This window comes from Phaeodactylum tricornutum, chromosome 9 (genome assembly GCF_000150955.2).
Source record: "Phaeodactylum tricornutum CCAP 1055/1 chromosome 9, whole genome shotgun sequence".
Classification (NCBI taxonomy): Eukaryota; Bacillariophyta; class Bacillariophyceae; order Surirellales; family Neidiaceae; genus Phaeodactylum; species Phaeodactylum tricornutum.
The window spans coordinates 41,525-565,862 of record NC_011677.1 but is presented as its reverse complement, the minus strand read 5'-3'; the positions used below and the strand labels follow the sequence as shown (position 1 = coordinate 565,862).

General features: G+C 49.1%; 210 protein-coding genes across 210 annotated transcripts in view; 113 read left to right on the top strand and 97 right to left on the bottom strand.

Annotated features, from left to right (window-relative positions):
* PHATRDRAFT_54536 (predicted protein) overlaps positions 1-1,597 on the top strand; it is a 2,884-nt gene extending 1,287 nt beyond the window's left edge. The window contains exon 1 of the mRNA XM_002180633.1: positions 1-1,597. This exon is cut by the window's left edge and continues 1,287 nt beyond it. Coding sequence (XP_002180669.1) covers positions 1-1,426 — 1,426 coding nt within the window. The 3' untranslated portion in view covers positions 1,427-1,597.
* A 134-nt stretch (positions 1,598-1,731) lies between these two features.
* Positions 1,732-3,710, bottom strand: PHATRDRAFT_46199 (predicted protein). Its single transcript, XM_002180425.1, has one exon. The coding sequence runs from the start codon at positions 3,606-3,608 to the stop codon at positions 2,061-2,063; it is 1,548 nt and encodes a 515-aa protein (XP_002180461.1). The 5' UTR covers positions 3,609-3,710; the 3' UTR covers positions 1,732-2,060.
* Positions 3,711-5,187: 1,477 nt separating this feature from the next.
* PHATRDRAFT_36109 (predicted protein) lies at positions 5,188-6,212 on the top strand (the record flags this gene model as incomplete). Its single annotated transcript, XM_002180632.1, has 2 exons — positions 5,188-5,935; positions 6,160-6,212. 2 exons carry the CDS (start codon positions 5,188-5,190, stop codon positions 6,210-6,212), a joined length of 801 nt encoding a protein of 266 aa, XP_002180668.1.
* Positions 6,213-6,481: 269 nt separating this feature from the next.
* On the top strand, positions 6,482-7,875 carry PHATRDRAFT_46198 (predicted protein; the record flags this gene model as incomplete). Its single annotated transcript, XM_002180631.1, has 1 exon — positions 6,482-7,875. Exon 1 carries the CDS (start codon positions 6,538-6,540, stop codon positions 7,873-7,875), a length of 1,338 nt encoding a protein of 445 aa, XP_002180667.1. The 5' UTR covers positions 6,482-6,537.
* Positions 7,876-12,656: 4,781 nt separating this feature from the next.
* PHATRDRAFT_36107 (predicted protein) lies at positions 12,657-13,208 on the bottom strand (the record flags this gene model as incomplete). The annotated part of the gene is made up of 2 exons (XM_002180424.1): positions 12,657-12,833; positions 13,056-13,208. 2 exons carry the CDS (start codon positions 13,206-13,208, stop codon positions 12,657-12,659), a joined length of 330 nt encoding a protein of 109 aa, XP_002180460.1.
* A 726-nt stretch (positions 13,209-13,934) lies between these two features.
* PHATRDRAFT_36106 (predicted protein) lies at positions 13,935-16,418 on the bottom strand (the record flags this gene model as incomplete). The annotated part of the gene is made up of 1 exon (XM_002180423.1): positions 13,935-16,418. One exon carries the CDS (start codon positions 16,416-16,418, stop codon positions 13,935-13,937), a length of 2,484 nt encoding a protein of 827 aa, XP_002180459.1.
* Positions 16,419-17,060: 642 nt separating this feature from the next.
* On the top strand, positions 17,061-18,320 carry PHATRDRAFT_36105 (predicted protein; the record flags this gene model as incomplete). Its single annotated transcript, XM_002180630.1, has 1 exon — positions 17,061-18,320. One exon carries the CDS (start codon positions 17,061-17,063, stop codon positions 18,318-18,320), a length of 1,260 nt encoding a protein of 419 aa, XP_002180666.1.
* Positions 18,321-18,712: 392 nt separating this feature from the next.
* PHATRDRAFT_36104 (predicted protein) lies at positions 18,713-19,211 on the top strand (the record flags this gene model as incomplete). The annotated part of the gene is made up of 2 exons (XM_002180629.1): positions 18,713-18,820; positions 18,963-19,211. 2 exons carry the CDS (start codon positions 18,713-18,715, stop codon positions 19,209-19,211), a joined length of 357 nt encoding a protein of 118 aa, XP_002180665.1.
* Positions 19,212-19,368: 157 nt separating this feature from the next.
* Positions 19,369-20,343, bottom strand: PHATRDRAFT_36103 (predicted protein; the record flags this gene model as incomplete). The annotated part of the gene is made up of 2 exons (XM_002180422.1): positions 19,369-19,612; positions 19,694-20,343. 2 exons carry the CDS (start codon positions 20,341-20,343, stop codon positions 19,369-19,371), a joined length of 894 nt encoding a protein of 297 aa, XP_002180458.1.
* A 500-nt stretch (positions 20,344-20,843) lies between these two features.
* Positions 20,844-21,431, top strand: PHATRDRAFT_36102 (predicted protein; the record flags this gene model as incomplete). The annotated part of the gene is made up of 3 exons (XM_002180628.1): positions 20,844-20,988; positions 21,081-21,261; positions 21,347-21,431. The coding sequence occupies 3 exons, from the start codon at positions 20,844-20,846 to the stop codon at positions 21,429-21,431; spliced, it is 411 nt and encodes a 136-aa protein (XP_002180664.1).
* Positions 21,432-21,681: 250 nt separating this feature from the next.
* On the bottom strand, positions 21,682-23,375 carry MMSDH (methylmalonate semialdhyde dehydrogenase; the record flags this gene model as incomplete). Its single annotated transcript, XM_002180421.1, has 1 exon — positions 21,682-23,375. The coding sequence occupies exon 1, from the start codon at positions 23,312-23,314 to the stop codon at positions 21,722-21,724; it is 1,593 nt and encodes a 530-aa protein (XP_002180457.1). The 5' UTR covers positions 23,315-23,375.
* Positions 23,376-23,887: 512 nt separating this feature from the next.
* On the top strand, positions 23,888-25,152 carry PHATRDRAFT_46195 (predicted protein; the record flags this gene model as incomplete). The annotated part of the gene is made up of 2 exons (XM_002180627.1): positions 23,888-24,316; positions 24,469-25,152. The coding sequence occupies exons 1-2, from the start codon at positions 24,086-24,088 to the stop codon at positions 25,150-25,152; spliced, it is 915 nt and encodes a 304-aa protein (XP_002180663.1). The 5' UTR covers positions 23,888-24,085.
* A 272-nt stretch (positions 25,153-25,424) lies between these two features.
* PHATRDRAFT_46194 (predicted protein) lies at positions 25,425-26,832 on the bottom strand (the record flags this gene model as incomplete). The annotated part of the gene is made up of 1 exon (XM_002180420.1): positions 25,425-26,832. Exon 1 carries the CDS (start codon positions 26,622-26,624, stop codon positions 25,425-25,427), a length of 1,200 nt encoding a protein of 399 aa, XP_002180456.1. The 5' UTR covers positions 26,625-26,832.
* A 629-nt stretch (positions 26,833-27,461) lies between these two features.
* PHATRDRAFT_36098 (predicted protein) lies at positions 27,462-27,989 on the bottom strand (the record flags this gene model as incomplete). Its single annotated transcript, XM_002180419.1, has 1 exon — positions 27,462-27,989. The coding sequence occupies one exon, from the start codon at positions 27,987-27,989 to the stop codon at positions 27,462-27,464; it is 528 nt and encodes a 175-aa protein (XP_002180455.1).
* A 226-nt stretch (positions 27,990-28,215) lies between these two features.
* On the bottom strand, positions 28,216-32,454 carry PHATRDRAFT_46193 (predicted protein; the record flags this gene model as incomplete). The annotated part of the gene is made up of 4 exons (XM_002180418.1): positions 28,216-28,717; positions 28,796-29,117; positions 29,467-32,190; positions 32,314-32,454. 4 exons carry the CDS (start codon positions 32,452-32,454, stop codon positions 28,563-28,565), a joined length of 3,342 nt encoding a protein of 1,113 aa, XP_002180454.1. The 3' UTR covers positions 28,216-28,562.
* Positions 32,455-32,884: 430 nt separating this feature from the next.
* Positions 32,885-36,400, top strand: PHATRDRAFT_46192 (predicted protein; the record flags this gene model as incomplete). The annotated part of the gene is made up of 1 exon (XM_002180626.1): positions 32,885-36,400. The coding sequence occupies one exon, from the start codon at positions 32,885-32,887 to the stop codon at positions 36,398-36,400; it is 3,516 nt and encodes a 1,171-aa protein (XP_002180662.1).
* Positions 36,401-36,516: 116 nt separating this feature from the next.
* Positions 36,517-37,182, bottom strand: PHATRDRAFT_36095 (predicted protein; the record flags this gene model as incomplete). Its single annotated transcript, XM_002180417.1, has 1 exon — positions 36,517-37,182. The coding sequence occupies one exon, from the start codon at positions 37,180-37,182 to the stop codon at positions 36,517-36,519; it is 666 nt and encodes a 221-aa protein (XP_002180453.1).
* Positions 37,183-38,273: 1,091 nt separating this feature from the next.
* Positions 38,274-38,870, top strand: PHATRDRAFT_12645 (predicted protein; the record flags this gene model as incomplete). The annotated part of the gene is made up of 1 exon (XM_002180625.1): positions 38,274-38,870. A coding segment is annotated over one exon (597 nt), but the record flags the coding sequence as incomplete, so codon positions are not given.
* A 273-nt stretch (positions 38,871-39,143) lies between these two features.
* PHATRDRAFT_36093 (predicted protein) lies at positions 39,144-41,711 on the bottom strand (the record flags this gene model as incomplete). The annotated part of the gene is made up of 1 exon (XM_002180416.1): positions 39,144-41,711. One exon carries the CDS (start codon positions 41,709-41,711, stop codon positions 39,144-39,146), a length of 2,568 nt encoding a protein of 855 aa, XP_002180452.1.
* A 1,944-nt stretch (positions 41,712-43,655) lies between these two features.
* PHATRDRAFT_7107 (predicted protein) lies at positions 43,656-44,042 on the bottom strand (the record flags this gene model as incomplete). Its single annotated transcript, XM_002180415.1, has 1 exon — positions 43,656-44,042. A coding segment is annotated over one exon (387 nt), but the record flags the coding sequence as incomplete, so codon positions are not given.
* Positions 44,043-44,658: 616 nt separating this feature from the next.
* Positions 44,659-45,460, top strand: Trx-h1 (thioredoxin h). The gene is made up of 3 exons (XM_002180624.1): positions 44,659-44,803; positions 44,943-44,947; positions 45,121-45,460. Exons 1-3 carry the CDS (start codon positions 44,712-44,714, stop codon positions 45,339-45,341), a joined length of 318 nt encoding a protein of 105 aa, XP_002180660.1. The 5' UTR covers positions 44,659-44,711; the 3' UTR covers positions 45,342-45,460.
* PHATRDRAFT_12731 (predicted protein) lies at positions 45,428-46,111 on the bottom strand (the record flags this gene model as incomplete). The annotated part of the gene is made up of 1 exon (XM_002180414.1): positions 45,428-46,111. One exon carries the CDS (start codon positions 46,109-46,111, stop codon positions 45,428-45,430), a length of 684 nt encoding a protein of 227 aa, XP_002180450.1.
* Positions 46,112-46,272: 161 nt separating this feature from the next.
* PHATRDRAFT_46187 (predicted protein) lies at positions 46,273-47,632 on the top strand (the record flags this gene model as incomplete). The annotated part of the gene is made up of 3 exons (XM_002180623.1): positions 46,273-46,336; positions 46,574-46,738; positions 47,045-47,632. 3 exons carry the CDS (start codon positions 46,273-46,275, stop codon positions 47,581-47,583), a joined length of 768 nt encoding a protein of 255 aa, XP_002180659.1. The 3' UTR covers positions 47,584-47,632.
* A 91-nt stretch (positions 47,633-47,723) lies between these two features.
* On the bottom strand, positions 47,724-48,371 carry PHATRDRAFT_12586 (predicted protein; the record flags this gene model as incomplete). Its single annotated transcript, XM_002180413.1, has 1 exon — positions 47,724-48,371. A coding segment is annotated over one exon (648 nt), but the record flags the coding sequence as incomplete, so codon positions are not given.
* Positions 48,372-49,803: 1,432 nt separating this feature from the next.
* Positions 49,804-50,715, top strand: PHATRDRAFT_12550 (predicted protein; the record flags this gene model as incomplete). Its single annotated transcript, XM_002180622.1, has 2 exons — positions 49,804-50,540; positions 50,604-50,715. Coding segments are annotated over 2 exons (849 nt in total), but the record flags the coding sequence as incomplete, so codon positions are not given.
* A 2,374-nt stretch (positions 50,716-53,089) lies between these two features.
* On the top strand, positions 53,090-53,554 carry PHATRDRAFT_36086 (predicted protein; the record flags this gene model as incomplete). The annotated part of the gene is made up of 1 exon (XM_002180621.1): positions 53,090-53,554. The coding sequence occupies one exon, from the start codon at positions 53,090-53,092 to the stop codon at positions 53,552-53,554; it is 465 nt and encodes a 154-aa protein (XP_002180657.1).
* A 1,213-nt stretch (positions 53,555-54,767) lies between these two features.
* On the top strand, positions 54,768-56,619 carry PHATRDRAFT_54534 (predicted protein). The gene is made up of 4 exons (XM_002180620.1): positions 54,768-54,853; positions 55,045-55,361; positions 55,435-55,704; positions 55,777-56,619. Exons 1-4 carry the CDS (start codon positions 54,847-54,849, stop codon positions 56,536-56,538), a joined length of 1,356 nt encoding a protein of 451 aa, XP_002180656.1. The 5' UTR covers positions 54,768-54,846; the 3' UTR covers positions 56,539-56,619.
* Positions 56,620-56,874: 255 nt separating this feature from the next.
* On the top strand, positions 56,875-57,615 carry PHATRDRAFT_36084 (predicted protein; the record flags this gene model as incomplete). Its single annotated transcript, XM_002180619.1, has 1 exon — positions 56,875-57,615. One exon carries the CDS (start codon positions 56,875-56,877, stop codon positions 57,613-57,615), a length of 741 nt encoding a protein of 246 aa, XP_002180655.1.
* A 381-nt stretch (positions 57,616-57,996) lies between these two features.
* On the top strand, positions 57,997-59,156 carry PHATRDRAFT_46184 (predicted protein; the record flags this gene model as incomplete). The annotated part of the gene is made up of 4 exons (XM_002180618.1): positions 57,997-58,123; positions 58,212-58,684; positions 58,758-58,847; positions 58,937-59,156. The coding sequence occupies exons 1-4, from the start codon at positions 58,010-58,012 to the stop codon at positions 59,154-59,156; spliced, it is 897 nt and encodes a 298-aa protein (XP_002180654.1). The 5' UTR covers positions 57,997-58,009.
* Positions 59,157-59,773: 617 nt separating this feature from the next.
* Positions 59,774-61,087, top strand: PHATRDRAFT_12881 (predicted protein; the record flags this gene model as incomplete). Its single annotated transcript, XM_002180617.1, has 1 exon — positions 59,774-61,087. A coding segment is annotated over one exon (1,314 nt), but the record flags the coding sequence as incomplete, so codon positions are not given.
* Positions 61,088-61,381: 294 nt separating this feature from the next.
* PHATRDRAFT_12668 (predicted protein) lies at positions 61,382-62,020 on the top strand (the record flags this gene model as incomplete). The annotated part of the gene is made up of 1 exon (XM_002180616.1): positions 61,382-62,020. A coding segment is annotated over one exon (639 nt), but the record flags the coding sequence as incomplete, so codon positions are not given.
* Positions 62,021-62,161: 141 nt separating this feature from the next.
* PHATRDRAFT_36081 (predicted protein) lies at positions 62,162-63,238 on the bottom strand (the record flags this gene model as incomplete). The annotated part of the gene is made up of 1 exon (XM_002180412.1): positions 62,162-63,238. One exon carries the CDS (start codon positions 63,236-63,238, stop codon positions 62,162-62,164), a length of 1,077 nt encoding a protein of 358 aa, XP_002180448.1.
* A 440-nt stretch (positions 63,239-63,678) lies between these two features.
* Positions 63,679-64,770, top strand: PHATRDRAFT_36080 (predicted protein; the record flags this gene model as incomplete). The annotated part of the gene is made up of 1 exon (XM_002180615.1): positions 63,679-64,770. One exon carries the CDS (start codon positions 63,679-63,681, stop codon positions 64,768-64,770), a length of 1,092 nt encoding a protein of 363 aa, XP_002180651.1.
* A 385-nt stretch (positions 64,771-65,155) lies between these two features.
* On the top strand, positions 65,156-66,985 carry PHATRDRAFT_36079 (predicted protein; the record flags this gene model as incomplete). Its single annotated transcript, XM_002180614.1, has 2 exons — positions 65,156-66,251; positions 66,384-66,985. The coding sequence occupies 2 exons, from the start codon at positions 65,156-65,158 to the stop codon at positions 66,983-66,985; spliced, it is 1,698 nt and encodes a 565-aa protein (XP_002180650.1).
* PHATRDRAFT_46182 (predicted protein) lies at positions 66,980-68,251 on the bottom strand. The gene is made up of 2 exons (XM_002180411.1): positions 67,867-68,251; positions 66,980-67,825 (listed from the first exon to the last, which is right to left on the bottom strand). Exons 1-2 carry the CDS (start codon positions 68,188-68,190, stop codon positions 67,010-67,012), a joined length of 1,140 nt encoding a protein of 379 aa, XP_002180447.1. The 5' UTR covers positions 68,191-68,251; the 3' UTR covers positions 66,980-67,009.
* Positions 68,252-69,711: 1,460 nt separating this feature from the next.
* PHATRDRAFT_36077 (predicted protein) lies at positions 69,712-70,878 on the bottom strand (the record flags this gene model as incomplete). Its single annotated transcript, XM_002180410.1, has 1 exon — positions 69,712-70,878. The coding sequence occupies one exon, from the start codon at positions 70,876-70,878 to the stop codon at positions 69,712-69,714; it is 1,167 nt and encodes a 388-aa protein (XP_002180446.1).
* A 608-nt stretch (positions 70,879-71,486) lies between these two features.
* RAD51-g1 (Rad51 DNA recombination/repair protein) lies at positions 71,487-73,157 on the bottom strand. The gene is made up of 5 exons (XM_002180409.1): positions 73,039-73,157; positions 72,779-72,880; positions 72,519-72,655; positions 71,902-72,429; positions 71,487-71,804 (listed from the first exon to the last, which is right to left on the bottom strand). Exons 1-5 carry the CDS (start codon positions 73,123-73,125, stop codon positions 71,606-71,608), a joined length of 1,053 nt encoding a protein of 350 aa, XP_002180445.1. The 5' UTR covers positions 73,126-73,157; the 3' UTR covers positions 71,487-71,605.
* Positions 73,158-73,455: 298 nt separating this feature from the next.
* On the top strand, positions 73,456-75,736 carry PHATRDRAFT_20547 (homeobox protein; the record flags this gene model as incomplete). Its single annotated transcript, XM_002180613.1, has 2 exons — positions 73,856-74,468; positions 74,534-75,585. Coding segments are annotated over 2 exons (1,665 nt in total), but the record flags the coding sequence as incomplete, so codon positions are not given.
* Positions 75,737-77,314: 1,578 nt separating this feature from the next.
* On the top strand, positions 77,315-78,847 carry Cbs (predicted protein; the record flags this gene model as incomplete). Its single annotated transcript, XM_002180612.1, has 2 exons — positions 77,315-78,650; positions 78,774-78,847. 2 exons carry the CDS (start codon positions 77,315-77,317, stop codon positions 78,845-78,847), a joined length of 1,410 nt encoding a protein of 469 aa, XP_002180648.1.
* Positions 78,848-79,098: 251 nt separating this feature from the next.
* Positions 79,099-80,827, bottom strand: PHATRDRAFT_12927 (predicted protein; the record flags this gene model as incomplete). The annotated part of the gene is made up of 3 exons (XM_002180408.1): positions 79,099-79,502; positions 79,583-80,512; positions 80,584-80,827. Coding segments are annotated over 3 exons (1,578 nt in total), but the record flags the coding sequence as incomplete, so codon positions are not given.
* Positions 80,828-83,711: 2,884 nt separating this feature from the next.
* On the top strand, positions 83,712-84,500 carry PHATRDRAFT_46177 (predicted protein; the record flags this gene model as incomplete). Its single annotated transcript, XM_002180611.1, has 1 exon — positions 83,712-84,500. One exon carries the CDS (start codon positions 83,712-83,714, stop codon positions 84,408-84,410), a length of 699 nt encoding a protein of 232 aa, XP_002180647.1. The 3' UTR covers positions 84,411-84,500.
* A 426-nt stretch (positions 84,501-84,926) lies between these two features.
* PHATRDRAFT_46175 (predicted protein) lies at positions 84,927-86,741 on the bottom strand. Its single transcript, XM_002180407.1, has 2 exons — positions 85,326-86,741; positions 84,927-85,237 (listed from the first exon to the last, which is right to left on the bottom strand). The coding sequence occupies exon 1, from the start codon at positions 86,691-86,693 to the stop codon at positions 85,893-85,895; it is 801 nt and encodes a 266-aa protein (XP_002180443.1). The 5' UTR covers positions 86,694-86,741; the 3' UTR covers positions 84,927-85,237; positions 85,326-85,892.
* A 393-nt stretch (positions 86,742-87,134) lies between these two features.
* On the top strand, positions 87,135-88,066 carry PHATRDRAFT_46174 (predicted protein; the record flags this gene model as incomplete). Its single annotated transcript, XM_002180610.1, has 1 exon — positions 87,135-88,066. The coding sequence occupies one exon, from the start codon at positions 87,135-87,137 to the stop codon at positions 87,963-87,965; it is 831 nt and encodes a 276-aa protein (XP_002180646.1). The 3' UTR covers positions 87,966-88,066.
* A 14-nt stretch (positions 88,067-88,080) lies between these two features.
* PHATRDRAFT_46173 (predicted protein) lies at positions 88,081-89,756 on the bottom strand. The gene is made up of 2 exons (XM_002180406.1): positions 88,807-89,756; positions 88,081-88,723 (listed from the first exon to the last, which is right to left on the bottom strand). Exons 1-2 carry the CDS (start codon positions 89,611-89,613, stop codon positions 88,109-88,111), a joined length of 1,422 nt encoding a protein of 473 aa, XP_002180442.1. The 5' UTR covers positions 89,614-89,756; the 3' UTR covers positions 88,081-88,108.
* A 313-nt stretch (positions 89,757-90,069) lies between these two features.
* Positions 90,070-91,162, top strand: PHATRDRAFT_46172 (predicted protein; the record flags this gene model as incomplete). Its single annotated transcript, XM_002180609.1, has 2 exons — positions 90,070-90,469; positions 90,545-91,162. The coding sequence occupies exons 1-2, from the start codon at positions 90,083-90,085 to the stop codon at positions 91,160-91,162; spliced, it is 1,005 nt and encodes a 334-aa protein (XP_002180645.1). The 5' UTR covers positions 90,070-90,082.
* A 224-nt stretch (positions 91,163-91,386) lies between these two features.
* On the bottom strand, positions 91,387-92,796 carry PHATRDRAFT_46171 (predicted protein; the record flags this gene model as incomplete). The annotated part of the gene is made up of 1 exon (XM_002180405.1): positions 91,387-92,796. The coding sequence occupies one exon, from the start codon at positions 92,794-92,796 to the stop codon at positions 91,387-91,389; it is 1,410 nt and encodes a 469-aa protein (XP_002180441.1).
* Positions 92,797-93,864: 1,068 nt separating this feature from the next.
* PHATRDRAFT_46170 (predicted protein) lies at positions 93,865-97,112 on the top strand (the record flags this gene model as incomplete). Its single annotated transcript, XM_002180608.1, has 2 exons — positions 93,865-97,065; positions 97,104-97,112. 2 exons carry the CDS (start codon positions 93,865-93,867, stop codon positions 97,110-97,112), a joined length of 3,210 nt encoding a protein of 1,069 aa, XP_002180644.1.
* A 100-nt stretch (positions 97,113-97,212) lies between these two features.
* On the bottom strand, positions 97,213-98,874 carry PHATRDRAFT_46169 (predicted protein; the record flags this gene model as incomplete). The annotated part of the gene is made up of 1 exon (XM_002180404.1): positions 97,213-98,874. Exon 1 carries the CDS (start codon positions 98,773-98,775, stop codon positions 97,213-97,215), a length of 1,563 nt encoding a protein of 520 aa, XP_002180440.1. The 5' UTR covers positions 98,776-98,874.
* A 595-nt stretch (positions 98,875-99,469) lies between these two features.
* PHATRDRAFT_36063 (predicted protein) lies at positions 99,470-101,270 on the top strand (the record flags this gene model as incomplete). Its single annotated transcript, XM_002180607.1, is given in 2 exon segments — positions 99,470-99,774; positions 99,794-101,270. The coding sequence occupies 2 exon segments, from the start codon at positions 99,470-99,472 to the stop codon at positions 101,268-101,270; spliced, it is 1,782 nt and encodes a 593-aa protein (XP_002180643.1).
* A 216-nt stretch (positions 101,271-101,486) lies between these two features.
* Positions 101,487-103,499, bottom strand: RabX1 (predicted protein; the record flags this gene model as incomplete). Its single annotated transcript, XM_002180403.2, has 1 exon — positions 101,487-103,367. A coding segment is annotated over one exon (1,881 nt), but the record flags the coding sequence as incomplete, so codon positions are not given.
* A 760-nt stretch (positions 103,500-104,259) lies between these two features.
* PHATRDRAFT_27659 (predicted protein) lies at positions 104,260-104,916 on the bottom strand. The gene has a single exon (XM_002180402.1). The coding sequence runs from the start codon at positions 104,800-104,802 to the stop codon at positions 104,329-104,331; it is 474 nt and encodes a 157-aa protein (XP_002180438.1). The 5' UTR covers positions 104,803-104,916; the 3' UTR covers positions 104,260-104,328.
* A 275-nt stretch (positions 104,917-105,191) lies between these two features.
* On the top strand, positions 105,192-106,160 carry PHATRDRAFT_36060 (predicted protein; the record flags this gene model as incomplete). Its single annotated transcript, XM_002180606.1, has 1 exon — positions 105,192-106,160. One exon carries the CDS (start codon positions 105,192-105,194, stop codon positions 106,158-106,160), a length of 969 nt encoding a protein of 322 aa, XP_002180642.1.
* Positions 106,161-106,689: 529 nt separating this feature from the next.
* On the top strand, positions 106,690-107,715 carry PHATRDRAFT_46165 (predicted protein; the record flags this gene model as incomplete). Its single annotated transcript, XM_002180605.1, has 2 exons — positions 106,690-107,027; positions 107,118-107,715. The coding sequence occupies 2 exons, from the start codon at positions 106,690-106,692 to the stop codon at positions 107,596-107,598; spliced, it is 819 nt and encodes a 272-aa protein (XP_002180641.1). The 3' UTR covers positions 107,599-107,715.
* Positions 107,716-108,183: 468 nt separating this feature from the next.
* Positions 108,184-108,555, top strand: PHATRDRAFT_36058 (predicted protein; the record flags this gene model as incomplete). The annotated part of the gene is made up of 1 exon (XM_002180604.1): positions 108,184-108,555. One exon carries the CDS (start codon positions 108,184-108,186, stop codon positions 108,553-108,555), a length of 372 nt encoding a protein of 123 aa, XP_002180640.1.
* A 640-nt stretch (positions 108,556-109,195) lies between these two features.
* On the top strand, positions 109,196-110,941 carry PHATRDRAFT_46164 (predicted protein). Its single transcript, XM_002180603.1, has 2 exons — positions 109,196-109,732; positions 109,862-110,941. The coding sequence occupies exons 1-2, from the start codon at positions 109,296-109,298 to the stop codon at positions 110,805-110,807; spliced, it is 1,383 nt and encodes a 460-aa protein (XP_002180639.1). The 5' UTR covers positions 109,196-109,295; the 3' UTR covers positions 110,808-110,941.
* An 847-nt stretch (positions 110,942-111,788) lies between these two features.
* Positions 111,789-112,788, top strand: PHATRDRAFT_46163 (predicted protein; the record flags this gene model as incomplete). Its single annotated transcript, XM_002180602.1, has 1 exon — positions 111,789-112,788. The coding sequence occupies one exon, from the start codon at positions 111,789-111,791 to the stop codon at positions 112,767-112,769; it is 981 nt and encodes a 326-aa protein (XP_002180638.1). The 3' UTR covers positions 112,770-112,788.
* Positions 112,789-112,943: 155 nt separating this feature from the next.
* Positions 112,944-114,797, bottom strand: PHATRDRAFT_12587 (predicted protein; the record flags this gene model as incomplete). Its single annotated transcript, XM_002180401.1, has 1 exon — positions 112,944-114,797. A coding segment is annotated over one exon (1,854 nt), but the record flags the coding sequence as incomplete, so codon positions are not given.
* A 966-nt stretch (positions 114,798-115,763) lies between these two features.
* PHATRDRAFT_46160 (predicted protein) lies at positions 115,764-117,349 on the top strand (the record flags this gene model as incomplete). The annotated part of the gene is made up of 1 exon (XM_002180601.1): positions 115,764-117,349. Exon 1 carries the CDS (start codon positions 115,895-115,897, stop codon positions 117,347-117,349), a length of 1,455 nt encoding a protein of 484 aa, XP_002180637.1. The 5' UTR covers positions 115,764-115,894.
* A 5,194-nt stretch (positions 117,350-122,543) lies between these two features.
* On the bottom strand, positions 122,544-123,434 carry PHATRDRAFT_4413 (predicted protein; the record flags this gene model as incomplete). The annotated part of the gene is made up of 2 exons (XM_002180400.1): positions 122,544-123,065; positions 123,180-123,434. Coding segments are annotated over 2 exons (777 nt in total), but the record flags the coding sequence as incomplete, so codon positions are not given.
* A 740-nt stretch (positions 123,435-124,174) lies between these two features.
* Positions 124,175-125,664, top strand: PHATRDRAFT_46158 (predicted protein; the record flags this gene model as incomplete). The annotated part of the gene is made up of 1 exon (XM_002180600.1): positions 124,175-125,664. The coding sequence occupies exon 1, from the start codon at positions 124,336-124,338 to the stop codon at positions 125,662-125,664; it is 1,329 nt and encodes a 442-aa protein (XP_002180636.1). The 5' UTR covers positions 124,175-124,335.
* A 41-nt stretch (positions 125,665-125,705) lies between these two features.
* PHATRDRAFT_46157 (predicted protein) lies at positions 125,706-127,593 on the bottom strand. Its single transcript, XM_002180399.1, has one exon. The coding sequence runs from the start codon at positions 127,502-127,504 to the stop codon at positions 125,807-125,809; it is 1,698 nt and encodes a 565-aa protein (XP_002180435.1). The 5' UTR covers positions 127,505-127,593; the 3' UTR covers positions 125,706-125,806.
* Positions 127,594-127,924: 331 nt separating this feature from the next.
* On the bottom strand, positions 127,925-130,129 carry PHATRDRAFT_46156 (predicted protein; the record flags this gene model as incomplete). The annotated part of the gene is made up of 1 exon (XM_002180398.1): positions 127,925-130,129. The coding sequence occupies exon 1, from the start codon at positions 130,022-130,024 to the stop codon at positions 127,925-127,927; it is 2,100 nt and encodes a 699-aa protein (XP_002180434.1). The 5' UTR covers positions 130,025-130,129.
* A 373-nt stretch (positions 130,130-130,502) lies between these two features.
* VDL1 (precursor of protein violaxanthin deepoxidase-like protein) lies at positions 130,503-132,012 on the top strand. The gene has a single exon (XM_002180599.1). It carries the CDS (start codon positions 130,582-130,584, stop codon positions 131,941-131,943), a length of 1,362 nt encoding a protein of 453 aa, XP_002180635.1. The 5' UTR covers positions 130,503-130,581; the 3' UTR covers positions 131,944-132,012.
* Positions 132,013-132,132: 120 nt separating this feature from the next.
* On the bottom strand, positions 132,133-134,820 carry PHATRDRAFT_46154 (predicted protein; the record flags this gene model as incomplete). The annotated part of the gene is made up of 2 exons (XM_002180397.1): positions 134,303-134,820; positions 132,133-134,198 (listed from the first exon to the last, which is right to left on the bottom strand). The coding sequence occupies exons 1-2, from the start codon at positions 134,394-134,396 to the stop codon at positions 132,133-132,135; spliced, it is 2,160 nt and encodes a 719-aa protein (XP_002180433.1). The 5' UTR covers positions 134,397-134,820.
* A 455-nt stretch (positions 134,821-135,275) lies between these two features.
* On the bottom strand, positions 135,276-136,510 carry GLXI (lactyolglutathione lyase; the record flags this gene model as incomplete). The annotated part of the gene is made up of 4 exons (XM_002180396.1): positions 135,276-135,389; positions 135,472-135,523; positions 135,625-136,077; positions 136,197-136,510. Coding segments are annotated over 4 exons (933 nt in total), but the record flags the coding sequence as incomplete, so codon positions are not given.
* Positions 136,511-137,159: 649 nt separating this feature from the next.
* Positions 137,160-137,372, top strand: PHATRDRAFT_7942 (predicted protein; the record flags this gene model as incomplete). The annotated part of the gene is made up of 1 exon (XM_002180598.1): positions 137,160-137,372. A coding segment is annotated over one exon (213 nt), but the record flags the coding sequence as incomplete, so codon positions are not given.
* Positions 137,373-138,208: 836 nt separating this feature from the next.
* PHATRDRAFT_46151 (predicted protein) lies at positions 138,209-140,416 on the bottom strand (the record flags this gene model as incomplete). The annotated part of the gene is made up of 1 exon (XM_002180395.1): positions 138,209-140,416. One exon carries the CDS (start codon positions 140,414-140,416, stop codon positions 138,305-138,307), a length of 2,112 nt encoding a protein of 703 aa, XP_002180431.1. The 3' UTR covers positions 138,209-138,304.
* A 1,006-nt stretch (positions 140,417-141,422) lies between these two features.
* PHATRDRAFT_36043 (predicted protein) lies at positions 141,423-153,230 on the top strand (the record flags this gene model as incomplete). Its single annotated transcript, XM_002180597.1, has 2 exons — positions 141,423-141,596; positions 141,671-153,230. Coding segments are annotated over 2 exons (11,734 nt in total), but the record flags the coding sequence as incomplete, so codon positions are not given.
* On the top strand, positions 153,212-154,366 carry PHATRDRAFT_12562 (predicted protein; the record flags this gene model as incomplete). The annotated part of the gene is made up of 1 exon (XM_002180596.1): positions 153,212-154,366. A coding segment is annotated over one exon (1,155 nt), but the record flags the coding sequence as incomplete, so codon positions are not given.
* Positions 154,367-154,435: 69 nt separating this feature from the next.
* Positions 154,436-156,465, bottom strand: PHATRDRAFT_46148 (predicted protein). The gene is made up of 2 exons (XM_002180394.1): positions 156,133-156,465; positions 154,436-155,831 (listed from the first exon to the last, which is right to left on the bottom strand). Exons 1-2 carry the CDS (start codon positions 156,310-156,312, stop codon positions 154,500-154,502), a joined length of 1,512 nt encoding a protein of 503 aa, XP_002180430.1. The 5' UTR covers positions 156,313-156,465; the 3' UTR covers positions 154,436-154,499.
* Positions 156,466-158,397: 1,932 nt separating this feature from the next.
* On the top strand, positions 158,398-159,690 carry PHATRDRAFT_27639 (predicted protein). Its single transcript, XM_002180595.1, has 2 exons — positions 158,398-158,467; positions 158,543-159,690. Exons 1-2 carry the CDS (start codon positions 158,407-158,409, stop codon positions 159,601-159,603), a joined length of 1,122 nt encoding a protein of 373 aa, XP_002180631.1. The 5' UTR covers positions 158,398-158,406; the 3' UTR covers positions 159,604-159,690.
* A 1,586-nt stretch (positions 159,691-161,276) lies between these two features.
* Positions 161,277-163,174, top strand: PHATRDRAFT_46146 (predicted protein). The gene has a single exon (XM_002180594.1). It carries the CDS (start codon positions 161,389-161,391, stop codon positions 163,093-163,095), a length of 1,707 nt encoding a protein of 568 aa, XP_002180630.1. The 5' UTR covers positions 161,277-161,388; the 3' UTR covers positions 163,096-163,174.
* Positions 163,175-163,213: 39 nt separating this feature from the next.
* On the bottom strand, positions 163,214-164,395 carry PHATRDRAFT_46145 (predicted protein; the record flags this gene model as incomplete). Its single annotated transcript, XM_002180393.1, has 1 exon — positions 163,214-164,395. One exon carries the CDS (start codon positions 164,393-164,395, stop codon positions 163,214-163,216), a length of 1,182 nt encoding a protein of 393 aa, XP_002180429.1.
* A 300-nt stretch (positions 164,396-164,695) lies between these two features.
* On the top strand, positions 164,696-166,591 carry PHATRDRAFT_54528 (enoyl-coa hydratase). The gene is made up of 2 exons (XM_002180593.1): positions 164,696-165,476; positions 165,501-166,591. The coding sequence occupies exons 1-2, from the start codon at positions 164,778-164,780 to the stop codon at positions 165,957-165,959; spliced, it is 1,158 nt and encodes a 385-aa protein (XP_002180629.1). The 5' UTR covers positions 164,696-164,777; the 3' UTR covers positions 165,960-166,591.
* A 424-nt stretch (positions 166,592-167,015) lies between these two features.
* Positions 167,016-168,271, top strand: PHATRDRAFT_46143 (predicted protein; the record flags this gene model as incomplete). Its single annotated transcript, XM_002180592.1, has 1 exon — positions 167,016-168,271. The coding sequence occupies one exon, from the start codon at positions 167,016-167,018 to the stop codon at positions 168,090-168,092; it is 1,077 nt and encodes a 358-aa protein (XP_002180628.1). The 3' UTR covers positions 168,093-168,271.
* Positions 168,272-169,147: 876 nt separating this feature from the next.
* Positions 169,148-170,824, top strand: PHATRDRAFT_46142 (predicted protein; the record flags this gene model as incomplete). Its single annotated transcript, XM_002180591.1, has 2 exons — positions 169,148-169,811; positions 169,900-170,824. The coding sequence occupies exons 1-2, from the start codon at positions 169,198-169,200 to the stop codon at positions 170,822-170,824; spliced, it is 1,539 nt and encodes a 512-aa protein (XP_002180627.1). The 5' UTR covers positions 169,148-169,197.
* A 1,135-nt stretch (positions 170,825-171,959) lies between these two features.
* On the top strand, positions 171,960-172,673 carry PHATRDRAFT_36034 (predicted protein; the record flags this gene model as incomplete). Its single annotated transcript, XM_002180590.1, has 1 exon — positions 171,960-172,673. One exon carries the CDS (start codon positions 171,960-171,962, stop codon positions 172,671-172,673), a length of 714 nt encoding a protein of 237 aa, XP_002180626.1.
* A 313-nt stretch (positions 172,674-172,986) lies between these two features.
* Positions 172,987-174,125, bottom strand: ELO6b_2 (elongase delta 6 elongase). The gene is made up of 3 exons (XM_002180392.1): positions 173,919-174,125; positions 173,741-173,831; positions 172,987-173,663 (listed from the first exon to the last, which is right to left on the bottom strand). The coding sequence occupies exons 1-3, from the start codon at positions 174,021-174,023 to the stop codon at positions 173,023-173,025; spliced, it is 837 nt and encodes a 278-aa protein (XP_002180428.1). The 5' UTR covers positions 174,024-174,125; the 3' UTR covers positions 172,987-173,022.
* Positions 174,126-180,160: 6,035 nt separating this feature from the next.
* On the bottom strand, positions 180,161-181,449 carry PHATRDRAFT_46140 (galactosyl transferase). The gene has a single exon (XM_002180391.1). The coding sequence runs from the start codon at positions 181,377-181,379 to the stop codon at positions 180,294-180,296; it is 1,086 nt and encodes a 361-aa protein (XP_002180427.1). The 5' UTR covers positions 181,380-181,449; the 3' UTR covers positions 180,161-180,293.
* Positions 181,450-181,900: 451 nt separating this feature from the next.
* PHATRDRAFT_12740 (predicted protein) lies at positions 181,901-183,365 on the bottom strand (the record flags this gene model as incomplete). The annotated part of the gene is made up of 2 exons (XM_002180390.1): positions 181,901-182,155; positions 182,241-183,365. Coding segments are annotated over 2 exons (1,380 nt in total), but the record flags the coding sequence as incomplete, so codon positions are not given.
* Positions 183,366-184,684: 1,319 nt separating this feature from the next.
* Positions 184,685-186,870, top strand: PHATRDRAFT_46138 (predicted protein). Its single transcript, XM_002180589.1, has one exon. It carries the CDS (start codon positions 185,078-185,080, stop codon positions 186,692-186,694), a length of 1,617 nt encoding a protein of 538 aa, XP_002180625.1. The 5' UTR covers positions 184,685-185,077; the 3' UTR covers positions 186,695-186,870.
* Positions 186,871-187,030: 160 nt separating this feature from the next.
* On the bottom strand, positions 187,031-191,110 carry TPS1 (bifunctional trehalose-6-phosphate synthase). The gene is made up of 3 exons (XM_002180389.1): positions 190,829-191,110; positions 188,237-190,612; positions 187,031-188,168 (listed from the first exon to the last, which is right to left on the bottom strand). The coding sequence occupies exons 1-3, from the start codon at positions 190,961-190,963 to the stop codon at positions 187,074-187,076; spliced, it is 3,606 nt and encodes a 1,201-aa protein (XP_002180425.1). The 5' UTR covers positions 190,964-191,110; the 3' UTR covers positions 187,031-187,073.
* Positions 191,111-191,637: 527 nt separating this feature from the next.
* On the bottom strand, positions 191,638-194,224 carry PHATRDRAFT_46136 (predicted protein; the record flags this gene model as incomplete). The annotated part of the gene is made up of 4 exons (XM_002180388.1): positions 191,638-192,108; positions 192,197-192,583; positions 192,833-193,472; positions 193,563-194,224. 4 exons carry the CDS (start codon positions 194,222-194,224, stop codon positions 191,638-191,640), a joined length of 2,160 nt encoding a protein of 719 aa, XP_002180424.1.
* Positions 194,225-194,735: 511 nt separating this feature from the next.
* PHATRDRAFT_46135 (predicted protein) lies at positions 194,736-197,397 on the top strand. The gene is made up of 2 exons (XM_002180588.1): positions 194,736-195,368; positions 195,567-197,397. The coding sequence occupies exons 1-2, from the start codon at positions 194,887-194,889 to the stop codon at positions 197,206-197,208; spliced, it is 2,124 nt and encodes a 707-aa protein (XP_002180624.1). The 5' UTR covers positions 194,736-194,886; the 3' UTR covers positions 197,209-197,397.
* A 397-nt stretch (positions 197,398-197,794) lies between these two features.
* Positions 197,795-198,808, bottom strand: PHATRDRAFT_36026 (predicted protein; the record flags this gene model as incomplete). Its single annotated transcript, XM_002180387.1, has 1 exon — positions 197,795-198,808. The coding sequence occupies one exon, from the start codon at positions 198,806-198,808 to the stop codon at positions 197,795-197,797; it is 1,014 nt and encodes a 337-aa protein (XP_002180423.1).
* Positions 198,809-199,256: 448 nt separating this feature from the next.
* On the top strand, positions 199,257-200,225 carry PHATRDRAFT_46134 (predicted protein; the record flags this gene model as incomplete). The annotated part of the gene is made up of 1 exon (XM_002180587.1): positions 199,257-200,225. The coding sequence occupies one exon, from the start codon at positions 199,257-199,259 to the stop codon at positions 200,223-200,225; it is 969 nt and encodes a 322-aa protein (XP_002180623.1).
* Positions 200,226-200,513: 288 nt separating this feature from the next.
* Positions 200,514-201,184, bottom strand: PHATRDRAFT_46133 (predicted protein). Its single transcript, XM_002180386.1, has 2 exons — positions 201,087-201,184; positions 200,514-200,822 (listed from the first exon to the last, which is right to left on the bottom strand). Exons 1-2 carry the CDS (start codon positions 201,172-201,174, stop codon positions 200,566-200,568), a joined length of 345 nt encoding a protein of 114 aa, XP_002180422.1. The 5' UTR covers positions 201,175-201,184; the 3' UTR covers positions 200,514-200,565.
* A 320-nt stretch (positions 201,185-201,504) lies between these two features.
* Positions 201,505-204,537, top strand: PHATRDRAFT_46132 (predicted protein; the record flags this gene model as incomplete). The annotated part of the gene is made up of 1 exon (XM_002180586.1): positions 201,505-204,537. The coding sequence occupies exon 1, from the start codon at positions 201,514-201,516 to the stop codon at positions 204,535-204,537; it is 3,024 nt and encodes a 1,007-aa protein (XP_002180622.1). The 5' UTR covers positions 201,505-201,513.
* Positions 204,538-205,285: 748 nt separating this feature from the next.
* On the top strand, positions 205,286-206,038 carry PHATRDRAFT_36022 (predicted protein; the record flags this gene model as incomplete). Its single annotated transcript, XM_002180585.1, has 1 exon — positions 205,286-206,038. One exon carries the CDS (start codon positions 205,286-205,288, stop codon positions 206,036-206,038), a length of 753 nt encoding a protein of 250 aa, XP_002180621.1.
* A 2,186-nt stretch (positions 206,039-208,224) lies between these two features.
* Positions 208,225-208,923, top strand: PHATRDRAFT_36021 (predicted protein; the record flags this gene model as incomplete). Its single annotated transcript, XM_002180584.1, has 1 exon — positions 208,225-208,923. One exon carries the CDS (start codon positions 208,225-208,227, stop codon positions 208,921-208,923), a length of 699 nt encoding a protein of 232 aa, XP_002180620.1.
* Positions 208,924-209,038: 115 nt separating this feature from the next.
* PHATRDRAFT_46131 (predicted protein) lies at positions 209,039-210,576 on the bottom strand (the record flags this gene model as incomplete). Its single annotated transcript, XM_002180385.1, has 1 exon — positions 209,039-210,576. The coding sequence occupies exon 1, from the start codon at positions 210,551-210,553 to the stop codon at positions 209,039-209,041; it is 1,515 nt and encodes a 504-aa protein (XP_002180421.1). The 5' UTR covers positions 210,554-210,576.
* Positions 210,577-211,074: 498 nt separating this feature from the next.
* On the bottom strand, positions 211,075-211,862 carry PHATRDRAFT_46130 (predicted protein). Its single transcript, XM_002180384.1, has one exon. It carries the CDS (start codon positions 211,819-211,821, stop codon positions 211,105-211,107), a length of 717 nt encoding a protein of 238 aa, XP_002180420.1. The 5' UTR covers positions 211,822-211,862; the 3' UTR covers positions 211,075-211,104.
* Positions 211,863-212,186: 324 nt separating this feature from the next.
* PHATRDRAFT_46129 (predicted protein) lies at positions 212,187-213,158 on the bottom strand. Its single transcript, XM_002180383.1, has one exon. It carries the CDS (start codon positions 213,143-213,145, stop codon positions 212,264-212,266), a length of 882 nt encoding a protein of 293 aa, XP_002180419.1. The 5' UTR covers positions 213,146-213,158; the 3' UTR covers positions 212,187-212,263.
* A 1,672-nt stretch (positions 213,159-214,830) lies between these two features.
* On the top strand, positions 214,831-216,147 carry PHATRDRAFT_12808 (predicted protein; the record flags this gene model as incomplete). The annotated part of the gene is made up of 2 exons (XM_002180583.1): positions 214,831-215,997; positions 216,070-216,147. Coding segments are annotated over 2 exons (1,245 nt in total), but the record flags the coding sequence as incomplete, so codon positions are not given.
* Positions 216,148-216,238: 91 nt separating this feature from the next.
* PHATRDRAFT_36016 (predicted protein) lies at positions 216,239-217,606 on the bottom strand (the record flags this gene model as incomplete). The annotated part of the gene is made up of 1 exon (XM_002180382.1): positions 216,239-217,606. The coding sequence occupies one exon, from the start codon at positions 217,604-217,606 to the stop codon at positions 216,239-216,241; it is 1,368 nt and encodes a 455-aa protein (XP_002180418.1).
* A 527-nt stretch (positions 217,607-218,133) lies between these two features.
* PHATRDRAFT_46126 (predicted protein) lies at positions 218,134-219,115 on the bottom strand. Its single transcript, XM_002180381.1, has 2 exons — positions 218,987-219,115; positions 218,134-218,617 (listed from the first exon to the last, which is right to left on the bottom strand). Exons 1-2 carry the CDS (start codon positions 219,060-219,062, stop codon positions 218,199-218,201), a joined length of 495 nt encoding a protein of 164 aa, XP_002180417.1. The 5' UTR covers positions 219,063-219,115; the 3' UTR covers positions 218,134-218,198.
* A 561-nt stretch (positions 219,116-219,676) lies between these two features.
* On the top strand, positions 219,677-220,478 carry PHATRDRAFT_36014 (predicted protein; the record flags this gene model as incomplete). The annotated part of the gene is made up of 1 exon (XM_002180582.1): positions 219,677-220,478. A coding segment is annotated over one exon (802 nt), but the record flags the coding sequence as incomplete, so codon positions are not given.
* A 103-nt stretch (positions 220,479-220,581) lies between these two features.
* Positions 220,582-222,303, bottom strand: PHATRDRAFT_36013 (predicted protein; the record flags this gene model as incomplete). The annotated part of the gene is made up of 1 exon (XM_002180380.1): positions 220,582-222,303. One exon carries the CDS (start codon positions 222,301-222,303, stop codon positions 220,582-220,584), a length of 1,722 nt encoding a protein of 573 aa, XP_002180416.1.
* Positions 222,304-224,973: 2,670 nt separating this feature from the next.
* PHATRDRAFT_12887 (predicted protein) lies at positions 224,974-225,546 on the top strand (the record flags this gene model as incomplete). The annotated part of the gene is made up of 1 exon (XM_002180581.1): positions 224,974-225,546. A coding segment is annotated over one exon (573 nt), but the record flags the coding sequence as incomplete, so codon positions are not given.
* Positions 225,547-226,093: 547 nt separating this feature from the next.
* Positions 226,094-227,900, bottom strand: PHATRDRAFT_46123 (predicted protein). Its single transcript, XM_002180379.1, has 2 exons — positions 227,231-227,900; positions 226,094-227,080 (listed from the first exon to the last, which is right to left on the bottom strand). The coding sequence occupies exons 1-2, from the start codon at positions 227,672-227,674 to the stop codon at positions 226,220-226,222; spliced, it is 1,305 nt and encodes a 434-aa protein (XP_002180415.1). The 5' UTR covers positions 227,675-227,900; the 3' UTR covers positions 226,094-226,219.
* Positions 227,901-228,287: 387 nt separating this feature from the next.
* PHATRDRAFT_46122 (predicted protein) lies at positions 228,288-229,496 on the top strand. Its single transcript, XM_002180580.1, has 2 exons — positions 228,288-228,438; positions 228,562-229,496. Exons 1-2 carry the CDS (start codon positions 228,379-228,381, stop codon positions 229,438-229,440), a joined length of 939 nt encoding a protein of 312 aa, XP_002180616.1. The 5' UTR covers positions 228,288-228,378; the 3' UTR covers positions 229,441-229,496.
* A 1,858-nt stretch (positions 229,497-231,354) lies between these two features.
* PHATRDRAFT_36009 (predicted protein) lies at positions 231,355-232,158 on the top strand (the record flags this gene model as incomplete). Its single annotated transcript, XM_002180579.1, has 1 exon — positions 231,355-232,158. One exon carries the CDS (start codon positions 231,355-231,357, stop codon positions 232,156-232,158), a length of 804 nt encoding a protein of 267 aa, XP_002180615.1.
* A 790-nt stretch (positions 232,159-232,948) lies between these two features.
* On the bottom strand, positions 232,949-233,752 carry PHATRDRAFT_36008 (predicted protein; the record flags this gene model as incomplete). The annotated part of the gene is made up of 1 exon (XM_002180378.1): positions 232,949-233,752. One exon carries the CDS (start codon positions 233,750-233,752, stop codon positions 232,949-232,951), a length of 804 nt encoding a protein of 267 aa, XP_002180414.1.
* Positions 233,753-240,446: 6,694 nt separating this feature from the next.
* On the bottom strand, positions 240,447-243,811 carry PHATRDRAFT_36007 (predicted protein; the record flags this gene model as incomplete). Its single annotated transcript, XM_002180377.1, has 2 exons — positions 240,447-240,517; positions 240,562-243,811. The coding sequence occupies 2 exons, from the start codon at positions 243,809-243,811 to the stop codon at positions 240,447-240,449; spliced, it is 3,321 nt and encodes a 1,106-aa protein (XP_002180413.1).
* A 6,052-nt stretch (positions 243,812-249,863) lies between these two features.
* PHATRDRAFT_36006 (predicted protein) lies at positions 249,864-250,664 on the top strand (the record flags this gene model as incomplete). The annotated part of the gene is made up of 1 exon (XM_002180578.1): positions 249,864-250,664. The coding sequence occupies one exon, from the start codon at positions 249,864-249,866 to the stop codon at positions 250,662-250,664; it is 801 nt and encodes a 266-aa protein (XP_002180614.1).
* Positions 250,665-252,226: 1,562 nt separating this feature from the next.
* PHATRDRAFT_46119 (predicted protein) lies at positions 252,227-252,994 on the top strand (the record flags this gene model as incomplete). Its single annotated transcript, XM_002180577.1, has 2 exons — positions 252,227-252,767; positions 252,876-252,994. One exon carries the CDS (start codon positions 252,227-252,229, stop codon positions 252,701-252,703), a length of 477 nt encoding a protein of 158 aa, XP_002180613.1. The 3' UTR covers positions 252,704-252,767; positions 252,876-252,994.
* A 398-nt stretch (positions 252,995-253,392) lies between these two features.
* Positions 253,393-255,753, bottom strand: PHATRDRAFT_46118 (predicted protein). Its single transcript, XM_002180376.1, has 3 exons — positions 255,429-255,753; positions 254,875-255,168; positions 253,393-254,792 (listed from the first exon to the last, which is right to left on the bottom strand). Exons 1-3 carry the CDS (start codon positions 255,708-255,710, stop codon positions 253,554-253,556), a joined length of 1,815 nt encoding a protein of 604 aa, XP_002180412.1. The 5' UTR covers positions 255,711-255,753; the 3' UTR covers positions 253,393-253,553.
* Positions 255,754-256,243: 490 nt separating this feature from the next.
* Positions 256,244-257,588, bottom strand: PHATRDRAFT_46117 (predicted protein). The gene has a single exon (XM_002180375.1). It carries the CDS (start codon positions 257,555-257,557, stop codon positions 256,295-256,297), a length of 1,263 nt encoding a protein of 420 aa, XP_002180411.1. The 5' UTR covers positions 257,558-257,588; the 3' UTR covers positions 256,244-256,294.
* A 672-nt stretch (positions 257,589-258,260) lies between these two features.
* On the bottom strand, positions 258,261-259,498 carry PHATRDRAFT_46116 (predicted protein). Its single transcript, XM_002180374.1, has 2 exons — positions 259,381-259,498; positions 258,261-259,267 (listed from the first exon to the last, which is right to left on the bottom strand). Exons 1-2 carry the CDS (start codon positions 259,438-259,440, stop codon positions 258,410-258,412), a joined length of 918 nt encoding a protein of 305 aa, XP_002180410.1. The 5' UTR covers positions 259,441-259,498; the 3' UTR covers positions 258,261-258,409.
* Positions 259,499-261,161: 1,663 nt separating this feature from the next.
* Positions 261,162-262,388, top strand: PHATRDRAFT_36001 (predicted protein; the record flags this gene model as incomplete). The annotated part of the gene is made up of 1 exon (XM_002180576.1): positions 261,162-262,388. The coding sequence occupies one exon, from the start codon at positions 261,162-261,164 to the stop codon at positions 262,386-262,388; it is 1,227 nt and encodes a 408-aa protein (XP_002180612.1).
* A 223-nt stretch (positions 262,389-262,611) lies between these two features.
* PHATRDRAFT_12868 (predicted protein) lies at positions 262,612-262,977 on the bottom strand (the record flags this gene model as incomplete). Its single annotated transcript, XM_002180373.1, has 1 exon — positions 262,612-262,977. One exon carries the CDS (start codon positions 262,975-262,977, stop codon positions 262,612-262,614), a length of 366 nt encoding a protein of 121 aa, XP_002180409.1.
* Positions 262,978-263,991: 1,014 nt separating this feature from the next.
* Positions 263,992-265,257, bottom strand: PHATRDRAFT_3787 (predicted protein; the record flags this gene model as incomplete). Its single annotated transcript, XM_002180372.1, has 4 exons — positions 263,992-264,524; positions 264,603-264,783; positions 264,877-265,053; positions 265,150-265,257. Coding segments are annotated over 4 exons (999 nt in total), but the record flags the coding sequence as incomplete, so codon positions are not given.
* Positions 265,258-266,496: 1,239 nt separating this feature from the next.
* On the top strand, positions 266,497-269,692 carry PHATRDRAFT_46112 (predicted protein; the record flags this gene model as incomplete). The annotated part of the gene is made up of 3 exons (XM_002180575.1): positions 266,497-266,597; positions 266,718-269,434; positions 269,496-269,692. 3 exons carry the CDS (start codon positions 266,497-266,499, stop codon positions 269,594-269,596), a joined length of 2,919 nt encoding a protein of 972 aa, XP_002180611.1. The 3' UTR covers positions 269,597-269,692.
* A 471-nt stretch (positions 269,693-270,163) lies between these two features.
* Positions 270,164-271,207, bottom strand: PHATRDRAFT_12752 (predicted protein; the record flags this gene model as incomplete). Its single annotated transcript, XM_002180371.1, has 1 exon — positions 270,164-271,207. A coding segment is annotated over one exon (1,044 nt), but the record flags the coding sequence as incomplete, so codon positions are not given.
* An 878-nt stretch (positions 271,208-272,085) lies between these two features.
* PHATRDRAFT_46110 (core alphafucosyltransferase) lies at positions 272,086-274,560 on the top strand (the record flags this gene model as incomplete). The annotated part of the gene is made up of 3 exons (XM_002180574.1): positions 272,086-272,396; positions 272,632-273,512; positions 273,596-274,560. The coding sequence occupies 3 exons, from the start codon at positions 272,086-272,088 to the stop codon at positions 274,558-274,560; spliced, it is 2,157 nt and encodes a 718-aa protein (XP_002180610.1).
* A 643-nt stretch (positions 274,561-275,203) lies between these two features.
* PHATRDRAFT_46109 (predicted protein) lies at positions 275,204-277,572 on the top strand (the record flags this gene model as incomplete). Its single annotated transcript, XM_002180573.1, has 1 exon — positions 275,204-277,572. Exon 1 carries the CDS (start codon positions 275,260-275,262, stop codon positions 277,570-277,572), a length of 2,313 nt encoding a protein of 770 aa, XP_002180609.1. The 5' UTR covers positions 275,204-275,259.
* Positions 277,573-277,717: 145 nt separating this feature from the next.
* On the bottom strand, positions 277,718-278,560 carry PHATRDRAFT_12909 (predicted protein; the record flags this gene model as incomplete). Its single annotated transcript, XM_002180370.1, has 2 exons — positions 277,718-277,837; positions 277,907-278,560. Coding segments are annotated over 2 exons (774 nt in total), but the record flags the coding sequence as incomplete, so codon positions are not given.
* A 666-nt stretch (positions 278,561-279,226) lies between these two features.
* PHATRDRAFT_54518 (formin homology 2 containing protein) lies at positions 279,227-283,340 on the top strand. The gene is made up of 2 exons (XM_002180572.1): positions 279,227-279,609; positions 279,670-283,340. The coding sequence occupies exon 2, from the start codon at positions 279,794-279,796 to the stop codon at positions 282,797-282,799; it is 3,006 nt and encodes a 1,001-aa protein (XP_002180608.1). The 5' UTR covers positions 279,227-279,609; positions 279,670-279,793; the 3' UTR covers positions 282,800-283,340.
* Positions 283,341-284,697: 1,357 nt separating this feature from the next.
* On the bottom strand, positions 284,698-285,378 carry PHATRDRAFT_5702 (predicted protein; the record flags this gene model as incomplete). Its single annotated transcript, XM_002180369.1, has 1 exon — positions 284,698-285,378. A coding segment is annotated over one exon (681 nt), but the record flags the coding sequence as incomplete, so codon positions are not given.
* A 356-nt stretch (positions 285,379-285,734) lies between these two features.
* PHATRDRAFT_46105 (predicted protein) lies at positions 285,735-287,372 on the bottom strand. Its single transcript, XM_002180368.1, has one exon. It carries the CDS (start codon positions 287,256-287,258, stop codon positions 285,801-285,803), a length of 1,458 nt encoding a protein of 485 aa, XP_002180404.1. The 5' UTR covers positions 287,259-287,372; the 3' UTR covers positions 285,735-285,800.
* Positions 287,373-288,139: 767 nt separating this feature from the next.
* Positions 288,140-289,348, top strand: CDPK1 (calcium dependent protein kinase; the record flags this gene model as incomplete). Its single annotated transcript, XM_002180571.1, has 1 exon — positions 288,140-289,348. A coding segment is annotated over one exon (1,209 nt), but the record flags the coding sequence as incomplete, so codon positions are not given.
* A 103-nt stretch (positions 289,349-289,451) lies between these two features.
* On the bottom strand, positions 289,452-290,753 carry PHATRDRAFT_35989 (predicted protein; the record flags this gene model as incomplete). Its single annotated transcript, XM_002180367.1, has 1 exon — positions 289,452-290,753. A coding segment is annotated over one exon (1,302 nt), but the record flags the coding sequence as incomplete, so codon positions are not given.
* A 524-nt stretch (positions 290,754-291,277) lies between these two features.
* Positions 291,278-292,237, top strand: TMT (tocopherol o-methyltransferase; the record flags this gene model as incomplete). The annotated part of the gene is made up of 1 exon (XM_002180570.1): positions 291,278-292,237. The coding sequence occupies one exon, from the start codon at positions 291,278-291,280 to the stop codon at positions 292,232-292,234; it is 957 nt and encodes a 318-aa protein (XP_002180606.1). The 3' UTR covers positions 292,235-292,237.
* Positions 292,238-292,484: 247 nt separating this feature from the next.
* On the bottom strand, positions 292,485-293,532 carry PHATRDRAFT_12612 (predicted protein; the record flags this gene model as incomplete). The annotated part of the gene is made up of 3 exons (XM_002180366.1): positions 292,485-292,924; positions 293,029-293,239; positions 293,410-293,532. Coding segments are annotated over 3 exons (774 nt in total), but the record flags the coding sequence as incomplete, so codon positions are not given.
* Positions 293,533-294,065: 533 nt separating this feature from the next.
* On the top strand, positions 294,066-294,758 carry PHATRDRAFT_46100 (predicted protein). Its single transcript, XM_002180569.1, has one exon. The coding sequence runs from the start codon at positions 294,241-294,243 to the stop codon at positions 294,613-294,615; it is 375 nt and encodes a 124-aa protein (XP_002180605.1). The 5' UTR covers positions 294,066-294,240; the 3' UTR covers positions 294,616-294,758.
* Positions 294,759-294,792: 34 nt separating this feature from the next.
* PHATRDRAFT_46099 (predicted protein) lies at positions 294,793-295,771 on the bottom strand (the record flags this gene model as incomplete). The annotated part of the gene is made up of 2 exons (XM_002180365.1): positions 295,298-295,771; positions 294,793-295,231 (listed from the first exon to the last, which is right to left on the bottom strand). The coding sequence occupies exons 1-2, from the start codon at positions 295,675-295,677 to the stop codon at positions 294,793-294,795; spliced, it is 819 nt and encodes a 272-aa protein (XP_002180401.1). The 5' UTR covers positions 295,678-295,771.
* A 550-nt stretch (positions 295,772-296,321) lies between these two features.
* PHATRDRAFT_35984 (predicted protein) lies at positions 296,322-297,263 on the bottom strand (the record flags this gene model as incomplete). Its single annotated transcript, XM_002180364.1, has 1 exon — positions 296,322-297,263. The coding sequence occupies one exon, from the start codon at positions 297,261-297,263 to the stop codon at positions 296,322-296,324; it is 942 nt and encodes a 313-aa protein (XP_002180400.1).
* Positions 297,264-297,641: 378 nt separating this feature from the next.
* PHATRDRAFT_46098 (predicted protein) lies at positions 297,642-299,768 on the bottom strand (the record flags this gene model as incomplete). Its single annotated transcript, XM_002180363.1, has 3 exons — positions 297,642-299,395; positions 299,452-299,536; positions 299,632-299,768. 3 exons carry the CDS (start codon positions 299,766-299,768, stop codon positions 297,782-297,784), a joined length of 1,836 nt encoding a protein of 611 aa, XP_002180399.1. The 3' UTR covers positions 297,642-297,781.
* Positions 299,769-300,424: 656 nt separating this feature from the next.
* PHATRDRAFT_46097 (predicted protein) lies at positions 300,425-303,454 on the top strand. Its single transcript, XM_002180568.1, has one exon. It carries the CDS (start codon positions 300,463-300,465, stop codon positions 303,403-303,405), a length of 2,943 nt encoding a protein of 980 aa, XP_002180604.1. The 5' UTR covers positions 300,425-300,462; the 3' UTR covers positions 303,406-303,454.
* Positions 303,455-303,480: 26 nt separating this feature from the next.
* Positions 303,481-304,624, bottom strand: PHATRDRAFT_46096 (predicted protein; the record flags this gene model as incomplete). The annotated part of the gene is made up of 1 exon (XM_002180362.1): positions 303,481-304,624. The coding sequence occupies exon 1, from the start codon at positions 304,468-304,470 to the stop codon at positions 303,481-303,483; it is 990 nt and encodes a 329-aa protein (XP_002180398.1). The 5' UTR covers positions 304,471-304,624.
* A 1,817-nt stretch (positions 304,625-306,441) lies between these two features.
* CYCB1 (predicted protein) lies at positions 306,442-308,595 on the bottom strand (the record flags this gene model as incomplete). The annotated part of the gene is made up of 2 exons (XM_002180361.1): positions 306,442-307,494; positions 308,523-308,595. 2 exons carry the CDS (start codon positions 308,593-308,595, stop codon positions 306,656-306,658), a joined length of 912 nt encoding a protein of 303 aa, XP_002180397.1. The 3' UTR covers positions 306,442-306,655.
* Positions 308,596-309,193: 598 nt separating this feature from the next.
* Positions 309,194-310,941, top strand: PHATRDRAFT_20460 (predicted protein). Its single transcript, XM_002180567.1, has 2 exons — positions 309,194-309,382; positions 309,494-310,941. The coding sequence occupies exons 1-2, from the start codon at positions 309,289-309,291 to the stop codon at positions 310,897-310,899; spliced, it is 1,500 nt and encodes a 499-aa protein (XP_002180603.1). The 5' UTR covers positions 309,194-309,288; the 3' UTR covers positions 310,900-310,941.
* A 464-nt stretch (positions 310,942-311,405) lies between these two features.
* On the top strand, positions 311,406-313,925 carry PHATRDRAFT_46093 (predicted protein; the record flags this gene model as incomplete). Its single annotated transcript, XM_002180566.1, has 1 exon — positions 311,406-313,925. One exon carries the CDS (start codon positions 311,406-311,408, stop codon positions 313,923-313,925), a length of 2,520 nt encoding a protein of 839 aa, XP_002180602.1.
* Positions 313,926-314,270: 345 nt separating this feature from the next.
* On the top strand, positions 314,271-316,152 carry PHATRDRAFT_35977 (predicted protein; the record flags this gene model as incomplete). The annotated part of the gene is made up of 2 exons (XM_002180565.1): positions 314,271-315,678; positions 315,905-316,152. 2 exons carry the CDS (start codon positions 314,271-314,273, stop codon positions 316,150-316,152), a joined length of 1,656 nt encoding a protein of 551 aa, XP_002180601.1.
* A 283-nt stretch (positions 316,153-316,435) lies between these two features.
* On the bottom strand, positions 316,436-317,122 carry PHATRDRAFT_12732 (predicted protein; the record flags this gene model as incomplete). Its single annotated transcript, XM_002180360.1, has 1 exon — positions 316,436-317,122. A coding segment is annotated over one exon (687 nt), but the record flags the coding sequence as incomplete, so codon positions are not given.
* Positions 317,123-318,148: 1,026 nt separating this feature from the next.
* Positions 318,149-319,145, top strand: PHATRDRAFT_46090 (predicted protein; the record flags this gene model as incomplete). The annotated part of the gene is made up of 1 exon (XM_002180564.1): positions 318,149-319,145. Exon 1 carries the CDS (start codon positions 318,297-318,299, stop codon positions 319,143-319,145), a length of 849 nt encoding a protein of 282 aa, XP_002180600.1. The 5' UTR covers positions 318,149-318,296.
* A 537-nt stretch (positions 319,146-319,682) lies between these two features.
* PHATRDRAFT_35974 (predicted protein) lies at positions 319,683-320,294 on the top strand (the record flags this gene model as incomplete). Its single annotated transcript, XM_002180563.1, has 1 exon — positions 319,683-320,294. One exon carries the CDS (start codon positions 319,683-319,685, stop codon positions 320,292-320,294), a length of 612 nt encoding a protein of 203 aa, XP_002180599.1.
* Positions 320,295-320,462: 168 nt separating this feature from the next.
* On the bottom strand, positions 320,463-321,416 carry PHATRDRAFT_35973 (predicted protein; the record flags this gene model as incomplete). Its single annotated transcript, XM_002180359.1, has 1 exon — positions 320,463-321,416. The coding sequence occupies one exon, from the start codon at positions 321,414-321,416 to the stop codon at positions 320,463-320,465; it is 954 nt and encodes a 317-aa protein (XP_002180395.1).
* Positions 321,417-322,120: 704 nt separating this feature from the next.
* On the top strand, positions 322,121-322,687 carry PHATRDRAFT_46089 (predicted protein). Its single transcript, XM_002180562.1, has one exon. It carries the CDS (start codon positions 322,176-322,178, stop codon positions 322,563-322,565), a length of 390 nt encoding a protein of 129 aa, XP_002180598.1. The 5' UTR covers positions 322,121-322,175; the 3' UTR covers positions 322,566-322,687.
* Positions 322,688-331,210: 8,523 nt separating this feature from the next.
* PHATRDRAFT_35971 (predicted protein) lies at positions 331,211-333,616 on the bottom strand (the record flags this gene model as incomplete). The annotated part of the gene is made up of 1 exon (XM_002180358.1): positions 331,211-333,616. The coding sequence occupies one exon, from the start codon at positions 333,614-333,616 to the stop codon at positions 331,211-331,213; it is 2,406 nt and encodes an 801-aa protein (XP_002180394.1).
* Positions 333,617-334,947: 1,331 nt separating this feature from the next.
* Positions 334,948-336,553, top strand: PHATRDRAFT_46088 (predicted protein). The gene has a single exon (XM_002180561.1). It carries the CDS (start codon positions 335,036-335,038, stop codon positions 336,326-336,328), a length of 1,293 nt encoding a protein of 430 aa, XP_002180597.1. The 5' UTR covers positions 334,948-335,035; the 3' UTR covers positions 336,329-336,553.
* Positions 336,554-338,019: 1,466 nt separating this feature from the next.
* PHATRDRAFT_46087 (predicted protein) lies at positions 338,020-340,743 on the bottom strand (the record flags this gene model as incomplete). Its single annotated transcript, XM_002180357.1, has 1 exon — positions 338,020-340,743. One exon carries the CDS (start codon positions 340,741-340,743, stop codon positions 338,020-338,022), a length of 2,724 nt encoding a protein of 907 aa, XP_002180393.1.
* Positions 340,744-341,301: 558 nt separating this feature from the next.
* Positions 341,302-343,461, top strand: PHATRDRAFT_46086 (predicted protein; the record flags this gene model as incomplete). The annotated part of the gene is made up of 1 exon (XM_002180560.1): positions 341,302-343,461. The coding sequence occupies exon 1, from the start codon at positions 341,338-341,340 to the stop codon at positions 343,459-343,461; it is 2,124 nt and encodes a 707-aa protein (XP_002180596.1). The 5' UTR covers positions 341,302-341,337.
* A 130-nt stretch (positions 343,462-343,591) lies between these two features.
* Positions 343,592-345,116, bottom strand: PHATRDRAFT_46085 (predicted protein; the record flags this gene model as incomplete). The annotated part of the gene is made up of 2 exons (XM_002180356.1): positions 344,130-345,116; positions 343,592-343,964 (listed from the first exon to the last, which is right to left on the bottom strand). The coding sequence occupies exons 1-2, from the start codon at positions 345,026-345,028 to the stop codon at positions 343,592-343,594; spliced, it is 1,272 nt and encodes a 423-aa protein (XP_002180392.1). The 5' UTR covers positions 345,029-345,116.
* Positions 345,117-345,578: 462 nt separating this feature from the next.
* On the top strand, positions 345,579-347,045 carry PHATRDRAFT_35966 (predicted protein; the record flags this gene model as incomplete). Its single annotated transcript, XM_002180559.1, has 1 exon — positions 345,579-347,045. The coding sequence occupies one exon, from the start codon at positions 345,579-345,581 to the stop codon at positions 347,043-347,045; it is 1,467 nt and encodes a 488-aa protein (XP_002180595.1).
* A 3,746-nt stretch (positions 347,046-350,791) lies between these two features.
* On the top strand, positions 350,792-351,811 carry sDer1-2 (predicted protein; the record flags this gene model as incomplete). Its single annotated transcript, XM_002180558.1, has 1 exon — positions 350,792-351,811. One exon carries the CDS (start codon positions 350,792-350,794, stop codon positions 351,809-351,811), a length of 1,020 nt encoding a protein of 339 aa, XP_002180594.1.
* Positions 351,812-352,503: 692 nt separating this feature from the next.
* Positions 352,504-353,697, top strand: PHATRDRAFT_46084 (predicted protein; the record flags this gene model as incomplete). The annotated part of the gene is made up of 1 exon (XM_002180557.1): positions 352,504-353,697. The coding sequence occupies one exon, from the start codon at positions 352,504-352,506 to the stop codon at positions 353,587-353,589; it is 1,086 nt and encodes a 361-aa protein (XP_002180593.1). The 3' UTR covers positions 353,590-353,697.
* A 519-nt stretch (positions 353,698-354,216) lies between these two features.
* Positions 354,217-355,990, bottom strand: PHATRDRAFT_12884 (predicted protein; the record flags this gene model as incomplete). Its single annotated transcript, XM_002180355.1, has 4 exons — positions 354,217-354,458; positions 354,547-354,624; positions 354,889-355,317; positions 355,489-355,990. Coding segments are annotated over 4 exons (1,251 nt in total), but the record flags the coding sequence as incomplete, so codon positions are not given.
* Positions 355,991-357,719: 1,729 nt separating this feature from the next.
* On the top strand, positions 357,720-358,589 carry PHATRDRAFT_12589 (predicted protein; the record flags this gene model as incomplete). The annotated part of the gene is made up of 2 exons (XM_002180556.1): positions 357,720-357,782; positions 358,014-358,589. Coding segments are annotated over 2 exons (639 nt in total), but the record flags the coding sequence as incomplete, so codon positions are not given.
* Positions 358,590-364,851: 6,262 nt separating this feature from the next.
* PHATRDRAFT_35961 (predicted protein) lies at positions 364,852-366,930 on the top strand (the record flags this gene model as incomplete). The annotated part of the gene is made up of 1 exon (XM_002180555.1): positions 364,852-366,930. One exon carries the CDS (start codon positions 364,852-364,854, stop codon positions 366,928-366,930), a length of 2,079 nt encoding a protein of 692 aa, XP_002180591.1.
* A 184-nt stretch (positions 366,931-367,114) lies between these two features.
* Positions 367,115-368,035, bottom strand: PHATRDRAFT_35960 (predicted protein; the record flags this gene model as incomplete). The annotated part of the gene is made up of 1 exon (XM_002180354.1): positions 367,115-368,035. One exon carries the CDS (start codon positions 368,033-368,035, stop codon positions 367,115-367,117), a length of 921 nt encoding a protein of 306 aa, XP_002180390.1.
* A 977-nt stretch (positions 368,036-369,012) lies between these two features.
* On the bottom strand, positions 369,013-369,702 carry PHATRDRAFT_35959 (predicted protein; the record flags this gene model as incomplete). The annotated part of the gene is made up of 1 exon (XM_002180353.1): positions 369,013-369,702. One exon carries the CDS (start codon positions 369,700-369,702, stop codon positions 369,013-369,015), a length of 690 nt encoding a protein of 229 aa, XP_002180389.1.
* A 920-nt stretch (positions 369,703-370,622) lies between these two features.
* Positions 370,623-371,995, top strand: PHATRDRAFT_35958 (predicted protein; the record flags this gene model as incomplete). The annotated part of the gene is made up of 2 exons (XM_002180554.1): positions 370,623-371,456; positions 371,558-371,995. The coding sequence occupies 2 exons, from the start codon at positions 370,623-370,625 to the stop codon at positions 371,993-371,995; spliced, it is 1,272 nt and encodes a 423-aa protein (XP_002180590.1).
* Positions 371,996-372,201: 206 nt separating this feature from the next.
* Positions 372,202-376,415, bottom strand: PHATRDRAFT_46080 (predicted protein). The gene has a single exon (XM_002180352.1). It carries the CDS (start codon positions 376,389-376,391, stop codon positions 372,279-372,281), a length of 4,113 nt encoding a protein of 1,370 aa, XP_002180388.1. The 5' UTR covers positions 376,392-376,415; the 3' UTR covers positions 372,202-372,278.
* Positions 376,416-380,026: 3,611 nt separating this feature from the next.
* PHATRDRAFT_46079 (predicted protein) lies at positions 380,027-381,896 on the bottom strand (the record flags this gene model as incomplete). Its single annotated transcript, XM_002180351.1, has 3 exons — positions 381,557-381,896; positions 380,273-381,385; positions 380,027-380,049 (listed from the first exon to the last, which is right to left on the bottom strand). The coding sequence occupies exons 1-3, from the start codon at positions 381,678-381,680 to the stop codon at positions 380,027-380,029; spliced, it is 1,260 nt and encodes a 419-aa protein (XP_002180387.1). The 5' UTR covers positions 381,681-381,896.
* A 5,873-nt stretch (positions 381,897-387,769) lies between these two features.
* Positions 387,770-392,177, top strand: PHATRDRAFT_46078 (predicted protein). The gene is made up of 2 exons (XM_002180553.1): positions 387,770-391,787; positions 392,092-392,177. Exons 1-2 carry the CDS (start codon positions 388,082-388,084, stop codon positions 392,106-392,108), a joined length of 3,723 nt encoding a protein of 1,240 aa, XP_002180589.1. The 5' UTR covers positions 387,770-388,081; the 3' UTR covers positions 392,109-392,177.
* Positions 392,178-392,702: 525 nt separating this feature from the next.
* On the top strand, positions 392,703-394,139 carry PHATRDRAFT_35954 (predicted protein; the record flags this gene model as incomplete). The annotated part of the gene is made up of 1 exon (XM_002180552.1): positions 392,703-394,139. The coding sequence occupies one exon, from the start codon at positions 392,703-392,705 to the stop codon at positions 394,137-394,139; it is 1,437 nt and encodes a 478-aa protein (XP_002180588.1).
* Positions 394,140-394,195: 56 nt separating this feature from the next.
* PHATRDRAFT_46077 (predicted protein) lies at positions 394,196-395,754 on the top strand (the record flags this gene model as incomplete). The annotated part of the gene is made up of 1 exon (XM_002180551.1): positions 394,196-395,754. Exon 1 carries the CDS (start codon positions 394,723-394,725, stop codon positions 395,752-395,754), a length of 1,032 nt encoding a protein of 343 aa, XP_002180587.1. The 5' UTR covers positions 394,196-394,722.
* Positions 395,755-395,993: 239 nt separating this feature from the next.
* On the bottom strand, positions 395,994-397,666 carry PHATRDRAFT_20445 (predicted protein; the record flags this gene model as incomplete). The annotated part of the gene is made up of 1 exon (XM_002180350.1): positions 395,994-397,666. The coding sequence occupies one exon, from the start codon at positions 397,664-397,666 to the stop codon at positions 396,092-396,094; it is 1,575 nt and encodes a 524-aa protein (XP_002180386.1). The 3' UTR covers positions 395,994-396,091.
* A 2,188-nt stretch (positions 397,667-399,854) lies between these two features.
* Positions 399,855-402,578, top strand: PHATRDRAFT_35951 (predicted protein; the record flags this gene model as incomplete). The annotated part of the gene is made up of 1 exon (XM_002180550.1): positions 399,855-402,578. One exon carries the CDS (start codon positions 399,855-399,857, stop codon positions 402,576-402,578), a length of 2,724 nt encoding a protein of 907 aa, XP_002180586.1.
* Positions 402,579-403,161: 583 nt separating this feature from the next.
* PHATRDRAFT_12595 (predicted protein) lies at positions 403,162-404,558 on the top strand (the record flags this gene model as incomplete). Its single annotated transcript, XM_002180549.1, has 3 exons — positions 403,162-403,257; positions 403,477-403,924; positions 404,029-404,558. Coding segments are annotated over 3 exons (1,074 nt in total), but the record flags the coding sequence as incomplete, so codon positions are not given.
* Positions 404,559-405,626: 1,068 nt separating this feature from the next.
* Positions 405,627-406,924, top strand: PHATRDRAFT_35949 (predicted protein; the record flags this gene model as incomplete). The annotated part of the gene is made up of 2 exons (XM_002180548.1): positions 405,627-405,764; positions 406,157-406,924. The coding sequence occupies 2 exons, from the start codon at positions 405,627-405,629 to the stop codon at positions 406,922-406,924; spliced, it is 906 nt and encodes a 301-aa protein (XP_002180584.1).
* Positions 406,925-407,256: 332 nt separating this feature from the next.
* On the top strand, positions 407,257-408,480 carry PHATRDRAFT_46074 (predicted protein). The gene has a single exon (XM_002180547.1). It carries the CDS (start codon positions 407,295-407,297, stop codon positions 408,435-408,437), a length of 1,143 nt encoding a protein of 380 aa, XP_002180583.1. The 5' UTR covers positions 407,257-407,294; the 3' UTR covers positions 408,438-408,480.
* Positions 408,481-408,906: 426 nt separating this feature from the next.
* PHATRDRAFT_12894 (predicted protein) lies at positions 408,907-410,232 on the bottom strand (the record flags this gene model as incomplete). The annotated part of the gene is made up of 2 exons (XM_002180349.1): positions 408,907-409,347; positions 409,465-410,232. Coding segments are annotated over 2 exons (1,209 nt in total), but the record flags the coding sequence as incomplete, so codon positions are not given.
* Positions 410,233-411,593: 1,361 nt separating this feature from the next.
* On the top strand, positions 411,594-412,685 carry CDC20_1 (predicted protein; the record flags this gene model as incomplete). Its single annotated transcript, XM_002180546.1, has 1 exon — positions 411,594-412,685. One exon carries the CDS (start codon positions 411,594-411,596, stop codon positions 412,683-412,685), a length of 1,092 nt encoding a protein of 363 aa, XP_002180582.1.
* A 113-nt stretch (positions 412,686-412,798) lies between these two features.
* On the bottom strand, positions 412,799-413,644 carry PHATRDRAFT_46071 (predicted protein). Its single transcript, XM_002180348.1, has 2 exons — positions 413,162-413,644; positions 412,799-413,001 (listed from the first exon to the last, which is right to left on the bottom strand). Exons 1-2 carry the CDS (start codon positions 413,591-413,593, stop codon positions 412,891-412,893), a joined length of 543 nt encoding a protein of 180 aa, XP_002180384.1. The 5' UTR covers positions 413,594-413,644; the 3' UTR covers positions 412,799-412,890.
* A 629-nt stretch (positions 413,645-414,273) lies between these two features.
* PHATRDRAFT_5423 (predicted protein) lies at positions 414,274-414,951 on the top strand (the record flags this gene model as incomplete). Its single annotated transcript, XM_002180545.1, has 1 exon — positions 414,274-414,951. A coding segment is annotated over one exon (678 nt), but the record flags the coding sequence as incomplete, so codon positions are not given.
* A 74-nt stretch (positions 414,952-415,025) lies between these two features.
* Positions 415,026-415,882, bottom strand: RPN12 (regulatory proteasome non-atpase subunit 12). Its single transcript, XM_002180347.1, has one exon. The coding sequence runs from the start codon at positions 415,824-415,826 to the stop codon at positions 415,080-415,082; it is 747 nt and encodes a 248-aa protein (XP_002180383.1). The 5' UTR covers positions 415,827-415,882; the 3' UTR covers positions 415,026-415,079.
* A 406-nt stretch (positions 415,883-416,288) lies between these two features.
* Positions 416,289-417,250, bottom strand: PHATRDRAFT_46068 (predicted protein; the record flags this gene model as incomplete). The annotated part of the gene is made up of 2 exons (XM_002180346.1): positions 416,289-416,665; positions 416,743-417,250. The coding sequence occupies 2 exons, from the start codon at positions 417,248-417,250 to the stop codon at positions 416,358-416,360; spliced, it is 816 nt and encodes a 271-aa protein (XP_002180382.1). The 3' UTR covers positions 416,289-416,357.
* A 2,471-nt stretch (positions 417,251-419,721) lies between these two features.
* Positions 419,722-421,596, top strand: PHATRDRAFT_46067 (chitin binding; the record flags this gene model as incomplete). The annotated part of the gene is made up of 1 exon (XM_002180544.1): positions 419,722-421,596. The coding sequence occupies one exon, from the start codon at positions 419,722-419,724 to the stop codon at positions 421,228-421,230; it is 1,509 nt and encodes a 502-aa protein (XP_002180580.1). The 3' UTR covers positions 421,231-421,596.
* A 950-nt stretch (positions 421,597-422,546) lies between these two features.
* On the top strand, positions 422,547-424,391 carry PHATRDRAFT_12605 (predicted protein; the record flags this gene model as incomplete). Its single annotated transcript, XM_002180543.1, has 1 exon — positions 422,547-424,391. A coding segment is annotated over one exon (1,845 nt), but the record flags the coding sequence as incomplete, so codon positions are not given.
* Positions 424,392-426,999: 2,608 nt separating this feature from the next.
* Positions 427,000-427,809, top strand: PHATRDRAFT_35939 (predicted protein; the record flags this gene model as incomplete). Its single annotated transcript, XM_002180542.1, has 1 exon — positions 427,000-427,809. One exon carries the CDS (start codon positions 427,000-427,002, stop codon positions 427,807-427,809), a length of 810 nt encoding a protein of 269 aa, XP_002180578.1.
* A 731-nt stretch (positions 427,810-428,540) lies between these two features.
* Positions 428,541-429,479, top strand: PHATRDRAFT_12878 (predicted protein; the record flags this gene model as incomplete). The annotated part of the gene is made up of 1 exon (XM_002180541.1): positions 428,541-429,479. One exon carries the CDS (start codon positions 428,541-428,543, stop codon positions 429,477-429,479), a length of 939 nt encoding a protein of 312 aa, XP_002180577.1.
* Positions 429,480-429,550: 71 nt separating this feature from the next.
* Positions 429,551-429,832, bottom strand: PHATRDRAFT_12662 (predicted protein; the record flags this gene model as incomplete). Its single annotated transcript, XM_002180345.1, has 1 exon — positions 429,551-429,832. The coding sequence occupies one exon, from the start codon at positions 429,830-429,832 to the stop codon at positions 429,551-429,553; it is 282 nt and encodes a 93-aa protein (XP_002180381.1).
* Positions 429,833-430,355: 523 nt separating this feature from the next.
* On the bottom strand, positions 430,356-430,994 carry PHATRDRAFT_46064 (predicted protein; the record flags this gene model as incomplete). Its single annotated transcript, XM_002180344.1, has 2 exons — positions 430,356-430,640; positions 430,695-430,994. The coding sequence occupies 2 exons, from the start codon at positions 430,992-430,994 to the stop codon at positions 430,356-430,358; spliced, it is 585 nt and encodes a 194-aa protein (XP_002180380.1).
* Positions 430,995-431,455: 461 nt separating this feature from the next.
* Positions 431,456-433,225, bottom strand: PHATRDRAFT_46063 (predicted protein; the record flags this gene model as incomplete). The annotated part of the gene is made up of 2 exons (XM_002180343.1): positions 433,078-433,225; positions 431,456-432,916 (listed from the first exon to the last, which is right to left on the bottom strand). Exons 1-2 carry the CDS (start codon positions 433,108-433,110, stop codon positions 431,456-431,458), a joined length of 1,494 nt encoding a protein of 497 aa, XP_002180379.1. The 5' UTR covers positions 433,111-433,225.
* Positions 433,226-433,735: 510 nt separating this feature from the next.
* Positions 433,736-436,121, top strand: PHATRDRAFT_46062 (predicted protein; the record flags this gene model as incomplete). Its single annotated transcript, XM_002180540.1, has 2 exons — positions 433,736-434,876; positions 435,004-436,121. 2 exons carry the CDS (start codon positions 433,736-433,738, stop codon positions 436,119-436,121), a joined length of 2,259 nt encoding a protein of 752 aa, XP_002180576.1.
* Positions 436,122-436,151: 30 nt separating this feature from the next.
* On the bottom strand, positions 436,152-437,375 carry PHATRDRAFT_46061 (predicted protein). The gene has a single exon (XM_002180342.1). It carries the CDS (start codon positions 437,160-437,162, stop codon positions 436,359-436,361), a length of 804 nt encoding a protein of 267 aa, XP_002180378.1. The 5' UTR covers positions 437,163-437,375; the 3' UTR covers positions 436,152-436,358.
* A 563-nt stretch (positions 437,376-437,938) lies between these two features.
* PHATRDRAFT_35933 (predicted protein) lies at positions 437,939-438,697 on the top strand (the record flags this gene model as incomplete). The annotated part of the gene is made up of 2 exons (XM_002180539.1): positions 437,939-437,986; positions 438,404-438,697. 2 exons carry the CDS (start codon positions 437,939-437,941, stop codon positions 438,695-438,697), a joined length of 342 nt encoding a protein of 113 aa, XP_002180575.1.
* A 679-nt stretch (positions 438,698-439,376) lies between these two features.
* Positions 439,377-441,022, bottom strand: PHATRDRAFT_46060 (predicted protein). The gene has a single exon (XM_002180341.1). The coding sequence runs from the start codon at positions 440,751-440,753 to the stop codon at positions 439,509-439,511; it is 1,245 nt and encodes a 414-aa protein (XP_002180377.1). The 5' UTR covers positions 440,754-441,022; the 3' UTR covers positions 439,377-439,508.
* Positions 441,023-441,666: 644 nt separating this feature from the next.
* Positions 441,667-444,656, top strand: PHATRDRAFT_46059 (predicted protein). Its single transcript, XM_002180538.1, has one exon. The coding sequence runs from the start codon at positions 441,739-441,741 to the stop codon at positions 444,484-444,486; it is 2,748 nt and encodes a 915-aa protein (XP_002180574.1). The 5' UTR covers positions 441,667-441,738; the 3' UTR covers positions 444,487-444,656.
* Positions 444,657-444,665: 9 nt separating this feature from the next.
* Positions 444,666-450,937, bottom strand: PHATRDRAFT_46058 (formin like protein; the record flags this gene model as incomplete). The annotated part of the gene is made up of 4 exons (XM_002180340.1): positions 444,666-445,654; positions 445,737-446,279; positions 446,351-446,768; positions 446,835-450,937. The coding sequence occupies 4 exons, from the start codon at positions 450,935-450,937 to the stop codon at positions 444,671-444,673; spliced, it is 6,048 nt and encodes a 2,015-aa protein (XP_002180376.1). The 3' UTR covers positions 444,666-444,670.
* A 1,328-nt stretch (positions 450,938-452,265) lies between these two features.
* On the top strand, positions 452,266-454,604 carry PHATRDRAFT_768 (predicted protein; the record flags this gene model as incomplete). Its single annotated transcript, XM_002180537.1, has 5 exons — positions 452,266-452,429; positions 452,485-452,552; positions 452,713-452,767; positions 452,891-453,565; positions 453,638-454,604. Coding segments are annotated over 5 exons (1,929 nt in total), but the record flags the coding sequence as incomplete, so codon positions are not given.
* A 623-nt stretch (positions 454,605-455,227) lies between these two features.
* Positions 455,228-457,805, top strand: PHATRDRAFT_46056 (predicted protein). The gene has a single exon (XM_002180536.1). The coding sequence runs from the start codon at positions 455,318-455,320 to the stop codon at positions 457,154-457,156; it is 1,839 nt and encodes a 612-aa protein (XP_002180572.1). The 5' UTR covers positions 455,228-455,317; the 3' UTR covers positions 457,157-457,805.
* A 1,679-nt stretch (positions 457,806-459,484) lies between these two features.
* PHATRDRAFT_20424 (urea transporter) lies at positions 459,485-462,879 on the top strand. The gene is made up of 6 exons (XM_002180535.1): positions 459,485-459,755; positions 459,898-459,961; positions 460,058-460,064; positions 460,143-460,197; positions 460,634-461,308; positions 461,381-462,879. Exons 1-6 carry the CDS (start codon positions 459,535-459,537, stop codon positions 462,471-462,473), a joined length of 2,115 nt encoding a protein of 704 aa, XP_002180571.1. The 5' UTR covers positions 459,485-459,534; the 3' UTR covers positions 462,474-462,879.
* Positions 462,880-463,039: 160 nt separating this feature from the next.
* PHATRDRAFT_46053 (predicted protein) lies at positions 463,040-463,681 on the bottom strand. Its single transcript, XM_002180339.1, has 2 exons — positions 463,389-463,681; positions 463,040-463,188 (listed from the first exon to the last, which is right to left on the bottom strand). The coding sequence occupies exons 1-2, from the start codon at positions 463,647-463,649 to the stop codon at positions 463,075-463,077; spliced, it is 375 nt and encodes a 124-aa protein (XP_002180375.1). The 5' UTR covers positions 463,650-463,681; the 3' UTR covers positions 463,040-463,074.
* A 2,928-nt stretch (positions 463,682-466,609) lies between these two features.
* Positions 466,610-468,264, top strand: PHATRDRAFT_46052 (predicted protein; the record flags this gene model as incomplete). Its single annotated transcript, XM_002180534.1, has 3 exons — positions 466,610-466,929; positions 467,068-467,396; positions 467,533-468,264. 3 exons carry the CDS (start codon positions 466,610-466,612, stop codon positions 467,829-467,831), a joined length of 948 nt encoding a protein of 315 aa, XP_002180570.1. The 3' UTR covers positions 467,832-468,264.
* On the top strand, positions 468,256-473,922 carry PHATRDRAFT_35923 (predicted protein; the record flags this gene model as incomplete). The annotated part of the gene is made up of 2 exons (XM_002180533.1): positions 468,256-471,738; positions 473,536-473,922. 2 exons carry the CDS (start codon positions 468,256-468,258, stop codon positions 473,920-473,922), a joined length of 3,870 nt encoding a protein of 1,289 aa, XP_002180569.1.
* Positions 473,923-474,422: 500 nt separating this feature from the next.
* PHATRDRAFT_46051 (predicted protein) lies at positions 474,423-475,551 on the top strand (the record flags this gene model as incomplete). The annotated part of the gene is made up of 1 exon (XM_002180532.1): positions 474,423-475,551. Exon 1 carries the CDS (start codon positions 474,589-474,591, stop codon positions 475,549-475,551), a length of 963 nt encoding a protein of 320 aa, XP_002180568.1. The 5' UTR covers positions 474,423-474,588.
* Positions 475,552-475,759: 208 nt separating this feature from the next.
* PHATRDRAFT_12779 (predicted protein) lies at positions 475,760-476,026 on the bottom strand (the record flags this gene model as incomplete). The annotated part of the gene is made up of 1 exon (XM_002180338.1): positions 475,760-476,026. A coding segment is annotated over one exon (267 nt), but the record flags the coding sequence as incomplete, so codon positions are not given.
* Positions 476,027-476,907: 881 nt separating this feature from the next.
* PHATRDRAFT_12679 (predicted protein) lies at positions 476,908-477,825 on the top strand (the record flags this gene model as incomplete). Its single annotated transcript, XM_002180531.1, has 2 exons — positions 476,908-477,642; positions 477,688-477,825. 2 exons carry the CDS (start codon positions 476,908-476,910, stop codon positions 477,823-477,825), a joined length of 873 nt encoding a protein of 290 aa, XP_002180567.1.
* COPbeta (predicted protein) lies at positions 477,822-481,364 on the bottom strand. Its single transcript, XM_002180337.1, has 3 exons — positions 481,211-481,364; positions 478,375-481,010; positions 477,822-478,074 (listed from the first exon to the last, which is right to left on the bottom strand). Exons 1-3 carry the CDS (start codon positions 481,334-481,336, stop codon positions 477,900-477,902), a joined length of 2,937 nt encoding a protein of 978 aa, XP_002180373.1. The 5' UTR covers positions 481,337-481,364; the 3' UTR covers positions 477,822-477,899.
* A 417-nt stretch (positions 481,365-481,781) lies between these two features.
* PHATRDRAFT_46048 (predicted protein) lies at positions 481,782-483,847 on the top strand (the record flags this gene model as incomplete). Its single annotated transcript, XM_002180530.1, has 1 exon — positions 481,782-483,847. One exon carries the CDS (start codon positions 481,782-481,784, stop codon positions 483,579-483,581), a length of 1,800 nt encoding a protein of 599 aa, XP_002180566.1. The 3' UTR covers positions 483,582-483,847.
* A 1,419-nt stretch (positions 483,848-485,266) lies between these two features.
* On the bottom strand, positions 485,267-485,998 carry PHATRDRAFT_12863 (predicted protein; the record flags this gene model as incomplete). Its single annotated transcript, XM_002180336.1, has 2 exons — positions 485,267-485,472; positions 485,569-485,998. Coding segments are annotated over 2 exons (636 nt in total), but the record flags the coding sequence as incomplete, so codon positions are not given.
* A 690-nt stretch (positions 485,999-486,688) lies between these two features.
* PHATRDRAFT_46046 (predicted protein) lies at positions 486,689-488,340 on the top strand (the record flags this gene model as incomplete). The annotated part of the gene is made up of 3 exons (XM_002180529.1): positions 486,689-486,762; positions 486,927-487,048; positions 487,182-488,340. The coding sequence occupies 3 exons, from the start codon at positions 486,689-486,691 to the stop codon at positions 488,117-488,119; spliced, it is 1,134 nt and encodes a 377-aa protein (XP_002180565.1). The 3' UTR covers positions 488,120-488,340.
* A 68-nt stretch (positions 488,341-488,408) lies between these two features.
* Positions 488,409-489,131, bottom strand: PHATRDRAFT_12921 (predicted protein; the record flags this gene model as incomplete). The annotated part of the gene is made up of 1 exon (XM_002180335.1): positions 488,409-489,131. A coding segment is annotated over one exon (723 nt), but the record flags the coding sequence as incomplete, so codon positions are not given.
* An 837-nt stretch (positions 489,132-489,968) lies between these two features.
* PHATRDRAFT_46044 (predicted protein) lies at positions 489,969-491,840 on the top strand (the record flags this gene model as incomplete). The annotated part of the gene is made up of 1 exon (XM_002180528.1): positions 489,969-491,840. The coding sequence occupies one exon, from the start codon at positions 489,969-489,971 to the stop codon at positions 491,463-491,465; it is 1,497 nt and encodes a 498-aa protein (XP_002180564.1). The 3' UTR covers positions 491,466-491,840.
* Positions 491,841-492,515: 675 nt separating this feature from the next.
* Positions 492,516-494,085, top strand: PHATRDRAFT_46043 (predicted protein). Its single transcript, XM_002180527.1, has 3 exons — positions 492,516-492,716; positions 492,838-493,084; positions 493,162-494,085. Exons 1-3 carry the CDS (start codon positions 492,586-492,588, stop codon positions 493,786-493,788), a joined length of 1,005 nt encoding a protein of 334 aa, XP_002180563.1. The 5' UTR covers positions 492,516-492,585; the 3' UTR covers positions 493,789-494,085.
* A 556-nt stretch (positions 494,086-494,641) lies between these two features.
* Positions 494,642-495,477, top strand: PHATRDRAFT_27534 (predicted protein; the record flags this gene model as incomplete). The annotated part of the gene is made up of 2 exons (XM_002180526.1): positions 494,642-495,216; positions 495,305-495,477. Coding segments are annotated over exons 1-2 (630 nt in total), but the record flags the coding sequence as incomplete, so codon positions are not given.
* Positions 495,478-495,593: 116 nt separating this feature from the next.
* PHATRDRAFT_46041 (predicted protein) lies at positions 495,594-497,921 on the bottom strand. The gene has a single exon (XM_002180334.1). The coding sequence runs from the start codon at positions 497,675-497,677 to the stop codon at positions 495,761-495,763; it is 1,917 nt and encodes a 638-aa protein (XP_002180370.1). The 5' UTR covers positions 497,678-497,921; the 3' UTR covers positions 495,594-495,760.
* Positions 497,922-498,583: 662 nt separating this feature from the next.
* On the bottom strand, positions 498,584-499,691 carry PHATRDRAFT_46040 (predicted protein; the record flags this gene model as incomplete). Its single annotated transcript, XM_002180333.1, has 1 exon — positions 498,584-499,691. Exon 1 carries the CDS (start codon positions 499,661-499,663, stop codon positions 498,584-498,586), a length of 1,080 nt encoding a protein of 359 aa, XP_002180369.1. The 5' UTR covers positions 499,664-499,691.
* Positions 499,692-500,324: 633 nt separating this feature from the next.
* On the top strand, positions 500,325-500,793 carry PHATRDRAFT_35909 (predicted protein; the record flags this gene model as incomplete). Its single annotated transcript, XM_002180525.1, has 2 exons — positions 500,325-500,444; positions 500,536-500,793. The coding sequence occupies 2 exons, from the start codon at positions 500,325-500,327 to the stop codon at positions 500,791-500,793; spliced, it is 378 nt and encodes a 125-aa protein (XP_002180561.1).
* A 275-nt stretch (positions 500,794-501,068) lies between these two features.
* Positions 501,069-507,667, bottom strand: PHATRDRAFT_54510 (formin like protein; the record flags this gene model as incomplete). Its single annotated transcript, XM_002180332.1, has 2 exons — positions 501,069-501,541; positions 501,580-507,667. The coding sequence occupies 2 exons, from the start codon at positions 507,665-507,667 to the stop codon at positions 501,069-501,071; spliced, it is 6,561 nt and encodes a 2,186-aa protein (XP_002180368.1).
* Positions 507,668-508,647: 980 nt separating this feature from the next.
* PHATRDRAFT_46038 (predicted protein) lies at positions 508,648-512,350 on the top strand. Its single transcript, XM_002180524.1, has 5 exons — positions 508,648-509,969; positions 510,069-511,185; positions 511,247-511,505; positions 511,579-512,005; positions 512,110-512,350. Exons 1-5 carry the CDS (start codon positions 508,733-508,735, stop codon positions 512,229-512,231), a joined length of 3,162 nt encoding a protein of 1,053 aa, XP_002180560.1. The 5' UTR covers positions 508,648-508,732; the 3' UTR covers positions 512,232-512,350.
* A 10-nt stretch (positions 512,351-512,360) lies between these two features.
* Positions 512,361-513,722, bottom strand: PHATRDRAFT_46037 (predicted protein; the record flags this gene model as incomplete). The annotated part of the gene is made up of 1 exon (XM_002180331.1): positions 512,361-513,722. One exon carries the CDS (start codon positions 513,720-513,722, stop codon positions 512,361-512,363), a length of 1,362 nt encoding a protein of 453 aa, XP_002180367.1.
* A 2,754-nt stretch (positions 513,723-516,476) lies between these two features.
* PHATRDRAFT_12641 (predicted protein) lies at positions 516,477-517,451 on the top strand (the record flags this gene model as incomplete). Its single annotated transcript, XM_002180523.1, has 2 exons — positions 516,477-516,642; positions 516,868-517,451. 2 exons carry the CDS (start codon positions 516,477-516,479, stop codon positions 517,449-517,451), a joined length of 750 nt encoding a protein of 249 aa, XP_002180559.1.
* A 1,503-nt stretch (positions 517,452-518,954) lies between these two features.
* Positions 518,955-519,563, top strand: PHATRDRAFT_12810 (predicted protein; the record flags this gene model as incomplete). The annotated part of the gene is made up of 1 exon (XM_002180522.1): positions 518,955-519,563. A coding segment is annotated over one exon (609 nt), but the record flags the coding sequence as incomplete, so codon positions are not given.
* A 163-nt stretch (positions 519,564-519,726) lies between these two features.
* On the bottom strand, positions 519,727-520,832 carry PHATRDRAFT_35903 (predicted protein; the record flags this gene model as incomplete). The annotated part of the gene is made up of 2 exons (XM_002180330.1): positions 519,727-520,505; positions 520,649-520,832. 2 exons carry the CDS (start codon positions 520,830-520,832, stop codon positions 519,727-519,729), a joined length of 963 nt encoding a protein of 320 aa, XP_002180366.1.
* Positions 520,833-521,280: 448 nt separating this feature from the next.
* On the top strand, positions 521,281-522,535 carry PHATRDRAFT_46033 (predicted protein). The gene has a single exon (XM_002180521.1). The coding sequence runs from the start codon at positions 521,318-521,320 to the stop codon at positions 522,404-522,406; it is 1,089 nt and encodes a 362-aa protein (XP_002180557.1). The 5' UTR covers positions 521,281-521,317; the 3' UTR covers positions 522,407-522,535.
* Positions 522,536-522,647: 112 nt separating this feature from the next.
* Positions 522,648-524,271, bottom strand: PHATRDRAFT_46032 (predicted protein; the record flags this gene model as incomplete). The annotated part of the gene is made up of 1 exon (XM_002180329.1): positions 522,648-524,271. The coding sequence occupies one exon, from the start codon at positions 524,269-524,271 to the stop codon at positions 522,682-522,684; it is 1,590 nt and encodes a 529-aa protein (XP_002180365.1). The 3' UTR covers positions 522,648-522,681.
* Between the last annotated feature and the right edge of the window lie 67 nt (positions 524,272-524,338).

Genomic DNA, 524,338 nt, shown 5'->3' with positions numbered 1-524,338 from the left:
ACAACTTGAACGAGATCATCCCGATCTGAAGATATTCATGTTTGATCACAACAAGGATCACATCAATATTTGGGGGCAGAAAATGCTCAACGCGTCGAGCAATGCGTCCCGTTATGTGGACGGGACCGCCTACCACTGGTACGCTGGAGGTATGGACCGTCTCCTCGACGGTGCTCTGGGTAACGCCAATCTACACCAGTTTCAAGAGGACATGCAAACCTACGGGATCCAATCAAACCACATTCTCTTCAATTCCGAAGCGTGCCACTGCCCAACCACTGGCTACGCCGGTGGCGACATTAACATTTACTGGGCGCGGGCGGAGCGCTACGCCCACACGATACTGGCCGACCTGGCGGCTGGTAGTCATGGTTGGGTGGAATGGAATCTACTCCTCGACAGTATCGGCGGACCTAATCATCTAGGGAACTTGTGTGAGTCGTCCCTTCTGGCCGTCCCCCACCGCGCTTTGAACGCAGATCCCCATACACCACCTCTGCCCGACTTTGAAACCGACGGGCCTATGGGCAAGGTGAATATCGGAGACGGTAGGACTCGGGAAGAACTCAACGCTCTTGGTTTTCCCGCCAAGTTTCTAGACGTTGGCGTTGCCGTTCAGCCAATTTACTACTACATGGGACACATCTCGCGCTACGTTCGACCGGGATCGGTAGCGGTGCCCGGGCTCGTCACGGCCAACGCGCAACCTGGCGTCCGGATATTCCGGCCATCCGGGCAAGTGGTGGTCGGCGGCGGGGAGAACGATTTGGCTCGGCACGGTATGGAGATTACGGCCTGGCCGTGTGAAGGGTCCACCCGACAGCACTTTACCTGGAACGCCGATTCGAAGCGACATATTCAGGTACAAGGGCACGACTGGCTTGGGAATCCAACCAAGTCCTGTTTTGCCCGTAAATCCGACCCCTCGCTGGGCACGATGAGTTTGACGGATTGCAAACCGGGACAAGTGGGAATCTACGATATTGTTCCAATCGCGGAGAAGGAAGGCGATCAAAGATTCTTCCAAATTGTTTTGACGAATCATCCCAAACTCGATCGACCCTGTTTGATCATCCACCAATTGGGCAATGACGGCGGAGCTTATGGTCCCCGAGGTGGGGCTCCCGTCACCTTGGGTAGCTGTTCATCGAAAGCAGCCAGGTGGAAAGTGGACGAGACAACAGGCGAAGCCTCGTCTACCTTCTTCTCGGACGATGACGGCAACGAAAATGAGGTGTGCATGACCACAGGTTGGCCCTTTCTACAAATGGGAGCTTTCTTAACGCCAAACGGGGAAGTGCCTAAGACGGTAGTGATTCTCAACGAAGCCAAAGAATCGGCCAATTTTGCTATTCAAGATCAAGATAAGGTTATCGTCACAGCTTCTATTCCTCCGCGATCCATCCAGACTATCCTTTTGCAGTAAAGTTGCATTGCATGCAGATTATTTTGGTCGATTGACGAAGACCAAAGTATTGGAGCACTTTATAGTTAGAAAGGAAAGCAGGTCTTGGTCTAAAATGCGACAATGTACAACGTCTAAGTACACTAGAGCACCTATTCTATTTCATTGTAAGAAACGAAGTGTCAAGATTGCTCTGATGGCATTCATGCGTTCGTTACTCTTTGTTTGCATTGCATGACATCCCGGTCCCGACATTTTTTGTGACCACAACGCATCTCTTCCAAGAATCAAAGTGAATCTTACGTAGTCGAGACGGAGACAGTAACCGATTGTAGAAGGTCCGCAGTCTCTGGCACGACATTCCCACGCAGGAAAAAAAGGCCCATCGCGGCATTCAAATGGCAAACTCGAAGACAAAAACCAACGAAGCTAAAATACGAAATCCGTGTTGTTTAAATGAATGACTTTAAAGTGGGGTAATGCCCTGCGAATTGTTCAAGACAAAATGCATTGTGAAACGATCACAATCGGGATTTCGCAACTCGGTTGGAATGGCTTTGCGACCAACACGGCCCTACAAAAAATAGGCTGTCATTCGAAGCTTTGCTATCTCTTCTAATGAATTTGTTGCACAGATGGCTACAAATTTTTCAGGCTACTCAGACGATTGTTGCGGTGGTCGCCATCGTACTTTCTCGTCTGCAGTGAACGGCAACCTGTGTGTTTCCCCGTCACTAAAACGCACCGTCATGATAATTTCGTCCACGATCTGGATGGGCTCCTCCATCACGGTTCCTTCGCACCAACCCTCTACTTCGTTCCAGTAGTATTCAACCCGCATCCCTTGCCGAATTGACTTGGCCCAAGGTGGCAAGGCCGGTGTCCCAACCTTCAAATTCATCAAGGAATTCTCATCGGTACTCTCTCGGTCGTCATTTACCGGATCAGTGATAGCGTGCGCCATCCTACGTGCCCGCGCCATACCTACGACTTCTTCTAATGCGTGGGTTACGTATCGTAGTCGATCGATACCGTTTGTAAGTCGTAATATGGTCCGCCGGACATCATTCTCCATGTTAGCCATTTCTGCGGCCAGAAACGCAACTGCAAAGTACCGCTCGGTTGGTCCTGGGCATAAATCAACCAGATACTGCTCAAAAACGCTGTACACGGCTGCAGCTTCTTCAGCAGCATGGCGCTGAGCCGTTAAGTTGACGCGGTTATCCGTGTCTTCCAGAATGGATTGCTCGAGAGGAGTCATGTCTCGTATCAAGACATCCAGCTGCTGATCCACGTAGTCTTTCATGGCAACCATGCAGCGTTTTTCCAATTCAGCGGGCGTGGCGTGGTCGTCAATCATATCCTCTTCGTCGTCGTCTTCCTCGTCCTCCTCTACGGCTGACACGATTGTTGCGTTGGTCGTCAAATTACCAGTTTCTTCATCACAAAGCTCATCGACAATTGCGACCGGAAACGGAATCGTCTGGACGAGTTCTTTAACAATGAACCGATACGATCCTCGACAAAGAACCGTCTGAGGTATACTGTCTTCTTCCGGATCCACAATATTATCATCATCCCCGTCTAGGTCTCCAGTGTTTGCTTGCATCAGTATCTCGGCCGTGCAACCGATGGCTCCGATCAAGCTATTGGCGTTGGGTTTGTACGCGACGTGCCCAAACACCTTTTCCATCCCATTCAACTCGCCCACTCCGTTCCTTTCGCCCCGTTCCAAGGCATCTTGGATAATGCGTTTGTGTACAGGACGGCTCAGCTGCATCCCGTAGACGTTGAGAGTTGTTAGTTCATCGGGTAAGTGTGTCGATGGCAGGGGCTGGACCATGGATTCAGTCAGTTCGTCCTCTTCCGACAAGTAACTATCCTCATCCGTCTCGGCGATGATCAGATCGAGAAGAGGAATTGTCACATCCCGGCGTTGTCCGTGTACGCTACAAACGCACAGCGCAGTTGGGGAGCACGAGATCTGTTGTTTGTGGAATCGGGTTGTTGGAATTCTAGTCGCTCGACCTTGGCTGGTGCGTTTGTGTTGAAATACAGATCGTGCGCTTGTTTGACTTGGTCTTGGGCATGTGGATGGTAAGGATGGCTGCGCAGAAAAAAAAGCGGCTCGAGCACCGATAACCAGCGCGGCAAAGGTAATAGCGACGACAACAAAAGCTTGCCTACTCGTGGTCGGGATCATCGGTTTCAGTCACCAAACGTAACGTAGCGCCGCAATAGGATTCCAACCACACTTGGATCACCTTGAACTGTACTGTTAGGCGTCTTTCTTTTGTGATGTTTTGTTTGGCGCCAATCTTCTAACTGATCACTCCTTCGGGCCACGATGCTGGATCGGGTTCGAAGTTGCCACCGAAGCTACGGACGATCAACAACGGAAATTGTACTCGTGGACACCTCTTGAAGTGCAGCCAACGGTGACTGTCAGCACCCGGAAACGGTATCTTCGAGTCCCAGGCTTCACTTTTCAGTCCCCTTTGAACCAAACCAACCAAATTACTACGTTTAGAAAAGCTGCAAGATTATTTTAGAGGAAATTCACTAAAGGGGATGGAAAAAGGTGAAAACTCCCTTAAAGGGGACAGAACGTGTTCACTCTAAGTAGCATCATTTGGCGCTCAAACATTGTTATGTATTCAAACTATTTAAACTAAACAACAAAATTTTAACGAGGAAATCTGCGTGTTGGATGAGAAAGCAGCCCCAACATGACAAGCATTCACTGGCACACGTCAATGCCGAGGTTACGTTTTATTTGTACGATCCCCATCGAATTTTGGAAGGGATCGTCGACCCCTCCGAGTCTTCGACGACCGCCACAACGTCGTTCGATCTCCAGCAATCGCGCCGTCGTCCGAATGCGAGGTACGTTGATTGTTCAGCATCCCAAGCGGTGGGTGGCACTTTTTACCAACGACGAAGACGAGTACGATCGCATATCTCACTCTCATCGGAGACCATGCAATAAACATCGTGGCGGGAAACGTCGGCATCAAGGTTAAAATTTTGTTGTTTAGTTTAAATAGTTTGAATACATAACAATGTTTGAGCGCCAAATGATGCTACTTAGAGTGAACACGTTCTGTCCCCTTTAAGGGAGTTTTCACCTTTTTCCATCCCCTTTAGTGAATTTCCTCATTATTTTACTATATCTACTGGGGAGTCTGGGTCGTAGCTATGAATCTTTGGGGTCAGTTTTGGATAGGACTTTTTGATTGAATCAGACGGGTATTAAAGGAAGAAAACGGGTATACCGTATGCAACCTCTACTCACACATCCATTGCATAGGCAATTGGCATTTCGATTAGGTGAAAATGTGGAGGTCGATAAGATCAAAATAGGAACCCTACAAAGTCCAGTGGCTCATTGTGTCACTTTGGTTTTGCTATTGGTTTGGCGGTCACCCTTTCCGTTTGCCGCGCGCGCTATTCAATAAACTATCACTATCAACAAATAGTGACTATGATAGCAATTTTCATTTACAGTTAAAAAAAAAACCGGAAAACTTCCTCGTGAGAAACTCGATTCCAGAAGAAATTAACTGTCGCATTCGTGTCCATTATAATGTTCTGCCTTATTTCTTCATTTCTACTGCCACTGTCGTTATATATGATATATGCGAAGAATTAGTCGCAGCAAGATCAGAGTCAGTCGATCGTTGCCTGTGAGACAACAAATGTATCGTACGGGATGCCAACCATTGCTTCTTGTTGGATATCAATCCAGTGTCAGAAGGTGAAGCATATCTAATTTTCACGGCATGCCCGACGAGGAAGACGTAGCGGCCCTCGCTCAAACCTCTTTTCACAGACTAGCCGAGAATTTACATCGAAATGGCTTCGATATCTGCCATCCCTTCCACCCACGCTGGTACAATGAATGGCTTCAGCAGCAAGCAAATGGGCTATCAATTTTGGACGAAAAAGACATATCGGGCGCTTTTCTAATTGGAAATACCAAGAACATGTGGCCGTATTTCAAACGCTGGTGGAGCACTCGTTCCACCATTGGCCAGCAGCTGTCGGCTGAGCAGCGCAAGCACCCGCTGGATACCTTTTGTAAAGATACAATCACGGCTATTGTCAAGAGCTACTTCTTGTCCCTCGAGGGTGGTAATGCAAACAGGGATCGATTTGAGCTTCACTGGGCCTCCACCCACGAAATTGAGAAGCTGGTGTCCATGCAGCGAATCGCTAGTGTTAGCGGATTTGCCTACTTAGATCCGCACACTCACTTGGCTGTACATCCCATTTACGGCACTTGGATGTCGTTTCGGGCCGTGGTTGTCTTTCACTCGAAGAGTCGAATTCCATTTCAATTGCCACCACCGAAAATGGTCCCTTGTTTGCTATCTCCACAGGAGCAAGAGATTGCTCGAGAGGCAATGATCCATGCACTCAAATATAGCGATTTGGACCAACTTTGTGGTCAGCTTCACAATACGATGGAGGGCAATGATGAAATGATTTTAGCATGGATAGCCCTCCGAGATTGCGTCCGAGTTGGTCGTGAGTATCGATTTTCCCATGATCAATTAATGTATCATTACACAAAACGCCCAAGATACCTAAGTTAACTACCTGCTTTCAATAAAAGGATGACTACGTCTCCAACATGAAATTGAATCTTCGCAGAGGCAATGAAACTCTACAGAGTTTTTCCTTCCATTCACCGTCAATAGAGCCAGTATCTTTGAAACAGTCATTCTTTAGCGTTTGACGCTGTGACACAGGTTTCCTCGGCGTGCGCGGAGGACGTCGTATTTGTAAACGATTATATCGCTAGAAAAATAAATATACTGAGAAGCTGCTTAGTTGGAACAGGGGAGATTTATGCTTCGGACGAGGTTTGAAACTTCGCCGTTGGAAACTTTGTCGAATGGAAGGACTAACTGGCACCACCACCTTTTAATTAGCCTTACGTTGGATATGTATATATTTAGCATGATATAGCTTTCGCATTGACCAAATGTAGACGTCCATATTGGTTATGAATAAAGCAAATTACTTGTTAGTGAAGACAAATAGATCGAGTGTATCCTCACTGCTAGACCAACATAATGCGCTTTCTCGTTTGTTGACTTTAACTACGTCATTAATGCAAAGGAAAAATGGATGTATCACAAATAAGCAGAAAAGAGCGCTCGAAGGCAAGCACTTCGGGGAAATTCCGAATCCACTTGTTGATAATCCTTCTCTTCTCAACGGCGCTTTCAGCGATATCAATTGTTTCGTCAATCTTGACTCACTTCTCCGATCCAGTAAATTTCATTTCGGCAGTATTCTTGCCATCAAGTCGAGCCAATGCGAGCATGGTCTCCAGTTCTGAGGTTTCGGATGACACTCTTTCCTCAACTTATCGGGTCAAAACAGAAACAGTAGTAGAAGGACCCGCTCAGTCGATGTATCTTCCTGCTCAGCCTTCTTCCATGATCTTACTGCGTGCCATTGGGAATGCGTTGCCACCTCGGCACAGCCCACGACAAACTCTTGACAATCTAGAGTTTACTTTAGCTCATGAAAAAGCATTTCCAAACACAACACGCCATTGGTTTGTGAATCGTATTGTAGATCCGAAGGTTCGAGAGCAACTGCTATGCCGACTTCGCAAGGCCAACGAAACCTACACTATAATACCCTTCAACATACAAGTCTATGGCCAACTCTCAAAAATCCCGACTCTTAATGCTACCGAACCAAACAGAAGCAGGACATTAGCGCACAGAGGAAGATTTGCTGAAGAGGAGAAGAAGCACGAAAAGATTCTGTACGTCATCAATGTAAACGGCGTCAGGAACGCCATGCTAGAATATGGTCGGCGACACACAAATGCCCAGTACATTCTTCCGTGGGATGGGAATTGCTTCCTGACCCAAAATGCTTGGTCTGCGATTCAGTCGTCTCTGACCATGCATCCAGATGACAAGTATTTCTTATCACCCATGGATCGGCTAAAGGAGCCCAACGAAGCTTTACTATCGGAATCATACAAACCAAACGCTGTGGAAGAGCCGCAAATCATCTTCCATCGAACAGCACTAGCCAGATTTAATGAAAATCTCCGGTACGGGCGACGAGATAAGGTAGAGCTCCTGACAAGGATACGGGCGCGAGGTCCATGGGACACGGCACTTTGGGACTGGCAGGAGTCGGAAGTGACAAGCTTGGATATGAAGCCAACCCCAGACTCCTCCGCGGACGTGCCAGTCGCCGGGTGGTCGGTGCGTTTGTATTCGGGTAAAGATGGTGCTGAGCAACCTGGCGCAGTTGCTCTGCGTGGGAGCTTGAGGAGAAAAGCTGTGTCAATGCTCTTAACTCGTCTCGACCATGATTATTCAGCAGTCAACGAGCATCAAAGAAAGGCCGAGTGGATCGCCGGTATGCAGCAGCTGCAACCAACTACTGCTACTTGTTTGTGCAAGTATTCTACGTGTCACCATCCAACATAGTATCCTGTTAGGCAGTAAGACAGTCCTTGGAAGTACAAAAATTGAAATCAGAAAATCATAAGCAGGAATGTCTTTGTTGACAAATCAGACAAAATGCTGTTCATGCAATTATTTTATAAAAAATTCGCTATTTGGGATGAACACGCATGAAAATTACGTTATTTGGAAAAACATCACACCTGTCATAAGTGTTTCTATTCTCGCGGGAAATGCTTTTTAAGTAAAATGGTATGTCCTATGTTAGATCACAATGATTGTTTTCATGTGGTCATCTCTTTACAGTCAGTTGCTCCAACGGTGAGGACCTGGGAGATGGCATTCACCTATGTAAATTATTACTGTTTTTCCAACCAACAATAGTAAGAAACACAACTACTAAGAAGCTAGCCATTAAAGAGATCTTTCCATCATTCAATGCTTTTCATGGTGCCTGGTTTGTCACAACTATGCACTTAATAAGAAATACAGGGTTTTAGAAAACAAAGACAATATGTGCTTTGGAGCAACCTGCTTTTCCGCACCTGCAACCAGGTGGAGAGGTACCAAGTCAGTGTGCCAGTGCCATATTTATGTCACGCCCATAAAGAGCCAGGATACATGCTTCACAGGTGAATGGATAATCAATTCCTTTCTTAGTGGACATACCTGAAATGACAATGAATGTGCAAGGAAGCAACAATACAAATGTTTGCTTCTAGCAAGTGTTTCTCCCGCTCTTGTTGCGCATATTCCAAACAAAAAAAGCCCATGGGCGCCGCACAGCAAGTCCGGGACATAGTACGTAAAGCTGGTGGAATACAACTGAAAGTGATTCAGGCCTACAATGTTGTTACATCAAAGCGCCAAGATGGTGTAAAAGTACACATTGGGCAACATTTCTTGCTGACTTCCTACTTTGAACACCTCCAAAAAACCGATCCAGATGGTATCTTTATACTTGAGACGCAACATAGTGCATGGCTTTCCGAATGGCCACAGTTTTGACAAAGCTATGCCTCATTTTTGTTTCCAAAACAGGCTTGGAATATGGGTCAATACATGTTACTACAAGCAATGGCACCTTGACAATGTCACCTTCACAACGTCACCTGATTTCAAGCACCTTGTGTTGTTGACTGTTACTCATGACAGAAAGAACCAACTTGTTCTACTGGCATATGCTGTTATGGAGTACTACCAAAGCACAACCATAGGATAGATTGCTATTAGGACAGTGAGTGGTAAACAAAGGTGGGTGTTGAGACAAACAACCTGCAATACACCTAAGAGACTTAGGGACTGTAAAACTCAACTTGTTGACAATGCTCCCCACGGGTTAGACAGCGGATACAAGGACCTATGCGTAGAATACAATTTGGATCAATGAACTTATAAAACAAAGAGTGGGTGATTACCTTCTACAAAATAGTCAATCTGATGTGCAGTCCAGTGAACAATCCCACAAAATGCCATCAAATCTTCGATCTTCCACAGCTGCCATAATCTCAATAGGCAACCTTTCTTTCACATGTATATATACTTTTGGAACTATAAGTTCCTTGCACAATACCTATGGTGAGTATAGGATCTTGTTCAATCCCACCATGTGGTTTGTGGTACCCCTTTTGTTCCTGCAATTGTGTCTCCGATGTTCCGATCAAATTTCACTGTACCTTGGTCTTATAAACTGACAAGTAAGGACTAAACACATGCGCCTCCAAAAACATAGCAATTGTACAAATGCTATGTTTATTGTGAGTCCACGTGGCCACAAAATAAGGCTGACAATATTTCTGTGTGCACCTCCTTAACTCCACGTGCATAGTTTTGATTCACACTTGCGACATCCATGCTAGGTGAATCATGTCCATGAGACATGTGTCGCAAGGAGGCATACTGTAACATATGCTATCTGCAATGTTGAGAATGAAAGAAACCGGACATGGTTGGACAGCAGTTAGAAAATGACTTTGAAGGGGCTAAAGCAGTAGTGGCTGAATTTGATAGAGGAATTCAAAGCCATGCCTTCCAATCAATTGTATGTAAAATGGGGGCCAGATTGGGTGTGTACGGCATTTTTCCAAGACCATGGCGTGAAGCAAAAGGTTCCAGATGCTCTTGTTTCTGTTGTCTTTGCTCTAGCCAAATGTTGGACAAAGGATGTATACAAAAAAGCACTGCAAAAACTTGAGCTATTGGAGGCAGAAGATGCAGTTTGGTGTGACAAACGGACGGAACAATTTGCTGCTGATTTGTTCCTGGAAGCTGGAATACCAGGGTATAGAAAGCAGTAAAACAATGCAGCGGAGTAGATGAAAAGGATGGTTGAGGATCTTTGACACCAGCCAATCCTCAATGTACTTATTGGTCTGTCTAGGTGGGCAATTTGCAAAAATCAGAAGCGTAGTGAGCTGGCTGAGAAATGGATTAAACAGGGTTCTCTATTGCCTACATTTGCAAAAGAGTATTTCACTTTGTGCATGGAAGCTGGCCTGAGATGGAATGTTTTGATTACTTGTTATGAAGTTAGTCTGTGGAAAGCCTAGATTGGGCATTTAAACAACAGCACTGCAGGATCCTCATTGGATGTCAAAGTCAATGCAGAAACATTCCAAATTTATTGTCCATGCAAATACAACAATGAATTTGGAAAACCCTGCAGCCATGGTTTGGCACTTATAATCCATTCCAAACTTCAACCAAATGACAAAGCATGGTACAACTCTGGGTTCCATTGTACTACATATGGCCAGATGTAGAGGTAGCTCCTTAATTCCATTTCTTTTGCTAATGGGACAACTGAAAGCAGAAGAGATTCTACCACCGGAACACAGAGTTAGAAGAGGGATGTCCAAAAAAACAATACAAATCTAGACTGGATAGACCAAAGCTATGTCAAAAATGTGGACTAACAGGACATACACAACATACTTGCCCCAAACCCAGCACTGAGGTATGCTATTGGAATCATAGAAAGAGGACTATGAAATACGCAAAGTTGGAGGCTCAAATGTGAGCAAAATAACAGAGTAAAATCAAGGTTGTTTGTACAGCTTTGTTGTTAATGATCTCCTTATTTATTATTTGTTGACCACAATTGAATAAGGCGCAAAATCTATGAGAGATTTTTGGATTGTCTGCAAACGTTGCTGGAATATGGAGCTGGTGTCAATATAACTGACCAAGACAGTAGTTTGGTCCCGCAAGCTGCAGTGATAGCCGGACATGTCACAAATGCAGGAGAAAGTATTTCAATCAGCTCTGCCTTGCATGCACTAACAGGCATGTCAACTGGAATGACAGTTTTGAGTACCGGTTTGCGCAATGGCGCGCACTAGTTGGGTCATGGCACCCAAGGCAAGCCTGTCAAAACTAATCTTGTGTGTTTGGCCACAAATCCCGACACGGATGGTTTTGGACAGGCACAATCCCAGCTGAGTATTCAGAAACATGATGTGACTGTTTTGGGACTTGATTGTTGCCATGCTAAGGAGCATGGCAACTATGATGAATGTGCCCATGGTGCCGTGTATAACACCATGGAGAATAGTGAAACAGACCACAATGGCGCTTGGCAGCTTGTGGGGCCAAATGGAAAGTGAACAGATTAGCTCTTTAGTTTAGAGTTTATAAATCTTAACAACAATTGTGTGAAAACCATATTTGTTAGTTTTTATCTCTTTGTTAGAAGCCAGACAAGTCTTGATCACCTTGTGCTGTCTTCAGAAGCCAGGAGATACTTGACCATTGACAAGGCAAGGTGGCCTCCTTTAGTTTTCCTTTCAATTCAGCCACTGCTAGCAACTCTAGGTTGCCCCCTGACATTGATACTTATTCAGAGCTAGATTGCAAAGTTGTCCATTGCTGACAATAGAACATTGTCTGTGATTTTTGCTGTCCTCCAAAAAACCATTTCCATGTTCCTGTTTGTGCTGCACAGGGATCCTCTGTGACTGCCAGTCTACTACAACATAGCATTCACCAACAATAATGGACCATACATGGATAGATCATCAATTAGAATTAAGAAGTTGTCTCTGAGCCCATTGCAACCTTCATCTGCTGCATTGTAGTCTCTATTTGTCTTGTGCACTAGCTGCAATGCCAGTTGCTTTTGAATGTAGACAATTGTGTCCTTGTCAAATCCACAATCTCCACCTGCCAGAGGTGAAAAGATGTAGTGATCCAACACAACTTGCCATTCTTGTGAAAAATGGTCTACTTTGACAGAAAAGCAAGCTTCCAGCTTGTCTCTAATTTTGCTGGTAGTTGCAAAATTGCGCTTGCCCTTTGCCTGATTCTGCTCCTCAACCAAGGAAGTCACAATTGCAACTTCTTTGTTGGATAAGTTAGAACCACCACAACAAGCAAAAAGACAATTCTTATCATTGTTTTTGATGGTAGCCCAAATTTTCCACCAATCAACATTCCTGTAGGCAACTGTTGATAATAACTTCAACGTTGTCCATTAAACTATCTCAAATGGAGTTGGCAGTCTCAAAGTCACAAAATTTCATGGCTTTGGACCACTTTTCCAACTTGGTAATATTCAAGGCCTCATCCACTGGTGTACCAGGCTGCAACTGTGTGTAAACAGTGCATCAGCAATGCATATCATTGAATCCAGGATGATCAGGACCTAAGTCTCCTCCAACAGGCCACTGACAAAGACGGTTGTCAATAGCACATTGAAATCATCTTTCAACTTGTCACTTGTGTTGTCAGCTACACAATTGTTACGGGTCTGTTTAGTGCCGGAACGACGGGAAAGCAGATTTCTATACATTGCAGCTGTTCTGACTTTAAAATTCGCCATCTGAGTATTCCGATTCAGCGTAAAGGCAACTGGGGTTGCTGCGCAAGCCTTGTTCACGGCTCGGGTAACCCCCTTCGTTTGCATAGTCACCAAACATGACACCGTCAGCGCACCATTCTTTACGAGCGTCAAGGACGTAAACTCCGTTGGACAAGAGCTGTTCCTGCACACAATTGGCGTCTTAAAATTGCCGAGACATTTTTTACTGTAGTTGCTCTGCCAAAAGAGCGTGTATCTTGTCTTCACTGATGGCCACTTCCAAGGGACCGGCATTGGACGACGGCATATAGATGTGTCCGAATGGGCCTAAGCAAACGTGCAATATGTGTCCGAGTGGGCCTAAGCAAACGTGCAATGAGCAATTGCTTCAGCTTTGCCAATTTACGGCGACGCGTAAATGCCAGCGGGCGCGAGCAATAAGAATGCCACATTGCAAGACCGAGAACTTGCTCAACCGCAGCTTTGCCTGAGAAGAACGGCTTGTGGGGTTCTTTGTATTCCGAAATCTCTTCGGCGGCTTGCGAGGAGCCAACCCCATTTTACGACAGTATGCATTTGTGCTAATCCCACTTACGCCTTGCGTTGCTTTCTGCACTTTCTCCTTTTCGTCGCCAATGCCCAATACCTCAGACCAGTGTTGTTCTTCTGGTCGTGCATTCTACAAGGAAAGAGTATGCTGCTGGGTGGAGAATAAAAAATTTCATGGATGGAACTACTACTTGAATCCAAATGGCTAAATATAGTAAAAGAGATTGTTCTTTACTAGCTGTAAATATTTTACTTGAGTGAAAAGAATTTCCCGCGAGAATAAAAATGCTTAAAATAGGTGTGTTATTCCCCAAATAGCGTAATTTTCACCCCTGCTCATCCCAAAAAGCAAACTTGCTCAAAAACAAACTCATATTGAAGCAAGCCCCAGAGAAATAGGAGTGCTGACTGTGAAGCTTGTTGGTTGGAACAGACGAGATATATCCTCCGGACGACGCCTGAGACTTCGCCATTGGAAAATATGTCGAACAGAAGAACTACCTGGTTACCACCAAATTGTAAGTAGCATTCCGTTGGTGAGATATATATATCGCTTTCGCATTGTTACTCACTGTCGCTGAAGGACGCTTGAAAGCTATCCCAAGCATTGCTCACAGTCGCATTGACAATAATCCCAAAAGGAATTTGAACAATCCAAACATTTGCAGGTTTGCAGGCAACTTACAAGTAATTCCCCTGACTGTAATAGCTACTGAGGCACAAGAGGATAAAACTACTAGTACAGTCCCAAGTTCCAGAAAGGTCCTATCCCGTCCGACATATTGAACAATCCAGTAATCTCGTAGTGATTCAAAGGCGGATCTATCAGTTCAGGGGGGATCAGGACGTTGTTTTGTCCGGACGTCGATTTGTAGTCTAGCATAGGACAGTGGTGCAGTGCGTCCAAAAGTATTGGTTGCCAGCGCCGCGCGTCGATACCGTCAATATTGCCGGGACATACGGCGCGACGACTTAGATACGGGTTTGCATAGCGCACTGCTCGACAAAGGGCCGTCTCTTTGTTTGGGGCATCTGAATCTGCAAATCGTTTCCAGTAGTTCAAACCGATCTTTTCCGCCATTCTTGCCATTGTGATCCATCCCTGGAGCGTAAATGCCTGGTAGTGTTCGCATATTGGCCGTCTCAATTCGTGTGGTAGGGCTCCCGTGGTGGCATTCATCTGTCGTCGAATGCGCGAAATCGACCGTTGCATTCGCGAAATTGCCAGAGGTAGATTACCAGCATACAGAGCAAGTGGCGCAACTTGAACATCGTAAAACAGACCGTGATTGTTGTTGGCAGAAATCTGCCACCTACCCTGTTCACTGGAAAGCAACCACTGAAGATAGTTTGCAAACCAATTGCGTAGCTGATCAATCTCAGATTCAGATAGCGCGCCAGACTTCTCAATGAGTTTCACCCCATCCAAAAAGAAATATAGATCCTTCATTTCGATTAAGCCACACGGAGACCCAAACATTTCTCGTTTTTCTACGTCCCATTTAATCTGTGCAAAGTTGATGTTTGCATTCATTCTTGTCTCATTGTAGATGAACCAATGTCTGAGGTTCTCCGCTGCCCGGCGGGCATACGTAATGTTTCCAGTTACCGAGTACGCCAAGGCCAAGACAGTAGTGTTAAACTTCATTGCCAGCAATTTTGTCCGATCATATTTTTCGCTCCCTTCACTAAATGCGACGGTTCCAGGCGCACGCTCACCATCTCGTAGAACAAATGGTTTCGAGTAGTCCGTATATCCTGTACTGTTCAACGTAGGCCATTGATATGGCGCCACATGGAAGTAATCGTGACAGTCACCGGAAACGCCGCAACCGAAACCGCGCTTGTCCATTACTGACCATGGTCCGAACGACAATGCTTTATTTGCCAATTCCAAAAGCTCTTTCACAAGGGGCAATCGCTTGCCTGCTTTCCAAAGCTCCCTCTCCTCTGCCAGTTGGCTCTCCTTGTAGTACAACAGTGTTGAAGATGAGAGCCCATGAAGCTCCTGTGACGCTCGGATATCCAACCTAACCAACTGAGCAGATAGGTTATGACCGCGTCGGTTCAGTTTTAGTATTTTTGTTCCTAGTTTGCCGCCATTTTCAATTCCAGAATGCACACAAGCAGCCCAACCCGCATCTGGAACACCGCTAACGGAATCGGCTGCTTGCTCACGTTCTACGAAGTCAAGTTCCCAGTCTTCCCAGGGAATGCCCTCGTCCCATTGTCCTTTGACACCAATCCGGGTCAATAACTCTGCTTTGTCGCGGCGGCCGAACCGAAGATATTCGTTGTATTGTGCCAGGGCTGTACGATGAAATGCAATTTGTGGCTCTTCTGTGACATTGGCATCGATAGATCCTTCGTGTAAACGAATGGGTGAAGTAAAGTATTTTGCTTCCGGATACTTTTGCATAGAAAACTGGATTGCATCCCAAGCTTCCCGCGTGAGAAAACAGTGTCCGTCCCATGGAAGAATGTATTCCGCAGCGCTGTTCTTTTTGCCGTAGCGTAGCATGGCATTTCTCGCGCCGTTGATGTTGGCAACATATCGTATTTTGCTTTGTTGCACAGTTTCTTCAACAAGCGTCGCAGCCTTTTCTTCCGCCGAGCGTTTGATATAGTGCTTCGAATGAATTGTATCCTTACTGTCGAAAGAATACAAAACGTTGTCGTATTCGCGAAGCGAAAAGGGGATGATGGTGTACGTTTCATTAGAAGACTTTAAGCGTTGCACGATTGCCTTCTCGACCTGTGCATCAGTAATTCGATTCAAAAACCAATGACGGGTTGTATTGGGAAAGGCAGGCTCATTTTCAAGAATATATTCGAGAATCCGTAGTGGTTTGTTCGATGAGTTGGTCGAGGAAAGAGGATTCCCGATGGCCCGTACAACGACCATAGACCGAGTGTACGATCCGTTTGATAAAGAGGAAGTTGTTTGTCCGCTGGCTTGCTTGCTTCTTGTTATCGATTCCAGTGTTTCATCACTCGTGTAAAAGGGATCTATGCCCTCGATGGATACATCAATATTTTGTTTTTTAGCGCCTTCTTTGCCGGAAGCTTCAACAGGCCTCCCTGGGTACTCATCATAACCATCGCCAGGCATAGGCAAGCAGAAAAATGACCGCAATGCCAGCATATTGGCAGTTGTAAGAATCAATACAACCAAAGCAATCAGTTTAGCTGCTGAAGCAACGCTTTCGGCTCTTCTCATTTTCATGTGCAAATAGAGTTTGTTCTTTCAAGAAAAATTGTGGTCAACGGGAACCGTTGTAGGAAAGATGGAAACTTTTTCTTTCAGAGGCTGCAATAACCAAGGTGCATCAAGGGAAGTGTTTTGAATGTTCGGGAGAGATATTTTGCCCAAAACAATTTTGACTTCGTCCACAGAAGCATAGCAGGACTGAAGCACATTACTGTTAGTTGAAACAGGTGAGATTTATCCTCCGGACGAGTCGCCGTTTGAAAATATGGTTTACGGAAGGTTACCACCAGCTTGTAAGTAGCATTCCGTTGGTGATATATATATAATATAATACTGCTTTCGCATTGTTCTTACTGTGAAACAGGTGAGATTTATGCTTCGGACGAGGTTTGAAACTTCGCCGTTGGAAACTTTGTCGAATGGAAGGACTAACTGGCACCACCACCTTTTAATTAGCCTTACGTTGGATATGTATATATTTAGCATGATATAGCTTTCGCATTGACCAAATGTAGACGTCCATATTGGTTATGAATAAAGCAAATTACTTGTTAGTGAAGACAAATAGATCGAGTGTATCCTCACTGCTAGACCAACATAATGCGCTTTCTCGTTTGTTGACTTTAACTACGTCATTAATGCAAAGGAAAAATGGATGTATCACAAATAAGCAGAAAAGAGCGCTCGAAGGCAAGCACTTCGGGGAAATTCCGAATCCACTTGTTGATAATCCTTCTCTTCTCAACGGCGCTTTCAGCGATATCAATTGTTTCGTCAATCTTGACTCACTTCTCCGATCCAGTAAATTTCATTTCGGCAGTATTCTTGCCATCAAGTCGAGCCAATGCGAGCATGGTCTCCAGTTCTGAGGTTTCGGATGACACTCTTTCCTCAACTTATCGGGTCAAAACAGAAACAGTAGTAGAAGGACCCGCTCAGTCGATGTATCTTCCTGCTCAGCCTTCTTCCATGATCTTACTGCGTGCCATTGGGAATGCGTTGCCACCTCGGCACAGCCCACGACAAACTCTTGACAATCTAGAGTTTACTTTAGCTCATGAAAAAGCATTTCCAAACACAACACGCCATTGGTTTGTGAATCGTATTGTAGATCCGAAGGTTCGAGAGCAACTGCTATGCCGACTTCGCAAGGCCAACGAAACCTACACTATAATACCCTTCAACATACAAGTCTATGGCCAACTCTCAAAAATCCCGACTCTTAATGCTACCGAACCAAACAGAAGCAGGACATTAGCGCACAGAGGAAGATTTGCTGAAGAGGAGAAGAAGCACGAAAAGATTCTGTACGTCATCAATGTAAACGGCGTCAGGAACGCCATGCTAGAATATGGTCGGCGACACACAAATGCCCAGTACATTCTTCCGTGGGATGGGAATTGCTTCCTGACCCAAAATGCTTGGTCTGCGATTCAGTCGTCTCTGACCATGCATCCAGATGACAAGTATTTCTTATCACCCATGGATCGGCTAAAGGAGCCCAACGAAGCTTTACTATCGGAATCATACAAACCAAACGCTGTGGAAGAGCCGCAAATCATCTTCCATCGAACAGCACTAGCCAGATTTAATGAAAATCTCCGGTACGGGCGACGAAATAAGGTAGAGCTACTGACAAGGATACGGGCGCGAGGTCCATGGGACACGGCACTTTGGGACTGGCAGGAGTCGGAAGTGAGAAGCTTGGATACGAATCCAACCCCAGACTCCTCCGCGGACGTGCCAGTCGCCGGGTGGTCGGTGCGTTTGTATTCGGGTAAAGATGGTGCTGAGCAACCTGGCGCAGTTGCTCTGCGTGGGAGCTTGAGGAGAAAAGCTGTGTCAATGCTCTTAACTCGTCTCGACCATGATTATTCAGCAGTCAACGAGCATCAAAGAAAGGCCGAGTGAATCGCCGGTATGCAGCAGCTGCAAAAAACTACTGCTACTTGTTTGTGCAAGTATTCTACGTGTCACTATCCAACATGGTATCCTGTTATACAGTGAGAGAGTCCTTGGAAGTACATAAATTGAAATCGGAAAATTCATCTGCAGAAATGTCTTCTCTGACAAAGCAGACATATGCTGTTTATGTTTTGTTTAAGTATTCGTTGTCAATCATAGCGGGTTTTGATCATCCTCGAGAAACGTTTGTTTACACTCAAGATCGTTGCGAGAGGCCACAACGTCGTTAATCCATGATGTTCATTGATGCAGCAAAGAGTATGTATTCTAAAGTTGCATCATCGTGACAGTATTTCTAGTGATAGCAAACCAACACTTCTTGCCGTGGAATCAGCGCAATGCCCAAATCCAAGACTACTACTTCAAAGACTGGGGGTCAGCAGTACCGAAAAGAATCGAAGGAGGAGCGAAAGGCTCGGCTGAAAAGCCAGCAAGAAGCTCGTGAGGTGAGTGAACTACTCTGAAACCGTTCAGATCTTGAAGCTAGCTAGTTAGTAGTTGCTAGACAGTCCGGAGGCCGATGCTTGATTGATTCAGCATCTCCATCTAAGAGTTTGCTTTTTGTTGTCTCTTGCTGCAACATGCCAGTTTTGTCAACGAGTTCTCCCTTCTATCGGTGGACTTCTTTTATTTCTTTTGATTGGCTTTGCCGTCTACGTAAGGTCGGTCCCGCCTAAGGTGACATCACAACCCATGGCACCTACCGATACCGCAAATCCAAATTTAGAGGAATTCCAACAGCCCGTGACGAACGAAGCATCCGAGGAATTAAAGTCAGAAGCTAATCTACAGGAGCCGGAAGTACGAACCAAAGAAGAGGAGACGATTGAGTTGTAAGTCTTTGTTTCTAGCCGATTGTAAATCCGATTAACTCGAGCAGAACACTAGAATATACTGTCAATGGCGTCTTCGAGGCCAGATAGTCGCATGATATTCATAGTCAATTTAAAAGCAAATTGCAGCAACGACGCCCGACCCTTTCAGGGGTTGCTCTCTAGGATAGCGCGAACGGTTCAGCATCGGAAAAAGGAATGAATTCTCCATCTTTGTATACGCCGTGGTAGACTTTCAAATCACGTAGTTGCACTGCCGCTTGACTAACAAACAGCGAGTTGGTTCCATCTTCGAACCGCTCGTAATATGAACCCAGCTTGCTTCGTGCCAATTTTTTGTTATCTCGATTGAGTGGAATAACCAGAGAATCGACACCAAAGGAAGGTCCCGATTCTGGATTGTCGCTGACAATATAGGTAGAGGACGGAGGATGAGAAACATGGACCAGGTTGAACCAAATATGATATACCTTTTTCTCGGCTTACATTTGTGCCAGCCCAGCCCCACCAACTTTCCTTAGTTTGGTGAAAGTTCCGTCCTTGTTACGGACAAATAAAAATGCTGCAATTGAACCACGAGCTTCGCCGTAACCTACCCATCCTTTGGGATTATACCCTCCACAAACTTGTCCCGAGGTGGTGGTACAGACAACAAGCGCTCCTCCTTTTCGATCCACTGCGTTGTGGAATGCTTCCGCACTCCATCCATTATTGTTTGCGCTGTATGTCAAATAGACAGCGCGTTCCTCTAAATTGGTGTTTTTCAACAAAGGGCGTAGTGCGGCCATTTCCTTATCGTCCGCTTCGACCGACGCCACGTCAAAGTCGTCCACCGTAGCCGGGTACTGCTCTGGAAACCGTTCCCTACCGAACCGCTTCAAACCGAAGGGTTCCTCTTCGGGTTTCCCGAAAAAGAAGGTAAAGAGTTTTTCAACGGCGTCGGGCTCCTCCTCCGGAGTAGTAATTTTTGACGGCTCCGGCTCGGCTTGCTTTGGTTGCGGCTTTTGGCCGAAGTTGAAAAAGTGGCGTTCTGTTCTTCGATACGAAAGCGGCGAATGAAGACTCCGTGACGGTACGATCTGAAAGCCATGTGAAAATGTCGCTAGCACTGAAGCAATTAGGTAAATTTTCCGCATCTTACTTTTCTGCAAGACTTGGTTTGGAATCTATCGGGAGACTTAAAATTGTGAATCGAGAAAGGCTTCACTCTCCGTACTCAATTTTCCCGTAACGTGGCGCAAATGAAAAAATAGAAGCCAGATTTTCAAGGGTTTGCGAGTTTGAAGTTTCAAGATCTACGGAGTCACGTCAAAGACGTCGATCATTGCAAAATGGGTGACCGACGGTTACGGAATCGGTATATTTAACCGTTGTGACGTCGAAGTTCCGTTCGGTACATTCGAATATTGTTCACCCGGTACCAAATTCGAATACGAAGATATCTATCGACAGATTCCGCATTTGCCAAATCGTTCCGCCCTATCGTATACTCTCCGCGGCCGACAGTGATCGACTACGGAGATTGGAGTACGGCTTCACACCTTTTGACTTCCTAGTCTTCGCCAGCTACTACCAACCCTCGCCTTTGCTGACAATCTCTTGATTTCTTGCATACATTTTCCTCATATCTGAAAACATGGCTTCCAATGATCCTATTGAGATCAATCCAGTGAGGAGAACACCTTTTCGGAAGCTCTTCACTTGCTGTCTGCCCAAAGCCGAGATGGAACCCAGAGCTACCGAACGGGGTGTGGTTTTCTCCGACCCGGAGCGTATGCCCGGTGAGTTGACGCGTGGTCCGTTCGTGTGTAGCCGACATGATCAGTAAACTGTCTAACCCACATTTTCCTCGCGCGCGATGATCATATTGAAGAACACATGAAGCAAGACATTGACGATGTGACAGAAGAGGAATCATCCGCGACTGGACTTGACATTGATTTTCACGACTCACAGCATGGACGCTTATTCGACCTTCCTGATCTGGACGAAAGCTTTAGTGAAGACGATGTTCGTCCACAATCTGTCGTGGTCGAATTTTGGAAGCTCATCATGTACGTGCCGCTCTGTCTGTCACGCGGCTTTGTTGATAACCCAAACCATGGTCACTTTTTGACCCTGTTCTGTTGTCTTTCGTAGGAGTTTCGTCTTTCTTGACTGGATACGTGGCGCTACCGGTCCAAAATTGATTACGAATGGATCCACCAAGGCTAAGACTGTGTAATTGTGGCATCGTTTTTGTCATTGCCTATGTCCAGCTTACTCCGCACATTGCAGGCGTCTTATTCAACCTTCCAAAAGCGTCCTAAACAAAGAGATCTTACAGGTAACACCATCCTCAGAAAAACTGACCGCTAGAGCTCTGCCTTTTTTCTCATGCGACGGGCATTTACGCTTGAGTTTAGCATCTCTATCCGTCATTTTACGCTTATATTAACTGTGTGTGTGCAAATTCCCGCAACAGCCAGTAGCTTGTCAGATATACTTTATGACTAATGCTGTCGCAAGCTTAAATTACATACTGCCCGCAAAGTTGGCTTGATCCACAGTCTTTTTTGCCGTTCCGCTCGCGACTGTCCCATTGCTGGGACCGACGCCGTTGAGCATTGTGTCGGCCGTGCGCTTGAGAGGCCACTTACTTGTAATTTTGATTCGATTGGAAAAGAATTCCATTCCGCCATCTCCCGTTATGTCCATGTCGCCGTATTTGCTTTTGGTTCCGTACAAGCCACCAAACGAAAAGGGTTCCCGGGGGACCGGAATCCCAATGTTGGTGCCCAACATGCCGGCTTGGAAGCGCGACAGGAACCATTCCGCATTCGCCCCATTCGTCGTGTAGATCGATGCAGCATTGCCAAACTCGTTAGCTTTTTCAATCGCAATGGCCTCTTCCCAAGAACTACAGACGTAGACGGAGAGGACTGGTCCAAAAACTTCCTCCGTCATGGTTGTATCGGTCGGGCTCGAGTGCAGCAACACAGTCGGCCCAATCCAACAACCTTCCTTGCGTTTCCATCCCCTTCCGTCCAACAAAACTTTGGCACCATCCTGTTCCGCCTGTGCAATGTACCGCAAAATCTTGTCGTACGAAACCACGTCAATCACCGGTCCCACCTGTCCAGGCTCACTACCTGGCGCTAAACTTGCTGCATTTTGCACTACCATATTGAGCAGCGTCTCTTGTGCCGTTCCCACCAACAACAAAACGGATGCCGCCATGCACCGCTGTCCGGCGCAGCCTGCAAAGCTGACGCAAATATCGCGGGCGGCACTTTCCACGTCACAATCGGGCAAGGCGACTAAATGATTCTTGGCCCCGCCTAGTGCGGTACAACGCTTGTGCAGTCCCCGACAGGACGTCGCCACCAATTGTGCCACGTGCGACGAACCGACAAAAGTAACAGCCTTGACGTGTTCGTGCGCAATCAAGGCTTGGACGGCGGCTTGCGTGCCTTGCACCATGTTGAAGACTCCGTCGGGAAGGCCGGCTTGTTGCAAAAGCGAGGCAACTCGGTGCATCGTCAGCGGAACTTTTTCGCTGGGTTTGAGTACCATAGTATTACCCATGACGAGAGCGATGGGAATGGTCCACATGGGTACCATAAAGGGAAAGTTGAATGGTACAATCGAAGCCACGACTCCGAGTGGAACGCGACGATCTTGGCAACTCACACCGCCACTGCTCACCGACAGCGTTTTCCCTTGTGCAAGCTGGGGCAAACTGCACGAGTACTCCACCGTTTCGTTCCCCTTGGCAACATCCGCCAGTGCTTCCGTCAGATTTTTGCCGTTTTCGGCGACGATCAAACGCGCGAGTTCTTCCGCGTGTTCCTGTACGAGTGCGTGGAATTTGAGCATGACAGCGGCACGGGCTTTCGTAGTCCAGCCGGACCATTCGGGAAAGGCATCCTGTGCCGCTTGGACGGCGGCTTGCACGTCGTCGATCTCGGACACGCCGACGAGACCAATCGTGTGATCGTTGGCGGGGTTGGTGACTTCCAGATATTGTTGCGTGGATGGTGCCAGAAAGACTCCGTGGATGAAATTGTCCACTTTCGGGACGGAAGTTCCGTTCGTGCTGCCGGAGGCCATTGCTTCCGTCGCCATTGGGAAAGAGAGGAGAAACGACTTGCGCGGGAACAGTTGATGCACCGAGGCTCTACCCAGACGACCCTTGTGTGTCAAAACAAACGGAAGATGTCCCGACTCTGTTTTCTCGCGGGGGCGCACGCCGTTCACAGACTGTAAACGAACGAACTCTCCCTATTCCGGGTCACGATGGATTAAGGGTTTTGGAACAGCAACGAAATTCGATGAGAAAAGACGTCATTGGGTTAGAGGATCTGTCCGTCTTCCGCAGCGGTCAAACGTACATACCGTTTGTGCCTTTTCGCAAATTCCGTCCGAATGCCATTCGAGACCTTTCTATGTAGACTCCAGTAGAAACAGTACTGAGTGCCAACAGAATTCCGTTTGTGAAGCAATCACCCATATCGTGGCTAGTCTAGCCTACGCGCGTAGTAGATACACAACACCAAAACACCACACCGCCTTGGTTCCGCTGCGAACAAATAAGCAGAGAAACACCGCGTGGTAAGTACCGGAAAGCAAGTGTCGATAGCTACCAGTAATATTTGGCACTTTTGTTTGTACACAATACAACGAGCTTGCCTTCGGCCGAACAATCGACGGGAGGCTTTCTACGCATTCAAATCTCTTGCCACTGTACAACAATCGGTTCACTGTCAGTTGCATTTTCGTTTCCCTCAGCGTTCACATTGACCTGATTGAAAGAATCAACGGGAGAAACAAAGCAAGCTCCGCCAATATTCACCCGAAAGCCTTACTTTCTACGACTGACCCTTTCGCACGCCAAACATGACAAGCAGTCCTACCGTAACCCCGAATACTTCGGCGAATCGCCGACGGCATCGCGTTACCGCTGATCCCCATTGGAAAACGGCGCAAGCCGCTTTGACGCACGCCGTGTCGCGAGCGGTGCGGGAGCTCCGGCACGAGTACGGATATTCGTTCGATCGGGCGGCACAAGCCGTTTTCCAGCATCTAGAGATAGGTAGCAGTGCCACAGCGCCCGTAGAGCAGCACGAGGTGAGTCTACGATGAGAGATGAATTGGGAAAAAATCATTGCGGAAGAACTCGAATCGGGTTGGAAGATTTCGAACGTCAAGGCGGCATCTCTGTTTGCTTTTATATTGTTGGTAAACTGACAACGATTCCTTTTCGCTGCTTTCCTATCTAGGTATCCGCGATGACGCGTCGTTACGGAATTGGTAGCGTACATGCGCGCTTAGCTTTGGCCGTGGCTCGAACGATTCAAAAGCAAGCGTGCGAAACCAAAAGTGCCGCGGCCGTCGTGGAAGAGATGATTCGCAAGCTGTCGCCCACTGCCGTTCTTGTGCAGCACGGCACTCGTTTGGAAGACACCGATGGGTTTGTTGTTACGGCAGCTACTAGTATATCGACGCCGACAACGGTGCCGTCTCGTCAAAAATCTGCAACTACAACAGCAGCACCCACACGCAGCGCAGGCCCCCCATCGCGCCCCAACGTCCGGCCGGGCACCAATGGTCCTATCAACATTACTTCTCATACCGTCGTCAACACCAGCACTGCGAATGGCAAGCCTGCCCAAAAGAAGAAATCTAAAATGAAAAAGGAAAGCGCGATCGCGCCCAAGTCTGGTACCATTAGCACGCGCAAACGATCGCTGGACGAAAGCACCCCGCAACACGAGGTATCCGCCTCGACTATTAGCCCTCCTTCCGCATCCCGCGTGCGGTCGGAGTCGATGGAGGCCGTCTCGGCCAAGCTTGAAACGGGCGAAGAAAAAGCTGGCGTCTCACCCATCGCTCGTAAACGCGGACGTTCCGAAGAATCCACGGAACAGCTGTCGAGCACGAAACGACCGCGCAACGTGACCTGAATCTGATTACATAGAAAGAACATTACAGAATCCATTACGATGCTTTAGATATTGTGAATTGGATATAAGAATAGGGTTTGTACGCGGTCGACTCTAGCATAGAGTTTATATCACTCCATAAATACAGAATATGTTGCGATACTCGCCCACAATTGTCTAACCGTGTATGCAATCTACCAACAACACCAACGGCTATCGTAGAGCAAAAGAGAAACGTTCACGAGCACGTTGCAATATCGATTTTCCCAACACGTGAATCTCACTGAGGCGCATTACTTTTCTTCGCGAATCAATGCCTGCTCTTCATCGAACTCCTTCCCGGAGGTTTCCGTCCCTTGAGCCCTTGTCGCAATAGGTTTGACCAATTTCATCTCTGTCGGTGTGCTATCGAATGTGTAGTTACAGATAGCAACAATAACCTGGAGACCAGCAATCATCATTGTAGGTGTCAGCGGACCTCCCAGAAAAAGGTTGTCGAGAACGGACGACAGAATGATTGCCCCAGTCGTGGCCAGCGTCTTGAGAATAGAATCTCCGTACTTGATCGACAGCGCCACCAACAAGCCTCCTCCAGCTCCAAGACTCGTAACGACGACAGCCATGATAGACCAACCACTCCCAAAGCCTTCGGCGGGCGAATCCGTAGCGATGAAGCAAAGATAAACTGGGAAGCTTCCCAGAGCCAACTGAAAATTTCGTTCCCAGATACTCAGCTGCTGCGGATCAATTTTGATTACTTTTTCAAAGTAGATGGAGGCAAATCCACTGAGAATGACTTCAATCAACACTGCCACGGTACCCACAATTACGTTGGCGCCTGCGTTAGTCGACAATAGGTTACCCGACTTGCCCCAGATTGGCTCCGAAAAGAGTAGAACGCCAAGCATCAGAGCAATCATCGCTCGCCACTGGGTCCACGAGTATTTTCGATTCAGCATCAGAGCAGAAAATGACGCAGTTGTTAAAATCTTGCACTGCGCAAAAATAGTAAACATACCGGCCCCAATATTTCGTAGTGACACGAAAGAAAGAATATTCATCGCGCCATAGATGAGAGCAAGAACAATCATTTTGCGGCTTGATTGTACCAGAAATTGAAGCCGTTTGGTCAAAGTCACATTCTCATCCAAAGTGCCTTTTATCATGTAGGCCGAGAATGCCATCTTGATGACTTCGCCGACCAAAAGAACTTCGTATTTTGAGTAGTTCTCTTTCAGAACTCCTTGACTGTATCGTCTTAGCACTGTGAACAAAGAATTCTGCAAGCACAAAACTACCAGAACAACGATGCGCATTGAACTCATACACCGAAAGCGTGACATGAAACTCCGTCGATCCTTGTCCTCGTTACGACCACTTCGGTCGTCCAGAAGATCTGGAGAATTCTCTAAAGCCATGATTTCCAGCACCCCTCCCGATTGGCTCGATTCCTGGCGTTCAACCATGGGTTGCTTTTTCCCTCTTGATTCCATGCTTCTCTTGCGTTTTTGGTCGCTGCCAGGTTCTGAAGATTCAGCTGCTGTGCCAAAGTGGCGAAGCCGCTTGAACACGGATTGCTTCGCGTAGGAAATTTTGACTCCTATATCACTGTCGATAGCAATAAGTCGAGTCTGGATTTCGAATCCTTAGCAGCAGGAGAATAACCGAGTCTATCGTTCCCATTCAGAAAATTTCAATAGCGACTCACAGCTATTACCTAAACTGTAAAAAATCCTGGACGAAGACCCAAAAGAAAGACCGTGACGCATAAGTGTATGCCCCTTCCTTTGTTGTTGGTTTGAAAGCTAGCCCGTATGCGTGACTGACAATACGGAGTCCCAATTGGGGCATATATCTTTTTTGATCAACTGTAAGACTACTACCTATTATTATCGTTCTCCCTATCGTAGCCCGAGCTCTCCAGCTAGCTCTCTATATTGAAGTCGCCTTATTTACTGCCACAAATCACTGTCAGGTGAGGATGTCTCTTCCCATATCTTTGATGCCAGTAAATGTAATCTTGGAGATCCATAGAATATCCTAAACAAATATTTTTCAATTTTAATTTGCGCAATAACCACCCTGAAGACCGATATGGCGACAAGAATCCAATACTCAAAAGCCGGTGTACATATGCTTGCTCGACTCACTGTGCAGCAACTTTCGTTAAGACATCACTGTGAAAAGCTCTACCATTTCACAGCAGAAATAGTTTCTATAGTCCTTACAAGTAGGAGCTATCCATAATCTCTGCTGATACTAAACATTGAATAGAGACGTTTTCGACAAACGCATGACACCTTGGACATTGTTATTAGGCTCACAAGAAATCAGTCCCAATCCCACCTGGTGTATCCAAGAACATTCATATGTTGCTTATCCTCTTCCTCGAGTTCATTCCACGACTTGTCCAAGTTTTTCGGCCGTTCATTATGCTTCCATTTTTCTTCCGTATATCCAGCAGCAACGGCAGCTCGTCTTATATTCTCCGGAAGCTCTCGCCAATCATGCTGCTTGAATTGACTGTCCCATGCCTCCTTTGTCCATCCGAGAGTTTCCGCCGCTCGTCGCTCTTCCTGCGTCAAATCCTCGAACCACTTATTCTCGCACGCGGGCCAGTCGCCATTGTTCCAGCTATCCTCAGTAAAGCCAAGATCTTTCACAGCTACCCTGATAGTCGGGAGGAGCTTGGCATACTTGATGCCATCGAATTTGATGTCTTTGTTGCTGTATTTCAGTTGTTTGGGCTGCGTCTCCGAACTCTGGCTAGTCTCGTTGACGTCGTTCTTGTCCTGATCAGTCTTTTCGCCAGCATAGTTGGCACAGCACATATCAATCACCTGTTCCAAAAAGACCATTGTCGTGCTTGATGTGCGATATGTAGTCTCGGGGTCGTCAAAGTTTGTGGAAAGTGTAATATATTGTGGTCTTTCCGTCAGATTTCGGCTGTGTAAATCACATTACTGTCAGTGATTTCTTCCGTTGAGACTCGACTCGTCCTGACTACTACTCTCTAGTAGTTAATGAGAGCCGAGAATCTCTCTAGCTAGTAGATTTGTGTTAATGCGACACGTCAATTTGATGGAGTGATTTTGCCGCTCAAATAACGGTTTTGTGCTATGTAGAAGGGATTGTCATTGTCAATTGTTAGCATTCGGCGCCAAATACGTGGATCTTCGAGACGTTATTTCTTCACAGACATACGCCTTTTCATTTCGCCAAGACTTCTGAATAATCGAGCCGCGTCTGTTTTCACTACAGAGACTCTAAAAGGATGCAAGGTGGTCAGTGCTACCTACATCCATTCATTGTCAGTTTGTTTACTGGCAATGGATCAACTTTACCTAGACACGAAAGGTCGTCTCGATGTAATTTGATTTCAAGATGGAAACATAACTCACGCAAAAACAGAATCACCATCCAGCTCCTTTTTACGAGGCTCGAGTCTCAGCTTGCACCATCCTTTGCCACACAGTTAGGAGGTAGAAAACATAAACAGCCGTGCAAAAGCTCAGAAAGCCTTGAAGGTGCTGTGCGTGCGGGATTTTGCTCTTATAAATTGTTGTCAAGGAAGATCCGGCCATCACTACATACCATAGATCTGTTAGGAAATCGAACGGACTGACATCCATAATTCAAAAGTAAACCCAATTCCAACACTTACAAAGAACCAAAACAGGATTGCGAAGAGCGGTCAGAAACAGGGCCTTCACCACCCCAGGAATACCACCACCGCGTATTCTCAGTGGGCTCCAATTACACCTATCGTGCAACCCATGAGTACGCGCGTTCGCTAGTGATCTTTTGCATCTTGAAATCGTATCTTTAGGAGCGCTGTTCGCGGCACGGGGCAGACGAGGCGCAAAAGGTGAAATGCAAGAAACATCCGCAGCAGCCAGGACACAAACCAAGGAGCAAGAAATGAATTTTGTTTCTTTTGTCATGTTTGGCAGAGCTATTGGCTCGGTAAAGGCTAATATTTTAGGCTACCGGTCCGAGAAGAATTAGCATCTAATGATGTATCACTGCTGTGGAACGATAAATTTGTTGCCGTGCTTGACAAACCGACCATCCACGACAATACGTAAGATTCGGCTGCGGCTTAATGTAAGCTAGCTGCAAGTAGAGTTGCTTCTTTAAGAACGTGTTTGTTGAGCCCTACACCCTAAGTTACAAACTCACCACAAACAGCTCATGTTCACAGTCAACTGGTTCATCGCAAGTAGAAAAGTAATGGATATACCTACACATACTCACTATCAGCTAGCTATGAACAACTAGATCTTTTACTAAGTATACTACCAATGCTAGCAGGCAACGCATTTAACGTTTTACCTCTCCTGGCTTTGAAATGACCAGCTGTTTCCATCGATCGCGGCCTCCCAGTAGGTCGGAAATCTGTTGCAGCTTAGCACATTGCTCCGGTTCGTTCATGTAGTCTTTGGTGAGTTGTCGCAGCTTCGTGAGCTTCTTGGGGTCCGTGACATCGATAGGAAATTCATCAGGCATCCCGATGACTGGGTTAAACCGAAAATACCGTGTCTTCGATACCGATGAACGCGGACCCAATATTGACGATTCCCCCAGGATATCCTCCAAGATGTGATGTATTTGCTCGCCATCAGTCGCACTGTTAACGATTTGACCAATGATTCCATCCCATCCTATTCGCGGTGCGCTTTTTTGCTCTAAGAACGCTCCGGTACCAACCGATACAACCAGCTCAATTGGTATGTCCGGAAATAGTGTCCGAGCTTCGTGAACAGCAACTGCCGCAGGGTTACTGGCTACAATGCCTCCATCGCAATACATTTCCCCTCCCATCATGACAGGTTTGAAAACTGTCGGGGCCGCCGTCGACGCCCTAAGGGCATACCGCTGTAAGACACGAAAGGATCCTGGGTATCGCGAGCCCGCCGCTAATCGAGCACCTGGTGCATTCTTCAAACTAAGCTCTTTTTTATAGCTACCGGACTGAACGGACGGATGCTCGACGCTTAAAGGTAGACCAAGGTCTTCGCGAGCCTTGTCCGGATTGATCGTGAAGGGATCTCGGAGTTCGTCTTTTGCGTAGTTGTAGTTCCGAAACAAAGCAACGTGTGTCGGTGTGGATGACATTTTGGATGTCAAGCAACAGACCAATGGCACGGCTGGATCAGCTCGACTATCCAGCATTATCTTGTCTTGTAAAATCGTACTGAGGATGTTCATGAATGGAGATTCGTCGTATGACGCCGTCGTGAAAACCATAAGCGGAGTACTCAAAAACGGCTTGACAAAGATTTGCTTGATAAGCTGGTTGTATCGCTCTACGGCTTGGGCGCTAGATTCTCGACGCAGACCAATCAGAAAAGCAATAATCCCTCCAGTCGAGGTACCACAAATCAGATCGAATGAGTCTGCCACATCGTTGCCATTTCCGGCCGCGTCCATCATACACTTGACGGCGGAGACGGCCGTCATTCCACGCGAACCCCCGCCATCCAAGCATAGTATGCGAAGCCCCTTTTGACCCGGAATTTTCGGTCGCCATTGATTGTGTCCTATTGCCGCCAGAATTTGGTTAGCGGTACGTTGTACTTGCCCTTCGAGATCGTTGGCAATATTGGCCGCTTCCAAGAAAGGACGCCTCAAATTGGCTGACTCCTGCGTGACTGTCCTACGGCGTCGTCTCCAAAGCCATTTTGCCATTTCGACAGGATATCGCAACCACCGCCTACGCTGTTGCTTGCGAGCAAAGGACGAGCTTTGCAGAACGGCGTGAGCCAAACCATCTGTCTTTCGAATGGCTGCGACAGCATCGTCGCTGGCCACAATCACAGCCAAGAGTAATTGCGTAATGTATAATTTGCACCGTAGTCTGGTATCGCGACGTTGCTTGCGACGAATTGTGAAGCGATTCTGTACCGCCCAGGCGGCTTCGTTGACCGAGGCTTCCTTTCGCGATTGTCCTCGGGAGAGAGTTGGAGGCATCCCGTCCAAGCGTGTGGGACCATCTATATCACTGGCGTACTGCAAAAGAGTGCAGAAATCACGCATTAACGAGCCCTCCCAAGCCGCGTTGGCTCGCAAAATCCCATCCGTTAATACGGCGGATACCTCGGGTGAGATGGCGCACAAGTCTCGTAGAGCTCGACAAGCGCTGCAGGCAGCTTGAAAAGACTCTTCCATTCGGATAGGATTTCGAATGCCTTGGGAATCCATTGATGTGGTCGCGTTGTTCACTTTCGTGTTGGTAAGATAAGGTGCAACATGCTGCGCCCCTTCACGAATGGTCTCCAATACGGGATACAACCCTCCTTGATTGGCACAAAAAGTTTGCCAGTCAGCAACTGTTTCCGTGGAAGCGGCAATCGAAACAGCTAAGTGCCTCAAGTCGCGCCCGATGCGTTCTTCGTAGTGAGCTTTGCGTGACAAGGGTAGAATGACGGTGCTATCGGCCTGTTCCGGAGAAGTGGTCGTACCATCTCCGAGTAGACTCTTTTGCAAGGCGCTCAGGGGCAATGTTTGGAGTTCTTGACGCGCGCGGTCCCCATTAGAGAGTATAGTGATGGTGTTGTCGAGTTCCTTGGCGGTATCCCAATCCATGGTGGCCAGTTGTTCTTGGGATTGTTGTTCCTCCAATGGTTTGAGGTCCGGAGCCGTTCGTGCTTCTTCAGCACGATGCTCACCCCGAGGATCGAGATCCACAACGTCCTGTTCCAAAAAAGTTTCGTTTACGGCTAAAAGCGCTTCTTCCTTTTTCTGCAACTGCATGAGGAGTGATCCGAACGAGCCTGATGCGTTCCATTTCCAGACCGATTCATCCTGTTCTTTTTCGGTAATTTGATCCGCCAGACGTATACGAGATTGGACCAACGCAGGGGAACGCGTAGAATGTGGAACAAACGCGTGACTGCGGATGCTGATCCATCCGAGAAGTATCGCTACGAGTGTTGGTAATCCTAGCCGATGCTTGGGCGAGTTTTGGATCCAATCGGGACGTGACGCCGAAGACGGATACGCTCTTTTTCGGCTACCTTGTGGGGGAGACAAATGCTGCATCTGCGGAACCGGTGACTGTACACAAGTTGGACACGTGTTGCCTAAAGAGAGGCTCTGGGTTCACGCGAGTGCCTGACTGTGAAGCAAAACAAAAACACCCATCGAAGGCTGTTGTACGTTGCGAAGGTCTCATGACACTTTCGATATCACATTGCTCTCGCGAGGAGCCCGTTTGGCTTCTCGTGGAAAACCGTGTCCGTGTGGATTCCGTGTCCAAAGTGATGGCGCGACAATAATTGTAAACGACAGACAGTCCGAGCAGTAGAGCACAACCAACATTCTGATCTGAAATGAACGATAGTACAATCGCCTTTTTACAATTGGCTAAAGCAACTACGCTGGCGTGTCACTCTTATAGATATTCATTGTCATATTTGACGTATTGTACTTATACTTACATTTAAAGACCATTTTGTTCGGTGTCTGGCCTTGGCGCTGACAGGCATCTTTCTCTCCGAACGGTGTCACTGTCAATTGCGGCTAGAGTGGGCCATCCGTCAGTCTGGCATCCGCAAGCTGGCGTGCCGGCGTACCAGAACTCCCGACTACTACTAGTTAGAGTAGAGGAGCGAGACTACGCAACCAAAAAACACGACAAATTTCCCCCGACCGATGGACCCTTCGGCTCTCCAACGTCATCATCCCGGAAATTCCGGTTTTTATCCATTTCCAGGACGTGTGTCTGTTTCAAGTGCAAAACTCAATAGTAATGGAAGAGATGAACGAAGCCTTGGCGGTAGCTTTGAGCAGCAACGGCGCCGGGAGTAGCGTCCGGAGTAGAGGCCCAAAGCCCAAACATCCGCACAACCAAACGATTCAAGTCAAAATCGGTTCACACGCACCGCAGTCCATGACACCGGATCAAGCCGCCGAATACTTAAAAAGCATTGCCAATACGGGAGGCTTTGACGGAAGCTCGTCGGGCGCAGGTAGGGATGTTAAAATGACCTTTGGCAAGGGACCGACGGCAGCGTCGCTGACGACGGAACTCGCTGCCGCTGTGTCGTCCCTCGGAGGCGGGAACATTCTCCACAACTACGCGACGGCTGCGGACACGAACGCCGCCGTCGGTACCGCCATTCCCTTTGGTCCCAGACGATCTATTTGTGGTGACTCGGAACACGCCGACTTTGTTTTCTCCTCCAACTCGGCGCTTTCGACCCTCGACTTCGCCGCCTTGGCAGCGGTCGGTGGCGCCGATTTGCCCCACAAACGGAAAGACGGTGCACCCTGCACGGAAAAGGAAATGAAAGCGCTCATGAGCATGTTTGTAGAAATTATGGGACTGCAAATGAAAACCGATCAACTGCAACCGCCGATGCACGTTCGGGGTGATGTGCTTCAGGCATTCCCGTCGCAGTGTGCACCACCCCCATCCGGTTGGCCGGAAGAGCTGCTCTACCCCGCGTTACCGCCGACTTTGAATGATGACGACTCTTTGCCGGATCTAGAAGAAGCACCTGTGTGGTCGTTTGCGAGTCTAGGAAAATTGACGGCACTCCTGGAGCAAACGCCCCCGGTACCCGAACGATTCAACCCAGCTTCCGGTATTGAACGTTTGAACTGGGACTTGTTGGAACGGTTTGCCATGGAAGATGCCTTGGAACAGGAAGAGCGAGCTCGCAAGTCGGCAAAGTATGTGTCACAACAGCAATCTGCGTCGCGACAAGCCTCACAAGCTCGATCGGAAGCCGAAGCGGTGGCGAAACGACTCGACAAGGTCTTCCACGCGTGGCGCTCCAAAGTAGTCAGCGCAATCAACGTAAACGATGTTGACGCGTTGGAAGTCCTACTGGTGAATTCTCCCTCTGTTAATGACGAGAGAGTTGCCAAAACGCACTGGCGGGCTTTGGCTCCACAGCTTTTGGCCAAGAATCGGCAAACCTTGCCCAAGAATAGACAAGCGCGGGTGCTGCTGGCCACTCTGTTGGGACGCAAGTCGATAGACTTGCTATCAGAACCTCAACGGAATGGGCGTAGTGTACTGCATACGGCTTGCTTTCATGGTGATATAGCTCTGGTTCAGGCATTATTGTCATCCTGGGGCAGTGCTTCTGAGGGTTCGGATGAAAAACAGAAAAAAATCAACGTTCGCTGTCAAGATTCGGGATGGACACCGCTGCAATATGCTGTCGCGTCCGGATCAATGCGTGTTGTCGAACTTATACTTCAGCACGGAGCCGATATGCTGGTGCCAACGAACGATACACACACTTGGAAGCGACAAGGAAAGGGTGGTTTGACCGCTGTGGAACTAACCGACGTTATTCGTAAGCAAGCATGGAGTAAACAGATTGAAAGTCATGGTATGGCGCTCCCGGAAATTACCAAGGAACTTTTGTCGGGCACCGAAGCACGGCTCTATCTAGAGCGTTTGGCACAAATTGCGCATCGCTTGCGTGAGGTGGCGTCGCAAGGCAACAGCATCGAGCCACTGTCAGAAAAGCAATTGAGCAAACTTGAAGAGCAAGTCCGTCAGCAGGCTACAAAAACGCGCAAGCCAGAAGCCGGTTCAGTTACCAGCAACGATGGCAGCCTACGCAAACAAGAGTCCATGGCCAGCAATACGCCCCAGAGGTCGAGTTCTAAAGCGCAAAAGAATTATGCTGAAACTCTACCGGTATCGAAAATCGACACGAAAAACATAACAGAACCTGTGACAAAATCTGTACCAGAAGATCCAATGATTTCTGCCCTAATAGGTATGGGATTTGTACGAGATCAAATTATGAACGGTGTTCACGCTTGTGGAGGCATGGACCGAGCAACAGCGGATGACGTTGTGGCTTGGATTTTTGGACAAGATACAAGTCCAGCTGCGCCTGACGAATCTCCGAAAACAATAGAGGACCAACCCGCGTCTCAGATTTCCGGTGGTATCCAATCTCGTGATTCGCTCCGGCATGCGCGAGCCGCTAACGCAGCTGAAGTTAACCGTTTGACAACTTTGCGTAAAGCCGAAGAAGAAAGACTTGCCGCCGAGCGACAAGCCGCCCACCGGGAAGAGCAGCGTCGGAAAAATCGGGAATGGAACAATCGACAAAAGCGACAGGTGCAGACAGCCACAGCCGCGGATGTCAAGAGATCGTCAGGTGGATTGGAGGGTAAGGCCTTGCCTCCGAGATCGCTGTCGAAGCAGATCTCCGGCATGCCTGATAAAGGACCCATCCCGGCTGCCATGTCGGCGATGGCTACTGCCCCTACATCGACTTGGGTTAACAGGGAAGTTCGAGAAAATGGAAACGATTCCTCGACGGTCAATTCGTTTAATGAGATTACAACCATTGAGATCTACAACAATGACGACGCAACAGTATCGACTATTGGGAGTTTGCAAGCCCGTGCTACTTCCATTCCCGTTCCTTCATCACAGCCAGTCGCTCCCCCTGGCTTTGGGTTAACCGTTCCGGCTGTTCCGGAGGCGATGGAAGCAACGCATCCATGGGGCTTGACGCCAGCTGGGGTCCCTCATCTACCTGGAAACGATGGACCGGGGTGCTTTCTTCCTCCTCCAGGGCTCTCCGCCGACCTGAATAGTATGCAGCATCCAGCAATTTCAGGAGCTAGCGAGCGTCAATTCCCAATGAAGAATGATCCTATGGCGGGAGGAAGCATTTCCCGTTCTGCGGATTCTTTCACTAGATTCGCGACTGGGAACAATGGCACAGGTCTTTTGGGGAGTCATTTAATGTCCACGACAAATCCACCAGTAGATCCATCGTTGCTCTTTTCCGACTCGTTGACCGGTAATTCCTTTCGGAACAATCTTTCGCAACAAACTTGTCTACCGCCGTTGCCCTCGCAATCTTTCACAAACGGATCGTCGTTTTCTGGTCCGACGTTGCCATCATCTTTGGGTATCGGTCGGAGTGGGTTACCGAATCAAGCCGCTCACCTAGACTCATCATTCATCGAATCCATTTCTACGGGTGATCCCTTGCTGGATGGAGCCTCCCTGTGGGGCGGCATCGATCCCCAGTCACAATCACCGTCGGTGTTGCACAACTTGCTACACGAAGATTTAAATCATGACGGCATCTTTCCAGCTCCGCAAACTTCGGAACAAGAAAGAAGCTTTGCGACATGGGGGACAAATCAGCAACAATCTCACGCTAACCTGCATCTCCTTCACCAACGACCTACAGCTAACTCGCATCAACAACCGCAGTCTCTAAACGTGGCAAGTACTATGCAGCGAGATAACCGTGGCAGGTCCATATGGTAACGTCTCGCTGCTGATCTAATATGACATACCTATTCCCCGTCCGATTCTGTTGCACAAATGGCTTACTCTAGCTGCTATCAACAAGCTTGATTGTGAGCAAAAATCTAGGTATCCCTCTATGCTGTAGCTAACTCTTCGCCATCTCTCTTCTGTGCTAGCGGTAGCTCACTAGAATAGTATTGTTGCATGAATACGTGGGCCTGTTGAACTGATTCCGCTGGAAAGCTGGCCACAAGCTGCTGTCCAATAGGTACGACGCGCTCGGCGAGCATGCGCTGCACAAAAAGAACTTTCTGCTCATTGACCTGTCCCAGGGTTAGACTCGATCGTGGCGACGGGTCCGTCAAAGTATCAAGCCCGTCAAATTCAACGACGGCTGCCAGCCCTTCGTAAAAATCTCTCCGCAAATCCGCAACTTGTCGTGATTGTGGACGTGCATAATACTCTAAATCCTCCAAACACGACGGCAGCCGTAAGCTTGCCAGCGTGTAGACTTTTCCCGAGGCCCCACCACCAACTTTGCCTGTCAAAGCGGCCTTGGCACCCAGTCGGGCTTCAAGATATTTGGCACGTTTGGTGTCCGAAGAGTCGTCGGCACTTTGTAGTGTAATTGCAATATTCTGGGACCAATAGACAACGCGTAGTACGTTGACTAGACAGACTTCCAGTTGCCTACGATCCTTTGGCGTAAATAGCGCTTCTGAAGACGACGGAAGCGTAGCCAACGTAGATCCAATGGCGCTGAAGTGAATCAAAAGTTTCCGCCTTGAATTCTCTGCCATTGCTTTTTTCTCATTTTTAACATTCACCTCTCGGCTATTACAGGGGATCGAGAACGTTTCTCCTTCTGGAGATTGAGAGAATCGTTCAATTTGAATGACAGAGTTGGAAAAAGCAACACACCGTTGTAATCGCGGCCAGCCGTCTGTTGAAAACGCCAGGACATTTAGAGCACGGAAAGATGCAACAAATAAAAGAAAGGCTGACTTCATTGTCGATTCTTTCATAGAAAAACTGTGCTCTTGATCAATTTGTTACCAGTTCTTTTTCCAGGTCGACGCTTCGGCTTTCGATCTCCCGAGGATCGCTCGTTTGTGTTTTTCCCATCGATATTGTGATAAGGGCCTCATTCAAAATTCTCCGTCGCATCCGCGTTCCGAAACCCGGAACTCACTTGACAGAATAAGCGGAAGCATCATCCCCCTTGGGATTCTTCTGACTCTGAAATAACTGTAAAGAGGGAAAATCGCAGAAAAGGCGCGTAAAAAGACTGAAACTGGCGAGTCTCACGTCACAGTGAATAGAACCACTCGAAGCTCGGGAGGAGGAGGATATGGCGAACGACAAAACGGAGGATCTGTCAATACCACAGCCTGGAGTGTATACGTTACAGACGCATCCCACTAACAGTGTGAGTCACTGTGAAATGCTCCTTTGGACCAACAAGGCTGCATTCAAATTCAAAGTGTCCAGTATCTTTTTTTACTCCTTGATACTACCCGCGCGTCACGCATCAGCAACCGCTTTCTTACAATTTCCCTTGACTCTCACCTACGGATCGTTGTCGTCCTTGTCTCGTCACTCACTTTCGAACATGCCTGTTTCCACACGAATACTGCAAACCTCAACGCTAATGCTGGCGAAGAAAGAGGTATCCGCGCCTGGAACGCCTCTCTCGAAAAAAAGATCCACTGAACTAGAAGTGGACGTTGAAATAGAAACGACAGCAGTCGTCACGCCTTCACCGAAGAAAACGAGGCGGTCGCGCAATAAGAAAACAGCAGAAGGAGAGCACCGAGAAATCACAAAGGTGGAAGCAGTAAAAAATTCAGTCAAGAAAAGAGTTGTCACGCCGGAGCCGGGCTCCCATGGACCTCCGGCTGGATGGGAAGACATCTACGCGCTAGTGGTGGAATTGCGAAAAGATAGGACAGCGCCCTGCGACGACTCGGGATGTGAAGCCTTACCCGATCGTACGCAGACTCCCAGAGACTTCCGGTTTCAGGTCTTAATTTCTCTCATGCTGAGTAGCCAGACAAAAGATGCGACTGTAGGTGAAGCCATTCGGAGCATGCAGAAAGCTAATGTTTTGAACGTAGAAAGTATTGTTGCAATGGACGCATCGGAGTTGAATTCGTACATTAACAAAGTGGGTTTTCACAACAACAAAACAAAATTCATCAAGCAAACCGTGGAAATACTTAAAGAAAAGTTCGACAACGACATTCCGCCTACAGCATCAATCATGATGGAGCTTCCTGGAGTTGGCCCGAAAATGGCGTACATTTGCGAGAACGTTGCATGGAATCGGCAGACCGGAATAGGCGTCGACACACACATGCATCGTCTCTTTAACGCTTTAAATTGGGTCAAGTCTAACACTCCTGAACAAACGCGTGTCCAGCTCGAATCCTGGTTACCGCGAGATAAATGGGCTGAGGTCAATCTGCTGTGGGTGGGTTTCGGGCAAGAAGCACAACAGTTTAAACCAAAAATTATCGAAAAAGCGATTCACTGCAGTCAGCCGGCGAAAGCCTTACGTTTGCTCAAGCGATGCGGCCTTGACTACGCAAAGGAGGGAAAGAAATTAGGCATTGACGCAGAGATAAAGGCAATACTGGCCAATAACGACGTGTAATACTTCGCATGAAGAAAAGTGATCATAGGGAGACGCGGTCTCAATTCATACAAGTAATGTAAATGGTTCTCCCGGGAGGAATTCACAGCCAAGCAAGTTCTGGTTTCAATTGTCACACATTTCCGGAAACTGGAGTAGCTTTTGTACTTCTTCCGCGAAGCGCCGCGCAGCAACTATTTGTGTTTGATAGGGTGCAGATATTGTTAAAGAAAGTGATAGCATGGGTCTGGGTCTTTCATCGTTTGCTCGGCGTCCCTTCTGGCTGCAACGCTCCAAATGAACTCCACCGATAACAGCAACAACCGTAACTTCAGAGCAGCCCGAAGTAACGTCAATTTCCATGTTACTACTATCAAAGTCCGGCGTGGCAAGAACGAGGCACTCGCCAATGTTTTGGGCCTCGTCGCGCCAGCTATCCAATTTTTTCACTTCATCAGCTATTTCTTGAACGGAGAGATTGTCCACGTTCTCAAGCGTTACCACGCCGTCTGCATTTTCCGAAACGGAAACTCTCACAGACTCACGTGATTGGTCTACACGTTCGTCAATCAGTAGCCATGGTATCGTACAAGTTTTAGACCGCAAAGACGGTTCTTTTCTCAGAGCACGGGATATAGCCGCTACAACAAGATGCACTACGGACACATCGGAAGTACCTCTTCGAAGATCTGTTCGTTCCTCTTTCTTGTTCGCGATGAAACGCAGAATTCCCTTCAAATTCACGGAGAAACGGCATGTAACGGGCCCAGCAATTTGAGTCTCAAGCGGGATATGCGGGAGCACTTTACCCAAGTGCTGTATAGCGACTTGCCTTACAGCAAGAAATACACCAAGGCAAAACAGAGGGAACGACCACGAAGACCCCATGAGAATGCATACTTTATACAAAAGAAGAGGAGCAATCAAAATCGCAGCCTGCCTACCCCGTACGGGCAAATGGTCATCATTGTCCACTTTTATACCGTCTCTCGACGTCTCCGAACCGGCAAGAACAAGCGAATGGTTGGTTGTACAGTCGAGCGTTCCACGAACGGCGTCCGTCGAGTTTGGTTTGGGCAAGTGCTCCACAACATCTCGAATTAGATCGTCGTCCCTTAGGCGTCCGGTAAGTCTGAAAGGCACAACAGACCTGTGGCGATCCAGAAACTTTCCGAGTACAGCAGGGAGTCCCGCTTGCTGCTGCAAAACGATTCGGGCCAAATGTTTATTAATTCCACCCATTGGATCAAACGACAGGAGCCGTGTTAAGTGACACTGCCCTTCCCCAACCGGCCGCAGTAGATACATCGATATAATCAAGCGGCCTCGAACATGATGAGGCTCCACAGGTTTAACGCTTTCTGCATCGGGGCACGAAAACCCTATGATGCAAATCGCCCTTTCATCATCGCGGCCTACTACCTGCCAGTGCATCGCAATGGCAAACTCTCGCGCTGCTGTGGGCCAGATAGCGTTGTACGCGTAAAAATCCAAAAAAGTGTGCGCATTAAGAGTCCGTAAGCGCTCCCCAGTACGAAAAGTGGATTCGAAATTGGTACGACGTTGAATGTCAAGCAAGATATCCAAGATTTGTTTCGGAGGATGCTCTAACAACGCGATGCTTTTGATCATAGTCTGCCCACTGTTCGGATCCTCTTTTCGATACGCGGCATCCTCATCCCGCTCAAAAATCAACTTCCAACCAACGGTGGGTCCCTGATCGCAAATGGGCAAGAACTGTGCTAGCTTTTCCTCAATTTCGTTTGCCAGCGCATCCGGCAATTCTTTATACAGCGATTCACGGCTTCCTACACTCTTCCAGACTGTATCAGTAGTTGAATCTACTTCACGTAAATCATTCTCTCTGTCAAGGAGACGGTGTTCGTCATCTTCATGCTCGAAAGAATGATCTGGCTCCTCCGGAATGGAAATGGATCGGATGAGCGGCGGGGATCCAACCCGCGCCACCCTAGCGAGTTTGTTTATCCAAGCCGAGCGTCCTTCGGCCGTACGGACCGCCAAATGAATTTTGTTCTCCATTGAAGTTGGCGGAATGATCGTAAAGGCGAAAAGATTATCACGGGGTCTGCTAAGTGCATCATTCACATCCACGGTACAGCCGAGTAGATAAATAGTCCCGCGAGGTACTACATCGTAATCCAGCGTATTTTCGGAGACGGCCGAATCCCAAGAAGTCACCCGATCCCGGGCATTGGAACCTCCACCATTGCGCAAAGTTGGTTGTAGAGAAGCAGAAGTAGCAACATTTCGAGTACCTCTGTAGTGGTCATTGTCAGCGGATGAGACGTCAGGAATCAAGGGTAGAGCAATGGAGTTGATGGCGGTCGAAACGGGTGCCGTCAAGAGATAGTAGGTCAGGACTCCCTGGCCAGGCTGCAACACAAACCAGCGAGGTCGCCAGCGATTTTTAAAGACATCACGGCGTTTCCAAACAACTCCCTGTTGTCGATCCATAGTGAGGTCAAGTGATCGATGAGGATGTGACCAAAATCGCAAGGCTCCCAAATCTGGTAAGATACAGACTTCCGATTCTTCCACTTCGTCCAGTCCCGAATCGTGCCCCTCGTTGTCGTCGTCGTTGTCGTTGGCAGCAGCAGTGAACGTGGTGTTTCTGAGAACGCTTGGTAATCGCCGTATCGGTAAGGAGAGGCAGGAAGGAAAGATGGATGACATGTCGTTGGTCGCCTTCAGATTGTGAATTCTACCAGACGTTTTCCCTCCATGGTCGCTTGATCGTTGCAACAAGATAAACAGATTCGCTGAGTGTGTCTGTCCGGGTGAGGGTAGGGTTGAATTGCGTTCGTCGTTTAGGTGCGGGTTATATATCACACGATCCAAAAAAATGGTCACCGAAGCGACTATGGAAAGAATGAGCTTTACCCTGAGTGCAACAGCGAATCCGATCCCGTATTAAAATAAGGATATAAGAACAGTTCCAGTTTTTCGCACTAGGCTCAGTATTAACCAAGGATTCATCAAGCGTTTCAAATGAAGTTGGAAGCAAAACCGTTGAAATAGGTTTGATTTGCATCCCTGACAGTGAATGACCATTTAATAATTACAGTTCTTTGAATCAGGCATGAACCCAGCTCGCAATCTCCACATTGGCAGAGAAAATTAGACTATGAAAGTGGCAAATGATTTCAATATAACTCTATTTTGTTTGAATGATGAAATAAAGAGAGTTCATCCCAGATCCAGGAGTATTCCGACCCTTCTCGCCTTCCTCCTCAATAAGTGTTACAGACTCGACCCAGCTCTGATTTTCATACAAACGTCGCACTTCTGTCTCCGGTACGGAAAAAGGTGGCCCTTGCATATCAAAGTCTGTCCCGGTTTTTCGTTCAATGACAACCAATAAAATTCTTCCTCCGGGCTGAATCAACCTGCTCAGTACGTTCACGTACTCCTCTCTCAAACTGGGATCGATGGCAACAATGGACGCTCGATCGAAAATGGCGTCGAATCTGCCATTTGTTACTTTTTCATCCAGATGAAAAAAATCGCCCTTTAATAGGGCAATCTTTTCCCCAACCAATCTTTCGTATTCGTCCGTCTGGTCTTCTAACGGAGCAAGTTTTAAGTCTGTGTGTTCTTGGGCAAACTCTTCAAGCGCCTTCCGTACTCCATCGACTCCTACCACCTCCGAAACAGCATCAGCTTTGGCAAAGAATGCCAAATCCACAGTCTTGCCACACAGCGGTACGAACACACGAGCAGGAGTGGGGCATGCATCGCTGTCATGCAAAGTAGAAATAAGTCGATCACCGTAGCGCAAAATGGAATCATGTACCCCTTCTTCGTGCCAACCAATGCGACTGTCAGCCCACTTTCCGAGAAGAGATATGATAGAAAAGGCTTCTTAGTTACGAGTTTGGGACAAGAAACAGACTGGAGATTGCGTGGGAAATCTTACTCGCTCTGCCCATCGGCTCAGACGGTTCGAACTCTCCGAATTTGCCATTTTGGGAGAAGTCATCGACAGCGTATAAGTGCAGGGAACCGCAGCAAAGAGAAAGGATAGAAAAAGAGTAGCGCTGACTTTCATATCGCGTACAATCCTCAGTAGGCCGTGAAATGAATGGGTCTCCAGCTAGGCAACCAGTCAGGATTGGGAAGCGGCTGTGCTGTTTCTTCTTCGGGTTCGAAGAACTTCCGCACGAAAATTACGCGAGATATTGATCTGTTCAGAAAACCTAGAGAAAAACTCACAGTCCGTTAGACAAGTTAATAGTAAAACAAATCATAGTAGGTCTCCTACACAATACTATACAAAAGCAACGTCTTCAAGGATATCTCTAGCTATCTGGTAAGGTTGGCAATATATCCTTTTAGCATACGCTGACTGAGAAGTTCTCGTCATTATCTGTTGACATTTCTTCCCTAGCGGTTATTGAGATTTTTGACCCGGCACGAGTTGGTTTTTCGTATTCGCCGTAAAGTCACGAAAATAATTCGATCAATGGGGCTAGTATAGAGCTACCACACCCTGCCAGTATCAACCTTTGTGCCACCACTCAGCTTGCAAAGAGAAAAGCGGAATAAGATGTGAATTTATGTGGAAAGTAGATGTAGCAATGACAGCATCGGCATACTTACTTGATCGGGTCGCATATACTCGCCTGCAATAACAATATAATGCGCCATGTAAAGAAAGTAGTTGTGAAGCTTTTCTCTGGTCTCGGCATCACTTGATAGGTGCTCATTCTGGTCCAATGCCCGTTTCATATGATATACCCACCGATCAGCAGCTTGCGGCCCAATATTGTAGTTTGCGTGTCGGCCAACGAGACGAGTGTATTTGCCTTTCTTTTGTTTGTACAAATCAGGACCACCGAATGTTTGGACAAAAAATAAGTACTGGTTTTCAATGGCTTCCGCGCGTGTGCTGCTTGAAAAAATATTTAGAAACCAAGTTGCCTCTCGATCATCAAAAACGAAATTGTAAAACATTTCTGACAATCCTCGAAATCCTTTTTCTCCCCCAATGCGCTCAAAGATTGATGGCACGAGACGTTGGGCCTCCAACGACTCGTCATAGGATACTCCACATCGTTCTTGGGTTGCCTGCTGCAGCTGTAGCTTGCTCATGTCAAGGCCCAGATTGTCTCTTTTTGGTGCTTCTCTTTGTCTAGTTGGAAGAGGTAACCGAGTCAGATTCGACCACTTGATAGAAAACCAAATGAAAGCGGTTTACTATAATCTTTAGTCTCAGTTCCATCAACCGGAAAGTTGTGGAATGCCTTTGCATTGAGAGAAGCATACCAAAACCATTACATCGTTGTTTTCGTTTGACAGACTGTCGGCGACGACATATCTTGAAAAAGTCGATTATACTTTTCACTCCAATCCGTCAGTGATTCCAAAACGAATCTTTCTATATTTATAGAAAAATTCGGTATGGTCTTGTCATACGACAGGATTCGCTTGACATGAATAGCTAGACTACAGGTCTCGTCATCGAACCCTTTCGATTCCTTGGGTTTTGCGGCTGATTGCGATCAACCGAGAATTCCAGCCCAGGTAGTTTTATCTCCAAAAAAGGCTCTTTCTCGCGTAGAAAACTCGGGCGGGGATCGCAGCAGTTCGACCATTCACACTACGGTCACAAAAGCAAAATCTCCACCGTTGTTGAACAATACGATAAAACACGATTATTACCCACTTATCATCATGGTGAAACATCTGGAATCGATGGACGACTTCAACACTATGTTGGAGACCTCCAAGACAAAGCTTGTTGTGGTCGACTTTACGGCTACATGGTAGGTTTTCTGATTATTGGCGAGAGGCTTTGACAGATTTCACCGCCGCGCAAATCCTCAATGCGGTCAAAATATGTCTTTCATCTTCCTTTTATGAAAGAAAGGTCTCTGACAATTCCATTGTTTCTAAATTCTAAAGGTGTGGTAAGATATTTGTTGCGAAAATATCGGAGAATCTTTTCGGAGCTGACTCGCACCTAACGGTCACGCATGCGGGAAACCGGATATCTCATAGACACGGGCTTTTCAACATTGATGTCGTGAGTTACCAAAGAAAGTAACGCAAGCTCACTGAAATCTCCATTTTGTTATTTTAGGACCTTGCAAGTACATTGGACCCATTTTCGAAAAGCTAGCGGAAGAGAATCCGGATATTGAATTCGTGAAAGTCGATGTTGACGAAGCCGACGACGTCGCCGCCCACTGCGGTGTCCGCGCCATGCCCACGTTCCAATTCTTTCGAAATGGAGAAAAAATCGAGGAAATGATGGGGGCAGACCAAAACAAACTTGCCGCACTCGTGGCGAAGCTCAAGTAAATTTCCAGTTGGCTTCTACGAGTCTACCAAACACGCAAATGTTTCATGGGAATAAATAGCTTCTTTCTTTAATGCAAATTTAAAATTTAATCGTTACGGCCTTCGAGTTCGTAGGCAACAATTCCATCGGAAGTGATGAGGTATACAACGGCGCCATAACCACTTAAACAATCTCGTTCCAGAGCACTTAAAAATGCTTTTCCGCATGCTTCCACGAGTTCATCTCCTGACAGATTTGGTTGGTAGGCGGCTTCGGCGGTTCCGTAGATGGACTTGATTGCTGCGCCTGCACAAACAAACTCATTCGATAAAGAGGTCGCACCTATCATGTCGAGCGAACACAGATATGGTCGGTATGCCGTTGTGGAGTTTACTGTTGCATCCGAGCTGATGGGTGACATTTTCTTTTCAGAAACGCAAGGTTCGAGGCCAATCACGAGTGGTTCAACAAAATACGGCGCCCGTTTTCGATTGTAGAGTACGTGACTAGTCAGTGATGTCATGGACCGGGGAGAAATGAATCTTTGGTTTTCTGTTCCCGAGATTCCCATACCTCTCTGATACTTTCGGGCAACTTGCGCGGCAAGCTCTTGTTTCAACGACTGTACGTCGCCTTCCATTCCAGTAAAGCCGACCAGTAATAGGGATGACGGAGCCAGAACGGACCGTGGCCCGACATTCACTAGGGCAGGTCCACTACCGAATCGTCGGTCAACAGCCAAGGCTACGCAATCTTTCCCAGCCATGGCCAATAAGGAACCTCCATTCATGGTTAAAGGATCTTGCTGCTGTGAATCTACGAGCGGTAGTGTTGTGCCAAGTAACAGGGACAATGTGACCCAACGCCGAAAACAGCTAACATCGCAACGGCTCCGTGAACGCGCTCTCTGCCGTTTCGTGTCCATGCTACACTAAATCGTCACAGTCTCCAATGTTGGAGGCTCTCTCTATCTTTCTCTCTCTCTCTCTGAAGTCACTCTGGCTTTCCTTGTGCAGTACACGACTTTGCCTTATAGTTAGAGGGCGATTTTCCATTGTGAAATGGTTCGTCGTTTCCAGTTTCCGGATGAAATATTTGTGTCATCTTGTGATCTGTCTGTCCGGCGTCGCTTGGAGGTCAGAGAAAATTCTTCCCATGCATTCAGTGACATCGAGACATAGGACATAGACATACGTCACGTTTTCAGACACGACGTTGGGATCGGCATGGCACGGCTCTGTCTAGTGTACAGCAAGTGTAACCGACGAAGCACCCGGTAAAGCGAGACGGCCAAGCCCCGACTGGACCCCGCCCACAGCCCGCAGCAGCGTAGGGGGTCAACGAAAAAGCAGATCCAGCGGTCTTCGCATACCCGCGATTTTGAGCGTTTTACTATGTTTGCGGCAACCGTTCGAAGGTATGTTTGTTTCTATCGCTGTACCGTTTATGTTTTAGGCAGCGACGCAGAGAATCAAGTTGAACATAAGACTATGAGATGATCTAGAACGTTACCGTCTGACAGTCCTCCCCAGTTCGTATTCGTTCCGGTAGATTTTGTACGGCCAATTCGTATGTATCTGGTCACCACGGTGGTGGAAAAGACACCAAACAGAATATAAGCACTTGTTTCGAGGCAGAAACGGCCAGTACCTTATTGAATGCTTCAGCATTCATGTAGCTGCGAAGCTTTGGTGCGTCTTTCTTATACAAGACAGGCGTGTAGACTCACGCGTTCTTCGTGTTGCCTTGACTTGTCTCGACAGTGCGACCAAGGGTGCCAATCGACGCACGGTCTCGCTGGCCAGTCGCACCTTCTCCTCCGACGGTGGCAAGAAAGAATTGCCGTTCGGTTTGAGCAAGATTTTTGGCGTCGCTGAGACGGATAATCTGATTGCCACCGATCGCGACCGCAAAATTCACAAAGGAAACATCCCCGACTTTATTCCGGACGATATCAAGAAGGATCTCGACAAACTTGGTATCGATAACATTGAAGAGCTCGACGAACTGGAAGCTGCGAACACAGAGGGATACAATGATTTGGGTCTGGTTCCTCCGGAAGGCACCGGGACTTTTGCCTCTCCTATCTTGGTCCCTTCCCGACGTGCTACCCGGCAGGTTGGTTTTGTCGACCCGGAATCCCACGAAGTTTTTTGGTTTACCATCCACAACGACGACAATTCGTATTACATCAAGGATCTGGGTCTCTTTTTTAAGATGCTTCACATTCCCGACGAAGAAGCGTTTGCTGGAGCCCACTAAATTGGTAGTAGTGTAGTTATTGAGAGTAACAAAACAACGACTTACTGTAAAACCTTACGTTAGCTTTGACTGTGAAATTGCTGCGACCGTTCCCAGCGTTCCTCTTCGTACCGGATCACGAGCGCGAGCCATGTTGGATGGCTCGGCAGAGTAAACGTCTTGTATTCACCGGTCGATGGATGCGGCAGCGCAATCTCCATTGCCCACAGACAAAGGCGACTGTGGGGGTCCTCGCTTCCTTCGTTCGGACGCGGCTCCAGCTTGGGACCGTAGCGTTGATCACCATAAATCGCATGCCCCATGCCTTGCATGTGTCGGCGAAGCTGATGCTTCCGTCCAGTCACCGGGCGCAGGTCAATCAAGGTCAACCACCCGAAATCCAAGGATCGAACGTACCTGAGTACGCTGTAGTGCGTCTCCGCTGGTTTTCCTGATAAAGATGCTTCAATGGTTCCTTCTTGTTTTGGCAGCTTTCCGTACAGGAGCGCACGGTATCGCTTTCGACAAGCGCGGTCCGCAAAGCATTGCTTCAGTTTCACTTCGGCAACACGAGTTTTCGCCAGTACAAGTATACCCCCTGTTCCGGCGTCCAGCCGATGGCATACGCGGGGTTTCGTCAAAGCACTGTCTAGTATACTATTTTGAGTGGGCCACGGCACCTTGGTGCCAGGTTTGAGTGCCAACGGCAGCAACAGATCGGATCGTCCCAAGGTCTGATTTTCCCCGCCCTGGACGGCCATACCTTGTGGCTTGTCGATGATTGCTAAATATAGATCGCTGTAAATAACTGGGAGCGGGCGGCTCCAAATGGCGGGAGGTGGGGGCCCCAACTCGGGATGAGCCCTCTTGCTATGATGGTCTATAGCTTCGAGCGTCGGAAAACCACGGACACAGGTGGCGCAAACGAACCGTTTCTTCAGATTTGATGCCGTGACAGTCTCTTTCGTGAATTGGGGCTCTGGTTCGTTTCTAGGCAGAAAGCGGTGTAGTATCAGCTTCCAGGTACATCTCTCCGTATTCCGATCCTTTCCTCCAATTGTTGATGATGTATCCACACAGACACGGCATCGTTTCGGAAAGAAGAAAACCCTCCCAAAATTCATGGAAAGCAGAGGCTTGCCCTTTTCGACAATGGGAAGACCGACTCTAATTTCCTGCCTCGTTGTGTCTTCTCTTTCCAAACGAAGAAAGAGGCCGAATTTTTGGGTGTCTCCGAAACTGTGGTCGGCCGTGTCGAAGCAGAAGGCGTACCAGCCCGATGCCGGTACCGTGACGGACTCGGTCCCAAAGCTCGAAATGCTGGACGCCGTGGGATCGAACCGACAAACACTCGATGTCCACGAGCTAACACGCGAATCTGCACTCGGGTACGCATTTTGCAAATTGCCCTCCCACGAACCCATCCCCACGGTGGTGTATGGCCATGGCCGATGCCTATCCTGTTTGTTAGGCGACAATCGAGGAGAATGGGAGGCGACGAGAACGCTTTTCCCGCAGGAACGTGAGAAAGGCTATTTATGAGTTTCCAGCGTCGTACTAGATTTTTGGGGATTTCTATTCGTCAGAAACTATAGCATCGACTACTTTGTATATATTGGAAAATGTCACTGCTGGAGGCTGAAAAAGTCAGTCGCCCCTTCAATCGGTGTGACAAAGTATCACAAGACATCGGAAAAGCAAGGGTGTTGATGGTATTGGTCGTTTACATTAGTATATGTTTGCGTCCCGGAAGATAGCAATCCAATTAGTTGTGAAAAGGTTACAATGAGTCGGCGGCAGGGAATCATCCGCTGGTGGTATTGGCTTCATTTTTCTACGTTGGTAGTCATTTTGCCGACAATCGCGGCAGCAACCAGACTTTCGCGATATGTTGACCTCGGAGCCTCTAAGGACTCGCAAGGTCCGACCTCCAAAGTCAGGACTATTGTTGTCGATCTAGCGACAGCAACTCGAAAAGTGAGGAAAGAACGAACCGAACATCTGGTGGAAGAGCATCATTTACACCCGTCAGACCGTGGCGTACGAGAATGGATCGTTTTAAAAAAACTGTATGATGCGGTTGAAGGAACGGAAGAGATGCAGACAGAGGGACATTGGCTCGACGAAAACTACAACCTTTGCATGTGGAGAGGTATCACCTGTGGTCCTGATAAAAGCGATTTAATAGAAATGGAGAAAGGGGGTGTGACAGTGCCGGCAGACGCAATCACCAAAATTGTGCTGGTCCACGAAGAGTTGCAAGGAACTTTGCCAACGGAGCTAGGGATGTTGGAATTCCTGACTCGCTTGGAGCTTCAGTACAACGAACTCCATGGCAGTATCCCTGACAACTATTCCTACATCCCAAGACTGCGATTGATTGATCTAAGTCATAATGACCTCAGTGGCTCGATACCGGAAACTTTAGGGACGCACTCCACTCGATTGGAAGGAATCCACATCGCCGACAATCATCTCATAGGCCAAATTCCGCCTAACTTAGTGGCCTGGTCAAACCTGCGGCATTTTGATGTGAGCAATAACGTGCTAACGGGGACGATACCGGATGCACTATTCGAATTGAAAAATTTGAAATACTTGGTTGCCGCCGACAACTGGATATCTGGAGAGTTGCCAAGCCGCGTTGCGAACTTATCCAGCCTTCGTTTACTAGATCTGGGATCCATGCTTCTTTGTGGACCCCTTCCTTTCAACATTAACCAACTGAAAAGTCTGCAGGACTTGAATTTGGGTGACAACCGTTTCACGGGAGCTCTACCATCTGAGATTTGGGACCTGTCTGAACTCCAAACATTCCTTGCTTCCAACAATCAATTCACGGGAACTCTGCCAACCTCGGCCAAAGAGGTTGGCTGGCACGAACTGACAAATCTTAGTGTACTCCGTCTAGATAACAATCGTCTAACAGGCTCGATTCCGCGTGACCTTTTTGTTGGACTCAAAGCGTCGCTGCAATGGTAAGCAATACAGGAAGAACAAGGTTTTGAGCGTCATTGACACTTTGACTAACTCTATGAAAGGTTGGACTTGAGCTACAATCGTCTTTCGGGAACAATTGCTACTGAAATTGGACAGATGATAAGGTTGCGCACAATCGACGTCATGGCCAACATGATCAGCGGATCTCTTCCTGACGAGATGTTAGAAATGAACATGAATTTGCGCCTCAACTTTACCAACAACTTGTAAGTTTACAAGTGATTTCGGGAACGGATCCCTTTACATTTTAGCATCTCACAAAGGGTTACTGTAACTTAGACTTACTGGTACCATTCCTGGTCTTTTCTGTGGTGAAGGTGCAATCTCTATGAATATGCTCTATGGTGAATTTGGTTGTGATGCAGTTTTGTGTCGACCAGGCACCTTCAACAATCATGGTCATGCCACTCTACATTCCGCATGCCGAGAATGCCCTGAAGCTACCGCAGATCCTGCTCTCCGTCAGATCCTCGGCCGCACCTCCTGTCGAGGTTTGGAGATTGTCCACGGTGATTTAGATGGCGATGGCGTCTTGTCCGATAGGGAAATTCTGAGGATGATTTACATTGACACGCTTGGGCGTTTCTGGGGCGCAGAGTTTCAACCCTGGGGTGATATAACTTTTCATGAATGTGCCCTTAAAGGCATTACCTGCCGAACTGGTGAGGTCACAGTCATCGACTTAACTCACGCAAACATGTGCTCAGATGGCGACAGGAATCCTGGTCCCATTCAATTCTGCAACGGTATTCCAAGAGAAATCGGGCAACTTTCCTCGTTGGAAGAGCTACACATCAGCCGCCGCCAATTCCTCAGGGGGACAATACCAACTGAGATAGGGATGTTATCCAATCTGAAACATTTGGACTTGTCTAGCTCACCGGTTATGTCTGGGACGCTTCCGTCCGAAATTGGCTTGCTAACAAAACTTTCTGTGCTGATGGTGAGCAATAGGGCATGGCATAATGTTCAGGATTGTGAACTGCTTATACTTACGCTTGCTGCTTTCAGCTATCACACGGGCGATTCACCGGAACTGTTCCTTTCCAGATTTACAATTTGCCCTCGCTTCAATATTTGCATTTAACAAACAACGATTTTTCAGGTACACTGCCGAACGACTTAGGGATGAATAGCCTGATTGAATTTATGGTATCTCAGAATTCTTTTAGTGGAACGCTTCCTACCGAATTGGGTAGTCTCATGAAAATGACAAACCTTGAGTTGTCCAGCAACAACTTTAGCGGAACGATTCCTAAAGAGGTTTCCGAATCTGCCTCCCTTCTGCGTATTGGTAAATTGATTTCTTTCTCTTGATTTTCAATTTATTCTGATGTTGTTCTGACAAACAGTCAATGTAATTTTCTTCAGATTTGTTCAACAATCTTCTGTCCGGACCTCTGCCGGAATCATTTCCCGGTAATCTGCAGATATTTCATGCGAAGGACAACCAGCTGACTGGGACCATACCGATGAGTATGGGGCTGCTTCCGTACCTTATTTGGCTAGACCTGTAAGTTGTGGCTATATCAGCTGCTGATGAGTCTTCGTTTCTCACATACTGACTTGCGCTGCGACAGAAGCGAAAACCTTTTTCACGGCACGGTGCCTTCTACTTTTGGCTCCAATAGATCAATTCGAGACTTGCACCTTGGCCAAAATTTTTTGTACGACCCATTACCCCGGGGGCTTTGCTCCAATCCCAACATCAACAATGGAAGTACGTCAAAATACGGGTGCGATGCTATCCTTTGCGCTTTAGGAAGCTATTCGACTCTCGGGTTTGCTTCAGATGCTGAGGGATGCACTGAATGTCCACCGGGTGAGCTAACGTGTTATCTCGGGAGCAATTCGTGTTTTTCCCTCACAGAGCAAGATTTCCTTGTCATTCTGTATGAAACAATGCAAGGCAATCTGTGGCCAGAATCCCTACGAGAAAACTGGAGAGATATTGATATAGACCACTGCAACTGGGGTGGCCTAAGTTGTGACAGCGCGGGCAAACTGACAAGTTTAACGTTGCCGCTCATTGGAAGCGAAGGGGTCCTATAAATACAAAGACAATAGACTCGATGCCTCCTGGATCACACAAAATAGCGTTCGAATATGAGTTACGGAAGAAAATCACAGCGCTCTCTGCCTCCTATTCCGTATGTTGTGTGACATTCAATGACAGCGCGGAGATTTACAATACTATTAGACCACATATCCTAACTGTAAATCTTATTTTTCTTTTTTGGCTGTGGCGCGTATCCGTGCAAACAACTACAAAGCTTGTTAGCATCTTTAGCTAGTCTAGCTAGAGGCGAGATGTCCTATTTAGCAGATGGTGGTATCTACTTTCTCTTTTGATTTTGTTCGAAATTGGAAAATGTCCAAGTTGGCTGCCGAAACGAGACGTTTTCAACAGTAAATTAGATATGGAACACCATTTCATTTGTCATGGTCAAAACATTAAATCTTAAAAGGCTTGGCAATCAACGAAACTGGGAGTCTTGGTACTGCTTTCAGGCGATGTACACAGAGCATGAAGTTCAGCAAGAAAGTGGATTTCGAAGGCTCCAATAAAGAATCGCCCACTGGTTCGGGTGGCTCCATTGTTCTGGTAGTAATCCTTGTCGTACTTTTGGCACCTTGTGTTGCTGTGCGTTTTGGTAATAAGAAGACAAGAGAGGTTATATACGATGACGGAACGAAAATGCTGTTTCAAGCCACCGAAAACACTAACTGCGAAGCGCTTGAATTAAACGGTAAAAAAGATGATTCCCACAGAAACCCTGGTGATAGTGGAGTAACAACTGACACTGGTAAACACGAAAGGGAAGAGATAGTTCCAAAATCACGGCTAGCTCACGAAAGTCGTAAGGAACAGCAAAATTGGCGATGCGCTTGCGAAGGAGGCTTTCTGCCACCAGGGCTGCTCAAGTCTTTTGCCGGCGCAGAAGCAGTGATGCGTATGAGCTCTGGGCAATGTTACCATAAGCAAACGTAATCATACTTTTGGTGATGAAATGTTCTACAACGCGCAAATAAACTTCCAGTAGCAATCTGCTTTACAGTCAACTGTGAGCTAACCAAATTTACGTTACATTTTGTTCCTACAGCATAAGATTTACAGCCGCAGCTGTTGTGATTGGTATCAACAGGTTGTCGTATCCGAAAGAAAACGCCTCGGCGAGACAACACGCTAAGCTTCCGAATGCAATTTTCCAAGGGCTTGCAAAACCTCCTAGATATACTCCGCCAATAGCGCTAGCTGCAATGAAGCAGGCCGCACAACCTGCCACAGATGCTGAAGCGTGTATTTTGGGCGACCTGATTGACCTTCCAACCCAAGATGCCAATGGATCAGCAATCGAAAGACATTCGACAGCGTACTGGGCAATCTGTAGTGGGAATAGGTATGCAGTAAGAGCTGTTCCAATTAAAAAATAGAAAGCTCCAGGAAGACATCCTGCCTTCATTTCTTCCGGTCGCAGTAACTCAGAAAATGTCCGAGTATACAAGTCGGATTGAAAACAGCGAATGTACGCCATTCCAAAGGCGCTCAGCAAAAGGAGACATATGCACACATCCAGCGGAAGTAAGTACGACACTTGAACAAGAGCATGACCTGTCAAAGCATGCTGCCATCGTCGCTTCGCTTCTATTCCCAATGACACTTTGGTCACCACGACTTGAAAAACGGCAATCAGCAAAATAAGCGATAGACCCTGACCAACGGCAGCTTTCATCTTTTATGAACGGCAGATATTCGCATCCTCTTTTATCGATACAGCAAACACGCAGAATTTCTGTTCTCTTTCAAGACGACAAGCACGAATTTCGGTACGCTGTCATAATTTATTGACTATGTTAGATAACACAACTCTCATGCGCTTTGAAAATCTGCTTACTTCACAGTAAAGAGACAAGCTCTTTGCACTGACTGCGACAGAGATGGAAAAAAGGAATTCTACCGGCAATTGACAGACTGATGTGAAAACAGAGAGTAACCGTAAACAAGTACCGGTAAGTATGCGCGCAACCTTTACTTGTTCCGTTGGCGTCTGTCATTTGATGTCACGCAGACTTGAAAAGTCGTTCGCTCCATTGTGAAAAATATCATGCGACAACGTTCAGAAAGGCCGGCGTGCAATCGGTTTGCCTTGTTTCTGATCCGCTGCTTTTTGAGCAACGACCTGCGGAGGACCACAATGATCTTTCTCTTGTCGTGAGAGCTAGTTCTATTACCTGTTCAATTACCTGCTTTCTTGTATTACTCGAAGCTCTCGTTCTTCTATCATGCGTGGTAAGTGATGTAAGACGATCGTATCAAAACGAAGGGAAGAGAGACCAGCCGATATGAGCAACTTGGAATTTTTTGGTTTGCTTTTAGTCTCAGTAGATATTCTACGTGTATCCTACGTGTGGCTAGCAATGCACTGCTCATGTTTCACCAAAACTTGTTTCTGACTGCGTTATGCGCTACTTCACATACAGAATGCATTTCGATTCATTTGGGCCAGGCCGGTATTCAGACTGGAAATCAGTGCTGGGAGCTTTACTGCTTGGAGCATGGTATCGAACCCGATGGTACGATGCCTGGCGACAAGTCTTTAGGAAAAGCTGACGACTCCTTCAACACTTTCTTCAGCGAGACATCCTCTGGTAGTCATGTCCCCCGCGCTGTTTACGTCGATCTCGAGCCATCTGTCTGTGACGAAGTGCGCAATGGTACCTACAAGCAGCTTTACCACCCCGAACAGATTATTAACGGAAAAGAGGATGCCGCCAACAACTACGCTCGTGGACACTACGTAAGTATTATGATCAACCGTTCACCAGAATGTCTGGCTGTATTTCTTAACTTATTTACTCTACTTTCGTTAGACCACTGGCAAGGAAATTGTCGACTTGGTATTGGATCGTATCCGCAAGTTGGCGGACAACTGCACCGGCCTTCAAGGATTCCTCGTCTTTCACGCGACTGGTGGAGGTACCGGATCCGGTCTAGGAAGTCTTCTATTGGAGCGCTTGAGTGTGGACTACGGACGCAAGTCTAAGCTCTCGTTCGCCGTCTCTCCATCACCCCAAGTCTCGACGGCGGTGGTGGAACCTTACAACTCAGTCCTCTCCACCCATGCCCTCCTTGAGCACACGGTGCGTTTAGATTAGTTGTGCAATAAATGGTCTTCGTAAATAGCTTGTCTCACCTTTTGGGTTTTTTCATAGGACTGCACTTTCTGTCTCGACAACGAAGCTCTCTACGAGGTCTGCCGTCGCAATCTCGGAATCGAGCGCCCTACCTACACCAACTTGAACCGTCTCATTGCTCAGGTCATCTCGTCGCTCACCGCCTCGCTTCGTTTTGATGGAGCACTTAACGTCGATGTTACGGAATTCCAGACAAACTTGGTACCTTACCCCCGTATCCATTTCATGTTGACTTCTTACGCGCCTGTCATCTCAACCGAAAAAGCTTTCCATGAGAACCTTACGGTCGCCGAAATCACCAACAGCGTTTTCGAGCCGAGCAACATGATGACCAAGTGTGATCCTCGTCACGGAAAATATATGGCCTGTTGCCTGATGTACCGTGGCGACGTCGTGCCTAAGGACGTTAACGCTGCCGTCGCTACCATTAAGACAAAGCGCACGATTCAATTCGTTGATTGGTGCCCCACTGGTTTCAAGTGTGGCATCAATTATCAGGCGCCCATGCAGGTTCCGGGCGGAGATCTTGCCCAGGTTAAGCGTGCCGTGTGCATGGTTGCAAACACCACGGCCATCGCCGAAGCTCTTTCTCGTATCGACCACAAGTTTGATCTCATGTATGCCAAACGTGCGTTCGTTCATTGGTACGTCGGCGAAGGAATGGAAGAAGGAGAATTTTCCGAGGCCCGTGAAGATTTGGCGGCGCTTGAGAAAGACTACGAAGAGGTTGGTGCGGAGACTGGCGATGGCGCGGACGCTGGATTGGATGAAGAGTATTAGTTTTCGGATGGGCAAGCAGACTCTTTGATAGTTGTATAAGCCATTCGTGGTCTTGTCTTTAGCTTCCAAAATATGTTCCTACTAGATTTTACATCAAGGTAGATATACTTCTAGACTTCCGCGCACACGACTTTTTGGTGATCTTATTCCAAGCTTCTACATGGTAAGCGACAAGCAAAAGTAGCTAACTTAGGGTAGGGGGTTGCAAGATTCAGTCGTTAACAAGCACTGCGATCGCTAACGCTCAGCGTCAACACACAACATCCAAATAGCTGTGAAAGGTTCTCATGTCAGACTAGATCCACGAGTCTTACCTACAATTCCTTGCATTGGAAGATGGTGGAGGGCACACAATGGATCGAACTTTTCGACGGTAAGCAGTTCAGTCGAATACTGTACACTAATCCGGTATGCTTACTGGGAACTTTTAAAGAGAAGCAGAAAGGACAGGATAGAGCCTTTAGCAATGTCATGATCTTGTCGTGGCTAACAGCTACCAATAACGAGGGACGATTTATGTTTAGTTTAAACCGGAGAAGGCACAGCGCCAGTATCCTCACGGTCAACCCAGAATTTACACTATCAATCCCAGTTCGAGGGATGGAAGATCTTGTTTGTAATGTCGGTTCAATTTCTGGGAGCTTTGGCAGCAAGTTCCCTTCAGATTACACTCCAAAGCTCTCTTCGGACGCGACACGCACCCAAGTAGCCCGCAAAGAACCAAGCAGCAACCGAGAGCGGAAGAAAGACAAACGCTTCTCGCACGGAATTCCTGATCTAAAGCAAGTACCTCTAGGTGAAGAAGAAGGTAATTTAGAGGATAGGATATTCTGCATCGCTGGGACTGTTGCTCACCTTCGTTGCCGCGCATACACAATAATGGATGAGCCAGTCATCGACTGTGACCACTACTTGGTATTGGCCGAAGTAAAATCTGCCTTTGTTAAAGAATCCTACTGGGACGCTAAAAAAAATTTGTTTCGTCCTTCGCCAGGGGACCAGCCCTGTTTGAAGTTTTTCGGATCACAGCAATTTGGTTACGTAGTGAAGCAAAATACTGAACCTGATGGCAAGTAAAAGGCTGATTTACAGTTAAGATAAACCACAAAGATGATACCGTTATTACCTGTAAAAATGAATTCTTGCAGGTGCTCTCACATTCATTCACAAGCGAACCCAAAGATGGATGTAAAATAGGGACAAGTTTTTTCATAGAATTTTCCCAAGAGGACTGTTTACATTAGCAACATTCCTACCTTCATAGTAGTAAAACAAAAAGCAGATCATTTGTGACTGTGGGAAAGTTGCAAAATTTTCGGTGACGTCAGGTTCGTGTTAAAGTCGTCGCAAAGGCAAACAATCGCATGGGAAACCTTTCCGCCATCTCGATATAAAAAAAAAAAACTGGAACGAAGGCGTATTCACTCACCATAGCCCAGGATTGTACACATACGAGAGCTTAAGCTTCGCGATGGCGGACTCCATTCAGCGCGACTTCTTGAATAGCAAGTTCGCCCAGATCCTGGGATTTGAGGATGGTGTAGACGACGTAGTTGATCATCTGCTTACAATCGACTCCAAAGAGGTATGGCGTAAAGCATTATCATGGTCTCCATCTTTCTTTATACTGAAGGATTCACGAGTGGTCGACTGCATGAAATTTGCTTTTTTAGGACCTGTCGGACTACTTATCGCAACTCTTGGGATCCCTTTCTGTGGAAGGTAAAAAATTTGTTGACGATATTGAAAAGTTCAAACGTGGTGTACCCATCGAACCGATGATTCTGGTTGTGCCCGACAAAGCTGAAAAATCCGAACAAACACACGATCTTCCAATAGAATCAACAGCGATAACAGAAAACTCAGTAAGGACAAAAGACAATATAGAGAAACCGCCGGAAAAGCCTCGTCAAGCGAGTACGAACAAATTAGCTAGTGAGACGCAAAAAAGACAAGGCTTCAAGCATTCACATTCTCCTCCGGTTGTAGAACAATCAAAGTTGCCATTGGAATCGCGGAAGAATGCTTTGAAGACACAGTCAAAGGTGAAATCAGGGGGAAACGAGGGTCCGAGATCGAAGGGAACAGCAGCATTCGAATGTGGTTGCTTCGGAAACTACCATAAGCCGATATCCAACTGCCTAAGGTAGGTTTATGTTTTTACGTAATCCTTGCACATTCTGCCTCCTCATTTGTCAACTGCAATATCTTCATTTCAGCTGCGGGAGAATATCTTGCGAGCGCGAGGGCTACGACTTTTGCCCCTTTTGCGGTTACCTTGTTGAGCCCCAAAAGAAACCCGATGACGAGTAAGTGGACGCGGCCTTCGTTTGCATTTCGTAAATATGTCGACGCAAACACGCGCAAGGTGCACAGAACTTACCGGTGTCTTGTATAGTGATCCGTTATATCCGGCTTGGATTTTGAAGGAAACTGTTTTGAAGCATCAACGCGAAAGCGCCAAGCGTACCCTTATTTTCGATGATCAGGCCGACCACCATGGTGCTCAGAACAGCGAATGGCTGACAAAAAATGAACAGGAAGATGTGGAGATTGAGCAAGCAGCCAGATTTGAGAGGCTTCATCAACGGAAAAACGTTGAACTGAAATTTACGTAATCGGCTTCGCTTGCTGGCAGGGAACTCACAGTCGGATTGCGCAAATGTGCGCTCCTGGTAGGCTTTTCGTGGTTGGGTTTGGGTGTAGTTGAAATAATGCTGTACGAAGCAAACTTTGACTCAATTTCTTGCTTTTCGAATCTCTAGCTAGGCGATGACAGAACATAGTGCGCACAGATCCCTTCCATAGTGACCTGGTCCTACTTTTGACCACTTACGGTCAGTCGATACGTAGGTGCATGTTTAACGTACATAACATGTTATGATCCGTAACAAGATTAAGCTGTATATTATGGGTGCTCGGACTTACTACCACCTATGTCACACTACTAGATCCATTGCCAGCGGATTGGTGACATTACACATTTCCGGGTTGGTCCTTTCGCGACACCCAAATCATGACAACTTTCGAGAATTAAATGGATCGAAAGCTCACCGGGGACACTATTTACGGCAGGACAGAAAGGGATCAGGGCCGGCTGACACTTGAAGATCGTTGCAGCATCAGAGGAATGTTCGGTTGGAGCTTCCGTCCTTTTTGGATCGTACTACTTTTGTTTGTGCACGATGTGCTGTCCAAAGCTGGCCTGCCGGCCACAAGCTCAACTAAGATTGTAATTGGTGTCGACGGCGGGACAGAGTCCATACGTGCCTGTTGTTTCGACGCCGAGACGGGACGCATCCTTGGCCAATCGTGTGCCGTTCCCTATCCTACACATCATCCTCATCCAGGCTGGGCCGAACAAGATCCGCTTGACTGGTATGAAAACCTCGGGCAGGCAGTCCGAGCCGCGGTGGGTTCCGTCGACTGCGACGGTGCCCAGGAAACCGAGATTTGTGCCGTTTGTATCGACACGACCTGTTGTTCCGTAGTTGCACTGGATAAAAACAAAGAGCCGTTGCGGCCATGCCTCCTCTGGATGGACCAACGCTCAGCATCTCAAACTGTTGAAATTATGGAACGATGTCGGGGAGATCCGGCTCTTCTTGTCAACTGCGGCGGTGATGGACCTTTGTCGGCCGAATGGATGACTCCCAAAGCCCTTTGGATCAAACAGGTCGAACCAGACATTTGGGATAGGGCCGAAACGATATGCGAATATCAGGACTATATCAATTTTAGATTGACGAACGAGATGTGCGCTAGCTCGTGCAACGCTGCATCCCGCTGGCACTGGGACGGAGAGCTTTGTCTCCTTGCAACAGAGGGTCATCCTGGTAGACCGCTGTCTCTGTACAAGAAGCTCGGCATACCCGAACTGGCTGACAAGCTGCCTCAACGATGCATTCCAATGGGCTCGGTAGTAGGTAGATTGACTCCGGACGCTGCATCGCATCTGGGCCTTCCTGAAGGTATTCCAGTCGTTCAAGGCGGGGCTGACGCATTTGTTGGCATGGTTGGTATGGGATGTATTCATCCTGGACAGCTCTGTCTTATTACAGGGTCTTCGCACCTGCACTGTGTTGTGACAGCACAGCCTACTACAGCCAGAGGAACCTGGGGCGCATATAGAGGTGCGCCGCTTCCAGGGGTCAATTTCGCCGAGGGAGGGCAATCGTCAACAGGAAGCATTCTACGATGGGCCAAAGGAATATTCGGTAGTAATGATTCTTACGAGGATCTGGACAACGCAGCCGCAGCTATTGGCCCAGGGGCTGATGGACTAGTAGCTTTGGAAACGTTTCAAGGATCGCGGACTCCAGTGACCGATGCACTTGCACGTGGAATATTGATTGGTTTGACTCTGTCACACACAAAGGCCCACATCTGGAAAGCGTTCATGGAAGCTGTTTGCTTCGGGACTCGAGGTTGTATTGAGGGTCTAGCTTCCGCCGGCCACAAATGTGACGAAATCATCATCGCTGGTGGAGCGACTCGCTCTCAGACTTGGCTACAGATGCACGCCGACGTAACAGGAAAAACGGTAATTGTGTGCGAAAACAAGGACGCTCCTTTAGTTGGTTGTGCCATTCTCGCCAGTGTCGGGGTAGGAATTCACAATACATTTGAGGATGCGGTAAATTCCATGATCCGTATTGATTTCAGGACACCGCCCCGGCCTGAAGTTTTCAAGCGCTACGACGAGATTTACGTAAATGTGTACAGCCAACTTGCAAAGGCTGCCCGCCCCATCGTCCATGCAAGCGATCATATAAGAAAAAAAGATTTATTGAATACACCCGTAATTAGAGGGGGGCACGAAGCGGCCAAAAACGATGTGGTAATATCGCCATCTCTTTTGGCTAGCGATTGGAGTGACATAAAGGGAGAAATCCAACGATGCCTGAAAGCGGGCTCGTTGCGTTTCCATGTCGACATTTTTGATGGCGTTTTTCTCGATTCCCCCTATGCGCTCACATTTGGCCCACAAATGGTGAAAGCTATTCGGCGAAGCTGCGACACTTCTACCGATAGAAAGGTAGCGCTAGACCTTCACGTCTGTGTTGATCGTCCTGCTCGATATGTGATGCCTATGGCGAAAGCAGGAGCGACTTGCTTCATCTTTCAGATCGAAGCGACATCACAAATGGAAGACGCTATCGCTCTCGCGCAACTTGTTGTGGATGCCGGTATGCAGTGTGGCATCTCTTTGAATCCGGCGACGCGTGTTGAAGCAATTGTGCCACTTTTGGAGACAGGGCTCGTATCAGTAGTTGACATTCTGGCCGTGGAGCCCGGTTTTGGTGGACAGGACTTCCAACGTACAGCTTTGGACAAGGTGCGCTTTTTACATGCTTGGAACACGTCACGTCCCAGAGAGAATATCGTCGACATTATGGTAGATGGCGGGATCAACAAAGACACTATTGCACAAGTTCTGGAGGCGGGGGCCAAAATTTTGGTCGCGGGGTCGTTTCTCTTCAAGCACGTCGACGGAATTGAAGGCGGACTTCAGCAACTGCTTCGTTTTGGGATTTAAATGTTTACTATTAGCTACAAGTAGTAAATTCGCCATACAATTTGCATCGTTGGAGTGTCGTAGAGCACCACGTGTTCGTTCAGGCTATGATTCTTCGCTCAGCCCTTTCAGCCTCTCCTCTTGGTCTTTTGCGATCATGGAATCATGCATGCTACCGATGTCGCCACTCAAGAACTGTGCCAACGGAAAGTTCTGACCGAGACGATGGTCGCTGCATCGGGAATCCTTCCAGTTGTAGGTTCGAATCTTTTCACTGCGTCCTCCTGTGCCAACTTGGGACCCTCGTCGAGCTCGTTCTTCCATTTCCCGCTTCTCGTTTTCCATGTCGTAAAGTTTTGCCATAAGCATTTTCATAGCCAGCTCCTTGTTCTTTAGCTGCGATCGCTCCTGAGTACACTTGATACGAATGCCTGTCGGTTTGTGTAACAAATCGACAGCCGTCTCGACCTTGTTGACGTTCTGCCCTCCAGCACCACCGGAACGCATTGTCGACATTTCGATTTCCTTAGGATCAATCTTTATATCGACTTCGTCACATTCGGGCATAATAGCAACCGTAGCAGTAGACGTATGGACACGGCCTTGGGATTCTGTTGCTGGTACACGTTGAACACGATGAACTCCTGCTTCCCATTTGAGTTTACTGTAAACCATATCGCCCTTGATATCCAAAACGACATTTTTGTACCCGCCATCATCGCCAGAAGAAGAATCTATCAGATTTGATTGCCATCCTTGTGTCGAAATATACTTTCGATAGACATCGAGCAAATCACCAGCAAAAATATTGGCTTCGGAACCTCCAGTACCAGCCCGGATCTCTAGCATGACGTTACGAGCATCGTTTGGATCCTTCGGCAACAGCAGAACCTTAATTTTCTCTTCCAAAGAGTCTAGTTGTGGTTCAATAGCTTTCATCTCATCTCGCGCCATTTCCTTCATATCCGGATCGTCTCCGGCGTCCTGAAACAGTTCCTTAGCACCACTCAGTTCTTCTTGCAAGGCGACGTATTCTTCGAATACCATGACGACTTCTTCGATTTGTGATCGATCGGTCATTACCTGGCGGAGTAAATTGGAGTCATTGATGACATCAGGATCAGCGAGACGTTCCGTCAAGGCTTGGTAAGAACGTCGAATGCCATCGAGTCGGCTCATCATGTTCTGGTCAAACGCCATGTGCAACGCAACACCAAATGCAGGTCGTTTCTGAAAGGACAGCGGCACAAACGCATTACTACATTGCATCAAGATTCCTATAAGCATGAACGTGCTACAGTATGAAAACCACGAAAAGCCCATGGTCTCGTGGAGCTGTTAGCTTATACTAATATAAGCACTAGAGCTAGAGATCTATTTCGTTTTTAGCTACAAGCAATGTGATGGATGGATTGACTGTGACTTTTAGCGGTGTCGGCAAAGAGGGGTAGGTGGTGGACCGTGCGTCCGACAGACGAAAGGAGCGTCACAGTCAGTAGAGATAAATGTCACAGTCAATAATGTAAACTAACGAAAGGGGCCTACTGTAGTTCCTTTCGATTCACTTTGAAGTTGTCTCAAGATCGGCAGGGCAGATTTTCCTTCTTTCCTCAAGATTAACCATGGCAGTCTGGCAAGTTTTTCTAAAGCTTCTTCTGACAAGTGGCATCGCCCAAGTGGTCGCGTGGGTGCTACCGATAGAGCCAAGAACAAAAAAGACCGCTCTTTCCACCCTAAAAAACGGGTGTCAGTCGAACCGTCGAGCGCTCTTGACGAGTGCTTTTACAACCTCTGCTGCCGCCTTTAGTGTTCTCTCATTCCCCAACCATGCAGCCGCTGCTACACGGGCTGTTGGTAGCGGAGAAATTGCATGTAGGGAGGCCGGTGATTGCCTTCAAAAGGGTGAATGGGATGGAGCTGTGGGATGGAACTGGGGCGGCAAGGATCGCTGTGATGCTTCCGATCCCCAATGCGGACCCGATGGAAAATTGCGGGGCGAAATCGTGGGCAAAAGTGTTCCGCCCGAAATTTCACAAATCACCTGCGTGGCGGTGATTCGTATAGACGTTGGTCGCGAAGAGTCCGGTGTTTTGAGATTGGGTTTCTACGGAAAAGACGCCCCTGCTTCCGTAGAGCAGTTGGCAAGCTTTTTGTCGGAGGGTCTTGAGACTCTAGCGAGCAACGGAAATAGGCTAGGCTCAACCAGTATTCCAGTGTCGCTAACTTGTGGTGGTGTAATTGATACTATTGTGCCGGGCTCGGTGGTTGATTTTGGTGTGCCATCGCAAACGTTCGCTTATGGGCGAAGTCGAGGCATGTCAAGGGTCGACAACTTTGTAGTACAGCCCCGCCCGAAAGCAACCGCTACCGCCGGTGACAAGAGCGTTCGATCGCATGATGCTGCAGGACTCGTTTCGGTATCACTCAAAGGACTGGGCTATGGGGGGACCGGGTTTGAATCCGATGACGAGGCGTTCGAAAGTTCCTTTTTAATCACAGCCGATGCAGTGCCGTCTCTCGATAAAACACGAAGGGTTGTCGGGCAGGTTTTGGATGCATCCAGTATGGCCTTCTTGGAACGTCTCGCTTCGCTTCCGACAAAGCGTGGGATACGCGGTGTGATTCCTGGACAAACGTCCGGTCCACCCTTACTCAAGACGGTGGTGCGCGAAGTCGCTGTGTCTCGCGTGACAGATCCTTCTCTGAGTAGCTAGCTAATTACACAAAAGGAGGTAGACAATAATTACCTTCTTACCAAAGTTGACTACCAATTCCGAATTCATCCGGCATTAACTGTAAGATATTTTTGATCGGTTCCAAACGCACTGTAAGACCTTCCCTTTAGAAAAACAGCAAATTTGAAAAGAAGCGCAAATCTAAATTTAAATATTCCCTGTTCAACATCTTGCTTGACTGTGAGAATCACCTGCTCGCAAGCAGAATGAAGGGGCCGGCCGTGAGATCGTTCCCCATCTTTGTCCACGCAAATGATCATAACGACAGTGCCGCCGACTAATGTATTTCCCTCTATTGGCTCCACCTATCCAACAAAAAGCAAAAAATTTACAGAAGGCTCAGCTAAAGCGTATCTAGCTTCAAATGTCGTCGACAAGGTCGAAGAGAGCCAGTGCACGCATTCGAAAGAGACCCATCAGCTTTGGCAACCCGGCTCTTGGAACCTATCATGGCGATGTATACACGGTCGAAGGTGACCACGATAACATTGGCACCCAGCTTCTAGCGGAAGGCGTAGTGACCGCCAACAATTTAGTTGCCATGGTCGATGTGCCACCAGAGCAGGTACCCGAAGGCGTATTGAATTTGGCGCGTTCCCATCGACCGTTGATTGACCATATGCGCGTAGTTATTGCGGAAGGAAATGGCCAGGTCGAGGCCGTACATCGGTCTACAGAGACCGATGTGGTTAGCGAAGAGGCAAGAGGGAAACCGCTCGCTTCCTACACCTTCGCTGGCGTCAATGCCGCTTCCATTTTAGCTTCTGACGTTGAAGTGTCGGAAGCTGCGATTGATCCAAAAGCGCACATGGAGCAATTACTGGAAGACGATGGAGCCGAGCACCATCCATGTCGAACATACCTTGTCTTGCTAGAAGCATGCTCGCCCGAAGCCGCAAAGGACCTTGTGCAAGACTTGCGTGGAATGCCTTATACATTTCTAGACGAGACACAAACTTGCAGCGTTTTCCACGTTGTGGCACTAGAAGGGGCCGACGGAGTTTCCCTCATGTCCCCTTTCTTCGCGCCGTCCACAAAAGCGACAGACAATGGGCACTTGGAAATTTCATCGTCTCATTCAAGTGACTCCCGAATGGAGGCAAGAAATCGCTGCGGGAGCGTTGATTGTAAATCTGGAGAATCTGAGCACCCTTCAGGGCAGCACCAACGCTCGGAAGATTACAATTGCGCAGTCTGCCTAGAGCATATGGACATGACCTATCCCAGATCTGGCGAACGGACCTCAATTTTGACAACAGTCTGTAATCATTCGTTTCATATGGATTGCTTGCTGCAATGGCAGGACTCTCCCTGTCCGGTTTGTCGCTTTGATCATTCTGGTTTGAACGAGGCGTTGTCACAGTGCCACCTATGCGGAAGTACCGCCCACAACTACGTTTGTTTGATATGTGGTATTGTGTCGTGCAGCGGAGGGCCCCGCTCCTCTAGTGCTGCTGCTGGTAGGTTAGGCCCACATGACAGCTTTTCACAGTGTCGATCCGAAGACACGCCCATATTGCCGTGTTACCAGAGACAAGCGTTGTCGCATGCACGGCAGCATTACGACGAAACACTACATGCATATGCATTAGATACGGAGACGCAGCATGTATGGGACTTTGCCGGTCAAGGGTACGTGCATCGCCTCTTACAAAACAAAGAGGACGGGAAACTAGTAGAAGTACACGATCCCTATAACACCACTTCCCAAGAACGTTCGCTAAGTCCTGGTTTGAGCGAATCGCAAGAAGGAGAAGTTGTGCATCGCAAGCTAGAGGGGTTTGCTAGTCAATACTATACATTGCTGAAATCGCAATTAGAGCAGCAACGTATTTTTTATGAAGGTCGATTGGAAGAGATTCGACGCGATTACGACGTGGCGAAGCCTCTTAAAAAGTCGACCGACCTGATTGCTGCTCTAAAACAAGAGCGCAATCAACTTTCGCAGCGACTAGTTACGCTAGAGACGCGTCGACGAAAAGTGCTGGAAGACGTTTCCTTTCTCGTCAGTATGAATGAGAGCCTGGTAGCCAACAAGGAACCACTCAGGCGACAGATCGAAGAAGCTCAACAACAAAGCTTAAATGCTCGTCGTACCTTCGAAGAACTTTTACAGCCATTGCAGGATAAGGTCACGGCTCTGATGTTACAGCTGGAGGATGAGGAAAGCGATAAAAAGCCAGCAGCTCTATGAAAGGTAATATACTAATTGAATAATTCATAGCGTCATCGAATACTCTGCTAGGACATGCTGCTTGTCATATGGTATATGCATGTACGGACTGTACTCACAAACCAAGGCCACGCTTAAAGCAGACAAAGTCTTGGGGTACAAGTCAAGAAGTCGTTTCACCACTCGTTCGCAGAACTTTTCCTGTACCATACGTGCAGGACTAACGGGAGTCTTGTAAAACCTCAAGAAAGTCGAATGCACTATTGGAGGGATTGTAATCCCTCGCAACATGTCCTGCATTGCATGCAGCTGCGCTGCAGAAATATCGGCTGAGACGACTTCTTTGAGAACCATGGAGGACGCCTTTCTGATGCATTCGCGTAACATATCTAATCTTCCTGTCGTCTCCTTCCATAGCAAAATCCCAGCATGGTCCCCAATTTGTGCGTTGTCAATCTGCAATTCAAGTGGATGCTTGGGCCAATTAGCATCTTCAGCGGCTGCCATAACAACTTTCTTGGCGTATTCAGTCCTAACTTCTTGATGCTCCAAATTTTTAAAAGAGGTTCGAGAAAATGTTGCCACAGTTACATGCAGTGATTCAAAGGGATAGATATAGACAGGAGCAGTTGACCCCTGGACGTCGTTGTCTTCAAAGCACCCGCGAACGGCCAAGACAAAATTTTTGTACGATTTTCGCATTGACTCGCATGGGGGCCACCCAGCAACGCAAACCAAGCCAAAGCTAGTAACGTGCAAATTACTTTTTTCCACCAACGATGCTAGCAAAGGGTCGGATTGGAAACGGTTATCCCGGATCAACATTTTCCCCGTTACCTTTGGATACGAAATCCCTCGTTGCTGAGTACGGTGATCGTTTCTTCAAGTTGTTTCTTCTTGACAAGCAAATAATCCGTGTCGTATGTGCTGATGGCAAAGATCGAAATCCCAGCATTGGCTAGCGGACTAGCCAGCGATGACAATATTCCGGTCAGGGCAAAATCCAGAGGTCCTTCTACCTTCAGTGTAGTCCAATCGCGTTCCACGAGGACGTCCGGTGAATCTGGAATTGCACGCTCCGCGCTCACAACCGAGAGTTCGTCTTCGGTTCGGGAAATAGAGTAAAAACTTTCGTCAAAGATCCACGATGGCGGTGTCGTATCGGGCGGGAATTTATAAATAGCAAAGCGTTCCGGGCGAACTGAGAGTGTCAAGGTGCTCGTCATGTAATGCGTGCGTACGGGTTTGTTTACCGGTGACTTCAATAGTCTAACAAGTGCGGTACATTTGAAGCAGCGGCGGTACCATTTTTTTCTGACAGCACATTCACTTTCACTGTCAAGCAAGCTCAGTAAGCTTACGTTGGGGTGGGCTAACTGTGAGCGCGCAAACTCGGCAACAACTGTGAGGCAAGGGTTAAAGACCAAAAGCAAAAAAACAGCGCAATGTATCTGTAAATTACATCTGTAGGATGGACAGACATCGAACATTTGGTCAATAGGATAATATATTTATAGCCAGCCATCTATTCGATAAAAGGAAGGTTTCATCGTCAGGACGGTGAAACGTCAATATAGGCAAATTGACATTGAAATGGAATAGAACGTTAAAATCGTCAGAAGTATACTTCTCGTCCAATCAAAATACTCTGTCAAATCCGTTCCCGCATTCGAGGTTTCGACCTTTCATTGCTAATATTCGTCAACTCATCCCATCCAAATTTTCTCTGATAGTGAGAAGGACCATTTTCTCCGTCGACGTCTTCAAAACAAGCTCCGACATCTACTGCACCAACGATCTTGAAAATTCAACTTCATAAAATCCGTTTGATGCACCGCACGGTAAATTTCCAGAAGGTTGAGGTGAAGAGTAATAATCTCTTGTTGTCAAACAAGAGAAGCTCCCCAGCGACATCGTATGACGGCAGCACTCCCCACCGCTTCAATCCAACCCAATATATTCCTGCTATGAATGAAATGCTTGCGGTCATGAGGAAATGGAACGACCTATGGAGCCACCATGATCAGCAGGAATATTTGGAAGACATAGAAATGATTCTGACCTGCTGGTTCTGCGACTACAAAAACACGTTTGGATCAGACGACAGAGAGGAGTTTTCAGAAAAGTTCTTGAGGCTGACTTTTTCAGAGAGAAAAGGATTTCACGGATTGGCGGAGAAATCGTACCAAAATCAAGGCATAGTGGTTTATCAAAGATGTTGCCGGATTCTATGAGAAGCCGCCTACACAACCATATTTTGTCTGTTTGTCGCGAGGACTCCGTGGGTACCAAGATGGAAGCCAACGATTTCCGTTTTCGACACTTGATGCTGCACAAAATGCTCTCACTGCCGCTCAGGGTGAGCATGACAATGTAGAAAGAGTGGATGTTGTCATGATGGCGTGCTCTCCAGCGTGCATTTTCACTGGGTACTACCAAACGCACAGTGCACTCAAACTCGCCTTGCATCAAAGGGCCAGTGAAGAAAATGCCCGTGGCAGTATGAAAAGCTCACTCTTTAATGTTCAGCTGTGTACAGAATGCTGCGCTGTGGCCCCACAAAGTCAGCCATCCGACCGGCGCAACTGAATCTCAGACGGAGTCAATTGACGCGTACAGACAGACTTGTGATGTACATTTGAGATTGGAAAAAGGGGTACGTACTAACAGTAAGTTAAGTGCGTATTAAAAGGTAGGACGATTGAAAACTATAGCCGTCATGCCGTTGTCTTTTGTGCTTTATTTTGTCAAGGAAGGGGAGGACCCCAGCCGTACGGTGGATCTACTTCTGAAATAGGGTTCGACTGTTTCTGCAGGAACCTTCGACGAATAGATAGGGCTTCTTCGTAAAGCTTCATGTTCGTTCCGTTGGCGTTGCGGAGAATACGTGCCTCTAAGTAGCAGACAGTGTCCTTTGTACTAGAGCTGATCTTAGAGGCCAGAACTAACGTAGACTTCGGGCCGTTGCTGGATGATGACATCAGACGCAACTCACCGATGATCATCATAAGATCCCCTACGGCACATTGATGCACAGGAGCATGATCCGGATTGACCATTATCCAAACACAATTGGATTTGCGTGACAAGCAATCCACCATAGCTTCGAGCGGTGTCCTTTTGATCGCCGTCAATGGTTGATTTACCCCGACTAAGTTCGATCCACCGTGCTGTTGCCTCTGTAACAGACTGTTGGTATTCGATGAAGGTGTTTTCTTAACGAACCTTTTCGTCTTCGAGCTGGAGATGGCCGGGGTTTCTTCCTGGCTTGATTTTCGTTTCGTCGCAGTCCCTGGAGTCTTTGGTGTTCCGCTATTTGCAATACTATCGCCACTACCCGTTGACAATCTCCGTTTCAAGTCACTCTGGCGATGAAGCTGCTCAAGCGGATCACCAATAACGAGAGAAATCATGCAGTCGTCGTGAACATGGCGGTGTAATACCGTACCCGTTACACGGACGGAACGACCCAGGTAGGTTTTGAAGTGCCGATAGCATTCCGGTACGGTCAAAATTTCGGCAGATCCAAACGAGATACTTCGGCTAGGTAATCTCTGCCATTGAGGGAGACTCACGGAGGACTGTGTCTTTTTTATTTCCTCGATTAGGGGTGTTGAATCGTTTATGCTTGTAGTCTTGCTGTCTTTATTGTCCCGAGCGCTTTCCGAATCCTTCTGTTTTTGTACGTTTCGAGTGCAGGTCGTTTCTGGATTTGTAGAAACAGTTTTTAGAGCAGTCGTCACCGTCTCGGATTCGTCGGGGAAATCCGGCGCGGGAGTATCGTGTAACGGTTTGAGGGAAATAGGAGGGGGGGCTTTCTTGCACGCATACGGATTGGTGACTGCAACTTTGGCTGCCAGTACGGTCGTACTCTTACCGGCAGAAGCAGGGGCACGGTTGTTTAGTGAGTCCATGAAAAACGGAAATAGAGTCAACACCTGGTTGTTTTTTGGTATCAAAAAAGCCGTCTTCGCTGATTAGAATCCAACCTTGCTACTTTTCATGACACCATTCTCTACTAAAGAGGTAGATGTGTATTCCCATCGTCGGCATTTTTCTTCCTTCGGGTGCTGTATGCAAACTCATAAGAGGCCACTGTGCTACTTTCTCTAAAACAGTCTCTACCCTCTCCCTCTCGCCTCGCTTTCTCGAACTAGGAAACACTTTGCAAGGTGGAGGCCGTGCACACACATAAAGTCGTCACTGCTGTTCAGAGACAACGTCTTTGTTACCCCTTCTCGTCTTTGGAAAGTTTATTGATCACACCAATTTGTTTTATGCTCCTCTCGCCCTTTTCGTCGTGAGTGCCGTACTACCTGAACTATTGCTGACATACAGTAGGAAAACGCAGCTAAGCCTACTAGTTCGTGGCCAGCATTCGACCTTTGCACTGGATGGATAACCTCGTCCGACCTCTTCTCTCCGTAGGTAAAAGTCTAGTCACGAGAGGGTGATGAATGTTCTTCTAAAATGTTATCCGAAGCGAAAAAGGAAGATCCATCCAAAGCTACCTTTCTACTTTAGGCGCCTGGCAAGAAACGGCATTCTCCAAACAGAAGTGAAAACGCACCAGTTTTTCACAAACATGGTGGAAAGCGCTTCGAAAGATGCGCATGTGGTCTGTCGGATCCTTGTTTGTTTCTAGTCCTGTGCGTCACAGACACCTTGGGCGCCGACGGCGAATTGGGCGTCAGCTTCGGGCAACGTAGGGCTATCAAAGACGGTACAAATACGATTGTCACCACGTCCTTTGCGTAGCCGAAGCCGCGTGGTCGATGCGTGTGCCATAATATTTCCGCCGATGGGCTTGGTGCTGTCCTTGGCAAAACTCATGCCGTCACTGAAGAGAATGATAAAAACAGACATCTGTGTCAGACTGGTCACTGTTAGGCGCGCTTGCGCAGAGACAAAATTCGAAGACGATCGTTGGGACTTACGGGTTGGCCACCACTTGGTTGGTGATAAAAACAGCGACACCGAATTCTTCGGCCAATCGGGTCAATTGACGCAAAAATTGTGCCATTTGCATTTGCCGCTCAGAAAGTTCACCGCGGCCGGTGTAGTCTGTACGAAAGAGAGCCGTCGCGCTGTCAACCACGAGAAGGGCGTAGCGATCCTGCGACATGATCGCTGCGGCTAATTTGAGCAGCTCAGCCTGGTGCTCAGAATTGTGTGCTCGGGCGTAGGCCACGTTTTCGAGGGCGACGGTAGGGTCCAAACCGAAGCGTTCGGCAATAGCTTGGAGGCGATTGGGACGGAAGGTTCCTTCCGTGTCGATGTAGATCGCCTTTCCTTCGGCGCCGCCTTCGGTGACTGCCATTTGACAGGTAACACACAGCGTGTGGCAAAGTTGGGTCTTGCCGGTACGAAATTCCCCAAATACTTCCGTGATGGACCCGGTTTCAACACCACCTTCCAAAAGCTTGTCGAGTTCGATGGACCCTGTGGTGAGCGTGACAAGAGCCCTGATTCAAAGGAAGAAAAATCGTGTGAGACGAATAAAGACAGGAGACTCCGTATGTTGCGTATGAGTGATCACTACAAAAGTACGCACTTGCGGTCTTCCAGCGCATCGGCAGCCGTTTTGAAATCCATGGGTACCATAGATTTGGTAATCTCTTTGAGCTTGAGCACTTTTGCTTCCGAAATTCCCTTGACATCGGAAAGCTTACGAATCGTCGCGTGGGCAATCTGACGGAACGAGGAAACGAGAAATGTCTAGTGAGAGCAATGTAGGTGTGCAGAGAAGATCGCGTGTCGTAACGGAATGCGACAATTGGGACTTCTCAATTACTCCACCAAAGGAAGACGTACCGATTCAACCGTGTGATATCCCGCCGCATTGAGCTTTTGAATGTCGTTGGCAGCGATACCGTGCTCCTGTAAAACATCCAATGTTTGGTACGATACCGCAACCTGTCGTGGCACGAGAAGCAAAAACGTTGCGAGTGAGAAGGGCTGGGACTGGTCGGCGGCAGTTTTGCGTAGTCCTGGTACATATTCTACGAGCAACGGCAGCGTCACGGAAAATGACGGAATTCCGTGTGGGGGATCGGTTGCATTGTTGGACGTACCTCGACTTCCTCTTCGGCTCCTCCTTCCTGTTGGAACTCCTGGGCAACCGGGTTTTCGTACTGCTGTTGTTCTACTGCGGCAGCCATGGTGACGATGGACGCAGAACGTTCAGGGAATGTACCAACTGAGAAACGATTTATACGTTACGAGTGTGTGTGTGTGTGTGTGTGTCTGTGTCTGTTGTCTTCCGTTGGTTCCACGGCTTGTAAAGTTTGGCGCGAACAGACGAAATATCCGATCAACACGTCGAGAGCGGACACAGTAGTAGGTGGAGGCACCGCCATACAAACAGACAAACAAACGTGCCAACGTTCCGAAACACGTCTGGCCCACTGCACGTCTCACTGGTAGGATCGCGTGAGGACCAAGAAAAGAGGCACCAGATTTTGGTTCGGAAAGTGACACTCGCAGGGGTCGGTGCTGCAGCCCATCACGAAAGATTCGGCGTCTACGACAAAACTCCAATAGGTCTCGGTTTATCCATTCCATCGCGAACAAGGTTCATCATGAAGTTCGTTCTGGGATACTTTGGATTCACGCTGGGCTTTGCCCAGGCCTTCAGCTTACAAAGTGTGGGAAGATCGTCGTCCAAGACGACGACGCACCTCCGAATGGATTCGGAAGGCCATGATGAAAAGCCCGTCTTGAATAAGTACAGTCGGTGAGTGTATGCCATCGCGACATGGGACAATACTCCGTCGGATTGTTCGTAGAAGAGGGTAAAGTGAGCGTTGCCGAAGAACAAAGGTGCACTAAACAACACAGAGTAGCTAGCTTACACACGCACGTGTTCCTATATTTTCAATTTGCAGAACCTTGACGCAAACCAAGGTCCAGGGTGCGTCGCAGGCGATGCTGTACGCGACGGGTATTACGGAGGAAGATCTCGACAAACCTCAGGTTGGCATCTGCTCCGTCTGGTACGAAGGCAATCCTTGCAACATGCACCTTTTAGATCTTTCCGAAAAGGTCAAAAAAGGAGTCGAAGACGCCTCCTGCGTAGGCTACCGCTTCAACACGGTGGGTGTTTCCGACGGTATCAGTATGGGCACCTCCGGTATGCGGTATTCGTTACAGTCGCGCGATTTGATTGCGGATTCCATGGAAACGACTATGGGAGGACAATGGTACGATGGATTGATTGCCTTGCCGGGATGTGACAAAAACATGCCGGGCTGTATCATGGCCATGGGACGCTTGAACCGACCGGGTATCATGGTCTATGGAGGAACTATTCGGGCTGGAAAGCAGCCGTCTACTGGAAACAGTCTCGACATTGTCAGCGCCTTTCAGTCTTACGGAGAGTATGTTTACGATAAGATTACGGAGGAGGAGCGCAAGGAAATTCTGCAGCACGCATGTCCCGGACAAGGAGCCTGTGGAGGAATGTATACCGCAAATACAATGGCCACCGCGATTGAAGCCCTCGGTACGTGCTCGGATTTTTTTCTTCCCTTGGATCATGTAGTGATTCTCACGTGACTTGATCTACAGGCATGTCCCTTCCGTATTCATCGTCGTCGCCGGCGGATTCCAAGGAAAAGGCTGATGAGTGCTATCGTTCGGGGGAAGCCATGTATCGCCTTTTGGAACTTGATCTTAAGCCTCGTGATATCATGACCAAGGCGGCTTTCGAGAATGCCATGCGTATGGTCATGGTCACGGGTGGATCCACCAACGCTGTCTTACACTTGATTGCTATGAGTCGCTCGGTTCAGAATCCAGAAGTAGCAATCACGTTGGAAGACTTCCAACGAATCTCCAATCAAACACCATTCTTGGCTGACTTAAAACCTTCCGGCAAATACGTCATGGAAGATGTCCAGAATATTGGCGGAACTCCTGGATTGATCAAGTTCATGATTGACAATGGTTTGTTTGATGGAAGCCAAATGACCGTTAGCGGGAAAACACACGCCGAAAACTTGAAGGATCATCCCGGACTCACACCCGGACAGGACATCATCCGTCCTCTTTCTGACCCCGTGAAAAAGACTGGTCACTTGATGATGATGTATGGAAATCTCTGTCCCGGAGGTGGTGTCGCCAAGATTACCGGTAAGGAAGGAGAAACGTTCACTGGAACTGCGCGTGTGTACGACAATGAGCAATTGATGATGCGTGGTTTGGAAAACAAGGAAATTAAGGCAGGCGACGTGGTCATCATTAGATATGAAGGGCCAAAGGGTGGCCCGGGCTTACCAGAGATGCTGACACCCACAAGTGCGATCATGGGCGCTGGGCTCGGAGACAAAGTGGCGCTTTTGACCGATGGTCGGTTCAGTGGTGGAAGTCACGGCTTCTGTATCGGACACATCACTCCCGAAGCGCAGGTTGGTGGACCCATTGCCCTCGTTAAGAATGGTGACCCCATCCGCATTGATGCTCGTGCTGAACAACGAACCATTGATCTGTTGATTTCGGACGAAGAATGGGAGAAGCGAAGAACAGAATGGACGCCGCCACCTCTCCGAGCGACGCAGGGAACCCTCTTTAAGTACATCCAGTGCGTTGCGACTGCCAGTGAAGGATGTGTGACTGACGAAGTTGGAACCTCGACAGCTGCTGAGATTGTGATTGCCGCTCCCAAAACTCCCGCGGTTGCGGAATTGGAAGCAAAGATTGCAGCGCTGGAGGCCAGGATCGGCCAGGTTACCAACTGAGCTAATTATCCTGAAATCTCATTTGGTATTGTTCTTTGTGTAGCTGATTTGAATAGCACGCGTAGTCGATGCCCGTAGACATCCTGTTGGTATTGTGTAAATTCGGCATATCGTGACATACCATCACATCGAACATTATAATGTATGATCGTTTTCAGGATGTGGCGCAATATGGTCCAATATTAGAAAAACCCTACGACGAGCATATCGGGGTTCTTTATCCCTTTATCTTGGGTTTATGCTTATAAGTCTTTGTTTTACGTCTTTTATCGTATCTACAATCCTTTGGTCCCACAGACACGTTTTAGCCCGTTATCGTTGCAGTTTTCTAGTTTATCAGACCCACTGTTCTAAGCTGAGGTAGCGGGATCAAAGGTAGGGTGATTTGTTGTATTAAAGAATGCTACTGAGATGATACAAGGTCTACGATACAAGTTACGTATGATGGGTATTCCTATTGATGGTCCGGCTAAAGTTCTTTGTGATAATATGTCGGTTGTTTACAATACTACGGCACCAGAGTCAGTGTTGAAGAAGAAAAGTAACGCGATAGCGTATCATTTCGTACGAGAGAATGTTGCCATGAAAGTGATCAAGATTGCATATGAACCATCAGAGTCAAATTTAGCGGATATACTTACGAAGGTTCAAACAGGTCCAGTGAGACAGGCTATCATACGAAGTATTTTATGGTGATTCAAGTTTAGAAGAAGGGTTTGCCGACTTTCCCGTTCTCAACAGGTTCAGTGTTGGGACAAATTGCATTTGCATTATATTTGTCATTGCATGCAGTGTCGAAGTTTTATTTTTATTTGGTTCCCCATTTTTCCCATGGTGGTTTTGAGGGGACACATTTCGCCAAGTTTATGTTCATGGTCTCAATGTGAGGGGACTAGAAAAACCCTACGACAAGCATATCGGGGTTCTTTATCCCTTTATCTTGGGTTTATGCTTATAAGTCTTTGTTTTACGTCTTTTATCGTATCTACAATCCTTTGGTCCCACAGACACGTTTTAGCCCGTTATCGTTGCAGTTTTCTAATATGCAACATCTATGAGTGCTTGGGATGCTTGACAGAGAAGGACAACGCAATTACTGTAACTATCAACGAAACCTAAGTAGCAAAGATACCTATGCCTGCATCAAACGACACCCATTCCAATTCACTGTTCAATGTCGATACAATTTCGTGTCGTACGACACACACACTTTTATGATCGCTGATAAGATAAATCAATAAGTGTAAGCAAAACATGTTTGTCCGCCTCACCTTGTCGGGACGATTGACTGCGAATGTAAAGCCACAGTCAAAGAGAATCGACGCGTATACTATCCGTTAGTCTACTTTTCGAAGAGTCGTTCATAGTCAGGAATCTTGACATCAGACGACGTCGGTGTTCTGCTTCAACATTTAAGAGAGATTCATCACGATCCTGCCGTTGCCAATATCTGGATCGTAAAGTGAAGCGACCGGCTAGCTATTCGTTTGTGAAGTGTAGATAATTTGATTTGATCATGACCTCTTCGCAAAAGCATCGCCAGCAATCGTGTCCGAACGTCGCAGCCACAAGCCAGGAGCCGAATGCTCTTGTCGGCAGCGGTTGTCCCCGAATGGATCGCATCTGCGACGATATTCTTGAAGCGATTGGAGGTACACCGCTGGTACGCTTGAATCATGTTGGAGCCGATTTACCATGTGAATTGCTTGCCAAGTGCGAGTTCTTCAACGCTGGTGGATCTGTCAAGGACCGAATCGGCCGACAAATGGTTTTGGACGCAGAAAAGGCCGGTAAAATTAAACCTGGCGACACCTTGATTGAGCCTACGTCCGGTAATACTGGAATTGGGCTAGCCTTAACAGCTGCCGTTCGGGGATACCGCTGTATTATTACAATGCCCGAAAAAATGTCGAAAGAAAAGGTAGATGTTCTGAAGGCCCTGGGGGCCGAAATTATCCGAACGCCGACCGAAGCCGCGTACGACGCACCGGATTCACACATATCCGTCGCACGTCGTCTACAATCTGAAATCCCCAATTCACACATTCTGGATCAGTATTCGAATCCATCGAATCCGAATGCACACTACTACGGGACTGCGGAAGAAATTCTACGCCAAACGGGTGGCAAAGTTGACATGTTGGTGGCTGGAGCCGGTACAGGCGGGACGCTAACCGGTATTGCCAAGCGTTTAAAAGAACACAATCCGGATATTCAAATTATTGGTGTCGACCCAGAAGGTAGCATCTTGGCCATTCCGGATTCTCTCAATGACAAACGTCGTTTGGAATCGTATCACGTCGAAGGCATTGGCTACGATTTCATTCCCAACGTTCTTGATCGCAGCGTTGTCGATCATTGGTACAAGTCCAATGATGCCGAAAGTTTTGTTGCAATGCGGCGCTTAATTCGAGAAGAAGGTTTACTCTGTGGGGGTAGTTGTGGTGCGGCCGTCGCGGGCGCGCTCAAGGCTGCGCGAAGCTTGAAAGCTGGACAACGCTGCGTCATCATTTTGCCCGACTCTGTCCGCAATTACATGAGCAAAGGTCTCAATGACGATTGGGTCCGTGACAATGGATTCGCGGATGGAAAAATTATCAAGGCCAAGTCATATTCTTCTTGGTGGGCCACGAAAAGAGTTTGTGATTTAAATCTCAGCATTCCTTTGACAATCACCAGCGATGTCAGTTGCAAGGATGCTATTTTGCTGTTAAAACGAGAGGGTTTCGATATGGTGCCAGTCTTAGACGACGGGAATGTCGTGGGTGTTGTGACGGAGGGTAACATGACGAGCAAGTTGCTATTAGGACGATGCGATCCCGATACGTCGGTAGCGGATGCAGGTGTCATCTACCACACGTTTCATAAGTTCAGCATGAGCGATACGTTGGATGAGTTGGCTCAAGCTCTGGACCACGATCCGTTTGCTTTGATAGTGACGGAGCAACGTTGTTTCTCGGTGGCCTCAAAGAAACGGAAACCGACTGTGAATGGAGATGGAAATGTAGAAGCTTTGTCGGAGGAGAGTTCGACAAAGGCAAATCATTCCGAAGTTGTGACTCGCAGCGTAGTCAGTGGCATCGTTTCCCGGATAGACTTGCTGGACTTCATTAGCTCAGACGCCAAGCATGAACTTGAAAAATAGATTTTGACAGCTTACTTCGTATCGTATTCAGTCGAAACGACAAGATCACAACTAAAAATGAAACATTCCACTCTATATTTGTTTATATTCTTGTAGCTGTCCTACTGCCGAGCGGTTGATGCAGTCACGTTCGTACAGGAAGAGCAGCACAGAGGCACAGCACAGGTTATTGTAGGTGGGTTGTTTGCGCAGTCAACCACTAGTATATCCAGCGCCAAAGTCGGGTCAGCAGCAATGGCACATAATTCAGCCGGGACAGAGCCTGATAGACCCGTCACCCCTAGTAGCACTTCTCGCAGAGTTGTGATATTGCCAAGCTGAGAAGGAACAGTACCGTCTACCAAATTGTTCGATAAATCCAAAACTGTAAGTTTGGTGAGTTTCCCAAACTCTGTCGGAATTGTTCCGTTGAAGAAATTTGTAGGCATTCGAAATTCTACTAGTTCCAATAGCTCTCCTATTTCACTCGGGATAGTGCCTGAGAAGAAGTTTGGTCCAATAACTAGCCTCTCAAGCTTTGTCAATGCCCCAAACTGCGTAGGAATGGGGCCAAATAAAAGATTGGCTCCAAAATTCAGATCTCTTAGCTCCACCACGTCGTAAATTTCTACTGGGATATCCCCCGTCAGCTCGTTGCCACTTAGATCCAACAAAGCTGAAAGGACAGAATTTAACATCGTGACATTGTTAGTTCCGATCTCAACAATGCACTTGTATTCACAATTTCTTACTTACTCAGGTTTGTTGACCCAGCAATTGTAGCTGGTATAGATCCTCTTAATTTGTTGTTGTTGAGGCGCATCTCAAGAAGCGTAGGAGATGCTGATCGCGCTGGAGTAGGAATCGTTCCCTCTAAGGCGTTGTCTGCCAAGGACAGCTTTTCAAGTAGCGAAAGTGAGAAAAAAGCTGCTGGTATGGTTCCGTTTAATCCTGACGCACTGACATCGAGTTCTCGTAGACTTGATAATGCTCCAAGTTGACTAGGGAGACCTGAAAAAAATGAATTGCCAGAAATATTTAGAACTTCCAGGTCTCCGAGCAGGGAGATCTCGACAGGGATGGTTCCATTGAAGGTATTTGCGTCTAGTCTGAGCTGTTTCAAGCCTGTTGTACTACCAATCTCAGATGGAATTGCGCCAAAGAAGAAATTTGTCCCTAGATGTAATTGTTCAAGTGCTGCTGGGACGGCAGGGACAATGCCCGAAAGGAAGTTGTTGTTCAACAAAAGGCTTTTCAAAGCAGTCAAAGAACCTACCGCTTCGGAAAGCGTTCCCGTCAGTTGATTTTCCTGCAGATCAATTATTTCGAGACTCGACTGGTTGATCACAACTAGAGGGATGCCACCAAGAAATGTGTTTCGTGCTAAGTCTAATTCCTGCAAAGTTTCGCTCGAAAAGATTGCTGCAGGCAGTGTTCCGGCCAGAAAGTTATCACTCACGTCTAAGCGCTGTAGACTTGAAAGCGAACCGAAAACTTCGGGGATGGACCCCGTTAAAAAATTAAGGAAACCGACGAAATCCGTCAGATTGCTCATTCTTTCCAATTGCGAAGGAATTTTACCCGCAAGCTCATTGTTATTAAAGTAGAACTCCTGTAGATTATTCAAATCACCCAACATGTTCGGTATTGTTCCATTCAGCGCATTGTTATTTAGATAAAGGCGTTCTAAGGATAAGAATCAGCTACTGTGAGAAAAAAAATTACCGGAAAAACTTTGGGCATTCATTGGTACTTACCGAGGGCAAATATGTTGGCGAGTTCAGTTGGAATTGCTCCTGTGAACACATTCTCGTCAAGGCGTAGCGTTGTCAGGTTCACCAGGTTTCCGATCTCTGTCGGTATTTCTCCTATTTGGAAGTTGAAGAAAGCGGAAAATTCGAGCAAGGTCGTCATGAGCCCAATCTGCGTAGGAAGACTTTCATTGAGAAAGTTAGCGCTATAATTTAAGGATGTCAACGCTGTCAGCTCGCTGATTTGGAACGGCAGGCCTCCGAACAGGTCATTGTCGGATACTTGAAACGAAACTGATCAAAATAAAGGAACCGAGTGAGATATCTTGCTCCGGTAACCTTTGGGCTCCCCAGCTCTAAAAGTGAAGTCTTACCAAGCGAAGTCAACCCCCGAACTTCAGATGGAAGTTCACCAAACATGTCATTGGACGACAAGTTGATTTCTGCGACTTCGGCAATTCCCCCAATTCCAACAGTTTCGCAAGTCACACCAGCCCAAGGTGCGTCTTGCTCGGTCCCACATGGCAAAGTCTGTTCTCCCCATCCAGTTCGATTTATCCAATCCGTTCCATTGGTACTGAAAAAGAGCGTATTGAGGGAGTACACCTGTGTTATTTCCGTTTTTGAGGCTGTTCCGTTTGTCGGGTCCAAATTTGGAAAGCTTCTTGTTAGCGCTTGTAATGCTTTGAATTGAGGCGTACCCTCAATTTGCATCGAGCCATCAGTTGTCAAAGTGCGATTCAAAAAGCTTTCAACCGTTTCAGGTAATATAGAGCTCGGAACGTTGGAAGCCCCATCTAATATCGTCGGTGCAATAGTAGACACTTCTGCAACTGGTGGAGAGGAGCCTGATTCCTCTGGCGCTATGCTGGGACTTTCGTCGGAAACCGTTGGAATTATTGTTTCAGAAGTGCCCGGACCTGCTGTAGGTAGAACTGTGGGTTCTAAAGTTCCCAACCCTCCAGGTGAATCCGTGGACGAGTCCGGCGAAGCCGTCGAAGGACCACCGGTAGCAGATATTCCTGACGTTGTCGGACTTGAAGTCGTTTCACCGATGTCAGTGGGTTCGGGAGTCCCCATTCCTCCCGGCGACTCCGTGAATGAGTCGGGCTCCGCTATCGAAGGTCCACCGGTAGCAGCCGTTCCTGACAGTGTCGGACTAAAAGTAACTCCACCGGAGTCAGAAGGATTTACAGTTGGACCCAAAGTTGTTAAGGGACTAGTGGTTGGAAAAGCGGTTGTAACAACGGGCACTTGTGGTTCACTAGGAGTAGACGAACTAAAGGGTGCTGGTGAGACCGTCGCCTTTTTCTCCGGAGGGTCTTCGGTATGACGCTCGAAAATCAACTGCTGGACTTCGACGTCGCTAAGCGCCCACAGCCGCCGAAGTCTGTTAAGGAAACCTTGATGACGGTTACTGGGTTCTGTATTTCTCGGGTCCCTTAACAGTTTGATCTCTCGTACCGATGCATGACTGTACTGGGAAGCCAAACACAATAACGCAACAGCACGCGCAATCAGCCGGCGGTTTCTCATAGTGCAATATGCTTTTGACGCACAAGTGCCTCTTCTTTGCACCGTAGCTTGCCTTGTTGCCTGCCGATAGCTAGTATCGCAACTATCACTGTTTCTGTTTCGACCTCCGCGACGGTCGCGACAAAAGGATTGATTTCCAGTCGGTTCAAATCATATTTCGAGAAAAGGCATTTGCCAAAATTGGTTGGGCTTTGGCCGTAAATAATTTTAGGCGGGAAAGGCAGCTTTCTTTAATCATTCTATCCGTTACGACATCGTTGGTGAATTGATATAATATACATGTAAATGCTTCCTCAATCGACCAATAGAAAATAGTCATTCTTCGAGTCATTCCGTCTGGCAACATTGTACTGTCGATGTGAGGTGGCCTCACATTTTGCGTTTTCCGGCTTTCGTGTCGTGCTAGTAGTATTCATGCAACGCAACCGCTGGTGTTTAACGAATCCACTGCAAAGTTGTACACTCTGCATCACTTTTTGAATTGTGCCGCAGGGTCGAAACGATCTTCGCACATTCGTTGGTACATATAACGGATTTTGTATGGGGCCCAGCAACCCTTCCAAATAAACTGCGTTAGAAACATCTGAAAGAATTAGGCGTGGTCCTCCTTCTTCATCATCTTGTAAACCGCGGACCGTTGGGGTGTGTGAAGCAACTGGAACAGCTGTCAATCGGGAAAAGCCTCAATTACCGGAGGTGGCTTATACCAATACCGTTGGAGGAGACCTTACGTCAAGAAAAAAGATCAAGCTTGTTTTGAGAACAGAAAGTAATCCTCACAGTCAATACAATTCGTCAAGTGCCTTCCAAAAATCAGAGGCAATAACGTCCACGCTCGAACGAATGGCAGAGAAGTTTCATACAGGATAATGCAGAGCTGCGGAAGATTGTCTGTATATTTTACTGTGAATTGACTGTAACTGAGAGTGAATAGAGATATCTGAGGTCACGATCGTCGTTTGTTTCGGCCATGGACATTCTCATGTGGTTTTTCGAGTGATCTGACGTATCAACTAAAATCAAGTATGACGCTTTGGGTAATAGGACTCGTTCTTGAAGCCAAGATACCTGGAAGGCCGGCGAACATATATATATGCAATCGATGATGCTATCAACGTGGTTCAGAAACCAGATGACGTATGTTTCTGTCTCCCTCCGAAACGTACTACTCCTTGGGATTGTATTTTCAAATCAATATACTTCATCGTTTATCTTCTTAAGGAAAAGTGCTAGTCTCTACAAGGGAAGTATTGAAATTTCACCATCGGACATGCAACATTTCGAAGACTAAAGTCCCAACATATCATTGACCTACAGATATCTACTCTTTTATTGATAGTGTGAAGAAGCCGAAATGACGCCTGCGTTTACTTTCCGAAAAACGAATAGTACAACTGCGAGCACACGTTGCCTCCGGAGCGGTGAGGTGGAGAAGGGGTCGGAACTTGTCCATTCGGGTTGACTGTGAGCCAGAGCCATTGACAGTTTGGTGGTAACGCGAAGCAAGACCACTCACTCTCTTGGCTACGAAACCCGCCCACCAGGCCTTTCGCAAACATTGCTCTCACAAAAATACGAAGCGACCACTACTTAAAATCATGGCTAATTCCTCTCCCCGTCTCGCCACACAAGAGTGCTACTCCCTCATGTCTCTCATTTCAAGTTCCGTCGAGCCGACCGTTTCGTGCTCTATCGAAGCGCTGCGGGAGGTCAGCCATGCAAAGGAAACCTTTGATTGGTCTGACTATCCAGTCGTCGGAGAAGATACGATTATGATTAATTCTACTCCGTCACAATCATATTTTAAATCCACCATTTATGAAGAGCGATTGACTCCTACATCAAGATCGAGATCTCCCCCTCCGTCTCCTACTTCTTCGCGGATGTTTCCTTTTTCCGATGAGACATCATCCAAGCCTTTTGTTCAGGAGCTGGAAAAACGAATCGATAGCAAGAAAGTTGCTTTTTCGGACATTTTGGAAATCCGAACGCACGAAATTGTGCTAGGAGATCATCCTTGCTGCTTGGGCGGCATGGCGTTGCAGTGCGACTGGTCCCACACGGACCTCGAGATTGTCGATTTTGAAATGCACGAACGTGTTGGTTCCAAGCGCCGGAACGCGGACTTACGCCTCAGCTACGGGGAAAGGCGACATCGTTTACAGGAGGTAACTGGCCTCTCTGGGGCACAACTTTTGCAGCAAGAGTACGCTTTGGTCTGCGCGGCCAAGGGCTACACGATGACACCTCTGACTGTCTCGTCACGACAGAGCCTTGCCCTCGCCTGTGGACATTGAATAGCAAAAGCTTTCAAAAGTGCTACCTTGCTAACCTTTTGGACTACTTGCAATACTATGTATAAACTATGTAACAATTCAGAAAATTTTATTGACACCTACGTCGTCATGAGTCCATGTAGCACTGTTATACAATTGGGACAAGAGGAGCCGACTAGCGAGAATACATGATTTTACACCCTCTCATCGTTTCTCACATCATTGGAGGTCTTGTTGCCACCACCCGTCTCCGTCGGACTGTGTGAAGTACCAAACAGAAGCGTTTTCGTATGCGAAAGAAGTAAGTAAATAGACAGGACAAAGCTGACCCAAGTACTGAAGAAAAGATTTCCAACCGTGTTACCCGGTCCGCCGTCATAAGTGATATAAGCAAGTCCGACCGACCAAAGGGCAGTCGCGATTACCGCAGCCATAAGTCCGAAAACATTGGCACACTTCTTTCCTGACAAAAAGTGCATGAATAATGTCATAGCAAAACCCAGAATCGCCGCCCAAACAGCAATACCAATGGCTAGACTGAGTTCATCGCATATTTCGTTCCCGCTATCGCGACAGTTGTTGATAGAGAAGATGCGAGAGGATACACCCATAGCAACGATGCTACTAACAAAGAGAAGAAACCATCTCTTTGCGAGGCGATCAGCGTAAGGATGGTATCCACGCTCTTCTATCCAGCTGCCCGCGATGTACAATGCCAAAGCGATACATCCCCATGCGGAAAAGTATAGATTGGCGTCGACAATGTTTAGGTTGTTAATAGCAAGAGACCGGTTGGGAGACATGATTATGGGTAACGCCATTATCCAAACAATGACCGCAATTACAATCTTGCGAGTCATTTAAGAAGGCTTGGGTCAGTATCTATGTTGCCCTATTCACATGTCAACGCGAGAACCCAAATTCAAAAAAACTTACCAGTATAGCTTCAACGATGGATCCGACAAAAGCGTCTCTGCTTTTTCTGATTCCATGACAGATACATGCTATGGCAGCAACCGCCAGTGAAGCAAAAACACAGCCCAAACTCCAGTTTTCTTCGAAGTTTGTTGCGTTGTTCGGGTTCTGTGTAATAGCTAGTACAGCCACGATGGACAGGATAGCCAGCGCAGCCCAGGAATGGAAACGCGAATGCGCTTTATCTTCCTCAGGAATATTAGTCATATTAGAAGTTGATTGTGGGAAGCTGTAAATAACGGAAGCTTTTTTGTGTCAGCATCATCTCTAACAGTGAGCTATTTTAAAAGAGCATGGCGTAGCGATTTTCATGGACCATCTTGGAGAAGTCTAAGAAATGCGAAGAGTAAATTTGTCTTCGAAAATCTTTTGGACCGAGGTCAACGATTAGCAAAGAGGGTAGGATCACGGTTTCAAACTTACCCTCTTGTATTTGACTGTGAGTGATACCGTCCGGTCTGTCTTGTAACGAAGGATGAAGCATTTTCGTGATTCTCGAGGCACGTAGAATATGCTGATTCCGTTTCTCTAAGTGATCGTTGGATTATACTTCTGCACCGCGACAGACTGACCCGAAGCAGCAAAACTGCTTCCACTCTTCTGCAGCTTCCTTGTATACTTTATGATCCTACTTGTTATTGGACATTCGTTGTTTTCATCTACCAAATGATCGTAAACACTTTGCAGGACAATTGTGCCCGGCTTTTTCTTGTCAATCCAGTAGGCGATCACCGATTGGGTGTTAATAGCCTTGTCAGATACGGCGCAAATAAGTTTTCCGTTTTCCCTTTTCAAATCTACAGGCAAGAGCTCCTTTCTCGTCAGAGGCGCTTGCGTAGTCGGTGATTGTGGACGTTCGGGTGGCTTCTCGATCTGCTCGGTCACACTATCAGGCTGTGCATCCGCCAGCCAGTAACTAGTTCGTTTGAGATCTTCACGCGCTTCTTGCAGAGGATCTCGGATCTTTCTCTTTTTGGAAACGGTTTGCGACTCTTCAAACTGGGCTAGCCTTTCTTTGTCGTCCTCACCACTATCGGCGAGTCGAGCTCTCTCTTGCCGTTCGTACGCGAGTTGTTGTTCTTTAATCTGTTGCGTTCTCGTGAGCAAGTATTGGAGAATAGCCGACTCGTCGTACAAATAGCCGCTACGCGTACACAATGCCGAACTGCCCAACCGGGTAAGGCTCAGAGCGCAGTCACCAATCTGGTACTGTGAGTGCCCTGCCAGTCGTTGTTGCGTGGTGCCGTATTCGGAGCTGGCAAACTTTTTGGTGCGCTCGTAGTGTGTCAGTGGAAGGTTTCCTCCAGCTTGCTTGCTTTTCCGAGTCATGACTAAAAGCGAGAATAGTCGGACAATTCTATACTGTTTGGGTGGTAAAAGGAGGCTAAGTAGGAGTAAAACACCATTTCGCAAGTGCAAATGCTCGAGGCATCAGCAGCGTTCGTTCGGTGTTTCCATCATGGTTCACGACACAGGCTCTTCGACTTACTGCTGATTTCGATTTACTGCTTATTCTGTACAGTCAAGAGTTCTATTGTCGACTTAAAACTATTTACATAGTTGCGTCTGTACTCATGACGCAAATCGGACACCCGATGACGACAGCAATCACACAAGCCACATGTGTTTTGGACGAGGAATGATTTCTTTGCTTTCTCGCTTCGCGGTTTTTGCGCCTCAAATACTGGATAATAAGAACATCAAGAAAATGAAATAGTGGAATCGTATTGATTTTAGGATGGTCTAAAATTAATCCTGTCTACTAGAGATATGAACTTTCACCTGCCTCTGTGCCTTTTAATTCTGCGGTTTGCAACCGAACCTGCTGCAGGCTTTTCGACTTCGAAACACTCAAAATCGGCGCGTCAAACTCGGCAGGATTCGTTGCGAATCGAAGCGGATCAGTCAAATGCGATTCGCAAAGCATTGCCGCTGGAAAGTGCAGTTCGCGTACCTCACAATTCAGCAAATCCAGAGATCTGGAAGCAGCTCGTTCCAAACGCCTTCGACACACAGCATGGCGTAGACGTTCGTGCTTGTTGGCGCCACGACGAGTTGCCGGAAACCGTAGCCGATCGGTTTCTGGAGAAGATATCGTCCGCTAACGATTTTTTTAAATACCGCCCTCAGCTTCGTCAGCAACTGGCAGAATCAATCGAGACTTTCACCACATTCTGTTCTGACCGTGTCAGGGACGCGGACGAATTCTCCGGTCGTATTGTTTCTACACGAGGCCCCGGTGGTGCCAAGTGCCCTGTTTGGCATCTCGATCATGTGCCAGTGCGTTGGATTCAAACGTTCTATGGACCAGGCGTCATGTACGTGGATGGAGATCACGTAGCGTGGGAAAAAGTGAACGCATTGGACGATACCATGTCAGCTAGGGAACGCAATCGGCTTCTGGTGAACGAGGATGCGAAGGTGAATCAAGTCCCAGAGGGTGGGGCGGTGGTGCTCTTGGGGAAACAGTTTAATCGGCATAGCAAGGACCCAACCGTTTCCATGGCTCCGTCGGTACACAAATCGCCGGAAATTGTGAACCCATGGCAGGGGCGGGTTCTGATGACCATGGACGTTGTAGCGCCGCTTGAAGAAGGCTGAATTTCCACGCTTCTATTGAAGGAAATCTGCTCACACGTACACGTACACGTACACGTACACTACCCACATAATATCATATTTTAACCATCACGTGTATTATTATTTGTGTACGAGTCTGATTTCGATAGCAGTTCCCATTTTTCCTACTTTTCTTGCTCGTCCATCATGCCCTCCGAATTGTTTTCCGCGCCGAAGCAAAACACGGGTCCGCTTGCCACGGTCGAGGACGAGTGCAAGTGGTCCAGCTCGTCAATAGCTTCGGCATTGTGGTCCGTCCACAACAGAAACTTGGAAACCTGATTGGCGTGAAGAATGGACATGAACTGTTCGGCCACCGTCGTGACACCTTCGGTCCACAACCAATCATGTTCCTTCATGGCGGTCAAGCTTGTCTTGACCGTTTGTAGAGCCTCCCATTCGTCTTCCCAACCCGACTTTGCGTTCGTGAGATGCTGCAATTGCTCGTCCGAAAGCTGCAGTGTCTGCTTCAAGTCCTCGAACTCGGGAGAGTCCTCCAATGAATGCAAAACGTACTGTTCGGACAGCAAATCTTCCAACATCTCGACGACTTGAAGCTGTTGCGATAGAATGTCTTTGGCAGCTTCTTGTCGTTCCGCGACGGTCAAGACTTGCTGGCCACGATCCATCGAAAGGGCTTCCGTCAAGGCGCTGGCGTTATCTTGTGCACCCCACTCGTGGGCCTGCAGTTGCTGCAGAGTCTTTTCCAAAAGACCTACTTCAGTCTCGTACGCGTCCACCTAAGTGCCGACCATGGCGATAATACGTACGTGTGAGAACGGGGTAGAGCGGTTTGCGAATTGTCCACCTCCAGTGGACGTACCAAGTTCTTTTTGCGTAACCGCCGGAGCCGTGCCGACGCACGGTTTCGTGCCAGTCGCTTTTGGCGTTTATCATCTTCCTGTTGTGCCGCGTAAGAGTTCATATCGGGTAAACTCATTGAACGTTGCTGAGCAGACGCTGGTGCTTGGGGGTTGTCCGACTCCCTCGTGTGAAGATTCGCAGGCGCACCAGGATGACTGTGATCAATGTGCATCAAGGAAGATTGGGAAACCGGTGCGGGAGGAGGCATGGCCGCTGGCGAATTAGCCGCAGCGCGCTGGGTCGCAAAAGGAGGCTGTCGCTGCGGGGCTCCCAAAGGATTCGGAACCACGGCTGTCTCACCCTGCTGACTACCCGGAGCGGAAGGAGGAGGCATTGTGGTATTCGGCAAAGAAGGTGAGCTGGTGGCTGGAGCCGACGCTACGATTGTTGGAGGGACGATCGATGTCTGTTGAAAGTTGGGACAGGAGAAGGTATTGGAATGGAGGCCAGGATCGGGGACAGCGGAACCTCCGGTGCTGTTGCCTTGCGCTGCCATGGCCGCTGCCGCTTCGGCACCGCGCCGATATGCTTCGCGTAGAGCCTTGACATAATCCTCCGAGTTTCCAGGAAGTATCGTACTGTTCGGAATACTTTCGGATTCCGTAGAGTTTGGAGGCGTTGCGTGTAGTGCCAGAGTGGCCGAAGACGAGGCCGGAAAGTTCGGTAGAGGAGGAGTTCTCCACTGTCCGGCAAGCGCTGCTCTCTTGCTCGATTCCTCGTCGTCAGCCGAAGGCTGAGGATTAGAAGAAGTAGGTGCTTGATTCATTCTTTGCTCACTGTCAATGACTGACTAGAAAGATACGATTTGTGGAAACATGAACACGATGCTTGAGGGGAAAAGATATGGATGATGTTTCCGGCGAGTATTGTTTCCGGTATACAAGAATCAACACGAACAGCAAGTTTCACCTCACAGTCAGTCACTATGAAACGAAACCGGAATTCACGAGTCGGTGGCTAATGCAATTCCTCGCGAGCTCACATACAATTCCATGATCTATATTTGGGACCCCATGCTATGGTACCTACCAAGACTGTACGACATGTACAGCCAATCCAGAACCACAGCGACATCTTTATCTGAAGTACACCAGCCTAAATGCCTTTCAACACGTCATTGACAGTGAGCACTACTTCTGTTTTGCCACCGTCCAGAGCGGCAATGCTTACATCTCACTTTTTCGAGGAACAAACCCTGAGACCGCCTTTTGAGAGAATCTCCGGTCTCAACCACTATGAAGTTATGCAGTAGACTGTTCATCGTCCTCTGCGCCGACTTATGTACTTTGACTTTATCATGGGTCGTCCCAAACAACGAAGCCACTCGTCGACGAGTGGGCATTTTGAACGCAATCAAAATGCCGTGGGATGCTGCTGGCAAACAAGCGTCCAAGACTCCTTCCGCGTCGGCAACCTCACTGTCGGGCATACAAGCATCCAACAAGGCAAAGATGGAGATTTTAACTCTCGGTGCGACTCTTGACCGTGGCCAAGCGTACAACCCAACATCAGGAGAATATTATGCGGATCGTATGGAAATTGCCAAACAAAAGATCGGCGAGTTCGTTCGAAACAATCCCAACAACGTCCCCAAAGATATCGAAGAAATTAAAGGAGAATGGGTGGGTTAAGTCATGGTACCTGATCATCGTGTTACACTGAATCAATCTTCTCAATGTTTCCTTATTCTTGCGCAGGAATTGATCCTAACCACTGTCAAACACGGCATTTTCCGCTCCAGTCCATTCTTCCTCGCAATTCAAGAGTCGTACGAAGAGTACGCCGCGGTCAAGGAATCCTTCGGTATGCCCAAGGCTGATTTATTTTTCAAGCTCCATGAATTACAAACGTGCTCTTGGGGCGTCAGCAAAATTGGTCGTGTCGCCCAGCACATTACATCAACAACGCTGTATTCCGAATTCGATACATCTATTTTTAGTTTGACCGTCATTCCAATTCTGGGATGGTTTAAACTTCTGCCAACCTTTGGTGGTTGTGTTGTGACAGTGGCTTCTGCGGAATTGGTCGATGGCGGCCTTCTGAAGATGAAGGTCGACTATACAACGGCTCGCAAAGTTCCCGGACTGAATGGATTGGGGGAGTGGATTTGGAATGTTCGGGTTCCGGTCGGTGCCATTTGGAAGCGTTTGCCGTGGAATGCGGGCCGCGACGCGACATGCAAGGTATACGTACGCTACATAGACAATGACTTCCGGATCGTTCAGGATGTATCGGGTGACTACTTTGTTTATACACGGCCAGTTGTACCGCGTTCGTTGGATTTGGTCTCCGAGGAAAGCGACTCGGGCAAATGAGGGAGCATATTCTTGCAAGTAGTTAGCAAAGTCTCTGGTCCGTAATTAACAATTATGGTACAAAACACTACATAAGGCCTACTTTGACGGTATTCGGTAGACACTCGCTACTCCAATGCTGGAGAGTCCTTCCACGTCTCTTGTGGGAGACCCACATGCCAGATGGTGTCCATCATGAGAAAGCGCTAGCCCTGAACCCAGTGAATCTCCTTGAATATCTGATCTTATAAAACCCACCGATTTCCATTGAAGCTCGTCAAGGTTGAACTGCATAATGTACACGCGGCCGTACGCGTATTCCATGTACTCCGGGTCGTTACTATGTTCCGAAGACTTAAGCGCCGGGGTCCCTGGTGAGGAACTTGCCATCGTGTATCCGTCCCTACTGAGCTCAATCCTATCCCAAATTTTTCGTAAATGGACATGGCATACAAATCTGAGCCGAGTTGCTCCCAGTCGTCACCAACCAGCCGGTATACCTGGACACGATGGGAGCCGTTAGACGCTACGGCCAACACGTCTCCATTCAAATTAAGGGCGATCGAAGAACCGAATCGATCTAACGTTCTATTGCCTCGCAGCATTTGTCCAAGCTCATACCAGTCGCCACCTTGCCATCCGTACACCTGAACCTTTCCGGAATCGTCGCCATTGTCGTCGACGGTGGACCCCACATTCCCAATTGCGAGACGAGTGGCGTCACCAGATATGGAAATATCACCTATGAGCTGGTCGATTGGAATTGTGCTGTGCACCTTCCATTTGTGAACCGGAGACGTATTTTGTGTCCATGACGTGTCGTCTTTGTAGACTTTGAGTTGGGCTCTGTTGACCGTTTCGGAGGCGATCGCAACCACATTTCCTGCATTGCTCAAAGCCAGCTTAGTTTCAAGAAATTGATCCGCTTCTCCGTTTGCTGTCAACTCGGAATCAATGAGTATGGGATCGTTCAAAGGTTTCCACCTGAATTCCGTAAAGGTAGATTTGAAATAGTAGAAAAAAGCGTAGTTGCCCTGGGTAAAGACTACTCGACGGGCGTCACCCGCCATGGCCAGATGTTGTCGCTCTTCTCCTTCTTGTTGGGCGTAGACATTACCAGGAATAGAAATTGTATCTTCGAGCACCCATCCCGCCGTTTTGTTGTGGTGGAATACCTGCACAAACCCGGGTTGTTGTGCGTTGCCCCCCAGTCCAATCGCAAGACGAGGACCGTACTCCCACTCCGAAAGGGCGATGGCGTGTCCGTATCCTTCCCCAGAACGCTTCACCAGTGGTCCTACAATCTCGGAGCTGAGTTGATCCCAAGATTTTGCAGATTCTCTTCCAGGCTGTTGGTTGGAAGGCACCAACAACAGCCCCGACGCTGTATACATAGAGGGTTCCCGGGGTGTCTGGCTCTTGCTACGGTACACGCTGACTAAAATGAGCACAAACAAGAGCAGCCCTACAGTGACGATCATCCGAGTACGATGACGTCCGCCGCAGCAGCGATTGCGTCGAGAGACGTGGCTCACTGCTGCATCGTTTTTCATAATCATGGTGTTGTCGCCGGAGTTGTCGAAAAAGGCGTCGGGCCCTTCGCCCACAACATCGCCGTCCCGATATGAAGCAACTTCGTCCACGGAGGAAACCATACTTGTTTGCAAAATGAGGATATGACTTTGACCTTAAGTGGGCTTGCGAGAGTCAACGAAAACCCCCCGAGAAGATGCAAGGCCTGTTTGGGTAGACCAGATATCTCAGTGAGAAGTCGAAACGGCTGTTCAATATGGAAGACCGAAACAGGAAAGACGTCCAAAGACTTGACAGAGACCAGTCGTATCCCAAGACTAGAAATTTTGGGTATTATGACTTGCGAATGCTGCGATAACTACCAAGCACTATTTACAAGACACATTTAACACTCGGGAATTTTCAAAATGACTTTTGTCCAACAATATTGATCGTGATAGGATTGTCATTGTTGCTATACAGCTGGCAAAGCCTGTGCACGTCCCAAATAGCTACTCTCTCCTTACCTTACGTCGCTTCTCCGTCACGAAACTCGATTCGCTTGCCGTCAGCATTGTTGCATTAATCACTCTTCCTTGACTGTATTAGAGATCAGGGACTCTGGACTGAGAAGTGACAATACCTTATTCTGGTTTTTTCGATCTTAAAGCTGTGCCTTTCATTCCGCTCGTTTTACTTTCAAGGCAATGGATGTGAAAATCACGCTAAATAACCGGCAAATTCCTGTAACTGCTGCCGTGAGGTTGATCAAAAAAAGGCAGAAAGTTCTTGACGATGAAACGCATAAAGAGAGTGTCTCATATTTGGCAGGTCACGCTATTCACAGTCAGGCTCGTTGGTTTGTTGACGAGTCACTGACTTCGTTGAAAAGTTATATTGTCCATTTTATGCCATGAAAGCAATCCAGAAATAGACTATTAAGTAAAACAATGATGTGGTACTGTGGCACTTAACGGAGTTTTGTTTTTTTTTAGGAATGCGTATTTGTCGACTACGCATAAAATGACCTCCTGCCGAAACCTGGTTATCCCATTGGGTGCTGATGCTAGCCACCCTACAACGCTCAACAAGCGAATGTAAACAATTTGAGTCCACTTTCCTACGAACAACGTAATTTCAAAAACCTGTTGACTATTCCACTACTTTCTACCCAAGCATCCCCGCTACGTTTAGCGTCCAGCATTTCTAACATGGATAGGGAGACCAAACGCCAGAGCGTAGCTGATAACACACAAAAGGATATAACGTATCGATATGAAGTATCGTCACTTCAAAACAGAACATCGGAAAATGCTCAACGTGATTACATTTCGGCCTATGGGAAGAGTCAGAACGATGTAATCTCCCCAACAGCAGTTCATCTGATTTCAAGGGTCTCAACAGATCCGAGTAATTCTGTGCATAGTGATCTGCCGTCGTGCATGGGCCCGAGTCCGAACTTATCGGTATCTGGAAGTTTGTCTCGTAATCACACTTCCGCCGAGTCTGATTCTTCTCCCTATTTTGAATCTTCCACGCCGCTGATGCCCTATTCTTTGTCAAAACCTCACCCTAAGGGGGAAACCAATTCGTCGGAAGCATGCGCCAGCAACGCAACTGGTATGGTGTGTTCTGTGCTCCCGGAACCAAACCGCTCCAGGTGGCGACAAACCTTTGGGCCGAGCCACGGGACCGATCAAACGGCTCTAGAGAACGTCAGTCTTAAAGCACCGCAGCGTGCTTTTAAAAACTCATCACGTGATCAGTTTGGTGCCGTGGGCGACGATGATGATATTTGCTCATCTTCTGACGAGGAAAATGGAATGATTGCAATTGGTATTCCCGATAAGATTCAATCACGCGCTAAAGAAAAGATGCAACAAAGCAATATCTCCCAAACTATCGCTGAGGAACTAGCGCGACAAGAGCATGAGGCAAAGTTAAAGAAGAACCAGCTTCCAGCCAAAGCAATCGTCACACGGCGCGTCACGGAACGCAAACTGGGCGCTTCGAAGGATCCTCTATCACAGAATCCCATGATTGGAGAGAAAGATCACGTACTCCAACCCGGCTCGGTTGTTGCTCGAGCCGGTTCAGAATCGCATCGTACCATCATGGAAGAAAAAAGCCTGGCTCGTGGTACGCCAACCCGTGAATTGTCGCTGATGCCAGGCGCATTCCGAGCCACGACACGTAGTGACTTGGACCAAAAGAGTGCAGAGCGCGGAGTGGTGCGTCCCATTTCATCCTCTTCGCGGAACATGAAGGCGCGTCGATTAAATCGGTTAAATGGACGTCAGAACCATCAAATTGAGGCTAGCGTGAATGAGGACGATCAGCGCCGTCTGACACATTCGTACAGCTCCTCGGACGAGTCGGCTGTCTTGCTTTTGCCCATACGTACCAAATCCTCTGATTCCATCAAGAGTGATGTAGATTCGAGTAATCATTCTACCCGCGCCAGAGCCCGTTCCCGTTTCCACCGCATGCGACAAAAGTCTATGGATTCTTCGGCTCACAGCTCAGATGGATCTACAGTAGTACCTGCTTCAATTCGGGATCTTGTCTCACTGCGCAGCATGGAAGAGACCACTAAATTGCAGCGACACGATTCTGGGCCTTCTTTGGCTCCGGCGACAAGTGGTTGTGTCGTTCCAGGAGCAACAGAGTTTATTGCCGCAGTACGTCACGAAAAGGAGAATGGTCCATCGCTGGCGCCAGCAAGAGCCATAAGGATTTCTGGCGAGTGCAATGTAGAGGGCTCAAAACAAAGTGTGAAAATATACGGACCGGTGTTGGCTTCTGGATTTGTTCCGGATCAAGTCGCCTTGACTCCAGGTATGATGGATCTGACAGGCCAAGAATGTTATCCAGATGAGGATGAGGATGATACGATTGAAGCACAAGCTGGTCTTCCAGTATTGATCCCAGGTGCGTTTGCGATTGAAGGTATGGAATCGTCTCACACGGCTACCTCTAGGCACAACTCTGTGGTGGACACGCAAAGTTTTTCGGAAGCTGAAGAAGTATATGGGGAAATCGAAGAAGATCAAGCAGATACAGAAATTTTCTTGGAGCCTTCCCCGGACGACACACCGCCTCTCGTAGCCGAATTACACGAAGAAGTTGTTGTAGACGGAGCGGTCCTTGAAGAACACGGTGAGGACGATCCAAAGCAACGACATAGGCTGCGTCTTTTTCAGGCAATGGCTTTTTTTTGTTCGGTTGTGGCAGTTACCCTCATTGCAGTTAGTGTTTCTGGGGTTTTCCAACCAGATCAAGCTGGTCCACAGAAGACAGCGCCGAAAATTTCCGGTTGGTTAGCGGCGGGTGAGGAACTTTTCGGATCTACAGAGGAGGCGCAAGTTTTATTTGGTACATCCATTGGAATGTCAGGAGACGGTTTCATTCTTGCCGTGAGTTCTCCGGGATGGGATAATTCCTCAACAGAGCTCAACGTCGGACAAGTGCAAGTTTTTTCTGGAGCAGACACCTTTAACGGGACCCAGTGGGATAATGTTGTCACTTTAGAAGGTCCAGGCTCGAGTGAAGATGAAAAGACTTCCATAGCCATGTCTAGTGATGGTAGACGGCTGGTAGTTGGTTATCCCTCTTTCAATAGTGGAACAGTACAAGTTTTTGAAGATCGCGGTCGTGGATGGAGTCCTTATGGGGGAGTCGAGCGTATGGAAAGAGATGGTGAAAATATTTGGTTTGGACATGCCGTAGATATCAGCGCAGATGGAGATGTTCTGGCAGTCGGCGCACCACTCAGAAACTCTCTTGCGGGAGAACAGAGTGGAGCAGTTCGTGTCTTTCGGTCGTCCAACACACGTTGGATTCAAATTGGATCCGATATTTTGGGCGAATCCATGAATGACTTTGTAGGCTGGTCTTTGGCACTCAACTCACAAGACGGGTCACGCGTCGCTGTCGGTGGGCCAGTTGCTCGAGATGAGCGTGGGATTGTGCGCATATACGATTGGGATGGCTCAACCTGGAAGCAAATCGGGGAAACTCTGACTGGGATCAATATCTTGAGTAGATTTGGATCATCTGTTTCACTATCAGGGAACGGACAAGTGCTTGCAATTGGTGCTCGAGGTACTGCGTTCGAACCTGGGGAGGTCCGTGTTTATCGAGAGATCGACAATGCTTGGGTCACAGACAATATCTTTAGCGGACTGGAGCCAAGCGAAGGATTCGGGACAACCGTGTCTCTTTCAAAAGATGGTAATGTTCTCGCGATTGGCATCCCTCAGAATAACGAATTTGGCAACGGCAGTGGTTCGGTGCAGGTGTGGAAATACTATGATGATCAGAAGGCTTGGAAACAGGAAGGCACCAATATTGGCGGATCCGAGGGGAGCGCGTTTGGGTCGGCTGTCGCACTTTCCGCAGACGGTTTTCGGGTAGGCGTTGGATCCCCACTTGCAACGTTTGATGGCAGTGTAGCTAACGTTGGCAGCACAATTGTGTATGATCGCGTGGAAGACAATGAAATTTAGCTGTCAAAGCATCATTCCGTTTATCATGTTCTTGGCAAGATCAAAAACCAACTAGCGCTTAGATTTATCTTTGATATTGACGAGTGGTAATATCTGATTGTTTTTGTCTGATGTATCTTCGGCCGCAAGTCCTTTATATTTGAGATTTTGATTCGCAAAACCGAACTTTTTGACTCTCATGACTTCTGGTAGAGCAGCGCGATTGATCTTATCGTCTCCGGTGGCTGCTCTTGCGTAGACGGCCGATTTGTGACGCACGTCCGATGAATCCCATTCGGACTCGTCCATATAGTAGGCTCCACGATGGTAGTACCGTTTCGCAGATGTTTGATCCAAATCGGTCTGTTTTGGTTGACCAGGCCTTTGATAGCGCCCCGTTGCAATGTCTTCCGCCAACCTTTCTTCATCCGTCATTTTTCTTCGTCTCGACAGATCACGCTCTTCTTGCAGCCTCGCATCTTCCACGTCAAGCTCATCGATGAGGCGAGCCACCTCACGAATTTCCCAGGCATCTCGAGCTACTTCGTCGTCGCTATCGTCGGCATCATCTGGCATAGTATTTTGAGCCCCCGTGATCCCGTCCAGTGCTACATCAAAGTCAGGAGCGGCTTGGGCCGTGGCAGCAACAACTTGCTGTACCATTGCGCGTGACTCTTGTTTTCGCTTTTCTTCCAACGCCTTTTGCTTCAATTCCTGATGCGTGTCTTCTGCTTCCAGCTCGGTTGCGGATTTCAGCGTTCCTCGTCGATGTTTCGGAACGAATATAGGTTTAGCAATAACAGGACCATCATCATCCGAAGACTCCTCTTCACTACTGCTATCTTCGGAGCCGCTGCTAGAGCCTTCTTCGGAGGATGCCGCCGGAGGTTTGACGCAAGATACATTTTTCTCGACGGACACCGCTTTTATTGGCGCGTCGGAGCTCAGAGCCAAACGAGGGGCCTGTACATTGGCCGGTAGATTCTCCATCGTGGCACTACTTGGTAGGCCAACATCATGATCGATTGATCGGTCCAGCCCTAGTTGGCGTTTCGCAAGCAATCGCTGTCGGCGTCGATCAGTTTCCGAGTCATCGTCGTCACTAGAGTTGCTACTAGATCCAGGTTCTAGACGCTGACGTTGCTCTTTAGAATCGCTTTCTTCGTCACTGCTACTATCGTATCGCCGACGACGCTTGCCAACAACTACTGGCTCCGCTTTGGTTCGTTGAGCAGAGATCGGCATGTTTTTCATGCGCAACTGCTTGTTTGCAAACAAGTCATCTGTATCCTCATCGGATCCTGCAGTGTCAAGCTCCTTTGACTTTTCTCTATGCTGTGTCTCCTCGGCCAAAAGCTGGTGATACTGCCTTACTTTGCCAGTTCGATGTCGCGCTTGTTGCATAGCCCCCTTTTGCGTCTGTCCCACTTTTCCCGCTTTCATCCTTTGTTGCGACAGAAGCCATGCCGCTGTTTCTTCTACCGTCATGTCGGCAACATCCTTTTCGTCGGGTTTAATCGTTTTGCCTTTACTCGGCGCCACGGTATGCGGACGCAGTACCGATTCGGAAAGACCGCCGCCGAGTAAGGCGTTCATTTCATCGCGGCCAAAGCCGCCGTCCTGCTTCTTGGCCATTCACCTCACGCAGTCCACCGCCTGTATATCCCGCTATACTTTACAGATACCAGAGTGGAAACCGAGAGGCAAATACGGAGGAGCGGAACTTCTATCGTGTCCAGTATATTCGGATCATCGTCCACTGACTTGCTTTTTCTCCAGGTTACTTTGCACAAGTCAATTGGGATTCTTACCAACAGGCAGCTCTCCGTCCATCGTTGATGATTTCAAAGTACGACCACCATTCTCCGTTCATAATTTAATTTTGCCTTGTTGCCTCACGGGTGACGGGGAGGATGTGTCGCATAAGGGTCTCATACGACGGACGAACTTGGAGAATATCCAATGTTTTGATTCACTGAAACTATAATTGTAAGATCACACAGTCTGCTATCCGACAACTTGCGAAGGCCAAGGAGTTTCGTGCTCTCATTGTCAATCGCGCGCGATCGGTGGCTTACGATTGAAATGTATCGCTCACAGTCAAATCGTTCCTAACAGTAAAATACTTACATCCAATCAGATACCAGTACACCGTGGAACACGATGAACATCGAGTGAAAAGAGGGCTGGGACTCGACGGATAGGATCGAAAGATGCTGAACTCGGAGAATGCCTGTGATATAAACACTCAGTACGAGCAACGACAGTCCTTCGATCACATTTACAGTCAACGCAAAGAAGACACGAAAAGTGGTCAGGCAGTAACGCAATGAAGCATGGTGAAACAATCAACACTACGTATGGCGCCGGCGTCATTCAACACTATCGAGAGTTGGATGGAATGTACGTTGTGGACATGCCGTTCGGTGCACTCTACGCAAACCGAGAGGCACTGCAGACGCCAGAACACTGTATACCTTTGACAGCGATTAAAAAGCCCAAAAACGACACCACCATGGAGCTGAATGTGGCTTACGAAAGTTTGGAGAAAATGCGTCAGCTGAACCTGGAAGTTACTTGTCAAGAGCAAGGTATTTTGTTCAAAGGCGACTCGCTTTCGACTACATGCACAAAGTGTCTGCTGGACACCCAGCCCAGCGATGCAAGTAACGTCTCCGCAATATTCCAAAACGGTCGCTTTCCAAGAATTCGTCGGCTGGTCGATCAACAGCAACGCGGTAAAATCGGGCACGCCCTGCTTGATTTGTAGCGCACCGGCATGTCGCTCCCACGCGTCGAAAACATTTGGCGGCGAAGGAATCACGGTATGTCTAGAATGCGAACGACTATTTTCGATGGATTACGTGATTGACTGTTTGGCGGCTCCAGATAAAGAAACACGGCGTACACAGATAGGCCAAATGATTGATCTGTACGATCGAGTGATTCTGTTACTCAAGTATTCTGCGCAGTTCATTGCGACCGTGGCTACCAGTTTAGAGGAAACCACAGAACGACAGAATAAGGTAGGTGTCGGTAGCAGTAGTGCCGGAATGGTATCGGGCGTACTTGGTGTAGCTGCCGCGGCGACAATTTTTACACCGGCTGGACCGCCATTGCTTGTGGCTTCTCTACTATTCGGTGGCAGCGCTACTGTCGTGCAAACCGGAACCGAAGTCCGCAACTATTACTCCGAACCCAAGAAATTGGCGGACCGTATTATTGCGCTACACGGTATGGTACACGCTATTTTGGCCGTGACGGGAACGTTGCGAGACGCATTGACACGAGATCATATTCGAACTGACATGTACGACGGACCATCTTCATTCACGGCTCACGCGAGCCGCAGCTTGGCAGCTGAACGCCAAGCCCAAGCGGAAACACGTGCCATGGCTGGCATGACGGCAGGACGGGCTGGTGCCGCCGGAGTGGAGCTCGGTAGTCTGGCAACGGCGACCGAAGCTGCCACCGTCGGTCGAAGCGCGCGCTTCTTTAGTAAAACGGGGACGGGGATTATGAGGACGGCGCGTTTCGCACGTTTTGCCGGCGGTGCCTTGTCCGCAGCGACACTCTTGCTTGAAGCGCGGGCACTTACCACCACGATGCAGCACATGGCCAATGGAAACCCTTGTGAGAAAGCGGACACTTTGCGGGCAATTCAAGATGAGCTGCTGGATCTGCCATGCAGCACAGCTTTGGAGCGTGAGTGTGAGCAATACTTGGAGGCAATGGAAAAACGTCAGCATCGTATGACGGAGCAAGAAGCAGTTGAACTTTTGGTGGAAACTTACAAAGCTCCGACTCCAATGGAGTCCGGAGATGAGTCTCTTACTTTGTCTGATGGCGAGAAAGACCCGGCGATTGCCTGTGAAGAAAGCGCCTCTACTTCCGTGTCGGTGCCACTACCGAAGCGTATATCATTGTACAAGGAACCTGGCCATCAGTCGCCCACACCCGGAGAAAGCGACGAAACCTCTTCTTACCCTATGAATCGTACCAGTTCCCTGTCTGGGTCTTTACTTGAACGCATTGAGTATTTCAAGCAACGGTGCGCAGGCCCGGCTGGGCGCAATAAAGACATCGACAACACTGCAGACCTCGACACAGAGAGTAGCACGCTTTTTTGAGCAAACACTGCCGACTGGAAGCGCTTTTCATGAAACGAATTAAAGGAGCTGGTTGAAGAACGGCAACACTGACGTGTGAAACACGTTTGATAATTGCACTATTCCCTATTCATAATATGTTGTGAAGCATGCAATCATGTTTTTTGTATGAAGTTGTGATTGTGCTACGGGCGAGGGGACCCTAAACGCAACCAGTAACACTTGAATAGTACCTTTTTAATCCACCTTAACCGCACCATAAATAGTGCGAGTAAACCACAACGACGCCAAGAAACCCACACTTCCACAAAAGAGACCGAACACGATGCTGATCATTCCCATGTAGGTAAGGTAAACAACGACTGGAAGGAGACCAGCCATGCTCAAGCGGGAGGAAAGGAACCAAACGGCGTACGCGAAAAGATACGCACCGCCACTGGCAGTAGTCCAGAAAGACGACCACCACCAGCGATGATCTTCGGCGCAGAGCTGCAGGTAAGTCATGACCATTGAGACTTGGGCACAGGTAGCAGCGAGAATACAGCCAACCACCAACAGGAAGCCAAATACGTAGTACATCTGATGCAGCCAAAGAGCGCTCATGATGAACGCCAATTCAATACAAACGGAACCGAATGGCAAAATTCCACCGAGCAGGAAAGCAAACGGCATCTTAACATTCCAAGGAAGAGGCGGCACCACACGTGCAATCTGGTTTGTCTTGGTAGGTGATTCCATCTTGGCGCTCTTGAGGCCAAAGTATGCACCAAGGAAGACCAAGGGTGCGGAGACGCACGTCCAAAGCAAAAAGAGAGCGAGAATCAACCAGAAAGAGACAGCTGTGGCGGCACCGGCAAACGTCAAAAAGATATTCAACACGGCAAAAACCGAAACGAATGTCCCGGGAAGTCCCATGGCGGTGAGCAAGACGTTGCGCTTCCAGGCAACCCCATCCGTGAACTTGTACAAACGCGATGAAACATAACCCGCAACCGAACCGCACAATACGTACAACAGAATCAACGCCGTCAACGTTTGTCCCTTTTGCAACGGATTCAGCAACTTGAGCATAGCCGAAAGCATGGCAAGTACAAAAGCAAGACCGATTTGACAGCCGGTACCAACCAAACTGCATAGCCAAGAAGGGTTAAACTGCGGAGGACGAAAGACGTCGCCGTGGACAAGCTTCCAGCCCGTTTCTTCACTGCCTTCTTCGAGTGAGTCCATTTCGTTGTAAATCGCTATATCCTTGCGGAGGGTCCGAATCATGATGGTAGAAATGGCACCAGTCAAGAAAAGTACAATCATGAGCGAGTTGACAATAGAAAAGTAATGCAAGTCGTCGTCGGGGGCACCAACGAGGTAGACATCCCAGCGATTTGTCCAATCTAGATCTGACTTGACCCATTGCACTTCATACGAATAGACAATCGGAAATGATCCGGCACCTGAAGTAGGGCGGAGAGCAAGGTACGAGGCTGGGTCGTTGGGCACGGGTCCGCCTTTGCATGTCTCCAAAGAAATCGATTCCTTGACGACTTGTCCCGCTTCACTAGGCATGCTGTGCTGAATTGATATCGGGTTAACATCAAAACCAGTAATACGAACACCCTGAAAATTTTGGGGATCCTGCTGATAGGTAATAACAAACTTCAAGTGGTTGAACAAATAAAGTTCACCATCGTGAAGAGCCTTGAAGGAAGCAGGGGCACGGAATCCGATGGGGTATCCGCGCACTGCGTAATTGTACTCCTTGGAACGCATCAACAGGGGCAATTGATCCAACGTCATCTGCACGCGGTACTGGCGCTCGACGAGGCGACGAAGTTTCTTGAGCTTCTGGGCATCGAGGGTGACGGTACAAAGTGGCGTACAGCCTTGATTCTGCAAGACCTTGATATTTGAGAAAGGCGCAGGCTGAAGGTCGTGACCCTGTAATCGAGAGCCCAGATTCTTGCGTTCGCGGTGTCGTTTTTTGAATTCGGATTCGATAGGACGAGGGCAACTGCCGGGAAGATCGTAGTATTCGTAGGGAATTGGTGTTTTGCGCGAGTCGGCAAGATCCGATAGAATCCATACGGGCTCCCCCGGAACGTATTCTTCCGGCGCAACGCCAGGGAATAGAATGTCAGCGAGAGAGGCTTCCTTTTTCCGGACGAGACCCTTGCGCTTTTTTTGACGAAGCTTGTAGGCACGGAGAGCCGCGGCTTCGGGTGTATTGGAGACTTCATCAACTCCCTGTGAGCGCATTTCAATGTACTTGGTCTTTTCGGCGGTTTTGATTTCTTTACGATCCTTACGATTGAGTCGTTTTCCATCAGTCAGTTTCTTCAGGGTCTTGGCGCTGACGTTCTTATCGATTAATGGCTTGCGTGGCTGAACGACGGGCTTGGGAGTCTTGGTCTTCTTGGCCGCAACCGACGGTACGGAAGAGAGAGCCACGACGGCGAAGCACAAAGCGGTAAGAAATTTCATATTGCACACGTTCGAAGGAACACGATATCCTTTTCTGGAATAGACAGAGGGAGCTCCCGGGAGTAGCGAAGGATGCCCGTAACACTTCCAGCTTTGTCGCAATGAGTGTGGTTGACCCACGGTAGATTTCGTACTCTTGAGCGCTACTGATCGCCGTGGAACTCCGCCCTCGCTAGAAACGCATTTTTCATTTTTGTTCGTGCGCAACGCAAAGCAGGGCCATATCCGCTATGACCAGATCGTGTTCGGGCCATTGTAAAAGATTTAAATCTATAGGAGCCGGTCCGCTCAATGACGATATGCGGCATGTCCTGTAGACATCCTGTGTCACGAGTTTTCTAACTTTCAAACCCAAATGATCACGCATGAACAGCAGACCAGTAACCCGTTGGTACGAAGACAACGACACATTATCCGGAACCCAGGGAAAGAAACAGCAGGGCTGGAAAGGGGATGGCTGAAGAAACACATTTCGAAACATGAGTCCATGAGAATGATTGCCGCACTACCAGGTAGTAGAGCAATTCACTTTGCGACTTTACGAATAGTGAAACTAGAATACGACAATTAACGTCGGAAACTTTGAAGCGCTTCTGCTTTGTTGTTAACGTTCGGCTTCCAATTCTTCTTTTGCTTGCAGTCCAAGCTTTTCCATAATACTTTCCAAGCTTTCATTGCGTAAGGCCGCGGGAGGCCGGGCAGCCCGAATTTCTCCCGGCCGATCCACGTATTCCAATACCGCCATGTCTGCCTTGTCACCTGCCCTGGGCTTGGCTAGTTTCATTATACGAGTGTATCCACCCTGTCGAAAGGCGTACCGCGGACCGAGAACGGTCATCAGCTTGGTTTGCTCCGTCGCGGTACGGACAATTTCGTTAATTTTGCGGCGGGCGTGGAGTTTATTTTCCTTCTTTGCCGTAGTCACTAGTTTTTCTGCCAGTGACTGAACTTCCTTGGCTTTGGGCAACGTCGTGACCACCCGCTCGTGTTCAATCAATGAAGTGACGAGATTCCGCAGCATGGCCCATTTGTGTGACGATGTACGGCCGAGCTTGCGAAAATTGATACGCTTCTTCATGGCCTTTCAATATAAAGACGACTTTTGGGTGGGTAGCGTAGAACGGTGAAAGACAACAGGAAGAAACGCAAGCTTTTGTCGAGGCAAACACACGCCAAACGCTCTTCGATGCCTATGTGAATGTGTGATGCTGTCATCCTCCTTGAACTCCGGTAAATATTGTCTTTGTCTGTTGTCGACCGTTGCCATCTTTTTAGAGCATTCGCCTATCGTTGCACACAATATTTGGGTCATTCATTGGAACTCGTTTTATGTCATGTTAGTCTTTCAAATGCCAACCTACTGAAATGCCAAAAACACCTGCAGGCATGGCCAAACTGCTTCGAGAAAAAGACTGACGGCCGACCATAAAAGTTTCAGCGCGTCGCTACGTTTCTTTTGCTGGAACGATGGTGCGCATTTCACCGCCATCAAAAAGTCGCGGGTCGACCCGGGACGTGCTGATGCTTTTGCTAGGCGCTGGTATCGCTTTGGGCTTGGGAGTAGTCTTTTCCGTGGATTCTGTCGGGACCGTTGCATTGTCAGCAAGTCTACAGCAACAGCTCGGTAGTAGCACAGCATCCAACAGCGATACTCCTGGATGGAATCCGATTCATGTCTTTTACGGAAAGATGAATCATATTTTAGATCCTATACCGGCCGATGAATACTGGGCAGACGACGGACCGTACAACGAACGCAAATGGTTCAGTCAGCACGGGCAGGATGTGGCGGTGATGAAAATTTTGAACTTCCAGAAGGATGGATTTTTTGTCGACTTGGCGTCAAACGATGCCGTCTGGGCCAGCAACACCTTTGTCATGGAACAAAAGTTTGGTTGGAAGGGTATTTGCATCGAGCCCAATCCAATGTACTGGTATCGCCTCTCTTTTCGCAAGTGTCACGCGGTGGCATCCTTTGTTGGTGCGAAAGATTTCGACGAGGTACAGGTGGCCATGAGCGACCGAAAAGAGATAGGACCGTTTGGGGGCATTGTTGGTGCGGATTTCGACAATAAGAAAAACAGCAAGACCGAGCCGAGATACACAGCAAGCCTCCAGGGAATTTTGGAGCGCTTCAATGCACCCTCAATGATTGATTTCTTATCTTTGGACGTGGAAGGCGCGGAACTTTTTATCATGAAGAGCTTTCCCTTTCACAAGTATTCCTTTAAGTGCTTGACAGTAGAGCGTCCGTCGGAAGAGCTCCAGATGCTACTGACAAAGAACGGCTACAAGTTTGTGTACCAAATTCATAAAAAAGCTGACTCTCTATGGGTGCACAATTCTATTTTCGATCAGGCCAAGACTAACTTGGCCGTTCGGCCAGAGGAAATTGGGGAGCGGAATCCAAAAATTACTAATGCTGTGGGTTCATAGTTAACTTGAATCAACTTACATCTACTGAAAAGCAGTATTGCAGACTTCCAAATGTCGGCTCTTGTGACAACATGTGATTGAATATGGACTTGTAGAATACGCTCGCCTTGTTACCTAGTTGTTCTTCACGGTTAGCTGCTTTGGAAAGCGAAATATTGTCAGTATTTGCGGACGTTCTTGTGTTGGGAACACGTTTTCATATATCTCCGATTGTTCCGCGTTCGCAAAAATCTGCTTGTTTCGTTTTGTTTCTTGATGTACATGGTATGGTACGTAGATTCTGTTTGGTGTTTTTCGTTATATACGATGTCGTCTGAGTGTCACCAAGTAAAAACTGCCCAAAGGTGGATAGGAGTTTAGACGTCCATATGCCGAGCCGAGTCTCTTCCAAATGGGAAATTGCATCGTTGAGATCACTTCTCAGATCATTGACTGGTAACAAGAAGAAAGGTAGACGGATCTTGCATGGCACCGCACCGGTAGTAAAAAGCCCAATAGTAACGCGCTTCGCTTGTCTCAGTAATCCAACATGTTTCGGAGGAGAGGGGGTAGAAGGGAAAGCACAGCTTCGTGCCCAAATCCGTTCAATGGTCATGATATCCAAGGAACGTCTACGAAGCAGGTGTACCAGCGTGTACGATCCATAACAACGTTCAATCGCCGGCGCGATCTTAAAGGAATTATGAAGTTTGCGACCGCGGACGACAGCATCCATTCCACATACGGAGCGACCGAAAAAGAGTCAAAAGACTCGACGGACGGCGAGTTGTCTATCAAACGAAACATCGAATTCAAAGAACTACATATTCGCGAATATGCACGTACACTTGGAGATAATCCGTCCTGTTCAAGTGGCCCTCCCGTATCGTGAGTAAATTACACGTTGACAACTGACTAGAATACATTCTAGACGTCAAGGACTGTGCTTATTTTACTGTTTGTTTTCTTCATATACAGTATTTCGTGGGAATTTGACCCCGAGACAAAGATCATTTCGGTGGACGAATATGAAGACACGCGACCGCCCCGCCGGACGCATTTTGAAATGATTTTACCACGCGACTTACGCCAGTCTATGCTACGCAAGGAATGGGACATTACCCAACTGCAAATTGCTGCCGCCGTCCGGGCAAATATCAAAGCGAAGAACCAACGACGATCGACGGTCAACAACATTGGAAAGGCGACAAAAATTGAAGAAATGATGGAAAAAGCAGGGAAGAAGGTAAGGCGAGGATTTCTTTTGAAGAAAAGTACGACAAAGGAAATGGAGGAGCTTGAGCAGAAGATGCAGGAGGCAGACATTGCACGAAAGCAGGAACAACTGGACTCCCAGATGGCGGATGAATATTCCGAAGAGGAGAGCGAGCCGCACATGGATCAACCTTACAGCAACGTTGACGCATTAAGTTTTAGTTCAAAGAACCAGGAATTTTGAAGCGTTGAATTCAGTCGCTATGAGAAAAACTCCGAGACAGAAGCAGCAAAAGCCAGCTCGGTTGCTTTCGAAGTTTGATCAGTTTTTGACGACTTTGAGTTTTCTCATCAATCGATTACAACGTATTTGTCAAATTCCATCGTCAATTTTTGGTTAATGCCACGTGCTTAAAACAACCGCAAAGTGTAGAGTAATATCCCTTGAAATACTTGGCTTTATGTAGCCCCAAGAAAACGGATGAGAATTGGAGACGACGTGCAGGGAAGAGCCAAAGTGGAATTATGGCGTGTATGGGGCGTGACTATTTACCATATAAAAATTGAAAAGCAAAGCTTCGAATTCAAGATATGGTGGCCACATTTCCTGCAGGAAATATAGCAGTGACAACAGCCGATATTCGATCGAACGATGGAAGCAGTTGACGTCTCGTTCTTCTAATAAAAGTTCGTTTCGTTTCTTTGTCTATATTCTTCGTTTTTCCAGTTTCCTCTCGAATTCTCAAGATCGCCACATAATTGAACCAGCATAGGCAGCTTCTAGATGATCATAAATTTCATCAAGCTAAGCGCAAAGTAAACTGAAATCATGCTCCACACGACGGTATTCAACCTCGCTACACTCTTGTTAGTCTTTTTGGCCACGACCAATTCATGGACCCTATCCTTTACCCCCAATAACCGCAGATTTGGAACCCCAAGCCATCACTCTACGATCGAGAATCGTTTTGTTCTTTGCGCGACGGAAGACGGCAACGAGCCTGACGACAAGACTCAAAGCAGCAAAAATGAAGAGGGCGGAGGAAATGTTGTACAGGAAAGCGAGATTCCGCCGCCGATTTCGGAAGGGCCGCAAGAGGGATACATCCCTGGGAAAGACAACGCGAAGCAGGGTGGGTACACCATGGCCAAACAAGCCGTCAAGGGGAGTGACAACAACCAGAGCCAGAAGAGCGATTAAATCGTGAGGAAACACTCGACGGGTTGTTCGAAAACATTTGCCAAAACGCCAGCCAGTTGTAGGATTTCAGCCAAATTCACTTACAGTTAACAGTAAACAATAATGACTACGATGAATTCATGTGTCCTCAGACCCAGGTTTTCATCATAACCTAGTAGTTTGGCTTGCTTACAGTCAGTGTATGCAGAAAAATGCTAGTAAAACTCATCTAGCCATGATTCGTGACCGCTTTATGGGACATACATATCGACAGTCACCTTTCGGAGAAACCAAGCCAGAGACGCTTTTTGGAATCACGGCCTTTCTTACCGTACGCTTGTAGATTGTGTCCCGCAATCTTCAATATATTGTACAACAATTTCTGAAGCTTCCAAGTTGTATAAGTATTAAGAAGTCTCTGATGACGATTGTCTGAATTGTAAACAATATTATCAACCGAAATGTTTATGAAAATCTTTATGTGAGTATATCCCACGTTGCTGGAGGATGCTCCAGAAGCATTAACGGGTATCCTCGTGGTGCCTGCCACGCAGGCTTCGAAAAAGAACAGCCTCGAGGAAAAACGACCGATTTGCCCTCCTTTCGCCTCGTCGTTCCGTTCGAGTGTATCGGCACGGCAAAGCACTAGCCAAAGAATACAGCTGGTAGGCGAGTCAAGTATTCGTCAGCCTTTGGTAGTCTCGAAACTCTTATTCTTTGTGATAACTGTTGATAAGGGACAGAATAACAGCCAGGCTACCATGTTCAAAGTCAAACGGCGTTTGTCGAAGCTATCCAAAAACAAACAACCAGATTTGGCTGTATCACAACAGTCTCTGCCAGTCCAGCATCCAGCGATTTTGTCTCCTCCTTTACACAGTGGATCGGACGTTTCTTCCTTGCAATCTTCGAATGCAGCACTACGCAGTTGCTTGCGTGCTTCGGAAAGTAGCGGTGGCAGTCACGATGCATCCTCCGCTCGCGATAGTCAAATTCAACAAAAGCAGCCGTTGCAATCCGCTGAAGATCAATCAGGGCTCATTTATGGCCGGCCACGCAATGCGAACGGAAGCAGCCAACATAGTGGTGATAGTAGTTCTGGAAGATTGCGAAAAGTTCGATTTCGTCATGTCCAGGTTCGCGAGTTTGAACGTATAATTGGAGATAATCCGTCGTGTTCCAGTGGAGCACCCGTAGCGTAAGTTTCAATCAATTAGTTGATCGCATCGCGTGTTTTACGCTGGTAGAACAATGGTTTGGCGACTTTACAGCTCGATTGAAACTTGTGAATTCACTTTCGATGTTTTACTCTTGCCTACACATACAGGTTGGGCTGGGCCCATAGTCGGGATCGCACGATGCGTTTGGACGACTACGAATCGGTACGGCCATCGCGTCGGTCGCAGTTGGACTTGATTTTAACCCGGCAAGATCGGGAGGAGCTCTTACTGGAATGGGGCTCAACCTTTCAGCAGATTATTGACGCCATCCGATCCAACATTCGGGTAAAGAATCAACGCCGGCGGACGGTCAACAACATAGGCACCTATGATCGTTGGGAGGAAGCCATGGAGAATGCTGGTCGGAAAATCAAACGTACGCTACTCCTCAAGAAATCTACTAAGCAGCGTGTTGAAGAAATGACTGCGCAATCGAATACAATTCGCGTTGTATCGCAGCACGAAGTGCAAGGTAACCGCAACGCTAGTGAAGTTAACGCAATCACGCCGCGACGTCGGCATTCCGAGGACGATTCAGAAAAATCCCCTCAATTGACATCGCAATCTGATATTTCGAGCAATGTTGATCCCGCAACGATCCTGGAACCAGAAGACGCTGCGTTTCTGGTTGGAGTTGAAGAGGGGAAATCCTTAGGAGGCTCATCGTTCTTAAGTGTAGACAGCAACAGACCAACATCTGTTATTGAAGTCGGCATTGTGGAGCGCACGACGCTCACAGAAGATTTCTATTCTTACATGGAAGAAATGACAGCTACTTCCGGACTTACGGGCATTTCAGGAGCAACACACGAAGACCAATTTTCAAATGATGGCTTTGAAATGCTGGACCGGGACAATTCTTTCTGGGAGGTTGATGAAGATCGTTCCGATTTCCCCCGTATACGCCGCATGGTTACCCCTATGGTCATCTCCGAAGATGGAGCAGCGTTTGATGTCCTGAATCAGTACGAGCAATGGGACAGCAATGGTGGCTTTTCGGGTGCTCAGCAACCGCCGCCATATTCTAACTCCATCATTAACAAGTGGGAGTAGTGGACTACGCATGTTATTCATTGTCAGTCCATGGATGTTTACAACAGATTTCGAAGTGCAAGGGTTCTCACACACAACGTGGAAGCACAGCGTTACGTTGTACAGTCGATGGCACGCTCATAATGGGATTGACTGCACACTGTAAATTTGTAAAGCAAATCTATTACAATGGTAGCAGAAGCACAAGTAGCGCGAAGATGACACTAAGGCAATACCGCGATGCAAATGTTTATAGTTAGTCTAGCTAACATTATTTGTCAAAGATGTTTCGATTGCACATCAGGCAAGGAACAAGAAGGACAAACCGCTCCTTCGTGGATTTGCTTCTTCCCATTTTTGGTTACTGAAGGCTGGCACCCAAAAACTTGAGTTTTGTAATGCTCTAGTACTTGTGAGGCTTTACGGCGCCTAGCTCTAGAGATGGAAGAGACGATACATTTCGGTGGCTCCAGTAACCTTGTTGATCCAACTCCTGGTAAGGACAACGTCTCACCAGAAGTTCAATCGCCTACTGCTAAACGCCAAGTCGCTTCCGTCCCACACACAACGAATCACAGCCCCACAGTCCCTACGAATATCCAAGAGTACAGTATAGACTCATAATCTTCGTAGTTCATCGTTTTCCTGACTTCGATCTTCATCGTCGTTTTGTGTTCATCAATAAACCTTGCTTTTTCTGTTTAGTCTTCCACGAAGCATTTCATTCCGGAGTGGAAGCCTTCCTTTAAAATAGTGAGTGGGTCTAAAGGTTCGAGCCCGAGAGGTCATTTCAAAATTGGCCGTGGTGACGAAGACAAAGACAAAGATAAGGTGAAGGCAAAATACATGTGGTTGGTTTGATCCTCCTCTTAGTAACACTTGGATAGGTGATGGTTCCAACCTAGAAACTCAACCTTTTAGTTACTGCCATTTCAGCTGGCCGAACCGTATCAAAGCTTCGGAGATACCGACAGGGTGGTAGACTACCCAAATTCTACGGTCATGACCAGCATCGACGGTTGTCACCCTTCCTCTCAAGTGACCAGAAGGGGAGAAGAGTGCAGGCAAAGGGGGTTTGGCTTCGCGGTAGACATATTGAAACGCGAAGATGCCAATGCATGTTTGAGTATGTTTGAAAGATACGAAGAACGCCTTGGTGGGAAGCCGTTGTCCGGGGACGACCGTTTCAAACTCCATTTGTTGCTACCGTGGGTGTGGGCATTGGTCCATAACGAAAGAATCGTACAGCTCGCGTGTCGGTCCTTGAATACTGTCGACGTGTGGTGCTGGTCATCTGACGTGAACGTGAAAGAACGAAGGTCGGATGCCTATTTCCCTTGGCATCAGGACTCAACGTACGCCGGTATTTCACCCGTTCACACTGCGGTCACAGTATGGTTGGCTTTGACACCCTCGAATGAAGCATCCGGATGCCTCCAGTGCATACCAAACTCGCAGGGTCGGCAGCTAGAGCATGTGGAAGGGCATGTTCAGGACTCGAGTAACGCCTTGTCGAAGCAACAAGAGATTGTAGATTTTCCTGACACCATTCATCCAGGACAAGCAGTAAGTATGATTCTGGAGGCCGGCCAAGCCAGCGTCCACGACTTTTGGACCGTGCACTCCTCCCGTCCCAACACAAGCGAACATCGTCGCGTCGGTCTCGCATTGAGGTTCGTGTCGGCACACGCACACAAGACAGGCTGCCGGGAATCGGCCACGTTGGTTTCCGGAAACGGACACGGACTTTTTGACGAAGAAATCGCACCAACCGAGGAGCTTGGACAGGCTGAGCGACAACGGCACAAGCAAGCCATGGCCAAAGAAAAGAGCAATTATTTGTTGACTGTAAAATCGCATTACTGCCTTGGCGAGCAGCCGGAGGCCACCGCTGTCCTTTTCATAGACCTTCTGATCAGTGGTCTTCACGCAGACGTGTCAAATCCATTCAGAGCGCAACAATATGTAAACTCCCTAATGTAAACAAGAGAAAAGCCTATTCAATTACGTACTTTATATCGAGATGCCCGAGACACGGCACCCACTCAGCCCCATTTCACGGAGGTTCCGAGAGACAGTAGTCTTGTTCCACGATAGCCTCCTTAGTAAGACAACGCACTGGATTGGTCGTGTCGTATTGTTCGCCGCAGCCGCTCCTTAATCTACCTTGAGAGCAGCGTAAATTTTTTGGTTGAACCAGAAAGAGCAGAGAAAGCCGACGCTGCCACAGAAGACTCCGAACAAGAGACTGATCATACTCATATAGGTCAGATACACCACCACGGGCAAGACCCCGACCAGGTCCAATCGCGAGGCCAAAAACCAAAGTGAATACCCGAACAGATACACGCCGCCGGAAGCACAGTTACCGAATGATTTCCACCACCAACGGTGATCTTCGCTGCATAGCTGCAAATAATCCATGACGATACTGACTTGAGCACAAGTCGCGGCCAAGATAATCAGGACGGCGAGCAAGAATCCCATAACGTAATAAATCTGATGTAACCAGAGAGCACTCATGATAAAGAACAGTTCAATGCAGACCGAGCCAAAGGGAAGCACACCACCGAGCAAGAATGAGATGGGAGGCGAACTATACCAGGGCAAGGGTGGGACGACCCGAGCAATTTGATTGACGCGGCTAGGAATTTCAATTTTGCCCTGCTTCAAACCAAAAAAGGAGCCGACGAAAACCAATGGCGCAGAAACGCACGTCCACAAGAGAAAGAGAGCCAACAAAACCCAAAAGGAAACGGCCGTGGCGGCTCCGGCAATACTCAAAAATATATTGAGTACGGTAAAGATGGAAACGAGGGTTCCGGGTAAGGCGGTAGCCGTCAAGATGGCGTTCATTTTCCAAGCCTTGGCATCACAAAATTTGTAAATGCGGGCCGACACGTAGCCACCAACGGATCCGCAAAGCACGTAGAGAATGAGAATGGCAGTAAGAGTTTGTCCTTTTCTCATGGGGTTGAGTAATTTGAATACCGCCGAAAGCATGGAGATGAAAAAGGCGGTTCCGATTTGCGCACCGGTTCCGACCAAAACCGACAAGGCCATCGGCGACGTGGACGGTGGACGAAAGACGTCTCCGTGTACCAGTTTCCATCCCGTTTCTTCAGCCCCGCCGTCTTCGAGCATGGACATTTCGTTGTAACTCGAAATATCCTTCTTGAGGGTACGAATCATAATCGTAGCAATCGCTCCAGTCAAGAAGAGGACGATCATGAGTGAATTGACAATGGCAAAAAAGTGAATGTCATCGTCCGGGCTTCCGATGAGATAGACGTCCCAACGATCGGCCCAGGGTAAAGCTGACTCAATCCATTCGACGGAATAAGAGTAGGCGACCGTGTTCTTCTGCCCCGATGTTGTCATGGTGAGGGGCAAGTACGACGACGGATCGTTGATGGGACCACCGTCCTCTTCGTCGTTGCTGCAGGTATCCGGCCCGTGCCGAATCGATACGGGATGGACATCGAACCCGGTAATGTATACACCACTGCTCTCGTCGCCTTGTCCTGGCTGGTAGGTAATAGTGAACTTGAGATGATTGTATAGATAGAATTCATCGTGATCGAGACCGGTGTAGGAAGGTGGTGCCTTGAAGCCGACGGGATACCCGCGCACGGCGTAGTTGAGTTCCGAGGAGCGCATGAGTACGGGGAGCTGATCAAAGGTAAAGTGCACGCGATACTGTCGTTCCACAAGTTTGCGTAGACTCTTGACCTCACGGAATCCCAAATTTCGTTCACACAAAGTCATGCAGTTGATGTTCTGCAGTATCTTGAGAACGTAGGGTGCGGGCTTGAGTTCTACGCCTTGCAAGCGCGCTCCGAGGTTCTTGCGTTGCGTCTTGTGCTTGCGGCGAAAGTTGTTCATGACGGGGGCATCGCAGGAGGGCAAATCGTAGAATTCGAACGGAACGTGCGTCTTTTTGGACTGCACCAAGTCGGTGAACATAAAGACCGTTTCGGCGCCTTCGTACAACTCGGGCGCGACGCCGGGAAAGAGGACTTCCGCCAGGTTCGCTTCGCGCTTGCGGAGAATGCCCTTGCGCTTCTTCTTGCGGAGTTGGTAGTGGCGGAGAGCGGCGGCTTTCGTGGTGTGACCGACTTCGTCCACGCCTTGTTCGCGGAGTTCCAAATAGGCCTTGGCTTCGTTCTGATTGCGTTCCTTACGCTCTTTGCGGGAAAGACGTTTGCGAGTTGTTGCGACCGCTGTTTCGACCGCGCGCACGGCGTGGCCGGAAGGGAGCAAAGTCACCGCGCAGAAGAGTAGGCACACGAGTAGGGACAAACAGCCCTTGCGGGAGCAACGAGGATGATTGGCCTTCATCGTGACAGTCGTAGGTTGCGTCATTGCCAATAATGGACGGATCGGTACCATGGTCATTTTCTTTGGTCGACCCAGTGGCGGTGGTATGGACAACCCCGTGTGCACTCGCGTGTTGTGGTGGAGGTGGGATACCGAGCTATCCTGGGCGACTCTAGCTCTACTACTAGTTTGTTAGTGTTGGTAGAGCGGTGCGGCGTGTACAAGCTCGGTACGTTAGGGGGTAGGACCCGAGCCCGGAGGTCCAGCGATTCGTTCCTTTTCATGTACCTACCACGTTGTCCCCCCCCTTCCCTATACGGATCTTTGGGTGTTGTGTCGTTTCCTATAAATAGATTCATAGGCAATAAGGATTGGCTGTTTTTATATCGTGTACGATACGTGACTCTCCGATGACCCCGTGGTCGACTCGGAGTGGATGCTCGTGACCCGATCCATGATTTCCGGGTATTCCGTCTGTCTTTCATCTGTCAAGCCAAATCGGCATCGCCAAACAAACATTCCCTCTGCACCACAACCCTACAGATTGCAATCTTTCCGTACAGTCAGCTCTCTAGTAGCTAGAGCTAGCTAACAGTAGTAATGTATATATGGTTTCCCCGTTCTCTTCGAAAGAACAACACTCTACTTTTCCGCCAAGAAATTCCCCGACAACAATCTTGCGGGGAGGGTGAAGCGGTCTCCACCGTCAACCAATCAGTCTCTATCACAGTCAATCCAATCGTATCTCCAAATACACTTCCGGTTTCATCTTTACAGATATTGCGATCATGCTGCGGACTTCACTGCCGTTCCGCTTGTTGGCGTCCTTCAGCACGCAGTTTATGCGTTCCACTGTCGTTCCCCGCACCGTCGCCGTACGCCCGTATCCGTATCATCCTTCGCCCACACCTCTGTTGTTTACCGTGGCCGCCGTACTAGCGCTCCGACCCAAAACTACACTGGCGGATAGTCCGTCGTCGAACGCTGGTGAAGACAAAGGTTGTCCATTTTATGGTTGTCCGCTCTATCCCGTCGACGTGCACTACGGATCGCCTTCCGTGCAACAAGCTCTCGCCGCTTTGCGCGAGACGCCACGCGATAAGGTGGGCGACAGTGCTAGCGGGACCGTTGGGAACGATACACTCGATGCGGCGGGACGTGACGACGCCGTCACACTCACTCTTATCGGGTATAAGGGGGGTGGATTGTCGGACCAAGTCAATCAAGACCGGTCCTTCGTGGTGTCGCCCTTTCGGGTGCCCGTGGACGACCCACCACCACCACCCCACGACCAAGGCGTCGCACACCGTATCCTGGTGGGCGTCTTTGATGGACACGCCCCGCTGGGCGAATTGGTTTCCGAATTCACCGCGCAAGAATTGCCGATACGACTCGCACGCAATCTCCAACAAGCCGAACGCGAACGGACCTCCCACACCGACGACGCCGTACGCAGCGCGACGCAACAATGTTTGGTCCAAACATTTCTGGAACTGGATCGGGACGCTCCCGCACACGAGTCTGGAGGGTGCACGGCTACCGTCGTTCTTTTACAAAACGACGATATCTTTGTCGCCAACGCCGGCGACTCGCGTTCCATGATTGTCACTTACCGTGCCCGCACGCGGCAAACCCGTGTGGCGTACATTTCACGCGAAGATAAACCTAGTTTGCCCGACGAAAGGGCCCGGGTCGAAGCCATGGGTGGACAAGTCTATATTCCCGCGCGAGGGACGTCTCGTGTCGTCTATCACGATTCCGTCACCGGTGTACCTACCGGACTCGCCATGAGTCGATCGATTGGGGACTGGGAAGCCGGCAAGCTGGGAGTGATCGCCGAACCGATTGTGGATGTTTTGCATGTACCGGATGTGATAGCCAACGCTAGAAGGAAAGCGACGAAGCCTCCGCAGGCGAATGACAATCCTCAGGAAGCTGCGGCAGAAACGGCTGATTCCGATGAGGATGACGTCTACGTCTTTTGCGTTTCGGCTACCGACGGCATGATGGACTTTTTGTCCGAAGATGATGTCGCCCGGGTGGTCGCCCACGCCTTGTACGAATCGGATGGTCCCCATCCAATTACAGCGTGTGAACGACTCGTATATGCGGCTGCCAATGCCTGGCAGCAATCCAAGCAAGGACGGTATCGGGATGACATTGCCATTGCCATATCAACGCTACGGACACCGCTGCTGCAAAAGTTTGGAATACATCGCGCGGCATCGAACGACGAATTGTAGACGCCATCCGCATTGCTTTTTGTAAAGTAGCAGGAGAGTGATAAAGGCACACTTTTGGTATTATAGACAAACCGGCTCCTGATACTAGCGCTAGGGATGCTACACTTTAGTGACTGCACGATGACCACAGGGTACAAGAATAGGAGACGATCAAGTTAGTGAACTACAATACCACAAAACACCATCCTCACGGACTTATTCAATCGTCTGATTGACAGTTCGTAGTCAGATGGCTCTCCGCAAATTACAAAACGTTCCGGTCGTTCCCATTCCATTTTCAATCTTCCACCACTGACACGTGGCTTATCTGATCTATGTTCTCCGATTTTCGGTGCGGTCTTTTTTTGCCACTGGCCTCGATCGATCAAGGAATATAGGAGGCTGGTCAGAATTTTTAAGTGTGGCTTTGGCAAAGTAGGTAAATACTCTAGCCAGCGTTTATAACGAAAAATTGCTCCTGCCGGGGGATGGACTAGCCCTCCTATTTTTTGGAACGAATTCATCGGAAGCCATATTTTCGATTCAGAAATGTGTTCTGATTATGCCACATATCTTCAAAAAACGAAAACCTTTATTCTCTCTGGTTTCGAGCGTTTACAAAATTGCTATTGCCACGTTTTCGTTGGAAATGACGTATCTTGGCCAATCAATATGCGAGAATTTAAATCTATGTAATTACTTATCTAGAAAATACGACCTCCAGTTGATGTTCGCTTATGCGTTTTCAAAGTTAGCAGTTGCAGCACAAGGTAAAGAACAACTCCGGGAGAACTAACTTTCTTCTTTCAAGAGTCTTCGCGATTTGGACTAAGTTTTTATTATGGAGCGCTTGTCGCTTCGCTCACATTCCGCCTTGGCTTTTTTTCTCAAAGAAAGCAGTTTACAGAGACATGAAGTACTCAAGCAAAAAACGCCAGTGATGAACGATCGTACCGCCTCAAAAAGACCAGCCACAGAAGCTTTGGAAGAATTAAACAAGCAAAAGCAGAGTTGTTGCATTCAACTCGAAGGAAAGAAAAGAGTGGTGTCACCCATACCATCCTCAAGCAGCGAACCTCTGAGCTTCAAACCTGAATCTAATATGCGAACCTTTTTTGAAAGAACCGAATCGATGTTCGGGGGCGCCTTATTCATTTCTTTTCCCTCAATTGTATGGCCCAAAGACCAATCTACTGATCCTGATCAGATGAACAGCTTCCCGAGAATACGAAGAAAGCGGAGCGGTGACCGAAATGAGGACCCAATAGCAGTTCCTTTGAAAGAAACTTATGGAGTAAGATCAGACCGAGAGAGTAACGGAAAGCGAAGTCGACGCACAAGCGAGCCTAGGTCTCGAATGGTTCGCTCAAAGTCGTTCCATTCAGATCTGTCATTACTGGAACGGTCTCCTAGTCATCAACTACTTCGACATGGGGACGTGGACCATACAGAAAGCCATCCCTTCTTTTCTCTGGAATAAAGCAGACCATGTGTCTCCCGGTCTCTTGCATTTACTTTCCGAGCACAAACAAAGTGCATCTACTTTTCCACGCAGGTAGTCATTGACGCTATACATAAAATTCTTTATTTTCTCCATTTATTTTCATAGTGCTTTGCATGCTAACCAATTTAGAGCAGTTACTTGCAATCCTCCTTTATTTGTTGTAGATTAACATTTAGAAGCCAACGGAATTTCTTTTTCAACAAGCAGATTTGTTCCTGGGTGGAGTGACAGGATGCTCTAGTAGTGAATTCCTCGGCTTCGGCTCGGCACGACGGGTTTCGCGGAAGGTCGGCGAGCTAACTAGTAGCTGGGCAAGCACAACGATGGTTCGGGAAGATGGTTCCAAGATCATTTGCATCACCAGGTACGCCACAAGAAACGAATAATTTTACATTTTTTTGTGTGATTGCAAGTATATACGAATTCAAAGTCAGGCAATAAAACATCCTCGTCTCCGGGTTGGGACCGCTTAACGAAAGGCCATGTTCCTCGGATTCGTCCATTCATTTTTGTTTATTAGAAAAGAATTCGCGGAGAACAAACGGAAAACAAAATATGTCAATTTTCATATATAGAAATACAATTGGAGTTGAAACTCGACGAGCCGTTTTTCTACAGCCCATCCCATAAAGCTGATCCTGTGCTTTACTGTTCATCGGGTACAATCGCAAAACGCAACGTTGGTGAAAGTGGAGACGACGCTAGAAAGTCGTAAGCTGTACTCTCGCTGGGGCAGGCTGATATCATCCAATTCATCCGAGGCAAACCCAATTCTCGCACTGATGGGCGATGAAATAGCACGAATTTGCAGCGCTGCAAAAGGATGATGCGATGATGTGCTTTATTGGTAAAATGAGAACAACGCAGGCTCCGCCCAGGCCACGGATTAATGGACAAATTTCTTGTGGTTAGACAATCAATATAGTCTACACAACTTTTTGAGGGCAATCTCTAGCATTGACAGTGATCCAGCTATTGCTTTTCAAATTTGCCTGGACGGTGCAGCCCACGCAAAACATATTGATTCGCCTTTTTATGGTTTCGGGCATCATCCAAGTAGGAAAAAAATTGCTGATACCGTTGGGGTCTGCCGCGTGCTCCCTCGTGATGCATTCTGTGTTCCCGGACTCCCTTACACCAGCGCCTCCAGAAATACAATGTTGGTGTCGCCGTGTGCGATTCGACGAGCATCCACACCACGACGAAGTTATGCAACGCACGGCCGAGACGACTTTTGACCAAGCCCCAGGGCGTCCGTCGCTGTACCAGTATATTTACCAACACCTGTAGCGCACCATCCATTAACGAATGCCGCAGGGTATCGCGGCTTTCTAGCGTGCTTTCACCTTGAGACTGATCGTGATGACGACAATGCCAACGTCGCAGCAGCGGTATTTCGTGCATCGACCAATGTACAAAGAAGAAGACAAAATCGTAGAAAACGATCCCCGATGTGACTTCCGCGAAGAGATAGCCAGCGGTAGAAAAATCGCGAGGCACGCCATCCGGAATGAAAGGGGCAGCCGGTGGAACGACCAGCACCCAAAGGGACACACCGATCCAGTAGGCCACTAGGGAACTGAATAAAGGTCCCCAATCGGCACGGACGGTGCCGAAAAAATTGGAATCCGAGGAGAGGCCCAAACATCGTTCGTGATACCAATAAAGATTAACAAAAAAGGCGAAAGATAAGGTCGCCAGTAAAGGATCGAACCACCAGGCTTGATAGACATTGTCCAGTAGGTCCAACGACGGGGCCAACTGGCACACAATCATCCCATAGACTGTCCGAAGGTATTGGGAAACGCTGCTGTGATGTAATTTGTTCGCCAATCGCTCTGTTGTGACATTGCAATATCAGTCAGATGCTGTACGCTTCTCACAATCCGTACAATCGACAACTTCAAAGTCGGCCCAAGCAGGATTGATCATCGTCGACAAGATACTAATTTACAGTTAACTAAAAGTGTGAACTCCCATGTCTTTTTCCGATCCTTCTCACAGTGCACCTTCCGAAGCTTGCGTATAATTAACAGTAATACCTACGTGGCCCTCGCGGATTGGTCCGACACTGACATACAAAAAAGTTCTACGGGGATTAGTTACACTCGTTCCAATCTCTAAAATATAGCACAGGCGTTCAACGAGGAAAGCGGAGCAAATGGACCGATTAAACCTTGCTTTGACCCCGTTACATTTCGTCTCTGTCAACCTTCCGATGATTTCCTCTACTTTCTGCCACTGGAACGATCAATAAAAAGCTCATCCGGATCCGTTCCAACATTGACAACATCTAGCTTCACTCGTCATTCCTTTTAGTTCGAAAAACGTTCACGTCATATTTGTCCAAATGCTAGGAAGAACAAAAAATTGGCGACTACGGAAACGCGGCGTTGGATCCGTCGGAGTAACCGTTTTGACTGCCTTCTTCAGGTCGCGTGTGGACGTCTCGGCCCTAGGAACCGAGTCCACCTCACAGTCAGTTGATGGATCTCTATATCTTCCATGCGACGTCGCTTTTGATCCAGAATGCCGTACAGCGCTCGAACAATTGCGTCCAAAGGGGGACGTGCCAATGCTCACGGAGGACCGCACGCCAGTGTACGTGGCGAGTTCCGGAAGCCTCGAATACGCCACGCTCACACTGGCTGGATACAAGGGTGGAGAATTGAGTGAGCAGATCAATCAAGACCGAGCTTTCATCGTACAACCATTTTTCAACGTCGGCGATTCCTTTTTCTCCGGTGTGCTGGACGGTCACGGTGATACCGGGCATTTTGTGTCGGAGTTCTGTCGGAAAGAACTTCCAATACAGTTGGAGGCGGCCCTGAACAGGATCGACACCAACAATACCAAAGCTGTCTCCGATACTTTAATCCAAGTGGTGGAAAAGGTGGATGAATTGATACCTACCGACGACGGCCTCAACGGCGGGGCAACTTCCACTCTAGTTTTACGTCTCGGTACCACTCTCTACTTTTCGAATACTGGCGATTCGCAATCGGTCGTGGCTGGCTATCATCGTAGTCGCGGTGCTCGTATTCTTTTTGCTACGCGCCTCGACAAGCCCGACCACCCGGAAGAAAAAGCGCGAGTGCTGGCCGCTGGCGGAACGGTGACCGAAGCGAGTGAGGACGATGAAGCTAGGGTATGGCACAACATCGATGGCCGCAGTTGGGGATTGGCCATGAGTCGTTCCTTGGGTGATCATACGGCAACCGGTGTCATTGCGACGCCAGTGGTCACTGCTCTAGATACCGTCCAACTTGTTGAAGAGTTTATCCAAGGAGCACCGGATCAGATGTGTGCCTTTGAAGTATACGCAGACGGAACGACTCATCCAGGTACTTGCAACGACTCTACTGACGACGACGAAAGGATTGAGGCGAAGGATGTGGGCCTCTTTGTAGTTTCTGCCTCGGATGGAATCTTGGATTACGTAGAACTGCAAGCAATTGTAGACAAGCTGGGGTATGCATTTTTCAACGCAACCAGTACCGAGCCATATCATCCGTTGACGGCTGCTGAGGAGCTAATTCATACGGCGGCCAAACAGTGGCACGATCACCACGATGGACAGTACCGTGACGATATTGCGCTAGCAGCGGTCAAGCTTTCTAGATAACAGGAGGGTGACCAACTTTACATTAGTACCTTTTGTATCTACAACGAGGGCTACTTTTCGGCAGTACTTTCGGCTGCCACTGCCGCCGCGGCGTTGGTCATCTCCATGATTCGCACCTTGACATCCTTGCGATCTTTCGCAACTTCCGGGAAGGGCAAACGTAGTTTGAAACTCTGGGGCAGAAACCCGATACCCTTTTCCCGGGTGACCTTGACATACATTCCCAAACTATCCACGGAAGTAATGATGGCTTCGGTGATGGGATTCTCCGGATCATGCTCCATACCCGGTACGTTCCCCTGAACCATGGCAATTGTGGCTGGCATGTGATCTTCGTTCATGTGAGCGGCAATTTTGGGGCCGAACTCGGAAACGGCGTCGGGTTTGGCGGCCAGGTATTCGTCTTGCGTAACGGCACCAGCCCGAGCAAAGCCTCCGACGAAGCGTACCTTTTCCACACTCATACGGAACCAGTTGAAATCACCGAAATCGACCCAAAACGCGCCGGGATGTTTTTGGAGATATATTTCGCGGGCCTTGGCCTTGTCTTGGTCGCCCTTGATGAGCTCCACCGATCCCATGAGATTCACACGACCGTCCGCCGCGCCCTGTGCAAGGAGAGGTTTCGTAGCGATTCAAGTATGAGACTGACGCTCTTTGTATACATTTCAAATTGTGTTTCGATGCGTATAGAGGGCACGATTGGACCAGTGTGTACTTACTTTGAAATCCTTAGCCGCCACGGTCAGAGAGCAGCGTGGATCCGCGAGAATATCTTGCGTGTGCGCACTCATTCCGGAAAAAATAAACAGGGGTCGGCCGTCTTCGTCGGGCGCAAAGCCGACGACACTACCTCCCGGATAACCTTCGTCCGCTTTGGAGTTGGTACTCATGACGGCAAATCCGTGATTGTACTGGACCAACGTGCGCACGTCCGTGGCCCAGTCGAGTTTGGGAGCGGTCTGCTGGTGCTCCTGGTAGGCCATCATGGCCTTCTGGACTTCTTCCGGTAAATCCTGCTGGGCCGCCCCACCCACATCGTGACGAGGGGCGTTCGCCAACGATGTTGTGCTGTACGGAGAGAAGCAACGAAACGCACGGTGCGGCGAGACGGACGAGCGCGTGAACGCGGCCACCTTTGTCGTCGAAGATAGTGTCGTCGCGGTAGTCCAAAGCAGGACAGCGGCAGCTTTTGTAAACGAAACCATGACTAGGAAATTGTAATATTAAGGTGATAACCGGCTTTGGAACGGTTTGCCGGTCGGCGAGTTGGGACAATTACAGCAACCGGAACAATTGACTAACCGACCACCTCTTTAGCACTACTGGCATCGAATAGGAAAAGATCATAGTTGGAAATTTTTCTCGGCCGATCTCTGACTGTGAATCATTCGAAACAACCCGCAGAAAGTCACGAGGGTAGGGTTTTCCTGGGTCGTATGGCAAGCCTATAAATCTAGCTACCGTTTCTTGTTATTGTTATGACGAGACTCCAGCTCTACTAGTTAGAGAGAGAGTTCATCTATCTCGCTCACCGTCGGGTATTCAAGTCGATATTCTAGGTTTCCATCACGGTCGTGTCAAATCGAGTTGCACTTACTGTTATGTAAATCCTGTTATGTAAATCGTATCCTTCCGAAGCGACGACATACTCTTTTCTATATACTTTCAAGCCAAAAAAAGAAAGCGGCGCTCTAGAAAGTCCTGGTCGTCTACCTCGTCCTGTCGGAAACAACCTTGGCCATGTAAAACGGAGAAAGAATCACCCCGTGACCACCAACGGAAGTACGGGAAGGTAGTCTTTTCCACGCGTACCTCCATTGAATCAAAAGACACCACAACAGATTAGCAAGCCCGCGAGGATTATCTCGTCTCACGATGACCGTGATACAGGCACCAAAACGAAGCGGTCGGAAAGCGAGACCCACGGTACTGCTAACGGGCTGCTTAGCGGTCAGCTTTCTGGGCGCCGCACTGATAGTCTTCGTAAGTCGCTACGATGCTCCGCCTTCGTCGTTGCCGTCGGCCGACAAAAGTGCGAATTCTCTTAGAGATGCACCCAAGCCGTCCATGATGAGCACCACAGCAAGGGAACAACCGGCTGTGTCGTCGGTTACCCGTCCCGTCGTAGAAGGTGTCCCTACCGGGTCCTATCCCTACAAGGATACCGCTGCCTGTGCGGGTTTGACCAACCAAGGTCACTCAGAACACCAGTGTTCCATTCATTACCCGCTCGTAATAGATAAACAAGGCAACCTACGGTCGGACGACAGCAATTCACTTTCTTCGCAATCGGATTTCTATATCGTTACACGCAAAGGCGATAAAGATGGTGTTTACCCCATGCCGTTGCCCAATCAGGATCGGTTGGTTATGCTGAATCCGGTCACGGTCTCTACCGATCGAGAAGAGTCAGCGTCCGACAGCGTGTTTGTCATGCTGGCGGATGGGCACGGTGAGTTTGGCCACGATTGTGCAGATGTGGCTAGCAAAGAGTTGCCGTCGCGTTTTCTGAACGCTGTGACCGATTCACTTCCAACGGCCGACGACACCGAAACGGCAATCCGCGATGCTTTGCGAAACGCGTTTTTGCAAACAGACGCGGGTCCACTGGAACCTTTTGCTGAGGCAGGGACCACCGCCATTGCAATGTTCAAACACAAATCCAAAGTATATTTGGCTTCGACGGGTGATTCCACTGCCTTGGTCGGCAGGTACAGCAAGGATCACATTGTGTCTATAGAAAAACAAGCCGTCCATCATAAACCGTCCGATTCAGATGAGCGCGTGCGAATCGAAGCGGCTGGTGGGACGGTGATTGTGCCTGCAGATCCATCCCTTACTAGCCGAGTAGTGATTGGAATGTCTGCTCTGGCCATGTCTCGATCCTTGGGTGATACCGAAGGCAAACGAGCCGGCTATTTGACGGCGGAACCTAGTGTTCAAGTTCTGGATCTATCAGAATACGACGAAGCGGATACGTTTTTTCTCCTGGCGGCGACGGATGGAGTCGTGGATTTCCTCGACTTGAAGGAGATTGTCCAAGCAATCGGCCATGCAATGTACGGCCCACCCGGGAAGGAAACTTCCAATCTACCCAATACCGTGAAGCGTATCATGGAGAACGCGTCACAGCAATGGTTTGCTCGAACAAGCGGTACTTATCGGGATGATATGAGTTTGGCAGTGACCAAGATTCGACGATAGTCGGAACGCAGCTCAGCTTGGACAAGTTGGCTGCACCTTTTGAAAATATGATTTTCCCCGTTAATTAATTTTTACAATATTGTCACGCCGAAACATTCCCGATTTTCCTTCGTAGTTGCGTACTGGTACTTTGATAACAGAATTACTCAGTCTGCCGAATGTCCGCGACGAAGAGGAAAAATCCGGAAGGGAGCTTCTTGTTTACGGTTGAAGATTCTTTGTTGTCAGAGGCCTCGACAGTGAATGTTCCCGGCCCACGAATTGGAGCGTTCGCCATAGGAATCGTTGTCACAAACGGTAGCGCTTCTTTGGCAGCGGTGAACGTGGTATTTCCATGCGGACGCTCGATCGCTACCTGATCAGCTACGACGGCGCCACCCTTTTGGGTCAACGTGATGGAGCAAGGAGTCACCGAACGCGAAAAGACTTGAACTTGCGTCATTTCCTCGTTGGCGTTCAGCGTCCATTCAAAAGTCTTGCTCTTACCGTTACGTTTGACGTGCATGAGATCGACTGCCAGTCGCCTTTTGTTCCAGTCATTCCCAAAAGCTAACTTTCGAATTGTCAAGTCTGTGGAGCCAGCCTTGCCTCCAAAGTCGGTAGGGACTTCTGATTCGTCCACCAATTCAAAAAGACGATTCCGTCCTTTCGTCTCGCTACCAAAGACCTGAATCTTTTTGGCGGTGCGCGGGTCAATAAAACCTTGAATGATGCGCCAGGTCATAGAAAACCATGTCGGGGCGTTCAGTACGATAAGGCAATGCATCGTTTCCGGAAAGTAGTCCCCGATTTTGCTAATGATTTTGAGCGCATCCATAGTGTCGTTAGAGAATTGGCTGGCCGACAAACCGGTCAAGTCGATCACGTTGATGGCTTCACAGCGTACAAATTCGGGTTGGGATTCTTTCGTTTTCTGCAGCAAATCTCGAAAACTATACATGTTGGAATGCCAAAAATACGATGCCGTTTTGTCGGTTGTTGTCATGGCAAGCAAACCCTCAACATCGAACCGACCGGCTTTGAAATAGGAAACGGGACACCCGTTCTTCGCGGTACCGAAGTAGCAGTACGGGTAGAATTGTAGGAAGACCGGAACGGGCGCGCCAATGGCGTCGCTCAAGTCGGGGTAAAAATTGGCGGCGGAAGCATCTTTCCATAAATCGAGACCGTCTTGCAACCGTTGCACGATTTTGTCGGCGTCAAACTGGGTCGCTCGCAGAAAGCGACAAATTGCGTAGGGTTCTTCTTCGACAGTGTTCAGGGAATACACAATATCCCGAACGGCGGCGTCGTCCCCGTGTATGGCTCGGTAAAATTTCTGCGCCTGAGCGAGTTCGTCGTTGCTGAGTTGTCCGGGATAGCCTCGCTCCTGAATCACCACGTGAGGGTTGACTAAATCCTGTTTCGCTGCAGCGGTCGGGCGGCGCTGGGCTTTCCGAGTAGCACGGCTACTCGATCTTTTTTCAAGAACTGGCGGGAGCCGTAGCCTTTGCTGCACCGGTTTGGCTTGTAGTATCGTATCCGGTTCGTTCAGATGCGTCGCTCTCAGCATACTATCCGGTTCGAGCATGGAAACCCGACGTGGTGCAGGTGGTATGTAGCTTGTCGTAATAATAGGATACATATCTTTTAAGTCTTGCACGGCGTCCATGAAAATCTCAGAATCATCATCGCTCGGAATGCATTCTTGAATATCACTGGAGTCCTTGGCGGAATCGAAGTAGACTGATGTACGACGTACGAGATTGGCTTGGCTAGTATTCGTTCGCGAGAGGCTTTCCGTTTTACCTTCCTTTTCTGTTTGAATGGCGGAAGTACTGTTTCGACAACAAGAGAACATGGTATCTACTGGTATTTACCAAAAGCTTTTGATGTCTACAGAGCGAAAATGCAAGGAAACCGAGTGCCAACAAAGCACGCTGAAACAAGGTACCTGTGCCAGCGGGTATACTGAGATTCTTTTCATCGCGCTTCTCGTACTCACTGGTAATGCACTGCACAGAGCAAATCTATCGCGGAAGATCGGGTGTCGTATAATTGTAAACTAATTTGGAAGCGGGTATCGTCGCTGGCTGTTGCCGAATTTCCTCACTATATCTCATATAGTACGATAACCATGACAATGTCGTAGACATTGCTGTGGAAAGATCGCATATAAGGAAGAGGATACTTACTGTTGTTGATGGAAACAACTGTTTTTTAGAAATACGTTGGTGCTTTGTCCGGTTATCTTTCTGGTCCACGCCACTTTTCCAAAATTTCAGTCCTCGTGGTACGACCCGGACTGGTCTGGATAAACGTGGTCTCCTCCGGAACAGACCGGATCGGGAATTGCTGTGGGAGAGTCCCGAGCCAGTGCATTCTTGTCCAAACTATAGCCATTCGTAGTATTCCCCGTCGTCCTCAGAGGACCGCAATCAGTCTCCCATTCGTACGGGACGTCTGTATATCCCTCGTACTCTCGACACTCGAACAGATCACGCAAGGGACCTAACAAATGTTCTACAACCGGTACCGAGAACGCCAACCCGATCAAATGTTTGGAGTATTCCTGAGCGTCGAAAAATTCTGGACCCGTGCCCGTTTGCGGCGGAGTCATTTTCAAAATGTGCTCTTCAAAACCAGACTTGGGTTCCGCAAAGCGGTACGCGGTCCCCTCCGGTATGGCGTGGTAATTTCCGGCAAAGTGGTGCAATTTGGTATCCAACGACTCTCTCCAACTTTGACCGATAAAGAGTTTGCTCAAACCGTCTTCTGTGAGCGTTGAAAATAGTGTACGGACCGCGTGTTCGACGTAGCCTCGTGGGTAACCCATCATTGCCTCCCGCTCACCGACGGACATGGGTCGCCCGTGGTAACGTCGTCCCTCTTCGATAGTGCGATCGCTACTCCTACCATTGTCATTTTTCGGTTCTTTAAAAACGTACATGCGTAGGCTTTGACGTTCGTCGATACGTGTGCTACTAGCCATGAAACAGGATGCCTTGGCGGTTGTTTCACCATCCACAATGTGGGCTGGCAACGAGAAACCTTCCTCCAAACAGCTGCGGGGGGAGGAATAGCTGGCCTCGGCTTGAAAATCAATTTCAGTGAGTGGGATGTTAGTAATGAAATGGCGCTTGCGCCTGCATGGGGAAAGATACAAACTGTCCAAGACGACAGGATCCCAATCAATCCCAAAGGCGTCACGGACTTTGGCCAAATCGTCGCCGCGTAAGAAAACGTTTTCCACCAAGTAGAAGAGAGGATGGGGATTCTGTAAGCGCTCGAGTTTACGAATAAGGTGTCCGAATTCAATTGTATAGCGACCCTGTACTCCTTCGGCGCCTTGTCGGCGGGCGTTCACCGCACTGTAATCCACGCACGGCGGGCCGCCAATCACGAGATCAAACGGACCGTGTGTTTCGGCCATATGCTCCAGGTTATCTCTAAAGTCTTCGAATTTTTGACAATAAACATGCTTGATGTCTCCATGATCAGCCAGTGTTGGATTGTAGGAACAATCGTGATTTTCTTGGTACACGTGGGTGGAGATGTGGTCGTGTTCTACGCGAACAATTTTGGAAATCTGTAGACCCAATCGCTTGAGACAGACTGTGGCGGTTCCAATACCGGCAAACATATCGAGTACGGTCAACCCGTGTTTCAGTGAAGGATCTTGTTGGCGCTGCAACACTAAAGTCCGGAATGGCTGGACGATTCCCTGAATATAGTCGGGGTGCGTATGGAGGATGCTGACGGAATGTGCTTCGCTGTCATCGTTATAGAGCTGTGCTTCTTGACTTTTGGAAACTTCATACTGTCGGAAGAGTTCTCGTTCCGTGATCCATTCCAAGTCTGTTCCGCTAGAGGATTGCTGCGGGTCTTCCGTAGGATTGGCATCCCCCAGGACTTCTTCGCGTTGGAGGGCCGCCTCGACCAAATCCGTCTTGGCGTGATACACCGACAGGTACGGCACCGTCCAGTGCTCGTTGGTTTCCTCGCCGTAATGTCCGTGACAGCAGCGTCGGTGCCACAAGGTCCCTTCGTGCGGTTCGAACCAGAGCCAGTCGGCCGGAATGCGCGCTTGGCGGGCACGGGAACAGCGACAGACGGCGCAACAAAACGGAGCCAACAAGGCAAATTCCTCGTCACTGGGCAAATCTAGGAGTGCCGCTCCTTCCTCCGCATCCGTATTTACCAGTCGTTCGTCGCGGGATAAGCGAGCGAGTACACTACGAGCAGTCCGACGGCCTTGGCGGACTTCGTTGCTTTCCGTCCGGTCATCGTCATCCGGTGGGGAATCGTACGGGTCGGGGTCGACGCGTGGGTCCGGGACACGCCGGACCACACGCGCTCGTTTCGCTCGTCGTTGTCTCATTCCTTTTCGAAACAAGCACAAGTACTACACTCACATGCACTGTTTCTATCACCTGGGAGGCAGTCGGCACGAATAAACGCTGAACAGGGCGACTATAGTGTGTTCTACCTTTGCTTTGGATGGTATAGTTCCCGCACGTTGCACGGTCCACGATGCCAAACTCACTCTTGACAATAACTGTAAAGTCAGGAGGGTACTCTTACAGTTAGTGTGACATTTGAGGCGTTTTCTTGGTAACAATTACCTATGCCCTGCGAATTCAAAGTCCGGGTTTCAAATGGTCACAATCGGTTCAAATTACAGCTTGGACGTGTTGACTGTGATCACAGATACGTTAACGTACCGTTAAAACTATGCCTGGAGCCGAGCCCTATGTGACCACGGTCTATAGATGTCGGGTTCAACTCGGCGTCTGTCTCCCGGACTGTGACGGGGATAAACCGAAAATCCTCCGTCGTGCCATCACCATATCGCATCGCGTCAATCCAATCCTAACACTGGCGTTTCTACTAGGAGGGACCCCGTTACACAACGTCAAAGCGTATCCACGGGGGAAAATGCGATTCGCTTGGGTGGTAGCAGCCGGAGTCGTCTTGACGACGACGACACAAGCCTTGGTGCCTTTAGATTGCACGGGTATGGGTGAAACAAGAACGAGCGGCATCCGTCCGATCCGGGGTCTGGAAAGCAACATGGCCCGGTACGCTACTGTACGCCACGGCACCGACCAGACGAACCACGGCATAACTTCCTCTTCTGAAAGACAGTGGCCTTTTCCACGCGGGGGTTCTTCTCCCAGAGCGGTAGCGAGGTCCGTGGCGACGTTCGGACTCGGTTTCTCCATCGCACTGGCGAGTGTTTTCGGAGTCGCGGCGGCTCCCGTCGGGGCCGACACGACTCCCGCCGTCAAGTACGACGGATTCGCAGAATACGCTCAAGATAACCAAATGGAGCAATCTGACGTCGGATGCTTTATCAATAAATGTGGTGATCAAACCAAGGCTCTCTTTAGCAATCCGCGTGGAATCAAAGGTGTCTCCTGTTTGGGACGCTGCAAGGGCGAGCAATCGTGTGCGACGCGGTGTTTTGCCGAATTCGGAAGCGAGAGCTTAAACGCATGGTTGTCCTGTACTATCGAGGAAAATGAGTGCGTCAAGGTCCCGAAAAATGTCGACAACAGTGCGGAAGACATCGGCTACAGTACCACGCTACGCTCGTTTGATCCGCAGAGTTTGGTGGGTACGTGGTACAAGACCGATGGATTGAATCCCAACTACGATTTGTTTGACTGTCAGAAGAATACTTTTACACCAACGAGTGACAAGGAACTCGATATGGGAATATTCTTCCGTGTCCAACGACCGCCAGAGTCGGGCGGTGGCTATTGGGAAAACGCTCTCACCGAACACATGATCGTAGATGTCCCGGTACAGCCCCCGACTGCCGGGACTCAACTCGTCGCGTCCGCCAATGCCGCCACTGGTGACCTTAACGATGAACTCAATCCGACCGGTCGCACCATGCATACCGCCGGTAAAATGTACGGTCTCGAGTTTACCGAAAACTGGTACATTCTCGGTGAATCCGACGGTAAGGGATCGGTTCCCCCTTTCAAGCTCGTGGCATACAAGGGCCACACATTGCAAGGCAACTACGAAGGCGCCTTTGTGTACGCCAAGGAAGCCACCGTGCCGGAAGCTGCCAAACCAGCGATTCGCGAGGCTGCCACCAAGGCGGGCTTGGATTTTGATGCCTTTACTCGTATCGACAATACCTGTTCGGTAGGAGACTCTTTGAACGATGCACAAGCGGGGACCGGAACGTCCACGACAGATTGGATCAATCTCGTCGTCGGTGAAGGCGGCGTGATTGACTGGATTTCTCCCGGATGGCGGGGGGAATACAAGGCGAAACGCTAAAAAGCTATACAACCCAGCATAAGAAGCAGTTAAATAAGCTAGCTAAAGTAGCCCGTGGGCTTCATTTGGACAAGATTTACACATTTCTACGAATAGAAAGCGGGCATGAGATCTTCAAAGAATCATTGTACAGTTACATTTTCAAGAACAGCTCTTTATGAGCCCTTTGAATCTTGGAAAGCTTTTACATTAGGAGCTGTTGAGACTGCTGCGACCCTCCTTGTCGCTTTGTGTGCGACGTTGTCTCGCTTCCGGATCTTGGCCATGGTGCGCCGTGCTTAACGTGCGGCGTACATTTCCGACTATAAGTTTCCTCAGGCCTTCGCCGCCGCTCAGTGTCCTTCGTAACGGCCGACGTGATCCACTGCGTCGCCGAACCTCCGTCGCACCGTTGTCACCAGCGTTGCTGTCTTCCGTAAGAGATTGTTGCAGGCCTTCGAGAGTTTGTTCGATACCCATCTCTTCCACTCCGTTCGTTACATCGTCGACTGTCGCATTGTCTGCCGCGAGCTCTTTTCGTCCGTCAGGCTCATCACGTCGGCGCGTGCGACTGCGCGCCCGCGAGCGGCTTCCGATCCTTGTCCGTGATTTAGATCGAGGATCTGGCCTAGACGATGCACCTTCTCGACGAACGGTACCCCGACGACGTCCTTCGCTTTTGGACACAGGCTCGTCCTTGCTTTCGCCGTTATCTTCGCCACTGTTAGAACAGTCCTTGGCAAAACTCGCGAACGGGTTTAAGTTTCCCGATCCGTTCCCCCAGTTTTGACTGCCGTCAAACGCCGCAATGACATCCGCATCCTTCTCCCCATTATCGTTGAGAGTTGCAAAAATGTCAGACTGATCGGGCGCACTTGTCTCGTTAGAACGTCCAAGGTCGGTGGGAAACGAGGCAAAGGCGTCGACGGCATCGGTCGAGAAGGCAGCATCGGCATCTACCGCGCTGGACGGCACGGCTGCCTCGTCAAAATTGCTGAGCGACGCAAAATCAGGGTCCCCACCGGCGGCACGGAGGCGGCGCCCGGCCACAGAATTCGGATCTACCTTTTTGGCTTGCGCTGGTTTCTTGGCTTCGGAAGGATCAATAGCCAACGAGGTATTGTATATTCCTTGTGTATCTGTCCGGAATTTTCCGGCATTCTCGTTTTTCTTTTTCTTTTCTTTGCTGCCGCGGCTACTGCCACCGTTCGACGAGGCGTCTTTGTCTTTCTTGGTCTTTTCTTTTTTGTCTTTGCGAGGCGGTAGCGGTCTGCCGGAATATAGCGCCGATAGGCACAGGATGACCTCGGTCATATCGGCGCGATGTTTGCTATCGATAGTCAGCATGCGATCGATTAGTTCCACAAGCCCTTCTCCATAGTGATTTTCCTCGGGAATTTTGTAGTTGTTGGACAGAATGGCCAGATTGGAACCTTCTTCGAAACAGTTCTGTAGGTACGCCATACTGTATAGACAAACACCGAGTGCCCAGACATCGGTCGCCTGCGTCAGTTTTTTGCACATGTACAAGTCCACCATTTCGGGGGCTCGGAACATTTGTGTCGTTGTTTTTTCGATGACTTCTTCCGCTTCCGAGCGATTTTGCGGGGTTTTGAGGTCCACGTGGCCAAAGACGGCTGAACCAAAATCGCAGAGTTTGTAGGCGCCGTCCTTAACGAGAAAATTGGCCATTTTGAGGTCGCGGTGTACGATTGGTGGACGTTGTGCGTGTAGATAGGAGACGGCGTTGCAGATTTGTCCAAAGGCAATAATCAGTGTCCCGAGATCGTAGCGTGTACCCTGCTCCACCATTTGATTGCATACGTCGAGTGAATGTCCTCCTTCGCAGTACTCCATGAGGATCATATGCTGCGGTCGTTCCTTCGCCTTGTCGCTATCGCCCTTACCGAAACGCCCCACGCCACTGGACGCGGACTGCGTGACTGTTCGATAGCAGGCTTCAATCATTTTGATAATGGAAGGATGACTGAGCCGGGAAAGCAGTTTGGCTTCCTTTTCCGCGATTTCGCGCTGTTGTCGCGAAATGATGCTGGTAACTTTGAGCACCATTTCGCGTTTTTCGTTGTCGGCCCGTCCGACGGATCCTTGCCGCCGCGAGCCGGTATTGGTACCATTACCGAAACTACCGGACCGACTGGCACCCGAGCCCGATCCGGAGCGTCCCACCGCAATTTCCCCGTGTGTCGTGTTGTTCAACGATTGACCCGTAGAAGTGTCGGCAATTTCCTTGACCAGGTACACGTACGAGAAGCCGCCTAGAAAGAGAACAGTTGCACAGGATACCAACCAGAGATTTGTTTGTGTGAGGAAGGACCCAGGCAATCCAAACTGTGTCTTGCTGTGCGTGTGGGGTGCGTACCTTCTCCGAGGAATTTGGTGACGGCTATTTGCAGCGTGTTGATCATTATTTTTTCACCCACGAGGGCCGTTCCCAGTCCACCATCCGATGGCATTGTTCCGGTGGCGCGCAACAAGTTCCGACGAAGCTTGGGTTAGCAAGAAACCGGTAAAGCGCCGTGAAGAAGATTCTATTGGAAGGACCGACGGCGGGCTGCGTATCGGCGGATGGATAGATGATAGATAGATGTGTCGACCCAAACCGTCACGAGACGAATCGACTCTTTGCCTGTCACGTAGAGTAGAGCGACTTTCGTTGCCCAAGCAAACGGTTCCACGAATTGTACCGCAAGGAGTTGTTCGGTGTTGGGTCTTTTTCCTCTGGTCCAATGGAGCGTTCCAGAGTACGGACTTTCTCTCACAGTTGGCCACGGTTCGGTCCAAAAGGGGGGATTTTGCGACACGGTAGGTAGGGGCGGTGGTCCTTTTCCACGGTGACGAGGGGTGAGAGGGTAGGTAGGTAGGTACTACCCGGGGGGTCCTCACCAATTGTAGTGTTGGTATCGTGGCTTTTTCGTATCTCCACGGTGAAGCGACACGATGCCGGAATGACCCGACGGTGTTGTCGTAAAATCACGTGGTGGACACAGTACGGTATCGGGGAAGTTTTCCGCGAAAGCACGCCAAACGGAATATCAAATCAATCGACCAATCCAGACCAATCAAAATAAAGAATTCGGCTGGGAAACAGGAATACAGCATCTAAACTATTTGCTATTTGCTATTTGCCATACGCCATACTAGAAACCCTGCAAGAAACGTTGGTCGCGGGTTGTTCTCGAAAGAAAGGCACGGCTCACTGTCAGTGCTTTTGTTACTTGTTACGAAGTGTCGACTAGAAACACACACATGTACCTTCCATATAATTCTTACTGTACGGAAAGAGAGATGTTTTTAAATACGCTTTTGCTACTACCGAGCGTGCGCGATCTCACTTATTCCTGTAAAGCGTCTCCAAAGTCGATTCCTCCACGTTTGATGATCTCGATACTGTAGCCGTCCGGATCGTAGGCAAAGGCTAACCCTTTCATCGATCCTCCGTCGGGTTCCTGTGTCGTCACACCCGGTGAGTAACAACAAAATAGGCGAGTAAAAATGGGGTTGCACTCCACCATTGCCTTCGGTACTTACCTTGCGGAAACCGAAACCCAGCGGACGAAGGGCATCGCACGCTTTATAGACACTACGCGGTAGAGTAAAGAACAACAAACAAAATACGTTGAGGACGCGCTCTCGATCACACGTCTCCGTACAAATTACCATCTGCAAGAAGTTGAGACTTACTCGTCCACTAGGAAACCAATATGTCCAAATCCCTGACGACCGTCTTCGTTCCCGTTGTAATACCGAAAATCGTCATCGTTTTCGGTACCGTGGTTGTGAGTCAGCTCCAAGACTGGCTGAAAAAGCGTTTTGGTGTCCGCTCCGTCCGCTACGTTCGAAGATCCCAGAAAGTAGAGACTGAAATCGTTAAAGTGTTTTTCCGACAACAACTTCATCCCCATAGCTTTGTAGAAGGCCAGCGACTTGCGGGGATCCTTGACGCGCAGCATCGTTTGGGAAAAGTTGCAGTCGTTCGCAATGCCCGAGTTCTCGCCCCGTTTCACAAGCTCCACCCAGTATCCGTCCGCGTCGTACACAAAGGCGAGACCCTTCATGCGTCCTTCGTCCGGCTTCTTCTTGAACCGGTAGCCCGCCTCGGCCAGAGAGTCGGCAGCCGCGTACACGTCATCCACACTATACGCGTGTATAAAAAAAGAAACCATTTTGGAAGGTGAGACGATCCTCGCAAGAACTACGAAAGGGTCCGAAAGGTGGGAGCGTCCCCCGTCCGACCCCCGTCTACTCGTACTTACTTCACGGCAACGTGTCCAAAGCCGTCCTTTTCTTGATTGCCGGCGTGGTATCCGGAAAAGGAAGTGTCCGATTCGGTACCGTGGTTATGCGTTAACTCCAACGCAACACCTTCCAATGTCCACAGGTAGTCGTGAGCGGCTTGGGTACCTGGTTGGAGATTGTAGGGTTCACCCTCGGGTAGTGTTGTCAGAAAGTACAAGCTAAACTTGTACTGCGGGAAATCAAACTTGTCGATCAACGTGAAACCTAAATTTTCGTAGAACGGAACGGCTTTCAGTGGATCCTTGATGCGCAACATCGTTTGTTGCCAAGTCGGCCGACCCGGGATGACGGAAATGTCCGCAAGAGAAGTAGTCGAAGACATGAATCGATTAGTAGATACTGAAATTGATTTTGTGATCGTTGCAGTACCGAACGGACGACAACGAAGAAACGCAGATCCGGAAGGTTGCAATGCACGAACTGTACGAGTACTCAAGGAGGTGACTGTCAGAAACGATAGAAACGGACGCTGACCAACAACCATGGTGTATGCTTCGCATGAACTTCGAAGACTCCCACGACGAGTATGCTGACAAAAGGGAAAAGCGTAGAAAGATATGTGACAAGCTGAAAGTTGCTTCTTCTAAAGAGTCTTGGATGTGGGTCGCATTCACGAATAACGGTGCGAGGTAACCCTACCCTACGGTTTTGGGGATACTGGAAGCATCTTTGGAACGAAAGAGTCCAGAATCCCAACTGTAAATGGAAATATATATTTTTTTGTATCAGTAGTAGAATGACTTTCCTGTAGAAAGGCATCCCAATGGAGAACCGGTTTTTACATGCACTTTTTCGCAGAAATGAAGATCTATCGAGCATCGGATCACCAATAATCAACTATTGCCATGGTAGCTGGATGGTTTATCTTACAGTTAGTAGCTCTTTGCGTCGGTTTAGGTTCAACCATCGAGGCACCAGAAGATCTTTATAAGCTTTTGGGAGTTCCACGCACAGCCACGACTAAAGCGATCAAACAGGCCTACCGACGCAAAGCTTTGGAGACGCATCCCGATAAGCAGAAACAACTGCCGGCGGACGAGGCAGCAGAAGCGTTCCGACAAGTCGTTCACGCCTTTGAGATTCTATCTGATGTGGCTTCCCGACAACGATATGATCGCACAGGAAGCTCGCAACCAACTCAAAACAGTAATCAGGGATTCGATTCCCATCAGCAGTACGCACAGCACTTTCGGTGGAATTTTCGTCGACAACCCGTACGTCTCAAGGATCAGTTTCAAGTGCAAGAAGCACAGACGCGTGTACTTCACGTCGTCAGTCTAGAACAGCTCCAAACAATTATGTTGGATGAAGACGAACGACTAGAACGGAATCTCCTCCTTTCCTTTGTTGTCCCAGGCGTGATTGAGAAACATGTCAATGACGAAATGGTCTTCCCGTATCCTTTTGCCGCCATGTCGTCGCAAGGCATTTGGTGGGAGGACTTGCTCCAAACGGTACAGATTCGCTTTCATAAATCCAGTGAGCTTTCAAGATTCTTCCAAGTGGATGCTGGTCAGATGCAGAACGACTCGAACACACCGATTTTCCTCTTTGGTAAACGCGGACAATCGCTAACGGATTCAGCCGCTCGCATCCAAACACGCTCGCGCCAAAGCCTCGAAAACTGGGTCTGGAAACAAATGGAAGTTGATGTGCAATTTATCAACCAGCACGACGAGCATGTCGAGTTGTACTGGATTCACGGTAGTCGAGCTCAACTCAAGTTCACTATTCCTCCGCATAGCGTCGGATTACAAACCAGTATGCTTTCCCATGAATGGTACGCACGCGACGCCAGAGTTGATTCTCGATCCGACTCGCCGGGTCGATATAAATTGTCAACGGAAAGCTCGTTGGGGAGTTGGAAAATTGTGAACGACACGTCGCCGCAGAAATTTGTGATTGAACCGCAGACTTGCTTCGATTTGTCTGGACATTGTGCATTTTGGAAACAGCGCGGAGAGTGTCGGAAGAATCCAAACTTTATGCTGGAGCAGTGTCTATTTACGTGCAATTTGTGTCGCAAAGAAAATGATGCCAACGGAAAGACAATCAACGACGAACTTTAAACATCTCTGTTGTTCTCGCCATGGCAGCAAAAGGATTCCCAGTGGGAGACACGCCACTTTTCCGGAACGGCTTTGCTCGCGGTCTGCCCCTCGCCGTACGAAGATACGTTGGTGCATCCCAAGCAAATCTTTTGCTTCAAGCGATTTCTTACTGCGCGCGGAAGTGTAAGGTATTCCCGAGAGGCAAATCGATCGCCAACAATGGCGTATCCTTGTTTACGGAAATAGTGTGATAAGATGCTGCAGAAACCAGAAACCAAAGTACCCGTGATAATTTCAATCGTAGTGAGAGGCGGTAACAATCCTTCGCCATCAGGCTCTGCTGTGGTTGTTTCCAAAGCGTGAACGGTGGCTGCGCAGGTTTTCGCGATGCGATTTTCTACCAGTGAGGCGTCCTCGGAAAAAATCAGTTGTGACACAAGATCTTCGGCTGGTCGCTTGCGCCATCGTCGCATCCCGTCTAAGGGGATGTCAATGGTGATGCCTGATTTCCATGTGTTGGGGGGACTTCCATGAATTAATGCTGTGAATGTGTGTAACAGTCGTGGTTCGAGACTCTCTGAGATGGTATTCCGAGGCATTAAAACACATAAACCGCTGCATCCCGTGTCCAATTTCGTCAAGCTCTGAAAGGAACGACCCATCTGCCCAGAGAATCGCCTTTCCAGCGTGTTGACATCAAATGTTCCAGCCGTTCGTATTGAAACAGGCTTCCAAGCAACGTATATATCTTGGCCCCACTGTGCCACTATTTCCAGTGGAGGAACGAAGGTGGAGTTATCCTGGATAAATCTCTCTGTCACTGTCACGGTCATGCCACATTGAAGCACCCGTCCTGAATCTACCACAACTTGTCCATTTACCGCTATGTATCCGTCGATAATTAGCTGTTCGCAGGTACGCTTAGATCGAGACGGTGAGATACAGTGCTGGATGAACCAGCGCAATCGTTTTCCCGAAGTAACTGTGGACACAATTGCTTCGTTTTGTTTGGCTGCATCGGCATTTTGTGTCGATGATCGTGGATCTCTTGCTGTCTGGATAAGAGGTGATTCGTTAGCGTGTGGTCTGTTTCTCTCTAGTGGCCTGGCCCTTTGTTCGGCGACAATCATAGACAAAGGCGGAATAGGCAACGCTGGAGTCGCCAAATGTTCCTGTAAGGCGTGGGCTGTCTCAAATCGCAAGTCGCAAATAGTACACATCGTAATATTGTTTTTGTCGCTGGAGTGACTCCTCGTCGCTATTTGCGGTGTACTAGCAGCAGCATCCCGTTCAAACACGTAATGCATAGACCCAATTACGTCGGTATCGGTAGATGACGACGAGCTACCAGCGGCGGTGGGCCATTCCCCATGTGTGCGACGATGGCGGTATCCGTACTTACCCAAGGCATGGCGACTCCCAGTTTTGCCGTTTCGATATCGCCGGGGTGCAGCAAAACCCGGTTCCGGTGTGTGCACTTTCCAACCTTGAGGCATGTGCGAGGGTTCAAACAGGCGATCCATGGGCACGGATGTAGGGAAGCCGGTTTGTGAAATGATTTGGTGCGGTTCCAACGTAAACGCAGAACGCAGGCCCTGTCGGCGAGCCGCTTCGCCCAACTTCCAAGTCGTAGCTTGGGTACCGCACAGACAAACATGTATTCGTCCATTCGGTTTCGATACGCAGAATTTGGCAGATGCTAAATAATGTGCCAAGAGAACATGATGACGCTGAGCATGAAGGCTTTCGGTATGTTGCTCCGAATCATCGATTCCCAAGTGCGGATGATGAAAAAGAATCAAGTCCCAGACATTTCCGCTACCGAATGCTTGTTTTCCATTCTGTGATTTCCGCTGATGTATTTGCGTTGCATCTACACCGTACCAAACGGAAACTTGCCGATTCTCTAGCTCCTGCAATACCGCGGCAGCGTTTGGGTAGGTGGAGATAAGAGTGGAACAATCCGGAACGAGAGTCGATGCGGTCAAATCGATCTGATCTCCATACGCACGAGCCAAAGCCAATGAAAGCGTCAGATCGCCATCACCCACAGTCAAGATCTGATATGGTCGGGGTGCAACGACCTGTTGCGCAATACATTCATCGTGTATGTTCCCCATCGGCATAACATTTTGAAGCCTATGAACGGACAGGGAATCATCACCATTCACTGTCAGTATCGAAATATACATTTAAGGTAGATTGACGTTGTTGTATTATTTATATTTACAAATCAGCTACTGTTTCAGGAATGACCGCTTCCCGTCTGCTCAGCGAAGTTTAGCATCGTCGGGCTCGGTTAGTACTTCGGTGGGGGACCACGTTGGAATCCCGAGTGTTGTTTTTTGCTTTGGTAGAACTTCAAAAATTCGCGTACCCACTATTTTACGCTTTCCAACTGGATTTCTTTGCTGCTCGATCATTCGGAGATCTCTTTATAGTCAATGCTTTAGTATTCGCGTCTTTTGGTTCATCTTCCATAAACTGTTCCGAATAGCGAAGTAAGACCTTCGCTACGCTAGATTTTTTGGGGGCTCAAAAAATTCACTACTAGCGCGAAAATCCTATATATTATCAATCCAGACAGGATGTAACTTTATTTTACTTAACATGGTCGCATTCTACGTCACCTTCGTTTATTGATTGAGGGAATTTCAGACTTTTGGCTTCGACTCTATGGTACCATCTTCTCGGAGTCCAATCGATCATTTCCGCTCCCGTCTCTCTGCGTAATAGAGACACGGATGGAAACAACAGCGCGTTACATTAGTGTAAAACGATTTTCATCTATTCCACGCTAGACCGACGCGACGTATAAGCGGCACAAGTCGATTCCACTATTACTTTCCCGCGAGATCCTCTTTTGTCTTTGGATCCATACCGACGATCTAACAAAGAGCGCATCGCTAGCTAAATCAGAGAGCGACTAGGACTTTGCCGCTTGCTATTGTCTTACTTTCCACTACAACTCCTTTTGTCAGAATTCGTTGAATCGTTTCTTCCCACTCGTTGTTTGAAAGTTTGTAAGGCACTGTGGCTTTGAAACAAAGCATATAATTTGCGTGCATGCTATGTTGGATAAAGTCTTACGATTCTTTCTTTTTCAGCAGTTTGGACACCTCGTTTCCGATCATGGCACCGACTTTGGCTACGGCGACGGGCATTACGCCGCAGGTGTTGGACGATTTGCGACTGCAGAAGTTGATCGAGAATATGCATGCAATTGATTCAGGACAGATAGCCAACAGTCTGAATTCATTAAGCGATTTGCTTCGCCCCTATCAGACCTGGGTTTTTGAAGAACAGGTATTTACGAAAAGAAAACGGGGGTTCGAAGACTCACCGAGGTGCATCTCTCACAAATGGCTTTCCCCGCATAGGTTGACTTGCACGACTGGATTTATCCGCTTAACGTGATCGACGCCGCCCTGTGTCATTACATGAAAACATATCCGTCGATGCTACTTGTCAATCCTGTGGAGCGCAGGCGCGGGCAACCGAAAGCGCTTTCATCTTCGGCTAGATCTCTCACCGATGTAGACTCTGTACCGGCCTCTTGTTACCCCCATCTGTACATCCTTCTCCGTTTCCTTGAAGGTTTGTTGCGGAACTCCACCAGCAAATCAATTTTTAATTCGGCCGAGGAACTCGTTGATTTGCTGGCTGCGGCGGACGATGAAACCTCCGATTTGGCCTTGACGGCGCTGCTGGCACTGTCGCTGCCACCCGCCTTACATAAGCAGCAAGCGCCCGAAGTACAGCAGCACACGACCACCTTGCACAACGCAAAGATGCCTTCGCACTCGCGGTTGACCGCCATAGCCAGAGGCTGGGGAACTCGTGCTATGGGACTCGGCTTGTGGAGCGTTATAAAAGCCGATGACTCAGTCCATGGTCAGGGTTCTTTACCGGGAGAAGCAGGCCGACTAAGTGTTTGCTACTACAGCAGAGAGTCTCAAAACGAAGTGAATGAGGAGTCGCAAATGGTTCGTATATATTTAAACGAATCGGATATTATGGTAGGAGGAAGCGCTGAAATAAGCATGGATAGTACCAGCGATGCCTTGACTGCGGAAAGTGATCAAGTTTCCAAGAAACGACGGATCGGAAAGATTCCGCGCAAAGAAACCAAATCTACAGCAGAACTCTACTACCTCGTTCTGGAAAGGGCGGGGGGAATGGACAAGATTCCATCTGATCGTCTTTTTCCTTTGTTAGCCGACATTCGTCTGGCTCGCTCCTTTCATTCCCAGGCCGCTCGAATCGGCGCCGTTGAGCGGCGACTCAGAGCTCTCACGACCATTTTACACGCGCATCCTTCACAAGAAGTCATGAATGGGTATTTTCAAGCTCAACCGGAACTCTGTGTGGAGATTGTTGATCTACTTCGACCGACTGTTAGTTCCGCCAACATCGCCGCTGCGTCGGGAAGGGCGACAGAGACCAACTCTCCGTTGCAAAGAGATGCTATCACTTGTCTGTCATCATGTCAGCCTGTACCATATACTATACGAATGCTAGCGGTGGAATCTTTGGCGGCTTTGGTGGCTCGTAGGGACGGATCGACTGGGGCGCTTTCCGGAAGTGCTCGACTTTCGACCGTGCTGGCAGAACTTGGCATTGGGAAAGGCTATTACTTGGGGTTGTTGCCGACACTTCTTCGATACTCGCTTGCTTCGCTAGACTCTCCAGGGCATGAATCTATTCTTCCAGAGATTGAACCAGAAGACTTGGACGATGCTACGATGCTTGATGTAGGTATGGCTTTTGTGGAAGCGACGATGGAACCCCTGCCACCAAGAATTGTGCAAGTGGAGCGAACGTTGGAGTTTGTCGACAATCTTTTGACATTGACGTCAACAATCGTTTCGACACCGACCGGTACTGCTGCACTCACTGACTGCGGCCTAATCCCGGCTCTCCTGGCGACCGTGGCTCATGACTTGGATCGCACTATACAACGGCTGCTGCCAGACTCTTCGAATTGCTCCACTCAAGAGATTCTCCGCGTTTACTCGTTGCTTCGATTTGTGCTTGCACAAGCTGTGCAGATCTTAGAGGGAGCGATTGTTACGCACGGAAATGCGTTGACAGCTTTCCACGATCTGCGTGGTGTCGAAGTTTTGTCAGGTCGGTTGTCGGGAGAAATCGTTACGACCGGGCCGGACATGCTCTCGAGAGGCCAGCAAAAAAGCGAAAGGGAGGAATTGGAGCATACCCAGACGTTTGTATCCGAGTTTGATACCAAGATTCGGTCTTCTCAGCGAGGACTGCTTTTTAGTATCATCACTTACTTGACCGTTGTGTTTCATCAAGAGTCAACAGCATCGACTTCTGCCACAAATCCATCTGGTGGTGCACAAATTCGGCAGGAAGGACTCACTCGGGCACTGATCCATGTCATGGAGCATGTTAGCTCGTATGGCGGACACGTGGCATCTCTAACTGCTACCCTGCTTTCGGACGTCATGAATAGTGACCCTCACGTAGTCAGCTACATCCATGAATCCGGTATTGCGAAATCGTTCCTCAGTATGGTAGTCGGGCGAAGGGTGAAAGCGGGAGATAGTACGGATACTTACGAGCCAGTTTTACCTCCTGTCCCTGAATTGGTTATGGCTGTTCCCAATGTCTTGTCAGCGTTGTCGCTGACAGAAGACGGGGCCAAAGTCATTTACGAAATAAATCCGTTTCCGTCTCTTATGCGCATATTTTACCATCCAAATTATGCGATGCCGAAAAGCCGATGCCTGTTAAATGAGATCACTGGAATAATCGGAACTGGACTGGATGAGCTTATGCGACACGTTGAACGGTTGAAGCCACTTGTTATGGAAGCGGTTGCGAACGCAATGAAAGACGTTGTTATGTACGCCGAGGATCTGAAGAAACGAGAGAACCAGTTTTTTTTCTTGTCGACATCGCCGCTTCCAGACAGGGGATTAGAAGATGAACGTTCATGCCTTATGCAGTACGTGCTCAATTTTGGACAGCTCCTCGAACAGCTTCTTCACAACGATGGGCACTGTGAACCATTCGTCAACTCGGGAGGTCTAGTCGCATTGATGCAATTATTTCCTGCTTCTTTGCCTGGAGGATTTCAGTTCCTCACTCATGCTAGTGGCCTAAGCTCTCCATCAGTTAGCACCTTACACCATTCTACAATCGAAGACTCTTTGTCTGTTGCGTTCAAGTGCATTGAATTTCGATACGACTCTTTGCAACTTTTTCGTGCTTTAATGGAGGCAATAAACGATGCACTCGACAGTGCCGAGCAAAATGAGCGCAACTTACTATCCCAAGAGGATACTGTGTTTTGTCTTGATTGTTTTCCGCAAGTTCCCGTATACCAATTCGATGACTCTCCTGTCTCGATCCGTCAAGCTCTTCTCGTTTCAAATTATTTGATCGACGTTACTAATATCCAATGGCTCACTAGCCTTCTTGCCACTGCTCTCAAATCGGCATGCCACAAAAGCCAGGAATCTGGTACAGGCTGGGGCAAACGAGAAAAGGAATGGAAAACAGAAATTTCTTCCGAGAACTTTACGAAAATCTTCGGTCGGTTGTCAGATATGCACCAGTCCTGTTTCTATGACGTCTGTCGTGTTAGGACAGTACCTGGATTCGAAGAAAGGGAAAGGATGCGACAAATCACAAAATCGCCTCGATTACGCTTCCGACTGCGAATTGTTTGTCCTGAAGGTGCCGTTGTTCGTGATGGTATCGAGATCGATTCCTGTGCTACAGTTGGAAATATGGAAATGGGAGAAGTAGTGGAATCGTTCGATCGATGTGTCAACTCGTCGGGCATACTTCGTTATAGAACGACTAGAGGGTGGGTTTCAGAGATGACTCGAGGTCATGGTCGTGAGCCTATTGCTGAGATTGTTGGCATGTGGCTAAGCACAAATGAAAACACCATGGACAATGAAGCGGGACCGACAAAGCGATTGGAAGCAGCCGTTCCCGATGTCAGGACCGTCGCGACAGGCATACTCGCGAGGCTTCAAATCAGCTTTTCGGATCTGTACTTAGCTGTTTCGAGGGTGATCGTCCAGAGTATTCGAACACTAACGCCGGGAGCGATTTCATTTGACAGCGGTACGCAAGGATCTCATGTTTCGACGACTACGAAGCTATTGTCGTTACATCTGAAAAGGTCACTTAATATTACTCCCGTTCGTGAAGCGGTCCATCAATTCAGAGTCGCTGGTGATGGCTACAGGCCTGACCCCTCGCATGCAGCCGCAGCAATGTATCTTGGATGTATGCTCTCTCAAGCTCAAAGTTGCCTGTTTGACGAAAAGAGAGAGCGAAGAGCACTTAATTTTTCTCTTCTCGTCAATCTGCTCCATTCAGATTCTATAATGCATGCCACATCACGCCGGATGGCATCTGCGGTTGGATCGGCAGATATGATGGAAATCGAAAGTTCTTTTGGATTATTGGAGGCTGCTTCTTTTGTCCTCCGCTTTAGTTTGACGGACTTGGATTCTCGCTCGTTGGGAGAATCGCTCTGTAATAGAATGAACGAGAGCAGCGCCCCACTTTGCGCTCCGCCACAGAAAGTATCGCGATGGGTAGCGGCCAGTTTTCCGCCGGCGATCTCGTTGCTTCGGAGGCTCCTCGTCACTCCGGTATCGACCTCTCCAGTCGTGTCGGTGCTGAGTCGAATTAAATTGAAAGACATCTCGACTCTTGTTGGATTAGATGATAGTCACATTGCCTTTTCAAAAAGTGGAAAGTTGGACAACTTCTTTCAACCCGAAGATATTTGGCGAGTCTTGCAAACAACAGTCTCCTACGTCGTCCGTGAGCTCTGGTCTGATGCGCTGTTTCCCAAGACTCCACCATATTTAGTGCATCCCGTAACCAATTTGATCGGAGAAATACTGGTCGCACTGGAAGATATTTCGAAGCTTTCGAAGAACGTTTCCAGTCATAGTAGTTCAGGAGATTCGCGAAGTGGAGGAACTCGCCTCCGAGACTGGTTGAGAGAAAGGGCACGCCCGTCTGTAGATGGGCAAAACCTTGATGAAGACAGTTTTGAAGCTAGCGATGAGGCCATATTGAGATTGACAGAAATGGGTTTCACAGGTGAGCACGCGGTGGATGCACTGGAATCCGTGAGAAGCAATCGTGTGGAGGTCGCAATGGAATATGCGTTGTCGCATCCACCTCCGAGTCCATCAACTGTTGAAAGGCGGCGAGTCGGACGTGAGGAGCGCGAGAGGCAAAGAGCTGCACTCCAGCAAGCGACGACTTCCCAGCTTGAAGTTGACCAAAATGGCTCCATGAATGCTGAGAATAGATCTACTATACCGTCTCAAAACAGTTGCTACCCTGAGGATAGCTTGGAAATGGAACAGAATTCTTCTGAAGACGTTGGTACCGCATTTGTCAGCCATGAATTGAAGACTTGGAAGAAGTCGATTTTAAATGTGTGTTGCGATATTCTTACCAAAATGCCCATAAGTAAGATACCGAAGCATGGCGAAGGTGATGGCGATCTTGAAGCTCAGACTGTTGTGGTAGCATCCTTTCTCCTTGATGCAGCAAATCGGTTTCCTGAGGACCGTGCTTGTATCGTATCGCGGATTCTTGATGAAATTGTTTGCCGCATTACATGCATCGAAATCGATCTGATCAAAAAGTACAGTATTGACGATACCAACGAATCCAGTATCGCTGTCCTTTGCCATGCAACAGTTCTTTTTGCTCGAGCTTTACCTAGAGCCAGGGTATTGATCCTCGAAAAGAGTTTAATTGGGCCTTTGCTCTCTTGCACACTTGGAGTTGCAGAAGCTAATGCGGCCAACAGTAGGAGTGATGCTACTTGGCCGATGTGGCTGGCTCCTGCTGTCTTACTTCTTGACATCATGGCACAGCCTATTGTTGCTTTTGCTGACCTTAACTCTTCCGAGCCAAACGAGCTAGATCATGGAAATGAACTCCAACGTGTCCGTCATGAACACCGGTCTCAGTCCGAGTTCATGTCCATCGTAGCTAGAAGAATTTTTTCAGATACTCCGTTTCAAAGCCAATCAACCGACCCCAAAACGAGTTCAACGGATAAAAGGGGGCAAGATATTCCCTCCTTGGTCCCTGCATATCTTCCTTTGCTACCGAGCGAGGCCATAGATGATTGCCTCAATTTGTGCAACTTACTGATTGGATCACGACGGTGTACCGCTTTGGACCGTGGCGCGCCCCCTGGTGTCACACATGCCTCTCTTTTGTTACTTCTTCGCATGGTTCGATCTCCCAAAAATTCTTCAACGTGTTTGCGTCTGGGCTTTGCGGAATCAGTTCTCAACCTTCCAAAAGAATGCAGATTTACTGGAAGCGCAGGTCTAGTTACAATTTTGTTGCGTCGGTTGCTTGAGGATGAGTTTACACTACAGGCATCGATGGAAACTGAGATACGGAGCACAGTGACTAAATTGCATTCCATGCATCAAGGCGGTTCTCGGGAGAGTCAAAGAGTCTCAGCACCACTCTCTTCCTTTATCGACTCGATCACACCGCTTCTCTGCCGCGAGCCTATTTCATTTTTGCGAGCAATGGCAATTTCTGTGAAGGTCGAAAACAAATCTTCCGAGGCAGGTGTTGTTGTGCTTCTTTCTGCTAAAGAGAAAGATATGTACAAGGCATTATTAAATGACATCGTGAGGCCTTTGAGTATTGAAACCGAAGCCGGGGCAACCAGATTGAGTCATCCGAGCACTCGCCCAAGAAAGTCCTCAGGCGGAATCTCGAAGGAAAAGACTACACACAAACTAACAAAACGAGGAAACGTGTCGAAACAATCGAGAAGAGGAAAGCATGAGCCTCTTAAACCGACAATCTCGTCCGCCAGCTCATCACCAGCAAATCGTATTACTTTCCTGCTGATCACGGAGGTGATGGTGTTGACGGAAGGTGGGGCTTTATCTCATGATCCAATTCGGCAGACTCGGTTTCTCTGGGCCGGCGACTTGCTTGAAATTTTAGCGGACTTGATTCTGGCAGTCCCCGCATGTGCTTCTTCAGTACACAATTATCGACCGCACAAGGCGAAACACAGAGTTTATAGGAACGGACTACCGGGGTCCTTCGCCCATGCCTTATCGGGTTTGCCTTCACCGGCGAGAACTTTCGTGAGTTTTCTGCTCCACAAACTTCTTCCTCAAGACCGATGGTCAATCAAGAATGATCCAACCATCTGGGAGCGTCGACAAGACGGTGACTATTTTGAAATGGAATCCATTGTTGACAAAAAACAAAAGGCCTATCAGGTAGCGAAGTTATCGCAGACGTCTGCAAGAGTCCTTGTTGCTCTTGTTGCGCGCCCTGGAGAAGGAAGGAAACGCGTTGTTTCTGAATTAGTGTTTGCCTTAAGTGGGGGTCGGCTCGGGCATGGAGCCGAGGGTGTGGAAGATGAACTGAAATCTGAATGCCCCCAAAAGGCTCCTATTCCAAAAACTGAGCTCCACGCCCTTACCGTATGGGGCGAACTCTGCCAAGGACTAGCTGCGCCCAGAAGTAATGGAAAAATGGTTGACACTATAAATTCACTGAACATTGACAATGTGAAGCTAATGCTGGAACATGGTGTAGCACACGGGTTGATGTATTCAATGCACCGTGTAAATCTTTCAAGTCCCATGGCTTCGGATGTATGCGCCAGTCTCTTGCTTCCCTTGGAGCTTTTGACAAGACCAGGAGTTACAGATGCTTTGAAGGCAGCGAAAGATAGTGAGGAGCGACCCGATGGTGGAAAAGGAGACGGAGCCGGCAGTTCGTCTTTTGAACGGCAAGGAGACCTTATGTCATCAGATGGGGAAAATAATGGCGCCTCATTTCCGGTCATCGAGGCTGTTCAAGGAAATGCTCGTGATGACGGAACCGAAGAAGACCCGGATGACATGGAAATTGAGGAAGGTGATGTGACGGAGAATGATGGGTCCAACGGTAGTGAAGAATCCGATTCCATTTCTTCCGACAGCGACGAAAGCGAGGATGATTCAGGTCACGACGATGAGTTTTCAACAGATATGGACGACGACGAAGAAGTGAGCAGCGACGAAGTGGAGGAGGAAGGTGAGTGGAACGTCGACTTCGGAGAGCCCTATGAAAACAGTCAACGTGGGGATCAAAACGATTTTGATGAGGTCGAAGATGACGGGACCGAGCGTGGAGATCCTGGCGGAGACGAAGGGTGGACTCGAGTAGAGTCATCCGGCTTCGGAGGCATGGTCCTCGGTGGACTTGGTCGTCGACTCAACGGAGGACCACATGCAGTTGATCCAAACGGACGCGCGAGGGGGTTTATTGATGCTGCAGAAACAATGATTGGGTCGTTGCTAAGAACTGGTGAAATAAGTTCGGAAGCGATTGCAGAAATCGAAGGCACTCTCGGTATCAATATTACAACAGGTTCCCGACGTGGTCGGACGGCAGCCATGACTGTTAACGGAACAGGAATCGATGATTCTTTTGCAAACAGAATATGGGGAAGTGGGAATGTCGGTATTGAAGGCAACTCCAGGCCTGAGGTACTCGGGACGCTACCTCACGTGCATCAGCGAAGTCAACCTGATGTTGGATACTCCGCTTTTGGAACTACGCTAAGAATGACTGAAGGAAGCTCGATGGAGTTTGTTTTCGGTGGTCCTTCAGTCACGTCAGGAAACCGGAGCTATGATACTGTCTCTCCTCTGCGCGCAAATACAGATGATCGTTTTCCAGCCATCTCACAGCTCGATCTGCAACTATTTCCGGGCGGTCCTTCATCTGCTGCAAGTGCTAGGACGCAGCAAGCTTTACATCCGCTTCTCTGTGGCATTGATCTTCCTCCAATGAATTCCCTTGTGTCAGATTTGCTTCCCCACGGAATCAGAGCCACAAGAAGAGGTGAGATGACAACCCGAAGGCCTGGTAATTGGAGCAACTCGTCTTTTGCTCAAGGAAACTACCTCATGTCCACGTCAAACGGAAACATTGTCAGATCGAGTCCCCCCCTGCCCGGGAACCACACAGGCCTTTCACAGACTTCTGGCAATAGTAGCGGCCCCGTCGGTTGGACTGACGATGGCTTGCCTTTTGATGTAACAGTGGAGCAATTCAGCTCAGCATTTCAAGAAGCTATTTTATTTTCTTCGACTGCTTCTACCACTTCTCCTGGAGAAGAAGGCAATCAAGAAGCCTCTCGGTTGCCCCAACCGCTTACATCCGAAATTAGCACTTTGTACCCACATGTAGAAGGCAATCCAAGTTTTTCTCATGTCGAAACAAATGTGGATCGGTCCATCACTGGGACTCCCGCAGTAAGCGAAGCTCATATCCACGAGGAAATTCGGACGAATAGTCCAATTACCAGTATTGACGGAGACAGGGTTGCATCATCTTTGGCCCGTGGTCTCCGTCTCTCCTCAGGAAGTGGGGGTACTGCTACTGCGGAGGGTTCAGTGACTGGCGAAGATCCGCCTTCTGATTCTGAGGGAGACGCAGGGGAGAATACGGACGAGAATCTTACTGTTCCAATGAATCAGAATGGAGCGAGCGCTACTGAAAGGATTTCAAACGATAACGTACCTCAAGCTCTAGACCAAATGATGTTGGATGAGCGGTCAGTAGTTTTGCGTCCTCAAGCATCCAACCATGATGCATCGCAAGGTGTAACGCCAAATACAAACGAACTCGGACTTTCGTGCCCACCGGATGTTGACATGGAAGTGTTCAATAGCCTACCCGTGGATATGCAGCAAGATTGCATAGATCACTACAACGGCGCACAGGAGCTGGTCGCTCAACTAGACGGTTCCACATTGGACCCAGAAGTTCTTGCTGCCCTTCCAGAGGACATGAGAAGGGAAGTTATTGAGCAGGAACGCCTTGCTAGGGGGCAACAAGATCCGCCTGCCGATCCTGCCAGGGCTGAGGATATGGATACGGCAAGTTTCCTTGCTTCTGTAGGGCCCGATCTCCGAGAAGAAATTTTAGTGTCGGCAGACAACGACTTTCTTGCTAGCCTCCCGCCAAGTATCGCGGCGGAGGCCCAAATTCTGAGGGAAAGGGCATCCGCTCAACATAGAAGACTGTACGAAAATCCGATTGCAGACGTTCCGAACCAGGGCCTTCATCAAGAGGTAGGAGCTGTGCATCACCGATCTTCCGCAGCGAATACGTCGTCAGTCAGACGCCACCGTGTCGGAAGATTACGAGTTGAAGTCGATCGCCAAGCCCCTTTGTATCTCCCTGAGCATCTACCGTATCCCGTGTCTGCCGCAGATCTCACGCTATTTTTCAAGCTGATGTATTTGCTGTCTCCTATTCGACCCCAGCGCCTTCTACAAAGGCTCTTTCAGAATCTTTCGACAAACCATGACCTCCGGGTTGTGCTGTCCTCAATCCTCGTTAATCTCCTACACGAAGATAGCGTTGGGGCACAGGCAGTAGCAGAGTCTTATATGAAAGAATACTCATCCGAGGACTGTTGGCGAAAATCGATGGATGTATTGTTCGATCAAATAGAGAACTTTCCTCCGACTGTTCTTCTTGGAGCCGCCGCTCAAGATTCTGCAGTAGACGCGTTCTCTATGAGCGTCTCTGCTTCGCTTCTGCGACGGAGACAAGGGCTCGGGACCGCCGCAGCTGTTGCTGCCAACCTACCACGTGGCTCAGCAGGTTCCCACTCAGCCTCACGCTTGCCCCCCGTAGTGGCTACACGACTAATTGAAACCGCTCTTCAATTGTGCAAAAATTCGCCCCGCTTCAGTTTACATTGCATAACGGAACCAATTGCTGATGTGTCCTTAGGAGGCAGGACCACCTGCTTTGAGAAGTTCCTAGATCTTCTGGACAAACCGATGTTCGCAAAGAGCTCGACAAACCTAGACCAGCTTCTATCACTTCTTGAAGCTGCTATTTCACCTCTTTCGCATCTGTCCCGTACTCCCGACGAAGAGATTGAGATCCCACAGTCAGACGTTGAAGCAGCGGCATTGAGTGGAAAAATTTGGGTCCAAGCACCTGGCATTGAGATCTCACCAGAACGGCTGAAGCGTTTGTGCTCTATTCTTCGTATGGAGACATTTCGAGACAACGCTTTTTCCAAAGTCAACACAATTGTTCGGCGGCTATGCCGAGTTGAATCTAATAGAGGATTAGTGTTGGCTGAGCTTGCCGGGGTTGCTCATTCACTCGCAAGCGATTCAATTCATGATCTTAGAGCGTTGAGGATCCGTATAGATGAAGCTGTGTCTGCCCATGCAAAACAACAATTCATCGTCCGCGAAAACCAAACCGGAAAGGAAAGCCACCGAACCTTGGGAGCAGTCTCGAGTTCGGTGACTTTGTCAACGAGCACAAGCGAGCTGAAATTGTTACGTGTTCTACAGACGCTACAAGCGTTGTGCGCTGACATTCCCGACGGATCTTCCAGCAAAAAGGACTCCAGCGTTGTCGTCACTGACGAATTAGTCCACATACTCCGCCAGATAGAATTTGATGATCTCTGGAACGAGCTGAACTTGTGTTTAAAGGTGGTTCAAGTTTTGGAAGGGGTGAAGGATGCCAATGGGAAGGAGAACGAAACAGGATTGGAAAATACCGATCGCAACGATGACGAAGATGGTAGTATTGATGAAAATGCAGCGCAGACGAAGAAGCTTCGGAATAGCGCTGCTGGTCTCTTGACACGATTTCTACCGTCAATTGAAGCATTCTTTGTAGCAAATGCAAGTGCAACTCGAGTTGTGGGCGAAGATTTTGCAGATGGAGCTGCGATTGCCCTAGAGAATCTTGTTGGTGGCAAGAGGCTGCTTGATTTTGTTTCAGGCAATAGAGTTTTGCTGAATGCTTTAATTCGCAATAACTCTGGGCTGCTTGACAAAGGGCTCCGAGCGCTCGTTCAAACACCAAGATGTAGAGCCTTTCTGGATTTCGATGTGAAACGTCAGTGGTTCAAAACTCAAATGCGTCGACTCAGGCAACAGGCCAGTCGGCGCCACGGCAGTTTGCGCCTTCAGATTCGACGCAAGTACGTATTTGAAGACGCCTACCACCAACTTCGGCTTCGCAATGCTGATGAGATGCGAGGTCGGCTCCAGATTACTTTTAGAAACGAAGAAGGTGTTGACGCCGGAGGTCTTTCTCGGGAGTTTTTCGCGATCCTCGCGAAAGAGATTTTCAATCCAAACTACGCGCTGTTCACTTCTACCGAAGATGGATGTACGTTCCAACCCAACCCGAACAGCAGTATAAACCCCGACCACTTGAGTTACTTTCGGTTCGTTGGCCGAATTGTTGGCAAAGCTGTATCCGACGGATACCTCCTGGATGCTCACTTTACGAGAAGTCTTTACAAGCACATGTTGGGACTGAAGCCGACACATCACGACATGGAAGCCATTGACCCTGATTATTACAAGAATTTAAAGACGATACTCGAGTACAACTTGGCAGACATCGGTCTGGATCTTACGTTTTCTATAGACGACCACTCTTTTGGACGAAGTCAAGTGATTGATTTAATCTCAGACGGAAGAAGCGTCGCCGTCACAGAGACAAATAAGGAGGAATATGTTCGCATGGTTTGTCAACATCGCATGACAACTGCTATCCAGAGCCAGATAAAAGCCTATCTCGACGGGTTTTACGAGCTAGTGGATGTAGATCACATCGCCATCTTTACTGCCAGAGAACTCGAACTGTTGATTTCAGGGTTGCCAGATATAGATGTCTTCGATCTAAAGAAGAATACGGACTATGTTGGATGGAAAGCCACTGAAAATGAAATAGAGTGGTTTTGGAACATTATGATGTCGCTTTCAAGAAACGAGAAGGCGACATTTCTGCAATTTGTTACGGGAAGTTCCAAGGTCCCTTTGAGCGGATTCTCCGAGCTTCAAGGCATGAGAGGCATTCAAAAGTTTAGCATTCACAAAGTCGGCAGACCTATGGGCTCCCTCATGTCCGCTCACACATGTTTCAACTCATTAGACCTCCCGCCGTATAGCAGTGAGGAAGAAATGCGTGAGAAGTTCTTGCTAGCTATCAACGAAGGTGCCAGCGGCTTCTTGTTTGCTTAGAATAGCCCTTCCAATGTACACTAACAACGCAATGTCTAACATTGCAAAGGCTATCTTTACTGTAGAAAAATCCCGATTATATTGTATCTCGTAGCGTACCTTGGACTTCATTCGGATCCGAATTCCTTACATTTTATTTCATCAATGAGACAGAATTCAAAGATCTTATGAGCTCGACGGCAGGTGCCACCTTGTCATTCAATGTACGCCGATCGTAAGATGCACGTTGCACTTGAATGGAATGGCCCATAAATAATGCCAATGCTTCCAATTGCTTTTCAGATGCGTCTGACTCCCGTACGTGCGTCACAATCATATCCCGCAGCAAATGCGGATTGGTTCGCTTCCCAGTGTACTGAAAGCATGCCCGAGATACAATTTGGTAGACGGAATCCTGTGTCAACGGATTGCAAGTTCTGGGTTGGACAAACACATGCTTAGTCTGGGGTCGCAAACAAAGGCGCCAGTGTGACACAAAGCCCTCTATAGCTGGCGTTAGCGAAGGCGATAATTGCAGTAACGGTCGTTCCCCATATGTTTTGCCAGTTTTGTAATCGTCGGGTGCATGCTTAATACCCCAGCTATCGCTCGCAATGTCCTTGACGAACGAACGATCCAACTCAAGTTCCCGTATTGTCCGTTGTCGATCGGGAATGCTGGCAAAAATAGCCAAAATCAGATACTTTTGATAAGCAACAGAAATTCTTCGTTGTTCGACTGTAAAGCTTGCTTCAACTGTTTCTGGGTCGGGTCCATTGTACGCTCGTAAAAGTTGATCCACTTCTGTCAGAGATTGTTGGACAACACCAAGATACTCCGGCCAGGACAACCATTTTTTGGTTTCGTCACTGACACGAGGGGCCAAGCGCTGCTGTCCATTAGCTTGGCGGTGCAATTTACGAAGTTCACGAAGAATGGGAACATCATCAAATGGTTTGCTGGGGTCGCCAGTTCTGTCCGGCGAACAATCCCGAGCAAAGCGAAATTTGAGCATTTTGGTAATGCCTCTCAATACGTTGGCTTCGTAAGATACCGATATCTGTCGGTTTGATCGGAGCCAAAGAAGAAAGTCGATAAAGCACGTAGCCGAATTCTTTTCCTGATTGGGAATAATATTGTAGAGTGATGGGTCGGTCGTTCCAAATTTTGGCTCCATGGATGGGTCGAGTTCCCCCTGACACTGATATATGTTAACGTACCAACCCAGGAATAACTTGGCGTGTCGCAAATAAACGTTGGCCGTGACAACACGAAGTGGGGGTTCTGACGACAATATAGAGGGCTTAGTCATGAAAGTGAAAAAGGCGTCTAGCTCAGCGCCGAGAGTAGGAAAGACCGTAGCGTAGTCCCGTGGCAAGCCGTAGTCGTATGTATGATCCTTTCGATGGCGTTTCTGCGACATTTCGTTAACTACAACTTGTTTAAATAGTTGTCGTTTTGGAGCTGAAGGGGTCAACGCTGTCTCCTGCGGATTTGATTCGAGAGGTGTTGGTTCTGTGAGTTGAGATTTGTTCGCACGCTGTAACGAGACGCGTGATGATTGTGTTGACAGTGAGTCTTCCGTCGGAGTCAATTTTGGATCCTTTTGAGATCTGAGTGCGTACAAAACCACAGCCCGTGCCTGGTGGGATATTAGTACTGGGAGACCAAAATCTCTTCGCAGAACTTGACTTAGCTCCATCGGAGCGTCCACAAAATCACGAGAGACGGCCAACAAATCTCGGCTACAGAGCGTTTCTGTATTCCAAAGCCCCACCTTACTCAACTCTGTGAGGATATTGTCCTGTTGAGCACCCGAAAAATCCATTTCTCGGAGAGCACATAGGAGCGGATCTTCTTGCGACGAAACAATCTGGTTGTGATTTATTTCGTTCTCGAAAGGAAGCGCCGTGAGAACACGTGAAGTTCGGCAGCTCGTCGAATCGGAAGAAAGCGAGCACCAGCATACTGCTAACGCTGTTCTTAGCCAAGGAAATACTACCATCTAGTAGCGCACGGCGCGATCTAAACACTGAGCAAAGCGAGAAGGTATAACGACAATCGAGATCGCTGACTGTGAGTATGTATTCTATACTCGGCTTGGGTGTATCTAACTAGAGTTGGTCTCATCCTCAATGGTGTTCGCGTCCAAGACAACGAGGATGGAATTGAAAAATTCCTTACTGTTACCTATCTGTGCACTCACTGTCAGATATCGCAACGGCACACAATTTTTTCGTGAATTTATAGTTAATGCATACTTAAAATTTCCTTTCATTTTATTTCCCCCTTAATCCAACGTGTACATTCCATGTCGTTTTCCACTAAGTAAAGTTTGTTTTACATAACAAGGTCACTTATCTCTTACGTTTAGTGAAAATACTTAAATTTTTTCTGTCGCCTTTTTGGGACGAATCACCGATACAGCGCGTTGCACTAGATTCCGAGCTTCTCCAAATTCATGCAGCACAGCACATGTTGCTAACAGGAACGCCAGCCAAAACGTTCCTCTCACAATTACTCAACAATTTCTCGGACACCGCCAATCGTTGGAGATAGCCACACCACACCGCAAGCGTATATCGTCGGCTCGATTGTTGCCCGTATTCGTTCGCTGGCTTCCTTTCTTTAGCCTGATCGTGCTTCTTTTTTTATTCTCCATTTCGATATTAAACACAGATTCCAGTATATCACCTTAGCAAATTTGAATTTTTGAGGTACCCAGAAGGCGTCGACTCACCCATAAACCTGGAAAACCGAAGGCCTCCTGCAGCATAAGGCAACATTTTCTATTTTTTGTTGCTGCTGCTGCCGAAAGTTACAACAGACGCAAAGTAAGTGGCAAGCACTTTGCTGCTACAATTCCTGTACAGCGGTACTGGAACGATTAAAGTGCATGAAGCTTCCCCCGTTCAGACTAGGAAGATTGGTATGGCTGTTGAAACCGAACGATAGCGCGCTATTCACAAACGCTGCTTTTTAAATTGGTCAGGAACGGCTATCGGGATTTTCGCTAGTTAACAATGGAAGAATTGCAGGACGCCATCGAAGACGCCCAGTACGTGACAGCGATTGCAGCGCAGGAAGATGGTCCGCGTCCTGTTTTGCCGTGGAACTTGCCCAACGCCGAACAGCTTGGAGCCTGGCAACGAACCGTCCGGAAACGGGATGGGCCAGAGGCGTTTTCAATAGAATGGACAATGTCATCTCGGATCGGCTTTTTTCTTTTTTCATCCTTTGTCAAGCAGAGACGAAATGATTACACCCGTATGAATTTTTGTGAACAGGTGGTTCGTTTCAAAGCAATGCAGGGACGGCCCCGACTAGAACAAGCACGGCATATAGTAGCTGACTTCTTGTCGCCTAGATGTGACGATCCCGAAAAGCCAGGCTTTCTTCGAGAGCCACCACGGACCGAAATCAACGAATACAGCTTGGAGCGCGAAAAGACAAAAGTGGGTGCCTCTCGACTATCTGAACTCATCGAAGCGTATCTAGATTATCCTATATGTTCTGAAACATGCATTGGGGTCAAAGGAAGTGTACGGAAGCAGATCTATACCGAGTTAGTCGAACTAGAGCGAACAGAAAGGAATCTTACATTACCAGCTTCCCTACCAACAACGTTGATTGTTCCAGAGACCTCAAAAGTGCTGCTTGGAAATGGCGGTGACGATCAGCATAGCGAAATCACAGCTGATTATAGCGCCAACAATGTCGAGAAGTCAAAATTAACAGTAAGCAATTTGAGCGGCGAGGGCGGACCTACGAATAATGATATCGTCAAGTCAAACGAAAGTGCTACACAATCTTTGGCAACCAGACAGAGCAAGACAGATTCGATCATTTCCCTTGCTTCCTCAGCTTCTGACATTTCGTCAATGCGAGACTTGACGCACCGATTTCGGTCCAATTCGCAAAAAAACATCTCACGACACATGTTTGATGAAGCAGACGCGATTGTTATGGAGAGCCTAAAGCGAGATTACTGGGATCAGTTTGTTGCCTCAGAAGAATTTCTCAAACTTCAAAATTTTCTTTGGTATCAGGATCGACGCGTCATGCCTGAAGACTTTTTCGTAATGCGTGTCTTGGGTCGTGGTGGATTTGGACTCGTGACAGGTATGCGTCAAGATGGCTAGTTTTTGTAAATGCATTCAGGAGGAAACTCACTCTCATTTCTTCTTCCCTTTTCAGCCTGTAAGAAAGGAACGTCCGGAAAATTATACGCCATGAAAGTGATGAACAAAAGACGGATAAAGATGAAGAAGTCGGAACAACTTGCCTTAAATGAACGGTACGCATTGGCGGCGGTCGAGAGCAACTTTGTCGTCAATCTGAAATATTCGTTCCAATCGAAAGATGAGGTGTACCTGATTCTTGATCTCATGACCGGCGGAGATCTGGGTTTTCTTTTGCACCAGAGAGGGCGGTTTCCGAAAAGGGAATGTCAATACTATACTGCGCGTATAATGCTTGGATTACAAGCTTTGCACGACAAAACGTATGTATATCGCGATCTTAAACCGGAGAACTGCTTGTTAGCAGACGATGGTCGCGTCAAAATTACTGACCTCGGTCTAGCCATCAAAGTCACACCCGACCTTCACGGAGCAGCAGGAACCCGAGGGTACTGGGCCCCTGAAATGCTACGGCGCGACAAGAAAGGGAAGAGGAAACCTTATGGTCACTCTGTAGATTGGTTTAGTTTTGGGTGCTGTGTTGCCGAGTTTATTTCAGGATCGAATCCATTTCGATCCGAGGCAGCGCTGAACTTTGGGCTGGACAGCGGCAAGCAAACGAAAGAAAAAGCTATTGATTATGCTACACTGGAGATGGATCCGCAATTTCCAGATGATAAGTTCGAGCCGGAAGCCGCAGACTTATGTAGCAGGCTACTTGATAAGAATGAAAAAACAAGATTAGGTTCTTCCGGATGTGAAGAGATAATGGCACATCCATGGTTCAAGAATATGAATTGGGAAGCAATTATATCCGATCGAAAACGACCGCCGTTCGTTCCCGCCAAAGATGTGAACGCAGCAAGTCAGTCGGAAATTGGGAACTTTGTCGAGGACAAAGCCTACCAAGCGATGGTCATAACGGAAGAAGACGAAAACGTCTACAAGTACTGGGACTGGACTAACCCACATGCCTTTGCTGCGGAAGTGATTGAATTTCTCATCTACGAGCGAAAAACAGGGGAACCGTTGGTCCCAACCAATCACAGTGCAACCTGTTGTTGTACACTTTTGTAGTTGTGTCGATCATCTCTTTTTGAATGGCACCGTGAACAAATTCGAGTAATAAGAAATATTAGAACAGCTCTAGCGATGTTTCGGTTCAGAATGGAGATGGAACAACATTATCTCGACAGTACCATTATATTGCCGGAGCTGCCAATGGATGGTTTTATCAATTAGCCAACCCTTTGTTTCACCCAGAGAGTGACCCAATGCATCCTCGCTTGCTTTGTCATCAAAGTCTACCAAGTTGGCTCTGAATTACCCTATTTGTAGACTCGAATGCGTCCCATATTCCGGATGCTTTGTTCTTGACGGGAGTCCCAATCGCCATCAGCGGACAACGCGACAGAGAAGCCTCATTGGTCAGTCTTCGTTGCCCTATCAAAGTTCATGCCGATTTGGTTCCAAATCGAGACTAGGCCAACCATTGTAGGGCCAGCTGGAAATGATACAGATCGCTGGTCCCGCCTTCACACACACGACAGGCTTCATTCGCCATGCATCCAGAACTGGAAAGGAATTGCCTTAAGAACCACAACTACTACTCGCCGCGCTAGCCTACCACTCGCAGTCATCGATAATCGCTGTGATCCCGATTACCAAAGTCTACACAAGAAGCGAAAGTGGTTGCACGTGGGACGGACGTTCGAAATTGGGAGGTTCTCATTGAACTTTAAGTGGTCTATTTTCCGGTTGTACAGTAGTACTGGTTGCCGTCAAAATTAGTGGATCTGTATTGGACTTGGATCCCAAGGCGGCCTAGATTACGATCACTAACACGAGACAGAAGCGATTGAATTGAACGCCCCCTCGATGTAGCGACGCCTCTTTGCCGTACAGCAGGTCCAACTTTCGGCCATTGCCCGCTTGTTAATGCATCCGCAGGACTGTCGTAGATTGTCAACCCATGGGCCATCTTTCCGCTGAATATGGTTGTGGACGAGTAATGGAAAGACAATGCGATTTCGGCCACTTTGTTGGTAGAGACAAGTTTTTTGAAATGAAATAGAACATGTCCGTACGTTTGCAACCCAAGCGTACGGCGCGGTCAGACTGCCGATGGACCGTAGCAGAATTCCTGCGAAGCTGCTCGCTCTGGTCATCCCAAAGTATGGAGAGAAGAGTGAAAGGGATGGTACAGAAATTATATGATTTACAGTAACTGACTGTAACATAACTTTGAGAGCGATTCTTCGTGTCAACTTTTGAACGTCATGAAAATGTCCCGAGGATCAACGATAATTACTGTGTATGCTTGTACTTATTTATTCGTGTACCGCAAGAATCAGAACCGAAGTAAATGTACCAATATTTCCGCTGATCACTGCCAGTTACAAACCTGCGCGAAAACAAGGGAAAGCTGAGACTTGATGGTAGCGCCACTGTGATAATAATAAAAGTATGTTATACCTAGAACAATCGTTGGCCTGTTAGTGCCCTACGAGATGCTCTTTTCCAATCGGTGATTACCAACCAGAAGTGGGAAAAGAGCTCCCGCAGTATTTCTTAGAGTAGTTATCCTTTACATGTTACTTGAACCAACGAGTGACTTCCATAGTTGCACAGACAAAGGAAAGTAGCGACGGATGACACACGCACCGTCTGCGTCATCTGGTGACATGCCGAAGTGTCTTTTGTGCTACACACACAATTCTAACAATAACATGGCGATCAAAGCGAGAAAATCGCGATTGGACTGGGGGATTGATTGGCGAAAAGTTATCGGTTGCGATCATTTTTTCCGAATGGCATACTCACTTATATAGTAGGTACTAGGATTAGTTCCCGTGGCGGACCATGGAACTTTCCAAAATACTTTTACAACGTCGGGGTGCCGATCTTGACGACAATCCATACGCGGTTCATCAAATCCAACACTCATGCCGCACCATCTCGTACAAGCATGCCAAGGAATACTTGGTGCAACATCAAGAGTGGCTCAAAACTAGTATCTTCGATTCCTTTGAAGAACGAATCACTCATGCCTCGCCCGACTCGACGATCGTGATAGCCTACCTTTCCAACAACTCACCAGATCTATTCCTGTCGGTCATCTCAGCCACGAGTAGTTGTGTAAGGGCTCTCCCTGCTCTCATTAATACAAGATGGACTGTGGCTGAAGTTGGACAGGCGCTACAATCCACAAATTCTAACGACATGACGTTGCTGTTGTATGGCCCAGAATTTCGTGAGACAGCTGAAGAAGCAAGCAGAATCATTGCTCATTTCGTTGTAAGCCTTCCCATTCCCTCCTTGGTCCGACTTGGTCCAATCATCGTTCCCGAGAGCGACAGACGACGATCCGCCACCACAAATGACTACGACCTTAATGCCTGTATTCTCGAGCTGAGTCGCTTACCGCTCAGCCACGATGACGCACTAATAGTCTTCACGAGCGGAACAACCAGTGGTCCCAAAGGAGTCCGACTGAGCCATCGGGCACTGGTCATGCAGGCGTTAGCTAAGCTTCAGCCCCCTTGCCGATACTCCTCGAAAACTGTAATGCTCGCTACAACTGTTCCTTTCTTCCATGTCGGAGGTCTCAGCAGTATTTTGGCAGTCTGGTTGGCCGGTGGGACACTCATCTTCCCCGGAGCTCCCGGTATGAGCTCAAAGTTTGACCCCTCTCGTCTTCTGGATTCTCTTTCTCACGCCCTACCGTCAAACACGCTCGTTATGGTGCCAGCAATGATCTTTGCCGTTCAAAAAGAGATGCAACCGGGCGAAACCTTTCCTTACGTTGACCTCATTCTCATCGGGGGACAATCTGCTTCCAACACCACAATAGACTTTCTCACTGAAACATATCCCAACGCAAGGGTAGTGCAAACGTACGCCTGTACGGAGGCTGCTTCGTCAATGACTTTTTTCGATGTAACAGCGGAGCGTTCATGTCTCGTCCAATCTCTTCCTCTGGCTGGAGACTGTGTTGGGGTGACGCCTCGACACGTACGGATATCTATCTTTGACGCAACTAAACAGCCCTCGCTCGAGGCTGTTGAAGAATCTTATACACCAGGTATCATTGGTACCGCTGGCGCACATGTCATGAACGGCTATTGGAGACGTGGTGGACTCAATCCTGTTCGCCGCTTTGAGGAATGGTATTTGACAAACGACTTGGGTTTCTGGGACGAGGAGAACCGACTATATTTTTGTGGACGAGCCAACGATGTAATTCGTACAGGTGGAGAGACTGTCTTGGCTTCCGAAGTGGAGCGGATCCTGGCGATGCATCCAAGCGTGGTTGAGTGTGCCGTCTTTGCTCTGCCTGACGAACGATTTGGCGAAGCGGTATGCTGCGCTCTGGTATGCTCGGGGTCGTGTCCATGCGTTTCAGAAGTACGGAAGTTTTGCGCGAAGGAGGGAACTTTAGCTGGCTACAAGAGACCGCGTAGGTTGTTTGAAGTGGAAGAATTACCCCGGAATTCATCAGGGAAGATTCTGAAATTCCTACTTCAGGAGCGTTTCAAAGACGCAGGGAGATTGCGAAGCAAGCTCTAACATTACAATCCAATCGAGAGCAGCAGACTTTGCTTTCAACAAAATAAGTATTCAGGTCTAGAGAGAGAAATAGATTTTAAAAGATAGATTTCTGTTGCCAATCAATACGCCAGTCCACCTACATCTTCTTCTTTCCCATTCCTTTGGCAGCACGTTTCTGTAACTTCTTGACACGCTTCTCGACCTTCGCTTCTACAGCGGCTCTTCGACTGACTCCCGCTTTGCGCGCCGTCGGTTTTTCACTGGTCTTTTCCCCACGAGCTCTGCGCTTCTTGGTCGGGGCCTCGGAAACTTGCTTTTTGATTATGCGTCGCAAGGCGCCTACGGATGCAGCCGGTGATACTGGTGCCGAAGCTCGTCGTCCTTCAAAGCTACGCTTTTTGTTTTCCTTCGGCATTGCATCTCCCTTCTTACCTTTGAAGCGCCGTCCACAAACCATCACTCGAAGTTCACGTTTTGCATATAAACTTCCCGACATACGCTGCAAGGCCAATGTTACCATGCTTTGATCACTAAACAACACGTAACCGAAGCCTTTGCATTGAAAGGTCTCCTTGTCACGTACAATTCGAACTCCCTGAATGTCGTCTACATTCAAACCACAGCCTTCGCAGAAATGTTCTGCCAAAGAGTCTTCGTCAGCAGTGTACGGGAGATTTCCCACAAAAATGGAACGTGCAGCGTCGTATTCAGCATTTGCGTGGTCGACGCGAATCCGACGTGTTGTACCGGTCCTTTCGTCCTTCACTTCTGTATTGTTCAGCACCAAGGCTTTTTCAATCGCATCTTTATTCACGAAGACAACGTACCCCTGAACGGAAGATTTTGCCTTAGTGTCGACTTGGGAGGTGTTGGCGCAAACCTTCTTAACCAACTTTTGATTGCCTGCATTTTCTTGTGGTAGCTTCACTCCCGTCACGGCAAGCGACCGGATGCGTGAACTCTCTACTTTGCCGCAGTCTTTAAAGAGTTTGGCTAGGCTTTTGCGATTGTATTGGGTCGGTAGGTTACCGACGAAAACCGTTCGTTCTTCCGCTTGTTTGGATTCTTCTGAGGGCTTTTCTACCGTAGGACCCTCGAGGGGCTCTTTCAAAGTAAACTCAACTTTCGTTTCCTTGCGCTTTCGTTTCTTCGTACTCCCATCGCCAGTAGCAGTTGGCGTCAAAGGCGGTTTTTCTTTTGGTATTTTTGATGGAGGCAACGGCTTCGGTTCTGGAACGGATACTTTCGTTTCAAATACCGACACTTGTTCCGATTTCTTCTCGGCGTTTTTGCCGAAAATAGTATTCAACAAGGACATGGTGTATTGGATTATTTTCAAGGATTTTATGCATACAAGTTTGTCTTGAACATTTCGCAAGAGATTTGTTTCCTATCGCAAAACCAAAGCATCGCATGGTTGGTGGGGAACACGATGAAAAGCTTCCGCTCACTACACAGTACTGGTAAATGGCATTCCATTTCGACAGACAGACAGGCTGCTTGTGTGAGGTATTTTCCGCTACAATAGGCTCTAGGTACCTGTGCTTCTGTGTTTTCGACGAGAAACGAATTTCCGACAACACGAACTGACTGTGAAAGATCCATTTAATCCTTTACTTGATCAGATACCATCAGGTGTAACGCAGCTTGTGCATCAAACGCTACCCACATTAATAACTGCTGTCCTTTATGTCGATACAATGCGATTTACGACTAAAGTTTTACCCTCTCGCACTGCGAATCTCTTCGTGTTGACGCTCAACAATCCAAAAGCCTTGCATGCACTCTCGCTCGACATGATGCACTTTTTCCAAGACATTCTGAAAGAATGCTACGCCGATGATTCGGTCGGCGCTTTGCTGGTCAAGAGCAACACAACGGGTATGAAAACTAAAGCATTTTGCGCCGGGGGAGACGTCAAACGGGTCTATCGGTCGTGCTTAGAAGAGCAAGACTCTAGTGTGTTGGGACAAGGCAAGCCTGGCCTTGATTCGGCCGAATTCTTTCGACAAGAATATGTTGTAAATCACATGATGGCGACAGCTACGAAACCACAAATCAGCTTGTGGGATGGAATCGTCATGGGTGGTGGGGTTGGGATCTCGGTTCATGGCAAGTACCGCATTGCCACAGAGAATACCATTCTTGCCATGCCTGAAACGAACATAGGTCTCTTTCCGGACGTTGGGAGTATGTTTTGGATGCCAAAGATGTTGCCGCATAGTGTGGCTACTTATATGGCCTTGACGGGACATCGGCTAGAAGCGGCAGATCTACTTTACACAGGTATTGCTACTCACTATATACCGTCTGCGAGATTGGATGATTTGGAATCCGCTCTTAGCACGGCTTCTAAAAGCTTTAAACCAACAGAAAGAGCGGAAGACTTTGCCGCGCCCGTGCTTATGTCTTTCCACGAACAGCCACCGATGGATCCGCACGATTCATATCTCGCACAAGAGCGGCCAGCCATAGACAAAGTATTCGGGATTCTTTCGGATCGATCAAAAGGAGTTGAGGATGTTGTCGAAAGTTTGGAAAATTTAAATTCTGATTTCGGCAGGAAAACAGCTGGCATACTAAACACAATGTCACCAACGAGCCTCAAAGTTACACTGGAAGGATTGCGACGAGGTAAGGATATGTCGAGGATCGGCGATGACTTGTGTATGGAGTTCCGTATGTCGCAGGCCTGTATGCGGATTGGCAGTGATTTTCATGACGGCATACGCGCTGCACTAGTCGACAAGGACCGCAACCCACAATGGCAACCAGCAACGTTAGCTGAAGTGACGGAGCAAATTGTAGAATCGTACTTTTTACCTCTCGAATATGAATGGGAAATCCCCGTCACCAAGACAAAGATTTCATCAAATTTGTAGGTGACTTAAGGACCCTGCGCAAAACGGTCGCTCATGCCGGATCAGGGTACAGTCCGATTTGATTCAAGATCGGGATAGGCTGGAATACAGGCTCTGTTTGGTTCACTATCGTAGTTTGGTTTCGTTTCGACCATCAAGTACGGAGGGCGAGGTTGCTATGAATGTGAATCCAGTTCAGTAGATACACGAATTATGGCGTCGGTCAGCAGTCCAGCCCGCATCGCCTGTAACGCACAGCAAAATCGAGGGATCAACGTTCGGGTTTTATGAGAGAAACAAATTTAATGTTACTTCCAGGGGTAGAAATATCTCTAAAACTCGCTCTCTGATAGAGTCCCCCTCCCCTCCCATTTCAACAAATCGGGTTTCCCGCAGCACACAACGAACATATTCCAGACCGCACCACGATTTCGAGTTCCTGATGACTGTGAATAACATCCCTACTGGCTCATGTTTGAATGATGTTCAACGTCTACTAATATTCATTGCAGCCAGAAATGTTAGTTGTCAGAGCTATCAGTGATGGAAGATTCGGATGTAAGACATGCCGAGGATTAATGGATCTGTCAAAAAAATTTGCTCCCGTATTTCAAGTCCTCATAGGTCATGGACGAAAATAAGATTTGGCCATCACAAATTTTTCAACACATGATTTAAATTTATTCGGAGTCTCTGATTCTCCTGTTTGCATCCAGGCCCAACCAGATCGAGAATTACATTAGATCGCCTGTGATGAGTACTACCTATTCTCCGTGACTAACTGCAAGTATCAGAATTCTATTTTTTCACATTTTGATTGGTTCATTACTGATACTGAATTCTGGTTTTCGGCATCTGGAAGCTTCACGAGATCGACTACTGGAAAAAAAGTCTAACAGTAAACCCGGATGAACGTGTCGTCTAAGCTGACGTGGTCGAAAAAGCTGTCGGTGACGATTTAGCTATAAAATTGGCATATACTATCGTGAACAAGCTTGAGTCCTGAACTGTTGAAGCAGCCCCGTTATTGACGCCGCTGGTCTCAAACCCGGATCTACAGATGCGATTGACAGTGAAATGAATGCCGCTTGGCTCGCCTTATTTCCGCTTGGCGGAATTCTCGTCGAAATCGCAATGGAAATGATTTCGATCACAATTCATAAATCCTCAAAATTTTTACTGCACCCTACAATGAGCGCAAACAGCCGAAAACAATATCGCAACTCTTTAGTTCCTAAGCTTTCTCCATGGAGATTTCTATCGTCTCCGATGCTACTCGCTGTCTTGTGTTCAGGTTTCTCGAGTACTTTGGCTTTCGCGCCTCAATCTACGTCACCTGTACGTACCAGTCCTACTGGGTTCTACGCCGACTGGGAGAACACAATATGCAAACGCGGAAGGACGTTCCGTTTGCAGTATCGCGACGGTGATACCGGTGGAGTCGGTTCAACACAGCAGCTTAAAAACTCAAAGACAGATGTAGCATTTCAGCAGCACACGTCTCGTTGGTGGAAAGCCTTTCTGCCTTCGAGTCCTCCAACGGTCGATCAAACATCAGAAAAAGTGGATGAGTACCTCGAGTTTCTTGACCGACGTTACCATCAGATCCACGACGAGGAGATCACCCCCACCCCAGCTCCCAAGTTCTCGGCTTTAAAGTGGCTCCAAGGTGGTCAAGAGGATATCGGAAACATCAGTGATCAACAGCATGATAACGCTCTCTACGTTTTGGGTGTTGCTGGGTTGGCGAGTCAGCGGTTACTTCAAAAGCATGCAGCTGGATACGAAGCGGAGCGTCAAGAAGTGCCTACACCTAGTGCTGCTTGCACAGAACGGGCCATTGATGCTGTTCTTGAGAGCCGCTTAGCTCTGAATTGGGAGTTGAGCGCTCTGTTTGCTCCGCTCACTGCGGTTTTGCGTCTTGTTTCAATCCAACGGAACGTACTAGCCAGGCAACAGACTCTTCGTATTCGTACTGTTACAGCATTCTTGACGAAGAATGTGACAGCCGGCGCAACAAAGGTTGCGAGGGCTGCTTGGAGTTTGGGTGGTGGCAAGAAAAATGTCGCCTGGACGATGGCCGTCATGGCGGCTTTTATTTTGTTGCTACTTCGACCTATCGTGGAAAGCGCTATCGGTGCAAGCGCCGCGTAGATTGCACAAAATGCGCGTTGCCATTGTTTCCTGCTTAACTACCTGTATGCCTGTTTTTCCAGTTGACGAGGCAAACGATATATGTCCTTCCGATGACGGAAGGCGATCGGATCCCTTCTTGCTATTACACCACACGCCGATTTTACTAATTTACAACTATAGACCATTACAAATTTGTGAAAACTTTATTGGTAGTATAGTAGATACCACTTTAGCGCAACCAGTTTTCTACTCTAGTCCCCATTCCTAGAATCAAATGGTTCTGGCTTCGCTGACATGACAGAGAAGATTTCTCGAGGTAGACTAATGTTAGGATTTTCAACTACCAGTTGTCGAGGTCGGATATATCTCACCAAAAAGTGCTTTATGTTAGTATTCGGAATTCGGAACTGAGTATAATAGGCACGATCAAACCAGTCTTTAGACAACTAGACAAGGCGCGTCATGATCCGATTTTTGGATCCGAACTGGCTGCATACCGTTTTCGTCGACAATACCACGAGTCACGGATTTCGAGGATGCCAACTCCTCAAACTGAGAAGGAGAATCAGTCTTTCATGGTAGCGAGCCAGGGTTATTGGTATTGGTCTCGTTCGTACTATACTAGGAACATCTTTTTTTTCTTTCGCGGAGTAGCGATCCAGGGTCATTTGTCTTCTTGGAGTACGAGAGTAGCATCTGTTCGGCTGTTCCTTGTTGAAGTAATACTGGAGCTTTTATTCCAAGTCGTGTGTGTTGTTGGGATTTTTGGCGATCCGTCCGTTCCAAATTGGAATCCGGGTTTCAAACGTCATCGACGCCTATTGGATATGACATCATCGGCTTCCATACCTGCATACGACAACATCAGAGACTCGTGTTTTCGGGGCAAGGAAAGCACAAGCACCCATTTTGTCGATCCCGGGACGCCAAGCTGATTTCATTTCGATCAACATGAGGGGTAAGGGATCCCAACCTTGGCGCGCCCTTGACCAACGTTCGGCATTCTCCTTCTCTCGCTTGGATCGATGCTGCTTTGCATGCCATTCTGAATTTTGATTTCATCATTGGAGGATCTTCGTTACAGTTCGTTTCCGCTTGGTTCTCTTACTTGGAGCTCCGTTTCATGTTTGCCGTCAGCGGGCAATCCAGGAAGCGGCTCCGATCCAACGTCGCTCCCGTGAAGAGTGATCGTTCGTCGGGTCCGCTCAAGGGCGCGGTCATCTGCTTGACGGGGATCGATCCCGAGGAGAAAGACCAATATCACGAAATGATCGTCGACTTGGGAGGTATATATACACGAGACCTGGATGTATCGAAGAATACTCATTTGATTGCGGTGGACCCGGTCGGCGCCAAGTATGAAACGGCAAAGACGACAAGTTCCATTCGGATTGTACAACCGGCTTGGCTAGAATCTTGTTTCGGCAATAGAGCACTTATCGACGAGCTAAAGTACAGCTTGGATTTGCCGGTGAACATGACGACGAAAGAGGTCGTTGTCTCTACGAGCGATTCATTGCCCGAGGCATTGGATCGGCTACTGTTGGGTTCGCTAAATAATTTTCCCAGCGACATATTTATCGGCTCCCTGTTTTACCTTTTAGACTTTCAGGAACATTCGGAGCTGCTTTTAAAAGTTGGTCGGATTATTCGGCGGGGTATGGGAACTGTTTGTTGGGAGTTCAATGATTCCATATCACACGTGATTGTGAACGACAGCTGCGACGACTCTTTTCGGTATGTTTTCACTGTCAGGATGATTGTCTCTCTAGTTGGTAGAAGTAGTTTCCTTTCTCTACTAATCAAGCTCTGTTGTATCCAACAGAGACGCAGCGCGCACCTTGACGGCGCAAAATCGAGGCTCTCCTGTTTTCGTGTCGCCGTGGTGGATTCTTGCGTCCTGGCGAAATGGCTCCCAGTTAGCCAAGCCATCGGAGTTTGAGCCGCGGTACGAATCAAAACAGAAGAGCTCTACTCCGGTTACGTCAAAGGAAGCATTATCGGAAATAATAGACAGAAAGACCGCATCCATCTTTCGTGGTTGCGCTTTTGCACTGTTACGAGTTTCTCCTCCGCCTTGGGCTGTCGACTTTGATTCAGACAAATTGGAATTGTCCATTCAGCAGCACGGTGGACAGATGCTGTCGCTGAAGTTGGTGGAGGCGATCAAGACAGACCGAGCTAAGGGAAGCCAGCAGCGTCGATGTTATGTCATTTGCTGGGGTGGCTTCGATGAGACGCATCTTTCGATTCATCCACTCCTGGCTCAAGTCAAACGTAACGACCTATGTGAACTAGTTTTGGCATCGCCAATATGGTTTCTTACGAGTATCGCAGAGCAAAAGATTGTCAGGGTGCAGCGCGATACCATTCTATTCGCTCCACAATTTTGGCCCATGTGCCGGTTGATAAAAGCCCCTGCGAAGACAATCGAACACGACCAAGTTCTCCGGATTTCTGTGACAGGATTTAGCGGCTCGCAGCGCACTGGATTGGTACAGTTGATCAACCTTTCCGGGGCGACCTACGACGATTCGATGCGGACACATACAACACATTTGATTTGCAGGGAACCTTCTGGTCCGAAGTATGGTAAAGCTATCGAGTGGAAAATCCACGTTGTTACAGTAGAATGGCTTTATCATGTGATGCAGTACGGGTACAATGGAGCTTCCAAATCTGCGAATGGATGCGAGGAACGCTTTCGTTCGGCACCAGTGGTAGATACTTCTTGTACAAAGGACGCGTAGTCTCCCAGTATACATAAAGTAGTCACTACTAACGCGCGCTTTTGCTGACGTCCTCATTTAGAGCCTCCGCTCTTAGCTTTTCAAGCTGTTTAATTTGCTCCTCAGATAGTTCTACGTCGGGAGACAAGTTGCTACCGAAAGCGAAAAGCCGACTCTGTTGTCCGCCGGTCTTCTCTGGCCCCATTTTGTCGTCAATGGACCCTAGCGATCTTGATTCTTGTGCCCGTGCCGTCATGAGAATCTGGTCCAAATACTTTTCCCATTCTAGAAAAAAGCGCTCGACTTGCTCAGTTTTTGCCGCTTTGTGCAGTTTAAATTCCGACTTGACGTAAGCGTCACCAAGCTGCTGCATTTCCGTTGGCAGATATTTCTTATGCGCTCTCAGCAGCGACCGATAGAGAGAAAGTGGGCGGGACGTCATTTATTTGATTGTATGAAATGGTGTTGGATTCACAAGGTACTCCTTTACTCTTTGCGTGGCGATTGGCTGCAATGCTGGATTGTGTGGCGAACGACTTCGTTTCGGCAAATTTCGAACACCCGAAAATCTTCGGTCTACGTATTTACAGTTCGTGTTGTATTCGTGACACAAATAAGTCACAGTTTCCTGCGTCCATGTCTCGTGGACTACTTCCTATTCCTCTAGCCGCTTACCTATTCTTTTGTAAAACCTGCAAATGTCTAACAGCAAGTCCTTCTTATGAATAAAGCACTATCAATATAGAGGCTGATGCAGAAAAATAGAAAGGCATCCCAGCCTAACCCCGAAAGGCAAGCAGTCACAAGATTTCGTTGGCGCCGAATGGTAGTCGGGAGAAGTCGCGCGGATATGAATTTAAGGTAGTAAAATAAACTGTTGACAGCCAATACTATTTACAGTTAAAACCTTAATGCTCTGTCTTTCTCCTCTGTTTTAGTACGGCAAAATCGAGTGTAGTAGGCCATGGAAACAAGTGACATAGCCAAGCCTCTTCTTTGGGAAAGACTTGCTGTGAGGTTGATCGTATAAAGCCTGCTGTGCTTTACAAGATTCATGCTTTCCATTAGTAACACGTCACCGTGAACGTCACGAACCAATCGGCCAAGATGGCTTTGGGTTCCTACCGGCAAAATCCTTCTCAGGCTAGCAGCTACCATGAGCTGGCTCACGCAGAGTGAGCTCCAAAAGGATCTGAAAAGACAAACATTCAAAGGGACGCCCCTTTCTCTTGCCACAACCCTCAACATGAAGTCTTCCTTGCCCATTCTTACGCTTTTAATTGTCTGCCTCGCGACATGGAATGGTGTGAGCGCTTCCGTATTTTTGCCGTACGGCGCGCAGTCCACGAGGAGTGTGCGTTCCTTCGCGAGTCCATTGGCGTCCAAGAAGATGGATCGCAGTAGCAGTAGCCGCGCCGAACTCCGTCGTGTGCTGCGCGAGCGGCGCTCAACTACTTCCAACGCGGCTATGGCGATTCCAGGATACGGAGTTGCCGAGCAAGTCTTCGTTGGCGGCTTTCTCAACTTTTTGAGTATTTATAATATTGTTATTACGGCCCGCATTCTACTGAGTTGGTTCCCTCAAGCGCAGGGGGTGGCTCTTTTGCAACCGGTGTACGCCATTACGGATCCGTACCTTAATATTTTTCGAGGAATTATTCCGCCAATCTTTGGTTTGGACTTATCTCCGCTTTTGGCGTTTTTCTTGCTGAACGTTGTAACCAAGTCGACAGCGGCCATTGGGTACGAGATTCCGCCACACTTGCAAGACAAGTACCAGAACAAGTCTGTCTTTGGACGATCGGAAAACAAGTTTAGCAATTTCGGCAAGCGCAAGAACAACAAAAAAAACCTCTCGATGAATCCCTAGGCGGACGTGCCTTGTGCTGCACTTTGCTTTGTTAAAGTGGCCAAGGTAAAGTATACCTACAAATGCAGTCAGCCGCAACGATTGTTCGGTAGTATGTTTCGATCAAAACCATACTAGTGTAACACGCTAATTCAATTAAATCATTAAATCAATGCAACGACCTATCCTGTCACGGAACGAAATTTCAACAGTTTGATCGAGGAGCAAAGATAGTAGTTCTCAATTACGAATATACAAAGCACGGCTACCGAAAACGATGTCTCAGAATGATGAAGGCCGGATCCGAGAAGAAACTACAGTGTACCCACACTTTGTAACGTACTTATTTTTACGTAGACCCAAATTTCGCTTAAGCTGTCTTCTTCTTCTTCGGCTTGAGGTATGAGCTGACAAAGAACTGGGCGAACAAAATAAAGAGCGACAAAATGTAAACCAAGTACGATGTCACCACCCGGCTATGGGGAGCAGCACAGCCCTTGTACAAGATCATGATAGCCTGCGTCATCATCGTGATGAACTGCACCAGCTGCATGCTGGTCAAACTAGATTTCCACCAAATGGGCAAGGATTTGCCGGTCTCTGGGACCTTGGTGTGCATGCAAATGAAGTAGTACGTGTACATGACGGTGTGGATGAAACCGTTCAAGACGATGGTGAGGAAAATATCACCATCAAAGTTTACATGTGCATTCAACCAGTAGAAGAGAAAGATGGTTGTGTGATGGTAGACGTGCAGGAAGGAAAGTTGACGCCACTTCTTCCCGAGAACAATAAAGATGGTGTCCCAAAAATCCCAAATTTTGGAAACGTAAAAGAGCCAGAGGAGCTTAGCGAGAGGCGGCTTTTCAAAGTCCCAGTCGTTGCAAGGCCAGAATGTGTAGCCGTTACGATAAGCTAGAAGACTGGCTTCAATGGTCATGTAAGCACAAAGCATAATCTGTGAAACATTGTAGACAAACTTGAGCGGATAAGGGTCAATTGCGGGGACTCCTTCGAGACGGAAGAAACGAAGTTGTCAGAGAGTACAACGCAACAGGAATACAAAAATGCGTATGTCTTTTACCTACCCATACTCATAATGAGAGATCCAACAAAGACAAAGAGGAGGTACGCCACGGCAATGCTAAAAGCAGTAGAAAAGTCAGTGAACTCCCATCCCTGATCATGAAAACGGAGCACATGGTGGTGAGATCAGGTAGGGATACGACAAACGAAACCACCAAATAATGGGACATTTGCGCTTACCTCGGTATGTCCACGATAGTGATCAGGGTCGGCCCAGCTCAGAATAGAGTCGCCAAGATCGTTGACCATGACGACATACTCGTCATAACTTGAAGGTACCATCATACTCTTGAAATATCTCTGTTTTACACAAGTGCACGGTCAATATACGGATCACGATAGTGAGCAACGACCTGCGTGTGATGACGATAGCTACCACAAAAGACCGTGTCGATGGCCCTTCGATATCAGTGTCGTCGCTCGGATACCTCTCGATATGCTACTCCCGAGGTCGAGGCTAGTAGATATTGATCGCGTAGATCACCGACGATCGGTCGCCGACCGTTGTGACGACTTCGAAGGAAAAATCCGTCGGCTGACGTTTCCCGGCGCGAATACTTTCATTCCGGACGCGTGGAACTACCGGCGTACGTACGTACATACGCTAGGACAAAATCAGTCCGACATCGGTGGTGAGTGAATGCATATTTACCATCCTCTCTCTATATCTAGCTAGGTTACAGTTATTTGTCAACGTACCTGAGGTTAAAACACATGTCAACGTAGCATTTCCCTAAACAAGACTAGCGATAAAACGTGATCCCGCCATTTGCTACGCTCTATATCGTTTTCTCTCCGTAGCAACAGTCACAGCATTTTACAGTTGGCTAGAGTGGAAGACCATTTTCAAAACCAAGTTCGTTTTCATGAATTATGTCCAAGATCTGACACTTCTCCCTTGACGTCGTTGTCTGCCAAAGGATTCAGTCCAGAATGAGAGGGCGCGGATGCTTCCGCAAGAGAGGGAGGAACCTCTTTATCGGTAGTAGTAGTTTTGGATTCGGTCAAAGCTGTTTCAGCAGCTGGCGATGTCGCATCGACCTGTTGTGTAAAGCTCGTGCGGGCCCGCATGGCGGCCAAATTTTTAGTGCCAAAACCCTTGCCCCGACGCATTGCGACCGTTTCTTGCGACCCGTCTCCCGCATCGGTTTCAGATTCATCTTTTGAGAATACCGGGTTTTGTATCGTGCCTTGTTTCGCAACGTCTTTTGTATCTGAAGCGGGGTCCGAGACGGGGACGGCAGCAGCTGTCGGGTTCACTGCTGCCGATGCACCTTTTTCAACGCTACTTGCCTTATCGATGATGGCCAAATCAGTGACAACGGCGTGTTCTATCATCGGGGCAGGCACGGCATCCCCCGATTCACTTGTCTTGGTTTGTGAACCCGTCAAAACAGCTGCAGTACTACCCGCGTTCCCCGGTCCACTGCTGGTTGTTCGAGTAAAGCTAGCCCTCATTTTGAGTGCCGCTAAGTCTTTGGCGCCTCGACCTAGACCACCGACAGGCACCTTGCGATCCTTGTTGACATCGTTCGACGGTTGCAATGAAGCCGTCGTTGACGGCGTTTTGTCGTCAGATTTTCCACCTCCGACGTCCAGCGATGGTAGTATCGAAGCCATTACAAATCGATGTACATCGCTGAATGCTTTTCCGCCCGTGACAGTTCCGTTGGTACGGGAAGCACCCGCAATCTGCTCAAAACCACCGCGAGAAAAGGTTCCTCCCAATGAATGTATGTCGCCCATCGACATACTCCCCATGCTAGCTCGAATATCTGTAGTGGAAAGGCGAGTCAATTTCGCCCGGGCCGTCGCATGCAGCGACAAGGCGTCAGAAGAACGTTTTCTTCCCGCAAGTACTCGGGGTCGTAAAGTTGGTCGCGATGGAATATCTCCCGCATCAACGGCATTTTTGAATGTTACAGCATTTTTCAACACAGCTTTTGTATACTCTTTAGTCGCCACAACCAAAAGCCAAATTGCGTTCTCGGAAACTCGAAATCCGGCCGATTGCGATAAAGCGCGGACATGTGGGTCGATCGTTATCGCACCAGGTAGATTTAACTGGTATCCGCTGGAACGAGATCCTAGGGTCGTATCGACTGCCGAAGAGGTTGATACTGTTGATCGATAATATGGAACTGAATCATGCTCGAATGAACTCCGTGGTGTTGATCGATTCTGTTTTATACCAATGCCCAACTTCTGTTGCTCGGCATGGTTTGCAGCCTTAACTTTAATGTATTTCTTCCAGCTTGATGGGGTTGTCGTCGGCAATTCCTTCACAGAGACCTCTGTTTTGATGCATTGTTGTAAAAGCTCTGTAAAGAGAAAAGGTTAGACCCATTCTATTCATAGAAGCAGGCAATCGAACGCACACGTACCGAAAATCAGTTTGTTGTGCAATTTCTGAAGTCGTTTACTTTTCAGAAAAGCATTAATCACAGCTTCACACTGATCTGTAATTGTTCTCGACAGTCGTCCTTCCAACCGTCGAGACAAGGCTCCCCAGTATTTTCCGAAGAGCTTTTCGTATCCCCTTTCTCTGTGCACTGCTGCTCCGGCACTAAATATTCTTAGTTTTAAGCTCTCGAGCTTAGAAGGAGGCCTTTTCAAAGAACTGTGAGTGTCAAAAAGAAGATCGGACAAAAGCATTTCGCCTTCCCGCATTTCCTCAACAACTCCTGTAACATCTTCTTCGTCGCTGATTCGGGCTCGCTTTCCTGGCCCTAGATCATGCTCTGCCGGCCGCTTGCTGGCATCGAGTGAGATTTTCCCAGAAGACCTAAGGTTTTCACAATCGATCGAAATATCTACTTCTCCACCAGTATCTTCGAGCTCCAATTCTGACTTGAGCGCTTTTTCTTCTTCCATGAGGACTGCATTTCCAGTCGGCAGCCGAGACGAAACATCGCTCTCTTCTACTTTGCAATCAGAAAGCTGCCCAAAAACCGAACTGTTGCTCACCCTTTTGAAGTCTGTTGCTTCGTCGCCCATACTAGACGTTTCTTTGTTTTCGCTTTCCACAATGTCAGCTCTTGCTGTATACGTCGGAACTGGAGATGCCGCTTGTGATTCTTTCGAACCCGCCGACGTCGCACTTGGCTCGTGGTCAAAAGATGCTCTCTGTGGCTTCGAATGTTTCTTTGCTATAGTGCAGGCGTCTGTACCAAGATTCTCCACATATGATGGCATTGGGGTTCTGTCGTTCGATGAATCCAACGACGGAAGACCTCCTTTCTTATCCAAAAGTAAAGCGCCCGATGGAGTCGATCCGGCGTCGTCAGCTAGATGCATACTTATTCCGGATGGAACAGCATCCTTACACATATCAATTGCTGCTGAAGGAAGACTCGCAGGGACCTGACCTTCTTCCAAAACAGAAGGGTATCCACCAGACGCTTGTTCAGAAGAATCAAGCTTTTCCGCTATTCTTGTTCCCCTGGTGGTGTTGCTGTCAAGTACGTGGCCATTGATGGGAACGGGTGCCATGGGAGCTAGGGCGCTCCCTGATTTCGTTGGTGTCTCCCCGAAGGATCCGTCGATGGGGATTGAGCATCGTAAGGTTCTCTCAGATTCTATTTGCGAGACTTGCGATTCACCAATGTTCTCCAGATTTGGAAGTGCGGCGTTGCCATTCTCCTGATTCACTTTCACTTCCGAATCTTTACTCTCATTAATGAAGACTGCGTCTTCATCTTTTCCTGTATACGGTCCAGTCGCCGAGTCTGCCTCACAACCCTCTAAATTTTGATTAGACGGCCGCTGGCTGCAGTCGCTTGCGTTCACACTTTGCGTAGAGCTTGAAGGTATGACGTTTTGCTGCTGCAGTGTATTCTGAGTATTCGCGGAAAAATTGGAACCTTCAAAAGGCACATCAATAGTATCCGTTTCTGCCTTAAACATCTCTGTACGGTCATGACCAGATGGATGAACAGAAGCACTACCCACTACAATCCCCGTATGCACTCGGATTCCCCCATCAATAATATTGTCTCTTTGCCCCATCGACGAATCGGGTTGGGCATCGAGGACTCTTTCGGGGATACTCTCGATAGTTGCATCGCCGGCATGTGAAGATTCGACGACGACTTTGTTTTCCCAAAGTCCCGCCTCACGACTCTCATTGATCACCCTCTTGAATTCCTTGATCTCTGGCTTGGATATTCTCACCGCATCGTGTTGGTCATTGTCATCGGGTGATGCTAAGGCGGGAACCTTGTTTGTTAACTCATCCTCCTGAATATCTTCGACAGCAGGCAACACCTTCGCAGACGAAAGCCTTTGCCTCTTGTCTTCGTTGGTATCGTCTCTACCTAATTTCTGAACAGTCCCTGGAAGCTCCGCATCTACAAGGGTTGCCGCACTCTTTTTACGTCCCTGTTCATCGAGGACACAAGCTTCTTTCTTGGAGTTTTCGTGAAGATGCTTTTGCGCTTTACTCGCAGTAGCGCTATTTCCGGGGTTTAATCCCAGACCGGTTTCCGGTATCTCAGTAAGATGGACATCAAGACTTGGCGATGGATCATCATCAAAAGATTCTTTATTGCCATGATGACCGGGGCTGTCATCTAAATTTGACGGCTTCACAGTACAATCCTCACTTTTGTGTTTATCATGCAATTTTCTTAATGAGTCCTCTTCTTCAGAATGCGCAATAGTCAGAGATACATTGAGCTGCGTATCACTACTAGTAGCATCCAGAATTTTACCAGCCTCTTCAGGAATCGGTGTGAAGCTCCCGTTCTTAGTGCCAGGAGGCTCGTCTCCCATGGAAACACCAGGCGAAGATTCAGGAATAAAAACCTTTTCTGAGCAAGGAAAATGTTCATTTTCTTCTTTGTCCATCTCTCCACGAAGTGCGGTGTCTACGGTAATTTTTTCTGACCCTTTCTCAAAGGTGGTTATGGATTGCCTCCGAGTCGGTGTAGAAACCTTTTTTGAGCAAGGTAAACGTTTGTCTTCTTCCACTTCCATCTCTCCACGAAGTGCCGTGTGTTCAGTAACTTTTTCTGACCCAGTCTTAAGCGTGGTGGGTGACTGCCTCCTTGTTGGTATAGATTCTTTGTCCTTGTCCGTTGAGAATACCTCAACATCTTTGTCGCCTTCCGACATTTTGACCGTGATGCCATCCTCTGAGTCTTTCTCAGCAACAACGTGGTCACCCTCGTTTGAATCTATTAATTTATTTCGGCGACTAGAAAACTTGCGTGGGGGAGACGTCCGCCGGCTAAGACGACCGTCGAAGGTTTTGGTCAGCTTAGCTTTCGCAGAGCTTGAATCGCTCCTCCCTTTCTCATCCGAAACCAACTCCTCATCACCGGATTCGGACCCTACCTGGTATCCCGACGATGCAGCTCTCGTCGGCGAATGACTTCCTCTCAAAGAAAGCCGACGAGGTAGCCGTCGGGTCCTTTCACTAGGCCTTTTTTCTTCCTCTTGGTCAACTCCTCCCTCATCTGGGACCATACCTTTTTCTGCCTGTGAATCGTGGTCATCAGCATCTTCGACGGACGATTCGTGTTCAGCAGTATTGCCTTCTCCTTCAGTGGAGTCTTCTTTCTCGTATCTTCCCCTCTTCCCCCTGAGAGACCTGTAGCGAGTTGACCGCGACTTAGCACGTGTCCTTTTACTTGGCTCCGACTCGCTGCTTTTTTTATCCTCATTTTCAGCATCCGGCTCGGTTGAATTTTCGCCGTCCGATCTTTCAGCGTCGGTGTTCGAGGATACGCCCCGGGAAGTTTCTTCCTGTGTCTCTCGGAGGCTTTCCTCTGCATCCTTGTGTCTCGATGAAGCTCTTGTCTTCCGCCCGCGAGTCCGTCGTAACGTTGGTTCTTCAGCCTCCACTGCCAGCGACAATTCGGAGGCTCGTGGCGACTTGCTCCGGAGAGCCGTTCGCTTAGACCGAGTCCTTCCTACCATTGTCGACCAAAGCTTTGAGTAAGAGAGAAAAGCCGCAAGCTTGGCGGGGTTTTGAATTCAAATGAATTGTCGGCAGAATTTCGCAAAAGCGACACCAGCACAAAACTTTGTTCGGGTGTCCCCAATAAGAGGAACGTTACGTGCACTTGACGCCCGCTTATTCCCTACTAATATAGAAGTGCCTTCACTTTACAGTTCAAAAAAATCCAATCAATGTATCTACTGCAATGCTCGGGTTGAGTTGGTATCATTTAGATGCTAACAACGTTGACAACGTTATTTTCAAGTTGTTTTGAACAGCAATGTAGCACATGAAAGGCGACTAGGGCGCCCCAATTCACCTGTGACATGAAAAAGACCAACCCTTCAAATTTCGAGATACCTCAGGGTTAAAGATGGACTAACTCTAACATAGCCTCACGTCAGTGGAGTTGCAACTACCCTGCCCAAAACTACTTTGTTTCACACATCTCCGTACCAATACAGCTAGTAAAAGAAAGCATCAACAATACTTGAATCTCCAGGACGATTAGTATCACCGACCTGCGACCTTGGCTTTGATGCGGTCGTTAGGTCAAAAGCCGAAAAGTATACTTCGGGCAGCCAACATTCATACATTGTCCTCTTCTCCTGTTATCCTTGAAAATCTATTGCACTTTTTTCGTTCGCCCAGTGATCTCCATTGAGCTGAACATCGACTGTTGCTTTAGTTGCCCTTCCCGTTTCATCCAAAGACGTTTGCTCCAAAACTTTATACTTTAAATCAGCCATCCCATTTATCTTCCATGTCTTTTCGTGCTCTTCCAGAGCTTCCCACTTGACCATACATTTCCATTCGCGATTTGCACGGAGAAAATTTAGCTTTTCGGGCAGGGTCATGTTTTCTAAATCAACCAGGGTTCCTTTCGGAGGCGATTCAAATCGGATCCCTAACCTCTCCAGCCGTTTCTGCATTTCGTCGTCTTCGCCTCCCCAACCCCAGAATGTATTTGGATAGCCATTAATGCGCTTATAGTCTGACGAGGAAAACGACACAACGCCTCCGAAGTACTTCGGATTGTTAGAATACCGACCCCAGACTCTGGCGATATGTATCGGGGATTTAGGAAACTTCGCATACCAGGATCCGAGATCATCTTGAGGAAGCAGATCCACGTCATGAAAAATAAAGACATCGTGACTGCGTTTTGATTTGCGGGCCAAATCAAACCCGATATTGAGGAGCTTGCCGCGATTGAATTTGCGTCCATCATCCGACTGCTCGATGATGTAGAAGTGATAGTCAGAAACTTTTCCAGATTTTAAGAGTCTATTAAAGAACCGTTGCATATGCGGAACGAATTTGGCTAAATGAGCAGCACGTTGCTGTGCAGAATGAATATCCCGGTAGGGAACAATCACGGCAACCGAGGTGGAATCGGCCAGTTCCAATATGTCGTCCACGGAAGTATCGACGGTCTTCCTCATGTATTCTCCAGGTGATCCTCGAGGACGCTTGTCGGCTCCAGACGAATCCTCATGCTGTCGCTTTTTCTCGCGATCCTTGTTCAATTCGGCGCGTTGCTTGCCTTTGAGTGGATCTTTGGCTTCTGATGCCGTTGGAAAGTGCCATTGTGTGTGTTTGGTTTCCTGGTGAAAATAAAAAGTTCGTTTCTGAGAGGTAGAATATCCACGAGACCAACCGGGAGGTAGAGGGGCATCTCTGTTCATATCGGACATAGCGCAGAAGCTCTTAATGGCCTCACAGGAACACGATGTGAGTGGATTGATTCCTTACAAGTAACAGGAAACCGTTCAACCAACTAACTGTAAAGCGGTGACAACAAAAGTGAACGGCGCTATGTAAAATGAAAAATGTTATCTTACGTTAGTCAAGGTCGATCTTTTTTCATGGAACAACTGACAGTAAAATTGAAGGATACCCGATTCCTTGAATTTCCTCCGTTTGGATATGTCCTCATATAGTATTTTGTCGTTCAAGACTGATCCAACGTGCGTCCGAAGACATTTGGGTTGAACTAAGATTAACTTTTCAGCCGGACTACCATTAGTCAGATGAATGTTCACCTAATTCAGCTCAGACAACTTTCACGACTCCTATGTCTACAAAGTGATCCACAGTACTCGTATCCATTCACAGCAACAAACCCTTCTCGCCTTACGACTTTGCTTCCACCATACAAGACTGCCGTTCTCCGATTACCGCGATGTCCGAAATGGTCTCCGTGCATGCTCCCTGATTAAGCTTTCAGAAAAGCTTTCGGTTCTTCTTGAAAGGGAATAGTTTTTTCAATTTCCTTCATAACTCGCAAACATGTTTCATCGCGATAGGACGGACTCATGACGCATACGCTGATTGGCATTCCTTCGCTTCCTTGCATAACTTGAGCCACAATCCTGGAGATAATGTCTCGTTGGTCAGCCGGCATATCTTTCCTTCGATAGTGCGCTTCATCCGCACGGACAGTTGTAACGGGCAAAGCTCCGCTAGGCCACTAAGCGAGAAAATGAGAACGAGCACGCACTTGATCAGAGAACTCTCACGAACAAAAAACAACACATATAAAGTGCCATTCTTACCTGTAGGAGATTCGCTAGAAACATGTACGAACAGCTAGCTGTAAGTTTACCCGACAAGCCGTGTTGGATTGCTGGAATCGGCATGGCAGGATGGACGATTGCATCCAAGCCCGCCTCTCGTACCGCGTTGTCCCATTTCTGACGAAGTTCGAGAACTTTTGCGACCGACTGCCACAGATCCCAAACGGGTACACCACCATTTCGGCCTTGCTTCAGCAAGTGTCCCCGGCGTTTATCAATCAAAGCCATGATGACCGGCTTGAGTAAGTTCGGAAGGTTGCTCGCTTGGTGTAATGTATCATACTCGGAAATCATTTGCTCCCCTTCCAAAGCCTCAACAAAAGAACGAAAATTTCCTTCGGCAGCATTGATGGCCACCAGTAGACCGTAACTGATCCATCCGTCGGTCGGGAGTTTAAACGGCACGCACGTGTGTCCTGCTTTGGTCAATGCATCGATCGCTTCTCGAACGGCGCGTTTGGAAGTCAAACAAGGTTCAAACCAACCATCGGTATCAAAGTAGCCAATCTTTAGCTTCGCCTTACTTTGGTACGAATCCACGTCGAACGGTAGGGGCGGAACGCTGCTGTCACCTTGGAACATTTCTGGTACTAGAACGGCTTTCATAAATTGTGCGCAGTCGTCGACAGTGCGGGCGAGAGGTCCACACACGACGGGAATAACGGCGCTCGTTCCGGAGCGATTGTTTTTGCGAGCCTTCATATTTCCCTTGCCCGACACGCGATATGCCGTCGGCTTGAATCCCACAATACCGCAAAACGAAGCCGGAATGCGTATAGAACCAGCCACATCGCTGCCAATAGCCAAAGGCACGCACCTGGCGGCCACGAGAGCGGCGTCGCCGCCGGACGATCCACCCGTGGAGCGGCACAAATCCCAAGGATTCCGAGAGCGTCCCCAGATTCGATTGTACGTTTCCGGAAGCATCATGATCTGAGGTACATTTCCACTGCACATAGGAATGGCCCCAGCGGAGCGAATTACTTGCACAATCAAGGAATCTTTAGTATCTTTCTGGTTCAATCGACAGGCGAGACCTCCAGTAGAGTACGAACCCCGCAAAGCCAAATGTTCTTTCACGGAAATCGGCACTCCGTAGAGCGGACGCAAAAAGGTATCGGCGTTGGGAAGATTCTCCGCAACCTCGACGGCGTCTGTGTAAAACTCTTGGGCAATGGCGTTGATTCCCTCTTCGTCCCTGCCGAGTCGGCGACACCTCTGTGCCAGAAACACAACGTTCATTCGTGGATCCAATTTGCGCTGCATAATAGCGTTCCTCGTCTCAACGGCACTCAAGAAAGACATTATATCTCCGTCGAGCGGCTCGGCAAGGCACGGATGCTCCAGGGAAGATCGTTCTTGCCGCGCACGACGAATCCATCCGTCGTAGCGGGCTCGTATGGCGCGCCGTTTCTGTACGCACCGAAGCCAAACAACAAGGTATACCGCCGCAAACGCTACGGCACAATGGGATAGAATGTCTTTCACATCGTGGTCTTGCAGAATTGCGATCAAGGCAAGCTTTGGATGGTGAAAATCAAAGGACACCATTGTCGCGCGACTATTTTGCACGGAACAAATTCCGGGACGGAGGCTCGATCCAAAAATCCCGTGTCCTGTCACCCCACAGTCCCGTACATTCCTTGCAGTTTACAGTTAATTTTATAGTTAGTCTCGTGTTGGAACTGGCTGTCTTGTTTTCTTAGCTACTAACTACTAGAGCTAACTCGAGCGGAGTTCGGTCCGATAAGAAACCCTCGATTTCCGCAAACCCCAAATCGAAAAATCCGACTCCGTGTGACGATCCATTTACAGTTATGCCTATTGGTTTCTTATTTCTTCAGACTTATCTGTAAATTTGGCGCGAATATATGGAGGCGTCACCACGTGTCGTTGATAGTGAACACAAAATGTGCATGGACTTCACCCGTATCGCGGTCAGCCGTTGGGGACCGTGGGAACACGACTGGGAGGAGGCCAGAAACGGGAATTCCCACGGATGCGACACGGGGCTGCTGGGGGGCGCTGGCAGAACGCGGCGCACTGCCAGTACTGCCACGACGCTGGAAACTGGCTGCGGTGTGTGCGCGCGTACGACACACGCGCAGTTTACGTTCGTGCGTACCAATGGTATGTGTAGACATCTACGCAGAAAGAGACATTCTCGAAAGTATCCGGTGGGTTACGAAGTTCCGGGTTTTTAGAGGGAAAACTGCACGCTCCGAAAGAGAATGGCACCCGCCTCGGTGGCACCGCGCATCCCCCGCACGCGGCAAGAATCCATAAACCTACGAAATCTGATGCGAGACCTAAAAAACAGTCTACGCGGTTCGTACGCATTAAAGGGTAACAACAGTAAGGCCTCTTCTGAGTAGGAACGCTCGAACCAAGGAATCGAATCATTTCCAAGCGACGCCGATCATCAACATATCATCGAGAGGAACAATCAACAAAGTAGTCCACTCGGTGTCTCGGTTTGACGATTCGCACCCTCAGTTCATCGCTTCTGCAAAGGAGTACCCTCAAAGAAAAAGAGCCTCCGGAGTCGCCAAGAAGAATCGTAAGAGGCATCGAAACGAACCGGTGTAGAGACTCACAGTCAGCCACCGGAATAGACCAACCTATACTGCCAGCAAGAAAACGTCACTTTTTATTTCCTCGAGCAAGTCGGCTCGTCTTTTTTTGAGTTTGTCTCGGCGTCCGGCTTGGCCCTTTGACACTCTTCATTGTCTGTCAGGACCAACGAAGACTGTACCTTGTCCTGTTACGCTTACAACATACATCAAAGGAGCATCACTTTCGTTCAACATCTGACAATGATTAGTCCTTCTGCGACGAATACACTCTATCCAATGTTTCAACTCAAAAAACGAAGCTCGAGCTTGCGACAAGCTTCGCTTCCTCTCAAGAAGCGAAGATTGTACTGGAGGAACGAAGAACAAGATGCCAAGCCAGAGCCACCTTCGTCACAACTCCCTTTGCTTTCGGAACTTGACGCTTCGGTCTTGGAATTTGCCAACAGCAATACCGACGAGCAACTCGCAGTTCTGGCGCTAGTCGCTGCCGCAGGATCTTTCGCACACCTTCTCCCTTCACAGGACCGCTCGACTCCGAGTGATCTATCTACCGAAGGTCTGTCCGTGGAAGACTCGTCGGACCCTGCGTTGGACGACTCGCTCTCTACAAAGCCAAGCCACGGTACACCGCTCTCGAATCCTCCACCAGGAAGTTGCCACGGCCGCACTTCGCGTAACAACTCGCACTGCCGACGTCAACCCTGTTACAACGGTAGCAAGTACTGCAAGCTCCATTACCAGCACTACATAATTTCCGGACAGCGGTCGCCTCTGGAGGAAGAATCAGAGCAGCCCCGTAGCATCTGTGTACCGGCTCATTCGACTACGATCGCAGCGTTGGCGCCGCACCAGGATCGGCGCTTCACCGGAAGTGGTGACGAAGTTCGCTGCCAGGCAACCACAACTCGAGGTCGCGCGTGTGCGTACATCTCGGTAAGCGGCACCAAGTATTGCTACTTACACGCGGATTACGACACAAACCCGCCTCCCCGAAGAGGAGCAGGTTCGTTGAAGGACAAGGTGACCAAGACGAATCGTGAGGAACGTAGCAAGGTTGACTACTCCCAACAAGACTCCTCCTCCTTGTCGACGGCGGAAGCTTCATTGGCATCCCACGAAGGGTCCGAACGATCGACTCTTGGATTCTCACCAGTCTCGGCGGGCACAGAAGATATCAAATCTGTCAAATTAACTTCACCCAAGACGAGAGGACGGCGAACACCAGCAAGTCTCGCTGCTAAACACGCGGACTCACCCTACCCTTTGCTTAGCATGGTTTCGACGGACCAGTGGAAGGATCAGATGGTACGCGTTTCGTGCGGACCCCTCATCAATCGGATTGGGAAAGTTGAAAAGTGGGGAAATGGATGGGTCACCATCAGAATCCCTGGCGTCGGCCTCCACAATCGTCGATCGTTTGAGCTGTATATATCCTCCGACGACCAAGCAGCAGATATCGACGACCAAGATAGGGGCGACGCGAGTCTTGTACGATGCGTTTCCCGAGAAGCTGCAAGCCCGTCTCCCGCTGAAATGGAAAGCTCAGGCAGTAGCTCCAAGATGGCGGTCACCCCGAGTTCCAAACGTGATTCCGATGACTCTCTGATTTCGCCTCCCGTCTATCTCCCAGAAGCACCAAACCTCGACCGGTTCACCGGCTCGTGGATATCCCCGAGTACAATAGGAGAAAGCTTACGAAAGGAAACTTCTCCTGCAAAAATTACTCCATTGTCACCTCGACGAATGCGGGCGGAAGGTGTCACTTTACGGGATGACGGTCCCATGCTTTCCGAGCCAGGTTTCGGTGACAAGGTCGGCTTGCTGCCTCGACGTTCCTCGTTTGAAAAGGCGAGGTGAGATTCTCCCCCAAGACGAAGGCCTCCCTCTACACGTTCGATAAAGAAACCACTTCTGTTCATACATATAGTCCGCATTTGCATTGAATATTCATTCATTATTTGCTTCATTACAGTAATGACATCATTGCATAGCTTACATTTCAACAAGTTAAGATAGTTTTTGTGCCAACGTGTCAAAACGGTAGGAGTCCATTAGTGGGCCACAGGCTTTCAGAAAAGCATATGTTCGTTGAGCGCATGCGAGTCTTTGGAGTCCTCCAAGGAGTTACTCTTTAGGCTGGGTCTATTGAAGGGCAAAATCTACACAACTTACACGAAATCGGCATGGAATTTTCTATTATGCATCCGTATGTTAGTGATTAATGTATCCTCTTCTATTAGAAGAACAAAAACTCATCCTCTTGATCTTCTTCGTTGTCTTCAATTGTTTCGAAATATGCCGCCAGATTCATGCTGACGCTAACCGTTGGATCTTGCTTATTAATCTCATTCAAACTTGTGGACTTAGCCAACGCCGGGCTTTGCGTGTTCTTGACTCCAGAGCTTCCATTCGAGAAGGCTGTAAGATCAAGCGCGGAAAAGTGTCGGGGATCACGAGTGGAAACTCGTACGAGGCTAGCTAGTAGCTCCTGCACTTCGTCGACGTCGTGAAGATAGTTGGCTGCTGCGCTCGGTTTTTTGCCAACTGTGCTCGTAAACACTTCAAGTTCTGATGAGAGATAGTTGTCGCATGACGACACATCCACAAGTTGAATCGTCGCTGGCATATCTGGTAAAGGGGGCTCGCCATGCTGAGCTCTCCGCACGGCTTTCACCCGTCTACCGATTTGGCGCATAACCGACAACATCGGTTCGTCGCAATGGTCGTCTCCTAATACCAAAGCAAACTCAAGCTTGTCTTTTTGTGCCATTTCGGGAAATCTCTTAATAACACGCATAGCGAGAACGCCCTTGTTAACTCCTTTTGGACGAACTTCGACATATCCACCTTCTTCCACCCCACCATGCAAAATATCGACCGGAAAGCTTCGTAAATACTTGGAAAGATGATCTTCTAGTTCCTTGGCTTGAAGCGATCCGAATTCCGTATCGGCATCGCGGTATTGCCACAGAACTTTCATCTCTGTTTCTTCGATATAACTTCCGTGGGTTCGTGATGTGTAAACTTCCATAATTGTCATAGCAAGAGACCTCCATGTTCGGTCGGTTTCTGGTACGAGGGTTTCCCAACGTCGTCGAGTCTTCGTTTTCGCAGTGGGCCACGATATGAACATACCGTGTTCAGCTGCAAGCCCTAAATTAGAAATGTCACCGAGTGTTGACGTCAAGGAGTGGCGTTCTTTTCCGCTGACGACAAAAACAGTATTTCTCTTATCTTCGCATAGACCTCGCAAGGCCGTGATCACCGCCTTGCTTGGAGTCGAACGAGCACTACGCTCTCGGACCATTTGGAATCGAGTCAAGCTGTCCAACTGCAAAAAAGAGCCAAAGTGAGGATATTCATGTAACCCTAACGTACCAATAAAAATAAACAACTTACATTGTCATTGCTCACAATAGTTCCACCGTAGTCCACAAGGATGAGCCGAGCACGAGACGTACGATACGCCCGCGCGACTGTGTTTGAATCAAGTGATACGAAACCAGAATCCATTCCAAGGAGACGGTAACCCAAACCAAGCCCGGCGCCAGCTAATTGAACAGGACTGTTCTTGTTGACACCCTTCAAATCCAGCATTACAGCAAGAGCCCAGCGTTGTGTCGATACTCGAGTGACAAATTCCGAGGCGATGCGAATGCGTCGTATTCGCTCGTCTTCGGTCATGTTAAGGACGGTGTTGAAAGCATTAGCGATTTCGGAAATTTTCCAAGGATTTACGTGCAGCGCCCCACGCATAACCCGTGTACAGCTAGTGAATTCGGACAGTATGCACAAACCACGCTTACGACCATCCTTTCTGCCCATTTCCGTCATGGCGTCTTGATGTGCCGTTGTAAACTCGAGTGGCAATAGATTGAGGCCGTCACGAATGGAGGTTACAACGACAACATCGGCCGCGCGAAGCAACGCCATTCGTTGCTGAAGTCTCATTTCTGATTCGTAACACTCTTGAAATTGAATTGTCCCGGGCCATTCCTGGTTAATCTTGTCCACTAGTTTCACCACTTCGTGCTTAGTAATAGAGTAATCATCTCCACGTTCAAACGCCGAGATGCCAACTTGTACAAGCACAATCTTTCCAACCCATTCAGGGCAACGGCGAAGAAAGCGCTCAAGTCCCAGCAGTTTCAACGGGATACCCTTGAGAGACTCAAGTCGGTCAATACCGCAGAAGATGTGTTTACCCTCGAATCGATTCCGAATGGATCCTGCCTTTTCGACGGTACTGCTATGCGTCAAAATCTGGTTCAGGACGGGCGGTTCGACGCCCGCATGAATACTGGTCACCGCCACGTGACGTCCGTTGGTATCAATGGCCAGAGTGTGCCCACCGGAGGCGTCAGGGATCATCCCATAATTAAGACCCAGTAGTCGGCGACAAGATGTCAGAAAATGTCGAGCGTATTCAAACAAGTGGAAGCCAACTTGGTCGGCGTTCAACATGCCGCGCAGCAGATCTTCACGGCACCATAGAGTTCGGAAGATCTCCGAACTCGGAAAGGGTGTATGTAAGAAGATACCAACTTTGGCCATCGGGATGCGTCGTGTCAAGTAGGACGGCAGAATCAAGAGATGAAAGCCATGAATCCAAACCAATTCGTGTCCGTTGAAGCATTGAACCACCACATCAGCAAACTGGCGATTGACGGTATTGTACGCCGACCATAACGCGGCCTCGCGTCCCCGACCGCCGTGCACCGGTCCTTGTTCCACATCATCCATACTGTATTCCGAAAACTGCGTTTTATCTTGCACTACCCGTTGACCGGAGAATATTTCGTTGTCTTCCGGACGATTGGAGTAAACTGACGTAACATTGTGCACGACAGGCCAAAGCACACCCTTACAAAAGCCGTTATAGAACTCACCAAACAACAGTGGCTCGATCCAGACCGGTACGCAGTCAAAATTCTGTAAGCACTCTTCCACAAGCTTCCGTTCACTCCGTGGAACACCATTTTCGGGACTTCCATTTTTCCCGGATCGGCCGTGCCAGCCTCGCCATTTGACGACACCAACACGGATGACACGCAAGTGAGTGTGCATGGACAAGAGCATTTCGTAGTCCCAATCAGCCGTCCACTTTCCCTCGTCGGTACGGTGGAGTACAACTGGAAGAAAGGCACTGACCACAACCAATCCATCCGTCGAATTCAAGTTTACGGATTGTTTCATATTGGCTTGCTGAGCAGTGCGTTGATGATAGGACTGGGGAGGAGGAGCAAATCCGACGGCTTTTTTGCGCGTCTTGGACGGTCCGGGGGATGGCCCAACCAGCTGACCGGCACTACCCTTGGCGGACATGTCTTGACTGAGCCCCCGGGCGTGCAACGTCGACGCCCGTGTGTAGGTCGGCTGCGTATCGGCCCGAATGTGATCAATTTCCGGCTTGGTGTTGGTTAATCCCAGCACGTCGTTCACCACGTACGATTCGTGATTGTGCATCAGATGTAGGGGCACTTCGTGATGAGGGCTGTTGTGGGGGACGGTAAGATCGTCTTCCGTGACGGGCAAGCTCTGAGCGGAAGTGCTCGCGCTCAATCTCAAGGACTTGGCGGCTTGCAAATCTTCCGGAGCATCGGTAGTATCTTCCCAATGATGAAAGATACCCGCACGGTGAATGGCGTAGCGATAGACAAAGTTTCCTTGTTTACGAGGTTCACGTTCCAGAGCCCGGAGCGGCAAAGGAAGCGTAATTGGTGACACGGAATGATACCAGGGAAATTGAGTCGCGGAAGTGTAGAGAGGAATGGCCTATAGTAAACCAAACAAGCAAATTGAGGTTGACAATGACTCCAAACGTTCAAATTGGACCCGATCGCCCGGGCAACGTCAGGATGTATGTGTGCTTGCGTTTGTGAGAGGATATTCCACCAGGACTACCGCAAAAGTAGTAAAAACACTAAAAGCCCGCTAACTGTAAATCTTTGGGATTGTGCGCGAAAACAACCGCCTTCGTCAATTACTTACCCTTTGCATCGTTGGATCGTCTTGCGCTACCAAAAACACTTCTTCTCCGTGACCTAGCCTTTCCCCGCGAACCCGAAAATTAACGTGAGCTACAGCCCCAACGTCAAAGTCGGCTGTCTTGTCGGTGGCACTCATGATCAATCACGTCTTCTTACTTTGATTCGGTGTAAAAATTGGTTCGATCTTTCTTTTTTTACAGTTAGTTGGAGAATCGAAGCAACGAACGTAAGATTGATACGAAGGGGGCTGCCGGTGTTGGACGTTGACGGTGGGTTCGGCTATCTGCGGGAATGTGTGCGTACTACGGCCAACGTCCCGTCGTTGGTTACGTCTCTTACCATTGACTGACTGTGTGTGATCACGAGTAGAAATGCGTTGTTGACATCTCATTCGTCACGGTCGACAACGCGTGGCGTCGCTCGTCGTGTCACCGTGACATCACTGTCCGCCCAAATTTTGGGGAAACGCACAGGAAAAGGAAGGAACCCTAACACCTATCGTGACTGCCACTCGACCCGAACAAGTTCGTTGACTTGACTATCAAAAGATTAGTCGCCCGGCCGAGGCTGCTGACTATTCTTTACCTAGAGATCTGAAAAAAGCACTTTTCTACTAAAGGTCAATAAAGAAAGAAAGCTACAGTATATATTATCGATTCCTAGTACATCCCAAGGGTAGCGCGGACTCACAGTCAATACACAATCTTCCCCTATGCATGCCAAAGTCGTCGCCTAACAAGCCAGCTTGTCGGTTCCTCCCGCACAATTCGACGTCCCGATCTTTCAGGATTCCCCGTTTCACGTAAGTAATCATGCTGGTAGCCATTCCTGCACCTTGTCGAGCGAAAAATGGATCGCAATGGGGACGGTTAGGTTGTCCAAATTACCGGGAGCCGTCCCTTCTACTACTGCCGCAATACCACCGTACGCCAGCACTATCCGTAGAGGCAACAGCGGAATCCCCAAAAGATACATATACAGATAACAGCCCACAACGGTTCCCAAAAAGACCCCAACGACGCTTCCTTCCATGGTCTTTTGGCTCGCTAGCGGCATTTGGTAGTCGTGGCGGCCGTACCAGTGGCCGACCATGGGGGCGATCCCGTCCCCAACGCCTAATGCGGCTATTATAATAGCAGCTTCAGCCGTGCGAAACTGGTACAGACCTAGCCATACCAAAACTGCCGCAAATTGCAGCGAGCCAAACAGCAGATCTGAAGGAGATGAAGTCCTCGATAGCGTCAGTACCTCCAAATCTTCGGGATCTTTCAGTATCGCACCCTGCCGACACAAGAATAGAGACGTATATTATATTCTAGTACCTGCAAGTCGATATGCACGTGTATGTCTTAGGTTTGCAGTCCCGTACCTTGTAGATATATCGAGCCATCATTACTGACGGCAAAAGCGTATTCAGACGCCAACTCCAGTGCGAGTCGTCAAACAACGACCAAAAAATGATGGACGAAGCCAACGTTATATGCAAGAGCTGTTTGGAATAAAGACTGGTAGAATAGCGCAGTCGAAACCACGTCACGGCCTCGATGGCTATTTTGAAATACAGTACCATCGACAGTGCGGCCGCAACATTGTTGGTCAACGGAGAAATTTCCACACCTAAAACATCTCGGAGTACCGTTATCAGAATCGGATCCATCCTTCCTAGATCGGTCTTTTGCGCGCCACAACCGCCAGATACATAAGTTGCTGTGTTGTGGTGGTGATCCCGTTTATAGGGCCGCAAATTGGATTTTCTCTATTTCCGTAAGTGCAGCATGTTGGTTCAAAAACACAAATTATTGTCGCGTCGTCTTGGTAAATTAGGGTTGAGGTACAATTCGTGAATTTACAGTTACACTACTTCGCACCTGTTGCTGTTAATATAGGTCCGGCTCCTGACTGTGAACTAGAGGACTTCATTGGTCGGTGCCAATCAAAGGCCCATCTCTGATTAGGACGATTCCGCAAATGTCGCTCGACCCGAATTCTTCGCGCGTATGAGGACTCTAGAGGGGATAGTAGAAATGAGCGCAGCAATTTCTTGATCGATGCTCTCTTTGGCACACAGCTCCCCGACAAAGGGTACCGCGTTGACGCCGTGGGCGGCGCCTAGAATGGCACCCAGCACGGCACCACGGGCCGTCGAATGTCCTCCGATCCGGACGTTCTGTAACAAGGCCATTTCGGGATCCTCCGCGTACTTGTAGGCAAGATACAGTACCGTTGTCAGAGCGTGTTCGCAGTAACACGCCGTGGATAACCGCGAGCATTCGCGGTCGCGGAAGCCCGCCACGTCCTGATCGTCCCAATCAAGCATGCGATGCACCAAATCGCGCGTCGTTTCACTGTCGTCGAGTTCCATATGCTGCCGCCACTTTTCGTTGGGGGGTATGTTGCCTGGCCCGTGGTGGTTCACGTAGGAATCGGCCAGGGCTCGCCCAGTAATCTTGGGTGGCCGCATTTTGGACATGTACTCGTCCAATGTTGTTCGCAAGTCGGTGCCACGATAGAGTGAAAGCAACAAAGGTACCAGCACCGCCAGGGAAGCGGTCACGGTGACGGATCGATGCGTCAACATGTGGTGTTCGACCGCACGACCCACGACGTACCAATCGGCTTCGTGGGCGTACGCGGCGATAGTGGGACTGTTCTCCAACGAAACCGCAAACGAGATGAGCGAAGGTTAGCATCATCAGAATAAAAAACAGTACAGAATGGGGAGTTTGTATACGTACATGGCCAGGACGACTCCATCCAATGAACCGATACTCCACGAATCGCGTTGGGTCAAGGCACAATCCCGCAACGACTTGCCTTGAGAGGCATTGGTAAAGAATCCACGTAGATAAACGTCCAAGTAGACATCATTGTGATTAATCAGTTGCTGATCGTTGTCTGGTTCGGGTGGGGCCAGCATATAGTCTTGCAGGCGTCGCAAATGCTCGTCGGGATCGTAGCCGTCGCCGTCTTCATTTGCTTCGGCAAGGTAGCGCATCGCTAGTCGCGTCAAACAACCGTTGGCGGTATTCTGTCCGGCCTTGAGAGTCGCGTGGTAATGGACACGATCGTCGGGCGTGTGCCCTACGTAGTTGCCGTGGTCGTCCCGACGCGCGTCCTTCTCGGCCTGCGAAAGACCCTCGCCAGTGTTGCTTTGATGGCCGGTGTAGTAGCGTGCCTTGTCGTGTAGAATATCCCAAGTGCCCGTGTAGGACATTCCCTGGACCATGGATTCGGCGTGAGTGGGACGGGGAGCGACCATTCCAGAAATGTCGCCGTAGTCCGCCCGGAGCTTTTCAGGCGAGTAGAACCAGTGGGAAGGCATGGCCAAGGCGTCGCCCACCAGAAGGCCGTACAAACTACCGGCAACCCGCGAGCGATCCAAGGTGTTGTCAGTCATGAACTCGTGAATGCGGTATCGGTATAAGCAATCTATCAATCAATCAACTAAGTGTAATCAACGAATCAATGAATCATTCACTGTGGCAGGAACGAAGCCGTAGGTTGTGATGATTCGAAATTCGTCACGCCGTTGTACAAATTACAATGTCACAAGGGCATCTTGGAACGAAATGGAGCTTCGAATACTTCTGGGTAAGCAAGCCCGCGTAGAAAAGTAGGGGAAGGGTTCTTTTTTGTTGGTTGCATATTTGGGTTGTTGTACTATAATTATTGGTCTACCCTTCCATCCGTAATTCGACGTTTCAGGTATAGTTCGTAGACTACCCACCGGGTATCGGTGCGCTTGGTCTAATGCCACCCGCGTCCCAAAACCCAACGTGACTGCTGCCACACCTGTAGAAACAAACAGCCCCCACCCCCTCGCTTACGAACATTCCCGGATTCGAACAGCGGCGAACTTTTCGACAACTTCTCACCATTATCACCAACTCCGTCCCACAGTCGTATCACTTCACCAGTGCTGTTTTTCGTTCAAAGCGGTGGTGTACTGACAGTGAAGTGATTTCTGTAGGTTGAAGCCGGTGACCGCACTAACGTAAGTGTAAAATAAAGCAACGAAGCAAAGAAACCACGACGACGCTCACGCAACCCGTCGCTGGCATGGTGGTTACCATCCCGGAGACTGGGGGTTCGACATCCGCCAGTACCACGATCCCTCCATTGAGTAAGGGTCTGATCACTCCAACAATGGAAGAAGCGCAACGCAATTTTGCCAACTTTATGCACCCGTATAGTCCGGACTCTGCGCGTTTGGACGACTCCGTCACGACGTTGTGGGACAACTTCCTTTTCCTTAGCGCGACTCTTTTCTTGCATTCTATGGCGACCATGCTTTGGATGGTGCGCCTGGTCATTACGAGCCCGTTGGTGTGTTGGATGGTCACGCGCACGATTACTTTGCAACATTGGCTAGGGGACACGACACTCGGGCGACACGCCCTATCGTGGCGATGGCTGGAGAGGCACAAGGGACATCTACCTAGCTGGCCTCCGCCCACTTTGGTGTGTTTGGCACTCTTAACCATCGTCGCCCTGGTCGCGCATCCCGACGGGGCTACTTGGGTCTTTCTACGGAAACTGAGGTACGTACCAAAAAAGGTCCAGCGAACGTGATGGAATGTGTTCGCGGCGTCACGAGTCGTGGTTCCGATCGTGTAGTGGAAGACGAGTGTTCGCCCCCAAACCAGTCTACCGTCTACTCTCGTCCCACACCCATTGCTCACTTGTGGGAATCATTCTTTTTTTTTTGTGAATATCCGTACGCACCGCACCTTACACAGAGACGGCATGTATACGCTACTGTCCACTTCATCTGCCTGGGGGGCATGGATTTTTTACGATTGCGGCGCGTTGTTCTCCAGCGTCCTCGCCCTTGCTACCTTTGTCGCACTGTTTTTGCTCGCCTGGGTGATACGACGCACACTCGCACCTCGACCGAAACCCGAACACGCAACGGACAAGAAAAAGAAGAAACGAAAACCACCGATGCATCCCAAAGGAAATAATTACCGAGGAGGCCGCATACCAAACGCCACGGCGATAGTGACGACGACGACGACGACGAACCCCAAGCATAATCCTACCACCACCGAATCTGTACCGAACGACGCCGGTACCATCGAAGTATGTGCCTCGGAGGAATCTCACCGGCTCGAGGAGCAAAAGGAACCATCCGTGACCGAGAGGCAATCGGAGTATGACCGCCCGGAAATTCGTTCCACCTTGCTGCCGGCGCTTTCGGAAGACAAGCCACTGGATCCATCCCCATTCATGTCCCCTAATACGCTTTCCCCCACTATACCGGATCCTGAAACTCTTGTGACGGAAGATAGCTCACGAAACCGGGCGGCTTCCGGGTCGACGGTAGATACAGCGATACTATCGGACGATATGTCTTACGGATCTGGCTCAACCACACGAACGCTACCGACGGCCATGCCACCGACCGAACACCCCACGGTAGTACCTATGGAAAGTACATTGTGCAAGGGGAAGAATGTGGCTATGAATGAACCGGAATCCATACCGAAACGTCCGAGCCGACGTGGGCACAAGATTGGCTCTTCCGCAGTTGCGACATGCGGGCCACCTCAGACTCAATCGGGCGCGAAAGGGGGTTCCGCAACATCGTATCAACGTAGCATTGTTTCGCCGTCTAGCAAGGAAAGAAATACCAACCGTCGACGCGCCACCAGAAAGAAACGCCTTACGGCAAGTCCTCGTTTGACCCGGAGAGCGGCTTCGGGAAGCGAAACAAGTATTGCCATCCCAGGAATCCAGTCGAATCCTTTGTCCCCAGCACAAGCAACTCCTTCTCTGAGCCCACACGGCTCGGACTCGTTGTTCTCGACGGAAATTCCATCCTTTTCGCCACCTCCGTTGCTCACGGTCACGACGGAAAATGACTTAAGAACGCCTTCACTTTTCTCGAGATCAGTGGGACCTGCTGTACAAACTCCTGTTCGCTTTTCGAACAACGGAGGCTTTGTGAAGTCTTCATCGCCACCTACGTCGACTCGATCGGTGTACGGAGAGCAGGCTGCTTACTTTTCAACGTTGAACCCTCAAAGTCCGTCTTGGACGGGCCCCGTTCTATCACCACCGACCATTCTACGCGCTCCACCCGGTTTGGGATCCGTGGTTCGCCACGGAACGATGGAGCAGACATTGTTGCCGTCTGAAGCCGCTGCTACCGCGTCGCTTTCAAGCAGTCACTACAAAAATTTGTCTTTGCCTTCAGTACCGGTTGCGCCTCGGGGTTGCATGATCATGTCGCCGAGTCCGTTGTTTGGTACGCCTCATCCCGGCCCCGTCTATGGCTCGGTCAAGGAAAACCCATTCGCGGACGAGGATGACGAACAAATCGCAGCCGATCTACAAGAGCTCGGGGGACGCATGGTAGGGAGTATCTTAGACTTTTGAAGCAATTTTGGGTAATTTCACTGGCTTTCTTGGTAAACAGCGATTCGTTGCCCTTACTCAATAGTTGCTTCTGAAACTAGTCTTTTTGCACGTTTGTAGATCGTTTCCTTGTAGGAGTTCTATTAAGTGCAATAATGCTGATGAGTATCCCGGTCAAAATCATGCGTTGAAGAATGCATGCGATGGTAGAAGTTCCGAGGACAGCCGCACAACGGAAGTATTGGCCAGAATGGGACCTACATTTACAGAGAACGAATCCGCCAATGACGAAAAAGAAATATCCATCGCCAGCATGGGATGAAGCCGAATTCTCAACAAAATCCCTTCACTGTCAGTAGCTCGACAACAAAGATGGATAAACACAAATACCAACCACAGCTCCCCTTTTCTCCAGTACAAATAGACTCACTACCAATACTATCAAAATTATGCGTAAGTCCCACATCAAAGTAATCGAGAGTGCTACAAAGGCCTAAATCGGGCTTTTTTCGTTTTCGTTTTACATCTCCTTTCTCATTCCTTTGCCACATTCACGACGGAAAGTCTACCTTTTGGATTGATCTCTTTCGAGTGGTTTCAAAAGCCGTTAGCGGTGCACCATTGTACGTTCCACTTGCGCTCGGTGTGGCGCAGTCTTAGATTGCCGGCCCCAAGCTACTGCTGCTGCGGCACTCAGAATATGCCAGGCGGAGTGTAACCAAGCATAGCCCGGACGGATCGGACAGCTTAAGCAAAGCATACCTGTACCGCCTAAAAGCCACACCGCACGACTAGGCCGTCCACAAACGTTCCAAAAGTATCCAACAGCGGCAATAGCTATGCCATGATCAAGAAAACACAGGGCCTCCGCAACGTGGTAATCCCCCAGAGCTTGTACGGAATGAAAGATTGTAGAAATGAAACCCGCAGCAAGAACCCAAAAACTCAACCAGGTGTACCGCGATGTGGTCCATGAAAATACCGAGGCCATCCGTGCTGCGGGAAATTTGCGAGGCGGAAATCGTCGTAGCAAATACAAGCCACTGAACAAATAAGACACGTTCGAAGCCAAAAAGCACAGCACAACAGAATGCGCGTTCGAAGATTCAAAAATGTAAGTCATGTCCACCATTTTCCACCATACCGGAAAATGCGCTTTGGTTTGCAATGCAATCTCAGCGTATAATGGAATCAAACATAGAACGAGTGGAGAGGTCCACCAATATGTCTTGGCGACGGCTTTTGCCTGTGAGACAGAGGTGGTAGCAAAGTACGGTAAATTTGTTGTTACTGTCCGGGTCTGGGCCGCGGCTGATCTCAGTGTACGCCGTGCCCGGTTCTCAACACTCTGTGTGTATTGGTTGATGCGCTCGGATAGATAAAGTGACGCCTCGATACGGGACGTCCTTACTGGGCATATGGCTTCGTTCAAATCAGAGTGTCTTCGAAGAGAATCGTCTTTTATGATAAGTTCTGATCTGCCAAGCCCTTTGGATATGGCCGAGGGCGACCGAAACGCGACAGCACATCTTGCAACTAGTAAAACACCCACCAAGTACGCAATCTTCAGCATTTTACAGCTTTTCCCAAAAGAGGAAGTATGCCGACGATACAAACCCATTGTCGGGACCGTAACTGACTGTCTACTTTCGGAAACAGTCGAATCGAAGTTTGAATCAAATTGGTTCCGTTGCCTTTTGTTCAAACGCGATCGTGGTGAGTCATATTGTCCGTATGTCATCTTTTCGCTAACTATGCAGTATTTTCATTGGACTCGGATGTCGATGAAGACGGACACGTCATTCACATAAGCAAAGCGCAAAGCGAGAAATCCGGTTTTCTCCGTTGCGTTTTTATCAACCTGACCGTGAGTGACGATGGCGAAGTAGTTTACAGTTACATTGGTTCAAAACACTCTTTCCCCTGGGTCACTAACAGTAAAGAATTGCTACGCTACAGAATAACCATGGTCGCTTTCATACACTGTGACATTGCAATGGAGTCTCGTCAACTTTCAAAACTGAAGCATATAAAGTGTTCTCGGGAACAATGTGAATGAAAAGAGATGTATGGGAGCCATCGTGAAGAAGTTTTATCAACCGCTATTGATCCAGATCGTGCTAGTGCTGCTACGGGGAACAAAGCCGGCAAACGCTTTGCTAGGTAATCTGTTCCCTCGTATTGGCCCTCCTCTCGCCAACGAGAATAGAGATCCATCCAAAAACTTTTATTCGGAAGCGACTGTAGCCGCAGAGCCTCTCAGCATTCGGATACGTTCCACTTCCGCTTCTGATTTAAGTACAGTCGCTGCTCTGCTTTCGACAGCCTCTGTTGGTAGTCCCAAGGGCCTTGGGGCTCATGCATTCAATTGGCGACAAAAGATGGACGCACTCTGGGCAAAAGCGGACATTGAAGCCTTGCTACGGGTTCGTCTCGAAGCACTCCACGAAGGACGAAAACGCCTGCACCATTTACAAAGCATCCCGGACTTGGAAGAGCAGGATCGGCTACGACTACTGTGGTCCAACGAGCGCTTGCGCAATCGAATTGCTACCGCATCACGGCAAACCGGCGAATCCAACGTCTGGCAGTCTCACAATTTTGCGCTGACCCCCGACGATTCGTCGTGGATGAACCACGTACAAATGACGGCAGAAGACGTTAGCACGGGTCAAGTAATTGGCTTTTGTGAAGTGGCCATGCTGAGTAACCCAGTTGCAATTCTGGAGAACGACGATGGGGAATGTGTGTTTGGATACTCTCCAGCTATCACAAACTTGGCGACCGATCCAGACTTTCGTCGACAAGGTGTGGCCACTCGATTGCTCCGCACGGCAGAACGCGTTGTACGCAGAAAGTGGCAAGCAAACTCTATTGGTCTCTACGTGGAAAAAGAAAACAAAGGAGCTCTGGCCTTGTATAGATCGAGAGGATTCGAACCGAAAAAGCCATGTGAAGGGGGAGATCGACTCGGAGAAATGTGGTACATGATGCGCTCATGGGAGGAAACCAGTGCTCCTTTACAGATAGAAGGTTGACTCGCAAGACGTCGTATAGATCGCCTAGATTTTGCTATATTAAAATTAAACGACTCTCGTGGGCTAAATGACAGTCTTTTCGCCATCAATGAAGTGCAGTTTGTTCTCAAGGTGGAAAAAAGCTATGCATCCATATGGTTTCTGCTGCTTATCTGAAGGCACCACCCGTAGGTATATTGTCCAGGCTGCTTGCCTTTTATTTTTATGAAGGCAAGCATATTCTAATGGACGCAGGTAGCCACGACCTGAGCCTTTCTGTGACAGAGATGATGTAGTGTACAAAATACGAGAAATAAAAGTTGTGGCTATGGTTTTTAAAGTCAGTGCGACGGTCCTTCGTTTATTTCTTGTGCATGTCAAGCAACAAGGCTTCTTCATTTCGCTTCTGGATCTTCTTAATATCATCCCACATTTCTAACTTGAACGGTTCGTATTTCATATCGGGTTGGTAATCAGTTAATTCCTTCGCCTTGAAGGATAAATCGGACGCACGCTTCAAACGACGCATGCGTCCTTTGATAACGTCGGGGTCTGCCAATTGCATGGCCTCCGAAACATCCGGTCGGTCGCTGATCAATAGATCCTCGTATCTCAGGCCTGTAAGTAATCACAACGGCATGGAATAGTGAGCGGATTGGTTTCAATTGTGAAAACATGGCACTTGCAGCATATTGCATTTTTTTGGCCAGAGCACATGGATCACAATTTGAAAAATAATAACTCATGTCATGAATCGACAATTCCAAAAAAGCAGAATATTGTAAATAGCAGCAAACCTTCTACACCATCCGTCATCGAAACGCAGATTTCCACTCTGGTGATTTTTTTTGCGATCAACTCTTTCTTCACAGAAAACCTTACCCATTTTGTTGAGTTCATGGCCGACAGATTTTTGATACCACCTGGAAGCGGCATCCATAAACTTCTTGGAGAACAGTTCGAGCGCCATGGTGCCAACGATGAGTTTTGAACAGCAAGTATTCGTTCCGCACGAGGCGAAAAGTTGCTGCAACGTTTTTGCGCTGTCGTCTGCTTGTCGCTACTTACAAAACATTGACAGTAAAATCATGCAATCTGAAAAATGGAATCCTTCAATGTCGGTAAGTAGGAAACATTTTATGGAATAAGGAATCCACTGAAGCTTCGGCAAACATCTGAATTTCGAGTATTTCTCATCGTCCAAGCAAATGAATTTTCGGTTTCACGTTTTCGCATGGACGTGATGCCTTGGAGGAGGAATATAGAAGGAACGGCGGAAACGATAAACGAAGGGCAGTAGGGAAGCGCCATGGCGACCGTATCGCCCCCACCTAGTGGGCAAGTACTGCAGCTCGTCTCGGCCCTTTCCAATCCAGAAAATCACAATGTTCATGTCCAATCAATCCGCGCCCGAGACGAGGCGCTCTCGGCCTCGGCTGAATCTTACGGAAATCTTTGCTATCAGTTGGCTCTCGTGCTCGTAGGCAGTGATAATGCGGCTGAGATGACAGCGCACATAAATCCATCCGAGCTAGATTCATGGAGACAAGCCGATCCTTCCACGGTGCTGAGGCTACAGCAAGATATGTCCATGTGGATTCCATTCGGACAAATGGCAGGTCTAGTGCTCAAGAATGCTCTCTTGAGGCCACCAATTTTGCAAGGACGTCAGTCGCTTTCCATCCAACCACCAAGCTCGGATCTTCTTAAAGAAGCGCTGTTACAAGCCCTCGGATGTCAGCACTCTGAGCTCCGAGCGGTTGCAAGTTCTGTGATAGCCACTTCTGCGGTTTCGGCAGATAGTGTCCAACCGGGGCTATGTGTTCGCGCGTGGCCTCAGCTGATACCTGCTTTGATTGCAAACTTACAGAAGACAGAGAACGCTGCCTTAATGGAAGGGTCGCTTGCTACAATTCGAAAAATGATGGAAGATGGACCGACCGAGTTGACGCAGGAAGAATTGGATAGTTTGATTCCTGTGCTGATTCGATTCCTTTCATGCAACAGTGAATTCTGTAAAGTTGCTGCTCTGCAATCGCTCACAGCCTGTCTCTCCGACAACGTTATGCCGAGCGCTTTGGTCCTGTACTTCAACGACTATCTCGGCGGACTAAGCGCCCTTTCTACGGATCCTAGCGCCTCGATTCGAAAGTGGGTGTGCCGTTCGATTGTCACGCTGTTACAACTCCGAACCGAATATATTCAACCCCACCTCCAGGCCGTCAGCCAATTTATGCTCACGAGTACGGCAGATCGTCATCACGATGCAGTGGCATTAGAAGCTTGCGAGTTTTGGTTCACGTTTGCAACCTTGGACGAAGATGTGTGCACACCAGCGATGGTCGAAACAATTGGAGGAGTTCTACCTAAACTGATTCCCATTCTTTTGGAGAACATGGTATACCTTCCCGAGCAACAGATTGAGCTCCAGGCAAGAAACGAGATTGACCAACAGGAAGGATACAACGGGATGAGTACAATCAAGCCCGTATTTCATCGCAGCCGGGCAAAACATGTGGGCGGTCCCGATGAAAGTAGCGACGACGATGATGGCTATGATCAAGACGATGAGGATGATGGCGAGTTTGACGACGACAATAATGAATGGACGTTACGTAAGTGCGCCGCAGCAAGTCTTGACTCTCTGTCCAGTCTGTTTGGTGCCGATTCTATCCTCCCAAGCTTACTACCCGCTTTGCAAAATGGACTCTCCAGCTCATGTCCGTGGGTACAGGAGGCGTCTATCCTGGCACTTGGGGCAGTCGCAGAAGGTTGTCGGGATGCTTTGAATGTACACATGTCTCAAATGCACCTGTATCTAGTAAATCATCTTGCGGCTCCTGAATCTCCCAGTACTTTACCTCAAGTAAAATGTATTGCCGCGTGGACGATAGGACGGTTTGCTTCATGGGCCGTAGAGCAAGTTCAAACCGGAGCCCAAGGTCATCTACTGGCGCACATGACAGAGGTATTTCTGACTCGCTTGAGCGATAGGAACCGGAGGGTCCAAATTTCTTGCTGCTCTGCATTCGGCGTCATTATCGAATCAGCAGGGGATCTGATGACGCCATATTTGTCGCACATTTACTACGGCCTTGTCTCAGCCTTGTCACGCTACCAGGGCCGGAGTCTCTTAATGATCTTCGATGTGGTTGGAATAATTGCTGACTGCTGTGGCCCATCAATCGCTGAAGGGGATCTGCCATCGATCTACGTCCCCCCATTGTTGCAGATGTGGAGCGGTTTAGCCAAGAACGACCCCACCGACCGGACGTTGCTACCACTCATGGAGAGCCTGGCAAGTGTAGCCATGACTTCGGGAATGAACTATCAGCCCTACTCGCTCGAGTCATTTGACAACGCGATGGGTATCATCGAAGCAGTTCAGCTAATTCTTACTGCTTCTGGCGAAAAACTGGAACACGAAGAAGAGGCGGACCCCATTGTTTGCGCAACGGATCTCTTGGACGGATTGGTCGAAGGTCTCGGAGAGAGTTTTCCATCGCTGGTTTCAAGTAGCCGACGATACGGGCAGCATTTTCTTCCGGTACTTCTGGCACTTTGCAAACATGATATTCCCGGCGTGCGAATGAGCGCTATCGCTTTGGTCGGCGACCTGGCTCGCAGCTCCCCGGCTTTACTGGAACAGGCATTGCCAGAGCTTCTGAAAGAACTCGTTGCAAATATGGATCCGGTACAACCGTCTGTGAGTACAAATGCAGTCTGGGCACTGGGCGAAATTTGCGTTCGATGCGAACGAAATTCCTCGCCTCTGGAAGCTGTTGTGCCTGATCTTGTTCAGAATCTCATTGCATTGTTGATGGGCAATGGTATTGAGCGGAACGGCAGGGGATCGGATATTCCCGGCATCGCTGAAAATGCAGCAGCATGTGCCGGGCGACTCGCCAAGGTTAACCCCCAGTTTCTTGCGCCTGACCTCCCTCGATTTTTGCTCGGATGGTGTGACGGGATGGCAAAAATTGTGGACCCCAAAGAGAGGCGTGACGCATTCCAAGGATTTGTTGCTGCTATCTACGCCAATCCCCAGGCATTTCAGACATCTTCCGCAACCGTTTCTGATGCGATCGCATCCATCATTTTTGCTATCGTGACTTGGCATATGCCAGCGGAAATACCAGAGCAATCAGTTGTCCTTCTAAATGGAGACTACAAATTCCGTCCGTTCCCCGCTAACGAGCCGGAACTTGGCGAAGCCCTTTTTAAACTCATCTCAGACCTAAAGACATCCGTCGATGAGACGACATGGAGAGCAGTTCAGCAAGGACTGCCGGTGAATATTCGACGTCTCCTCCGCGAGTTTTATAACATGTAGGCTAACTGTAAAGAGATTTCAGCAGTAACCACGAAGCTTTGTATTTGCTTGAAGCCGACGAGCATGATTTTGTCAAAGCGTTTCTCTACGTCTAGTAACGTTGGGATGTATTTCTCTCCCTGCTACTACTTCTCATTCGACTATTTATCATGTGGTCCATTATTCCATGATAAATCTGTCAAAATCAGAGTATCAACATTAAACAGCATCCGATAAATCAGATTCTGAGTCAATAAGAAGATGAAATATAGTAAAATAGAATTATTTAGCAGGACCATCGAATTAAACGTTTAAGCTTCACATTGAATATGATCAGAAACGTTTTTGTTATATTGTTGAAAAGGATTTTGAGAGTGCGGGAATTGATACCTTTTTTCGATCTAGCTGAGAGTTCGGTATGTAATTTCACATATTTTTACTTATGTCGCCGTCAGCGGAAGTCAGATAATTAGGCAATTGCATTTTCCCCTGCTCCAAATACATTTATATTGGTTCTGAAACTAATTGACTCCCGCGGAAGCGTGTCAATGGCGCAAGCAAGCGTCCTTCCAACACGTCCGCATCCATTCACAGTCTAAGATCTAGAGATACAGTTTGACCGAAGGCGTATACCGCAATAATTGTTGTCCGTAGTAGATTTTAGCTCCACCGCGTAAAACACATTTCTCCGTTGCCTTTTTTACTTCAGCGAAAGCAGCCCACATTCGTTTTTTTTTCAAAACCCGCACGGTACTGAAGTCTTTTGACTATGGCATCTACCGGGAACCAGCAATTGGCAGTGCATCTCAATAATATGGCAGTGAGTTTCCTTACATTCCAGAATCTTAACAAGGCTTTTGAGTTGCTTCGGGAGGCTTTGTTTCAGACCATATGTGTTGTTGACCCCCACTGTAGCGAGACTGTCGATGCGTTGGTGGCCGACCGAACCACGAAGTCTGGGCCTATACTGTACCAATCATTGGCAGTGAAAGATTCCGCATTTCAAGATACCGAAGAGAAAAGAACTGGCTGTTCTTGTGCTTCAATAACTTTTGTCTATTCTGATGGGATTCGCTTGCTCCCTTCCGGTATCGCCTTTTCCTGTGACAATCTAGTCAATGAAATCGCAGTATCCAGCATTATAATTTTCAATCTCGGTGTCGCCTACCATGTGAATGGTCTTGAGACTTATTCTGGATCCCAATTAACAAAATCACTGTCAATGTATCAGAAAGCGTATGTTTTATTGCTGGATGTCGGCATCCCCCCCATGCCGACTGGTAATGCAATGGTGGATCTCCTGTTCATGGCGCTGTTTAATAATTTGGCGCATGTTTGTTTCGAGCTCGTCAATTACGAAGAGTCCGAGCGCTATTTCGATAGCTTGTATCGGTTTGCGTACGCAATATCCCCGATTTTCTACGATGACCCCGCAGCTCGCGACGCTATAGAACAGCACAAGCGCAACTTTCTACTAAATGCAATCATTCTGAAAACCCCGAATTTTGCGAACGCTGCGTAAAAAGGAAAGAGTAACATAACCTCTGGTTTTATAGCCATAGTCGATGATATCATTGCCTCGAATGTATGTTGGTCTGTTACAGCTCTCGAAAACGGAGCTAGCTTGATTTTAGGGAGCTAGGGGCTACACGTATTTAAGACTCCTGTCAGCTGGTGCATTGCACCTGTCTATTGCTTTTGGAGGTTGGAAAGCAGCCGGCTCTGCTGAGTAGAAAAGCCACAAAAAGCAGGGTTTGTGGCTAGTCGCTACAAAATAAAAGACGGGAAGGAACAGACCGGAACTAACCCTATGATATCGCAAAGTCATTTCCATTCACCGGCCCTACCTTTACCACAAGTAGCGGACCATGGCTGAAGCCCCTGTCTTTCTAACTGTAAACAGATTGTCTTCGGTTGTTAGCAATCTCCGTAGTTTCTGTTGTGACGAAATTTGGAAAGCGTCCGTGCCGCCTTCGGATGACTGTGGCGGAGAATTTCGCTAAAATAGGTAAAGTATTCCTCAAGAAAGGTGCTTAGCGATAGAATGGTATCGAGACCAACAATCCTAGGAAAATTATTGTTTTGCGTGCGTAGATCCTAAACGTATAAAATTATTCTTGACGCTCTTCCATAGAGAATGGCTCATTGATAAATTATAGCCACGCAAATGCTACAATTTGATACTACGTTGTAGATAGAATTGCTTAGTCTTAGCATTGTTTGTTGGAACATCTACCTAGGATTCACTAGCTCTAGATCTTGGCCACGTTGCCATTTCCTTTTTCCTGGCTCTGTCGTAGGACAGACGCAGTGGCCAGACGACTGTCCTCGTCGGGTTCATTACCCGTGTGTGGCATGCCGGAGGAAAATACGAAGCGTCTCATAGGAAACCAAATATTTGCGTTATGCACCCAAATGTTTGCAACATACACAACTCTGGTTCCGTTGCATCAGGCGTATAAGACGACTCGTCTTATCAAACCTGATATGCTAGGAAAAAAATATTCCTGATTACCATACGGTTTCCCTAGATGAAAGTTGTCAACAGATATTCCTGATTACCATACGGTTTCCCTAGATGAAAGTTGTCAACAGATACTGTTGGCACCATCCGAACTCGATGGTTTGGCGATCACATAGGTGATCCAATCATCTTGACAAAAACTATGTCAATGGTTCGATAGCCAGTACATTGGCTACGGGGTTTCTACGTTTGTACATTCTGTTTCCAACACAAAAGGTTTCATTTTGGAATCTATATTTTAGTCTCACAATCTCAATCTAAAAACCTACCAATTAAAACAATCGGAGCCTCTACAAGGCTTTCCCCCAAACTTCTACTCTTTCGTCGTATTCTACAAATACACTCGTAAGCAGGTAGAACTTATCATCATTTCCAGATGGAGAGCAGCAGAAATAGGCAACGGATCTTGATAGCAAGCTTCAAAAGGTGGTTCGTTGACACAAATTGACCTGCTTAATCCAATTTGCTTTGTACTTGCCTCGGATATCTACGCAAGCTTCAGTGTTTGCGGGCGCCTGCACTGGCGACAAATTGTCCTACCTTTCTACATATTTTGCCCTGGCAGTTCTCGGGAACAAAAATTAAATTTCTACTCCGTTCAAGATGACTGATCCCGTCGTTTGGCGGGATAAGGGTGTACTTATGGGGAGAGGCGGACCAAAACCCGACATGATACCAATATTATCAAAGCGTAGTCTATCTGCAACCCAATCAAAGTCGAATATTATGATCAAATAGATTGCTTACAAAAGATTAGCTGGAGTGTGATCTCAGAATAAGATACTGTCACAGTCACATTTGACAGTGAATATAAACTGGTAAGTACATTTTCTAAGTCGACTGCGACTCCACAGATTTTTCGATCCATTTTCGAATACTGTTATTATATTAAAGCAAGCACATAAAGTTCGCCTGAAGGATTTTTTGCAAAACTTTATTATTCATTTCAGGGGCCTTCCAGAAAACAAAATGAAAGTAGGAAAACTTGATTCCCGGTACTGGAGAACAGTAGTGCCATGATTTGATCGTTGGGAGAACTTTTTGTTTGGCGCACAACCTGGAGATTATACTAGCAGTCTCTGAGCTTTTACCATCGCGCCGCACAAAACAAACAGGTGGATGATCGACTGTAAATGTACCAAAGGGTCGATTAATTCTTGGCTGCCTTAAATCTCGGTGTTTCCATGAGCCGACAAATTGCCGTGAATCTTAACAACAAGGGTGTCCTCTGCCTGAAAGAGGGTAAACTCGTTGAGGCTTTTGACCTCTTCCGAACGGCACTGATGAACGTATCAGGAGATGTAAATTGCCCCCAAGAAAGTTTCCGATGGTCACAGACTCAACCAGCTTCATCTGCTCCAGCTGCCATTTACTCCGTAACCAACAATTCGTCATCTACACCGTTCATGTATTCTTCAGGCATTAACCTTCTTTCTTCTATCACAGCTTACTCCCTCGAATCGTCGGTGAATGACACTGTGTTTTCTAGCATAGTCATCTTTAACTTGGCAATTGTCTATCATCTGAAGGGATTTGAATGCAGTGGGAGTCAATCTCGAATACAATTCTTTAAGGCTATGTCATTATACCAAAAAAGTTACATGCTCTTGGTCGCTGTGGGTGTGCTCAAAACGGCCACAGGCAATGCTGTGGTCGACATGGTGTGCATGTCCGTATTCAACAACTTGGCTGAAGTTTGTTTTGAGCTGTCCGATTTCTCAGAATGCCAGCGCTACTTTGTCTGTCTTATGCGTTTTCTCGATTCAGTTGCAACTTACATTTACGACGACGATCACACCTCCTCAATGCTGTTCCAGGCGAAAATCAACTTTTTACTTAATGCTACTCTTCTCCAGGAACCCTTTTTGGCGGCCGCTGCTTGAAAGACATTTTTCATAGTGAGCCCCGTGCCACACACTAAATAACATGTAGTTCTCAATGAATATGATGTGCAAGAACTTTGTCTGTAGAGAAACACCCACTGAAGCAATGCAATTTCTAAGGATCGCTGCTGAGCTGCAGATATCCTTGAAACGGACCTGACCGGTCGCCGTATCCATGTTGTTGCTTGTACTGGTAATAGCCCAAACCGCAAAGACAGCTTATCACAATGAACCAAAAGAACCTCCACCCATGATAGGCCTTTTTCCTTTTGTTTTCCTTCTTGTCGGTGGGCGCATTGTTCTCGTTGTCACTTTTATCGTGGAAACCAACGCAGTGACCCTCCTCGATGCAACCTATAATATTGGGACAGGCACCGCACTTGACACATATTTCAGGAGTGGAAACCTTCGAGTCCCAGTATCTCCGACAAATGCTCTCAAAGAGTGACCACGAAGACATGTGATCTAAAACATCCTGGTTGACAGTAATTGCGGGGAGTGCAACGACGCTCGATTGCTTCTGCTTTTGGATCATTTCGTCTAAAAGAGTGTTTGCTACATCCGCTTCCGTGTCCCCAGCATCCTTCATGCACTCCTCGACCGTATGCGAGTCCACGTTTGCATGTACGAGCGCTTTTGTAAGACAAGTTTCGTTGGCAAAATAATGAGGCTCGCTGCAATGTTCTTTGTGGTAGAGAACATATTCCCACCAGGGATCTTCGTTTTCCTTGGCAAAATGCTCCCAAATACAAAGCCGGCGCAAGGTTTCCTTCACAATGGCATGTCCACTCAAATTGGTCGCATGCGTGGTACAGTAGCGCCCTTTGTTAGTGCACAAGTGGTCGCAAGGTCCATTTTCCTGGGGTCCGTTGACGCACTTGAAACGGGTACCGTCAATGATGGAGTACCTCGGCGTGAATTTGGCATGACCCTTTAATGCCTTGGAGACAGCGCGCACGTTATGGTAGGTCAATACATCAACTAACGGATCGTACGCGGTAGTCCAAAGATGGTACCAGAGGGCAAGACTGGCGTCTTTAGTAGCGTCTTTGGGGAGACCCCACACAAGTTCCATCAGAACAGGCTGATTCTGAACAAGCTTTTCCTTGACTTGGGAGGTGATCCCTTTAAACATGAGGAATGAAGGGATAGAAATGTCATTTCCGGAGCCATCGTTGACTAGCTTGGGATCCTTCTCTTGACATTCACTTTTCGGAAAGGCTTTTGTACAGTCCTTGTCGTCGCAATTACAGTGCAGGTCCGCGATGATCAGCGCGGAAGCCCCTACTTGTTGAGCGTGCCGAGCCTTGGTGACCGCCGAACATGTACCCGCGTTTGCAAGGAGAATAAATGGCGGATTCAAACCTTGATTGTGCGACGGGTATCCTTCTGTTTTATTAAAAGCGAGTGGACTGCACAGATGGTCGTCGAGATAATAAACGTACTCCGCAATCGAACCAGATGTGTGTTGAAAACCAAACTCCGCCTGCACGTGAGCGAATCCGCTAGGGTTGTGCAGGTGGAACGGAATATGCACATACACCTTACTCGTGGAGCTATTGGTTTCTGCCAAAATATGGCGGGACAAACCCAGGAATGCCAGTAACTGAAGGAGGAATGTCATCGTCATGGTGATTGTTATTGTTAAGAGAGATATTATGCTGCACAGTGCTTCCTCCAGTATTCCGCGGAGGATTTTTTGGATCATTCCTGACTGCAAAAGACGCGCAACTGGAACATACGAGACGTTGATACTAGACAGAATATGACCAATAATTTTGTGGTATGGACGTGGTGTAATATACAGAATTCGGCGACCTTTTCTAGGTTTCCACTACCAGCCTGCGCGCGAAAAACGATCCCTAGCTAGAGTAGCCAAGGAGAGATAGGTACGTCCGCAAAATCTGTTAACAGTAAACGACCAACATAACCTGTACAGGTGAGGTTCGGCCACGGTTAAAATAAATGAAGTCACTTTATCACTAACTGTAAACAAAAACTAACTGTAAATGTAATCTATATCCCGCAGTCACTATTGTATTTGCGAAAAACATTCATTCTAGGAATGAAGAAGGTACAGAAGGAGTATATAGCAAACGACGTTTACAATCTATGCTTGGGGAACATCAACGGCTTGTCATCGTTGATTTACGTAACCGAAACACCGACCGTCAGATATGATTAACTATCGTCTATGTTTAGCTGAAGGGCCGCTGCAGTGCTTTCGGAGTAGTAGTCAATTCCGAGCTTTTTACATACCCGATGGTCTGGAACCAACGCAGACGTGCCCAGGGAGACATGGCCACACCTGAAGCGCATCAAAATGACAATTTCGTCCTCTTCATCGTAGTTTTCAACTGCTTCTTGAAGTTTTGTGCGAACTGTAGCCATTTCAAAGTCTTCTCGACAAACTTCCGCATCAAACTCACCGAGAGTGAGGTAATATATCAACAGAGCTCGATTGTCGGTTGGACGACCGTAGCTATCCTTTGGCAAAGTTAAGGACATGGTTGCGAGTGTGCGGTCGCTTTGAATAAAGAGAAATCCTCTTCCAAGTGTCGTCGCCTTGTGGACAGCGTACGGGCACACGTAAAATCGTATTCGGCCAAACAACTCATTGCAGGCTTGCTGCTTGTCGTTTTCGTCGTCAATTTGCATCGAAGGCCCTACCCTTGCATAAGATTGACAGGCAAGCTTGTGTTTTCCGATTTTCCAATCTTCTACCTGACAATCCCGCTGGCAGTACGTGGCTACTTTACATCGAGCACACTTGAGAAGCTTGGCATGACGTCCTGCGCAATGGAAGCAAATTCCTCCATCGGGAGGCTTGTCCACATCCGAATATCCCAGCTCCAGCGTTTGTATCCATTTGCAAATTGAAGGTGGAGCTTTTTCCATTGTGATATTTTCGGTGCCTTTATCACTGTCGATTGGTGTTGTCGGCTATAATATATTGCCCATGGTCTCTGGATGGAGTTTCTGATGGGAAAGCAATTGATGAAAAAATCTGATGAAAAGGGGACCTACCAGTAAATTAGTGGTAGCTGTATGGACAACCCGTCCGGTACTCGTTCTTTTCTTGTCGCTCAGATAAGCTGACGGCCGGCAGGTACGGACGGCCCTGTCCATTTTCGACCACTTGGTCATACACGATTTGATCTATTGGCGTTTCCATAACAAAAACGAAGAATTACACCTTCCAAAATGTGTGGTCTAAAATATGTATTAATGTTAGGGTGAATCTAATCTAATCCCTCTTTACCATCTACCAAGTCTCCGGTAGACTATAGAGAGAGCTTCCAAAATCTCTATTCGGAACGGAAAAAGTCGTCGATTTTGTCTAAGGATTGGTGAAAAATACGCGATCCAAACACTGCCAGTTTGCCATCTTTCCTGCAGTATTCCAGAGCGAAATAGCCTTGACGCGTCGCCCCTTCATAAGAGATGGATGCTGCATCACATAGGAAAACGTATCCGGTAGGTTGAGGATAGTGTTTTCGGGATTGTCATAGGCCAAACTAATGTGTGGTGTCCAACTTCCTTCCCGCTTGGCAGGAACGTCGAAGAGCTTGTAGAGCTCGTCCAAAGCGCGCTCGTGATCATTATTGGTTGAAAGTGTAAGCTCAGCCCACGCAATACTGCAAACCTGCCCTGGTCGTCCCTCTTGCGCGATGTCCTGTGTAACGCCCTGAGGTCTGTCCATATCTGGCCAGCGTTTTATTACCTCTGAGACCTTGGCGAGCTTTCCGATGGCTTCTTGCTCAGATAAATGAGTCATGCCGTAAATAGCTGTTGAGTGTGCAACTGGAATACGCTCTGTACCGTAGACTCGAACAGCGTGCTCGATAGCCTTGGTCAGGTCGTTGTCGTACTGTTCGTATTCCAACCACAATGTGAGCCCTTTGAAAACCCACTGGAGGGGTATCCTGGGAGAAACGGCTCCTTGGACAACGTCCTCGGAGTCAAATTCACCGATTGACGATACGTCAGACTCAGCGACGGACGGCGATTCCTCTGAAAAGGACGATGATGTAGTGAAGGTATCTCGAGGCACAAATGGGCCCCAGAATGTTGGATCGGCGACGACAACCGCATGTTCGGGCTTGCTTGCTAGCGACGGTAGTTTCATGTTGGCAGCGTTGTATTCTATCATAAATTGACTAGGAAGGAGCGAGTAGGAAGATGTGACGATGAGGCTTGACAGCAAGGTTGACACCAGCATCACGTTTTGGTCGAATCGACGTCGTGTCTGATGCCTCGTTTCTGTATCGAAATATTTGCTTCTGGAAGCGGCTCGGGTCAATACTGGTTTCGGCCTGTTATTTCCGGTTGCCGTTGGAAGGGCAAAAAAAGGGGTATGTTATCTCGAGATGAGTGGTTGACAGTCGTGGAGGAGACGGAGAAGGACCTCTAGTTGAGACCATAGAAAAAATTAGCATATGAAACTTAGAATTTCATTCATGGTTCCCTCGCGCCAAACGGAAATTGTCTCACGTCAACAATGCACAGGAAAATGCTTAGGAATTCTAACCTACAAAGAACGATGCCAGCTGCACCGCTTTCGTTTCTTAGATGGACACGAAAGAGTCAATGAAAAGTTCGTCCGAATTATAGAGAGCGACAAAACAAATGATCAATAGCATAGAATGAGCGGGACAGGTAATTTGAATTTAAACTGTACATTTGAATAGCTTTGTTCTTTTGACTATAAATGCTGTATCACATCAACATCTACTACCTATACTACTTCCTTCGGTTCTTTGGGAAGATGAATACAGAGAGGATATGATACGGACAGAGATACCAAGAACAGCAATATCTAATGTAAGCTTTGGAAAGCACATTCTGTGCTCTTTTCTATGGGGCAGTGCTTGCACCGGCAAAGAAAAGCCATCCTGAAATAAAGAAGAGAGCATTCGCTGTACTGGCTGTCGGACCATGACTTTGGAAGTGGCAATAGGCCGATTCTTTGCCAGAGAGTCCCGAAGACCCTCGGTTGGGAAGCGAACGGGTCTTCTCATACAAAGCCTTGCTTCGCAAAAACGAAATGAGAAAACCCTTGATTTGTACGTCTCGCGCCGTAGCATACCCGTCTCGCTTGGGAGTATCCCCCTCGTCTCCCGAAAAAAAGGCCAACGATGGTTTGGGTCCACCACATCTGTAACCCAACTGCATCCCTTAGATCCACTGACTGCTACCGAAATCACTACTGCGTCTGGGGCTGTTCGTGCATACGTCGGAGTTGCTGCAAATGACGATGTCAAATCGGAGAAGCTTCGTTTCGTTGCCGTCTCTTTAAAAGAGCCCCCGAAGAAGCAGCTTTTGCAAAGATTGGAGTCTGGTGCCTCACTATTTCCGCGCCAAGCGGAGGTGGTGACGTTGAATCCGGTAACCGGCCGCGCCACGGAGTTCATTGTCGACCTTTCCAATGAGAATGAGCCCAAGATAGCCGATGCTAAAATATTGCCCAATGGCACGCAGCCCATGTTCACACCAGACGATTGCGAGCTGGCGGAATCAATCGTGCAGAATTCTCCAGAAGTCGCTGCTGTCTTGAAGGAGCGGTACAATATTGACGATATTACCCGTGTGGCATGCGATCCATGGAGCGTGAATATGGCTTCAGAGGAAGACTGGGCTTTGACGAAGTGGAACAAGGGGAGCGAAGTTCCTGCACGGCTTGTGCAAACCTTTTTGTACCATCGTCAATATGGTCAAGCTCTAGAAGACAATCATTACGCTCATCCTATCGACATTCTACCTGTTGTTGATTTAAATGCCCGGCAGGTGGTGCATATTGGTGGTATGGATCGTCCGCCACCTAAAATTCCTACAGAGTCGGTGAACTATCATCGTGATTTGCTGCGGACAAACTCATACTTGGAGACGACTTGGCGTCTAGACCTGTTGAAGGCACTTGACGTCGTCCAACCGGATGGTCCATCATTTGAAGTAACGGGAAATTTGGTAACCTGGCAGAAGTGGTCTTTTCGAGTGGGATTCAACTACCGCGAAGGCTTGGTTCTGCATGACGTTCGCTACGCAGGACGTCCGATTTTGCATCGCGCGTCACTCGTCGAAATGGCCGTTCCGTACGGTGATCCTTATCCGCCTCATCACCGAAAGTGTGCTTTTGATGTTGGTGACTACGGATTAGGATATTGTGCGAACTCTCTCGAATTGGGGTGTGATTGTCTTGGACACATTCATTACTTTGACGCCGTGCTGCCAGATTCGTCTGGAACGCCCTATGTGAAGAAAAAGGCGATTTGCATGCATGAGGAAGACCAAGGTATATTGTGGAAGCATGTCGAGTATCGGAATGGACATAGTGAATCGCGTCGGTCTCGTGAATTGGTCATTAGCTCGATTGCAACGGTAGTCAATTACGAGTATTTGTTCTATTGGAGGTTCAAACAGGATGGTATGATCGATTTCGAAATTAAGCTATCAGGCGAGTTATCAACCAATCTACCATCCATGGAAGAAGACGGCTTGCCGACACACGGAGTGATGGTATCTCCTGGTGTGAATTCTCAAGTGCATCAGCACATGTTTTGCGCCCGGCTGGACATGGCAGTCGACGGGCAAAAGAACTCGGTCTCCGAAATCGACGTAGTGGCACAGCCTCTTCATCCGAAGAAAAATCCATATGGTAATGCGTTTATGGCAGTAGAGAACAAACTGGAGACAGAAAAGGCCGCTGTACGAACTGCGGATTCCAATAAAGCAAGAGTTTGGAAAGTTTCGAATTCTTCTGGAGTCACAAATCGTATCACTGGAAAACCTACGGCCTACAAATTGGTTCCTTTTACTCGCGGACCAGCGCACCCAATAATGCTAGTAGACCCGTCATCGGCTGTGGCAAAGAAAGGCGCCTTTGCACAGGCGCATCTTTGGGTAACGCCCCATGCGGATGACGAACGCTACCCGTCTGGCGAGTACACACCGCAAGGAGACGGATCGGTTGGACTTCCAGATTGGACGGCCGGCAACCGCAACGTGGCTGAAGAAGATATCGTACTATGGCATGCTTTCGGTGTTTGCCACCTTCCGCGAGTGGAAGACTTTCCGGTACGTGTATAATGGAATCAATGTTTCAGGGTGCTGACAAGACTTTGTCGACTTACATTTTCTCTTTCTTAGGTGATGCCGTGCGAAATAACCGGGTTTAGCCTTAAACCTGAAAATTTCTTCGATGGCAATCCAGCAATTGATCTTCCTGCAGAAACGAACCAGGCGAGCAAACTTTCCAAGGCTTGCTGTGGGACAAGCGGAGACCAGCGAGAGCAATAAATTAGCATGTGTTTCCATTTTACAATTCATCAAAGAGCTCTTGACCCAGCTTGGCTAGTCTCATTTCATACTTCTTGTAAGCTTCTTTATGCTTTTTGCTTCTCATATGATTTTGCATCTGGGCTTCGCTCTGAAAATCCTTTCTGCAGCACTCGCACCGCCAAAAGTCTGGTTCGTCCTCACTTTCGCTCTCGCTATCAATGTCGCTCTCACTTTCACCTCTAAGTTTGTCAAGGTCATCTTCTTTTATGAAATGTTCTATGCCTTCGCATTCACTGTCAATTCCTTGATCTTCGTCGAGGGGAGCGTGATTGTCTATTTCCCCATCAACTTTCAACGTGGTCTCTAAATTTGAGCCCAAGTTCTCGACTTCGTCGTCTGTGTCCCGCTTTTTGCCGCATTTCTCATTATATGAGCCTTCTTTTTCTTTCCCGCCCTTTTGCTTCCCTTTCTTCTTTTTTCCTTTCTTGCTGCCGCCGTAGTCGTAGTCGTCTTCTAAATCAGCCAATCTTACTCGTCCAGCTAACCGATCCATTTGCTCGGCCTCGGCCATGGCATCCTCGGCTTCTTGTCGCCACTGGTCTCGCAGTTCCCGGGCTTCTTCTTTCTTTCGGGAGGCTTCTTCCTTTTTCTGGTTTTCTTTAGCAGCCTTTTCTCTTTCGATTTGCTCCTTTCTGGCTTTCACCCGGGGGTCTCGCTTCTTGACGAAACTCACGAGAGCTAAAATGTCTTCATTCCTTTCCCTCTTTGCCGCTTTGCGGGCTTTCTTGTTTCCTTCTTCCATTTTACGACGAACCCATCGACTTGGCGCTTCCTTAACGTCGAAGGGCCCGTAGGGATCCGCCCAAGCAAAGCTCAACGAGCTCGTAAAGGATTCCCAGCTCTGATAGAAAGCGCTCACGTCACCCCAGGAGCTCCTCAACGTTCCAAAGTCTCGCGGGAGAGACGAGACGAATACATGATCATTTTCAGCTTCAGCTACGGCGGCGAGTTCTCCATCGAGTATTTGTTGGAACGCCGTTCCATATACATCGAAAAAATCGCCATCCTTATCGGAATAACCCTTGTAGCATCCTGCGTACATGAACGGCACAACATCGAATACGATATGCACGTCATCGGATCCCGATGCGGCAGACCACCCCTTTAAAATAGCGTCACGATGCTTGTCGTACCATTTGCGCTCTGCCGGATCGGACAAACACTCGTAAGCTTGCTGAACGATCCGAAACTTTTCGGCAGTCGTTTCATCGTTCAGATTCTTGTCGGGGTGCAGCTTGAGAGCGAGTTTTCGGTGAGATTTTTTGATCGTTTCAAAGTCGGCATTTTGATCAATCCCGAGCACCTCGTAGTGACACACAATGCTACTTTTACTGCCACTCGCCATACTTCCGCCCCCAGTCCGTGCTCCCAGACGACCGTCGAGGAAATTGTGAGGACGGTGCTGAATGGTTTCCGGCTTTGAGTACCGACTGGCAAGTTCCGGTTTCTGCTTCGACTTGTTCACAGTCACAGTCAGGTAGAAATGAATTTTCGAGTTAGGGTTGGGTGGTTGGTTGGCGACGTGCAGGCACCTGCAGATGTCCAGACGCTTATCGAGTATGGAGAATGGGATTTACAGTTTACAGGTTGTGCGGGCTAGAGTCGCACTGGGTATTCAATTGCTTGTCTTTAAAAAGTCATAATATCGCGAGCAAGTTTCTCTCTTGGCAGGTACCATATCATGAATCAGATTATCGATGTAAGACGTACTACTTGTTCACATTTCTATGTTTCAACGATGAGCGATGTGCGATCAACGCCCATGTCTATGTGACCTGCAGAGTGGGATGAAGAGCGAAAAACTTCGATACAGACAAGAATTACACTCTTCACTGTAAATACCAAAAGAACTGATCTTGCGGAATAACAGATAATCTCAAGTAAAGATCTATAGAAAAGAGACTCGGTATTTTCCATTTTGAGTTCCTGCTTCGCGACTATTCCGATTTTTTGTTACTCTTTCCGCCAACCGCGTCCATATACGGCACAAGTAAGGGTCGCAGTCCTTGTTGGTAAATTGTCTGCGCCCCGTGTGTGTTGGGATGCCACATCCAAATCACCATAGCAATCTTAATCCAGAAATAGAAAGGAATCAAATTAACGACAAACGCAAAGAGAGATTCGAAAATATTGAGAAACGAAAAGACAACCCAGTACGTGAGCCACTGAGTGTCGTCAATGGATCCGCCATCCATGGACTTGAAACTCATGTACGCTGGGTACAGGAATCCGACGAGATCGACCAAGAGCTTGGCACCCCCAATCAGGGTCAACACCCCAGTGAGAATCGTGGAAAGAACGACAAAAAACAAGGCCTTAGGATATCCCGTTTGTGTTTCGAGCTGCTGGAGTCGATCTGCAATAATTCGAAGGAAGAGGTGAGTCACACCGCCTTGAACGGTTACAGCTCTTTCGTGCCGAGAAAGGTAGTTCTGGACCTGGGAAAAAAGGATTCGGAGTGGAGGTCGGCGACTTGTCGACGCTAAAATGTACGGGGGGCGATTGTAACCTTGCATGGCATCGTCTCGGCTCTGACTGTATTTCCTGGGTTATGAAATATCTTTGCAGCAAACAGCCATCCTGAAGAGGTAATCGAAAACAGATGCATACAAACCACTCCTACGAAATCGTGATGATAGCCGTTGCTCACGTAGGAACGAGTAGGTTTTCTACGTGCCAGAATTCAACCATCTTTGAGAAAATGACCAAACGAAAGTAGACCTACCTGCTTGCGTAATGGTGGGGTATTTTGCCATTAAGGCGTCCACCTTCTGGATTACTTGTTCGAAATGAGCGTGCATGCTTTATTTCGGGGTGCGGAGAGATGGCAATGGAAAAGGATGGACTTGTTCCCACGTTTGTTTCTGCGAACGATATTTGAGGAGTTTGGATCGCACGGCCTTCCGAACGAGCGCAACCGTGGTGCGGTGCCCAATGTCTGACGGCACCCGACGGGCGTCGTCGTCTCTCGTCGAGGGCTGCTGCTGACAGACAGAAAAGAGTTCGAAGGCAAACTGCGTCGTCGAACGGTGCGCGACGGAGTCCCGGTAAAATATGAATCCTGAATCAAGCTAACCCTATCCCGAACGAAAAAGCGAGGGACGACTGCGGACCGAACGGGATCCCCGTTCCCCAAGAACAAGCATGTCGCCGCCGTTATATCACAGTTAATGAAACTGTAACTCCTTTTGATCGATTGGCACGAGAAATGTGTCTCGAATGACCCGTGTCAAGAAAGTCTCCAGGGGCACTTTTTCATCGTTTCGTTCCATTTCCTTTGGTGTTCACAGTATAGATTGCAGTTGCTGGATTGTGAAGCGCTGGTTATTGCAAACATCCAACATATTCAGAGCAACGCCGGATACGAATTTACGGTTAATCAAAAAACTGCGTACTGAAGCGGCAAAAAAACAGCATGTCCAAACCCGAAGAATATCAGCACCTCAAGCACGCAGGTAACCACTGCGATGTTCTCAAACATGTTGTATTCCGGGCGTGTGTACAAGAGCAGCTGAATGTCCACGAGAACGGCATCATTTTGGTAGATTGTCACGCCGGTGAGGGCCTGTACGACTTGAGTAAGCAAACCAGCGGGGATTTTGAAAGAGGCGTGGCGAGGGTCGTTCAAAATCTGGACCAGACGGCCCCGCCAGCCGTCCATGATTACGTCAACGCTATTCAAGAGGCGGACGAGTACATGCAGTTCTATCCTGGTTCCCCTATGCTAGGGGCCAAGCTTTTGAGGGAGCAAGACGAACACCGTTTAGTGGACTTGTATGTCGAAGATGTGGAGGGCTTGAAGGATGGAGCTCTGTTTTGGCAGGCTGACGTATTTGAAGCCGATGCCGTTGAATTTCTTGTTCCCAACGATGACGATCGTCATAAAGTCATTTTGATCGATCCACCGTATCTCGATCAAGAAGACTTCTACCGAGCCAAGGTCTTGACGGAGCGTATTCTTGACCGAGATCCTTACTGCACTATTTTGCTGTGGTATCCGATGATACAAAAATCGCGATGGCGCTATGGCTACGCCAAGTCCATCAAGGACATGGCCAAGAAAAAGGCTAAACTTGGCATTTACCAAGCGTGGCTCACTGTAGACAAAGAAGGTTTGCAAGGATCTGGCATGATCGTAGTAAATCCCACTCAGCGCTTTGACGAGATTGTCGATGAGGATACCATAGACTGGTTGTCAGCCACACTTTTGAACTCTGGTCGTAGCGACTATTCTCTGGAGCAGTGGATGAAGAAAAAGAAGACAAAGACAGAGACTGAAGCATAGCGACTAAGACAGAGTTCCCACTCTTAAGTGTATTTCTACATTTTTTCCAATGTTTCGATGCCGAGCAAAGTCAAAAGTAAGCGAATAGTGCCCGCAGTTGCTGTACACAGGGAAAGACGACTTGCTTTGATCTCTTCGCTTTCCGCTTTGTTGACCGAGCAACTCTCGTAAAATTGATTAAACTTTTGTGACGTCTCGAAAAGATAGTCACACATTCTGTTTGGATACAGTTCTCGTTCAACTTCGTTCAACACGTCGGGTAACTTGACTAGATTCCGTATTAACTCCAACTCAGACTCGTGCGTGATCATTATTTCGGAAGCCTTTGGCCAATCAATGGCCCCGGTTCCTTCTTGCCCACTGGCCTTGCGGATGATACCACATACACGGGCGTAGGCGTAGAGCATGTATGGGGCAGTGTTCCCGTTCAGACTCAGCATGCGATCGTAGCTGAAGCGGTAATTCGACTCGCGATTCATGGAAAGATCGGCATATTTCACAGCACCGATACCTACAATACGCGCGACATTGTCCACACGGTCCAGGAATTCCTGATCGACGTTTTCGTTGCGCTTCTTCAAATCCGCACCAGAAATCCGGACAGCTTCGTCCAGAAGATCCTTTAGCTTGACAGTCTCACCGGACCTGGTGGCAAATTTCTTGCCATCTTCCCCTTGGACTAGGCCAAAGGGTACATGTTCCAGGGAAGCACCCTCCCTACAGAATCCGGCAACTTTTCCGGCTTCAAACACCATTTCGAAATGTTGTGCCTGTCCCGCATCCGTGACGTAGAGGACCCGGTCTGCTCTTTCTCCCGACTCTGCTCGGGGCATCAACGTACGGTGTCGCATGGCCGCCAGATCGGTGGTTGCGTAATTAAAGCCACCATCGGATTTGCGCACAATCATGGGCAACGGAGAACCGTCACGATTGGTGTATCCTTCCAGATATACCACTAAGGCTCCGTCACTCTCGACGGCCAAACCCTTTTCGACAAGTTCGTCGACGACGTCCTTCAGAAACGGATTGTAAAACGACTCGCCTCGCTCAACCAGGCCTTCAATTTGTAGGCGATCGTAAATCTTTTGATATTCCTTGCGACTCGCTGCGCACAAGGACTCCCAGGCGGCCAGCTCCTCTTCGTTTCCCGCTTGCAGCTTCACGACCCCTTCGCGTGCTCGCGTCTTGAATTCATCGTCTTCGTCGAAACGTTTCTTGGCTGCCTTGTAAAGTTGCACCAAGTCTCCCAGATCCACATCGTCGGCGGTGTCTGATCGCAGCGCTGCCGGATACTCGTCCCGCAAATGCTCAACCAGCATACCAAACTGTGTTCCCCAATCGCCGACGTGATTAAGTCTGGTCACTTCGTGTCCAGCGAACTCAAGGACGTTGCACAGGGTATCACCAATAATGGTGGATCGCAAATGGCCCACGTGCATTTCTTTGGCAATGTTGGGGGACGAAAAGTCGACGACAATTTTTTGTGTTTGCGCCGTGCGGGGAACCGCCAAACGCCCTTGAGCGTCCCCAGCCATGCTCGAGACGGCCTGCGTCAAGTACGATGTTCGAAAGCGCAAATTGACGAATCCCGGGCCGGCAATTTCCGGCTCTTCCATGAACGATTGAATTTTGGGTTGCAGGGCTTTGACGATTTGTGCGGCGCATTCGCGGGGACTGAGGTTGAGTGCTTTGGCCAAGCCCATGGCGGCATTGACTTGGTAGTCTCCGAATTCCGTCTTGGTGGCGGGTGTCACCATGGCATCCTGTTTTGCAAAGGGTCGGGCTGCCGCTACGGCTTGGTCGATCAAGGTTTGTCGGTCGGCGTCGGACAGTTTGGGGTCGTCCGGAACATCGTTGGTGTCGTCCACGCCGTTGGGTTTCTTTTTCTTCTTTTTTTTCTTGTCTAATTTGGCGAGTACGTTTCCTTTAGCGACTTGTTGGGGATCGTATAGTTCGTTCAAGACTTGGACGACGGCGTCCTGTAGCCAATCAATGCCTTGGAGGGACGCCGGCGCCGCGGGTGCTTCCCGGGAGGTGGAGAGATGTCGTGTGGCTATGGTGGTGCGTCTCTGGACACGATGCGCGATCGAGTGGCTGCTGTGGATGGGTCGAAGGTGTGGACGTAGATGGGTCCAGGCCGTCGTCGTGGGCACGCGACGCCCCACTCGGCACCAAAGGAAACAGTACAACGTAGTGGCCGTGACGGTTGCCGAGGAACGGAACATGATTCGGAGAGGGGAGTATGGGGCGTTAGGGGCGACCTGAATGCACTCCTTGCCAACGATTTTTTTTCGGCTTGGACGAAAGGGAACGTCCGGTACGCGCGTACTCCTGGCCTTGGAGCGCAGCGACGGAAGAAGGATCGGTGTGATGGGCCAAAGAAAATGTGGATGTGTGTATGTTTGTTTGTGAAAGCAGTAGTTAGAAGTGAATGTGTTATGGGGCAGGGGAGACGGGCTGAGGGAGGGGGAGGGCAACAGACGGTGACAATGACGTACATGCTTTGTCGTTTTGGTGAGTGTTGAATAAGGATGGGGTTAGATTTGCATCCATTCAGCTTCTTTAGCAAATTAGCTAATAATAGGGCTTTGCCTACCTACGACATTTTCTCACTTATCTAATTGTTTCTACCGCTGTTACCGCCAAACGATCACTCACTGAAAAGGTAGGTAGGTACTGGTAATTCCGTTCGTGCGAACCCGAATTTGCGGTCACTGGCGTGTGGACTCCGTGACTCAAGCCGCACGGGATTGAACGGAAGCAGGAAAGGCGAGCACGGCACGGCACGGCACTATCTCTTGTAACCAAACCCACACGCGGAACCAACACGTCGAGTCTCTCTCCCCCGCGCACAGGCCTCGCTCGTTTCCACCACGGGGTTCCCAACTCTCACGATCCCCCCCCATCCCCATTCGTTGGGTTCGCGGGGTGTTGGGCCCTCGGTTCGTTTCCTTGTCCGTGGTGAACAGTGTGTGAGTATCTTTATCTTCTATTGTAACGAAACCCTTTCATTTTCTGTCCTGTTGGTATCGTTCGAAGTCAGCAGTCCAAGCGTTGGAACGACAGTGAATTCTATTGGTGTAGCGGTACTCGAAGGTCGTCGAGGAAGATAACCGCCGGCACCGCGATTCCTCGGACTTTACGGGGTCCCTTGTGCGTTGCGATATATTTAGCCATAGTCGTACCCAAACTGATTCGTTCCCGACTGCTTGTTATGTTACAGGAGACATCGCCGTTACGCACCCTACGTCAATACACGCACACACACACACAACACGGTTGGTCGAACCACTCGTGAATTTGGTGGCGTAATTATTGGACCAGCAATACAACTTAATACCAATCAATACCTTATCTAGAGTCAACATGATCAGGGGAAAGCCTACGAACACGGAACCGTTGTCCACTGCACCGGTCGCAACGGACGAAGCGGCGGTCGATCGCGCCGGTAGTTCCATAAGCAATCCCGATTTGGAAACTCTAGCGAACCTTGCCGCTCCCCCGAGTCGCCGAGCGACTTCACCGCTCGCCGCTTCCACCCCTCGTTCGACGGCATCCTTGCCAACGACAAATTCGCGTACGCAGTTGATAAACGCGACCGAAGCCTTGTCGAACTCGCGGGCGGTCTCGTCGTCGGGCACAACGACACCCCGGGGACGAGCTCCGGTGCGGGATAGCGCGGAACCTCCGCTCCCGGTGCGGTGTATCAACCCCGCGGCGGACGTCAACGCTCGTCTCGATACGCAGGTCGAAGTCCGCGTCTATCCCTGCAACAACTCGCAGTTGGGAAAGAAAAAGTTCACCACCTTTAACGTCAAACCGGAAGGAGTCATTATTCAAGGCAACAACAAGACGAGGTCGGGCGTGGACTTGGGACACGCCTACGCCGCGCAGATTGGACGGAAACTCTCGCGGTACGAACTGAGTGACTCTCGCGCTTGTCAGTTGCTCGTTACCACGCACGGCAAGAACTTTTGGGTGGTGCCCGCACCCGAGGCATTTTCCCGGCATTCCGGAACCTGCCGCTTGCTCGGAGATCGCAAGCATCCCGCCGCCTCGCACGTGCTGCAGGTCGGAGACTTTCTCCGTGTTGGCAGTGTCGGTGTCGTCGTTATTGAAACTCACGACGGGGTGGAAAACAAGGTATTGTCCGAAGAGAGGATTCAGAAGATTATGAAGGATACCACCAACTCCAACGGCGGATTCTTGGATTTGGCCGAAACCGATGGTGGTACGTTATTGTTGGTGTCAAATGTGTATACTATGTGGTTTGGTACAATGCGCAATGGTCCGCTCACTTGTACTGTGCGTTGCTGTTTATTTTTGCGGCAGAAAATTCCGATGACTCCATTGACGGCGAACGGGAGCCCGGTATCATTACCAAGCCCCGTGCGCACCCGCAGGAAATTGCCGGCGACAGCCCCGTCTGCTACATGTGCTTCGATGAAGAAGATTCCGAAGAAAACCCAATGATCACTCCCTGTAAATGTAGCGGAGATACCAAGTACGTCCATGTGGATTGTCTCCGCAAGTGGCATACGGCGGAAGCCGACAACCAGATCTGCTTCCTCTCGTCTGTCGACGCCACCTGTTCCGTCTGCAAAAGTACCTTCAAGTCCGATTTTAAGCTCAAGGATGGACGTCACCTTAAGCTATTCAAGTCCTCCTTGGAGCCTCCATACGTTTCGCTGCTGGTGGCCACCAAGCACGAAATGGCCCAGCGGCTTTTCAACACGCGATTCCAGCTATCCTTTAGCACCCTGATGAAGCCCGATGGCAAAAACGCTACACGCCCGCTACTTTTGGGGCGCTCTTCTGGATCCGACATGGTCTTGGATTATCGCACGGTCTCTGCTCGCCACGCCTCTATTCGCTTTAAGAATGGGGAATTCATCTTTACGGATGGCGGCTCGTCCAACGGCTCCTATCTTTATTTACGGAAGCCCTTGGAACTGTCCCCATCCCAGGCCGTACAGTTTCGTCTGGGGCGTTCGATGATCTCCATGAAGGTGGTCAATAAGTGGAATCGCCGTTTGCTGCGGGCCGTCCGCCGTTCCGGCAACGGCAGCAGCAATAATTTGGAAGAAGACGGCGCCATCGACGACCGTTCGATTGGTAGCAGCGACGGCGACGTGCGTATTACGGACGGCACCACTGGTGTAGTCACGCGGACCGCCCAGCGTCGCACGCGCGAAAGCGTCATACGGTCGCTGCCTCCTCCGGGACAATTGTCGCAGCACAGTTCCAAGCATTTGGACTTGCTCTACGCCCTGGCTTATCCCCATCGAGATTCCAAGGACATGTCGGGGAGCCGCAACGCAAGCCAGAATCGATCGGCCAAACTTGTCGACGGGGTGGCTGAAGCGAAGGAGGAAGAAAACCACGACGAGGAAGATGTGGTCAACGAATTGGGTCCTTTGAGCCCGAACAGTAGCATTACGGAAGCTGTACTGGCGGAGGATTCCGCGTAAGAATACAGTCGGTAGCAAGTGCATGCGAAATTCCCAAGTCCTGCGCTAGCTAGGTGGCGTTGTCTAGAGCGCAGAAGTAACAGTAAGCGACACCTAATGCATCAGATATTAATTTGTTCCTAAAACTTTTTGCACAACGTATTACAGACAAATATGTAAGGGCGACGCCGACCACTAATCGGACGCGTCAAAATTGCTTGCATCATACAATGGTATGTTTGTCGTAGGCAACTGGACTAGGTTTTCGTCGACTAATTCGTTCCCGGCCGCTGTTGTTCTCGTCATTACTTTGGACCGAAATATCGGAAGTATGTCGTACCATTTCCACGTCTTGCGTGACCACCGTAGAAGGAATGGGCGGGGCCGTGTCGGGAGGGGTTACGTGCGCAGCCTCGGCTTGTACTTCTCGGCCCCCTTCCATGCCCTGCAACTCCACGCTAGCGACCGCGTCCTCTTGGTAGGGCGTTGCGGTGAAGGTGACATCCCAGTCATACCCGAGGACGACCTTCTCCATGCCGCGGGGATAGCGCACGCCTTGCCACGGATTGAACCAGTGCCACGCCACTCTGGGCGACGAACCCCCGAACATTTCGTTGAAGCCTTCCGTGACGCGGGAAAATTCCGTGCCCGTTTGACCAACGCGCATTTTCATGCGGGCAATCTTGCTCTGTCCCGTTTCGATAGCTTCCATCTGTTCGCAGCCCATACTGCAGGTAAAGACTAGAAAGACGAGCGACACAATGACGAGGCCTAACACCCAGTGACTGGAGTAAAAGTCGTTGCATTCGGCAAAGAGGAATTCCGTGTCGTTGTCTTCGTCCAAAAATCGGTGCAGTGGTCGAAAGAATTTTTCGGGTTCCGCTGGGAGTGCCTCCTCGTGTGAGGAGGTTTGGCCGGTGCTGCTGCTGGCGCCACCGCCTTCGTGCTCTTCAATGACCCTGACGTAACCACAGTGTATGACGCGTAGTAGCAGCAGGAGCAGGGAGGTCAAGCAGGCCAAGCAAGTGTAGAGTAGAAAAAGACAGAAGTATTTGTGATTCATGGCACCTACCGCGTTGCCGACCTATAGAAATTTGCAAGAGTGGTAAGTAGCGGAACGAATTTTGTGAGACGAAGGTGGAAAATCAACCTTATCTACGTGTGTCCCTACACACATACGCATGCCTGCACGCATAAGCATCGACACGGAACGCTGCCACACACGCATACGTACCCAGGGACAAAAATGATCAAACTTGACGACACAGCGTCCCGTGACACTGTCGTGGTGTGCACGTGGGGGTTTGTAGTTATCGTGACACTTGGGACAGCGTCGGGTGCCGCGGGCCTGGCTCCGTGCCGTGGAGAGGGCTCCACTGTTGGCCCTCCGTACAATGGTCAAGGGCCGTGCTCCCAGAGGAACGGCGCCGGGATCTGTCGTCCAGGCCATGTACAAACTACTCAAGGCCAGTAGAGCAATGGGAATATAGAGGGAAAAGAAGACCACGGTCGAAGCCAGCGAGTTTTCGATCGTGTACGCTCCCAGAACGTACAAGGCGTAAGCGTGCACACCCCAACTAAGTGTGATGCCTAAGAAGCCGCAAATGTCCAAAGAGAGCCACCGTTTGGCGGTGAACGAAGTCCCCACTAAGCCGCACACGTCGTTGCGTCCCGCCATGATGGAATGCGCGTCAGGACTTCTACGACTGATGAGGACGGGGGTTCAACACGACCGGCACTGATTCACCGGTTTCGCGAAACGGGAAGGACTCTTTGGTCTCTGCAATGGTGCTAGCTAGACTAGGCTACGGGTTTAACCTTTCCGAAACATGCGAACACCTTGCCTCCACACCACCGACTTTGGTTCCGCAACGGTGGGGAATCAGGGGTGCGCTGACTGAGAGTAGGAAGACTGAATGAAACTACGTTGGCGAATGCGTTAGTGTGCGCGTGTGCAAGGGTGCGTGTCTGCTAACTATTTGTTAGGTATTCGATGAGGGGCGTCCCGGTTGAGAGGGGTGACGGCAGGTGTTCGTCGCGATCGCTGGCACAGTGGCTGCGAACTAGCTTACGATTATGTTCGTTTCGAGACAGCGAAGCGCGTGCGCCGATACGAATGCCCCAATCATGAAGCTGCCTTACTGTCGATTCGTGTCACAAATCCTAATTGTATCCCAAACCCCTATTCTTCAGACACCTACCACAATTGACCCCAACAATCGCCAAACCGTATAGGGTTAGTTCCGGTACTGTGGGGAAGACTCGGGGACTCGCAGTGCAAGCCGATGATGCTTCTTCGGGAGGGTTCGATGAACACCGGCATTCCACTTCGATAGCGAACGGTGAAAGTGTCCCTATTCGTGTGGCGCTTGGAGTTCCAGTATGGCTCCGATGGATGTAGATTCTCCGCACGAGGAAGAACGTCGGACTTCCGTGCACCCGGTACGTGTGTGTATGTGCGTGTTTGCGCGTGTGTGTGTCTTGTTATCGCCCGTGAACTCGATACGATGCAGCAATCACACGCTTTCTCACATACAATGTTCTTTGTGCATATTGTACTATTAGTTGGCGATTGTGAACATGTCGGATCAGTATACACGTATTACCTGTGGTGGGTCTCCGCTCACTCCGGATTCCCCCGTCGTTGGTTTGCTCTTCGGAACGGACCATGACCATCACTGGCAGATCAAAGACGCCGACGACGTTCCGGTCGACGCTTCGGAATCCGCCACCACTCTCATTGGTTTGCATCAAGCCGTCTTTCCGCAACATCGAGTGCTGGGTTGGTACCGCGTGACGTCGGACGATTCTGAACCACTCGAACGCGATCTCGTCTTGACGAAGCAGCTCGCGGAACACTACCAAAGGCGGAATTTTGTCTTTGGTCTTTTGCAAGTGCCTCGCTCGGACGCGATTACTGCGGCAAACGCGAACGATGAAGTCGACCAGGACGAGCTGCCCTTGACTTTGTATCAGGTTCACGGTGGTTCGGCGCTGGTAGCCATTCCCGCCTGGACACTCACAACCTCGGACGCCGAAAAGATTGCCGTCGAACGCGTCGTTCGTGAAAAGACGAAACATCCTACGGATAGTCGATATGTACAGCAGACCAAACAAACGCAACAGTCTGTGGAGAATATTCAGCATCGCGTCGACGTTCTCGTTCAGTTCTTGGAAGATACCGTTAATGGCACGCTCCCGCACAATCCGGCTTTGTTACGGAAAGTGCAAAGTCTAGTGTGGCACCTTGGACCCGTGGCGGCAACTCGTCCTCCCCGGGGGTTGGCTCTGGAGAAGGGACTGCAGCAGCTGGCCATTTTGGCGCAAACGGTACACGCCGTGCAGATCTTTACCGACAAGGTCCGAGTCCTGGCCGAAGCCAACTCTGGGGTACCCGGTGGTCGTCCCATCGGATCCCATTCCGCCCGTCGCTTCGCAGCGTAAGAGACAGCATGAGGACGTTTGACAACATTAGTCTGGCTGCTTGCCAAGGCTGACTGTGAATATAGCTGACACGCCGAATGTAGAGACCTCGTCTCCCGCAGTGCGTATTCCAAACAACACGGTTGCTGCTCAAAGCCTGTTAGGTAGAGGGATGCTAAGTAAGCATGGTTGCACTAGCCCTGATGGACCAATGAATACTCCAGCTACTCTTCGTCTTACGATCCCTTTTGATGCAGGCCGGTAAACGCATTCCATCTATTTGTCTTATCATCTATTAACGCAAAAGCTGCCAAAAAATAATATTTGTACTTGAACGTCGAGTGATTCACATTATTAAACCTACTTTCCCGGAATACGGACTATGTAACTAAACAAAAACACATTCTCCTAAACATAAATAACATCTCCAAATCCTTCCAGACCATCCAGCCGTCAGCCCCAAATTTGATAGACCCGACACGCGCCTCCACATTTGCATCGTAAGGTCCGCCTGATGCAATTGGAAGTTTCAAAACAGTGTTGGGTATGCATCCAATCACATCATACGCGAGAGGCGAAAGAGCTTGTTCCTTCCCCTCAATGCCGTCTTCGTCGGAAGGATAAGTTTCCCTTTCACTTGTCAATTTCTTGCTAATTTCCGGACCAACCGCCTTTCCTGACAGAGATCCATGGAGCATATCCGAAATATCAACAGTCGGACTCGTCACGGATACATCCTCAAATAAGTTGCTCTTCGGGCTGGAAGCATTGTTCCCAAAGGATTATGCGTTCCGTATTTTCTTGCACTGGGCGATGTATCGCAGGATACACATCCCCTCAAGCTGAACACAAAACTGTCTACCGTAGGTCTAGCTCGACCTGGTCACGGTGGAGGAAGGAAACCATGGACCGTACTGGTGAAATGCGTTCCATACAGGTCGCTGTAGATATCGTTTGGCCTTGTACGCGGAGAAAGTTCTTTTGACGGCGACGACTTTGGCGGAGTCGGAGGGTGAGCGAAAAGAAAGGCTCCGCAGGGTCGTGTACCAATGGCTTGATGGGCTCGCTTCGGTGCGGCACTGAAAATCAAGCATGAACATGACGTCACAAATCTAAAAGTAACGCCGTGCGGAAGCAGTTTTGACAATTATTACAAGAAGGGTTTGCAAATGTACTACTTGTACCGGTGCTTACCTGTAGTCTACCGTACCAAATGTGTAGTCAATACAATAGGCCTTGGCACGTGTACTACTTTTAATGGTGCTTAGGTGTAGTCTACTGTAAGTAATCTATTTGTTTAACAAAAGCAACCGACCAACCAAAAGATAGGGACTTATGCAAGTCGAAAAATCAAAAGAGGATATACAAATATGCCAGATATGTACAGTCAACTATAATTCGTTTCTCAGCTTGCCTCTTGAGTGAAGAAGATGTATGTTTCGATTTTGCAATCGCGTGTTTGTGCATCACAGTCAAACGCGTATGTATCCTGTTGGTCTTGATGTCCGGTCTAGTGCCATGTCGTGAGCGAAGAATACAAAACTGACGGTCAGGAGATGAAAGACAAGCCAAAACAACCTCATACCGTTAATTTAGCAAAAGGCTCGACAGCACAGCGAAAATGTCAATCGTTTTGCGAAGCGTTTGCACGTGTACTACTTGTATTGGTGCGTGCACGCCCGCTTGCTTCTCTTTCCGCGAAAAGATGCTCACTGTCAATCGTTCTACAATTCATGTAAGACGCGTTTGCAAGTGTAGTACTTGCAATGGTTCATGCAAGCTTGCTTGCTCCGCTTTCAAATCTTGTTGGCTCCCGCTCCCGCTCGACCCGCCTTTCGTTGAATATGCAACACCTCTCATAAAACCAAAAAGCAAGCAACAACAAACAGCAACCTGCCAACCAACTCAACCAATACTACCACAATCCCTCACATCATGAAATTTACTGCCCCGAACGTCGCCCTCTTCCTCCTCGCCGCCCTCCAGGCCACCGCAACCTCCGTCCATGCCACCCGCTTCTGCAAGGAGCATGGTGCCCTCATCCCCGTCACCGTGGTGAGCGCCACATCTCCCGACGCTGACGGCCTGAAGGACGGCTTCGAGGTCTTCCGCGACCTGCTGGGCGGAGAAAACAACGGGAACGGGGCGGCGCCCTCCGCGGAGGGTCACCGCCAGGTGAACTGGGACGCACCCATAGTGCCCTTCGACATGCCGGGCGACTTCTTCGCCACGACTGTGGACCGCGGCCTCAACCTCCGCTCCAAGCGCGACGAGTTCCGCGTCAGCAACCCCGACCCCAAAGACGGCCCCAAGGACGACCTGTTTGATTCCATCAGCCCCAGGGCCGCCAAGGACTTCCAGACCTTCTCCGCCTTTCGCCTTTTCACGGTGGCGGGCGGCGACAACGAATTTGTAGCGGAGTTCACCGTGCCCGGAAGCCATAAAGAGGCCACCGTGGCGGGCTTTGGCGCTGTGCTGGTCGATGTTGACCTTAGCCACAAGACCACGCTGACCTTCTACGCCGACAGCGGCTGCATCATTGCCCAGGAAGATGCCAAGGCCCTCAAAGACGGCCTCTCGTTTGTGGGCCTCGTCTCCCAGTCGGAAAAGTTCCCCATTGCCAAGGTGGAGGTGGAGCTGGGCAATAAGGCCATTGACGACACCAGCCGCTTTCGCGGCTTTGCGGACTTTGTCGTCATGGACGACTTCTTGTACAGTGAGCCCCAGGAGCTCCACTAAGTGTTCAATTGGCACTAGTCCAGGCGGCGCACGGTTGGCGCAGGGAAGTGAGCAGGAAATTTGCACACTTAAAAGCACAGTAGAAAATAAAAGCTAATGCCTAATTGCGACATGCACAAACAATCAACCAAACTTGAGCATTGTCAGTTGCATAAGACTCTTCTTCATGAGGACAGTGCGCAATCACCTCTTCAAATGTATCCGTTTAATTGTTATCATGCCCTTCAGGTTATTCTTCTTCTTGGATAAGGTGAGCTATTGGAGATCCTGTTGTTCCAAATTTTTTTAAGAAGTGCGCGTAGGGTTACAAACAATATACACAAGCAAGATAAGGTGCACAGATATCTTGTAAAAAAAATAACTGTAAGTGATGTTGATAACAAATGCCGTATGCCATTCCAGAACCATTCACTATCAATAAACATGCAACAAATACAATTTTCATGTCATAATTCATTACATGGATGCATTTGAAGAGACGATTGCGCACTGTCCTTATGAAGAAGAGTCTTATGCAACTGACAATGCTCAAGTTTGGTCAATTGTTTGTGCATGTCGCAATAAGTCATTCACTTTTATTTTCGCCTGTTGGCTGGCTTTTGGTTGCAGGTTTCCTTCACAGCTTCGCAGACCGTACGTAAGAGGAATTGTCTACAAGAAAACTAGTACACGTACGTGTCGCAATTAGTCATTTGCTTTTATTTTCTACTGTGCATATATAAGTGCGCAAATTTCCTGCTCACTTCCCTGCGCCAACCGTGCGCCGCCTGGACTAGTGCCAATCGAACACTTAGTGGAGCTCCTGGGGCTCACTGTACAAGAAGTCGTCCATGACGACGAAGTCCGCAAAGCCGCGAAAGCGGCTGGTGTCGTCGATCGCCTTGGTGCCCAGCTCCACCTCCACCTTGGCAATGGGGAACTTTTCCGATTGGGAGACGAGGCCCACAAACGAGAGGCCGTCTTTGAGGGCCTTGGCATCTTCCTGGGCGATGATGCAGCCGCTGTCGGCGTAGAACGTCAGCGTGGTCTTGTGGCTAAGGTCAACATCGACCAGCACAGCGCCAAAGCCCGCCACGGTGGCCTCTTTATGGCTTCCGGGCACGGTGAACTCCGCTACGAATTCGTTGTCGCCGCCCGCCACCGTGAAAAGGCGAAAGGCGGAGAAGGTCTGGAAGTCCTTGGCGGCCCTGGGGCTGATGGAATCGAACAGGTCGTCCTTGGGGCCGTCTTTGGGGTCGGGGTTGCTGACGCGGAACTCGTCGCGCTTGGAGCGGAGGTTGAGGCCGCGGTCCACAGTCGTGGCGAAGAAGTCGCCCGGCATGTCGAAGGGCACTATGGGTGCGTCCCAGTTCACCTGGCGGTGACCCTCCGCGGAGGGCGCCGCCCCGTTCCCGTTGTTTTCCCCGCCCAGCAGGTCGCGGAAGACCTCGAAGCCGTCCTTCAGGCCGTCAGCGTCGGGAGATGTGGCGCTCACCACGGTGACGGGGATGAGGGCACCATGCTCCTTGCAGAAGCGGGTGGCATGGACGGAGGTTGCGGTGGCCTGGAGGGCGGCGAGGAGGAAGAGGGCGACGTTCGGGGCAGTAAATTTCATGGTGTGAGGGATTGTGGAAGTATTGGTTGAGTTGGTGGGCAGGTTGCTGTTTGTCGTTGCTTGCTTTTTGGTTTTATGAGAGGTGTTGCATATTCGACGAAAGGCGGGTCGAGTGGGAGCGGGAGCCAACAAGATTTGAAAGCGGAGCAAGCAAGCTTGCATGAACCATTGCAAGTACTACACTTGCAAACGCGTCTTACATGAATTGTAGAACGATTGACAGTGAGCATCTTTTCGCGGAAAGAGAAGCAAGCGGGCGTGCACGCACCAATACAAGTAGTACACGTGCAAACGCTTCGCAACACGATTGACATTTTCGCTGTGCTGTCGACCCTTTTGCTTACTTAACGGTATGAGGTTGTTTTGGCTTGTCTTTCATCTCCTGACCGTCAGTTTTGTATTCTTCGCTCACGACATGGCACTAGACCGGACATCAAGACCAACAGGATACATACGCGTTTGACTGTGATGCACAAACACGCGATTGCAAAATCGAAACATACATCTTCTTCACTCAAGAGGCAAGCTGAGAAACGAATTATAGTTGACTGTACATATCTGGCATATTTGTATATCCTCTTTTGATTTTTCGACTTGCATAAGTCCCTATCTTTTGGTTGGTCGGTTACTTTTGTTAAACAAATAGATTACTTACAGTAGACTACACCTAAGCACCATTAAAAGTAGTACACGTGCCAAGGCCTATTGTATTGACTACACATTTGGTACGGTAGACTACAGGTAAGCACCGGTACAAGTAGTACATTTGCAAACCCTTCTTGTAATAATTGTCAAAACTGCTTCCGCACGGCGTTACTTTTAGATTTGTGACGTCATGTTCATGCTTGATTTTCAGTGCCGCACCGAAGCGAGCTCATCAATGTTACTTTGTAACATATGTATGGAGAGACTTATCATATGTATATGAAGTCATGTTTCGTCATACGCGAATAACTCTTCCTTATGACTCCAGCCATGGATGAACCTAACCAAGAAACCCAGGAGTCGCGGTACACTAATCAAGGTCAATATATCAAGGGAGCCTTAATCAAGAAGGGTTCACGAAAGCAGCATTTAAATTTCAAAGCGGGACAACAAGAATCTCTCTACACAGAATTACTTGAGATTGGGAAGAACTCCAATTCTAACAGTGGATCCCACCACATTCACTTTCAAGTCCCATGGATTTAGTATGGTTTCCAACGAGCAGGAAACAGTATAGATTATTCACGCAATTCATTTACAATCTAGCAATTGAATGCACTAGAACGTTAGATTGTCGTAAACACCCTGGTAAGTTGTGCAATACTAATGTTAAGACAACAATTGGGATATTGTCACCGCCGCCCGCCTCCTTGAATCTCAAAATGGACCCATCATTGTCATACTTCACCAGTATGCACACCATGGAAAAGGGAAAACGATTCATTCTAGTGCGCAACTTGAGTACCACAAGAATAGTGTTGAAGACCATTCTTGTATCCTGGGGGGTAAACAAGGCATTGTTACTCTAGACAACTATGTTACTCCTCTACATGTTTTTTCATGGACTTGCTTATATGCACATGCAACCTCCTTCCGATGCGGAATTTGACACATTGCCCCACATTGTGTTTACTTCCGGTGTCAATTGGGATCTCTCACGGTATGTACCCGTCCCGTGTGTCTTTGAGACATTTATCTCAAAACAAGTGTGTCACAAGCAGAAATCAAGTGTATACATGTTTACTGAAAGTTGTGTACATGTCAGTGGAATTGGCCTTATTATATGCATTCCTATTTAATTATGGCATAGTGAGAAGATACATGGGCACGGATTTGCAGTATTCCCTACTTACTTTGAGAAGGCTCTTGATTAGTATGGAGACTTCAGTTGCAACAAGGAAGTAATTGGTTCAACGGAAAGAAATATTTGGATGGAAACACAAGGGAAACGGATGCAAATTGACAGGACCCAATTTTTATACCATGTGTGTTACAACAGATACTTACAATTCCTTGATAAGTATGCAAGAACGGACTTTGCATTATATGGATACTATGGTGAGCATGGAAGATTCAGGTTTAATTGGTGAAGCTGCCAGGACTGCAGTCAAGTTTGGATATGATCTGACAAAAGGCACTAGTTTGTAGAACTTAATCTTCTATCATTGTTTTATGAGTTCTTTGATCCGTACTGCCTTTGCATAGGTCCTTGTATCCGCTGCCTAACCCAAGGAAAGCATTGCCAACAAGTAGAGTTTTACAGTCCCTAAGCCGGCCTAGGTGTATTGCAGGTCATTTGTAATAATGCCCACAAGTCTTACCAGATTCTGTTTCTAACAGCGTTTTGTCCCACGGTGTACAGTGGTGTATATTGTGACAGGATCCATCCCTTACTGACAATGAAACTGAACTTGCCACTGATTTATTAATGCTATCCAGGATCTCCCATATGATCCGTACATTGAGCCCCATTTCAAATTTGACTGGTGAATATCAACACCAACATGTTGCAAATTTTGATATGTTTTTGTCACCTGGCAGTGTTGCTCATTCCACAGCTATTGACAATATACTTTTGTTAAATAAGCACAACATGTTTTGCAACACACATAATGACAAAGCCTTGCGTCCTTGCCTTGGTTGGGTCTCCTCCAACACAGTCAAGAAAACCATTTTGGCCACCACGCACTTTGCTTGCAAAGTCTATAATGCACCTAAGCGTAATCATTCCAAGTACTGTTTTCCAGCACTCAATGTTCATTGCCGCAATGAGGCTGTGGTTACCAATACCATTTGGTTGAATACACCCACTGTTGATAACGGAGCTAAATCTGTGCAACTATTTGTTGGCCAACAACTGCTTGTTACCGACTTTTATCCTATGAAAACTGACAAAGAATCTGCTAATGCTCTTGAGGACAATATTTGTCATTGAGGCGCCATGGATAAACTTATCAGCAACCATGCCAAGGCCAAAATCAGCAAGAAAGTGTCTGACCTTACTTGTGCTTATCACATTGATCAATGGCAGGGTGAGCCCAATCATCAGCACCAAAATTATGCTGAACTTCAAATTACATCTGTTGAAGCAAACGCAAATAATATTTTAAACAAAACTGGTGTTCCCAATTTTACATGGTTATTGTGTGTTTCCTACATTTGATATTGATTTAATCATTTGGCACATGAGTCTTTACACAATTGGACCCCTGTCACGGTTTAGTACCATGCGACATGTCCACCAAGAATGTCCATTTGTTAGGTGTTGACATGATGGATGGCAGTTGGAGTGTTTACAAGCATGAAGTGAGTTGCATAGAACTTAATTTGGTCTTCTTGTATGGAATTCCTAAGTATAACAATGTATCAGGCATTGGAGAGAACGTGACAAAGTCAGTTGTGTTCTGACAGTGGCAACAGAGTGGGACAGCCAATCCTTATCACCTGACTAGCGGATGTAAATGTATGCGCTCCATTTTCCGTGTCATGTGTGTTTTGAAAGGTATTTCCGGTTCCACTATAGTATATGTGAGTGTGCGCCATGGTATAAGGATACTATGGCAAAGGAAAGATATTTTGTTTTGTTTGAGTTTGTTCCTCAGGTTTTGTTGTATCTTGGCAAATTGGAGGAACAACAAGAACTATTTTATAGCACTAATTCTTCAATCATTGTTTCATAAGTTCTTTGATCCGTACTGCCTTTATTGCATAGGTCCTTGTATCCACTGTCTAACCTGTGGGGAGCGTCATCAACAAATAGAGTTTTACAGTCCCTAAGTCTCTTAGGTGTATTGCCGGTTGTTTGTAATAGTGCCCTCCCTGGATTACCAGACTCTGTTCCTAACAGCTTTCTGTCCACACGGTGTACTTTGGTAGTATATTGTGATAACCCCTCTCGAAATTCTTTCCGGCAGTACTCCCAATATTAGTGTACACCTTCAATTTCATTTCTGGGAACCAATGTATTTGTTACGTAGTACAACCAATGTACGTACGTAGAACAGGAAACGCTGTGTCGACAATACCTGGTAAACGCAAGGTGGGCGTTATTACGAACGACCTGCGATACACCTAAGTGAACTTAGGGACTGTAAAACTCAACTCGCTTACGACGCTCCCCACGGGTTAGACAGCGGATACGAGGACCTATGCTAATGCAATATTTGGATCAATGACTTTCTAAAACAATGAGAGGAAGATTATTCTACTACTAGTCCATGAGAATTGGCCATTCTATCAGATAGAAGACCTCTTACCATGTGCCAGATAATCTTACTCCCACATAGAGTATATCCCTTCTAAGTATAAATCCCACATAGAATCACTCAGCGAGTATCCAAACCTGTCTGTAACTTGCCTTGTAATTCGTGGGACTGTATCCTAATCCTCATTCTTGTATTCTGCTCCTGCATCTTCACTCAAAGGATATCCTTGATCACGGCGCGAATACATTGTGTCGTGCAATAAGGCCGACATAAATGCCACGGTTCCACCATGCTCTTTACTCTGATTCACACTTCCGTTACCCATGTTAGGTGTCACTTGTCGTAGGGACATGTCGCCTTGGTGTATACCGTGACACTCCCCATCGGCCTGACTTGATGGCTTGGAATCCTTTACCTCACATTTTGATGTGTCTCCTTGCCAAAACAAAAGTGGTTTTAGAACAGGCCACGCTTGTTGGAAACCCCAATGCTTACTGAGGACGTCGGCAACATTCTCAGCACCCAAGATCTTCCGAAAATCAACAATCCCAGCGGCAATTGCCTCACGCACCCTGTGGTAGGACAATGCGTTGTGTCGCTTGTTGATTGGAGACTGCGGTTCCGTCGAACTAATAATGACCGATTGATTGTCTCCGAAAAGTACCGACTTGCCCCGTATGGGAACTCCAAGGAATCGTAAGGTGGTTCGTATGTCTATAATCTGCTCGACTGCAATACGTGCGGCAACAAATTCTGAACCGTACGTGGCTGTCTCGACGGTTGCTTGTCTTTTGGAATACCATTCAAATGGGGTTTGGTTGACAAGGTGTAAAACACCCGTTACGGAGCGACCCGTTACCATGTCATGGTATAGATTTGCGTCAACGTAACTGGTCAGCATCACGTACTTTCCAAGAGCCGTCGGGGCATTATGGGGAAGCAGTTCTTTAACATCCCCATACACCGAAGTCGTCCAATCACGTGGTTTGTCGGGGAGGTCTGTATATTCTGGTTCATCGGTTCGGACCCTGATTGCACCATTCTTCATTTTCTTGATGTATCCGTACATCCTTTTTAGTCTGTCAAGATGCCCCTCACGAGGTGCCACCCGGTATCTAGACATGCTCATGACTGCTGTCGCTATATCAAAGCGGCCAAGCGTAATCAACCATTGCAAACTACCAATAAGAGACTGGTACTGTTTGATACCGTTTTCATCAAGTTCAGGAGTCGAATCCAGCTCTGGGTGATCGCCCTTCTCCAGCGGCGATACGTACATCCTTGGTTGTTCCTGGAAGATTCGCTCATATTGTTCCATCATTCTCGATATGTACTTCTTTGGGTGATACGACAGCGTACCATCCTTATCGCGTTCGAAAGTACACCCCAGATGGTATTGCAATGGGCCTACACCCTTTAGCTTGTACTTGTACTTTTCCTTGAGTTGACGGATGATTCCTTCGGGGTCCTGGGCAGCAACGGCTATATCATCGACGTAAACTGCAATGTACTCATAGACACCACTATTCTCTCTCATCCAAACATCAGAATCTGCCTTGCTAGCGGTGAAACCTAGATCGCGAAGGGTATCTGCGAACCGTTCGTGCCAACGTAGGCCACTGCTTCGAAGTCCGTAGAGAGCCTTGTTGATAACAAGTATGTGTCCCTCGAGTTCAGCGAATTCTGGGCCTGCAACAATGAACACCTTCTCTTTTGTTTTTGCTTCCAGATACGCATTGCCTATGTCAGCTCCCCATAGCTTAAGTCCATTTAATTCAGCAAGGAAGACAACAATACGAAGACTGCGTAGAGAGACCACACCAGAGTACACGCTTTCGGTTGGGACAGGAGTTAGATGCCCTCCAGCAACCATTCTGGCCTTGTGCCTACCGTCATGCTTGACGTCGTATACGGTATGGACACGAATCTTCTTGTAGCCTTTGGGTGCATTCGTAACATGTTTACCGAGTGTGGTAGCCTTACCGATGTCAACGAAAGTCTCATATTCGTGGAGCTGGGCTCTCTCAATACTCTCTGCATCTTGCCAATTACGATTACCATTGAGCGTATCAATAGCAATGGCATCCTTATGGTCGCGAGGAATTTGGTAGCCAAACTTGTGAGTGGGCTCGACTCGACTAGTCTGCTGACGAGTTTGGTTGACGAGTCGCTGGACCTGCTTATCCCTAGTTACGAGGCGCTTGAATTTCTTCCATCCTGGAGTGTCTAATAGTCCTTGACTCTTAGCATAGACAGCGCATGTAATTGGGTCATCGACACCGATAACGTCTAGCGGCTCATAGGTAGACTCCGCAGTCTCCCAATTGACAAGTACGTTGAATCTGGACCCCTTGTAGTTCTTATCGCGTGGTAAAAGAGGTCCTTCGTGCGCGACGATGTCCTTAAAACTCCACTGTCGTTCCGTGTCATGGAGTTCCTTATCTAGATTCGTCTCGATTTTATCTAGAATTTCGTTGTATGCTAGAATCTCGTCATATTCACCATCATTGATTTCGACAAGGAACTTTACATCCGAGGGCTTGTCTGGGTCCAATATTTTCCGCGTGATTCGTGCCTTCAAACGCTCCCCATCATCCCGAGTGTCGGTGAGGAACGTACGACCTATAAGGTCATCAGGTGTGAAACCAGGCAACTCCTTAATGGCATAGGAATTTTTGTTTTCGGTTCTACGCGACTTGATAAAGTTGATGGGTTTAGGACCACTCTCCCCATCCTGTGGCGTAAGGCGTAGGTTGGTTTGTCCGGGAATGGTCGCAGAACGGACACTAGAGCGATGAAGAATGCGGTTGGTGGTGTGGGTAAGTATCTTATAAGTGAGAGCGTCGCCGACGGAGTCGGCTATGCCAACAAAACGTCCTTGTTGTTCGGTACCACCAGAAGGAAATGTCGCATTTTCGAGCTTATAATAGACCGGTTCCCAAAAATGAAACTGAAGGAGAACACTGATATCAGGCGTGGAGCCGGTGAGGACTTCAAGGGGAGTGCGGTTATCTAGGGATTCATGTGCCAAATGGTTGAAAACATAACAAACATATGTCACGCAAAGTAACCAGGCGGAATCAGGGGCACCGGAAAGATTGAGAATGTTGTTGGTATTAGCCTCGATAGTGGCAATACGACGTTCGGCAAAGTTTTGGTGTTGATGGTTTGGTTCACTTTGCCACTGGTCGATATTATATGCGCGTGTAATATCGGTGACCTTTTTGCTGATTTCAACCTGGGCACGATCGCTAATCAATTTGTCCATGGCACCCCGGTAACGGATATGGTCCTCAAGGGTATTGACGAATTCTTTGTCAGTTTTCATGGGGTAAGCGTCGGTGACAAGGGAGCGTCGACCAACGAAAAGTTGTGCAAATTTAGCACCATTATCGACAGCAGGGGTGTCGGACCAAATGGTATCGGTAGCAACTGGGTCATTACGACGGTGTACATTTAGAGCGGGAAAGCGAGACTTAAAATGTTTGCGTAACGGAGCGTTATATACTTCGCGTGCATGCTGCGTGGTCGCCATGATGGTCTTGCGAACGGTTTCAGCAGAGACCCATCCAAAACACGGACGAAGGGCCTCATAATCTTGCACATTTTTCGTGACGAGGTGCCGTTGGCAATATAATACGCGGTCAACAACGTCATCGCGATGGTTGCAAAGGGAAATGTGACGATGGAGGTATTTGCCTGTATGGTCAAAACGTGGTTCAACGTAAGGTGATTGAGGCAAATCATATATGTCATCATACCAAGAGGTCGCGAGATCAATTTCGTGGTCAAGTACGGAGGGATCCCAGTCTACGTCGGAGGTTAGGACAACGTGTGGAAGGGACGCAAGTTCCTTGTCGGTAGGACGCCGCATATCCATGTACGCGAGTCCTTGTCGAATGTGCAATGGGATGATGTAGTCATCCAATGTTACAATTCGCTGGTTACCTCCTACAGTACGGGAACGGTCTTCGACATGGTTGCGATAGTGTTCAAGCTGTGCACTGGAGTGGATAGTTTTACCCTGTCCCAAATGGGCGTATTGGTTCATAATGAGAATGATGGGGCCATTTTGGGATTCAGTGTAGCCAGCAGCGGTGACAATGTCCAAATCGGACAAGGTATGATCATTGATACCTGTGATGGTTGCAGAACGACCTGTTTTATGCAAGACCATGACATCACTGCCGGCAAGACCTCCATTGGCTCCACGGTCGACGAGGGCTGCCGTAGTTTCAATGACGTTGTGACGAGACACTTGATATTGAAGTACGTTAGATTGCAGTGGTGTGGGCTCATCATAGGCGGGACCATCACGAGATGCGGCAAGTACCTTACGTATGTCGCCGTCGCTCATGTGACTAACACGCTCAGTCAGGTGGGCAAGCAATTCAGTTTCGGGTGCGCAATCATGGAAGGTGTCCGTTGTGATTCGTTCCGCGCCAATGGTATCGTGCGTATTGGCCTGCAACGATTGGTGTGGCGTATTATTCAACGGGGCCTGCTTCCCGGGGGCTATTAAGCCTTGGAGGATGGCTTTGGCATCGTCGGAGAGCAGGTTCCACATTTCACGAGGGATGTAAGGTCGCTCGCGATTAGCTGCCGGACTACGATTCCGGGAACTGCTGTTACGGGCATGAGCATTGGCTTCGTAGATTGCGGTAGGCGACACATCTATATCATAGTCTACATCCGGTTTACTCTCAAAATCCATCGGATTGTACTCTAGTTCATTAGCATAGATGTTGCGCTTGTTCTTGCCACTACGAGAATTAGATAGATTATTGCCGTTGTCGTAGAGCGATGCCGATGCGAGTAGTAGACTGAGATAACCATCATAGCTAATAGGATTACCTCCCTTTGCTAAGTCAAGAGTTGCAGTGATTTTTACCTGTCGAAGCTCAGGTACATCATGAACAGCATTCTCCAAAAGACTAAGGCATAGTTGCTGAGGAAGCTGTTCACCAGCAGGAACAGTGTCATTGTAGATGCGCAAGTGATTTTTCCAGTGAAGAATAAAACCTTCTGCTGTGCCAGTCCATGACGATCCGTACTTTGCAGTTGTAAGGTATCCCAGGGTAGTAGACGAACTAATCTTCGCGCTAGCGGACTCTGTGTAGTGTTTCACAACCTTACGGAAAACTTCCTGGGCATTGAAGTCGAAACTATGCTCGCGTACAATGTTCTTGCCCATGTCCGTCTGGAGAGTATGCTCTAGAGCAGAATATACGAACTTGTTCTGCTCTTCAAAAAGGGATTTCTCCAAGGGATCGGTAGGGATGTACGTCGGATCTAGAACTTTGTCAACGTTATGTGTTACGGCAGTAACAACAAACGACCGATAAAAGTTGTCCCAGTACCGATCATCTTTAAGCACGGGATAGTGAGTTTTGTCACGTTTGATCCCACGCTTGAAGTCCTCGACAGCCGAACGTGTCTTTCCTATGGGGCTCTGGACAGTTGGGGAAGCATTAACCGGTGCAGTTGCTGTCGAGACTTGACCAAGGGCTGAGCGACGGTAAAGGACAAAATCTTCATTGTTAAGTGCAACAAGTTCGGAGTTCTTCAAGGGTGTCCCCTTTTGTCGTTCCAAAGATGCCTGCCAGCGCAAGAAATGACGTATGATCTGTCGGTGCGCCATGAGAAGGGGTATAGTTGGCGGGTTTTCCAGGCCGTCGGGAAGGACAGAAGGAGTGTATCCAAGAGACTCAAGTTCATTCTCAAAAATACACAGAAGATCATCAGCCGATTCATATCCTTGTTGCTCAAAACTGAGGCGGATAGGATGCCCTTGGGGAAGAAGAAGTACGTTGTCCAAAAGGTGGGCATAGACGGCTGCACTCGTCATTTGCCGGGTGGCGGGAACCATGGTGGCCTGAGAAGCCAACACAATATAGGAATTCTTGAAAATTACTACTTATGTGTTCAGGTCCTTCGCTGTATACTATAGCGGACTTCGTTAAAATGACCCTACACCAGTGAACGAAGCTAGCACTGGTACACTCACTTCTACCTCCGTAGGCAGTGTCCTCGGGGACTGACGAGGGTTTGATTAGCCCCCCCCGTACTACTTTACGCCGGGTAGTAAGTCCGTTCCAACCGGAATCAGGGCTGAGGTCCTCAAGCCTATTGGTATCTCTACCTCACTTGACCAGAGCAACCCGTATTCACGAAGCGACCCTGCCGACAAACCCTGAAGACTCCAAGGGGGGTTCGGCACCGGCGACTCCGAGGAAGTAGGGAGGCCACGAGTAACTTACCGACAAGACCCTGAAGCAGTACTAATGGGTCCTCGGTACCAGTTAGCGCGAGGGAGTAGGGAAGCGGCTTTCAAACAATGTGTCACACAAGCCGATAAATATCACCTTAAGTGATACCTCTGGCACTTATACAACACGAATGGATGTAAGCGATTTAGTCCTCAAAATTTACGGAGCTCGTGGAAATTTGAGAACGACCTTAAGTAGACTTAAGGAATGTTTACCAGTAACGACTGTGCGGATGAGCAGCAGTGGTTTGACGTGCTGTCAAGACTGTTAATCTGTTACGTAGTACAACCAATGTACGTACGTAGAACAGGAAACGCTGTGTCGACAATACCTGGTAAACGCAAGGTGGGCGTTATTACGAACGACCTGCGATACACCTAAGTGAACTTAGGGACTGTAAAACTCAACTCGCTTACGACGCTCCCCACGGGTTAGACAGCGGATACGAGGACCTATGCTAATGCAATATTTGGATCAATGACTTTCTAAAACAATGAGAGGAAGATTATTCTACTACTAGTCCATGAGAATTGGCCATTCTATCAGATAGAAGACCTCTTACCATGTGCCAGATAATCTTACTCCCACATAGAGTATATCCCTTCTAAGTATAAATCCCACATAGAATCACTCAGCGAGTATCCAAACCTGTCTGTAACTTGCCTTGTAATTCGTGGGACTGTATCCTAATCCTCATTCTTGTATTCTGCTCCTGCATCTTCACTCAAAGGATATCCTTGATCACGGCGCGAATACATTGTGTCGTGCAATAAGGCCGACATAAATGCCACGGTTCCACCATGCTCTTTACTCTGATTCACACTTCCGTTACCCATGTTAGGTGTCACTTGTCGTAGGGACATGTCGCCTTGGTGTATACCGTGACAGTATTACCAACTCAAGACCCAACTTTTCCTTCCGATGGAACTGAAAAGTCAATTAATCAAGTGGATACGTAGGTCCATATTTACTGTACATTCCATACAGGACGTGATGATACGTAACACAAGATTAAATTATAGGTGCTGTGACATACTACCTACGTCACATCACCAGATCCACAACCACTGGATTTGCTCAAAAGAAAGGACAATTTGTTGGAATTGCAGACTCCGTTGGTGATGCTCTTACCTGTAAGATTCTCACCCCACACTTTTTTGATGCAGTGTTTGATCTGCGCTGAAAACCAGTGAAACCAATTGGTGTCTTGAGCCACATGAAGGGGAGAGTTCTCCTAAGCCTATCAACTTCATTAGTCGCGTAGAACTGAGGACGAAAATTCCTATGCCCCCCACACACTAACTGATTTCACTCTGGACAATCTTATTGGTCGCACATTTTAACCAACACTCAGGATAATGGGGAGAGTTTTCGTGCATGTGTTGCCAGGAAAATTCTTGATCCTGACAAACCACACAATATTCAATTCCTAGTTGAGATCAACAACAGTGAACATAATGAAATCATTGCCTACAACGAAATTCTAGATAAAGTCGAGACTGATCTAGAAAAGGAACTAAACTGTAGCTGATACAGACCGGCAATGGAAATTCAATGACATTGTTGCACATCAAGGACCCCTCCTACCCACAGACATCAACTATAAAGGTTCTAAGTTTAATGTTTTGGTAAACTGGGAAACTGTAGAGTCTAGCTATGAACCCTAGATGTCATATGTGCCAATGATCCTATTACTTGTGCTGCCTGTGCTAAACAACAAGGTCTACTAGATACACCGGGATGGAAGCAATTCAAACAACTTGTCAACCGTCAGAAGAAGTTCCAACGCTTTGTCAACCAAAGTTGCTTTCATTTTATCCGTTGTGTTCCCTCCTACAAGTTTGGTTACCAGATCCCTCAAGTTCATCTGGACACCATTGACATTGACAGACGCAATGGTAATACCAAGGGGCAGGATGCCAAAAATATCGAACATACGCAACTCCATGAGTACAACACATTCATCAACAAGGGTAAAGCTATTCTAAGTGGTAAACACATATCAAATGCTCCACAAGGCTACAGGAATATCAGGATTCACACGGTCTACAATGTTAAGCACAATGGTAGACACAAGGCCCGCATGGTTGCTGGAGGTCACCTTACCTCTACTCTGGAGTCGTGTCCCTTCGAAGTCTCTGTATTGTTGTGTTCCTAGCCGAGCTGAGAGCCGACCTCAATAATGCTTACCTTGAAGCCAAAATCCAAAAGAAAGTCTTTGTTGTTGCCGGACCAGAGGTTGGGGACCTTGCCGGTCACATACTCATCATCAACAAGGCCCTGTATTGCGTACGTAGTAGTGGACTCTGTTGGCATAAGAGGTTTGCTGACACACTTTGTGACATGGGTTTTACACCTAGCAAAGCCGACTCCGACGTTTGGATGCATCCCAGTCAAGGCGTCTACAAATACATCGCCGTCTATGCCGACGACATTGCCGTTGCAGTCCATGACCCCAATAGCATTGTCAAACAACTCAAAAGTGTTCACAAGTACAAGCTCAAGGGCGTCGGACCACTGGATTACCACTAAGGCTGCACATTTGAACGAGACAAGGATGGAACCCTTTTGTACCATGCCAAGAAATACAATGCACAAATGATGGAGCAGTACAAACATATGTATGGCAATCCACCCAAGCAATATTGATAAACTATGGCCACACAATGCTACAATTTGATACTATGTTGTAGATAGAATTGTTTAGCCTTAGCATTGTTTGTTGGAACATCTATCTAGGAGCCAATGTACTGGCTATTGAATCATTGACATAGTCTTTGTCGAGATGATTGGATCACCTATGTGATCGCCAAACCATCGAGTTCGGATGGTGCAACAGTATCTGTTGACAACTTTCATCTAGGGAAACCATATGGTAATCAGGAATATTTCGTTCCTAGCGTATCAGGTTTGATAAGACGAGTCGTCTTATATGCGTCATGCAACGGAAACCAGAGTTGTGTATGTTGCAAACATTTGGATGCATAACGCAAATATTTGGTTTCCTATGAGACGCTTTGTATTTTCCTCTGGCATGCCACAAACGGGTAATGAACCCGACGAGGGCAGCCGTCTGGCCACTGCGTCTGTCCTACGACAGAGCCAGGAAAAAGGAAATGGCAACGAGGCCAAGAAATAGAGCTAGTGAATCCTAGATAGATGTTCCAACAAACAATGCTAAGGCTAAGCAATTCTATCTACAACATAGTATCAAATTGTAGCATTGTGTGGCTATAATTTATCAATATGCCTCACTGTTAGATAACAGCAATCATCCTGAGTTGGATTCCACCCCTGCACAAAACAAAGATGGGATCAAGCAGTATCACTTGTTGATTGGGAGTCTACAGTGGCTTATCACATTGGGACGTTTTAACATTGCCATGATGCTCCTACAGCCTTGGGAAAGACTGTTATCTCAACTACATATGCCAACGCAAACTTATATCATGATATGATCATAGATTGTTCAGTCACTGGTATCCTTCACCTCATAAACCAAACTCCTTTTGAAAGGTTTTCAAAACAACAGGCTACTGTTGAGACTGATACCTAGGGATCTGAGTTGTTGCTGCACATATTGCAGTAGAATAAATCATTGACGTGCGCATTTCCATGAGGTACCTAGGAGTTGCGGTTAAAGGAAAGACTATTGTGTTTGGTGATACCCAGTTGGATATAACAAGCTTTACTGAGTTGCAATTACCAATCAACAAACAACACAATGCTTTGTCTTATCATTGAGTCCGCAAAATGATTGCAGCTGGCAATGCAGATTTCCAGAAGATTTTGGAAGCCAACAATCCTGCCATTAGGTTGAGCAAGCATTGGGGTTTCCAACAAGCCTGGTTTCTTCTTAAGACAATTCTGTTTTGGCAAGGAGATACATCTGAGTGCAATACCAAGGCATTAGTTGATACAGCACAGACCAATTGGGAATGTCACGAAATGGTATCATACAACATGTCTTCTAAGGATGTCCGGTCATCTGACACCAACATGGTAAATGGCAGCTGGAGTGTTCATAAGAGAGAAGTAAGTTGTATGGAAGTTACTTTGGTCGTATTGTACAGAGCCCCTAGATACAACAATGTATTGGGCATTGGAGAGAACGCAATGGAACCAGTCATGTTCTGACGGTGGCAACAGAGTGGGCCAGACAATACTTATTGCCTGGCTGACAGTTGTAAATAAATGCTCCATTTTTTACGCCATGCGTCTTATGAAAGGTATTTCCGGTTCCACTAGAAGTATATGTGAGCATGTGTCATGGTATAAGGATACTATGACGGAACAAAAATATATGGGTATGGTTGAGTTTGTTCCTCAGCTTTTTTTGTATCTTCGCAAATTGGAGGAGCAGCAAGAACTAGTTTACTACACTAATTCTGCAATCATTGTTTATAAGTTCTTTGATCTGCACTGCTTTTTATGCACAGGTTCTTGTATCCACTGCCTTTCCCAAGGAGAGCATTGCCAATGAGTAGAGTTTAACAGTCCCTAAGTCTCTTAGGTGTATTGCCGGTTGTTTGTAATAGTGCCCTCCCCGGATTACCAGACTTTGTTCCTAACAGCATTCTGTCCACACGTGTACATTGGAAGTATATGTGACAAAAGTGGAGGTGTACTGTATTCACCGCGGGCTTTGGAAGAAATAGGGGCAAGCTCGCACTGGCCATCTTGGTTTGAGCCATTGAACTAGACACCAGCAACGCAATGAAGAGAAGACAAGCAAAAAAAGAAAGGCTCCGCAGGGTCGTGTACCAATGGCTTGATGGGCTCGCTTCGGTGCGGCACTGAAAATCAAGCATGAACATGACGTCACAAATCTAAAAGTAACGCCGTGCGGAAGCAGTTTTGACAATTATTACAAGAAGGGTTTGCAAATGTACTACTTGTACCGGTGCTTACCTGTAGTCTACCGTACCAAATGTGTAGTCAATACAATAGGCCTTGGCACGTGTACTACTTTTAATGGTGCTTAGGTGTAGTCTACTGTAAGTAATCTATTTGTTTAACAAAAGTAACCGACCAACCAAAAGATAGGGACTTATGCAAGTCGAAAAATCAAAAGAGGATATACAAATATGCCAGATATGTACAGTCAACTATAATTCGTTTCTCAGCTTGCCTCTTGAGTGAAGAAGATGTATGTTTCGATTTTGCAATCGCGTGTTTGTGCATCACAGTCAAACGCGTATGTATCCTGTTGGTCTTGATGTCCGGTCTAGTGCCATGTCGTGAGCGAAGAATACAAAACTGACGGTCAGGAGATGAAAGACAAGCCAAAACAACCTCATACCGTTAAGTAAGCAAAAGGGTCGACAGCACAGCGAAAATGTCAATCGTGTTGCGAAGCGTTTGCACGTGTACTACTTGTATTGGTGCGTGCACGCCCGCTTGCTTCTCTTTCCGCGAAAAGATGCTCACTGTCAATCGTTCTACAATTCATGTAAGACGCGTTTGCAAGGGTAGTACTTGCAATGGTTCATGCAAGCTTGCTTGCTCCGCTTTCAAATCTTGTTGGCTCCCGCTCCCACTCGACCCGCCTTTCGTCGAATATGCAACACCTCTCATAAAACCAAAAAGCAAGCAACGACAAACAGCAACCTGCCCACCAACTCAACCAATACTTCCACAATCCCTCACACCATGAAATTTACTGCCCCGAACGTCGCCCTCTTCCTCCTCGCCGCCCTCCAGGCCACCGCAACCTCCGTCCATGCCACCCGCTTCTGCAAGGAGCATGGTGCCCTCATCCCCGTCACCGTGGTGAGCGCCACATCTCCCGACGCTGACGGCCTGAAGGACGGCTTCGAGGTCTTCCGCGACCTGCTGGGCGGGGAAAACAACGGGAACGGGGCGGCGCCCTCCGCGGAGGGTCACCGCCAGGTGAACTGGGACGCACCCATAGTGCCCTTCGACATGCCGGGCGACTTCTTCGCCACGACTGTGGACCGCGGCCTCAACCTCCGCTCCAAGCGCGACGAGTTCCGCGTCAGCAACCCCGACCCCAAAGACGGCCCCAAGGACGACCTGTTCGATTCCATCAGCCCCAGGGCCGCCAAGGACTTCCAGACCTTCTCCGCCTTTCGCCTTTTCACGGTGGCGGGCGGCGACAACGAATTCGTAGCGGAGTTCACCGTGCCCGGAAGCCATAAAGAGGCCACCGTGGCGGGCTTTGGCGCTGTGCTGGTCGATGTTGACCTTAGCCACAAGACCACGCTGACGTTCTACGCCGACAGCGGCTGCATCATCGCCCAGGAAGATGCCAAGGCCCTCAAAGACGGCCTCTCGTTTGTGGGCCTCGTCTCCCAATCGGAAAAGTTCCCCATTGCCAAGGTGGAGGTGGAGCTGGGCACCAAGGCGATCGAGGACACCAGCCGCCGCGGCCGTACGGACTTTGTCGTCATGGACGACTTCTTGTACAGTGAGCCCCAGGAGCTCCACTAAGTGTTCGATTGGCACTAGTCCAGGCGGCGCACGGTTGGCGCAGGAAATTTGCACCCTTATATAAGCACAGTAGAAAATAAAAGCAAATGACTAATTGCGACACGTACGTGTACTAGTTTTCTTGTAGACAATTCCTCTTACGTACGGTCTGCGAAGCTGTGAAGGAAACCTGCAACCAAAAGCCAGCCAACTGCCGAGTTTCGTACAAAGGACACATATCCAGGCAGTCCAACTGCGTAACGCAGCCGGTTCAGCGAGGAAGGATGGGGGTTCCATATTCCGGTCCAAGTCGACACACGGTGGATGCCATGCATTCAAACCGTGGTGACGAACATTCCCGGAGGTGGAAAAGGATGCACGGTCCAACTTCTATCCTTTCCCGGGTGAGGGGGAGAGCAGTCCCAAAAAGACTCAGCGTGCTGGACAGTCAAATACAGGACTGTGAAGCACTCAATGAGTACAAGTAATACAAGGACAAAAGGGCAAATCAGTCTGGTCCACCGTTCAAAACATTTTGACCCAATGATTTTTAACCTCCCGTTGTCGGAGTCGTGGCCAGGATTTTCTGTTCCTGTACACCTTCGTGTGGCAATTTTATAGCTTATGTGTATTGGAGTGCAAACACCTCCTTAAAATGGTTTATGAAAGGCCTCTATTACGTCAGAATATCAGCTGTCTTCACCAACACGATGATTCTGGGCCGCAATCTCAGCGCATCTCAAGCCAAAGATGACACTCTTAAGCACAACCCTGCGACGTTGTACCTGTGCACCATGCTTTGGTTTGTTGCTGAGAAAATGATCCTCATGCCAATTATCGGAGTTTTGTCGGCCGCCATTCTCAAACTGTACTCGTTGGACACTGTCACGATATACACCACTGTACACCATGGGACAAAACGCTGTTAGAAACAGAGTCTGGTAAGACTTGTGGGCGTTATTACGAACGACCTGCGATACACCTAAGCGGGCTTAGGGACTGTAAAACTCTACTCGCTGGCGATGCTCCCCTCGGGTTAGGCAGCGGATACGAGGACCTATGCAACAAAGGCAGTACGGATCAAAGAACTCAAAAAACAATGATAGAAGATTAGATTCTACAAACTAGTGCCCTTTTGTCAGATCATATCCAAACTTGACTGCAGTCCTGGCAACTTCACCAACTAAACCTGAATCTTCCATGCTCACCATAGTATCCATATAATGCAAAATCCGTTCTTGCGTACTTATCAAGGAATTGTAAGTATCTCTTGTAACACACATGGTATGAAAATTGGGTCTTGTCAATTTGCATCTGTTTCCCTTGTGTTTCCATCCAAATGACTCTTTCCGTTGAATCCAATTGATTCCTTGGAGTTTTGGTGCAACTGAAGTCTCCATACTAACCAAGAGCCTTCTCAAAGTAAGTAGGGAATACTGCAAATCTTTGCCCATGTATCTTCTCACTATGCCATAATTACATAGGAATGCATATAATAAGGCCAATTCCACTGACATGTACACAACTTGCAGTAAACATGTATACACTTGATTTCTGCTTGTGACACACTTGTTTTGAGATAAATGTCTCAAAGACACACGGGACGGGTATATACCGTGAGAGACACTCCCGAAGACACTGACGACTCGCTCTACTTAGTCTTACAGTTAATGATTGTCTTTTTGACGCCAAGTGCCAAACACGTCATGGTCAACCTCAGCAGCAGCGGCATCAAGGAAGGCTTTGCTTCCGTCATTGCCCTCCAGGACGCTGGGGCGCCGCTGATTTGTCAGTCTCACCATGACCATTGCAATTGGGATTGGCAATGCTTGTTCCTACCCGGGCGCCACCGCCGGCCGCCGCTGCACTTAGGGAAAGAACAAATTCTAATGTGGCACCTTGGATCCGTGGCGGCAGCTTGCCCTCCCCAGGATCCTGCTCTGGGAAAGGGACTGCAGCAGCTGGCCATTTTATCGCAAATGGTACATGCCTGTGCGGACCTTCACCGACAAGGTCCGAGTCCTGGCCGAAGCCAACTTTGGTGTGATATACCTATGTAGTATGTCACAGCATCTGTAATTCAATCTTGTGTTACGTCTCATCACGTCCTGTTTGGAACGTAAGGTAAATATTACGGTGAGATTATCTCACTATCGGTTTGTTCAGACCCAATGCAACAGGATTGACTAGGAATACTAACCATGGGATTATATGTGGGATTTCTATTTACAGTAAAAGAGACACTACTTACAGTTAGTGTGATTTTCAGTCTTCTGGTAAGGGGTTGTTCATTGGACTGAACAGACCAATTCCCATTAAAAGACATAGAATAGTCTTCCCCTCATTGTTTTAGAAAGTTGTTCATCCAAATACTACATTAGTATAGGTCCTTGTATCCGCTATCTAGTCTGGGGGAGTGTTGTAACCAAGATGAGTTTGCAGTCCCTGAGCTTGCTTAGGTTTATCATAGGTCATTTGTCATAACGCCCATCAATCATTTACCAGACTTGTTGACAAAGTGTTTTCCCGTCTTTGTACAAACATTGGTTGTAGTTCATAGCAGTCCGCCATAGTCTGTATTCCAAGCAACAATGTTGCTTCTTGAAAGGCAGAGTAGTGCCACTCTGGCATGGTTGTACTGGTCCTGATGAACCAATGGATACAACAACTTTCGGTGTTACGGTCCCTTCTGACGGAGGCCAGCAATTGCATTCTATCTATTTGTGTCATCATCTATTAATGCGAAATTGCCAAAGTATTGTATCTTTACTTCAAGGATCATTGATAGTGAAATATCCACATTATGAAAACTACTTTCACAGAACACGGACTGTTACATCACAAAAACACATTTTTAAACATGCACAACCTTTCCATACCCTTTCGGACCATCCACTTTTCAGTACCAAATTAGATTGCCCGGACACTCGCGTCCATATTTACATCATAAGGTCCGCATGATGCAATAGGAAGTTTCAAAAGATCGTCGGACATATCCATCCAATCACCAACATCGTTCCGATCATACGGGAGAGGCGAAAGAGCCCGTTCTACGCCCTCAATGTCGTCTTCGTCGGTCGGATAGCACAAAAAACTATCAGTTTCCGTTTCGCTCTTCAGTTTCTTGCTAATTTCCTGACTAATCGACTTTCCTGAGAGTGATCCCTGGAATATATCTGAAGAAACAACAGTCGGGCTCGTCCCGCAAGCATCTTCAGATAAGTAGCTCTTCGTGCTGAAAACATCGTTCTGAAAGGATCGTGCGTTACGCGGTTTTCCCGCATTGAGCGCTGCATTGTAGGATCCGCGTCCTCCCGTGCTGGAGCCAAAACTACCTGCCGTATGCGCTGCTCGACCTGGTGATGGCGGTGGAAGGAAATCTTGGACCGTACTGGTGAGATGCGTTCCATACAGGTCGCTGTAGAAATCGTTTGGCCTTGCACGTGGAGAGAGTTCTGTTGAAGGCGACGACGTTGGCTGGATTGGAGTGCGAAAATAGTCCTTGTGTCCGCCGCGTTCTAAAGGAGGAACAGACAGCTCGCTTCCTGAGTATCCTGTAAACGATGGCGGGGAATGCTGTCGCTTCATCGGCCGCGGAGACTGTCCTTGCGTAATAAATGTGCCAGATGACCAAGAACGATCGCCAGGAGACAAGGGAGGTCTACGTATATGTAAATTACTGTCTGGAGAAGTCGGGCGATGCGATGGGTGCGGTTGGTACGGAGGTGGTGGATAGCCAATGTACACTGGAGAAAGGTAGCACCCGTGGTGCCTTGCAGGACCATGGTGCCATTGGGCGGGTGGTTCTGGATGGTAAGAAGCATCGTATTGGCCACCATGGGATCTATAGATGCTTGAAGCACCGAACCCGTGAGGCCTATTTGATTTTTGAAAAGCTTGGAATTCCTGGTGCGAAGGAAAGGGAGGTGGCGACGGGGACTCTGCGTACGGACCCCGGCGTCTCCCGTCCATCGGGGACGCCGGCTGTGACCGTGGAGCCTTCAGCGGAATTGACCGTCGCTGCGGCATATTGGGAGATAATGGATGATCCGATAACTTCATCTTCCGCACCGGGGACTTATGCTTCGATACCGTGGGTGCATCAGGCGTTGACTTAGTACGTCTATGGCCTTTCTTCATAGCTTTAGTCTGTAGTCGGGGAGCAATAAATTGGGAAATTCGATTGAGCGATCTGATAATGAAGTAAAACTAGCCCCCAAATAAATCATACCTTCAGTGATTTCGTTTTGTCCATGAAGCTGGATGTACTGTCTCCATCAAATACTGCAGTTAGAAAATCTGGATCTCCTAGATCTTCGGAAAGCTGCTTACGAAGGCTGGAGGCTCCATCGCGAAGTGCCTGGCTCGTTTTTTCAATTGCCTTCCGCTCGCCGATATCGCTGTAAAGTCTTGTTTCTGGATTCTTTTCAAGAAATCGACCTGGCGGATTCAAGCTCCGCACCGCATCGACAATACTTCGAGATATCTGCATCTTTTGTCTTTTCGTGCTTGTGACGTATAATTCCTGCTCCAGAAGAAACACATTTGGGTTAGTTTACGAGGCTGATAGTACGTGCCGTTTAACAGAAACAAATTAAATGGACGGTGTGCCGGATTCTATTGCGAAAGCGGTACTGCGTATTAACCCCTACTAAAAGCAGGAACAAATCTGGGAATCAAGAATCCTGCCTAGCCACGCATACCTTCACACAATCAAATACCTAGTAAATCAATGCAAAAACGATTCCGGCCGAGGATTTTCTGGTCTTTCTTTTTCTTTCTTACCTTGTTCAAAGCTACCAAACCTCTAAAATTGGAGTTACCTTCATGCCTATTGGTGGTGACACCTCGTCCTGAAAGTACGTCGTTGTGATGTGGCCGCTCGATGTTGAACATAGGCTGATCTCCGGAAATAGCTTGATCTGTCGAAGAGTCCATCTTTGATGTTTTACTTTCACCTCTTGCCCTCCAAGAAGAGTCTCGTCTGTGCGAAGGAGGTGTTATGAATGAGTTCGTTTCCGGTGACAGGGAGATGCTGTCTAGAGATTGCCTTGCGAATGTATTCATTGTATGAAGTTTTGCGAACCGAGGCGAACCACGAAACGCAGAGGTGCAGTTTTTTGCGTTGCCACCAGGATCCGTAAAAATTTCCTTCGCGCGGAAGGTGGAATCAATTCGTAACCAACAGAAAACATTGCTTTGAAACAGAATGACCCGATTTGCATTCTTCAACAGCACGCTTGATATTCATTGAAAGCTGTATAATGTATATTACATGTGTCCTTGTGTTTTTATTGATTGATATTCTTCGATGTGTATTTATTTGATTCGTGCTTCCATGATCCATGTCACGCTTCTTTATCAAAATGAATGTCCGTCAGGGATTACATTTAGCGACCTCCTTTCCTTATAAATCTATGCTTGTCGAATCCATCAACTTTTTCGCATCCCGTGAAGTCGCCGAATGAAGGCAAGTGCAGGAAGAATTATTAGGGGCTAATGTAAATTTGATTGGAATTTGTCCTTGGCAAGTAGGGAGATCTACTCTAGCCGAGCGTTACTGCCATCTTGTAAACTTATCTGTCAGCTCTTAGCAGAAATCGACCAGGAAACATGGTTCTACGGTAAATATACTCCTAACCACCAAAAGATTACCATTTTCCCGGTCTAAGATCGATCATATGAGTACAGTTTCCACAACGGGAATCGATAACGTTCTTGCGTAGTTCGTTCCAAAGCCGGCTCCAGTTGCTTTTCGTCGTCAAAACGAAATAATCGGCTTCTAATGCGACCAGCAACGATCCCAATGCGACAAGCCCCGCTCGTCCTTTGGTGTTTCGTGTCGTCCATGAAGCTCGGTTTCCTTTTGTTGGTCGAAACGTATTTAGTTCTGTTACTGTTCGGTCCACATATACGTTCCAAGTGGGAGGAGCTGCTTCCAGGAACTCTTTGGCGGCACGTGGATCTTCTGTTGATAGGTAAATATGTGAAGTTGTCGCGTTGTCACGTCCCTGTTTGGCTACCATATGGTGCACAGCGTCGATATAATCGCTGATTGGTGCCAGATCCATTTCCCAAAACTTGTCACCCCATCGAACATGTACAGATATGAGATCTCGTGGCGCCCTACCATGATCAAATAATAATCCTATTTGCCTCTGCGCCTCTTGAATGACTATTGGTGATAGCGATTGAAAAAGATACTCCATCGAGGCAGCACGAAAGTCGGCTAGATAGCCATTCCTTTTCATCCACGAGCATCGTAGTCGATCGTTTCGGGGGTCTGAGACATTCTGAGTAAACGAAGAAAGCCCACGACTATTAGTGCCTGAGCAGCGATCTTCTGATTGTGGAAAGTAGCACAAAAAGGGAGAGCGAACTGCTACCTTGGCGTCGCAGTAGCCTTGATCTAGCCACAACCAATTCGGATTGTGTGTTTGTACGCGATAACCTTTCTCCCAAGCGTTGCATAAAGCTTGACTCCACATATAAAGGTGCGATCCCAAACCAAAATCGTTGTCGACATGAAACGTCATAATAGGAGCACTGCAGTTGCTTTGGTGCGTTTCGATGCTTGCCGCTAGCACCGATCGAGTCGGTACGAGACTCCAGTCTCGCTGGAGACTTCCACAGCCATTCGAAGGTTGCTCAAGAAACCCGTTGTTGGCAGCGACGTGTGTCGCGTTAGCAATGGTGACGGGATGAGGACTCGCACACGAAAGCCGTTCGACTCGTGAAAAAGTAAGCTTGACGTCAAGAACATCAAGAAAGGTAACACTATTCCAAATTTGTGCAACTTGCTGCAACTGCAAGGCACCATTCCAAATCGAAACGAAAATTGCTAAGCCACTCAAAATCAGAGTCTTCCGGGAACGTGGGGAAAGGATTCTGCGGTATGCGGCAGCGAGACTCATGGTTCGGCTTCACGTATTTGCTCTTCTCTTGGGCATTTGACAGAAATGACAAGAATTAGAATGGTGGAGATGCTGCGTGACGGGCCAGTGAATGTGTGCAATCCAGGTTTGCAGGGTTTTGGTACCCTCGACAAAGCAGAATCGGGAATCTCTTCGGATCTTGTTTTGATATGAAATAGACGGACAGAAGGGGTCTTCCAGGGTTTTCGTGCAGGAAACCAAAACAGGATTTGAACAGAAAACGGAACAATTGAAGAAATCAATTACATTGGCTGTTTCTGAAACCAATTGGGCAGTGCTCACAATTTTTGATAAAATAGACACAGCAACACGAAAACGGATGAAGGTCCGGGGTATTCTTACCCCACTACGCCGACATTTTGCTGACGGACACGTGCAACGGTCCATGGCCACCCGTCTCATCTACAACTTGCAATTACTTAGCTATATAGTGTTCTGTACAAAAAGGTCTGGCGAAGACTGTTGCTGTGATTGATATCGCCCAAAGCTTCCGAAGCCGTATCGACCCGCTATTTCAGCAGCACCTGTCGAACAAAAACAAAAGTTGCGTAAATGCAATGTAAATGTAAGTAGTAGCAAGCTAGGACGTCTGCGTTTCACAATCAGCTGAGAACCATTCCGATCTGAATGACAACTACTGATCCAGCTAAGAATCAGTAAAAATACTATCAATAACAAGAGTAATACAAACACCATACAGGTTATAGCAAATTACAAAATCACAGGTTTCACAAATCTATTGATGCGCTTTCATCATCTGTCACCACAAACATCTCTAGAGAGTGGTCTATTTCCATTCATATTCAATCATCTTGAAGGTTCTAAAATCGTCTACACAGCGTACTGCTTTTCCTCATTATCGGAAAAGGGGCTGCCTTCGCTTGAGTAAGCGGCCATATCTTCCTCATCAAATTCTTCGTCGTCGTCCAGTGTAAAGCTGGAAATTCGTCGATGACTAGGAGAGGCTGCCGAAAAGTTAAGTAGTTCAGCGGCCAATGCTTCATTGTACGCCACATCCCCGTAGCAGGCATCGTCCCATACGTCGGCACCAATATACTCTTCCTCTTCTTCCTTTTTCCGGCTGCCGCGTTCACGCTTTTTGCGTTCGACGTCACCATGGCGCTCGCAAATGAATTGCGCCAGCACCATGTGGAAGCCTTTGTCGCGACCCCATCCACGGGCGAGGTGTCGAAAGGACGCGTCAGGAGAACCAGTCAAGACAAGAATCTCCATCCACACCAGCTCACGCTCCCATCCTTCAAGCTGAGTCGCTGGATTGTGGACGGGCCAAAGACCACGGGCTTGGCGCTCTTCGTTGCGGTGCCAGGCTGGAGATTTTCCAGATTCGAACCCTTCTCGCAGATGAGCAATCAACGGTAGTTCGCCGCCCATGTCGGGGTTCCAGGCAATTGATTCAGGAAGGACCTTGTCGTAAACGGAGTCCCCCTGCGCCACAGGGGGACAAACCAAAGCAGTGTCGGAAGGTTTGGGAGGCAACGGCGTCTGCTCGCGCTTAAACGCCTTAAAGTGCGACTTGCACATGCCATCAAAATTTCCCTGGGCCTGTTTCTGGCATCCATCGACCTTGCAGCAACGCGGTTTGGCACCGTGCCGTTGGCATAAACCTTGTGACTTCACAATACGAGAGCATCCGTCCATGCGGCAATAGCGACGCTTATGTTTCAGAACCTGACGATGGTAATAAGGGTCGTGTCAGCAATGGGGACATTTCAAAATGATGTCGATGAAAACTGTAGAAACCGACTTCACAGTGTGTCGCCAAGCAGCCATTTATCACACACCTTTGTTGTACTGGCAGCACTGGCAACAGCAATGGGTTCCATCATGAAGCGCGGGGCCATGACGACTGTTTGAATGCTTTTCTTCAGGGCAAAAAATATGCTTCGCAGCGAAAAGTCGTTGAGATTTGTGAAAGTTTTGTCTGACAGCAAAGTTACTGAAAACAACACGCGTTTGCGAGAGGAACCTTGTTCAAAACATCTGAAAAACGCAAAGTCGCGTACAAAATCTTACCACAGCTACAGGAGAGCCGGAGTGCTCCTCATTTGGGACCCCCAAGTTGGACACTGCATACTCTAACAACGTACATTTCTACACCGACCGAGGAAGGGATAACGGACAACCATTCGTGCATACGTATCGCTACGATATACACATGACATCTTCGTGAAGCAAGAACTCCCAGGAACGGCCTGGGAGAGAAATCCAGTAAAAAAACGTAAATAGAAACCAAGAACAGAAGACACACCAATACCGATTTCTGCTCTTCCACGAATCGAGAGGTCTCAGATTTAAGTAAAAAGGCGATGACCGCGTTGCGAAGGAAGAGAAAAACCTCGTATACGCTACTCCGACCTGCCAGCAGTTTGGGGTATAAACAATAGTGGCAGGATTTCAATGGTTCCGGGGGGCACTTCACACAGAATGCCATTCAACGAATGGACCATCATCGATTTCTTTTGATGACGCGTCAATGATCAATGAACTGAAGCTCCGGGAGATGGACAGGTTCGGAAACTTTCTGAATTCGTCTGACATCACACCGATCAGAAACGCAAATATGGCAGATGCGGTTCAGTATGTTCACTGCCAAATACAAATGTAAACACGATCGCAACGAGAACTCTTGTTCCTCCCTGTGTGCGAGGTCAGGGAGGACCCCTGTGCGCCAATTCCAAGATTCAATCGGAGACGCGAAAACGTTGACTGTGTGAGACACTAGGATCGTCTGTGCGCCCTATTTGGCGACAGTATCTCACCCGTATGCAGACTCCTTAGGCCGGCTACGATGCCACCGCCCAAGTACGTTCTGGTGGCAGATCGTTGTCTTCAGTTGGTTGACCGCGGTCGGAACAGCCTCCTTCGATGCCCAGGAACTGGTGTGATTCGAAGCCGCTCTAAAACCCATTTGGCGGTACCACCGCCATGGCCGAGCCAACTGTTGCAGACTCAGAGACATTCTTGCAACAGTCCTCGTGCGTCTATCAAGGACAAAAGCGGGGCGCGAAATCACTTTCTCCCTAAGTCTATCGAGTGTCCGAGATCTTCTCAATCGAGACTTACTGTGAATCCACGGCGCGAGAAGAAAGTTATTCGGTATCCTACAGTACTAACATCTTCGCCTGAAGAGAATTTTGGGAGCCAGACATTGAAACTGGTAAAAAAGAGGTCGAAAGTGGAATTGTGCCGCGATGTCCCTCTTGTTGATTGCACCTCACATTTTTGGCGGAAGCAAAGCGTCAAAAGATTTGGAGACCTCGATATCGGTCAAAATTGGAGGCCTCGTGTGAAATCGTTCACATATACGTATCATTTGTTGGTGAGGATCACTACCCCCGTGACACGCAACTTTGCTTTGCCGAAGAATCCACTACCGTTTTCCACGGTTGCATTTCATTCGATAGGACATCTTCGTTTTTCCTCGACATCAAATAGAATTGTGGAGATTCCCGCAACTTTGAAATTTTCCTCGAGCAATGAGAGCTCCACAGTTTTAAAATCTGCGCGTTCGCGAGTCTACGAATGGAAGAAATCGCAGACAATTCCTGAAACTTGGATCCAAATGAAACGGGAGCTCGATTTGCAGACCTCTTCAACAAAATGGACTCCCAAGGAACTTTCCAAAACAGGATTCGAGCTGATACAGCATTTCCTACCCGCTCAGTTCCCCGCTTCGGTAGCTCCCGGTTATGCTCAATTTTGTGGATTCTGCTTTTTGGCATCGGTTTCGGGAAGTGCCGGCATGGTGCTATCAACGCAAACTCTTTTGCTTGCAATTGGTGTTGTGGGAAATGCGCATTCGGCATCAGTCATGGCGGGCGCCCTTAATTGGGTTTTAAAAGACGGTATTGGACAGCTTGGTGGCGTCATTTTTGCCAGTCGAATGGGAGAGACTCGTCGTTTCGATGCTAATCCCAAGAAATGGCGAATGATGGGCGCTCTTTGCCTCGACTCGGCTAGCCTGTTAGACATTTTGTCACCGTTTGCGCCGTCCGCGGTAGTACTGCCTCTTGCGTGTTTCGCCAATGCGCTCAAAAACATTGGATACCTAACGGTGGGCGCGAGCCGAGCTGCCTTGCATCAAGCTTTGACGAGAGCAGGTAACTTAGGAGACGTCACAGCCAAGGCTGGCTCTCAGTCAATTGCAGCTGGCTTGCTGGGAACCGGCGTGGGTATTGGCCTTTCTGCTGCAATGGGTCACGACGCGGGTAACTTTGTGCTTGGTTTCTGTGGACTAAGTCTCATTCATCAGCTATGCAATTTTGCTGCTCTACAGCACGTCGACTTGCATCACTTCAACCGTCATCGCTTGTACCTTGTTCTCGACCACTATCTGCGACACGGGAAAGTTTTGTCACCCAGGGAGATCGCGACCAAAGAATCTTTCTTTCCCCTTCTCCGAGAAGACGATACTGCCTCATGGCTTTCGATTGGCAGCGCGCTAACTGCTATAAGCCCGGGAGGTCCAAATGAATTGACGCAATTGCTGAAAGCATGCCCGGACGAATCATACATCATAAATTGCACGAACGATGGAAAGATACATGTGGTGTTTTTGCAGGACGCCCAGGGCGAAGATCTTGTCAAAGGTATGTTTCACGCATGTTTTCTTCGTAAGAAGACTGGTCTTAGTATTGATGGGGTTGAAGCTGTTGTTGCAACTCATGAAGAAACGAAGGTACGGTTCCCTCACTTCTTAGAGGAGCTGAATCGGCAGGCGTGGAACATATCAACAAACGTAACGAACATTGAATCGAGTAGCCGTGCAGTGCGGTTTATCCTCAACTGACAGTAGAGTTAAACTTCTTAACTAATAATCATCGCAGCTTTCTTGATTGTTGGATGTCCAAAACCATTGTATACAGAGCTGTACTCTAGGCTTGCTTGTAGGAAACTAACATCATCGCCCTACATGCAGTATTTTCAAAATAATTTCTTGAACTATTCGATTTAATGTAAAAATTTCTGTATGTCCGAGAATCCCCATCAAATGCATATTCCTCTCCGAGGGATTAAAAACCATGGAGCACAACACTTTCACCGTGGCATATCTCCTGATCTACCAAAAAGCTCTTGACATTCGTTCGTTGGTCTCCACTCAACTGGATAACTTCACCCGCCTCTTCATCCCTTTGCACGGCACCATTGCAAGAAAAGTTCTTTTTGAAAGCCTTGCAAATTCGCTTGACGTCCAAATCATCCGCTAGTCCTGCGACAGTTGTAATACATTTGCGACCGTTTCGTTGCTGTACCCGAACGTGCACCTTTTCTTCTGAAGATGCGCCGTTTTTGTCGCCAGCATCTTCGAACGCATCTATGGACACAGGAATGCAAAATAGTGTCAGACTTTCTGTTAAGAAAACCAGTCGAGTGGCCATGGTCGATAAAGCCGCAGCAGGCATGGCACGCAAGGCACTGCTCTGAAATCAAAGAAATACTCCAGCAATGTGGGTCGTTCGCAATCACGAACGACCAATCAAGACGTACCGAATGTATTGAAGTTCATTGTCGCCATTTTGCAGTATTTTGTCTGGTGTCTCCGATGACAATGAAAGTGTGAATTGCTCTGTGAGTTCTGCGGAGGCCTTTGTTTGCAAGGCGATGCAATCGTAGATAACTGAAAGGTTTCTCCCGCTGTTGGCGGTTTTTTGTGGGGGGTTCGGGGTGACGGGTTCCTGGAAAGACAAACAAAAGGAAGGATCGGCAGACGCTCCTGGAAAGCGACCATGGAGAAAGGCTTGCGTCCCTTCTCACCTTCGGAAAGCCTTGGACCGTTCGGTTGTCTGTGTTCGTTTGTCTGTGCTGAATGGATAGAAACATCGACGAGCAGATGGCTGTCTCTATTGAAGTTGAAACTAAGACCTCTTCGTGCGTCACGAGGATTTGCTAGGTGGCAGCTCTGACGTACGAGGTCGCTTTGCGAACACCTCCGATTTTCACGCAACGCGGGTTTAGGGTGCCCCATGCCTCTATCCGGCGCTATTACCGAATATTGGACACAACAGTAATATTGATTGATCTATGCAAAATACCCAAGAGTGATTAACGTAAAAACATAGTTTGTTTTCTAAATATGTACTAATTAATCAATGTTACAGCCTGAAGGCAAGACCAGCATCATCCTTCGGCATAGGAAAGACTGCCGCTGATGGGAAATGCTAGGAGGCGAGCAACGATTGGATCGAGATATTTTTATAAACACTCACACGATCCGCTCTTTCTATTCATGATACAAGCGTCTAAAAGTTCGCAGGTCATTCAAACAAAAACAAGGGCCAATCGTGATGGGACACAAAGGCATGAAGTTGAAGACAATAATTGGGATGGTTGAGGAGGAGGGGTGACGGAGAGCGTTCGCCAAGAGCTCTCTACTGGAGCGCCCCAGGCGCGGCGTAGACACGCACACGGCTCAAGCCGCCGTCGGGGTAGATGCTGACCTTGATGTGGGTCACAGCCTTGTGGACATTTTCGATCTGACCTTTGTCGCATTCGTAGACGTGCTCAGCATCGGGTGCCATGCGACCACGGGGGATCAAGGTGAACCAAGTGGCCTCGTTTTCCGTGACTTTATCGTCCGGAGCACAGCATCCTTGGACTTGAACAGATTCGGGGTAGTTACCGCGAAAGTGTTTCGTATCTAGAATGATGCGCGCAATGCCGTCGCCAGCAATGGCACCCAACTTGATAACACAGTAGTCCATCAAGTCACTGTCCACGAGCTTGGTGACGGGGTTGCGCTGGAGAACAGCGGGGCGCTCCGGATGACGGGCGGTTTCCCAGCCATCACCCATATCTCGGCCCAGAGTGGGCTGGATAAGGTTCCAGGGATCTCCGTAGTGCTTGTTGGAGCAGGAAAATCCAACACCTCCGTGCTCCTGTCCGGAGATCTCCGGAAAAATGTACGGCATGCGTGACGGCAATTCAACTTCTTCGCCATGACAAATGACGGAGCAAGTGCGGCCGGTCTTGATGGGAACGTAAGCAGGGCGGGGCAAAGGGCCACCCTCGTCGATGGGTTGGCCCCAAAGACGGATGCGAGCAACGCCTCCGTCAGGGAAGTAGTTGACGCGAATGTGAGTCCCTTCCACCGCATCCACACTAAAGTAGTGTAGACGGGTTGGTTCGTAGCCGGGACGCAAAGCTGTCTTGTCGAGGAGAGTCTTCCACTGCACGCCTTGGCAGGCCTCTTCCGCGCGTTGAACTTCTTCAGGACTGGCACCGGTGCCTTGCACACATCCGTGCAACAGACGATCCAGAGCGCCAGGGAACTGCATTACCATGCGGCTTTCTTCCGTGCAGGAGAGATCCGCGATCTCAATCGAGATTTGCGGAACGTTGTTACCGGTAAAGTGTGCGGTATCGATCTCGACGGCGTGAATGATACCGCGGGAGGCAAGCTTGAGGACCGACCAATCGTGGCCGGATTCACGGCGGCGGCGGGTTTCCCAACCATCCTACACGTAGTGAGAGAAAGTGTAGTATGAGCACAGGTAGAGCTAAGTAGGTCGACACACAAGTCTCCGAGAACTCGTCAGAACATGTTGACGTACCATGACTTTGCCTTGCTCGCAAAAGGCTTCCGGATCAAACACGGGGTCCGTGTCCTTCAACAGGTTATCCGCCGCCGCAAACCATTCATCCGTGGCGAACAGGACCTTGGCGCGGTTGTTTTGGGAGAGCAAGTTCTGGTGAGTGGTGGCGTAGGGTGAGAAAGGAGCCACGTTCAAGGCAGGCTCGGGGCCTTGGGATAAATCCGCGACACCCGTGACACTCGCGGAATGATGCATCGACGTCAGCACCGCAGCCGTAGCCTTGGTAGTGTCGGACTCCATCGTGATGGTATTCGCTTCGGCATGTGCGTTCGTATCAGTGTTCATGATGGTAGTAGTGGTAGTAAAGTGATGGGAGTTATCGGAATGTGTAGAGCGTTGGAAAGTTATCGAAAGACCAAACGTCTCGACTGCGAGCTCTAGAGTGTCTTACCAACGTGCCTGGTTTGGTTTTTATGAGAGCCGTGTGTGTGTGGTGGTGGCGAGAGGTTCGTGAAAGAGCTTTTTGGCGTTTTGTCTGTTGGTTCCTTTCTAATTCCATCGTTGGCCTGCGACTTTTCAAAATGCCCGCGAAGATGGCCCCAATTCTCCTTGGTTTTGTCTGTGAGCGGTGGTTGGGTTAGCCGAGGATGAGAATTCTTTTTTTCGCTTGGTTGCTTTCCGGGATGTTCCCGTTCGGACGGGTTATGAGTGACTGAAAAAGCAAGAAAGTCAAAACCACGTGGCGAATACTAGTCTCTTTTGCTCGACATCCGATTGACTGGGAAAACGAAATTATGAATCAAGGCTGCTAGCCTTCCACCTGAATGCCTTATTTAAATGTCTAGAAAAAACCAAACGCAGTCGTTCCTAACGAGTCGTGAACGATGAGTAGAGAATATACGTCGAGGAACGATTCCAACCTGTCCGGCTTTTTCGTTTATTACCGAGAAATGTCCGATTTCGAATGACTCGCTGGATTTCGGTTCCACAGACATCGTTCGCGGTCGCCGAAGTCGGACATACGATTCGACTTCGATCGAAGAGAGAGAGAGAGAAAACCACCGAACTCGTGGCCAGTCGAGTACCATCGAAGAACGTAGAATCGGATATCCCGGGACCCAACCAACCAACAACCCCTGGGAACATACAAGCCCCCTTTGCCATGTCGTAGGTACGGAACTACTTTTGCTTGCTGACTACCTACCTACCTAACTACCTACGTAAAACCTACCTACTCTCTAGCTCTAGCTAGTAGTAGAGTTCCCCTCCAGAAAAAGGGCTGGACCCAAAATCCAAGCACCAGCGGAACGACCAGCAACGTACCCAAACCGTACGAAACAACCGGGCTCTGGAAGACGGTTTCGAATGTCACCAACTTGCTATCCTTCTGGCCCTTTAGAGGTGCTTGAAACAACCACGCCGGAAGTCTCCTACACGTACCGACAGTGCCGGGAACAAGTCGTTCCGTGAGTCTCGGACGAACGGGAACGCACGCTGGGAGCCTGTTTGGTTGTTTTGTGTGTTTGTTCGTTCGTTCATTCCAGCGTGTCGAGCGAAACCCGCTGTAGGCTTTTTTGGTTTCACAGTCACACGAGCGTGATGGACAGTTACGCTCACTACAACCATAACGCGTTCCGGCAGCGATCACAGTCGTACGAAGCCGGAGCGGAACAAGCGTCGCAATTGGCCAACTCTGCGGGAACAAATCCATCCGCATCGTCCTATAGTCCGTGTCACGAGAACTACAACCCCGTACTAGGGCCTTCACCCACACACCATCCAATGCATGCACCCGCTACACCACGGGACACGCATCATCGTCATCGTGCCTCGTACAGCCCTGCTGAGAATGCTGGCAACACCAATCATTCGCAGCACAATCCTTTGCGCTATATGGCCAACTACGAAGCCTCGCACCACCACCAACAACAACAACAAGCCGCGGCAAATCAAGCCATGGTGCATCTATTTGCGGCAGCTACACCACACAACACCTATGGTGTACCAGTCCCTGGTCTGCACCACACACAGCAACACTTTCAAAATCAGCAGAATCTGGCGACGGTTGCAGCCACCGCTGCGCTAAATGCAAACGGCAACAATAGTAATCCATCGTCCTACGAGACGCTAGCGCAAACGGCCCCGGCTCCTTTACACCAACGGCACTCGAGTCTGGATGAGCTTCTCTTGTTATCACCCTCGCTATTGGCGGATGTCGGTTTGGAACCGTTGCCGGCAGCCGTCAGTCATACCAATTCAATTAGTTCCGGATCGAATGGCTCGGGCAACAGTCTCGCATCGGTGGCTTTTAATCCGAGAAGGAATCCTGGTACTCACAGTCAATCGCATGCGCGATCAGAGCCGCTGGATCTCTACCGGGACAATTTTGCGCTTCCTCCGCCATCTCAAACGGTTTCGTCTCACCAGTCATCCCCAAGTACACGGCATTTGTTCCAACCCCCAGTCGCTGCCGTGTCGGAAACGTACAGCAATCCACAGGAGTCTTTTTTAGATGAGCTTACCTTGCAAGTTCCGGGCCTGTCACTCGAACCAATACCCGGTCGGGACGTCTTGGAACGGCTCCGAACCAACATGAACGATGTACTCACGCGATACATACCGTGTGTCGATTTTCTGGTGCAGTGTCAACAAGACTTGCGCAAAGGCTTGGCAGCCGCAACGAGCAAAGTACGGAAGGGTTCGCGACACGTTGATAGGATGACCGCACGCCAATTCTACGGCACGTTCGTCGAATCTTTGCCGGGGAAATTTTATTTAAAGAATCAGTACATAATGGAAAATGCCGCCCTGCAAACGGCAACGCAAGGCTTGCAGAAACTTAAATCGGATGCCAAAGCGTCCGAGAGACAAGGTTGTGAAGCCATCAAGAATTGTTTTCTCGGTGGCATGAAAGAAGGAGAGTCTTGGGGATTGCGCAAATGGTTGTCGCAAAACGGAAACGCCTTGAGGATATGTACCGACTTGGAGTGCATACTCAAAGCAATGCAGAATTTGGACAAAACAGCGTCAATCACGATTCAACTGGCGGAATTACTGCGACCTATAGCGCAGCGTGCATTGGATCGGTTAAAAGCGGACGTACCTGCCTCCTACCAAGAGCGAAGTGCGGCCCATCCGTATCTCCCCTTTTTTCACAGGCTTGAAGCAGCCCTCCGGGGGGTGGCCACTTTCGATCCTACCGAAGATGATGTCATTTGCGTGGATGATTCGGACGACGAAAACGATGCGGACGAAGTTTTGGATGTGACGATTCAGCCGTTAGCGCCCCCACGATCCCGATCAAAGGTGCCTGCAGTCGAGGTAACCACCCAGCACTGGCTCACTGGCTTTGAGAGTAAAAAACGAAAAGCCGACTCTTCGGAAGACGAAACGGAATCTCAAATACCGGCGAAGCGGTTTACCCGTGTTCTCAAGATTTCCGACAGAAGTGAGGAATCTGCTAGCGTTGGGGAAGGACAGCTTTCGTTTAAAGATGACGGCGATAATTTCAGCTCGTCGGGAGAATCAGACAACGAAAGTGTGGTCGAAGTTGTTGGTGTTCAACCCGCGCAGAGCGAAGTCAATAATCGCAATCGGACACTATCCAGAACGGATGATTGGGTCTGCTCGTCTTGCTCTATATTGAACGCTCCCAGCGACAGTAATTGTTTGGCATGTGGAGACGAGAATTACATGAAAGATCTGGTCTTTTTCAAGACGTTGGGGGAACCAATCAACGTGAAGACTGGATTACCAGCTTCGAAAGTCGCTCAGCAACGAAAGGAACTGATACACGACATGGCAATATCCCGCGAGATATGGCCTGCAATGACAGAGGACCAAATGCAAGAGGCCGCGAGTTTAGCATATACAATGGCGGATTCTTTGGACCAGCTGGCCGTCGTTTTCGAAGAGGGTCAGATGCTTAGTGTTCGGCCGCCGAATATTACGGTGGTGGGCTTTTGGGACGGTGATCGGTACGGCAGTGCACTCCGACTTTTGGGAGAAATTTTACGCAAGTCGGAGGCGATCTTCTTCCTGGATCGCGTCGACGAAGATTATCTTATTTCGCGAGGTCTTAGACCCTACTCACATGTCATCAAGCATCCACTATCCTTTCGAGACATTGTTGGCGCTTTGGTAGAATTCCCAGAGGAAATGAATACAAACCCGTCGTACAGTAATGGCCATCTGCCCGTACGAGGCTTGGCATCTTGGAACATGTGGAAAGGAGCCGACTTGCTCCAAGCTATCGACTTAGTCTTTTTGAATTGTTTGGCATATGGAAAGGCTGTCGTCGAGGGTAAGTCCCCACGACGCTCCGATACAAATATACTGCGCAAAAAATTATGGAACGGAATCAGTGCTATCGTGCGGCAACATGTGGGTACTGAGAGTGGACGCAGAAAGCTATACACGCCGACACGACGATCAGAAACGAGTGGGTTTGTGGTTTACAAGATAAAGGAGAGATAGCATATTGTTTTTGCGGGATGACGAGATTTGTGTCAAGCGTCGTAGTAATACAGAATAGCCCCAGAACCTACGTCACGGTTGTTAACCACTGCATTCGTTTAGCGTCGCGTGCCTTCATCATCTTCCGAAACATTTTGTGTGGGTATAGTTTACAATACTGTTATTGCTATTTTCTGGTCTCGAAAGTCTCATCCATGGCAACATCGTCGTCTTCACCGCCACTGTGTGTATCGTTATCCGTGTTGGTAACTGTTGTATTCGTTGTTCCCTTGCTAAGCCCTCCGCTAGTTTCTTCTTCATATTCGTCTCCGGTTTCGGGCGTCGTATCCAATAACTGTGACGGTGGAAAAGACTGGCGAGCAAATTCTCGAAACTCATGATTCTGCACTTGTGTATGGGGCCATAAATCGGGACGGGAAACGGATTGTCGACGAATAAGTGGCACACGGCGCCGCAATGGGGAAATCGAGGGCTTGTGCGTACCGTTTCGGGTGGAACAATGGCTAGGTGCTGTTGAGTTTTCTGATGCTGGGCTCGTCGGTTCGACTCTTTGAGTGCGATTGTAAAATAATAAATAGGCCGACGATGAATTGCCTTGGAGCGTTCGATCATCGATCTTGCGACAAGTGGTATCGTTAAATTCGTACCAGTGGTCGTCGAAGCGATTGAGTGAATATGCCGTATAGTGTCCCCCACCCAGATCCCCGACGTGGTTTGAAACTGCGTACAAATCGTAGAGGGGTTCTTCGCTCCCCCGACTGCATACCACTCCGGACAAATCCCATGAGTCACCCACGGGATACCTAATACAAGCATTGTTTTTCGAGCCTAGCTGACCGTATTCGTTGAACTTAAAGCGTTTGAGATGGACAATCAAAATAGCTGGAACGATCCACAAGTCGGTCTTTTTCGTAGCGTCCCGGTGCGTTTGACAAACGCTGCAGTACCATTGATTCTCTCTAACTAATCGTTCTTCCGCTAAATAGAGGCGCAGACAATCATCGAGAGTGTGGCTGTCGTCGTTCAATGGGAGTGAGAGGTACATGAAGGGTTCGAAGCGCACGTTGACGTGCCGGCAGGTCAAGCACGTCAAGGTATTGCGCAGTTGACCTTGAAAAATGTCCACCACCAGGGACTTGTCGCGGCGCAGGTAGTTTTTCCAAGCTTCAATCGCATCACGCTCATCATGAGTGCCGTCGCAATCTCGATCTTCAATATATGGCTTCTTAGGAATGCGATTCAAGTCCTCGTGAATACCGTCCAATAAAAAGGACAGCAATTCTTGGGCATCGTGTTGCGACGTACCGAGAAACTGTGGGGCGAAACTCTCGAGACTGCTTTTGAATCGCGTCGGTTTGACTACTCGTGCTGATATTTTGGTGTAGCCGCTAACGGGGGCCGCCTGTAACCAGAGCTCTTTCATGAGTTCCGCGTAGGCCGTCGCCAGTTTACCCCCCGTTCCCAAAACGTTGTGCTGGTTGATTTCGGATCGGTAGTCGTAACCCAAAAAGTAGTCGGTGAGTGGAATAGTAGCACTCAAACACTGCAAACTACTGTTAAGAAAGCAGGTATTCCCAAGATTTCTCAGACCAACAACGCCGAGGGGAAGGTTGGAGTGGGACGAGTCTCCGTGTTCGGCCTGGTCGTTACGGCCCTGGAAGGTCAAAGTCTTCCGCCGAAATTTGGAATTCATTTGTTTCTGCTGTTGTTGGAGTGTAGCAACTCGCTGGAAGTTGTAATCGACCGCTTCGTGCACGTGATTGTAGTTGGAGGCCCGAGTGGGGGAATTGGGTTCCCGTCGCGAGTTGACCCGGAAGAGATTAAATCGCGATTTCCGCTTGCGCGACGAGGACAACGCGGAAGGCGGCGTGGCCGGTAACGGAGGCAGATCCACCATTGTTGGTTGGACCTCCACAAAGGAGTGTGGTCGCTGTTTCTGGAGATGCTGATCTCGTTTTCCTTTTTTGGGGTCGCCTGCATAATTGGGATCCTCTATCTTCGAGCAAGAGTCACCCATTGTTGTTACACACGAAGGAACACAAGCAAAGCTCGCTTACCACCAATCGAATCTTCCTTTGCCGTGCGTCCCACAGTGGCACCAAAGTAGGTGATTGTAGGACAAACGTGCCGTTCGATTCCCGTAAATCGGTAGAACACGGTTGGATTACGACTCTTCTCGCAACGTAACGGAAAAGGTATTTTCGGTCGGTGACTGTTGAGAAGTCGTCATGGTCGTGCCTAGAGTAGGTCGTGGGTAACCAATCTACGAGCGAAACCGAAATCGTTGTGACTGTAAAAAAGGGGTTGATTCGTCAACCTGACGTGTCCAGTAGGTCGAAAACAAGGAGGGATCGGATGGGTCTCTGCCCAGTCGAAAAGTACGCGGACCTACTATAGCATAGATACCACGGGACACGTTCGTTTTTCCAACATTGCACAGACTACCGACTGACGACGTAGAGCGATCTAGAGTATCGAATGATTCGCATACCATACGCGGTTTCATATCTCGCATGCAGTGCTCCCTTTATCGGCAACCATTCCCAATGGGAAGGTGATCCAGTCGCAGCCATTTCATCCGCTGTTATCTACCATCTAAAGCCGACTAAAGAGGAAGGAAGAATACGAGCCTGTCAAAGGCCGGTTGGCAACGAAGTGCGGCATCCAATTGGAAAGGTATCTTCGATAGACGTAAAGACTCCCACAACATTCCTGGACAGAAAGCACACCTTGACCTCGATTAACCATGCGCGTGTCTTTGCGACAGCCCCCACGGATGCACTGCCGCTGTACGTGGAGCCTTTTTCTTGTCGTGCTCTTGTGCATCGATATCCTTTGTATGCTCCTGCTCCATCGCAAAGCACACGTAGCCGTTGCGCCTATTCCGTGGTCGCCGCCCACCAACAATGCCGTACGCCCCAACACTCGGAACCGGCACCAGAATTCATTCGTAACGTCTGAATTCCTCATGCTCGGTACCAATTCACAATTGGAGCAAGGGCGTGATCAGCCCATGTCTGGCAGTACCGATGGCAAGCTTGTCCACCTTACTGATTCGAATAATCCTATGGTACTGTCCGAAGCGTTTGTATCTGTGATCAAGGGTTTGGAAGCATCACTACAAATATCGTTGAACTTGCCTACGTTACGATCATGCCGTTGGAAAGGAACGGATCTGACGATACACAATGTTTGTGACCAAGCCGGATCGGAACAAAAGAACCAAAGACCAAAGACTGTAGTTTACTACAATCGATTTTCCCAGGAACGCATTATTTGCGGCCGGAGTATTCCGCCAAACACACATTTACAGTTGGATGAGCTGTGCGAGGAGCCGTCTCGCTTGTATGCGGTTTTACCCGATCGCACGGCAAAAGGGCTACCACCGACCACGGTCCGCTTCAACGATCCCCAGCGCCGCAAATCAGCGACGGAGTTTCAGCCGTGTGACGTGCCCTGCTTTCACGCGGGTGAATATAGGCTTGTTTCTCAACGGACCATTGACGGAACCCCTTGGCGTTTTGTCTTTTCCATGGAAGGACCACACTATTTTTCGTCGCTTTTCTTGGATCGCTCCGCATACCAGATTGACCGCTATTACGCCACCACATCTTTCCAATCCGATGTTCCCTTGCCGTATTTCTCGTGGAGCGAGTACAGTATTCAAAAGCCAATGCTAGATTTTGACCAAGCCATTCCGGCGGCTCTTTTTCTGGCCCAAAATTGTGATTCACGTAACGATCGGGAGGGTATTGTGCGGGCTTTGCGGACGTCCTTTCGTGTTGATTCCTTGAGCAGTTGTCTGCACAACGCAGAGCCACCAGCCGGTGTAGATATGGACAACAAAATTCAAATTCAGCGTCACTATCTGTTCTATTTAGCGTTCGAGAACCAAAACGAAGATGGTACGTAGAGCTGCCATTGTTAAGAGGAAACGAGAAATACCGCGACCAGTACTCACTCGGCTAAATTTGTCGTCTACGTTCAGATTACATCACAGAAAAGCTGTGGAGCGCTTTAGAATCAGGCACGCTTCCAATTTACTTCGGAGCACCTAACGTTCTTGAGCACGTTCCGGAAAACTCGGTCATTAACGTAAACGATTTTGACAGTATCGACGCGTTGGCTGCCTACTTGACAAAGGTTTCCAAAGATCGGGCTTTGTACGAATTGCACCATGCGTGGCGATTGCAACCACTACCGGGAGCTTTCCATCGGAAATACGATTTTACGAATGTCCACGGAACGTGCCGAATGTGTCGGTGGGCGGTGGCTAAACGTTACGGCTGGGGCTGGAACCACGCGAATCAAACTATTGTGGACGTCGCCGTCCCCCGAACCATATGCGTCGACGAACGTGGCTTGTTGCAACAGCCGCTACAGGAATCTTGGACTTTGAAAATGAATGATGTGGATACGAAATTGCAGCCGCCAAAAATTCGCTTTCAGCAGGAATCCGCAAAGGTCAAAGACAGCTGCAACGTTGGCAGAGACACAGCAACGATTGTTGTTGGCGAGAAGGAGGATGTATTTGAACGATTAATTGTGGAACAAGATGGAGTGCTAGACATATACCTGAGAATGAGAACAAGTGTTAAGAGCGTAAGGACATCAAGGGAATCCGCTTTGCTGTGGCAGTTTCGGACGCCACTCCAACATGGTAATGCTACCACCTTTGTCTTTCAAACCATTGAAGAGGGTCACATGAGATTGCAAGACAGTACAAATCGCATTACGTTTTTGACGTGGCCGCGCGTGAATGTTGCGTTGGCATCATTTGTTGATGGGGGCGACCATAGAGTGATTGTTCAGGTGCCCATATTACCGTTGCTACGCCTAAGAGTGATTGTGGAGGACGTAGACACCTTTCATCCAGGAGCGGCTGCCCTGGAAAATTATTTTGGCAAAACGATGAAGGCTGATTTTTGGAATCCTGTGGAAACCTTCGTGTAATTTACTGACAGTGAGGCCTTTAAAACAGCCAGTAGCCAAGCTATGCAGAAAGCCAAGCGTGCACAGGTGAGGTACTGCCTCAGTCGGCAATAAAACGTGGATTGTACTTTCTTTTATGGCTTTCTGCGGTGGTGAACGGGAATATAGCTACTCACTGTCAGATTATTGTGGAAAAAAAAACGCCCGTATAACGGCCTGGAACACATGCAAACATGGACGTATTCCGGAAAAACAGAGCCTGACAATTGTTGATTTGAAATGGCTTTGTAAAGTCGTTGGGCGGAGGGCTGATGCGTACAAGGTTTGGTGGGTTTAGATAGTTTGGTGTTTGTACTGTTGTGCAACATACCCAATAGTATTTTCTGTCAATAGTATTCCGAACGCACCCGGATTTGCGTACCCTTCCCCCCCCCCCACGAGGGTTTCTCACGGTTACGGTACAGCATCCACATTGTCAATACACAGTCTCACATGTCTTTGTCAAAACCCCGTGAGAATGACTGTGACTTTTGACCAAAGTTTCACAGTTACGTTGGTATTTTCGTCGGCTTTGCTTCTTCCAGTGTACTTGATCCGGATCGAAGGGCCTCCGTGTATTCCATCTTATCCATCACCATGGTATCAATCCGCAACCCCAATAAAAGGGCTGGTAGTAGCTCTTGGTGCAACTTGCGCTCGTTACTGATTGGGTTTGTGGCGATGCAGAGTTTGAATTTGACCGTCAAAGTGATTCGTCACGTCTCCCACGAAGCGCCTCCAGCTCCGGCAGTAATGAAGGTCCGTGAAGAACCGGCGGTTCCGAAACCAAAGCATGATCACGCACCCAATCCACTGCACGCTTCGCGCCACGAAAATCATCAGCCAAAGTCGGATAAGCTCAAGGCACCGGTGGAACGAGTGGACGAGACGGCTGACGAAAAGCACGACTCGGACACCGAAACAGGAGACGATCCCGTTGTCAAGCCGCACGAAATATTGCCTCTTGTCGTTGAGGAGGAAAGAGAGGACCGTGAAAAGGAATCTCCAATGCAACCGGTAGACTCCGCAGTGCTGGATCCGGAATCTACCCAAGTCTTACAAAAACACGGCACGGGTGCCACGCTCTTGGGCTACGTTGTGGATATGGTCCAAGAACGTGCGCATCCCTCGTTTCGCAAACTCCCCGTTTCTATTCGGCCCGATACTGCCAAAGTCGCGTCACTTGTTGGCGAAGCCTCTGTCCAAGCCTGTGAGAGTGTCGTCGCCCAGAGCAACGACAATCCGGAGGCCCGTCCTAGTATTTCCCAAAATCCCCACTGTCGTGACGAAGACACGGTTTTGGTCGTATACAACTCTGCCACTTTTTCCCGACGCTACTGTGGGAAAACGATTAAGCCGGGACAAGCCCTTAAGCTTGATCAAGACATGGATGACCACTGCCGCCTAGAGCTGCCGCGTGTGTTTGCTGTGGATGACCCTCCACTGGATGGACAGGGCATGGCGCCCATTATCGTGCAATCGAAGGCAACGGCACAGCAAGAGACGGCACTGGAAGACTCAGAACTAGAAACAGTACCGTGCAGCATTCCGTGTCAGTGGGAAAAGGATATATCGGGCAAAGATCTGGTGATTGCTGGCACCACTTGGCAACTCCACCAAACAATGGACGATCCATATTTCCACGACGACGCCAAAATTGAACGTACAGATTTCCGTTCCGACAAATACTACTCGACCACCTCGCTACGCTCTTCTATTCCCCTTACCTTTTATGACAGCTCCAAACACTCCTTACGAAACCGTCCCGCTCTCGATTGGGCCAACACGGCCAACGCCGCCACGTACGTTCTCAATAGCAACTGCCAAACCCAAGGGACCCGTCGCCAAAAGTGGTTGGCCGCTGTCCAAGCAGTCTTCCGCGTGGCAGCCTATGGATCATGTCAACACAATACCGACCTGGCGCCGGGAGAAACGGTGGACACACTGGAGGGTCGTTTGGCGCTTTCCCGAAAAAATCGTATCCACCTTGCCTTTGAAGCTGCGTCGGAAAAGGACCATTTGACAGACGTGTCTTTCGAGGCACTACTCTCGGGGGCCGTCCCGGTACTTTTGGGCCCCTCCAACGCGAATCAACTGTTTCCTCCCCACTCGGCCATTTTTGCTTCAGACTTTAACAAATGGGATGCTTTGGCAGCCTACGTCAAGGAGGTGGCGGAAAATCGCACACTGTGGGAATCCTTTCACATATGGCGAACAGATGAGACCGTACTACGAACTTGGGAATCTCGCTGGGCCTTTGCCGAGACGACAGCCTCTACAGCTAGTCCACAGTGTCGAACCTGTCGGTGGGCATACGCCAAAGAATTCGGTTTAGGTTGGAACCACACCGCGCAGACCATCCAACCAACACATTTGCCACGGGATTTGTGTCTGGATCCAACGTCAAAAATCGTGATGAAACCCTTCCGGGAATATTGGGTACAACGGGGATCCCAATTGGAGGACATTGAGGTTGACACGGGTGACGGTTGTTCGAAACCCATGTCTTCTTCCACCATTGAAATGGATGGGTACAAGGTTGAACGCGAGGTTTCCGAACACGATGGAGTCGTAGACATTGTGGTGCAGAGCGTAGAGAAGGAGTCTGTCAATGAACCTGTGACGCTGCGATTGCACGTAGACGTGCGCAATTCCGAGGGCGCCTACTTCCGCAATCCACATACATTGGTGTCTACAAGTCGTGGTCCTTGGATCAGTAGCGCCGCAATACAGGACGAATTTTCCAAGGTAACCGTATTGACCTCTTGGGAGACAAGCGTTCACAGTCCGCAGGAAGGAATCCTGGAAGTATCGATTTTGAAGGAAAACGAATCTTTCCCTACTAACAACGACGGAGTCCGGCGGATTCGCGTAATACTCGAGGATGTCAACATGCTGCACGACAAGATGACCGAACATTTTCCGTCATCGTACGCGAAAGTAATGATTCAGGACTTTGTCGATCCACTCGAGTTATTTTACGTATCGTCATAGAACTCTTAATACTGATATAGCCTTCAAATGCAAAATCTTCCTTTGGTGCTCTGCTAGGTCAGTCTCAATCATAACACGTTGTGCAGCAGCCACAATCGACTTCCAAACAATCGGCCGATAGTTGTAAGTCGGCACGGCAAGTGGGTCCAAAAGGAATGGAGCCGACCAAGTGGTTGCTGTGTAAACGGACCTCGGTCACAGAAGTCATTCTCGTCAAGGTTTCGGGCACGGTACCGTCCAGAAGATTAACGCTTACGTCCAGTGTCTGTAACTTTTCTAGCTGTCCTAGCTCTGACGGCAGTCGATTTGCGAGTCGATTACCGCCAAGCTTGACATGCTTAAGGTATTGGAGTGAGCCGAGTGAAGGCGGTATATTCCCGGTCAAGTCGTTATCAGAGAGGTAGATACTTTCCAAAAAACGAGAATTGGAAAGGTTTGGAATGGAACCAGAAAGCAAGTTCCCGTCGAGATAGAGGATAGCCAAAAGGACGAGTGAGCTAAAGGACTCTGGAATGATTCCATCTAAGCGATTGTGGTAGAGCTGCAACTCGCGCAACAACAACAGATTGCCGAGACCGGCCGGGATAGTGCCAGTCAATTGGTTATTGTCCGCGTACAAGATTTGCAAGACCCGTAGGCTGGAAAGTTGAGTTGGGATACTCCCACGTAGATGGTTGCGTCGTAAGCGTAGATCGACCAGATTTTCCAGCTTGCCTAACGAAGTAGGAATAGTTCCCGTCAACGCATTTTCGTCCAAATACAAAACGCGCAGATCGTCGAGAATACCGATAGTGGTGGGAATTGGCCCGTTGAGATAGTTGTTGTGAAGTCCTAAACCTTGTAGTGAAGTCATACTTGAGATAGATTCAGAAAGCGTGCCCGTCAACTGGCAATCGTTGAGGTAGAGATGAGTCAAATGAGACAAGTGGTAGAGTGACTCTGGAATGCTCGACGTAATGTTGCTTGGTCCGAGGTAGATGTGCTGCATGTTCTTCAGGACACCAATTTCGGAAGGGATAGATCCAGTCACACGATTAGAGGAAAGATCCATGAAATGAATGTCAAGCTCTAGCAAAGAAAGCTCGCGTGGAATTGTACCTGCTAAACCTTGATCCGCCAAGTTGATTGAATGAACTCGTTCGACTGTATCGTCATCTCCCCGACAGGCAATTCCGTGCCATAAACACACAGGGTAGGCTGACAGCCAATGCTGCTCATTTTTCCATTTCATGTTGTTCTGATGCATACTGAAATAAAGTACTGCCAAGCTAAAGCGGGTTCTAATCGCCTCCACATCGGACAATTCGACAGGATCGGAAACTAGCCACTCTAATGCTCGGAAGGCTGTGCTGCTTCCGTCCTGGAGGTCAGCTTTCGGTGATACTTGCCAATCTAAAAGGAGAGAAAATATACGCTTGTAGCGTACACTGCTGCGATCCAAGGTCGACGATGCTGATTGATCATTGGAATTCAAATTCTGGTCTTGGTCGCTCCAAATAGTATCAGTCCCGGGTGCTACCTGGTGATCACGGACCGCTAAAATGGTCGCTAGCACTAGAATCAATAGCAACCCCGCCCCTATGAGAAGCCGGAACCTGATTTTCCCACCATTGTAACATGATAAACCAGCAGGACTGATACTATTGTCGTTTCCTGATATGGTAAAGTTACGGTCGCTGCTTGGTGTTTTGCGAAGGGGGATGCCAATCAAGTTGTCGGCAGCCTGACTGGGAGCCAGATTCTGATCATCGGCTGTGGAGAAGACGCTGTGATTTACAATTGCGTCCATGTTGTGCAAATGCTGCTCACGCTCTTTGCGGCGTAACTGGTGCCGTTCTGCGTTTTGAAAAGTATTCAACATGATTCGAGAATATGGGATGCAAGGAACAATCTCGATCCAGGCTTGGTTGTGGATGTCGAAACATCTCCGCTGTCCCAAGAAAGGAGAACCGTGGACGCCCAGAATCGTGGATAAACCGGGTGGCGTCATAACGTTGCCAAAAATCGTGGATCGTTGAGGGAATGCAACCAACTGAGGTGCGTGCCACCGTGGATGTGATCACGCTTGACGACGCTCACGGGAAAGCAAACACGTAGTATTTGGGTAGGAGTCGGCACGCTTTGAATTCTAAATTGATGGAAATCGTGTCAGGAACGAACATTTTCATTCATTCCCATAAAAAGAGAGAGCACCTGGAAGGATCATTGACCCAAGGCTAACATGAGGCTTTACAACGCGAATACTTGCACTCCGGCCGTAACTTCAAGTGGAACACGATCATGCTTTCAAAGATCTGAACCTAGGATACAGTCGCTCGCGGTAAAAGTCAACAACAAGCCACCACCGACGACGACTCAGCTGGATACACAATCACTCAAACTCGAAGCACCGACGCAAAGAAAGGTGAAGGAGAAGTTTCAAAGTCCAATACCGAGCTCACACGATGAATACCATATCACACGAAATCCTCCGCATTTTCTCTCTCGAAACACGACAGCTGACACATCAGTCAGTAGTGGTACCTTCTGCGGTATATTCAATCGAAACTCCTCCAGATCATTCCACTTCGATGTTGATGGTGCCACGTGCAATGACTTGGACGAACGTTGTCGAGGAGCTAGCTCGCCGTTTCCTTCAGATTTTAGTGCCTCAACTTTGACGACCGTCTCTGCCTTTGAAACGTACCAAGATCTTTTGGAAAAAGGGCACCCTCCTTACCAACCAATTGAATCAGCGGTATCTAGTTCGGTTGAGAAGTCTTGTCTCGGGCAGGAACTCATCTGGCCGTCACCCTGCAGAGTCAGACCTCGTCCCCGTTTGAGTGATGTCGAACCAAAGGACTTTGGGATCGAAGAGATCGAAAACGTAGCGGCACGTGCAAAGCCCAATCCGGATCACAAGACTCCCTCGCAATGGAAGTTGCATGAAAATTGTGCCTTTCTTCCAAGAAACCTGGCTGCTTCGGTCCCAGAACCAAAAAGGACGCAATCAAAAAAATGGAATACTTTTGGTGCCAGCAGACGCTCCAATGTCGATGCAAACAACGACATGCCGGATCCTCAGTGCTTGACTCCGTTAACTTGGGTGCCATTTGTGACTCGTTTTGAGTCTTCTCCTGCTTCAATTGAGGATTCGATCTCTACTTTGTTTGAACCTATTGAATTTCCAAAGGATGCGCCTTCCAAGTCGATGATTGTGGCCAGTCCAAAGCCCAAAGGCTATTTTTCAAAGGATCGCGGGCGCGGTGTATCAGGGCGAGACAGCTTCAAGGGTCATCGTCAGAAGCTGCATGCGAGTGATGCCGACAGCCAAACGCTAGAAAAAGCTGAAGATGGCATTTTGTCTCGAGAACGAATAGGGGGGAAAGTGTTCCAGAGAATACCGGGACTCTCTAAGTGCGCAAAAATGACAACGCCCCAAATATACAGTAACCGAAAATATATTGCAGCATCCTCAGGGTATTCTGAGACAACAGGGACTTTTAGTGTGCTGGACGAACAGCTACATTCACCAGACTTGGGGGCCGCATCGTTAGAACAAATCTTTCAAAAAGAGCGATTAAGAAAGTTTCAGACAAACGGGAAAGAGATGAAGCAGTTCAAAGGAAAAGTCGATGTTGAACAAAAGCATTCGGAGATTGTAGTAAATTTGGAAAATCAGCCAACAAATTATGCGCACAAGTCAGCCTTTAGCGCCACAAAGAAAGCAGTGAAAGCTGTGCCTTCCAGCGACGATCTCGAGAAGGCAAATATGCTTGATCTTACAAATAAAGGACCTAGCGACAAGATGATTCCCGACTTGCCAGAAAAATACACAAAGATGTTGAAGGTCGGACTTTCCCGTGCAGCGACCGAGAACTCGATGCGACGGGACGGCATAGACCCTGACGACTTCCGGCCTCCGGAAACCACTTCATCGAAACTTTTACCCACAGTGGCAGCCAAAGATCCATTCCGACGCTTCCGTATACACTGGGAAGCGCATACAAATGTTCGATCGAATACTGTTTGGGCGATGATAGGAAGGGATGATCAATGGCTGCTCAACCTTGCAATTGATCACGACGAAATGTTTACATTATTCAGCGAGACGCGTGACTCAGCTCCTCACACCCGTAAACCAGGGCAAAGGAAAAACAATGCAAATGCGGTAAAAGTTATCGATTCGAAACGTGCAAAGAACGGTGGTATCATCCTTGCCAGGATCAGAATGAGCTATAAAGAAATTGTGAGAGCAATCGATTCCATGGACGAAACGGCGTTGACGCTAGAGCAGATAAAGGGCATTGGTTTCCTCGTGCCAACTTTGGAAGAACGAGAGGCGCTGAAGAGACACATCGAGCGTAGTGGCGAAGAGCTTACAACTGAGTGTGAGAAGTTTATGTCGGAAATTATTTCAGTAGAAGACCCCGCGAGAAATCTTGAGGCAATGCTTTTCATGAAGAAATTTCCTTTTTGTGTTCTTGAGCTGAAAAACGGTAAGAAAGATGAGGTGAAAGGGCATAGATGGCAGCCGCGTCTTCTCAACGTTTCTTCTCGTTTTACAGATGCAAAGACGATTCAGAAAGTATGCGACGAAATTTTAGGCGCTTCCAAGTTAAGGAGAGTGTTAGGTGTCATTTTGCGTCTCGGAAACGAGCTCAACCAAGCTGATGTAGCAGCTCCCAAAGGAGCAGTCGATGCAGTCACCGTGAAATCGCTTTCAAAACTTAATCAAGACAAAGCATTTGATCAAAAGATGACATTTCTACAGTACGCAGCACAGATTATTCGAGAGAACAATGAGGAATTGCTGCTTTTTAAAGACGATATGCCTTCGCTAAAACTGGCGGAAAAAATTTCTTGGGAGGAGTCCATGCAAAACGTTGAGTCAATTGAAAACAGCCTAACCAGGCTTCGAAAAATAGCCCTTGGACGCGCTGAAGATGACTCGGCTGAGAAAGAACGTGGCGAGCTTCCCACGGAAAATGAGTTCCGCGTCCTTCAACGTACATCAATTGGTCGTTTCATCTTCAATTCATACGTGGAGATAAATTCAATGTACAAAGAAATCGAAGCCGCCAAATCGGCCTTCGAATCTTTGTTGAACTATTTCGGCGAGGAAGCTACAGAACCAGAAGTACAGCATTTTCTTCATTTCCTCTTTGAATTTTGCAACGACTTCGAAAACGCCGCTGAGCGTGCCGTAGACAAAGGGAATCACTACGCAAAATCCGAGCGCCGGTGAAAAGTGGTGCCAAGTATGGCAAAACAAATGCTTTACATCAGACCCAACCACCGCCGTAAGATGAGCAACGCAATAGGAGACAGTTTATAGATTGATGCCACATTCTTGTGGTGTTGAGTATTTCTTCCAATCATCTGCAATTTGTATTTTAAGTGAACAGTTTGACAACTTTCCTACTACACTCGCTCATGATGCACCCAAAGCTCCGTCTGTAGACGTGTCGGATCCAACAGCATGGTTTGCATAGCATACAGAATTGTGCCTCCCGGACCTGGGTTGAGGATAGCGATACCATCGACAGGAACAACAGTGATAGCTGGGATATCGTCTTTCCAGCGCATTGTCGCGGCCGACAGGAGTGCCGATCGCAAAAAGATCCCATCATTTACGTGTTGCATCTGCCCCGATCTTGCTGTGATGAAGTACAATCTTATTTGCACCGTATCGAAACTTTTCGACCCAAGGTTGGTCTTGCGCAAGACGCCCGCAAGGCCAGCTAGCATCTCGGTAAACACTACGGATACTTCCATATCTAAGTGGATAGTTCCCATCGGCACATGCGCTGTTACGATAGCGAAAGCGGTAGCGCCGCTCCCCAAGGTTCTTACCTGGGCATACACCTCCACTTTCGAGCTTCTTAGACTGCTAGTGAGCGTAAAATCGTGTCCACATTCCCAGGCCTCCTGCATCGCCGGCCCTCGAGATGTCCCGAGAGATTGGCAAGACAGCAACAACGATGTGTCTCGGATGCTCAAGCAAGAGGCAGCTTTACGAGTTGCTGAAATTACCTCAATTTCGGTCAAAGCACCCACGGGCATTTCAAAAATTGACACTATCAACAGTGGACATCGCTCAATACGTTCCGGAGCCTCATGCCGTATATCCTCCAGCATTGTTTCCTCATCTTCGTAACCTTGTAGATCCGAAATATTCAGTGGTGTATTGTCAATGCTACCGGGAACTATCCCCGAGTTGGATTTTACTTGCTCCCGGTAAGTCCTATCGATATACTCGAGTGAGCCGTTTTCTCGAAAGCACTCCGTAGCAACGTAAACCAATCCGGACAAAACATTGTCCAAAGATCCACCCTGTAAAGAATCCAAAGTCGCAGCCACGTTCCTCCAGGATTGTTGCAGCTGTACTTTCCAATCATCATTCAACTTCATTGTTGCAGGGACCAAACCAATATGACCGGCCATGAAATGAAGACTGCCGCCAATTGTATTGGCTTGAGAGTATGGCCCAACACACACCGGACCCCAGTGTGATATAGATTGAACATGCAAAACCTCGCGCAAACAGCTTGACGAATTTTGAATTGCCGCCTGAGAGTACGAATTGGTGGTGGGACGCCCACGCAGATAGTCACCGCTTCCGTTTTGTACGATGCAGTCAAATAGTATTCGACGACCTCCTGGCAAAACATTTCTACCAACAGCGACGCACGACCGGGACGGAGGCAAAATAATTCCGAACAATTCGCGATAGTACTCATTGATAGCAGTAAAATGCGCCATTTCCGATAGATACATGTGTACCATAATGACATCTTGTGGGGTGCAAGCATAGTGTCCCAGAAGTCTTCGCAAAACACCGAACACAGCTTTGGCCTCTTGAACAGCAAGTTGAGTTTCTGTCAATGCGCCATCGAAGGCTGCGGATGAGCTTAGAATTTCGGATACGTGCCAAAGCCCACCCGATACTCTCCGCACCATCGGTAAAGCGTAAACAGAAATGACCGACACTGGGGCCTCCTCATGAGTCGACACTGGCGGCAGTACACTTGGAGGATTATATACTGGATCAAGCCGAGGCTGTGAAGGGCTCCCTGGTGCATCGCGTTTGGTCTCAGAGTGACATGCCTGGATTTGCAATGTTCCGACACCATCATCTGTTTCAATGACCTCAGTCGCATCCAAAACAAGCCGCTTCTTGTAAAATGGACAATCCAAAACGAGCGTCTCATACTCCCCTCCTTCACCACAAATGTGAAACTGGAAACGATTGTGAAGCGTATGGAAGTGACTTTGAAGTTCTGCCAAAGTCTTTCCCAAATGTTTCCGTGGCATTAGACCAGGAGGAGCCGCAGTCTTGACGAGTACTGCATCGATACCATCATCAATCATGCGGGCCAAAAGTTCTCTTTGCGGGGCCCGTCTCCACAAATAAGAAAGGGAAGTTAGGCCCAAACGACTACAGACTGACTCAACTCGAGTTCGCTGATAGGTGGATAGAATTGCGCCCGAGCTCACTCCCTGAATGTTGGGAAAGCGTGCCAGTGTCGTCTGCAACGCCAAACACAAGTCTTCGACTTCGTCGTGATCAGTAGCTTCATACACCAGTGCTGTGTTGACGCTAAGTCCAGTTCGTACATGCAAGATCAACGGTACACCAAGACATTCTTCTACCAGCGTTTTAATCACTTCCGAAGCTGCCGTTTGGTACATGAAAGATTCCTCTGTTTCGTCGTCCGGCCGACCCAAATGGACACAAGCAACAAGCTCATGGCCCTGGCGTTGGCATTCCAGAATGGAGTATAGGGAGTCTTTCCCGCCAGAAACTAGGGCAGCGAACTTCATAAGAGAGAAGCGTCCGCGTATGTGAATTCAGGAAGCGACTGTAGATGCATCAACAGCTGGGGTATCGAGGGGCTAGCAAGCGATTTTCATCAGCGGCTTAATTTGTCAACGAATATTTTTCGCTATTTGTAATTGTTGTTGTTATACGGCCTGTTGTATCAGTCAGATGGAATTCATCTGTGTGAAATATGCGGTTAGCCGCAAATAGTCCAATCACCGCTTAGCGAACTATGTTTACCGGAACACTTCAGATAAAGGGTGCTTCGGAAGATGAAGATCGGCAGCTACTTGATCGCTCTACCTCTCTATTATATGTACTGGTGTGGAAAAGTTACATTCGACGGCTGTTGTAGACTGTGGGCAAGTGCATTTAGACAACAACATTATTGTCAATTTATACCCCACCGTTGGGTCTCTCTTTTTCAAAGATACCCGGCATTCACTGTCAGCTTCGACAATGTCTGTATCGATGCAGCGAGAGCATGGAAGTCTTTGCTCGTGTTATACATTTGACACGAAATTCGAACGTAGAGTCTCTCGTTCACGCATTTGATGGGCGCTTCGATGTGTTGCTTGTATAGGTAGTCTTGGACTGCCTTGGCATCACCCGAAGTTTTCCCAGGAACAGGCAACTGCACCAAGGCCATCGGTGACAACACGGGAGAATCGAATTCAGCTAGCGTAACGCAACCGGGCCAGGATTCTTCGCCCCCGAAATCGCTACCGTACCATTCGGTAGCCAGAATTTTGATTCCTTGTCGTAACTGTATTTTGAGATTCTTCCGTACCATCCACGGCTCTCTCTCCTGCCAAAATTCAAGTATCGATGGGAGTGATAACGCAGCGGCATAGTCTCTACAGCCATCCCAAACATAGCGACTCAAAAGGTCGGGCTCGTCGATACCGTGACTCACTATTGCCGGTTGACGAAGAATTGTGTCGTGAAACGCGCCCGTGGCGTGTAAAAAGGCGACACCGCGAGGTGCGGAGAGCCATTTGTGCCCGTTCGATAGATAGAAGTCTACTGATGGGATTTGGGCAATATCCAAGTTCTGCGCGAGTAAACCGTGTGCGCCGTCGACAGCGACCAAAAGATTCGGAACGATAGATTTGGCATGGGCGGCGAGTTCTTCGATCGGAAAGGTCAATGCTGTATTGGAAGTCGTGTGGTCTAATACCAGCAAAGGCTGTTTTCCTTCCCACTTTTTGGAATTTAACAGTAAATGATCGTCGAGTGCAGTCTGGAAAACAACAGATGGATTTTCTAAAGGATCGGCTAGCTGGGTCAGATATCTCGATTGGAATGGAATCTCCGTCACTCTGTTACCGCCATAGAGTTTGGCCATTTTCTTCACACTTCCGTAACTGGTGTCCCATACGATGATGTGCGCAGCGTCTTTTACTTCTCGAACATAGCCGGCAAGCAAACTGTTGAATCCTGACGTGACGTTCGGGAGCAAAGCTAAATTGCGCGGATCAGCGTTGACGAAGGAAGCAAGACGTCGACACGAATAGGCCAAATGGGGAAGTAGGTCTCGATCGTGGTAACGCAATGGCTGAGCTTCCAAGTATCGTCTCCATTGAGCGGCACGATCAAATCCAACAGTTAGTGCAGCTCCGAAAGCCCCGTGATTCAGAAATGTCCACTGGTCGAGATCTAAAAGAAAATCAGAATCATCGCTCGGCGTAACAGACTCGCCGAACGGCAAAAGCGGGGGTCTATATTCGATTTCTGATCGTGCTATTAGATCTCCTAAATTTTCAGAATGGAAGCTTCCGATTGATTGGTAACTTGAGAAAGGCGCAGATGTGGTAGTAGTGAGAAGTCTCCGCAGTGCTTTTGCCGGTGGCGCGGACAGGACTCTCTGTAGCACCCTCATAACAAACGCTCCCACCAGCCTTATCCGTTTTTAAGGACTTCCTGCTATTTACATTAGTCGCGGTAGTCCTATCATTGGGCTTCGGCTTGTTCATTCCAGACCATGTATCATCGTCGCATCTCAAAAATAGAGGTATACCCCCCCTTCTCAAAATCAACAGAACCGTTCCATAGCTCCGTGTTTCCGTCTGGCCATCATCTTTGGTTTTTGGATCATGTCCCAAAATGTCTCGTGCGACACTCTTTTGAAACCGGACGACAGATATATCTGACTGTGAGCTATTTGTAAATAGTCATTTAAAAATGATACCTATCCCAATAATTTTATCAACTGTCGCTTTGAGGTCAAGAAGGTCCCTCACGATTCAGAGTCAGTGAAGCGTATCACAGTCGCTACCGTCACAGTCAGCGATTTCTGTCAAGGTCAGAAAGTGAAGACAACATTCTGTTGGCACGCTTCGCTTTCTCAAAAAGCATCTCCAATAACACTTCATAGTCAGAACCCGCAAGAGCGGATGCCAACTTAGAACGCAAACTATGCAGTAGCATGTATTGATCGGCGTCCCAAATTCTCATTGGAAACTCTGGCTAAGCATCGTTGGCTTCGGATAAAACATGGGAAATTGCTCTTTTGCAAGCCAATTTACTCCTCGAATGATTGACAAGATACCATGGGAGAGGGAAGAAGACATTTCCAATAGTTTTGATTTTCTCGAACGTGTGGGAAAGGGCAGCGTGAGTAATATTTTTAAAATCAGGCGGAAGAAAATGATCATTCCGGACAAGAAAGCGAACGAACACGCTTGCCAGCGGTCTATCGAAGAGGATGGAATTTATGCACTCAAAGAAATCAGACTGCACACCAAAAAAGACTACTGTGAAAAAGAGCTTCGCAACGAAATTGACTTATTACATCATTTAGATCATCCGAATATCATTCGAGCGTTCGAAGTGTACAGAGATGGTCCTAATCATCTCGCGGTTGTTTTAGATCTTTGTCGAGGAGGAGACTTGAACAGCCGTTTCCCATACACCGAGAAAAACGCCGCTTACGTAGTATTTCAAATTGTGGAGGCTGTCCGTTTTCTCCACAGCCACCGTATTATGCACCGCGACTTAAAGCTCGAGAATATCATGTTTGAATTCGACGATCCAAGCGATTTTAGCATTAAGCTGATCGATTTTGGTTTGGCCACCGTTTATTCCAGCGACCGCAAAATATTTCACGAGTGCGTAGGAACCTTGTACACCATGGCACCAGAGGTTTTACGCAAAAATTACACTTGCCAAGCTGATATGTGGTCTATCGGGGTAATTGCGTTCCATTTGTTGTGCGGGCACCGTCCTTTCCGGGCGTCTTCCAAAAGAAACCTCAAAAGACAAATCTGTCAAGGGACATCCTGCTTTCGGGATCCAACATGGAAGTCCTTACCCTGGGCGGCCCGAGATTTTATCCGCCGATTGCTCCAGCCCGATCCACAGCTACGGTGTACTGCAGATGTTGCCATTCGACACCCTTGGTTACGCGTGACAAATGAAGTGTCTGCATTGAGAACGCTCCCGGAAGACTCTCTAAAAGCTCTGGTAGAATTTTCGAATAGCAGTGATTTTCACAAACTTGTGCTGCAAGTCATTGCTCGGAAAGCGTCTGCAGCAGATATTCGTGGGCTACGCCATATTTTCTCCGACCTCGACTTGGGCAAAAATGGCGTGATCACAAGGACCGAATTTAGAAAAGCTCTAACACGGATCAAAAGTTTTGACATAGATCACGTGGACGAACTCTTCGACGATCTAGATGTCGACAAGAGCGGAGTCCTTGAGTACACAGAGTTCCTGGCTGCCGAACTTGGATCACATATTGCTCTCAAAGATTCTTGCTTGCATGACGCGTTTCGAGATTTTGATACGGACGGCTCTGGATACATCACACGTCAAGACCTGCGAAGCATATTTGGTGAACAGGCAAGTGATTTGTATATTGACAAGCTCATTGAACAGGGCGATTTCGGAGGTGATGGCAAAATCGACTATCACGAATTTGTTCGTCTGTGCGAGGGTGCAGGGATTACAATTAGCGCACATACATAATTGTAACATATCTGTTTCAAGAAAGCCAATGCTAGTGTTGAACAGTACAAGCGTGATCAATGGTCTCGAATGAGAGCTCATGATTCACCTGCGGGAATCCCACAATGGAAAACAAATCCGGTCTCGAACTCTTCAGTGCGATCTCAAAACGCCCGGCCAACTCTGGCTCTGCTTGCGCAATTGCTTTGTTTAGTAGGAAAAGCGACGGATATTCCGTGGCAAAGTTGTGTGTAATTGCCACAGATAGTTCCAGGTTCAAGACAAGATGCGGCCAACCCGCTGGAACGAAAACAGTTTCCCCCGGTCGTTGCAAGACTTCAACCGCATCGGCATGATCCCGCATAGCTTGATCATAGAAATCGCGAAACCAAATAGCCGAAGGAATTTGGGGGTCCCTCATGTGTATCGCTTCTGGATCGGTCCCAGCCGGAAAGAGGATCCACCGTTTGCACCCCTCGATCAGTGTTACCCAAGCATGAGTTCCTACTGGATCAATATGTAGTCCCGTTCCCGATCTCGCAGGTCCAATCAACAACCATCGGAATGGTGGTCGATCGTCCTCGTTCGGGATGGCGGAGGCAAACAAATCTGAGTCAAAACAGGAAGGGACGGTATAATCGTCCAGCAGCGACGACCGGTCATCGCCACCGAATTGCGAGTCGTATACGGCCAGCGGTGCATCGTCTGTGGAACCTTCTATTGAGCGCAGGTACTTTTGATAGGTCTTCAGAGTTATGGTCTCCCCATGCGTGTCGGAAAATCGCCATTCCAGATCTCCGTATCGCTGCACAAGGTTGTCGAAGCGACACGATTTCATGGCGGCCCATTTATCGATAGCGGGACAGCCATCGAGAATTACTGGGACGTTCTCTCGTTCAAACCAAGGATGGAGCGCTCTATTAGAGGAGTACAATTGACGGGATGCTGTCGTGCAAGGTTCCTGAAAAAGACGGTCGCGAAGCGAGTCCCAAGCCGAGGAGGCGATGGACGATAGGACAATCGGCAACTGAGTTTCACGTCTGAGCAAAACACACCCGGAACCCACGTTGAAAGCCGACAACACCTCTGCGTTTGTCCGGACAAACTTTTCCTTTCGCCAACCCGAAACATCGCAGCCGTCTGTCAGAGCCAGAATCTCGTTCATGTCGGCAGCATCCTCGTTCGTGTTCTCTTGCTGATGATTGGAATCTGTGGAGCAGACATCCAGAAGATGCGGTCGTTCCGCTGCCTTGATGGTCCACACCTCGTAACGCTCGTCTCCCGAAAGATAGAGCGTCTTTGATTCTATTGGCTCGCACCAAGCCCTCGCCTTCGACATGCGTATCTCACTGCCAAGGAGGTCCGAGAACACTGGATTCTCCGTCAGTCGGCTTCGGGAGGAGGAGTTTTTTTGGGCCTTCGCCATTTCACGCAGTTTCACTAGGTTTTACCCTTCTCCGCCAACGGGGAGCGACCCAATGGTGTGACAATCGAGACAATAACGCAAACGAATATGGATTATGTACAGATATTTTCAGCCAATCAATGGGGGATCGTATAGGCCACTCTCCTCAGGACTGGCAGGAAAATGTCTGTCTGTCTTCCGAGGGCAATCGAATCCAGCCGTCAAATGAAATCGGCTATTTCTGTTGCATAGGTGTGTTGTAAATCTTAGCCTCTCTCTGGTCCGATCCAATTTATAGCCACGTGACTCTCCGGTCAATACTAGTTCGTGGATGTACATCGGCGCACTTCCACACTAGACGACGCTCTGCTATTGAGAAACGGTTTTGGTGTTGTAGTTTTTTTTTTCGCTTCTCTCTATTGAACATGCGTTCGCCTTTGTTAATCTCGTGGATCCTGCTGCTTTCCGGAGACACGGCCGACGCATGGATCGCGAACGCTCGCTTTCCTCGATCAACCATCCCTCAAAGAAGCTCACGTTTGGAGATGGTCTCGTCGCTCAGCAAAGCGGTCAAACGCGTGAAGGATTCCATCTCCAGTAAAGAGCGGTCTCGCGAAGATTTAAAAGTCGGTATTGCCGGTTTTTACGATCGCAGCAGTCAGCTCTGGGAAAAGGTGTGGGGCGAGCACATGCACCACGGATACTACGTTCCGGAAAACCGCACGGATCACGTGCAGGCACAGATTGACCTGATTGATGAAGTGCTGAAATGGGCCTCGGTCGACGCTCCCGCCGTCAAACGAGCGGTAGACGTGGGCTGTGGGATTGGCGGATCCAGTCGGCATTTGGCCCGCAAATACAACTGCGTTACGGAAGGAATCACATTGAGTCCATACCAGGCCAATCGAGGAAACGACCTTGCCGCTGAGCAAGGATTGACGGATCAGTGTAATTTCCAAGTTGCCGACGCGCTTGATATGCCCTTCAAGACCGGCAGCTTCGACCTTGTGTGGAGTCTCGAATCGGGAGAGCACATGCCCGACAAGAAGCAGTTCGTCAACGAGCTATTCCGGGTAGCGCGTCCCGGTGGTCGAATCATCATTGTCACGTGGTGTCACCGGGATTTGGAAAAGGGCGAAACAAGTTTAACCAAGTCGGAGATGAAGTTACTGAAAAAGATCAACCGGGCGTACTATTTACCCGAATGGTGCAGCGTGCAGCACTACGTGGATTTGTTGGAAGCAAAAGGTGCCACAGACATCCGGCGCGAAGATTGGTCTTACATAATTGCTCCATTTTGGAAGGCTGTAATCAAGTCTTCCCTTAATCTGCGGTCGGTCTGGGGTTTGATAAATTCTGGATTCAGCACCCAACGTGGTGCCTATGCCATGTTGCTCATGCTACGAGGATTCAACAAGGGACTCATCAAATTTGGCCTTTTAACTTGCACTAGACCGGAAGGCCCTGGAACTCCAGCAGATAGTTTAAAGATGATTAACTAGCTAGAGGAACCGGTAAAAACATCGTGTACAAAATTAAAGATTGGCATCGCGTTTCAAAATTGAAACCTTCATCGCATTAGATACCACCAGCGGAATAAAAATCAGGTTGAAACTCATAGCGGCGCATGTCTTCTTCCAATCGCGGAGGTGCTAGCGTTTTCCCTTCATTGTTCAGCCCGTGTCCTTGCAGTTCGACTCGGAACAAATCCCGTATCGATACGTGAGGAAGACCATTGTCCATTAAGATCAGCTCAGCCGGTTTCAACTCGACCCATTCTTCATCCTCTGTCAGTGGCTTGGTTGCGACGATGCAAACTCGGTCATCCTCCGATCCTGGTAAGGAAACTCCAACCGAGTAGTCGCTATCGGCAAGCTGGGTGGAAGACCCACGAACCGTGTAGTGTAGCCCGTTCCATACTTTGCCGCCTGGACGTTTGCCAGGCCAGCTATACACCCATAGCACATTCGGCCCACAAGTGAGCATGAAATTTAGTATCGTACCGCTCGGGTCGTATTTGACAACTTCATCACACAGCTTTTTGAGTGCATCATATAGGACGGGAAGACTGGGCATGGTATCCGTAAATTCTGCTCGAAGAGCATTGAGAAGAGCACAGAACAGGGCCTCACTGTCCGTCTTACCGACTGGAAAATATGTGGGATCTAGCGATTCGATTTGTGAGAAAGAAGCTTGTTTATGTACAGCGATAATGATTTCGTTTTTTGTATTGGCTTACCTCCTTTGACGTCCCCCAGCCAGCTCTTTGGATGCTCGTCCATCATCGGTACTTGACCGTTGTGGCAAAAGCACCATTGAATCCCCCACATCTCTCTACTGAAAGGATGTAGATTGGCCAGCTCCACAGCACCGGATGTCGCGTATCGAATGTGCGATAGCATGTTCCGGGTCTTAATTGATTGCTGGCCCAGAAAATGTGCCAGAGGTGACGAAGACGCCGCTTCCGTATCGTGGAATTGTCTGACACCGTGTCCGTGGTAGTAAGCCTGTGAAAAAGCAACAAGAGTATAAGGTGCTAGATGCAAAAGTCGATAAACTTGAACGGGTGGGACTTTCGTACGCTCAAGGGTGACGGAGGGAGGTAGTATTTACGACAATAACGTTCGCAGTAAAATACATGCCATTCCCTTTTCGAAACAGAAGCTTGCACACTTACAAGTCCCCAACCATCGGCGTGAATATCTGTGCCGCCACCTCGTTGGCAAAAGTCCGGCCACGATAGTGCAAATTCGGTAGGCGTGGCGCAGTTCATTCCCAGCAGCTGACACGGCAAAGCCATCGTGGGGCGCCATGTTTGATCCGTTGCTCTGTGAACAAATGAAAAGCCTTCGACTACTCCACAGAGAAGTGCTATGAGGAGATATCGTCGGTCGAGACAGTAATTTTTTGAGCTGTGAAACACGGACTTTCGAAGAGCGTGGTACATTTTTACTGAACAGGGCTTCTTTCCAAGAATTGCTCGCCCCGTCTTTCTCTATAGGTGCCATGGTCAAGAGCGTCTTCACCGCGTCTTGACGTGAGAGAAAATCCGATGGATAAAGCCAAAGAAACATGTCCCTCTTTGCAGCCGGCATCTGTTTTTAATAAGTAAATAAACCCGTCGGATACCATTTGGACACCTACTGAAGGGAATTGGCCACAACACACATTTTGTCCATCTGCAACTCTCGGCTGTGCTGTTAGCGTTCGTACCGGTATGGTACGGATGGTGCGAACACGGACGGAGCCCGCCCCCCTCCCGTCAACATCAGCTCACAGTCAAGCAGTAGCCCGGACGGATAATAGCAGGGCTCTCACCGATACTACGACGCCCAAACGGAAAACACCGTCGAGTGAGCATCCGTGACAGTCTCGGCAGTGACGATGTACTAAGAAGCTGTTGGCGGAGACACATATCATTACTTGTCCCCCATCGCTGCTTGAACCAACGTCTTATTTTGTGCGGTGGCAGAGCTTACGAACAAACGAACAAAAAACGAGAGGAAATATGGGTGCGGCTTGTGGAAAGTCTGCAGGCGCGGAGGTTGAGCAAGAAGAGAGCACGCTGAGTGTAATGTTTAAGCGCATCGATAAGGATAACAAAGGATACATATCCCCGACAGATCTAAAAGAGATGATGAAAGATGACAAAACGCACTTTCAAGGAAAGGATGCTGATCACATCATGGCCAAGTACGGAACCGACAATAAGATGAATGTCGCCGAGTTCCGGCAATGGTGGAATTCCACTTACACTACTTATAACGACGATGCCCTAGGGAAGATTGTCGAAGAAGTCAACGAAGAAATATCACCACTGGAAGCGATCCCGGAGTTGCCTGAGATACCGCACAATTCCAATGTTGCAATTAGTCGATCGTAGTATTGGTTCGACTTTCGAGATTTCGAATGCTACTGGTTTCGCAGTCTCGGATGGGACTGTCGAGAACGAAAAGGAAGCGCTGGAATCCTTTACCGCGGTCTGATAGAGTATCTAAACCATAAATTATGGCGTTCATATGTGTCAAACGCTTTGTTAGTAGATGGCTGGACATTGCTTTTACTTCTTTGCAGTTGGAAGAGCAGCATCAATTTGCTGAGGCGGCTGCCCGATCATCCAGGACTTGATGTAGATCAGCAAAATACTGAGGCTTCCCCACGTCAGTCCTACCACAACGCCAGCATCCACAATGTTTCGCCAGGGATATGGAAATCGTTTGACCGCAGCCACGATACCAGCCACACCGATACTGACACTCCAGCTTATGATTTTGCGCTTTTTTGTCGCGTGGACCAGGCCCATGGAATAGAAAGGCGCCAATACGAAATGGTACCAGGATGTTCCATTCTTGCCTGGTACAAGAGTAAACGATCGTTTTACAACTAGCGGGCTAAACTTCAACTGAAACCCCTTGTACCCTTCAACATAGGCAAACCAAAGGCATGTGGCAATGTACGCACTGTATCGAAGATGAAAAGTAGAGTGAGAGACGAGAGTGCTCCAAAACAGTAGTTTAGCCAGTCAGCGACAGGACATTGTGCTTCCAGTTAAACGTCTAACGTACCCGAGTTGAACTTGGTTCAAAGGAACAGCACCGGCTACAAAGGGTTCCAATGCGATAGGGAGAACTCGTTTAATAGCTTTGGCAAGGATATAAAGAACGCCGCCTGTTCCCCATATGGACGCCGCGACTGTAGCTACACCAGTAACCGGGCATTTCGAATCGTTGTTGATCGGGCCCGATTTAAGACGTGTTGATGTCTTCTGTGCTCCGCCCCTTATAGTGACCCACGAGTGAGCTTGTGCGGAAAGCGACGGACTGTTGCGTACACTGCTTGTATCGACCCGAAACGGAGCTACGCGACCACTGGGTGGTTTCGCCGAAAAGCCGTAGGCGAAGTTTACCAAAAAGAAAACAACCGCTAAATAGAGCGAGAATCGCATTTCACAAGATTTAGGTTGGAATGATGATGAAGTTACCAATATCAAAAGATTTGCCGTTTGACCGTAAGTTATGGTTGCAATCCGACCCGAAGACTTTTTTCGTTGTGATTCACTCGAAAAAAGCTGATCGTGATGGTGTAGAATCGTTAGATATGACCGTGAACCACAAGATGAGATCAAGTACACAGTACTTGTGTATGATCCGACAGAAAGATTTTCAGTTGACAGTGAGGTTGCATTGCTGCTACATGCTAGAGCGGGAGTTTGACAATTCAACATTTAATATTTAAATAATCTAAACAATAGCTTATCAGATTCACTGGTTCTGCCCAATCTGCATGTATCTATATCCTTGGAGAAAGAATATCAGCATCAACTCAGGAATAGTTGCTATCTTTCCATTGCCAGCACAAGAAGTATAGGCTTTCCCTTTCCTTGTAAAAGCACCAGAAATGGAGGCCAGTACCGCATAAAAGGCAAAGGTATACACAGCAAATATCAAGTCTCTTTCGGTGTCCAAAGAGCGCCGAGCCTGCAGAAGTTGTGTTTCGTGATTTAAATCTACTATCGCGGATTCTTAGCAAGCGCCATGTAAGACCATCCGGAGAAAAGACGAGGGGCTTTTGAAAATGATCCCACGCCCATTACGAGCGACGCCGTAGCATGAGGCTTTCGAACTGACCGTTCAATGCAAACGTCATGCCCCACAATAAACACATATACATACTCCGCTGCTTCAGACCTGAGTACAGAGTAAGTGGTCCCTCGGTTTCGAGGATAGTCCGTAGACAGTCCAAGGCTGACTTGTACGGAGCTGCTGTGGAAGCAGCTTGTGTCATCATACGTGTTTTAATGACGTCAAATGGTTGAGTCAAAAGGCCGGCAACAAAAGCACTAGACATACCAATTGCCACGTTTTCTAACAACGTGAGCTCGGCAGATCCTTCCTTCTTCGACAAACGTTCGCGCTTCAGAAACTCCATAGTAGTAAAAGTAGTCATGACGAAAGGAACGTTTCTCGCCATTGTAGGTCGCCACGCGCTGTAAAAGCCAGAGATTCCTTCTGTTTTGAAGATTGTGGTGACTGCTTCCCCAAAATGAGTATACACCCCCGTAATCAATCGTTGTTTGATGACGTCTTGCGGTACGCTGACGACGCACGATGCGGCGGCGCCCAGAGCACTTGACGCAATCGTGGGGATATTGTAACTGCGACAGACGCCAAACACTGCGAACTGAATTGAACCCATGAATAAGGCAAAAGATGAAGTGGTGGTGCACCCTCGGATTAAAGCTGATGCTCCCACGTCCGCTAAGGTCCGACCGTCTCGGGTTTGCGCTAAAGTGCGAAGGGCATCGATGGGATATAACGTCATTTGAGCAATCGCTCGGCTAACACCACCCGCCAACAAACGTTGAGAGATACTCATCGACTTGACAGCCGGCTGCAGAGAAGGAGAGATCTTACTCGCCAACGGTGATATAGAAAGAAACTTTCGTCTGGCGCTTGGCAAGGATCGCGAGGCCACTGACAATCTGCTGCCCAAAGCTAGTACAAAGCAGACGAGGAACTTTGGAACGTTCATTTTTCACAGATATGCGAGTGTAGGCTAGTCTAGAGAGAGTTCCGGTGCGATCAGAGAGAGGGTAGCGAGTATTGATCCATTGACAAAACGTGCACATTCATTCCATTGTCAACTCGAAAAGGTTTGACCGACAGTGAGCTCATGTTGGTGGTGTTGGATTCCAATCGGTAATTTAACAGTTAACAGTTTGAGATGGTTGTTGACAGTCACGTCTGCTTTGGTCCCTAATTGGAACACGCGATATCACAGTCAGTCCGTTAGTTTTTTCTTGCGTAGAAAACCTCGACTGGATCGAAAATTTATGGTTATTAGCCGACGCCTTTTCTCGCCAACACTATTCTTCTCTAATGATGTAACAGTAAAGTACAATGGAGGATTGTGGAATAAAAACGCAATCTTTACTAACCATCCGTCTACATTTACTTTTCGTCCCTTCTCTGTGTGTGTGTGTGTTTCCAATCCTCCAACGCGCAACCAGGCAAGCGTATACATTTTCGTTCGACGACCCGATTCTCTTTTTAAAGAATAGTGCACGAGCTGTCGGGGTTGTTGCAGGGCAAAAAGTCCAGAGGCCCGTTGATATCCGCCTCAATACCCTTTTCACTCGAGATGAATTGGTCGAGCGGTTGTCCTTCACGTTTGCGGTATTGCGTCCAGAGATCGTGCGAAATTTCGAGAATGGGCCTGGCTGAGCTTCCGGCTTCGCGGATCTTGGCGGCGGCATTCTTGGCGCATGTCTTGGCCTCGTCGCTGGTACCGCTGACATCCGCGTACGTGTGAAGCATCTGACTGATTTCGGCGGTGGCCTTTTCCGATTGAACCGATTTGCGTGCGGGATTTGCTGCCTGAAGAATTGCCGGGAGCATGGCTTCGATGGCACCGACGGCGTATTCGGCAGAGGCGGCATCCGGGACATACTTGGAACCACCCTCGGCATCATCGGTCGAAGAAATGACCAGATCGGAAATAATCTGAAAGCACAATGCTACAGCCGACGGAAAGGCCAGAACTTTGGTCGTCGATTCGGCTTGTCCAGTCCTGGCGGCGGCACGACCTAGATCGCGGTACGCCTTGGTGGCGGTATAGAGCTTGAAGACACCGTAGGCGTACTGGCCGTCTTTGCCCTTTTTCTCGATAATATTGGTCATGAGCTCGGAAACAGACTTGGCTGCGGGGTTTCCACCCTCCGGGAACGCGTCCCAGTTCGCGTCGAGAAAGCCACAAGCCATGGTCGCCTTCAGTCCCTGTAGATCGCCTTCGGACATGATTGGCTTGATGACGTCGACAGCCCCCGCCTTGATGAGAGAGTCACGCGAGATGGGCCATTGCGCCAAGTTGAGAATGACAAAGAGCGAGAAATCTTCCAAGCTGTTCGATGTCCATCGCGAAGGAGGTGCAGTGGTCGATCGAACATTCTCGACCACGCACTTGGGGATGTCGGTTTGACCAATCAACGAGGCGTTTTCTTCCGATTTTGCCAAATTCTTGATCAAACCACACGCCCAGCGGACACCTTCCGACTTGCCCGATCCAGACTTGGGCACGGCGGGTGAGTTTGTCAAAAGCTTTTCGAGAACACGCAGGAGTGATTCGGGGTTTTCGAGAGGAGGAATGTCTCTTCCGTTGGGTCCGGGAGAATGTTGCAAAATGGAAGTGATACTGGCCTCCAAGAAGGAAAGGTTCATGAGGCAAATGCAACACAAGTAGGATTCCTGCTTGTCTTCTGCAATGACCCGAGTAAGTCCAGCGATGACAGCTCCCGCGGCTGGTCCTAGACTAATAACGCGCTTGTTTTCGGTGGGGATGGAGAGGTTGTTGAGTGCCAAACAGGCCAAATGCCGTCCGTCACCCGATTCCTGGGTCAGGCACTTGGCGAGTGGCGTCAACACATCGTACTTGCCACTGCAGACCATCGGAACACGATTCTGTTTGTGTCCCACGTCACAGAGTTCGTAGATACGTTTCGTAGCGGCGGCGCTCTGCTCGCCATGCGAGGTGAGCATCTGTTCGATCAGATCCGGAATGTCGTCGAGCGTGGGAGGCTTCGCCGGCAACGCGGCAGCGCGGGGAGTGACCGACTGTAGAGGAGATGAAAGGGTGGAAGGAGACATTTGAGACGCATGAAACGGACCCTAAGAGACGAGACACATGTAGTGGGAACGGGCAACCCCAATGTTGCGAAACCTACCTTGGTCTCCGGCTTGACCGGACCTTTGGCCTCGTCCCTCTTGGAGGCAGCGATGTCGTCCTTCTTCTTGCGGCGAAACGAAACCCTGTAGGAATAGAAGCATGAACGTTGTAGTCAGAGACGGCAGCATAGACAAAATGGGTCGAGACGAACAAACACCCGCCATTCCAATTCATTGACGCTGACAAATCGTCGCCTCGAGCGAATTCTTCCTCCAAATTCTCTAGCCAAAACTTCGTTTTTCCTAATCCTTCTTTCTCCTCATTCTCCTCTACCGTCTCTCTTTCTGCCAAACACTGTGGTTTGCACAGTTGCATTGCGTTGCTTACATGATGGTGGTGAACTGTAGCTAGTTGCTCTTTCGATGATTAAAGGAGGGAAGGGGGGAGTGCACCCGAGCGAATGGACGAGATGGTGGCGAGTCTCCGGCCCAACCGCGGCCACGAGGGCTGCCGCCGTGATTCCCGTCGTGGGCGAGACCATCCCAATGCTTTCCTCGCGTCTGTTCACAGCATTCCTCATCTTTGGCGACTAAAAATCAAAAGCGTTAAGTAACGCCTTCCTATAGGACTGTCATACGTCCTAGCAGTTGTCGCCTGTCGTCGAATGAACTAGAAGACAGAACAACATTTGCAGAACATGGACGCGCGGCGTGCCACCGGCGCTCGCCGCCGCTGCGGGGTGTTCGGTGACGAGCTCCCGAGCCCGTCGACGAGCTCGGAGTGGGCATTGACTGTGAGTCCTGTCTACTGCGGTATCGTGATCCATCGGGCCGTCACTCGTGACCGGACTCGTCCAATCTTCGAAAGATCCCTTGGGGGCTCCACAAACCCCCACAAGACAACCGGCGGCTTGGCATATACTACCGAGTGAGAAAAAAGGAGAGAGTAAACACACAAAAAGAGAACGAAGCTTCCCATACGTCCGCCCCGTCCTCGTTCACCGGCATTGGGAGAGATGCGTGCGCACGGCCCTTGGCGTTGGTGAATTTAATCCAAGCTACGCCTTGGAATGAACGACGACCGCAAAGAAGCCGAGGATTTGGCGGATGTCAGCTACGAAGTCCCCATTGATTCGGGAGAAGTCGTGGATCGGGCACGGATTCTACCTTCGCACGAGACGTACGGTTCTACGGATAACCGCTCGACGCGGCAACGCAAATGGATCGACGACGGTGTGAATCAGAAATCTGCCAGTACCGGAAAACTGCGATACCCGAGCAGTCTTGATTTTGAGAGAGTCATCAATGATTATTCCATTCAAGCGACCAAGGATCGAGTGCTCGTGCAAGAATTAGAAGCTGATAGGAATCCACCAGATCCATCGGAGACTGATCGACACGCGCTTCTGCACGCACCCGATGGACTCTTGACCTACAATTCGTTTGAAGAACCCAGTCGAGACGATTCGTTCCGTCCGCCACTACCCCCTCCGCCTCCACCTCCTCCCCCTATGGCGTACTTGAAACGGAGACCCAAAAAGTCACCACTGGGGTACACTGGACGGACTGCTACACGATGGCTACTGACCAATGCCACTGGGCTCATGACGGGGTTAATATCCATCATGATTGTTAGTGCAACGGATTTCATTCAGACGTGGCGATCACATACTATAGACTACTTATGGAAGAACGACAAGAACCATCACCGATTAACGACTGTGTTTATTCTTTACGCGTCCGTCAATCTCTCTCTTGCTCTGGCGTCATCGGCTCTTTGTCTATTCTTGGCTCCAGAAGCTGCCGGATCAGGTATCCCCGAAATCAAAGCTTATTTGAATGGGGTGCGAGTCAAACGCTTCACTTCCGTGCAACTCTTCTTTGTCAAAATTGTTGCCACGATTCTTTCGGTATCGTCGGGTCTCGCGATTGGACCAGAAGGACCTCTGGTACACATCGGTGCTATTCTAGGCGCGAGTTGTACCAAGCTTTCTAGTCTCATGCTCAGGGTCCTTCCCAAATCTTGGTCAACTCATTTGTGGTCGTTCGTCACAATGGATCTTTCTCACTTTTCAACGGACGGAGAACGTCGTGATCTCGTTAGTATCGGAGCGGCTGCTGGCTTTGCAGCTGCCTTTGGTGCACCCATCGGAGGTCTACTCTTCACCGTCGAAGAGGCTTCAACATATTTTGATCAAAGCATGTTCCTGAAGACTCTCTCGGCGACGGCGCTAGCGACATTCTGCTTGGCTGTACATCATGGTGATTTGAGCCATTACAGTATCATTTCTCTGGGTGATTTCGAATCATCCGACTCCAATATTTTCGTGAATCGAGTCGAGCAAGTGCCACTCTATTTTATTGTCGCTATCGCTGGGGGGATCCTGGGAGGACTTTTTTGTCGATTCTGGGAGTTTCTGCAGCGATCTCGACAGCGTCTCAAGCAACGTCGCTGGTCGTACGAACTGCTTGAAGTAGCCTTTGTTAGCTTGCTTACGTCGTCGGTGACATACTTTGCACCCTTCATGAGCTTCGCTTGCCGGGCGGTAGCTCCCACCGACGACATCGTTTCCGAAAAGAGCCTTTTCGACCCTTGGATGTCGCACGCGCATCAGTTCGACTGCCCCACAGGGTCAGTGAATGAGCTCGGAACGATCTTTTTCGGCTCACGCGACGACGCTATCGGCACAATCTTAAGTGACCCTTCGCAATTTGACCCGAGGACATTATGGACGGTTGGCATACTATTCTTTCCTCTTATGATACTGACCCTTGGTGTGAACATTCCATCCGGAATATTTATGCCAACGGTACTGATTGGCTGCTCACTCGGTGGCGCAGCCGGTCTCGCCTTTCAAAACTGGATCAGCGAGGATCTGTCGCCATCCACGTTCGCCTTGCTAGGTGCTGCTGCTCTCTTGGCTGGTATTCAACGATCTACCGTCAGTCTTTGTGTGATTCTCGTTGAAGGCACGGGACAAACCAAAGTGTTGATTCCCGTTATCATTACGGTTGTGGTCGCGCGCTACGTAGGAAATTTGGTCAGCAAGCATGGCTTGTACGAAACTGCCATTGAAATCAACCAGTATCCATTTCTCGATCACGAGCCCAAGAAGCGCTACGATATATTCCAGGTTGGAGAAATAATGAGCACACCGGCAGTGACATTGGGCCCGCGGGAACGGGCGCACACCCTTGTCAAGCTTTTGCGTGACTCTGGGCATCACGGCTTTCCTGTGACAGAAAAAGACACGGGAAAATTTCTCGGGCTTGTACGACGGGACCAAATTGTTGCTTTACTGGAATGTGGGATCTTTGAAGACGAGCATGAATGGGATGATGATTCATCTACTGGAACCAGTTCCATGCCGGGGACGCCTTCTACTGAATGGACGCCAAAGCCAGGAATCGGAAAGTCATCGCTGATGCATTTGGCTTTCCATATTCCAGATGACCGCTACGACTACTTGACGGATAATCAGGGTGCAATCGAAGCAGTAGAAAATATTAACAAAATGATGGTTGAAGACGAGTTCGACGCAAACGCTTGGCTTGTATCAATTCGACGGAGTCGAGAACACTTGGCCGGTCTGGAAAATAACGAAGAGGATTCGGCTTGCCCTCACATTGTGGTTGGAGACGATACACTACCACCAATTTCACAGAACCGCCGATACATTCCTAAAGGCACACTCGGGAGCACCCGAGCAGCTGTTTCCCAGGGCCGCTTTGCTACGGTGACTACCAATTCGAAAGGCGATGTCTACGTTCAATGGCTGAATCCAAGCTGCAAGCGCAAATGGGTCCATGTTGCCGCCGTCATGAATCGTGGCACGTACTGTGTGACAGAGACGACTCCTTTGAGCAACGCCCATTTTCTCTTCACCTCTCTTGGATTGCGCCATCTAGTGGTGCTTGGCGGCAAAAGAGGAGGCACGGTTGTTGGTGTTGTCACACGCATCAATCTTCTCAAAGATTTTATTCAGGAGCGCACAGGATGTAAGTTTTATTGAGGGGCGTCACCTTATTTATAGCATCAATTTAGACTCTCTATGACATACCCCTTCTGTATTTGGAAAACGATTTGACTACACAATCTCAATTTCGTTCTCTTCGATATCGCCATCCTTCCTCCAAGACGATGCCGAAGAATTGCCGCGATTACCCCCGGCGTGAGGGACAAGGTCTTGCCGACGAAAGGATGTTGACGACGACGACGACGTCGCCGGTAGCTCCATCGCATCTCGCGTACTCAGCCGCTGACGCCGCAACCGCTTGTTTGCGTGAAACTGCTCCAAGACTCGACGTGCCGATACTCGGACGACGAACAACACAACCCCTGTCCACCACCACACACCTGATGCGTGGGTCATCATGCCCACAATGATCCAGAGCGCTAGCATGCTCGCTACAAGCATCATTCCGCGGTCTGTTGCGTCGCACAACCAAGTCACGACGCATACGTGAGTCTTGTTCCAGCATGTTTCCGAGGGCATCGTTAAAAGTCTTGCCGCTCGGCGTTGACGAGCCGCCGTTCGTAGCTCCATAAAGCTCTGCCAGAGACGCTTGGGAAGGCTTGTTCTAGTAAACTCTACCGGGAGGGGCACTTCCTGACGATACTCGAAATGGTACCGTCTTACAGCATCGTCTTCGTCTTCCCAGTCCAGGTCGGAGTCCAATTCACTGGAGTGTGATCTAGAAGTCGATAACTGATGCTGAGGGCTAGATGTGATGGAGTTGGTACGCGACAAGGGAATAGCTTCTTCGCTTAAGATGCTGGTATTTGGAGACCTGCTGGTCGTAACGCTTCCGGTGCCGATGATGTGCTCCGGTATGTGCGGTACACTTCCGTCTTCCTGGTGCTGCTGTGTATCTTTGTAGCGGTTCGAGGACTGACGAAGAATAGTGCTACCACGACTCCTTAGCTCGTCGACGAACGATTTGCTCCCAACGTCTTCGCTTCGGTGATCCTCCTTGTCGTCACTGGAACCGTCGTCGTCCCCATCGCTGTAGTGGTGAGCGTGCGCTTCCTCATCCTCCAAACGCTGGTACAGTTTGGAGCCGTTTTCCAAAGACATGCGAATGTATACTGCCCAGAAATTGGATCCGTACGAAATCTCGTAATTAGCACAAACAGTGGAACGCTCTGCTTTGATTAGATAACACCGTGAACTTGTATTAACTACAAAATGCTTTTTCCAGCTTTGTCTTGAAGGCTACCATGGTCACTCCAACAATATGCGTTACTGTGAATGAATCAAACCAGAACGGTAACACACACGACCCAGGACCGCTCCTTCTCTTCGTACAGGTGCAGGGAACCGGTACTCGTACCAAGGACGGGTTTTGCCTAGACCAATGAGAACGGTCAATTGGAGGTCGCAGAGACTACGGACGTATTATGTCCAATCAAATCTCGTGGTGGCAGCTCAGATGGCGAAATTCGGAAACGGTGGGAGCAACGATGGAGAATGAAACCCGACGAAGAGGATGAGCACCAGCGCCGACCTCCAGAAATAAGCACAATACTCAGAGTCAATCTTTTGGCATCAGTTTGATCGTTGCACCATCCAGAATTAACAAAGGACCTTTAAAACAATGAGCTCAAAGACGGCCGAGTCGAAAACCATGCCCGACAAGAAAGGTGACAAGGATGCCGCCAAAGAAAAGGCCCTCATCGAAGCCTTGGAAGAGGATGATGAGTTCGAAGAGTTCGAACCGGAACACTGGAGTAAGGCAGAAACTGAAGAAGAGAACCAACAGTGGATGGATAATTGGGATGATGACATGGATGACGATTTTACCAAAAATTTAAGGGAGGAGCTGCAAAAGCAACCCGCAAAGTAAAGCATACCAGTGCGGCAAGCGCTCAATGCTCCACTGCTTTGGGACGAATTGCCCGCTCTCGCACTGCAGGTCTCAATAGACCGACAATTGAAAGATCTCGTCGTCCCTTCGCAAACGACAACCGGTCATAGATAGCTGCCAAGCCTAGAAGTAGTAATGGAAGTGGTACCTGATTTTGTTTACTGACGAACCGCATTTTAGTCGCAGACATAGCTTATCCCTTGACGATATCTTTGTGATATCCATACGTTTTAGAAAAGTATGATCTAGAGTATTTAGATTTCGTTTTCAGCCATATCCGAAAGTATTGAAAGAAACGTGCCTTTTCCAGAATACGCGAATCAGGGCTCGACTATCAAGACGAACAACCTCACAAGCCAGTGTAAGTTGTTCATTCATTCAAGTTAATCAAACTATGTTATCAAACGACTATGACCAAAACGCAGATGAGTGTGCGCGCGAAAAAAAAACGTTTCACTGCATGAGCTTGAAATGTATCAATGATTTACTTTTGACTTTCTGCTCCTACTATATTTCTCTTCAACTCAGAGTAAGTCAATCCGACGGCCTCGGGGTACCGGTCCATTTAGAATTCATCTCTCGGTTCGAATGAATGGCATGGCAGCTGTGTTGCGTCAATTATTGGCAGGATGGCTCGTCGAAGTAACGGAGTTTTGCACTATACAGGAATCCCCTTTCAACGGAATTCGACCAGTCCAACTTCAAAATCCAACAGAAATTTCGTTGCCAAACCATAGAGCATGTGCCCCGTAATCCATCTGCCGTTGCAAATGTTGGCACTGTGTCTATATCTCTGGGACGGAATGGCGCGTTTCCTAGCTAGGGCATATGAGTCCAAAAAATGAGGATTGACATGCCGTATATTCCAGTCAAGGCACGGAAACCGTTGACTATAGACTTTTCGTACTGCCGATAGTCAAATTGATCGCATTATATGATTTCAGCAGGCTTGATCATTGGGGATCAGGACCGAAGCGGTGTCCGAACGAGAGTAGACGTCTCAGAGGATAAACGCTTTCACAAAGCCATTTGACAATGATAAATGTAATTGCTCCTTCCTTTTGCATGTTGGATTTTCACGCATTTACATATGTTTTCATACAGAGGTGAACTTCGAGTCAATGCGCCTGGAGGCAAGAAATGGAATTATTCTGTATTTGTGAACAAAGCATATAATCTATGTAATGTTGATGGTTTTTAAATTAGTGCCCGAACCATTGTCGGACCCTTGATGATTGACTATGAACGAATTGAATCGTAAGCTGGGAGCGAGAGGGCTGGCTACATGGACAACGTGCAGCTGGCGACTTCTCTCGGCGTATATCGACTGAAGGCAAAGCTGCCTGCCGTGTATCCGGAGTCAATGAAGTGGAAGTAAACGATCTGCTGGTACTTTTAAAAGTCAAATACCAGAACGGTCGAAGCAACTCCGCCGTATCGATGACCGCTGTACTTTTTATTCACCGCTCGGAGCTCAGGATTTGCGATTGACTTTTCTCTAAGCACGTCGCGCGCAACTGTGATAATTTCCTCTTCACAGTACTCGGCATAACGTAAGAGGGTCGGACTCCAGGCATTGCGTCCCACAGTCCGACGGGCAATAAAGACGGCTGCAGCCGCGAGCTGGCTGGGAAGATAACGCAAAAGATCGTACGATTGGAGAGTACTATCCAGAATATAGCATGAGAGCTGAACAATTCTCTTGTCGGCGTGACCAGCTTTCAAGTAGCGGACCAGGAAGGCATGTGCACTAGGAATCGTGATCTGGTATCCCAGTGTTTTCAGGATACACTCCTCCATTTCAATGATGTCTGGACGTGTGTACGCTCGATCGCATATATACACCAAATCGCGGAGCTCCGGTGGATAGATTTCCTCGTACTTGGACGCAATCAACAGACTGGTCACACCGACGAGCTGAAGCTTAGGCCGCGAAACTTTATGAATTTGCAAAAAGCGATCGATAATGTTCACAGTCAAGTACAACGTTTCTGGAACGAGCTTGAACTTCAAGTGGACCTCCACCAACCAGTCTACCAAGATCGACCGCATGCGTTCGTTGATGTGTGGCTGGCTTTCCATGTAGACCGGTAGTACCGCGGTGGTGACTTCCTTCTCGCGAAAGTAAGTGTACATACCTTGCACGTATGAGGTAACACATAGGACGTCTCCCGCCGTTTCGTCACGTGCATCAATATCGTCCACGTTGCCGTGCATTTGATACGAATCGGGGTCTGGCTCGATTGCATTTCGCTGAAAACGAGTGGTGTCGGAGCTACGGTTATCAAGCGGAGGATGGATACCTCCGAAGGGATGGCGCGGTTCAATGCTCATAGACCGAGTTGTGATACCCGTATTTGTTCGTTTCGGTGCAGTAACAGCAGTCCTCCCGGTACCGTTTCCTCGATTGGCGTTGGTGACATCCTATGTAGAGAAGACGATCGATGAGTCTCGAATTTGAAAGGATGCATTTCAGAATACTGGACGTCCTCTGCAACTCCTCCACAACCAGCTGAGGTTCAGATGAACTAGCTCGAATCCTCCCTATTGGAAGGACTATGGATTTCGAAACCCAGCGAGCCTCTGAAAGTTTGCAACATAAAGGATCCGGTATCGTGATGGCTGCGCTCGCCTACTTACGCGAAATGCAGTACGAGCGCGAGTGCGCTCGTCCTGGTTGCGGTTGAACATTGTTGCTTGATGCGGAGGCTGACGTTATGAATGGAAAGCGGCAGCACAGCTAAGTTTAATCTTCGAACAACACAACAGAAAGAATCGACGATGGTATGGGCAACTGCCGTAACTTGTGTCGTCAAACCCCAAAGTGAATTGAAATTGAGCGAAAAGTCGTTGTCATGTACACAGAGTTGGCGATGCGAGCTATATTGGCAATTTGAAACTTTAAAAAGCTTACAATCATGTAGATAGTCAATGATGGTTTAAGTACTCGATTATATTCATAATTATTCTGTCTTGAATCTCGAGCCGTGCTTAGTGAGGACATCTGTATTTAATATTGAGACTTTAAAACTTGTAATTTACATAGCAAACGGTCACCAACCATCATCACACTTTCCCAAATGATTTTCTGGGTGCGGAAAGCTCGCCCTGCTTTGCGGCGAATCGGTGGAGGCTCTGGTTGGAGATGATAGCAGTCTCACAATCTGGTCGCCGTAATCGTCTGGGATTGTCGAAAACTCCGCTACAAGCCAAAATTTGGGATCCCGAAAAGATTGACTGTGAAACAGAAAACCCTTGTTACTCCAGCGAAAATCTGTGTATAAGTAAGCTATATAGGATTGTACCATATCGATGTCAATATAATGGTCGGTCATAACGCATTGTCTCAGCCTGTGTGTACATAGCGATTGTAAAGGTACATCTCCATCGACTTGCTGCGCTCCACGAGGACCGACTTGGCCTCTGACGAGTATTTGATCGATTCATGTCTATCCAAATGTATTCATCACAACTCCAATCGTGCAAAAGGCGATTTCTTGCAATTTATCCAAAGTATTCCAGTTCTAGATTATTTTTTTCTGATATTTAGCCTCCATAGTGTAAGGATAACAAGCGTTCTTCGTACTTTCACTAGCGAAGCCATTTCTGAATAGTGTCGGTTTCAATTTACTTCATTGTCAACAACAGCTTATCGCTGATGGAGAGCTCTCTCCTCAGCAACAACATCGACTACATTACGACCTGGTCCAAACTTCGGCCATCCGTCAATGCTCTGCCAGTACGAGACTCTGAAAGACCCGGATTTGAGCTACCTGTTTCGCATTTCCCACTTTTCTTAGCTTTCTTCATCCGGCGTGTGCACCAAATGGGCGTTCTGACGTTTCTTGGCCTGAATGGTCGACGTTGACTGTGAATCTGGTTTCATCACCGTTCCCAGGGCTAACTGTAAGACATGGTGTACTGGTAAGCAAATTGTTTCGATCGATAGGACGAGCATGACAACTTTAGTCAGTTGCTGTTGTGCTTTAACATAACGTCTACAGATCTCTTTTCGCGTTTGTGGTATTATGAGTCTCCCCGAAGCCTTGACCAAGGTGCTGGATCAAAGCATAGAGTTTGTCTATGCGCTTGGGCCAATTTTTGAGCCTACGGTTTTCCTTGGTAAGTGGAAATTGCGTTGGTGAGGGGGCATTGATTCTCGTTGTTTTTCCAATGATTTATGGCAGATATTTCGAACACGACCTCATTGTCTATATTGTGCCCTGCTTTTAGTTCCTGGTGTCGTCCGGGAGCAGGTACAGGCACTGTCGGATGCAATCGGCTTCGATGTGGAAACCCTGAACTATTGCTTGGGTCTCTTCTTGTGCTACCCGCTTGCCTTGATCATGAATACTATTCCGTACGGACAGCTTCGTCATCTTTTCTCCTTTTTGTTGGGAGCTTTCTTGTTACAGTTTACCCTTGGCGTGCAATGGATTCATCAGCTCGTGACTTCGTTAATCGCTTACGGTCTTCTGGCAATCTTGCCGCGACAGACCACTTCAACGCTCGTTCCGCTGTTCGCAATGCTCTATCTTGTCATGGGGCACTTGCACCGTCAATACACAAACTATCTTGGTTATGATTTGGACTTTACGGGCGCACAGATGGTCTTGACGCAGAAGTTGTACATGATTGCTTACAACCTCTACGACGGCGAAGTGCTCTCTCAGGGTAAAGATTCCAAGGCAGCCAAAAAGTGCTCGGAGTACGCCCTTCCTCAACTTCCGAATCTTATTGAATTTCTTGGGTACACGTTTTGCTTTTCCAATGTTTTGTCGGGTCCCGTCTTTGAGTTTTCTGTATACCGCGACGTCTGCAGTGGTCAAATTTTATTTGACGATGCCGGAAAACCTCGCGGCAAAATTCCGAGCAATGTGTGGCCGACCCTACGTCCGCTGCTTACCAGTTTAATCAATATGGGTCTGTTCGTCTTCTTGGGTGGCATGTTTCCGTTGAATGATCCCTCCAATCCCCAAGGTTCAACGCCCGTTGTTTTGACTGCTGACTTTTTGGCTAAACCATGGCATGTGCGCTACGGATATATGTGGGTTGGATTGCTGGCTGTTCGTCAAAAGTACTACTTTGCATGGAAGAATTCGGAGGGTGCCAACAACCTTTGGTACGCGGGATTTCAAGGGTTCGATGAAGAAGGCAAGCCGAAGGGATGGGAGAACTGTTCGAACATGAATATTTGGGGCTTCGAAACGGCATCGAACGTTCAGACTCTGTCCAAGGAATGGAACAAGAAGACCTCTGTTTGGTTGACTCGATATGTTTATATTCGTACGAACGGAAGCCTCATTGCTGTGTACAGCATGTCCGCTTTCTGGCATGGCTTTTACCCCGGATACTACTTGTTCTTCATGTCGATCCCAATGCTCACAGTTTGCGAGCGATTGGGGAGGAAAAAAATTTCACCCTACTTTTCCAAGGAAAAATGGAGTCTCTACGGGATTGTTACGATTCTCTTCACATCGCTGGCCGTGGAATACATGGTGTCTCCCTTTCCGCTTTTGGCCCTGGATCGTTCCTGGAACAACTGGAAGAGCCACTACTTTTTCGGGCATATAGGATGTGTTGTGTTCTACCTTATCGTTTCAGTGCTTCCGACGCCCAAGAAAGAAAAGAAAGAATAAAAGTTACGCCTTTAAATCAGCTATAAATATTGGTAGCGGGCCAAAGCATTGACCTCTTTCGAGATGAGAGATTAGCTTTACAATCTATGTTCACTAGCCGGCGTTCTCATGGATGCCGCGATATTGGCTGATTCATTCTCACTCCAGCGAGCTAGAAGATGAAAAGTTTGGGTTTTGCAGATAGTTTCTGAGCATATGTGATGTATTTGTAACGAGTTGCTTCCCTTTGAGATCGTAAGGTATCCCTGAAACTAGCGATGAAAACTCGAAAAACGGCTGCCACGATTGCTAGTGCATTGCGGTTCGTTCTTCAACCGGCCCGAGCCGTTGTATGCCAAAGCCATCAAAAACCAATAACCGATTCTTTCGTTACGGAATTTTTGCCAGTGAAGCGAAAATTGCGAGTCGGTATCTAGATCGAAATCGAGCTTGTGGTTGTGCTGCACACTTTGTGAGCAACAAAATAAGCGGCAATAAGTTTGGACTAACTGTGCTCTTCTAGCACGATGAAGCGCGGTTCTAGATGTGTCCAAGCTTCGCTACTTGCTTTGGGTTTCGTAGCCTTGAGCGATGGCTTTTCGATGGCGTCAAAGCTTCCCACGAGTCGCCGAACGTTCGAGCCATTTGCAGCGTTACGAGCCGGCACAGAAGGCGGTGGCAAACGCAAACAAATTACCATTAAAGAACTTCAAGAGAAGATGCTGAAAAGTCCGTCCAAGTATTCCGCAATGGGCACGGAGCCATCCAGAAAAAAGAAAGCTACCCGTCGCACTCGTCGCCGTGTCGAAAGCCCAAAACAACAGTACCTGTATGCCTCACAGCGATCGGCAAAGCAGCAAGCGGTAGCACCGGCAAAAAAAGACATTGGAAAAGAAGAGGGAGAAAATGAGAATGAAAATGAAACGGTGTTTACTGTCGATACACGCAACCCTCTCCTGCAAGCAAAGGAGTTTGGAATGGTGCCGGCAACTCAGCATTGCGATCCTTTAGTTGATGGACTGAAGCCTAGGCTCGTTGGTCAGATTCGTATAAGTGAAGAAGCAGGAAGCGGATCGTTCGCTTACTTGGTTGAAAAGCCTGCCGGCTGGTCGATACTAGGCAGTCAAGCTTCCAAATCAAAAAAGACGACAGCGAAAGGAACGGTCACAGACACCGAAGAGAGCATGCCAGCGGTTCAGGAGCAGCGTCGTCGCAAGACAAAAACGCAGGTCAAACTCGTCGATGAAGATGGAAACATTGATATTTTAGAATACAGTGAAGAGGATATCTTGGCTCTCTTGACGCCCGAGGAGCTAGAAGAAATGAAAGAGGACCTGGGTACGGATTTTCAAGCTCCTGCTCGCAGTAAGCGGCTCGCTGCGGATCTAATCATGCCACCGAAAGACGATGATCCCGATTCTTCGGTTCGTAGCCATATCAAAGACGAGCATCGCGACCTCGACGAAGAAACGCTGTCTAACCTACGAAGGATAGAAGGTCGAAAGCAAAGAGCGAGTGAAATCGCCACCTTTGCGGAAGCAGCGCGGCCTTCTGTCATCACGTGGCTAAAGGATGTGAAGGCTGGTGAAGGTGTTCCTATTCGTGGTGGAAACTTCTGGACTGCTATAGCTGGAGCGTGCGAAGTTGATGATTCGGGATTGGTTTTGCTGTGTCCAAAAGCCAATACAGAGAGGATATTTGTAGAGTATGCAGAGTACGTGACTGTTGTTGGAAACGGCGGTCATTTGGTCCCGAGGAGCAAGGAGAACAGAAACGCTGCATCCTCGTCAAATGATGTCATCAAGTTTGAAATTGTTTCAAAGGTTCGAAAAGGAAGAGGCGACGATGCGATTCAAACTGTAAGAGTGTTGATTCCGGATAAAACTTCAACTTGTTCGAGTATTGTAGAGCTGTGTCAAAAGCAATTCCAGGATGGAATCCGTGGTGATCCTGCTGGTAATCCTTTTGATCGACGTGCAAGGCGGCGTCTTATCCATTGCGAATCCATGTCCGTCTCTAGTTTGGTGTTCGACGAGACGTGTGAAGTGGAAACTGACATGTTTCCAGACGATATTGCGGTTTTGGCGGATCGGCGGAATCATCTCGAGTACACGACGGGTTCCTTCTTGGGCCGCGCTTCGCTTCAGCAAAACGAAATGACGAACGCGTACCGAGAAGTAAATGGAGCTGCAGATGGTTTCCCGGGGTGGACCGTGGATCGCTACGACAAATGGCTATTGGTGCAACACGACCCGAAAGAGCCTCGTGGCCCACTTCCTTCGATTCACGACGGTAACACACTTGGCATTTACTACATTGAGTCAAGTCCGGACCGCAGCTCCATGGGTGCATCGACCAATGCGAGAGCTCGATTGTTAGAAGGAAAGCCTGCTCCTGAATTCTTTCCGATTGTCGAGAACGGTGTCAAATACGTGGTGAACCTGGATCGAGACCTATCCACGGGTATCTTTTTGGACCAGCGCCCACAAAGAGCCTGGTTGTCCCGCAACTGTTGTGTGGATACGCAAGTATTGAATTGCTTCGCACATACAGGGGCCTTTTCCGTAGCTGCGGCTTCGACAGGAGCATCCACCGTGAGTATTGATTTATCCAAGAAGTGGTTGGATCGCCTGTCTACTCACTTGGAAGCTAACGACATTGAGTTTGATGAACGACACGACGCAATCTACGGGGATTGTTTTGATTGGTTAAGTCGATTGGCAAAACGAGGAGAAAAGTACGATATTGTGATTTTAGATCCGCCGTCGTCTAGTGTTGGGGGTCGCAAGAAGAAGCGTTGGAGCATCAAGAACGACATGGACGAGCTCGTTGCACTTGCTGCAAATTTGGTCAAAAAAGGCGGTCTCCTTTGGACTACGACCAACAGCGCCAGCACTCACCCTATCAAGTTCGCACGCCTTTGCCAAAAAGGCCTTGACGACGCCGGTATCGAAAATGCGAAGTTGGAACGGATTCAGCCGATGCCGGCCGACTTTCAAACGATCGGACCGCAGCCAGTGACAAATCTTGTGTGGAGAATACCATAGTCGCTTTGCACCGAATTTTGTTGTATTTTACTGTTAGAAAACGATTGCTACGGTGAATGATACTGCAATCCCTCTCATGGCCATAATGCGAGTAGTCCAATTTGTGTATTAGAAACAAACATATATACAGGATTATTGGAAACGTATTATGTAAATGAGGGGGGAACGACACGGCCAGCGTCCGACTTGAGTCGTCACGGTCATGGCAGCTTCACAAATCCAAGCTTTCTGATTGTCGATCCAAAACATCAAGCCATTCTCGTCGGCATCTTCATCTCATGGATATCCATCAAAAATAGGGAAGATAACGGGTTTCCTTTTTCCATGCCAAGCACCGCACGTGCAATGCCATCCCACAGACAGGTGCAGAGTATAGGAACTCGCAACGGAGTGAAACTCGGGAGATTCGGCATCGTCTCGGCCTTATGTCTAATCATCACTCCCAGCGCTGCCTTTACAACGACGTCGTCTTTTCCGGTAATATGGCGAGTCGAGCCGAATTTATTGCAAGGGCGGAACCCAATCTCAAGGTTTCACTTCAGAACGCCAGATTATGCTACTCGTCCTCGACGTCGCGGTCCTCTTACCACGACATCCGCGGACGAAAATGACAAGAAGTCGGGTCCCCTCGACAAGGCTGTCGCGAAATTCAAAGCTCGCCCTGGCACTTATCTACTCATCCCATGCGTTGCCGCCATCGTCGGATGGTTTACCAACTGGTTGGCGGTTCAAATGATCTTCTACCCCGTCCGATTCCGGGGTATCCCAATTTATCGACGACCCGAGATACCTCTAGGCTTCTTGGGATGGCAAGGGATCGTTCCCTGCAAAACCCGTCCCATGAGCGAAGCCATGGTGGAAATGGTCACATCGCAGTTGTTGACTGTAGAAGAGGTATTTGCGCGCCTGGATCCCAAAAAAGTGGCCAGTTTGCTTGCTCCGGAAGTACCGAAACTAACCAACAGTATCCTCCAGGATCTATTTCCGAAATGGGTAACGGCAATGCCGTCGGCAGTTTTTCAGGGGCTGGATTCGGTATCACAGGGCGTAATGATGCACTTTAATCGAAAGTTCTTGGAAGGTCTTACGAAAAACATGCAGTCCAACATTGATTCTATTTTTAGTCTACGGAACTGTGTGGTAGATCAGATGCTCCGCGATCGGAGTAAACTCGGAGAGCTCTTCAAAATCTGTGGACAAAAGGAACTCGACTTTTTAACCAACAGTGGCCTGTGGTTTGGTTTCTTGCTTGGGCTGATTCAGATGGCGGTAGCATTGTTTTGGGATAATCCTTGGAGTTTGAGTATTGGGGGTGGTATCGTTGGTCTCGCAACTAATTGGCTGGCCCTGAAATGGATCTTTGAACCTGTCGACCCTACCCGCATTGGACCTTTTGTTTTGCAAGGACAGTTCTTACGACGCCAACCCGAAGTGGCCAAAGAATTTTCGGCCTTTTTTGCCAATCAAATTTTGACGGCCGAACAACTGTGGTATTCCGTTCTGAACGATCCTGCCACAAAACCCGCCTTTGCGACCATGTTTGCCTCGCATTTTACCAATTTTGTGCACAAAATTACCCATGGTTTTCGCGTCACTCTCGAGCCAGAGACGATGAAGCTCGCTGCCGCCAAGGCTTTGGAGAAATTGCCTAACCATGTACCAGTGCTGTTTCCTTACATGGACAAAGCTTTACAGTTGGAATCAACATTGCGCGTCAAGATGGAGCAAATGACGTCGAGACAATTCGAACGAGGTACGCCTGGCGAGTGAAAGATGTGAGAGGCCCAAGCAGGAAGACCGTCAGCTCACCGACGCATCTGTTTTTGGATTTTTTGTCCTCGTAGTCTTGCACCCCATCTTTGAGGTAAATTGAACCTGCACGAACTCGTTCCTTCGTTTGATTACGTTAGCGTATTGCTGACTCGCTGTCTGTGCTTTGGGGTAAACAACGTAGGAGGACGAATTGACGTTAATTCTAGCCGGTGCAGTGCTGGGTTTTGCCGCCGGTTTGGTGCAACAAGGACTGGAGACGGGTGCCATTCGCATGCCCAACGTTTGGCAGGTTGTCCGAGACTTCTCCAAGGCTCCGAAAGCGCAAAGTAAACTCGTTTTCGAACGAAGTAGATCGGCACTTGCTCGTTCGACACGTCGGATACGACAGGCGTTGGTGGGGCCATTCCGGAAGCGCAGGGACAAATTGCCCGGGGACGAAAGTGAAGCGAGCTAGATTACGTGCACGTGCACAAAGGTAAGGATTCGTTGCGTCTAGACTTGCAGACGACGGACGTTAGCCTATCCGGAAGCGCGAACAAGAGGTTGACCGTCTGGAAAAACGAACCGAGCTAGACCAAGTGCAGGTGTAGAGCCCAGAATACGGTGCGTTTAGACAATGTAGACGACGGCGTATCGAAGCCGTGGCTCGGAATAGCTATTGCTACTGTAAGCAACGAAATGACGCTAGTGCAGTTGTGGGCCAGTTAGTTTTGTATATTTTCAAGCGCACACTTTCGTTAGGCCTGCTTGGGTCGCTCCAAGGCTTGTAGGATTTCCTTCCAGACGCCTTCCATACCTTGGTTGGCGTTGACGGATCGGACGACGCCGTTAGGTCGGTAGTGCTCCAGAATTGGAACGGTTTCGTTGTGGTAACCCTGCAAGCGCTTGGTGAGAGCCTGTGCGGTATCGTCCTTCCGCTGCATGAGGGCTTCTCCCGATTTGTCGTCCTTCATGGATTCCGGGATCGGCTCCCCCTTGGAGTTTTTCTTCATGGTTTTGGGCGGTGCGTACTTGACGTGGTAGGAACGTCCGGATCCCTTGTGTATCCATCGTCCGCAAATGCGTTCTTCCAGTACAGAATCGGGGACATCGAGTTCAACGACCTTGGTGACGACGGCCCCTTCCTTGGCGAGCATGGCGTCCAGGGCTTGCGCTTGTTGGAGCGTCCGCGGGAATCCGTCGAGAATGAAACCAAACTTGCAGTCGGCGTGTTGGATCCGGTCCCGAATAATACCCACGACGATATCGTCCCCGACGAGACCGCCGGCTTTCATGACGGCTTCCGCTTTTTTCCCCACGTCCGTTTTGTCCGCGACGGCTTCGCGCAACATGTCTCCGGTGGACAGTTGGGGGACGCCGAGCATGGATTCGATCTTGGGTCCGTGCGTGCCCTTGCCGGCTCCCGGCGGACCAAAGAGAATGAGAATGTTGCGCGGCCAGTAGGCGCCGAATTTGTCTTCCGTGGCTCGGACGGCCTCTTCTACCGATTGGGAGCGGGACACGGCGTGTGTTTTCTGTAAAACAACATATGAGATGCCAACCAGGTAAGCAGAGAGTAGAAGTGCCACATACGGGGTTTGTGAGGCAAGGTCCCACTGAAAGTCGACAGGGGTTTGGAGTCTACGTAGTCGGAGCTCGTGTGTGTGTGTGTGTGTGTGTATGTGTACTGTACACTTGCTACTTACGTTGGGTTGTTGCCAAAGAGCCGTGGCACCCAAAAGGGCAATGCCCGTAGCGGCGAGTAACTTGCCTTGGTGGGACGACGAGGCGGCGACTGTCGGGACGACGGTGTGGGACGATGCCGATCGGCGTGCCGCCTGTGACGCGATGCGGCGTCCAGCCGTCCGGAAAGCGCCAGTTGACAAGAGCATGGTGACTACGGTAGGATATGGGAGTCTATGTATATAAGTATGGAGTATGGGTTTGATCCCAGTGTGTGTGTGTGTGTGTTTGTGTGAGACTCGCCGGGAGATCCAGGGGGACGCGGAGTGTGTCGAGGGAAATAGGTAGGGAGTCCACTACCGTGCAGAGAAAACCCTTTCGTAGATCCAACAAATTCAGAGCGTGCAGATTCTCACGAGCGCCGAGTCGAAACAAGATACGGCAAACGGTATAGGTACTACACGGGTTACACGTCATACACGTTATTCGAAGTCACAGTTGGGCAAAATTACGTACTCGTCTGTGCGTCCTACCGTAATCTATTCCACGGGGATGCTCTCTCACAGTCAATGATGGGTACCGCTAACTCGAATAGAATAATATTACGAGTATTTTAAAAAGGATGCGACACATACTCTTATCCACGTCACAGAACTCGTGGTGGGTATCGATGACTGTCTTTTCCCCCGATCGGCACGGAAGGCGGACATTCTCACGTCCCCACGCCATTCCCTACCCCACTCTGTCCATATCATTCCCTCGTTCCCAGTCAGTGTCACAGTCAAGTCAGGCGAAGACCAGGGTTCCAAAACGGAACCGGAGCCAACCTTGCACGACGCTGGCCACAGCATCCATCGACACCGGACCCAAAAGAACCACACACCGGGGGTTGACGACGTACGTGTTGCTCGTGGGTATTGCTCGTGGTGAGGGATCATGACGGGCACATGGCATCACCCTTATCGCGGTGTCGGAATCCTTGTGTGGTTGGTCTTGGCCGTGGTCTTGATCGTTCCCGGCCTGGTCGCGGCTTGGATTCGACCGACTATCGCGTCGTCCACGAGAACGGTTCCTCGTACATTCCGACTCGCCCCAACTCCCTCCACCAGTCGTACTCTACGACGGGCGACGCACCATGAGCACAATCCGGATGCGGACCGGACCATTTGGGACGACAACAACAACAGCAACAACGCACCAGATTCTATTCCGATTCGCGAGTGTCGGCATGCCGAATTGGGATCGGTGGCGGACATTATTCTGAGTAGTTTCTACGCCAACACCACTGGTCCATGGAAGCAGCTCTACCGATTGGGAGAACTCAATCGCGTCCAGCAGGGGTTTCCCTACGGCGACGACCGGGCCCGGCACCGCATGCTCGTGGCACTCGCACCGACCAACGGAGACCTGGTCGGCTTTTGCGACGTGGACGCCCGGACGCCCAATCGACCCACCTCCTACACCTATAATCCGCGGCCGTATCTTTCGGATTTGTGCATTCATCCGGATTGGCGCCGCCGGGGGATTGCCCGGGCCTTGGTGCGAGCCTGTGAACAATTCTGTGTCGACCAACTCGGGAGTCACGAAATCTTTATTCGTGTGGAACGCAGCAACACTCCCGCCGTTGCCATGTACCAGAGCTTGGCGTATCGGGAAATAGACAATCCGGATGATCCCGACGGTTGCATTATGCTCTTGCGGAAAGAGTTGGGTACCGACGAGGCCACGAGCAACACGACCATGACGGTGACTGGGACGGTCGGTACCCACACCCGACCCCGCTAACGTCAATATCGGTAACGCTAAGCTCACCCCAGGATACGTGTGCGTCCCATTGGGGGGTAGGTTTGTGTTGGAATGGTGGGACCCCCGGGATTTGAGTTCTGGAAAAAAGGTAGTAGATCCCGTGGACCCGTCCACGACGGGGTGGACTCATGGGACTCTATTGGACGGTGACTTCGCCGACGGTTCGGATGACCTTCAGGGTAGGGTTGGTCTCTCCATCGCTACCTACGACCCGATTACCTGCAGTAGTAGTGCATACGCCTAACGATCAAAGTCAAACGATGCCTTTGTCGGTAAACGCCGCACTATCCAACCGTGGGATAATGCTGCTGGATGGGCGCGGGACACCGGCCGCAACATTCCTCTCTCCCTTCCGGATGGAGAGGGCCCACGGTATCAATCGTTACGGGTATTCCGTTTGGTCACTTCTCTGTCGGTCGGACTCGGAAAGTACCGATTATCACCTCCATTAACTGTAAATAGGTAGTGACCTTCCTTGTTACAAAAAAGACAGCTTGCAATTTATAAACCGATAGAATGGGCAACGTTTGCTGCGGAGGAAACGAAGAGACCAAGGCGTCGGCGTTGGACGGACCGAGTCGACCAGACCACGACGTTACGGATCATGGTTCCGGGGCTTCCTCCTCTTTTCCCGGGCACACGGCTCTACCGGACCCGTCGACAGAATCGACGAATCTCGCGTCGTCCGCTCCCACGAGTACTCCACAAGAGCAAAAACTCGCTCAGGAGCAGCAGCGGGTGCAAGCCCGCGAGCAGGCGCGGCTCGCCTTGATCGTCAACAAGACGGGACAATCCATGGTAGCGGTGCGCTCGACCCGCGGCTCCAACGCGTACTACGATCAGGGATTCGCCGCCGCACTGGCGCAACATTTGGAACAAACGACGCGGTTTGCCGCTCAGGTGCCCTCCAGGTTGCCGCCCCCCAACGCACGTGAATCCGTCTACGCCCGACTTACGGCGGCACCCTGGCATGGAATTCAACTGGGACCCAAGGACGGCTTGGCGGGCTGTGCCGGAGAAAATCCGAATACCTATATGGACCACGTTGCGGAATCCTATTTGGATAGTGTCGTACCCAAGAAGGAAGGTTTTTCGAACGCGCGACCAATTGTGGAGAACCTGTTATAGCTAGATCCGCACCTTTCGGTACGGGAACGAGGGTTCGTAGAGGAAAGGCGTATATTTCGTCTATCTGTATCTGTACCCGTGCGTATGTGCGTGTGCCTAAACATGTGTAGATTGGTGTGTTTGTGCAAGTGTTAATGACTATAGCGGCAACATAGACTGCGGTGTCTGTTACTCCGGTTCCTCAATCTCCATAACTTCGGATTCGTCGGTTTCCACTCGTCCCAGGATCCGTAGCGACACGTGGTTGTCGGCGTTGCGGCGTTGGATATCTTCCACGAGTAGGACGGACCCTTGCCCCATGGCGGTCCCTTGCGTACACTTGTAGGCATCCCGAACGTGTCCGGCCTTGTGCAGCGCCACAGCGAGAGCCGCGGCGGCAACGCCCGTGGCGGGGTCTTCGGGATACCCGGACGCCCGCGGGAACTGCCGACAGGCCCAGGTGTCGTCCGCGGCGTCGAACGCGTACAGGTACACACCGGTGGAACCAATCGCGTCGCAGGCGACACGGAAATGGTGATTCGTGACGGGTGGTACCTTGACGGCGTGCAGAGTTTCCAAAGAATTGACGTATACGAGGGTTTTGGGACGCGCGACACTGGCGTTGCGGAGTGTGGGGTAGGGTGGTTTCGCGTCTGCCGATTGTCGGGGCGGCGGTTGCGTCAAGTCGCCGGCGCGCAGTCCAAAGGCTTCGCGCAGAATCCGACGCACGGTGGGTGGATGAGGCACGGGCGCCTCTTCGTACACGGTCCGTAGGTCCAGCGCTACAATGTTGTGGTCGTGGAGGTGTGCCGTATAACGCGTCGTGTCGTCGGCGTGGTCCGTGGTAAAGGACACGGATTGGGATGCGTCCGAACCAGCGGACGGGGCCAATAATTGTGTGACTCCTCCCATGGCAGCGTGTGCACAAAAGTCGACCGGTTCTCCCGTCGGGAGGTAAAAGGCCATGGACCGACGTGTCCGATCCACCACGACACTTTCCCAGGCACAGCTTTGCGCGAGGGCCACCCGCGTGGCGGGTTGCAACGATACAGACGACGTAAAGATCGTGACGGGATTACCGCCGCCCTCGAGCTGACCAAAGACTCGTGCCGCAGTTTTGGTCAATTGTCGAGTCACCGTCATGGTGACTGTCGTTGTGGTGGATGTTGTAAATGTGGATGGTGCGGAGGTGTATTCCATAAGCTATTGCAACTGAAACCTAAACTACCGATGTACCCTACAGGGAATCCTGGAGATCTTGATGTAAAAGTGTGACAACGACAAAGAGAATGCGAGTGGACGTTGGAGCCTATGGAGGTCGCTCGAGCATATTTCTAAATAGCCTTTTCATGTCGGAAGATACGGGTCCACCAATACGAACTGAAATGATATTCTGGAGTACCGCCGAAGGACGCGAGTGGAAGGGAACGGAATTCGCCCCGCAAGGACCATGGACGACACGAAATTGTGGAACGAGCGACACACGTTGCGCCTTCCTTCCCTTTTAATTTTTACAGTCACGTTTGACAATTCCTCTCGTTGGAACTCATCGTCAAGTGTAGTAGACCCGTGGTACGTACTGTGGTACGCAATGAGGGAATAGAATAGAAGCATTCACGGTAACAATCACTGTACCAGCTACGTTGCTGGCTCGACCTTACACCCCCACCACGTCTCGGGACTTGCGGAATCTCCGCGGGCCATACAACGTCAGTCGTGGACTACCGCGTCCACTCTCGGTGTTGCCCGATCGTTCGCTTCACTATCAACGCGCGGACTCTCACACTCTGATCTCCTTTTGGTTTTGCTAGACTCACATCTGAACTTTGCGTACGCGCAGCGCCATCATGGACGATTATCCAGCGGGTGACGACATTCCCGACCCCATCGACTACCAGCACGATGAACTCATGGGATTCCTCGCAGACAATCACGACATGCGGGAAACGGCACGCAATTCTCTCAAGCAGGGCGTGTGGGCGGGGGGTGGTGCCGTCTCGGGCGGATTGCTCCTCGGTCCCGTCGGGGGCTTGGTCGGCGGCATACTCGGCAGTATCGTGGGATTTCGACGGCGCGGTGCAACAGCTCCTCCAACTCTCACCGCATCGCAAGACTCTACTGGTTCGGTCGGTCCAGACGGTGTTGACTAGTGCGGGCGCGACGGTTTCCCAGTTCCAGAGTCCCACGCTCTTTCGAGCCGCCCTTCTCCAGTTTGTGTCCCAACAACAAGTCCGCGATCAAATATGGCGAGCCTGTGTTGACGCCATGCATGCTCCCGAAAACGTAGAGTAAGACGTCGCTGAACACGAGGGTGGAAACGTCCGCGCGAACACCCAGCCGTGGCGACCTTTTGGTGTTGACGCCCACCGTACTGCAATGCTGTACGTACTTGTGAAACAATTTTAGTTTGCCGTATTCGAATTTTCGTTTGACTCGCGTAGAACGCACGTTGCCGGCTCGTCGGGAAAGTATCGTTGCAGAACCATCCCACCCAGCCAACCGCCCAGCAGCTGGGGTGCGACCCGGACGACACTGCTGCCGTAGTGCAGGCCGTGCACGAGCAATACCGTAGGTGAAAGGCAGCTCCCGCGACCCGCATCATCCACCGATACACTGTAGAGGGGATACAGACAGATTCCAGTCCACCAGGTGGGCAGCTGATTGAGCTCGAGAAGGACCGGCACGACGTGGACTCCCACAGCAAAAAGAGCGTTGACCAATACTTCGTAAAACCAAACAGACACCAGATCGGTGTCGCTGTATGTAAGGGGTCCGAAACCTTGCCGTAGCAGGGATGCAGTCGATAAAGCATACCAAACAATGGCGCTCAGCGCCACGTGCAGGAATATGGCGACAAAAACTTCGCCCTTGGACCGTCGACCCAGTTTCCATTCCGCGATTCGACAAGTCAAACTAGGGAAGCTACCAAACGTTCTCGCTATCCAAAGACACCACCAAATTTGACCATAGGCAAATCCTGCTGCTTGGTCGAACCCTTTTTTAGCTGGTAAGAGGTACAACACAGACCACCGGCAGAGCGGACCAAGAATGTCCCCAACGTCCACAGTCCCGATTTGTACGATCGTAGCGTTTAACGAAAATTGCTGGATGCACACTAAGGCTATTCGAAATAGTGGCACCGTCAAAGCCCACACTAATACGGAAAGCGACTCCATGTACAGAAAGTGTCGCCAATTCCTTCGGACTGCTCCTGGTGTCCGAGGTTCTTGGCCCGGCCACGACGGGTGCGAATACTTGCGTCGATTTGGAAGCGACGGCGTTGGCGGTTGGCGGGATCCATTACGATGCACAGGTGTGTCTGCACGTCGGAGTTCTCTTCCGTCGTCGTTGCTCATGGTGCGTGCATCAATGGTTCTTCTTTCCATCTGGGTAATTGCCGAGAGTCGAAATGAAAAACTCTATTTCTCGGCCAGTTACGCGAGAGGAAATACGCAATCATTGGGGCTCGCAGTCAAAAACTTCCCGGTCGTGCTGGTAACCCTGCAACCCTGGATATGCTAGAGTAGTCTTCGGCTGTCTCGGTACGTTCAAAATGGCCTAGTGAAAAGAGTGGATTAACCTGTACGCTACCACGCTAGCGAAACAAAATGAGGCTACATTGTTGCCACCAAGGAAGAGATGTTCAAGTTATTGATAGTAAATAAGCTTTCTTTTAGATCAAATGCCTTCTGACCTTTCTACATGCTATTAGTTTTCGGTCAGCATCTTTTTAGGTTCGCCGGAACCACCATCGGTCAAAAAGTAGTCCGTCTTTTGTTCATGTCCGGTTATCAACAAGGAATGATCTTGAGACTTGTATTTCTTCCACGCCGGCAATCTTTCTAAGACGAGCTTAAATTTAGCTCCATAGCCCGGATCTTTCGTTAACAGTTTCAGTAGTTCAATGGAATGAACCTTCGCACCGGATGGATCCTTGACGTTCTGCAATGTGGGGTTCTCCAACACCTTGTCCACGAGAAATTCGCAAAGGTCAAACGACAAGGCTTGTTGCAGCAGCACCACACGTCCCTGGGCAGCACCTGGTGCGCCATCCGTGGAGACAGCCTGTTGTTCCGCAGTGACGTTAGGGTCCGGCTTGGATCGTGCATCAATTTCGGTACCTTCGGTGCTCGGCGCGGGCGGCTGCATACCTTCCACCGTTTCGACCATACGAGGTCCTTGAAACGAAGGATGGAAAGGTGATTGTGTGGCGGGAATAGGCAATGTCGAAGTGGCCTGTAAGGTTTTGGGATGATTTCTTTGAGTCTGGGGCTGGGTCAGGTCCAAAAACGACCGAGCCTGACCTTGGCTATATTGCTGAACTCCAGATTGTACCGGAGTTTGGTTCTGCGTTGCAACGTAACCTTGGTTCTGAAAATGAACTTGCGGTAAACGGTAAAGTGGAACTGATGCTGACGGTTGGTTCGGAGCTCCTTGTGGTTGAGCATGGGGGTGCCCCTGGTTGGTCGGGAGTTGATAGGAATGAGCACTTTGGTTTGTCGGTATTTGCGGTAGGTGCAAATTGTGATCTGCACGCTGAGTGTTCGAGCCCTCCGTCATGTGTTGATGACTGTGCTGATGTGTGAACAAGTCCCGGTCTCCAGTTCCTTGCCGAGGAGGTATGCCTCGAAGGCTGTTTGGATTGGTTAATTGGCTGGCAGCCGTTTTGGTATATGCCTGGTTCGACACAAATACGGCGTGTTGATGCTGTGGTTGATTCTGTCTTTCAGTCTCAACGGATCGCTGCTGATACGAAGGCTGCTGGAAAGTGTGGCCAGACGAGAGCTGCTGATCGTTTCTGGTGTATGGGCCTGAACTTTGTCCCTGGTCTTGTTCGTGGGTGTTTTGCGGATTGTTAATTCGCTGACTATACATCCCAGAATGCCCTGTGTGTTGATGGGAATAGGAGTAGTCAGAGCGTAATTGGTCGTACGCCCCTGACATCTGCGGGACAGACTGCTGTGAATAGGCAACGACACTTGGCTGTGATGGTGGATAGACCATGCTCTGCTCACGCTGGAAAGACTCCCGCGTTTGAAGATACCCGGACTGTTGGTGAGGCAACTGTGAGTGCTCGAACAGGGCTGCCGAAGAGTCTCTTTGCGGATGCCCTTGACCGAGACTCATCGCAGGGTTCGTAGCCGGTACAAACATTCCCAATGGATCGTCGCCAACATTGACTTTTTTCCGCACTGGTCCCTCCCCGGGTGCCGGGGAAGGGGCCATAGCAGCGAGTTGATTCTGTGACAGGGTGTTCACCGAAGGTATGTTCTCAGTGCTTCTGGCAGCCTGCTTTCGAGTTGCCTTGATATCGCCAAGGGCCCCTACATATACCTTCTTCAACATTTCGACCATGAAAGCGCAGTCGGGGTGTAGTTCAGATTTCCCTATAGCCTGGATAGATAGGTCAACGATCCCTTGCTTACCGTCCACTCCGCCACTCAGAGCAATCGATTCCACGTTTGCAATATGATTAGCTGCAACGTGTAGTATCCGTACAACAGAAAGCAAGGGTGTCCCTAGAAGTTCATTGACCAGTGATTGTTGCATGAAATACATCGATCTAGGCATGTAACCCCATTGAGAAAGTTTCTCGCAAAGAGACTCTCGAACTTTGCACAAAAAGACGCTTGCGGTTGTCACAAGCTGCAAAGTGTCTTGGCAAGCCTGGGTCAACATCGTTGAATCTACTTCCATGGATTGCCGTTGGGGGTCCATACAGTATCTCTCGAGTTCATTTTTCCATCGTTGGAGGAGTAATTCCAGAAAGGTTGTCGGATCTCGTAAATTATATGTCGGTTCTTTCAGGAAGCGTGACACGTATACCCCGCCAATGTACAGTTCGTCGTCAAGCTTTTTATATCGTACTCGAGCCTCGGGCGGAAGGGAAAACTGGTGATCAGGTCCTATCCTTTCTCGGTCAGATAAACATTTATCCAAGTGTTTATCGAGTTCGTTGCGAAATTCAGACCTCATTGATTGGTCCCATATAAGCTCAGGCGAATCGAAGTCGCCATCAAAGCTCTTTACCATATCTTCGGGGTCTTCCCTCAGGCGTGTGATCAGAGTCGCCGGTAAAAACTGCCCAAGTAGCGGGCCTTGCACAGAAAGGAGAGAGCCCGTCAGCAAAAAGACACTAGCCAGTCGCAGGGATGAGTAGACTACTTACCAGCCAGCGGACCGGTCGCAGGATCCCACAAAAGACGAGACAATGTTTTCGCAGCCCCAACTCGTGCACTCCATATTCTTGTAAATTTTGAGTAGCCAACGAGTACTCCAAGCAGCTCAATCCATCCCGATGTATGAAAGAGTTGCATCGCAATGGATGGGGAGGACGACAGTGCTTCCAACACCAACCACCCATGCCTCTTCCTCGGTTCGTCCTCCTCGGACCCAGCTTCCACCTTGTCCTGATGCTCGTTGTTCTGAGGCCTCTCCAAAACGCGAAAAAGACGCCAAAGGCATTTTTCTCGAGACACAGCATCCGCAAATTGCTGCTTTGAACTCATAAAAGAAAGAATCTCGCATCCTAAGTTAAAGACCTTAAAGGAAAGGAACAAGAGAAAAAGAATTGGCGCGTTGAGCTACCAGCAAGCGCGCGGAAGTTCATTAACCTGCAACATACCTCTAGTTTGGCCGGTAGTTCCAGAAAGCTGAATAAGATTTGTGGCCCTATTGTGGAGGTGCAAACGAAGTCGTCGAGGAGCCCATCGTAACGTACAAGAAGACTTATAGCTGTCATCACCGCTTGAAAATCGTTGCTTGAAATGGTAATTTCTGTCGCAGAAGCGAAAGGTGCGCCAACAGGAACCTTGCTAGAAGGAAGTGGTTTCCATAACTTTTCGATCATTCTATTGTTGAAGATTGTCGCAGCAAGCTCGAGCAGCTCTTGACCAAACTCAGTGGGATTCGACACGCAGCTAAATGCTTCTTTTCCATCTTTGTTGAACAGCCTGACATAGATTCCCCCAACGCAAAGCTCTTGCCGAAGCGCTTCAAATTCAAAACCTCCAATCACGTCTAACTCTTCCTTAACGGAAGGATTAGCGTCGGACGGTCTCTCCTTTTCGATTCTGTCCAGGGTCAGCAAAAGCTGTCGTCGCATGCTAACATTCCAAATAATGTTGGCTCTCTCGACATTGCTATTCAGTACTCCCAATATTTGTCCCGTTCGGTTATTTCGAAGCATTTGGGAAACTGGAGGGGTCAAAAGTTTTCCCAGCGATGCTGTCAAAAGCTCGTTCGCTGGAGCATCCTGATGAATGCCTGAAAGCATACCTAGTCCGCGGACTGCCAGCTTCGCAAGAACATTTGTAGCCGATACAGAAACACCAAGATCCTCATGATCTAGATGTGGTGTATCGTGGTCTAGCGTCGGATCGTAGGAAAGTGACATCCGAAGCATCGGCCATACAATACCAGCTCCAATCAATATCTCTTGGAGTGCAGGGTCCTTAGCCATGCTTGCAATGCCTTCGAGAGCGTAGCTTTTCACAAGAATGTCTTTCCCGTCAAGATCAGGACATACCGTACCATCTATGCAACGTCGCCAGTAGACGCAAAACTTTGTTAAGTCGGCAAAACCCCCAATGGATTTACGCCCAGATTCAAAGTAAGCAATCCCAGCAACTGTATGGACGATTACACCCAAAATCTCTGAAACAGTTCTGGCGGAGGCGGCTCCTAGGACGGGCTTTATTTGTAGCATTGCGAGTGCATCCGAAAAGTAAAAGAGAAGATTGCATAGAACAGGGATACCTGATTCTGAAACAAGCTCTTCAGAGTTGAGAGGAGAGACTAAGCAAGTAGAGAACAGAAGCTTAAGTGCGGTTCCAACAAATTCAGCTCTTTCCGGCAGGAGAAGGCAAGTACTGGCGAGCTTTGATTTATCCTTGCTCAGTGCTTGTTGACAGGAATCAGGTAGCTGCACGCAGCTCAGGAGAATTCCGTATGCTGGATACTTGTATCTGCTCATTTGCTTTGTAAAACGACGACAGAGGAGCAACTGAGTTTTTATAAGCAGCTCCATTGTTTCCATTTGCCCCTTCCCCCCAGAGAAACCTTCCGTCCAGTCGCTGGTCCGTGTGTTGTCCGCGGTGCTTTCAGCAAACGATCTGATTTTTCCGCCTCTTTCTACTATTGGAAGTAGAAGTTCGTACGACATTTGAATGTTCTCGAAGGTTTCACGCCCACCAGGATTCTAGACAGATGACAAGAATTGAGTAAACAAACAAAAACAACAATGACAGCAAATTGAGTTGACAAGCAAAACAACAATGACAGTAACCAACTCCGTCGTAGCGAACGTACCTTGTCGGGGTGATATTTTCTCGCCAGCGTGCGGTACGCTTTGCGAAGCTCCTTACTTCCATCTCCTTCCCCTAATTCCAGAGCGATTCGTGCATCTTCAAGAGCGACCTCTTCCGCCGATTCGTCCCGACCCACTTGTTTTTTGAATCTCTCAAGACACGCACGGAAGACTTCGACGGGTTCGGCAATTGGCCAGTTTGGGAAACGATTTTCATCGCATAGATTGTGTAGATAGTAGTTGTGACAAAAAATTTCTCCTTCTAGCCTCTTGTACGCCACGCCCGGCATAGGGCAGTATTCGTATTCAGTTGTGTTGTTCTGAAGAAGCCGGAGCGGAAAGTCTCCTAAGTGTTGCCGTATCATCTCTATCAAATGTTTTCGCATATCCAGGGTCCAGATGACCTCCGGTGTATCAGCCACAGAAACAAATGCTTCCGCGAAGCGCTTCGGTCCATAGTTGACCAACATGCACAAAACGCCCTCTGGTAGCAGATTCCCTAAAACGCTGCGATCTCTTAAAGGCAATTCCTCCTCGTCAGCTGCAGCTGCAAAACCTGATCGGAAATGCTGTCTGAGGTGAGTTTCATTTAAGAGACTGGCGAGCATCTTGAAGTTGCTTCCTGTATAGGATAATGCGAAGAAGAATATACCAGTAAGGTAGAACTTGGACATCGCCTCATCATTATAGGACGTCAGCTTGTATAGCAGTTCCGCTGCTTGATCAATGACACGACTGTCGTTGCAAAGCAAGGCCTGGCTGACGATCGAGAGAGCCGAAGCTCCCGTATCCATACTATCTGATACGCCACGTGCCAAGCCGCAAAGAATTCGCTTCGCCGTTGGAATCGGAACGTACGGAACACCTCTAGAATCAAGACTCCGGTGTAGGTCAACAAGTCGTGTCAGAGCCTTCAACGATAATAGGGCCACCTCAGATGGTGAGTAGATACCAGAACTATTTCCATCAGTACATAGTTGCCAGCGAAGTTGCCAAATCTCGCTCAGTCGTTTCCACTTCCCTGTATCAATGAGAGCCTCACGAACCGCATCTTCGGTAACGTCCGAATCATATGCCTCTACGTGAGATGCTGTGACAAGATCGAAAGGGCTCAGATCTCCATCGACCATCTTTGTGACGAGCTCAGACACTCGGAAAGGTCCTCGGATGGTATCCGGAGGGGGCGGTACCTTTCTTGTCGACGCCACAAACCAGACAGGCGGGTAGCCTGAGTCTGAAAGCGGAGAGACTGCTGAATGAACATTGTTATCATCTCCCTTGATCGCTTGTGAAGAAGATCCATCAGTAATCAATACTTTGGAACTTTCCGCATCGGCTACAATCCGAGAAAGGATATTGCCGACTTGGTCTGCGTTTGTATGGCCCCAGGACACAAATTGGCAGAGCTGGCCGATGCTGTCCGAGTTCAAAAGCTGCTCTGCGTTCTCAGGGATATTTGCTCCCTTCTGAGAGTGGCTATCGCCAGAAACGCCCAATAAGGTGGCGAGAAGCCCTAGAAGACGGTGCTGCGTCTCGATATTCTTTGTCGATGCCATCGTATGGACGAGAATCATTACATCCGTGAATGGTCCGATGGCGGCTGCATGAATTGCATAGAGCCTCTCGAGACATCGAATACACATTATGGTAACCTGACACAAGTGATGCTAATACAGTGAGAAACTTCACCACGTCAATTGACATGAAAGCACAAGACTTACTTTTGTGTTTCGGTCAATCTCACAAAGAAAGCGACGGAACAAGTGTTCAAACAATCGAAGGGGCTCTTCCCAACTCCGAATGAAACCGTCTCCAGCTTGGAGCCAGAGACGCATATAAACATTCCCGACTTTGACTTCGTTTTCTAGAGACGGATAGTTCACCCGAAATTGTTGATGGTTCCAAGCAATAGCGTTCCATCCTTTGGCGTCGGCTTCCCGATCGATGTATTCGATCTCTCCCTCTAGGGCAATACGAAGCTCACGTCGTGTTTGCTGAGACCAAATTAGATCAGCCAGTGAGTGGTCTTGAGTCAGTACATGAAAGAATACTCGAAAGTTCTCCTTCCGTGCAGGTTGAGACCTGCGATACGCAATGGCGTTTATCATTTCCATCCTGGCACGTAAGCGAGCAGTATTCGTCCCCGCAGCTACGTCATCGCCGGACCCTTCGTTAATTTGCTGTTTGTCAGGTATGTTTGATTCCACCAAATCGCGCTCCAGTCGATCCAGCTGCTCTTCTTCTGTTTGACTCAGCGCTGGCATGTTGAGATATGCAAGGAAACCGTGCGGAACCATCCTTTTAAGCAAGCGTTTTTCGTCACAAGTTTCCGAACCCGACATCCAGAGGCTACAGAGATAGCGACTCAAGAACCTTCGACCTTCCAGTGGACTGAATACCGCATAGTAAAAGTGCTTCAGCAACACAGCCGAACTGAGTGCTGCATCTCGTATTGCTGCCGCCGTTGTTGGTGCATGGGTTGACAGCAGTTGCAACAACAATGCAGTATTTTCAATAACAAAAGGAGTTTGCGAACGGAGAGTCGAGAGTAGAGCTTGATAACTGGTCAGAAAAAGAAGTCGTGAGTCTTACTGACATCTAAGGGATCATCATTGACAATATTAGACACTTACTGTTCACCAAGGGTCTCAATAAATGCAGTGAAGTGGTCGTGAGACGTGGTGTCATTGTAGGAACACAGCAGACTCTGAAGAATATCGCTTGCCACCATGAGTAGCATGTCTGAAAGCTGTTGCCTTCCGTCCGACCCCATCGTCTTGGAAGGCTCGACAAGCGACGAAATAATTCCTCGCACTATCGCTACTCCACCTGTTTTGATAATAACGTTTTTGTTGATGTATTCCGTTTCGAGATCGCGCTTCGGAGTAACCCCAGAGAGCAAAACGTTCAACACTTGTAAAGCCCAGTACTTGCAAAACTCATTGCTCACAGTCCACAGTAACGGGATTGTCTCCAGAAAAGTGGATAGCTCCGCTGTACTCTTGTATCCGGTCACCGATTTGGACAAACGATACAGCGTCTGCAAGAGCGTAGCCGCCGTAGCTTCCGCGACGTGCCTTTGCCGGCTCGCTCCACTGGCGGCGACAGTCTCTTGAGTCTTGGCCTGGTCTTCCACCAGCAGGCCCGATACGAGACCCCAAAGTGCGCCAATCGTACCGACTACAGTCTTGTCCTTCTCTCCCGTGGGTAGTCCTTCACCCGAGGGCGGGACGCTGGCGTTGAACTCGCGGCAACCTTCGACGACGGCGCGACACTCGTGCACCACATCGACCGGTTCCAGCTGTCCTGTCGAAAGCGCCTCAAATTGACGGGAAATGTAGGCGTAGGCTTGTGTGGACAGTGCGTACACCCGTTTCAAACAGAACAGAGGAACGGCATCGTTGTGAAAAATTCCACTGGTCGGTGAGGCCTCGAACCCTACGGGCAACCAGGACAAGCAATGGGCTTGCCTCGGAACGTCCGAAACGTAAACGGCAGTATTTTCCCCCAACGTATGAGCGGCATCCAGGAGGGATACGATTAGGGCGTCCCTTTGCTGACTAGTGTAGGACCTTACGGTGCCATCGCGAAACTCGAGCAACAGTTCGTCCCCGGACGGTTCACGTACGATGCAGACCAAATCCGCCAATCGTCGGGCCCCGACAACTCCGGAGCCGTCCCGTTCCATCACGTGTCCACTGCCCGTGACCACCAAATGTCGTGACACGACACCGCCGACCCATCCTTGGGAAGTTCCGACGATGGCACTGTCGTGGCGACGGGTCCGCTTGGTGACGGCCCAGGTGGTGGCGACGGGACCAGTCCGCCAAGCCCGACGCGCTTGCAACCACTGTACCACGGTGGTGGAGGATTGCATGACAAAGGGGAGTCCCAGGGTTTCCAGATGAGATTGCAAGGTCGTGGTCAAATCGCTGCGACCGTTACCGCCGGGACGACGACTCGCGTGAATTAGATACAATCGCGATTTGACAAAAGTCGGAGCGTCCGTCGCTCCCGATCGGGCAGGCGTCAAGTCTTTCCAATAGAGGACAATGCCAGAGGAGTGATCGGTCGTGAGGGCCATGCCGACGAGAGTGTTGTAGGTGTACGTTTGTATCGTTTGATGAGTGTTCGGATCCATCTCCACCAATCCATAGGGCTTGGCCTGTAATTGCACGGGTACGGCCGTCCCGTGTCGTGTATAGCGTTCTACCTTGTCCAAGAGGACGGAATGGTGCAGATTGGCCTGTCCGGCCTGATCCTGCCCGCGCAACAAACGCGTCAATACCGTTGCGCGATCCACTTCGTGACAGGACAGCTTGAGCTTGTCGTTGTCGACTTGGAGTAGTATGGTGGCATCGGCTGGGTCATTCGAAGGCACGGCCAACCATTCCGTCAACGAGTGGTAACGCCAGCGATTCGTTTCCGTGGGTGGTTCTTTGGACACGTCCAGGGTGGCGAATTCGTTGTCGTAGAGACGCAAGACTCGCAAATATCCCGTCCGCCAAGAACGCAGCTTGGTGACTTGGAATTGACACTGAAAGGGCGCCTCCGCAGCCGTGTTTGCTTCCCGTGCTTTTTCGTGCGACGCCACCATGCGCGTCGACGGAGTAAACCCGAGATTGCGTCCGTCCGATTCGTTCGTCGCGACGAAGAGTTTCTGCAACGACTTGGTCAACTTGTGTGTGGCGGAACTTGGTTGCGCACCGGATTGGGAATCTACCGGAGACGCGGGCTGGGGCGGCAACGGGGGATGGTGTGCAGGGTTCCCTCGAGAGACTGTGCCTCCCACGGCGGGACTGAGCTGTGCCTGGGTCAAATGATACCGTGATCCCTGTCTGGCCAAGGGGGTTGGACCCGCCGCGGCCCGCGTCTGAATCGGCGGTGGAGACAACGTCGAACGTGCGTGGGGTTGCGGCGGGGGATAAGGTGATGTGTGTGATACCGGAGGCGGCGGCCCGGGTACTGACGCAGGGTCGTTCCCGGGGTTGTTCGGTCCGGGAAGTTCTGGAGGATCGTTCCCGTTCGACGACATGGCGATGGGTGCTACAAAGGATGTTTCTTCACAGTCAACGCTCTCGAAGAACACTCCTGCGCCATCAACACTGTCTCGTATGCGTAACGAACGAGCGAACGAGCGAACAAGCGCACGCAACACGAATTTCGCAAAGAGAGCAAAGGTTTTGACTAACTGTAACACTTGTGAGTGAACCAAGGTATCCAGAAAGGAATACAAAGGTGACAAAGGTTGTCTCGGGTTGGCAAGAATGAAACCGTTTGGCCGTTTCCCGACGCATGCTAACATGACGTGAAACTGACTGTGACACGGGACGACAGACACTTAATTTCCCCTACTTTGGTAAATTTCATGTAAATAGGGTTCTAGTATGCTTGACTGTGAGTCAGCCGCGTAACGGTTTTCAACACTGCTATCAGCTAGCTCCCTATAGTTAGGACATCCAAGGTTTACTATTTTGATGTGGCGTTCGAGGATGTGGCTTTAAATCTTTATAGACACAACTTAGCATGATGAATAGAAATTCTTGATCACAGTTGGTGTACCCGAAACCGCAGCAATCACTGTATGTAGTTATAAAATTCTGGATACGGAATTTGGTTGCAGGGAGATGTTCAACAGGTTTGACGCTAATTTCATTGAGAGGGATTCGTTCGCGGCAATGCAAGTAATGGAATACTGAAAGCTTCTTGTTTCGTTAACTGGAAATCACATTACAATCGTGTGTGTTTATTCCTCATGATGCAAACAATGAAACGGTTTGCCTGCTTTTCGGGGGAGAATCTTGGGCTCTCGAGGCAGAAAAAGCACGTGGGGGCGTGTATGCAAATGAGACCAATTGGACACGTTTCAGTTGCTGCGTTTGGAGGACTTTGAATTTTTACACAGATCATTGGATCCTCTGTTATTTGTTCACTGTCAGTTCATGAAAGCAATGCAGCGCACCACCGTGGACCCAGGTAGTCCCAATAAATCTATGATCTCGTCCAAATAGCGATTTGTTCACTTGGCCGTCGCCTCTATTCCATTTTTTTCTTTCTGCTATTCTCCCATTCACCTAGGAGTTTGGACGATTCTGACACTTGTGGTGACGGAGTTTTCTACGATTCGACAGACGGCCTCTTCCACCCCTATCTATCGCAGGTTCACAGGGTTCTATCGCCTTCGGAGATAGCGTGCCCCGTAACGGTTTTTATATTACAGTTAGCGTTACTCACATATCCCTCCCGTATTGATGCAAATGGAAGACGGTAGTAGGATGTCGCACAAAACAAGGTGACTGTAAAAGCTGCCAACCTAGAGATACCCTCAGTTCCAGAGAGGATCGGTGTGAACACACCCCTTGGGAATCTATTACTCCATCCGCATTACGGTATCATGGAAGGACTATGAACACATTCAGTGAAGCATTCACGGTCTTCGTATTTGAGTAGGGGCATGGAAGCGTCTGTGCCCGACAAGGAGCCCGCGTTTTGGCAGCGCGCCTCGCAAGCAGCGGTCGATCGATTCGTCATTCCGTGTGTGCGCGCCGCCTTAAGGGAAGTAGCCCTGCAGAGTCTACAACGAGAGACGATGGGCATTTCGGCGACCATCAACGCCGAAACCAACGGCAACGATCTAGGTGTTGTCTCACCGGAATCCCAACAGATCGTCGTGACGGCCGAAGCGATTGCCCGCGTACGAGATCGGTGTCATCGAGTCGGAGCGCAGTGGAGTCGGGCTTTGGAAGAAGCGGGACACTTCGCCACGGCACTGGTTGTCCAACGTGTCGTCACCTCCGGAAGTCCAACCCTCTATGACCGTATTCCAACGGAAAGTGGTACGCACAGCGAATCAACCGACCCAGCCGATACGAACGGACCGTCGCGCCCCGTCCCGCACCCTGACACACCGTCCACGAAGGAGTACGTGACGAATTACGCGCGGATCCGCAACATTATACGGCGTCACACCAATTCCACTACCGACTACGACTTTTCTTCCATCATACATCAGATTGATCAGTACGGACGAGAAGGAAGGACGGATTGGCTGGGTGACTGGAGCGATGTGGAAGCGGCGGCACGCAAGCTTCCCGCCCGGATGGTGTACGAAAACGTCAACACCGACGGGAACAAAGCACCAAATATAGTTCACAACATCTTGCATTCACCGCATCCATGGCACAGTCGCAAGCGTCCGCATGTGGCTTTGCCGCCCCGACCACCATCGTTAGACGACGGAACCGCGCAATGGACCAGCGATGACGTGACGGCGCACTGGAGTGAACGCGAACGTCGTCGCTTGGACTCGTGTGTGCAATCACTTCCCGCAGCGCTTGACCCGAAACCATCCATTGTTTTGGGTTGCCTGCATCCGGTCGGACGTTTGCAGTATTACTTCCAACAACGGCAACCGCAATCGACGACCGATCGACGGAACCGGCCAGTGAGCGAGTCTCACAAACGAACGCGACGACAGCAAAAGCAAGCCACCAAGATGCGACTCGGAGATCACGTTTCACGGAAAGATGAGGCCACCACGGCTCGACGATTGCGGGTGTCCAAGGTCTTTCCCACCGTCAATCACGAAGATTCGCAACAGCACTGGCTCGATTTGGATTTGGGCGACTGTATTTTGGAATGCACGAACCCCGAAACCGGTAAAGTCAGTATGCTTGCGTTTGGTAGTCTCGAGGTGATGCTCCTCGACGAAGACGAGGATGACGAGGACCAGGATCAAGAGCAATGACCGCAGCGATGGCTCCCGACGAGCATCTCCGGGCTTTGCTCACTCGAACAAAACGCCATTATAACTGGAATTAATGGGCTTTCTTTCTCAATGTATCTTGATCGCATGTACGGCAAAGACTCCGCTTTATGGGAACAGCGGATGCGAGAGAATTTTTGCCGCTGGCGGTGCTCCCTGGAGAAGCCTGCGTCTAGTTTGTGCGGTATGAACATATCCACCATTTGGAACACACCGTCGAGAGAACGCTCATCATTCATTTGTAACGAGTGCCGGCGTTGGAACATTTTTTCATAGTTTACATTAGCGTCGACATTTTTAAAAGTAAAGTCGATGGCATATCAAAAAAACACTAAAAAGAGTAATTCACAGGTATAACCTCGTCTTTTCCTACATATTTGTACATGGAACACTCTAGCGTCAAAATTGTCCTACTATTACTTTAAGTTAAAATTGACCGAAAACAGCATCACGACGCTAAGGGGTGTTCCGCTGTCCACCCTGTTCCAAGACGAGAACAAAATGGAAACCTGCGAAAAAAACCAGTAATCGTTGTTGACAAGAACACAATCCTGATAGCTACATTCGTTCTTCAAACGCCAGAGCAATGTCCAGTCGTTTGATCATTCTCCCGAAAAAGTCATACTGCCCGTGGAAGCCCGAAAATGTAGAGCGAATCTTACGCGATGAAGCCAAACATCGGGAAGTGCAAGAATCTACGGCTGCACAATCACGGCGAGACGGGTCACGACACCGTGTCAAGGTCTTGAAAGAAGGAAAGCGATCTACATCACCAAGTAGCCAAAAATCGCTATTCACGGCAAAACATGTCAATCTGTTCGAGGTCGAGGAAAACGAACACAAAAAGACAACTCAAAATTTCAGCTCAGGTAGACAGTCTCGTGGAACAACCTCCAAGGGAGTTCATCCGGGGTATCTGACACCACCTGGAGGGGAGTCAACGACCAGTGTGCCATTTTACTTACGCGACAAACCATATGAAGCGTTGACCTCGATTAAACCTGCAGGGCGGGATCGACAGGAGCAAATAAAGTCGCGTTTGGATCCAATGGACGGCATTGCTGTTCATTCTCCTCACCCGAAAAAAAATAATCGCCCAAAGCACTGCGAAGATCATGTTCGAGGCGTAGTGGACGCTAAGAGTCGCAAGACTACGGATGACTATTTTTCTCGGAGAAAAAAGCTTCTCTGCTATGGAGGATCACCATGATCACCATTCCAAAAAGCACACACGTGAGAAGAGGATGGCATCCGATGAGACGCATTCTGCGAGGAGGCGAACCAAGTCACGAAGACGAAGCTCACCAGAACCTCGCGAATCTCTAACTCTTCTTAAGGAAGGCTCTTTGGAAGCGCTTCGAGAAAAGCGCCTGATACGAGAGGAAAATGAAAGAAGAAGACAAGCGACAAATATTTTTGCTGGGGACAAAGCCCGCAGAGCAGAATACAATAATCGATACAAGTAGTTTCCAACCCATGGATGGCAGAAGAGTCGAACATTTCAAAAAGGTACGCAGATAGCAGCAGCCATGTTCAATTGAACAATTAATTTTTCTACCGGTCTGACTTTATGTCTGTTTCACCATTTTGAGTGCTCGTGAGAGTGTCCACTCCAAAATTGGATTCCAGGCAGTAACAATAGGCTATCTCTTCCATTCTTCCCAAAAAGTACATTAGATCCGCAATCCGTTTGATCCTTTTCCTCCATTTATCGATCCTTTACCTCCGTTCGTCGACCCGTTGCCTCCAGTTTTCGAGCTCGTCGAGTCGCGGCTGCTAGATCCTTTTGCTTTTCCCTTGCCCCTCCCACTCTTTGAACTTTTCATTGTCGTGCTGTTGCTTGACTTTCCCTTAGAAGAGCTCCCATGATCGACCTCGATCGATACAACTCGTACATCGTTCCCTCCAGCAACGATCGCCGCCTCAACATCACTAAAATGTTTTAAAGCTTCTGTTTGGGCTTTGAGCAACTCCTTGAGCGAAACCACACTGTTTTCTGGAAATGTGGCCAAGCCCGAATACTCCACTAGCGCAAGTTGATTGGGCCCGAGCTCCGTAAATGATACAAGATCTAACGAAATGCTCAGCAGATCTGGGAAATCCTTCGACAGCTCTTGCAACAAGTATTCAATAAGGCTCTGGCGCAAGGCTTCTTCGTTTATGTTTGTACCTAGAAGAGTCAACAAAAAGTTGTTGAGATTCAGCTGTATTGATGTCGATGTGACAGTAGGCTGGAGCGTCGGTGGTATCGCGGTAGGTAAGAAGGTCATTGGACTGCCTGTTGGAAAGCTGGTCGACGAAGTTGGAGCCACAGTCGTCGCCTGGTTTGTAGGTAGAAGTGTGCTACCTGTGGGAGCCAAAGAAAGACTGTTGCTCGGTACATCGGAAATAGCAGCTTGCTCAAACGTTGGCTGACTTGTGGGCTCGTCATCTCCTGTAGTGGGAGCGTCCATCGAAGTCACCGTTGGTATGCTGGATGGTTGGGCGGTTGGCTGGATTGTGGGTTCACCTGGTGTGATTGGTTCAGCCCTTCTCACAGCCTCGAGTGCATTCACTAGCCCATGCCCAGTACGGAAGTCGAATCCTACCTCAAATTCAGACGTATTGGGATCTTCCATATCGATTGCAGTCTCTTGCAAAATTGTGTAAATCTCGTCCGGTGTTAGAGAATCATTGATCTCTAGCATCAGGGCTGCTACCGCCGCAGCGTGTGGTGCGGCAGCGGAGGTTCCAAAGAATCGGAACTCAGGCGCGTTACCGAAAAAAGTCGTTCGTCCCCCATCGGGGCCTACAAATCTCGGTTGAGACCGAACAACTGCAGCTCCAAGTCGGCTTCCCGAGTTTTCAAAAAAGATAGGAATACCGCCAGGAGATGAATTGGCGTTGATCAATGGAGGATCACGGCCGAATTCGGGTGTATTCGCAAATACGGCCGAACCGACTCCTGCGGCGCGACCAGCATTTGGATGACCAAAGGATGTACCCGTGCTGGCAGAAAACTCGAACTCAGCCTCGTTAAAAGAAATCACTTTCACAAAGCTTGGAGCCGGACCTTCGACAAGAGTTATGATCATCTCTAACTCGACTGTGTCGCCACTCACTCCAGCTATGGTTGAGGGATTGACCTGAAGAAATTCGACAGCATTTCTGTCGATGTTATTGTCGGTGCTCCTAGCGATGACGTTACCATTGACGAGAAAGAATACGTCGAGATTGCTGGCGCTTCCAATCTGAGAACCCGGGACAGATCTAAAGGGTTCATCCCACTGCAAAGTGAAGCTGTAAACAGAATTTGCGTTTTCGATAAAAATTGACTGAGATGCTACAGCTCCATCGAAGAGATGGCGATCCCCTGAGCTTTCACCATCGGTAAAAGTTTGTCCAGAGCTTCGGAACCCATTTGGATCATCCCACGTCCACTCGTTATAGTTTCCACTGGAAGAAAAGAACGGAATTCCCTGGGCGACAACTTCATCAGCGGCCTGCGCAATGTCTCCGTCTTGAAAAAATGGCTCGGTCAAGTACCCTATATCATCAACAATAATGTCGCATCCAGCCTGGGCAAGCTCCCGAATACCAGACGCAAAATCAGAAGTCCCCCGAAACGCCGTTCGATAGGCCAAGCGTGCGCCGGGCGCAACATCGTGAATGATTTGCATCATAGCTCGCCCTTCATCCTTTGCCGATGCGCATTCGTCGCCTTCTAAATCTTGAAGAATAACAATGTCGTTTTGTCCACCGGGCAAGTCTTTACTTGAAATGTCACCAGCTGCACCCCCGAGGCAGTTGTAAGAGTCAGACAAAATTCCTACGAGAATCCCCTCTCCTGATACACCAAATTGGGTTCGAGCATCGTCGGCGTCCATGGCTCGATCTCCTTCGGTAACAATGGATCCGCTGTTTGTCTTGGGTAGCGCGGGGTGCAATTCAAGGACAACATCGCTGCCTGCGATAGCGACAAGCCGGTCGACGGGTGCGTAAGCGGAGCAGCTGTTTCCATAGCAGCCAGTTCTTTTGCAACCGTACGAGTCAAGAATGATTTTGAGAATCTCTCCATCCGTACCAGTAACATCGACCAGCACCGTGTTTCTGCTTTGGTCCGCGGAACTTTGAGAAGATAATGCTGTGGCCGGCTCTACCATGGAATTGGGTTTTTCTAGCGCTTCTACCATGTTCCCCAGCATAGTTCCAATTTTGTCGAGATCATTCTTCTTTACACGGGTCAAAACGAAGTCGGAACTGGCAGCTTGGGTTAATCTGTGACGTTGGTCGTGATCGTACGGTCCATTCTGTGCTGACGATGTCCCTTGCGGAGTCGCGTAGAATGTCGTCCATGCTACAAGGATGACGAGGACACCGAACACGAGAGCCAAGAAGGTATTGAATGATGGATTCATGTTTACAATAATGGAGGCTTTGTGGCCTTTACGGAATAGCTTGGCAATTCCCACATGTCACTTAATTTGTGTCGGTCTAGTCTTGATTACAATATTCGACGTTTTCGCAAAACGACTGCACCTAAGAAAATCGGGCCCTGAAATTTTGTTTTTAACGCATCATCTTAGGGAAACAATGTCTCTGATGACATTTTTGGCATTTTACAATATTTGAGACCTTTGCGTGACCAAGAGGAGTGAGATATTTATACGCATGTCTTTTAATCTATCTGTGTCGTGTCGTCATCCATAAGTTATCTCGTCACAGCTTGTTTCTTTTGTTATTTGCTTTTGGAGTTTTTCAATTAGTGCCACTTATTAGCACGGTACCGTTCTCCGATTCAAAGTCACGGGGCTATACCCGTAGCTCTAAAGTAGTGATATTCTCTTGACTCTTTGTCCGAAAATTCCGAGATGTTCGCGACACTGGAAAACGCGTCTGAAGGTGCACGTTTGTCACCGATCGTGAACACGAGGAACCGGCGTTTTTCCGGAGATACGAATGCATAAATAGTGGACTCACGATATTGGAATTCTTGTCTTTACCAAAGCGCCATGGTTGAAACGTCTTCACCACTCACAGCAATTGTGCAATCCCAGCTCACGAGTTTGGACGATACGGATGCGTTGCAGAATGCTTGGACCGAAGCTCTAGCCCGGGCAACCGAGAACGGTTCGGCACTCCGTTGGGGCGGCCGCGGCCGAGGCGGACGAGGATTAGCCCGACGGACCTTCCAACCCAAAGACATTGTGGTCGAAGGAATACGTCTGGAATATGTTGGGACGACACAAGGATCGTCGCGTGTATTGTTGGGGGACGATGCGGTCCTGAAACTTCTAGGTGGGAGAGCGTACGCCGTGGTGGGGCGGAACGGATGCGGCAAGTCGACGTTGTTGCGACGGATACGCGCCGGAAAGATCCCCGGTTTTCCACCTCACGTAACGACTCTTTACATTCCACAAGAAATCTTTGTCGATCGCTGGGAAGGCGTCGAAGATGACGCTGGAAAAGTAACTCCGACTCCCATCGATTACCTACTCGAAAAGCATCGGGCCTTCACCAAAGATTCGGCAAATTCCGTTCAAGAGCAGATTGATAGTCTCGAAGCTCAATTGGAATCTCTGGATATTACCTTGGAAGAGGATCAAGAGAAAATCCAGCAAATCGGAGAGGAGATTAGCTTGCTGGAGGATTCCAGAGATGGAAAGGCCGATGAGAAGTCTTTGACGACACTGGCCAAAGAAGCCTTGGAGTGCATGGGTTTAGCGGAACGCATTTGGAATATGCCCATGACCAAGCTTTCCGCTGGTCAACGGAAAAAGGTTGCGTTGTCTCTCGCGTTCTTTTGCTGCTGCGATTTGCTTCTGCTTGATGAGCCGACCAACGCCTTGGATGTACAAGGTCTACTGCAGCTTCGCCGTTTGATGGAGGTTTGCAAGACTCGGCAGACGACGGTTCTACTCGTTTCGCACGATTTGGATTTAGTCAACCATGTGGCAACGGACGTGATAGAGTTTGTGCAGAAAACACTGTACTACTATCCTGGAAACTATGCGGACTATCAGGTCTACCGTCGACAGCACGATTTGCATAACTTGCGACAGGTCGTTGCTTTGGATAAGAAACGAGATGCGATGATGCAAACGATAGAAAACATCAAAAAGCAACCCGTGCCAAAACGTGGTGGTGGTAAGAAAAAATCACGACAGGTGGAAAGTCACCGCAAGAAACTGGAACGACAAGGGTTCGAAAAGACTGAATCTGGACATCGATGGACGGCGCAAAAGGCAGGCACCGGTATTAAGGCGGGATCAATTAACGCCATTGACGCCACCACGCGTCGGGGAAAGACCACCAGTCAGCTGTTGACCATGACAGAAAAGGACATTCGTCCACCACCCGACAAGGCCGTCCAGTTTGTCTTTCGACCGGTGACCAGCCAATGGAACGAAGCATTGATTTGGGCTATGCAAGTAGGACACGGATACGGTCAGGAGTTGCATAACGCTGTCGCACAAACAGGTCCCGTGGCATCAACCATAATTAGCAAGAAGGAAGGATTTCTGTTTGATTGCGTTGACTTGTGCGTGGAAGAAGGCGGGACTTACTGTATACTGGGGGAGACCGCCTCTGGAAAATCGATTTTACTTCGTTTGTTGGCCAAACTTGAAGAACCTCGTGAAGGTAAAATCAGTTACGCGACTAACGTGGAAGTCGCTTTTATGGATCAAGAAAGTGTGGAACGGATGATTGATATTGGTTTGGCTAACGGTACAGAAACTGCACTTTCATATTTGCAAGCGCAATACCGTCAAAAGACGGAACAAGACTTGCGCAGTGAGCTTACCAACTTTGGAATGTCACCCACGCAAGCCACCACAAACTTGCGGTTTTTGAGTGGTGGCGAACGGAATCGAGTCTGTTTGGCCAGTGTACTACTGGGAAACCCCCAGGTGCTTGTGTTGGACCAGCCCACTTCGAACCTGGACGTCGAAAGCGTGGAGGCTTTAATTTACGGATTGCGCGGCTGGAACGGAACGGTCGTCATTTCCTCGCATGACGCAAACTTTGTTCGATCTGTGGAGGCGCAGTGCTACGCGTTGGTGGCGAACGAAGGCAAATTGCGGCGGGTAGACGGAGGGATTGACGAATACCTTCGGGCCTTTGCTACGGAATAAAGACCTTAATTTTGTCTAACCTGTCAATAATATGTACCGAACAATTAGAGAAGCTTGAAATGTTATTGGAATGTATCCTATGTCTTGGGTTACGTCTTGCGTAGGTATAATGCTCATTATCGCTATTACTTTACACGGAGAAATCGTGATGGCCGATGCAGAGAGCCGTGGCTAGAATACCAAAGACCAAGAAGGGCTGGGCGGAAGCCTGGTATTTGACATCATTTTCCACGGGATCAGGCAGCAAGAGCGTCGCTTGAAAATACATTTGCGGCAGAATAAGAGCGATTAAAATACCCGCGTACAACGACTCGCCCAAAGTTTGCAGGTACGCGGCCACTCCGAGTTGTGTCAGCGTTACGGAACCGGCACAAATCCATTTGGCCTTGTCAATGCCAAAGGCGACCGGCAAACTTTGTAGACCAAGGGCGCGGTCGCCTTCGATTGATTTGAAGTCGTTGACAATGGCAATTCCGAGTCCTGCAATTGAGTACAAGATTGGGCTAGGAGAAGAGGGGTTGATCAGTGCGAATGAATGGTTGTGTCAGCGAGGTTGAAGAAAAAAACACTTTCAAATTGTACTCTCACCACTAATACTACACACACACACACGCACGTGCACATAATCTCTCGCAGAAAAGCACGTTCACGATTTTCGAGACACTCACAGTATGAAATAGACGGGCTTGTCCAGTGTACCAAAGACGGCTTGTCCACACCACCAGGGTAGTGAAATGTAGGAGGCACCGAGTGCGTAGTTCCCTGCCCAACCGTTCTGCTTGAGTTTGAGCGGCGGTGCCGAATAAATATAGGAAATGAAGGAACCAAAGATACTCAAGAGGAGAACCGTCGGCGTTTCGTGACCAGCCCAGACATCCAAACCGTAGGCAATCCCGAGTCCCCCCAACAGCAAGATCCAGATCTGCGCAATGACTTCGCCTTCCGAAATGGCTCCCGAAGGGATAGGTCGATACGGTTCGTTGATGGCGTCAATTTCGCGATCGTACCAATCATTAATTGTTTGTGTGTATCCCGTCAAGAAGGGACCGGCCAAAATCATGGCAACAAAGCCCTTGAGTGCGTCTTCCAATCCCAGCATAACATTCCGATCGTTCGGATCCAAGGGGTTCCATATCCAGTGATAATTACCCGAGGCGGCAGCTCCGCACATGACCCCCCAGACAAGGGGAATCCACGTCACGGGCTTGGTGAGCTGCAAGCGAATTTTCCAAATGTTCGATTCGGCGGAAGCTCCCTTGAGTCCGAGCAACTGACGGACACCGGCACTGCCATCTTCCGCTTCGGCGTTCGGGCCAGGCTTGGCTTGTAACGACACTCCGGAGGTTGTCGGACGTTTCGTACTAGTTGTGGAAGATTCGTCAAAGGGATAAAAGGACGACGTCTTTGGTGGACGAAGACTCTTATGGCGCGCATGGTTTGCGTTCTTGTTACTGGGGAGCATGGCTAGACCCGGGGCTTTCACGACGCTGGCACGAGTCGTCCCAACGGTGAATCCCCGTGTCGTCGTCACACTGGACAGAAAGGCAATGGTGAATAGAAATCTCATACTGTTCTCTTTTTCCTGCAACGATCAAAAGTCCTATCTCAAAGTGGTAGACGCTCTCGAATGCATGGATGTGCTTGACGCTGGACTCTTCTACTAAGTGCAAAGAGGAAGGAGGAACGACAAGCCGATGACGGTCCGTCGATTCGGGACCGTTTGCTCTTTCGGCCCAAAACGGGGATTGCAAGGATCTTCCACCGTGGAACACGTACTTCAACATGGAATGTGGAATGTACTATTTCTCGCCTTGCCGAGAGAGATTCACACGACTTCCCAATAAAAGGAATCTCGAATTTAAATTTGCTGCAAAATATAAATCGAGCGATATACTTGTTACGTTACCAGAAGTACCTAACTAGTCTTGTCCGTCCTTCGTCAGTCTCGGGACCATCAGCTCCCAACCTGATCTCATCCCGTTTTCCACCAAGAAAATCGCGACGGAACGAACACCGAGAACAAGCATCGATTGATTCCATCCGCAATCCGTTGACCGTCGTTTTCCTCCAATATCCCTCACATTCGCAAATATATCAGCTAGTGTACGTCCACCACTATGCGATTAATAACGGGAGACGAATGTGGCCTCATCAAGGAAACTATTCCCGAATTGGCTCGTGCCAAGCAACGCTCGGCGACCAAACCTGTTCAAGTGCAGAACAGCCCACGTGCCGTCGCTGTCGTGAAAAACGTTGGCACCGCCGTAGTGAATGTAGGGTTGACGATTCCGACTCGAACAAAAGGAGTAGTGGATCTGACCTGGTTGGAAACGGACCAGGATAAATCCTTTGCCTCACTGTGTATCGATGGATCCGTCCAAGTATGGCAACGATCCGTTTCGGAAGAACAAACGTACGGTCGATACCGACAAGTTGCGGCCCACGCCAACATTTTTGCGTCACAGCAGACACAAACCACGCACAGGAGTATTCACCCCTCTACGTCTCCGATTGGGATGTCGGCCTTTCCCGCATCCAACGCCAACCTCCTATGTGCCGCTGACGCCCAGGGTAACGTGACGATTGTGAATCATACGGCGGAAACACCGATTGTCCGACAGTTCTCCCCACTCGCCACTTCCGCACCATCCAACGGCAGCAAAGATCCATTAATCACCGCCATGGCCGTCGATGCCAAACGTGCGCGTGTCGCTATGGGCGGTCGCGAGCGAGAAACTGTCCTGTACGACCTGGAAACCACTCAGGCCGTCTGGAAGGCCAAGAATCTACCACCGGATCCGCAAACACTCTTGCAGGCACTGGTGTGGCCCACGTCTATTCTGTTTCTCAATGCCTATGATTCGTCCTCGTTGGGACAAAACGTCCTAGCAGTCGGTACGGCCCATCGTCAAGTCCGGATATACGACATCCGGGATGATTCTGTCCAACGCCGCCCATTCTCCGTAACGCCAGCCAAGGGCTTTGTGGAGCACCGCGTCACGGCCTTGTGTCAAATGGATCCTTACAGTATTGTTGTCGGTGACAGTTCGGGCGATTTGCACACTATAGATGTGCGCAAGCTGGAGCATAAGTACAACGCCAGCACCCAATTATCTGACGGCCGCTACCCGGGCCCGGCTGGATCCATCCGATCCTTGGCCAAGCACGAATCGTTGCCATTCATGGCGGTGGTTGGGTTGGATCGGATGCTGCGAATCTACGATACCAATAGCCGGAAACAGGTCAACTGTATGTATCTAAAACAGCGAGTCAATTGTGTACTCATGGGACGAGACGGAACCTGGGGAGTTGACGGAGAAGATTATAACAATTCTGATGTGGAACAGGATGATATTGTGCGAGACTACGTCGACTCGGACCACGAGAATGGGGATGATCAGTCCTTTGCGGAGGAAGAGAGCATCGATCAAGCCAATCACACTGATGATAGCGAAAACGATGCCAAGGATGATTCTGCGTCTGGGTCCTCCGATAGTGGCGACCATCAAGACGACGACAGTGATGACAACAAAAGCCAAAATGAAGAACCAACAATCAATCCTCGGAAACGAGTCAAACGATAAAGATAATGACAAGTCATGTTAAATAAACAGATCTTTGTACAGACTACTTGTAACATGAACGTTGGTGAATGAGTAAACTTCGTCGGTAGAGCTTCCTTATTGTCGGACTGTAGACCAGGGATACTTTCGAGTCTGTGGTGGCGGTTGATCCATCGACGACCATGGATGTGACTGTGTTGCTGGGTCCACTGTTGTCCACGAGCGTACCGCTTGATCGGTGGTGCCCCTGCGTGCCAAGGATTGTATCATTTCTACAATGCGCGACGGTTGCTCGGACAACGACAAGTGTCCCCCAGGTATCGTTTCGGTCTTGACCTGCGGGTAGTAAGGTGCTAACCTTTCACGAACCAATTGTATTTGGTTGTGCTCGAATCGATCCTTAGCACTACCAACTATATGGAATGTTATACCATGATCCTTGCAGAAGTCGACATAAATGTCGTGCAAGTTCCACCGTTCCGAGTTTTGCTCGTGTTCGTCGACAAACCCCGCTGCGGCCGACATGAAGGCAGCACCCTTATGCATCCGAATTGCCTTGACCGTTTCGCGTAACTCTTGTCTCGTCAATTCTCGCGCACGATACTCCTTACTCCATAATGGTTTCAGCATCTGATCCACCACAAGATTGGACCGCTGAGCCATACGCGACCCCAAGCGTCCGATGGGGCTTTTCAAAAGTGGTGTCGTTGTAAAGGGATGGGAATGACCATCGACGAAATAGCCTCCGTTGACGGACAAAACATGATCAATCCTGGGATAGGCACTCCCATTTCCTTGCACTCGCTCCTTCTGACGCTGTAGTAACTCGAGCATGACGAGTGAAGAGTAATCGAACGTGACGAGAACCGTCTGCTCGACTCCTTTGGCTCGCCATTGAGCTTCGACGAGATTCGCTCGTTCCACGGTACTGTAGCAGTACGATTTGGGCGTATCGGAATCTCCCTGACCAACGTATTCAATGTACAGCTGCGGTGAATTGTCGCCGATATCGCCGATATGCATGTTGGTGTTGCTGGCACCGTTCAGCTCTCTTTCGATCTTAGCAAATCCATACGAACCATCTGGAAACCCTGGTAGAAACGTAATCCAACGAACAGAATCTTTCCGCATACTTGTGGGTTTGATTACCTTCTCAAACACGGTAACTGTGTTGGCATCCGCTTTCGAAACGATACGCTTATGATTCGGATCAAAGTGTACCCGATCGCCACTAGCAAACCAGTCTTCAGCGGAGACTATCGAGTCGGTGTTTCGGAATTTTCTCATAATGCATGCAAAAGTGAGATAAGACTGAAATGTGAGGAAACCCTCAGGCGTGCTAGAATAATTGGACTTGCGATTCTTGTCGAGCATATTCCTGGAACTTCGTCAAGGGAAAAGGCCTGTTCTCCCGGCACCCTATCTGCAAAACCTGACAGGTGACCAAGAACAACGTCGAAGTGCTCGCGAACACTTGCGTCTCGAAGAAGAAAAATGAAACCACGAATGAATGATTCGCACCTTTGGTTTCAGTCTGACTGACAGTGACACACTTTCGACATTTGCGTGAGAGAACCCCTTACCCCTATCTTCGTTCCGCAACATTGGTTGGAGGCAATAGTAAGGAAGACAACTTGTACGAATATGGAAATCGATAGGCATCTCAAGAAAAGCCAGGAACAACTTTTGAATTTCTTTCTACTGATGTGGTCCCATGGCTACGGCCCGAACCATGAGTAACGACCGCAGCAAAAGCACAGTTGGTTGCCATATTCTCCTTAGTTCTGAATTGTCATCGATTGGAAACAACTTCTAGAATCGATGATTGCTTTTGGTGACAAACAGTTACAGTAGTCATTTCAAGGAAACACTATCATGTGGGGTTGCTGGGCTGGTTGTTTCAATCGACGTATGTTTCGAAATATGAACGAGCACCAGAATCAAGGCGATCGTGGACGGGAAGAACCCATACCGGACGATGAGCCACTACGCAAGCAGCAAGTGCCTCCTTTGCACGAGACAGAACCAAGAGGGGTAGCCGACAAAGGTGTCTCGCACAATACAAAATGATGTAAACTGTAAACGTTTTGAGCAGCATGTTTCAACAGACTTCTCTCTAAAGCATTGACGTCAATTACAGTAATGCGACATCCTCGGTAGGAGGATCTCACGCCAAAATGTTGTTACGTGCGCCGTACTTACTCACAAATCACGCCGCGGTCCCGGGAGATGCTTTGGTCGGTTTGCGGTCAATTTCATACGCCTTTGTGCTTGGTCTACGTCGGCAACCCAGACACGTACTCGCTCACCCTTGGTCATGAACTTGCTCGGATGTGAGCCGACTGACCATCCAAACGCCGGGTGATCCATAAAGTGCAGCCAACCATCTACTTCGGCCCCAACTTCTACGTAGGCTCCGTAATCCGTCACCCGTCTAAGCTCACCCCACAGTTCGTCGTCAATTTGAATATCTCCCAAAGGTATTCTATCTTCCATCTTGTCCTCGGCTTCCGCGTCTAGAACATCCTGGGGCAACATTGTAAGATGTAACTTTTTGAGTTCGGCGTTTGTGGATCGAATGCGGACAGTGATCTCGTCACCGGGCGTGAGAACCTGCCGCGGATGCTCCACAAAACGCGTATTACTGAGTTGAGATATGTGTAGTAGCCCGTCGCATTCCGTACCAATGTCCACGTAAGCTCCGTAGCGAGTCAAAGAAATGACAATTCCAGTGGTTTCCATTCCGCTGATCAATGCAGAAAGTGGTGTACGGTCGTTGAACGATAGGGGGCGCTTCACTTTTGAAGCTTTTTTCTTTTCCTGCTGTTTTGTTTTCATAAACATCATCATGCCTGCATATGGTGTACATGATAAACAACGTGTGTGAAAAAATGGACTACCTCATAGTGATATTGGTACACCAAAGGACTTACGCCGTTTTTTATCGTTTGCAGGCTCCCGCTTCTTTTTGTTTGCAACCGCTCGTTCCTGGCCAGCCTGTACGATACGAGCCTTGATGCTTGGATTTAGAGAATCCCATCGGGAACTCTTCACTTTGCTTGCCGTCTGTGTTTGCGGCGCCTCGTCGTTCTCGTCGTCATCCGGTCGATCTTGCAACCACGTAATATCGTCGTTGCGGCTAGTTGCAAGCTCTTGTTTGGCAAGAACTCTCAGCACCCGTCGATGGGGACTCGATCGAGTTGTCCGTGTCGAAGATAGTGACGACGAATGGAACGCTCTTAGAGAGAACGCGTCCGCCAAGGGTAACGCTAGCAACAACAAAGGTAGGAGAAAATACAGTACGCTCAGACTGCAATTCATTGTAGACCTGTGGTTTACTCGTTTCGAGTAGAGGAGAGAATCAAGGGGAACAGCAAGTAGACTTGGCGATGCATACGTGCTAATTTGCACTGGTCTACCTATTGCAAAGAACAAATCCAAGCTTTGCCTCGCCGAGCAGGTTGTTGATGCCAGCGTTCCTCTCCGGTGTTGTTTTCACAAACAACTTCTCGTTCGTTTTGATGGTGCTCTCTCTTTTTACGGTTGAGAGACTGACCGATACACGACATTCCGAATGACCGTCTGTCCGTCCAAGGCAATTGTTTGAATTTCAAAATATCACATTCCATGTGGAGCCTTGAACCCTCGACGGACAACGGGAGATGGATGACAGGAGTATTGGATGAGATGATAGGGCATCTCACCTTGTCCTTGTCTGCACGGCACAATCCGTTCAGACTCGGCATTTACGTAGGATTATTGTCAGGATGAGTACATTCTATAGTTTGCCGTATGCCTGCGTTGTAGTACTGCTTTGTCTGGTGACGGCCTGTGCCGCGACGTTTCCTGGCGGTCGGGCGCTTTTCGGGTGTTCCTTCCCACGGTCGCGTTCGCGCCTTCCCGTTGGTACATTGTCGGCTTCGCTGGCGGACCAAAAGCCCTGTCTGGCAGCATTATCCGTCTTGACTGACACTCGTGGAGGAGCAGCAGCAGTCTTTGAAGACAGCGACAGTGAAGAAGACGACGAGGACGAGGACTTTTTGTTTGGTATGGACGATGCCGATGACTTTGACATGGCCGAATCGGAGTTCGCCGAAGACAATACCGTTGATCGCATGATTGACGCCTGGAGAAAGACTCCGCCTCTCACGAAGGGGTACCTATCGGCGTCCTTTGCCGCTACCCTGTACGGTTATCTTTTCAACCGCAACGAATTTCCCACCGTCCTGCTGTTGGATTGGAAACCCGTACTGCAAAAGCTACAAATATGGAGACTTCTCACTTCGTTTCTGAACTTCGGACCGCTCGGATTGGGCTATTTAATGACGGCGCACTTTGTGTGGACCTACATGGCCACGTTGGAACGTCTTAATCACGATCGGCCCTACGATTTCTGGATTATGATTTTCTTTGGTCAGCTCTCCATGGTCGTGGGATACCCCATTTTCAAACTCAGTCCGCGCTTTTTGGGACACAATCTTTCCACATTTTTGGTTTACATTTGGAGTCGCTATCACGAAGGCATGGAAGTTAACATGTTCGAGTTGTTCAATACCCGCGCGGAAATGTTGCCCTGGTTTTTTCTGGCGCAGACCTTTTTGCTCGAGGGCGAATTGCCCGTACTAGACTTTCTCGGTATTGTCTTTGGTCACATTTATCATCACTGCAAGACGGTCGGTATATTACGGGCACCCGACGTCGTCGTCGAATGGTACAACGGGGATTCGTCTCTGGCACGACGGATACGGAGCGAGTACAAACCTATTTCGTCCGACTTTGAAATGTAAATCATCCTATAGAACCAGTCGATCGACGGGAGCGGAAGGCATAGAATCGATCGCGATGTTCGACGTTACATTTACCGCCTCAAGGAGTATACGATGTCTGTCACGAATCTGTGCGATAGACAACCGTATAGTGGAGGCATGCGGTAGCCTCTGCAACAGCACACAAGCTTGTTCGCCTGCATCCCCGTAGCGTACGGGTGGCGGGTAGACATTTGCGCTTTCCTCTTCGAACCCATCTGCTTCCACAATGAAAGACCAATGGATTCCTTCCCATTCACGATAGCTAACGCTCTAAAGCTGTCACTACAAGTCGATACCTTTTCAAAAATATAACTGTACGGGTGGTCGTACGAACTATCTGTGGCAGCCTATCGAGCAATACATTCCTTAGCTCCCTTAATCTTTCCTACCTAATCACAACAAGAGGTAATCCGAGTGTATCCTCGAGCGTTGAAGGGAGGGCGTGTCCGTCCGTCAAGCTCTGGCACTGGCACTGGCACTCGCGAGACGGTTCGCATAGAGACATCACGTCACAAGTGCTGATTTGGAAATCATGCCGTACCGTTCTTAACACCTCCACCAAAGTGCGATCTTCGACCCCAACTGGGGCTCAACCAAACGACCAAAACCGTACCAACTTCTACTACATCAGTGGCACTCTCCGGGCGTTGATCCTACCAACACCAACGGTCATGACCAGCATGTCGTATTCCACTTTTTTCAAGATACCGCGGGCAGCAGCTCTCTTGCTTTTAATCATGCTGACTTCCGCCTTCACCAGGCCAATGGCTTTTGCCCCGTCGCCGTTGCCCAACCCTTCGTTTTTGATGCGGGCTTACGATTCGTGTCGCTCGGTTGCGGAGCGTCCGTACTGTACGACACTACGAATGGCAGTGGCGGACGAAGGCGACGAGAAAGAAGCCGATAAGGAAGGGGCAGATTTGGCTGCTGAATTCTTCAAAATGGCACAGCAAAAAGGAGTCGAGCTCGGATCGGAGGATTTGGAAGACGACGAAACAGACGATGATGAGGAAGAGGATGATGATGATGATGATGAAAAGGAGGAGGAAGATGACGAGGATGAGGAAGAAGTCAACATTCCACAAGGTGCCATCAACGCCTTTTTGGGGTACGATACGGGAGACGTCGGTGACAAACTCGCGGGGAACGTTTCCCTTACAGACGACCAGCTGTACAGTGAAGTCAAGGAGCGTGTGCTCGATACGGCTGGGGGCTTTCTGGAATATGTCAAAGCCGCCAAAGATGACGGCGAAGGAGAAGAAGAAGATGACGATGATGATTTTGACACCGACAGCGAGGACGTTGTCGGTGAAACAAAACCTTACGAACCGCCCACAACGATTCCCGATAGCGAACTGACTGCTGGTGAAGTCGTTATTCTGGTACTGGACGCACTGCTGAACAACGATGTCCCTACGAAAAACCGCGGTGTTGAAATTCTTTTTGGCTACAGCTCGCCGGGATCACAAATCAAGAATGAAGAAGGTCTCACGCCGTCCGAATACATGGACTTTTTGAAAGAAACGGAGTACAAGGTCTTGTTCAATCGCAAGTCCGTTTCGATCGACAAGGCAGACTATTCATTCGACGGCAAGAAGGCTTTCTTTACGGCTCGTTTACAGATAGGGGATGGTCCACTAGACGTCGTCTCGGTAAACTTTATTCTTTCGACTACTGGGAAAGAGGATGATTCCTGTTGGTTGATCGACTCTATGTTGATTCGTCCTCAGTCCATGCGTCGGCGAAGACGTAAATAAAGCATGTTTCTGGTCAACACTTGCTCGACAAATTGCAACCCTGTTTTTTTTTTATAAAGACGCTGCATATAATGTTGAAACTCCCTCTAGAAATCTAGTGTTCTCATCACTGAAGAATTCCAAATTAATTTTTACAGAAAAGTGTTACACTTTAAATGTGAAAGCGTTGGCTGTCCCATATTCGAACCAACTCTTCTAGTGGATACACGCAACAAAGGCGTCGAAAACCTTGCAACTTCGCATCAGCGAAACTGTGCAAGTTAAAGTTCTCGACATGCCAAGATGCATCTACTGCATAAAGGACGACAGGTCATTGATCGTTGCGCGAATGGCTTCGGCAAAAGACGACCTCCGAAATTTGCTACTCAGACCGTCATCTTCGCAATCGGTATCTTCGTTTTCATCATCGTCGACATCCGAGTCCCCTGCTTTTCCCGAGGAGACTTCCGTAATGCCACTATCCCTTTGCAGCGTCTGATACTGCACTTGGCGACTCGCGGGACCAGCTCCAAAAAACATGCGCAGCATATCTCCAGTAGCTCCTTTGCCGATTTCGTTGTGCAGCCACGCAATTCGATCGTCTAGTTTGGACTTTCCCAAGCGCTCACGCTCGGCCGCATTCTTCCACGAAATAGCCGATGCCTGTATGAAGCGATCAGTCGCTGCTTCCCAAGAAAATGTGGTCGCAAGCTCTGGGCTGAGTGGGTCGGGCTCGTGTGTCAACGCCCAACGGAGATTGGCGACAAACTCGAAACGATTGCGATAGCCTAAGCAATTTGGAAAGCGCAGAAAGAAAGTATTGGATGGATGTACGGGAATAATAACAAATTTTCCCATTGCCAACGCTTCTGCTGTTGTCGTACAAAGAACTGTAAAAAGTGGCCAAAACACGTGAGCAATTGTGAAGTCGCGGACAGTCAACATAAGAAAGCCCTCGCGAAGAATATAAGAACGTACCTTCCGATACCGATGGATTCACAAAGACCTTGTACTGTTCGGTCAGAATGGCGTGATCCACGCGGCCTGGAAATGTAGCTGGAATTGGCTGGCGACGCAGTTCGTGAAGTGATTTGGGGATCTCGACCGCGTTAATCGTCTTCTTAAATTGAGATAGCTTTTCTTTTGCCTTAATCTGCAGCGCTTCTAAAGAGGCAATTGCTTCGGTGGTGGCACTCTCAGTAGATGCAACATTGGTGACAGAAACGTCTTCCAGTTCGTCGACAACGCTAGCTGGCAAGTCGTCTGCTACTGAAACAGTAGTTTCGAGTACCACATTTTCCTCCTTAGACTCCGGTTCACTGCTCCTCTTTCGTCGGCCTAGATAGGCACGCATGATATCCTTTTGATCGGGACCACTTCCGTACACGTCAATAGAGAAATATTGCCCCGTGTACTGCTTGTAATCATCTTCCAGTTCGAGTAGAATATCCAGACCTTTGGTCCACAACAGCTTTCCAATAAAGTAGACTGTCGTTTCCGACGGCACTTCGTCCAGTGCCATCGTGTCGTTTGCGTAGGTAGAGGCCCGTCGCCGCCCTTCCTTCAAAAAGTCATCCCGGACGCCGTGTACATTGGAGGTTTCTTCTTTTTCGGGCGCGTATGTTTGCAGAGCGTCCGAAAGTTTGATGACTTTGTGACAGTACGCTCGTACCATAGCGGATGACATGAGCGCCAACGCGGGTGCCGTCCACAGTCCCGAGTAGTGCGCACTCGCATACTCTTTGTAGTCTATAAAAATGAAAGCCATAGCGTACGATCAGAGAAAGAGCAAGCGAAAGTGTCGGAAGCAAAAGAAGGAGAAAGAACACGGTGAGTGATACGACTCGGATACCACGTTGGACAGTCTAGGAAAGAATGGACACGGCAATCCATCGCCACGTTTCCGCGGCAGGCACGTACTAGTATGAACAATCCCCACAACGTAATTGAATCGCTTCGTCCAGCCTTCTCCCGGTGCACGATACCAGTTACAGTGCTCGGGTTCTTCCAGTACGCACACGTCCATCCGTGCCGGGTCCATGTGTTCCATTATATCCCCCATGGCGAAAACACTGCCCAAGCCAGAGTGATAGCGTGCCGGGTAGAAAAGCATACGCAAACCGCTTTGCGGACAGGCTGCATCAGGGAGACCCGCCTCTAATCGCAACCATTCACGGATGTATGTTTCTTGCTCCTGTGGAACCCGAAAGACGCGTCCGTAGACTTCTTCTTGGTCTTCCACCAATTCCAGCCACGGAATGACGAGCGTTACCCAAGATTCGGAAACGGCATTCGTTGAGTGATTTGCTGGTGTATTGAGTTGGCGAGTTTTCTCGTGTAGATAAGCCGCCCGTAGGAGCGGATTGACGGCCGTCCCGGTGAACCAGGGCAAGGCTGCCGTGGTGACAATGTGAAAGTGACGACCCGGCAAAGTCAGATCCGACTGCGGGGTAATAGCGTCCCAATCCTGGGTACCGTGTCCCGTTTCCAAGGTGGCTTCGGAACTCTCCTTCCGGAGTAAAGAGGAAGTGACGAGGGCTACACGATCTAGAAACGCGAGTTTTTCTTCCGTCGTGGTGGAATGCGAACGACTCGGTCGAGATAGGAGACTCCTTCGTTTTTTTTTGGTTGGTTCGTTCCAAGACGGAGTCGCGTGGATGGAGTTTTCGGACTCGGAGGACAGCGTCCGCTTCGCAGACACGTCCGATGCTCCGATCGCGGAATGCTCAAACCTGCCGTCATCCATCGCTACATCGTCGTTATCCATGGTACCGTTGAAAGCATCGTATGCGGGAGGCAGAGGAAGGTCCGTAACGTTGGTCTCGGGCTCTTCACTACCACCCCGTATCGTGCGTATTGCCGACACGGACGAAACGGGATCGTGGGTCAGAGGCGTGTGACTCGTCGCCGAACCTACACCGCTAGTGCAACGATCGGGATGGCTTCCCAACGATCCGTGTTCCGGCGCCGGACACGGCAAAGAATGTGCGGTTGTTCGCGTCGCCGGAGGAGCCGTACAAGCCGACGTGGGATGGACCCAGCCTCCCGCAACCAGCATGCAGAACATGCTGACGCTCTTGGCGACACCAGGTGGTCTACTGCGAAAGTCGTCTCTCATGACGGCTCCAATAACAAATTACTGTCAGATCTACCTTCTTGTCTCTCTCGCAACGAGACGCGACAATCCCCAAGGCCTCAGACTTTCTCGCGACGCTCTCCACCGTGCGAGAAAAATTGGATAAGCAAAAGAAAAAGAAAACGATCCGAAAACGGCAAAATGTCGCAGTCGCACGCAGTTCATTCCCGTGTGCGCCGCGGACGAACCATTCGGATATGGGTACCGGACGGATCGTCGACGGTGACACCTTGTGTTCGCATTTATCAGGGTAGGGTCCTATAACCGGGTTTCTTGCATTGATCGTGACTGTGCCTACCAAGTGTGACTGCAGTGTAAATTGGAATGCAGAACGTGAGTGTCGTCCCTACCATGGATGCCGTGCACTTGTGAATGTTATTGCAATAGACGGACCATAACGATGGCACCGGCGTTACCAAGTTGACTGACTCCGCACCTCTCTATCTACACACTTCATTCCCTATATCTAACTACACACCTGTCCCCTATCGATTCGTATCTCCCATCTTGCTTGTCTGGTACGGAGCTCGAGACAATCGTAAATATGGTGTTTTTGTCCACTCTCCAGGCAATCTTGGGCCGCCCCGTGATGCGTTCCATTTTTACCTTTGGTGCCAGACAGTTAAGCCAGCGTGTCCTACTGGAAGAATTTGTAATGGGCATCTTTTTCGAAGTACCGTTTGCTATAGTGTTATCCTTTGTCACCATACGCTTTGCCGCAGCCGGTTGGAGACCCAAAGCCTTTCGTTCCGACTTGTGGACGACCCTGATCATCACCATCGTGGGAGATCTCGTTCTAGAAATACTTCTGCCGTCGCTACAGTGCTTACCGCAGCATTCCGTGGATCAGGACGATCCGGAAGACGTTCCCTTCCTTTTGTGGTGGCAACAAACATGGGGGTTTCGCTGTCCCGAGCCCATGATATGGGGACGGCTTTTGTCGCCCGACGCCGTGGGGACACTCTTGACGGTCCGTCTCGTCTTCCTCTGCCTCGGCATATATCTTGGTGAGTCGTTCCTACCCGTTGCGTTGACGGGTGGAATCGCCTGCGGAAAGTCTACCGTGGCCAAAATGCTCGTGGATCCGCAAAAGGCGCATCTCACACCGTCCTCGACGGCGAACAAGAAACACAAACGGGGGAAATCCCAACAATACCACGGGAACTCAAACAATAGCAATTCGTTCACGGCAACCGACGCAGCTTCCCTCGCTCCGTCCGGTACGAACAATAGCAGTGTCGTGAACACGCTCGATGTCGAGGACGACGGGACCTTTCTAGTCATTAATGCCGATAGTATCGCACACGAGATTCTCTTGCCCAGGGAAATTTTGGAAGGGGGCACATTCGGTAATGTACGCCACCCAGTCGATGAAGACGGTTTGCCGAAACGGTTCATGGTATCCCCGCAAGATTCCGTGTATCGAACTATTCTGGACGCTTTTGGCGAACCGGCCGCGCAATCTTCCAATATACTGGACGAGCACGGTTGTATCGATCGCCGCAAATTGGGTGCCGTCGTTTTCCCCGACCCCATTAAACGCGGCCGTCTGAATCGCATTATGCACCCCCGCATTATTCTGATACTACTTAAACGACTCATGCAGGGAATTTACTGGGAGTATGCCGATATCGTCTGTGCCGACGTGCCCTTATTGTTCGAAAGTGGACAGTTGCGACGACTGTTTGGCCTGACGATTTTGGTTGCCTGCGATCCGGATGTGCAATTCAAACGTCTTCGAAAACGTAATCCCGAGCTCTCGGAATCCGAATGTCGAGATCGGATACAATCTCAACTTCCGCTCGATCAAAAGATCCACATGGCGGACCTCGTCATTTGGAATAATGGCGATGTGGAAGCTCTCGCCTTGCAAGTCGAGGCCGTACGAAGGGACGTCATGGGACGCGTGTACGGCGTTGGCATGAGCTTGTTGCAAATGTTATTGCTAGTAGGTGGGTCACTTTCGTTGGCGGTGTCGTCCAAGCTGTTTGTTCCGGCAATAACGCAGTCCGACGTTGAATCCTAAATAGAACAGTGGTTCGTCCAGTTCGTTGACCAAGAAATCAAACACTTTTCATCATTTACGCGCCTGTGGGAGTTTTTGACAATATGACGACTTCTGCCTCACGAACATCTACACCAAGTAATTCGTGTTGAAACGAACTGTGCTACCCACGCTTTATTTTTCCAGGCCAAAGGTTACAATTGGGCCAGCCATGTGAGTCTGCTTTTTCATAGATGTATCTTTCGTATTACACACGTTACGGTATCCATGATTTATTATACACAAAGCATCTCATCGCGTTCAACGCGTTCCAACTGCATTAGAGCCTCTTGAATACCAAGGTGGTCTTCGTCGAGGTTTGCGCACCGGAAGATTTCCAAAGCCTTTTCAACCTTTTCGCGAGCTTCTTGAAAATGACACAGACGTAGGTAAACGCCGGCCATTTGGACGTACGTCTCCGCAACAGCCGGGTGTGAAGTCCCTACGGCCGACTCGATCAATTGCAGCGCTTCGTTCAAGCATTGCATGGCACGTGTGGTATCCCCGAGGGCGTTTAAGCAGTACCCCTTCGTCACAAGTGCTCTCCCCAAGTCAACATGCGTCTCACTCAAAGAGTCACGACGAATACCAATGACGACGTCGCAGATCTCATTGCCTTTCTTAAAACGTTCACGATAGGCGTATATTTTTGCTATCTCATGAAGTGTGGTCGCCTGTTGAGGATGGTCGGTACCGAGAAAATCCAATCTCATGTAGTAACAGTCCTCCAGCTGCCGCAGTGCGTTCGCGTGATCTTTTCTTCGTGCATATGCGCAACCAATACTATGGAGGGTTTCCGCGATGTTTGGATGCCTGGAACCATGAACTTTGTGCTGCCATTCTAGAACCTCCGAGAAAATAGCGAATACTGAATCAAGCTTTTCCTCGTTCAATGAAGACAAATTTCCAATTTCTCTTTTCGTTCGTAGTGTTGCGGCGTGCTCATGCCCCAGTAAGCGAACCTGTATGGCCATGGCTCTCTTTAGCTTAGACATGGCTTGCTCATGATGGCAGAAACAAACCTCCACCAATCCGATCTGGTACAAAGCAGCTGCGACCGTCTCGTGCTCATCACCGACTTCCGCTTGAAGCACCACCAATGACTCATTCAAAAGCGTGAGCGACTCCTTCCAACATCCGAGATGGAACTTAACGGTGCCAATCAAAACCCTCGCCGTGGCTACCTGTATCTTGCTGCAACCGATCTGTTTTTGAAGCTGGAATGCTCGGTCATAGTATGACAGCGCTTCGACGTATCTTCCTGCACGAGAATTTAACATTCCAAGACTGTTCAGTGTCATCGCCATTTCCTCCTCGGGGTTTAAAGAATCTATATTTCTATTTTCGAGAAAATGCAGCTTCTCCTCAAAAAAGCAGATTGCCATTTTGTAGGAGCCGAGATCTTCGTGAGCTCGCCCGATAGCGTCCAGCATGCCCGCCTCGATAAATGTTGCGTAATCCTTTTTCCCTTGGGTACCGCTGAAGGAATTTCGCTCACGGTAGTAAACAGAGCCAATCAGACATAAGGTCTGCGAAACGGACGGATCTTTCAGTCCTTCCCTATGGCACTTCTTAAGAACCAGGAGCGCCTCCTTGTGACATTTCATAGCGACACTAAATTCGTCTTGCGCCGATCGTACAACTCCGATGCAGTTCAGAGACTTAGCAGTCTCCTCGCTGTAATATCCATATATCTTTGTTTTGGCTCGAAGTGCTTCGGTATGGAATGAAAGGGCGGCCTTGTACTGGTGTAGCCCCATGTAGATCTTACCTAGAAGCTGGTTGCACTTGGCAGTACCCGTCGTGTTCCCTGTCGCTTTTTGAATTTGCAGTGCCTCGGTAGCCGACTCAATAGCCGACTTAGTCTTACCCTTCGACATTTGAACTAGTGCAAGCTCAAAAAGAGTCTCGGCAAGCTTTGGATGTGCTTTTCTACCTTCCAGATTCTGGACTGTCAGGTGCTGTTCTCCCAAATCTATACCAGCTTGCATGCAAATGGGCGATATACTTTTTGAGCCGGACGGCAACGCCTTCCTGTCACCTCTATCTTCCAATATTGCTGCCATACGAGATGGTTTCACTTCCTGCGTTTTCAGGATTTGCGTATCGTTTCGAGATTCCTCATTGTAGCCACCAAGACTGCTTTGACTGCCTTCATCGATTTCTGACGGAGGCTCTTCGTTTTCTAGTGGGCATGAACTCATTTTGGAATGAATGGCCTTCGCAGAGAGAAACCCTTCTGCTACTTCAACTGCCTGAGAAACGTACTTCGACGGAAACCATCTGTCAAAGCCTTCGACTGAATCGCCCCACCGCCATTCCTGACGTTGGTTGGGAGGTGTTTTGGGTCTGTCAAACACCGTCGTGATTTGTGATATATCATCCCATGATCTCGTGGAAAAACTCACATAGGGGACAGGCCCGACAACATATTCCTGGTCCACGGACGTGTGATAGTGTTCGTCTAATACAAGGCTGGTTAGCTTTTCAGTTGAGGATTCCAGACCTCCATTCTCAAGAGCATCGTCTGAAGGCGAAGATTGAACGCCCTTGCGTTTCCAGCGAAACGATTTGCCGCGAATTTTTGGCAACCTTTGTTGACGTTCATGGACGGCTGTCTTCTCCCTCTCTTTTGATGGAAGAGCTGATCTGATTTGCATCCCTCGACACGAATTTTTACATGGGATGCTAGCTGGGTCCATATGATCAGGAGGCCTGCGGTCCTCTCTACTTGACGTAGTGTTCGCCGTAGAGGTTGGCACAGTCAGATCCATCGTAAGTACTGCACCCTCAAGGGGTCTTTCTTGCTTGTTGCCGAGTTTAATATTTCTCAATAGCGAAGCTTCTCGTACTTCCTCCGGTAAAATTGTCTCTTCCTTTGGTAGACTCCCAACCATTGCCGCAACGGACGGACTTCCGACGTGGATTGTGCCCCAATCGTCGATCTTCGAAAACGGATATCTCAATACATCTGCCGATGAAATATTCGAAATGGGAGCAACATAGCCGCAACTCTTAGATATACCACCGCACAACACGGTGTTTTTGACGTCTCGACAAGCAGCTGAGCACGAAGCATCGTCACGTGACCCCGTGGAAACCGACATATCCACCGTGAAGGGGGTCAAATCTCGACGTTTGTCGGCGTTCAACTGACTTTTATGTTCACTACGTACTCCATGAATCATTGAAACCCCCGTTTCGTTCATGTCCTTAGTAGAGAATACCTGGGATTGTAATTGTTCAACTTCATCGTCGCCCAGAAGCTCTCGCAGGACTTCCAACGACAATTTGTTCGTAGGGAGTGTACGCAGCCCTTCTCTTGTATAGCTGTACTGCGAAGTCACGGAACTCGTGTAGGAATCATCATACGACGAATCATCATCGTAATGATTTTCTCCTCGCCGTTGCAAATATTCCACACGTTGCAGCAGGGCCATGACTCGTTCTTCACTGACGGATCCTTCTTGTTTGGAGGCTTCTACTAAGCACACGGTGGCAGAAACAAAATCCTGCAGTTTCAAATGCGCCTTGGCCAGCTCGTAAAAGACACACGACTTGTCTTCAACTAACACACTTTTGTCGTTATCGCCTTCCAAACATTTATAGAGAAATGCGATGGCTTCTTCAAAACGACCTTGTTCCATAAGATTCGGCACAATAAGTTGAAGTATAGCAGTGGCGTCGCCCTGTTCAATATCTAGGGACTCGGACGTGAGTTGATTGGCATAAATCATTTGCGCCGCCTTGTACAGGTCCAAGCTTCCCTCGATATTGCCTTGGCTTTCGAGGATACGGGCCACGTTGAGTAAAGACTGCGCCACACCCGCATGACAATTGCCGAGTACTTGACTCCTAGCGAGAACAGCTCGTTCGAAACAAGCCAAAGCTGCTTCCAGATTTCCAGCCGTCTCGTACGCCAGCCCAACTTGATCCAATTCATACCACAGTACATCTTGTTCTACGAGTTCCTTACCGATACCTACAGCTTTACTGTCATTCTCTTCTCCCATGTGGCTTCTTTGTCGAAGATCCAAGGCATAGTACAACGCTTGTACAGATCGGTTAAGGTCCCCCCGGCCGCGATACATTTCCGCTAGCAGTTGCAAAACACGTGAGAGACGGGGCATGTCTGCGTAGAATTTTTCTGAGTTTTCTTCAAATTGTTGCTGTCCAATTTCCCAAGCCTCTTCAAGGGCTTCCAGCGCATTATCATCGTCATGAGTAGCCCTATACATGCTTCCGACGGCTTCCAAAGAAATCATCATGAATTGAAGATGTTGTGCCCTAGAAATTGGTATTATGCAGACACCTTCACCTATTTCTGCTGCCGATGCCGTTTCCGAACAAGCGGAATTATTGCTCGAGTAGTTCGGTTGCCATGGCTGCAAATCCTGTAACACTGACAGGAACTGCAACACCATATCGTGACAGTGTATGGCGGAGTCGAGATCCTTTTGATAGAAGCGATGTAGATTGGCTTGACTTTGGATAACTTCGATTAGATTGGCATCGATGCATAATTGCTGCGATAGCTGTGCTGCTACCACTGTTGCCGCGCGTTCGAGTACAGATTTGGGTGATGCTTCGCAGCTAGAACGCGAGTTAGGATTATGCTCTCGCTGACATGGTGTACCGGGAGCCGAGGTAGAGTCGGACGGTGACGTCGCCGACAGTTGCTCTTGAGCACCTCGATAAAAATGCTCTGCTTGCTTCCAGCACTGCATAGCTTGTTCGTATTGATTTTCGATCTGATGAATGGTTCCCATATTGCGTAAACAAGACGCAGCGTTGCAAAGTGAAATGATCCAAGCCGAATCGATGTTTTCACGGTCGACATTTGTATGACGAAGCTGCCGCCGGTATCGTGTTGCCGTGCTAGTTGTACACTCGTTACCAACTGGCAGGTGGCTCCTGTTGCCGTCCTTTGGATGTGGATTGGGTCGGTGTTGAAACAATGCAAGCGCGGTGCCAAAGGCAGACAAAGCATCACCGTAACGGTGTTGGTCTACCCAGGACAAGGCCTGTTGCGCAGACTCCATCGCCCGTAACTCGGTTGCGGTACTGTCGACATAACCAATTGGGCAAGCGTAAAATACTCGATACCAACCCATCGCGGCGACTACTGGAGGGAAGCTACTGCCGCTAATTCCTTTGTTCCTCAATAGAAGGGAGACTGAGTCCGTGTACAACTACGACAAGGACAGGTGTTGACTGCCGCACTACCGTAAAGCAGCACCTACACTTGGAAGTTTGTTCGGTTCCGAATAGAGATCCGTGCGTTGTAATTGTCTTCGTTTCAAGAGCCTTCTTTGTGAAGACGACTTGCGTTTGCGCGACTCATCAGTTGCAACGGATGGAAGCATATACAGAAAATCGTGCGCTGTAGTTATCTCTCTAGAAGCGCTTATTCGTTTGTCGTAGTAGGAGAGTCTCACACACGCAAACATTGGGATAAGCCGTCGGCAAGGCCTAGCAAGAGAGGTACAGATCCATATTTAGGATATTTTGCTAGAACTATTTCTATGTATGCACGTTGAAAAAGGTTTCAGGGGACAGGTCAATACCGTTCCAATGGCTTTGATAACCTAAATATTTGTAATTATCTACATAAACACTTTATAAAAGCGAATCGGATAGTATGCTCCACTCTTATTCTTGATTATTAAATTGACATTTCCGCTTATTGCCTGATGACGGTTGAGTGCATCCAGAATATTATTATTTAACGAAAGTCTTTGAATCCATTGGCGAAGCGTTTCATGTGATTTCGCCTCCTGGTCTCGAAGTCAGTTCTCGTTCATGTCGTTCACAGTCAGGGATTCAGACGAGGAATTTGGAATTGAAAACAAGCTTTATGTTTTGTGCCTAGCTTGGGGCGCTTTGATGCATATTGTAAAACCTACCAAGAGAAGCGCGTGGACAGTGAGCAACCGACGCCCGCCAATCGGCAGAAACTAGTAGTTCCCCAATGGGAATGGAACAATTCACTGTAACGTGTAGTACATGGTCAAAGAAGAATTGACGGCAAGTAATTCTCTTCATCTTGAACCGAATATCCAGTATTCGGTAAGGAAATCTACACGAGCATATTGCGACAACCATGGAAGCGGCGGAAAGAGGCATCACGCTGGAACTGACTCCGGAAGCTGCTGAGTCCTTGCGATCGCGTCGGATCCTTCCACCTACTTCCGTGATTAGTAACGACGACAACGACAATTGGAATGAAGTCTTGACGGGTCCTATCCTACCAAGTCACGAGAGTGACAACAGCGAAACAATTCCACAAGGAGAACTCAGCAGTGTTCGCGACAAACATCCACAAGAAGACGAAGATGACGACAGTCTTTCTTTGTCACCTCCTCCGCATCTTCCCGTCGTCCGCATTGATTTGGAGCGTCTTGTTGGATACCGACCATGTAGTGAATTGGAAGCACGGCAAGTTCGTTTGCAAGTGAGGGCTGCCCTTTGGGGCTTGGAGGATGTTGATGGCGCACAAGAAGGAGACAATGCCGATGCGTTAGCGAGTGATTTTGATGATCGAGTCGCGGAATTGCTGGAAACACGCGTCGCCGTTCACGGAACCACCATTGACAAGAACCAAGAAGTCGACCGATCGTCAACAGATTCTGCAAACCTAGTCTCGAATCGATATCGATACGCAATTATCGACTATCCCGAATACCTCTGCGAACGAGAAACCCTTTCTAGTACGGACGACAACCGCCCTACCGATGATCCCGATGTACGTGTGTACAGTACGGCGCGTATATGGAAGCGGCTTTTACAGCCACATCGCGTTAGCGTCGTGGATCGATTGCTTCGGCACGTGACCAGCTGCAATCGAGGGCTCCTTTGGAAACACGCGATGCGAGAAGAGCTCGTCCGCTTGGCTAGGGACGAGGAACACGCCCGGGTGGCGCGTCAACAAACCGAGGAGTTGCTCTTGTGGAAAACGGACCGGCGTCAAAGCCAACTCGATAAATTGTATTCCGTCCGAGAAACTTTGGAACATCGCATTGATTTGGCACAGTCACAATTGCGCGAATTGGAAGGAGCGAGAGAAGTGCAGGTCCAGACGAAGCTTGAAGCACAGCGCCTGGATCATGATACACAGTTAGATGGTTTCAGTGCGCTCGATTGGTCGTCCTCGGCCTTTGGTTTTCCGTCCGACTCGAAATTGGAAGATTGCGATTTGTTTGGTCTACGATGGGACGAGGATGACTTTGCCGAAGACGAGGAATACACTTTACTGTCGGAGCATGAGGACAATGACGACGAGTCTCTGAACGAATCGGATAGTGATCATACTGGCGAAAAGGAAGGTAGTGATGACAGCACAAAAGGCAGCATGCGGGATGACACGAGCGGCCAGGAACCTCCGAGGGTGGCTGCAGACGAGGCACCTCTCGCGCTACCGGTCCAAACTGGCGACGCCAAATCTCGCCGTCGACTGGCTACCCGCAAACGTCGTCACTTGCTAAGAGCGCATGCGGAAGGAGCGGAACGAGAAGCGCGAGTACGAGCCGCCAAGGAGGAAGAAGAGGCCTTGCGGGACGGTTTCACGAGCACGGAGCTCAAACTTGCCTCGGCATTGGTCCAATCGCTACAAGGGAAAATGGCACAAGTTGATAATCTATTAGAAACGATACAAGAAGAAGAATGGCAAGACGAAGAAGAAGGCATCACTGAGTTACTTTTGGAAAGCAAGGGCTCCGGATCAACTCCAGACGGGATGGTGTTGTCTTTACTGGACCAGATTTTGGCCATGGTCCTGGGCGCCACGTTGCCCGGTGACCAGACGCTGTTGGATGAGCACGTGTTATGGCTGCGGGACGAACATCGATCGATTGCGACGGAATGGCAAGCGTATTTTGGACGGCTTCCTGCACCGTTGACGGGTCCTGACGACACGTTTACCTCTCCGACAGTGATGGGGGAAAAGACGGAACCAGCGGTTCGGAGTGAACCGGACAATTTGCCGATGACGCCCGATCGGCAAAGCGTGTTGCGCCAAGCCCTGGGAATTGTGGAACACGATACCGTCGATTGGGAAGATGAGGAATCGGACTGTGTGGACACGGTCGGTTGTACCACAAATCCTGCGGTGGCACACGCTGGTGGCAAGGCTATAAGGACGCGTGCCCCTACGAGTGGATTGCGGCCCGGTGGTCGGTTGTAAAGGGTTTGATTTGTATCCGTCCATTTTTGTTTCGTACATGTACAGAGTTGTGTGTACTTCACACCTAAAAGGACCAAGTACGCGTTTTTATGAATAGACTGCATGGGTGGGTAGATAGACAGCTACATAAACGTGTTTTCCAAATTTTTCAGACTAAGATTGTGTGTGTACCGTCCGTACCGCGTTAGGAACGTTTGGCGGCACTTGTTCCCGCCGCCGTGGGTGATCCGTTGGCCAATCCCTGTTTGGACTTGTTGGTGAGTCTGGTGACGATACCTTGGCGACTCTTGTTGATGGTCTTGAAGTGTGTTTCAAGAGCGGCAATTTTGAGTTCGTGTACTTCGTTTTCCGCCGTGAGATCCCAGACCTTATCCTGCAGTGCATCGTTTTTCTTGGTGAGGGATTCGTTGTCTTGTGCGGTTCTCCGGACGTTTTCCAGCAACGAGTGTATGACGAGTTCGGTGGCTTCCTCACTGGAGACGTCCTGCGCCGAGAGTTCGGGTATATCGGTGGTCTTGGTGGCGTTGCGCAAGGCTTCAATCAAGGCTTCCGTGCGTGCCGCATCGTGGGGATCCGCCACGCGCGGTGCGGAATTCGTTCCTGAGGAAGTCTGGTTGAGAGTCTGTACGTTAAAGGCGGCACTCAAATCGAGTTGCTTGACTTCGGCCCGCGATTCGCGCAACTTGGTTTCGGTTTCGGCCAAACGTTGACGCAGAATGTCCACTTCCCCCAACAAATCACGCACCATATCTCGCAAGAGCGTACGGGCCTGCGCGTCGTTCATATTGCGGGTGATTTCGGTGGGGTCCTTGGGGAAGGACTTGGGAACCGTCTTGACGACGTTCTTGGAGGACGATGACGACGGAGGCGTCGCCAACGGGGGAGACGCTACCGGAGGCGACGACGCCACGGATTTGGGCCAGGGTTCCGCCACGGGTTTCGGCCAAGGCTGTGCGACGGGTCGCGGCGAAGCCTGTGCGACGGTTCTCGGTGAGGCCTGTGCGACGGTTCGCGGGAACGGAGTGAAGGACTTGGGCGATTCTTCCAGTTTCGTTTCGTCAAACCGCGAAATCGCCTGGCGAACGAACGAGTTTCCTGACGACATGACGAGACAATAATATTTTGTGTACCTGTGTAACGGCAACAAGAGAGAGGCGAGGTAACGCGACAACCAAGGGAGTCGCTAGATTGACGATGGGTGCGGACAACGACAACAACGACTGCGGACCGAGACGATACCGGTAGTAGTGGTGCGCACGACGAGTGTGGTGTGTAGAAAAGAAAGGGAGGGAAAGTGGTCGAGCTGCCTCCCCCCGAATGTAAGTCCAAGTCCAACCCCCCCCTGACACCCCCCACACGCGTTCCGCACTGGCCTGGCCTGACTTGTCTAGAGTTTCTAGTAAAAATCCGGCCACCGCGCGCAGCAACGGCAAGGCGTTTCTCGCGGGATTCTTCGGTGCACCAGTGACGGCGCGCGTTTGGTTTGGTATCCTTGCCACGGCAGCGAGCGTCGGCGTACCATGTGTGTAATTATCGAGTGCCGCCAAAAGGATACGTCGGCGAGGGTACGGAGCGTCGGGCAAGTATACTACCAGTCCTCTTTTTTCGGTACGGGACTGCCCTCTCTCGGGCACGCCAAGACTTACACGACTTGGAAACCGCCCGAAACCGTCCTCGCGAAACCGTCCTCGCCGATGCGACCCCGCTCTCGAACCCTAACCCCACGATACTTCACAGCGACAGCCATGCCTCCCAAATCATTCATTCCGTCACACTCCTTCGAGCGTAACTACCGCGTATTGGTCAAAAAGTCACATCCATGGATGGGCTACCAACCGACTGACTACTCGCTAACTACTAGTAGTACAAAGAGGATACACAACACAACCAAGGTTGGCCAATATGAATCATGGGTTTTCTGGATCACTCACTGTCAAAAATAGAGTAGCAGTGCAGGGTGTTTGCTCTATAGAACTGCCAAAAAGTTCGTCTGCCGACGGAAATTATCACAAATGTGCCTGTAGTGGCATCGAGGGTGGTGTATGTAACACGCAACAGAACAAGCGTCCTGCTTCCTTCTTCCTACTTGGATTCTTCTTCCGTTACGCTTTTGGTTTCCTCCGAATCATTGTTTTTTCGGTTGCCCTCGTTCCCACAACGGCCGCCGACATTTGTGTTGTTGGCAATGCTGAGACTGGCCCGATTCATGAGGCGCGAAACTACCTTTTGTCGTGTTTTGTTGATTGTCTTGAACTGAGATTCCAACACGACAATCTTTGTCTCGTGAGCTTCATTCTCCGATGACAGATCCTGTACCCTTTCGTACAAGCCCGCGTTCTCGTGCGTCAACGTTTCGACCGTGTTCAACAGCCCATTTATCTTTGCCAGGAGTGATTGCACCACGAGTTCCGTCGCTTGTTCACTCGACGGGATCTGCCCAGGCCCCAAGGCAACCGTATCCTCCGAATGAACCGAAGTCTCACCCGCACTCGCCGTCTCGGGCGTCGTTACCTTTTCCAGATATCGAACGAACGTAGCAGTGCGTTCGCGATCTTCCCGGTCTACGCGGTCCAGATCAGCTTTCGCATCCGCCAATTTTTCGGCAGATTCTGCAAGATTTTGTCGGAGGTTTTTCCGTTCCTGGATCAATTCCTTGACGATGCGCATCAGAGCCGGACGGGCCGCGGTGTCGTTGAGCGGTTCCGTCTGTTTTTCAATGTGCTCCACGTCCAAGGCAAACAATTGGTGGTACATTTCGTCCGCATCGTCCATCTCCGCTACGCCGACCGGGCTCACCATCCGTGGAGAGGCCGCCTTTACCCTATCGCCGTCGCTCGTTGCGGCGGGGCTACGTTTCAAAAAGTTCATGGTCGTCGACTCTCGATTAGGAACAATGGTGACGGTAGGTACTGGTCCAGCTCCCCGCAACGGGGATCTTGTCTTATGTGATAAAAAGTCCCAACGGCGGATGTTTTGGGCATCCCTCATCGGTCCAAACTACAGATATCTCACCCCTCTGGAATCTCGAGTGTGCATCATTCAGTGATATTTCCGTTGTGGGGCGTGTATGGCCAAAAGCCGAGGAGACGTAATCTCGCCTTTGGGAGAATGCGAAAAACGTACCTAGGCTAACGGTTTTCCAAAAATCATGCAGACAGTAGAAAGCCAACCAAAGCCATCCAAAATTGCATTGACACGCCTTCTTTATGTGCCCGGTCATTTTTTACTTACGGAAATGAGGAAACAACTGGTTCGACCTTTTAGCCTTTGCTATTTAGCAAATCACACCCCATATCCAAACGACTGCTATGATATTTTGTTTCTGGCCGTTCGAATAGTCAACGTCTCCACATATAGACAGCTCAAGAAAACCGAGTGCTTGAGATATACATAAGACGAATGAAGACACAAGATCCTTTTTCCGTATGTAAAAACAACGTCCACAGTGCCACCGGAGTTTCGACATCGTAATCGTGCCAGTTCGTCTGTCTGTCAACTTACAGGAAAACAGTACCAACGACTAAAGGGGAACAACGCTGACCTCGTCAACAATCCCATCGATATCACGACTGTCAAACTCATGGTAAAAGGTTCCATGCCACTTTCACCAGCGAAGTCTACTGTAAAGCCCGCAAGCGTGAACGAGGAGGCCCATCATCTCCTTCGTCGTTGCCTTTACTGACACAAGCATCATGGGGCAGATCCTGTCCTTACCATTCAAGCTGTGCAGGCATACCGCGACCTTCTATCGCGGCTTTGTGCATTACTGGATTGGACAGGGCCGAAATTCTCCTTACCAAACGCCCGAGCAGTGCACCTTTGCGCCCCTGCGCGAAACACCGACGGACTCGCCGACGCAAAAGCTCTTTAAGCAGCATGCTCGAGTACATCTTTACAGCCTCGCGTCCAACTTTTACCTCTATCACAAACCGCACTATCGAAAAGGCTCGTATCGGGATGATTTGATCGACAATCTACGCAACGTGGCCATTCCAGGCACGGGCATCCCCTTGTCACTCATGGCCTCGACCCGTCTTACAGCCCTGGGTTTCTTGTTCTCGGCTTATCCTACGGTCAGTCTGGTTGCCGCTGTGCATCAGTGGATAAAAACTCGTGGGAAGACTAGCATTTCAGAGGAATACGCCACCCGCTTGTTGGCCCCGAATGATTGGTTCTCCTACTGGCGCTTGAATTGCAACATTGTTGGTCTCCATTCCGTTCTCAACGATATGCCGGTCGATTACGAAATGGAAAACAAATGGACCTTTCTAGAAAATGGTAAAAAGCGGGGTGTTCCTATTTCACCCTACCTAACCACACCCGGTATTGTCGTCAAGCATCGCAACGAAGAAGGCGGGCTCGGCATTCATTTCTATAGAAATGCCGTCGACGGTGGGGACTGGATTATTCAGGAGCGCATCCAAAATTCCGACTGGGTGCAGTCGATGCTTCCCGCCAAGGCGCCGTTGTCCACTTTTCGTGTCATCACTTGCAGTGCAGCGTATAATGTATCCGAAGCACCTAACGTACGTCGGGATTTTGGAATGAACAAATTTCGATGGCGCTGAGCTCGCCCGATATTTTCACTTTCACGCGTTCTCAATTTTGTTTATTCTTGCGTTTGCAGCGCGCTGACGTGAAAGCTCTTTCCTGCGTATTCCGTGCAGGCCGAGCTGGTGCCGCCACCGATCACGATTCCATCTTGTTTGACGTCGATGTCAAAACTGGAACCATAAAGGGAGGGACGACCAACGCGCACTGGTACCGACTCGGTTTGCACGAAGCCCTACCGGGACGTTGTCCTTGGCGATCACACCATGATTACAGCCTTCACCCGGATGGTGACATTCCCGTGACGGGCAACCAAGTTCCTGATATTGCCCAAATGCTCCAGTTGGTTGAGCAATCCCATTTCGACATGTGCCCACGGGTACCCATGGCTGGCTGGGATGTCGTCTTTTCGGCTGATCCCGAGGTACCAATTTGCCTGCTCGAGGTTAACTTGAGTTGTAATTTTTTTCGGGGCTCGTTCGATCAAAAGGTATTGTCTCGGTTTTATGTTTGATTTACAGTTTTTCCCCGTTCAAGGGTCCTCACGTTCTGTTTTCCTCTGTAGGTATACCTCGACTTTGTCGAAAACGCACTTAAACACCTGCAGGATAAAAGAATCCAGGCAGACACTACCAAAAAGTCTTTCAAGGTTAAGTCTAGTTGACTTGAGTTATTTATTGTCATCCAAAGACACACACACACGCCTGCATAGCAGCAAGAGGATAAAATCATACGGCTCTACATGACGTATTAATATTAAATTTTTAGCCAGAGTTTGGTGAGCGTTTCTGCTTTTTTCAGATGTACGGAGAATCACTTTTGTCGCTCTCTTCCAAAACAGATCCATTCAACACACGCTCAGGCGTACCGCCTTCAGAAGATAACCGTTTGTAAGTCAAGCGTGGTAATGGGTCGGTGCCTTCTTGTGACTTGACCCAACCAGTGTGGGGCGGCACGCGCAAGAAATCAGATGTCGCCGGGGCAGTGTAAAAGTCAATGTCTGCTGATGTACCGGGCTGGCTGTCGTAGGGAACTATGGAGATGTACCAATGCTTGGTATTATTGCTAACGTTGCACTGAAAGATGAAGAAGCGATACCGTTCGTTGCGCCAATTTCCCGACATGGCGTAGCGGCACCCACCTTCGAAATAGCCGCACTGGTGGTACACACCATTTACGGAAGAATTTCCTGCGCCTTCCACGACAATCTGATATGGACCATCGTTGGCTTCGGAATTGGGGATGCTAATTTCGCGCCCGTTGTAATGATCGGCCGGCGAAAGCTGAGAGTCATCGTCCGAATCGTTTATGTTTGCCATATCGGAATCAGCGTGTGAATTGTGATCAGATTGAATTGCGTGGTCGGGTACACGGTGGACGTACTCGGTTCGAAATTTTCCTTGGAGTCGAGAAGCTGAATCCAACACTTCACGTTCTACAAAACTCCACTGGTCTCGATGGTTGTTCATCCAAACAAAGACGGGATAAACACGACGGAGTTCCTTCAATAAACCGACGTACCGCTCATAGCCCCATCGCATTTCGTTGCTGAACTGCTGCGCTTGACGTGTACGAAAGAAAGCTCGAAGAACCTGCAAAATACCCGCTCCATATTCTACGTTGCGGGCAGCTTTACCTTGGCTGGACATGATTCTGGATATTCTCTCATCTTGATCATCATCCGGTGTAGCTGCAATAACCATCAAAATATTCAGCGAAGCGCCGATGGATTCCGATCCGTTCCAATCATTTGGCGTTCTATGGATTTCCTGAAGCGTCGCCAGCGTGAGGCTATTGGTGTCGCGACGGTAAGTAGCTGCAGCGATGAGGTACTGGGAAAGTGCTTCGCTAACACTGTCGGCGAGCACAAATAGAGCTGGACTACTACTCAAACCCAGGTTTCCGTAGCGGCCTAGATCAGCAAATCCATCTCTGAACGTCTCTGCTACATCAATCGCAACACTCTCTGGCGGTTTTCTATCCTTCTCTTGATTCCGTACAGGGACAAGCCGGGAAAGCCTCGATCGTCTCGTAAGATCAGGCCGAAATCCAAATGTGTGCAAGTCGGCCCGAACGCGTACGTCATTCGTTTGAACAGTGTCCTCGTAATAAGCAAGGAAACCTTCGAGGCTTAAAAAATTGCTGCCAGGAAGATCGTGGTCGCATTTAGCAATGGGGTACTTGGACATGATATCGTTTATCTTTTGTTTTGACACGTTTGCCGCGTCGACATCGCATCTGCTTAGATAGATTTCGATTTCACGCTGGCCCATGCCTGGAGCGCCCGGTGAACAACATTCCTGAAAGACTGCGGTGAGCGCTTTCACGGTGGTCTCATTGAGTGCAAATTTGTGTCTGCCTCTTCCTAAATCTTCCAAATCACGCACAATTGGAACGTGAACTGCCCCTGGTAAACCCAAAATGCACACTAGTGCTTCAAAAAGTGCCATCAAATCCGAATGCGTCGGGCCTCTAATACTGTTCATGTCTGGCCCGTTCAAAGAATGATTGGTATTCATCGACATCATGTGCGAGGACGCGTTCGACTCCGCCCGAAGCTGGCTGCGGGCAACTTCCACTGGTACCGAAAGACCTGGAAAAGCCAGGCAGAGTGGACTTGCTACCCGATCCCGCACGGCTAGAGTGACGAGTCTCGCAGGAATCAACGCTTCGATCAAAGCGAGAGTAAACGGATTCTCATCACCTTCCAAAAGCATTGTAGCCAAGTTGCGCACAAACGTAAAGACCTCTGCATTGAAACGAAAGCTCCTCGGCAAAGCCTCCAACAAAACATTCAGAAAAGATATTATTTTCCCCATGCTTGAAGCGGAGCCATCCAATTTGTTTGTATCCTCAAAGCCTTTCCACTCTCTCTCTAGTACACAGGGAAGAGCCACAAGCCGATTAGCCTCTCGTTGCTGCACCGATAGTTGTTCCATTTGTTGTTTCCAAGCAGCGGTCCAATCTGCCAGCGCTTTAAGCTCAGATTCAAGTCGTGCACATGATTGAAAAGCAGCGCTAAAGATTCGCACTGCAGCCTGGCGTGAGCTCTGGTCGGGGCACTCAAGCAGAAACGTTCGAACCCAATTGTCGCTAACATTGTCACATTTTTGAGCGAGATGATGAACAAAGGACTTGGAGACTTCTTGGTTGCTCAAAAGTATCTCTTCCAGCATTTGAGTCCAATCGTTCAGCGCACTCCGGTCGGACGAATAGAGAAGAACGTCAAACACAAAAGAAAGTAACGCAGGCACGCATTGTTTTTGCCAATCATCCCTCCCGCCATTGCCTGGAGGATTGCCAATTCGGCAAATTCCCAAAATTCCCTTTAAAAAGGCATGAAATTCGGCGTCAAAAAGAAAAGATTGCCATCGATGAGTTGCATTGGCTCTACGAACATCGGGCTCGAACGCATCGAAGCCAGTGGAGCAAACTGAAGTATTGATGTCCCGCTGTCGCATCGGGTTATCAGATGGTGGGGGCAAGTCTGAAGATTTCACTTTCTCGTAAAAAAGCATGAGAGCGTTCGCGAACTGCTCTTGTTCAATAGTATGCAGTTGCCCATTCGGCCACTTCGTCTCTTTCTTTACTTTGCCCCCGAAGCATTCCGTCTCAATAGCTGCTGGATCGAAAGGAGTTACATCTTCGTCATCAAAGCGATACCACTTTTCTTCGGAGCCAGGGTTGCGGTCCTTGATAAAGCTGTAGTAGTGACCACCTTGAGCAACTCCGGCGTGCACAAGTACTCCAGCGAGTTTATACTCGTAGTCCTCATCTTTGCCAGCGGGGGAAATGTTGACGTCAACTGAATTATTGGCGTCTTCCGTTTCCATGGGTGAAGGTCCCTGTGCGCCTTGCTCGGCTTCCTCTAGTCCTTCCAACATGTACGGTTTCATATTAAGAGTTTGTCCAAAGGCGCATCGACTGTTTAGTTTCACAGTCTCGAAAGTGTTGTAGTCCAGATCGAACCGCTTCAGTGATAAAATAAGCATATTGGGAAGCGTTGAGATCGCTGTCCTTAAAACAGTATCGGTGTTTACTTTGCAGTTGTCGCAAAAAACTTTGTTACTCCCTTCCATTAGCTCCGTATCGGTCATCGCAGCCAACGCTTCGTGAATGTCAGATTTCCCTCGAATTTGGCAATCAATATTTAGTAGTTTCTCTTCACGATTCGATTTCATACCGCACTGCTTGCATATCTTTTGCTTCGTTTGCTTCAAACCAAAGGTATGATCCATATATCTAAAGTGCTCAGGGGCCCAACGTCTCAATGCGATCTCCAATCTGTCAAGAAGCTTAGTGGCAAATTCAGAAGCGTCATTCTGCTGCCAAACGTCGAACTCCAGCTTTAGACAGGCGCAAGCCTCCACGAGAGTGCGTGGATCGAAACAGCGACCTTTCGATCCCTCTTGTAAGTGAATGAATGTTCGTTGGAACTCTTCCAACAGGTGTCGTGATGTCTTCTCGTCCTCCGTTTCTTGGATCGTGTTGATTGCTTTCGAGGACATTTCATTGCCGTCTAAATTTTCAGATACATCTGATACAACGTCATAGACGCCGGTTTCCATACCGGAGCGTCCTTCGGTAAGAATGAACTCTTCCGGTAGGACTGGAGGCAGGCTGTCAATGTCCTCCGGTTGAATCTGATGTATTGTGGAACCACCAACCGTGGCAATCTGTATCGGGCAATATCGGATAATGTGCATACCAGTGACGTCATTAAAGCCTTCAACAAAAGCATCGTATGAAATACCTGTGTCCCATTGCAGCGAAATCTTTTTCCCGACAAGGTCATTTCCGACTAAAACCGTAGAGCCCCCTGAAGAGCGGAGAGACCTCGGTAAAGGGGCTGAACACATTGAATCCCGTAGCTCTGGCATCATAAATAACTGCTGAAGTACAGAGTTCATGTAACAAGTACATCCCTGATTTCGCAACCCGGAATATTTGGAAGCCACTCCCCTCGTTGAACGCGAATGAGCATCTGCATTCAGCCCAAATTGCCCCCACCGGTGGCGAAGATTCGGAGCAGCGGAGCCTACCAGAGAGTTGATTTTCGCAACAAGAGCGGTGTAACCGCCATTCCCAGCAGATCTTGCCGCTGTGCCTACGACATCAAATCCTCGCCGACGAGAATCCCTATCACAACAGACCGAAACAGTGGAGCACTCCAAAGGAGACAATAAGCCATCGAACACCGCTCCCATCAAGTCGATCAGCACTGTCTGTTTAGACGAAATTCGAGTCCTACCCATTTGGCTTGAAGCAAGCACATGATCTGACCAACGAGCAACTTTGAGCTCAGTCAGCAACGTGTCGGTCGCAGAATGAAAAAGGTCTGTTCCGTCACTCTCTATTAAAGCTCGTAGCAACTTAAGGCAACCACAAAGAACACTCGTCGAAATACTAACAGATTCGCTTTCACTCATTGGCCGGGGACACTGTGTGAGCTTCTTGCAAACAATTGTAGCGAGCGATTGAAGCTCGACTTCGGAAGGGGGCCTAGAGCGAGCAATACTTTGGTCGCCGACAAGGCGCTCAAGGACATCAAAGTGCTCCGTCGCATTTTCCCATGTTACTTCAACTCGATCAACGGCTTGGATTAACCAGGGAAACGCACAATCACATATAACAGGGGTCTCTAAGATCAAATCGTGAACGCTCTTGCGAACTTGCATCGAAATTGGTACAGTCGAGCTCGCTTGTGAACTCTCCGATTCTCCATCCCACCACAATAGTACGATCAGAAATTGTTCGGCGATCCTGTTGGGCAGGTTAATAAATCGTTCTGCTGCTTCGGGAGACTTGAACAATAGTCGAAGGAACCGAAGAACGTCAGTTATCGTTGATGAGGAAATACCGAGGTCGTCAACTACCATTGCTGTTAAGCTGCGCATCAGTCCCGTTGCCGTGGTAAGAGATTTGAGCAATTCGCTGCCAATTTCATCAAGCTCTTCGGAAGGCATCGAGTCTCTTTCTTGTCCAAAAACGCACGCCTTAAGAATCCGCAATGCCACAGCATTTCCTCGACGTGCTTCTCCTTGTTTTGTTGCTTCATCAGTCTCCGGTGACGAGAAGAACCCTACCACTGCTTCAAACCCTCCTGAATCGACGAACGCTTTGCCAAAGGCGTCGGAATCTTGAAGCATGACATTCTTCAAAACCCGGCGAATATCGACGTTCAAAGTAGAAAGAGCGCTTGCCGCGGGTTGAAGAAACGCATCGATTGTTAGCAATACGTAAACGGATCGGTTGAACCTTCCCATGTCCAATAGCTGTGACCAAGGCTCAGACTGAGATTCAACTTCCATTGCATCAGATCCTGATTGCAGCTGGATTTCGCGACCATGGGCGAGGCGCACTTTTCTCGCGATACTTGCATTTGTTGGCATAGCCAAGAGGAGATCCCACGCAAGCTTTTTGGGATCAGCTTGGTGAGGAACCGTATCAACATCAGTCATTTCGTCTTGCTCAATCCAAGGTAGTGCCTCGATTAAGTCGAGAAGCACATTAAACAATTTGCCAGAAAAGTCGCTATTGCCATCGAAAAAGACATGACTCAAATCATGAATTGAAGCACTCCGCGCAGTTTTCTGAGGCGGAATGGAACCGTTTGATTGCGTGGGCCGATCTGCGATGACAAATATCATCTCGCAGCCGTGGACAATTCCTATCTCATCCATTACTGAATCTTCGGGAATTGAATTTAAGCTCATTTGGGGAGACTCAGGAGATGAGCGATTAGCAACACATCCTCTTCCGTTTATCTGGATCGGTTTCACTGCACTGTAACTGCAGTGGCAACTTAAAGAGACTCGCTGTTTCACAGAGGCCAAGGTCTCAAGAGGATGGACATTTAGAGAGAATTTAACAACTGACGCATGTCTGGGTCCATCTCCTTCAGATTCATTGAGCGGTTGGCCTCGTTCTAGGAGCTGAGCCTGCGTTTGAGTTCTTTTCACTACGACACCAATTCGTCGACAACAGGCCTCACCACGCATTCCATGCGGAAGACAACCAACTGCTTCGTCCAACGATGTATTATCAAGAAGCATGGAAAGACGTAAAAGAGTCGACGTAGCCATTGAATATCCATCATCCTCGACTTGTCCAATAGCAGCGTTTAATATTCGAAGAGAGCGCTGAGCCGACCTTCGACATGATGTCTCCTTGTTTTCTATGTCACGCTTTACCTTTGCTAGTACCTCAAACACACGATCACCAAAGCTTTCATACTTCTCGAGCGGATTATTGCGCTTTTCGACAACAGAAACAACGGTTTTTGCCCTCTCCGACACGTACACCTGCAATAAATCCCTCCTAGCCTGCGACGCAACCCAATCCTTTTCTACAGAAAGACAAACTCTCCACAAAGCGTCCAGAGCAACACGCTTCACCTCGGCCGTAGCCGTGGGCGAAAGTCGCAATGAATTGAAGAGAAAATTGAAGCTTCGGTAGGCTCCCTCGCCGAGGTGGTCGTAACTGAAAGAAGGCGAGCAAAATAAATTTATGAAAACAGACTGGCAAACATCTGGAGCAAAAGCAGGGGATAAAACCGGCTCTAGCTGCGGACCTTGAATTGAATTCTCTTGATTAATGCTTCCACCATGTGAAGCGCTGGCGATAAAAATCATTGCAGCCTCGCGATCACTCGGAGAATCGCAAAGTTGCCACAATGTTTCGATCATTTGTGAGTTTATCAAGAGCGGGTCGCTGTTTCCAGGAAGAAGTGGACCCGAAAGTCCATAAAGATGCCGTAGAATACGAAGCCGATCGTTCAGCGCCAACCAATGCTGACTCAATTCAGCCTCGACTACTGATGTTCTAGATTGAATTGCTCCTTGTGGAGCTCGTCGAAATACTGACACAGTGCCCCCCTTTTTACGTCGCTCCAAGTACGCTGTGAGTTCGTGAAAAACCAACCTGGGCAAAGCAGCAGAGTTGTCTATGGCAATTGATTCAGCTTGACCCCTCGGACAAGCCTCAAGAACAAAGTGAGTCAGCTTGACCATACGTAAAGCCTGAACCTCGTCCACAGGCAAGTCACCCCGGCTACCTGCATTCGCTGATAAGGCAATAATACAAGACCGAAGAAAAGATTCGCGATGCTCACTTCCTTTTGGCTCTACTCGCAATTCGTGAGTGACATATTGCTTGATACTGTCATAGGATTTAAGAGAGGACGCATCTGGATGGGTCAAAACTGACCAGAGAAGATTCAAAACTTCCTCGCGCACTTCGTCGGAAAGTAGGATATTTCCTGCATTCACCTTGGTATCTGACACGCTTCCGGTGGCCAATACGGAACAGAACTCTCCCACCTCCGGCAAAAGATGACGCTTTTCGTTCGTTTGCCCTAAAGAAGCCCGAACGGCCTCCAGAAGCGGGATAGCCAAATGTGTCGGACACAGTGGAAGGATGGAGACCAAAAGTTTATAAACTTGTGTGGACACAGCAGCGTCAGCTTTTCGCGTACAAGTTTTCCACGCAAAGACCAGATGCGAGGCCTGCAAACAATATTTGTTCGGTTCTGCTCCGTCTCCAATCAGACTGCTAGGTTGACCTCGCCTACACATAGAGGCCAAAAAGGTAATCAAAACGGTAGATCTCGCAACCACCTCGCGGTGAATCGTAGTATCCCCCAAAACCTGCTCGACAATTTCGTTTTCAATCGCCCATTTTGCCAATTGATGTTCTAAAGTATTGAATTCCTGACCATCCGGTACTAGAACCCCCTGCGATTTTAAAGTCGGCGGCGGGTCCACACCAGCAGTTCGACAAGTTATCCAACCTTCGGGCGCAGGGTAGGCCTCCTCGTGCTCCTCCGATTTGTGTTGATAGTAGTCGACATCGCGATCAGTGCCCGGTTGTTCTTCGTCTGCGTCTGACAGAAACCACCATTTTTGCTGCGACCGCATCGTACAACGAAACAGAGTGAGTTTCTTGCCCACTTGATCAGCAAACTCGGGCTTGTCCGGAACCACATGCGTGAAGAAGATCTCACCGCCAGGCTTGGCGTAACCATCTGGTGTAGTCCCCGCCGAGAAATGATACTCTCCATTCACAAAAGGACAGCCAGCTCCGCTGACAACAAACATTCGGGGCGGTGGTCGATGATCTGCACAGGCATCAATGAGATCGCCGACTTGTTCCCAGCCAAACAGTCTCAGTGGAAGACTTTGCGACGAAATCAGTTTTAAAACGAGCGATCTCCAGAACTGATAAAATTCATAGGTACTGCTCCTTCGTGTCGAAATGAGAATATCAAATATGTGTTGTAAATCCCGCTGGATCAAAGTGAGCTGGTCGCTTGGCATCTTCTTGAGATCGTCATCGCTGAGTGTTCCAACATACTGCATGACGGCATTTCCGACAAGAATGGCATCTTCTTCCACCGCAGTTGCTTCGGCTGTCCGTTCCAGCGCCGCGTCGCCAATAGCTTGCAACACATGGTGCAAAATATCCAATTTCGGAAAAGTAGGCAATCCAATATGCGACAGCAAGTAACGCTCGAGGGCCGCGAACCCAGCACTCATGCGAAAACGTTCTACAACTCGCATTCGGACATCAGGTAAGCCCTGCAATTGATTCATATTCCAAGATGCCTTGGCTCCTCTGTAAAAGGCCTTTGTCCTATTAAAACAGAGCGAGAGAGTCGACAGGAAGACGCATTCTCCCCCACGTTCCGCTTGGATTTGCAAATCCTGGGCCACTATCTTTGTCGCAAGCAAAAGGCTATCCGTCACACAGTTTCGTTCCAGCTGACCGATTTTTGAAGGTACTTGGTCGACGAGAATATTGATCATCTGCGATATGTAACGTTCCACGAAAGTGCGAGCATCCGCGGAGATTGCGAAGAATGTGTTGGCAGCGTCTAGACTTTCTACTGCCCTCTTCCAGATCACTGTTGGCGCAGCGAGAAAAGCGCACGAAGGTCAGAAACAGCGAAAAAGACCTTTTAAAGCACAAAGATAGAGTAGCTGCACGATCCCGTTCGATGTCAAGAATGACTCCCGAAAGACTCATCCTTATAGCCCAATTGCTGTTCCCGAAAAGCGAAAAGAAAGAAACTTACCAGTCTGTGACTTTTCCAAACCATTGCCTACTTCCACCCATAGCTGCAAGATTTCGGTCGACGGTGCGGTAATTGCAGTTTGTATCGGTGTGGGTTCCAAAACGCCTTGCTGCGCCTCCGTCATGATGCTGTTTATAGTGCTGATGCTGGATCACACACAGTCAATCACAATACGAAGCACGCCAACGAAACAACAACAAAAATTAGAGCGCTTCGATCCCAAAAAATCCTAAAGCGTCTCCTGTATAATTTTATTACCGTAGTTTCCTCGGAGTGGGAAACACTTGTGTCGTATTGCAATGCGCAGTAGTGCGAGATGCTGCGAGTTTGGATCGCCCGGGGAGTTCCCAGCCAAAGAACCGAAAGTCCTCTGTTGCGATCTGCGGCGTCGGGTCGCGTTCCGGCACGATGTGTCTGCCGAAATCCGGGATGTGTCGTGAAGCGAAACGAAGGAATGCCCCTCAAGGTCAAACCTGTCTTTTTCGTAAGTGGGGTTACATTGGAGGATGACGGGAGACAGCAGGACGCGATGTCTACACCCAGTTTCCAATTTTACTGTGCTAAGTGTTTCGTCAGACTTTACATGTTAGTTCTGCACTAGAAAAAAAAACTCCATGCTGCAACGTCGCATTAGTCATACATACGCAAAAGCCGTCGAGTTGAATGTTACGATTGAACCCTGTGTAGTGCAACAGGCCAGGCCGGTCGCGTCAAAATTGATCCTGCTGCACGGCAATATGTTTACGTTGCGTGAGATGAGACTTCTACGGAACAATTGTAAGACTGCCTGCTACCAAACCACATCCCAGGTCTTTGCTTTCCTCTGCTCTCAAGGTAGTTTGGACAACGACGACTTTTTCCGGTAGTAAGAGAGGACCGAGAGTCACAATATAGACAAGCTAAACAAAACGACAGACGATACTGGTATCATTGTCATAGCTCTATGAATTTACTCAAAATACGTGCAGCAATCTCTGTCAATAAATGCACTGACAATCCCGTTCTCGCCCGTTGTTATTTGGGAACAAAGATGGGCACTCCCGCCAATGTTGACGCTAGCAAGATACCCATACTCATGAAAAATATAGTCCCAAACACGTTCGCGATGACCACGGTAATTGTGATGGCCGTGGCACGGTTCACGTTGAAACGCTTTTGAATATTCGCAACAACGTCGTCGAACTTGGGCGAAATAGCGACGCTCACTGCCAACCTAGCGGGACGAATGATGTTGTTGAAAATGTAGAAACCTGAGTACACCGCGAGAAAACCCTTCCATTCACCCGGTGCCAAGGGACTCAGTCCAGTCTATTATACAAAGTAGATCAGTGCCATCTCGTGAGAAATAATAGATAAAAGACTGGCTCACAGTCAGTAAACCATCCATCTTCAACCTGTACGCACCCGTTTACACGAAATGTACCATGCCAATGACACCGTGACCGAATAACTCATGTTGGAAACCCATCCGTACGACAGTGCCGCTGCCAAGCCCATTTTCGTCAAGCGCTGTTTGAATGTCAAACCGTCACTGGGACGGGCGAAGTAACGACGCACACGCGATCCCTGGAAACCTTGATCCGGCGTCCAATCGAGCGGCTGATCACCCACAACCATTGGGATTCGGGAGCGGACGGATCGTGGGAAGCTGCTAATTAGCGGAGCGGTTCCGAACGATCGGACCGACGCCGCTGACGGCGAGTGCTGAAAGCCCAAGGTGACTTCCCAGCTGCAGAACGCAAGGAGGAAAGCCAATTGAACGAATCTTAATTCCATCGCAGCGAATTTGATACAATACAACGCCGTTACGAGCGATCGAAAGGAGAACACGGTCAGTCGTGCACTGCAACGAGAAGGCGAGGTAGAACTGCCTATTGTCGGAGTTGTCCAGTCTTGCTCCAAGATGGCGAAGATGATTCTTTATCCGAGCGTGTACCCAAATACCGTATCACGTAGGGAGACGTTTCCGTTTCGGCAGTCAGCATTGTTCACCAAAACACGGTGAATGCTGCAAAAATTCACATAGAATGCCGGATTTCTAATTCCAAGGGATTCTAACAGAAATCGAAAATCGGATATCTTCAATCCTGTCTACGAATTGGATCGCGCGTTGTACGTAGGCGAAAGAGTCGCTCTAGTTGTATACGGAAGGTTACAGTCTGGTCAAAAGCAACGACCAAAACATTCTCACAGTCAAGCAGTATACATGCGATGTCAGGACGCCCGGGAACGGACAATGATCCGAGAGCTCTTGTAGATTTCAGTATCGACTATCTTTGGAGCCATTCCGAGAAGCAACCATCGAAATCCCTCTGCGCCGTTCAGGGGTAAAAGCTTGCCGAACGTTTTCTAGCTAGGCCGTATTTCTACGTGACCCTGCGAGACACCCAGCGACGGATGCATGGCATCGTAGCATAAAAAATCGTTGTAAGAATAGCTCATAGCTTATTTGTTATCTTCCTGAAATCAAGAAACTTTCGAATCCCACAAGCATCCATTAACGTTGCCACCGATAACCCGGCAGATTACAGACTAACAGAATCTGACCAAATAACAGAGTTTTGTAAAATGATATATCCCGCGAATGCTAGAAAACCGTCAGCGAAAGAAAGTCAATCAATCTCCCTTTTTAGACGGCGACGGGTATACCCCTGCTTGGCGTCCAGCTGTGATGAAAGGAAACGAGGAGCAGTCATCCGTGTTAGAACCAAAGAGTTTTCGGAAGACGGACAGACACAGGTTCACACCAAAGCAAGCATAGCGCTAGCGACACGTACTCTAGGGGTGCATCCGCATTCGAGTCTCCATACTGAACCCGATACCGTGGGAGTGGCAGGAGTACCCTTGGCGGCGTTCACCGTGCTCGGAGTCCAGTCCAACGGAGCATCTGCGCCAGCATCTTTCATTCGCATAGCGAAAGCAGGCTTGGAGAACGCCTTTGTCGCCGGCTGAAAGGCAGCCACTGATGCGCACAATGCAACGAGAACAAAAACACTCTTCATCTCACTATTTCTATATTGCTGTAATGATCGCCAATTGGGCTTATCGCAGTCGAGAAGTCTGATTTTGGCAAGGTCTCAAGATCGATTGTGCAACATCTGCGGTCCTATCCGTGTTCCAAACGCAGTGCGAAGGCCGTGATGTTGAAAGGTGCGTACGTTGCATGACGACTGCTGACGTCAGTATTTGCGTCACGTGGTTTTGAAAACTGTAACGCCTTTCTCGTGCTTCAAATTCAAAGTTTCAGGTACTTGCCCGTTAACTGCGACTGTCTCTACGACTCTACATAGATACGTTCCGGACATACATTCTGGACTAACATTGTTCGCGAACGGAAACGACTTGTGTTATCCACGTTCCCTTCTGTGAAATTGTAATGAAAACATACGAGATGGTGATACATCGACGGGGCCGCTAGACTAGAGGAAAACACAAGTCCAACCTTCTGATAGTCTCTGTAGACTCAAGTTCCAAAGCGCTTTCTTCTTCACAGTCAATGAGTGCCCGGGTTCAGGTACTATCTCTACTGGAGGCGTACGAGGCCGCTCACGACGCTGGGAATGCCTCGCTGAAACAGGCTACTTGGAACTTGTATAAGGCCCGTCACAACCGTGGGGGACAAAGCGGTTCAATTTCCAATGCCGACCGCTTCAGCGCAATCAATCTTCGCCAAGAATTGCGCTCGCGAGTTGCGCTTCGAATCCAGAAGTCAGGCGAAGCCGATGCGCCAAATCTGCAAGAGGAGTCATCTCCATCACGCGAGACCGAATCGGCGGAGACGTCCAGCAGCCGTCGCCTCAGAATGCTGGATTGCTTCACTTTGATTGACAAAGTACAAGAGCATGAGCAAGAAAAAGGAAACAGAAAAACTATGAAACAAGAAACAGCCGATACGTCCGAACCAAACGAGTTGGGCCTTCGAAGGCGCAAAACAGGAAGGGAAGAGACACCACCTTCGACAAGGAAAACGGATGCAAAGGAATGGACCGAGGAATACGAGGACGACATTCGGGACGAGGAACAACAGTTAATGGAAACTGACCCGCTGGCTTTGTTTGGTGCGTTTCCACCTCGTGAGCTCAAGTTGGTGCAAGCAGAGGCCGTCAAGGCTCTACAGGCATATATCCAAGCCGCCAACCTTTGCGTGGCGTTACGAGCACACATTAATCATTCGAAATAATGGACGAGTTTTGTGTGCCTTCAGCAAGTAGATTCGGGACACTTACAGTAATGGCGCAAAACCTAGCTTATGTGCACATTCCGCAAGATCTTTGTTCGTCGCATTATAAAAGTGGCCGCGTTGGGATTTGCGGCTCGTTGTAACTCGGATTGGAAATATTCAAGGCCTCAAGCGCCAATGCTGTGCGGGAGGAGATTCCGTGCGCCGAGACGTCGGAACTGGGAACCGGTGTTAGTGGATTTCCACGACAGAGCGTGGCGTTGGGATGCGAATGAAAAGTGGACAAGGGTGTGGGAGGGGGCAAGGATACCGACGCTGACGGCCCACTCGATGGACCCGCGCAGAAGCCGCCTTGCATCGGTACGACTTGCCCGTTGGGCAGGGTTCGAAAGTACTGGTAGCGCTGCAAAGTTTTTTGCTCCGCCAAAAATTGTATTCGCTTCTTCCGCCGGTAGCTAAAATACAGGAGTACTCCAAAGAGGAGCAGAAATACGACAATCGAGACTCCCAAGGCCACTAATCCTTGTTGTGCTTTGGAATCGGCTCGTTGGTACAAAGCCATGGTCCCGGTGGTGACACAGCCGAGCCTACGTCCCTGGTCGTCGTCGAAAAAGAATTGGACGTCGGGAGTGTAGAGGAAAGTGTAGTCCCGTGTTTGCGGAACGGTGTAGTATGTTTGTAATTGGTAATATCCCGGCTGCGGACAGGTCGCGGTACTGTTGGTCGCGTTCGCCAAGGAGGTGACGGTCCCGAGCGAACAAATGTCCGCGCTCGACACGACGTCATTGTAGCGATCGTAGAGACCGGAGTTGACGGAAATTAGGACGGCTTCTCCCTGGAAGGTGTCGGTAACGACAACTAGAGTTTGTAAAACCAAAAAAAGGTCGGTAATGTCAGACTCACATGCATACAAATATATCCATCCATCCATCACACCCCAGCATACACACATGCACACAACTCCACACAAACATACGTACACTGGATCCACAGATTTGCCTGGTCTCCAGTCCGACAAACGGTAGAATTTTGGTACGTCTTGCTGTCTCGTTCATAGGATGAGGGACTGTCACAGGTGAGCACGACTCGTGTGACCTTAACGATTTGTCGATTGCAAATGGACTGTACCGTCAGGGATCCCGTGGGGACATCGGTGGCGCGGGTGGTCTTTGTCGTCGTCCACAACAATCCTCCCCAAACGGCAATCGTCCCAAGGGAGAACGGGAGTGGTGTGGGGGACTCGCGGGGACGGGGTCGTCTTCGACGCACCGCGGCAGCCCGACCCTGGCGCTGCCGAGCTACTCCGCAGTCCATTGTCCTCTGTTTCCTACCGGAATTCTAGAGTTTCCGTCGCGGAAATCAGTCTCTCGTTATTGTCGTTGCTTTATCGTCGTTGTCTCGTGCAACAAACACGCACAACTGACTTTAACTACCCAAGGAAACAAAACTAACAAACTAACACAACTGGAATAGTGGATAATGGACGAGAGTATTGGAGATCTCGTCTCGCGCTGGGGCATGTGTAATTGCTCCGTCACTTGTTGGGGTGAGTGATCGGAACCGGAGTGACAGTGAGAAGCCGTTGAGGATAATCCTTGTGTGGGAGGACCCCCCCGTGGTGGACAGGAACGTCGGTGATTGGCTGATATGTGTATAGGTAGTGTCGCTCTTGAGCGTTGGCGGCACCGAGAAGAACGCCACGCGGACCCCGCAATTCTTGGCACGCTAAGGCCGGGATCACAGACTGAAACGCCGGTAAGGTGCGGTGTCTTGCGGAGTCCCGTTGCAATTAGGTATGTGATTTGTCAGTCCGGCGGTACGAGAGAAACAGTGGTGGAAGTATTGTTCCGGGTTTCGCGCACCGGTCTGGAGGGCGTCTGTGTTTCGTCCGGAATATCTCGTCGTTTTTCTCCCCCCGCACGAAAACGCGAAGGCAGATGGCGGCACGCCGCCTTGGGACCGTGTGGGGAGAGGACCATTGACAGTGAGAGCACCACAACACCTACTACCTCTCTCACAACAAAACTACCTACAAAGTCCAGTACCCGTCGCAACAATCCCTGTGCTCGTCTCTATTTAACTGACAGTGAGACAGTCTACTTTGATCGTTGTGCGTCGGAGGTTTGGTTTGTGTAGAGTGTGTAGTTTGTCAATCCCATCTTTTCGTTCTCGAGTTTGTGTGTGCGAAAACTGTTCCGGAACCGTACGGCGTTTGTCTTCGTGCAACAACAACACCACCAACAACAACAACAAAACACACATACAGTGCGTTTGTAAAATTGGTGTGTGACTTTAATCGCAAAGTCCCTTTTCTCTGGTACACACTCTTCTTCAGACTCGACGGTATGACGGATGCACCACGCGATATGGGACGGATCTTTCAGGACCGGCGGCGTGCAGCGGCGCTCTCCAACCCTCGCAACCCCACACCTGCGGTAGTCCCCACCCACGCTTCTTCCACGAGTCGGACACCACCACCACAACCATCACCACTTCCCAGTCTACTCGACATTCAAGCCGAACAACAACAACAACAACAACAACAACCAGTGCGGGGAACCCGTGGAGGACGCGCGGACGGCAACGGCAATCGTTACAACTCCGGAGGCCCCTCGCAACACCGATCCGAACGGGGCAACCGCCGCACAACCCACCGCGGACCCGATCATTCACGACTCCCTCTGGAACAAGGCGTCATTTGCTCACTCCGGGACAATTTTGGATTCATTCGTTGTGCCGAACGACCGGAAGAAATCTTTTTTCACTATTCGGCACTCCACGACGCTACCGCGCATCCGGATGATTTGCAAATCGACACGGAAGTCCAGTTTCGGGTGGGTTCGTCCGCCCGGGATGCCGACAAGCTGGCCGCCTTGGACGTGTGCGTCTTGGAGCCCGGTACAGTGGTGTGGGAAACGGAAGACACTCCCGGACAGCGCTTTACCGGGATTGTGGAACGTCCCGTGCGCACCGATCGAGCCGGGGACCGCCACCACAACCGCAACAGCGGCAAATCCAGTGCCGTCAGCACGGATGGTACTATTCGGGTGCTCGTTCCACCGGAGCGAACGGCTTCGGTGGAAAATGAATCGGTGGAACCGGCGGAACCGGCCCCAGTCGAGGCGATCACGGCCAAAGCCGAAGGCCCCTTGTTGCGCTTTACGCTAGACGACTACGGACAAACACCCGGCGCCGTCGAATCCTCCGCCAACAGTGGCGACGTCCGCAATACGCGCCGGTCCACTCGATTGTCACGAGGAGATTTGGTGGAGTTCTCCATGGTCACGGATCGGCGGACCAAGGACCAATTTGCTCGCAACATTACGCTGATCTTGTCGGAAAAGGAACGAGCAGGACAAGAAGCGGAAAAACGCATGTTGGACGAAGCCACGGAAGAGCACGGCGTCGTCACGTCTCTGAAAGGAGATTACGGATTCCTAAAGAGTAACAAACGTCGCGAACAGGTATACTTCCACTATTCCAGTATACATTTGTCCGATGATGAAGACGGCGATGGAGCCGACGACGAAGACTTTGTCCTCAAAGAGGGACAAGAGATGAAGTTTCTCGTGGTGCAGGACGACCGCGAAGGATCGAATAGACCCTCGCAGCGACGTATTAGTGCTCGCAAGGTCAAGGCGCAGCCGCGAGGGAGTGTCAAGTTTCACGATGTGCTGGCTACTGGAATGACTGGTGTAGTGACCATGTGTCCGCAACCGGTCGATTCAGGCCACTCTTTGGAACAGCGCGGCCGTGTACGTCTCGCACAACCGATCCATGACGTGGACGAGGAAGGAAACGAACGGGTGATCCAGGAGGTCTACTTGACTTCGCATGAGTCTCCCGGGGGAACTTATTCCTTCCACTCTGGGGCTGATGTGGGGGTTTGGATCTCGATCGGTGACACGTTACTGTTCGACGTATGGCGAGACTTTGTGGACGAAGGCGCCTGTCATGCGGCACCGACACAATTTCTGACACCATCCGATCATCCTTTGAATATCGGAAGTGCCACTTCCGACGAATATTTGGACAACGAATCTGCCGATATCGATCCCAAGCGTGCGGTCCGTCTCATTAACATGTCACTGGCCATGCGAGCGGAGGGCGTCGTGAACGCAGTGAAGGAAGGATACGGGTTCATCCACTTTGCCGAGCGCCCGGTGGATGTGCACTTTAAGCTTTACCAGATGCTGCCGGACGAGCTTCAAGTTGATCTACGACGGAATATGGGACTATCGGAAATAGATGAACACGGGAGTCCGTTACGGCTCGAACCAGGGGTCGAGGTTCATTTTGATCTTTCAATACACGGAAACATCAATTCGCACGCTACGTCGAGACATCACCGTAGCCGCCAATCGTCGCAGCCCCACGAACGGGAGAACATGAAAGCGCAGCGAGTTTTGCTTCTGCCACCGAACACCGTGGTGCTCAAAAAAGTTCTCACCATGGATGCAGAAGGCGTCATCAGCAAGGAAGACATGAAGCAACCGTATGCTGGTGCTGTGGACCTCGAGGAAGCCGTTAACCCCATGACAACGGACGAACGTCATCCGATGGTGGCCAAATTAATCGATGAATATCTAGCCAGCGACATAGAAACACCGATCGTATTCCGTGATATTCAGAGCGTAAAGGAAGATGAGGTTTTGCTTGAACTGATCGAGCAAAAGGCAAAAGGAGCACTGAATTTGACACACATTAAACAGTCCGGCGAACCCAGTTACGAAGGTCGAGTCTGTATAAGCAAAGTGATCGCTGAACCAACCAAGGCAAACGAAGAGACGCCTTCCTATGCCGACGAGAAAAAGGATGTGAAAGAGCTCGATACGGACGGCGCTGACGAAAGTGGAAAGGGGAATACAAAGCCGGGTCTACCACCGGTCAAAGGTAGAACGAAGGGGGCTCCAAAAGCATTCAAGAGTTTACGCTTCGATAAAAGTAGTCTGTCTTTAGAGCTAAGGGATGATCTTCCTCCGTCTCTGGATGACCGGGTCACGCTTGACGTGGTTCAATCTCGAAGGACCGGGCAGTGTGTGCTCGAAAATATCCGTGTAGTGGAACGACATATTTCAGAAATATCGGTGACTGAGGCTACAGGGCTTGGTGTCGTGCACGAAGTCGTTCCTGCCCGACAATTTGGTTTCATTTCTGTGTTGGATGATAACGCGGCGAAGCGAGAGATTCTCTTCTTCAATCTCTCGAGCGTCCTCGGTGCCAGCCCGGAGACTGAATCTACGGCTCCGGCCAATAAGAAGAAAGCATTGATCCGCAAAGGCGACGAAGTCAAATTTGATATCGGGACAGAAAAAAACGGTAAGCGTGTCGCTTTGAACGTTACAGTTTTACCCAAGGAAACGATTTCGAGTAAGCCTGATCCCAACGCCTGCAAGGGGATCATTTTGCTCCAACCTGCCTACACGACGCTTAAGAATACGCCGATTCGGCACGCCAGCTCGGCAGTTTCTCAGGAAGGCGGCAAGCCAGGACGATGGGATTCAATAGACGAGGACCGGAAAAAACCGTCAGTTACCGAACCCGTCACCGAACAAGGGTGCATTTTGCTGTTGGAAGACCCTCTCCATATGTTTGGCGTAAAGGCTGGAGCGGCAGTCGCTAACGAAAGCGGGGACAAGGCTGACGGATCGTCACCACTTCTTTCCACTTTACGGTACAAGAAGGGCGCGTTGGCTGCTCAAGGCGCGGGTTCGTCTTTGGCAGTCGACCAGTCGTCGCATCCGCGTCGTGGGGATCTCGTATCGTTTGTCCCATCCAAAAACGGTAAAGGTTTGCGTGACGTTCGAGTCTTGGTGAGTGGCCAAGCCACGTTGATGCGGGGCCGGCTCCAGGATTTGAATTTCGCGGCAGGCACGGCTGATTTCTACGCCGCCAATGAAGATGAGGACAAATACCCGGTTGAACTAGCACAAATCGTGGGCTGTAAGCTTTCCGTGTTGAAGGAAGACGAAGCGGTCGAAGGAATTCTTCACGAAGGAAAATTGTACGGACTGTGCCGGACAACTGATCTGTATTTGGAGTCAAAACTGGGTACGTCACGGAAGGAAAGGCCGAAATTGAATTTAGCCGTAAAGAAAGCTCGTGCTGGACATAACATTCCATCGCAAGCCAAAGGGCCGGATGGTACGAACGGTTTCGTTCCTGGGTGGACGACACGAGTAAGTCAGTATGCTGACGGAGGCACCGTTGAATTGACCGAGGTGGGAACCATCGACACGACGGGACTTGAATCGACAAATTGAATCGCTGCCAAGAAAGTTGACCTCACATACGACTGTGGGCGACTCTGTAGTGATGTGTTGCGCTCGTCTTATGAACTACTCTAACTACTCAGCGGGAGATCGAGAGTAGGTTTTTGCTAGCCAGAAAGTGTGGGCAGCCAAGCCACTCTAAATAGTATTTCTCCGATGGTGTTATCCCAAATCTACACCGTTTTTCAGTTATTTTACATTTCCAAAACAGCATGTTCACTACTTGTTTCTTTGTAGAGTACCATACTCGTATCAAGGTGTTTTTTGCCTATTCCGAGTCGACTGCTTAATTTTATGATCATAGACAAGTCGGCTAGCGCAACTCCTCGTGTCTGTCGGGGTGAAAGCGTGACGTGCTTACTGTTATCAACTTTGAGCGGGCTCACTTGGATATATTTATTGACGAATCGTTTTTCCAGTTTACTGGATGGAACGCGTGTCGACCCTATCATGTTCGCGAAAAAAATGAACGGCATCCGTGCCGAAGCAACCCTCCAAGTGACAGGCAACGAGGGGTTCACTTATCCAGTCGTCGTCCACAGCCTACTAGATCTAATAGTAAAGCCGAAGACAGGGCAAAAGAAGCGCACAATCCGATCGACCTCTAGTCTGACATTAACACACTCTACTTTGCCATTGGCGCTCACTGCCCCCTATACACAGTCAGAGCAGAGCTCACAATACCAGCTATTTGATGATTCGGACTTCCCAAAGCTTGGCGGAAGGCGATGACCGTCTCTTGGTAGCAGTTTGGTCTCCGTCTCTACAAAACGAGGTTGATGCCGTCGGCAACGGCCGCGCTGCTGCTAGTGCCAGCCTTTGGAGCAGCGCAGACGTTGAGCTTTCGTCAACTTCGATCGGCGTTCGTACAGGTGTTGTTGTACGCCACTTGCCCGATCCAGCTACGGGGGACGATCGTGCCTACCTGATTTCTTACCCCAGCAGCAACAACGGTGTTGGTAGCAATAACGGGGGCACGTCAACCGTTACAACTTCTTCCCTAGCGTCTACAACCAAAACCACTACCGACCGTACTAATCCGCACGTTGCCGTGGCGGAGTTACAGTCAATTTCGACACGGTATGGCTCCTACTTGGTTGGAGACGACTATGTTGTGGGAGACGGATCTTTGTACACGGCGACTCCAGTGGATCCGCTCTTTTGGTGTTTGACCGACGACAATGCAACTGCCAACACTACGACCTCCGGGAACCACTCTGCAGCTCAGTCGCAATCCTGGCAACCCCTCGAACAGATTGTGGCCACAACATTTCCTCCCCACGTAAGCGACCTGGTCATGGATAAGGCGCAGTATCGGCATGTCTTGGCCAGTATGAGTCTGGCTATGGACAGCGCATCGTCCGATCCGAACGAATGCTTTTATAGATTCTCCGTCGCCAAGGCACTCGTCTGGTTGACGCGTAAGCAACAAGCCGTAGAGGCGGTGCTGTTACAGCAAGCGGTCAACGAAACGGCCACCTCAAACGCCGCCGCAGCTCTGGCTAAGGAAGCGGTTAACGGCGGTGCCTTTAGCGATTCCTTCCAGTTGGGAGGCCAGCGCGATGAGTGTGATCCGAAGAGATCCAAATCACCAGTAGCGGGTTCACTTGAGCCGCCACCAGCCGCACACTTTGACCAGCCTCTGTCACAGACGGGCTCGCCCGAAAACGCCGCAACGACCACGCCGACGTGCGTCAGTACCCTCCAACCGCAGTCTCTATCGGTGAGTGCACAAATACAAGCCAAAGAAGAGAGCATTCAGGTTGTATGTCAGTATCTCCGTCCAGTTTGGCAAAGCCGTTTTCTCGAGCATCTAGAGGTGACCGAGTCGGTGCTCGAAACGACAACCGAACGGCAAAAACGGCGACTCGTAGCCCAACAGGCTAGTAACAACCCGGATGCTGGCCACTCGGGAGCACCAACAATGACGCTGCCGACCGTTTCCACGGCCGACTGGAACGAACGTCTCACACAAACCGTATCGGAAGATACAAGTGGCAACATCAACACGATTTCGACTAAACGAGGGCCGCCTTCGCAAACTATAGGAGCAAAAAAACTGGCCAAGGTGAACACCAAGGGGATGAAAAAAATGAGCGCCTTTTTTGGGGCGGCAGCCAAGAAGAAATAATGCTACTTTTGAACGCGCCAACCTTTCGTAGCATTTCTTCACTATTTTACATTAAGCACGTGTGCAGAATTCGCGGAGCAACTTTCTATTGACAACGGTCGGTCCCGGTAACGTGCCCTTACTGGTAACAGCCGATCATTTCGTTCCGGTTTGATCATTGTCGTGGCCAGGAAAGTAAGCACGACTTGATGTGTGTATTTCTGACAATTTTTCTGGATAAATCAATCCAATCAAACGTATTCTTGGTGCGTCGTGCGACTGTGCTCACGGTTACAGATCTAGTCATTTTCAGTTCGACAAGCCGAGAATCACGTCTCGAACGGTCACTTCCTGTTGTTCCGCCGCACCACTCTAGAGCCCTCCGTACGTACGACTCCTGGAAAGTGTAAGAGAGTAACCTTACCCGACTCTTTTACTGTTTGTTGAGCTGTGTCTCGTATCAAGAATCGCTCGGTTTCTAGGCTCGCCATTCTCGCGGCGCGCTTTACGTTCCGGCCAACCGCTTGAGAGCAGCCGTAGACCAACAATCGCCTTGGGATCCTTCGCCCACAATCGAACTACGATACCGTCTGTCCAACGAACCATGGATTTGTTTTTGTTCACAGTCTCCGCAGCAGCCTATCGTTACCACATTGGCTGGAATAAAACGAAGTTTTTCCGAGGGATTTCTTACGCAACGTTGTCGAAACAAAATGCCGAAACGAGTACCGCGATACTTCGGCACTTTGCCAAATCGAGTGTCTTTGGACGCTTGGCCTCGTACGAAGGAGCTTTGACGGTCCAACGGGACGTGGAAGACGGCGAAAAGCTAGAGATAGGTATTGAATTTGCCAAGAAAAAAGGGGTCATCGATCCGGACTTTACACCCGAACCCTATATAACCATTGACGTTTTGGGCAAAGCACCCGCGGAGGTCGCTTCCATCATTCTCCAGCACGTTGGACAACAAGCGTCGGGCGTGATTGTATTGGTCGGCCTCTCTGGAACGGGAAAAGGCACCACCGTCGCGCTCTTGCGTCAAACACTAGAACAGGACCAGGGCAAACAGGTCGTCACCTGGTCCAACGGCAACGTATTTCGTTCCGTCACACTCTTGGCGGCGACCTGGTGCGAGCAACAACCCGGTATTGACGGATTCGATGCCACAAAGGCTCTGACCAAAGGAAACATTGCCAATTACATGAAAATGCTGACCTTTGGTAAATTCAACGGAAAGTACGATATCCGCATTCACGGTTTGGGTCTCGATGTGCTCGTATCGGAAGTGCAAAACACGACGCTCAAAAGTTTGGCCGTCTCCAAGAACATTCCCACCGTTGCTCAATTCACACAAGGGGAAGTTATTTTGTTCGCCGCCCAAGCTGTGGAAACAATGGGTAAGGACGGGATCTTTGTGCTTCTGGAAGGTCGCGAACAAACGGTTGATTACGTACGCAGTCCGCACCGTTTCAACCTTACTCTATCCGATCCAACCTTAATTGGCAAGCGACGAGCCGCGCAGCGGCTCATGGGATCGGCCGTGGGATCCGTGCCTAAAAATGCAGCCCCAGTCATCATTCAACAAGCCATGGAAGATGCCCTCCACGATATGGTGAAGGAAATTGAATCGCAGTAACGACTGTAAGAGCCAAATCTATCCGTATTATGCGTACATCTCTTTGCGTGTCCACAATTGTATGCATCCCGCCGTAATTGTAGAATCGAAAGCAATGATAGAGTCACTGTGCAGCAGGCGTACATCTACCTATAAAGACGGACTAAATATGATAGAGATACCAGTGCTGTAGGTGTACATCTATAGCAAGCCTGGCTTATTCTGGATGCATTTGCGTAAACTGATACACTTCAATTATTGACAGTGAATAAAACTTTCCAATTAGTGTTTGTGGTAGACAAATGTGCGTCTACTGTGAACATTGCAAACAAGAGCTGCCTTCCTACCGGCATTTCGATCATCCAAACTTGATGAGTCCGAAAATACCTTTGATCTTTCCAATGATGCTTTCGTTGTAAAACAGCTGAATCAGCGAAGCCGCAAACGGCAGTCCCTTTTGTTTGTCGATTGGGTAATTGATGGGTGGTGGGATGGTCGTCTTAATTCCAGGAATGCGATCGACAAGGATGGATCGCTCCAAACACATGGCCTGTAATCCTTCAATACCGGCAAAGCGTCCGAAACCGGATTCTTTCACGCCGCCGAAGGGCAACGACTGTACCAGATAGTTGGACCCAAAATCGTTGATGCAGAGCATACCGGAGCGAATTTGACGTCCCAGTGCGAGACCACGGCGTTGATTGCCACAATAAACACTTGAGCCGAGTCCAAACGCACTGTTATTGACGAGCCGCAGGCAGGCTTCATCATCATCCTTGGGGACTCTGACAATCGTCATGACGGGTCCGAATACTTCTTCCTGAAAGACTCGCATCTCGGCGGTCACTCCGGTTAGAATAGTGGGTTCGTAGAACTGTCCATTGCCGTTTACTGCGCGTTTACCGCCGGTAACGACTGTAGCACCTTGCTTGACTGCGTCGTCCACCAAGGCTTGAATTAGATCCAACTGTCCGTCCATGACCATGGAACCACAATCGACGTCGGCGGACGAGCCGCACGTTTCCAACGGAATACCTTGCCGCAGAGCCTTGACCTGCGCGGTCACCTCTTCCACAAAGGCATCGTGCAGGGATTCGTAGACGAGAACCCGCTCGATTCCGACACAATTTTGTCCACAATTCTGAAAGCACCCGCGCATGACCCAGGGCACCACGTCTTTCAATTGACAATCTTCCATAACGACCATAGCGTCTTTGCCTCCCAATTCGAGAATGACGGGTTTGAGAACGTGCGAGGCTGTTTCCATGACTTTTTTACCAATACCGGGAGACCCAGTAAAGACAACCTTATCGACGAGTGGGTGTGAGACGAGGGCGGCACCCGCGTCACCGTAGCCGGTTACAATGGCACACAAATTGGGATTGTGTCCGTGTTCCACGAGGGCCCGGGCCACGATGCGTCCAAAGTAACTGGCACTCCAGGATGTGTGTTCGGAAACCTTCCCGACGACGGCGTTGCCGGCAAAAATTCCGGAAATGATGTGATTGAGGAGATTGTGAAAGGGATAATTCCACGGCGCAATGGGGGCGACGATGCCTAGCGGTACGTACTCCACAAATGCCGTCTTGTGGAGCATGAGGGGTCCCGTGGGTCGGTAGGAAGGACGCAACCAGAGCTCGCCATAAGCGTTGACGGCGCGTATTTTTTCACACGTGGTGAGGACTTCGCCCAAAAGTGCGTCGACTTTGGGTTTACCGGAATCACGGCTCGCCACTCGGCAAATATCCTCGACGTGATGGACAATGTATTTTTGTATGGTCCGGAGTACGCGACGGCGTTGGGCAAAGGAGGTTCGGGCCCATTCCTTTTGGGCAATCGAAGCCTTGACGAGCAAGTCGTGGACATTATCGGGTGTCATGGCAGGGACTTCGCCCAAACGCTGCAAGGTGGAAGGATCGTAACACTGGATCATGGTGGGACGCGAGGGATCTCTCAAGTCAATCTTTGCGGAGGGTTCGACGTCGACACCGTCATCCCGACGCTCCGCTGCCGTCATTTGTACGTCCACGAGAGGGACGGGACAAAAGAAAAACTCGAAAGAGAGCTTGAGCCAGTAGAGGACATTCCATTCGGCTAATTTGCTCGCCACCAGATACGCCAGCACGAAACCGAACGCTAGGTTGACTAGTGGAGATTGAGAGAGGATTTGAGTCTGCCAAGGCGCGGCACATTCGTTCATACTGACTGTAAAGCAGAAAAAGCAGTACAGGACTCGATCGATAAGCAACTAATGTATTACCAAGCTAGCTCTAGGCAACGGGGTTATGGATTGCGTAGTTGCTGATAATGACTGACAGTGAACGAATAATCGCTCCAACGAGAAAGATCAGATCCTCACGGAGAACCTGCACTCCCTCGCTGGCGTCTCTTGTAATACTGGTCACCGTCCGGTGCCGTTCGATGGCGGATAGCCAACGGAACTGCGGAGTGAATGAGGATTGGACGCTTAAGAGTGGATTTCTACTTGTCTTACCAGCCCTCCAATTTTAACACTATATGTAGGGTTTGGTGATACACAAAAAGGCAAAAATACACACACCGTCAAGCCGAGACGGAGCTAGAATATGGACTAGGGTCCCGGTATGGTAAGTCTCTTGCCACATCACAGGTTGAAAGCCTCAAATTGACAATTGGAACGACAGAACTAAGTCTACAGAGTCCGTCTTCACGAGAGTTTACCGTGATAGCGACCAATTTGAAAGTAGTGACGTAGGTTTACACCTACCGTGTACTTTTTCTGTTCCAGCGTTGCCACCATTTTGTTCTCTCATCCAAGCACAGCAAGGAGTTTCATACATGTGTATAACAGATTAATATTTGGTTGACGAGGCCCTGGGTCCGCTCGTTACCCAGTTAGTCATCTGCGAAACCTGGCGCAAAAGTATGCAGCAAACCACGCCGCTGGCTGCAACCGAGGCCAGTGGTGACGGTACACAGCGCAACTTATTGGGCGTTGTATATGAAGGGAAGATTCGTTAGAACGCCACAGGTTTGTTCGGCGTGAGGAGAGCGACAATTAGGATGCCAGTTGTCAGGTGGGACTTTTCGGCGAAATATTTCACAAGGTAGACGCTTGTTCGTGACCACGATCGGCTTGTTCGTAATAGATCGCTTTGACGGCGGCACCGCACTGCGGACATTCCACCATTTCCACCGTTGTGGGTCGCAGAGGACAACAGCAAAAGAGGAAGAATTGTTGCGTTTCTTCCTGAAGATTCACCCGACCGTCGCATTTCGTGCAAGGTCCGTACGGCTTTTGCAGGACGTTTCTGTTGATGCGTGTCGATCCAAAACAAAAGACCATGATAGCAAAATCGAGACAGAGAGATTGACAGGGAGCAAACAATAGAAATGCAAGGATCCAGGAAATGTTAATTCGATCACTTGCTTTGGAAAAGGCTGAGTGGGTATACTGTGTCGGCCTGTGACCGTTCTTACGCCGAGAATGACCCTGATTGGGAGGATTGTATCTTTACCGTTATGATTGGTCCAGAAAGTGTCTGATGCATGGCGGGAAGCGCGCCCGACCGTTTCCATGCACTGTCATCTTTGTCCGTAGAAACCGTTCAACATACCAACCTTTCGATGAGCCCATGCCGTGCATGATCAATCCAATTCGCTTACAATCAATCCGTGATCCCTCTACAACCCCAACGTCCTCTACTTTGGAATTGTAAGACAATCAGCTCCTCTCTTATCTAGAACCGTACACCGGTTTCCGGACGCTAGGAAAGATTCAGCGATCCAAGACCAGTTGTCCGTTTGGTCGAGAGGTTTACAGTTACTACTTCCTGGACGGTGTTGTCCTTGTTGCAGGTGTCCTTGTCGTCGGGATGAAAGACGAACTGGACTTTCCTTCAGACAGCGATGAGAGCAGTAGTGCATACTCTCCGAAACGGCGTTTCCACAGTTGCGGTACGTCAATCACTTCCCAATTACCATCATCGAGCAGCAGCAACAGTAAGGATAACGGAAGAGCAAGAACGCGGTCCTCCATCGACACATCGTGCTCGACTCCTTCCTCATCCAGCAATTGTGTTTCCGTGCCACATTCGCAAGATTCTTCGATAACTACTACTACTGCTACTTCCTCTTCTTCAATGACGAAACCACGATACAGTCTCTCGAATACTTCCGTTGCAAGCAGCGTTACTACGATTTGCACCGCCAAATCGACATCGACTACGACTCCTGTGTCTGACAGACCGCCTTTGCGACGGACCAAAGCCCAACGTCAACAAGTACGATATCAACTGGCTAAGGTTGCTGATCGCGAAGCCACCACGGATCCTGATTGTACAACCGCCACGTCGCAAGAACGGTTTGTTGCCCAACCCCTCTCGTCTCCTTCTCCCAGTCGGCGAGTTCGCTTCACGGCGTCTACCAAACGACGCGAGTCGTCGCCGGCGCAATCTCTGTCGCAGCAGTCGCATTCCTCGTCGTCCACTTCATCATCTGCCGTTCCTACTCTCCCAAATTTTCGTCGCAAGCGTTCCCATGACTCTCGACAAGGCCTGTGGAGTGACGACGCTACCGTCGATGGCCGCATCCCACATAAACCGCCACGCCCTTGTGGCAGCCTCTCCACAACGCGCAAGGTTCTCCGCGGGGCCGGCATGGATGTTTACGCCGTGCAAGATTCCGGGACCCACCAGCTCTTGTTGGACGAATGCTTGTTTGCCTGTACGAGTATTAGAGAGGCTTCGTCGCCTCGAGCGGCCTGGGAGGCGGCCGTGCCCCTGGCTTTCACCCTAGTCCGGAAACAGTCACGACGCCAATTGTGGCAGTTCAGCACAAGCCACGAATCGACGGCGGCCTTGTCGGCGATCTTGGATTTGTGTGGAACCGTTCCGACGCTGCATACGCGATGGAATCGGAAAGACCCGTTCGTGACCGCGTTTCGGGATGTCTTGGGTATCGTTGCGCACTGTCTTTCGTTGGACTGTACGCTGTCGCCGTACGCGAGTACGAAACAAGCGAGTAAATTTCGGTACCAAATGTTGGCTCATCCGGACGCTTTGCAAGGACTACTCAGTCTGGTTTTGGCCGATCCAATTACGCACCGCTGCCGCGGTGCCGCAGGAGACGAGGCCGCCAACACGGACAAGGGTGGGACCGCGGACGCAATAGCATCAGATCGTTTACCAGGAGACATTGGGGAGTCGGTTGTATCCCAGTCGGATACGGGACACCACAACTATCTTCACGATACGCCCGCTTCGCAGTCGTCTACAGGTAGTCTGGATCCTACCATGGCTGGTCGTCGACGTCGCCAACGGCTCCGTACTCAGCAAGCCCAGCCAGTCGGTTCTCCTCATCGCCGTCTGACCACATGTCCCGAAGAATTCACGCCCCCCGCGTCGACAACTGATTCCGCCGCCCCCAGCGAGTTGCTCAGTTTTGCCTCCCGGTCCCCCGGGGGCGACTCGGTCGCTTCCAATGACAGCGTCTTGGTGCAAGCGCAGGATCAGATGGATCAGGCGACTGCGCGTGTGTTGGATACGTTGAAAGACAGAGACCGACACGCTGAAAAGCACCCGCATTCGTGTGGCAACGACGTGTTGACCCACCCGCTCCAGTCCGTTCCATTACTTGCGGTCCAACGCATTGTTACGGGCAAAGCCGACGACAACTCGAAATCGTGTATGGATGATGAGAGCGTTACAGATCAGCAGGAAACGAATTGGGATCCCTCCCAGACCAAAGGTAGCGACAGACAACCTGAAGACGACGACGACGCCAACCCGCTTTTGCGGACGAATCGGCTCCTTGGTGAGAACGGAGCAATTCCAATGTTGGCGCAAGCCATGGCGGAGACACTGGTGGCGGTCACAGTGCTAGTAAGGGATCCGCACGCGTGTGAGGGGTGTTTGCAGTATTTGCACATCCGCGTTGCGACGTTGGCGTCGCTGGTGGACGGGGCTTGTTTACTGAATGACCGCAATCGACAGGCCTTTTGCAAGGAAGGATTTACCACCGAATCGGGAGGTTGTTTAGTCGTGTGTGTCTTGTACGTATTGGAGTCCTTGCTAAACGCGAACGCTCTGTGGCAGGCCGAAGGTTTGTGTGGTGAAATCGGACTGGAATGCTTGCGTACGTTGACTTCTCTCACGCACGAGAATGAAGTAGCGACTCGTGAGTTAGCCGTGGACTACCGAGATCTGGGTTGGAACAAGAACACGCGAGGTTTGGATATTTTGGCTCGAGTATTGTGCTTGGCAGTGACAACCAGTGGTCAACCGAGTGGCACAGAAAAGTTGCGATACGATGCCGTCATTTTTTGTCTGAATACGCTGACAAACATTGTCGAGTGCGGTGGGAATCTATCAATGATGGCGACACTCACTTTCCCTGTACCGGTTGGCGACGACTCGGACCATATGTTTCTATCGTGGTTGACGACGTGGCTGGTAGGCGAAACCGGTAGCTTCCGCGAGGCGGTAGTGGCGAGTACGTTGGGCAATGCGCAGAGCAAACACGCGGATCGCAAACTCGAGAATGAAGAAGACGAGCGTTTAGTAACCGCCGGCAACGGCTTTGTTCTCTTGGCTTGCCTCATGCTTCACAAGAATGGCGATACGCAAGGTACAACGCAAGTGCGGGCCATCCGACAGATGATTTTGTCCAAACTGCCAGGCGACAATGCGGGGGACAAGGTAACGTTCGTCCAAAACACTCTCACGGCGTTTTGCAACTTTTATCACTATTCCATTGGAGATTTGTCCGTGGCTGTCGTGGCACCGGTGAAAAAGCTGATTGCCGAGCTGGGAGTCCTGTCAGAAGATCAGAGCTGGTCCCGTAATGTCGACACACCAAATTGGTAGTCGTTTTTTTAGGCGACCATGTTTTCCAATGCGGGGAGCCCAACGAGTAGACATTTGGGTAGAGGTCTCGTATCGTATTCTACCGTCCCCAAAAGATGTACTTGTCTCACTAGCTCCAATTCACAACTGTCTAGTGCAAATCGCCGTCCAATAGGCAGTGCTGTTGGTCTGCCTCCAATTGGAAAGCTAGTAGCCGCATTGATTATTCTCTGTACATTTGGAGTACTACAGGATTTTGGTTCCAATGTTGTAGGATCGACGTCAATCCCGTCTGTCGTCGTCCAATCGTGAAGTTGGAAGGGCCACCAAGAGACAATCACGGGGATTTCCCGTACCTCTAAAACCGTCTATACCGTCGTGACTTTTCCCGTTCGCTTTTTGTCCTTACATTATACGATACAGTCGACACAACGGGAAGCACGCCCTCTTGTCCACCTTTTTGTGGACACACCGATTGCCTGTGAGTGTGAAAACAACGTATCGTTTCCACGACACGACTAGCCGTCCCTATTGCTCCAGAACCATGTCGACTGCGGGAGGAGGCGCTTGCGCATCACCGGGATGTACAAACGTGGTCGCCCAACGACTCGCTTGTCCCAAATGTATGCAGCTCGGCATGCCGCCGACGTACTTTTGCAGCCAAGATTGCTTCAAAACGAATTACTCACACCACAAGCAGGTGCACGCTTTGGCGAAACAAATTATTGCGGCACAAGGGTGAGTCGCATTTGTGTGTTGATTGGTCGTGTTGCGGAACTGTTTAGTGGCTGTCGTGGAACCGATCGAGCACGAGATCTCACACGATTGTATCGTCTGTCTCCTCAACGGAATTTTCAGAAAGCAACACAACAAAACCCCACCGACCGACGGAGTTTCGTGTCCACCAGACGCTGCGCAGGATGTCAAACTCTCTCTACCGGATTGGGCCAATTACTACGACTTTACCGGTCCGTTACGCCCCGCCTTGCTCAGTCCCCGTCGTCCCGTGCCGCCACGCATTCGCAAGCCGGACTACGCCGATCACGTAGCGGGCGTGTCGGAATGCGAGCAGCGCGATCGTACCAGTCACAACAATATTCGCGTCTACACGTCGGACGAACTCGACGGAGATACCGGATTGCGACACGCGTGTCGTATGGGACGGGAGGTCTTGGATATAGCCGGCAAAGCCCTGCGCCCGGGGGTCACCACGGATGAAATCGACCGAGTCGTGCACGAGGCCGCCCTTGAGCGCGATTGCTACCCGTCACCCTTGAATTATTACAACTTTCCCAAGTCGGTTTGTACGAGCGTCAACGAAGTTATTTGTCACGGAATTCCCGACTATCGGGAGGTTCAAGATGGCGGTGCGTATACTGGAATATGTGTTTGTGTCGTGTACGCTCAGTGGACTACACTGACCATTCGAATCTCATTGCCCTTGCGTCCTTTTGGTTTCGTGTCATTCCAGACGTGGTCAATTTGGATATCACCACGTACAACGCTGGCGGATACCACGGTGATTTGAACGAGACCTATTGCGTGGGGAACGTGGACGCGGACGGTCGTCGTTTGGTGCAAACCGCCTTTGAGTGCCTGGCGAGCGCCATGGCACTCGTCAAGCCTGGAACGTTGTACCGGGACCTGGGTACGGTCATTGAGCGCCACGCCAAACAGAACAAATGCAGCGTCGTACGAACCTACTGCGGCCACGGGATTGGTTCCCTCTTCCATACCATTCCCAACGTTCCCCACTACGCAAAAAACAAAGCCAAGGGTACTATGAAAGTGGGTCACGTGTTTACGATCGAGCCCATGATTAACTTGGGAATCTCGGCCGATCGCACGTGGGGCGACAACTGGACCGCCGTAACGACGGATGGCAAACGCAGTGCCCAGTTCGAACACACGATTTTGGTCACCGAGACGGGATTCGAAATTTTGACGGCTCGGGACGATGAGCCGGTCATGCAATGGGATGCCGAGAAGAACAATCGTTGAAGAGCGTTGCGAGGCGAACTGGTCGACTGGTGGTGTGCACCGTCCCTCAGTATAGCCGCGCTCGGCAATAGGATGTGAGTGTGAATGTGCGAGTGAATGTGAGGGCTTGTCCAACGAATGTGTGGCGGCTATTGGCATCGCATCGCATCGCATCGGCCTCTATGAGGAAATGGAACGTCTGATGATAGAGTATAGCGACAGAGATAACTCTACCGGTACACAGCTAACCTGGAAAAGCAGTTTTTGGCATGGTCATGAATTAGGTTATTATTGTAACTTGTGCATACTCCTTGATGAACTCCCCCATTGTGAGTGTAAGTGAGGTACCAAACCTTACCATGAGTTTGCAGTGGGACTTTGTTCGGTTGAAGTGTAAAGTGAGGTCTAGCTAGCTTTCTAGCTAACTGTGAGCATCGACCAAACGAATCTACCCACACAGACACGGAGAGGGTTGGTACCGTATACTGTCACAAGTCCCGTTGGAGTGGCATTGTGTGACAAAGAATGGACGGATCTTGCATCGGTACCGGTCTTGCCGCCCAGCCACCACCTGCGCTTGCACCAGCACAGAAAACTGGGTTGCTTGCCTCGGAGCTGACGCAAGAGTGACGTTACTTAGTGCCACGCTACCCCTGGATTTAACCAGTAAGGGTCCGCGGACGCACGTCATTTCCATTTAGACCCAAAGTGACGGACGTGTTCTCGAGTACGGATTGTGAATTTGCTGGGATCTGCGACGACGTTCCCACAGCCAATGAATGCCGGTTGGGGATGACGAAATTCCGGAAAGTCGCAATGACGTGGTGTTTTCCAGAATGACCAATCTTGTATCGTTGACTGTGAATCTACCTACTACTCCTACTCCTAGACCTATCATCGTCCGCGCGTTGGATGGCGATCGGCATGTCTGTCCTTGGCAAAGCATTCCCGTCGTGTGTTCCTTCCTACTACTAGCTAGTCCGAGGAGACTGGCAATTCTGGATTTAGAAATCTCGGCTCGACGTGTCCCGCACGCACAATTATTTCGTTCCACACCACCGACGCACTCTAAATATCACGTACCGCACCATGATGAAGCAGCAGCAACAACAACGACCCCTCGCGACTTCGGCCGTGCCTCCTCCGAGTCTATTGTCTCAAGTTGGCATGGCTGGTTCCGCAGCCGTCATTACAGTCTCTTTCATTCATCCCATTGACGTTGTCAAGGTAAGCCTACCGCACATTCTCGTTGTCGGTGAATCACGACGTGCGAACCACGGGGTCGAATCTCGACCGTATTGGAACCCACCGCACCAAGTTTGTGAACGCCACACTCTTCAGTATTCGATCCACTGTAGCGCACGACAGTGAGATTCGACGGGAAGATCCGGAACACTGCCGGCACGGACACGAAACTGTCTTCCGAACGAACTCTTTTGTCGTGCACTATTTGAATGAAAATGGTATCCTAGTTTGTTAGTGCGCGACGTGACGTCGATGGAGAGTGTAGGTTGACTGTGCGCGCATTCATTCTGACTGTCCCTTTGTTACCACTGCCATTGCTGGGACTGCAACTCACCTTGACTCTTTCCATTACACTCTTTCTGCTGCCTTTCTAGACGCGCATTCAAATTTCTGCCGAATACGGAAACATGGGTATGTTTGGTACGATCAAGAGTGTGGTCGGCGAAGAAGGTGTTCTCGGTTTGTGGAAGGGAGTCAACGCGGCCTGGCTGCGGGAAGCATCCTATACCTCGCTCCGCCTCGGTCTTTACGAACCCATCAAGGTGGTCTTTGGAGCCGCCGACCCGGAGACGGCTACCTTTATGAAAAAATTCTTGGCCGGTAGTGCCGCGGGTGCGATTGGTTCAATAGCGGGCAATCCCTTTGATGTCCTCAAAACAAAAATGATGGCATCCAAGGGCAAGCAAGTTCCTTCCATGGTCAAGACGGCCAAGGATCTCTACGCCAACCAGGGAGTTGGTGGATTTTACCGTGGTATCGACTCGAACATTGTGCGTGCCATGGTTCTGAACGGAACCAAGATGGGGGTTTACGATCAATCCAAAGGCTACGTCGTTGCCGCCACCGGTCTCGCCAAGACCTCGCTCACCACACAGTTCCTGTCCGCCGTCACGGCCGGCTTCTTCATGACCTGCACCGTCTCTCCTTTTGATATGATCCGAACCCGACTGATGAACCAGCCATCCGATGCCAAGATCTACAACAACGCCTTGGACTGTATGATCAAGATTGCCAAGAACGAAGGACCCTTGACCTTCTGGCGAGGATTCATGCCCATCTGGTCGCGATTCGCCCCCACCACAACCCTGCAGCTCGTCATTTTCGAACAGCTACGTGGCATGATGGGCATGAAGGCTCTCTAAGAACGGCGGCCAAGCAACCCTTGTGGTGGAGTGGATGTGGTTGTGTGCCAGCGAGATTTGAAAGCTTTTAACAAAATTGTAAATGGGTCGCCCTGCTTATAGTCCAATCACGTTTTTGTTTGGATAAAGGGAGCGTAGTACTGTTATAGGGAGGTTCCCGGAACGGGTACCGGTCGGCACCGTCGTTCCATCGACGTGTGTCTGTCCGGTAGCACGCACACGAGATGCGCACAGTACGTCCGCCTACCAGAAGACGGACGAATTCGAAGACCGCATCCAGCGACATCGGAATCCTGTCGACAGACCCGAACCAGCCCACAAAATTGGGCTCACTTTCGTGTGTGCATCACCCTTCTCCAGAATTTTGACCATGCCTCGCTGGCACGTTATTGGTAGAGTGATGGCGGTCGCCGTCGGCTTTGAGGCAACGTCAAGTGGTGCGTTTTCGGTCGCACCCCGGAGGCGTTCGTCCCCACGATCCTTCCCGTTGGCGGTACGGCCGTCGTCGACCACCGCGGCATCCTTGCCGCAGACGACGCCGTTGCCGAAACACACGTTTGCCGGTATGGTGGAACACGGAATCCGCGAGCGCTTCGGAGACCATGCCGATCGCGTGATTGAGTCCTGGAGACTTCTAGACCAGGACTACGAACACCAAGAATTCGTCGGCTCCGGCGATCCAGAAACGAGCAATTGCCACCAGTGGGCGCATTCCTACGTCCCGGGCTTGTCCATCCAAGAGTTTTGGGATACTGCGGAGTTTGGCTGGTGCCAAAGGCTCGAATCCAAGTACAAGGCAATCCGCAAGGAGTTTCTCGCCGTCACGGCGGACATGGAACGGCTGACTAGGGAAGGCAACAACGTTTGGGCCGGTGCCTTGACGGAGGACGCATCAAGCTACGGGGAAGGTTGGAAAACGTTGGTGCTGATGAACCGGGGAAGATGGGATCCAGTCAACGTTAACCTCTTTCCCGTCACGTCGCAAGCAATTCATGATTGTCATGTTCCGGCCGCCGAAGTCTTTTTCGCCAGCATGAAGCCCAACTCGGCCATCCAAAGGCATTCCGATTTTACCAACTTTGTTTTGACCAGCCATTTGGCTTTGGACATACCGTACTCGGGCCAGAATAAATGTCGCTTAACGATTGGGGATACAACCCGCGAGTGGATCAACGGACAAGTATCCATGTTCGACACGTCGCTCATGCACGACGCGGTGAACGAGGCCGATCAAACGCGATACATTCTCATGATGCGCGTATGGCATCCCGACCTGACCGAGGCCGAACGGAACGCTCTACAGTTCACCTTTGATTGCTTGGAAACACCCGAGCTAGTGAGCGAGGATCCCGGCCAGCGATTCCTGGCGGAGCGGGAAGTGCAAGCCTCCCGATCCTTTCCCCAAATAAAGCGCGACGTTAGCCGCGTTGTAGGCTTTGGCGGCAAGGCGAAAGGAGGAGCAAAAAAGAATAAGGCAAAAGCTAGCACTGGAGGAGGTCGTGGATTCAGTTGATATTATAGTTTTACCGATAGTCCTATAATCGATTCAGAATCTACGACTCAACATTTATATTTTGTAGTTAGCTAAAAGATAGAGCCATATCGTCATTGTCGACGCGAAGAACGCTGCGTTCCGGCAGCGTGTTGATGAGTTCGTCCAGTGCCAGGTGCACGCGCCTGTCCATCTGACTCTTGCTCGTGACGATCTCCTTCCGATTGAAAATTGTTGAGTTACTCCGCCCTGCTGGCAATAGAATCATCTTGGCCTCCACCGTAATCACAGTCTTGAAAGATTGCTGTTGAAACGGGTAGCTTCCAAACGACACCATAGGATGATTTTCCACCACTTCGTTCAAAATGGCTACGATAGAGTTCTCGTCAGCGGACAAGACAACTTTGTAGGCTACGCTCCGCTCCAGTTGACAGGACAAGTAGTCGGCAACATTTTCGATCTTTTTCTCAAAGAATTCTGGTACCCCAGGAAGAATGAAGATATTTCGACATTGTAAAACAGGCCAGTCGCTGGGATCATCGGACAGATACCGAAGTTTGGACGCATTCGGCAGTGTAGCCATTTTCACCTGGGCTTCCGTCAGCTCGGTGTCGGCATCGTTGCTCATTTTTTCGCGCAAAAGATCCGCCATTTCTTCGTGCAACACCATATCAAACCGAAGCGCTGCAGCGACGCTTTTGATGGTGACATCGTCGTGCGTCGGGCCTACTCCTCCCGACGTAATTATCACATCCACTTCATTCTGCAAACGGTGTATTTCCTGAATGATTTCGTCGGAATCGTCTGAAACGATGACGACACGTTTCAATAATACGTTCTTTTCACGAAAGGCTTTGGCTGCCGCTAGCGTATTTGTATCTGCCGTCAAACCTTTAAGGATTTCGTCGCCGATTATCAACACGCCCACCGTCTTTTGCGCAGACGTATCGGTATACGACACCACCGAATCTTCATCCTCCAGCGGGGTTTTGTCCGAAACGTCCAGATTGTCTATTTCACGGGGGACATCACCGGACTTCGAAATTACAGTCATGGCAGAGAGTTGCGTTGTGCGTGAAGCGCTACTAGAGGTATCATCGACCGTCTTGTTGGCCTTCGGTTTCGACAATCGTCCAGCTCGTTCCTGATCCCAATCACGTAACATGTAGGCTGGCCAATACCTTGGGATCGCGTTCGTGGTATTTCCTCCAGGAACTGTTAGCGCTGGACAGGGAATCGTGTCTTTAGTGGTGCCCAAACTGGTGTACCCTTGGTCGTACAGGCCGCAGTATGGCAAATGAAACAGACGAAGAAAGTGCCAAACATGCCCGTACGTCCATTCCAATACTGGATTGACTCGCATAAAGGGCGGCATATAGTGGCTTGACGGGGCAAAGGTTCCTTGACCCCGGGCATTGGGATCTGTTGCTCGCGTTCCCAAGACAAAAGCGACTGGAAACGAAACATTGCTGTTCTGGGGTACGTTATGTGTGACGAGAGTCTTCAATCCTTCCGAGAATTTTATCCCTTGCTCAAAGGCAATCATGTCTAGCTCGTAGACGTCGACCATTTCACGGAGAAAGGACCGAATTTCCGGAAACTCGTCCTTGTGCTCAAAGTAAACAACGCGGGGTCGGAGTGGCTCGATTGGATTGCCATCTAGATTTCGTTGTTGATCGTAGAATCGCGCGTGTGCGGCTCGCACCAAGTGTAAAATTACTACAGCATCTTTACCACCGTTGAAAGAGCAGATGACAGATTCCGGTCCGTACAGACGGTAGGCGTGGTCGAGATTGTTCAGAGCCTGTTCGACCATGCCCACCATGTACGAATCCGGACAGGACGTCAGTTCTTTGTAGAGATCCAACGCATCTTTATACTTGGCTTCCGACCATCGTTCCCGCTTTCTCAGCAGATCTTGAGGCAAATCTTCGTCACTTCTATTGTCTTTGTGTAGAACTCTCCAGTTGGAAATGAATTCCGTTCGGCCGGCAACCATTTTGCGAGTCCAAGAGCAACCTCTCGATCGAAACCTTGCGAATTGGAAAGGAAAGGCCCGAGCTCGACGTGGGAAATCCGTCGAGAGCGCCAATAAAAAAAGTGGAAGAAGCACCAACGCGTCTCTTGAGTTGGAAAGTGTCCGCGGAAGCATGGGGGACACGCACTCCAGTATTGACTGTGTTTGACAGTGAACAAAGGAATCTTGTTCTGGTCTCGTGCCTCTCCTGCGAGGCCGCTCAGGCAGAATCGGGTCTGGATCTTGACGTGTGCGACTGACAGTGAGTCGCAGGAGGTGACTTTCCTTCGGTTTTGCTGATAGCAGACAGACGATCACGTAATTGGCAGTGCCTGTGACATGTGAAATCAATAATTCCAACGAATTGTTGAGCTCGTCTCTATTACGTATACCGTGAAGGAGTACCGGGAGACGTTGACCCAGTAATAGAAATGTCCAGGACTTAGGGAAGAGTCCTCCGCGGATCGAGCGCATCGCCAAAATGAACACCGTTCGATTCGATACACACAATATTCGCTAGGATCCAAATTGTCAGGCAAAAAGAACCGACCATGGCGGTCGAGTCCCTTTACCCGCCGAAGACACCCCCGCGGCGTCTCACGCGTTCCAGGCACTTTACTCCATCTTCCACACCATACTTGACACCGTCAAAAACACCTTCCAGGAACCAAAATTTCGGCCGGGCAATCTCCAAAGCGTCACCAACTCCGCACCGATTGTCGCGGACTCCCTATCGTCCATCGGCAACTGCTTCCTCCAACACGGTGGCTGTTTCAGCCACCCCGTACTATACTCCCAGTGAATCTCCGTCGAAACGCTACGACAATGATAGATTCATTCCTTCTCGACGCAACATGAACATGGACGTTTGCCGACGTGCCCTCATGTCGGGTGACAAACGGTCACGATCTGAAAGCGACGTCGTGGGAGGACACTCCTCATCCATTGCCGCTGGTGAAACTCCTCTACAGAAAGAGTTCAATCGCCGCATGTTTAGTACTCTATGTAGTGTACCGTTGGACAAATTGGACGAAAACGGCGAGCCCCGTGGCCTCTTTGCTTTTGGACGGCCCAAAAGCGATAGTGCTATTCTCGGCCTGCGTCCCCAGCTGGATAATCCATTCGATCACGATGCACTTCGATCCATGAAAGTGGGGTGCATGGATCTCGATCCGAGTACAAACTCGTCGGTTGCGAAGAAAGTGCTGCGGAAGGTACCGGGAGCTCCAACGCGCGTCTTGGACGCACCCGACATTGTGGACGACTACTATCTCAATTTGGTGAGTTGGGGAAAGGATAACGTTTTGGCCGTTGCGTTGGCACAGAGCGTCTATTTGTGGCATGCCGGCACGGGGGTTATTCAGCATCTTGTCACCGTGGATGCCGGCAGTGACTACGTTACCAGTGTCAGCTGGTGTCCCACACCAGGACAGACTCGACACGTTGCGGTCGGCACAAACGCAGCCGTCGTACACATTTACGACGGAATTGCTTTGAAGAAAATCAGAACACTTCATGGGCACACAGGCCGAATATCGTCGTTGGGATGGAACCAACACTGGTTGAGTTCAGGCGCACGAGACTCACAAATCATCAATCATGACGTACGCGTAGCACGCAACATTGTGAGTCGGTATATGGCACACGAGCAGGAAGTATGCGGTCTAAAATGGAATGAGGACGGGTCTATGCTAGCCAGTGGCGGGAACGAGAATTTTTTGTGTATATGGGATGCTGCCATGTCGGGATCCCGGCAGCGTCTTTCGAGTACGAACGAAATTTCTCCTCGCTTAATTCTTAAGCAGCACAAGGCAGCTGTCAAAGCACTGGACTGGTGTCCTTTTTATCGTGGGCTTTTGGCAAGTGGGGGAGGGACGGCGGATCGTTGCATTAAATTTTGGAACTCTTCGTCGGGCGCCATACTCAATAGCATCGACACGGGCAGCCAAGTTTGTTCCATTGTCTGGAGCAAACACCAGCGAGAACTGTGTTCGTCGCATGGCTATTCAGAGAATCAGCTCATTTTATGGAAATATCCATCCATGACTAAAATCAAGGAACTCAAAGGACATACCGCACGCGTATTGAATATGGAAATGAGCCCGGACGGAGCGTCGGTGGTGTCGGCTGCTGCCGACGAGACTCTGCGGTTCTGGAACGTGTTTGGCAATCCGTCAACGTACCGAAACGGTTCATCGGGAGCATCCATTTTTGGGGAGGATATATCATTTGGTGTGCCACCCATCCGATAAAGAGATAGAGCAGGAAAGACATTAGCAACAAGGAGACAGGATTACGAAGCGTATATGCATGCATGTATGCATGCGGAAACGAACACGTACACACACACAAAAATAGATAATTGGAAATAGCCAGAAAGGATTAAGCAAAGATTAAGCTGGAGGATTGATGTCTCTGGCATTTAGAGGATCCAGGGCTGAGCGCATTCACTATCAATCAGAAAGCATCTCGCTCTACCTCCTCCTGCAGTGCCTGTATTTCGTCTTCGTCGAGCTCTTCCAACCGCTTGGCAATCACAGCGTTTTCGTAGTCCTTTAGTTGCTTGGCCTGTAGCGTTAGGTGACAGTGCAGTTGTAAAGTGAGGTTGGGATACGCACAATGAAAGTGGGTATCAATGAATTCGCTCATTTCTGAAGATCGGTAAATAGCTGGAGAGACGAATGCTGTTGCAGATCGTTCACACAGCACACACATAACGTAGACTTACATAGGTCATATCTTTCGTTGCTACACGGAACAGGTAAGTACTGACCCATCCCAAAGTTGCCAATACAGTGAATCCAATACCAATCCATTTTCCCGTTTCGATTTCATCAAACCCGAAAAACGTGGTCATGATGGAGTAGACAAGAATGGGAAACAGAAAGAGCGCCAAACTCAGAAAAACGGCACCTCCTTTAGTACCAGGGTCCAGCCAGAACGGAAGCTTGGTTTTCTCTACCTTTCCATCAGCTTCGGCTCGCATCGGCCCGACCAGAGGTATAGAGTGCTGTGTAAAAAATCCCCCCTGCGGGAATGACTTGACAGTCTTCTGCGATCGATCCACAGTGAACGTCTTGATTGACGAAGGCCCGACAAAAGCTTCCGTCGCCAAGACGAGAATAGATAGTGCTACAGCTACGACAAGCAACTTTGTCATAGTCCCTAAGGTAGAAGTTGCGGAACAATGTGAAATTAGTGACGCTTTGAATACACTGCAGGCTCAAGCGTTGCAATTTGTACACGAATAGTCAGGCTGTGTTGATCCTCACACCCATGGTCGATTTCGCAAACCCCTCGGTGGTTGACGCCGCGGTTCGAAACACGTCACTTGCGCGAAAGAGCTATGCCGTTCCCGTGTTGGGTCTGAATCGTGTGGTGGGCAGTTTGGGGATTGTCGGCGCGATTTTGCACGTCCTGTTGCTGATTCACGCCCAATCAATCACAGAGTCTGTACGTCATACCTATCTGTTCGATTGACGGGAAGACAGCAAAAAAGCCTTCGAGCTTCTTTTCATTCTGACAATCTGGTTTCCCTTTTTTTGTATTCCATCCCTCCATAGACTCTCCAACCTGTTAAGCACCTTCCAAACCCAGGATACACCTTTGTTCCTGAAGCCTGCCTGCAAATCAACACCCACCAGCTTGTTTTATAAAATTTACTTTGTACACTGAATGCGACCCAGATAATTTCTCCCGCTCGAGCATCGAAATTCTTTGTCCACGCCGTCGGTGGATAAGATACCGATTTAACCCTTTCGTATTCGCACGTACTATTCCATGCGTACTCACGTCAGTCCATTGACGAACAAGGGTGGTGGTATTGCGCCCCCAAAATCGGCACTCGTGATTTTGAATTCCCCGATCCGACAACCACCAAGTCCGCTATTCGACGCCCTGTGGAAGAATGCGGCGTACCGCGTTTGTGCCGATGGCGGGGCGAATCGACTACACAAGGCAACGCGAGGAAAGGACTACGTTCCTTCTTTGATACGAGGGGATTTGGATTCTTTGGACGATCACGTACGTGACCACTATCGGCAGCTTGGTTGTGTCATTGAGCGGGAATCCGATCAGAACAGCAACGATCTAGACAAGGCCCTGACCGCTGTGGAACGAGAAGGATACAAAAGCTGCTGCGTCTATGGGGCGTTTGGTGGAAGGTTCGACCAGGAAATGGGATGCTTCCAAGCTTTGTATAAATGGGACTCTCGCTTTGACGAACTTTGGTTGTACGATGACCAAACCTGTGCGATACTCCTACCAGCCGACCAAAACCACGAAATATACCTGGTACATTCCAAAGAAATCACGGATCCGACTGTTCCCGGTGAGGGTCCAACTTGCGGATTAATACCCTTGAGTGTACCCTGCGACTCTGTGTCTACCACTGGTTTGCAGTGGAATTTGGAAAACCAACATACGGCTTTCGGCGGCTTGGTTTCGACCTCCAACCGAGTGGTCGAAGACAAGGTTACCGTTCGCAACTCCCATCCTCTCATATTCACTGCCGAAGTCACGAGTGGAAGTTCCTGCGACCTAACATAGTGTAGGTGCAGTCAAAGTTAATAAATCTATCTTTGCGCTCGGATTTGGTTCTACGGAACGTCTGTTTACTGGATGCCCTGTGTGTTTGGTTCGTATAGTTACACGATTCGCTCCATTTCCGTTGCATAAGTGAGAGACTGCTTGATGTACTCCATCGATGGAATATCGGTAGCAGCCGGTATTGTGCTGGGAGGCTGAAAAGTCAATAAATCCCCAGCTTCCACAATCCAGTCATCACGGAAATTCTGGATGTAGTCTTGAAGTTCCGCAACGTTCGAAAATTTCATCATTTCTGCTGCGTCCTTGAGTTTTAAAGTTTTGTAGGAAACTTCGATGCAATCGGCAATGGAATCTCGTACCGTTTGCAACAAGTGCTCCATGAACAACTGATAGGACGGATTCGGAATCTTGCCCGCCAATACTTCATCGTAGATACCGACCATGAGTTTGCGTTCCAAACCAATCGGAAAGCTGATGAGCGGATCTGCGGCTTCTTTTTCGGAAAGCAGTTCTAGTTCCGAATGAAACTCGGAAAGACGATTCTCCACCAACAAATGCATCAGATTCAGCCCCATAATGTGTGCCTTTCGCGTACTCGCTACACCCGACATGTAGTAAGGTTGCAGTTGTGCCATGTTTCGTCCAAATGCGTCCAGGTCATTGTCCGCCACGGCTAATAAAACTCCAAGTTCCAAAGCGGAACAAGACTTTTGCAGAGTCTCCGGAGATCCGTCCGCACCTTCCAAGATGGCAATTTTGAGTTTGCTCAGCACGGCTTTGCCTTGAGCAACATCACCGTTTTCTACGAGAGTTTTCAGCTCGGAGAGCAGAGAATCCAGACTCATACTCGGTGTTCTACAGAAAGAGCGTTTTAATTATGGTAGTTTTGTTGAAATTCTTTTGGAGGGATTGTAATGCTTTGGTCGAGAGAAGAAACTCTTCCGATTCGGCTCGGTCCATCGTTGCAGATGGGCATTTTCGAGCGCTCGCGTGCGTGCCTGCCGTCCGGGAAGCTTGGCGAATGTTGATGAATTGTACAAACTGTAACCCTAATAATAGGGTCGAAACCCTTGGGGTTGACTCGTACGAAGTCACAGGAACTGTAACAGTATGTCATTCCTCACCCTCCTCCATCCGTAAAATGCAGGCTTTTTCTCGGCGTTCACTGTCAAAAAGACTATAGTCTACATTGGTTGGAAATTTCAACTGGGCATATTGCTGTTAGTTGCTCTATCCACTGGCTCACAGTCAAACTTTCGTAAGCAGAGCATTGCCATTTGTTGTCTGTCGTCAATAGAGGATGGATGCACTTGACAGATTCCCTAGCCATCACGAACTGAATAATCCGTCGTTGAGCGCATACATCCACTACTCGCTTATGTTGCTTTGCCAACAAGAAATAGAACTGCGTAGTCCTGTTTATCGCAGCCGGGCACCTTGGGCATTTCGGCTCCGGGGATAACGGGAAAGTCCGAGCCCTTTGCCGTGTAGGGAGAACCGCCTCCATCGTTGGGTCGGTACCGGGCTGACCGACACGGCAGGTGCGTCACATCGTACAGCTTCCCTTCGTCTAGCTTCCACGAGCCGTCCGCTCCAATGGTCAGGCCAGTGGTGACCATGCGTCCGCCGGTAACGAGATAGCGCCCCGCAGGAACAGGAAACTGCGGGGCTTCCATAATGATGCCTACCAATCCAATATGGGATGGTCAGTGCCCGTGACTTGTCGATAAAAATCTCTTATTCTTCTCATCAGACACTCACCATGCTCTTCCAGCCACCAATCTGCCGTGTCGAATTTCCAGCCGACGGGCGCCACGTAGTCTGCTTGTTCCAATTTGTCGAAATTCCTCAGCCAGACCCCCCGCGGACCGGGATCGTCCCGCCAAATTCCCCACTGGTCAGCGCCCATTCCTTCGCGGGCGTTGGGATCGCCCAAGGCGGCCACGAATTGCATCGACGGCAGACGCTGGAAGCCTCCGGGCGTGTACACTTGCGACACGTAGAGCTGGGCACTCGCTACGCCCGACGACAGCAACAGACCAGCACCGACCGCGTTGATAATCAGATTACGACGCTCCGGGTCTTCCACCTTTTCCACCCTCAAACCGTCGTCGTCTATGGTCGAGGGATCGGTGTCGTTGTCGGATTGTTTCTCACGCAAACGAAAGGCGCGTCGGGCCTGGAGTCCTCGAGAGGCCCCAAGCGACGTGAACGGCGCAGCTCGATGTGCCAAACAGACAATTCCGAGTATCACAATTACCAATCGCATGGTGTGGTACGAGAGTCGCCGAGATCGTGTGAGACTGGGAATCGCAGCTACGCCTCGCTGTCGTCAACTCGACGCGATGATAGTATCAACGGGTATGATTTTGCCGGATGTAACTGGCACAATAAATTTCGTTGTCCCCCCAAGGATTTGTGACGCAGTTTCACAATTCGTGACCGGATTGTTTTGGCACGATACGAATACATTGTACGGCCGGGTGGATTTGCTACTCTCGTTCCTATGGAATGTGGAATGACGACAATCTCAAGACAGAGGATATCACATTCGCAACAATAGCACGTCAGCACTACGTCCTGTGTTTCAGCGTCCCTACTGGAATACGCAGCGAGAGAGACCGCCGCTGCACGCGCAAGTGTTCCTTTTTTCTTGCGTTGGCGGGTATCGATCAACAATACCCGAGAGTATCACACACCGGACTCGCCTTGTGTGTGTTGGTTTTGTCATAATCTATCATAGATTCTAGCCACCATGTCAGGAATCGCAAATGCCGTCGGCAAGGCATTGACCCCGGCCTTTTACGTGCAGTCTTGGAAGACTTTCTTGGAGCGCAGCCACAATTACTATCATCCATTGATGAAGTCCGGATCGTACGTAGATTTCGAATCCGCCGATGACAGACAAAAGCACTCTAACCTTTTCCTCATCTCACAAATACGTTTCTCTCGGCGTTTGGTTACAGTGTCAAGCCTCTGTGGCATATGATGTTCGCCATCTCGGCCATTATGTACACGGCGAGTTATTCCGCCCGCGATTGTACGTGAAGATATTGCGCTCTCGTTGATGATTTTGTTGTACGGATGTCTGGTCGAGAAAATGGCTACGGCAATTGGCACGGATCGACATCTCACATTTGTTGCTTGCATTCTATGTTTTTGCTGTCGACAGACAAGGCAGTCCAGCACCGCCACGCGATTGAAAAGGACGCCATGCACGAATACTACGACAAGCACGGAGGAGCCCCGGGCCACCACTAAGTATGTTTCAACCGTCTAGCTCCATGGAAAAGCGTGAACTCTGCAAGACTTTTGACTTTTAGATAGCCTTGTGTGTATCTCGGAGCCAAACTAAGACTGTAAAAATGTCGTCAACCAATTTGGGTGTAGAGGTTTTGTCTAGAAATTCGCTAGGCTAGGCGGCTTACAATTACTTTAAGTTGTAACCAACGTACCTTTTACATACCACGCGTTTCTGACGCAAACGATTAACCGGCTACCATGAGTCTAACGATGTGGTGATTGGAACATGTCACCTCATTTGACGCACTCCTTCCATCGTTGAATATACAGACCATGCATCCCCTGACAATTGAGGAATGTAAAAGGCAACGCGTCTTCACTTTTTTCATCCGTTCACGATGTGCATTCTATACATAGTATGTCGAGCAATGATGGCTAGGATTTTACTGTGTGCACACACAAACAAGCTTGGGGGCGCAACACTACCCGTTGCCGCTGTGGAACACTAAAGCAATATCCCGATATGTGGTTGTTTCTATCGCCAACAATTTGCAAATCTGGGACAAACGTCTAGTGCAGGGAACTGCTTTAGAGATCAGTGGAATGGTTTGGCAAATCGGATCAAACGGGTGCACTCCTACCCTGAATTGGAGCACTGGCACGAGGGTTCGGGCAAGTAGCCCTTTAAGCGACGGGAGTTAATCGCAAGTATGCCCCAAATTATACGAGAAGCTGATCAGAGGACGCCTCACAACTTCTCTGACCGTTACCAAGGAAACAACTCTCAATTAGATTTGACGGAAAGCAGATGCAACTTGACATTTAGAACGCTTGATTGAGACTAAGATAAAGCAAGGCTTAGGGGGCGATGAGGATGTAGGATATAAATTGGTTCAGTTTTGGCAAGTAAAGCCATCGCAATACCGTCCCATGAGGACACGAGGCGTGCCCTAATATTGCGCTCGCGAGAATTTTCGCTTCCGGGACGGCGGAACTGTGAACTGTCTTATGGTTTTCATGCGTTCCCTGTCATCAACTACCGGTATACATTCTAAATCAAGACAACTTCTGATGTAGTATGTCTCAAAAAAGTCAATCAGGATGGTCACTGTAGATGTTCGTTCCTTCTTTTTGTCCGATCTTACTTTACTGTTAGTAGAGCGGAGAAACAATCCTTTATTTGAAATGACCTATAGAAACTTTGCGGCTTGTGCAGGTTTAGAAAAGGCATTGTGGATTTAAAACGACCAACCTATTTAACTGGTAAATAAACCAACATTTACATTCCTCTAAATTTGTGAGATCAGGAACGGTATAGAAAGTTTAACAAGATTACTTGTTGCGTCAATCTTGTGAATATCATTTTCACAAGATCCATGTCCCCCACATTCGGCAACTAGGCACGATTGTGCCTGATTCCTGCTAATTCCAAGTCCTCACAATTTTCGCACATTGCAATCGGAAACACAATTCATTAACAGCAAGCAAAGTTCTACCATGCACTTCTCTCCCCAAGTCTTCCTCTTCATTGCTTCCTTCTGGGGTCCTGCGGTGGACGCCCACGGCTACCTGAAGAGCCCGCGTAGTCGAAACTACGTCGCCGCCGAAGACGGTGTCGGCTATGGAGGAACAAGCTCCGATCCGCAGAAGGAATTTTGCCCGCAGTGTCTCAACATCGGTGGCACACTCGCCGCATGTGGATTGCTGAGCAACACCAATTACGATTTCCCTCCCAGCGCCGTGGGAGGGGTCATGCCCGCCAACATTCAAGGAACATTCCCAAAGGGTGGTGAGATCGATTTCGATGTGGTGTTGACGGCACATCACAAGGGGCATTTTAACTTTTATGCCTGTCCGGTTGTCCCCGGTATCGCACCAACAGAAGAATGTTTCAAATCGCATCCACTCGAGTTTGTCCAAGACTTGTTGTACGGTGCTCCCAAAGACTCGAATTATCCAAGTCGCGCATACATTCCACCTCTGACGTATGAACCCACTCTCATTGCTACCGACGGTACCGTACCCGGGGCATTCTACCGTTACCGTATGAAACTTCCCGAGGATATTCAAGGGGACTTGGTCTTGCTGCAATGGCACTACTTGACGGCCAATTCGTGCAAACATGACGGCTACGATGACTATGCTTTTCCGTCGGAGTGGCCCAACCCTGGGTACGCTGGTCTACCTGATTGCGGTATTATTCCTTCGGATGGAATCGGTGGGCCGGAGCAGTTCTGGAACTGCGCCGAAGTAGCCATTAGTAGCAATGGCGGGGGCGTCACCGCACCTCCAACCACGCCTGCGCCCGTACCGGCGCCTTCGGCTTCCAGCGCCACGTTAGCACCGTACGTGGCGCCGAGTCCGACCGCGTCGATGGTGAGTCCGACCCAATCTCCCGTTGGCGATGCGAACGGCGGTGTAGCAGGTACTTGCGGGGATGGCAATATCGGCAATGGAATATGTCCCGATAGTGCACTGTGCTGCTCGCGCTTTGGCCATTGTGGCAGTACGGCAGCATACTGCAACGACGGTCCAGTCGTGACGGTGGCTCCCGTGTCCACGCCTACGAGTGCTCCGGTAGTTGCTACGCAGACGTCGTCTCCTACTGTAGACTCACCGGCAAACTGGACTCTTTCCACAGAGAGTCGCTGTGGTGTTTCCGAACTCGACGCCCGTGGCAACTGCGGTAGCGTGTGCGTCGGCAGCAACGATTGCGGCGTCGGCGAATGGTGCTGGAGCGTCCACGCGAACTATTGCGATAATGCCCGTCCAGGGTTCGTGATTTGTCCGGACCTGTCGCGGGCAACGACGACGCCTCGTTGCGGCGTGGACGAGTTGAATGCGCGGGAGCGGTGTGGCCCTACTTGTGGAGTCGACCAGGATTGTGTCGACGGCGAAATGTGTTGGGGTGTCCACGCCAATACCTGCGACTGTACCCGCGACGAAGGCAACGGTAGGAATCGCAACCGCAACGTTCGTGTTCTTCGTCACGGAAACAACGTGTGAAGCGTTGCGGAACCCTCGCGAGCCAAGGGAACCCAGTGGTTGTGTGTCTTACACTTGGCTAGAGAGCATAATTGGTACCCCCAATGCCAATCATTTGTCTCCAAAACGAATGACTTATAGTCAGAGGTGACTGTGAGTATTGATAAATAAACAATAATACAAAGTAGAATACCAATTGAATTCCTCCGTCAACATCAACAACAAGTAGCGAGATTTGACGCGGCAGTCTGTCTTCCTAGTAGAGCCTCTAGTCTAAAGAGCTCCAGAATCTACTACATGCTATCATCTAATAGTAACTGACTGTAACAGTAACGAGAGAGAGGGTAAAGAGACAGGCCGGGCTTATCCGACACAACCGACACATACTGCTGTCACTAGTAAAGATTGGAATAGGCAGAGGTAAACGGTATTGGCTTGCCGGAGTGACGGTGTGACAGGGAGTGCCGACGAAAAGTGCTGCGGGTGAGACGTTCTCTTCTTTGTTTAACCCTATTAGAACGATGATTGAGGGTTCCTCACCCACCTCGTGGGGAAAAAGTGTTCCTGGATTCTTGGTTCGTTGGCACGAATTTTTTTGTCTGGGATTGCCTTTTTCTCTGCCGATGCATAAAAGAACAGTAGGTACCCCACCATAACCCACCACGGACGGCGGTGCCGTAGCTCGCACTCAGTGTCAGTTCCCTTTTTGGAAGTTGCTGTTGGAGATTTGTTGTTGTTGTTGTTGTTGTTGTTGCTCAGTCAGCGGCAGCAGAAGTCGTGTTGATTGAAAAAACGCGGACGCCGTCGTTCCTCATTACGGAACATTCCCCATCCCCAAACCAGACCTTGCATCAGCATACACCAGACATTATTGCGCCACAACATATATTGACATATATATACGGGCACACGCGCACATGCCGACACATTCCTCCGTGCTTAGCCTTGCTTGCCTATCCGCACGTTCTCTTTCGAAGAGCCAACGTCAGCGTCGGCGTCGAATCGGCGTGATAGTCGGATACATCATCATGCTGCGCCGTTCCTCCTACGCCTGGGTGAGAGGAACAGGAATGATGAACGTCTCCCTTCGGAGCCCGCGGTGCGTGCGAAGACTCGTGGCTTCTACGGTGACCTTGGCGTCGGACGACCCGTTCCGTCGTCGCGGAAGACCCTTTGTCGATCGGTACGTCGTTCCTTCACGTGCCGCTTCGTTCGGTACGACAGCCATCCGTTTGTTCGCGGCGGTTCCAGATATCGTGGAAGAAGAAGTGGACTTGTCGCAATTCAAGCACAACGAGGAATTCGTCGACAGTACGATTCTTTTACCACCGAACGACTTTCGGGTCACGGCCAAATACACGCCGACGGGAGACCAACCCGAAGCCATTGCTCAGCTGACACACCAGTTACAACGGGGCGATCGTTTCAGCATCCTACGTGGCATTACCGGTACGGGAAAGACGCTAGTCATGGCACATTTGATTGCCAATCACGGTCGTCCCACACTGGTTCTTTGTCACAACAAGACACTCGCCGCACAGTTGGCACGCGAACTACGTTCCTTCCTCGGTGACAACGCCGTCGAACTATTCGTCTCCTACTACAATCACTACGTCCCCGAATCCTTTGTGGAAGCCACCGGCAAGTACATTGCCAAGAAATCCTCCGTCAACGCCGAAATTGACGTCCTCCGACATCGAGCCACCCGGGCGCTACTCACACGCAACGACGTCGTCGTAGTGGCCAGCGTCAGCTGTATCTACGGCCTAGGCCTTCCCAAGGAGTACCTGGATGCCAGCTGGGCCTTTCAACTTGGCGATGTTGTGTCCTGGAACGATGATGTTTTGACGAAACTCGATACGATGCTCTTTGAGCACGTCGTGGATGACGATCTATTCGAACGGGGCACCTATCAGTCCTCGAAATCCGATGAGGGTGTCACCACCTATTTGAACGTGTGGCCCACGCACGAAAAGTGTCCCATGAGAATCGAGTTTGCCTCGGTCGGTGATGGCGCCGTCAAGGATGGCATGGTCGTTCGAGCCATTCAGGAAGGCACCCCCAGTGGAATGAAACCAATGTCATCGGCACGCATCTTTCCCGCCAAGCATCACGTGACGTCCGACGATCGTTTGGAACAAGCCTGTTTCGCAATCGAAGAAGAACTGCAAACACGAGTCCAGGAGCTACTGGCGGAAGGAAAACGTATCGAGGCGGACCGCCTACAGCAACGCGTACTCAACGACGTACTCATGATGCGCGAAACTGGCTTTTGCTCGGGAGGTGAAAACTACAGTCGACATCTCGCTGGCCGCGAAGCGGGTTCTCCGCCCGATACCTTAATGGACTACATGAATCTTAATACAAGAGACTGGCTACTACTGGTGGACGAGTCGCACGTTACTCTACCGCAACTCAAGGCCATGTACGGTGGAGATCAGGCCCGCAAACACCGTCTCGTGAAGCATGGATATCGATTGCCATCCGCGTTGGATAACCGACCGCTCAAGGAAGAGGAATTTTGGAGCAATGTACAACAAACGGTTTTTGTTTCGGCCACGCCGGCCAAGCAAGAACTAGGGAAGGCCGAGTATCCCCCGGTCGAAATGATGATCCGACCGACGTACGTGTGCGATCCCGAGATCGAGGTACGATCTCCTGAAGGCCAATTGGACAACTTGTTGGCTGAATTGCGCATACGAGTGGACCGGAAGCAGCGCGCGTTGGTCGTCACGCTGACCAAACGCGACGCCGAGGATTTGTCGAGCTATTTGATTGAACACGGAATTTCCAGCACCTACATCCATTCTGGGCTGAGCACCAACGAACGCTCCGACGCTTTGCGTGCTCTGCAAATGGGGGAAATCGATTGCCTTGTGGGCATCAACTGTTTGCGAGAAGGTTTGGATTTACCCCAAGTCTCGTTGGTTGCCGTTTTGAATGCCGACTCCGAAGGATTTTTGCGATCCGAGACTGCGCTGCTGCAAATCGTGGGCCGTGCGGCACGGAATACGGAGGGTAAAGCAATATTTTACGCCAAGCGAACCACGGAAGCCATGCAGCGATGCATCGACGACACCGACAGTCGTCGCGAAAAGCAAACAGCGTACAATGCACAAAATAATTGCGTCATGAAATCGACCAATGGTTCTTCTACTTTCTCAATATTTGATCTTTTGAAGGAAGAAATCGACGACGCTCAGCCATTAGCAGTAGTGGGGCGCAAGAAGAATAATGTGTTGCCCGAACTGCAAACTCTCAAGCTGTCTCCCGCGGTTCAAGGAGTGACTGGTCAAGCCGTTGCGGTAGAGACAGCTCATATTCCCAGCTCGCCTGGAGTATACTTTTGGAGAGATGTCGAAGGCAACGTGCTATACATTGGGAAAGCGAATAAACTTCGCAGTCGTGTCAAGTCCTATTTGGTTTCAAATGCAAAACACAGTGCACGGATCAAAGCCATGGTGAGAAAAGCTAGCTCGGTGGACTTTGTGTTGACGCCAAGCAACAGAGATGCTTTGATTCTAGAATCGAACCTTATCAAGCATCATCAACCGCCCTTCAATGTTCTCTTGAAGGACGATGAGCACTATCCTTATATTTGTGCCTCGATAGGGGATACGCTTCCGCGGTTTTCGGTGGTGCCGAGTCGACAGGACACCTCAACGACGCCACAGCAACGGCATCGGTATTTTGGACCATACACAAGCTTTAGTGAAATCAACGCTATCCTTCAAGGTATAGAAGAAATGTATGATTTACGATCAAAGTCGTTTGAGGCTCGCCACGGTGCCGGAAGCGTCGAAGAGTACAATGCCCTCTTCGATGTCGTAATGAAGCAAGTTTTTACCAGGGATACCAGTAAGTCCAACGAAGACAGCCTTCGAAGAAGGCGTGTACAGTATGAAGAAGCGAACATGCTATTCGACTCCAAGTACAACATGTGTCGGGACATTGTGACCATCGCTCAAGTTGAAGGCGACAATTCCTCGGCTATTGTCCAAGTTCTTCAGCTGCGAGAGGGTCTGGTAGGCGGAAAATTTAATTACAATTGCAAGGTTCAGTTTGGCTTCACTAACGACGAGGATTTCGCGACTGCGATACAAACCGTTTTGGAACGCCAACACTACCCGTCCGGACAGGAATGTGTCGATAAGAGATTCACATGGTTTCCAGACGACGTGCTCTTGGCTCATGATCCGGTAGATGCTACGGAGCTGAAGCGAGTGATTCGTACTGCTCGTGCCGAAGTTGAGCCGGAGCGCAAAAAAGCCGTTTCGATTACAACTGTCGCGACAAGCGGACCGCGACGAGAAGTGGACGCCCGAGCACTTCAGTTTGCCACTGAAAATATCAACCAACTGGTGTACGAAAAAGCTTTATCTAACGTTCCCCGCGCAACTCTATCATCTGTAGATGGAACAGCTGCACAGGAATTGGCTGAGCTACTGTCTTTGCCAAAGCATCCTTCGAGAATTGAATGTTACGATATAAGCCACACACAAGGAGAGTTTCCAGTGGGGTCGAGAGTTGTTTTCATCGATGGAAAGCCAGCTCCGCATCTCTACCGGAAGTTCAACATTCGATCAGAAAAAGGCCAAGATGCTCGAGATGATTATTCCAGTCTCGAAGAAGTTTTGGAAAGGCGGTTTCTTAGGGCTTGGAACAAAGATCAAGGTACATTGGTAGACAAAGAAAGCCCGTGGGCGATCCCGGATCTCGTACTCGTTGACGGTGGAGTAGGACAGCTTGGCGCAGCGATTCGGGGCATGTCGCAGGCCGATATGGTTCCGTTTGTGGCGAAAAGTACTGAAGTCACTTGCAACTCGTCCCGCCTTACGGCCGCTGTTCCAATTTGCTCCCTTGCTAAGAATGAGGAGCTAGTTTTTGTAGACGGGCGATCGGAACCTGTCAATCAGAGTCCGGATTCGCCTGCGTTGTTGCTCTTAAGATCTCTTCGAGATGAGAGTCATCGCTTTGCGCTATGTGAGTTCACAATTTTGTTCCACAATATGGCTTGGTGTCGTATACTCACATCAACTCAATATCCTCATCATCAATCTTGCAGCTTCGCATCGAAAGCGACGCTCTGTGACGAAGAGTATATGACACTGTATTTTAGAAACCGACGGCTGCACGTTTTGCCATTTGTCATTTGCTTGTGGAATGTAGCCTACATTCCCAATCATCCGCTGGTCGCCGCTTTCCAGCATGTCATTTGTGTTCTGGGTCTTTTTACTCAGTGCCTATCCACCTCATTATCATAGACTAGGGTGCAAGTGCAATCTTCCTGGCCGCCCTTCGATATTACACACTTGAACGTATCATCGACAAAAAAGGTTTATCGATAGATGGCACAAGTAATCGGCAAGCTGTTGACCAAAAAAAAAACAGCAAAAGCTCTTTCCGTTCTTACTGCCTCCTTACCTTATGCTTAATGTAAATATCATCGAGATCGATTAGTTTGTTTACAGTTCAAAATTTATAATACAAAATGAAGAACGTAAACAAGTAGGTCACGAAAGAGTCGTCGCCAGAGTTCCCAGGAACAGTCTTCAAAAACTGAATTTATATCAATAGCGTTGCTAACATGTCTTCCGTAAAACTGCAAGATCAAGATAGTCTTCGAAGGAGTTCCAACGAACCAAGAAAACCTGGGACCCCTCTGTCGGATACTTCCTTGTCAATGATCATGCTAGTGCGGATGTGCTTGACCTATGTTAAAAAAAGGATCCAAATGAATGTAGTGGCCTCCTACCACAAAACCACATTGTCAGCACTAAATCTTCAAATATGACTCCTGATCCTTATGCTGAAAAGATAGTCCTCGACACCGGAGCGTCCTCTGGGATGGGCAAGGCAACGGCCATCTACCTAGCCGGAAAGGGTGTCAAGGCCATCACGCTCTTTGCCCGCGGCAAAGATCGTCTCGACGAAGTCGCCAACGAAATTGAAGCAATGGATACCGCCACAAAGACTTTGATTGTCGTCGGCGATGCATCTAAGGTCAGTGATAACCAGCGCGCTATCGACGAAACCGTCGCAGCTTTTGGAGGCATCAACTCTGCTTTTGTCAACGCTGGAGTCTACCGTGGCGAGCTTCCTTTAGCCGACACTCCGGATGAAGCAATCGAGGATGTCCTCAATGTAAACGTCAAGGGAGTTATCTACGCTCTCCGTTGTTTGATCCCTGCCATTTCGAAGACCGTGGGAGACGACAAGGACATGCCCACAGGCTCCATTGTGGTAAACTCCAGTTGTATGGGAGCGAGCGTCATCGCCCCCAAGAGTAACGGGTCCTCCATTTACTCCGCTTCCAAGGCCTTTGTCAATAGTCTTGTTTTGTCAGCTGCTACCGAAAACGCGCCTCGCATTCGCGTCAACGGCGTCATGCCAGGCGTCGTCCAGACTTCCATCATGCCTGTGGATGATGCTACATACCAAATGCTCGGTGCTGCTGTTCAGCCTTTGTATGGGCGTCCGGGAAAGTCAGTCGAGGTTGCCTCGCTTGTATCTTACTTGATCAGCAATGAGGCTTCCTTTATTTCCGGTACTAACATTAAGGCTGATGGACTCTGGTCCCTTTCGGGGGATAACATGTAGAATAGATATCTCTGCGTGGAGTACATTCATAAACAGTAACAAATATTTCAGAATTTGCGCTCAAACACTCTCGAAACGAATTACTGCGAGAAAATCCAGATCAATACTTGAGCAGTATTTGGTAAACGCCATTTACATCACCTAAAATTCTCAATGGATTAGGTGCACGACATGGATGCAACGAAAGTCATCTAGAAAACGTTTCATCTCGAAATGGTTTGTACGTCGCGCGTATCCGCAAAAACACAACAGTTAACTGTAAGTCGACCGAATGCAACACCGAAAAGCGAACTCCAATGAAGTACGATTTGCGACTCAGCACCATGGAAAGCAACACCTAAGACTGAATAGCACCATGGTAAGCAAATTATAAGCAAGCCTCTACCTGGATGTTCAGCTTGGCTACCCGACGACAAACAGCAGCAGCGGTGCTGTCCGCAAAACAATCTCTGCTCCAAAATGGTATCATGTTCGGAAGTGCCCAAGGCGCCTTTTCCTTTTTTGCCACGAATCCCGAAAATTCGTTTTCTACCGATAAACCTGCTTGGGATGATATGACAGAAAGTACTCGCATTCTTGCTGAACGACTGACTGGAGATGCAAGTGACTGCCAGGAAGACGACGATACACGGACCCGTTGGAAACGAAGGCGTGCTCTTTCTATGGCAATCACGCTAGCAGAATCGAGCTCTGCTGCAAAACAGCAACAAGCTGCCTTACTGTTGACCCACATGTTGGAAACGAAACGAGCCGAAGCAATCCCCAAGTTTCGTCTCGGCCTCGCAGGCGCGCCAGGTGCAGGGAAATCTACATTTATCGAATGCCTCGGAAAGTATATTCTGAAGTTGGCGGAAGACTCGGGTAACACATCATCGCAAACAAAAGAGACGAAGAAATCTAATTCTTGGATTCCGGATCAGTTGGCTGTCGTTTGCGTGGATCCTAGTAGTACCGTAACGGGAGGTTCGATTCTCGGTGACAAAACACGAATGTTCGAGCTTAGTCGCCACCCCCGATCCTTTGTTAGACCAGCCCCAGCAGCAGGAGCGCTCGGGGGTCTCGCGTCCTATACGGACGATGTTGTTTCGCTTTGTCAGACAGCCGGCTACGAGCTGGTTTTACTCGAGACGGTTGGTCTGGGCCAGTCCGAAGTCGAAGTCGCACAGAGTGTGGACATGTTGCTGTTACTGATCCCTCCAGGAGGCGGTGATGATTTACAGGGCGTCAAGAAAGGAATAATTGAAGTTGCGGATATGATTATTGTGACAAAGGCGGATGGAAATTTGCTCTCAACTGCAAAAATGACGGCAGCAGATTACAAAGGCGCGATGCAGTTTGTGCATGCCAAGGGTCGATTGCAAGGTTGGGAGCATCCTCCGGTACTTCTCGCCAGTGCCGTGACGGAAGAAGGCGTTTCCAACATCTGGGAATATGTGTGCCGATACCGACGGGATATGATTGATACAGGAAACCTGGAGGAAAAGAGACGAAAGCAAAGCCGCTACTGGATGTGGAAAAACCTTCAAAATCTGGTTCAAGAGAAAGCACGAAAAAGCTCCTCACTGAATAGGTTCTCACGCGACCTGGAGGAAAAGCTGAATTCTGGACGGATGACGCCGCGTGTAGCAGCTGCAAGGCTTCTCGATTGCATATCAGGCAACAATAATTAGGCTGCTCACCAGAACAGGCCATTGCGAATGTACACAATACAATGCTTTGAATGAATTAAATGCCTGCGCGACTATTCTTGTAGCTCCGCCAGCTGCTTTTTCATCTTTTCGATTTGAATCTTTAACTCGGAATTTTCTTGTTTTATTCCATCAATATCAACTGCGGATGGAGCTCCCAGGTATCGTTTCATGTAGTCCAGAGCATTGTTTGGACGATCAGGTTCCTCGTACAGGCCGACTAAAACCTTTGTTAGCGCATCCAAAACTCCAGACTTTTCTAAATATCGTCTAAATTCATCTTTTTTTGAAAAGTCCGAGTTCGAATTGTTGCCACCATTGCTGTTGGACTGCATAAATGAAAAGCAATGAAAAGTGAGGTATGAGGTGAGAGGCCATGGCTTTTCTATTCAGCGAATGAAAACTCGCACGCAAGCACTTATTTCGTTACAATATTTCAATCAGCTTGTATCATGCATTTTACTTTACCTGGTGAGTTACCATCGTCTGTCTCTTATCAACGTGACTGGAAAGACGATAATGAACATCTTGAGCAGCAGTCATCCTTTTGCATCATTTTGGTAGCCATCGAGTCGTCGCGAATTCGAGTTTATGAAGTCTAAGCACAGAAGACCATAATTTGAAACTTTGTCATGGTGCCTATTTTGTTAATCACAGATCTATAGAAAACAGCAAATTGAACGACTTTCTGACTTTAGAGTTAGAACAAACTCTTCGGTATTTCGATTGAATGTAAAATATGCGAAGCTTTCTGCCGCCCAAGCCATGTAATGTAAGTGCTAGCTGGGGATTTACACGCTGTGCTCTTCATCCCTGTTCACGAAGCGTACGCTCTCTTTTTGTTTCCTTTTCGCCACTCTATTCGATAGCAGCATCGATTACATCTTGGATCTGTTTCATGGCTTGCCTTGCTAGCTCTTGAGGCTCTTTTATTTTAAACTTTCCGCTGCCCGGCTGAAAGTAGACAAACGCGTTGTTGTACGTAATTTGGTCGCACATTTGTAAAGTGTATGCCAATTCTTCCTTCAGTTCGAATAGGTCAATGTTACCTGTGTCTTGTGCCAATTTTAGCACAATATTTTGTGACTTTTGGATCACGGAAAGAGAAGAAAACCTCTCGTCAGGATTACATCGTTTACGGCACTATCTAACCAAACCGCTCCTGCTGCCAAGTTTACACGCCAAATGTATACTTACATCACCAAGATTCCATAGCTTATTGACGGGAGGAAGCTTAAGTATTGACCGCACCTTATCCCACTCTTTTTCCTCGAGAAGGTCTGGAATTGGACGAAGTTTGTCAATAGAAGAGGTAAGATCGTCGATGAGAGAGGCATCGACGGCCCAGGAAGCGGGTCCCCAAACACTGACAGTCGCAAATCCAGCGGACTGTGCGAGAACTGCGCGACGAGACACGGTGTTCAAAGATGACAAGGCATCCGTGGGGATCAGCGAAGCTAAGAGGAACATTGTGAAAAACATGGCGACGCTCTTCATATTGTATTGTAAGGTTTTCTTGCCAGGAACGTGCGGCGAGATTAGTATTGACGTGACGAGTTTCAGTGCGATGAATATAGTGAAGAAGCGCTAGTGTGAGGTGTTTGTGAGTGAGGATGTTGTCTTGTTGTTTCCGTAGCGTGTCTTCTCGTTGGTCACGACGTGCGTGACCATTGTCGTATCGTCAGAGCCTCTGTGAAAACCGATGTGTTGGAATGCATGACGAAAGCATAAAAGATGATCTGTAACAAATGTCCACAAGTTGTCTGATCTGTATATATACAAAGTATTACTTTGTCCTTCAAATTAGTGTCCCAACAGCATGCCTGTACCTATTTGTTTGATGTGAAGGCTACCTGAAGAATGTACCGTTAGTGGAATTTCGATAAACATAAAGAGATAACTGAAGACCTTTGCTTTGTATGCATTCACGTCAGGATTCACGTACAAGACACGATGATCTACGATATAAGGCAGTTGGATCTGGACGCCGGGGAAGTCGCCCCCACCGGCACCCTACTTGATGCGTGAGTTGTCGTTGTCTGATGTTGCCGTTGACGCGCGAGCTGGTTCTCTTCCTCCTGTAGCTGCCGCGCCAGATGGACACTAGGATCGTCGTTTTGTCGAACAGTGTCGAATCCCACCTCAAGTTGCATGGCGAGTAGATGATCGGCGTCTACTTGTGATAAGCTCGCGTCGTTCGACGAAAGGGCTGCTAGTTGTGATGTTTGTCCAGGTGTTTGATCCACGGCTGGTGTCTGCATACGGCCAACAGGAACACCGAGTTCGACGCGTTGATATTTCGGAAGTTGAGGATCCGTAGGCTCATCTGACGTCGTTCCACTTCCCATTCCGTGATAGTCACGAAGACTAGCCTGTGTGGCAGCCGCCATGAGATCCCCTTCTTGAGCATCCAGCGATATTGATCCGTTGTCTCCTTTACTCAGCTGTACCGCCAGATTGTAGTCGGCATCGTTTTGGCTAGCCTGCGCCAAGAGCTGTTCTGGGCTCAGCGTTGGACCGGACGTCAAGTGAGCCTTTGCACCCGGGGGCTTAAAGTCGCTATCGGCGTACTCCGTATCTCCGTCAATCACGTCCAGCATTTCCCAGACAATCGCTGGTGCGTTGCAGTATCCAAGGTCCGTGACTAGAATGTACAACATTCCGTTGCGTTTGGTCAAAGTTCCGTAATGATTGTTACGAAAAAAGACCACGAGTTCATCTTCGTGGATCTGTTCGTGCAAGACATGCAGTCCGTACTGCGTCAGCTGGTGGCTCGTCGCTTCGAGAAAGTTCTGCATGAGCGAACCCTGTGTTGCTAATTCGGAAAGCTCGTCGTACTTGGCTTGTATCTTGACCATATCTTCTTGCACGATGGCCGCCTCTACGGTGCCTTGAGGGCTCTCGTCCGACACATCCTTTGCCACGAGAGAGGCTTGCCGCACTTGCAAAAGGTCCATTTCTTTTTGTAGCTTTTCCACTTCCGTCCCGGCTTCGTTGCCTTTAATGATCCACTCGACGAGTTCGTTGTACGTTTTGTTACCCACCGCGGTGTACGTTTCGTCGTGTTCCGGATCCGCCAACCATCCGTGCACGAGTCGGACACGGAGCATGTCAAAGGCGGTGAGTTCCGACGTGTACTCGTATCCCGTGCATCCGTCGGTAAATTTTGGGTTGACGTCCATGCCGTACTGCAACTTGGGAATGTGGTGCATGAGTTCGTCAACAAAGTGCGCTTCCGTCTGGTGATTCTGCATCGCTCGGTTGGCGAGGACGTTGGCGACATCCTCCAAGGAGGCTACCGAATTGCGCACACAGTGACTGGGCAATTCGATGACGCCCTTGAGCAAGAGGGCGTTGGCTGCCGCCAAGAGAGGACACGGCCCGTTCTCATTCTGTAGCAAGATTCGACGGTCGCTTCCCTGTGTTTTATTTTCACAGTCGATCGTACGTCGGAACGTGTTCGAAGGCCGAGTCGGACAACGACAGCAAGAGCGTAAATTCCGTGAGATGCGGTGCGAGCACAGTGGGAGACTTTTGAGAGAGCTCTCACGCAGTTATTTTGTGTTTGACCCGCACGTACCTGATACCGTATCGATTTGAGTGAATAAGTCATGGAAGGTCAACAGCAAAGTTACGTGATCAGTGAATGATCCTTCCTCAGTAATACAGCAGTGCAGTTAGTTGCTTGGAGGTTAGTTTCCTGTAGTTTGTGGGATGATGCTTGGCTTTATTCAAAAGGGAAGAGTGCGTGCCCTACAGATTTCATAGTCGGGGCTACAGGGGGTTTCACGATTGCCGTCCGGTCACCGAGCTGCGCTACTAGTACTAACTAGCTAGCTGTAATGGACGCGCACTCGACCACATATCGTATCCCGAGTCGTGCGGAAAGCAACGGTATATTTCGCTACGAAGGAAATTCCAGTCGTAAATTCGAAAAATGCAAGAATTCGTACGGCATACGGAATCCGCTTTGAAGTTATCTCGACTACCCTGGTAGTGGATGTCAATCGGTAGATACCAACCAGTATGGCATCGGCTCGTTGGAATCCGTACACCCACTCCGGATATCCAATCCAAGGAAAACACAACAAACACATCCGTCCGGTAAGGCTGTATCCAGTAAAGTTCAAGGGTCTCGCTTCCAACCGACGGTTCCCTTTGTTCGTTGGGTGAGAAACCGCGCGACGCGTTCCCGAGCGATCCAACGACGAGAGCAAGGCTAGGGAAAATCCCGAACAATGAGCAACGACGACGCTTCACTCAGAGAACAACATTTGGATTGGAGTTCCAAACAAGGTCGGATTCTTACCGCGAACGGAACCGCCTCGTCGCTCTATACGTCGGAACGAGGTTTTTCTTTCCGATCTGACGAATTGCCCCACCATTTCTTGCAACTGGGAACCATTCACGACGTCCATCCCCGCCTACCAAACACACAAGTCCTCTTGCCCATTGTCGGCGCCTGGAAGCGGACTTTCTTCTACGGAGGGTGGGAGTATACCTGCGAAGCGGACGAAATCACCTTTAATCTACAAACGCACTCGCTCTTTATCGATTTGCGAGTTCCACGCAGTCGCAACGAACTCTTGCGCAATCGCGTCACGGCATCCGTGCCGCCAACGTCGCTGGACGATTTGGACGCAACCCAACTACGCTATTACGCCAGGCAACACTGCTTCGCGGGATACACGCACGGAAGTTTCACGGATGATGCCGCCTCCAGAACGGGAATGGACTGTTGCTGTACCCGACACCACTGTATCGACTGGAACTACGTGGGAACCGGACGAGATCGACCCAACAAATGGTGGGTACAACTGCACGAAAATCAATCAGGCAACACCTGGAAAGAATGGGCCTACGCAACAAACGACTGTGCACAGCATTACTATTGTGAGCAATGGGAACGGCTCCCGCAGGATGATCCGCCCTCAAACGTACCCGTGGTTGCCTTTCGCAAGCGCCGAAACCAGAATAGTCCGGAACGCGACGGGGTATTGGTTATTGTAGGTGATCACTTTAATTACTGCGTGGATCGACAATCGATGGCTGGTTTTGAAAAGTACGCGGCTTGTACCTCTTTGGTGGCCACGGTGGATGCCGCCATCAAGGCAGACGATTTGGTATCGGCCCGCGCTTGGTTGAGTTTGCGAGGTGGCCACGGACGAATTTCCGAAGGGTGGATCGTTGATAACGCCATTGAGTTTTGGACGGAAGGTAAAGCTCTGTGGGAAAAGGAAGACCTTTCAACGACCGGGAATGCACTGGAGGATTTTTGTCTCGTTTGGAACGGAGAACCCTGGGATCTGTACGAGTCGAACGTCCAAAATACGCACGACCTAAAAGTTCTCTTGCACACCGGTCTCCGCAAGCGAACAAGTACTTTGTAGAGAAATGGAACACGGGATCATGTGGACGGCAAAGTACAAAATGCCGGGTAGATCTTTTTCATGGGGGATCTTTTTTTCCGTTGCGGAAGGAAAACCTCTCACTTACATATAGGTAGCCTTAAAATCCGGGTCTGGCGCGCCAAAAAAACCCGACTTGACAGTGACTGTTACGAATCACGAAAGGATGAACACCCGTGGACGTTTCTGTCCCACCAACTTTCCCTCCATCCCAATCATTGGATTGTTGCACCAAGCAATCCGCACTGGTATCGAGTCACTTCGCGTCTTGACCTCCCCTTCTTTACTAAACTATCACTTTGCCATGAACCACTCGCGAACGATACAGGCCAAATTTAGTGCTTTGTCCGTGGAGGCCGATACGTTCCGTCGAGAAGCGGACAAGGCGACCCAGGAACGCCTCCGTGTCGAGCAGGAGCTTCAAGCGCTGCACGCCAAGCAAAAAGAGATTACGCACCAAATACGGGTTGGACAAGACGCACTAGGCTCGTTCGATCGCGAGAAAGCTGCTTTACTCAACGAAAAGAAGCGCCTGGACGCTCAGCTTCAGCAGGAACGCACTCTCTTGGAACAATGCTGTGCCGAGAGTGACGCTCTCGTATCGGAGGAAGTCCAAGCCAAGCAAGAATTTGTCAAGGAATTGTCTCAAGCTAACAAAGATCTTTCCGATCTTTTGCTTGGTCAAGAAGACCGACGCCTCCGCAGTCTTCTGTCGGTCCAAACGGTTCCTGCCTTGCTGGCTACTATCCAGGAAGTGTCTTCTCCCGATTCGAGCGATTCCTCCAGCGGTTCAGAGCTCGAAGCCGCAATTGCAAGCTTGAAAGAAGAAACCGAAGCATACAATCGTAACCTGGAGCATCAAAAACATCTCGAAGAGCAGATTGCGACTTTTCGACAGCGTTTCCTTTCCATATCAGCTTCTGGCAAGAATCAGGTAATGTGCCGACGTAGGATTCATAGTCGAGCGTCGAAATTGGTCTCACCGCCTTCATTTTATTCTTCGGAACCACAGAGTATTGCGGAAGAGCAATTGAACGAGTTGGAAAGTGTATGGTCCCAAAACCGGGAGGACGAGGAAGACAGTGATCCCAACTCCAGGTTGACCAATGTCGCAGACGTCTCCCCAGTACACCTGCAACTCTTTTACGGGACCGAAAAGCACGAAGAAAACATGGATGTAGAAGGAAGCGGCGATGTTGATGCCATGACACTCTAAAGCTAGACAGTCCACGGTAGTCGGTAAAGTCATCACAGCCAAGACTTTCAAGCAGTCCACGCATACTGATGTATAAAGAATGACATTTTAGGAGTATAAAAGTGTAACCTTTTGTTGGTACGAGATACATATCTAGTGAAAACGGCAGTGCACCTTCAACGAGTGCCGAAAGGGGCTCAAAAGCGAGAGAGTATTAACGGTATGATCCTGCGCAGGAAGCGAGGTCCTTGTTGGAAGCTATACTATCTCGGCTTCTTCCATACTTTTGCTACGTCTTTCTTGTCGAGAATCTTGGCCGGATACTTGTACATCTCGCGATTCCAACTCTACTTCCTCCATTGAAGCTTCTGATTGAAAATCTGCAGTAGTAACCGTTCCTTGTGCCAGCGACTCGCTCGACTGGACCGTCATTGACGGTAAGGCAACACTATCTGGGTCCATCATTACACCATCATTCTCTATCGGTTCCGCTGGTTTTGGATAGCGCGCAAAGATTACGACGGCTGCCATGAACCAAAGCAAGGTTGCTACTATATCAGCGTTGGATCCATTTGACATGTCACACTGGTTGCTCGTACACATTGCGGTCCGGAACCAAATGTAGGCCAAGGCTTGAAAGAACGAAGCAAAGAGAACTTCGTAGCCTGCCCATCGCCATGTCCCGCGCGAAAAGACGCAGCACGTGCTGAACCATAGGAAAAAGGTGCCACCGCCGCCCAGTACTAGTGCCAAAAAGGCAAAGGCCTTGGAAGTCTTCCAAATCAAGTCTATTTCAACTACGTCCGGGTAAGGGAGGCATGTTCCGGTATACACGACTTCCCATTGGTTCGTTTGCATATTGTGGCGTGGCTCTCGGAAAGCGGTGAAGCCAACTTCTAGCCACGGTACCTCTGTGGAGGAGGTCATGTCTGCGACAATGTCCCCGGAAAGCCGGGCAAAGCCGCAATTGTCCTGAAAAATACTCGCCAGCCAAGCCATGGAAGTCAATACGGTCGGAATTAACGAGTAAACTCCGTGGGGCAACAGACGGAATGACGCCATCGTGGGAGACGTTTAGTTCTCAAAGGCAATTGGTTCCGCAAAATCCCTAACTGGAAGCGATTTTCGGAACAAGAGAAGCTGGAATGGAAAGCGACGGAATCTAGACGCTCCTGCAGGTCTCTAGTTTTTCAAAAACAGATCTTTTTGCTCCGATTGTCCCAGTGTTGCTAAAAAGAGTAGTGAAGCAAATGGCGTCGTCGCTACTGTAAGCACCGAGGCACAAAGGCAGTAGGAATTCAACGGAAAAAGAAAAGCAGAACGTCCATTTTGAATGTTTGTCGCACGCGTTCCGCCCTGCGCCCAGACCCGGAATGGCCAACGTTGCACGGGTATGGTGATCGTGTGATCGTGATTCCGCTCCGACTACCTAGTTTCGAATGATTGCGGTATGTCGTCAAGTGGCTTGAATACCCAATAGCAATGCGCAATTTAATTCGTGCTATTGTTGGTAACAGTGCACGCCGAACCTGCCACGAGCCAGCGCCCGTACGTCACCCTTCGTGGAATATAGAGAAGTCTGTAGACCCATTTTTGACAGTGAATCAATCTCGACCGATTCCTCGAGTGTTGGCAAGGTCCAGCCAATACTGGCCTGGCGCTACTACCTACATGAGGAGGAACTCACAGTCAAGCCACACGATTATTCGACCATGGACACATTGAAAGAGTCACGCAACTCTGGCTCGATTCGCAACGTTACGCCGACTCCAAAAGCGAATTGCATATAGAGATATTGCACTGGGCTATATTGCACTGGGCGGGTTCGTTCCATTGCCATGTCCGTACCAAAAGCACCAACGCTTAATTTCATCGAAGCTTCGGAGGTGAGTTCCGAGTGTACATGTTAATCTTCGCTGTTGTCATCGCGAGAGAAAAGGGAGCTTGATAAATCCGTGCGCGCACTGATTTCTTTCGGTATATTCCAGTGATGGAGCAATATTCTACATGAGATTGCTTACTCTCCACGCCCACGTTGGTGTGGAAATGTGGTGACAACACACACTTTTGCAGCGGAGGAATATACCGTCACGAACAACTCGCTGCTGTTTGCTCTTCCCCTGTCGTCATGTTGTGGTTCAATTCAATGATTCTTTTTGTTAAACTCTTTGGACTGAAGCGACTTGCTCGCTATGGAAGACAACTATCCGCTAGATAGTATATGAGAAACGAACCCGACACAAGGAACAGACAATAGGCTTTCCCTTGCAGCGACTCACATAGTTTCGTTCTTTCTAACACAGACCACGATTGTTGTCGAGTTTGATCCCTCGTCGGATGCCGGAGTGTCCTACATTTTGCAGTGGAAAGACCATTCGCAACCTTGGTCGGCGGCAAGTACCAAGACTATACGGGCGTCGTCTGGAAAGACTAAAGCCGAGGCGGAGCCGCTCGAGCCGGGAACCACGTACTGTGTCCGACTGATGGTGCGGGACGCTTCTGGCCAGGACGGAGAGCCTAGTCCGCAACTCGTGCTTGATACCGAGCAAGTTGGATGTACACCCAAAGCGGACAAGGCATGCTGCATCCTTCTATAACGGCCTGTGGCAATAAGCACCTATGCCCTCATTGTCTCACTGGTGAGAGCAGTGCTCTTTTCAGCTCTTTGTCATCAATGGAGAAAGTTTCGTAATTGTTGTGCAATGGTCACTTGGGTCTATACTCGTTCGCTGGGAAGCTCTGCCCGATGCATTGGTCATTTCTATCGCTGACAATTCTCGCATTGGCGATGGCTTTTGCTTATACTAAAAGGCGAGTCGTTCTATTCATTTTTGATTGCTAGTTCAATGGAAACCATTGATATTGTCAGACGGTTGCGGCAGCAAAACCGTTTGGCCAAGGAACTCTATCGATTTCGTTTTTGCCATTATAAGTGATACGGTCCAAAGCGTGGGAAAGTAAAATGTGTGCAAGTAACTGTTCTAATTACATCACTCCTTACCGATCAGTGAAATAACCATTCACTGTCAGTAGATATTTGCAATAGATGAAGGAAACTCGTGGCATCTAGATACCAATTTAGTCCGTGACTTTCTTGCCGAGCTTTATCGAGAGGACAAAGCGCTGGATTTCGCACAAGCCGTCTGTGTTGAAGGAAAGCATGTTCGAAGCAACAAACGAAGTTGAATACTGTTAGAAAAGCGCAAGGTTACACGCACAGACATAATCGAGAAAGACCGACTACTAAAGTGTGCATAGATAAGACTTTGAAGAAGTTACGACAGCAAAGTAGAAGGCTATGAAGTAAATGTTATAGACGTACAATACGAACATCTCTTGACATCACCAACAGTAAGTGGTGTCTTTCTGTTGCCGATGAAATGATCTTTTCCGTCCAAATGAGCTTGCTCATGCGACGAAAACAGGAAGGATGTTACTATTGCGAACGTCGCCTCGTTTCGGCGAGTAGTCCGAGGATACCAAAAAACTTGACTTTTCTTGGCTTTCATCGTAGGGAGCCTCAAAATCACCGTGCAATGCTGATATCACGCGCAAGGGCGATTGGCGTGAAGCATCACTCTTCTTTGGAATATGCAAAGGAGTAGCCTTCACGGTTGGACTCGCTTGATTAAATTCGCTCATCGCATCGTCAAAAATGTCTGGCGAGAACGATCGACCGACATTCTCCCAGTGGGTACTCTCAATTTTAATCATTACAGGCGAAACATTGGATAAGATCACCTCCACGCTTTCTTCATCTTGTCTTGATTCTAACCACTCCCAATCACTGTCATTGGTTGATTCCAACCACTGCGGCAGAGGAGGTCGAGGTTTGCAGGTGGATTCCGGTGAAACCGCCGAAGTCCCTGCCGCTGGATGTGAAAAGGCAACCCCTAATGATTCGTCGTCTCGTATCCATTCATTGACCCGTACATCGTCGTCTGTGCCATGTTCAAAAGGATGTGGCTGGATTGCAAGCTGGGCACAGCCGTCGTCAAAATCTACAGCCAAGCCGGACATGATAGTCCCACGGGTTTCGGCATTGATCTCTCCGAAAGAGAGTATATCGTCCCGCTTCTTTTTGGCGCTTTCCAAGTGACCTTGTTGGAAAAAAGTATTAAGTGATACATCTTGTAGGTGATTGCCGCAATCGATATCTAGGTCGACCAAAAGATCTCTATGGAATTTGGGTTTGGACGGCTTGCGATGACGCATGCGTCGAAATGGGCGATCCCATCGATCGTTGCCAGCTTTGCTTTCGACAACGACATTGGCCGTTTCTGAATGCGTCTCCCAGCCGCAGGTAGCTTCGTTTGGATGCTGGCTGCAGTGAGTGGGAGAGCTTTCGGTACTTTCGTCCTGACGGCAAGCCAAGGCCCTGTTCTCTATGAACGGTTTCTGGCGCCGCAGTTTCAAACTCGCCAAGGCGTAGCGTAACCGCCGAAACTTGCGTTCGGACTGGCTCAAGTCTTGTCCGTGTTGTAGTCGCGATTCTTCACTAAAGTCGTCGTCGTCGTGGACGGCACAAGCATCCTGGAAAAATGGCGGAGCTGTGGTAGCCTGCGTTTCATCGTCCTCGTCGATCCAACCCATATCTTGCGGGGTGGGCAGGTTGTCGGGGAAGACGACAAGGTTGGACTTGTTCGCCGCCATGGCAGGACTGTCCACCCCAATAGTGGATACTCGGTATGCTTTACTGTTACTTGCAATATGTTAACTACAGGCGAGACCGAAAGACTGCGTCGACCCAACTCCTTCGATAAGAATAGTTGGCAAAGTTACTTTGTAAAGAAAACAGGGTGAGGTTCCGTCCGACAATGCCGTGTCCATCTATCGACCGGAATTGTTGTCGGATATGCCGGTTCCTGACTGTGAGAAACACTGGTTTTTGGTACTCGCGACAAATAGCTTTTGTGGTTTTGTCCTGACTGTGAGGATTGACGAGTCCTTAACAATGTCGGAAGTTGACTGTCTCTTGTGAGAAGAGTGATTCACATGATCATCACGTAGCACGAGCAAGCGTTCCGGCTCGTAGGTACATCGGATCCCGACGTGTTTGCGCACATTCACCGTCCGTTGACTTCGACGGTAACGAACGTCCAAGGGTTTTCCTGGAATGCGCTCCCGATGATCGTGGTCGGTGATGCCGACGGTACCCTTTTGGGATCCGTTTTGAACAGTCCCGTAGATATAGAGACGGAATCAACGGTCAAATCGGCGCGTTCCTGGAAAACCGGGTGCCCGATCACGATGGACACTGAAATAGTTCGCGCTTGGCAGACGTCACGAGTTGCGTACAGTTTCAGTTACCGGAAAAGAAGGAATCGTGAAAGGGGGGAATCTGGTTTTGAAAATTGAGAAACTAGCAGATTCCCGAGCGAATTGTAGTTGTAAGTACAGACGCCATAAAGTCGTAGTAGGAAATTCGTTTCCAGATACCGCAGCGAGGTCCACCAAGAAAGTCCGTGAGAAATCAAGCGTTTGTGTTTGTCGTCGTTGACTGTGAGTATGACGGGGTATGCGATACTGTTGCACTTACATTATCCCTCATTTACAGTGAGTGAACCGTTTCCTCGTTTCCTTGGTGTACACGGGAAAGCATTCAACACTGATATTGTTCCTCGCCATACACACAACAATGTCGGGCAACAATATGGAGAGCTTGCTTTTGGGTGGGGACGATTCGTCGTCGGGAGAATCGGACAGCGAAGCCGCTGCCGCCGCGCCAAGGACGAGTCAGAGTACTCCCACAGCGCAATCGTCGATCTCCGCCAACAACCAATACTCGAACGCGCCCCCGACGGCTGGGATGAGCCAGTCGGAAATGTCGCAACGCTTAAAGTCTCTCTATTCTTCGCCGGGAAATTCCAATACTAGTCGTCCTCCAGTCTCGGCACCGCAACCGCAGTCCTATCCCCAGCAGCCGCAACCCTACGCTTCCGGTCCTGCCGCTCACAGCAGCCAGCAGCAGCAACAACAACAACAACAGCAACCACAACAACAAGCATCATCTGCCCCCCTCATGCGGCAGCATTCTCAGCCGTCCACACAGCCTCCCACAGTCCAACACGTTGGCGCCGGGGGAGGGGGAGGAGGAGTTCGGCATGCGACGCACCCCAACGTTATGATGCAGTCGCGGGCGCCCCCATCTTCTTCCCAGATTTCTCATCATCCACAATCTCGCCACTCGTTGACAAGTTCTACTTCCAACTCTGCTCGTGCTCATGATCCCTTTGAACCGACACCAGTATCGCACATTCTACAACGCCAACAAGAAAAAGCGCACCAACGTCAGCAACATCAACACCAGCAGCTACAGCAACCACAATCGCAACAACAACAACAACAAACTCGTCCAACCATGCCTTCTGGTGGTGGAGGACCGACCAATAGTCAGTCCGGGCGCTCGGCCTATTCCCAACACCCCCTGGCGCCCTCGCAACAACAGCAACGACAACAGGCATTGTCGAGTAGTCAGGGACATCATAGGGCCACCTCGAGTATGCAGACCGCCATCACCTCCAACAGCTCCAACAGTGGTGTTCGGACGTCTCATTCGTCCAATACGATGCCGAATACGAATCATCCCAGTGGATTGACATCACCCTCTGGCGGGTCGTCGTCTCGTACGAGTTCCATGCCAACCAATCCACAGGACCGGGCAGCCATGGAACGCGAAATAAAGAAACAAAAGGAAAAGTTTCTCGTCTTCACGCGAGTCTTACTCAAATATTTGGAGCAAAAAGATCCTCCGGTACACGCGAAGGTCAAGGCCATCATTAAAGACTGTGCCGAACGCAATAAGCGCCAAGAACCGGGATACGAATCTGTTACCAAGCTAATGCGCGCTCGCCTCAAGCAAGTGGTGGACGAAGCCTACTGGAAGCGCGCTGAGAACTACTTACACCATTTCATGGTGCAAAAAGCCAAGACAGCCCAGGCAGGTTCCAGCTCGGCCGCTGTTGTACTTGCTGACGACAAGACGAGTGGTGTCAGTCTTCCCGGTCCAAGCACTAACGGGAGTAGCGCTACTACGTCAGTGGAAGCAGCAGAACGTAAAAAGGCCGAATTGCAGAGGCTACGACAACTGCAGCTCGCCCACCAAAAACAGGCTGTGGCATCCCGATCAGCTACATCCACCGGCCAAACAGCTGCGTCCGTGCGTCAAGAAGTCTCTAAGCAATCGGCACCGCGACAGCAAGCAGCGCAGCCATCCCCTGCAGCCGCTCCTTCCGCTTCTTCGGCCACACCGTCTTCGACACCGCCGACAGCCGCGTCGACCAAAGGAAAGTCCGGTCAGTCTACCAAGAAATCACCCAACGCGAGTAAATCTCGAAAAAGCTCTACGTCGCCCACGCCGCGTCGTACTTCCAATGCCAGCGGAAGCGGAGCTGCATCCGCCGCCCCAACTGCCTCTGAAGCGAAGAAAGACCCTGTGGTGCCTCCACCGGTTCGAGAATACAAGGAATTTATGGAAATGGTTGACCACGCTATTCATCTTGGTGACTGGTCGACCACAGCTCTAATGCTTGGTTCCAAGACAAGCTCGCAATTATCTGAAGAACAACGCAATTTGCTGTATAGTGATCCCTCCCCCATCGGCGCCATAGTGCCGCCCGAATCGATGTTGTTACGACCCGAGTGGGGGCGGACCAACATTATTTCGAGCCGCGTTGCTTGGGCACGCCTTCGTTTGCGTGAACAAAATATTGACACAAACAGCACACTTCCGGTTGTTGGTGACAACCCTTTGACGTCAATATCTTACAATGGCGACGGCTCCAAAGTGACGCTTATTTCCCGTCAGAAAGCGACTGCATGGTTCAACGAAGATACGGCTGAGAAGGATTCGACACTCGCGGTTCTTTCTGAAGGGTGCGAGATCTATCTCAAATCTGTCTTGGAAAAGGCCCTGCACTGTGCAAGGCAACGACAGAATCTGGACGGCATTCGACTGTGGCATCAGCAAAGCACTCCAGGAGCGCCTCAACCGCCGTTGACCATTCGCCTTGGTTGTGATGTATCTCGACAAGTTGCTCGAGCTGCAGGCAACGCAGCCATGACTTGCAAACGTATGGAAGAAGCTTTGGAACGACAATCTGATCTTTCGTCAGCACAACGCACTTTGAGCAATGCCACGTTAAGTGGAGCGACGAGTATGGCTGAGTTGTCTCTGAAACCAAAGCTAGCTCGGGGGGCCGAAGACGCAAACTACGAAGCCAAGCGAAGCTTTGAAATCTACGGTGGCAAAGAAAGCAGTCAGCCACCATTGGGACGTGTTCCCAAAAAGGCTAAGTTGGAGGTGGCGGACTTTCTTGCCGGTATGCACTTGGTCAATCCCGGAAAGCATCGTGCCAGGACTGTGTCCTCGTCATTTGCGTTTTGAAGAGTAATCTCGTGTTTGTCTTACTGTTACACTATGCGACTTTTGTGAACAACACGATAACCTCAACCGTAGCCTGGGCGAGAGCATCGGGTTCGAGGATTCTAACCCGCCCATTTTAGTTTGATAAAACTACCAACGATCCCTCTTTCACTGGTACAGTCTCACTTATTAAGCCTGTTCATTGTTAGCATTTTGCCCATGCATTGCCTTCCGAGTCCGTGCTCTTGGATCTAGAAATACGTTGCAAGACAGTAGCCATCCATTTGTTACTCTGTGCAGCTCCCTCGTTTGCATTCCGAAGTTTGGACCTGCATACAGCCGCAGAATCTCCTTTTAGCCGAGGAGGACCGCCCGAAATATGTAAGCGCTGCACTAGCGACTTCTTGGGAGTACCCGTACTTTCTATTGCGCCCGCAGGCGTCAATGGCAGCGAATGGCTAGGTACCCGGCTCATTTCTTTTTCGGCAGGCCTCTGTGCCGCTGTCGCAGTCGCTACTACTATTCTACCTAAAGGGACCGGTGCAGCTGATATTGCCGAAACGACAGGCGACCGTGTCATTTCTTTCTCGTCAGACCTCTTCGCGGCTGCCGCAGCCGCTAATGCTGCTATGCCGCCTGCAGGGACTGAAGTAGCCCTTGTCACCAAATCGACAGGAGATCGTGACGTTTCTTTCTCAGTAGACCTCTTTGCGGCAGCAGCGGCCGCTATTTCTGCTATTCCCCCTGCACGGACCGGTGTAGCCGCATCGATTAGCGACCTTGTCGTTTCTTTCTTGGTATACGTCTGTGCGGATTCCGAAGCTGTAATTCCGTCTGTAGGGACAGATGTCGCTGGCATAGTAGAATCACCAAATACGATTTCATTTGAGCTAGGTAGCACGCGAGAAGCAGCCTCACTGTCAGCAATCGCCGATGCTCCTTTACTTCGATCCTTATTCACAGATCGGGCCCTGAGTTGCGGTTCCAATTGATGGCGAAGCTGAACAGAACAGGAACCCCTTGTTTTTTCAACCGAGTGCTCGGTTTGCCCACCTTCGTTGGATTGAATTTCGATCTCAGTCGTAACAGCTCCAATGGCTTGTTCTCCCCCCTTATGTTCTACATTCTCGACAGAATAAGCCTTCCGCAATTTCCTCGAATTGGTCCCCCATCGCTGCCTGTTTTTCCCCTTTCAAACAGCACGGGGTACACGTGATTGACATATTGGTCTCGACAAAACAAAACAAAGAGCTTCCGCTCGGGACACTTACCTTTACTATTTCATCTCTCCGAACTTGTTCTGCCGCAATATCGAATGCTACAATAAATCGATTCATTGTTCCAAAGAACTCATTACTCGCCATATTGTCGTCTTCTCCAAAGAAACTCAGAAGGCTCGCGTACTTTGCTTTAACCTTTTCGAATAGTGTTATAGCGTCCTTCACAGAGTAGGCAGCATTTACAGTGAACCTTTCCATAGGCGTCCTCCCAGTCAGGTGATCAATCTGATTGTATTGTGGTACCGTCTCGATGTTTCGAACGCTCGTGCGTTGTTCTTTCAAATCATTTACAGAGAGCTTCTTTAAAGAGCCCGACGCCGACTGCTTATCTGCATCCTGCTTAGCAGTTTCATGGACTCGACCAAGCTCCTCGTCAAGGGAAGTGATTTCGGCGGCGATACTATCCACAATCACTCCCTCTGCCCTCGGGACGTGGATTAAGTCATTTTTGAAGGCTAGGAGGGATTCGTCGTTTTGCTTCAGTAGCTTCGCGAGGTACTGCAGAACACTTGTCTTTTTATCAAAGGCTTTCGCCTATCGAACCAATAAGAGGCAGTATGAGAGCACCATTGCACCTCAGACATGTATCGCCTACCGTGGCTTACCTCGTCAAGCTTCAAAAGCGTATCCAGGCTGAACCCAGTTGCACCTTTTCCGTCACCTCCTGTATTGATTTCATTCACAAGAGTCAAAATTATGGCGAGTATCTCTCGAAGTCTTTCCGACGAACGAACTTCCTCACATGCCCGTTGAACGACGCGAACAGACTCCATGACTTCCGCAAAACGAATTTTAAACTGAACGCGAAAAAGCATACAATCGAATTTTTGGGGAGCATCTGACACCTCCATCATGGTAAACATATACTTTTCACATTCACTGAGCTCATGATATGCCTTCATTTTCGTTTCGTCAGATTGACCATGCGTTTTCATGTATGTTGACAGTCCTCTCCGTTCTTCGATGCTTGGCAAAAATTCTTTCAAAGCCATAATCTGAGTTGCGTCCAATTTTCCATGCTCCCTAAAGTGGCCGTGAAAAGTGAGAGAGACACGATCAGCAAACCATTTTGGTAGTCTGGATACTTACATGGAGTTGACCAATCTTGCAATCTTTTTGTAGTCAAGTTTTAAACGCAACAGGATGATGCCCCCATTCATTGAACGTTTTCCGTCAATTACTTGGACCGACTTTTTGGCCTTCGTTGTATCACGCTGCTGCTTCTTTCGCCGTTGCTGAGCAGGATCCGCAGACTCTGTGAACAATTCCTTAAACTCTTTGACGTCATAATTTAGGTGGCTCATGTGAACTCGATTCCTGACAAGTGTCCACAGCGAATCCTCTTTTATACGGCTGTGATCAAGTGTATTCCAATAGATTTTCTTACGTCGTACACGCGAAGCTTCCTTTGTGGCAGAATTCGTATGGCGTCCTCCTGACGTCAACTGGAAATCGACGGACTTATTCTGAACAAATTTTAAGATTTTCGGGTCTTTCCCATCTCGCGTAAGTGCATTCTCTACTGCACCAGGAGGAAGGCCCATATGCAGCATTTTGAAGTACTTTGCATACTCCAGATCATCCTTCACCGGAGTCCCTGAATTCATGTCATCATTAATAGGTTTCGTAGTTTGGGAGATATAACTCCTGCCCCAGTCAAGATCGAGAAATGAGGCGTCGACGCCGTCTCTTACACAAGCGTTGCGAATAGCTCCCTCCGGTAAACCAACAGCATGCATCTTGTAGTACTTCTCAAAGCGAGGATCAGACTTCATGGGTGGATCTGTGTCGCCACTGGATTTGGGAGACGCTTTGGACTGAGACTCGTAGCTCCTGTCCCAGTCAAGATCGAGAAATGAGGCGTCGACGCCGTCTCTTACACAAGCGTTGCGAATAGCTCCCTCCGGTAAACCAACAGCATGCATCTTGTAGTACTTCTCAAAGCGAGGATCAGACTTCATGGGTAGATCTGTGTCGCCACTGGATTTGGGAGACGCTTTGGACTGAGACTCGTAGCTCCTGTCCCAGTCAAGATCGAGAAATGAGGCGTCGACGCCGTCTCTTACACAAGCGTTGCGAATAGCTCCCTCCGGTAAACCTACAGCATGCATCTTGTAGTACTTCTCAAAGCGAGGATCAGACTTCATGGGTGGATCTGTGTCGCCACTGGATTTGGGAGACGCTTTGGACTGAGACTCGTAGCTCCTGTCCCAGTCAAGATCGAGAAATGAGGCGTCGACGCCGTCTCTTACACAAGCGTTGCGAATAGCTCCCTCCGGTAAACCAACAGCATGCATCTTGTAGTACTTCTCAAAGCGAGGATCAGACTTCATGGGTAGATCTGTGTCGCCACTGGATTTGGGAGACGCTTTGGACTGAGACTCGTAGCTCCTGTCCCAGTCAAGATCGAGAAATGAGGCGTCGACGCCGTCTCTTACACAAGCGTTGCGAATAGCTCCCTCCGGTAAACCTACAGCATGCATCTTGTAGTACTTCTCAAAGCGAGGATCAGACTTCATGGGTGGATCTGTGTCGCCACTGGATTCGGGAGACGCTTTGGACTGAGACTCGTAGCTCCTGTCCCAGTCAAGATCGAGAAATGAGGCGTCGACGCCGTCTCTTACACAAGCGTTGCGAATAGCTCCCTCCGGTAAACCTACAGTATGCATCTTGTAGTACTTCTCAAAGCGAGGATCAGACTTCATGGGTGGATCTGTGTCGCCACTGGATTTGGGAGACGCTTTGGACTGAGACTCGTAGCTCCTGTCCCAGTCAAGATCGAGAAATGAGGCGTCGACGCCGTCTCTTACACAAGCGTTGCGAATAGCTCCCTCCGGTAAACCAACAGCATGCATCTTGTAGTACTTCTCAAAGCGAGGATCAGACTTCATGGGTGGATCTGTGTCGCCACTGGATTCGGGAGACGCTTTGGACTGAGACTCGTAGCTCCTGTCCCAGTCAAGATCGAGAAATGAGGCGTCGACGCCGTCTCTTACACAAGCGTTGCGAATAGCTCCCTCCGGTAAACCAACAGCATGCATCTTGTAGTACTTCTCAAAGCGAGGATCAGCCTTGATCGCGAGCTCCATTGAGACTTCACTTTTGGGATTTGACAATTTCCCTATTTGAGTGTTGGATAGCGCATCCGGTTTATTGTCGCTACTCGAAGAACGACTCAATCGACTCGAGAATATCGCTTCTTCGTTGAGATCAAGCATCTGCTGCGGGACGATTGCACCGGAGCTCATTTCTGATGTGAAATCGGTAGCCTCCAGATTCTCTAAAGCCTCGAGTGGTATAGGAGAAATCGGGCCTACCCTTGATGTTTTGCTAGGGACTAGTGGGGGACCATTGTTGGCTCTGTCCTCCCGACGCGATGGTTCACCTGAACATCGCGTGAAACCACTTAGAGATGAATCAGTTGCACTACCTTGGGATGCCGTATCCAAAGAGTATACTGTATCTTGAACAAGGGCTGTTGGTGCATCGGCGTGAGCTGTCGGGTCATCTCCCCAATTCAATCCTTGCCTCCAGGGACATGGCGACCTCTTCATCAACATATTTAGCGCTGCCTTATAGTCAAAGTTTGAAAGCTGTAAGGCTAATGCAATCAAATTCGATGGACAGCTTTGCAAGGATGTCTCGAGGGTTTCCACAAAGCAAGCAGAATCAAAAGGCGACGGCTGAGCCGCGTGATAGGCAGATAAGACTTGCCAGCCCTTTTCCCGGGCTTTATCGCCTTTCAAAAAGTCCAGTGCAGCCTCAGCGTTACAACTGTTCAGCAAGAGTGGTACCATCGCTTTTCTTCGGCAATTCCAGTCTGCTTCCAGCACGAGCGTCAAAAGAAAATCGTCAGAATTTAAAAAAGGCACGTACCGCCGCATCACATCCACATGCATGAAACGCAATTCGCATTGTCCCGTTGACATAGCTACTGTAGTGTTCACATAACGAAAGAGTTGAGTGGAGGTCTCCCCCAAGCCTTTGTTGGCGTGCGCCCCACCAAACCGACACAACAGGCAAAAGTCGCCTTCAAGAACTACATTGACTTTGAAGAACCCTTCTTCGTCCGCCCATTGCGACGCTCGGGAAGATAAATTGTTGCAATCGTTCCCTGCCAATACCGGAAAAGTTTCAAGCAAGTCGTCCCATAAATCCGGATGACTGGAATAGATATGCCGGCCTTGTGCGTCCCAGATATCCAAGCAAGGCTTTTCTTCTACTGGAACACCTTGAAGGGATATCGCTCGCAGCAGCAAAGGTTCGCGATTCCGTTTGAGCCCTGCTTCTATTCCTTGATCAAAATTACGAAAAAGTAAACGCAGAGACGCCGGCAAGCTGGAAAACGCTGCTCTTGGATCTGGTGCCTCTGGGCAACGGCACGATACAAAATGGGCAAAACCTTGGGCACACGTTTCTACTCCCGACTTGCCGGCGAACGCAAGATAGGCGGCAACAGCGAGTCCACTCCTTGTCTTGCCATTTTCACAGTAAACCACAACGACGTGTTCCGGATCATGCAGCCATGCATGTAAGAGATAACAAAAGCGGAGCAACGTGGAGACAGTCGGCGTTTCGGAGGCCGGACTGCCCGGCGCTGTCCATGGTAAGCGCACAATCTGTCGACGAAGAAGAATTAAAAAGTGATCATCAGGGAGATTGTCTGACAAACAAACAAGTAGGTAATTTGCCGAAGCAAACTGCGTTTCGAGAAATAACGATAAATCGACGGCAGAATTTCCTGCCGCAATGGACGAAACTTGAGGTCCGTGCAGTGATGTCGAGGGGGAGCCAGCATGGTTGGCCACCGGTTTACGCTGCGAAGACGTTTGCGCTGGGTCTATAGCGGAATCCTTCGGTTCGCTGTCGGAAAGCGGTGTTTCAGCATGCGAGAGGGCAGCCGAAGTGTTTCGTAATTCGGTTTGCTCAGCCGACGAGGTGCGATTGGGAGGCTGGGGATTTCGGCCAATATCTTTGTACGTTGGTTGCAAAGCTTCAACAGGGGCCGATGTCACTAAAATATGGTCTGTAATGTAGTGGAGATCGAGCTGCGCTGGAACAGAGCGTTTCCTGCATGATTTGAGAACGGGATGGAGCGGAGGATTGGATGTCGATGAGGTCTTTTTGGGTGGAATCTGAGTCGGCGACGTTTGTGGCACCCGCAAGGCTGATTCACCCAATGACGATGTCATTGGACTGTGACTCTACGTTCGCTGCTTTAACCAACTGTAAAGAGCGGTCCAGTTGGTCCTACCATAAAAACAAAACTAGAGCATCCTTTGTCTTGTTCCATGGTCTAATTGACCAGTCAGTCTGCCTAAACTTCCTGCCCATCGACGCAAGACTCCATCCCGTCTCTAATTTCAAACGAAGTTTTTAGTTGGCTTGCGTTGCCCCTGACCCTACATAAACTAACAGACGACTGACTGTGAAGACCATTTTTTGAGTCGAGGAAAAAACCAGGTCTTTGCTGCTCTGCCAGTGTACACATATGTACTGACACGCAAAACAAGTAGTGTAGGATCATTAACAGTAACGTACCTATTCAATTTGTAAAAGATGTGTATTCCCGAGCGTCGAACAAAGACCACAAAACGATGAAACCGTCGTCCGGCACTGACCACAACACTTGCGAAAAAACGCTCATGTTTCCATACCATGCAAGGGCTAATAGAGGGATGACATCTACTGGAACCACCTTAATAATAGTCTATGTAATGCTGCATTTTCATTCCCGTCTAACTCTAGAGAACAAACGTGTCAAATGATTTAACGTAGGCGATCTGGAACATTCTCGTCGTCACACTATCTCTAAATTATCAGACAATAGAATCACCCATGTGAAGAACCTGGAGTACGCTGCTTCAGAGTAGATATTGTATACATCGTCGTCATAGTGACCGCAGAAAGATGGTCTTCGGAAACTTGCCGATGCAAAACTTTCCTGTTTTGTGCAATTATTGACAGTGAGCCACAACAAAAATCCCTCTTCAAGATTGTGTCACAGTTACTAATGAACGCTTATGTGGATACAACACGACACTTGCTCAGTTTTATTTTCAATTACACTTACTTGTAAGGAACTCAAAAATCAAATCTGGAGTGAATCCCCTCTTATGATTTGGATACAGTGTCCGCAGGAAAGCACGAGAACGGAAGCTTATGCGTAAAATCATCCGATTATGGGAGAGCCACGAATTAAATATGTCTCCTAAATACAAAGAAACGGTTCACTTCAATTGTCATCATTGACACAGTCATTCGCTGAATATGATACGAGAGCTCCACGTATGTGGGTTGAAGATCGGACTTTTGACTGTAAGTTACTGTTAAAACATACATCATCACACTGATTGCCATCCGACAGAGTTGTCACATCTTGGCTCTCACAATATTTCTCCACCGATGAATTGAAAGCGCAATCTGCCGATATCAAACGTAGGATACATCGACAGATTCTACCATGAGCACATCCTCTGTGAGTGAGATTACCTACGACCTGCCTCCCTTCGACAAATATCAGGGACAGGATTCCTACTTTGGAGGCGAACCCCCGCTTTCCGAAGGTGTCGGATACCTGGTTGTTCTCGGGTTTGGGGCTCTCTTCTCCGTCATCACGACGGCGCTCGTCTGGCGCCAACGGAGATGTTACCTCGGAGCACTTCAAGTACGTAGGTTGAATCTGTTTTCGGATAGAGTCCGATTTTCCCTGACTAATTCAAACCCCCACTTTCCACAGTACGGCCGGGCGAAGCGTCAAGACAGGCCTTACGGCAAGTGTGATTGTATCTCAATGGACATGGGTAAGTTACCAACGATGTCCCTTTCTTCTCGGACGTTGTATTGATTGATTTCTCATTCTGCTCCCTTTGAAATATAGGCTGCAAGTAAGTAGGCCTCTCCTGGCCAGAAGACCTTGATTGTCAATTCATTGTTGACTTACGCAATCATTTTCTTTTCATCCTAGCTCTTCTCCAATCATCAAACGTTGCTTGGGCTTACGGTGTGTCTGGTCCCTTTTGGTGAGTCCTCGACTAGACTGATCCTATGAACCATGGTCGGAACTTATCTCCTTTTCTTTGTACCACTGTTCCCATGATAAGCCGCTGACAAAACAACTCTTGCTTTCTTATGAACCGTGACAGGTATGCCTCTGGTGCCACCATTCAGGTTTTGCTCTTCGGAGTCTTGGCCATCAACCTCAAGAAGGTGGCTCCCTCTGCACATACCGTCGCTGAAATTGTCAACGCACGGTGGGGAAAGACCGCTCATCTGACGTTTCTCTTTTTCTGTTTCGCCGCCAATATCATTGTGACTTCGATACTCTTGCTCGGTGGAGCCGCCACCGTCGAAGCGCTTACTGGAATGGATTTCCGTCTTGCGTCTTTTTTGATTCCTTGGGGAGTCCTTTTGTACACCGCTAGTGGAGGGCTCCAGGCGACTTTCTTGGCGAGCTACATCCACACAGTGATCATCTACGCCGTGTTGATCACGATGATCTTCCTGGTGTACATCAAGTTCTACTCGAGTGACCAGATCTACGATTTCCTTGACCAGACCGTCTCTTTCACTACTGAAGAGTGTGAAGCTATTTTCTCTGACGATTCTGGAACTTTCTTCGAGGCCGGGAAGTATGCGTGCGGTCCCGTTTCTGGCAACGAGAAGGGATCGTATTTGACCATGATTTCTGGAGATGGTCTCATGTTTGGAATCATCAACATCGTCGGTAACTTTGGTACCGTGTTTGTGGACCAATCTTACTGGCAATCTGCTATTGCTGCCAAGCCCAGCAGTGCCACCCGTGGTTACTTGCTTGGAGGGTACGTTAAAATGTTCATTGACTTTCCATTCTAATGTAGAATATTTCTTATCATGTTGGCTCTTTTTTACAGAGTGTGCTGGTTTGCCATTCCGTTCTCTCTCGCCACCTCTCTTGGCCTCGCCTCTACGGCTCTTATGCTCCCAATTACTTCTACTGAAGCCGGAAACGGTCTGGTCCCTCCTGCTGTCGCTTTCGAATTGCTTGGCGATGCTGGTGCCATTCTCATTCTAATTATGCTCTTCATGGCGATTGTGTCCACCGGATCCGCCGAATCAATCGCTGTTTCTTCCTTGGTCGCTTACGACATCTATCGTCAGTACATCAACCCCGAAGCTACCGGAGATCAGATTCTGTTCGTTTCCCGGGTCGTGATTGTTGTTTTTGGCGTCTTCATGGGGGGCTTTGCCATTCTGTTGTTCGAAATTGGGTTAACTTTGGGCTGGGTGTACCTTTTCATGGGTGTCGTTATTGGATCGGCCGTCGTTCCGTTGTGGAACATGATGACTTGGAAGAAGGCGTCTGGTCCCGGTGCCGTCATTGCGGCGTGGTCTGGTCTCGCGTTGGCCTTGACCGGATGGCTCGTGGCTGCCAAAGTCCAGAGTGGTACTATTTCTGTGGAAGCCCTCGGAACCAACCAGGTCATGTTGAGTGGCAACTTGATTGCCATTTTTTCGTCCGGCATTATCCATTACCTGTATTCGACGTTCGTCGATCCCCAGGACTACGACTTTGCTGAGCTCGATACGCACATTACTCTCGTAGAAGAGGACTACCGTGGATTGACCGAGGAAGAGAAGGACCCGGTGTTGCTCCGTCGTGCCGAGCGTTGGATCACTCGTCGTGGCTACGCGCTCACGTTGTTTTTAATTTTTCTGTGGCCTCTTCTTTCCATTCCTGCCGGTGTCTTTACCAAGAGCTACTTTGCGTTCTGGGTGTTGATTGCTATCGCGTGGGGCTTTGGAGCGGCTATCGTGATTACGATTCTTCCGCTAACCGAGAGCGCCGAAGACATCAACATGGTCCTATCGGGTTTGTTCAACATGGTGACGGGCCGTGACGCGCAACGCGCCGAAGACCCCGACGAGCCCCCCGCCTCGGACGTGAACCAAGCTAAGGTCGTTTCCGCTGAAAGTGGAGACGACGACGTCGACAAAGGATTCTACAAGGCGGAGTTAGCGGCCGAAGAGGAAGCGTAGTTGTGGGAGGCGTTTGTTTTACTGGTGGCGGGTGACAACGTAGTGCCATAATGTGTGTACTAGAAAGGATGTCTCTGCAGAAACTGCCAGTAGGATAAAGTTTGTCCGAGGATCGTAAAGGAGTTGTGGTGTATTGACTCTCGTCCGAAATTAGATAGTTGCATCGGTAGCTTCCACGCAAACCCAAACAAAAGTGTGTTGATTTGGTACAGAGTTCGTTGGCTCGACAAGAGTTGGACAGAGATCGTGCCCAGAAATTCTTGTAGAACCATCCCGGCCGATGGTGCGATGTTTTGGACAATCCAGAACGAACCCTGACTGTGAATATGGATGATTTGGGGGGTTTGGCGCTCTGCCATCCGGCTTTGCAGAGATATTTTAGAAACCAATCAAAAACATTCAGACACGAATTCGTCCTGTGTCTCTATCCGGCAATCCGTCTCGACACGCTTTTCTTCGGAAGGGTATTCCACCATGGTAGGTAGGGACCGGCCCGACCTGTCCTGTCCACTCCTTCCGCTATCTGGTTTGCTTTCCGGAAAGCACAGAGCAACATGGTTGGCAAGTCGGCAATGACAATGGAGGCTGTTGCCGTTTTGCTTTTCGTGGCTTGTGCCCGCTTGGTGAGCGCACTTTTGCCCACGACGACGACGCGTCGCAAAGACCTTTCGAGCAGGCTCGTTTATTCCGGAGCGTCTCCGTCTCCAGACCGCGGTGCATCCCCGTACTTTCCTCAAATAACGGCCCGTTGCTTTGGAACGTTTCCAAGATTACTGCAGAGCCCAGACACACAAAGACTACCGAGACGAGTCGTTTCGACAACCTTGTCGGCGAGTCGCACGACCAATCATCCACCGTCGAAGGCGTCCGTCGCCTCCAATCGCTCCTCACGAGAGGAGCATCTCGGATTGTTTCTGCAACATACGCAAGAATCGCTGCGGAACGGCTCCTTTGTCTCGTTGACGCTTCACGGACCATCCAAGAAAGTCCTGCAGCAACAGGTGACCGACGAAACCAGAGGAGCGATTCGTTTGGTAGCGGGGCGACTCGTTCAAGTCAAACACGCCACTAAGCTACAAGTTACTATCAAATACCATCTAGCGACGGATATTGTCAAAAACTGGGACTTGGACGTAGCTGGTGAGTGGATGGAGGCTCTCTTTACCGCTTGGGCGATGCCACGAAATGGTGAACACGATCGCACACGTTCGGAACGGAACCGTTTCGTCGCGGAAGCGGCATCGGAATGGGGGGACGAAGTCCTCTATGCTGCGCCGGGAACACCCCTGGCTATCCAGAGGGGAACTTTGGAAACGGTGACCACCATTTGGGACCTGCAGGTGCAACACAAACTCAAAAAGCCTCGTCTCGTTTCGAAGCCGACACCGGAGCGCAACGGCATCGATGGCCCGTCGCAGACATCCTTCGTGCCTCTGGCGCACGATCGTGTCAAGCAAGGACCCGTCCCTACCAAAGCCGCATTCTTGCAAGCACTGGGCGTCACTAACGAACACGGCAAACCACGGGCTGGAATGGCCTCGAAACTACGTCAATGTCAAAAGTTTGTCGAAATTGTCCACCAGCACATTCGACAGGCCTTACCAACCACGGATACCCAATCATCCATCGACGTTGTTGACATGGGATGCGGTCGCGGCTACTTGACCTTTGCACTCCACCACTTCCTTCGACAACAATATCAGACCGCCAATGTTCAGAGTCGAGGTATTGATGTCCGACCGAAACTTGTGGACGAAATCAACGGTATTGCGCAAGCACTTGGTAAAGACATGGAGGGTCTAGTGTTTGAACAGGGTACCATTGAAAGCCATTTGGCTAAAGCTAGGGCGCAAAGGCTTGCTAAGCCGGACACAAACGATTCGCTGCGGGTTTCGATTGCGCTACATGCCTGCGATACGGCAACGGACGATGCGCTCTGGTCTGGAATTATGGGTGATTCCCATGTAATTGTGGTAGCACCGTGTTGTCACCGACAAGTGCGACCCCAGCTCAATCAACACGCCAACCAAAATCCATCCCATGCACTAGGGGATGTGCTGCGACACAACATTTATCGTGAGCGAATGGCGGAAACGGTGACGGACTCGATTCGAGCACTTCTCATGGAGTTGGCCGGGTATCAAGTTCAAGTTTTTGAATTTATCGGTGGTGAGCATACCAGCAAGAACGTGATGCTAACAGGTGTTAAAAGGCTTGACAGGTATCCGACAAACGGAGACGCGGAGGACCTACGCCGGCGACTGCGAGAGCTGGCTTCCTTATATGGAATTCACAAACACACGTTAGCTTCATTTATGGGGGAGAGTTTGCTACTGGATGATGCCTCACAGGCATCATTACCGCTCTCCAAAAATCGCATGCCACCTTTGTAGCAGACATCTTTCGTACATGGCGTCCGTTTTTGCATTGTAAATATAGTTAAGAGCGCGTATTCCGAAGTGAGCTTTTTCCTAGGCTTGACGTATGTTCATATTCCAAGCTCTAGTGTCGCGCAAATATCAACGGCTCGCACTTTGTAGCAAGCGATCTCAGCCGGCAACGTCCAACGCTAGTCGAAGTGTATCTTCCGACCATCCGTATTCTCTGGCATTATCCAAAAGCGCTTGCCGTTTCTCGAGTCGGTCTATCACTGGTATGAGGGAGTCGTGCAAAGAATCGTCGAGCTCGATAGCGCGCTCGTAGTACTGTGTACTTTCCTTTAATTTCCAAAGCTCCGAAAGAATTTCACCAGCGCGAAGCCATGCTGTCGCATAGTTGGGCAAGAGCTCGGTGCCTCGCAACGAATCCTGAGCAGCCTTGAGCAGAGACCACTGATACAAGCCGTGCCGATATTGGGTGCGACGAAATTGTTCCTCCTGGCGACTGCTTTCTTCCACGACACGTCTGAAAATGGAGTTTGCCAACGAAGTATCGATTGACGCTTCTTCGTACAGAGTTTGCAGTTTGGGTGTATCTGGAACCATCAGAATCAAATCGTCCACGATTTCTTTCAGTTGTTCTTTGTGAGACGCCGCACTTTTCAAGTATGCTGTTGATCTCATGAGAAGTATAACGCCTTCCTGTTGCTTCACTCCCGACTCGAGAGCTTTTCCATAAGCTTCAATGGCTCTAGCGGTTTCTCCCGCTTCCACGCTTTCGAACCAAAGGGAGCCATGACACGGTGAGAGATTTGTGCATGGAACACGCTGGCTGCAGAGCCCCCGTTTCTTTGACTTACTACCCATTCGCCTTGTACTTCCACTTGAGGCATTCCCTACTTTTAGAACTTATCCCCTGTATTGAATTAGAAAACAAACGGTCAGTCTGATCCAAGTGAATTCCGCAAGCATGACTATCAGTAACGTAACAGTCGGCATTCGTTGCGTACCTTGACTTGCATGTGTTTGGTAAGTACGCGGTAGACTTTGTCAACGGAATCTACATTCCCCACATCAAAGCTGTTTCGCTTGTTGTCGTTGACTGCAATACAACGAACGGCCGGTCCCTTCATCTTATTTTTGGGGAGAACGGCAGGCTGTACTCGAACTGAAGGAACCGACAGGCCGATGAACGCGTCCAACGTCGCAGAGCTTCCCTTGTCCAGCGAGGACTTGGTCTGGTCTACATAAACCTCCCATTCGATCCAATCGAAGCGATCAGATGTTGGTGACTTGAACGAGTTTTCAGCAGCGGAAGTCGTTCGCTTCCGATCACCGAACAGGGCGTTGACGATACGCGATGCCCGGACGGATCTTTGCCGAGCGAGAGACTGCTCAGGGAACGCCCGGATAAACCCTGCGCCAACGAATAAATTTACAATCAGCCAAGCATTTCCAAATGTGCTTGTCACACCCACGTGCCGCATCGTCCCACTCGAATCTTCTGAGCAACACTATTTCGCAGGAGGGCGACGGCCAAGGATATCAACCAAGGTCTCTGTGGAAGTTGTGTAGCTCCCAGGATTTCCATCAAATTTCATCTTTGGCAAGATGTCATTATATCCGGAGGAATGTGGAGTTTCGGAAAGAGCGCACATTTACATCAGAACTCATTGGCGGAGCCAATACACCACAGTCAGCAATAGAAATGAAGACTAGATTCCATACACTGTCTCGGTCCTATTTGGAAGAGTCCCTGTGGAATATACTTCCGCAAAATTTGATGGAGTTTCGAGGTAATGAACGGGAAATTACAAAAACATCCAGTTAACACTCGGACAAAACATGTGTAACTGCAAATTCCTTACATTAGTCAGAGGTACACTCATGCTCAATTTTCCAAAAAATTCTAATGAATTTTGAGCGCGCTTTATATCATTAGAATGTTAAACGCTTATATACTTGCTTCTCTTTTATTACTAAGTAAGATAACTTATTTATTGTTTTAGGCGACGCTCTGTCTAGCTAGTGAGTTTTCAGACTATGATGAAATACAACTTCATTCATCATCAACGGAAGCTGTCTGGGGAAAACGATATCGGTTGTATCCTGCACTGTAAAAAAATTCTCATCCGCCTCCTCTCGAAGAATCAAATGTGAATAAACAGAAAGTAACGAGGGTTCCGATCGATGGGGAGTGTGGATCTAGACTGATTTCTACGCCATTTGCTGTAACTACAGTACAGAAATAGTCGCTCAGATTTTCCGTGAGAAATGTTCTTCATACCGTAGTACTGCCAAGCACTCAGTTGATCACTCACCCACTCTCACAATTTTTGTGGTCGCGCATTACAACAGAGTGCCGATATCCAATTGAGAATTCGAGCCGCACGATGAGCACGAACACCGTCAGCGAGATCACCTATGATCTCCCTCCCTTTGACAAGTATCGGGGACAAGACTCCTTCTTCGGAGGCGAGCCTCCGCTTTCGGAGGGTGTCGGATACCTTGTTGTCCTCGGGTTTGGATTTCTCTTCTCGATCATCACTACGATCCTTGTTTACCTGAACAAATATTTTGGTGCCCGGGGTGAAGTCACTTCTGAGCATTTCAAGTAAGTTGTCTGCATATTCCTAATTGTTGTCACAATCGTCGCAATCCCGCTCTGGTCTCTGTTCCTCCGTTATCGGATTTCCAAAGGTGGTACTTAATCGTCAATTTCGCTTTCTAACGCCCTTCGTTCTGTCATTATACAGCACTGCTGGTCGCATGATTAAGACCGGTCTCACGGCCTCGGTTATTGTTTCCCAGTGGACATGGGTAAGTGATACCGAGCTGTGGATCATGTGATTGTTGGTTTTGTTACTTCGTTCCATCCCCCCTCACAAATGAAGCTCCCTTTTACCCCTCTTTTAGGCTGCGAGTAAGTGATGAAATTTTTTTTCATCATTCTAAAAGCTTTTGAATTCCGATTTCTCAAATAGATTTTCTTTCATCACAGCACTACTCCAGTCCTCCAACGTTGCCTGGGCATACGGTGTATCGGGACCTTTCTGGTAAGTCTGTGACCTTGTGACATTTTTGAGAGGTTCATTCCCTTGATGGCCGCCCTACGACATGGACGACAACAATCACCACAATCTGAGTGATGGATTGGATAACTCGTCAAGAGGTATATCCTCATTTGTTACCATGGTCGTGTTTCATACCTCACTGAAAATGATTCTAACGACGGATCGGTGAGCGAGAGCTCGGTATGACGTCTTATTATCTTCAAGCTGATGTATGTTACACAGTCCTTCCATATGTAACTGCTTTTTGATTGGCTGAAATTTTTAAGTGGCTTCCGGCACTAAAATCTTTCTCCATCAAGTTCCGTTTAGATCTTCGGCATTTTACGCTGTCTGTTTTCGCCCATCGGAAATGCCCTTGTTGCGACATCGATCTCATGTCGCCCTTTTCTCATATTCTTCTTCGACTGCATCAAAATAGGTATGCGTCTGGTGCCACCATTCAGGTTTTGCTCTTCGGAGTCTTGGCCATCAACCTCAAGAAGGTGGCTCCGTCTGCACATACCGTCGCTGAAATTGTCAACGCACGGTGGGGAAAGACCGCCCATCTGACGTTTCTCTTCTTCTGTTTCGCCGCCAATATCATTGTGACTTCGATGCTCTTGCTCGGTGGAGCCGCCACCGTCGAAGCTCTAACTGGTATGGACTACCGTCTTGCGTCTTTTTTGATTCCTTGGGGAGTCATTTTGTACACCGCTAGTGGAGGGCTCCAGGCGACTTTCTTGGCGAGCTACATCCACACAGTGATCATCTACGCCGTGTTGATCACGATGATCTTCCTGGTGTACATCAAGTTCTACTCGAGTGACCAGATCTACGATTTCCTTGACCAGACCGTCTCTTTCACTACTGAAGAGTGTGAAGCTATTTTCTCTGACGATTCTGGAACTTTCTTCGAGGCCGGGAAGTATGCGTGCGGTCCCGTTTCTGGCAACGAGAAGGGATCGTATTTGACCATGATTTCTGGAGATGGTCTCATGTTTGGAATCATCAACATCGTCGGTAACTTTGGTACCGTGTTTGTGGACCAATCTTACTGGCAATCTGCTATTGCTGCCAAGCCCAGCAGTGCCGCCCGTGGTTACTTGCTTGGAGGGTACGTTAAAATGTTCATTGACTTTCCATTCTAATGTAGAATATTTCTTATCATGTTGGCTCTTTTTTACAGAGTGTGCTGGTTTGCCATTCCGTTCTCTCTCGCCACCTCTCTTGGCCTCGCCTCTACGGCTCTTATGCTCCCAATTACTTCTACTGAAGCCGGAAACGGTCTGGTCCCTCCTGCTGTCGCTTTCGAATTGCTTGGCGATGCTGGTGCCATTCTCATTCTAATTATGCTCTTCATGGCGATTGTGTCCACCGGATCCGCCGAATCAATCGCCGTTTCTTCCTTGGTCGCTTACGACATCTATCGTCAGTACATCAACCCCGAAGCTACCGGAGATCAGATTCTGTTCGTTTCCCGGGTCGTGATTGTTGTATTTGGACTTTTTATGGGATGCTTTGCCATTCTTTTGTTCGAAATTGGACTGAGCTTGGGCTGGGTATACCTTTTCATGGGAGTTGTCATTGGATCGGCCGTCGTTCCCTTGTGGAACATGATGACTTGGAAGAAGGCGTCTGGCACCGGTGCCGTCATTGCAGCATGGACCGGTCTTGTGTTGGCCGTTACTGGATGGCTTGTTGCCGCTAAGGTCCAGAGTGATACTATTTCTGTGGACGCCCTCGGAACTAACGAGGTCATGTTGAGTGGCAACTTGATTGCCATTCTCTCCTCAGGTGCCATTCACTATGTCTACTCCATGTTCATCGATCCCCAGGACTACGACTTTTCTGAACTCGACAAGCATATAACTCTCGTCGAACAGGATACGCGTGGACTCACGGATGAAGAGAAGGACCCTGTTGCGCTTCGTCGTGCTGAACGCTGGATTACCCGCCGTGGATATGCCTTGACGTTGGTGCTTATATTTATTTGGCCCATCCTTTCTGTTCCTGCTGGTGTCTTCACCAAGAGCTACTTTGCCTTCTGGGTTTTGGTGGCTATCGCTTGGGGTTTCGGTGCCGCTTTGGTCATCACGATTCTCCCTTTGACGGAGAGCGCCGAAGACATCAGCATGGTTCTTTCCGGAGTTTTCTACGCTGTTACAGGCCGTGAACCCAGACGTGCTGAAGACCCGGCCGAGGCTGTAGCTGCGGAGAAAGAAATTTCGGAAGAGATGGACAAGGCTGATGCAGAAGTCGCTGCCGAGATGGAAGCCTAGGCGCTGTTTTCTTACTTTTTGTAGCAAGGAATCTTTCTCTCAACCTTGATTTGTGTTTTGTCTTTCACTTCTGCAATTTATGCTGATTTTGGTCTCAATTATCTATTTTGCTCTACACACCTATTTTTTGCCCGGGCGGCCGTAAAGATCAGTACTTTAGTAACAGTTGCAATTTTAGCAATTTGTGGTGTGTATTTCTCATCATAACCGTAGCCGCATCAGTACCACACTGATACTGATTCGAAGACTCCCGAGGTTGCATCAGTTTCATCCTTGCGTTCACTCGGAAGTGATGCAGCGGATGTAAAAGACATCGCTGAGGTAAACAGTTCTTACGTTGCTGTTTGTACAGAGCAACGACAATTCTTGAGCTACACGTAGATCACAGATAACGAACATTACTCGGAATAGACTACATAGAAAAGCTAAGGTGCTGTGGGGATAGTTCTAGATAGGTTAACCTCCCTGGTTCTATCTGAAATTATGCCCAAAGTATGGCCGACGCAGGCCTGGATACAATCGTCCATATCTTGAATTCCATCCATGCTTATTGGTTGGCGCGCGTAGAGATTGACACTGTATGTAGTGGGTACGTACGTATTTACGCCTGAATGGGCGCAAAGTAGTTTTGAAACTTGGGGTTTTGTTGTACCTCGATCATCTGGTTGTAGACGTCCAAGTCCAAGTCCTTGGACAGTTCACGAACGACGAACATCTAACGGGGACAAAGGAAGACGTAGTGTGAATTGGTGGGAACACGTTTGCGATTCCTTTCAGGCACCCGCCAGGTGGCGCTGGAAAGATCCCTATTCATCCGTATACATCTCTACGCGTACAACACTTGTATATATATATATATATACGCACTCGTACGCACATCACACACAAACACGACACCACGAATGGTAGTCTTACCATGAGTGGGTCTTGTCCCGTAGCGACTTGTCCGACGATTTCTACCACGGGGCCGTCGATCATATCCAGCGGCGGTACTTCGGCGTGTTCGGTCGAAAGCGTGACGACGACTTGGTCCGCGCACTGAAAGGAAACGGTGGCGTCCGGGTTTGGCATTGAAACAAAGCGCCCCATCAGCGAGACGAGCTGATCGTTGTAGACGCCCGACTGTAACATTTTCCCGTTGATTCGTGGGTAGCTTCCTTGGGGTTGTTCCGCCATGATTGATTAGTCGTTGCACCGGTAAATTGTAAGAATGTCGATAGGAAAGCAGAAAGAACGAACCGCAAACAGTGAGAGCGATCAGTAGGTGTGAACAGTAAGTGTACGAAACGAGCGATGCGTTTGGTTGAGAGCCCAGAGTCGCGGGTCGTCGAAGTTCGAGTCGGTGGCGGCGGCAACTTCCCGGAGACAATGCGCCGTTGACAGTGAGCGCGGGAAGCCCGTCCGGCGTAGAGTACGACACAACCTAGACCAATCCCAAACCGTCACGTCCGTTTCCAAATCGACGGTCCGGTTGCCCGTCAGTCCGAGAAAAAGTACAAACGCCAACTATGCAACGCTACGCCACGCCATCGTCTATTCACTGTCCAACAGGAAGAACGCCTTCAAATTCTTACCCAACACCGAACGAAAAGAGGAAATTCCCTATCCGGGCGACGCCTAGCCCGCAATTCCCCTATCCGGGCCAAATCCGAGTTTTTCTAAGTAATATTTTTTGAGCGCGAAGTACCTCTTAAGTAACACAACCATTTAGCATTTTTTCCTTTATATTTGTCTATGATCGTGTAGAGTATATTCCTCATGCATTGGCATCAGTAGCTGTTGGTGGTAAAAATCAATGCCTCCCATCCATTTGTTGCCTTTAAAGCAGTTTGCTTGGAACACTTGCTACCAACTCCTACGTGGTACAATCGCACAAAGTTACAAGTACACCAAGAGAATAAACCACCATGAGGCTAGCAGTCAGTGAAATCTTTCCTTCGTATAATGCTCTCCAGACTGCATGGTTTTCCCACAACCAAGTACTTGAGAAAAACTACAGAATTTTGGAAAACAAATCTGGAAAGTGCTTTCGAGCCAATTGCATTTCAGCGCCTGAAAGGAACTGGAAACAGAACGAAACAATTTGTCAGTGCCACATCAATGCAAGACCTGTGAAAAATAGCGACGGTTGCCTCACTGGAGAGTGGAAAATCTGCTCTTTTCATGGTGTGCACACTTGCTCAGATTATGAGTCCACACGAAAACGCAATTATAAGTGTTCGGTCCTCAATGCGGTTTCTCCGTCATTAAGTGGATATGTTCCAAACCGGAAGAAGCGCATTGGCGCTGCACAACAAGTCAGGGAAATTGCACAAAGATCCAATGGAATACACCTTACAAAATCCCATGCCTATAAGGTTGTAACAGCCAAGCGACGCGATGGAATCGAAGTGCACATTGGGCAGTATTTTTTGCTGACATCCTACTTCCAGCACTTGAAAAGAGCTGATCCAGAAGGTAGCTTTATACTTGAAACACAGCACAGTTTGTGGCAATCTGAATTTAGGCAGTTTCAGCGTTGTTATGTTGCATTTTCATTTGCAAAATATGCCTGGAGTGTGGGATCTATTCGTGTTGTTACCAGTGATGGTACATTCACAACTTCTCCAGTTTTTAATCACATTATCCTGCTGGCTGTTACTCATGATGGTAACAACCAGCTTGTCCTTTTGGCATATGCTATTTGTGATATTGAGAATGAATCCAATTGGACATGGTTTGGAGAGCAGATAGGAAAGGACTTTGAGGGAGCTACTGCCTTTGTGGCAGATTTTGACAAGGGCATACAAAGTCATGCATTCCAATCTCTTGTAAGAAGCATGGGAGCCAAGTTTGGTCGCTGTGTGCGGCACATGATTGCCAATGCACGTGACCATGGCGTCAAACGAAAAATTCCAGATAGTGTTTCTACAGCTGTTTATGCTTTGGCCAAATGTCGGACAAAGGGTGCATATCAAACATCATTGCAATATCTTGAGCATTTGGACAAGGACATTGCTGATTGGTTCCATGAGCGAAAAGAGCAGTTTGCAGCATATTTATTTCTTTTGGAAGGGAAGCCAAGATTTGGAAAGCAGCTTAACAATGCTGCTGAGCAAATGAACAGTGTAATTGAGGAGCTACGACAGCAGCCAATCCTTGATTTGCTTGTTGGATTATCTCAGTGGATGATCAAGAAATTTGTCAAGCATTCTAACCTGTCAAAGCAATGGGCCCAAGAAGGTCTAACACTGACAGCATTTGCTCAAACAAAACACCTCTCCTGCATGCAAGAGGCTAGTAGACGCTCTGTTTTGATCACTTATCATGAAGGAACTCTTTGGAGAGCTCAGGTTGCACACCTACACAACAATACTCCTGGATCTAGATTGGATGTTGAGGTCAATGCAGGAACTTTCCAAATTCAATGTCCATGCCAGTACCAGAATGAGTACGGACGTCCGTGTATCCATGCTATGGCAATTATCATCCATGCTAAGCTTGAACCAAATGACAATAGATGGTACAACTCCCTATATCATTTGGTTACATACAGCCAGATGTATAGCTGGCCTATTCCATCAATTTCCTTGTTGGGAAATTTAATGTTGGAAGAGCTTTTGCCACCAGAACACAAGGTCAGAGGAGGTAGACCCAAGAAAAAACGATATGAATCATCATCAGCAAGGCCAATGACGTGCAGAGCCTGTGGAATAGTTGGTCATACACAGCTTACTTGCCAAAAGCCGAGCACTCAAATACGATACTTGAATCACCGTCAGCAGGCTTTACAATATGCTGAGTCTGAGGCCAAAATGTCTGTTATGTAATGTAAAGATAGTTGTTGCATATTCTAGACTATCATGTTAGGTGTCCTCTATATAATATCATTGTTCATCATTAAGTTGTTCTATTTTATAAGTAAAATTCAATGTAAAGCATGTAAACAAAGGCATCTACCGTAGAGGACCTCCTTCTGGTTTTCTATTTTACTCTGGTTTTCCATGCAAGCATGAGGAGTGTTGCGATTGCGGGGACGCCAAAGCCTGGAACACTGCTGGTTGCAAACAACACCGTCCTCCACCAGCGCTACTTTCCGAAAACGCCACGCATTACCCAGGCAATCCTTTTGAAGCCATCCACGCCAGCCGCCGCAGATGCACACTGCCACCTTGGCCGTTGTGGTCGGAGCCGCCGTACACAGCCTTTTCAATACCGTCAAGTGCGCCGGGATTGGCACCAATCCTGTACAGTGGAGACAACAATGGGCCGTTGAGGTGGTCAAAATTGCCAATGGCATCGTGCATCCCAAAGATTACGCCCGCATCCAACCCAAGGAGCGTCGCGGCAATGACGACAACAGCAACCCCACAATATTGACCCGCCCGTTTCTCTGTCCACCTTCTGGGTGGAGGTCACCACCACCCCTGCCTTCCCAACCGGATTTCATTTGCAACTACAACTCCACAATGATAACGTATCCTCAAGAAGCACAGGCGTCGACCCAACACCGCCACATGCCAAACAACCCCTCCTGCAGCGGTTGGGTGCCATGGCAAGCATGACTACAGATGGTGCGGACAACACAATGAATTGTGCGGACTGGTGGAAAAAGCGTGCAGAACACGTTGACGGCATTGGTGTACGCGTTTGATACCGCTTCGCAGAAACAGCAAGAGGCGGACCGGATCACGTCAAGTCTCTTTCTGCTTTGCTTGCCTGGCTTGCAACTGGTCAGCGGCGTCGGCACGATTTGTCTGGATCAACTCGAGGCACGTCAGTATGATTTTGAACATACGGCTTCCGGGATGGATGATGCGGAAGAAGATTTCGTCCATCAGCCGTCGAACGATAGCTTGTTGCCGGCCTTGACGTACGTGGCGGGAGACCATCCTCTCATGACATCCTTACTAGCGGCTCCGGACGACTGCTTTTGGATTCCCGGTCGACCCGTCACAAGCGGCTGCCGCATATGCTGTGCAATTTAGATTACGTTATTGAGACACTCGGTACTGCGATTCGACTTCTCTTACCACGACGCTTTCTGGTATATCACGGGCCATGTCAACTGGAATGACAGTTTTGAATACCGGTTCGCGCGATGGCGCGCACTACTTGGGTCGTGGCACCCAAGGCGAGCCTGTCGAAACTAATCTTGTGTGTTTGGCCACAAATCCCGACACGGATGGTTTTGGACAGGCGCAATCTCAGTTGAGTATTCAGAAACATGATGTGACTGTTTCGGGACTCGATCGTTACCATGCTAAGAAGCATGGTAACTATGATGAATGTGCCCACGGTGCCGTGTATAACACCGTGGAGAATAGTGAAACGGACCACGATGGCGCTTGGCAGATCGTGGGGCCGAATGGAAAGTGAACAGATTAGCTCTTTAGTTTAGAGTTTATAAATCTTAACAACGATTGTGTGAAAACCATATTCGTTAGTTCGTATCTCTTCGTTAGGAGCCAGACGAGTCTTGATCACCTCGTGCTGTCTTCAGAAGCCAGGAGATACTTGACCGTTGTCAGATTAACAGTCTTGATTTGCTAATCACTTTGCTCCCGTTTGTTGGGTATTGCCTGGTTCTGTGACAGAACGGCAATAAGGCAACCCATTGGGTAAGACCAGTGGCTTTGTTGTTGTTGTTGTTTCGATCTGCTGACGAGTCGATCGGATAATTGTTGTCTCGCTTGTCCTTGGTGCACGAGATACTGTGTTTGTCTCGTTTGTCCTTGGTACACGAGATACTGTTGTGTGAATGGCCCGACAGTTGCGTTCGAGAATCATTCCTGCTTTGACCATGGATCCTCTCGAGCATGTCCTTGTGAACCTTTTGGGAGCGACAACGCTGGATTCGTCGTACCGTCGGTTCTTTGAAGAGTATGGCATTACTCAGGCCAGTGAATTGGCCTCAATCACTGAACATCGTCTTGCAACGGTGTCTTACGGCGTCTTGACCCCTGCTGTGGGAGACGGCCCTGCTGCAATTGTTCGTACATTCCTTCCGCCTGCGCAACAGGACCGGATTTTGAAGATTGTACAATGGTTCCTTTCGAAAGGCACCAATGTGACAAACGACACCTGGCTTGAACTTACCTCTGATGTTCTCGAGTATTGGCAACCCGCCTCTGCTACTGTTGCCCCAGCTACTCCTGTTGGATCGGATGCTCGAAGTTCCTTTGTTGAAAGTGCTGCCGCGAAATTTCGGAAGACGATCAAAAATCATTCCGTCCCGTATCCAAAGTTCAGTGAAGACCGTTTTTGGGTCACTTGGAATACGAATATTCGTATCAAGCTCCGTATTCATGGTGTTCAGTTGGTACTTGACCCGGATTATTTGCCTGAGACCGTCGACGAGACGGATACGTTTGTTGAAATGCAGAACTTTGTCTTTGGCGTTTTCAACGATATTTTGTTGACCCCTCGTGCGCGTGGAATCCTCCACAAGCATGTGGATGAGCTGGATGCTCAGTCGGTCTACCGCGACCTTGTTGCCTCGTACGGCAAAGGTATTAACGCGCAGATCACGGCCACATCCATTGAAACGAAACTTACTTTGTATTCATTTGCGACTTCAAAGAGCAAGACCTGTGTTGCTTTTTTGACGACCTGGCGCAATTTGATTTACGATCTTGAACGGATCAACGAGTTCCCTTTGCCGGATCACCAGAAGAGCGTACGACTGAAGTCAGCTGTCCGTTCCCATCCGCAATTGAAACTTTTCCTCGGAAATGTTCAACTTTACTCTCGTACCCATGTGGGTAAGAGTGCTGATGATTCCGATTTCGAGTATGTTTATGATTTGATGCTTGAACATGCAACTGATATTGATCAGACCGATTTGGAAGACCGCGGTAACAACCGTGGTGGACGCTCAGCAAACAATGCGAAGTTCCAGTCTTCTTCCAAGAAGAAAACTAACAAACCGATTGGTAAGAAGCACAAGAATTATGTGCCTCCTGAGAAGTGGAATGCTCTCTCTCCCGAAGAGAAGCGGACCATTATGGATCAACGAGGACCTCGCCCTGCTCCAGCCCCTGCCCCTGCCTTATCGGTGAACGCCGCTGCCACTCAGCCCCCTCCTACGGTGTATGTCAGTGACTCGACGGCTGTTGACAACCAAAGCCTTGCTTCGACCCACGTCCCACCTGCTGCTGGACCTGGTCACCTGCTTCGTTCGCTCATTTCGAATTCAGCTGCCCGCCAGCACTCTGCCCCATCGAATGGAGCCACGTCTGACTCTTTTTCGGTCAATGGGACCACCTATCGCCGCGAAGTGAACCGTGCTTCTGTGCAGTACCGTCTTTCCACTCACGATGTTTCGTTGAATAAGGACTCTTTGGTCGATGGTGGTGCCAACGGTGGCCTTAGCGGCTCAGACGTAACCGTTATTTCGCAATCCCTGTCAGAGGCAACTGTCTCTGGAATTGGAAATTCGGAATTGACCAACCTCCGTTTGTCAACAGTGGCCGGACTCATTCACACGACGGATGGTCCCATTATTGGTGTGTTTCACCAGTATGCTCATCTTGGTACTGGTAATACCATCCACTCGTGCAACCAAATGCGCTCCTGGGGAGTCACGGTTGACGACGTCCCTCGTACTTTTGGTGGCAAACAGCGTATTGTCACGTCCGATGGTCGTTTTGTCATCCCGCTTTCGGTTTCTGGCGGACTCACTTACTTGTCTATGCAGGCCCCTACCGAGGAGGACCTGGACACTTTCGAATGGGTGCCTTTTACCGCTGACAACGAGTGGGATCCAAATAGTCTCTCTTCTCCTGCCGCTGCCGACGATGACCTCAGTTTGCAGCTTCCTGTCGGCCATGTTCCGTTCCGTGACGAACGCATCAACAACTTTGGTCTCCTTGCGCATTCCGCGGCAGTCAGTCGATCCCCTTTGAATGTCGATGCTTTGCAACCCAATTTTGGATGGGTTCCCAGTGCTCGTATCGCTCGTACGTTTGAAAATACCACGCAATTTGCTCGTGCCGATGCCCGTTTGCCCTTGCGCAAACACTTCAAATCGCGTTTCCCTGCTGCCAATGTCTCTCGTCTGAACGAAATTGTGGCAACCGATACTTTTTTCTCGGATACCCCTGCGGCCGATGACGGCATTTTTAACCATGGTGGGGCTACGATGGCCCAACTTTTCGTTGGAAAAAGTTCGCAAATCACCTCTGTCTTCCCGATGAAGCGCGAGTCTCAGTTTGCCCATACTTTCGAGGATTTTATCCGTACCCATGGTGCTCCCGATGCCCTCCTCAGCGACAATGCCCGTGCTCAGATCGGTAAGCAGGCACTTCAGATCTTGCGCATGTATGCGATCGACGACATGCAGTGCGAGCCGCATCATCAGCACCAAAATTACGCGGAACGCCGCATTCAAGAGGTGAAAAAGATGGTGAACACAATCATGGATCGTACAAACACTCCTCCTGAATATTGGTTGCTCTGCTTATTTTATGTGACCTACTTGCTCAATCGCCTCTCTGTCGAAAGCTTGAATTGGCGTACCCCGCTTCAGGTTGCCCATGGACAGCGTCCCGATATTTCTGCTTTGCTCCTTTTTCGTTGGTTTGAGCCCGTTTATTATTACGACCCTGACCATGCGTCTTTCCCATCGCATTCTCGCGAGAAAACTGGTCGTTGGATTGGTGTCGCCGAACATAAAGGTGATGCGCTGACTTATTGGATTTTGACAGACAATACTCACCAGGCCATTGCTCGTTCTGTTGTTCGTCCAGCCAATGTCGATAATGGTTTGAAAAACCATCGTGCTGCGGATTCCTCTCCCGATGGTGGGGAGCCCTCGAATCCTAAGCCCATTGTCTTGGCTACGAGTGACCTACGCCATGACGCTACGATTGATCCATCTTTTGAGAAATCCCATGCATTCTCTCCTGACGAATTGATCGGCAGATATTTGATTCGTGAAGCCCCTGACGGCCAGAGCCATCGAGCCCTTGTTGCTCGTAAAATTATTGATGCCGACTCCGATAACCACCAGGCAATCCGCTTCTTGTTGCAAATTGATGAAAAGGATGCTGACGAGATCATTTCGTACAATGAACTCTCCGATTTGATGGAAGCCCAACAATCAGAGCCCGCTACGAACGGAAATATCGAAGATCATTTCAAGTTTACTAGTATTATTGGACACCAAGGCCCTTTGCAACCGACCGATGCGGGCTACAAGGGATCCTCTTGGAATGTTTTGGTTCAATGGGAAGATGGTTCCCAGTCGTACGAACCTCTAATTGAAATGGCAAAGGACGATCCAGTCACACTCGCGATGTACGCGTCTGACAACGATCTTCTTAACGTGCCCGGGTGGCGCCGCTTCAATCGTCTGCTTCGCAACCGTGATGACTTCAATCGATCTGTTTCGTTAGTGAAACAACGCAAGGGAGACCCAATTTTCAAGTTTGGCGTCCTTGTCCCTCGTAATTCTCGTGAAGCCCTGAAATTTGACGCTAACGCCGGTAATACTCGTTGGGCCGATGCCATGGAGCTCGAACTGGCTCAGCACCGTGAGTATAAAACGTACAAGGACCTCGGTCAGGGCGCAGCCAAACCTGGCCCTGGATACCAGCGGATCAATGTTCATTTCGTGTTTGATGTGAAGCAGTCACTCAAATACAAGGCCCGGCTCGTCGCCGGTGGACACATGACGGCGCCTCCGAAGGACAGTGTTTATTCCGGTGTTGTATCCCTTCGGTCCATTCGTCTCGCTCTTCTTGCTGGTGAGGTAAATGGACTGGAAACGTGGGTTGGTGACATTGCGGTCGCCTACTTAGAGGCATACACGAAGGAACAGGTGTATTTTGTTGCCGGTCCTGAGTTTGGGGAGCTTTCTGGGCATACCTTGCTCATTGACAAGGCCTTGTATGGCCTACGTACTAGTGGAGCCCGTTTCCATGAGCGTCTCTCGGACTCCCTCCGTACGATGAATTTTATTCCTTGCAAAGCGGACCCCGACCTCTGGATGCGTGACTGCGATGACCATTGGGAGTATGTATGCGTATACGTCGACGATATTGCATGCGTCTCACGAAACCCCAAGGCCTTTTTTGATTCCCTTGTTTCAGACCATCATTACACTCTGAAGGGTGTAGGCCCTCCAACTTACTTTCTTGGTGGTGATTTTACTCGCGACAGTAAGGACAATACTCTCGCAGTTGGTGCGAAAACATACGTGAAACGTATTATTTCGAACTACAAGACCTCCTTTGGTACGGAGCCCAAGTTGTACTCGTCTCCTCTCGAGAACGGTGACCATCCGGAAGTCGACGCTTCGCAACTCCTTGATTTCGGTTCGATAAAATTGTATCAGTCCCTCATCGGTGCCCTCCAGTGGGCCATCACTCTCGGGCGCTTTGACATACAGTGTGCCGTCATGACGATGGGACGCTTTCGTGCTGCCCCTCGTGAAGGACATTTGAATCGTCTCCGTCGTATCATCGGATACCTCCGTCGATACCCTGATGCTGCCATTCGTTTTCGTACTGGAATTCCCAACCATGAGGCTCGGGGAGACGTCCCTCAACACGACTGGATGTACTCAGTGTACGGTAAATCGAGTGACGAGGACTCTCCGACAGGCGTTCCTCCTGCTCGTGGTAAGCCCATGCGCATTACTACCTTTGTTGATGCTAACTTGTACCATGATTTGACTACAGGCCGTGCCACAACTGGTGTCTTGCATTTGGTTAATCAGACTCCTGTGTCTTGGTTTTCCAAACGGCAGTCTACAGTTGAAACGGCTACGTACGGTTCAGAGTTTGTTGCTGCTCGTTTGGCTACAGAACAAATTATTGACATGCGTCTTACGCTACGTATGATGGGTATTCCTTTGGACGGTCCCGCTTGGCTCCTTGGCGACAATCAGAGCATTGTTACCAGCTCTACGCTTCCTCATTCCGTTCTTTCTAAACGACACAATGCCCTTGCGTACCACCGCGTCCGTGAGGCGATTGCTTTTGGGATCATGCATTTTTTATGGATTGAGGGCAAAGACAACGCTAGCGATGTGTTGACCAAACCTCTCGGTCATGCAGTTGCTTGGCCTTTGATTCAGCCTTTGTTGTTTTGGAAAGGTGAGACGAAATCTCCCGCTTGTTCTGTCTCGAGTACCTCACAGTGGGGAGTGTCAACTGGAATGACAGTTTTGAATACCGGTTCGCGCGATGGCGCGCACTACTTGGGTCGTGGCACCCAAGGCGAGCCTGTCGAAACTAATCTTGTGTGTTTGGCCACAAATCCCGACACGGATGGTTTTGGACAGGCGCAATCTCAGTTGAGTATTCAGAAACATGATGTGACTGTTTCGGGACTCGATCGTTACCATGCTAAGAAGCATGGTAACTATGATGAATGTGCCCACGGTGCCGTGTATAACACCGTGGAGAATAGTGAAACGGACCACGATGGCGCTTGGCAGATCGTGGGGCCGAATGGAAAGTGAACAGATTAGCTCTTTAGTTTAGAGTTTATAAATCTTAACAACGATTGTGTGAAAACCATATTCGTTAGTTCGTATCTCTTCGTTAGGAGCCAGACGAGTCTTGATCACCTCGTGCTGTCTTCAGAAGCCAGGAGATACTTGACCGTTGTCAGGCCACGTATGGAGCCAAAACGACGCGGCACAGTAGAGGCGCGTTGAAAAGTTGCCCCCCCCCCCCCCCCACACACACACACATTGTGATTCACTTGTGCCAAGTACTGACTGCATCAAACCAACAGCTACTGATGCCAATGCATGAGGAATATACTCTACACGATCATAGACAAATATAAAGGAAAAAATGCTAAATGGTTGTGTTACTTAAGAGGTACTTCGCGCTCAAAAAATATTACTTAGAAAAACTCGGATTTGGCCCGGATAGGGGAATTGCGGGCTAGGCGTCGCCCGGATAGGGAATTTCCTCGAACGAAAACTACGCCCACGGCATCAGTGTTGTGACTCTCAGATGGCAGTATAGCCTCGGTTGGGACCCTATGGCCGTGCTTCGTCACCCCGGATGGTTGCGGTAGCGTACGGCAGAGTTAAAGGTTCAGAAAACCCAAAGTTGCGTTGGAATCTTCGAGTCTGGCGTTGGCCCGCTCAGACGTGTGCGCGCAGCTTGTTCCGATGTCGGATTCGCCCTCCAGGGTCTTATTTCTAGTTGCCGTATGGATCGGACTACTGGTAGCCGTAGCCATCCCCAGCCAAACTCTCGCATTCTCGATTCCTCTCCAGGAATGCAGCAATTCTGCCACTCCCGAATCATGGGCAGGCATGCTTCCATCTCAGGTCCGTTTCTCGGACGTGACCCAACACTACCCTGTCACCTGGACGCGTCGGCTTTTTTCGTCCGAACCACGGCGCCATTTTGCCGTCCGGCACATTACTCTGAAAGTCTCGTCGTGCTTTTTACAAATTACGGGAGCCTCGTCCAGTGGAAAATCCACCATACTCAGACTCATTCACGGCCAAGAACAACCATCCGGAGGTGCCGTCGAGATTGCCTCCCAATACCACAGCCGCGACAACAATCGTACGCGTCCCCGTAACGCCCTGCCTATTTATCTGGACGCTAAACCGTCTTGGGACCATACGAAAACGTTGGAGCAGTATATGGACGATACTGTACGGAAGTATGGGAGTCTCGATGCGCTTACCCACGACGCGGTGCACGAGCTCAAGACCCACATCTGTACCATATTCGCATTCGACGTTGGCAGCAAAATGTGGCTACGGAGGAAAGCTGTGGATCTTTCCCCGTCCGAAAGTTACCGATTCCGACTGATTCTCGCTTGCTTGCAAAGCTCCCTGGGCCACGCTCGAATGGTGGTTGTTGACCCGCATGATAGGCACGAACCCCGTCGACTACCGGCACCAATTTTGCTCTTGGACGAGTGGATGGACCAGGAAACATCCAGTGTGGTCCAAACCGTACTAGCGGGTCTCCGTAAGCTTGTGCAAGCCGGAGCGGTTGTGGTATCGGTTACGCACAAACCCGAACGATGGAAGACCCCCGTTCCGGCGAGTCAGGCGACATTTTGTCGTGAAATTGTCCTGTGCCGTGGCGAGATTCTATCGTCCACCCTGTAACAATGGTATAACCCAACCAAGCTATAAAAATGGATAATGTATATAACCGTCGCTAAGGACGTTCTAGTTTAATTTCCGTCTCCTCTACACCCTCCATCTCTTGTTGATCGTCGTCGTCGTCATCATCATCGTCATCGTTCCCATCTTCGTTGTATCCCTCTTCCAGAAGTATTCTCTCCATATTCAATCGGTCTTCCTTGACTTCCGGAATCAGCTCTTCCAGCCTTTCCAGAACGATATCGCATTGATCGTACAGGGTTTGGCAGGCTGTCTTGAGCGCGCCCGTTGCCGTCGGAGGTTGTTGCCCCCGACTGCCCGCGGGCGCCACAGTCTGGACCCTAATCTGTACCACGGGCTCGGAGGGATGAGGTACCGAGTATCCGGCGAATCCGATACTGTTGTTCCGGATCAAGACGTGCCGTACCGCGTTTCCCAAAGTGTGATCTTCGTCGCCGATGCAAAAGGTTCGACTGGAAGCGGGTCCGGTTCCTCGGACGGCAAAAGCCTCCACCGCCTGTTTCAGTTTCACTTCGTTGACACTCATTGGTGAAAATCTTGCAGATTTTGCAGATTTTGATATCCAGTGCAGAGTACCCGATAACGTTACAGAACAATTCTGACAACCGTGTTTGCTGGTACGGTACCGACGGTGATCTTCCGGGATGGTAGAAGTCTTGGCTAACGTACATTCACTTGTGTCGGGGGTCGCGGATGGTTTTGGCAGTCTCTGGACTGTAAATGCAGTCCGTGCAGTCCGCTGGGGATCGAACGACTGCCGGACCGTCTACCAGGATTCGTTGGACGTGTAGGTCCGGTATATGTCGCATTCGTGACCCGGTCTTGGACGCGACTCCCATGAGGACCATCCATCACCATTATGGTTGATACTTGATACCGCGGTAGGACTGGTGGTGTGTCTCTGCCCTGACAGTGAAATTACCGTCCTTGTCAGCCTGTGTATGCCTGTCTACTGTAGTATAGAGTACAGTCGCGAACAGTTAACTGTGAGCTTGGTTCGTGTTCTCTTCCATTGGTTCGTTCGTGTACCCCCGTGTCCTCCCACTGCTTCGTCCATTTCCTTTTTCAGCGGCTACGGGACTTGCGACAGAGGAAATTCCCCATTTGTCCCACCATACAAGGCAGGCAGTAAGGCCGGTGTCAACACACCCGGACGAGGCCACGAGGGTTCTTCTTCTCCCTTTCTCTGCCATTCATTATACATACTGTAGAGGCAGTATGGGAAAGAACCAGCCCGATGCCTCCCTCAAGGGGAAAAAGCCTTTGAATACGGCCAAGCGGAGTGTCAAGGTACAACGCAACCCGGGTCACATTACCAACAAACTTAAACGCAGTGAAATGTACGGAAAGTATCTGCAACAAAAGCGTGCCGCCAAACAGGAATCTCGCATCCAGCGACACAAGGAAGCCGAAGCGCTGGGTGACGACGCGCCACCGAAACAGGCGCCCAAGACGATTGACAATACCCGCGAACTGGAACCCACCATGGTACTGCAGGATCCTGAAGTCGCCGCTGACGAAGCTGAAGACGAGTTCGCGCCCTACTTTAACGGCGAAAAGCCCAAAGTTTTGATTACCACGCGACCACGGCCCTCGCAGAACCTCTTTCACTTTATCGCCGACTTGCAGAAACTCATACCAGCTTTACACTTTTATCCCCGAAAATCCTATTCCGTCAAGGAAATTTGCAGCTTTGCGGCCAATCGCGAGTTTACGCATTTGATTGTTCTCTCGGAAAAGTCCAAAGTCTGCAACGGCCTTACGCTTTCTCATTTGCGCATGCACGACGGCGTCGCCAAAGCCGGACCAACCGCCTTTTTCAAAGTCTCCAACGTAGTAACGAGCAAGAAAATACCAAATCATGGGGCGAGCACATCGCATATTCCGGAATTGAATTTGCACGGGTTTGGCACTCGACTGGGTCACCGGATTGGTCGTTTGTTGGGCAGCGTCTTTCCACACGACGCCCAGTTTCAGGGGCGACAAGTTGTCACCTTCCACAATCAACGTGACTACATCTTTGTTCGTCATCACCGTTACATCTTTCGTGAACTGGAAGGCAAGGCCAAGGATGTCGCCGCAGCCAAGGAGGAAGCTGGTCCTCCCGTCAAAACCAAGCTGCAAGAACTGGGACCGCGGTTTACGCTCAAGCTTCGGTGGATCCAGGAAGGAACCTTTGACACACAATTTGGGGAATACGAATGGATTCACAAACGAAAAGAAATGGACACAACGCGAAGAAAGTTTCATCTGTAACCGCAACGAACGTTTTAAAAAATAAAATGTATCCATGCCCGTGACTGTACGTACTACACCGCCGGTTTCTATGCTTACTGTGCCTTGACCGTTTCCGGCAAGCCACGTTGGACCGAAGTAATGCGATCTCCCAAACTCAAAGCTATGCCTTGCGTCTTGCTGCGAATACGAATGTAGCCAGCCAGTTTGCCGTCATTGTCGTCCTTCTTTTCGACCGACACGTTCACCAATGCGTCTTCTCCGAAAACACTGTCAGTGCAAAAGCAACGACGAATATGTGAGCAACGCACGGATCACCAGTATACAGTTGTATCGACAATATGATACCCTGACTCCAAAAAAGTGAAGACAGTGTTTGCAATAATGCCGACCAGACCGAGAAACGCCTTGTCGGCGCTAAGTTCTCAGCCTTCCACCAATTTCCCCCGATATTAACAGATCCCGACCGATGAAGACGGCTTCCGGCATCTAACACGAAATCGGGGCAAAGCAACAACAAAAAGACCTCGGACAGACGACCTACAACCAAGTACCATATGCGTAGCTTACCTTCGAGCGTATAAATTGGCTGCCAAAAAGGAACCCTTTTCGGTCTTGTCGTGCGGCGTGAGACACGTCATATTTGTGGACTTGACAATGTGGCTCAGAAAACCCAACAAGGACGCAATGGAGGTCGAAATGGCGACTTTGTTTTCCCATTCGAATTCCGCCCACATAGATCGAAAAACCTCGTCGGTACACGAAGCTGGGCGAATGTAATCCATAATATCCATGTGAATATCGTTCAGGTTGACGTAAGCTTTCTCCCGTGTCGCCGCGTCTTCGTACACAATAGTGCCAAAGATATGTCCGGTTTCCGTAGAGCTAACCTTGATGGACGCTCGAATTGTCACTTGATCAAGCGGGCCAATCGTGTGAGCCTGTGGCCGTTCCACGATCTTCATGTCACCCATCGTCGCAAGTTCTACCGTCAAATTAGCCAAAGTATTGGGGGTTCGGTTGATAACGAGGATCTCCAGTACGATATCGTAATCGTGGACCGTCACTAAAGCTTCAGCGTAGACTGGATCGGCAAAGCCACTGAGCTGGTACACGTGGCTCAACTCCGAGCTCAACAACGAGCCGGCATTGTCGTATCCAGTAGCCCGAGCCAAATCGGAACCGTCGTCCAAATCTAGATCACCGGCCTGGACCGCCATCGATTTGAGTTGGCGAAAGTGAATCAAGTCGTCGGCTTGCGTTGTGATCTCCTTGTCTGACTCTTTCTTTTTATTCTCCTTGGCTTCCTTATCTTTTAGAATTTTGAGAAATTCTCCGAAACGGGCACGGCCACCTTCGAGAAGAGTTGGTTTGAGAAGTTCTTGCGCTTTGGGATCAATCAGGGCACGGCAGCAAAGAGTGATACGTTCTTGACAGTCCGATAGGGATGTGCGCTGGGCAGCGATCGTAACTTCGGCCATTTTGACAACGCCGCACATGACGAGAACGGACTTGGCCACCATAGCTTTCAAAGCAAGTGGGTCCATTTCGGGACAAAGGCCACCGCGCAAACAAAGCTTGGTCAGCGACGAAGCCAGTGTCTCTCCCAGAAAAACATCCCCTCCAATCAACATGCGACGCAGGGAATTGACCGAGTCGTGAACGGGAGTTTTCGCTTCACTGTAGATCGTTTGCGTCGCGTAAGTGCCGTCAGCCAAAACAACGTTTTTGGAAACAATTTTGGGAGCGGCCTTTTCGGCTTCGGCCGCAGCCTTTTCTGCTTCTTCCTTCTCTGCGTTCTTGAGAATAAAGGGAGGTTCTCCTGCCTGTTCCGTAATTGTATTGAAAGCGTCGGTGATGCTGTCCGCTGTCTCGGAATACTCACCCAAAATCCAGAGGCACACGCAGAACACTTGATTCGAGGTGACGTCTTCCAGGGTGGAGACGAGCTTGGCTAGAAGCGGCGCCCGAAGCTCCGGGTACTGTTCCACAATAGCGCGTACAAAGATAATAACCTGCATACCACTGTCCGTGCTCAAAAAGTCGGTGAGTGTGTGGACGACCGACTCGGCGACTTGTGGGAAGCGGACGGCACAACCGTGAATCGCCTTGATGAGCATATTGCGATAACTCGCACCCTTTCCTTCGATGGATGCTTCTTCCGACACGGTTTTTTGGACTTCGCGTTTGAGGACGTTGACGACTTCCTGGACCGAGCGACTCGTGACCACGTCCATGGCCACGGCCAAGACCTTTTGACAAATATCCGGATTGGGACTCGCCAGGGCCCGCAGGACATCCATAAGCAGTTCTTGTAAAATCTTGGAGTGCTTGTCTTTGAGCCCTTCCAATCGCTCCAGAACGATCAACTTGACGTTATTATCGTTTTGTCCGTTCAGCAAGTTGATGTAGGTCAAGGTAGCGGCACGAACCGCCGTCGGCGCTGAGCTGAGCGTGACCAAGGTCCAGGCGGCTTCGTAGGAAACTGCGGGGGAGGTACTGGAGAGCATCTGGAAGAGGACACGGACAAATCGAGATTTTTGCGAGGGGTCTCTGCGACACACTCGACGCGTGAGTTCGAGGACGAGCAAGGCAAAGCCATCCCCGTATTTGCCCACATCATCCATATTGCGAGCCAAAAAGTCAATGGCGAGATCTTCGTTTTCGTTGAAGAGCATTAAGAATGCGTTGCGACGAGCGGCAACATCGGTTTCTTGTTCCAGAAATGCGGCGACGAGTTCGGGTCCATCGGGCAATAAGGTTTCACCGTGTAACTTGTGGGCGTGGAATACGGCGAGCGCGGCATTTTTGCGCACGTAGGGATGTCGGTGTTCGAGACAAGACTTGACGGAGGGAATGAGCGGACCGAGGATTTCGGCGTCGTTGATTTTGCACAAGAATCGCAACATGGATCCGCGGACGTATTCGTTGGGATGATTGAGATCGTTCATGAGAGCGTTACAGACGAGGAGCATTTCCGGAAGCATCTTTCGCTGTACGGAAGGACCTCCGGAGGCTGCCGCCAAAAGCTCTTCCGACGTAGGCTCCTGATACTTGGGAACGACTTCCCAGTAAAGCATACAGAGCTTCTTGAGCTGCTTGTCGTTGGAATTAATGCAGAACCGAATGACTTGCATGAGAATGCGCGGCATGGCTTCTCCACCGAGCATTGCCATAATGGCAGCTTTCAAAGCGAGCTTCTTGACCTACGCGTTACACGAAAAAAAGGGGCAAAGGGTAAGTTCCATGATCCTTTAAATAAATGCAAAGACCTGTGTCTATAGACATCCGCCAGCAAAACCGTGACACTCGAAGGGACGAACAGTAACATCGATTGCCGCTATAGTTCTACCTCGTAGAGTTGTTTACATTGGATTCAGTCGTTCTCGATCGCTAGTCAACGTACATTGGCGTCATTCGACTCCAAATCTTTGGCTATCTCAGCCTCTGACGGAAGTCCTCCTGCGGTCACATCCAAGGCGAGTGTAAAGGTACAATAGCTTTCGTTCGAGTTGGCGGGCGTCATGGTCATTTGCCAACGACCGAGCAACGATGAGCCGCGGCAAGAGTGACTGATTGTATACGCTCGGCTACCGTCGGTACGTGCTGCGGCGGCGCTGTAGCCTGTTACCCGTACAGGACATAGAACGTCGAGGGAATCTTGCCGAATAGCGAACCAGAATCAGACAATTCTATAAATCGAAAAACTACATTCCGGATTCTATTTTTATTTTATTTTCGGGTTTTGTTGTCTAGAACAAAATTCCAGTCCTGTTTGGTCCGATTCCCTTTTTCGCGACATTCGCTTTCGCTCACCTCTCCTCACGCAGCGGACAGGAGATTTTCCGTACAATCACAGTTACGTTTCGGGCCTCGGCTCTGGAAAAACAGGTACATTCCCGAATCCATACCAAGAGAACGACTCACAGTTACTGTTGCAGTATTCAGTATCAGCATCCACCTCACTGGTCGTCGAAATGGAAAAGGATTCTTCCTTTCAGCCAGGGAGCGACACCAACAAATCGACACCAGACGAATCAAACAAGACTAGTGAACGCAGCGACGATGCGAGAAGAAGAAGTAGCTTTCTAGGGTTCGATGTCGCGGGCAGTCTTCCCTTTCGCTCCACGACGAAGGCAACGAATGTCGGCGCTCATCCAAAGGCATCACACCAACACCCGATATTCGACGTTCCATTCCCTGCCAACAACTTTGATTTTCGACAAAAAGCTGATAACAAAGTGGTTGGTCTGAAAGATGTTCACCAATATCGTTCCATGATGGAAAAGCGTCGTGAATGGGCCACGAGTGCTCACAGTCACAAGAGTGCCACATCGCACGTTATTCCCCAAGGTCCTTCAGTCGAAGAGCTCGAAGGGAAAGCACGAAGCAAAGCGGAATCGAATCCTATCAAGCTCTTGTATTTGGGAAACATGGCGGCACTCAAAGTGTTTGGCTATTATCTTATTACCTTGGAGACCATTCTCACGTGTGCCGTAACGGTAGGCTTGACGATTTACTGGTACCGCGCCTACGATGAGACGGAGTGGAACGGCGGGGGGATGGATTTCATTCTACTCGCCTTTGCTATTACATCCCCTATTTCGGCAGCCATCGGGATGGCATTTACGCGACGAGAGCGAGCCCTTGTGGCCTTGGCCGATTTTCGCAGCTTTTCATACCACTTGTTCTTAGCACATTGTCTTTGGGATTGGCCCGATAATGGAGGACGACAAGGGGCAATAGACGTAGACTGGGTGGAGCACTGTGATGCGGTCTTGGCACAGCTCATTGGAATGGGCGACGAGCTTGCGAGATTTTTGTCGCTACCCACCGCGAATCGCAGTCGACACAAGTTGACCAAACAAGGACGGAAGGAAGCGTCGCGGACCATGGAGGTATCGTACCAATTGCTCGAATCGATCACTACACAACGGATGACCAGACTTATTTTGTACAGTGAACGCCTGAAAAAGATCGGGTTGCCTAGTGGTGAAGTCTCCCGTATTCGTCAGTACGAACGCTTTATGTCCAATATGGTGGAGCAATTGCGTATGGTGAAGATGTATCGAACACCACAGGCCTTACGCTCGTTTGCGCGTGTTTTTACTTTGTTGCTGCCCCCCTTTTATGCACCTACGTACGCCCAAGTTGCTATGGACGTCAATTCGTTAGGTGTTGGCATTGCCTTTTCGATCATTACCGCTGTTGGTTTGACGGCACTATTCGAAAGCCTGCAAGTCTTAGAGGATCCCTTCACTGGCTTTCTTGCGTTGGACGGGATCGATGTGCGGGAGGAATTTGAAGTGTTGCATTATGCCCAGTTGATTTCAACCCGCAAACTTGTCTTTCCAGACGCTCCACCTTTCCCCGCTGGTCGACGTGGGGCGATTACTGGCAGACATCGATTGACTGTACCCAAAATGATTGGCAAGCCACCAATCCAAACACATCACGAACGGCATCATAGTCGCTTACCTTCCAATATGGATATGAACGCTGTCGAAAATGCAGGACACGGAACCGCGGCTACAACATCCGGTGACAATTCTGTTGGGACAATTGGGCCGAGTCCAGTCGAGTTCGACTTGGGGTTATTAAATCTGGATTACGTTGACGAAGAGCTAGGCACCCCCCTGGTAAATGACGACGAAGCAACCGTTCGAGAGAGCGCGTTCACTGATCACGATGACGACTCGTTGATTGGTCGGCAACGTGCTCTCTCCTCTAGTGGCCGTCTCGCTTCTCGTCGAGCTGCCTTTGCACCGCACCAATAGCAACAAGTTGGGAATAGTCTACTGTGTTGTGGCTGTACTCTTTGTATATCCCTTTGGGCAACACGACATGCTGCTATCAGTTTTGGCGCTGACGTGATCTGCAAGAAGGGCGTTATCGGTCAGATGCTATTGATTCTCATTGCGCAACCCAAAACTGCGTCTTCATTTACTGTAAATCCCTTACATTCAAACTCCAAAGCATGTTGTGGACGATGAGCTCGCTTACAAGTGTTCCTTCTCCGCCAGCTAGACATTCACTTAACTGTATTCTTGTATATTTTGTGTTTCAGTGTTGAGTTAACACGACAACAGCAGTATATATTGCATCCAGTTGGCTGGGGTGGGATTGAAATAGTAACATTAACTGTCAACGAGAAACTTAAACAAGGTTCGGACCCCGCCGGCCCAAAAGGGCAATGAACAAAACTACTGTTTATTTCAAGTCAATATGGATCGCGGACGTTATTTAGCAAGATTCCAAATGGTGATATCTGTCAACAAGTCCTTAGGTCTTGGTCGCCTCTAGCTCGACTTGGGGGGCTGATGGTATTTGATTGCGCCGAAAAGAGCAGGACACTCCACTCTGCTTTTGTGGATCACGAGGACATGATCAGGCCGTTTTTCCGGTTCCATATCTTACTTGCCGGTCGTCGTGCGCTCAAGCTTTTATAAATTCTTGGCGATCGATTATGCAGGGATTATAGCATGCATAAAGCTTTCACTTGAATGTTTGTGCAACTTATCGGCAGCAAAGACAGTTTGGAGATCGAATACCACCGTTCGCAAACGTCATGTTGGCCAAGAACTCCAGTTCTTTCTGATTGGACAACTCTTTTTTTAAAATAGGCTCATGGTACTCTTGGGTACTAATTGCATCCTGTGTCGTCGACAAGGTGCTTTTCACAACTGCTCCATCCAGTGTTTCTGCAGGCTCCCAAGGAAACTTTAAATCACAGTGGCTTTTGAACCCATTCCGCCAAGCCCTATCTTTATCAGGTACGACGCCGTTGCTCCTCGATGTACCACGGGTCCTAGAATAAACCAACCAAAGCCCCGTCACCAGCAGCAATGCGATACTCGACCCAACAACCGCGTTGAATGGTTTTCCAGACATCGCATTACGCGCCAGAAACGGTATTTTGGACGGTGGAACAATTTTTGCGCAATCAGAACCTAACTAGAGTCAGTCCTCCATGTATCTCTAAACACGTTATGATATGCTTTCCCAAGTGGAAACTTCGTCACCTCAAATTAAATCTCACAACATGGTCCATGTCGACTCCAATCTATCATCGAAGGATCGCCTACGTGTTGACGAATCAACCTTATAACAGTCGACATTGGATGCGATCTTCGTGGGTACCCGGAAAACCTTCACTGTAGAAAAGAATACTAGTAGCGGTGAAAGCGAGGTCGTTCACCAGAAAACAACCAGCTTTCCGGGTTTCTGTGCTTTTTATGTTGCGTTCACCATTTGGTTTACTTTAGCCCGAATTCATGAAGCATAATGGAATGCCGTACTCACGCAAGAGAACGAAAGCTCTACAAGCACTGCGATAGCTTTCGTCGAGGATGTGCAAGCACACAAAATATAATTGTAAATTGTAAATGAAGATGTGCTTTTACATGAAATAGAATCGAGTCATGACCCGCGCGGCGTTCCAGCCAAAGCCGAAAAAGTGTCCGACAATCATAACGGTGTATAACAACACAATGGCGGCAATGGGGAAAAGAAAAACCTCGGTGTTTGACAGAAACGGTAGGGTACGGTAACCCAAATGGGTAATGTACCAGTACCAACTCAAAGCGGCTGCGTATAACGTGTTTGCGAGAAGCAGCGCAAAGAGTCCTTCGGCTAGAACGAACGGTAATAAAAAGAACTGTATTCCGTCTAGCAGCGAGTGGTGCACCAAATTCAACAACAGTGAGAATGAGCAACAATCCAACAAACACTATGAAAGGAAAAGCAAGCTCCTTATTTACTTACAAAGCACCACAAAAACCGGGAAGAACGCGTTGCAGTGGATATCAAACGCATAAAGCAATTCCACTTGTTGTCGGACGTGACTGTTGGATTGATGAAGTGTCAAGTGTCGATTGGCAATTTCCCTACAAAGTGATGCCAGAATAAACCCCATACCCAGCCAATTCCATAGAGCGTTGTATAGCAAAAAGGAAATCGTGTCGGTCACCGAGATGCGGAAGGAAACGGCATAGGCGATACAGGCAATCAATAGAAAGACAGCCTGCAAGGCCACAAAGGCGGGGTCATCCCGGGCCCAATGGTTCTTGGTTTGCTTTCGATAGTAGGCAGTCTTGTAAACGAGTTGCGGACGCGTGGAGAGGAGAGATTTCATTTGATCCAAGGCGGACTGAATGTCCATTTGCTGCACATCGGTCAAACGGGAAAGATACTGCGCCGGATTCGTGGTAGCACCTCCCCCGCTGGAACCACCGTTATTGAATGCTGCAGCGTTGGAACTACGCGGTGGCGGTACTGAGGAAGACGCCGATGGCGAGATCAAAGCATCCGCGCCGGAAGGAACGGTTAAACGAGACTTGCGTGAATGAGTCGCTTCCGAAGACATTTCGTTGATGCTGGCGTTGCTGGAGGTCGTCAACGTCGTGGTTGCAACGGAAGTTTCCATATAATTGGGTCAGGATCGATCGGTATAGAAGGCGCGGCCAATCTCTTGTTGACGACGAATGCGGCTTGAATCGAGGGCACGAGAAAGTTCGTGCTTGACTCAATGAATAAGGGGTCTGCTTCCCGGAGACACTGTTGGGTCTTTGTGTCGCTGCACAATGCAAGAGTCGCCTTTCTGGTTTGTCTTTCACCCAAAGCCCCAGCCCTTGTCTTTTACAAGGCAAGACTCGAACAAGCCATTCCCGTATATGACGTCGTTTTTTCTCAATGAAAATGACAGGAAGAACAAGCGCCGACTACTTGTAGTTTTGGAGCAGCGTGACGTTGGAAATCAAATTTTGCTGGCTTGTGAAAAGTAGTATGTACGGCCAATATCGAATCGTACAAATTTGTTCACTTTGTAGTTGTTATATGGCCACGTGCGATTGCAGTCTTACGAACGCAGGATGTAGACGCAAATATGCCAATGCCCCGAGGAGGCAGCGCAAGGTCGTCTCTATATGTGACACTCCAACTGCCCACCGGTCTACTTATGTAAAGAAGTCTTACCGAAGCTCTCCGATACATTAGCTCACAATTTCAGTCAATAATCGGCATTCCGCTACGCAATCATCCGAGTCCCACCGTAATTTCTCGATAAAATCGCCACCATTCATCATTCTGTCAATAAGTCGTCTCATCCTACTTACTTTGACCAGCAGTGCCATTGCTATCCATGTATCTGCATGGAAGCCAAATGGAGCAAAAGGTGTCCGCAAGGCGGAACCGCAACGACGTCGTCTGGATAAGAAAGAACCCAAAGAACGGGAATGCTCGATCGGTACGTCGCTCGTTGCTTTCGTGTTGACACGTCCCGTCAGCGGCTGATCCCGGAATCCAGTAGCAACGGGTTTGTGTCTCTTCACTCACACCGTTCCGTCGATTCACCTGCATTCGTATCGAACCCTCGTTAGACGAGGAAGAAGACGAGATTGAATTCCAGTGCAAAGCCAAAACAGAAAACGCAGACACTGAAATTGAGGACAAGATTGACTTTTCCGTCAAACGCACCAATGCTCAAGCACTACGCGTCAAGGTGAAATACGAACAGGAAATCGAACAAGGCGATACAGAAACAGAGACGGAAACCGAGTACGAGGTCACGTTCGACCGCCTTATTGAGTACGAAAAGGCCAATGGCGCCAATACGGAAGCCTACGAATGGGGCAGTGACACCATTGTCCAAACTATCGCCTTGGATAGCTGGAGCGATTTCAGTAACGTTGTTGAGAGCGAGGACGGCGTTGTGTCCACTTTTTCCGTATCTTCGACCAACGGTCTTGCCATCTTTAGCTTTCACATTAGCCGGGCGGCCGATGGAGCTGAGATCTCCGCCAACAAAATGAAGATTGATTTCGAGCTCATCAACTTTCCTTGGAGTCAGGACAATACATATGTGGCCTTGATTAGCGACATTGAGTCCCAGCGTGAAGTTGAGATTGAGGTCGACGACGATCCGGACACGCCGGATTCCGAATCTTCCCGGACGGCGACCGATGTGTTCATTAGTTTTCAGGACGCCACTAGCACGGTTGGCTTTGTTCCTTTCGGTGAATACACCTGGGCCGAAACAGCAGAGGTGTTGAACGCAACCAGTAACGCCACTGACACCAACACAACCGTCACCCTCGACAGTCAGGAGATTCAAGTCGTAGCGACTTCGTCCTCTGATCCAACTTCCAACGAGATTGCGTTCTCATTCATTGGCGACGCGGCTCGATCAGCCGCCGACATTTTCTGGGACCCCGAAGCCGGTATTAGTTACTCCCAATCAGCGTCGATCCGAGCGGTGGCTTCGGCAACGTGTACCATTGTAGCGGTCCTTTCGAGCATGCTGCTGATGGCAATCTAGAAAGTGCCGAGAGCACGAGTGAGTTTGCACTAGCTCGTGCATGTTCCTGGGTTTTGCTCCGCCTCTCACCACGTTTCATCGAAAGTTTAATAGTAACGAGGCCTCTGGATCTTCTCAATATAGTTGCCGTTTTCTGTTGCCGGCGTATACGTACGTTGGCCATTTCCATACACCCGTATAAGCACATAATTTTTACTATAAAACGTTCAAGTAGATTACCTCTACCTAGGTATACGCCGTAGGTGGCACGTGACGATAGTGCCGGACGGGTTTCATTGCATTGCTCCTGTCAATCGCTGTCATTGGATGCATCCCGTTCTTGTTGCAATTGCTTGTTAACGGTATAGACGAGTGATCGTACCATCCCCCGGACTTGTTCTTCCGTCAATACGGCAGAATTTTGTATCGCGTTCTGTATGAGAATGGTGTATTCTGGCGAATGGCTGTGGATCCACAAGAATCCGTTGACCCCTACAGCAACTTCAAAGGACAATTTGGCTTTGGAAAGCTCGGCCAAGACAACATTGTCTGGCTGTAGTAATTCCCGTGCAAGACCGGTCGACACGCGACACGTTTTGCCGCCTTTAAGTTCTCCGTAGCATCCTTCGTTGGTCATCCAGTCCCTTCTAGGGACGCCTTGATCATGGGGTCCCAGTACGCAGGACAATTCCGGATCCAAGGCTCCCGAAGTGTGCAGTGCCGCGACCCGCGCGTACAGCAGCTGTCCCGGTTGCAGGTGTGGCTTGTTGCGTTTGCTGGCGCCTTCAAAGCTGAGACTACTGAGCAGTGCCGGATGTGCGGCCCCGAGGTTGACTCGGTAGATGTCACCTCCGGCACCGTCGCTGCCAACACGATCTTCCACAATCCCGACGACGCGGTCTTCGAGTGCCGGACGGTAGCGTTGGAGGTCCTGTAATACGTAGTAGACGCGGTGAAAATTGTGGAGTCGTCCCGCAGCCGTAGCGAAGACTTGCCGCGTCGACTCTTCGTAGCGCAACCCGGTTCCGAGTTTCGGGAGGGAGGCCGCGTTCGGAGTGAGCTCCGTGTCGCTACTTTCGCTCGAGTGCTTTGGTAGGACGTGTTCGGTGACATTGTCACCGGGAAGGACGACACGGAGACCATTGGTTGAATGTGGTGCGTTGTGCTTGGCCATGTCGACCAACAAGGGTAAAGTGTGATCGGCTGCGTGTGTGATCTATCCCTGCTGCAGATCCTAGGAAGAATCCGTACCGATTGCTCTAAACCCAGTTTCGATGTCGATCTTTTTAACGCACTTCTAGCACTGGCATTGGCACTTTCATCAATGCGTTTGATCGTTGCGTTGGTTCGGTTCCAGGGGGTTTGCTTGGGAAATGGATCTTCTTGTGTTACTTGGGGCTTCCCGTCGGAAGTTCGATCGATTGGTTTTGGCGTAGTCGTCCGCAACGATGATAGCGGTAACCGCGAATATCTTGACCTACTACCCTAGCTGTAAGCTTGGTAGAATAAACAGTCCTCTATCGAACATAAAAGAAAAACAAGCTTGCTTCATGACAATAATTGTAATTTGACAAACCAGGATACTTCTTATACACCGAATAGGGAAGTGACATTTGGCTTGTCCGTAGAGACATGGACAAAAATACCTGGAACCAAGAAACAAATGGACAGTACCGACCGTGACTTGTGATACCGTCATCATCTGCGCGACTCTCCAAAGCAAAACGTAGGTATTACACAAGACGATCTTTTCGGTCTCTTCTCGCTCCTCGTCCACTGTTACCCCACCCCGTTCACCGTCTCTCCCCGACTGCCTTGATACACACGACACTGATTGGAAATTTCACTCAACCTTTCGCTTCGAGCATTTATGACGGCGAGTACACTTAGCCCCAAAGGGCGCATCGGGCTGCCTCTGGCGTCGGCGTGGTGTATCGTCTTTCTGCCGGCCTTGTCCTACTTTCTCGCAACGCGTATTCTTCAACTCGGGGGCAGAAGCAGTGGGGTTCGTACATCCTCGACCTTTCGACCCGACGAGTCTATCACCGGCAAGATTCTGCGTCTCCACGCGTCCGACGCGACTCACGCCTGTCGCGTTCTCGCACGAGACGTTTTGTTTGTCTCCAAGGAGTCGACCTCGTGTGCACCCCACACCGACACGGTGGCATTGCAGTACGGACTGCAGACGGTACAAGATTCCGGGTTGCAACAGGTCGTTGCGACCATATGGCGTCACGATTCGGAACTCGGACGTGGCTACTTGTTGCTCAGTGACGCCGCCAATAACGGTAGAATTTGGCGCTGGGAAGTCGGAGGCGGTCCCATTGCGATTGGAAAAACGTTGCATTTGGATCACGCAGGTTGTCGGTCCGGCCAATATCGCCCGTGTTCCAACAGTACGGCGGCAGTGGCCGTGGGGGAACCCGTCGGTAGTGGAGGCATGGCCATAGATTTTCGCTCGAAAGAACACGCGGCGGAAGGATCATTGGTCGTTGCCGAATGGGGAGAAGGCCGTGTGGTTCGACTAGAACCACACACCGGTGCACGAACACCCTTGATTATTCAAGTTCCTGACGTTTGTGAGCTCGACGATAACAAACTCGACAACAATACCAACCACCACCAGACTACCATTCGTTCCCTTGCGAACCGACGTATCGAACATCCAACTTCTCTAGTGTTTACCCCCTTTGGAGACTTGTTGGTCACGGATTACGTCGCCGCGTGTCAAACATCGGTTCTCATCCAGCTAAATCATGCCGTACACGTCAAACCGCTGGAATCGTTGCCGCAGAGTCGCGAGGCCCACTCCTGGTCTGCCGTGGCAGCCTCGGATGGCCTGGCACCACCTCGGATCAAGTACGCAACCGCCGGTCGTTTGGGAAACGTGGCGATTGCTCCCGATTGGACCTTCGCTTACGTACCCGCACACCACAACGACAGGGTGACCTTGCTCAAGTTTCAATTAACCCCTCAAGACGATGATCACGATACGGATGATCTCACGGATAACCACGAAAAGCGAGAGGCGAAGGACCAACCACGCATCGCGGGGGTTCGGACAGAGCCTGAAATTGCTTTGGATTTGACCCAACACGTGGTATGGGCCAATCAGGAACCAGGCCACATTGCTGTCAGTCAATCAGGATATATCTTTTGGGCAATCGGAACTAATGTTCTGGTGGTAGACGTTGCCAACCAATCGGTTTTGGCGTCCTTCGCCATTCCAGACACCCCGACCTCCCTCACCCTTGGCGAAGACGGTTTTTTGTACATTGCTACCAAACAGACTTTGCTAAGAATCAAAACTCGTGCAAAACCTGTCAAAATACCAGTCAATCTGGTGGTGCGACCGAACATGGCCTAACGCGCACGACATTGCTTAAAATCTGCGTGGCCTTTGCTAGACACGCGATACAGCTCTCGATAAAATCATGCATGCTTTTTTCCCTACAAACAATTATGCGAGCTCTTATGGAGAACACAAACTTGATTTGGACCTCCACTAGACGTTCTATATGGTGGACGCAGCATCGCGTATGTCTCTTGATCCATCTATTGACGAATCGACGGCTCATGCTTTGTTACTTTTCTTGTACTTGCAATGTGTTTGCGTTGGAGGGAGAAAAGAATGGAGCACGTATCGATTTTCTGGTGCTATCTTAGGCTACTCTGCTCCGATTTGCAGAGCTTTCGCATTTTTGAGGAGAATAAACGCGTAGAGAGAAGGCTTGCTTTACCCGCTCTGGTCATTTTCATCCTCAGCATATGGGGATGCACAATGTTTTTGGCTTCACTGTCAATGACTGTCGTAAGTTAGAACCTACGAAGATTTTCTTGATGATTTAGCCGTTACTCAACTGCGAAGTGACGAAATGCCATAGATTTATTCATTTACAGCTGTGGTAGCTCGGGTGAGACGTCCTGCGCAATCAAGTAATTGTGCCACTCAATGGACTCATGGGCGAGAAGACGTGGATAAGAGAACGTAATATTTTCTAGATCGCGACTACCGTTATGTATCTGAAAAAAACAGTAGGTATTTTTTCATTAGCATGGAGTATTGTGGAGGGCAATGACCACGACCTTTTGTGCTATTGTTATGATCGCAACAATAACTGGCATAGGTATTTGTACGACTTTGCGCACTGTCACAGTCAGTTCTTTCGTTCTTACTAGGGTAATTAGCTGATCTACAGTGAAGCTGTATACCTATATGTCGGCTAACTCCGACATTTGGCTCGACATCCATGTGGACCTTTCGCCCAATAAAATTCACGAGACAACGGAAGTCTCTACTAGAGCAACGGTAATGAAAAAATTCCGCGAAACGACTCGTCGTGAATTGACATGTGAATAAAAATGGTGGGTACTGACTGACTGTTGTCACTCACAGTCACATCGTCCAAGTCCAAACAGAGGCGGACGACAGAACCGCAGCTCTCCTCCGGCCATAATCGGTAGAAACGATCGAAAGAAGCTGGAAGATGGGAGAGGATCAGACGAGCGTTTTGTTGACGCACCGGCTTCGAACAAGCGACAACGACGATCGGCAATCTCGTTTTAACGGAACTGCTGTGATTCTCATCGTGTTTATCATAATATCCTGCGCCATTTGGTGAGACTCATTACGTATAATTCGTATAAAACGATCGATCGATTCAGGGTCTCCGCAGTGAATAGGGAGGAGTGTGGGAATTAAACTTTTGCGTTGCTAATGTTGATTCGTGTTTTTTTAGGTTGCCGGCGTGTATCAGGAAATGCCGTCGGTCTGCTTTGCACAGAAACCAATTTCAAGGACAAGGCGCCACCCAGACAACCCGTAACGTCCCAAATAGTAATGTACAGCGTATGGGCGGAGTCATGGCGGAGCAGATTATCGAATCACTGCGGCGTCTCATGGAGCAAAGCAGAGAAAATGAAGGTGTCGAAGGAGCTGCGCTGGCCGATCGCAAAGAGTACATCGAGAATGTCTTAATGACCAAGGTATGTACGGCCAGCCTAGAATTTCGCTGTTGCGCATGAGCCAAACCACGTTTTCACTGTATGGTCGCTTACTGCAGAATGTCGAGCTCGGAACGAATATACGAAAGTTAGAAGAGTCCTTTCATAGGAGCACAAACGACGGAGCTGAACCATCATTAAATGTGGTCGGATCAGAGGGAAGCGCAGAACTTCAACCATGGCAGAGCGACAACGATAACGGACATGAATGCTGTGCCATCTGTTTGAGCGATTACCAGGATGGTGATGTGATCGGTTGGTCACACAATAAAAACTGCAAACACATATTTCACCGAGAATGCATAAGCGAATGGCTACTGACACATGAAGAGTGTCCCTGTTGCCGACACTATTACTTGTTTTTCATGGAGGATGGTGACCTGAACGGTCAATCTCAATCTCCTTTACCACCACCCCTACCTGCGCCTCTCTCTCGTGAGGAAGAGCAAAGTTGGACGCTGGAAAGAGGCCTACGGATATTCTATAATTTGACAGGGAGTCCATCACAAAACTACTCAGACACAGGAAATACAGATACACGAGGGAGCGATGTTGAGCTTGCACGTCCAGCAATAAGAAATGCGAATGAAGACTCTTTTTCAATCGGACCTGATGTTTCCTCAACCGACAATCAAAGTGGTGTGATCGTTGTCGACCGCCCGATCCCAGGTAGAAGATCACCTTAGGCACACCCGGAAATGTACAGTCAGAGACGCACTGGCAAACGCCGAAGCTGATGAAGAAGTCAAATTGGTCGTTGAAAGGTACTACGGGACGTAGTATTTGCAGCTGAGAGATGAACCAAGTAGGTAGTCGAATGCGAAGCTTCTCCAAAACTTTTTTTATTATACAACTGCGCAGCTCTCAAGAGCAATGCGGCATTTTTGGGAAACATCTGCAGCTATCTTACGTTGGGCACTTGTCTGATCCTGCTTTTAAATATCGAGTGACTGTAATATAGTGCTATAGAGCAATCTTTCTGCATGTCTACATCATGCAAGCAGTTGTGGCTTTGTTGTGTCGATGCTGTTTCTCCCTCGCTAACATGTATAGGAATGCCTCTACAACTTGGCAAGCTACCGACTGTTTGACCGTAGCTGCGTTCCAGTCTTAATGTAATCTATATTTGACAATTATCCGTAAAATCGTGTTTACAGTCTCACTGTCAGTTCGTCACCTCCGTTCTCCTTCGTCACGAAAATTTTGACCGATGGTTTCGACAATGAGATGGACCCGGAAATGATGGTTCTTCTGTTCTTCGATAGGGGTGTCGGAGTACGAACCAAAAAACTCTCATTCTTCCGATTCCGATTTCATTTGGTGTTTCCACATAGAATGTTGACATCGAATGCGGGCAGAGAAAACACGCGAGAATACAAGAAGGGAGCAGAACACTAACAAAACACCAAAGGAGGAAGGAAGAAATCAACAAACAATCTTACCAAGAGCATCATGAGGTGAGTGCTGCGGAGCAGATCTCAGAATACTCCATCGTAGATTCCACATTGATAAAAGGGAGGCACATTTGCAAACTGCAAACTGACTTAGTCACGTGCCCTACGAATAATTTATACTTTCTCGCAGTCCTTACGACCCTCGCGGCGAAGGTGCGTCATCAGAAGTAAACGGTGCTCATGAGCCGCAAGCGACAGCCTCCATGTGTTTGTACTGTTTCGATGTACTTCTTCAAGAGCTCAAGGCATGCAAGCTTCGCGGTTGGAACAGTCCGCCTACATCAACCCCAGCCTTTGTTGGAGCTCTATCGGATGACCGAGTAGAGTGTCCTATTTTTGTCACGTGGCAAAAGAGAAGAGCCCGACGGAACCGATACGCTGGTGGGGACGAGACCGATACGTACGAATTACGAGGCTGCATCGGTTCACTTACGCCCAAGCCCTTGGTCCAGTCCGTGGCAGAGTACGCACTCTTTAGCGCTTTGCGAGACAGGCGCTTCAACGCTGTAACCTTGGATGAAATTCCGGACTTGTGCGTTTCTGTATCGCTACTCGTTTGCTATGAAGAGTGCGAAACGTGTCTCGATTGGACGGTCGGGGTGCATGGTATCATTATTAGCTGGACTGACGAGCTTCGAAACAGGGAATATTCTGCAACTTGTAAGTTACGGAGTGCAATACGACTGAATATATAAATTGCTGTTCTATTGAACTGAACAAACCTTTGCCTTTCGTTGTAATTGTACAGATCTACCTGACGTTGCCGAAGAGCAAGGCTGGGATCAAGCAACCAGCGTGACTTCATTGATTCGAAAATCCGGTTTTCGGGGGGAGGTAACGAAGGATCTCCTTAGCCAAATCAAATGCACGCGATACCAGAGTTCCAAGCATAGCCTTTCGTTTGACGAGTACCTGCACGAGTCTGGGCACGACCCTGTGGCCCTATTGGAAACCGATTCAAGTAGCCATAGCAGCAACACACGCTCATCGTCAAACGGCTCGATGGATCACAAATGTCGAATAATGTAGAACATAAATCACGGAAGAAAAATTGCAATTAGTACTATCCATGCTTTTGCCGGTTTTCACTTCTCAAAAACCAAAAAAAGCGGCAACGTCTTTGCCAAAGCTTAAAAGCAATCAAGTGTACAAGGTTGCCGAGTGGCGATTGATAGCCGAAAGTTGGCTTGAAACGCATCACGTTTCATGATTGTTGAACTGGACTTTCCGGTAACGAGTGCGCAAATACTCGACACTGGTCGGCAAACTCTTCCTCGGCTACTTCCTTATCCTCACCTTCACCACACAGTAATTCGTAAGCAACTTCTACCATGCTAAATTCTCCCTTAGCCGAGCACGTAATGATGTCCGTTAGGAGAACACGCTTCTGTTTTGGCGAGATGGATCCCTGATCACACAATTTACGGAGTGCCGTGATGCAATTTTGCCGTAGCGCGTCCTTAGGCTCTGACCCTTCGCCGTTGCTGCCTTTGTTGGACGACCCTGACCCTTCCGTTTCGGTCGAATCTCCCCATTTTTTAATAATGGAAACGGTTTCGCTGCCTTCCTCATCCTCCTCCTCATCATCGTCGTCATCATCGTCTTCATCATCATCGTCCTCGTCGATGCGACTGAATCGAATGATTGCTCCACTCTCATTGTTGGCATCGTCACCATTACCGTCGTTACTCTCGTCGTTCCCGAGAATATCCCCTAAGTTTCCGTTGAAAATGTCTGATAAGCTTCCCATGACGATACGCTTGACGGGCTTCTTATCACCCTCCCCTTTCTTGTCGTGTGAGGACCCGAGCAAGGGGCCAAAATCATTCATCCCCAAAATTCCATCCATACCAATACTGGCGTCATCATCGTTGTCGTCCTCTTGGTTGCTGCGTGACGATCGCGCAGACTTGCGTGCTTTTGAATTCCCACTGCGCAAAGTCGCTCCGCCAGCGCCACCCCCTCGCAAGGCATTCTTGGCGGCTTCAGAATCGGCATGCCAGGATGCATGATGATAGGTCAACATCCATCTCCCATTGACCTTTCGAAAGATGTTGGTCGCGGTGAGTTTGTTGATAAGTTCTGTTTGTCGTTTCTGTCCGCGTACGAAACGGCGTGCGTACACGTGTTCATCACAGGTAACAATTGCGGTCGAAGCTCCCTTGACGGTCAAACGAATGTCGTGCGGTTCCATCCAGTTACGTTGAAAGCTGCCGTCGGAGGACCGGAACATTCGTTTCCAGCTGTGCAGGACGGCCTTGGATCCGACCAAGGGTTTGTGTGAGGGATGAATGCACGTGGAGGTGCCATCGTGTAACCAGAGAGCTTCCATGGCGCCCAAGTTTTTTTCCGAAAAGGCGCGGTAGAAGGCTGCATTTACCTGCAAGACGGCACCACAATCGTCAATGTGAGCCTGTGATATTTCTTGTTTGAGCGTAGCCGCTTTACCGTAGTCTTGCTGTTTGACGGCTTGATACAAGTCTTGCTCCATTTGCGATGCCTTTTCGTCTAATTCTTGTGCCAATAGACTTTCCGCTACAGGCGGAGCGATACTCTTGACCTTTTTCAGTTCAGTTTCCGTGTCAAAAGGGGCATCGGGGCCCTTTAGAATCCTATCGATTTCGGCTTGTGCTTGTGCGACCCGAATCTTTTGGTCGACGGTAGCCGTGATGTTTCGCTGGAGAGATTCCAGCGTCTGTGAAGACGGTGAAGCGTCCTCTTCGTCGCCAAGTATTTCACTCTCTTCTGGCAGATGCCGAGTGTTGTGACGATTCTGTGGTACCGGAGAAAGCGGAGATTCCCCCTCATTTTCCGCAAAGTCGTCGTTGTCACTGCCGTCGTCATCGTTGGAGGAACGCAGCATCCGTAGAGCTGTTTGCGATCCGACTGCTCCCATTGTCGGTGCCGCGCAGTTGGCGCTCGCCGCGCGTAATGGCGTTAACGGCAAACGCGTCAACGACGGCAAGCCACTCAACTGATGATGACACTGATTGGCGTTATACCTATAGGCAACCATCGCCGAGTTCCAAGCAACGACAACGGTACCGAATATATTCACAGTGCTAAGAAGGAGGACCAGGACAACGGAACAGTGTGGAAGAATGGCAGTCGATTGCTTCATGTTGATCACTAGTTCGAGCAAACGAGGGATGAATCAATCGGGTACGGATCAACGAGACGGAATCGTGAATTCACGGAGCAAAGCACACTTGGATTTGTTGCTAGTGACGATTCGCTAAAGAGAATATTCACGTCGAAATATCTCACGTGAGATGGAAGTGTTGTAAAGTGGGTAAGGTGTTCACAGTCAACAGTGAATGTACTTCCTTTGACAGTAAATTACGAGTGTATTCGCCAGAAAGTGTTTTGTTCTTTGGGGGATACTGGAACGGCACAAATTCGGATGGCTGATGGGTGCACACAGCAAGAGCAAGCAAAACCGAGAGCGTCGTCGGGTGGGTGGGTGGTGCCTACCCTGGAAATGTACGAAAGTGACGTTGGTCGGCACGATCGCAAAATGAACTGGACAAGTACCTTAGATTCCATGTACGTCGATTTCCTGTCTCTGGACACGGAATCTTACGTCTATCGAATGTTCGAGTGGTATTTGCCAGTACGGTTGGGTCGACGTGGAACTAACAGTCAACTGACAGTGAGTCCGTATGTGTCGTCGTCTTTGTGGACAAACGAAATGTGTCACATGGGACGAAGCCAGAAATAGTTCCAAAATCCGACGAACGCATTGCTTCCCGAATGGCAACCTCCTTACAGTTACTACTGGAAATAGTTCTACCTCCCTGTTGAAAGACTTCACTTGTCGATCTATCTACTCTCTCCATTATCAAGAGGTTATTGAAGCGATGCGAATTATTGATGTTGTTGCGATGACGGACCCATTGGAAATGCAAGGTCGCCCTGTGTCTGCAACAATCCAACAACCAACATACAAACGTTCCTATTGGTATTAATCTACCGGTATTGCGCATACTATCACCTTCGCCTATTCGCAATCTTCTTTCTCGCGAACTCACTTTTTCGGCACTTGTTCTTTCGGTGTGTAAGGCAGCGTTTTCCACTCATTCCAGCTGCCGTCGTACACCTTGGTGCTTTGCTCCGGAGAACGTCCACAAACGTGTAGCGCCAAATAGAGACTACACGCCGAAACGCCGCTACCACACGAACACACAAGAGGAGTATTCGCTGTGGGATCCACACCTTGCGCAAGAAATATCTTCCGCATTTCTTCACCCGGTTTGAATTGACTCCCGCTGGTCGGATCTACCAACAAACTACTGTACGGAATGTGGACCGCACCGGGCATGTGACCCGCTGCAAAACTGGAACCCCGCGCGTCCAAGATCTTCGTACTGCACTTGTTGTCCCCTATTACATAAAGCATGTAGTTCGCGTCCACGATGCTGACCACGGCCTGTTCGCTCGGTGACTGGCTGTTGCTGTCGTACCTGGTCGGTTGTTCCCAGTCGAGATCAGCCGCCCTAACTACGCTGCTGGACTGTTCCAATACTCCTTCATCTAGTGGACCACCCGCGCGCATCCAGTCTTCTAAACTGCCTTGCATTATACTTACCCTGGCGTGACTTAACACAGCGTGCAAGGTAAACCAAGTGCGAGGCAAAAAGACACTGCCGGAACGTCCGTACACAATCACTTGATCTGTACGACGAATTTTGTAAAAGTCCATCCACGCACTCAACAAGGCTCGCGGTGGCTGCATCAGGTACAGATCGGAGGGATTGAGAGTTGGAAAAAGGTCGGTCTGGCAACTAATGTCGTCCATGTCCATGTAAACACTGTCGGGTAGACGGGGTCCGTTCAGGAATTCGAACAAGCCATTTCGATTTCCCTTGTGATACCAAGAACCGTCGACAAAGCGGATGCTACGTTCCCCGCTACGTGTGGAATTATGGTACAATTCTAGACATTCCGCTACCGACAGTAGACTGGCGTGTGACAGACACTGCGTAGGATAGGATCCGTGGCCTCGTGGGCATGGTCGGCGCACCGAAAGTGGCGAAGTCCAGGCACCCGCGCGCTGTCGTCGGAGTGAAACAAACAAGAAAACTGCCTTGGACACACAGCTTTTCATCGGAAGCCCCGAGATCGCATAGATTGAATATAGACACACGGTTTGTTTTTCGAAGGGAGTAATATGTTGGGCTACCTACCTACCCATTTGCACTCTCAAACAGATAAGCGAGAAGTTTGACAGAGAATCTGGATTTTTTCATTTGTCTGTGGTTTACCGTAACTTAGAAAGTCGCAATCAAGGCTGGCGACGTGGCAACTAAGGTTTATGGGATAGAAAAAGTCACCTAGATGTCCAAGTGCCAAAATCCATTTCAAAACAACAAAACCAACAGGAAAGGCTTTACGCGATTCACCCAAGAGTAAGTACCGGTAATTCGTCTAGAATGAAGGTGCTAGCGAGGGCCTCTATGATATACGCTTGTGCTCTAGCGCAACAATGGTAGGCTCTTTCTACAGTGAGCAATTATAGAGGTTAAAAGCTTGAGAGAAATGAAACTTTGCCGTTCGCCAGACGCAGCCGTTGACATGAGTCCTGAAGCTGCTCTAACTGTAGTAGTGATCGAAGTTTCGATGGTGTTCGATTTCGTAGCCTTTAAGAGAACTTTCTCGTCATGTTTCGAATTCGCTAGTTGACTGTAAACGAAGAGAACGGAATACGTAGCCTTTCGGCCAACGTCCTTATATTTTAGCTTTCATATTGTTCGAAGATTTTGGCAATCATGCCTTGTGTTACCTTTAACTGTAAGAGTACTGCTTTTGTGGCAATCTTGCTGTTTTACTGCCAAAAGCTAGCTGCATTTGTGCCAAACTTTGGTGGCGTGTCTCGTACAGAAAGAACAGTAAGCACCACAGTGAAGGACCTGTCTTCCCCAAGGGAACATCAAAGCTCACACCGTCCCGCTACATTTCCATGTTCTTGTGACTATATAGTTCTTTCGTCACTACGAAAATAAGGACTCCTCTTACCTTTTTCAACTTTACATGTCGGACCCTGTTCCCGTCCCGACTCCCGATCCTACCGTTCCGGATCCTCCTGGCCCAGCGCCGGGTCCGGTACAGCCTATTCCGGATACACCAGGATTGCCTCCGGAGCCTGCATGGCCGACACCAGTGCCGATGCCTGACGTGCCGCCGGTGGGGCCACCAGTCTCCGTACCGACTCGGGGACCTCCTGTTATGTTGTCCTGAGCCGCATCAATTGTGTTTAAAATGGAGTGGCGTAGCGTTTATCAGCTTATAGCGTGCGCACCACACAATTAGCAAGAGTAAGGGTGAGCGGCGAGAGAAGTAAATTGCTTGCTGCATTATTAATACGCTTTATGCCACGCAGTATACTCCTATAAATCATTTGCTTCGTCTGCGTGTCTTTCGTGAATAGGCGTGAAGAAAAAAATTAGCTGGAAGCTAGCTCAATCTCGATGCCTACAGCTGCATTGTACAAAGCTATTTAACAAGTGCATTACCTAGTCAAGTTCTAAAGCCTCATCCATAGAAAAAATTTCATGAGTTTCCGCTTGCTGAGAGATGTGCTGCTCCAAGCTGCTACGATTGCGAATGTCCGATTGATTAGACGTGGGAGCTTGAACACAAACCATGTCGGCTGTTGTAGGCTCGCCGCTGTTGGGGGTCATTTGGGAGTCATCCTCTGCGCCCGAATCTATCGAAATAGTAGATGACTGTACGGAAGCGGTCGTAAAGCGTTGCCGACGCAGACGGGCTTTGGTTCTCAAGGCAGCCCTCATGCTGGGTGTAGCTGCAATCGGTTGGTTCTGCTCGCTGGAATCGTGAGACTTGGCTGCAGTGCTTACCAAGCCGTTATGTTTGTCGTTGTCGTCCTCATTGGCTTTTGCGTGAGGATTGGTGTCGAAAGACATACAAGTGCTCGTCTCGTCTCTACCGCCAAAAAACTTTGCATATTTTCGACTTTTGAAGGGACCTGGGTATTGGTAAGATGCGCTGCACCCGATGATTGACTTTGGATGGAAAGATTCGACGTAGCAGCATCTGTACAATCACCCCTGTTATCAATGCTGACGTCGAATTCTGAGGCACTTTCCTTCTCAGAGTGAAGATGATCGTTTCGACGAGCCAGAGGAGTCTCAACTAAAACCCTTTCACTTGGTGTTGAAGATTCGTATTCCGAATCAAGCGCTTTCCGCAACGACGGTGAAGCACTCGAGCCGTTATAAGCCTTTGGCTCCGACAATGGCGTAGGCGAGGGCTTTAGTGGCTTTCCATCATTCGCCAGGCCATTACTTTTTGCTTGTCGTTTCCGCTCCTCCCGCTGCTTCCTCTTCTCCTCTGTAAAAACTTGATTCTTCGCTTTTTCGAAATCGCGGCTGAAGGAAACGATGATGCTGAAAAGCTGGTGTGGCTGCATCTCCTTGTCGTCTTCGCCAAAATACTCTAAGAGGCTAGCAAACTTGCTCTTGGTCTCTTCAACCTTGTCTCGCAGCGAGGAAACGTACTTGATCGCCGACAAAGTAAATAGGCCAATCGGAGTAGCTCTCAGCGCTTCAACCTCTTCCTCCAAAGACAAAGAGATATCAGCATCACTCAGATCTTCTTCGTTCTCTTCGCCGCGGCTTTTCTTCCGCGGCAGACGATAAATTTTGGCTTGCCTCGCCTGGTGGAGGGCAATGCGACGGACATTTTCGAGTTGGTTTTCCACCTCTTCAAGATCAGAGACGCATTGATCCCAAAATACTTTATCTGCTTGCAGAACTGATGGAAGATCGTCCTTAAAACGAAGAAGGAGCTCGTTGTTTCGTCGAACGATAAGTACTATGTACTGTAAAAACGTTGTCTTTTTGTCAAATGCCTTGGCTTGATTGAGCTTCAGCAACGAATCCAAAGTAAAAGCCCCTGCTTTCCGCTTCCTATTGCCTGCTGTGTTTAATCTGTTTCCAAACGTAAGAACAATGCCGAGTAGTTGACGGAGCCGGATAGAGTTGCTAAGTTCATCGCACGCTGCTTCGACCACTACTGTATCCTTTTGGATATCCTGGATGCACGTCTCGAATTGTAGACGGAAAAGAAGCGCTCTGACTTTCTGTTTCGCATGCTTAACCGTCATCATAGAAACCATGAACTTTTCGCATTCACAAAGTCCTTCGAATTTTTCTGCCGCGTCCTGACCACCCCCGAGCATATACGCTTCAAGAGCTTTGCGTTCGTCCTTGGTTGGAAGAAACTCAATCATTTTTTCTATCTGTTCTGCGGACAAAGCGTGTTCGTTGATACGGTCCACAGCATCAGCCATGTCATCATGGGACATTTTAAGTCTTGCAAGGATAATACCACCATTGTTCGCCCGCTTTGCGTCAATTACTCTGACCGATGCACTACTCTTTTCAGTAACAACGGCGGCTTTAACTGGCGTGACCGTCTCCGATTTCTCTACTTGAAAGAGCTCTTGGAATTCTTCTTCGTCGATATCAATATTTTCGAGCTCATCGTCCTGGTCAATTTGAGCCCAAAGCGAATTTGACGTGACCTTGCGCAACGTTTTCCAATGAAGCCGGGCTCGGCGATGTGAGTCTTTCTCTTGCGGCTCCTGTTCAACAATCGCTTTCCCATTCGCCACCGGGAGGTTGTGATCCAAGTCCATTACGTGCGAATCCAAACCATCGCGTTCCATCGCATGTTTTACAGCTTCCATTGGAAGCCCAATGTTGAGCATTTTGAAGTACTTTTGATATGCTGGGTCGTCTTTGAGCAGAATGCCTGCGGGCTTATTGTGATCACCATCCAATACAGTAGGGTCTAAACCATCTCGTATCATAGCATGTTTTACGACTTCGAGAGGCATACTGACCTTCAACATTTTAAAGTACCGTTCGTACGTAGGATCGTCCTTTAGCGCCGGGAGATTTGAATTTGGAGCGGGTTGAGCACCTTTTGGTGGCGACTTGAAATCTGAACCCTCGCCTTCGAAATCGATGAGGTCCGGCTTGGCTTGTTTATCTTCGCTACAGGAGGTAATTGACTCGCGGCCGGCTAGGAATGCATTTAGCATCATCATAGTTGCCTTCGGAGTGTGTGCTTTTGTCGACCGCGGTTGACTCTCTTCTGACACTACTGTATCAGTAGTCATAACCGAAAGACTTCCTCGACCGGAAGCGACAGAGTTATGATCTGAAGGTTCTTGGCGTTGCTGTAGTTGCTGCAACATCAACAAATGCGATACGGCAGCACTGGGAGGGACAAGAGGTTTCGGTTCGCTGGTATGGCTTTTGTCATCGTGCTCTGGTTCAATAATGAGATCAGAATTACGACGACGGCTCGGCGATAGCTTCTCTTGTAGCATACCGGTAGTTGAAGCTGACTTTAACTCCGGGACTTCGTCTTGCCTGGAGCCCTCGGACTGTTCCGATGAGTCAACTCCAATCGTATAGTGTTCTATTTTACACTCATCCGAAGTAGTACTCAACTGATGTGAATGTAGCTGATGGCCCGACTGCTGCTCTTCAGACTCGTCAACTCTTTTTTGCTTGTTGCACGCAACACGATTTATTATTTGAGGTCGAGCATACGGGTCAGAGAACTCTTCTCCATTTTTGCTGCCTTGTAAATTATCTTCCTCTTCGCGTTGCTTTTGCAAATCCAGCTCACATCGTTCACCGTATGTGTGTTTTACAATTTCTTCAGTCGACTTATCACTAGCGCTAGGCGACGTTTCAGTCTCGTTTTCCTCTTTCTTTTGCCCACTTTGTCTCGACTCTGAATCATCTGACGAGCATGTGCGATCATCAAAAACCGTCTTACGCAATCTCACGGCAAAAGTGACCGGCGCGCCTGTATCAGATTGTGTATCTCTGAGCGAATCTTCTTTTTCGCTTTTCTGTAGACTATTCAAAACCTGACTTAAATGTGAATGACGAACGGCTGCACCGCCTTCCGACTTGGTCATTTTCGTTTCGTGCGCATCTAGTACAGGCGACGACCGCAAACCCTGCTGAATACTTGAAAAGGCCGCTTTCGTCGTAATTCTTTCCATTGGCAATTGCGCCTCCTCTGACATCACACTTTGGTGCTGTTCCAATCTCTCCGGTGACAAAATGCTGTCGCCTAACTTTGATTGCAGGCCTGAAATCTCCTCGCGCGGAATGAGTACTGGTCGTCTTGAACCTTCCACGCAAGCTGGCGGCGTGAATTGAGCTGATGACACTCGATTTTCCCAGTGTGACTTGAGAGAACCTACTGTCTTTTCCAGACTTGCTCCTGTGTCTTCGTCTTTCTTTTCTTCATTCGCAACCGTCTCGTTCGGTTCTGGCATCAGTGTGTCGGGGTTGAGCTTTTTTTTGTCCTTGTTCGATGCCGTCGCAGCAGGAATCTTCAACAACGAGAGGTTCGACGGCCTCCCAATATAATCCGAATTTACTCCATTATCGGACTCTGAGCCAATATCCAACCGCGCTCCGATTTCCGAAGCCTCAACCAACGAAGCTTTTGGTGTAGATTCCTCGGATTCTAAATCGTCGACGAATTCAACTTCGTTTTGTGGTTGCATATGTCTTGGCGAGGTTGGAACTGGCTTGCTTTGAGACGGCGTCGCAGGCAGCATCCGTGTTGGTGAAGCATGGACTGTCTTATGCGCATGGGGATGCCGTTGTATATAACCACTTTTTGAAGTCGATGTTACCTTCTTGACGCGAGCCTTGGAGTTAGAGGCAGCGACCGTAAAGGCGCCGAATGATCTGAACGGTGTTGCTGACGTGATATTCCCGAGCGGTTGAGGTGTAGCATTGCTCTCCGAATGGCCTTTCATGGATAGTGGTGTCTCTTCATCCATCAATGGTGGCCGCTTGGTAACAGCAAATTCTCCGTGTCCCTTGAATCGATTGACGTGTCCGGAATGACCATCGAATGGCCGACTCGATGAAGTATCAAAATTCATTGGCGATTGTGCCGTAGTCGAAGGAAAGTCCTTTACGTCGATTGGAATATTCTGCTTCGGCTGAGTTACCCGAAAGCCATCCACGAAGCCATCTGCCTCTTCCAAACTAACGTTGGGTGTAGACGACCGGGATGAAGAAGGGGAATCACCCATCCACAAGGAAGAGGAAAACTCGTCAGCAAAGCCAATGACGTTGTTTGTGTCAATCTCGCTCATGGCCTGTGACACTTCTTGATTCAAAGTGGATGCGTCGAGACCAAAGGCGTCAAAAGTGAATCCTGCCGATTCTATATGAGAATTGAACACATTTGCATCCGAACTGGTCGTCGAGGAACCCATCGATTTGGTAGTGGTGTTACTCGAAACGGAGCGGTTGGTAGACATTGAACCTGCCGAATGAATCGTAGATTTCAGAGCAGCCGACGAGGATGTTTTGTTGGAGTAGTGCGCCACATGATCCTGAAGCTTCCGTGACGACGGTGGTATTGCCGTTATCGGTGCATGCGTTGTCGCGCTGTGACTACTGTTCAACGGTGCATGATCGAAATTGCTATGTCGTTTGACAGAAACAGGCATTGTCAGTACGGCGTCCTCCGGCTCAGACTGTCGGGCACCACGGTCTGGTCTGTGTTGTGTAGACCATGAACCCGCCGATTGATTCGTCGATTTCAGAGCAGCCGATGAGGACGCTCTGTTGGAAAGGGGTGCGGTATGATCCTGCAGCTTCCGTGACGACGGTGGTGTTGCTGTTATGGCTGCGTACATCATCGCACTGAGACCGCTGTTTACCGGGGCATTATCGAAATTGCTATGTCGGTTGCCAGAAACTGACACTGTCAGTAGGGCGTCTTCCGGCTCGGACTGTCGGGCACCAAGGTCTGGTCTGTGTTGTGTAGACCATGAACCCGCCGATTGATTCGTCGACTTCAGAGCAGCCGATGAGAACGCTCTGTTGGAGAGGGGTGCGGTATGATCCTGCAGCTTCCGTGACGACGGTGGTGTTGCCGTTGTTGGTGCATACGTCGTCGCGTTGTGACCGCTGTTTACCGGTACATTATCGAAATTGTCGTGTCGTTTGGCAGAAAGAGGCGTTGTGAGTAGGGTGTTCTCCGGCTCGGACTGTCGGTCTCCATGGTCCGTTCTCTCACCGCCTTTGCGGCGCTGCGCGCGCAGCCTTCGTCTAGCAGCAGCGGTTCCGCTCGAGTTCACGGAAGGATTGGGTGAGACGGCGGCTGGGTCGTTGACCAACCGTTGATTGGGTGTTGTCGATGCTTCATGCCCCAGGGAGGCAGGAACGGATCGTCGCGGAGTGGTTCTTGTTTCATTTGGTGGTGGTGTGGTGACCCTTCGTTGTGTCCGTTGTTTCGGTCGCGGGGGTGGTGGGGGAGGTGTTTGTGGCCGTGTTTGATACTGCTCTTGATGCGACATGGCGTAGTGACTCTGCATTGATGAGTTAGCGGGCATGGTAGCCATCGATTGCTCTTCCGAAGGCCATTCCGCGACCACAAAGGAGGAAGACTGTGCACTTGTCGATCGTTTTGGATGGGTATCGACGGACATTTGACCGAAATCTGCGGTAAAGAAAGCATCTTCTTTGCTCGGCAGTGATGGGGGTGCTCGTCGCGGTTCTTCTCGGGATTCGGCAGGTGTGGCTCCTATAGAGTCCGGAAAGGGATCCGTATCAAAAAAGTAGTTCTTGACGGGAGGCTGAGACGATGTCCTCGGCGACGTGTATTGATTCTGTCGTCCTTGATCGTTCAACTTTTTACTACTTCGAGTCGTAGTAGTAGTCCTGCTAGCAGTGGCAGTCGTGAACGGTGCAGGCGTCGCTGTCGATCCAAAGGCCGACGAGAAATCGGCAAATTCCCCAAAGCTGGAATTGGGGAGACTCGCCGACGTTGTCAGCTTGAGCGCAATTTCTTTGGCGTGCTGTCTCGATCGATCCATCGAAGAAGTACTGCGTTTTGTGGTAGATCCGTACTTGAATAAAGCGAGATTCCGTCGACGGGAGGACATGTTCGACGCTTCGTCGTCGTACGGGGACCGCACAAAGGTCTGTACCGGTTGCGGCGGGCGTGTTTGCGGATGTGACGGTGCTTGCGGAGCCTGTCGGTTCCCCGCCGCTCTCCGACGCGCTGCGGGAGATCTCCGATCGCCAAACATGGTCGAAATGTACGCAGAGCGCCAGTAACAAACCTGCTAGCCCCGGGGGAAAGATTCTCTGCCGGAGCAGCACTACCCGAAAGCGGACCCTTTTAAACGTAGTGCGGTCTAGCGAGAGAGCAAGGAACGAAGCTTTAGCTTACAATCGAAGCGAGTCCTTCCTTTCGGAATCGTGAGAGTGTGTGTCACAGGCAGTTGTCTAATTGAAATGTAATAGATCAATCAATTTAACCACATCAAGCTGGAGTTGTACAGAGTGCGGAGAATTGACCTGTGAACGAAAGAGACGGTAGAGGCAATCACTATCGGTCCACAGGAAACCTACCGGCCGACCTACTTGTATCGACTCGCCTTTCGTCGTCTCCTTGCGTGAGTCTCTCCGTCCAATTACACCCAACAGCAGCAGAGTGTACGTTTGTATATGTGTGTAGGTTTGTGTGGTACGCTCTGGAGTGTGTATATACAATCTACATGATTGAAAGGTAACAGCAATGGAAACGAACGAGCAAGCCATCTAGGTTTTTCGGCAACGGCCTCTATGTGTGTAGTCACACGTTCGTGCGAGCACCAACCGAGAAGCCGGCAGTTTATAACGGAAGGAAATTCATGTGTATATGTTATATATTCTAATCGACTCTGAGAATCAATAGGGGTGCAGTGCGTCGTAGTTCGGACGCCGTCGCAAGCCGGTCATCTAAGTAAGATATGGCCGAGATTCGGGCTGGCGAGTGACAAAACGTAGCCACGCTGAGAGTCCACGATCCTGGTTTCCGAGGGGACACACAATACGGTTGCGTACTGGTCTGGTCGTCTTTCCCCACAAGACTGACTGTGACGACTTGGGAATCCAAAACCCCCAACTCTATGTGATCCCAAACGACGGAAGGACGAACCGACAACTTTCAGATTCCCAAAGAGACTGTCTCTTCCGGGCCCGGCAAGGTCACACTGTCAACTGCCACAAAACCTGACCCATCCATTGACCAATACGCGTATATTATGTCTTGACAATGAACGGCACGACAATCCAATAGCAGCACCTTTCATGCATAAATTGATCAAAAGATGACATGGAGACTTGGAGAAGTCGCAAGCAAAGCCACACAATGGGCGAGTAGTGGCAGCAGTAGCAGTAGTGGTAGCGACATCGAGGGCGATACCACCGTCGACTCTTTCGACAATACCAGAACGAGTGTGTTACAGTTAACGGACACTACATATCGACGAGTAGACGCCGCCGCTAGTGCTATCCATCCGTCTGCGCCACTAAATTTTCACCTGCTGGCGACGGCTCCGGTAGAAAACCAAAACCCACATCACAGGAACGCGACATCTTCGTCCGCTACACAATCCTACTGGAATTACGCCAGCAACACGCTACAACAAGCCGCCGAATCAACCTACTCCGGCGTTTCGGGACTGATCGCCAATCTTTATCAGGACAACAAGGATAATTCGACGATACAGAACCGCCCGGATTCTTGGTTTGGGACACAGTATCCATGGAATACATCCAGCCAACCCACTGGCGCCGCCAACAACCTCACTGGTGATCCGTACGCCAACGATGTGCCTGCCAACAACAACAACTACAAAAACAGTAGTATCTTCAATGTCGCCAAGCTTACGAATTGGGTTTTTTCGCCCCGGGCCGGCTCCTTTCGCAAAGCCGAAAACTACGACACAACGAGTGGAAGGGCCTTGCCAATCCCCGGCGCCGCGAGCAATCCACGACGAGGTACATATTCGACTCCCGACCTTACCGGTATGCTATTGGACAACCCCTACAATTCAGTTCGTGGACGACGGCACTCGAAGCGCAATAGCATGTCCGCTGTCCGTTCTTTACTTACACTCGTACCCAACAACAAAAACATCATCCAAAACAGCATCCCTACATCGTCCATTGTCGACACCATTACAGCACCTCTGCATACACTCCACGAAACCAGCGAGTCGCGAGACAACACCACGCTTTCCCTGACGATACCACAAGCAAACGAAGATTCATCCGATCTTCCCAGTCTGCAACAGTCGTGGAGTGAATATGATTTGACCCCTGTCCGCGACACACCGAGCAGCAAGAGGACGAATTGCGATCCCAGCACTCCGCCCTTGACACAGTCACGTCACAAAACAGCCGTTTCGGACGCAGAGACGGCTTCCCAAGTGGCTGAAGGAACCATTCGAGCCTTGCGGGATATGGCTTTAGACGAAGCAGTTGAACTACAAGCGTCGTTGCGCTTTTGGACGGATCGTTGGGAACAGCCTGTCCTTAGTTGGATTGAAGCGGGACCGTACGGTACGTTCTTCCGTTACCGTGTGTGTTGCTACCTTGTGGGACATATATTCTTGCTCTAGCTTACGAATTCACATTGTTGGACGAAATCACCCGCAACAGTATGGACATCACGGGCGGGATACAATCACCAAGCTGTTGGTCGGAAAGTCTCCCAAATCCAAGCTGTCCTAGCGCGACGGTGCGCAGCGATCGGCGAATTACAGCAACATTTGCTCAAGGCCGGTTGGCAACGAGGTGTCGCCCAGTGGGGTGTACTGGGACAGGGTGGGCAATGGGCCGCTGTTGCTGGCTTTGATGCGGAACGAAACGTCCTGCCGTCGGAGGGAGAACCACAAGATGTCAAAGGTGATCGACAGCCCGCAGGGAGAATGGAACCGCCCGAACGAGAGCCATTATACCGTCACATGTCGAGTGATATAACCGATGTAGTGCACGAACCATCGCATTCGTCAACTGGTAATTCGGCGTCTTCTTTGCCAAACATTTCGGTTGTGGACGCCAACCACGTAGGCATAGACATGAACACACACTCTATTTCGCAGCACGGAAAAAGCCGACGCGATCGCCAACATTCAACCAAAAAAGTCATGGCCAACGTCATGGTACAGAAGCGTGATGGTGGCGGCATCTTCGTGGATGATCCATCAATTTTGGCGGAATGGTCCGTCGAGGCCATTGCGCTGACTCGGCGCCAACTATTTCGCGCCGCCAATGGACAGTTGCCTCTACCGTTCGATTCCAACTGGATCAAAGATCAGTACGAAGAAGACGGAACAAGAGTGATCTCTCAGCCCGCCACATCAGCCCGTCACCATCCATTGCCCCTATGGGCGAGTGCTGAATTGGCCAGCGGGGGAACTGTAGAAATGTCGAGCTTACAGTCTGGATCGATTGAAGGCCAAGCAGCAAACCCCACTCCCAAAAAACCAGCTCAGATAGCTATCACTAATTTGCCACTCATGGTAAACGAAGTAACAAAACTGCTGGATGTGATGGAAGATGCGATGGAGATTCAGAGGTGGCGGAGGTTGGATCGATTGCGACCGCCTTCTTGGTTGCGCCGAAATTGGTATATGGTTGCGGCACTTGTGCCAACATGCTCCATGTTTTTCTCCCAAGTTGTGCGTAAAGGCTACACGAAAGGCCTGGTGCAAGGTATTATTCGCAGTGTCTCATCTTTCGTAAAGGAGAGATTGCGCGATCCAATACGTGCCATGTAAGTCGTGGTTTAGAAGATGCAGGTACCAGAACATTGACATCACTCACATTTGCTAAAGATTTAACGAGCTTCTTAAGGGCCGGGAGAACTTTAGTGACAGTAAAGCCCGAGCCGAAGCCGTGGAGACATTGAAGAAGATGATTGAGAGCTGGCTAGAGGACTACCATCCTCACATGTCTCCCGAAGAACGTCGCGCCATGGCAGAAGCAATGGATGTGACGATGGTGGAAAAGACTAAGGAAGAGAGTATGAAAACCTTTTACGAAATCAACAACGTGATTCGGATGAGCTTTATTGAAATGCAGTATATGAAAAAGGTAAGCTGGATTCTTCTCTGCAAGGACAACTTTTTTTGTTTTTTGGCGACTTCCCTAATCATCTCTTCTTAAGGAAATGATGAATGCGCTCAACGCAATGGATGAAATGATGTCAGCAAATGACATCAATATGAACCTAGCCGCGATCACGCCAGTCTTCCTTGTCAGCTACTTTTCTACTCGCATCTTCAAATTCATGTACTACGCCCTTTTGAAGCTTGGCAAAAGCCGCGAAGAAACGTTCGCGTCATTCCGCGACATATTGACAGACATTGATCGACTGCTCGTCATGCGGGATAACCCGCCGCCACCTCCCGGCCACTCTGAGTCTGAATTAGCAAGTCATGTTGCACCATGTGTACTTGGTCGGGATGATTTAGGAATGTTGATGCTGCTGATTCATGAGTGTCGGACAATCATGTGGCGCGATCGGCATCGCTTCCAACCTAAAGTAATCGCGAATGTGTCTGAGGATCTTGACGAGATCGCCGGAGAAAGAGGTACGTCTCGGTTACCAGTGTTCTATGTGGACTTTGCAGTGACACTGCTCTACTGAAATAATGGATTTGTTTTTGCGTTTGTAACCTCTCTTTTACACCGGCAGGTGCTGTGAGTGTTCGTCAGCAGCTGCAAATCGTCGCCCGTATGAGCCGGACGTACCCTTTCCTGAAAGTAATAAGTACCGGCCACGATTTTCATTACAGTCAACTTCGCATGGTGGGATAAAGCTGTAACCAGCGCATCGCTGTTTTTGACTTTGCGCCAGATTCAGAAAATGGCGAGGCAAAGAGAGGGATGGATGGTGTGATATGCGAGATGTAGACATATGTTGTTGTAGTACTTTTACACCAAAAATTAGCGTTGTCCACGAAAAGAGGGTGGCGGTCCGTTTCCATTGTGGCCACTGGGCCGCCCATAGCCACCACCGTGTCGGCTGCTGTTACGATAACCGCCTCGACCGTTAGGGCCACCCACGAAGCCTCCTCCGTTTCCTGCCCAACCTTGGTTGTGATATTGTTGTGCATTCATCTCTCGACCTGGCCGGGGAAACGTTGATGGCCTGGGTTCTGAATCGTGAGCTTGATGCTGTACCTTTCCTAGTTTCTGATATTTGTTCTCGCCAAGGCGTGGATCCACAATGCCCCACCACGACAAGGGGTGCTCTCTCATACCGGCAGCGAACTCCTCCGGAAAAATCGGCTTGGGACGTTGTAAAACAACTTCCCCGTTACTGTTTGTATCGAAGAAATCGTAACGGTTGTCTGCATTTTGTAAGAAGCTTCCACCAACATCTACCGCTAGAGACATCGGAAGCGGTAAGGCACCGCTGTCGCTGATTCGATGGCAAGTATCTTGTAGCTGCGCCATGAGTCTTCGTTCCTCGACTCGGAGGCCTGGTAGAGAGGTCGAAGCTATCAATCTTGTAGGCGGTTGGGCTTGAGTGGCACTATTCGGTGGTGCTAGACCTTGTCTTGATTCTTGAGTAGATCGTGGAAGGTCTCCCGCTTTGTTGGCGTCGGATGTAATGTGTTGAGTACGTACTGATGCGGGTTGTGTATACTCTTTGGTCTTTACAGGTTGTGAATGAAAAGTAGATTTGTTGCTAGGCATAGCGGACGACTTTGTAGAAGAATTAGACTTTGAAGTTTGAGGATTAACTGGCGGCGGACGAATTCCGGGGGTGAGATTGGACAAAAGAGAGGGGCCGGAAGAGGGTGCATCGTTAGTCTTCCTCGGGACTTTCTTTTTCGGAATCGCATCCGGAGCAACTTTCGTCACTTCAGCCTTGTCTTTTCGTCCAATAGACAAAGTGCTATTTTCGCCCTCCCGGACTCCGCTTGAACCATTGGGAGAAGTGTCGCTACCATCAATGGTGCCGGTGCTAGCGTGCATACTTTTTGATTTCATACCTTTGCGCCCCCATTTGGACAGAATACTCGTCACGTCACGAGGCTTTGCAGGTTCCTTCCCCACCTCTTCCTTGTCGCTATCCTCGAGATCATTCTCCCCGAAATCATCCCCTACTCCGTCAGAATGATCGTCCTTTGATTGCCTAGAACGTTTTCTGCCAGTCACCGTCGACGGAGAAGCCCCGCCTTCGTCCATGACGCTGTTGTTGCCGGGATCTGCCTGCGGTACGACTACGAATTTGTCGGCGGTGCGTTTGGACTCTTCCAGCACTTCGTTGAGCTGGAGACGCCCGCTTCGTCGCGGCATGATATGCTGTGCAGCCCCTTTATACTTGGTACACTAATCAAAATCTATATATCGTTTACCCAGTGCAACGCGGTAACTTGATAGTGAGAGCCATTGTCTCAGCAGTGCTGACGGTTCGAAAGGACGCGAGGAACGGCACTGGCGCCTCATTGCCATACATTTTCAGCGATGTTGTCGTCTGGCCGCCATACGTCCGAACGGGCGATCTTTGGAAGTGAAACTGGAAACGAAATAGGAATTCATTTTTGTGTTGCAACGAATGTAACATGTAGAGATGAATCGTGTCGTCCACCGACGCCGTTTCAACACAACGACTCCTAGTATGGCCTACAACTTATTCTTAGCTAGTCTAGCTACGGCAGCGAGTAGAAACATTAAATAATAGCCACACGCAACAATGCGGCGTTCAAAAAGCACGGACTAGGATATTTTCCAGTTGTGGACCATTGTGGATATCTGTGAAGGTGAAAATCGCTTTGTTGGTCATCAAAGACTGCAATTGGATCAACTTCAGTTGTTACGCTCAGCGTGACAGTACAATTTTAGATTACAAGTCCACTATTGACAATCTCTCCGACCCCAACTTTGGGTTAACGGCAGAGGAAGGGCTGGCTGGTTAATCTGGCGGCTTTGAATATGAGCTCAATGTAAGCTCGGGGACGGCACATGGATTGTAAGACGCATATCAGACCTGTTGAGCCTTGTAAGAACTTTAAAACGATTTGATTTTCAATGGGGTAGCCACATGCCTTTTCACTTTTCCCGGAACAGTTTTTTCCTATCTTGTCACCCCACCCCGTACCATTTTTGGAGGTGGCTTCCTGCATACTATACAAGTAGGATAGTTCGCACCAGCTTCTTGGACACGAAAGGTTTCTAACATCGGTAGATAAGGTTTCTCTGTGCTACATCCACTGTACGAGTATCATAGCCAAGAAAGAGCAATTGTACTCGCTGTCACATCAAAAGACGTATTGCGATGTCACATATCACATATCGCCCGTCTAGCAAATGTCCGTTCAGAACTTTGGCACGAAACAATCTCACAGTCAATCACAAATCACAATCGAACATCCTTCAAATGTTTTAGACGACACTGCCAGTTCTTGATGAAGAAAGGCGTAGATGAACCGAGTCTATTTCACACTTCCTTCATTTTCCATTTTACTAATCTTGGCGGCAACAAATTGTGCTGCTTCTACGTGCAACATGTTTGATACTTCAGCAGGTTGCAGAGCGTTGGTGGTCGCGACTCGCCTGCACCTTGGGAAAGCCTCAGCGCCACCATTGCAGAAAGATTTGGACGCCAAAGTGGCTTCCTTTATTAGATTTTGCTCCCATTCTTGCCAAGCTGCTGTAGGCGTGGTAGCCGTCGATGCCACAGAAAGAATTGCTGGCTTTGACTTGGTAAAAGCGGTTCAGAGATCGTGCGACAAAGCCCTTGAAGATACAAGCGTATCGACGGAGATTATCCTGTTGCCGGTATCTCCCTGGGGAAAGTTCGTTCCGGCCTTGAATGCGTTGGTCACATTCGCGACTACTCACGCCTGCAAAGCAAAGCAGGTGCTATTTGTGTCCGCGGAAACGATGGCATCGCCAGAATCGATAGATGTTCTACTGTCACATATTACTGCATCCGATGACGTTTTGGTCGCCGGCGCTCTTCTGCCTGGTCATCTATACGAGGCATCAGTGGATGGAAATGAAGCTTTGGAAGTGGAATTGAACGGACGAACGGCACCTTGGAATACAATGGCCATGTGGAATTTGAAAAAGCTTGCACTCACTGGATTTCAGTTAGTTTCTGAAGGACATTTAACCGACGATCAGACGCAACCTTCTTATGGCGTTGAAGAAGTAGTTGCAATTGCCATGCTACAAGCCCTTTTGGGTAAGGAAATGGCTGTGGCAAAACTCGTGCGATTGCCTGGTGTCGATTGGGATCAATCTTTTTGCGACCCCGAGCGGCAAAAATGGCACGTGGCCAAGATGGAATCCAAACGCATCCGATCGCAAGTACAGTTGGATTTGTTGGGTTTAAAAGGATCTGTAATTCATTGCTAGCTCCGATAACTGGGACCTGAACCAGAGGTGCCAAATCCACGCGATGTCCAGCACCACTATAGCGACTAAGAGACTGAACAGGTACGCCTCGCCTTCTCATACCGAGATGAAATGTACATTAGCTGAAGAATGCGTGTCATGCGTAGCTGTTATTCAAGAATACATAAGGTCGCCACCACTGATATTTATCCGTTCCACCTCTACAAAAGTAGAGAGCGCCCCCATAAGTACGGTCTGTACTACAAAATCACCCGGAAATCGATCCTGATTGATGACAACCCGTCAAACCCAATTCTGTCTCGACATGGGCTGGAACGTCAACAATTAGAAGCCGACGTTACCATGGTCCTTTGGCAGCATCAATCGTTCGTGTACCATACTATGATTATTGTGTCCGTATTACAGATGACAGCAATGCACCGGAGAGTAGCGGGCTCGACTCTTGCACGAATTTTTACCACAAAATCGCTTCAGAGTGAAGCTGTTTTCGATCGCCAAAAACGACGACCGTTCCGTGCGACTACATCACAGTCACGCTACTTTTGGTTCTTACGAGGCGGAGGCAGGGCGTCGAAGCAAGATTCCGATACATCAGCAACCGTCGACGTTGCTCAGAACAGACCAGCACCAGAGCCGCTTTTGAACAGTTTTCCCGTTTCCGCCTGCTCAGTTCGAGGCTTTCGAGGTTATATGGAAGACGATTTTGTGTGCGCCCCAGATTTTGCCGCTGTCTTCGACGGACATGGCGGCAAAGCTGTGAGCGAATACCTTCGTCAAAATCTATACGCGGAGCTCCAAGCTGCATTACCTCGAGTAATGGGAGCGCAAATATCGGAAACAACAAAAACTACCGATGGTGCGGGGCACGATTCTACCTCGTCTATCTCGTCAGAGAACCACACAATCACCACCACAATTTCGCATAAGAGAACTGAATTAGAGGACCTCAAAGTCGGACCGACAATTGGGCAATATGAAGAAGCCTTGTGCCAGGCTCTGTATAAAGTGGATAGCAACATCCAGCGCATTAGCCACTGGAGCTTTCAAGGTAGCACGGCAGTCGCCGTGTGGATGCACGAAGAAAAGATGCCTTCTCCGTCAGGCAAGGAGTTCTGCAATACCTTATCCGATCCAATGATGATACAATCCAAACGGACCATTATTGCGGCGAATATTGGAGATAGTAGAGCCATTCTCAGCCGTAACGAAACTGCCATTGAGCTAACTCGTGACCACAAGCCGAGCGATCCCATCGAACTCGATCGAATTCACTCGCTCGGCGGGCGCGTTATATGGCATGGGCACGTCGACACACATGGCGACCCTATTCCAGGGACCGGGGTCTACCGTGTAAATGGAAACTTGGCACTGTCGAGGGCCATCGGCGATCGCTCCGAGCGCCCTGCAGTCACTGCCGATCCCGACGTTTCCATTTTACCAATCGATGAAGCAGATGATTTTTTGGTGCTCGCTACCGATGGCTTGTGGGATGTTATGACGAGTTCCGATGTTGTAGCCTTCATACATGCGCTGATTGAACAAGGGGAGGATATCGACCGGGACCCAATTGCTGCCATGGTCGTGGAAGAAGCCATTCGTAGAGGAAGTTACGACAACATCACAGTCTTAATTGTGTGGCTGAATCCGTCCGCTACTAGTCTATAGTATGTGGGCATATCACCAATTTACGTCAGATATTGCAACGCAATCCGAATATGGAACACTGGGTGGTGGGCAGAAAAACTATCATGCTATTCTTATCGTCTTTGGATCGGAACCGCCAATTTCCCCAATCACATCCCTTTGTGAAGTAACGTCATGTCTTCCACACAGACTTTGGGTGGAACCTAGCCAAGGCATCTTTGAGAAGGTTAGAAAAGGTCGCTATCAATAATACTAATATGATCACGTTTGCTGTGGGCGACAGCAAAATATGTTTGCTGACACTGATGCGATTACAGTATTCATGCCTGCCATGCTCTACGCAATATAAAAGAAGAAAGGCAGATGCGACGAAAGCACTGAGATTGTCGTCAAGTTTGAAGGTAAGTTGATTTGATATTATGTCAGTCAACGTTCCGGTAGACATTTGTCAAAATTAACGTGCCATGGAATTGAACCACGGAGCGCTATCCCCAAATCACGTCTTTTGACCTCGTCACATTTAAGGTATACATCAAGCATTTTCACTTCTATCTTGACAGACATTAATGTTAGATAAAGTTCGGTGGATGCCGCACCTCTGTGGTAGAATATGGACTTTAGCATTCCGGGTCTTTTGGCGTTATCTTCCTCCGCTGTCTGGACGATTCCCGTATAAGCATTCGGGTAATGTTACACGTTTCACATCGCTGAACTGTTGTAAAGCATCCCAGCACAATGGCGAAACACTAAGCCTTACCAATCGAATAAGTAATACATGTAGGAGCCATGACGGTTACTGATGATCCTCTTCGATCTCCTCCTTTCCCCAAGACTTCCAATCGCTTCAATAGAAATGTGATAGTTTGCGAAGATTTAGAAAAGCCGCAGGGTTCCATTTCAACAGGCGTGGGTTATTTGGACCACATGATCGACCAGTTCAACTCGCATGCACAAATCGGGATAAGCTTGACGATTGCTGATTTTGCGGAGGTGGAAAGCAACGGTGACAATGGATTTGTATTTGAATCGGCAGACACGCAGAATCATAATCGATACGCCCAAAATGACCAAGCCAAGCTCATGAGTTTGGTTGGAAGCAAAATTGGTACCGAATTCAAGCGACTTTTGACTCAAAGTGCGACGGCAGGAACCAGTTCACGTTTCTGTTGTCCACTGGATGAAGCTCTCGTGGCGTGCGAAATCAAACGCGTCCATGCTGGAGAGCTTACGAGCTTCACACTCCCGCCTTACGGTACATTCCCGTCTACGGGCAGAAAGACAATTGGAAGAATGGAAACTGACAAGCTAGCAATCTTTTGGCAATGTCTAGCCGAACACGCCGACATTTCTATTGTACTTCGCAAGGTGCGAGGAGACAACGCTCATCATATTGTCGAAGCGTCTTTCAAAGCCTTTGCGCGAGCGATCAGAAACTTGCTGGATGGTATCGATACCCGCTCCGAATCTTCCAGGACCCTGCAACTGTACGATCCGGAAAGTAAAAACTGGCAAGCGGGAACCGTGCTGGGTCGTCAAGGGAGTGTGACACGAAAAACCAAGGAGACATCTATATCTGCAACGCTGCGCATGGACGGCAGTGAACTAGGTGTCCATGTCAATTGCGGCATTAAGACGTTGGATACTTTCCTGACTTTACTCGCCACCACTGCTTGCATGAGTTTAGATTTGACCTGTCACGGCGATTTATGGATCGACGAACATCACACTGCCGAGGACGTGGCAATCGCCTTGGGACAAGTATTGACGGACGCCCTTGGTACCAAGGCAGGTTTGAATCGTATGTGGTGTGCGTCAGCGGAACAGAATCAAACGAAAATTGAAGTTACCATGGATCTGTCAAATCGACCATGCTTTACGCATAATCTTGGTCTAGACAATGGGGAAGAAATGGTCGGTGATCTGTCTTTGGAAATGTTTGAACACATCTTGGATTCGATCGTGGTGAATGCCCGCATGACGGTACACATTCTGGAAGTATATGCCACAAACAATTTGGAAGACACCGTTCAAGCTGTAGCAATTGCTTTTGGCCAGGCTCTTAAGTATTGTGCCATGGTGGATAGTCGACGTGCTGGCGCAACGGCCAGCAGTAAAGGCACTCTATCGGTGTAGAGCAACTAAAATGCAAGCTACTCGAAAAGTTCTGCTCTACGCTGAGTCGAAACAGCTATTTTCACAACCTGTTGTTGGGTGAATCCTATGTGCTAAGCCAAAGTCAATGAGACCAGGAATATAGTCAGCTTTTCGTTGAGAATTATATCTTTCATGGATCCCTCTAGACGTGCTGCAAGGCGAGACTGATCGCAAGCGCACTTGCTAGCGTCCCAAACTCTCCCGCTGTGAGCGCGTTACGGACTTGTGCTGTCGACAGGGAGATCTGATTTGGGATTCGGCTCCAAGGATCCGGGAGTAGCCGGCTAGTATTTACGGAATTACTCTTGACTGTGACAGCATTTTTCAAGAAATAGACAAAGGTAAAGCCGCCACCGTAATCTGCATCGTTCCGATACCGACCCAGATATTTCCAATGCGTATCGTCTTGTAACTTGGAAGGTAGAGTACCGTCTAAGATTCCTTCCACATCGAACTGTATTTGCTCTCGAGAGGCGTAAAGTTGCGATGTATGTGGCGAGACGAGCCCGAGCTGTTCGCGGCTCATCTTCTTCGCCAAGTCAAAAGGATGTGTGGACGAGTGCAGGATTTGTCCTTCAACAGGTGTTAGTGATGGTTGCTTGGTCCTGGGAGGAATCAAGATCCCTGCGTGTTGTAGCAATATCCAATCCGATGTTTCCTTTTCCGTTACGGCTACGAGCACTCGGTTCGGTGCCTCGACTATAAGCCGCTCTTTCGAGACCGTTCCGTCCGTATCCGATTTAATACTTTGAAGTAAGCATCGTTCTAAGTTGGCCTCTTCCATCTCTTTTACGGGGTCTGGTATTGAGTGGGGTGATTGCTGCTGTTGCTTGGGATCAAAACCCTGCACGACATTTTCCGAGGAGTCTCGTACTGGTACCCATGCCCCTCCAGCTCTGACGTCGTTATGAGCCTCTTGTACTGATTTATTGATGGTAGTATCAGTGAAGCTAAGGATTACTGTAGCAGATGCATATGGCATTAAAGTATAGGAAAAGCAGGAAACCAAGATAAGACGAGAAGTGTTACCTGCAAGGTAAAGAAGCAATCAATGAACTACGTACACATCGGGATAACGAAAAGCAACGCAAGACCGATACAAAGTGGCCCTTGCCGTACTGTTCCTATTTGCGCAGAGTATGGAGTGGCGCTGATTCCTTCTTCCTGTATGGACCCGAACGCATCGGGCATACTACCATTTCCGCGGTTTTGCGACCAAGTGCGACTTCTCCTACGATGCGCACTCATTGCGAATCCAGCAACGAGGACTCACCGGACGATTCTTTGATCTGTTGCAATCAACTCCAACGGAAGAAGATTTTTCCAAGAAAAACGTGACGGGAAAGAGCTCACCTTGCGGAATCTCGTTCCTCATCTCCATGGTCAATTCTGATGGATTTCCAGTTTTTGGCTGGAAACGAAACCCGAATTGATTTGCAGTCTTGTACATGACGCAAAGCCGCTTTTGGTATCTTAGACATCGAATCCCATATGGCTACTAGGACCCGTGAGCGACGTTTGTCGTCGATTGACACGATGGTTCCATGGCAGCTGTCGTAGGAGTCTTTTTCTTCCAATCCAAACTATTTCCGAGTACCGGTATACCATACGTCAAATGAAAATTCACGACATCCGACGAATCACGACCTATCCAAGAGATTTTTGACAGGTGGATTCTCGTCACTTCTATTGACAAGGGAGTCCATCGTCCTCTGTAGCCTTCCACACCGACCATGGCGCTACCAAAGCTATTGTTTTTCGTCTATGTGACGCTATTGTCGTACCTGATTGAAGCAGCTGCGTCCTCCGGCTTGGCGACTCACGATGCCGTCAGATTGTCTCGTGGTAAAATTGCACGATTTCGGCAGAGATGCGCCCGTCGAAAAGTCCATCGACGACTCGAACGAGCCCGCTCTAGAACAGCTACCGCATCCGGGAGCGTGATAACCACAAAAGAGCCGACGTCGGAACGCATAAGCAACTGGTTCTGGGCAAGAAAGGGTACGGCATATTTCAACCATGATTCGGTGGGAATGACAAACCCTTCCCTGCATGTTGATCTCTTAGTGGATCACGGAGAATCGACATCGACTTTGCCTGTTTCGATTTCGTACCCTCCAAGGTGCATCTCAGAAGATCCCTCTTCCATATCTACCACAATATCTCCAACACAGAAAGAATGGTGGCCGCCTACCGCCTGCCCCGAACAAGATTTGGCAGAATCGACTTGGAGAGTACTTCGCTTTCGCCGAGACGTCGGAAGAGGTTTTGCTTGTTATCAGCGCGTGAGAGATGCTGCACTAAATTGGGAATTTACTTCTTCGCAAGGTGACAAAGGGATGCGGGTTATAGAACCTCGAGCCTTGCAAAAAAGCCATCCAAAATTCGAAGGACGTGGGTATGCAGCCATGGCGTACGAAGATGCTTATGCCCCACTACACTCTAACCGCGTTGTACAAATTAGCGAAGAGCCGGGAAAGGGACTCGTTAGTTTCACAACAGCCGGTCTCCGGCGGCTCCCCTTTTTGCCCAAGTTATACGTGATCAACCCCGTTTCGGTTGTGTACGATCTTATTGATCAACGTGGACCGGGCACTACCTACTCAGCGACGGCCTATGCCACCGCTACTGGACACTGGTTGAGGGGAGAAGAACGCGTGACAGTTTTGCATCGAGATGACGGCGTCGTACAAGTTGAAATCTTGTCCGTGTCCAAACCATCCTCTACCCTTACAGGTCGCTTTGTGTGGCCAGCAATTGGCAAGATGCAACGGACCTTTTTTCAGCAACAAATGGAGGCACTGGAACGGGCGGGGATATAGCATTTTCAACTAGTAGGAAGGGGTGTGAGGGGAGCTGCCCGCCAAAGGAATCAGTATCAATCGACTGTAGCATATCTTCGACAAGACCAGGATACCGGTGTAAAAATAGAGACCCAATGTTACAGGACCATAGTATATTTACCAGGAGAGGATCCGCGCGGACGACACAGATTATGTCAACGAACTGTTGCATTCTAAAGCCCATTGAGCTAATAATAAAGTGCTTCTCTACATTTGCCGTATTCACCAGCAGTCAGCGAGGTATTTCCAATAAACTACGACGATTTTACTCGTAGCGATTTGCGCGCCGAGGACTTGTGCATTTTGAGAATCGTAGTGTTTCTTGACTCACTATGCTGACCAGTATCATCGTCGTGTACGTGCGGATCATTCTGTTCGCGCGATTGTTTCTTCACTTCCTTGACCACTAAAGTCGTATTCCTTGTCGGGCTTAGCGCGGAGTTTTTGTCAGTGGTGTCAATCTGTTTTTCTTTGTTGGAAGACCTAGTCTTGTCCGGAGACTTTCCGTGCGAGTGTCTCGTCTTTTTATCGTGCAGAAACTTGTGCGTTTTGTTCCGCAAAACGGACTCTTGATGAAAAGTGGCAGCGCTCAAATTGAGTGAACGGTGTGGATGGTCTCTATCAGTCTTGGAGATGTTCCTCAAGGCTTCGGACTGCCACTCGGTCACGTTTGCATCAGACGCCGACAAGCTCGCTTGAGAAACGGCAATGTTGGTAATGTTGGACTTTGCCGTTGTGGCGATCATTGTTTTCGGCCTAGTTGCCCCATCTGCCTTGAGATAGCCTTTGATGTTGACATGTTCGGTTGTGTTCTCAAAAGGCTTCCTTTTAGCGCTTTTGGTGAGAGTCTTTGCGACTCCTGTAGCGTTCTTTTCCGTAGCAATGGACATGTAAGAAGAGCCAGTAGAGTAAAGCTGAGTGACGTTCGCATCCATCTCCCTTCTTTCGACCAGACTGGCCGGAGTCACGGGATCGGGCCATCCCGAGTGGTTAGAAGTCAATTTGGACATGACAAAGGCCTCCGGTGATGTGAGCGCACTCTCATTGAAAAATGTGGACGGTACTACATTCAGCTTAGAATGGGTCGACAAATTCTCGGTATCGTTTTCCCCACCATTAAGTGACTTTTTGTACTGCGTGCCACCGCTCTCTTCGCTGATCCTGTTTATTTGCACCAAGTCTTTTACATGCTTATGCTCAAGCTCAGATGCGGCCACGGGTTTTGTTATAAGCGAATTGTTTATCGATTCCATTGACCAAGGCTCGGAGCCTCGTTCCGATGTCATGGGACTGGTTTCTGCAGAAGAGCTGGCATTGCCAGCAAGGGAATCAGTTTCGTCGGCTTCTTTCGAGACGACATATGCAGACTTTAACTTTGACGAGTTGCCTTTATTTTCGAAATTTCCATCAATGACATCAACAATCGACGGTATCTCGATGATTGGAGACTTATCGTGGGCGCCCGTTGGGCCGGCAAACATCGTATTAAATTTATTCTCCGAAACGAAAGTCCCTGACTTGTTCGCATAAGTTTTTGCAATTGACTGAATTGTATGTCGACCTGAAAAGCCAGTATCATTGGCCTGCAAGTATGGCTGCGTCGAGTTGCTGTCGGCTGCGATGGAGTCTGCATCCGTTACATTTCCAGCCTGGCTGATCTCGACAGGAGATGGAAAAGAATCCTCCTCAATTGTTTCGTTGCTGAGGGAATTTTTGCCCAAGCTTGTCTCAGTATCAAGCATTCCAGGAGGCAAATGACCGAATCGCTCCACTTCAATATTGTCTTGTACTTTACCTTCCTCCGCGTTCTGCAACAGATACGACGGCTCATCCTTAAATCGCATTTTTTCAATTGAAACGTCCGTCACAACAGTATCGTTCGAATCGATCTGAGGTAAAAGGCCTTTGGCT

What these genes read in the sequence shown, in the direction of transcription:
- PHATRDRAFT_46199 (XM_002180425.1), bottom strand. Translation starts at nt 3,608, where the DNA reads ATGATCCCGACCACGAGTAGGCAAGCTTTTGTTGTCGTCGCTATTACC.
- Trx-h1 (XM_002180624.1), top strand. Translation starts at nt 44,712, where the DNA reads ATGGTGAAACATCTGGAATCGATGGACGACTTCAACACTATGTTGGAG.
- PHATRDRAFT_54534 (XM_002180620.1), top strand. An exon ending in ACTACGCTCGTGGACACTAC is followed by an intron (nt 55,362 to 55,434) that starts GTAAGTATTATG and finishes TACTTTCGTTAG; the next exon opens with ACCACTGGCAAGGAAATTGT. An exon ending in ATGCCCTCCTTGAGCACACG is followed by an intron (nt 55,705 to 55,776) that starts GTGCGTTTAGAT and finishes GTTTTTTCATAG; the next exon opens with GACTGCACTTTCTGTCTCGA.
- PHATRDRAFT_46182 (XM_002180411.1), bottom strand. Translation starts at nt 68,190, where the DNA reads ATGACGAGCACCTTGACACTCTCAGTTCGCCCGGAACGCTTTGCTATT. An exon ending in ACGACACGGATTATTTGCTT is followed by an intron (nt 67,826 to 67,866) that starts GTCAAGAAGAAA and finishes CACCGTACTCAG; the next exon opens with CAACGAGGGATTTCGTATCC.
- RAD51-g1 (XM_002180409.1), bottom strand. Translation starts at nt 73,125, where the DNA reads ATGGCTGCCGCAGTAGAACAACAGCAGTACGAAAACCCGGTTGCCCAG. An exon ending in GATATCACACGGTTGAATCG is followed by an intron (nt 72,656 to 72,778) that starts GTACGTCTTCCT and finishes TCGTTCCGTCAG; the next exon opens with ATTGCCCACGCGACGATTCG. An exon ending in AACCAAGTGGTGGCCAACCC is followed by an intron (nt 71,805 to 71,901) that starts GTAAGTCCCAAC and finishes CATTCTCTTCAG; the next exon opens with TGACGGCATGAGTTTTGCCA.
- PHATRDRAFT_46175 (XM_002180407.1), bottom strand. Translation starts at nt 86,693, where the DNA reads ATGACTCGGAAAAGCAAGCAAGCTGGAGGAAACCTTCCACTGACACAC.
- PHATRDRAFT_46173 (XM_002180406.1), bottom strand. Translation starts at nt 89,613, where the DNA reads ATGAATCAAGCACCTACTTCTTCTAATCCTCAGCCTTCGGCTGACGAC. An exon ending in GGTTACGCAAAAAGAACTTG is followed by an intron (nt 88,724 to 88,806) that starts GTACGTCCACTG and finishes GTCGGCACTTAG; the next exon opens with GTGGACGCGTACGAGACTGA.
- PHATRDRAFT_27659 (XM_002180402.1), bottom strand. Translation starts at nt 104,802, where the DNA reads ATGAAGAAGCGTATCAATTTTCGCAAGCTCGGCCGTACATCGTCACAC.
- PHATRDRAFT_46164 (XM_002180603.1), top strand. Translation starts at nt 109,296, where the DNA reads ATGTTCAAAGTCAAACGGCGTTTGTCGAAGCTATCCAAAAACAAACAA. An exon ending in TCCAGTGGAGCACCCGTAGC is followed by an intron (nt 109,733 to 109,861) that starts GTAAGTTTCAAT and finishes CTACACATACAG; the next exon opens with GTTGGGCTGGGCCCATAGTC.
- PHATRDRAFT_46157 (XM_002180399.1), bottom strand. Translation starts at nt 127,504, where the DNA reads ATGTTCTCTTGTTGTCGAAACAGTACTTCCGCCATTCAAACAGAAAAG.
- VDL1 (XM_002180599.1), top strand. Translation starts at nt 130,582, where the DNA reads ATGCGATTCGCTTGGGTGGTAGCAGCCGGAGTCGTCTTGACGACGACG.
- PHATRDRAFT_46148 (XM_002180394.1), bottom strand. Translation starts at nt 156,312, where the DNA reads ATGCTGGTGCTCGCTTTCTTCCGATTCGACGAGCTGCCGAACTTCACG. An exon ending in CAGGACAATATCCTCACAGA is followed by an intron (nt 155,832 to 156,132) that starts GTTGAGTAAGGT and finishes TCAAATCCGCAG; the next exon opens with GAGACAGCGTTGACCCCTTC.
- PHATRDRAFT_27639 (XM_002180595.1), top strand. Translation starts at nt 158,407, where the DNA reads ATGCCTGAAGACTTTTTCGTAATGCGTGTCTTGGGTCGTGGTGGATTT. An exon ending in TGGATTTGGACTCGTGACAG is followed by an intron (nt 158,468 to 158,542) that starts GTATGCGTCAAG and finishes TTCCCTTTTCAG; the next exon opens with CCTGTAAGAAAGGAACGTCC.
- PHATRDRAFT_46146 (XM_002180594.1), top strand. Translation starts at nt 161,389, where the DNA reads ATGGAACTTTCCAAAATACTTTTACAACGTCGGGGTGCCGATCTTGAC.
- PHATRDRAFT_54528 (XM_002180593.1), top strand. Translation starts at nt 164,778, where the DNA reads ATGCGATTTACGACTAAAGTTTTACCCTCTCGCACTGCGAATCTCTTC. An exon ending in CGGAAGACTTTGCCGCGCCC is followed by an intron (nt 165,477 to 165,500) that starts GTGCTTATGTCT and finishes TTCCACGAACAG; the next exon opens with CCACCGATGGATCCGCACGA.
- ELO6b_2 (XM_002180392.1), bottom strand. Translation starts at nt 174,023, where the DNA reads ATGATGGTACCTTCAAGTTATGACGAGTATGTCGTCATGGTCAACGAT. An exon ending in ACTATCGTGGACATACCGAG is followed by an intron (nt 173,832 to 173,918) that starts GTAAGCGCAAAT and finishes TTTCATGATCAG; the next exon opens with GGATGGGAGTTCACTGACTT. An exon ending in ATCTCTCATTATGAGTATGG is followed by an intron (nt 173,664 to 173,740) that starts GTAGGTAAAAGA and finishes TCCGTCTCGAAG; the next exon opens with GAGTCCCCGCAATTGACCCT.
- PHATRDRAFT_46140 (XM_002180391.1), bottom strand. Translation starts at nt 181,379, where the DNA reads ATGTCCGATATGAACAGAGATGCCCCTCTACCTCCCGGTTGGTCTCGT.
- PHATRDRAFT_46138 (XM_002180589.1), top strand. Translation starts at nt 185,078, where the DNA reads ATGATTAGTCCTTCTGCGACGAATACACTCTATCCAATGTTTCAACTC.
- TPS1 (XM_002180389.1), bottom strand. Translation starts at nt 190,963, where the DNA reads ATGAGTGCCACCGACAAGACAGCCGACTTTGACGTTGGGGCTGTAGCT. An exon ending in ACGATCCAACGATGCAAAGG is followed by an intron (nt 190,613 to 190,828) that starts GTAAGTAATTGA and finishes GGTTTACTATAG; the next exon opens with GCCATTCCTCTCTACACTTC. An exon ending in CTATTGTGAGCAATGACAAT is followed by an intron (nt 188,169 to 188,236) that starts GTAAGTTGTTTA and finishes TCTTTTTTGCAG; the next exon opens with TTGGACAGCTTGACTCGATT.
- PHATRDRAFT_46135 (XM_002180588.1), top strand. Translation starts at nt 194,887, where the DNA reads ATGGTGGTTACCATCCCGGAGACTGGGGGTTCGACATCCGCCAGTACC. An exon ending in GTCTTTCTACGGAAACTGAG is followed by an intron (nt 195,369 to 195,566) that starts GTACGTACCAAA and finishes CACCTTACACAG; the next exon opens with AGACGGCATGTATACGCTAC.
- PHATRDRAFT_46133 (XM_002180386.1), bottom strand. Translation starts at nt 201,174, where the DNA reads ATGGCGCTCGAACTGTTCTCCAAGAAGTTTATGGATGCCGCTTCCAGG. An exon ending in CCATGAACTCAACAAAATGG is followed by an intron (nt 200,823 to 201,086) that starts GTAAGGTTTTCT and finishes GATTACTTACAG; the next exon opens with GCCTGAGATACGAGGATCTA.
- PHATRDRAFT_46130 (XM_002180384.1), bottom strand. Translation starts at nt 211,821, where the DNA reads ATGGAAAAAGCTCCACCTTCAATTTGCAAATGGATACAAACGCTGGAG.
- PHATRDRAFT_46129 (XM_002180383.1), bottom strand. Translation starts at nt 213,145, where the DNA reads ATGCTGGTGTCAACCTTGCTGTCAAGCCTCATCGTCACATCTTCCTAC.
- PHATRDRAFT_46126 (XM_002180381.1), bottom strand. Translation starts at nt 219,062, where the DNA reads ATGCACGCTCATTTCGAACAAGTAATCCAGAAGGTGGACGCCTTAATG. An exon ending in CCCCACCATTACGCAAGCAG is followed by an intron (nt 218,618 to 218,986) that starts GTAGGTCTACTT and finishes GAATTATTGCAG; the next exon opens with ATCGACTCCAGCAGCTCGAA.
- PHATRDRAFT_46123 (XM_002180379.1), bottom strand. Translation starts at nt 227,674, where the DNA reads ATGGCGGGACGCAACGACGTGTGCGGCTTAGTGGGGACTTCGTTCACC. An exon ending in TTGATCATTTTTGTCCCTGG is followed by an intron (nt 227,081 to 227,230) that starts GTACGTATGCGT and finishes AAATTTCTATAG; the next exon opens with GTCGGCAACGCGGTAGGTGC.
- PHATRDRAFT_46122 (XM_002180580.1), top strand. Translation starts at nt 228,379, where the DNA reads ATGGCTCCGATGGATGTAGATTCTCCGCACGAGGAAGAACGTCGGACT. An exon ending in GTCGGACTTCCGTGCACCCG is followed by an intron (nt 228,439 to 228,561) that starts GTACGTGTGTGT and finishes TTGTACTATTAG; the next exon opens with TTGGCGATTGTGAACATGTC.
- PHATRDRAFT_46118 (XM_002180376.1), bottom strand. Translation starts at nt 255,710, where the DNA reads ATGAATACATTCGCAAGGCAATCTCTAGACAGCATCTCCCTGTCACCG. An exon ending in GTTTGGTAGCTTTGAACAAG is followed by an intron (nt 255,169 to 255,428) that starts GTAAGAAAGAAA and finishes CTTCTGGAGCAG; the next exon opens with GAATTATACGTCACAAGCAC. An exon ending in ACAAAACGAAATCACTGAAG is followed by an intron (nt 254,793 to 254,874) that starts GTATGATTTATT and finishes CCCCGACTACAG; the next exon opens with ACTAAAGCTATGAAGAAAGG.
- PHATRDRAFT_46117 (XM_002180375.1), bottom strand. Translation starts at nt 257,557, where the DNA reads ATGAGTCTCGCTGCCGCATACCGCAGAATCCTTTCCCCACGTTCCCGG.
- PHATRDRAFT_46116 (XM_002180374.1), bottom strand. Translation starts at nt 259,440, where the DNA reads ATGGCCCCGCGCTTCATGATGGAACCCATTGCTGTTGCCAGTGCTGCC. An exon ending in GTGCTGCCAGTACAACAAAG is followed by an intron (nt 259,268 to 259,380) that starts GTGTGTGATAAA and finishes TACCATCGTCAG; the next exon opens with GTTCTGAAACATAAGCGTCG.
- PHATRDRAFT_54518 (XM_002180572.1), top strand. Translation starts at nt 279,794, where the DNA reads ATGAGGCTTTACAACGCGAATACTTGCACTCCGGCCGTAACTTCAAGT.
- PHATRDRAFT_46105 (XM_002180368.1), bottom strand. Translation starts at nt 287,258, where the DNA reads ATGAGGGTGCTACAGAGAGTCCTGTCCGCGCCACCGGCAAAAGCACTG.
- PHATRDRAFT_46100 (XM_002180569.1), top strand. Translation starts at nt 294,241, where the DNA reads ATGGGTGCGGCTTGTGGAAAGTCTGCAGGCGCGGAGGTTGAGCAAGAA.
- PHATRDRAFT_46097 (XM_002180568.1), top strand. Translation starts at nt 300,463, where the DNA reads ATGAACGACGACCGCAAAGAAGCCGAGGATTTGGCGGATGTCAGCTAC.
- PHATRDRAFT_20460 (XM_002180567.1), top strand. Translation starts at nt 309,289, where the DNA reads ATGAGTCTCCCCGAAGCCTTGACCAAGGTGCTGGATCAAAGCATAGAG. An exon ending in TGAGCCTACGGTTTTCCTTG is followed by an intron (nt 309,383 to 309,493) that starts GTAAGTGGAAAT and finishes CCCTGCTTTTAG; the next exon opens with TTCCTGGTGTCGTCCGGGAG.
- PHATRDRAFT_46089 (XM_002180562.1), top strand. Translation starts at nt 322,176, where the DNA reads ATGAACTCATGGGATTCCTCGCAGACAATCACGACATGCGGGAAACGG.
- PHATRDRAFT_46088 (XM_002180561.1), top strand. Translation starts at nt 335,036, where the DNA reads ATGGAAGCGTCTGTGCCCGACAAGGAGCCCGCGTTTTGGCAGCGCGCC.
- PHATRDRAFT_46080 (XM_002180352.1), bottom strand. Translation starts at nt 376,391, where the DNA reads ATGAACTCTGTACTTCAGCAGTTATTTATGATGCCAGAGCTACGGGAT.
- PHATRDRAFT_46078 (XM_002180553.1), top strand. Translation starts at nt 388,082, where the DNA reads ATGACGGATGCACCACGCGATATGGGACGGATCTTTCAGGACCGGCGG.
- PHATRDRAFT_46074 (XM_002180547.1), top strand. Translation starts at nt 407,295, where the DNA reads ATGCCTCGCTGGCACGTTATTGGTAGAGTGATGGCGGTCGCCGTCGGC.
- PHATRDRAFT_46071 (XM_002180348.1), bottom strand. Translation starts at nt 413,593, where the DNA reads ATGACAAAGTTGCTTGTCGTAGCTGTAGCACTATCTATTCTCGTCTTG. An exon ending in CAACGAAAGATATGACCTAT is followed by an intron (nt 413,002 to 413,161) that starts GTAAGTCTACGT and finishes CTAACGCTACAG; the next exon opens with GCCAAGCAACTAAAGGACTA.
- RPN12 (XM_002180347.1), bottom strand. Translation starts at nt 415,826, where the DNA reads ATGAGTCTGGATTCTCTGCTCTCCGAGCTGAAAACTCTCGTAGAAAAC.
- PHATRDRAFT_46061 (XM_002180342.1), bottom strand. Translation starts at nt 437,162, where the DNA reads ATGGCGTCATTCCGTCTGTTGCCCCACGGAGTTTACTCGTTAATTCCG.
- PHATRDRAFT_46060 (XM_002180341.1), bottom strand. Translation starts at nt 440,753, where the DNA reads ATGGCGGCGAACAAGTCCAACCTTGTCGTCTTCCCCGACAACCTGCCC.
- PHATRDRAFT_46059 (XM_002180538.1), top strand. Translation starts at nt 441,739, where the DNA reads ATGTCGGGCAACAATATGGAGAGCTTGCTTTTGGGTGGGGACGATTCG.
- PHATRDRAFT_46056 (XM_002180536.1), top strand. Translation starts at nt 455,318, where the DNA reads ATGGTTGGCAAGTCGGCAATGACAATGGAGGCTGTTGCCGTTTTGCTT.
- PHATRDRAFT_20424 (XM_002180535.1), top strand. Translation starts at nt 459,535, where the DNA reads ATGAGCACGAACACCGTCAGCGAGATCACCTATGATCTCCCTCCCTTT. An exon ending in GTCACTTCTGAGCATTTCAA is followed by an intron (nt 459,756 to 459,897) that starts GTAAGTTGTCTG and finishes GTCATTATACAG; the next exon opens with CACTGCTGGTCGCATGATTA. An exon ending in CGTGGTTACTTGCTTGGAGG is followed by an intron (nt 461,309 to 461,380) that starts GTACGTTAAAAT and finishes TCTTTTTTACAG; the next exon opens with AGTGTGCTGGTTTGCCATTC.
- PHATRDRAFT_46053 (XM_002180339.1), bottom strand. Translation starts at nt 463,649, where the DNA reads ATGGCGGAACAACCCCAAGGAAGCTACCCACGAATCAACGGGAAAATG. An exon ending in CGGGACAAGACCCACTCATG is followed by an intron (nt 463,189 to 463,388) that starts GTAAGACTACCA and finishes TGTCCCCGTTAG; the next exon opens with ATGTTCGTCGTTCGTGAACT.
- COPbeta (XM_002180337.1), bottom strand. Translation starts at nt 481,336, where the DNA reads ATGACCATGACGCCCGCCAACTCGAACGAAAGCTATTGTACCTTTACA. An exon ending in TGGAGTCGAATGACGCCAAT is followed by an intron (nt 481,011 to 481,210) that starts GTACGTTGACTA and finishes TGTAACGCGTAG; the next exon opens with GTCAAGAAGCTCGCTTTGAA. An exon ending in GCCAATTTATACGCTCGAAG is followed by an intron (nt 478,075 to 478,374) that starts GTAAGCTACGCA and finishes TTGCACTGACAG; the next exon opens with TGTTTTCGGAGAAGACGCAT.
- PHATRDRAFT_46043 (XM_002180527.1), top strand. Translation starts at nt 492,586, where the DNA reads ATGGGAGAGGATCAGACGAGCGTTTTGTTGACGCACCGGCTTCGAACA. An exon ending in ATAATATCCTGCGCCATTTG is followed by an intron (nt 492,717 to 492,837) that starts GTGAGACTCATT and finishes GTGTTTTTTTAG; the next exon opens with GTTGCCGGCGTGTATCAGGA. An exon ending in AGAATGTCTTAATGACCAAG is followed by an intron (nt 493,085 to 493,161) that starts GTATGTACGGCC and finishes CGCTTACTGCAG; the next exon opens with AATGTCGAGCTCGGAACGAA.
- PHATRDRAFT_46041 (XM_002180334.1), bottom strand. Translation starts at nt 497,677, where the DNA reads ATGAAGCAATCGACTGCCATTCTTCCACACTGTTCCGTTGTCCTGGTC.
- PHATRDRAFT_46038 (XM_002180524.1), top strand. Translation starts at nt 508,733, where the DNA reads ATGACATGGAGACTTGGAGAAGTCGCAAGCAAAGCCACACAATGGGCG. An exon ending in GATTGAAGCGGGACCGTACG is followed by an intron (nt 509,970 to 510,068) that starts GTACGTTCTTCC and finishes CACCCGCAACAG; the next exon opens with TATGGACATCACGGGCGGGA. An exon ending in CGAGATCGCCGGAGAAAGAG is followed by an intron (nt 512,006 to 512,109) that starts GTACGTCTCGGT and finishes TTACACCGGCAG; the next exon opens with GTGCTGTGAGTGTTCGTCAG.
- PHATRDRAFT_46033 (XM_002180521.1), top strand. Translation starts at nt 521,318, where the DNA reads ATGGCGCTACCAAAGCTATTGTTTTTCGTCTATGTGACGCTATTGTCG.